This window comes from Pelophylax lessonae (genome assembly GCF_965119305.1).
Source record: "Pelophylax lessonae genome assembly, chromosome: 2".
Lineage (NCBI taxonomy): Eukaryota > Metazoa > Chordata > Amphibia > Anura > Ranidae > Pelophylax > Pelophylax lessonae.
The window spans coordinates 394204158-394703437 of NC_138769.1; the positions used below are offsets into that span (position 1 = coordinate 394204158).

A 499280-nucleotide genomic window follows, 5' to 3' on the forward strand; every position below is an offset into this window, starting at 1 on the left:
AACTCACTAATAGGAGAAGTGGCTCTGTTTCCCCTCACAGGTGTTTGGTCTGTGAGAGGAAACAGAGCCAATGGCTGCAACATATAGCCTGTGTTTCTTTTGTGATCACTGTGATTGGTCACAGTGATCACATTACACAGGGCCAAATTAATTTGTCAGAAGAACTCAGCAATCGCAGGGTATTCTGCTTCGTGCCCTAGAGCAGCAATTTTAATAAGCCCTCCCACTATGAGGAATGAGCTGTGCAGGCGTTTTTAGAAATTGCCCAAATGGCAATTCATTTACTATAGTAATACATACTGTATATTGTTTTTAAGGAGAAACAAGGCTTTTGCTTTGTGAAAATGTCTTGCACAAACTAACTTTTAATGCAATCTTTAGACAGAAAAAAAAGTAACAAAACAAAAACACACTATTTTCTTTTTGATCACGACTAACTTAAAAACAATAGTGTTACCATTGATACATATAAATAAAAATGTTATTCCAAAATGTTTCCTGTTTTAAAACAACACCAAAATTATGATTCCAGTAAAATACATTGCAGTTATTTACAAAAGAAACATTTTTTTTTTCAATTTTTCAATAATGTTTATGCGACACAAAAAAACTAACAAACAAAACAAAAAATGAAAAAGTTTATGAATTGGTAATGAAAAAGAAATAATGAGAAAAAGTATCTCTTTGATCTGCAGATGAATGGAACAGAGTAGATACAAACGTAGCAAGGTAACATTTAGTCTCTCCATTTTGTGTCTGAATGGTGCTAACAGCTTTTATTTATTTATTTATTTATTTATTTATTTATTTATTTTTACAGCTGGGGTATGTACACATCAACTGCTGACTGCATTTTAAAATGTAGGATATGCCAGAACTGACTGGAGCACTGTGAGTACTGAGGACACAGAGGTCCGTGTGATCAGTGAAAGGGAGTGGAAGCAGACGACATATGAACAGTAAGCAAGAGGAGAGGTCACAGAGAGCTATGTGATCAGCAAAAAGGAGCGTGGACACTGAGGGACGTGTGAGAAGGGAGCGGAAGATGAGGGTGCTAAAGGGGTGAGTGATAAGTTGAGAGGTAGGAGAAGACGCCAGGCACCAAGTGACTTCAATGGGGGGGGGGGGTGTGAGCAGGAGCTGAGGACACCAAGGCCTCGTGCCCTGGAATTAGGAGCAGGAGGAAAGGACGCCGGGGGCTATGTGATCATTGAGCAGGAGAGGACACCAGTGGCTGTGTGATCAGTGAGTAGGAGCAGGAGGTATGGACACCGGGGGGCTGTGTGATCATCAGGCAGGATCAGGAGAAGAGGGCATCATGTGATCAGGAGCAGAAGAGGATGCCGGGGGCCGTGTGATCAGTGATTGGGAGTAGAAGTTGAGGACATCAGGGGCTGTGTGACCAGCAGGCAGGAGCAGGGGAAAAGGACACTGTGTGATCAGTGTGTGGGAGCAGATGGAAAGGACTCCAAGGGCAGTGTGATCAGTGAGCAGAAGTAGTAGGAAAAAATGCTGGGTGGTGATAGGTGAGCAGGATCAAGAAGTAAGGGCACCAGGGGCCAGGGTCACTCTCTTCCAGGGTCAACAGCCTTTCTGTTCTGGCTTGTTCCCAAGTTTGGGGTGAGGAAGTCTTCTGAGATTGTCTCTCCCTGACCAGATAGGGTCCTGTCCTCAACTATACTTCCCCCTACAGGACCCCCTTATGGCACAAATTGTGGCATATATACCACAACTGCATCCAAAGATGGTCAGGATGATTTCAGGCATCTTCAGTCAAAGACAGTCTATTCCTATACTAGATTCTTCCTAGTGGAGAATTTGTATTTATGTTTCAAAACAGAATAGGACAAACACATGATAAGCTTAATATTCCACCCACCACAAACAATAGAGGGCAAGAACAAGGGGACCTTACCTAGAGATGGCAAGGCCAGGGGGAAAAAACTGAAAAATTGGGGGGAAATTTTTTTTTTCCTTTTTTTGCAAAGCCGTTTTTTTTTTTCCTGGAAAAGTAAAAAAGAAAAAGTGGAATATGTTCTTTTACAATGAAAAATAATATATCTATGACATGGTATTCAAACTATATAACATGCTCCAGTTTAGTTTTCTTTTGGGCTCCATCTTGTACCTCTTACAGTTGGGTGATTGTTGGGATACAGTAGATAATAGTTTCTGTCCTCTCAGGCTTTAATTGACAGGTAAGAGGGTAAATTTGTTTGACTAATTAGTTTATCTTTATAACCTTTAAATTATTCCTATTAATGTTCTCCACCATCACAGCATAATGTTTCCCTATAGTCTGCTTAGTAAATCGCTTTTTCTTTTTCTCCTTTCAGTAAAATGGTGAGACCAACATTTAGAGTTTGGAAACATTTTCAAAAGTGCAATTACTGTGCTGAGAGCAAAGTTGAAATGTACAAATGTGAGAAATATTATTTTCCAAATGCTACAAGGATGATAAAACACATCCTTGCATACTGGAGATGCCCTAAAGACATTAAAAATACTTTATGGAGTTAAATGATGAGGACCATAATGAAAATGCAGGTAGATCTTCCCTCCTAGTTTCTCATTTCAGAAAAAAACTCTTTTTGGTGCTTCTGTATCATCACAAAGTGTTTTTTCCCCAGCAACATCTGTTGTAAGCTAATTCAATTTGTAAAACTACTCCACACCAGACTTGTATAAAGTACTCGAAATTTCTACTTGAGTAAAAGTACAAGTGCTCGATCAAAAAGTGACTTGAGTAGAAGTGGAAGTGCTCGCAGAAAAAGTTACTTAAGTAGAAGTACTAAAGTATTCAACATTTTTTTTACTTAAGTATTGCAAGTAGTTTTTTCAAAAAAATTGCTACTTAAGTACTAAAAGTAAAAAGTACCAGTAGTTTTGAAAAAAAAATTCTACTCAAGTACTGAAAGTAGAAGTACAAGTACTGTGTTATGTAGTTATTAAAGAAAGAAGTCAAAAGTTTGAACATCATATTGTTTTTTATTATTTCAAATGATTTATTCAAATGATTAACCTAAAGGACAATCACAATTCCTTAGGCTGTAACTTTTTGTAAACAAAAAACAGATAAAGTCCCTCCCTTCCCCTTTTAAAGCATCCACCTTTTAAAGCCAGGGGTGATCTCCTTCCTGAGCTTCCTCACTCTCACAGCCAGGCAGATCACTTGAAGTTGAAGGGCCAGGGGTGGAAGGTGGTGTTTTTGGTTCGTCCATCTTTTCAGCTGATCAAAAGGCAGAACAGGAGCATGCGCAGTCTTCTTAATCGCGGTTTGATTTGATTTGCTCAATTGATGATGATGTGCCAGGCCAGCTTCATCAAACCTACAACGCTTAAAGTGAAAAATGCATCAAAAACTACTAACAAAGTGGTTGTGCTAAAAATGCTAATAAAGTGCCTGCAATTATATATATTCTTCTTGTATTCAAAATCATCGCCCACAGTATCAAAAATAAAGTGACATGTCTGTGCTAAATGCAGTGCAAATTATTCCCACAATGTAAATTTAATTCATATAAAATATATATGACAATACCACAATAAAATAAGTTGTGATTGTGAATAAGTTAGGTACAAGTTTAAGTGTGTAAATTTAACTTTATAAGGAAAAGTCCATAACTGAATTCCAGTGTGCAATCTAAGAAGTGCTTGTCACTTGCTGTCAGATGCTTCCACCTTTCTTCTGTGATCTGCTCAAGTAAAGTGGTGGACTGGATAGCCTCTCTCTCTGCCTCTCACCTTAGTAGCACTGGCACTGCACTGGTTCAAAAAGCTGTCTATATTATTGTCATTATAAGAACTTGTCAGAACATGCTTCCACCACCTGTCCTTCACACTAGTAGTGCTCATTTGCTTTGCTCAAGTCAAGTGCCACTGCCAGTGGCCACTGCAGTGCAGGCACAGCCGCACAGGAAGAGGCAGGCCGCAGGAAGCACAGGCCGCACCACAACACAACACTTATGGTCCATGGACCATGGATGGTCGGATAATCATCATAGCCGTCAGTCTCACTCTTCTTGGTTCAAAAAAGCCACCCATGACCCGTGTGTATATAATATATTAATATTTTATATTGATTATTTGATTCTCAAATGGCACATTTGCCATGGCAAGGATTAGGCCCTCTCCACGGTCCACCTCACTCACCTCATAGAGAAGAAGATGAGATAACGAAGAAAATGCCCCGAGTCCTGCTCCCGCGTCACAACTCCTCTCAGTAAGGGCCCTAAGGGATGGAGTCTGAGTGACACACAACACGTTTAGAGGCGGAGACCTCGAGCGGGAAGACGGCAGCACGGCTCCTCCAGTGCGGTCTTAACTTGATGATCATGACAGTGATTCCGCGGGCAGCGGCGCGAGCGAGGCTGTGGGATTGATTGAATTGAGTTGTCCTGCCTACTGCTACACGCTACCTACTACTACTACTAAATTGTGAGTCAGTATATTTTATTTCATTTTTATATATAAAAGCGGTATTGTTGAGCACTACTAGATCTCCTGGCTGTCACTTTGTCACATGTTGGGGAATCACAGCGGCTCGGCTCCAGAAGTGGCGGGTGTCCCCGTCATCCTGCCAGGGCCGCCAAGAAGTTCATCACCTAATCTTGTTATTAATATCTTATGAGGAGAGGACCTATGGGATTGAGAATAGAAATAATTAAATATATATGGCTTTTTGAACCAGTGCAGTCAGTGCCACAGTGCCACCCAGACGCTATCCACCAGTGCCACCACCATTAAGTGTGTTGATCGGTCACTCGAGCACTGAAGGAGGTGGAAGCATCTGACAAGTGAAGTGACACTTTAGATTTGCACACTGGAATTCATTTATGGACTTTTCGTTATAGATAGGTTTACACACTTCAACTTGTTGCACGCACCTGACCTAACTTATTTCATAACTTATTTTATTGTGATTTATTGTCATATTTTATATGAATTGAATTTACTGTTACATTGTGGGAATAATTATTTTCACTGCATTTAGGCTTTAGCACATTCATGTCACTTTATTTTTGATACTGTGTGGAGTGTGGGCAGGGCACTGGGGGCAACAATGATATTATATCGATTGCACAGGCACTTTATTTGCACAGCCAAGTTGTGTTTGTTAGTAGTTTCTTGATGCACTTTAAGCGCTGTAGCACAATTTATTTGTTTGTTTCATATTTTCTTTTTATTGGAAAGATTTGGTATAGCAGCTTTTATTATACACAGCCTTTATTTTCGTATGCGCTGATTTACAAATGACATTATACACATTTTTTTGAGCTTTATGTAACCTGCCATCTACTGTTCTGGCAGTGGTAATTTTTTTAAAAGTAACGAGTAACTATGCAGCACAAAAAAAAAATACTTGAGTAGAAGTATCAAAATCATCGAAAAAAATGTAGTGAAGTAAAAGTAGAAGTAGGAGAAAAAAATTCTACTCTAGGAAAGTACAGATACCGCATTTCAGTACTTAAGTACAGTACTTAAGTAGTTCTACTTCGTTACTATACATCTCTGCTCCACACTGCTTTTTTGTTTTATGTTTTCCGAAAATTTAATTTTTCTCCTGAAAAAAATGTTTTTTTCTCATGGCTTCAACATTTCTGGAAATTTTACATCTCTCGCCTTACCTAACCCCCCTTCTACATGCAGTACCCTTTCACAGCAAGCATTGACACATTAGGCCATTATGTGCATTTAAATAGGTGCTCATAAAAAGCTCATGCAAGACCATTATTACATTGCAATTGGCTGGAATTTATTGAAGATGACCCACAGGTGATTTTTGAGCACTTTTCCTATTTCCACATTCCTTAAAGACAACCATGGGTCAGGTGTGTGTAATGTATAGAGTGTAGGGGTCAGGACTGGGTATTTCTCAGAGGACAGGGGTAACCTATGTAACGTACACAGTGCAGGAGTCAGAGGTATATACAGCCCAGAGCACAGCACCCCCATGATTGGTTCCACGACCCTCTTATATACATACACACTGCATATAAAGACAAACACTTCGTGGAATGACTGGCTGTCCCTTTAGCCTCTTTGATTCCTTTGTTCCTGTTCCTGCTGGTGGGAAAACTTAGGGGCAGCAGCAGCATACCTGCTTCCAGCTATGCTGGGGGCAGCTCGCCCCTTCAGTCCCCTTCATATTTCCCTCCCATACAGTTACTTCCTCCCCCTCCCCTCCTAGTAGCTAGTGAATGCAGGCAGCAGACAGCGTTTGTGGCTCAGAGAAATGAAATATTGCACACTATGCCGCATTGTTTACCTCTCAAGAATGGCAATTCCAGACATGTAAACGATTTTGTCAATGACCCGCTGACCACAGATAAATTCCAGCATTGCCAGGTCATTTCTGCAACTTCAATAATATGTATACAACAGTTATGCCAGGGTAAGGCAAATAGACTGTAAATAGGCTTTTGTTTAAAGAATTGGAATTCTTAGACTTGTGGAAAAACTGTCATTACCCACCTTTCACAATTGTATCTTCCTGACACACTCAAATCTTACAAATGAACTGTGGCTTGAAGCACTGCAAAGAATCTCTTAGATGTCAATATCCCCCTCCCTGATAAATACTGTATGCAATTATTCCTGCTTCATAAAGTTTTTAAAACTCATTAAATATATACTGCTTCTCCAGAAGGAACTCAAACTATGCACCAGAGGCACATCAGGACAGGCAGATCCTATTCACTTGTTCTGCCAGTGCCCCTAACTACTTTTCTACTGCCAAGATGTGTTTGATGTCAGTAATCATGATATTCACCTCCACTGTTCTCTTGAGCTAAATATGGGTATCAGGGGAGTAACTAGCATAAGGCACACAGGGCACATGCCCTACATCTCCTGCAGGATGTGCCAACTGCCCTCACAAAGCAGCACAATGCCTATGATCTGCGCTGTCATTAGAAAAAGCAAAGTGACATAAATACTTTACATTATCATATTGGAATATTGTATTGTGTTATTATTCAATGATGTTTATGTATAAGCATTATTGGAAAAGAGTGGCGAAGAACTGTTTTTCATATATATAGATACTGGTGTCAGAGTGACATTGAGTGGTTGCAGTACTTTCTAGTTATACTGTATATAGGGCACTTACAGTCTTGGGTGTAGCTGCATGGGAATAAAAAGGGTCTGTTTACAAATAGCTACTTGCAATTAATCGTATTAACAGCATCCCCTCAGTAAAGTCCAGGGTATCTCTGGTAACACAGGTGAACAGCTGGAGACGTCCATGCCAACTTTAACTGGAACTGTAGTACCCATACTTGAGGAGATGTTCACAACAGTAACTGTTCTGACATTGTTCTAACAGGGGAGCTCTTTCATGCCTGGCTGCAGATCCTTTGCATAGCTACCTCTGCCTCATCACGTGTGGTATTTCGGAGATGCAGAGGGAGGGAAGCAGAGAAATGTAGCTTCATTGTCAAGTTAAAGGGGTCTGCACATGTATCTGAGCATATTAAGGAATATAAGCACTCTGCTACAGTATACTTAGCCAGAAAATTTACAGCACAACACTGGTCATCACCCCCAACCCCTTACAGCATGCACCTGGCTAGATAGGGGAATTCCGATATATAACCATAGAAAGCTTAACTTACACTCGTGGAGGAAGCTCTTTCAAATGTGAGAAGATCCGAAATGGGTGGCTTAATAACCCTATCCTTTCACCTCCACCTTTAGTTATTAACAGACTATAGGGGATAGATGCTTTACCCTACTCAGAGTTACAAACTTAATAATATGCATGTTCAGTGGAATAAAACAAATCACACACTGTTCTTTTACAATAAAGGAGGTTGGTATTATATGTACAATTTATTTATAGCTATTACATTGCAAACACTGTGCTAAACTATACTCTGTTATGCTAAATCTCATGGTTACGTTGGAAGTCCCTGCTTGACATGTTTTTGTGTTAGATATTGAATTACCTCAATTCATGTAATTCCTTTACTGTAGGCCACATTGATGTGTCCTGTGCTTGCTTCTTTTTCACTTTTTTGTAAAACAAACTATGAAAAACCTGAAGAACTGGTTACTTGGGTAAAGAATTACAAAGGTTTTTGGAACTTGATGTAGTGGGGACATTGTCTTGGAAACACTACATACTTGTTTAAGTGTGTTCATTGAGACTCATCAGCTCCTGTATTATCATTTGGTAGTAAACAGCTTAATAACAATACCAATCATAAGTACACTAATGGCTAGAAGCAACGCTAGTCCCCTCCGGACCAAGAGCTGTTTATTGGAAAGGATTTCACCCACAACGTTAGTTGTTTCCATTGGTAGATAATCTTTTATTTCCAATTGCTTTGTATCATCTTCTCCAGAGGCCATGTCATGCATGGGAATAGCATCAACGCTGGAATAAGATGATGGTGTGCCTCCTGTAATACAGCAGAAATATAAAGATATATCACAGTTACTATTATTTTGTTATATACAGTAGGTATACAGTATTTTCAGAGATATACATTATCTATGTAAGGCCTATCTATGTTCTTATTCAGTGGTTCTCAACCTTAGTGAGAGGGTCTGCTAAATATTTCCAAAACCTTTTCATGCCCCAGCAGTAAAAAAAACAAAACAAAAAAAACCTTGATATTCATACAATAAAAGTATGGGAATGAAAATTGGAATTTAAAATATATTAAAAAGAAGTAATTCGTTGAAAATATGGGTTACTGTAATTTTAAAAGTACACACAATAACATAACTTGACTATTTTTAAAGCAATTTTTTCTCAACCATTCTCATACATGCTCTGTATCTTTATCCCTTCTTTATTGCATCTCTGTCTCCTGCTCTCCTGCTCTCCTGCTCTCCTGCTCTCGGTTTTAGGAGTCCTCTAGCTGTCATTCATGGCCATGCTATGCAGCAGTAGCCTTACAATAAACCATGACATGCTAAAATTAAATAAAAGATCTGTTCTATTCTGGATTGACACCGCAGTCTATAAACACTGCTCTCCCTGTGTACGATGTCTGGCCATTATGTTTTCTCCATTGCCTGATCTGTGCTACTCCCTAGGTGCCCGGAGCTACTCATGCAAATGGTTGCAATTTAGAGCTCCATAATAAAACTGAATGCCTGAAACCCATGGTTCATAAGGGCCAAGGCCAACTGGTGCGTGACATACTGAGTGGGAGCTATACTCACACTACCAGGAGGATAACCATTTTCTCTATTCACCACCAGATACATGGCCGATCAAGTTTGCACTCACAATAATAAAGATTTTCAGAGGTGGACATGCTCCCTCTCTATACCTCTGATCACTGCGTGTGCTGCACACAGACCCCAAACTTAGAACTTCTCCCGACTAATATAGTAGGTACTGGCCTCACACATGCCTGTGCCTAAAGGGAAAACCCCTTACAGGTGGGTTATTGGAGCACAGCCTAAACTGGATGGGAGGACAAGAAAGAAGTGACGAGAGGCAATTTAGAGACAGTAGGACTGTTTGACTGTGACACAAGGACACACAGGAGGCACAATCACACTACTGCAGGGCCTACCACTTATCAGGGCACATTCAAATTAGAACTTAAATTAATTAAATAGCCGTGTTCCCACAGTTCACTGAGTGTGATGTGTAATCACAAATGTAACCAGACAGACACCCTGGAAATGCAGCCAGTCAGGAAGATCTCATACAGTAATGTGACATTTAAGAAGTTTGCTGCCTGGCTGCAACTTCAAAGTGCCTATTTTGGGTGAAACGCATTAAGGGTGTGGCTTCTAACAGGAGTTTCAATGTGTACTATCAGCTTGATTAATTTACATTTGAGCATAGGCAACTAGTGTGCGGTTTGTTTCCATGTTTTATAGTAGAGTGGAGTATGGCGGGCTCTTCAAGCTAGGAATCTGGCTGGAGGAGGAATATGCAGGTAGCTCTGCAGCAGTGATAGGGATCAGGATCACTGAATTGTATGGTTACAGGTTGTGTTTCATTAATTCCAGCTGTTTTTTCTCACAGCAATTGCTGAATTTTCCTTCAGTGCGCAGCCCGGCAGAAAGGATGTTGCGGTCAAATGGTTGAGAACCACTGCTCTACTCACTACAGCCTAGTACACATGGGCAGAATGGTAAGTGGCATGGGCCGGTTCAATTGAAACCGGCCGACATTCAGTCCGCTTGTACGGCAGCTGATCTGACCGAAGCCAGCTTCTTTGGAAGGGTAATGACTGAAAAAGGTCTGCCAATGACTGGGAGTGCTGACTGGAGTATTCTGGCAGAGGGACAGCAAGGGAAATCGCTCTACTAACATCAGATTGTTAATACAGCAGCTCGGACCTGAGCTGTCAGGTCAGTAGTGTACACGAGTTTTTAGGCTCCATTCACACCTATGAAGGTGCAATAGAGCACACCGGTTTCTGTGATTTTGCACACCGCACCTGAGGCAGTCCATTAATTTCAATGGGCTGCCCTAAACTTGACTGCCCCACAAAATAAGTGTATGACCCTTTTTTTTTCTTCTTTTAATGGAGCTGCACCAAAACGTACTTTGTTACCATGAATCTTGGAGCAAGCATAATTGCACAAAAGGTACGTTGGGGTGCACCACCTCATGCCTGTAGAAGGAATGCATGTTTTTTGTGCACTATGGGAATGCATGTGTTTTTGCGCTCATTCCCACAACACACAAACGTGAACTGGCCTAATGCGCACATACAGTTAATTTTCTTTAGAAATAATAAGTTATAGCATTTATTACACAATTTTCAGGGAATTCTTGTAAGACAGCTGGCTCAGAGACATGCGCATGGTATAGCTCATAGAACTGTGACCAGGTGCAAGAGCACAGCCACAGTCATGTTGGTGCCAGATGGCCTAATTAAAGAATGTCCTTATCCAGTGCCAGTGCTGACTGGTCTTCAGCTATTCCTTGTGCTTTGCTTGTGTCCTGAATTAGTCTTCTGTTACCAACCCGGCTTGCTTCTGATCTGATCCTGGATTTTGCTCTTACTTCTGATCACCGGTTCCTGATCTCGGCTCTGTTATGACTCTGATCCTGCTTATGCCTCTGTACCTCACTACTCACCTGCTGCTGACCGCAGCTATCCCTGTGACCACGCTTTTACTTCTGAATCAGCTCTATTCAACACTATTACTGAGTGCCTATCATCTGCTGCAACCATCGATATGCATGTCTGCAATAAACTAAATGGGAGCACTGTCAAGGCCCACCTCTTGAACCCACAGTACATCGGCACTTCCTCCTTAACCCTGACTAGTTTATCCTGCGGCTCAGCTGTTTCTGATCAGCCAGATCTTCCAGCTTTGTATTGCCAGCCTAAGGTTCTGCTATCAACATATACTGATACTCATGTTCCTCCTGTGTCTTGGCACTATTTGTTCCACTCTCAGTGGTGCCTAGGCTGGGGATACAAGGGAGGCTGACCTCATCATTTCAGTCTCCTATCAGGTATATGACAACAATGCCACAAAAGTGTTGCTAAAATATGCAAGCAGGATTAAATATTTTTACTGGATTAAGTCCGGAAAGAAGACTAAATGGTTGTATATGTCTGCATACTCTCACATCTGTATACAAATATAAGCCTTGACAAGACTTTCTTTAAAAACTGATGGGTGGTATTCATGTTGGAAGGGCTTTCTGCAGCTATAGGAATCTTTTCCCTGGCTAATTGGTAGAAAATCACTTCTAATATGCTGGTAAAGGATCCTGTGCTTTTTATTTGTAGGGGATAAGATTATTATTCTTTAGACTTTAGCTTTAAAAACAGAGACTTGCACCCTAGGTAACCAGGCCTAGCCAAGGCACTACAGTAAAGTAGATTAAAGGTACATATATATAGCGCTTTTCCAATGCATGGAACCGAACGGTATGGCTCGCTTTTTTGCTTTTCCACTGCTGGTACCGCATGGTACGGTGTAGGAACGGTTCGGTACGGGACGGCGGCGCTTTTCCACTGCATGGAACTGAACGGTACGGCTCTGAAAAACAGTACCTACTCGATTGTGGTTCCAAGCGTACCGTACTAAATTCCACAACCCCTCCCATGCAGCCTGATTGGTCCTCACTACAAGGCAGTTACTGTTGTTACGCTGAGCGCTCCGGGCCCCCTGCTGGCCTCGGAGCGCTCACAGCGTATGCCCCCAGCACTCCAGTGTGTCGGCGTGTGCGTCCCCGCTCTCTAGGGCAAGCGCGCGCCGGGACTCTTAGATTCAAAGGGCCAGTGCACCAGTGATTGGTGCCTGGCCTAAAGTGGTTATTAAGGGTTAAGGTTTGCGAGAGGTAGTGCTGACTTAATTAGGCTTTACCTGTGCACTACCCATAAATACCTTCTCCTCCCACAGCTTCCTGCCGGATCTTTGTGCCTTGTGCCTCTGAGAAAGCGTTCCCTGCTGTGTTTGTTTGCTTTGCCTGTTGCCGAACCCGTTGCTACCTACTACTCGCCTTTGAACCTTTGCCGCCTGCCCTGACCTCTGCTACGTCCGACTACGCTCTTGCCTACTCCCTGTGTACCACGCCATAACAGCTGCCAGAGAGGTCGAGTTGTTACTAGGGGACACGACCTGGTAGTTACTGCCGCAGCAAATCCATCCCGCCTTGCGGCGGGCTCTGGTGAAGACCAGTAACTGCTTAGAACCGGTCTTCTAGTACAACCCGCGCCATCGCCTCTCTGGTCCAGAGGATCCACTACCAGTCCTGCCGGTTCGTGACAGTAAGATCCGGCCATAGATCCCGCTGATGTTCCCCTGCCAAGCCTAGCGGACCTCACCACCATTGTGGCCCAGCAGGGTCAACAGCTGGCCCAGTTGACCGCTATGTTGCAGCAGCTCCTGCCTTCTCAGCAACAGCCAGCACCTCCGCCTGCAGTTGCCACCGGTTCCAGAATCCGTTTGTCCCTACCAGACAAATATGATGGAGATCCAAAGCAGTGCCGTGGGTTACTGTCACAGTGCTCTCTCCACCTCGAGCTACTGTCCGACCAGTTTCCTTCTGAGCGAGCCAAGGTAGCCTTTATTCTCAGTTTACTGTCCGGGAAGGCCCTGGCCTGGGCTACACTACTATGGGACCGTGCAGATCCTGCCACCGCTTCCGTCCAGAGCTTCTGCCTAGAGTTCCGGAATGTTTTTGAGGAGCCTGCCCGGGTTACCTCCGCAGAGACTGCCTTACTAAACTTGACCCAAGGAGGTTCTTCCGTGGGTGACTATGCCATTCAGTTCCGCACCCTGGCCTCTGAACTGAACTGGAACAATGAAGCCCTTTGCGCCACCTTCAAGAAGGGACTTAACAGCGAGATAAAGGACGTCCTGGCTGCACGTGAACTTCCTTCCACTCTTAGTGACCTCATCTTGCTGGCCACTAGGATAGACAAGCGTTTTGCCGAAAGACAAGAGGAACTCCTCCTTGAAAAGGAAAAAGCTCATCCTAGACGCTACCCTCGTCTGGCTCCCGTTTTTCTGCATCCACCTCAACCCGCTACTGGGCCTCCCGCCATGGAGGCCATGCAGGTGGATCGGTCACGCCTGACTCCGCAAGAACGAAGCTGCCGCAGAGACGAGAACCTGTGTCTGTACTGTACCAGTACCGAGCACTTCCTTAGAGATTGTCCTCTCCGTCCACCACGTTCGGGAAACGCTCGCACCTAGTAAACGTGGGAGAGGCGTTGCTAGGTGTGGATTCTTCCTCTCCACGTCTCATCATACCCGTGCAGTTAATCATCTCTTCCAAGTCCTCTTTCTCCGCAACCGCCTTCTTGGATTCCGGTTCAGCTGGCAACTTCATTCACGCCTCCTTGGTTGACAAGTACCGTATTCCAGTAATCCGTCTACCCAAGCCGTTTTTCATCTCTACTGTTAACGGTGAGAGACTCTCTGCCACCGTGCAGTTCCGTACCCAACCTCTGCAGATGGACATCGGAATATTTCATACTGAGACTTTAGAGTTCTTTGTCCTTCCCTTCTGTTCCTCCGAACTCCTCCTGGGTCTGCCGTGGCTTTAACGTCATAGTTCTGTCCTGAATTGGTCCACCGGTGAGATCCTGCGTTGGGGTTCCTCCTGTTCTGACCGCTGTCTCAAGCCTGCTCTGGTCAAACAGGACCCGCAAATTTCTCCGCCTCCTGGGCTGCCCAAGCCATACCATTCCTTTGCGGATGTCTTCTGCAAGAAACAAGCTGAGGTTCTTCCTCCTCACTGACCCTACGATTGCCCGATCGACCTGATACCCGGTTCTACTCCACCTTGGGGCAGAATTTATCCTCTCTCACCTCCTGAGGCTCTTGCCATGTCCGACTATATACGTGAGAACATACAGAGAGGATTCATAAGAAAATCTTCTTCTCCTGCTGGGGCCGGTTTTTTCTTCGTGACAAAAAAAGACGGCTCCCTCCACCCCTGCATTGACTACAGAGGTCTTAATAAAATTACCATCAAGAACCGTTACCCTCTGCCTTTAATCTCTGAGCTATTTGATCGTCTCTGAGGGGCAAAGATCTTCACTAAATTGGACCTTCGAGGGGCCTATAATCTGATCCGTATCCGTGAGGGAGACGAATGGAAGACCGCCTTTAACACAAGGGACGGCCATTTTGAGTATTTGGTGATGCCCTTCGGCCTCTGCAATGCACCTGCTGTCTTCCAGGAATTTGTCAATGATATTTTCAGGGACTTACTTTACACCTGCGTGGTCGTATACCTGGATGATATTCTCATCTTCTCCTCCAATTTGGACCAACACCGGGCCCATGTGCGACAAGTTCTTACTCGTCTTAGGAGGAATCGCCTGTACGCTAAACTTGAAAAATGTCTTTTGGAACGGACCTCCCTGCCTTTCCTGGGATACATTATCTCAGCCCAAGGACTTCAAATGGACCCAGCCAAGCTCTCGGCGGTTCTGGATTGGCCACGCCCCTCTGGTCTCCGAGCCATACAAAGATTTCTGGGCTTTGCGAACTACTACAGGCAATTCATCCCTCACTATTCCACTCTGGTAGCTCCTATCGTGGCTCTCACAAGAAAAGGAGCTAACCCCAAATCCTGGCCTTCCCAAGCCGAGGAAGCCTTCCAGTCCCTGAAATCCGCCTTTGCCTCTGCACCCGTTCTCTCTAGACCAGATTCCACCAAGCCTTTCTCTCTTGAAGTGGATGCCTCCTCGGTGGGAGCCGGAGCTGTCCTCACCCAGAAGTCCTCCAGGGGCAAGACTTCAACTTGTGGCTTCTTTTCGAAAACATTCTCTCCCGCAGAGAGAAATTACTCCATTGGGGACAGAGAACTGCTGGCTATTAAATTGACACTGGAAGAATGGAGACATTTACTCGAGGGCGCCACACATCCTGTGTACATCTTCACGGACCACAAAAACCTGGCTTATCTCCAGTCTGCTCAGAGATTAAATCCCCGCCAGGCCCGTTGGTCTCTGTTCTTCGCCCGCTTTAATTTTGAGATCCATTTCCGTCCGGCTTGTAAGAACATTAGGGCAGATGCTCTGTCTCGCTCCTCTGATGTGGTGGGCGACGAGTTAACACCTCAATATATTATCCCTCCAGAACGCCTTATTACAGTCGCTCCCGTGGACCTGCACCTTCTTCCTCCTGGCAAATCCTACGTACCTCCACGTCAGCGGTTGCGAATTCTCAAGTGGGGCCACGCCTCCCCTTTTGCCGGCCATCCAGGGGTGCTAAAATCTCTCCAACTAATCTCCCAAAGGTACTGGTGGCCTTCTCTGGAGAAAGATGTCTCGGACTTCGTCCAGGCCTGTATGATTTGCGCCCGGGATAAATCGCCTCGCCAGAAACCAACGGGCCTCCTCTTGCATCTACCTGTTCCTGAAGTTCCCTGGTCTCAAATCGCTATGGACTTTATTACAGATCTTCCCTCCTCCCATGGCAAGTCCGTTATTTGGGTCGTGGTGGATCGCTTCTCCAAGATGGCTCACTTTGTACCCCTGCCCGGTCTACCCTCTGCACCCATGTTGGCCAAACAATTTTTCCAACACATCTTCCGTCTCCATGGCCTTCCCAAACATATTGTTTCGGATCGTGGGGTACAATTCGTCTCCAAATTCTGGAGGGCTCTATGTGCTCAGCTCGGGATCAAATTGGACTTCTCTTCTTCGTACCATCCTCACTCTAACGGCCAAGTAGAACGGGTGAACCAAACTTTGGGTGACTATCTGCGTCACTTTGTGTCCTCACGCCATGACGACTGGGCTGATCTACTTCCCTGGGCGGAGTTCTCCTACAACTACAAACAATCCTCTGCTTCTAACAAGTCTCCTTTCTTTGTAGTTTTTGGCCGTCATCCTCTTCCATCTCTGCCACAGTCTCCCACTCCTTCTTCTGTACCTGCCGTTGACAGTCTTGTACAGGACTTTTCCTCCATCTGGCGAGAAACCCACGCTGCTCTCCTCAAGGTTTCCGCCCGTATGAAGGTTCAAGCTAACAAGAGACGCAGATCTCCTCCGGAATTTCGCCCGGGTGACAAGGTGTGGCTCTCCTCTAGGTACATCCGATTTAGGGTCCCAAGTTACAAGTTGGGCCCTCATTTCTTGGGACCCTATAAAATCAAGAGTTGTATCAATCAAGTTTCTTATCAGCTCCATCTTCCTCCCTCCCTCCCTCCGAATCCATAACTCCTTCCATGTCTCCCTTCTTAAACCTGCTGTCTTTAACCATTTTTCTCCCAAGCTTGTTTCTCCCACCCCTGTCGCTGGTACCTCCGATATATTCTCTGTCAAGGAGATCTTGGCGACCAAGATCTCCCGGGGGAAAATATTTTTTTGGGTCGACTGGGAGGGCTGCGGTCCTGAGGAGAGGTCATGGGAGCTGGAGGAGAACATCCTGGACCGCAGCCTCATCCTCAAGTTCCTCGGTACCAAAAAGAGAGGGAGACCAAAGGGGGGGGTACTGTTACGCTGAGCGCTCCGGGCCCCCTGCTGGCCTCGGAGCGCTCGCAGCGTATGCCCCCAGGCAGCACTCCAGCGTCTCGGCGTGTGCGTCCCCGCTCTCTAGGGCGCGCGCGCGCTGGGACTCTTAGATTCAAAGGGCCAGTGCACCAGTGATTGGTGCCTGGCCTAAAGTGGTTATTAAGGGTTAAGGTTTGTGAGAGGTAGGGCTGACTTAATTAGGCTTCACCTGTGCACTACCCATAAATACCTTCTTCTCCCACAGCTTCCTGCCGGATCTTTGTGCCTTGTGCCTCTGAGAAAGCGTTCCCTGCTGTGTTTGTTTGCTTTGCCTGTTGCCGAACCCGTTGCTACCTACTACTCGCCTTTGAACCTTTGCCGCCTGCCCTGACCTCTGCTACGTCCGACTACGCTCTTGCCTACTCCCTGTGTACCACGCCATATCAGCTGCCAGAGAGGTCGAGTTGTTACTAGGGGACACGACCTGGTAGTTACTGCCGCAGCAAATCCATCCCGCCTTGCGGCGGGCTCTGGTGAAGACCAGTAACTGCTTAGAACCAGTCCTCTAGTACAACCCGCACCATCGCCTCTCTGGTCCAGAGGATCCACTACCAGTCCTGCCGGTTCGTGACACCTGTCATTGTTTATGCAACACCACTGCAGTGAGAAGCGCTGTGTGTTGAGAGGCCATAGGATTGCTGTGTCTCCTTAAGATGATGTCACGGCAGTAGAGGCGGTGCAACTACAGAGTAATCCTGCCCACTACTTATCAGTACTATAAACAGTGGAAAAGCAAACCATACCGTACCGTACCGAACCGTTCCAACACCGTACCATGCGGTACCAGCAGTGGAAAAGCAAACCGGGCCAAGCAGGGCCGAGTAGAGCCGAGCCGGTACTTGCAGTGGAAAAGTGCCAATAGGCATGCAAATGATAATGCCTAATCAAGCCTTTTATTGTTCCCTTATTTACCCTTCCATACATGTTGAAATGAGGAGATTTCTTTTACCAAAAAAAAAAACAGCAACACATTTACATTTTTGTGTCAACTTACCACTTTCCACCAAGTCAAATTTAGATATTGAAACATCTTTTCCTGAAATACTGGGGTCAAGGGCTTTCCATGGCTTCACTCCAGCCCTTATTCTAGCCTGGCAAAGTGAAATGTATGATTAGGTGCAATTAGTACAAATATTATTCCACCACTTTATCTTTTAGTTTTTTAGCTACATAATGATACGACTTACTTGTGTGAATTAGCTCCCTTCTTGGCCAGAGGCCAAACTACTGAACCAGGCCCCACACCAGTAGGATCATGTCTTTTCACTTTCCAGTGGCATCTGTCCCAGCAGTGACAACGGAGTCTTTTTGAGGGAAATCGTGTTAAACACTGATGTGCCTCCACCAGCACTTTATACACGTTATATGGTACACTTTACTTTTTTTAGCCTGAAGGCATGAAGAGAAGTGGGGCCTAACGCTCTTCCTTCATTTTTTACTTCTCATGGTTAACATGAACGTTTACACTTCATTCATCGCTGCTTTTCACTATAGGAGCAGTCCCTTATTTTCTTCATTGGTAATTGAGACCAGATTTTGTTATTAAAGCAGAACCCCTTTACTTGAATAAAATGGTGTAAAATATTAGTTCCTTAACATCTAAATCTCTCCAACAATCAATCTGATCCTCTTGTATACTATGCTGGACTTGGCCATGCTACGGTGCTCATTGCTTTGGTTTGTGGTAGATTCTAACTGGCTCTAACTTTTCAGTCCTGCCTCAGGGTCCTGCTACTAGGTGACCCCACTCTAGGTGCAACTCTACATTTCTACGTGTATGGCTTTTCCAGCTCCCACGATCAACCAGCTCCCTGGTCCAACCCATATCAATATATATATATATATATATATATATATATATATATATATATATATATATATATATATATATATATTGTAACAGGAAGTCAGCTAAATCTGGGAATGTAGTCACAGGAAGGAGATACATTTCCACCTGATTTAGAAAGTCCATTAATTAATTTAGGGTGTTGGCTACAGAGCTAGCCAGCAGGAAGTTGAAAGGCCTTCACCTGTTCAGAATGAGGGAGTTAAGGCTCTATAATTTGTTCAGAGAAATTCCTATTGTTTGCTGCCTCCAGAAGCTGTGTCCTGAAGCCATGTGGGCTGGGAGCAGGAGGACAGTCAGCGTGTGCCTCCCGACAGGATGTGTGGGCCTGGGAGAAGACCCCCCGGAGTGATGTGTGCCCGGGACGGTAACCAAGGGTGAATACGTCTCAAAGGTGAGAAGACGAACTGTTGATGTGAAAGAAACAAAGGACTGTGTTGCCCTGTGAAGCTATTATAAAAGGACTATTGAGTGTCCGCTGTAGGACAAGGAAGTCTGCCCGACGGTAGGTTGGAGACAGACACTTAGGCAGGTTCCAGTTGTGAGAAGGTAGCCGCCCACAGAGGCAAGGATTTATTTTCTGTTTTATTTTATTTTGGATGTTTTGCTGCATACAGCCTGGTGAAGAAAACACCATTTAATAAACCACACTGTTTGTTTGTAAGCACTTGTCGGCTACCTCTCTGGGAAAACGCACCCCCCAAGGGGTCATCCACACCCGCCACCGAGCTAATCCCTTACATATGGTGGAGGTATGCAGTGGGCAGAAGCGAAGATCCCTGCAAGGAAGTGCAAATGTTTGATGAACTTTGTCTGGTGCATGAGATTGCACAATCTATGTGTGCAGGAGAGAAGATCCTGACAGAAAAAAAAAAAAAAAGTGTTTTAAAGAGACAGGGGTCTCAAAATTTTTTGATGAACTTTGTTGTGTCTGGTGCAAGTGACTGCACAAACTGTGTGCGCAGGAAAAGAGATCCTGCAAGAGAGAGAAAAACTACATGTGTTGAAGAGACAGTGGTCTGAAAATTGTTTGCTGGACTGTGAAAAATTTGTTTGTGGAGTTATTGAAGATGGGGCGGTCCAAACGCCTGAAAAATGCAAAGATAGATGAAATGAGAGACCGGATTCTATGGATGGAGGGGATGTTGCCGTCTGAACCAGCCCCATCCATGCCTAAAGAGAGTCTACTAAAGAGGAAGGTTGTTGTCCCTAGCAACACTGATGAAACTGCTATGGAGACGCAGTGTGCTCAGATGAAAAGTAAACTCAAAATGGAGGAGATGTTGAAACATCTGATTATATCAAATGCAGCTCAACAGCAAGCAAATGCAGCTCAACAGCAGGCAAATGCGGATTTTCAGCAGAGCTTTGCAGCTCAACAAAAGGCTCATCAAGAGAGCATGGCAGGCTGGAAACAGAGACGCCAGCAGCCAATGGAGGCCATCGGTTTGGAGGAAACCGAGTATGTGTGCAGGGCTGAGTTGGATGCCTTGCAATGGAAAATGGAAGAAAAGGAACAAGCCTTGGAATTGCTTAAAATGGAGCATAGAAACTTGCAGGAAACGAATGAACTACTCAAGTCTCATGTGTCACAGTGGGAAGAATCCACTGCTCTTCTTTTGGTCGAGTTGCAAAAACGCAGAGAGACTATAACGGAGAAAGATACCATCCTCATGGAAAAGGAAAGTGAAATTCAGACTTTGCAGAAGCAAAGTATGGCTGATATGTTGGAGTTGCGTAATCAGCTGGAAAAAAGTCTTCAGTCTTTGGGAGCTACAAAAATAGACCTGCAGGAGTCGCAGGAACAGAATGTCGCTCTGAAAACGACATTGTCTCTCAGCGACAACGAGAAAAGTGAAAGAGAGGCTAAATTACTGAGTACTGTGTATGAGCTCACTACTTTGAGCAATGTGGTAAATGAATGGCGTGCGGACTGTGAAAGTTGGAAAGGGGAAGCCCAACGTGTCCAGCAGCAGTTAAAGGAGAAAGAAGCCTGTGTGGCAGAATTACATTCTTATTCCCAGATGCTAGCCAATGAGGTGAAGGCTCTTATGCAGGGAAAAGGAGATTGTGAACATAAGAGGGAAAAAGTAGAGGCACAGCTTCTGGAATCGCAAGTCAAGGTGTCAGAAGGTGACCGATTGTGTGCTAAGCTGTCAGAGAAGGCAAACCGACTGCAGGTTGAGTTGGACAATGTTACAAATCAGCTTTCTCAAGCAGACAGCAAATCTAGAGAAATTGCGGAAGATTTTTCTATCTTGGAATCGCAGCTGCAAGACACGCAGGAACTCTTACAGGAAGAGAGGTGTCAAAGGCTGAGTTTTAGCACAAAGCTCAAACAAATGGAAGATGAGAAAAATGGCTTCCTGGAACAATTAAAAGAGGAGGCGGAAGCAAAGAAAAACCTATCAGAGCAAGTCGCAACATTGCAAGCTCAGATAGCGGATATGAAAAAACGCATGGAAGAAAGCGTTGGTTCATTACAGTGTGTTGAAGATGTGAAAAAGAAGTTTGATCAGATGCTTGGTGAAGAGAAGACTGTGTCTGCAAAATATGCAGAAGAACGCGCACGTGCAGAAACGGAGGTGCGTGATAACGAGAGCAAAGCCCTGTTCTTGGCTCGCTCTTTGGAGGAAGCTCTAGAGTGTAAGGCTGAACTAGAAAGTGTTAAACAGCTGCGTACAGAAATGGAAGAATTGGTCAGCTCCAAGGATGATGTTGTGAAAAGCGTTCAGGAGCTAGAAAAGTCTAAGCGAGCCTTAGAACAGCAAGTAGAAGAGATGAAGATTCCGTTGCAGGAACTGGAAGAGGAATTCCAGGCAACAGAGGATCTGTCCCAAAGAGGGGATAGTGTGCCTGATGCAGTTTTTAAAAGGATCAGTGTTTTGGGGTCTGTCCTGAGTGAGCCTCAGAAATGTGACGACATGTGGCTTGAATCACCCCTTTGGAATAAACCGTTCCTTCAAAAACTTCAAGCATTGGAAAATGTATCATTAGAGCTTCAGCAAACAAAGGAGCTGAGTAAGAAATGTGGTGATTTCTCAGTTCAGGCTGAAAACCTAGTGGAGAAAACTAAGGCTGTTGGTGAAAACGTGATGCAAATGAATAAGTGCCTTTCAGGGAGTGTTTCCAAAATGGAACTGGTGAAAGACGGGTGGCAGAAGTTTGATCGTGATCTTGAGATGCATTCCATGTGGAATTCAGATAGAGAAAAAGAACTAGGTGACCTTGAGCGGTCAAATAGTTCAGCAGAAAGTGCATTGAAGAAACCTGTAAAAGAATGTGTTGCAGTTCCATGCTTCTTCACTGATGCAGAGAGGAGGTCTATAATGGATACCACCCAGATCGCTGGGTTCAACTGTGTTGTTGCCTTTGACCCCTATGTTGGTGGAAGGAAAGTTGATGATGTTCTGGTTGGCTACTTCTGTGAAGAGTTTGGCAAGAAATATAAACTGAATATCAAATCAAATAGTAGGCCTTTACTGCGACTCGCTCAGGAGGGCGAAAAGTTTAAGAAGTTGATGAGTGCAAATGCTTCAGATCTGCCTATGAATATGAAATGTTTGAATGATATTGATATCTCTGGGAAAAGGAACAGGGGTCACTTTGAAGAAATGTGTGACAGCCTGTTGTCTCAATTGGAAAATCCTCTGCACAGCATCTTAGAGCAAGCAAAGCTCAAGAAGGAAGATCATTCCCTTTTACAACAAAAAGTCAATGATTGTGTACAGCTGTATGGAGAGGCAACTCAAGTCACAGAGGGATGTCAAGAGTCCCTACTTGGAACAAAGCTTAGTGAAGCAAAGGTTCTCAAAGTTTTGTGGAAAACATTTATGGATTGCAGAGAGAGGCGTCTTAAGAATGTTGAAGACATTAAGACTAGCCCAATTGAGTTGCCTATGGATCACGGTCCTCCGTGGTGGATTGGACAGACGGTTATGAGGGACAAGCTGTCTGACATTTATGAGAAAGCTGTCAATGAAGATGACAGAAACGAGAAGGAGCGAAATGATGCCAAAAATGCAGTTGAAGAATGTGTATATGAGATGAGAGACAAACTGTGTGGCATTTATGAGAAATCCGTCAATGAAGATGACAAAACAGTTTCATCCGGAAGCTTGAGGATAATAGGAGGCTTATCAGTGAGTCAGCAGTGCTTGACACATGCGTGCCTGGAAATCTGTGTCCCAACCCTAGGGTTGAAACAAGAGGGGGGGGTATGTAACAGGAAGTCAGCTAAATCTGGGAATGTAGTCACAGGAAGGAGATACATTTCCACCTGATTTAGAAAGTCCATTAATTAATTTAGGGTGTTGGCTACAGAGCTAGCCAGCAGGAAGTTGAAAGGCCTTCACCTGTTCAGAATGAGGGAGTTAAGGCTCTATAATTTGTTCAGAGAAATTCCTATTGTTTGCTGCCTCCAGAAGCTGTGTCCTGAAGCCATGTGGGCTGGGAGCAGGAGGACAGTCAGCGTGTGCCTCCCGACAGGATGTGTGGGCCTGGGAGAAGACCCCCCGGAGTGATGTGTGCCCGGGACGGTAACCAAGGGTGAATACGTCTCAAAGGTGAGAAGACGAACTGTTGATGTGAAAGAAACAAAGGACTGTGTTGCCCTGTGAAGCTATTATAAAAGGACTATTGAGTGTCCGCTGTAGGACAAGGAAGTCTGCCCGACGGTAGGTTGGAGACAGACACTTAGGCAGGTTCCAGTTGTGAGAAGGTAGCCGCCCACAGAGGCAAGGATTTATTTTCTTTTTTATTTTTATTTTGGATGTTTTGCTGCATACAGCCTGGTGAAGAAAACACCATTTAATAAACCACACTGTTTGTTTGCAAGCACTTGTCGGCTACCTCTCTGGGAAAACGCACCCCCCAAGGGGTCATCCACACCCGCCACCGAGCTAATCCCTTACAATATATATACACACACACACACATGATATATACACACACAGTGTATATATCTCTTTTCCCACTCCAGGAAGCACCATAGGCTAGAAAGGACAGGCACAGCAAATTACCCCTGCATTACTGGACATTAACCCTTAGATGCATCATTAGTGAACATCACAATTAACTTTTTAATCATCTCCTTATATTCTCTAACTCCTATATACAGTGCATCCCTGTATTACAAACCCAATGAAATGATGGGCAGAGAATGCTTTAGAACATTACAATATGCAAAAATTCTGAAACCGTACATAACCATGTGAAGATTTTAAATTCAGAAATTCACTTATTGGCATAAAGTGAAATAAAACTTATACCTGTATACTAACTCAGGAAGTAACTGCAATAAAACATGACATACTCAGATGTTGTACACATGGTGTGGTAGACCAATCCTGCCTATGTGTAGGATAAAAGGGATATGCATTGGGACATACCAGTTCTACATAGTCCATATAGATTTGTCGCCCCCATACTGAGTTCTTGGCAAGCCCTCTGAGTTCTTGGCAAGCCCTCCGGTATATAATTATTTGGTGGTATTTGGTGGTAACAGTGTCCCCTTCAAGGGTCAGGAAGGGCTGTGGGATGACCAGGTATTCCCATGCAGATTGTAGATGTCTTGGCGTTTCACAAGTGCCCAGAGAAGGGATTCCATCACATTAAAGAACTTGTACCCATACCATGACTTCACAACCTGATTGAAGTACAGCAGAAGCTCCTCTTGGGGATAATTAGGAGTCCGCGAAAATTGTCCATGCCAGCATATCTGTCAGGGTGCCAGGAAACCAGACCACACAGGGATGCAAGTAAATTAAATCAGTTTATTGGCGCAAACAACAATAAATGCACAGCAAGAGTGAGGAAGTGAGAGCAAGAAAAAGCAAGGGGTAAGTCCAGAAGCGGGTAGTCATCCAAGCCGGGGTCGAGTCCAGAAGTGGGTAGTCTGCCAATGCCGGGTCCTCTGCTGATGTGGGGTCGAGAGCCAGGAGAGTTGTCAGCCAAGCCAGGTCATACACGGAGGAACACGGAGAACAGAAGACTGCTAGCAGAGGTGAACCTTGGAGCACAAAAACAAGGGCAAGGACTGCAACCCATCAGGTGATAAATATAGTCAGGTGTGCAGCATCATCACTGTGCGACACCCAAACAGCAGGCAAGTGATGATGTAATTAGAGTTTTATAAGAGGCAGGAGTCTGCACATGTCCAAGATGGCTGCCAACAGAAGGGCAAGGTAAGATCTTACAAAAAATGACCGTGTAGGTCGGCCCATGCCCCAAAAAATATTAGTACAAAACCAAGAGTAAAGAGAAAGTAGGGGTTTATCAGGCCAATTGGGTGAAGGAAAACCAACATGCAATTATCTAAAAAATCTATATTTTATTGTACATATAAAAAATGTGTATAAATGAGGGACAAAAAGAGAGGTCCCCCATATATTCACCACAAGAATAAAAATCGCAGCACAGAAATATATTCCCTATAGTGGGAGAAATAATGCTTCAAACTGGTGTTGATGCAAGGAGTCTCTGATGACATTCGGTTTGAGGGTCCCAATGAGCCTATAGGGAATATATTTCTGTGCTGCGATTTTTATTCTTGTGGTGAATATATGGGGGACCTCTCTTTTTGTCCCTCATTTATACACATTTTTTATATGTACAATAAAATATAGATTTTTTAGATAATTGCATGTTGGTTTTCCTTCTCCCAATTGGCCTGATAAACCCTTACTTTCTCTTTACTCTTGGTTTTGTACTAAGGTAAGATCTTGACAGTGCTCTCCCCTTAACGGCCCCTCCTCCGCAGAGCAAAAAATGGTTTCTGAGGAAAGCAAGCATGGAAAGTGTGGAGAAGGGCAGGAGCATGAATATCAGCAGAGGGAACCCAGGAGCACTCCTCAGGACCATAACCCTTCCAGTGCACCCGGTATTGAACATGACCTCAGAACAGATGAGAACCCAAGATGCTGCTAACCTCATACTCCTCATGATTGCTCACAGGAATGGGACGAGGAAGTGAAGAAGTATAGCGATTGCAACCCAGTGGCTTCAAAAGTGGCACATGAAAGACATTGGAGATACGCATTCCAGGGGGAAGACCAAGGGCATAGGCCACTGGGTTCACCTTACAGAGGATGTGTAAAGGCCCAACAAAATGGGGTGCCAGTATTGGAGTGGGCACCCTGAGGTTGAGATTACAGGTCAACCACACCCCCTCCCTGACCTGGTACCAAGGAGCAGATAAACGTCTTCGGTCTGCCTGGAGCTTCTGACACTGTGCAGAGAACCGTAAAGAATCTGCACCCAAGAGGAACGTAAGGCACGAAGATGATCCTCCACAGCTGGAAAGTCCTGTGGTGAGAACGACTCGGGCAACACAGTGGATTGGAACCCATAATTGGCCATGAATGGAGACATTTCAGAAGACGAGTTGATGGCAGAGTTCCTGGCAAACTTCCCCCAGGGTAGTAGATCAACCCAATTGTCCTAATGGTCAGAGATATAGCAATAGAGAATAGCTTGGTTGGAACACTCAGTGGCACCATTGGACTGCAGATGGTAGGCCGAGGAGGATGAGAGTCGAATACCCAACTGGGAGTAAATGCATGCCAGAACCCAGAGACAAACTTGCTCCCACAGTCCAAGACAATCTCCTTAGGCAACCAGTGTAAATGGAAGATCTCCCTGGCAAACACTGAGGCAAGCTCCTGAGTATTAGGCAGCCAATCCTGAGTGGTAGGCAGCCGCTTAAATGGAACACAGTGGCATATTTTTGAGAACCGGTCGACAACCATGAGGATAACCATGTAACCTAGAGACACAGGAAGTTCCACAATAAAATCCAGGGCCAGGAGACACCAGGGATGCTCCCCATTGGGAATGGGATGCAGTAGGCCCAAGGGAAGGTGCCAAGGAAATTTGTTCTGGGCACAGACCGAACAAGCAGCCACATACGCAGCAACATCAGTTCAGAGAGATGGCCACCAGAACTGACAGGAAATAGCCCAGGACATCTGGTTCTTACCAGGATGACCGGCTATATTGGAATCGGGTGTCTGACGCTGAGACAGGAGGGCGCCTACTCCCGTCTCAGATGCATCCACCTCTAGGACAAAGGAAAAACCAGGATTGGAATGAGACAGAATGGGAGCCGAAGTAAAAGCAGACTTGACGGCCTTGCAAACTTGGATGGCAGCAGGCGTCCAATTGTGGGAATTGCTGCCCTTCTTAGTCAGATCTGAGATAGGTTTGGCCAAAGAGGAAAAAGTTCCTGATAAATTTCCGATAGTGGTTGGAAAACCCAAGGAAACGCTGAATGGAATGGAGACCACTGGGGCGAGGCCGTTGTAGAGCAGCCGAGACCTTCTGAGGGTCCATAGAGAATCCTTCAGTAGAAATTATGTAGCCCAGTGATTCAATGGAGTCTGAGTAAATCAAGATGTCATCCAAATAGACTACCAAGCATTGCTGCAACATATCACAAAAGACATCATTGATGAACTTCTGGAAGACAGCAGGCCCATTGCACAAGCCAAAGGGCATCACCAGAGATTCCTAATGACCAGTTCTGGTATTAAAAGCGTACTTCCACTCATTGCCCTCCTTGATCCTTATGAGGTTATACGTGGCCTTTAGGTCAAGCTTGGTAAAGATCGTTGCTCCCTTGAGACAATCAAACAATTCAGTAATCAACGGAATCGGGTATGCATTCTTTAACATGATGCGATTGAGGCCCCTATAATCAATGCATGGTCTCAACTCACCCCCTTTTCTTTACGAAGAAAAAACCGGCACCCGCTGGAGAAGTGGACTTGCAAAGGGGCAAGCGCATCCGCAACGTACTCCTCCATGGTCTTATTCTTTGCAACTGAGAGAGGATAAACCCTCCCACAAGGGGGAATCACACTAGGTTGCAAGTCTATGGCACAATTGTGCGGACGATGAGGAAGAAGAGTACCAGCACCTTGTCAAATACATCTTGATACTCACGATATTCAGTAGGTAACACTGAATCCAAGAAGGGAAAAATTACCTTAACAGGCCCATGGATACAAACACTGTAGAGACCAACAGAGGATCTCGACTGACTGCCAATTAAAGGTCGGATTGTGTTTCTGAAGCCAAAGGTTCCCCAAAACAACAGAGTAGTGTGGGGACGAAATAACCTGGAAACTGGTTGACTCCCTGTGAACAGCCCCTATCGACATGCCAACCGGAACAGTCTTGTGGGTAACCTGTGCCGGTTGCAGGGGTCTGCCATTAATCACCTCGATAACTACTAGAGAAACACGAGGTTTCAAGGTTATGGAATTCGCAGTAGCAAACGTACTGTCAATAAAATAACCGCCAGCACCAGAGTCTACCAACGCCTGAGTAACCACCAAACCCACTTCCCAGGAGAGGACAACTGTGATTAGCGGTATATCTTTACAGGAAACCGGGGACGAGGAAATTCCACCTAAGATCTGCCCCCGTGTAACGCTCCTGCGTTTTATGTATGATGTGGATTTTCAGCTGCAGAAATATTCCACTTCAGTAGTCATGTAGAGAAACGCTGAGACACCAATCCCAACTCTCAATGACTCATGTGTGGATGATCTCAATTCAGCAAGTAAATACACACACTCAATAAGATGTTTCCTAGAGTGACTTATGTATATAGTAACACAGTGATGATAGGCTGAAGAGACAGGTTGGGTAGAGATGGTAGATGACAGACACTTGAAAGGAAATGTTCTTGAAAGTAAGATAGTAGCAGATGGGATGCAGATAGGTTTAGCAATCATGTATGGTAGCAGATGACAGTGTAGCAGGTGGACATACAAGAGAGATCAACCCAGTGCAAGAACAGGTGGTAGTAGGCTCAAGAGCTAGCAATCTTAGATAATGCAGATGTAGTAATAGTCCTTAGTATGCAGAGCTAGATAGTGTAAGCTTTAGTATGAAAGTTATAGAGGTTTCCCCTGTGGGGTACTTATCACTAATAGCAATGTAGTAGAGGAGAGGTTCGGCAAGAGCGGATGATCCGGTAGCGGGATACAGGGATCAGCGCAGCGTGGTTCTGACAGCGAGGTATGCTTGCAAGCATGAGAGCTTCAAGACAGGTTAGCATCAAGGCACAAAGCAGTTTGAACAAACACATGTGAGTGAGAGCCGGCGATCTAAATAGCCATCCAGTCCGGCGCTCAGTGATGACAGCATCAGTCTTAAAGGTGTATGCGCACCTTACCAAAAGAGAATGGTGGGGCGCATACACTTATGAAAGAGTAATTAGGGTACCCAAAGGTACCAGAACATTACACCCCGACAGGACCTTAGGTGCGAGTGCTTCCCGGACGGGTCAGACATGATTTCAGGAAATGCCCACCAAGACCGCAATACAAGCAACGGCCCTCCTTTCTCCTAAAGGCTCGCTCAGCCTCAGAAAAGAGAGTGAACCCCAGCTTTATGGGTTCACAGCCAGACGCACCATCCACAGAAGACATGGGAGGAATGGGTGGGAAAGAAAATGTAGGAGCAAATCTGGTAGAAGGCCTCTGCTGGCGCTCCTTAAATGATGGTCCCTCCCTGAGCCTGGTATTGATTAAAATCAGGAAGGAAATGAGAGCCTCAAGCTCATCAGGGAGATCCTTGGCCACAATCTCGTCCTTCAATGCATCGGAGAGACCATTAGAGAAGATGGCCACCAAAGCCTCATTATTCCAGCCCACCTATGCTGCCAGGGTACGAAATTCAATGGCATACTCAGCAACGGTTCGCATACCCTGATGAATGGATCTAGGTGTCCCTGATCGTGGGCAGAATCACCGCAATTCTGCCTGCCAACCTGATTCGCCGCAAATTGAGGGACGCGCTTGTGATTCCCGTCACTTCTAATGGCACCCCGCATCGCGGCTATTCTGCCCACAATCTGGAATGCCTAGATGTGAACGGAGCCTTAATCTTGAGGTAGACCTAAATGTGGCAAATCATTACTTCTGTTCAGTCTTCTCAGAAGTAAATTTTGCAAACAATAACAAGTTGGGGAATGATATTGGTTCTAGTAATGATGGTTAAATTTGAGAGAGTACAACATTGAGGGTACAGTATTGGCCAGCACTACAGAGGAAAATGATTTGGGATTACTTATCCCAGATAATTGCCAAACGAGAAATCACTGTGACCTGGCAGTGGAGAATCCGATTATAATTCTAGGAGCAATCACTAGAGGGATCACCAGCAGGAGGAAGTAGGTCCTGATTTCCCTATATAGATGTTTCATGGGATCTCATTTAGAATACTGTGCCTAAAGGCCCGTACACACGATAAGAAAATCTGTAGGGAAAATTTGTCCGAGGACCGATCTGCCGATTTTCGGATTGTTAGTATGGTGCTTTCGACAGCCGACTCCGACTTTTCGGCTGAAAAAATCCTGATGTGCAGGCTATAAAATTTTTATCGTCCGTCAACACAACGTCCGATTTTCGTCTCATTAGTACAGTTTTCGATGGAAAAAAATCTTAAGAGCAAGACTAGGCATGCTCAGAGACGAAAGAACACATACAAAACAATCCAACACATGACATCATTTCTGAAGTAGAATTCTGTCGTACGGGACAATTCGTATGAAAATAACCTCTTCAATTTCCACATCAGACTAGCATGAAACAAAAAACGGACGACAGATCGTTCGATAATCTGATCGTGTGTACGGGGCTTAAGGGTTCACACTGCCGCACGGAGCAGCTCACAGCAGAGGTCTGGTGCGTCCCTGTTCACAGTTTCAGGTCCGATTTCAGTCCAAATTTTTGGCTGAATTTGGACCTGAAATGGACCAGAAGATGCACAGGACTCCTGTGCAATTTGCACTGGAGCCCCTCCGAAGATATGTGAATAGGCTCCATAGAGAGCCAGTCACAATCTCCTGACATGCAAATTGAATTCTGGGATAACCTGCATCCAATTTGCAGTGTGAACCTAGCCTAATTCTGGAGACCTCACTTACAAAAAGATATTGATAAGAGATGGTTAACGCAAATAGTGAAAGGTCTGAGGGAGAAAACATATCAGGAAAGGCTTGAGGAACATAATATGTACAGTCTGGGGAAAAGAAGGGAAAGGGGAGACATGATTGAAAACTTTAAATACAACAAGGAGGTGAATAAGGTTCAGGAGGGCAGTATTTTTAATATGAAGCCAAAATCAAGAACATACTGCATGACTTCAAATTATCAGGAGGGATGTTCAAAACAGATCTTAGAAAATATTATTTTAACGAAAGGGTAGTTGATGCTTGGAACAAACTTTCAGCAGAGGTAGTAACTCAGTCAACAGTAAGGGGATTTAAACATGCTTGGGACAAACAGATCTATGCTCAAATGAAAAAGTTAACAAAAAAAGGGGGGGACAGACTCAATGGACTATTGATCTTTTTTCTGCTGTCACTTTTCTACGTTTCTATATTTTATAATATGTGGAGAAGTATAGAAGCAAGATAAAGGAAACACAGAAAATTCATTAGAATTTTGGAATCCTTTGAAAAAGGGGAAGTTTGTACATGATCAGAAAATAGCAAAAGGGAGAGAGATCAAGTAAAACTGAGACCTCTAGTGGTGAAGAGAAAAGCAACAGATTATAGAGTATATTTTCTGAATCAAGGAATTCGGGAAGAAAAGGAGGTAGGAGAAGAAGGCAAGTGACTACACAAGTTGAACAATTTCTGAGAAAACAGGATGATGAATATCGTGGAAATCAAGAAGGCAACAACAGAGAGGATTTTTGAGGAGAATGAGACTATCAAACAGAAGAGATATCAGAGAGATCTGAAAAACAGAGAGAGATGGGAATACACAGGGACAAGACCAGGCAGAGGCATGCACCCTCAGAAGGGCAAGAGAGAATAATACCATCTGAAATTCAAAGGACAGCAACCCTGAGAGTAGAGGAAGGGAACCATGATAACAATAAAATGTTTAATATATTGTCAGTTGTCTTAGGTAAGCACCATATAAAAGTACTTGAAAAGGGCTCATCTTTTGTCCTCAAATCTGATTTTTGTCCTCTTTGATGGGGTTAAAGATCATAATGTGGAACTTTAGTCAGAAAATTAAGTCTTGATAAATCAGTCTGGCCCCTTTTGCAGGTATAGCTATGTAAAACATTAAAAATAAGTGCCCATACTGTGTAAAACCCAGTAATACACCGTCTCACCCTTCTCTGCATATGCTCAGTTGCTCTCAGTTTTCAGCACTGTGCCTAAAATCAAATACAGTGGAGGCCAATCTGCTGACTGCTTCTAAAATTTAAGCTGGCCATAGACGGTTTGAATTTGGCCAGTCCAGCAGGGACTGGACGAGATTTGAACCATGCATGTGCAGGCTGAATGTACCCAAGTTGATCGATGGATCGACTTGGGTACAGCCAGCATGTCGGATTTTTTGCATGCGATTATTGTTAGCGGCTCTAGCCATTAGCAATAATCGCTGTGTTCTCACAGCAGGGATGGCTGCAGGAAAGAAAATCAAATCGCATCATATATTGTTTCTGAGGGGGGAATAAAGCAGCAGGAATGACAAACTGTGTGGAGGAAACAGGTATAAGAGAGAGAGGAAAAAAGCAGGAGATTTACCAGGACAAACTCTACCAGGGAGATAAAAAAAAGAGTTAAAACATACAAGGATAGTTACAAAGATAGAGTCTTATCTTATCTCCGTGATGTTTTCTCCTTCTTTGTGAAGCTTCTGCAGCCTTCCTCTCTATCTCAGCATCAAGGCTGGAAATGTAAATATCTTAAAGTAGAATTTTACTCTCCCAATCAACATTAATTCTTTTTAATCCTTATGCTGCTAGCATAAATAGATAGGAAAGTATATCATATTTACTTATTTTAAACTTTTTTTTTTTTTTTTTTTTACATTTCTTCAGTTACTCACTCTTACTAACACTCTTTAATAAATAAGAAAATAAAATATTGCACTTATGTAGCCAGGTAGAGATATGGTGTTGCGGTGCAGTCCAAGCCTGGAGTAATTACTTCTTTAAGAACTGTGAACAATATGGGTTTCCCTGCCAAAGTAGTGAACTGGATTATGGGGGATGTAGTTGGACAAAGGGCAAAGACTATGCAAGATTGGACTGGCTGGACTACACTCCCAGGGAACTGAGGGATGCGCGGAGGATCAAGGGAGGAGAGATAAATTGGAAGGGGGGCCAGATGCGCACTCTCTTGCTTCAGGGACCTCGTGGAGAGCAGAGGTGCTGAGAGAGGAGCAGAACTGATTGAGTGGATGGAAAGGCCGGAGGGTGAGGCCTGTACTGAGAGAGAGAGTGTATCCAGGAGACAACGGGAGTCGCGGTGAGTTGACCAGCCCGGTGGAGAGGCAAGAGGACCGAGAGCAGTGCAGTGAGTGAGAGAGGCCTAAATATGACAAGCGTGGAAAGAGTCTGTGACGCAGTAGGGAAGAAGGGAGAACCCTGTGAAGGTTGTGACGGTCGCCATTGGACTCTGCTGAGATATTAAAGTGCCTGATGATTTGGGGAACCGCAAGTATACTTAAAGTCACACATATTACATACACCTAAAGTAGACCCTGGATTTTATCTATACCTTTCATTGTGGATTACAAATGTCACTTGCATAAGTGACCAGAGCTCCAACTGCCGGCAAAGAATCGCAAGGCCTTGCTAGGACAGTGACTCTAGTAATTCATTTTTAAAGGGGCGCCCCCCAGGTTTAGAGTGTGATATCTCAGTTGTTACTTTGACTGCTTTAGTTACAACAAGTGGATAAACAGAGATTGCTGAGTTATATAGTTCCAAGTCTTTTGAAGTCAGATTAACCACTTAAGCCCTTAAGGATTTGGCTGCTCAAAGACCAGGCCCTATTTTGCAATTCAGCACTGCGTGAATTTAATGGACAATTGCGCAGTTATGCGACGCTATACCCAAATACAATTAACGTCCTTTTTTTCCCCACAAACAGAGCTTTCTTTTGGTGGTATTTGATCACCTGTGTGATTTTTATTTTTTGCGCTATAAACAAAAAAAGAGCGACAATTTTGAAAAAATAACAATATTTTTCACATTTTTTTTTTATATGAAATTCTCAAAAAGAAATGTAAAAATTAAAATTTTTTAAAATTTTAGGCCAATTTGTTTTCTGCTACATATTTTTGGTAAAAAAAATCGCAATAAGCGTATTTTGATTGGTTTGCGCAAAAGTTATTGCGTTTACTAACTACGGGAAAGATTTGTCATTTTTATTGTTTTTTTTTTAACTAGTAATGGCGGCGATCTGCAATTTTTTTTTCCGGGACTGCGACATTGCGGCGGACAGATCGGACCCCTGACTGACATTTTTGACACTTTTGGGAGTACCAGTGACATTACTACAGTAATCAGTGCTATAAATATGAACTGTTACTGTAAAAGGGGTTAACTTTATTGGTGATCAATAAATGGTTTACATCAGCCGTCCGTCCTTCTCCATCTCCGGATTGCTAGTGGCCGGCGGACATCGGAGCCGCCGGTCATACGCGAGGTGATGTCTGCGAACGAACCAGTGTGGGAGCGTGCCTCCGGCGGCGCATGCTCGCCCCCTACAGGCTCCTGGGTGAGCGACGTAGGTCTATGTCGATTTGCCCAGGAGCGGCAGACTGCCGCAGTAAATAGTCGTGCAGTGGTCGGCAAGTGGTTAAGTAGAATTGCATTATAGTCACTCTCACTGATCATTTAATAACTTGCATATATTTAACTATATATATACACATAGATTGTTACAATATTGTTGTGGGAGTTTGTGTCCCAGGTCCCATATCCAAATCTGGGACTTGGGGGATCAAAATCCTCATAATATTCTTTATTGCAAATCCAGTTGTGTTGAATTTATACTTGTTACCTTCTGTTTGAATTCAGTAAACCAATATACTGATACCTAAGTGTCACGAGCATTACTGTGTCAAGATGTCTGAACCTGTAGTGCCTAGCGAGTCGGAGTTGCCTCAGGGTCCAGGGAGTGCAGAGGAGGTGCAATTACCAAGCAGCCCCCATGGGGGTCGTGCTACACTTACATAGTAGAAGTGTCAATCCTGACACTTGGGAACAATAACTTGTACATACAGTAGCTTTAAGCTGGGATTGACACTCATACTATGTAAGTGCAATACTTTATGCTGTTTTTAAAAAAAAAAAAAGTTTTGCACGATGGAGCTCCTCTTTGCTTTTTATTTTGCTTCTCCATTGGGGTTTAACTGAGAGCTGAAGAGTAACCTAGCATAAGTATGTGAATTCCTTTGGAAGCTGGAATATAATAATTAAATAATAAAGGCTGATTCAATCATTCCCTCTGGAGAGTTGCTAGATTGAAAAGGTAGTGGTGACACAAGGGTGTGAACACTGTGGATAAAGCTCTGATATGGTGAACAAATGAAGATACACAGTATGCACGTTGTTGGACCACAAGACACTTTATTTGATGCACATTATTTTATGTATGGTGGAGCACGAGACGCTTTATAATGATTTATGAAGATATTCACATGATTTTTGTAGAAATATGCATTGTGATATACTGTATAGATAGATGTAGTTTAATTTGTTTATGACATGTGATTTTTTTGTTTATTAGTTTATTAATAGATAGAGTGGACACACTTTTTGATTCATGACACAGAGTTAATAGTGTTGTCATAAATTTAAATGTATTTTTAACAAATCTTTACCTAGTCACTGGAAAACTAGCCCTGAAAAAAGAACATGCAAAACAACAGACAGTTGAAAATACAAATGAGTTAACAACTGAAGGAATCTCTACAACAGTGGTGGCTGGTGTATTGAGGGCGCAGGGGCCCCTAATCTGCGCCCTGCATGCAGATTAGGGGGCCGCCCCCCCCCCCCCCCCCCATCCATGCGTCCGGCCCCCTAATCTGCATGCAGGGCGCCGGACGCATGGAGCTCAATGGGTTTTATTTTTTTCTTTTTTTAAATCACCTGATTAGAGCCAGGGGCTCTAATAGGGTGATGCAAAGGGTGGACCCGGGGCGCAGAGCAGTGCGCCCAGAGCCCACCCATTGTATGACAATAGCAAATGAAAATTCGCTATTGTCACACCGATCCTCCTCCTGGCCAATCAGGAAGCCAGTCTAATACCGCCGCCGGCTGCTCCAGGTAAGTGCACTGGTCTTGGGGGGGGGGGGGTGTAGCTGGCCAGCTAGAACCTGTCCTAGGTTGCTAATATGACCTACATGCATATACAGCTAGATCTGCTAATAACCCTCAATACAGTGCATATGTTTATATGTGAGAGACATAAGCAGTTATTTACTGTGATTTCATGTTTGGATGTCACATAACAGTTGTATGTTGTGTTCACAGAAGCAAAAGGAAATTTGCCTGTAAGATTCATTTGTATGCATGTAAGGTAAGCTCAGACACAGCAGAGTTGAAACCAGAAAGCACAGAGTTAAACTTTATTACCCATAAGGAGTTTGTGGCCAATCACAGCCAATCTCACACTCAGCAACAGTCCTGGCCAATCACAGCCAGCCTTACACCCATTTTTTTTTCTCTGAAGCCTCATGCTTTCAGCCAACCTTCTCATTCCACTACAGAGCAAGAGAACTGAATAGACACACAGATCCACAGAGCAGTTTTATGGAAGCAAGTGGCCAAAAATAGGTAATTAACAGTTATACATGTTCCTATTGTTAGTAATGTGATTAGAGCTGTATACTGAACTAGTTATGTGTTCACTTGTAGTTCCACCAAACAAACAAACTATCAAACTTCAAAAGTTATATCGAATTCAAACTATCGAACAAACCCAAACAACTCTAACAACTCAAAACCAAACCCAAGCAAACAAACTCAAACAGCAATAGAGAGAGAAATATATCCACAATTTTGTTATACTTTATTCAGCACATGTTGTACATGGACTGTCTGCTGCAAAAGTGTCACTGTTATCTATGAAGAAAAGTTGAAGTTAATAAAGAAGATATCTTAAGCATTTGGTGTGCTCTTTAAACCTACTGCTTTCCATAGAACGGTATTAGAGGAATTTATAGAGTAACAGACAGTCTGGTTAGACTGAAGTCAGAGAGATCCAATTCTTCTAATGCCACAGCGCATAAGGCACTTTGTAGTGCTGCGCCTGCCACAGTGGAACTATTTAGCCCTTTGAGGGCAAAGTAATAGTGCTCCTCAACTTGCAGAGTAAAGAGCGCATTTGAGCAGCGGAGCTACATAGAGGCCATAACGTGTGGTTTTAATCAAACTGCAGCCGACTCTTAAAGTGGCAGAACGGCAAAGGCAAGATAGACACAGAAAGAGCGCCAACCCTCCTGCGATTCCTAGAGAGAGAAAGAGACGCATGGTGGGAGGCCAAAGTCCAGAGCTAGAGTGCCTGCACCACTACCCACGGAGAGACCACGTACTGCAGCCAGCTAGTTTCCCGCCACTAGGCCCAAAGCCTGCAGCACAAAGCATCGCAAGTCAACGCAGAGCATCGCAAGTCAGAGCAGAGCATCGCAAGTCAGCGCAGAGCATCGCAAGTCAGAGCAGAGCATCGCAAGTCAGTGAAGAGCATCGCAAGTCAGCGCAGAGCAACGCAAGTCAGCGCAGAGCATCGCAAGTCAGCGCAGAGCATGGCAAGTCTGCATAGAGCATCAGATCAAGAAAAGACAAGTCTCCTTTAAGACTGATATTTGTTCAAGCAACCTACAGATCGCAGTATCCTGCTCTTCAGAATAAGGTCAGAACTTTCCTTTATTACTTATCATTGCAATAGGCTTGACAAGAAAGAGACATTTTCGTGTTCAGGAATAAAAGGACTGTAAGTAAAAAACAAGGTGCAGTTGTAGTACACAGACTCTAAAGTATTTAAAGTGAATGTCATTTTTTACTGCCTGCACCTATTGCTATTGCATTTAAAGTGAAAGTCATTTTTATTGCCTGCACCTATTGCTATTGCATTTAAAGTGAACGTCATTTTTATTGCCTGTACCTATTGCTATTGCATTTAAAGTGTAAGTCTTCTTAATATTCTTATTGAGTGTTATAGCATTTAGAGTAAAAATGTCTAAGTCTAGTATTGCTATGCCACTGTTAGAGGATACAAGGATAGATAAGTTAGAAAATGAAGAGCAAGGGAACCTGTCTGAGGTAAAAGAGTCAGATGCAGCATTAGTCTTGCCCCAAACTGATATATCCCAACCAGATGAACTAAGACATTCAGAACGTATCAGAAAACCGACCGCAAAGATGCTGGAAAATTTGGAGCAAGAAGCAGCATTAGAAGGAAAAAAGTTCACCAGAATGTATGATAAGTGGAAATTATACATTAAAGATGTTCGTAGAAGGCTAAAGCAAGAAAGTATAAAAGTAAACTTGAGTGATATTGTAGAGACGATAGAAGAATCTGAATCAGAGCTCATGGCAGCATATGTCAATCTGCGGTAATCCACTACACCTTCCCAGGATATTGTAAGGAACATGGACACGTGTACTGCAGTCACTAAAAATTTAGTAAAGCTCATGAGAGAACTATCATCTGAAGCTAACTATGATGAAGTTAAGGCAAGAAAGAGAATGAACAAGCTCTTTATGAGAGACTATGCTAGGTCCTTAGGGGGGAACCACAATCTCAAGTGGGACTTCCTTCACTAGCAGAAGTGCCAGTTACATATCAGAGTCCTCAAGTACCTTAATAGCCAAAAGAAAGGAACTGGTCGAACAACTTGCTGTCAAGAAAGCAGAAATTGAGATGGAATCTGCCATTGAGGCGCAGCGCCTACGAAAAGCTGAAATGGAAGCTAAAATGGAAAGTCTGGAAAGGCTGAAAGAAGTCAAGATTATAGAAGCCAGACTGAGAGTACACGAAGAGGACATGAATAGTAATCATAAGTCCAAATCTGTACTAAGTGAAGATGCAGACTCCTACTTCCTTTCATACGCCCAGGAGAATGAAAGGAAATCACCAGTACGTAGTGAAGAAAAAAGTCAGTGCCCTTCTATCCCTGCTCAGAAAGACAAAGAGAGAGACTTACCTAATTCAGAACTAGGTGAGAAAATAAAACTAGATGATCCTATTCCTAGATGTCACTGCAATGATCAGGAAAATGTTGCAACTATTGTCCCAGCAAGACAACAGAGAACAGTCCCAGCAAGACTGCCCGTTCCAGAACCTGCTGTATTTTCAGGAGATCATACCCAGTGAAGGTTACACCGAATTGTCCATGGGTGATCCAGAAGTAAAAGTTGTACAAACATTGAGCACTGCTGCCAAGTGTCAAGATGACATACTTGAAAGACTAGCCAGGTGTTCAAAATGGAATACAGTCATAAACGTAGTAGCTCGAATTCAACGTTTAGCAAAGGGAATCAGAAAGAAGGAATCATTGAATGTAGAGGAAAGAATGAAAGCTGAAGAAACAGTCATAAGACTCATTCAACAGAGATTCTATAGTGAAGAGTTGAAGAGACTTAGTCAGGAACCTAAAAGGCTTCCCAACAACCACCCATTGTACAAGCTTAATCTTGTTCTACAGGATGGTATACTGAAGGCGGGAGGGAGACTGGAAAATGCATTGTTACCCAGCAGAGTGAAGCATCCAGCAATTCTACCCAAAAATTCTACCTTCACAGGATTGATCATTGATCACTACCACAGCAAATCCTTGCATCAAGGAAGAAGCTTTACCCAGAACTGTTTGAGAGAAGGTGGTTACTGGATAGTGAAAGGAAGCAAAGTTATTGCAAAGTATATCAGTAAATGCGTAACTTGTAGAAAGGCACGTAGACCTACCGAAGAACAAAGAATGGCAGATCTACTGACAGATCGTGTAAACCCATCCCCACCATTTCTTTATAGTGGAATGGATTGTTTCGGCCCATTCATTACCGAGGAAAACCGCAAGGAGTACAAGAGATATGGACTAATATTTACATGTCTAAGCTCCAGAGCAATTCATCTTGAAATGTTAGAAGATATGTCAACTGATGCATTCATCAATGCCTTGAGATGTTTCATAGCCATTAGAGGTACTGTCAGAGAGCTTAGATCTGACCAAGGATCCAATTTTGTCGGAGCAAGGAATGAATTAAAGAAAGCTCTAAAAGAGATCGACAAAGAAAAAGTAACTGAGTATTTGTCACGGAATCAATGTGACTTTCATATAAATGCTCCACATGCAAGCCACACAGGAGGAGTTTGGGAAAGACAAATCAGAACTGTAAGAAATGTGTTAAGTTCAATGTTGAAAAAGAACTCCGGAAGAATGGATGATGCTTCACTTAGGACTAGGGTTGAGCGAACACCTAGATGTCCGTGTTCGACGGGTTCGGCCGAACTTTAAAAAAAAGTCCGGGTCCGTGTCCCGGACTTTTACCGAACTTTTCCCGGACACCGAACCCCATTGAAGTCAATGGGGACCCGAACTTTAAGGCACTAAAATGGCTCTAAAACACCAAAGGAAAGGGCTAGAGTGCTGCAAATGGCAGCAAAACGTAATTAAGAGCATGGCAAGTGCTCTGCAAACAAATGTGGATAGGGAAATAACTTAAAACAACAAAAAAAAAACAGAAAAATATAACAATGTTCTTCTTCATCTCTGAAGGACGAGGCCCATATGGAGTAGGAGGGAGGTTGAGGTGGTGGTGGATGTGGCGGTGACATAGGCGTGCGCACAGGGTGTGCTGGGTGTGCCTGGGCACACCCTAATCACCTAGGGCACATAGCATTGCCAGTGAGGAGATGGGAAAGATCTCCCTGGGACCTGCTCTGCTCTATTTCTCCTTGCCTACAGGTACATGGCCCCGATACATTACTCTCCCTGCTGGCAAACACATGCATGTGTATTTCAACTTTGGGGTGCACACCTTAATGCAATAGGCTGCGCACACCTATGGGCGGTGTAGGTGGAAGCGGCGGTGGAGGAGGACCAGGGCCGGATTAACAGCATCATGGGCTTGGTGCTGAGGATTTTGAAGGGCCTTAAGGGCCGTGCCTTGCCATGCACCCAGAGGAGGAAGGGTGCAGCCATGCATGCCTAATTCAACATGGGATGCTGTCTCTGAAGCCCATAAACACATCCATGCATCGCCAACTGTCCCTCCTTGTCCGGCCTTCACGCTGTGTGGGGAGGTTCTGAGGGTGCTGCCTGGGGAAGCGAGCATAGAAGCCAGACTTCTGTGTTTACAAGTGACAGAAGAGCGGTAACAGTGAATATGGCCAACCCGGGGCCTATATAAAAGGTAGGGGCCTGGAGCTGCAGCTCCAATAGCCCCTACATTAATCTGGCCCTGAGGAGGAGGACGAGGTAGCCAACACTGCTTCTTTTCAAAAATTTTAAATGAGGGTACACCCCAAAAGAGTGAGAAAGAGCACCCCTGCCCTCCTTGTCGGTCTCCACAATGCTGAACGCCGCAGCAGTTGGCACCTGCGTTTCGTCATCATCGGAGACGTGCTGCGATGATCCTTGCATGTACTCATCTTGAGAAATAAGTGGTTGGGCATCGCTGCACTCAATCTCTTCCACTTCTGGGGCAGGGCTAGGTGGATGGCCCTGGGAAACCCTGCTGACAGAGTCCTCAAAAAGAATAAGAGACTGCTGTATGGCTTGGGGCTCAGACTGCTGGCCTGATTTGCAAGGGGGTGAGGTGAAAGACGGTTGGACATTGGCTGCAGGTGCCAACTCTGACCTTTCTGCAGTAGACTGGGTGGGAGACAATGTGAAGGAACTGGAGGCACTGTCAGCAGCAAACCAATCTACTATCGCCTCAACTTGTTCTGGCCTCATCACTTCTAGGGGCGTTTGATGCCCTACCAAATACTGATGCAGGTTCTGTCGCCTACTCACACTTGAGGAAGGTGTTTCACTTGTGCGTGTAGCTGGCACAGATCGACCATGTCCTCTCCTTGCAACAGGAGCTCTACCAGCAGCACCACGACCCAGGCCACGGCCCTTATTTGACGGTCTCCTCATATTTCTGTAATTTAAGATCTTGCCCTAGAAAGGTTTTTATTGAATAGCGGAATAGAAAATATGATCCAAAAAAAGTGTATGTATATCACACGTACACAACCACACTAGGCCCCAATTACTATTGTTTGTACCCCTAAAAGGCTAGATGAGGAGTAGGGGGAGTATGGAACAGGCAGCACCCTCAAACCTTCAGAAGTATGAGATGAACCCCAACAACTTGGAAAGGTGGATCTCTCTCACACGTACCGACACAGACTATCCCGCAATTCAATTGATCCCCAAAGGTTTTTATTGAATAGCGGAATAGGAAATATGATCAAAAAAAGTGTATGTATCTCGCACGTACACAACCACACTAGGCCCCAATTACTATTGTTTGTACCCCTAAAAGGCTAGATGAGGAGTAGGGGGGGTATGGAACAGGCAGCACCCTCAAACCTTCAGAAGTATGAGATGAACCCCAACAACTTGGAAAGGTGGATCTCTCTCACACGTACCGACACAGACTATCCCGCAATTCAATTGATCCTCAAAGGTTTTTATTGAATAGCGGAATAGGAAATATGATCAAAAAAAGTGTATGTATCTCGCACGTACACAACCACACTAGGCCCCAATTACTATTGTTTGTACCCCTAAAAGGCTAGATGAGGAGTAGGGGGAGTATGGAACAGGCAGCACCCTCAAACCTTCAGAAGTATGAGATGAACCCCAACAACTTGGAAAGGTGGATCTCTCTCACACGTACCGACACAGACTATCCCGCAATTCAATTGATCCTCAAAGGTTTTTATTGAATAGCGGAATAGGAAATATGATCAAAAAAAGTGTATGTATCTCGCACGTACACAACCACACTAGGCCCCAATTACTATTGTTTGTACCCCTAAAAGGCTAGATGAGGAGTAGGGGGGGTATGGAACAGGCAGCACCCTCAAACCTTCAGAAGTATGAGATGAACCCCAACAACTTGGAAAGGTGGATCTCTCTCACACGTACCGACACAGACTATCCCGCAATTCAATTGATCCTCAAAGGTTTTTATTGAATAGCGGAATAGGAAATATGATCAAAAAAAGTGTATGTATCTCGCACGTACACAACCACACTAGGCCCCAATTACTATTGTTTGTACCCCTAAAAGGCTAGATGAGGAGTAGGGGGGGTATGGAACAGGCAGCACCCTCAAACCTTCAGAAGTATGAGATGAACCCCAACAACTTGGAAAGGTGGATCTCTCTCACACGTACCGACACAGACTATCCCGCAATTCAATTGATCCTCAAAGGTTTTTATTGAATAGCGGAATAGGAAATATGATCAAAAAAAGTGTATGTATCTCGCACGTACACAACCACACTAGGCCCCAATTACTATTGTTTGTACCCCTAAAAGGCTAGATGAGGAGTAGGGGGGGTATGGAACAGGCAGCACCCTCAAACCTTCAGAAGTATGAGATGAACCCCAACAACTTGGAAAGGTGGATCTCTCTCACACGTACCAACACAGACTATCCCCCAATTTAACTGATCCCCAAAGGTTTTTGATTAAATAGCGGAATAGAAAATATGATCCAAAAAAAGTGTATGTATATCACACGTACACAACCACACTAGGCCCCAATTACTATTGTTTGTACCCCTAAAAGGCTAGATGAGGAGTAGGGGGAGTATGGAACAGGCAGCACCCTCAAACCTTCAGAAGTATGAGATGAACCCCAACAACTTGGAAAGGTGGATCTCTCTCACACGTACCGACACAGACTATCCCGCAATTCAATTGATCCTCAAAGGTTTTTATTGAATAGCGGAATAGGAAATATGATCAAAAAAAGTGTATGTATCTCGCACGTACACAACCACACTAGGCCCCAATTACTATTGTTTGTACCCCTAAAAGGCTAGATGAGGAGTAGGGGGAGTATGGAACAGGCAGCACCCTCAAACCTTCAGAAGTATGAGATGAACCCCAACAACTTGGAAAGGTGGATCTCTCTCACACGTACCAACACAGACTATCCCCCAATTTAACTGATCCCCAAAGGTTTTTGATTAAATAGCGGAATAGAAAATATGATCCCAAAAAAGTGTATGTATATCACACGTACACAACCACACTAGGCCCCAATTACTATTGTTTGTACCCCTAAAAGGCTAGGAGTAGGGGGAGTATGGAACAGGCAGCACCCTCAAACCTTCAGAAGTATGAGATGAACCCCAACAACTTGGAAAGGTGGATCTCTCTCACACGTACCAACACAGACTATCCCCCAATTTAACTGATCCCCAAAGGTTTTTGATTAAATAGCGGAATAGAAAATATGATCCCAAAAAAGTGTATGTATATCACACGTACACAACCACACTAGGCCCCAATTACTATTGTTTGTACCCCTAAAAGGCTAGGAGTAGGGGGAGTATGGAACAGGCAGCACCCTCAAACCTTCAGAAGTATGAGATGAACCCCAACAACTTGGAAAGGTGGATCTCTCTCACACGTACCAACACAGACTATCCCCCAATTTAACTGATCCCCAAAGGTTTTTGATTAAATAGCGGAATAGAAAATATGATCAAAAAAAGTGTATGTATCTCGCACGTACACAACCACACTAGGCCCCAATTACTATTGTTTGTACCCCTAAAAGGCTAGATGAGGAGTAGGGGGGGTATGGAACAGGCAGCACCCTCAAACCTTCAGAAGTATGAGATGAACCCCAACAACTTGGAAAGGTGGATCTCTCTCACACGTACCGACACAGACTATCCCGCAATTCAATTGATCCTCAAAGGTTTTTATTGAATAGCGGAATAGGAAATATGATCAAAAAAAGTGTATGTATCTCGCACGTACACAACCACACTAGGCCCCAATTACTATTGTTTGTACCCCTAAAAGGCTAGATGAGGAGTAGGGGGGGTATGGAACAGGCAGCACCCTCAAACCTTCAGAAGTATGAGATGAACCCCAACAACTTGGAAAGGTGGATCTCTCTCACACGTACCAACACAGACTATCCCCCAATTTAACTGATCCCCAAAGGTTTTTGATTAAATAGCGGAATAGAAAATATGATCCCAAAAAAGTGTATGTATATCACACGTACACAACCACACTAGGCCCCAATTACTATTGTTTGTACCCCTAAAAGGCTAGGAGTAGGGGGAGTATGGAACAGGCAGCACCCTCAAACCTTCAGAAGTATGAGATGAACCCCAACAACTTGGAAAGGTGGATCTCTCTCACACGTACCAACACAGACTATCCCCCAATTTAACTGATCCCCAAAGGTTTTTGATTAAATAGCGGAATAGAAAATATGATCAAAAAAAGTGTATGTATCTCGCACGTACACAACCACACTAGGCCCCAATTACTATTGTTTGTACCCCTAAAAGGCTAGATGAGGAGTAGGGGGGGTATGGAACAGGCAGCACCCTCAAACCTTCAGAAGTATGAGATGAACCCCAACAACTTGGAAAGGTGGATCTCTCTCACACGTACCGACACAGACTATCCCGCAATTCAATTGATCCTCAAAGGTTTTTATTGAATAGCGGAATAGGAAATATGATCAAAAAAAGTGTATGTATCTCGCACGTACACAACCACACTAGGCCCCAATTACTATTGTTTGTACCCCTAAAAGGCTAGATGAGGAGTAGGGGGGGTATGGAACAGGCAGCACCCTCAAACCTTCAGAAGTATGAGATGAACCCCAACAACTTGGAAAGGTGGATCTCTCTCACACGTACCAACACAGACTATCCCCCAATTTAACTGATCCCCAAAGGTTTTTGATTAAATAGCGGAATAGAAAATATGATCCAAAAAAAGTGTATGTATATCACACGTACACAACCACACTAGGCCCCAATTACTATTGTTTGTACCCCTAAAAGGCTAGATGAGGAGTAGGGGGAGTATGGAACAGGCAGCACCCTCAAACCTTCAGAAGTATGAGATGAACCCCAACAACTTGGAAAGGTGGATCTCTCTCACACGTACCGACACAGACTATCCCGCAATTCAATTGATCCTCAAAGGTTTTTATTGAATAGCGGAATAGGAAATATGATCAAAAAAAGTGTATGTATCTCGCACGTACACAACCACACTAGGCCCCAATTACTATTGTTTGTACCCCTAAAAGGCTAGATGAGGAGTAGGGGGAGTATGGAACAGGCAGCACCCTCAAACCTTCAGAAGTATGAGATGAACCCCAACAACTTGGAAAGGTGGATCTCTCTCACACGTACCAACACAGACTATCCCCCAATTTAACTGATCCCCAAAGGTTTTTGATTAAATAGCGGAATAGAAAATATGATCCCAAAAAAGTGTATGTATATCACACGTACACAACCACACTAGGCCCCAATTACTATTGTTTGTACCCCTAAAAGGCTAGGAGTAGGGGGAGTATGGAACAGGCAGCACCCTCAAACCTTCAGAAGTATGAGATGAACCCCAACAACTTGGAAAGGTGGATCTCTCTCACACGTACCAACACAGACTATCCCCCAATTTAACTGATCCCCAAAGGTTTTTGATTAAATAGCGGAATAGAAAATATGATCCCAAAAAAGTGTATGTATATCACACGTACACAACCACACTAGGCCCCAATTACTATTGTTTGTACCCCTAAAAGGCTAGGAGTAGGGGGAGTATGGAACAGGCAGCACCCTCAAACCTTCAGAAGTATGAGATGAACCCCAACAACTTGGAAAGGTGGATCTCTCTCACACGTACCAACACAGACTATCCCCCAATTTAACTGATCCCCAAAGGTTTTTGATTAAATAGCGGAATAGAAAATATGATCCCAAAAAAGTGTATGTATATCACACGTACACAACCACACTAGGCCCCAATTACTATTGTTTGTACCCCTAAAAGGCTAGGAGTAGGGGGAGTATGGAACAGGCAGCACCCTCAAACCTTCAGAAGTATGAGATGAACCCCAACAACTTGGAAAGGTGGATCTCTCTCACACGTACCAACACAGACTATCCCCCAATTTAACTGATCCCCAAAGGTTTTTGATTAAATAGCGGAATAGAAAATATGATCCCAAAAAAGTGTATGTATATCACACGTACACAACCACACTAGGCCCCAATTACTATTGTTTGTACCCCTAAAAGGCTAGGAGTAGGGGGAGTATGGAACAGGCAGCACCCTCAAACCTTCAGAAGTATGAGATGAACCCCAACAACTTGGAAAGGTGGATCTCTCTCACACGTACCAACACAGACTATCCCCCAATTTAACTGATCCCCAAAGGTTTTTGATTAAATAGCGGAATAGAAAATATGATCCCAAAAAAGTGTATGTATATCACACGTACACAACCACACTAGGCCCCAATTACTATTGTTTGTACCCCTAAAAGGCTAGGAGTAGGGGGAGTATGGAACAGGCAGCACCCTCAAACCTTCAGAAGTATGAGATGAACCCCAACAACTTGGAAAGGTGGATCTCTCTCACACGTACCAACACAGACTATCCCCCAATTTAACTGATCCCCAAAGGTTTTTGATTAAATAGCGGAATAGAAAATATGATCCCAAAAAAGTGTATGTATATCACACGTACACAACCACACTAGGCCCCAATTACTATTGTTTGTACCCCTAAAAGGCTAGGAGTAGGGGGAGTATGGAACAGGCAGCACCCTCAAACCTTCAGAAGTATGAGATGAACCCCAACAACTTGGAAAGGTGGATCTCTCTCACACGTACCAACACAGACTATCCCCCAATTTAACTGATCCCCAAAGGTTTTTGATTAAATAGCGGAATAGAAAATATGATCCCAAAAAAGTGTATGTATATCACACGTACACAACCACACTAGGCCCCAATTACTATTGTTTGTACCCCTAAAAGGCTAGGAGTAGGGGGAGTATGGAACAGGCAGCACCCTCAAACCTTCAGAAGTATGAGATGAACCCCAACAACTTGGAAAGGTGGATCTCTCTCACACGTACCAACACAGACTATCCCCCAATTTAACTGATCCCCAAAGGTTTTTGATTAAATAGCGGAATAGAAAATATGATCCCAAAAAAGTGTATGTATATCACACGTACACAACCACACTAGGCCCCAATTACTATTGTTTGTACCCCTAAAAGGCTAGGAGTAGGGGGAGTATGGAACAGGCAGCACCCTCAAACCTTCAGAAGTATGAGATGAACCCCAACAACTTGGAAAGGTGGATCTCTCTCACACGTACCAACACAGACTATCCCCCAATTTAACTGATCCCCAAAGGTTTTTGATTAAATAGCGGAATAGAAAATATGATCCCAAAAAAGTGTATGTATATCACACGTACACAACCACACTAGGCCCCAATTACTATTGTTTGTACCCCTAAAAGGCTAGGAGTAGGGGGAGTATGGAACAGGCAGCACCCTCAAACCTTCAGAAGTATGAGATGAACCCCAACAACTTGGAAAGGTGGATCTCTCTCACACGTACCAACACAGACTATCCCCCAATTTAACTGATCCCCAAAGGTTTTTGATTAAATAGCGGAATAGAAAATATGATCCCAAAAAAGTGTATGTATATCACACGTACACAACCACACTAGGCCCCAATTACTATTGTTTGTACCCCTAAAAGGCTAGGAGTAGGGGGAGTATGGAACAGGCAGCACCCTCAAACCTTCAGAAGTATGAGATGAACCCCAACAACTTGGAAAGGTGGATCTCTCTCACACGTACCAACACAGACTATCCCCCAATTTAACTGATCCCCAAAGGTTTTTGATTAAATAGCGGAATAGAAAATATGATCCCAAAAAAGTGTATGTATATCACACGTACACAACCACACTAGGCCCCAATTACTATTGTTTGTACCCCTAAAAGGCTAGATGAGGAGTAGGGGGAGTATGGAACAGGCAGCACCCTCAAACCTTCAGAAGTATGAGATTGTGTTCACTGTACCCCACAAAGATTGAGTTCACTGCACCCCACAATGATTGTGTTCACTGCACCCCACAAAGATTGTGTTCACTGCACCTCACAAAGATTGTGTTCACTGTACCCCCCAAAGATTGTGTTCACTGCACCCCACAAAGATTCTGTTCACTGTACCCCACAAAGATTCTGTTCACTGTACCCCACAAAGATTGTGTTCACTGCACCCCAAAAAGATTGTGTTCACTGCACCCCAAAAAGGATGTTGTTCACTGCACCCCAAAAAGGATGTTGTTCACTCCACCCCAAAAAGATTGTGTTCACTGCACCCCACAAAGATTGTGTTCACTGCACCCCAAAAAGATTGTGTTCACTGCACCCCAAAAATGATTTTGTTCACTGCACCCCAAAAAGGATTTTGTTCACTGCACCCCAAAAAGGATGTTGTTCACTCCACCCCAAAAAGATTGTGTTCACTGCACCCCAAAAAGATTGTGTTCACTGCACCCCACAAAGGATTTTGTTCACTGCACCCCAAAAAGATTGTGTTCACTGCACCCCAAAAAGGATGTTGTTCACTGCACCCCAAAAAGGATTTTGTTCACTGCACCCCAAAAAGATTGTGTTCACTGCACCCCACAAAGGATTTTGTTCACTGCACCCCACAAAGATTGTGTTCACTGCACACCAAAAAGGATTGTGTTCACTGCACCCCAAAAAGATTTTGTTCACTGCACCCCAAAAAGATTGTGTTCACTGCAGCCCAAAAAGATTGTGTTCACTGCAGCCCAAAAAGATTGTGTTCACTGCAGCCCAAAAAGATTGTGTTCACTGCAGCCCAAAAAGATTGTGTTCACTGCAGCCCAAAAAGATTGTGTTCACTGCAGCTCACACACAGAAAAATGGATGTGGATCACTGACACCTGCCTATCTCCAATCCCACACCACACAGCAATATCGATTGTAGTTTGTAGAACACAGTTTCCCTAAAATTCAGCAGACTCTGTCCCTAACAGGATTGAGAAGAGATCGTAGATCAGGATTGAGTGCAGACCCCACCCCCCACACAGCAATATCGATTGTAGTTTGTAGAAGACACTGACCCTATAATTCAGCAGACTCTATCCCTAAAATGCCTACAACTCGCCCTGCCTAAACACTCCGACCTGTCCCTCAATTCTATCCGGACACAAATGGTTTTTTCCTGCCTATCTTTCCCTAATCAGCAGCCAGCACGTTGATGTGTGCTCTGTCCCTGAATCTAAGCAGCATAATGACGCCGCTGCGGCTGCCTCGAACTTATAAAGACTTGGTCACATGCTTCAGACGGCCAATCACAGCTACTGAGACATTTGCAGGCATGGCTGGGATGGCTTAAGGCACACCAGTTAAACGATTGTTGATTGGCTGTTGAAAGCCCGCCATGAAAAGAGCGCCAAAGCATGCAAAACCCGGAAATAAAACGACCGAACACGGATTTTTACCCGAACATACAGTAAAGTGTCCGTGTCCGTGTTCGGGTACAAAAAATCCAATTATTCGGTACGAACACGAATAATACAGTCCGTGTTCGCTCAACACTACTTAGGACCCTATTCTATGAAGTAATGTCTATTGTTAACAGTCGTCCACTTACAGTGGACAACATCAATGATCCAACAAGTTTGGAACCTTTAACTCCCAACCATCTACTTCACCTTAAGTCTGATTACATACATCCACCACCTGGCAAGTTCACCAAAGAGGATTTATACGCCAAAAAGAGATGGCGAAGAGTTCAATATCTATCAGAACAGTTTTGGAATAGATGGAGGAAAGAGTACTTAGCCAATCTTACGCTAAGAAGTAAATGGCAAACACCCAGAAGAAATGTCCAAGTTGGTGACATAGTATTAGTGAAAGAAGAAGATTTACCTAGAAGTCAATGGAAATTGGCTAAAGTTCTAGAAGTTCAAAAGGATAAAGACAGACTAGTAAGAAGAGCGTTGTTACAAATAGGAGACTCAAAACTTGACAAAAAGGGAAAACGTCTCACTACTCCACTCAAGTTGGAACGTCCTATACAGCAGTTAGTTGTTCTACTTGAAAGTGATAAAAGACACTTGGAAGTTGAGAACCTGATAGAAAATTCCCCAAATTCATGTTCAAATCCTACTAGAGAGAACATAGAATTATAGGTAATTTTGGTGGGAGTGTAGCTGGCCAGCTAGAACCTGTCCTAGGTTGCTAATATGACCTACATGCATATACAGCTAGATCTGCTAATAACCCTCAATACAGTGCATATGTTTATATGTGAGAGACAAAAGCAGTTATTTACTGTGATTTCATGTTTGGATGTCACATAACAGTTGTATGTTGTGTTTACAGAAGCAAAAGGAAATTTGCCTGTAAGATTCATTTGTATGCATGTAAGGTAAGCTCAGACACAGCAGAGTTGAAACCAGAAAGCACAGAGTTAAACTTTATTACCCATAAGGAGTTTGTGGCCAATCACAGCCAATCTCACACTCAGCAACAGTCCTGGCCAATCACAGCCAGCCTTACACCCATTTTTTTTTTCTCTGAAGCCTCATGCTTTCAGCCAACCTTCTCATTCCACTACAGAGCAAGAGAACTGAATAGACACACAGATCCACAGAGCAGTTTTATGGAAGCAAGTGGCCAAAAATAGGTAATTAACAGTTATACATGTTCCTATTGTTAGTAATGTGATTAGAGCTGTATACTGAACTAGTTATGTGTTCACTTGTAGTTCCACCAAACAAATCAACTATCAAACTTCAAAAGTTATATCGAATTCAAACTATCGAACAAACCCAAACAACTCTAACAACTCAAAACCAAACCCAAGCAAACAAACTCAAACAGCAAACAGCAATAGAGAGAGAAATATATCCACAATTTTGTTATACTTTATTCAGCACATGTTGTACATGGACTGTCTGCTGCAAAAGTGTCACTGTTATCTATGAAGAAAAGTTGAAGTTAATAAATACGATATCTTAAGCATTTGGTGTGCTCTTTAAACCTACTGCTTTCCATAGAACGGTATTAGAGGAATTTATAGAGTAACAGACAGTCTGGTTAGACTGAAGTCAGAGAGATCCAATTCTTCTAATGCCACAGCGCATAAGGCACTTTGTAGTGCTGCGCCTGCCACAGGGGGTGTTAAAGTGTGTGTGGGGATTTGAGTACAGAGGAGTGCTGGGGGGGAGTTTGTAGAAAGGAGAACTGGGAAAGTGTATGTGTGGGGGGGGATTTATGCAGAGAGGAGGACTGGGAAAGTGGGGAGATTTATGCGAAGAGGAAGGCTGGGAAAATGGGGAGATTTGTGCGGAGAGGAAGGCTGGGAGAGTGGGGAGATTTGTGCGGAGAGGAAGGCTGGGAAAGTGAGGAGATTTGTGCGGAGAGTAAGGCTGGGAAAATGGGGAGATTTGTGCGGAGAGGAAGGCTGGGAGAGTGGGGAGATTTGTGCGGAGAGTAAGGCTGGGGAAGTGGGGAGATTTGTGCAGAGTGGAGAGCTGGGAGAGTGAGGGGAATTTAGGTGGAGAGGAGGGCTAGGAGAGTAGGGGGATTTGTGTGCAGATGAAGGCTGGGAGAGTGGGAGGTTTTGTGCAGAGCGGTGAGCTGGGAAAATGGGGGGGGGGGGGGTTGTGTGGAGCGGAGAACTGGGAAAGTGGGTGGGATTATTCCAGAGAGGGGAGAGTGGATTTTATCAGAGAGGACAGCTGGGGAGTGGAAATTTGTGCAGAGGAGAACTGGGGGGGGGGGAGCTTTGTGCAGAGGTAAGAGCTGCAAAGGGCAGAAGTCAGGTTGTGCGAAATGAGAGCTGTGGAGGGGGGGAAGCTAGGGGGGTGCAGAGGTGAAACATGGGGGTGGCAAAGGTGAGAGCTGTGGATTGGGGTTAGCTTTAGATGGGGTTGCAGAAAGGGGGCAGAGATAATATGGATGAGGGTGAGGATTTGATGGTTACTTTTGGGGGGATACTTGAGGGGGGAGACCAGGGAAATTTGCTGGGGGACAGTAAAGCATACAGAGTTAGTGACCAAGAGTATGTCATGTATGGCACAGCGTGCAGGGTCCAGTGGTGAGAATTTTGTAACACCTTGTATATTACATACTCAGAACCGCTATACTCTGTATGCTGTGCTGTATGTTACATATTAAAGGCCTCTGGATTGTACTCCTTAATGCTCTACTCTGAACAATGGCTTTTGATTACATACTCCTGAGTCCTGCACTCTGTATGCTGGACTGCATATTACATACTCTTTACCACTGCTATCTGTGTGCTGGGCTTTATGTTACATATTCCTGACCCATGTACTGCACTCTGTACACAGGGCTAGATGCGCCATGTTTCTGAGAACAAGGGATGCTTCGCATTCAATGTAAGTACTATCCTGTTTGCTGATTGTGTGATATTCACTGCACAATAAACACTTCTGAACCCTGTGTGTTATGAAGTCCTGTACTTTGTGTGTTACACCTTCCTGAACCATGTGCCTTGTGTGACACGCAGTTCTAAGCCTCCACTCATTATTTGGCGCCGCTATACTGCTCTCCTCTAGTGAAGGTGTGTCTGGGGGTGGAGTTTGGGCGCGGTTAAGGGTGGGTTTGGGCGTGGTTGAGGGTGGGTTTGGGCGTGGTTGGGGGGCAGGGATTTGGGTGGGGAGAGTGAGTTCCTGCACCTATTTTCTAAGAAAAAAAGCCCTGCTGCTGACTATGATCTTCCTCTTCACCTTCTTCTTCTACTTCTCTTCCTGTGACCCCCAGCCCGGCGGATTGTACGGACAGCGCTCTGTGTATGAGTCGGCTGGCTGTGTGTGCTGCTGTCTGCACACTGGGACTGCTGGGACTTGTAGTCCTCTACTGGCCGTGTGTGCTGCTATCTGCACACTGGGAAGGCTGGGAGTTGTAGTTCTGTACTGGCTGTGTGTGCTGCTATATCGGCACTGGGACTTGTAGTTCTGTATTGGTTTCATGCTGCTAACTGAATGCTGGGACTTGTAGTTCTCTATTGGTCGCATGCTGCTATCTGGACACTGGGACTGCTGATGTGTGCTTCTATCAGGAGAGGTTTAAAGGAGCAGCTTAGAGCGGCTGGGACTTGTAGTTCTGTACTGGCCTGCTATCTGGACACTGTTTATGAGCAGTGTATAGATGTATAGAGCACTCTTCTCCCTGATTACCATTGTATAGAGTACTGTTGACAATTAACACCATGCTAATGTGCCATGAGTTGTGGCTACAGTAATTAGGCACTGTTCCTTGATTACTGAAGGCCCCTTTCACACTTGTGTGACCTCAAAGTCACACAATTTTTTATATCGTGTTTTTTGCCGCAAAGCAATACCTATTACATTTTTCTTTTTGCGCCACCCAAAAATTTTGAGCACCAGCCGCCACTGCTTTTGCAGCTATAACAGCTTCAAATCTTCTGGGAAGGCTGTCCACAAGGTTTAAAAGCGTGTTTATAGCAATGTTTGACCATTCTTCCAGAGGCACATTTGTGAGGTTAGGCACTGATGTTAGACAAGAAGTCCTGGCTCACAGTTTTCGCTCCAATTCATCCCAAAGGTGTCCTGTCGAGTTGAGGTCAGGACTCTGTGCAGGCCAGTGAAGATCCTCCACCCAAACCCCATGTCTTTATGGACCTTGCTTTGTGCACTGGTCCACATCATTTGGTGGAGGCGGGATTAGGGTGTGGGTTTTTTTTTCAGGGGTTGGGCTTGGTCCCTTAGTTTGAGTGAAGGGAACTCTTAGGGCATCAGCATACCAAGAAATTTTAGATAATTGCATACTCCCAACTTTGTGGAAACAGTTTTGGGATGGCCCCTTTCTGTTCCAACATGACTGCGCCCCAGTGCACAAAGCAAGGTCCATAAAGACATGGATGAGCGAGTTTGGGGTGGAGAAACTTGACTGGCCTGCCCTCAAACTGATAGAACACCTTTGGGATTAAATAGTCCAACATCATTGCCTGAATTTACAAATGCGCTTCGGAGAGAAAGGTTAACACTCCCATAGACACACTCCTAAACTTTATGGGCAGCCCTCCCAGAAGAGTTGAAGCTGTTATAGCTGCAAAGGGTGGGCCAACTCAATATTGAACCCTACAGACTAAGACTGGGATGCCAATAAACTTCATGTGCATGTAAAGGCAGGCGCCCTTATACTTTTGGTAATATAGTGTAGCAGAATACATTTTGGGTTACATTTATAAAGATATTGCATATTTTTTTTCCTATTGGATATGTTTTATAGTAGAAAATAAAAAACAGCTTTTTTTATTTTTTTTCAAAAACCTTCCAAAAACAGAATTAATGTAAACACACTATATTATTATTTTGGAAATAATTAATTAACATAAAAATGGATCATGGATGGGAATGTACATACATCTCAAACCTTGTATGCTGAGGAAAAAGGGATTTAAACAAATTATTTAATTAAAACAGGTACTTATATAGCACTGACAATTTACACAGTGCACATCAGTCCCTGCCCTTAAGGAGCTTACAATCTAAGGTCCTTAACTCACATTCATACATACACATGCTGGGGCCAATTAATCTACCAGCAAGTCTTAGGAGTGTGGGAGGAAGCCAGGGTACCCAAACAGGCACACGGAGAACACACAAATTCTAGGCTGGTAGTGCCATGGATGATATTTGAACCAACAACCCAAGTGCTGCTAGGAGAAAGTGCTAACCACTTAACCACTGTGCTGCCCCAATTATGGTGACTATTTGTGACCGGTATGCAAATGCTTGAGTCATTCCCACAGCAAATGCTTTATAATTAGACCCCTTTGTGTTGGGTTGGAACTTACAAAGCTATCTTGCACTGGGCTCCAGCAGGTGAACAAGAAGATTGGGGAACAATTGAAAGATAAATATGGGCCCTTTACCCTCCCAACCCCATTACTTATCCCTCAAACTGCAAAAATTAAACCAGAGAATAAAACAATAAACTATGGCCTGTGTTAATAATACAAAAAATAAGTGGTATATTAGCAGCTTAGCAAGTAAAAAAACAGCTTTTAGATTCTTAAAGACAAACTACATTTTATGTGACAATTGCTCAAATTATTTTCAAAATGCTTTGAAAATTTGTTTAATCAAATCTTAATTTTGGCCATGCGGAGCAAACAGTATGTTTAACTAACTGCCACTCTCCTCATCTAAAAAATGTTGTGACTTGGGGTTTACATAAGACTACAGACTCCCATTCCATTCCCATGTAAAAGCATGAGGCGCTAATCAGCCAACCACCAAGCTGTTACATGAAAGGAATGAGAGGGATTCAGATTCTCGCCATACTAGGAAGTACCAGGTTTTCCTCTTCAGTACCAGCTGGTGAATGGAATGGTGGGGGAGTGCAGAAAATATAATATGTGTAGGTGTGGAGAGGAGGCAGTTGCTGTGCCCTGCATAGGCAAAGCACAAATTAATTTCAAGTATAATTACAGCATCCTTTAACTGAGTAAGTTCCTTACCTCTTCACAGGCCTTCTGCCAGTTGATAGAAAGGATATAGGAAATATAGATGCATGTTTGCAACAACACTGGACAAAACATTCCAATCCACAGACCTTGAATATAAAACATACATTTGAAAAATATACAGCTATTAGCACCAAATGCCATAATAATTGGCTTTTGCAACAAAAAAAATGTATTAGGCCCCTTTCACACATATAGTCCGTTCAGATCCGCCTGTCAATTTTCTGAACGGACGCCCCATGCATCTCTATGGGGCATCGGATGTCAGCGGAGACATGTCCGCTGACATCCGATCCGTCAAAACTGGACAGATGGAAACCCTATTTTCCATCCGTCTGGCAGATCGGATCGGATGAGAACGGACAGTCCATTCCCATCTGATTCCCCCATAGAGATGCATGGGGACCTGACAGCTGTGTCTCCGCACACAGCGCGGAGACACAGCTGTCATCTGCCTCCTAAGCGGGGGATCGGCGGATCGATCCCCCGCTGAGAAAAACTGAGTCCACCTGGCAGACTCCGTGTATGAAAGGGGCCTTAGCCAGCATGAAGAAAATATTTCTGATGCAGTTGTAGCAGGAAACGAACTATTGGATTATTTAGGAATCTTTCTCTCCAATTATTTTTAAGCAAAATAACAGGACACATGTCAAACAAAACCAAAGAAAAGTCCCAGCTCAACTCACCGATCACCCTGCAAACAACCGAATTGTCCTGTCTAACAGTTTGTGTCAAAGATGGGGGTTTATTTTGCATTTGCAAATACATGCATAAGCTGCAGAGCCACTTCACAGAAGCCCAAAATTATCTGCAGTCCTAACTCTATACATTTTTGAGAGCCTCCACAGTGGAAGCACATGCATAGTAATGGAAAGATAGAGGGCAGTTAAGCCTGGAGGGAGGCATGGTGGGAGGGAGGCATAGATTGCTAGGCATGGTGGGTGATGAAACAAGTAAAAACGATGGGCGCCAGTCACTTTTATGCTTAAACAAGAAGGGCTTTATTTATTCTTTTTTTTTTTATATCAGATGCGCCATTTTATTGTGCAAATTTCATGAGATAATCCTTATTAGCGATGCTAACACTTCAAATAACAGATCACTAATTCCCTGCTGGATTTCAAGTGGCAGAGCAGGTTATGAAAAAATATGACAAAGTGTGGTTTAGCAGAATAATAATTGTTCTGCCTGGCTGTGCTCTCTGAAGGGAAGTGATAATAAGGGCTTTTAGCCACCTAAAAGTGTGATTTTTATGCATGATGGAGCCTTTCCTCCTGTTTCCTGCTTCAAAGGTTTAATCCGGGCTACGGATGTCTTCTATTTGTAATAATATTCAGAGTTTCAAAAGGAGAACCATGTGTCAGATTCTTTCTAATCTTTCGTTGGCTTTTAAAAATGAACTCCAGTCAAGTATAACAAAAAACAAATAAATGCAACCTAGTATAAATAAATAGAGGTTTTGAGTCTGGGTCGTAGTTTGTTGCGAGACGAAACTATAACAACCAACTACCAATAATGCACTTCTTGACATTTGAATAAGGTGGCTATGAATTTATTTTTGTATTATTTATATTTTTTATTTTTATGACTTTTGTTACTAATTTGTCATACAGTTATATCGAATGAATACAAAGCTAAAATGGAAAATGTCAATGATAATATACCAAATTTTGAAAGCTGTTCATTCACTATTTATAAATGTTTATTTACACATTTTATTTTTGTATTGAAAAACATTTTCAATAAAAGTGTATAGACAAAAAAAAAAAAACACAGCAACAGCATCCCAGTCTGCTTTATTACAACTTGGATGCCCCCTGGTGGTTAAACTGAGGTACAGTTTTATCACTAGGTACAACATAGTACAAAAAGTAGCTGATGGAGTTGTCTTATGGCTGTAATGTGAATAGATGTAATGCTCAGTGGCAGTGCAGTGATAAGACAAAACATATAACTAGGCTTGTAATGGCCTTGTGGATGGAAAAATAGGATATTGCGCATGGTAAAATAAAAAGGGAACTTGAAGCTATATGAAAATAAATATGAATGAAATAAAGTAATGATGATAAGAAAGGAAAAACTGCTAGACTGAGCAGGTAAAATGTTATATGGAATAATAAGCCTAAAATACTTTTAGATAATGAATCAAAAAGATAAGCTTGTTAGATGATTGAACAATGTGTGGTATAAACTGGTCTTCATGCTATGTGATTACAAAAAAATTCACTATATACTGTACAAGGGAACAAAGCAGCCATGTTTATTCCCCTGCTTATTACACTTTTTCCTGCTCCTCGAGGCTGCAAATCAGCCATGCTTCTGAACTCCCAATGTAGCCTTTCTCTCCTTCCCCCTTCTTCTCAAGAGTGCACAATCAGCCTTTTTCTGACTGTAGACAGTTCATGTGGGGAGGCTATTGAGAGGCTCCATGAGACCCACCAGTAGCCCTAACATATACTGTAAATATCTTTTTGGGCTTTATTTATTCTCAACAGCAACAAAAATATGGGAGAGAGGGGTAGGGCACAGGACACTCTTAGTGAACAATCAAATTGGCACACACTGTATACAAAAATGACATGCAATCAGACAGCGGTACAGGAAACAGACCTTGAGGCTCAGACTGACCTGGGTGGCAACTCCTCTCCCCTGGGTTCAGTCCCTTTCAGTAATCTGTAAAACTCAGATTGATCTGGGAGGCAACTCCTCTCCCCTGGATCCAATCGCTTACAGCAATCTGTACTGGCTAGACAGCTGTCTTCTATATCAAAAAGGCAGGTAACTCACAAAAGGATGTAGGAGCTCTGTGGATGCTCACTTCCAGGCAGTACACAGGCTCTCCTCAGCAGAGTCTCAGGCACATGGCTAGGCCCCAGGCTTCAGGCCTACCCAGCAGCAGACACAGTGGCACACACCCACCCCAGACGGGGGTCTGGGGGGCAAGAGAACGATCATTTGACTTCCCCCAGATAAATAGCCTCTCCCAGCATGCTCCAGTTGCAGTTTTAATTGGCTAGGAGACACATACATATTCATAACCTATTTGACTGTATTTATCACGCTAATGTCAAAGGCAACAGTGCCACCTATTGACAGAAGGGAGAACTACAGCCAAACCCGGATTAGGAGGAAATCCAGTTTACCACAGTACTATAATCAGCCAGGCTAGTTACCGCCCAGCAAACTAAATTTACCAGCAACCCTGCTTATGACAAGGGTGCTACAAATGCATTAGAGGATGATTCTAGGAGAACCATTCTGGTACTGCCAGATGCAGAATATACCACCATGGCACAGATTATAGACTTGTTAGAAAATCTGTATAAGGCTGTGATCCCTGTGGCACAATTAAGGTGGCAATTCTTTGCGAGAAAGCAGCAAGAAGATAAGACTAGTCCTCAATTTGCTGCTGCTATTAAAGAACTGTAGAAATGGTTGAAAGACAAGGATCGACAGGGCTGTGCCTCCATAGAGACCCCTGACCAGGTTTTTAGCGATTCATTTATCTTGGGGATTCGACCCACTCCCTTCCAATTAAAGCTGCAAGACAAGGTAAAGACCACCAAAGAGTTCCCATGTATCATTATACTATCCAATGCAGTAGTGAGGGAGAAGGAGAATGCAGAGACTCAGCTTACAGTTACCTGAGGAGATGGATGGTTACTATTGAGGAAGGAAGCCCTTGCCTCTTCTGCTCTTTCTGCCTTCAAGACTGCTCTCCAAGGGCTGACAGAGTCCTTTGTTTCCATCCGGCAGAAAGTCTCAGCTGTAAAATGGAAGCTGGGACAGACCCCAGTGAGCAATAACCCCCTTCAGAGAATGCTGATGTGGACAGAAGATGTTAGCAGTATGGAACTTGAAGGCATATAGCGAGAAACTATGGTTTAGAGGACAAGAATTCTTACTGACAGCCATTAAACTAGGTGTACCCAAGGCAGAGAGATATATTAAACATCTATACCAAGTCTTCATCCAACTGGCACAATATGAACTGAAACTAAAGCACACCAAATGTCATCTTATGTGAGCTCACAATAAATATCACTGGTCAATCCTCATACACAGTTATTAGGATTCGCTCAATTCACACCATTTGCCACATCCCTTACACAATTACTCAGTGGGCATTTTATTCAACAAAAGGGTAAGCTTTACCCTTCCAAACAAGCTTAATGACATGATGTTAAAACAAGAGCTATGGCAACTGTTCTAAGCCCTTACGGGGTTTACACTGATGGCAGTTTTCAAGGACTTCAAGTAAGACTCCTAGCCTTGTCTGGGTTGTCACAGAAAAGTTTTCTGAGTATCTCATTGTAGATATGCAAACACTTCCACTAACAACAACCTACTAGCATATTTAGAGACCACTAAATTGGGAGCCTTGGAACAACGGTAGGTCTCAAGGTTAGCCTGGTTCACCTACACCATCCATTGTAAACCAGGCTATCTACACAGTAATGTGGATGGTTTATCTCACACCCCTGTGGAGCAAACATAAGGACACCTAGACCAGTGCCTAGAAGAACCTGAGATCACCCCCACTCAGGTAAAACCAACTATAAGAAAGAGGTTGCAGTGGCAATACAGCAAAGACAGGAGTCTCAGCTAGTAGCCAAAATACATTTACTTGATGAGTGGACTATGCTGCAGAAACCGGATCCTGACAAATGTGAAAGTTTCTCTCTAGGGACCAATGGCCCACCTATCAAGAGCGAGGAAAGCTATCACCCTGCAACATGTGTTCAAATCGACAAACATTGCATAAGGCATAGTCCACCACTGTCATCATCAGTGAACCAGTCCAAAACAATAATGTGCAGCCAACACTGGAAATAGTTCAAGTAGATAGGAAATGGCTGATGGGATCTCGGTGATGGGATGCAAAAATCAGATGAAGATAGCAGAAAATAGTGTTTGAACATTAAAAAACCAAAACTTTATGATGCAATGTACTTTAGCAAACTAAATGACACCCCATTTAGATCTACTTTGAGCCTAATTTGCTCCCACGTTATTTTGTAAATGTTCCTTTTACCCTGAAAACTGAAAGAAGACACCATTTTGGATGCCATTTTGGTGTAGTTAGTGCTACCTCTAGTTGTTTACCTACTTGTCCTTATTTTATGACTATAGCAGTAGGTCACAAGACAACCAATCTGTATCAACAAAGCATTGAGCTGATATTGCTGATCTAACAATTCAGTGTAGACAAAAACTTTGCATACATATGTATATTCTTGCCATATATGTAGCTTGTGATCTTACCTATAACCCCAAGTTTTGCTACAAACATCAGAGATACTCCAACTGGGATCCCTATTAAGTAATAACCAAAAATATTTGTAATAGCACCAATTTTTTGCCTTCCTGTTCCCCTTAATATTCCATTGCAAGCGGCCTACAAGAGAAATACGAATGTTAAATATTGTATACTTTTATCTTTTATACAGGCACCTATAAATTAACAATTGTTTTTTGCACAGATTATCAAGCAGAAGAGCAAAAGCTTTTTCCTCCCAGTCATTCCTGCAACAGTTTTTATGAATTATCCCTTGTTTTTGTATAACTGAGATAATAATGGGATACTTACATTTGTACCATCACACAGGTGAAATGCAGCTAATAGCAGCATGAGGCGTGAAACCAAAGTAACAATACTCCTGAATTTACATACAAAAAGAAATGGAATAAAATCACATACGTTTATAATATAAAGCATTCATCAAGACAGTATATTGTAAACACATTTTTCCTGTTTCATAAAGGTTAGGACAAATAAATCAAATAGCCATTTCACCTACTAATAGCTGTACACTTCTCGATAAATTATCCTTTTTACTGTACTTTGTAGATGGGTTTTTTATACCAAGTGGAGAGGCATATTTACTAGACTAAAGCTGTTCATGTTGAATAAACCAACATTCACTCCATAAGCAGCCCTGTAAGTAACGTCTGGTTAACCATAGGTACATTTTTTAATCAATTTTTGTCGAAGGAGGTAGGTGGAAAATTGTTGGCCAACAGTGCCTGCATCCAAATGCAGGCAATCTTTGGGTCAGTTATACAGTATATAGCCTGCAGTGGAAAATTCATCCATGCACAAGTTTAGTGTGGATGGAGGAATCTGATCTACAGGCTGTGGGTTGAACAAAAGACATTTATACTGTACACATGTGAGCAATTTTAAAGGAGAAGTATGGCCAAAGCTCTTTTGGCCATACTTCTCATGTGGGTCACAGGAGTACACTTAATTCTGCACTCCTACACCCAGATTCAACTAACAGCAAGCTAAAGCCCACCACAGAGCTGTGCCAGGCTCTGCAGGGATCCCGGTAATAATGTTGGGATCTGCTCGGGTGCCTGACCACGCTATTGACAATCCCCACTCTCTGTTCAGTGAAGTATAAACAAATAAAAAACAATCATGTTATACATACCTACTCTGTGCAGTGGCTTTGCACAGAGCAGCTCAGATCTTCCTCTTCTCGGATTCCTTGCTGGCTCTCCTGGCCCCTCCCTTCTGCCGAGAGCCCCCACAGCAAGCAGCTTGCTAGGGGGGCACCCGAGCTGAGCCACTGCTCTCGGTGTCCATTCAGACACGGAGCCCCAGCTTGTCTCCGCCCCTCTCTCCTTATTGACTCACTGGCTTTGATTGATAGCAGGCGGAGCCAAAAACACCTGCTGTGTGTCTCGCCCAGGACCAGTCCAAGACAGCCGAGTCTCTCGTGCAAGATCGCAGGATTGAGATGGGGCACGGGTAAGTATTAGGGGGGCTGAGGAGGGCTGCTGCACACAGAAGCTTTTTTGTCTTAATGCATAGAATGCATTAAGATAAAACAAACACTCTGCCTTTAGAAACCACACTAAAAGAATGAAGCTGTACAATAGAGGTCTGACACAAAGATTAAAACAAGGGCTCGTTGTGATGGCTCCAGCTAGTAGAAAATGTATTTTCCTACAGAATGTGGGTGTTCTGTTCTATTTGGATTTTGCAAAAGATGCAGGGGAATACGCAGCTAGAGTAAGTCCCAATTTATATATTAGGGAAGTTACTGCCCAGACACAGGCAGCTCCAAGAAGATGTCAGAACAGATGATGTAAACACTTTAAAAGAGAGACAAGCATGTTGGCAGGTGCAGTTAGTTTGTAATTAGATGATTCTGTTTCCAATATAGTGTGGTAAAGGTAGTTATGTAATTGGGTGTTAGCTCCCCTTTTAGAAAAGTTCCTCCTTAATGATGCAATGGGTGTAGTAAGTGCCCATAAAAGTGGCAGGATGAGAGGGGCCAAGTGAATTGGGACATGGAAGCCAAACACCCTAGAGCTATCCGGATGTAGTCAGCTATTGTTCTAGGGCCCTTAAAAGGGCTGAAGTCCCAGGTGAGGTGGTACAGAACTAAGGAAGAACAACTGTAGTCACCCTGACTCCTTTTTATGGTCTTCTGTGTGTTGTGAGTGGGGTCTTCCGATGTAAGTACTGGTGACACCTTGGTAGAGTGTGTCATCAAGGAACGTGCCCGGCTGTGCAGAGCTATGGAAGGTACATGGGGGAAGTGGTCCCAACTCTGTGGTGCTCCCAAAGTGAGGAGGTGCTAAGGGAAGATGGCTTACAAATTATGTGCTGGCACTCTGCGCCTTAATGACAACTACAAAATGTCTATTCCTATGTTTGGAGTTCTGTGCCAAATTTTTCTAGTATGTCAATGTGATGTTAGATGTCACAGAAATCCTGCAAAGTTTCAGTAAAGTGTGGAAAATGCAATTTGTGTGGACATTCCTATATTCCTAAATATAAAAGCCTGTAGACAGGAATGTCATGAGAGGACCTATGGCCAGGTTTTTGACACAGTATGGCGGAGAATACCATCTTCAGCAAGTTGGTAGCTGTCCTATCCAAGAAGAAACGGGACTTGCACAGTTTGGCACCAAAACTTAGCCAATCGCAACCAACTTTACAAGTGGGCACTTGGTTGGAGGGTTTTAATCTTAGGGTAAGGTTTGTTAGTGTGTTAGGGAGTGAGGGCTGAGGGCATTTTGTCTAAATTTAAACTTGTCCTTTAAGTAAATGTGTACTTATCCTGCCATTGTTCATTTTCATTTTTTGCCTTGTAAAAATGTGACAGTACCTTTTTAAACTGATATAGTAAGAGCTGCAAAGGCTTCTCAATGATGCAGGTATGCGGTGATGGAAGGTTCAAGCCTTGGAACATTTTGGGAGAGACTTACTAAAATTGGAGAGTGCAAAATCTGGTGCAGATCTTCCAGGTTTTATTGTCAAAGCTTAATTGAACAAGTTGAAGTTAGAAACTGAGACAGCAGAGGCGTCACAAGGGGGGTGCGGGGGGGAGGGGGCGCACCAGGGCGTCCACCGGAGGGAGGGTGACACCACTCTGCCTCTTATCTATGCGGGCCGGCATCGCATCGCAGCTGTGTCGCATAGTAGTGTCCGTCTCGTCTGCTGCCTAGGCTCTGCAATGCATTGTAAAACCCCCACAGCGCTGGGGTAACACACAGGTTAACTTCAGAGCTTTCTCAGATCCTCCCCCTGCCTTCTCCTTTCCAATGGATTTAGTATGGGAGGAGGTCAGGTGGTGTTTGCCTCTCTCTGATTGGGCGGGTGTCGGAGAGGGGGTGTTGGCAGCCTAGTAGAGGTGAAGATGAATATAGCAAGGATCTCTTGAGCTGAACTCTCCAGCACGTGTGAAGCTGGAGTTCTTGAAAGCAGAGGTACATTTCTACTGGGGAATTTGGGCTCTCTGCAGCTCCATCTCTGGGGAAATGACAATAGCTGGGCTTTTTCTGTGTTGTTTTTTGTGAGGGTGGGGGGCGAGCAGCAGCCATTCTCAGGGACACACACACTTGTGTGTGTGTACTGAGCAAACCACACTGACCTCCCTCCCCTCCCCCATACACAGAACATTGTACAGATTCATGGCTAGGTGAAAACCTTTGCTGTCAGCTGTGTCCTTAGCCTTTGACCATCTCTATCATGTCCACAATCTCTAAACCCATCACGTGTATCATGTCACTCTCAGACAGCAGTAAGTTTCATCCTTAGGGCTCTTTCACACGGGCGATCCGATCAGATCCGCCTGTCAGTTTTTTAGGCGTGTAATGGATGTAATCCTGACATTGATGGTTAAAGTGAAATGCCTATCTCAGTTTGTGATGCATACTCTATTTGTATATATATGTTACCACTGCATACTATTCCTTACTCAAAAATGCTTGTTAGATTACCCCTCCCTTCGGAGAAGCAAGATGGCGACTCCAGAGAGAGACTCCACTCAAAAGAGAAGGCTGTCATATCCTGGAAGAAAATCTTAGATGCATAGATACATAGATACTCCAATCGCTAGCTTATACGTATTATATATGACTATTTCCTGTAATGGATTTTCCTCAGTCTTTATAAGGACAAAAAGGGGAACAATTAAAATTAGAATTGACTTTTTGACTGAACTGTGTGTCAGCGTGGTTGATTCATCTTTGCGCGCAAACGACATTAGGAAGGAGCAGATATATATATATTCGAGGACTGTTCTGGTCCCAATCCAAATCAAGCGGATCTGATCGGATCCTCCATGCAGCTCTATGGGGCAGCGGATGTCAGTGGAGACACCTCCGCTGACACCCGCTGCCATCCGTATCCGATCCTGTCCGTGAAATCTGGACAGATGGAAACCCTGTTTTTCCATCCGTTCAGGGATCGGATCGGATCGGATGAGAGCGGACCGCCATCCGATCCCCCATAGAGAGCAGCGGGAGCTGTGACACCTCCCTCTCCGCACTGCAAGCGGAGACGGAGCTGTCATCCGCTGGCTCAGCGGGGATCGGCGGATCGATCCCCGCTGAGCAGCACGGATCCACCTACGGAGGCGGACCGTGTAAAAGAGCCCTTAGACAGTGTCAGTGTGAAGTATTCCTCCTCCTCTGTGTGCAAGCCAGAGCCACTCTCTAGACAGATTCAGGCCAGCAAGGACCCCCTGCGTTTTGAGTACAGTACAGATGTCCTTCTAGTGGGTCTCCCCTGTTTCATCTTTCATGCACTGGGGAGAGAAATATAAAAAATCGCATCCAGACCGTCTCTCTGCGTTATTCCCAGCTCCTCTTTTGTTATGTTTCTTTGTCTGGATGTGATTTTTTTTTTTAATATTCCTCTCCCCAGTGCATGAAAGATGAAACAGGGGAGACCCACTAGAAGGACATCTGTACTGTACTCAAATCGCAGGGGGTCCTTGCAGGCCCGAATCGGTCTGGGGAGTGGCCCTTGCACACAGAGGAGGAGGAATAGCAAATTCACACTGACACTAAGGCCCCTTTCACACTGTCCGTTTATCTCAGCTGGGAATCGATCCGCCGATCCCCTGCTGAGCAGGAAGATGTCAGCTGTTCTCCGCTGCGTGCGGAGACACAGCTGTCAGATCCCCATGCATCTCTATTGGGGAATAGGATGGGAACGGACCATCGGTCCGTTCTCATCCGATCCGCTGGACGGATGGAAAATAGGGTTTCCATCCGTCCATATTTGATGGATCGGATCAGATGTCAGCGGACATGTCTCCGCTGACATCCGATGCCCCATAGGGATGCATGGGGGGGACCGTTCAGATCCGCCAAAAAAAAGGACAGGCGGATCTGAATGGTCCGCATCTGTGAAAGAGACCTAAGGGTGAATAAACTGATTGCTGAGAGGGAGACAAGCACTGCATCTGATAAATAAAACATATTGAAGTTACGGACTCTTTAACAGCACAAATCAAAAAGACGCCCCTTATATCTGTCTGGGCACCTTAAGTTTATTTGCACTATTTTCCACATTGGCACTTTTTTTTAATAGTAAATGTAATTGCACTTTTTTTGAATAATACAAATATTATGTATGAATATTGCATATATGTTTTGAATAGAGTACTGTATATGAATTTGCACTAAGGAAATGCACCTTGGTCTTTATATGTAAGGACCCTTTCACACAGGCGGACCGCTCAGATCCGCCTGTCAGTCTTTTTGGCTGATCTGAGCGGTCACCCCATGCATCTCTATGTCCGCTGACATCCAATCCGATCCATTAAATCTGGACGGATGGAAACCCTATTTTCCATCCGTCCAGGGGATCGGATCGGATCGGATGAGAACAGACAGACGGTCCGTTCCCATCCGATTCCCCCATAGAGATGCATAGGGACCTAACAGCTGTGTTTTATTATTTTCATATGATATTGTAATTTAAAGGTCATTTTAATTCTCCTAGTTATTAATGTCGCTATTGCCATTACAAGTAACATGTAGGGATCTATAACATCTGGACTTCAATCACTATTACTTTTTGAGGTACCCTTTGCTAATATGCAAGATACTGAGTTTTCAGGGACGCAGAGAGGTGGAGTAACGGATATTTCCTGGTACATGGAAACACCACTGTCACTGTCTGGTGCTGCTGTCTGATCACTGGGGAGAACGCCCCTGTTGCTGACTGATGTCCCCACCTGAATGCTAGGGAGAATGCTGCTACCACTGTCTCTGCTGAGCAAACTACTAACCATGGAAGGAGATAAGTCGTCACCAAAGGAGTTTGTGAGAGACCTCTGGCCAAACGCTACTGCACCCCACTAAAGAAAAACAGTATTGTTTGTTTGAGACACAGTGCAGGCACCTATACACTCATTGACAGATTTGGGCCCGAATGTACTGGCCAGTAGAGAAAGGGTTTGACAAAGAAAAACTATTGTCTTAGCATTGCCCTTAAACAGGGCCTTCCTAAGTATAGGGTTTAGGGGTCAATCTCTGGTTGTTTGCCTATTACCAACTATATACTCTATGTTGCTATTAATTTACTTATTTAATGTAAAGAAAAAAGACAAGGCGCTAACACCCATAAATGCTAAAACATACTTGCTAAACCATACTTCTTAAGACGCAATTTGCTAAACTAGTCGAGCTGTCGTCACTTCCTGTTCCGGGGTGATGTCATGTCCAACCCAAATTTCCAGCTGTTGGAACGCAAGCTGGTCACTAAGTGGTGTGGTGGTGCTGGATGTAGAGCAAGCTGATTACATTGGTGCCGAGCTTGGGCACATTAACTAGTGAGTGCACTATTCTGCTTTTTATATACCTTGGATCAATAAATACTACACTACGAGTTTGTTTTTGTCAAGGTCTTACCTTACCTTAATGTTGGCAGCCATCTTGGACATGTGCAGACTGCTGTTTCTTATAAACTCTGTTTGCATCATCACTTGCCTGCTGCCTGGACGTCACTCAGTGATGATGTTGCACACCTGACTATTTATATCACCTGATGGCTTGCAGTCCTTGCCCTTGTGTTTGTGCTCCAAGGTGCATCACTGCTAGCAGTCTTCTGTTCTCTGTGTTCCTCCTTGCATGACCTTGCTTGGCTGACGACTTTCCTGGCTCTCGATCCCGCATTGGCTTACGTCCCCGCATCGGCAGACAACCCGGCATCAGCTGACTACCTGCGTCTGGACTCGACCCTGGCCTGGATGTCAACCCGCTTCTGGACTTTAGCCCGGCTGTTCCTGATTTCGCTCCTCTCTCTTGCTGTGCATTTATTGTTGTTGCTATAATAAACTGCTTTATTTTACTTGCATCTTTGTGTGGTCTGGTTTCCTGGCACCCAGAGAGTTTTATGGTTTGATGATGTGGTGTCTTTGGAGTAAAAATTGCACAACTAAGGGGAGTTTGAAAATCTACTGATATATGGTGTGATTGATCTGGAGGAGTTGACCCAATGCACTTCTAGACCTTTAATAATATAAAGGTCGCTGGATGGATGGTAAGTGTGCATTTCACACAGAGTCTGATTATTTGTGGTGGCATAGTTGCAAGATTTTTTTAAGAGCACACAGAATCTAAACGCGCAGTGGTGGATTTCAGCACAGGTTTATGGACTTTTTTTATTATTTTTACAAATATGGACAATAATTTCACCTTTTATGAAGTATGATTAAGCATTTATGGGTGTTAGCACCTTGCCTTTTTTCATTACATTATTTATGGAGTGATTTTTACTTGTTTTCACTTTAAAGGTGGCAGCTTCACTGATTTTATTAATTAATTAAGCAGGTACCTTTTTTATGCTATTTTGATTTACTTATTTGTTTGAGAGGTTATTGCTGTTTCTATATCTTTAGTTATTGTATTACTATTATTACATTTTTTATTGTATATTATATATAGGGTGCCATAAATCTTCCCTCTTCAGTGGTGCTGCTTACAGAATCATAGGCTCTAGGAACTGGCAAAGAGAAAACAGTGGCTCCTTTGGGAGTGCACGCCACACCAGCATGGCTCTGATGATGCATCCCAGTAAAAGCATTTTTGGCCTTTAATCTGCTTCCCACCATTATAGACATTTTAAAGTCATCCTCGGCACAAGCCTCCCATCCTCGTTCAATGTGCTAATTAGGCTAATGCTGCAAACCAAAGAAATTGTAACTGACCCCTAAAGTCATTGGCAAAAAATACTGGTCCTCTAAAATATTTTTATCTGGATAGTGGGTTTTTTTTTCATGGCAATACAGGAAGGATGTGTTGTTGAAAATCATTTTTTCTGTTTAAAAACCTATAACACCTCTTCTGCACAAAAATGAGACCACTGCTTATTATCGTGCACCGAACTGTATCAAGAGTATAAATCATTGATTCAATTGATTTGAAGACTTTTTTGTCTCAATATTACTCACCAATCATTTGTAAACACATAACCTATGACATTTCTCACTCCAAGTATAGTACTGCTGATCAACAAGCAAACAAATGCTGAAAAACAGAAAAAGAATGATTAGTCTAAAAAAGAATTTAATGTTTGAACTGCTTGGTATATGCCCACTAATACATCAAATAACAGTAACCAACTTAAAAGTGGTATAAAAAGCCCAAGAAAATTGCACAATTGAAAACAAATGACAATAAATGTTTTTCAAATGTTCTCTCTGTCTGACTAGTATTGTGTAGCTTAGGCCATTCATTTTAGCTTGGATTGAGTGGGTTAGAAACTTTTTTTATTTTTTTAAGCCTCGTACACACGCAACGAATTTCCGCCGACCGGTCGTCCGTCTTTTGTCCAGAGTGGTGTTTTGTTGGTTGGAATGTGCTCTAGACTGCACACGAATTTTCCCGCACGACAGAATTCTACTTCAGAAGTGATGTCATGTGTTGGATTGCTTTGTATGTGTTATTTCATCTCTGAGCATGCCTAGTCTTGCTCATAAGATTTTCCCCCATCAAAATCTGTACTAATGAGACGAAAATCGGACGCGTTTTGACGGTCGACAAAAATTATATAGCCTGCACACCAGAATTTTTTCAGCCGAAAAGTCGGAGTCGGTTGTCGGAAGCATCATACTAACAATCCTAAAATCAGCAGATCGGTCGTCGGACGAAAATTCCCGGCCGAATTTCTACTCGTGTGTATGGGGCTTCAGGTCTCACTAGGAGGTTTTCCCTTCAAAGTTTGCTATAAAGACAGAACAGAAAATCAGAAAATCTTTCCAACGTAAAGGGAAATCTTCCTCTAAGCCTTGTACACACTGGTCGAATATCGGTTTCTGTTGAACAGGCCAAATTCGGCCTGTGTGTAACCCTTGCCTGCTCTTTCCAATATGGAAATGATCCCCCTTATTGACTGTTAATATAAAAACATTCAAAACAGTGTGCAGGAGCCAACAATTATAGAAAGCCACTTGGGATATTAAGTGAGCTTTATTAATCATTTACAGTGTATATCTGGCCAAAGCTTTTTAATTTGCATTCAGTAGCAGGGAGAATGATTAGACCCTCTGCCATGTTTTTACTGTTAATCAAGTTTCTGGGAGATTCCCCTCACTTACTGTCACGGTGACAACAGTTTTGCCAGACAGGATGTAGGGAGAACTGTAAAAGGGACACAGACAGCAATAAAAAGCTGACAGCAGTTCTAGTCGTCACTTGTTTTACTATAAAATGGATTTGTATTTCTGTCTTTGCCTTTGTTTTGGATTTTAACTTACTTCTTGTCTGAAGAAACTATTGTCACCGGGACAGGAAATGAGGAAAAACCCAAAAAGAGTCCCAGATAGCAATAAAACCTGACAGGTATTCCAATTATTACCCACTCCTTCCCAAGCTAAAAATTGATTTGGCTAAAAAAATAATTTCTTGCTGGAGCAACTGCAGGTAGCAAATGAAATTGCTCAGTAGGCTCATTTTAGTTAGAGTATGGCATCCCTATTTCCAGTAGCAATAGTTTTGTGTGTGTCCTATTCACACTGCATTGCAGCCTAGAGCATTTTGTTTCTGTATTTAATTGCAGCGTACTGTGCAGAATCACATGGCACTGTACAGCAGCGCATTGCACAACATAAATGAAGTGTACTTTTGTACACGTCAAATAAAGTTTGTATAAAAACAAGAAAAAGTGGGCCGCGTGTGATTCGCCGAATTGTGCACCACATTGCCCCCTACTGCAGTCAGGAACAGACAGCTGCCAGAGAGGTAGACACTGTGTGAGTTCACCCTTAAACTACAGTATGTTCACATGAAAATACAAGAGCAAACAATTAATGAGAGTATACATGTGGAAACCAGAGAAAAGGATAACTGGGAGTCATAAACCATAAACCAGAAATTCTGCTTTTGTTTTATTGAAAAAAAATATTTTCTTGTCATCCACTTGGTATTTCATCACAGATAAATATAAGGCCTGCTACAGGATATGCTTATTTTTCTTGTTTTTACATTATTTAGCATTTATTTAGTGTACAAGATCCTACCTGCACAGTAGAGTGCAACTTTATAAGACGTTTTGGCTTGTTCAATGTCTCCAGCTCCTAAAGCATTTCCAACTCTAATATTGGCAGCCACGCCAAATCCCATAGGAAGCTGTAGAGGAACATATTATATGAATTAGAAATCTGGCCAATACATTCTTAGTGTAGCACCCTCCTAGTTAGGTTGTGGACGTGGCCTACTTGCCTAGCACGTGGGAGTACCTTTCACGTGGAGTGCGCTCACCAATGCCAGGGACCAGGTGTTGACTGCGGTCATGCGAAAAGGTAAACATTTGGTAGTTACCCGACTTAGAGATAAGCTTCACTGTGTGCAGCAATAAAGTGACGAGTGCCTATGAAAAACGACTTGTCCCATGTCATTACACACTGTAACTTGATGTATGTTTGCAATAGAAGGGTGGTGCTGAGCCTGCGCCCACTCTACTCATTCGGCGTACCTCTGCTACTTCACTCCAAATGTAGCACCCTCCTAGGTGGGTGCTAGTGAGAAAGTATAGTTTTCAGCCTTGTCTGCTTACCAGAGGGGTTGCAGGTAAATCTATATTGTTCTCTGCCTACCAGAGAGCAGGATTGGCTAATAGGGTCTGCTCAATGTGCTCAGTATGCAATTCATTGTATTTAGAGAAGTGTTTCACACTGGTCCAATACTGGACATGTCGGACAGTGGGAGGAAACCTGATGTATAGATGCATAGGCTTTGATACAGTCCTGGTGATTGGCAGGGGGCAGGCCTCCTCGGTGCATTCTGGGATACTGAATAAAAGCCAGGAGCACATGTGCTGCGGGGTATTTGGCTGGAGAGCAGGGTCCCAGAGGGAGGGGGCCACTGCCTCCTCCTCTGTAGCTGTGGCATGAGGTCATCCTAAGGCCAGAGGAATGGATGATAGGAGCTGAACCCGAAGGTCCAGGAGAGCTGACTGAGGGGGAGACACTGGAGACCCTGGGACCAAAGTATCGTGAGTACAGGGATTCATGTCAAGGGGCCTGACCTGAGGGGGGCCACACCACGTGTAGGATAGTCAGTGGACGGGTGTCAGCAGTGAAGAGAGAGGATTCTAGTGAGAGTGTCCTAAAGATAATTACAAGCTCGCAAAGTCATCTCAGGAAAGAGATTTAAATCCTGAATTCACCTATAGTGGCAGGGTGACTCAAATGCCTGGCTGTACCTGAAGATAGGAGTCCTCAACCAATTGTGCATAGTTAATTTGGAGTATCCCACTGTCCCTAATTTAAATAAACACAAAACAACCAAATACCCCTGGACTTATTATTGAAACAAGCCAAAGAAGGAGAACTAACGAACTGTATGCTGGTAACTCAGGGGGACCCAAAAACTGTGATTCTGGCAGTCCTTACGGGGGCAGTGCTACACCAGTAACAGAATAGAGCCAGAACATCAACCCCTTCACTACCAGAGGACCTGTCACCTTACCAGATACAATGCCTGATGACTGGTTGCTTATCTCAATAAATATTTATTTAAAAAAAAATTGCTTTACAGACCCAGTTTTTTTTGGAATATGCCAGAACCAACATGCACCCCCTTGCATGACTTAAGACCAGGCTCATAAAAGTTAATATAAATTTACTGTAAAAATGCAGCATGACAGTACAATTTGAACAACGCCCCTGATCCTATCCAAGATAATGTAGTTGCCCAGGCATCCTCCATGAGCTGAGAGTTCAAGGTATTGTCCATTGCTTGGATGTTCTCAGCAAATCCTGCTTCTTCAATATATAAAAGTGTGCATGGCCCCAATGTCAGTCATGAACTGACTGAGCTAGCTCCGCAATACTCCGGCTTTACATGCTAAATTCAGTGGATGTGGGCACAGGGACCAGTTCCTCTATCCCACTGAGCTGCTTTTCCCAACTATGCAGCTAAGGATAGGATAAGGATGACAGGACCAGGGAAAAATAGGGCAGACAAACCCGTACAGCAATAACCGACATTGCTCCCCTCTGACACAAGCAAAGGCCTTAAAGATGGGGATGGAAAGGAGAGACCCAGTATGCAGCAGCGCTGCTACCCGACTAACACAATCATCTGCAGCAAGAACAGCAAAATGCACTCTGGTTGTCATGGACCGATTCTCTTCTTAGTCTCCAGAGGAGCCCATAGATATAGCTATAGGTGAGTGACACTCCTTTTCCTAGGACTTTCCCAGAAAAGGGTTGAATTTTGACCCTTGCTTCTTCTAAAGACAGAAATATGGTCAAGATGGCTAAATTTGCCTTGAATCAATCCAGTCATCTACATGACCATTCTGCCTCACCAAGCATGACATATTCTGGGGACACTTTACTTACTTATAGTTTAAGAACTATCAAAAACTTGAGCTATCAATACCACAGATCGTAAACAAGATCTACGCAATATTGGTGATCGACTTGACAAGATTAAATCTAAGATGAATGGTACCATAGCAAGAGTCAATCAAAATTCAAAAACAATAAATGGCCTATAATCACAACACATGAAAATCAAAACTGAATGACAAAATGCCTAACCAGTAATCTAACAACCTAACTATATACACAAATAGATACAGTATCTCACAAAAGTGAGTACACCCTCACATTTTTGTAACTTTTCATGTGACAACACTGAAGAAATTACACTTTGTTACAATGTAAAATAGTGAGTGTACAGCTTGTATAACAGTGTACATTTGCTGTCCCCTAAAAATAACCCAACACACAGCCATTAATGTCTAAACCGCTGGCTACAAAAGTGAGTACACCCCTAAGTGAAAACGTCCAAATTGGGCCCATTATGCATTTTCCCTCCCTGGTGTCATGTGACTGGTTAGTGTTACAAGGTCTCAGGTGTGAACAGGGCCGCCGTCACAGGGGTACAGCCCATACACTTGTAAGGGGCCCGAGCATCTGGACAAGCCCAGGGAGGATTGGAAAAGGCAGGGGTGGGTGCAGAGGGGCTCCATGACTGCCCTGGCTTTCTGAGTGTGAGTCGGCAGCTGCTGCTTCTCTGTGTCATTGAGCTCACATCGGGCTCTTTGCTGCCACCTCTGGCTACTTCCTGCATTTGCACTCCTCGTGTGTGCTGCCTGTACTGTATCCCGGACTGCAGCTTCTCTCTGTGTCACAGACACATGTGGAAACAAGAGCTGGGGCTAGAAAGACCACCGTACAAGTAAGGGCTGTTGTACAACTGAAGGGGGAGAGGGGGGGTTGGGGACATGTGTGTCTGTGTGTCTCTGTATGTACGTGTGTGTGTGTGTGTGTATATGTGTGTGTATGTATGTACCTGTGTGTGTGTGTACCTGTCTGTGTATGTACGTGTACACATCTGTGTGTGTACGTGTGTCTGTGTGTGTGTACATGTCTATGTGTGTACATGGGGGTGGGTGGGTGGGTGTGTGTACATGTCTGCGTGTGGGTGTGTGTCTGTGAGTACGTGTGTTTGCATGTCTGTGTGTGTTCATGTCTGTGAGTGTACATATGGATGTGTGTGTGTGTACATGTCTGTGAGTGTACATGTCTGTGTACACGTGTCTGTGTGTGCGTACATGTCTTTGTGTGTGTGTACATGTCTGTATGTGTGTACATGTCTGTGAGTGTACATGTCTGTGTACTTGTGTCTGTTTGTGTGTGTGCGTACATGTCTGTGTGTGTGTACATGTCTGTGTGTGTACATATCTGTGAGTGTACATGTGTGTGTACACGTGACTGTGTGTGCGTGTGCGTACATGTCTGTGTTTGTCTGTACGTGTCTGTACATGTGTGTGTGAAATATATACACGTGTGAGGGGGGCTGAGTTCGTACACATGTGAGGGGGGCTGAGTTCGTACATATGTGAGGGGGGCTGAGTGCGTACACGTATGAGGGGGGCTGAGTTTGTACATGTGTGAGGGGGGCTGAGTGCGTACACGTGTGAGGGGGCTGAGTGAGTACACGTGTGAGAGAGGGCTGAGTGCGTACACGTGTGAGAGGGGCTGAGTTCATACATGTGTAAGGGGGGCTGAGTGCGTACACGTGTGATGGGGGCTGAGTGTGTACACGTGTGAGGGGCGCTAAGTGCGTACACGTGTGAGAGGGGGCTGAGTGCATACAGCTGCTGAATCGGGATCTTTTTGGACAAAATATAATTCCTTACTGTTAAATCTTGATAGCACTGATGATTTGGAATATAATTTAAATTTTCATATATTATGTTGTAAGAGTGTTAATATAAAAGTGTACACTGAAGGACTCACTGTTATGACTAGTGGGTGGATTTGGTGGGATGGCACATAGGCAGGCCCTGCTGAATGTTGGTGGTCAGGCCCGGGGGGAGGGGCCCAGGGCTAAAGCTGTGTAAGGGGCCCCACAATTTCTGATGGTTGCCCTGGGTGTGAATGGGGAGCAGGTGTGTTGAATTTGGTGTTATCGCTCTCACTCTCTCATAGTGGTCACTGGAAGTTCAACATGGCACCTCATGGCAAAGAACTCTCTGAGGATCTGAAAAAAAAGTTGTTGCTCTACATAAAGATGGCCTAGGCTATGAGAAGATTGCCAAGACCCTGAAACGGTTTAACAGGACAGGTTCCACTCATTACAGGCCTCGCCATGGTCGACCAAGTTAAGTGCACGTGCTCAGCGTCATATCCAGAGGTTGTCTTTGGGAAATAGATGTATGAGTGCTGCCAGCATTGCTGCAGAGGTTGAAAGGGTGGGGTCAGCCTGTCAGTGCTCAGAACATACGCCGAACAGTGCATCAAATTGATATGCATGGCTGTCATTCCAGAAGGAAGCCTCTTCTCAAGATAATGCACAAGAAAGCCCGCAAACAGTTTGCTGAAGACAAGCAGACTAAGAACATGGATTACTGGAACCATGTCCTGAGGTCTGATTAGACCAAGATAAACTTATTTTGTTCAGATGATTTTAAGCTTGTGTGGCAGCAACCAGGTGAGGAGTACAAAGACAAGTGTGTCTTGCCTACAGTCAAGCATGGTGGTGGGGTTGTCATGGTCTAGGGCTGCATGAGTGCTGCCAACACTGGGGAGCTACAGTTCATTGAGGGAATAATGAATGCAAACATGTACTGTGACGTACTGAAGCACAGCATGATCCCCTCCCACACAGGATACTGACCCCAAACACACCTCCAAGACAACCACTACCTTGCTAAAAACGCTGAGGGTAAAGGTGATGAACTGCCCAAGCATGTCTCCAGCCCTAAACCCTATTGAGCATCTGTGGGGCATCCTCAAATGTGAGATACTGTACATACAAGTCAGGGGGAAACTGGAGGAGCAGGGAGCAAGGCAGTGGAGTACTGGGTACTGGTTGTAGGACAGGGGCAGGAACAAGAGTAAGCTCAGCATACAGAGTACAGGACAGAAGCCACCAAAACACTGAGGCGCTGTGTACTAGTGGGAGCAGCCTTATATAGCCACCTAGCCGCTGAAACCAGGTGAAGCTTATCACTGAACCCTGCTGGCTTATGGGAGACACCTGCTGGTGGACACTGGGACTGCTGTTATTAGCCCTGAGAACCACAGCGCCACCAGCAGATAAACCAGGCTCTGACAGTGTGTGTATGGGAGCGCCCCCCAGGGGCTCATTTAATAGTGCAATTTTGGCTGATTTGTGAGCCTTCACATTCGTAGCTGTATGGATCAAGGTGAATACTCTAATCCAGTGGTCTCCAAACTGCAGCCAAGGGGCGAGATGTGGCCCTTTTCTTGATTTTATCTAGCCCTTGGGGCACTATTCCTCCTACTGACATCGACAATGGGGGCATAGTTCTTGCCACTGACACCAACGATGGGGCACTATTCCTCCAACTAATACCAATTATGGGGCACTATTCCTCCCACTGACTCCAACAATAAGACTTTATTCCTCCCACTGACACCAATAATGGGGAACTGTTCCTCCCATTTACAACAACAATGGGGCACTATTTCTGCCACTGGCACCAATGATGTGGCTTTATTTATCCCACCAAAGAGGTGGCATTGTTGGAACTGCAGCTATCAGCCCTGAGAACCACAGTGCCACCAGTAGTTGAACCAGATCCTGACAGTTCCCCCGCCTTAAGTAGCGGCCTCTGGATGCTCCACTGTGCTCCGCCACCAAGATCTAGAAGTTGACTGAGTACCCCACCGCCGGGTTCTGGAGGCTGACTGAGTACCCACGCTGCCGGGGTCCAAAAACCGGCTGACTTCCTGATGGTCAGATCCCTGAAAAGGCGCAACACTCTATACAGGTACTCTGACTCCAGGATGTTCCATCACAACTGGACACTCCACATCCAGATTACTAGAGACTGCTCCACATTTTACCTGCCACCCAGGTCTACCCAAGGCATAGGTTACCCAACCCGGGTCCCCAAATGCACCTGGGATTGCAAATAAAATACCTTGGTCAGAACATGGTTTAGTTGGAACTCTTCCCTTTCCCAGAGGACCTCTACTGCTGGGGCTGTAATAGTGGATGCAGCTGTCATGTTCAAAGTGTGTATATGAACCTCCCAGACTTGGCACAACAGGACCAGCTGGCTGCAGAAAGAGCTGAGGACAGGCAACAGTAGGGATCCTAAACCAAACAGACAAGCCATTAAAGCCACATGACAATGTAAATTCAGAAGCCTCAGACACATCAGAAGGTGGAAGTTTAACCCAGTCAACAGCGGCCCAGGAATTAGCAAAGCCCGGCTGGGCAGGGGCCCAGGAATCAGCATAGTCCGACTGGGCAGCAGGCAGCAGGTCTCAAGCAAGCTTGGCAGAAAACAGCGGTTTACCAGAGGCAAGCGTGGCAGCAGACAGCAGGTCGCCAGAGGCAGGCTGGGCAACAGACATCAGATCACCATCAGCAGGCCTGGTAGCAGACAGCAGGTCACCTATGGCAGACTTGAGAGAGGACAGCAGGTCCCCCGCAATAGGCTTTGCAGAGGACACCAGGTCACCCGTGGCAGGCTTGGTAGAAGACAGAAGCTCACCAAGGCAGGCTTGGCAGAGGACAGCAGGTTACCCGCAGCAGGCTTGGCAGAGGATAGCAGGTCACCAGAGGCAGGCTTGGCAGAGGAGTGAAAGACACCAAAGGCAGGCTTGGCAGAGGACAGCAGGTTACACATGACAGGCATGGCAGAGGAAAGCAGGTTACTCGCGGCAGACTTTGTAGAGGATGGGAGGTCACCAGAGGCAGGCTGAACCCCATCGGGAAGCATAGAGGCAGGCTAAACCCCATCCGCAAGCATAGAGGCAGGCTGAACCTCATCGGCAAGCATAGAGGCAGGCTGGACCCTATCGGCAGGTAGCATGGAGGAGGAGTGGACCCCATCAGCAGGCAGCATAGAGGAGGAATGGACCCCATCCACAGGCAGCAAAGAGGAGCAATGGACCCCATCAGCAGGCAGTATGGAGAAATAATGGACCCCATCAGCAGGCAGCATGGAGGAGGAATGGACCCCATCAGTAGGCAACATGGAGGAGGAATGGACCCCATCAGCAGGTAGAATGGCAGCAGGTTGGATACCTTCAGCAGGCAGCAGGCAGCATGGAAGCAGGAACTGACTGAATAATGGTTGAGGAAGCAGTGGATAGTATGAGAGGAGTAAAAACATCGTGGTTCTGAGATGTACCCAGAAATAATAGTTCAGAACAGAACCGAACCAATGACTGGATTTCGCCAAGTGCATATCTTCCCCCATCAACTAAAACATGTGCTGTAAGAATGCATTCCAACAGCTTTTCATGGGTATAATCTTGAGAAACCAGGCGGCAAAGATAGTTACCATCCAATGCCAATTCCACATGACAAATAACCTCCCCTCGAAGCATTTTGACAAAAAGGGAAGCAAATACTCCAAGCAAATGGCTCCACGTTCCTAGGTGTAGCTGATCTGGTCTTTAGTGGGCCTCAGTGTTATGTCGAAGTTAGCAGTAGGGATGACCAGATATATGTATGTAGCAAGGTTTCCTGGCCTATGGCCTGAGGTGGGTCTGCCATTGATACCGGTTACCTCTCCAGCCCATGTGAGCTGCAGCCCTGGGTGTGAGAACTGACACATTGACAACTCCGGCATCTTTGTTTGGTTGTTTTATTGTAGTTTAAGGGGATGGGAGAAGGGAATGAGGGGGATACTCCTTTGGCTTGACTATGTACAATTCTGGGACTTTTGTAGCAAAAATGCCCGTTAGCGCTGTCTTGACGCCAGCCAACGCTTACTAACTCTTTGAACACACTGTATCTCTGAAAGCTATGCTGGAACCCCGACTGAAGTCTAGCAGATCAAGGACTGTAGAACCTTGAACCTCTGACACTGCTTGCACTGCAAAGTCACTGACTACTCTCTCCAGCCTTGCCCTGGCTTGATGTAGCTTGCTGTGTATTCCTGTATGGCTGCAACTCTCAACTGATGCACTCACACTGTGCATTAACTCTTCAGGGCCGAAACTGCAGGCGCCCCCTTTACCGCTTCAGGGTGCTCAATCTTGGTACCCCCTCTATCACTTCAGGGTCCTGTGACTAGGTACCCCCTTTACCGCTAGCTGACACTTGGATCCTAGAACCTTTTCCGGAGTGGTCCCCACTGACTCTAGGCAGACCCCCAGGGGCAATCCTCAGTACTCACCACCTGTGTAGGCTTTCCTGGGACTGGAGCCCTCTCCGCTGGTTCTCAGCACACCGGATCCCCCTCACCTCAGCACTCTCTGGATTCTCAGGCAGCACCCGAGACATCCACCTCCTCTGACAGGAGGAGAGACAGCCGTCCTTTCCTTCCTGGGACTCTGCTTCCCGCCAAAGACAATGAGTCATGCTCTCCCTCAAAATTATACCCACTCCCAGAATCCTTGCAGCAGAATCTGCCTTCTGGGGTAGTTACAAGCCTGAATGTATCCCTGATTGGGTTTTTCTCCACTGCCCTATGAGAAGCCTCTCACAGAGCCAGTGGGGAGACTCCCCCTTCAGCAGACACACCTGGAAACCATGACACCCTGCCAAAAAGAAATCATGTCCCTGCTGTTAGGCAGACAAAGCCCACTATATTATTTTATATATATATATATTTATATATATTATATTTATATATATTATATTAGATATATATAAATATATATCTAATATAAATATATATATATATATATATATATATATATATATATATATTATATTTATATATATTATATTAGATATAATATATCTAATATAATATATATAAATATATATATATATAAATATATAAATATATATATATATATATATATATTATATTATATATACTATATCTAATATAATATATATAAATATATATCTAATATAATATATATAAATATTATATATATATATATATATATATATATATATATATATATATATATATATTAGATATATATTTACCTAGCACCTAACTGTAGGGTGCTATATGTAGCTACACAAGAAAACTGGGACCAAACAATGTATTCAGTATATCTTCAAACTGAGATTTATATATAGTGAACAATAACCACACACCAACAGCAATAAACATGAGAACGCATAAAAATCAAAACTAAATGACAAAATGCCTAACCAGCAACCTAACAAATGAATTATGTACACAACATACACAAATAGGTGCACACAAGGCAGGGGAAAACTGGAGGACAGGGAGCAAGACAATGGGGTACTGGGTACTGGGCATAGGCAGGAGCAAAAGCAAGAACGAATGGCAACAGAGTCTGGGAGCAGCACAGCAAACAGAGTACAGGGCAGGAACCACCAAAGCACTGAGGCACTGTGTGCTAGTGGGAGCAGCCTTATATAGCCATCTAGCAGCTGAAACCAGGTGGAGCTGATCACTGAAACCTGCTGGCAGACACTGGAAGGGGACACCCACTGGTGGACACTGGGAGACAGGGAGACACCCAGTGGTGGACATTGGAACTGCTGCTATTAGCCCTGAGAACCACAGCACCACCAGCAGATAAACCAGGTCCTGATAGTGTGTGTCTGGGAGCGCCCTCCAGGGGCTCATTCAATAGCGCAATTTTGGCTCATTTGTGGACCTTTACATTCGTAGCTGTATGGATCAAGGTGAATACTCTAATTCAGTGGTCTCCAAACTGCAGCCCAGGGGTCGGATGTGCCCATTTGCTTGATTTTATATGGCCCTTGAGTCACTATTCCTCCTACTGACATTGACAATGGGGGCATAGTTCTTGCCACTGACACCAACAATGGGGCACTATTCCTCCAACTGACACCAACAATAGGACACTATAGTTTTCTTCCATCAGAGTCCTATTGAGAATCCCAGAATGTATTCTGCCCATCCTCCCAAAAGTCATTTAAGACATGACATACAGTATACCAGGTTTTGATAGTATAAAAGTAACAACAGAGACAAAATTCACAAATTATTCCCAAATTCTGAAAGAAGGGTGAAAACCCTTCTGGACAAACAATCCTGTGCCCTACTACCATACCATGGAACCATACTATTAGTAAGAGCATCAAGCCACAGGTGTACATTTGGGCCTAGCTGTATTAGATCCAGCAATGGTTGAGGTTTTTGCACACACATAAAAGGAGCAGAAAACAAAGGCGATTTGGCCAATATAGTGTATCAATTATGAGTTTGATTGTTTCCAACAAAAGTCTCTGAAGAAACTTAAGAATTTTTGGAACTGGCTTATAAGCAGGTCCTAGGCTTGAGGAACTCATATCTAAATCTTCTACATCTCCAAATGGACCTGTCAAAGGATTTTTCAGATCTTATGAGTTCCAATTTGTATCTCCAAGTTTGAGACGCAAAAGAGCATGGTGGTGGTCGCCTCACTAATGACTTATGAAACGCACAGTCATTCATTCCAAAACGCCCTACCTTTGGTCAGCCATGAAAAGATATTTTCTGAAACATCTAAACAGCAGCTGCAGGTTTAACCCAGCCGAGCACTGTGGATCCATAAGAATGGCAGAGGAGGAACAGGAGGCTTAGGCAGGGCATTTGTTTATTAGTGAATGATCGTATTGGGTAGCCAAGGGGCTAGAGACAACCCGTTTTTGCTGCCATGGAGTTGGTTATACAGTATATACACACAAAATACATATATTTATCCAGCTCTGCCACACAGCACAGCTCTGTCTGGCAGGGTCGGAGACATGATTTTTCTCTGCTATAGCTAAATAAGACTCCGTGCCTTGTCTCTACTCCAACTTATAGTAGACTGGATAGTGGAAGGGGAAGCAGCAGGCTAATTAACTATCTCCTGAGCGTCATTTTGCTCTCTCCTTGTGTCAGCATGTTTCTTGTAAGCACATAGGCACTGCAGCACAACTGACCGACTGCTTAGGCTGATATTAAGTCAACTGCAGGTACTTACAGTGCTTGCATTAAAGAATATAAACAGTATGTTAAATTATGGATTCATGAATACAGAGCTGCATTAATTGGTGTTTTTTATATGTGTCTGGAGTATAGCTGTAGTAACAGTGTCATCTTATGTAAGTTTAAAAGTGTTGAATTGAATAAATAGTGAAAGACCATCATACCATTTGAGCCATCGTTACCAACTCTATCATAATGGTTTGTCCTCCCAACTCCACAATGCTAATAAGCCCTGAAAAATAAGATGAAGGTGTTAGTAAATAGTCAACTGTTCATAGATGTTTTCATTCAATTACATGACCAACAAAACTATGTGATTCAAACAATCAGAAGGTCCACCAGTAGCTCATAAAATATCAGTCAAAATGATTTTCCATGCAAAAATTGTTTGGTTTCAGTGTCAAAGAAGTGCCAGTGCATTCTCATATCTAACTATGTAACTCATGCTTTTATTCACCACTTAAACAGTCATTGTAGCTAAACAGCCAGTCGAGGGAGTGTATGTTTTTCTTTCTCAATACGTTTAATAAAAGTTTTACAAATTACAAAGCAACAGCTGGATAACAAAAGACTTGGCTTTGGCCAAGGGTACAGTACAGTTCAGAGACATTACTAGCCAAAAATCACATTGTACAGTAGCTACTACAGAACATATTGCAGATAAGTGGATATTTCACTATTAGTACTTTTTCATGGCATAGTATTATAGGATATGACTTTATTGTATGCACATTAGCACTTTTGAATTTGAAAGGGACAGCACCCCCACTTTCCTTTGAAATATGCCCTAAATAGGAAGCTGAATCAGTCAGGATGCACGTTAACCTCTTGGTCAATTCTCTGCAGGTGGGCAGGTTACCTGAACCTATAAAGAGGACACTGCATGAAGAGGCAGTAGAAGGAGCCGAAGAACAGCAGGACCCAGAAAATACAGCAGATAGAGCTCAGTGAAAGAATCCATAGAATGGAGAAACTAACCTGCTAAAAAGCCTCCAATTTCAAAGCTCCAATATTCAACACAAAACATCAGCATGCTGGGGAGAGCAAGGAAGAGAAATATATCCCACTCCTGAAGACAGTCTTTAGACCATCCTGAAAAGAGAACATTTTTTCAAACAGCTGAATAAGCATGTATATCTAAAAAGCCGTACCAGGTTATAATAAATAAATAGAATAGCAGAACTGTAGCATTATGTTCAAAGTATCTTAACACTTTCAATGCCAAATATGTAACCTTACGCAGAGGCGTAACTAGAACCCCGACCAGGGCCCACCCCACTGATTCCGGGGCCCTTTACTCCCATCATGGGACCCTTTATTATGGTCCCACAATGGGCCACCTTCCTGCTGTCTTGGGGTCCCCCCCACAGTAGCAGGAACACCAGAGCCCAAACATAAGTGTGACCTTTGTGATATTGGTAGTTCTGCCACTGGTGTCAGTGTTTTTTTTTTTTTTGTTTTTTGTTTTTTTTTAACATTGTATTGTTTTTTTTTTTTTTTTTTACAATTTTATTTAAAAAATGTTTTTACATTTTTTTCTGACCCCCAATGGAGGGCTTTTATGAAATATCAGGGGTCAAATTAGACCCCTGATGTTTTACTTTTGAGACAGAGAAAGGGACTGAGGACAGATTCATGAGTCCCTTTCTCTGCAGCCTCAGCTACAGAGCTTCCCATTCATTCATAAACTGAGGCATAGTAAACACAGTTTACCATGCCCCAGCTATGAATAAAAAAAAAAAAAAAAAAACAGTCAGTAATCGGTACCGATCACTGACTCTTTTCATTAAGACAAGGAAGGGGCCGGTAAATGACACATCCTGACATATTATCTTGACAGATCTGCTGCTGCGGGGGGGAGGGGAGGGAGGGATGTGAGGGGGGACCAGGGAAGCACACAGGGGCCCGGGGCAGCAGGACAGGAGTAGGGAGGCGGCAGGAGGGGCATGCGGAGGAACCGATGCCCTTCATTTCCCTTCTGCAGCCACTGACTTTCTATAGGACGGAGGGGAGGAGAAGCGGGCATTCAGTTATTACATAGAGGGATCAGTTCCTCTACATGCTGCAGCTCCTGACGCCCTCCTATCCAGGTGAACAGGGGGCCGCCCTGGCCCCCTGGAGCAATGGTGATCCCTGCGACCCCTGTACGTATGTCCCTGACCTGAAGGTAAACCTCTGCATTGCCATTGCAGCCAGTTATATATATATTTACTTTACTTTTGTTCCCCACCATTCTGTTTGGCTCACAGGAGTGAGGACAGGAAGACCTGTGCAAGCTCCAAGACAAAACTTGGCATTGCAACACTGTCATAGGGGGCATGAAATAATAAATCATATGCTACTCAAAATCAAGTAGTAACAGGCATTTTCCTTCACATTCGGGGGTTGAACAAAGCCCAGGGGAATGAAGAGAAGACATATATGTGGTGAAAGTAGATACACTATTACAGTAGACCTTTTGCTTTGCCCTGCAAGGACAAAACACAGGGTTGCTTAAAAAAAAAAAAAAATAAACTATAATGGTTTTATTAAACTTTATTTTATATTTTTAATGTTTTCAAATTTACAAACTATCTTGTATATTAATATTTTGATTACTTAATAAAAATATTGATTGTTAAAATACACTTTACGGGTAGTCAGTATTCTTTTGTTCTAAGCACCCAACTCTTCAGTCCGGGTACTTCTTTTGTCTTCATGCATGCGGTACTTTTTTCCAGCACAGGGCTCCCACCGCACGGCCAACAATTGAGCTTGATGAAATGTCTTGTGACATTTTAATAAAGTTAATTTAAAAATAAAGAGTAAACAATGCTAAATAACTGTGTAACTATGTAACATACCTCCCCATGTTTGCACATGAACCTTTTTACCAACGATGTATAAAAAAAGTAAAAGTGCCATTGACCACTGAGAAACTGTGTTTGCCCAAGCTGAACCTCTGGAAAAAATTAAATATAGAATTAACTTATAATCAATAAAAACTTTAAATCAGTGCAGCACTACTTATCTTACTGCCTATTAACTACTGCAATCCATAAAAACACAAGTCACAAGTGGCAGGGCCACCAAGTGATCTGAGGTCAAGCAGGGACCTTATTTCCGGCATCTGGAATGCTTGAGGTCAAGTGAGGACCCCATGGGGACCCTGCTGGGGTCAAGCGGTGACATACAGTGACGTAATTTCCGGCATCTGGAACACACGTCGAAACAGGAATCTGAACTCAGATTACATGCTTATGGTAAAGCTACAATTGTGAGTGTAATTGTTTTTAATATACAGTAAATTTTATAAAACCACATCAAACTAGGATACTGATATGCCATTTTGACTCTAAGAGTCAGGGAGTGGGGAGTGCAGGCGGGGAGCACGGCGGAGTGGACCTTGCACTTTAAGAGATCTATCTGCACTGGCACTTTAAATTGCACAATGGACTTTAATATTTGGGATTGTTGCATAGGCACTTTGAGCAGCACTGGTCACTTTTTTTGCATATTCATAAGTTATGAATTGTTTATGTTTGGATTTATTTTTTTAGCACGTTGTAATTTATATGATTGATGTGGTCTTTTTTACATCAGTCCATTGAAGTGTTTGTTACCACAACACTTCATTTTATTGGTATGTGCCAGGTGTACTATGTACTTGTATGAAAAAGTATCTCTTTCTCTTTGTATTGCTGGTGATCCTGCCAATCCCTCTACTTTCCATTAAAAACTGTACCACAGTAAGCAGGAGAGCACACTGTGGTCAGTTTTCTAGTTATGCAGGGAAGCTCAATGTGCTGCTGCTGCTACTGCTGCTGCTGCTTCTCCTCCTCCTTCTCCTCCTCCTCTTCCCAGCTCTTATGCAGCTGAGAATAGATGGAATGTGATCACTAATAAAAAAAGGGAACAAAGGTAATTATAATGTGTTTTTATATATATATATATATATATATATATATATATATATATATATTTCCAAAATGTTTTGCTTTTCATTTCTATTTTAAACTGAATAAGTTGTTTTACAATGTGATCTTTTACAATCACTTTAAGTTTATACTAACCCTATACCATAACAGTAGCTTCAAAACTTACAACAATCAAATTTACTTATTTCCTAATTATTTTCACACACATTTGGTAGGCAGCACTATTTAGCACATGACCATAGCACAGGTGTATAACCTTATTTAATCATCACTGTAATATGTACACCACTCCTTCTGTCTGGCAAGATATTGAGTCTCTGAAGGTACATTCTTTGCCTGTGACATATGCCTTAAGGGAATTTTTTCTTTTTAAGCTGTATTTCATCCTTTGACACCCATAGCACCTCCCACAGGAGAGGAAACCTGTACCTTTAAAGAATGAAAATTGTTTACCCTTAGGGGGATCTATTACATTCTTTACTAACCTGTTTCTCAAAGTTTATTCCCTCATGTAGATAAAGCAGGAAATTGTTATCAAATAAAAAATACTTACCGCAATTTTATTTTCCTGAATAACTCCATGGTAGCATACCGATGGGTATTCCCCACCCTCGCTGCGGCTCAAGAGATCTCTAACCTCGCACATTTTGAGGCTGATTTAGTCGAAGTGTTCCGTTAACTAGACTACTCAATGACTGGGAGGGAACCTATGCTACCATAGAGTTAATCAGGAAAGGAAAATTGTGTTAAGTTTTTAATAACAATTTTCTGTTTTCCTGGCTAACTGCATGCCAGCATACAGATGCAAAATTACTAGATTCAAATCAGGGTGGGATGCTTTAGCCAACAAATTTTATCACCAGAAATAACTGGATAAGGAAGCTAGTTTGCCTCCACAGTGAGCCATATAATGTGTTAGTGGAGGACCACGTCATCCCACATGTTCCTGGAAATAGGCAATATGTAATGGATGTTGTAACAATTACCAGCTAGAAACTGGTGACGACACAAGTCAAAGCATATATCATCAGAAAATCATGGCTCCTTGTTAAGTATGTTGACATTACTTTCATAAAAGAGACAAACTTTAGTCCTATATTTAGTGATGAATCTAGATGATTTTACCAAAAGAAGTGACAAAGAGATGGCCTAAATCTCTAATGCCAAAGCCTGTGAGTAAGCTCGAAGTAGTCTGACATCTGTGAATGGAACTGATCATCCTAAGAAAGAAAATACCTGAACTCGTATGTTCTCTAACAGCAGAAAAGGACTGTGTAGGGGTCAGATGACCCTGTTCTTTACTCACAAACGGGTCCTAAAAACTAAAAATTAGCTGAGATTGGATCTATCATCCCCTGACGCTGGAGCAATGAATTCCTTGTTGCTGTATGTTTTGGACATTTATTTTTGTATTGCTGGGCTAAGTGAAATCCACAATATCTATTTACACATTGCTGGAATCATAAATCATAATAAATAAATCTGCGCTAAATTCAAATAAACAAATATTCCATGAATAATACTAGATATAAATAAATGTTCAGAATAGTGCAAATTAATAAAGTGCTGTGCATAAGAAAGGAATCGTGAATAAGACCAATATTCACATAAATACCAAAAAGTTCATATAAAGTGCTAGATGTGACATCAAATCAATGGATAAATAATATAAATAGTGACATAAAAGTGCTGAATGTAGAAAAAATTCAACACTATATGCAATGTCCGCTCACCTCCAGGCAGGTTACAACAACGCATTGCATTACTTACTCTCGTGAGTGACTTTATCAAGGGATACCCTTGATAAACTCACGAGAGTAAGTGACGCAACACGTCGGGAGGAGCCCGGTGACGTCACTTTCGGTCTACGGCCCAGACCGGAAGTTTACATTCCCCTATACACCACAAGCTTGCAGAGGAGCATTTTTTTCTATTTTAACTGTATATGTACAGTATATGTCTATATTTTTATTATAATAAATGTCTTAACTTAGTACACCATGAGGCCCTTTCTTTATTAAATCCATATATGAGAGATAAGAGGACCCATGCCCTAAGATACCACCTAAGAGACCACTACCTACCAGCTGCCGGTTACCACTGCTTGGATTCCTATAGGAGTTGTTGTCCTTGTTGTAACCTACCTGGAGGTGAGCGGCCATTGAAAATATTGTGGAATTTGGTGCACATCGGGGACACTATTGGATTTGGAAGCACTTCACGTGTCCAGAACAGCACTATTGGCTATATGTTTGCACATTGGCACATGAACTTTTATATATGAATTTGCACATTAACTTTTTATAAATGAACTCTTAATTTCAACACCAGCACTTTCACGGATTTTGAATTTTTTGGTTGTAAATATTACAATCGATACATCAATTTTTTTCTACATTCAGCACTTTTATGCCACTATTTATATCATTTATCCATTTATTTTGTCACATCTAGCACTTTATATGAACTTTTTGGTATTTATGTGAATATTGGTCTTATTCACGATTCCTTTCTTATGCACAGCACTTTATTAATTTGCACTATTCTGCGCATTTATTTATATTTAGTATTATTCATGGAATATTTATTTATTTGAATTTAGCGCTGATTTATTTATTAGAGTTATTTATCCAAGTATGTGGTGACTATTAAAATTGGCAGCTTTATTCTTCCGCTTTATTATTGCCACTCTATTGTGATTTACTTCTTTCAATACTCCATTGGTAGTGCATTGGCCCCCTTTTTTCTTTCTATATTAGTGACATGTAGTGGTTGAAATAGATGGCTTGTTGTATAGATAGGGTTAACATTTCAATAAGAAAGGTTGAGATTGAGACCAAAATTAGACAGGAAGTGTGTACTTCACTCTTGATGAAATCATTACTGACGAACTGTGTTAAGTGAGCATTGCCATGCTGACATCATCATGCAAACCATAAGTCTTGCTATCACTGAGACTAGGTGGTAAGGGAGTTAGCTGAGCACATTTCATAGTGCTATTATAGCATTCTACAATGTGAGTGTGATTTTTTATGCCATTATTTAAATAAATTGGGACACTTTTGCACTATGGGAAGTCTTGTTTCTTTTGTTTCCTATTGCTAAACTGAAAGGGAATACGAATAGAGGTGTGAAGGAGAGACATATGTAGGGAAAAGCTGTGGATTGATATTAGTAGGTGCTCTGTGATTATTAGTACTGGTTGTCAACACCATTTGATGAGTTAATTTATTTCAGAAACATTATTACGGTGTCCACTAGTACTGGACCTCTGGTTTGCAGCACTTTCAAAACAACATATCTGTACTATATTTTTGCATTTTGCACTGTAGAAGTGGCTTGGTTAAATGCATGTGGACATAATAAACGTATTACTTACTTATTCCTGGAAATTTTGTGCTAAATATTGATGTAATATAGACGTGCACTTTATAATACATATCTGCATTGCTCAGAACACACATTGGGATTGATTTACTAAAACTGGAGAGTGCAAAATCTGTAGATATACAGTAAATGTGACATACTTACACTACTCCCATCTTGAAGACGAATATAAAAATAGCATTGACAACAGCATTGATAATGTTTACTGCTAAACAAATGAAGAACTGAGGCCACATAATACCCTAGAAAAGAAAATGTATGTTTATGTCATTTTATAAGATTACATTTTATAAAAATCAGGGGAGGCTTTTATAAAGTCATAAAGAGCTATGTGTAGATCAAATACTAGCTGCAGATTGTAAGACCAGAGATTGATCAGCCATTGCTTTATACACCACCTATCTTCTCTTAAAATAAAGCTGTTGCATTCCTATTTGATTTGGTAAGAAAGCTGCAATACACCTTCTGGTGCTTCCATGTGTCTGTTTCTTAGTTTATTAGTAAGGCAAAGCACACGTAATCCATAGCAATCTTTTAGTCCCAATTCCCAATTGCATTTGAGGGCAGTTGCATTTTTTGTGCCTTGCTTTTGCATGGTTAAAAAGACTACAGGACAAATAATTGGAAAACATTAAAAAAAAAAAAAAGGTTCGGAAGTTCTTGCAGTAAAGTTTAAGAACCCTAAGCATCAGAGAAAAAGATGAATCAAAAGTCAACACTCAAGCCCTGTTCTTTATTTTGGTGCTAAATAAACACATATATGAATTAAAAGTGTTAAATAGGGGGGGAATCTGCAAATTAAAAAAAATAGGTTAGCTATAGAATGTAGATTCAACTTTGAGGACTTTTACCTGATTTTGTAAATATCTGAATTGCAGTTGCTGAAGAAATACTCCCTGTAAGGAAAATAAGAAGCAAATAAAGTACAATTTAGCACATACAGTACATTGTGCACTTCCTGTCCCAGAAATAGAGACAAATGTAGGTCAGTTGAATCCTATAGACTTTATTTGAGCAGTGTGCATGATGTTTTGAATGTTTTGTAACTCTTTAATGCTATAAATCCCATTATATTCTGATCATTTGAGAGTGGGGTACAGAGGCTGGACACAAATGGATTGAGTATGAAATCTCTGGCCCCTAAACATGGTGATGTGATGATATTGAGTAGTGGTGGCTACTACAGTGACTCCCTGCTTCCACAGAGATCCGACATGTATGAAATATGCATACTTACATTGATCCATCTCGACCAGTGATGGCGAACCTTGGCACCCCAGATGTTTTGAAACTACATTTCCCATGATGCTCATGCACTCTGCAGTGTAGGTGAGGACCATGGGAAATGTATTTCCAAAACATCTGGGGTGCCAAGGTTTGCCATTACTGATCTAGACGAATGCAAGTATGAAAAAAAAAACATTTTGGAATTTAGCCTTAAGGATATAAATCCAACAGTTTCTTCTGTAGGAGGAATGTACCCTTATTTAATCTACATACTGATAATTAAAGATTATATATTTAGCAAAACGTGGGTCTTTTAACATATAAGTGGTGAAATGATTTCAAATGTTCCACAAATGAACTTTTTTTGTCCCAAAATTTCATGCATATCCTCACCTATTACTAGTTCTTTCTTAGTTTTACCCATATAAATCTTCATACATTGAAAAGTGATCATATAAACCAGAAATAGATTGATGCAGTTAATGAATGCCCTGATGGAAAACTACTATGCTTAATTGCTATTCCAAAAGGCTGTGTTTTATTACACAAACCTACGTACACTACAGTGACCACATTTGAAAATATCACAATTGGACTGCAGATTTTATTGGTCATATACAGTGCGTCCGGAAAATATTCCTTTACTTTACTTTTTCCACATTTTGTTATGTTACAGCCTTATTCCAAAATAGATTAAATTCATTCTTTTTCTCAAAATTATACAAACAATATGCCATAATGAGAACTTGAAAGTTTGTTTGAAATCTTTGCAAATTTATTAAAAATAAAAAACAAAACAAATTCCATGTACATAAGTATTCACAGCCATTGCTCAATACTTTGTGGAAGCACCTTTGGCACCAATTACAGTTTCAATTTGAGTACGATGCTACAAGCTTGGCACACCTGTTCTTGGGCAGTTTCTCCCATATTCTTTGCATGACCTCTCAAGCTCCATCAGGTTGGATGGGGAGCATTGTTCACAGCCATTTTCAGATCTCTCCAGAGATGTTCAAGTCTGGGCTCTAGCTGGGCCACTCAGGAACATTCACAGAGTTGTCCCGTAGCCACTTCTTTGTTATCTTGTGTAGCACTACTCCCTTGGAAGCTGCTGGTGATGGGTTCCCCTGGGTTACCCATAGCAACAATACAATAGTTCAGCGACTTCAAAGTGCCTGGCTCAGTCAAGAAACAGTCTAGGAGTTTTGTTTTTTGTGGTTTTATTGAGAACTTGGATAGGAGAAGGGAATGAGTGGGATACTCCAACTTGAATAAACTATGCACAATTTGCTGGGACGTCTAGATGTACCAGCCAGAGTCAGCAGTACCCACAACAGTACCAGCCAGCAGTACCCAAAGCAGTACCAGCCAGCAGTACCTACAGCACAGTACCAGCCCGCAGTACCAGCCTGAGCCAGCAGTACCCACAGCAATACCAGACAGCAGTACCCACAGCAGTACCAGCCTGAGTCAGCGGTACTAGCCAGTAGTACCAGCCTGAGCCAGCAGTACCAGCCAGCAGTACCCACAGCACAGTACCAGCCTGAGCCAGCACTACCCACAGCAGTACCAGCCAGCAGTACCTACAGCACAGTACCAGCCTGAGTCAGGAGTACCCACAGCAGTACCAGCCTGAGCCAGCAGTACCCACAGAAGTACCAGTGTCACAACCCACCTGGGGTCTTGCAGTGGAGAGGGAACCCAGTTGCAGTGGAACAGCACTCCCTTACAATCACGACCCTCAGGAGTCCCTGGAAGTGGGAACAGGGCCCCGTAGGGTCTGTGGTGGCACGGAGGCCTTTAATGAAGAGAAGGAGGTAAGGTCGACAACTCTGGAGTCAGGTCTGGCAGGCAATCAAGGAGTATCCACCTGAGGGAGAAAGGCTCAGGAACCAGGATCACAGGCAATGCAATTAGCAGACACACAGGAGCAAGGAAAATAACCAAGCACTGACTGGAAGGTGTGCTTGGTTTATATAGGGAGCCAGGATCACATGACCCGCCACCTCCCACCAGTAGGTGGGGCTGCCAGGGGCTATAAAGGGAGGTCAGAGACCCAGCGCCATCTTGGTTTGCTTCATAGAACCTGATCTTACCAGATCTTCAACTCTCCTCTCTCCCTCTGTGTAAAACACTGTAACCGCATGGTGGCCGCCATCTTGCCATGACAGTGTGCCGCTGCAGGCCTCAGAGGTGAGGGGAGGAGAAGGAGCCACCGCAGACCCAGAGGGGGTGTCTCTGCGATCCGGCAAGCACCGAGACTCTGTTGCGAGAACGCCGCAGGCGCCCAGACGCAGGTGAGTACGCGGCAGTGCCGTGACAACCAGCCAGAAGTACCCACAGCACAGTACATGCCAGCAGTACCAGCCTGAGCCAGCAGTACCCACAGCAGTACCAGCCAGCTGTACCCACCAGCAGTACAAGCCAGCTGTACCCACCAGCAGTACCCACCAGCAGTTCTTTTCAAAATTTACCACCACAAAGAGTCGACAGTGCTCCAGACTGACCGATGCAAACCTGGAAAACCAGTTGTGAGCAGCAACATTATCAATACCAGATAACATCACACACCTCACCAAAGAGAAGCAGTTGCAGCCATCACGTTAGGGGTGAGTTAATTAAATGTTTGACCAAATATAACAGGCACATTTTTAAGTTGATAATTTTGTACGGCCCCCGAATGATTTTATAAATACCCAAATGGCCCTTGGCAGAAAAAAGGTTCCTCACCCCTGGCCTAAGACCACCTTCCTCATACACTGTAGGAGGAGAGACAGCCATCCTCCTGGGACTCTGCTTTCCACCAAAGACCCACTGTCACATGTCCCCCTGGCCTTTATGAGCAATCCCAGGATGCATTGCAAGAATGCCCTCCCACTGGGACTTCCACAAAAGCCAATGTGTCACTGACTGGGTTTCCTCCATTGTCCAACAACCTCCCTCATTGTATACAGTGGGGACACTCCCTCAGACCCAGTGAATCACACCTGGAGACATGCAACAGGCAACCTAACAGATCAGGCTCCCCTGATAAGCAGAAGGAGCAAATAGATGTGTTTTCCTAGCACCTACCTAGGAGGGTGCTACATCCTGCTGTGTGCTTACGGTCGCTGTCCTGTTGGAAGATGAGCCTTCACGCCAATCTGAGGTCAAGAGTGCTCTGGAGCAGGTTTTCATCAAGGATGTCTCTGTCCATTTCTGCATTAATCTTTCCCTCAATCCTGAATTGTCTCCCAATTCTTGCCACTGAAAAACATCCCCACAGCATGATGCCACCACCACCATGCGTCACGGTAGGGATGGTATTGGCTAGGCAATGAGCAATGCCTGGTTTCCTCCAGGAATGATGCTTGCCATTCAGGCCAAAGAGTTCAATCTTTGTTTAATTAGACCAGAGATCTTGTGCCTTTTACTGAGGAGTGGCTTCCGTCTGGCCACTCAACCATACAGGCCTGATTGGTAGAGTTCTACAGAGATGGTTGCTCTTCTGAAAGTTTCTCCTATCTCCACAGAGAAACGCTGGAGCTCTGTCAGAGTGACCATCAGGTTCTTGGTCACCTCCCTGACTAAGGCCCTTCTCCTCTGATTGCTCAGTTCAGCCAGGCATCCCACTCTAGGAAGAGTCCTGATGGTTCCAAACACCTTCCATTTATGGATGATGGAAGCCACTGTGCTCATTGGTACCTTCAATGCTGCAGAAATAATTCTTTACCTTTTGCCTCGATACAATCTTGTCTCAGAGGTCTACAGAGAATTTCTTGGACTTCATGGTTTGGTTTTTGCTCTGATATGCACTTTTAACTGTGGGACCTTATATAGACAGGTGTGTGCCTTTCCAAATCATGTCCAATCAACTCAATTTACCACAGGTGGACTCCAATCAAGTTGTATAAACATCTCATGGATGATTAGTGGAAACAGAATGTACCTGAGCTCAATTTTGAGTGTAATGGCAATGGTTGCAAATACTTATGTACATGTGAATAATTTGTTTTTTATTAAATTTGCAAAGATTTGAAACAAAGTTCTTTCACACTGTCATTATGGGGTATTAGTGCACTATCTGAACCAATAAAATGACTTAATACAAATTATGACAATGGTGAATATTTGCGAGAAAAAAGAAGAAAATTAATAAAAACTTATATAAAAAAATTATATACACAAAAAAATTGTGAAAAATCTACACAGATACATAAACTGAGTTCCATGTGAAAATAATGCAAAGTGACAAAAACATGCACAAACCTGAAAATTCTAATGGTGAAAAAAATGTATTTAAATAAAAAAGCTTTCACTTGTGAAAATTCCATAAGCATCTGGATCCAGCAATCTACGGATGGAAGAGCTCGACCACAGAGCGCTGAATGGATCATACCCACCCCGGACTATCCAGAGATTTGCATTTTTAACCAGATTTTCAGATTCTGGAAATTCCATCTGGAATCTGAAAATCCGTTCAAAAATGCAAATAAACTGACAAGGTTCTAAACATCCAGTGGATGAGCTGAGATCTCTGGATAGTTCCGGGTGGGTATGATCCATCCAGCCTTCTGTGATTGAGTACCTCCCTCCGTGGATTGCATGATCCATAGGGAGTCCATTGTCTGTTGGGACAAGTGATATCCTAAGGGCTTACGCTTTACACCTTCCAGGCCTTGAGACTGTTTGTCTCTGGTAAGCAGCCATCCATTTTTCTTTGCTCATGTTGGGGGTTGCATGCAACACTTGGAGGAATCACCATTTTTCATTTTTATTCAAGAGATTGTTTGTTGGACACTATCATTTTTCGTTCAGCTACTATTTTATGTTTATGGAATTTTCACAAGTGAAAGCTTTTTTCTTTAAATAATTTTTTTTTTCACCATTGGAATTTTCACGTTTGTGTATGTTTGTGTCACTTTGCATTATTTTCACATTAAACCTTGTAACATTAACAAGTCACATGACACCGGGGAGGGAAAATGGCTAATTTGGCCCAATTTGGACATTTTCACTTAGGGGTGTACTCACTTTTGTTGCCAATGGTTTAGTCATTAATGGCTGTGTGTTGAGTTATTTTGAGGGGACAGCAAATACAAGCTGTACACTCACTACTTTACATTGTAGCAAAGTGTCATTTCTTCAGTGTTGTCACATGAAAAGATATAATAAATATGTACAAAAATGTGAGGGGTGTACTCACTTTTGTGAGATACTATATATATATATATATATATATATATATACACACACACACACAAAGTACACAACTACATCTAATAGAGTAAATCAATGAATCAGTGTAAACAAACTAATAAGTAAAGGTAAAAATTAGAGCAATTTATATATCTATATACAATTCATATAATAAAATAATGCAAACACACAGTTTATTATATGATCTTCAAATAATTCATGGCAACTTGTTGAATTTGAGGATATACAGAAGATGTACAAGTGTAATAGATACAGTAACTGAGTTAAGTGCAGGTTTGAAAACTTCTCATAATTTGGAATTTTTTTGAGATGATAGTGATTTTTGCTCTTTTTTATTTACCTTTGCTCCTTTAATGCCATAGTCAATTGGCGAATTCTGTTAGCAACCATTGATATGCAAAATCCATGTTAGGCAATTAGCCGGTGTGTGGGGTGTTTGCAATTAGCATAACATTGTTCTGTTTTTAAGCAAATGGTGTATTTTTTAAAATTTTCAGGTATCTGTGCCTAAACTGTCACTCAGCTCTGCCTTACACTGCCTGCCCTGCCCAATTAATTAAAGTGTTACTAAACCAAGTAATATAAAAAATGTTCATCACGCCCCCCCCCCCCCCCCCCGCATTGCCCACAGCTTATAAATAATCTTTTTACAATAAAGTACTGCAGCTATATACCTTGTTAGCTGATCTATATTCTGCAGTCACGTGATCTGCAGGATACTTAGTATTTAGGTAGGAGGAGATTTCACTGCCTATAAATCCTCTACAGCCTATGTCCTCATGCTTTTATGGGAGGCGGATCATCCATCAATCAAGATGTGACATCCCACCCACTGTGTTCTTTTTTAGTTACTGGGCCTGGAGGAGGAGGTAGGGACTGGGCTGTTATTTAGAATCTGTATACTCGCCCAAATAATGATGTCAATACCATGTGACCTGAATAGTTCAGATAAAACCAGGACGTTTTCTCTCCAGCAATAGAGACCAAACTGAGCATGTGCAGCTGAACTACACATACTGTGTCTTATGTGAACTTGCCCAGAGTGACCCTGCAGAAGGGGGAGGATCTGTGCATACAGGATCACACAGCCTTTTTACACAATGCAGAGGATTAATCACCTAATTTACACAGTGAGTATATCAAGCATGCTATTCTGCAACTATAGACAGATTTTACTGTTGGGGGTTTAGTAACGCTTTAAATAAGCTCTTGCCTGACAACTAGATACTGCACTTTAAAAGTCTCTTTGCAGCTGCACCCATGAATACCAAGCACTCCGTCATTGTTGCTCCTCTTGGCAGCCCACCCTATCACTGGTAACATAGAGGTTGAAAGAAAAGCAATAACAACAGTATCACTTGAAATAAATTCATCAGAAAATGTGAATATATAGAAATATGTCCCAGACACAGAAGACAGGATGTAGTATAAAATCAAAACTTACAGGTAGAGCAGGTAAAAAGATCATCACATATTTTTGCGTTAACCTAAAAAGAAATATATATATGTCTTATTACCTTATAAATATTTAACTCATACATCTTAAATGGGAACTAAATCCTCCTATTGTTTTCAGCCAAGGAAGCTGCCATCTTGGCCTTTGTTTGATCTTTAACTGCCATGATGCTGCACATGCAATTAGTTATGATACCAGCCATTTGATGGTTTTACAGTTTGGTTGAGAGCACAACCAATGTGACAATTATATTCCTGGGAAACAGGCTGGACATTTAAAGTGGTATTAACCACTTAAGCCCCGGAAGATTTTACCCCCTTCCTGACCAGGGCCTATTTTGCGATTCGGCACTGTGTGACTTTAACGGACAATTGGGCGGTCGTGCGACGCTGTACCTAAACTAATTTGACGTCCTTTTTTCCCCACAAACAGAGCTTTCTTTTTGTGGTATTTGATCACCTGTGTGATTTTTTGATCATGCGCTATAAACAAAAAAAGAGCAACAATTTTGCAAAAATAACAATATTTTTCAAAATTTTTTATATGAAATTCCCCCAAAAAATGTAAAAATCAAAATTTTTTAACATTTTTGGCCAATTTGTTTTCTGATACATATGTTTGGTAAAAAAAATCACAATAAGCGTATTTTGATTGGTTTGCACAAAAGTTATTGCGTTTACTAACTAAGGGAAAGATTTTTGTCATTTTTGTTGTTTTTTTTTAACGAGTAATGGCGGCGATCTGCGATTTTTTTTTGCGGGACTGCGACATTGTGGCGGACAGATCGGACCTTTGACTGACATTTTTGACACTTTTGGGGGTACTAGTGACATTACTACAGTAATCATTGCTATACATATGCACTGTTACTGTAAAAATGACACTGGCAGGGAAGGGGTTAACTTTATTGGGGAAGGAGGGGTTAAGTGTGTCCCTAGGGGCGTGTTTCTAACTGTGCAAGGATGTGGCTTTACATGTAACAGCAGAGATCTACGGTCCTGTATAGCTGTTACACAGGGAAGAATGACAGGTGGCTTTGTTTACATTAGCCGCCTGCCTTTCTCCCTTCACAGCGGACGATCGCGAGTGATTGGCAGACATCAGGTCACACGTGCGGACTTGTTAGGGAATGACTTTATACTGTAGCAAAGGGTCATTTCTTCAGTGTTTTCACATGAAAATATATAATAAAATATTTACAAAAATGTGAGGAGTGTACTTACTTTTGTGAGATACTGTAAATAAATATTGCCAAAAAGTCCAAAAAAATAGAATATGAATAGTAAAACGTCTTATAAATTGTGCAATACAGAAAGTCTCTAAAATAAAGACTGTACTTTTTGCACAATTTATAAAAAGTTTTATTATTCATATTCTATTCTATTGGACTTTTTTTTTTTTTGCATTATTTATTTATATATTCGTTCAAGGATTTATTTTGCATTGGCACTTTATCTATATGACATGTTTACATTTATAGTAATGTATTGTCGCTTTTCAGTTTTCACCCTGCCATAGTATTGAGGCAGTGCGATCACACATTTTAATATCGATATACTGTGGATGTGGGAACACATGTGGTGATTGCAGCAGCTGTATTTTGTATATATAATGTTATCACTAGGTGGCAGCGCACTACTACCTTTTTTTACAGTGGGAGCCAATGGCTTCTGCTGTTGTCTCAGCCAATGAGGAGAGGGAGTCCTGGGACACCTGAGGCTCCCGTGCACATCGCTGAATCAAGAGGGAGCTCATTAGGGGGCTGTGGGGGGAGCAGCACATTGAAGGTTTTTTACCTTCATGCATAAAATGCATGAAGGTAAAAAAAAACCTTCAGCCTTTACAACCACTTTGACTGCTTTTGAAACTATAAAATATATAAATAATATGTCCATAAGTTTTAAAAAGCAAAAATGCAGCCATTGCCACAATGCTCATCCAGTGCTATGCAGGAAATCTACTGCCAGCCTCTTCTGAATTTAATAACGGCCAGCATAATTTATTATCCTGAGCCAAGGTAGTAATGGACACACCTCTTTGTGAGCCAAGGTAGTCTTGAACACACCTCTTTACATCGACCTGGGCTCATAGTACAATATCCCATAGAGTTAGGTTGACATCATAATATATGGGGTTTGGCTTTACCTCATAGTCAGTTAATTAGTTGTTTCATACATATTGTTTTTTAAATGTAATAAGAAGGAGATATCACTAACCTGGCGATATCTGGGTTCTGCTTGCACAGTAGCAATACCTGCTCTGTATTAATAAGTATTGCCCAGCAGGGAAAACAACACAGCATTAGAATAAGAATTCCTCTCTGAAGGATTATTCCCACTCGCTTCAAATTCTTGCTGCCATAGGTCTGAAAGAATAAATATATAATATATACACATACAGATATAATTGTGTATTACTGTGGACGTTGAAGCAAAACTCTAGGCAAATAGCTAAATACACAATTGAAATACAAATCTTTAAACTGTTGTCAGGGTGATACCATCATTTCCTAGTTTAGTCTTGTGGATTCCTAGGTCACTTGCCACCTAAGACATGAGACAGAAAGCTGTAAAGCATACCAGTAATTATGGGCCAATTCACATCGTGGTGGTGCATTAAAGCACATATTACCACAAATCACTAAACACATATTAGCACGTTGTGGTGCTATTCACTTTCAATGGCACCACAATGTACTAAGCCAACGCACATTCGATGCACATGCGTTAGAGTACATCACAACTGCACTACCACATCTCAGTGAGCTGATTTTTGTCTGCTTTGGTGCATTGGCAGCCCAATTATTCAAATGCGCCGTGAGTTATAAGCTTAAAGCAAAACATGGTTCCATTGGAATACTTTTAAGTACTCCGATTAGGGAAAGGCATTACTTGAGACCAGTCATTGAATTAGGACAATTTACATTCTGGTTGCTCATCAATTATTTTTTCCTGAACGCTTATTTCCTATAACATGTCCCTTGAAAGATTTATTTATTTGTTTATTTTATTTTATTTTTTTACTTTCCCTCTCTTTTTGATTTATTGTTGTTGATATCTTCTTTAACTATTTTGTATTTTTCCTTTTTCGATTAAAGTTTTTTCTTTGACATATTTAATCCTACTGTTTATTGAATAGATATGTTCCATGTTTTCTGATATTATGAATGTGTTTTTTACATGTGTATCCGATTGTAAAAAAAAAAACGGAATTCTTTTATTGAATCAAAAATATATATATTAAAATAAGAATAGCTTAAAGCAGTACCTAGTTCTCTTATTACCCTCCTCTTACTTGTAATGTGAGGTCATCTTGAAAACACTGTTATGCCCATAGGAGTGTGCAGGGGGTGTGCCAGGTGTGCCTGGGCACACCCTAATCACTACCCCACAGGATGGAGAGTGGGAAAAGGGGCTAGTAAATATGTAATTTACTGGTGCCTTCCTTTTCCAAATGAACATTGTGAACACAACTAGGTTTACTATGCTTCAGTTTGTGAATGAACAGGAAGCCGCTCAGCACCGAGCACTTCCCATTCATTCACTGTCCAGTGCAGCTGAGGCTACAGATAAAGGCATGTGTGTTTGAGCTTTGGGGTGCACACCCTAATGCAATAGGCTGCGCACACCTATGGTTATGCCACTGTTGTTTGGGTGAGATAGCCTGGTCCCATCCCACCATCTTGGTCCTCTTCAGCTAACTGCGTATTTCTCTTAGGAAGTCAGCTCCCAATGTTGTGCCAGCCACTCTCAGCCTGGTCCTGCAGCCTCCTTGGAGATGTGACGTAAGTATTCCAGGAGGCTGTAGGACCAAAGGCAGGTCATTCTGTCTTAGGCCAGACTAGCGGTAGGAGGTCAGGAACAGAATAAAAAAAATGCAGATAAAAACTCCATTAGTGATTATTGAGGGGGAGGGTTTGAACTTAACAAGCTCCATTTTTGGAATTAGGTTTCTCTCTAATGCGGTATTAAACCCAAAAACAAAGATGTAATATATTGCAGCTTAGAAATCATTGGTTGTGGTGGCTGCATTCGTTTTCTTTCTTTATGCTTTTTTCCCCTCTGTTTTCACCTAGGGGTCTGGCCAGTAACACACCTCCTGTATTAATGGGCCTACATTCTGGATTGAGGAGCAACAGAGACACCTATGGACAGCTGCATTGTCAGTCTGAGGGAAGGGTAGTGTTATATGTACTAGCAGATTTAGATATACTAACAAACTTAAGCTAAACTTTTTTTATATAAACAGATAAAAGCTGATCATTGTATGCACCCAGTGTCAGTGGTAAATGGTCTGTCTCAACCCTTTAACTGCTACATCTGCAGGGCAGCTTGTTCTTTTGAAAAACAATAGACTAACTGGCCACATCACCAGATGAAAATTAAAGAAAGAAAGCATAAAAACAAAAATGATTGCAGCCATGAATCTAAAGGTTAATAAGATGCAACATATTGTATATGAATGTTAGCTTTTGGTTTTCATACCGCTTTAAAGGAAACTACATTAAGAGGTAAAACAAATTGCAGGTGTGTGTTTAGCTGTTTGCCTAAAGTTCTGCTTTAATTTAGTCATATTTATCACCAAACCATTTTGTACATTACATTTTTTATTTAAAGCGGAGTTCCACCCTAAAAACTATCTTTACACCATCCGCTAGCTTAGATGAACCTGAAAAAGAATTGGATAATTAAAAATTTTTTTTTTGTTTCACTTACCTTGTTTTTAATGAAAATATACTTACCTTCCTTCCTCTTCCTCCCTCTGCGGCCGCGGCCCACGACGTCACTTCCTCCTTGCATTGACTCCTAGGAGTCAATGCGCCTGCACCAGAGTCACTCGTCACTTCCAGTGCAGACATGTCATTCCCTGCTGAACAGCCAGAAGCTGTTCAGGGATGACGCTCATGCACCGGAAGTGACGAGCATGGCATTCTGGGACTCTGACATCACCAAAGAGAATGCTCCGGCTTCAGCTGCCCACACCTGAGATGGCAGCGCTGGACAAGACATTTTCAAGGTAAGTATTTCTTCTTACAGGTGAGTGAAACAGAGGACAGTTCAGAGGCTATCATTGCTTAAATGCACTAGCCCTGACTGTCCCTGGGGTATTTTTAGCTTAAAAAAAATTTTTAGCCCGGAACTCTGCTTTAAAATATATAGAACGAGGTAACACAAAACAAATATTAGTTATAATACAATGAAACCTGCAGTATATTTTCATTTCAACCAAAACAAATGAATAAATAGTAAGATTAGACAAGGAATTAAGAGAAGTCCTAAGGCTCTGTCTACTTCACCATATATTAAACATTAATCTTTCTCTTGTTTGTTAGTCTTTATAGCTGATAATGGGCTTTGAATATAAAGCAGATCATTCTATACATTCTAAAAATCATTTTTACTAACATAATCACATGACACAAAGAGTTTGAACACAATGTGCTAGAAATGTGCTAGAAATATGGCTTTGATAAAGAGACAACCATGAGAGCAAATAAATGAACAGACTTCTCTGGGTAACCATGGCATTCATCAACATCCTCCAGCCAAAGGGTCACAGAATGTAATTGCAAAAAAGGTAAAACATAAAAATAGGCATAGGGAAAAAAATACCTGGGACATCATTGTATCACATCCAGCACTCATTCCAGAACCAATTGTTATGCCAGTGATATTTATAACCTGTAAGGAAAAGAGATTGGTAAATCATATAGACTTTTACTGTACAACGTGGAGGAGCTGTAAAAGTGATAGAAATGTATTTCCCTTTTTAAGAGAAGTGTGGTCATGATCTCTGTATCAGAGTCTGAATAACCAATCAAACCACCCACTCACCACTTATTTTTTTCAAACCTGTAGAGTGAAAATATCTGTGTGCTCCCATAAACACTACAAATGCCCTGAAGTAGGTATATAAGGAAATAAAGATTTATTTTGAAAGACTATTTTTCAAAATATAAATGGTTGTAGAATGGATGTACAGTATCTGCATGCCCTACATTACAACACACTTTAGAGTGGATTTACTAAAACTGGAGTGTGCAAAATCTGGTACAGCTCTGCATAGAAACCAATCAGTTTCCAGGTTTGTTTGTTTTTTTTTTGTCAAAGCCTAATTGAACAAGTTGAAGGTAAAAGCTGATTGGCTACCATGCAGAACTTCACCAGATTTTGCACTCTCCAGTTTTAGTAAATCACCCCCATATCCTGATCCTTGTTAATACTATATAGATTTGAGCATTGTTGCATTTTGGCTTGGTTCACACCTATGCAGGTTGCAGTTGATGCATATTCCATGTGTATTTTGCATTTCGCATTTTCAATAACATTTTTGATCCATTAAAGTCCATGGAACCAAAAACACAATCTGCTGGTCCCTGGCCCTTTCCATAAAATGCACATATATTAAATGGGCTGTAGTGTGTTTCTGCAAACACACTAAAAATGAATAGGTGTGAACCAGGCCTGAAAAGATAAAATGTCCAGTCCTCTTTTTCCAGATGTGTAACTACGGGTCCTAACAGGCAGGGCTGCTAATTGAAATCACGGGGCCCCATACAGCCTACCTGGCAGGGCCCCCCTCGAATATATCAAAACAACATTTCCACTAAAAATATACTAAAATCATTCTTAGAGGACACAAAGATAACAAAGAAGCTGTGTGAATTAGCCATTTTTTTTTTATTGTTTTCTACATTTTTTTAAAAACTTTTTATAATAAAAAAAATGTTTAAATGTTTTAAAATTATTTTATTTTAAATTTTTTTAAATATTTTTTTTTACATTTTTTTTTTTACGGGACAGGGAAGCCAGCAGCTTCCGCGTGGGGGCCTGTGTCTCTCCCTGCAGCAGCTGAATGCCGGCAGGAGAGAAATTCATTTTCAGCTGCTGCAGAGAGGACATCCTGTAAGTGCCCCTCTGTCTGACCGCACTGATTCCCTCTGCTGTTCGGGCCCCCCTGTGTGCCCGGGCCCCCTACAGATGGACTGGTGCCCCCCCCCCCTCTATCAGCGGCCCTGCTGACAAATATACTGCCATGATATACTGTACATGTGAAGAGAAAGTGGAGGAACTAGAGTCTCTACTGACATATCAATAGTATTACATACATACAAAAGGAATTGTCTAATAAAAAGGACTTAGACTATGAAGAAGATACTTGTAACACTATTATTTCAGTAAAGACATTTTTAACAGAAAAAAGATGAATGAAAAGAGTAAATACTTACAGCTGACGCAAGTGTTACAGAATCCAATTCAATTTTTCCTAAATGGCCACAGAACACAGAACTCACTATCAATACAAGGTATACCATTGCTTGAGACAAGCACTGAAAGAAAATGAAAAACTTACATTAGGCTTTTAGACTTTTCCTATCAATTACACAACTTTTTTCTTTATCATATACATATTATACAATTTATAATGAATTACAAATAAAGGAACTAAACTTAACTAAAATCCCTGCATCTATAGATCTCCACGTTCTGACACTAACCTATCTAGCCCTGTAAAGAAGAAATCAGTATACTTACCTTTTTTTTTTAAACTGATCTGACCAGATCTCCGGTGCCCAAAGCTCTGCAGAGGACACAGCTGACAATGGCTGGGAAATAAATGGGACGTGACATCACCTATAGACTTACAATGGGGCTTCCTTTGTCGGCTGTGTCTTCTGTACCTGCCTCTACAGTGAAGCCGCAGCTGACAGCTCAGCATGGGATTGGGTCAGATCGGCTTCAAAAACGGTAAGTATACTGATTTATTCTTTACAGAGCTAGATAGGTTAGTGTTAGAACATGGAGTTCTATAGATGCAGAGATTTTTGTTTTAGGGTGGACTTATCCTTTAACTAAGAAAAATGTGGGAGATTAGCTAAATCTTTGGAAGAATAGAAGCATAGGTGGCCATATCTGTATGTTTCCTTTGTATTGGGCTTATTATAATAAAGAGTTTTTCTTAAGACAGTAATTCATAGCAACTGATCAAAAAACTGGATTTTTGCATTTACTGTAAAATCCATTTCTTGGAGTTTATTTCTGGACACAGGATTCAGTATTCAAAGACAACTTGGTTATACTGTAGCCTAAAAGAGGGTTAGGACACTAGCAAAAAAAGAGCTGTTTGCCAGTTAGGTATAACCTTTCCCACTCCCAACATGCTTTACTTTGTATAAAAGCAGTAGTAACAAGCATGCAAGGATGGGACCCATGCCCCTTAATAGATTTAAAGAAATTTGCTTTTTTTCCTGTTTTCTTTCTCATTCATTAAGGAACACATGATTCAGTGTTCTCAGATAACTGGGATGTCCAAAAGCAGTAACAAAACACTAACAAGCCCTTAAAACAAGAAGACAGGAAAGACTGAAGGCAGAATGCACCTCAAAGAGCTGCCTGAAGAACCTTATGTCTGAAGTTGGCATCAGAAGAGCCTTTAGAAAAAATGACCAGTTGGCAGTCTTGCAAATTTGAGTTTCCTAAAGCCTAAAGGACAGAAAAGTATGCACAGACTTAGTAGTGTGCCTTTACAGAAAAGGTAAAACCTTGACCCAAAGACTATAAGCTTGTACAATGGTCATTCTGAGCCACCGAGTATAGTAGATTGAAAAGCTGGTTCCCCTTTACAGGGAGCATGTGGAATAAAAAAAAGAGAATCTGACTTTTTAATGGTAGAAGTGGCTTACACAGCAAGACCTACATCCAAACAGTGAAGCGAAATGTCCTTCCTGTGAGCTGGACAGAGAGAGAAAAACAAAATCCTGATTGGGGTAAAAGGCCAAAATTACCTTATGGAGGAAGGAGGTTCTAGACCTAAGTACCCTTTGCAAAATCCAATGGCTTACAGTACAAGGCTGTTAGCTCAGACAAACACCCTGCAGAGGTGGTGGCAAGAATGAATAGGAGCCAGCAACTCTAATATCCATATTGTAAATTTTATTTAGGGCTACATAGGAATGACATAAAGGAACTAACGCATTTCGAGGACAACCTTAATCATAGCTATGATTAAGGCTTTCGATGAAACACGTTAGCTCTATTTATATCATTCCTATGTAGCCTTCAATAAACTATATGATATGGATATTACCGTAGAATTGCCGGCTCTCATTCATCGTTTTTCTGTTGCAGTGTGGGAGGACACTTTGAGCCTGAGCATCTGTCTGTGGACTCCACATCTGGATTTACATGGCTCCCCCCCCCCCCATGTTGTTGGGGACAAGGGCCTCTTCCTCACAAACCTGGGCAGTGGTCGTGGTGGTCTATGGATGGGGGACTTCTCGGAATCTGATTCAAGCACCCCCCATGTAAGTATGAGGTAGTAGAGTAAAAGTGGTAAAAGTGAATAAAAACACAAGGGTTTTTGACAAGTCCTTTATTAAATAACTAAATTTAAAAAAAAAATGTTCCCCAGTGTATATCCAATCTTAATCATTATGAATGCCAGCCGCCGACCCGAAAAAAAAAAGCTCCACTCCCGATGAAGGCTCCCACCAAATGTCAGCTTCTGCGCCTCCCTCCACTAAATAAAGCAGCATGTCCCAGTCGGTGACATTTGGTCACTAAGCGGCCCCACCCTTTTTTTTTGTTAGTGGCAGGGGGTACTGGTATGTATTAGGGGGGAACCCACACCAGTTTTCTTTCCGTTTTTCAGTTTTTTACATTTTATTGCTGCCAATTATTTTCTTCACATTTAGCTGTCAGCAGGGAACCCCACTGACAGCTGATGACTCATCGGTTGTTAAAAACGCGGTGGCCGCCAGCTCCTTAACAACCATGTTGTTTACTGGTTGTGAAGAATGCTGGCAGCCACCCACTCTTTAACAACCAGCTATTTACACTATTTTGTTAAGGTTAAATTACTGCAGGCTTTTGGGATTAAAATACTGCATGACTTCATATAATAGCACATGCGGTATTTTAGTAGCATTTTTTGTGAATTTTGTGAATTTAAAACCTTTTTTTGCAAAACGCTGTGCAGTATTTTCCTGCATACTCAGATGCAGCAAGATACTGCTTTGTGAATGGAGCCTGTTGTCAGGAAAGTGGTACTCTAACATTGCAAGGGCTTGAGTGAGGAGTGCACGTGACACTAAGACTAGTGACACAATGCTTAAAGTCTCAGTATGTACAACATTTCTGTGGAAACCAATAGATTTGGGTCATTATGACCAAAAAAGTAGACGTTTCCCATGCTTGTTAACGGAGACTAGTTCACACCAGAGGTTGTGCTGTGGCTCTTTACCTGGAAAGTCTGGAAATTTCTACAATGCCAAAGGTTACATTGCAGATTATCTTCACCCATGCAAGTCCTTATTCAACAAATCAGTCTCCAGAGACTGGGTCACACCAAAAGCTTTGCCACGGCTCTGGACCTGGAAAGAGCTCTGTAGCTAACTAATACAATGCACTAAGGTCTGGAGAGTGTCCACAGCTCACATTCCAGGCAGACCCCACAATCTTCAATCCAGTGGAGTCCAGGTATGACCTCCAAATCAAGTACTAGGTATAAACCAATCTGGATAGCTGTATAAAGAGCCCAGCTTGGCAGAATTTTTTGATGTGAGGTGGCAGTGCTGTGGAGGGGGGTTATGTTAAGAGGGGGCAGGTGATATGAAGGGTGCAGTGCTGTGTGTGTTTGGTGGGGGGGGGTTGATGTAAAGGGACAATACTGGGGGGTTGATGATTTGAAAGGGGGTTCACACTACTGTGAATTTCTGGAAGAAAACCTGATGGAGTCTGCAAAAGACCTGAGACTGGGACGGAGATTTGTCTTCCAACAAGACAATGATCCAAAACATAAAGCAAAATCTACAATGGAATGGTTCACAAATAAACATATCCAGGTGTTAGAATAGCCAAGTCAAAGTCCAGACCTGAATCCAATCGAGAATCTGTGGAAAGAACTGAAAACTGGTGTTCACAAACGCTCTCCATCCAACCTCACTGAGCTCGAGCTGTTTTGCAGGAGGAATGGGCAAAAAGTTCAGTCTCTCGATGTGCAAAACTGATAGAGACATACCCTAAGTGACTTACAGCTGTAATCGCAGCAAAAGGTGGCGCTACAAAGTATTAACTTAAGGGGGCTGAATAATTTTGCACGCCCAATTTTTCAGTTTTTTATTTGTTAAAAAAGTTTGAAATATCCAATAAATTTTGTTCCACTTCATGATTGTGTCCCACTTGTTGTTGATTCTTCAAAAAATGACAGTTTTATATCTTTATGTTTGAAGCCTGAAATGTGGCAAAAGGTTGAAAAGTTCAAGGGGGCCGAATACTTTCGCAATGCACTGTAAGGGTAACCTGAAACCCAGCGAAACATTCCAACTTGAATGTGGTGTAGACAACATTATCTTCTGGCTTTACATACAACTTTGTGATTTCCTGAAAAATCACACAGAAACATGCTTTTACCAGACCTCTCACACATTTCGAGAAGATATGCATAGTAGGTCAGCCCAACTCCAATTAAAGTTAAGGAAATTGTTTCCCAACATTTCTGACCTATGTTGGAGATGCAACTAAGACAAAGGAACCTTAAGACTAGTTTGGTAACACGCTAACAGATGGCAGCACAAGGCTGCACGCACAGTTACAGGGAGCACCGACTTTCATAAGTCAGTGTGCTAAAAGACATCATCCTGTGTACATCGGGAGCTGTGCAACTGGTGCTATCCCGACCACATGTATTGCAGCTTCTGCTATTTCATCATGGACAACAAGTTAGAACAAAGAGCAAATGAGATATTCTGCGTGAAACTTAGAAAATCCACCACAGACACGTTTGACATGATTCGGCAAGTTTACGGTGATGCTGCAATGAGTTGAAGATCCAGCTCAAAGGTCACCATTTTGACACCATTGCGGAGATCCAGCACGAATAGCAGAAGGTGCTTGACATGCCTCGAAAAGGAGACTTCCAGGACACATTGCAGAAGTGGCAGGAATGCTGGGAGCGCTGAACTGCAGTATAAAGGGACTATTTTAAGGGGGATAGTGTGTAAACATAGATAAATAAAGTACTTTATTGTAAACAGAGCTAGTCTCTAAACTTTTTGATACCACCCCGTGTGGTGGTACTGCCCTAAAATATCAAGCTACTGGGAGCAGATTAAATGGACATCCCACATTACAGCTACAGATCTGACTTTAGAACTGGCCTGCTGCCTACTTCATATTAACTCATTATTTTACAAAAAATACAAAAACTCTCTCATGAGACACTTGTTGAACTAAAACACTCATACCACGCCATTGGAAATCTACTCAAGTTCCGACTGTAAAAGAATGGTAACAAAAGTAAACTCCATCTATAGTATGGAAAAAACCTTGGCAATGGTCAAAGAGTCCACAACATGCTTCCACAAAATTTGGCGTGCTTGGAACATCTTTGTGCCATTGAATGAGTATAGACAGAATACTGATACTTGATTTACCATAGTGTACTACCGTCATACACTCCAATACTTTCATTGATAATCCTAAATGGTCAACTCAAAACCATATTGAATCTGAAACTCAACCTATCCTTAGCTCAGAATACAGTACAATTGTGTTCTTTATACATCCCTTTTTCCCCTTTTTTGCCTTAATGATTACCCATTTGTTTCTATTCCAGATATGCTGGAATGTATGTGCATATGTATGTACAGTATGCTTCTGTTTTAAACCATCTATATAAAAACTTGTTTTCTATTTATTGTACAACTCATATTTTGCAGGGATGTCCCACATTAGTCTCCTAGGTGTAATACTTTCTTTACCTGTTGCCGACCACCCGGCGGAGATTTACTGCGGCAAGGTGGCTCAGCTGCACGTACTGATGTAACTGTATGTCTGTCGCGTGAGGGGCTAGGGGCTCACGCATGCCAGCTGTCACCGCAATGTTCTGAATCAGTTCAGAACCAATCAGTTATCAGGTCCTGGCCAATGGTTTTTGGCCCGGACCTGGTGATCGGTTCTGACCAATTGCAGAACTTCCTGTGCCTGTGTAATGTAAACACAGGCACAGGAAAGATGCAATCTTCTCTCCTGGAGCCTTTTTCGGTTCCAGCGTGAGAAGAGAGAACATCTACCGTGAGTACACAAGCACTACACTGACACCAGTACACATAGGCACACATTTGACCCCCTGATCACCCCCAGTTAACCATTTCACTCCCTGTCACAGTGTACACAATATACAGTATAGAGATAATTTACTCATCGCTGTATTAGTGTCATTTGTTACTTCAGTTAGTATGAGAGGCAGTTAGTTGTAGTTAGAGGTAGTCCCAGATAGGTTTAGGGTACCCGCCATACATCCCCTTATAAAGATTTAACCCCCTGATCACCCCAGTGAACCCTTTCACTCCCTGTCACAGTGTACACTATACACAGTTTACAGACAATTTACTGATCACTGTATTAGTGTCACTTGAGACTTCAGTTAGTGTGAGAGACAGTTAGTGGTAGTTAGAGGGAGTCCCAGATAGGTTTAATGTACCCGCCATATATCCCCTAATAAAGATTTAACCCCCTGATCATCCCCAGTTAACCCCTTCATTGCCCTGTCACAGTGTCACTATTATAGTGTACAGATCTTTTTTCTGATCACTGTATTAGTGTTACAGGTGACATCAGTTAGCGTTAACGTTAGTTAGTGTCAATAAAGGATAGCATCAGATTGCCCGCCGCATATTTAGTAATACATTTTAACCCTTTGATTGCCAGTGACACACACGCCAAACACCTCCATTATTAGTATAGTGTCTGAACGGATCAATATCGTTAGCAGGATCAGCCTCGACACCTGCCAGCACCTTTCGTTTAGCCCCTCCCCCCCCCAAGAAGTGCAGAAGTAGCAGATTACTGTCACTTCCAATACACAGCACACTAAACCGCAGCGTAAGCAGAGTTAGGCCTGATCTCTGCTAGCACTAGCAGTTACAATTTTTGGTAGCGGTTCAAACAAGCTTTGACAACCAGGTGCTTTTATACCTGTCCCACTAGGTACCTTTAAAATTATTGACCAAAATGTCCAAACAGAGTTACACTAGTGAAGAGGCCTACACGATGCTGAGCATGACAGATGAGAGCGATGGGGAAACCTCACTGTCAGAATCAGGCTCAGAATTCAAACCTGTAGAGAGCAGCGGCACCCTGACAGATAGCTCTGACGACGGAGTATTGGTCCCTGCTAAAGTCAGGCGTACCCGACCCCATTCATCTGTTGCTGAGGTGAAACAATCCCAGGGTTCTCGTGTACAGCAGAGTGTCAGTACTAGTGCCCCTCAACCTTCTGGTGAACTGGAAAGCACCAGCAGCCTAGTAAATCCTGGTCATAAAATCAGCACTGCAGTAACACTTGGGGACGTGGCGAGTGCCATAAGTGCAGTTCAAGCTGGTACGGTGGCTAGCACAAGTAGTATCCCGCAGCCACCAATAATTTGAAGACATGCCCGTAGAGCCCATAGTGTCCTTCCTGATGTGCTTGCAAATCCTGATTGGGAGCCCACTACTTCTGCAGCACCCGTACTTCCCCCATCCCAGAATTCAGGTGGAAACGGCAGATTTTACTCCCCTTGGTTTTTTTAGCTGTTTTTCACAGAAGATCTGTACAGATCTATTGTGGACAAAAGCAATTTATATGCCGATCAATTCATTGCCGCAAATTTGACCCTTGCCAGAGAATTTACATGGAAGCGTATCACTGTTTCCGAATTTAAAACCTTTCTGGGCCTAACCCTCATCATGGGCATTACTAAAAAGAGTGAGTTGCGGTCATATTGGTCCTCTGACCCAATTCATCATATGCTGTGTTCTCTGCTGCCATGGCCAGGACTAGATACGAGCAAATCTTGCAGTTCATGCACTTCAGTGAACTCTGCTGTCCTTAGGTTGATCCTGGATATGACCATCTCCACAAAATTTGGCCCCTCGTAAATCACTTTAACCAGAAGTTTGCAGCCTTTTATATGGCCCAACAAGTTGCCTGCATTGATGAGTCCCTGATTAAATTTTCTTTCAAACAGTTTCTCCCCAGCAAGCGTGCCAGATATGGGGTCAAGATGTATAAATTCTGTGACAGGGCAACAGGCTATACATGTAGTTTCTGGATTTACGAGGGAAAAGATAGCAATGTAGAGCCCCCCAACTTCCCAGACTACATGGGGAGCAGTGGCAAGATTGTTTGGGACTTGGTGTCCCCCTTATTCGGAAAGGGGTACCATTTATACGTGGACAATTATTACACAAGCATGCCACTTTTTAGTCACCTTTTTGATTTTGGAATTGGCGCATGTGGCACCATGCAACTTAATCGCTGGGGCTTCCCCCAACGACTTGTAGATTACCGACTTAGATGGGGGGAGAGAGTCTGCTTGAAGTAATAAATTGCCTGCAGTGAAGTGGATGGACACATGGAATGTTTTCATTCTGTCCTCCTTGCACACAGATATGACAGTCCAAATTGCAATGGCCAAACAAAATATAGGTGCTATGCACCTGTCTCCTGCGCTCTGAAAAGTGGCCTTCTGACCAGCCTAGGCCACACACAGGTGGCTACCGGAGACAAACACTTGGCTTCTCCTGAATGCTTCAGCCTTGCAGCCCCTTCAAGACCAGGGTAGTCCGGGACCACTGCAAACAAAAAACAAACACAGGGGCATGCTGGCCTAGCGCATTATCCTCCATAAAAGGCTTTATTGAATAAAGGAATAAAAATACTCACAAACGAGTTCTTGGTAAATGCATATCACAATATTAAGTTGCCGTCAGCGTCAGAAACGGAAGGTGAACCATCCTCAATGGCTATAAAGGGCTTACACGTTTCGAGGCTAAGCCTCTTCCTCAGAGCCTCTGTGGTGGGACACACGGAATGTTTTCATTCTGTCCTCCATTCACACAGATATGACAGTCCAAATTGCAACTGCAGCTGTTGTTGTTGAGAAGCCCCTCTATGTCCATGAATACAACCTTTAGTGGATCCTTCCTAAAATTCCAGGATTGATCATCACAGCCCAGCAGGTGGGATGGCCCAAATTCACAATCCAGATACAGTGAGCCAGCTGCATGGGAGGAATTTTCCGTATGTCCTCCCTAGTACCTCTACCCAAAGAACACCCCAAAGAAGATGTCGTGTCTGTAGAAAACGCGGATATAGGCGTGACACCCACTATTTTTGTCCCTCCTGTCCTGGCCAACCTGGTCTCTGCATCGGGGACTGTTTTCGTCGCTACCACACACTAGCAGAGTATTAATATATGGTACAGCACGGCACAGTCTAAGGCACACTTTCACACAGGGTCTCAAAAGTTGTTAGATGGCTTTCGCATTTTGAGAGAGCCTAGCCTGGAACAGTATTTTTACAGTTACAAAACAAGTAAAAAAAATTAACAATAAAAAAAACAAAAATATTTTTATTGTTAGTTTTCTGTTCTTACTCTACTTTTCTACTCTTTCTACTTTTATTGTAATTTATAATATACTGTTATACTGTAATGTTTTATTGTTACTGTTTCTCATTGTTAACCATAGTTTTCTTCGCAGATACCACCAATACTGTTTTAATGAACTGTATACTATTATATTGTAATGTTTTATTGTGACTGTGTTTTATTGTTAACCATTGTTTGCTTTGCAGGTACACCCATTAGCTGCAGCACTGCTTTGTTTATTCTGACAGCAACAGCATTTGCTCTCAGCATATACGTAATTCAATGATTGCAGCGCTGTAGGAGGTGATTTCACCACCATAGTTTAAAAAAAAAAGTGCATACAGTGCCTTGCGAAAGTATTCGGCCCCCTTGAACTTTGCGACCTTTTGCCACATTTCAGGCTTCAAACATAAAGATATAAAACTGTAATTTTTGTGAAAAATCAACAACAAGTGGGACACAATCATGAAGTGGAACGAAATTTATTGGATATTTCAAACTTTTTTAACAAATAAAAAACTGAAAAATTGGGCGTGCAAAATTATTCAGCCCTCTTAAGGTAATACTTTGTAGCGCCATTTTTTGCTACGATTACAGCTGTAAGTCGCTTGGGGTATGTCTCTATCAGTTTTGCACATCGAGAGACTGAAATTTTTGCCCATTCCTCCTTGCAAAACAGCTCGAGCCCAGTGAGGTTGGATGGAGAGCACTTGTGAACAGCAGTTTTCAGTTCTTTCCACAGATTCTCGATTGGATTCAGGTCTGAACTTTGACTTGGCCATTCTAACACCTGGATATGTTTCCAGCTGAGTTTCTGCTTGCTATTTACTTTTTAAATGTAAGTGCGATACTTCTTTTGATTCATTAAAGTTTTTTTTACATACTGCACCATGAGTGCTTTTGATACGCATTTATATACATTACACATTTGATACACATCGATTGGTGCTTTTGATACACATTTGCATAGCGGAGGATCTACAGTGTATCAGGAGATCTGCTTACCACGGACCACAGGGATTATACCATCCATCTATTGGAGAAGACTATCGGTGGAGCTTGGTTTGGAGCACAGAGCCTGGATCTTGGATATACACATGCACTTTTATTGTGTGTTGGAGGTAAGCGGCCACTGCACACCATACAGCACCGAGATTGGATCGATATTTTTAGTGTATCTTCACTTCACGAATGTTTGATTTTTTGATGTTACTTTGAAGATTGATTTAAGCACAGAAGATTTTTGTTTTTATTCTGTTATTTTGGACATATTTATTCTGCATGGCATATGGACAGATTGCATCACCTATTTAGCACACAGCATTGGTTCACGTTATTGTGGGATACTGAGTTGATTTTCAGTCATTAATATTCCTGCACATTTTGATTTTCTCACAGCATTATCATTGTTTTGATTTATTTATTGTATTTTACACGGATTTTTATTTACACTTGATCACGATTTTGAATTAGCGCCGATTCTGTTTCACTATACACATTGCTATTTATGGTGGGGACACCGATTTAGATTGGCAGCTTTTTCGTTTTATGATTTAGGATAGTTTGTTTGCTCCTATCAAACTCCTCAGGTAGCGCATTGGTCCTCGTCTCTATTCAAATATATACAGAGAAACCAAAACAATACAAAAGAATAAAAAAAAACAGCAAAACAGAATCAACAGAATCAAATCAATTACTAAACACAGCCATTAACACTGGAGCTCCCGGTCATCCCCCCCCCCCCCCCCACCCCGACACGTTTCGCAAAGGAGAAAGAACATCAGCACAGTAGAAAAAGGAATAATCCTAGGTCAAGTTCAACAGACAGTCATATACAGTATAGAGAATGTCGCCATCACTCTAGTGGGGAGTAGCAGAGACAGAACTTTGTTCCACCAGGCTCGGAGGAGGTAAAGTAAGGGGACTGGAAATCCAGCCATGCCATATTTTTTCAAATAAATGTGGGCAACCTTTTAATTCAAAAGTAAGTTTGTAGAGGGGAAGACAGCCATTAATCAGTTGAAGCCAGGTGGCAACAGTGGGCCCGGCTGACCCCTCCCCAAACACGCCCAACAAGCAATTTTTTCAGGTGAAGGATGTTAGGGATACCAAAAACCGTGGATATAAAGGAGTCAACATCAGACCAAAATTTAGAAACTAAGGGACAGGACCAGAAACAGTGTAAAAAATCGGCCGGCATCCCACAGCCCCGAAAACAATCAGGGGTGGGACGCAAGCCCAACCTATGTAGTCGGCTAGGAGTAAAATGGCTCTGATGGAACACCTTGAGCTGAATCAAATGATCAGTGGAGGCCAGAACGGACTTAGGTTAAATAGCAGAGAACTCAGTCCAGTCATCTTCACTAAGCTCAATGCCCATAGCCATCCAGCGTGCCTGTGCCTTTGTAAATTTAGGGTTGGAATCTGTCATCAGAAAGGAGTAGTATTGGGAAATCCGTTTAGTAGTGCCAGGATCCCTAAGTAATTTCTCCAAGGCAGACATCCTCAAAGGAGTCCGAAGAGAGGTAAATTGAGCCTGCAGGGCATGTCTGACTTGGAGATAATAGAACCAAGAGGAAGAGGGGAGCCCAAATTCTCCCCGGAGCTGCCGGAAAGATTTAAACCCTTGGGCAGTATACAAGTGATTGAGGTATTTAACACCCCTGTCTATCCAAAACTGGGAGTATGGGAAGGACAGCAGCTCAGGAAGTTCAGGGTTGCACCAAAGTGGACTATTAGGGGAGGAAGTCCAGGCATCCGTGGAGAAGCGCCGGACCACCAATTTAAAGAGGGATAATGTTGTCTGGAGCATGAGGGTGCCCTGGCCCGGCAGGACCTGCCTGTGGTAGACAATATTATGAAGGGATTCAAGCGAGGCGACAATGGCCGCCTCAGTAGTAGTACAGGCGTTATGTGAGGAAGGATGCCACCAATCATGAACCACTACCAATTGAGACGCTAGGTAATAACAGTAGAAACTAGGGAAGGCTAGGCCGGCCAGTTGCGTGGGCAACTTTAAAGTTTCCAATGCTATTCTGGGGGACTTTTTATGCCACAGAAATGATAATAGAAGTGAGTCAATCCGCCGGAACAGGGACTTAGGGACTTTATATGGGGCGTTGGCCAAAACATATAAAAGTTTCGGAAGGAAAATCATTTTGATCATATTGACACGACCCACTAGATTCAATTGGAGATCCATCCATTGTGTGGTACGTTGTTGGAGAAGCTGAATAAGGGGACACAGGTTATTAGACACATAGGAGTGTAGCGGTAATTTGAAGTTGGGAACCCGGATAGATCGCCTGTTCAGCCTCAGGGTCCAGTGGAAAGATATTAGATTTGGACCAATTAATACGGAAGCCCGAGAATCTACTGAAGTTCTCCATCTCCCTTAAGAGGGCCTGCAAGGAGCTAGAGGGATCTGCCAGGTAGACAAGCGTATCGTCAGCATAGAGGGATATCCTTTCTTCTATAGTACCGACAATCAGGCCATGGATATCCGAGGCAGATCTGATACGTATAGCCAGAGTCTCGATAGCCAAAGCAAACAAAAGGGGGGAGAAAGGGCACCCCTGCCTCATGCCTCTGGAGATCGAGAACTTCCGAGAGACCGCGGCATTTACCCTGACCCTGGAAACAGGGTCAGTATACAGGAGCCGAATCCAGGCAATCATCCAAGGGCCAAACCCATACAGCTGTAATACTCGAAACAAGTAGGGCCATTCTACACTGTCGAATGCTTTACAGGTGTCTAGAGAAACAATCACTCGGGACGAGGAGTTGGGGTGGGGATATTGTAAGTTTTGGAACAATCTGCGGATATTCATGCGGGTAGAGCGGCCCGGGATAAAACCGCCCTGGTCGTCCTGAACCAAAGAAGGGATGATCTTATTTAAGCGGTTGGCAAGCACTTTAGCAAGTATTTTCACATCTACATTAATCAAGGTTATGGGCCTATAGGAGTCACATTCCAGGGGATCTTTACGAGGCTTAAGGAGGAGAATAATTAGGGCCTCCTGCAAAGATGGGGGGAGTACGCCCGCCTCTAGAGCTGCCTCAAAGGTGAGTAGCAGATGTGGGCTGAGGAGGTGTTTAAAGGAATGATACCACTCAGGGAGAAACCTGTCGGGGCCAGGGGTTTTGTGTTGTGGCATCTGTCTAATAGAAAATTCTATTTCTTCCACCCTAAAGGGGGGACCAAGTTCCTCACTATCCTGTCCAGGCAAGGAAGGGAGAGTAATATCAGTCAGATATTCAGATAGAGAGGCATCATCTTAGTGGGCAGTAGTCGTATATATTTCAGTGAAAAAGGAGACAAAGGCATCCATAATAGCCTGAGGAGCGTCCACTACCTCGGTCGGAGAAAGTCGGATTCTTGGGACAGAGGTGGGGGAGTACTACGGGCGCGCCAGGTATTCCATCAGACGCCCCACCTTGTTACCATGCTCAAACAATTTTTGGGAGGCATACAACATACGTTTCTGTGTAAGATGCAACAGGCGAAGTTTACAACTTCTACGGGGTAAGAGCCATTGAGTGTGCGTAGGTGGAGAAGGTTGATCAATATAGACTGCCTCATCCTGAAGCAAGGCACGGGCAGAGGGTTTGAACGCCTCCTAAACTGTAAGGGAGTCTGCAGTGGTCAGGTTAGTAGCCCAATACTCCGAGACACCTTTAGTACAAGCACCTAGGACCGTAGGGTCAGTTAAACAATGGGCATTGAGGCGCCACAGCTGGGGTCCAGAAGCTGGAAGCATAGACAGTTCCACCAGCAGTGGGGCATGATCCAAAATCCCTCGCAGAAGGATGGATGCCCCAGTGATGGGTGGAAGTGTATTGGGGGGAGCAAAAACCATATCAATACGATTCATAATTTTAAAGGAATCGGAATGACATATATATTGTCTATCATCAGGGTGTTTCCAGTGCCACACATCTACCAGATCATATACTTGAATCCAGTCCAAAATGGACTGGAAAATACGCCCTTCTCCCAGCAAGCGGTCCATGGCAGGGTCAACAACTGCATTATAATCACCCACATATAGGACAGGCCCCATCGGGAAATCAAGGACATAGGAGGTAACTGTATTAAGAACTTCAGCTGAGAATGTAGGAGGAATGTAGAAATTAATCAAATTAAGGACAGAAAGTCCAACTTGCAAAGACAAAAAGACAAATCTGCCCTCTGGGTCCGTCCGTATGCGAAGCACCTCTGCTTGGAGAGACCTGGCAATGAGGACAGAGATCCCCCTAGAGTAGGAAGTATGGAAGGCATGGTAAGAACGGCCTATCCAGGCCCTTTTCAAGGCTAAATGTTTAGGGGCTACCAGATGGGTTTCTTGAAGACATATAATATGGGGTCTATATTGTTTGAGGAAGGAAAATACCAGGGACCGCTTGTGAGGAGAGTTCAAACCCCTGACATTCCAAGAGATGACCTTCAAGTGGTTAGACATATTGACATTGACCTTTGTATGAATATAGGTGCCCGACAGCCGTGAGGCCGTGGACACTGCACAGGGGATGCAATAAAAGTACTGCAACGGGGGTGACACAGCAGGAGCACCAGCAAACAAAAGGGAGCAAAAAAAAACAGAACAGGGCAAAACAAAGGCAAAAACAATCCCAACCCCCCCCCCCCCCCACCCCGCTCTTCTACCCCAACCATAGAGAGCCTAGGATCACAAGAAACAAGAAAAAGTAACAATATTCAGTAGCCTAAGGGCTCTTTCACTCTATCCGCCGATCCCTGCTGAGCCGGCGGATGACAGCTCCGTCTCCGCTTGCAGTGCGGAGAGGGAGGTGTCACAGCCCCGCTGCTCTCTATGGGGGATCGGATGAGAGCGGACCGCCTGTCCGCTCTCATCCGATCCGATCCATGAATGGATGGAAAAATACGGTTTCCATCCGTCCAGATTTCACGGACAGGATCGGATACGGATGGCAGGGGGTGTCAGCGGAGGTGTCTCCTGCCCTGCTATTTTAGCACTTCACCAAATGAGATTGGCAGTCAGAAAGTAAAAGCTGTGTAAATTCCAGAGGGAGGGGGGGGGGGGGGTTTAGTGCTAACTTGGCATTTCATGGCCTCCAAAACTGTGATTGGTAGTGAGGAATGAAATCAACAATTTACACCCTTAGAGAGAAGGCAGTGATTGGTTTTCGGGGCCTTGTACGTGGCTTTTAGATTGTAAGCTCTAACGAGCAGGGCCCTCTGATTCCTTTTGTTCCAACTTGTATTGTAACTATAATGTCTGCCTTCATTTTGTTAAGCGCTGCGCAAACTGTTGGCGCTATATAAATCCTGTATAATAATAATAAAAAAAAATAATAAAAATAGACTGCCAAAAAAAAGTCTCATACATGGGGTATCCCCATACTCAGGAGAAGCAGCAGGATGTATTTTTTTTTTCTGTCATTTTGTCAGCTGTGACAAAAAAATATATATATTCAATGGGCTCAACATGCCTCTCAGGAAATTCCTTAGGGTGTCTACTTTCCAAAAAGGGGTAATTTGGGGGGGGGGGTTGTCCTGCCCTGCTATTTTAGCACTTCACAAAATGAGATTGGCAGTCAGAAAGTAAAAGCTGTGTAAATTCCAGAGGGAGGGGGGGGGGTTTAGTGCTAACTTGGCATTTCATGGCCTCCAAAACTGTGATTGGTAGTGAGGAATGAAATCAACAATTTACACCCTTAGAGAGAAGGCAGTGATTGGTTTTCGGGGTCTTGTACGTGGCTTTTAGATTGTAAGCTCTAAAAGGCAGGGCCCTCTGATTCCTTTTGTTCCAACTTGTATTGTAACTATAATGTCTGCCTTCATTTTGTTAAGTGCTGCGCAAACTGTTGGCGATATATAAATCCTGTATAATAATAATAAAAAAAAAATAATAAAAATAGACTGCCAAAAAAAAGTCTCATACATGGGGTATCCCCACACTCAGGAGAAGCAGCAGGATGTATTTTTTTTTCTGTCATTTTGTCAGCTGTGACAAAAAAATATATATATTCAATGGGCTCAACATGCCTCTCAGGAAATTCCTTAGGGTGTCTACTTTCCAAAAAGGGGTAATTTGGGGGGGGGGGGGTTCTCCTGCCCTGCTATTTTAGCACCTCACAAAATGAGATTGGCAGTCAGAAAGTAAAAGCTGTGTAAATTTCAGTACATACACCATAGTTTGTAGACGCTATAACTTTTGCGCAAACCAATAAATATGCGCTTATTGAGATTTTTTTATCAAAGACATGTAGCTAAATACATTTTGGCCTAAATGTATGACAACAATTGAGTTTATTGGATATTGTGCCGAATGAATATGCAATGCAGGGCGCTCAGCGGGCGAACAACCCGCCGAGCGCCCTGCAAATTCGGGTTTTTGCTGAACGGGCGAACAGGCGATGGTTCGGGCTGAACTTTTGCTCGGCTTGAACTGTTAGCCCAACTCTAGTAAGGATTAAGTAGAACAGAATTCAGGAGAATCAGTGTTAAGTAGGTATGTACCTCAGAGTTTGGGGGTCAAGTTTAAGTAATGTAGAGTTCAGTGGTCCGGATTAGCTAATGCAGAAAAGGTCTATACTGTTCAGTGTGTCAGTAGATATTGGTGTGTAACTTGATGTGTTCCTCCTCCCCCTCATAGGCCCTGGTGTTCGGTAGATGAGGCTGGTGGGCAGTGATTGGCACAGTGCACAGAGCTCCCAAGCAAGCACCTGGCGCTAAACCCCAATCTTCATATAACCTCACAAAATTAGTTAGAAGCTGCTGTGGTAATTGCTGAATGCTAAGCACAAAGCTTTGTTCCATCTACAATATTACTGGAGCCCCAAGCTGCCAAGTGGCATGTTTTACCTAAGGTTCCTGGTGATGTCCCTAGTGTAGCATAGAAAAAAAAACAGAGGACCGATGTTTCTTGTTTCATTGTTTTGCATTCGCTGCTGCAGGGGACACTGCTGGGGACATTAGCTTCCAGGGGACAGACCTTTCAAAACAGGGTGAATAGTATCCTCGAAGAACATGTTACCCCAACATGTCATATTCCTAATATGTGTCTGCCGTACCATGTGCTTGTATGAAAAAGTGTCCTGTTCTCTTTGTATTGCTTCCTTTGAGTGAAATACCTGGTGTTCCCTTAAGCCAGTGTAGAAGAACCCTTTAAATTTGTTCTTGATAAAGCAGGACAATTGGTGCTGGAATGCTAGGGTTATCCCATCAGTGTAGGAATTTATGGTGGTATCTGGACAAAGCATTTGGATTCTTAGCTGGCTCTTTTTTATGCCAAATAATTTTTACTGTTTCCTTGGGCTGTGCCTGAATGGATCTGAGATTAAAGTACCACACCAGGAAATATTTGTCCAAGTACTGTATATGTTATTATAAAAGGGGGCATCCTGATTCTGATAAGCCTACCACTCAGGCATTACCACAGCCGCTGGCCAGGTAGTGCGAACGAGGCCCTTGTCTTCATCAACATTGCGCCCCCATATTGAGAGCATTTGGCCTGGTGTGGTTCAGTAGGCTGCTTGCTCAGATTAAGGGTCTTGTACATATCCCCCACCGTACATATACTGTGGCAGGGCGGCCGTTCCGTGCCAAATCACATACCTTGCATGTACCCAGCGGCGCGTACCGGGGATGCCGAATAGATCTATGTAAACAAGGCAAATTGCCATTCTGTCAGAAGGAAAGGTATTGATCCTGTGTTCCTGCAAAGCAGGGACAAGGATCCTTGCCTTCCTCTGGTTAAGCACCTCCCCCACAGGGAGAAAACACAGGCTAGGCACACAGTTAATCCTTTGATTGCCCCTGATGTTAATCCCTTCCCAGCCAGTGTCACTAATATAGTGACAGTGCATATTTTGTCCAATTTGTCTGCCGCAATATTGCAGTCCGCTATAAGTCGACAAATGCCGCCATTACTAGTAAAAAAAAATAAAAAATATCACATAGATTGTAGATGCTATAACTTTTGCGCAAACCAATTAATGTATGCTTATTGGGATTGTATTACCAAAAAAAGATGTAGCAGAATACATATTGTTCTAAATTGATTAAGAAATTAGATTTTTTAAATTTTTTTATTAGGTATGTTTTATAGCAGAAAGTAAAAAATATTGTTTTTTTTTTTGTTAAAATTGGTGGTTTTAAGGGACATAAAATGTATTTGGGTTCAGTGTTGCACAACCCCGCAATTGTCAGTTAAAGTTTTGCAGTGCCGTATTGTAAAAAATGGCCTGGTCATGAAGGGGGGTAAATCTTCCGGAGGTCAAGTGGTTAAAATCTGTACCAGACTCAAAGTGTTTACTGGGGGACCTCATACATTACATTAAGATCCATACCGGACTCAAAAGGTCTCCCCCCATGTTCAGGGCATGTAGCCCTTCCCTGGCCCCCTGGCCACCCAGGCTGCATGTTTGGATTTTGGGCGGGACCCCATCCGTTTTTTTTACTGTTTTTTGCAAGGGTTTTTTTTTTTGTGGGATCCTCTTTAAAATCTAGTTGGCTCTGAGGAAGAGGCTAGTGCTGGAAAGACGTCAGCCTATTGGATCTTAATCATCTGTCACGAGTTGATGTATTATGGATTGAACGATGCTGAATTATGTGATCAGCTTTTATACAATAGCAATTTTGTGAGTATACAGTAATACTTAGCACTTTTTACTATAATAAAAATTTGGTCTTAGGATAATGCACTAGGTTGGTGAGCCTTTTGTTTCTTTTGTGAGGTTTCTTCAAAATCTACCCCATACCTAATGGGCCTGAAATGAATTTGCAGGGATCCCATTTTTTTTCATGCTATCCCTTTTGTTTCTTTATCTTCACTTATCATTTACGAATTCCCAGGTGACAGGTGAATGTGTGGGTCAGGATAAAGACTTCCTAACAACCAGGAAGAAGCTGTCAGATTTAGCAGTGGCAACAATACCTCTGCTAAATGTTTCACTTCGCGTTTCAGCTGGAGGATTCCTTGGCCGAACACACATTAATTCAGATATTTGCACAGGGTTCTCCATAGACTGTACCCAGTGCTGAGGTCACCCTCATATTATTTCCCCTGCTGGTTGAATGTTCTCAGCAGCAGTGGCGGAACTACTAGGGTCGCAGCAGTCGCATTTGTGACCGGGCCCTGGAGTTACACCACTGTGAGGGGGCCAGCCCGCGGCCCGCTCTGCCACTTTGAGGGGGCCGGCCCACCCTGCCACTGGGGGATAGGGGGCCCATCCCCTCTGCCCATGACGGCAGAGATAAGCCATGTAGGGAGGCGGAAACTGAAGGACAAAGTCAGCAGAGCAGCTGACAATCAATAGAGTTAAGGGGGAGGAGCTCTGCGAGGAGAACCCATGTCAGCAGAGCCATCACTGAAGGCACATGAAGAGATATACTGAGGAGAAATCCATCGACTGACAAAGTGAGTAAGTAATTGCCAGTGCGACTGATCCCATCCTCCACTACCGCTGCCTCTTACTGATCCTATTCCCCCCACCATGACCACAGGTCCCATCCCTACCCCCCCCCCCCCCCTTATCACCACTGCCACTTATCTCATCCCTATCCCCCTCTTCACAACTTCAGCAGAGGTGATGGGGGGATAGGCAAGAGATCAGTGGCAGAGGTGATGGAGGGGGGGGGATAGGGATGAGATCTGCGGTGGTGGTGGTGAGGGGGGTTGCACTGCCACTGATCTCACCCCTATCCCCCATCACCTCTGCCACTGATCCCACCCCCCTCACCACCACCACTGATCCCACACCCCTCACCACAACCTCTGCCATTGATCCTATCCACCTCACCACCACCGCTGCCACTGATACCACCCTACTCACCACCACCACTGCCACTGATCCCACCACCCTCCCCACCACCACTGCCACTGATCCCACCACCACTGACGCTGATGCCACTGATCTCACCACCTCACCACCACCGCTGCCACTGATCCTACCCCCTTTACCACCACTGCCATCATCAGTGGACTGATCCCATCCCTCCTACCAACATTAGGTGACTGATCCCACCCCCCTCAGTGGATCATTTCTCCCCCCACACCCCCCCCCCCCAGCCATCTCCACCACTACCACTGATCCCACCCCCCAAACACACTTAGTGGACTGATCCCATCCCCCTCCCCACCACTGCTGCCACTCATCATATCCCATCCCACCACCACTGATCCCATTCCCCCCAGCACTGCTGACACTCATTCCATCCCACCACCACCACAGCTGCCACTGATCCCATCCTGTCCCCCCACCACCACAGCTGCCACTTCATCCCATCTCATCCCACCACCGCTGCCATTGATTCCATCACCCCACCACCACTGCCACTCATCCCATCGCATCCCCCCACCACTGCTGCCACTCATCGCATCCCACCACCACCATCACTGCCACTGATCTTATTCCACCACCACCGCTGCTACTGATCCCATTATACCACCACCACTGCCACTCATCCCATCCTACCACTGATGCTGCCACTCATTCCATCCCATCCCACCACCGCTGCCACTCATCCTATCCCATCCCACCACAGCTGCCACAAACCCCATCCCCCCACCACCACTGCCACTCATTCCATCCACCCCACCACCACTGCTGCCACTGAACCCCCCCCCACCACCACCACTACTGTCACTCATCCGATCCCATCCCCCCACCACCACCACTACAGTCACTCATCCGATCCCATCCCCCCACCCTACCACCACCGCTGCCACTGATCCCATTCCATCTCTCCACCACTACCACCACCTCTGCCATTCATCCCAGCCTCATACTTCAGGGGGCCTATTCATCACCCCTATACACCTGGACAGAAGGGGTGGTGGGGGTGGGATATAGAGGAATCAATCCCCTCCATTTTCCTCCTGTAGCCACTGAAAGCCTACTTCTCCTCTCAATCCCGCCAGCATTCAGTAGCTACAGGAAGAAAATGGAGGGGATTGGTTCCTCTATATCCCGCTCCACCTATCCAGGTGTACAGGGGTAATGCATGGGCCCCCTGGAGCATGGGCCTGGGTTGTCCCGGGGGTCAGGGGGCTCTTCATGGTTTCTTGCGCTGGGGCCCTGAAGGCTCTAGTTATGCCTCTGTTTCTCATTCCTGTTCTATAGTGTTAGGTAATTTCCCTTATTGGTGAATGTTAACTCTCATAGTTGAATGTTCTTATGCCTATTTTTTCTTTTAGGATTGATTGTTAGGGGGTCAACAGCAGGAGGAAGGAGGTCCTGATAACCCCTATATAGATCTCTAGTGTGACCCCATTTTGAATAATGTGTCCAGTTCTGGAGACCTCATTTACAGAAAGATATTGATACGATAGAACAAGTCTGGAGACGGGTAACAAAAATGGTGAAAAGTTTGGGGGATAAAACATATCCAGAGTGACTTCAGGAACTTAATATCCACAGTATGGAGAAAAGAAGTGAAAGGGGAAACATGATTGAAACCTTTAAATATGTGAAGAGGGGTGAATAAGGTTCAGGAGGGCAGTTTTTTCAAAGCCAAAATCAAGAATATGGGGACATGACCTCAAACTAACAGGAGGAAAGTTTAAAACTAATCTTAGAAAGTATTATTTTACTGAAAGGGTAGTTGATGCTTGGAATAAACTACCAGTAGAGGTAGTGAGACACTCAACAGTAAAAGCTTCAAACATGCTTGGGACAAACATAGATCGAAAGTCAGACAATATAGTTAACAGGGAAAAAAAAATGGGCCGATTCAATGTTATACTTGGTCTTTTTCTGCCGTCACTTCAGGGGCGGATCTGGGGGGGGGGGGGCAACGGGGCAATTGCCCCCCCCCCCCCAGAGAAAATATTAGCGACTCTCCCTCCTGCTCTGGGGTGGCTGGTCAGTAAGCCAAGATTGCCGGTTTCCGACCCGCCATCCCCAAGCACCACTGTAAATAATGGTGCCGCCACAAGAGGAAGCAGAGCTGATGCTTCCTGTATAGCGCCGGCTCCTGTCACAGTTGGAGTGATACCAAATGCACTCCGCCTCTGCCTGTGACAGGAGCGATACAGGAAGCAGCGGTTCTGCTTCCTCCAGCGCGGCTCCTGTCACACTGATCCTCAGGAATGGTGGGTCGGGAACCCACCAACAGTACCCACCAGCACCAGCCAGCATTACCCACCAACAGGACCAGCCAGCAGTAACAGCCAGGAATACCCCCCAACAGTACCCGCCAGCAGTAACAACCGCAGTAACAGCCAGCAATACCCACCAACAGTACCCACCAGCAGTAACAGCCAGCAGTACCCACCAGTACCAGCAAGCAGTACCAGCCAGTAGTACCCACCAGTACCAGCCAGCAGTACCCACCAGCAGTACCAGCCAGCAGAACCCACTAACAGTAAAAGCCATCAGTACCTGCCAGCAGTACCAGCCATCAGTACCCACCAGCACCAGCCAGCAGTACCAGCCAGTGAAACCAACCAGCAGCACCAGCCAGCAGTACCCACCAGCAGTACCAGATAGCAGTACCCGCCAGCAGTACTGGCCAGCAGCACTGACCAGCAGTACCCATCAGCACCAGTTATCAGTACCCACCAGCAGTACCAGCCAGAAGAACCCACTAACAGTACCAGCCAGCAGAACCCACCAGCAGTATCAGCCAGCAGTATCAACCAGCAGAACCCACCAGCAGTACCAGCCAGCAGAACCCACCAGCAGTACCCACCAGCACTACCAGCCAGCAGAACCCACCAGCAGTACCAGCCAGCAGAACCCACCATCATTATCCCCCAGCAGTACCAGCCAGCAGTACCCACCAGCAGTACCAGCCCTGTAGGACAGCCAACAGCAGCCAACAACCATACCTGCCTTTGGGACAGCAGCAGCCAGCGATACCTGCAGTAATCCTGAGGAAGAGGTGAAGATTGAGGTCAGTTGAGGTGCAGGTAAAGGACATCCATGTGAAAACAACCTTAGGCCCCTTTTACACAATCGGTCTAATCGGGTCCGCCTGTCTGTTTTTCATGTGGACCCAATTGGACCCTCCATTCTGTAACGCTCCTTGCGTTTCTTATAAGGTGTGGATTTTCAGCTGCAGAAGTAGTTCCACGTCAGTAGTCATGTAGGAGATATGCTGAGATACCAATCCCAACCTCAATGACTCATCATGTATGGAAGGTCTTATTTCAGCCAGTAAATACACACAGTAATTAAGCTGGTTCCTAGTGTGACTTTATATACATGTGGTGAGACAATGATAAAGGTCTTAGGGATAGGTTTGAGTGGAAGTGGTAGGTGACAGACACTTGAGGTGAGACAGTGTAGATGGATGCAGGAAGGGTTAGCGATCATGTATGATAACAGATGACAGAGTAGCAGGTGCATACAGGAGAGATCAACCCAGTGCAGGAAATAGTAGCAGTAGCCTCAAGAGCTAGCAATCTAGTTATGCAGATGTAAAAGACAGTCCTTGCTATGCAGAGCTAAATAGTGTAAGCCTAGTACAAGTCTATAGAGATTTCCCCTGTGGGGTACTTAGCACTAATAGCGATAGCCGAAGGATCGCTCAGGAGATGCGGATGATCCAGTAGCAGGATGCAGGGATCAGTGCAGCGAGGTTCGTCAGCGAGGAGAGCTTGCAAGCATGGAAGCTTCAAGCAAGATTAGTATCCAGGTACTGGTGTTTGAACGAACACATGTGAGTGAGAACCGACGCCCTAAATAGCCATCTAGTCCGGCGCTGGGTGATGACAGCTTCAGCCTTAAAGGGAAACACACCTATATGTGTTTCTTCTGTCTAGGTAGATGGAAATCACCCGGAATAAATGTGATAGGAGGCACTGAGAGTGCCAGAACCTTACACATTCACCTCTATAGAGCGGCAGATGTAAATTGACTTGTGTCCGTTTACACCCGCCTATCTCCAATCCGATCCACTTAAAAAAACAGAAGGGGATCTGTCCCCTTCTGTCTGGGTGGATCGGAGGGCCCATAGAATAGATAGGGCTTTGTCCATGTCTGCTCTACATAGGCTGAGTGTACATGGACCTGTCATCTGCCCGCTCTGCTCATTGTGGCCTGCGACCGGTTACCAAGGAGCCAAAATGTTCCTCTCTCCTCAAAAGGTTGGGCACCCCTGCTGTAGGGGCATGAGTCCCGGATGGAGAGGATTGCTGTAGCAGCCTCCCCCCCTAGTTTTGCCGCGGTGTGCGGCAGAGGGAAGGAGTCCCAGATGGAGCTACAGTATAGCGCATCAGGAGACCCGTGGAGAAATCATAAAGATCTCCTGTAAAGTTGATAAGTGTTAAGACTGCTGCCACTGTCGTGGCTGGCCTTAACATTTAAATTATTGTGGTTGGCAGGTCTCACTATTCTTCCCTACCTCCCCTGCACTGAGAGGAAGGGGCATCATTTTAAACGTGTCACTGTTTTAAACAAGGCTAGGACTGTATGCATGGGCGTCCGCAGGTAGGGGCAGGGGGGGGCAAATGCCCCCCCCCCCCTGGAATCTCAACTTCCCCTTTCAAGTGGTTGTTAAGCCACTTTATACAATCCTGTCTGGTCTGTTTAATAATCCTATGTGCCTATGTGTCTGTGTTTTAAAAAAATAAGCAGTTCTTTACCATTTTTCAGAGGGTTGAGCACCGCTCACGTGACCCGTCGGCTCTCTCCTCTCCCCGTCTGACAGCTGCTTGCAGCGGGCGGGGCCAAGGATTCCTCACTGATATCAGTCGGGAGGGGAGGAGGGGGAGAGGAGGAGAGAAGCGGTGGGTCATGTGAGCAATGAGTTGCGCTCTGAAAACTTGTAAAGAATGGCTTATTTTTATAAAACACAGACACAGGGGCACACAGGATTATTAACCACTTAAGCCCTGGAAGATTTTACCCCCTTCCTGACCAGGGGGTATTTTAGGATTCAGCACTGCGTGACTTTAACGGACAATTGCGCGGTCGTGCGACGCTGTACCTAAACGAATTTGACGTCCTTTTTTTCCCACAAACAGAGCTTTCTTTTGGCGGTATTTGATCACCTGTGCGATTTTTTGATCATGCGCTATAAGCAAAAAAAGAGCGTCAATTTTGCAAAAATAACAATATTTTTCAAATTTTTTTATATGAAATTCCCCAAAAAAAATGTAAAAATCTAAATTTTTTAACATTTTCAGCCAATTTGTTTTATGCTACAAATGTTTGGTAAAAAAAAAGTCGCAAAAAGCGTATTTTGATTGGTTTGCGCAAAAGTCATCGCATTTACTAACAAAGGGAAAGATTTTTGTAATTTTTGTTGTTTTTTTTAACGCGTAATGGCGGCGATCTGCGATTTTTTTTGCGGTACTGTGACATTGCGGCGGACAAATCGGACCCTTGACTGACATTTTTGACACTTTTGGGGTTACCAGTGACATTACTGCAGTAATCAGTGCTATATATATATGCACTGTTACTGTAAAAATACACTGTTAGTGAAGGGGTTAACTTTATTTGAGAGGGAGGGGCTGTGTGTGTCCCTAGGGGCGTGATTCTAACTGTGATTGGCTGTGGCTTGAAGTGTAGGAACAATGATCAACGGTCCTACATAGTAGAACCGTATGATCAGTGTTTCTACACAGGGGAGAATGACAGGCGGCTTGTTTACACTAGCCACCTGCCTTTCTCCCGCTGTCACGGACGATCGTGAGTGAGCGGCGGACATCGGGTCCGCCGCTCACACGCGCGGGGGGGCAGGGCAGCCATCAGAAAGTTTGGGGCCCCTTACACAGCTTTAGGCCTGGGCCCCTCCGGGCCCTGACCACCAACATTCTGCAGTGCCCACCCTCTGGCCGTCCCACCGAATCCGCCCACTGGCCATCCCACCGAGTCTTTCAGTAGCTCAGTGGGTGCCACTTCTATTTTAGCACTCTCCCTACTTAATAAATGAAAATGAATCCAATCCATCAAAGAGACATCCCTATATATTCAGCAAAGAGACAGCCTCAAATATTTAGCAAAGAGATTTCCCAATCCAGCAAAGAGACAGCCTCATATTTCCAGCAAAGAGACAGCGCAATCCAGCAAAGAGACATTCCTTCAGCTGCATCGGCTTACTCTGCAGCCACCCTGCTTTAGCAATTGCTAGTTACTACAGCAGAAACAACTCGGTCTCCTTAGTTGGGGCCCCTCGGAACACCTGGGCCCCCTACATGTGTATGGGCTGTCCCCACCTGATGGCATTTGAAGCAAAAAGAAAATGACCGCACTCCGATGTAAATCAAAAATTGGAGTAAAATTTATTCCACATCAAAACAAATGGGCAAACTGGAACAACACACTGTGGATGCAGGACACAAAGGCAGACGCGTTTCACGACTTAGAGATGTCGCTTACTCATTGCCAACTCCATTCTGTGTGTGCAGCTACCACAAATAAACCCATACAAACAGCTGTAAACGTTCAAGTTCATTAACTGAATTGATTATCTGAATAGATGTCGGCTGCAAGTCTGTGGATTTAAAGTGCACAAACAGAATGGCCCCAAACCAAAACACATGCAAATTCAAATACATGATGATAATAATATGTGTATAAAAATACATCAATAACAAAGTATTCAAAATATTCATTTAAAACAAAAAATGTGCATTTGTGTTGAACAAACTCAATGTTATTTAAATACATAAATATAATCGTGCTAAAATAAATAAACTCATATACAATATATGTATATGTATATTTATTTAAATAAATTATGAAATAAAAATGTGAGTATGTGTCAACCGATCAATACTCGATCAAAAAGGTTTTCTAACCGATACGAATAAATCAATCCCCAATATGGTGATGTAAAAACACAATAAATGTGCCCAATATGAAAAGTGTATATGAAAAGTATATAGTGCTGGACAGACTTCATATATAAAAACACTATTTAAAGTGAAAAATTATTGAAAAAGTGTATATATATGTGTATATATGTATATGTATATGTATATGTCTGCCTTTGTGTCCTGCATCCACAGTGTGTTGTTCCAGTTTGCCCATTTGTTTTGATGTGGAATAAATTTTACTCCAATTTTTGATTTACATCGGAGTGCGGTCATTTTCTTTTTGCTTCAAGTGATTCTGGATTAACGGATCCGACCAGCACCTGACACCTAGCTCACCTGAGCGGTCTTTTTCTCCCTTGGATTTCAGCCCACCTGATGGCAGCCCTGCGGGGGGGGTCCGTGACCGCGCGGGAGCGGGAGCGCGCCTCAGGCGGCGCGCGCTTGCTCCCCAGAGCCTCACAGGCTAGTGACGTACCGGTACGTCACTTTGCCTGTGAGGGGCTGACTGCCTCAGACAGTATATGTACTTGCGGCGGTCAGCAAGTGGTTAAGCAGATTGTACACAGGATATAAAATTTAAATGAAACTATAGCAGCAGGAGGGGAGGGGGGGAGCAGGAGCAGACAGACAGGGAGAGAGGGGGGAGAGAGGACAGAGGAGGACAGGAGGGCTGCGGATGAAGGAGGCACGTAAACTGACTACGGTTTCAAGGCTCAGAAGGGAGGACATACCCAGGCAGGATAAGCCAGGTATTTCAGCACTGTGCTGTATAACATGCTTTAAGAGAACAGGGTCATTTTTTTTTTTTAGGTTAACAAATGCTTTAAAAATAAATAATGCTGTTTGCTCTTTAAAAATAAATACTCAAAATAAGTATAATGACTAAGCTCCTCCCCTTCATGACATAGTTGAAAAGGGACAGAGCATGGGTGACCTTAAAAGGATGCCCCCCCCCCCCCCCTGAAAAAAGTTCTGCGGACGGCCATGACTGTATGATATGTTAAAACAGTTCGGTAAGCAACAACCTATTTTCTGGCAGTGCCCCTTCCCGAGACTAGACTCTGGATCCAACCTGCGTCACCTTTCTGTGTTTCTACGGTAAGGATTGCTACAATCGGCAAGTGAAAGGCAATAAAGAAACTATTACACACATGTTACACACATTATGGGTATTATTCACTATGCATGCACTACTGTAATGTTTTGCAAACAATTTGCAAAGTGAATTTTTTAAATACACTTCTCACTGTCAGTATATTGAAAACTATTGCAGGAAAATGACTGGTCAAACGGCATATGGAGAATAATACATCAACTGTGCTGTGCTACAATAAGGAATCGTGCGCATTGGATGTTATAAAAATTCCAGTAGCTTTGTAGTGAGCTTTTTAGCATTTTTGTTTTTTGCATTGCCGTTTTTTTAGCATTTTTTTAAGTTAACTTTTTTTGGCGTTTTTAGCTAAAAATCATCTTTCTGCTATTTTAGTAACTCCCACTTTCCCACAATGCAGTGCTTGCCAGAATTGCATAAGATAAGATAGGTGCAGGGAAAAAAAGGTCCTACAACATTTTGGTGCAAATGTGGACCCTTTTTTCCCCGCATCAAAATTGCATTGCATGGGTGTGAATACCATTCAATGCGATTCTGTCAAGCTCACTGCATTTTGCAATCAGTTTCGGGGTGTCGTTCATGAAACATTAAGCCCCCGTTCACATCAGGCATATTTCACATGCGATTTGACATGTCAATTCGCATGCCAAATCAGAGCCTATTGCTGGCAACATCACTGTCCGAATTGGTGCAACCCTGACTTTGCGGCGCCGCACCCATTCACAAAACTAGTTTCTGCACTATTTTTGGCAACTTCAGGGCAATTTCAATAGACATCTGTGCATGAACCCCTACAGATGCCTTTCAAATCGGCCCTGAACTTGTACTGACATGCAAGTTTGAAAAAGTGCGCGTTCAGCTGAATGATTTCAAACCTGCCCTCAGTGTGTACTGGTGCCGTTGCTGGCAATAGGCTCCGATTTGACATGTGATTCGACATGACAAATTGCATGCCAAATCAGCACAATGTCAACAGGGGCTTCATGTTCCATGAACGATAACCCGAAACAAATTGCGAAATGCAGTGTGATTGCCAGAATCGCATCGCATGGGTGTTCACATCCATGCAATGCGATGAGGTGTGGCGAAAAAAAGGGTCCTATAACATTTTGGTGCAAATGTGATGCATTTTGAGCCATACAAAATATATGGCTCAAATTGCATCGCACAGACATCACATGTGTTGTTCAGCATGCGTGAACCCAGGCTATGTTCCATGAACGACACCTCGAAACAGAACTCAGGCTTAAAAAAAGCAATGGAATCAAAAACGCTGTTTGTTGACGTTTTTTTGTTGTTTACAGCTGAAAAATGCTATCAAATCCCACTAGTTTTTCGTCTTTGTTTTTTTTTTTTTTCTTACAGCCAGAAACTGCCCCTGACAAAAACTGCTGAAAACAGCCTATTTGTGCATGGACACATAGGATAAAATAAACAGCCGCTGTAAAAATGTCCAGTGTGCATGAGGCCTAATAAATGTAAACCCACACCATAACAAAAAAATATATAAAATAAAAAAAAAAAGTAAAATAAACAAAATAATGGTGATGCCAAAAGTCCACACTTGGTGCACTAGTTCATAGAATTAGACTTATATTGAACAAATCCAAAGAGTAAGGTTGTGAGTCTCATGCCAAATAAGACTCCACCACCATGCAGACACAGCAAAAGGCTTATCAGAAATATATAACTCGTCTCAAGTCATATAAAGCACAATATAGTTGCAACCACTGTTACACAAAGCTTCCATCCATTTAAGTGGCACCCGAGAGGAAACATCACTTAAAACAATCATCTCCGGGCATCTCGGAATACATGGGGACACTTTCGGTAACGTGATAACATTTATTAGGATCGGCTAGGAAATCATACCTTATTAGGATCGGCTAGGAAAACACACTTTATTGCAAGCACTTTCTGTTGTTAATTTGAGGTCAGCAGACACTTTTAGCTGCTCTCTTGCCTATAACTCTATAACAAACTTTTTTTATTTCTGCAAGGCTTTTGTTTCAGGGGGTATCCTTATGGGGGATTTGTTTATTTTGGTTTTAATTTTTGTTGATAGGCTCTTATTTTAGGGTTAAAATATATTTTTTAAGTTTGTGGTGTGTGAAGGGAAGCATTTACTTGATAATAACTATCTGTTTTAAAGAGGAAGTAAATGCAGGAAAAACAAACGAGAAAAAAAAAACCTGTAAAGACAAAGGCATAATGAGCTAGTATGCATCACATACTAGCTCATTATGAAATACTTACCTAAAAACGAAGCCCCCGCAGTGTCGCCCGCTCAGCAACATGGACAATCAGGACATGTTGGCCGCCCTGCTTCCTTATTCGTGTCCTCCAGCCATCTGATTGGCCGGAGGCGCGACACTCCCGCGCATGTGCGCGGGAGCTGCCGGTCACGGCATAGGGTTCTGAAGGAACGGCACGGGTGGCCGTTGCTTCAGAGCACATGCGCCGATGATGTCATTGGCTGCATGCATTGTAAATATCTCCTAAACGGTGCATGTTCAGGAGATATTTATAGCACCGATAGGTAAGCCTTAACCACTTGCCGACCGCCGCATGACTATTTACGGCGGTGGTCAGCCCCTCACAGGCAAAGCGACGTAGGGCTACATCGCTAGCCTGTGAGGCTCTAGGGAGCGAGCGCGCGCCGCAGGAGGCGCGCTCCCGTGCGGTCACGGACTCTCCCGCGCTTGTGCCCGTCGGACCCGATGTCCGCCGGGCACTCTCGATCGTCCGGTACACTGGGAGAAAGGCAGGCGGCTAATGTAAACAAAGCCGCTTGTCATTCTCCCCTGTGTAAGAATGTTGATCATACGGTTCTGCTATGTAGGACCGTTGATCACTTACACATCAAGCCACAGCCAATCACAGTTAGAAACACACCCCTAGGGACACACTTAACCCCTCCCTCTCAAAAAAGTTAACCCCTTCACTGCCAGTGTCATTCTTACAGTAACAGTGCATATGTATAGCACTGATTACTGCAGTAATGTCACTGGTAACCCCAAAAGTGTCAAAAATGTCAGTCAAGGGTCCGATCTGTCAGCCCCAATGTTGCAGTCCCAACAACAAAAATGACAAAAATCTTTCCCTTTGTTAGTAAATGCAATAACTTTTGCGCAAACCAATCAAAATACGCGTTTTGCGATTTTTTTTACCAAACATATGGTAAAAAAAACAATTGGCCTAAAATGTTAAAAATTTTTGATTTTTACATTTTTTTGGGGGGGGGAATTTCATATAAAAAACAATGTGAAAATATTGTTATTTTTGCAAAATTGTTGCTCTTTTTTTGTTTATAGTGCATGATCAAAAAAATCGCACAGGTGATCAAATATCACCAAAAGAAAGCTCTGTTTGTAGTGAAAAAAAAGGACGTTAAATTTGTTTAGGTACAACATCGCACGACCGCGCAATTGTCAGTTAAAGTCACGCAGTGCTGAATTGCAAAATAGGCCCTGGTCAGGAAGGGGGTAAAATCTTCTGGGGCTTAAGTGGTTAATATAGGCTTACCTATAGGTAAATGTAAAAAAAGTGGGTTTACAACCTCTTTAAGCTGCCTTTTGTGTGCAATATCTCGTTGCATTGTTGGAAAGGAAAAAACTAAGGCCATAGAAGGTTTGAATCCTGCTGAACTGGCCGAGATTCGAACTGTGTATGGGCAGGCTGAATGTACCTAGTTGATCGATCTATCAACTTGGGTAGAACCAGCCTACCGGATTCACTTGCAATTATTGCTAGCGGCTTTAAAGCGGCTAGCAATAATCACTGTCTTCTCCAAGCTTCCCTCGCCTGCCCCTACCCCCCCGTCGGGAGCTGACAATTGCTCGGCAGGAGGGATTCATCAGTACTGTCTGTGTTGTTGGGGGGATCGTCTTTGGCCTGCCTTAGTACAAGAACAGTGTGCATCTGAACCACCTCACATTATACCACTTACATTTGATAAATCCCTCTATACACAATAATAAAATAAAAACTAGGAATGCACCAGTTAGGAATAATATCCTTTATAAAAAAAAATTGTGGTCAGTTTTACACACCTATGAAATCTTAAGTCTTGTAGTAAAACGCCTGCCTGTAAGCTTTCTCTAGTAAATTTCAGCCAGTTCTCCCTCATCAAATGTCCTGACCAACTTTACGCTGCTCTTTTATCTGCAGTCTCTTGACTCTTAAATTTGTAAATTTATATCTGTCATTCAAAGCAGGTCTTCTACTATTTCATGAAAAAGCATGCATTGCAGCTAAAGCTACCTGAAATTTTTTTTTTTTTTAAATTGAAATGAAATTAGTTTGGGGTACCTAAGCAAAAAATAATTGTAAAAAAATATCAGTCCTATAGCCAAATATTCACTGCCTGTGCATGCCTTACTTTTTACTTTTGTTCACCTATTAGCCCTAAAAATGAGCAGAGTTTAATGACAAGATATGCCTACAATGTGGTAGCCTGCTACCAATTAGCAAAGTGCTAGAGATTAAAATTACCTTACAACTTTTTTTTTTTTTTTTAAGGGTAATGCTAATCATAGAAAATGAGCTGTGATTTACCTTTAACAATGTAATAATTAATACTGATGCCCTTTGTACTGTATTTACAGTACATAATATATTGCTGAACAGAGTGCATATACCTTGCAGTGATTATATTTAGAGGATCGCACTCCTGAAAATCTCAATATCAAAAGCAGTAAAAATACATTAACTGAAGTCATGTCTTACCACAGGGATAGCCAACCCAAGTTGCTGCTTTGCTTCATTACAGAATCCATAAGGTACCAGTTTACGAAACAGTTTCTTAATTCCATGAGGCTTCTCTGATAGAGGAGAGGTCTCCTTGGCTTCCTCCTTGTGTATTGTCATTGTTCTTTGAGACTCTCACTTGTAGTTGTAAAATTCTGTAGGACTCCTATATAAGAGAATGTAGTAAAAAGTCAATTGTGCACATCATCACTGGACATTTGATAAGGCTTAGCCCAGGGAGGTGAAGTGTTAGAGATTTCTTCTCTGCATGTTTCACAGACTACACTCAATGGGAGGAGAACATACTGTAACCTGATCATTATAGCATGCTTATCAATGATCTCTCTATGGAAAAATGGAGAAAGCAATTGATGGGGAACTACATTTTTATGTAGACATGTCTTTATCGTTATAAAAAGTCAATATTTTATTTGGATAAACCATAAAGTTATTTCCTGACAACTGAACACGTGAAAATAAAAAAGTATCACAGAGACAGTACTCAATTGTTTTGTATTTAGTTATTTGGTTAAAGATAATTCTTTACTTATTTCCCAAACTGCCGCAGGTATTTTACAAATATGTATACATAGAGAAAAGTATACATAGAGCCTATATAACTATTTGCCTTGTGTCTTGAGAAAACATAGAAAATTCAAATGACAAGGAAATGCAACTTTTTTTCACTGAAATCATGCATAGTATTGTAATGATTGAGCACAGAAAACTGGATCTCCTGTCAAAACTTTGCCTGTAAATGGTGACAATCAGCTTTGAACTTTTTTTTAACAGCAGCAGCAAGGGGGATTGGCAGATTACCCAATTTTCTTTTATCAGTTAAACCATTTTTTAAACAAGTAAAAATAATAAATTCTCACTTTTTCAACTTGTTTATTAACCACTTCCATACAGAGCAGTTACACCCCCTTCCTGCCCAGACCAATTTTCAGCTTTCAGCGCTCTCACACTTTGAATGATAATTACTCAGGCATGCAATGCTGTACCCAATCAAGTTTTTTATCATTTTTTTCACATAAATAGAGCTTTCTTTTGGTAGTATTTAATCACCACTGGGTTTTTTATTTTTTGCGATATAAGTGAAAAAAGAGCGAAAATTTTGGAAAAAAAACATTTTGTTTTAGTTTCTAATATAAAATTTTGCAAATAAGTCTTTTTTTTTCATAAATTTGGGCCAAAATTTATACTACTACATATCTTTGGTAAAAATAACCCAAATTAGTGGTTAGTATTTAGTTTGTGTGAAAGTTATAGAGTCTACAAGCTATGGTGCCAATCAATGAAAATTGATCACACCTAATCACACCTGATGTACCGATGCCCTATCTCAATTCTTGAGGTCCTGAAATATCAGGACAGTACAAATACCCCCCAAATGACCCCTTTTTGGAAAGTAAACATTCCAGGGTATTTAGTAAGAGGCATGGGGAGTTTTTTGAAGTTGTCATTTTTTCCCACAATTCTTGGGAAGATGAAGAAATATTTTTTTTTTTTACACAAAATTGTCATAATAGCAAGTTCTCACACACAGTATATGCATACTTGCAATTACACCCCAAAATACATTCTGCTACTCCTCCTGGGTATGGCACTATCACATGTGTGAGACTTTTATACAGCCTGACCACATACAGATGCCCAACATTCAAGGAGCACCATCAGGTGTTCTAGGAGCATAAATTACACATATCATTTCTTAACGACCTATCACACTTTTGAAGGCCCTGGAGCACCAGGACAATGGAATTACCCACAAAATTACCCCATTTAGGAAAGCAAATACCCCTACACATAATCTAGGAGGCATGGGCTGCAGATAGGTACTCAGGTACTCTGATGGGCTGCAGACAGGTACTCAGGTATTCTGATGGGCTGCAGATAGGTACTTTGAAGGGCTGGAGACAGGTACTCGGGTACTCTGATGACAGGTACTCGGGTACTCTGATGGGCTGGTGACAGGTACTCGGGTACTCTGATGAAAGGTACTCAGGTAATCTGATGATAGGTACTCAGGTACTCTGATGACAGGTACTCAAAGTACCCGAGTACCTGTCATCAAAGTACCCGAGTACCTGTCATCAAAGTACCCGAGTACCTGTCATCAGAGTACCTGATGGGCTGGTGGCAGGTACTCTGGTACTCTGATGGGCTGGTGACAGGTACTTTGATGGGCTGGTGACAGGTACTTTGATGGGCTAGTGACAGGTACTCTTTATTAGGGGGCAATCAGTGTGTTTTGGGATGCACTGTGATCGATAATTAGCTGTTACCGCAATCTCCTCCTCACACAGGATCAGCGTGTGAGGAGGAGAACACGGTAACAGCTAGTTACCGTCGTCTCTGTTGACATTCTGTGACGGGCTATGATTGGACACAGACGGTCACATGGTAAAGAGCCAATTTCATTGGCTCTTTACCCTGATCAGGGATGGACTGTGTCAGAGTGACACTCTCCATCCCCGATCGTGCACGAGGGAAGTGCATGTGGCCAGCTGTGATTGGACACAGCCAGTCACATGGTAAAGAGCCATTTTTTTAATGGCTCTTTACACCCATCGGGGATGGGCTATGTCCTGACGGACACGCCGCATCACCGATCGCCGGCTGTGCACCCACGGAGTGGGGGGGGTGGGAGAGCAGCGGATCCGGGGGGACGTCATATGACGCCCGCCCAGATCGATACTGTTCCTGCCGACGTCATTTTATAATGCGCCGGTATTAAACTGGTTAATATAATCTTTTAAACCATTTGTTACACCTACAATTCATATTCCTGATATGGGCCTGTGGTACCATGTTATTGTATGAGAAAATATCCTGTTCTTTTTGTATTCCTTCATCTATGTGAAATCCTTGGTGTTCCTGATAGTTATATTCACAAATGTTTTGTCTTTCATTCTATTTTAGACCCGGTTCACACTTCTGCGAGTGCCGGGTTCGCATGTAATGTCGGAGCGCACTGCTCCGACATTACATGCGATCAGCTGTGCGGTGCGAGTTTAGCCATACAGTTTGTATGGCTAAATTCGCATCGCACCCGGTGCAAACACGCACAGGAGGCATTTTTGCAGCCGCATCAGGATCGGATCGCACAGCGGTTCACACTTGTGCGATCCCATCCTGTGCGAACTGCACGATCGCACTGCGATATGCGATCAAACTGGGGGTGTCGTTAAGATTACATTGACACCCCCAGCGTATCGCATATGGCACTGTGAACTGCCAGGGGTGCGTGTGCGATGCGGGAAAAGGCTGCGAATTCGCAGCCTTCCCGCATCGCATATATGTGAACCGAGCCTTAAACTGAATGGGTTGTTTACAATCACTTTAATCATTGCCTAAACACGTGACGGCAATAGTAGTGGAACTTGCTTTACAAAATGTTAAAACATTGCCTAATGACATGACGATCATAGTAGTGGGACTTGTTTTATCTGTTTACTAAAAGTTACCTAAGGCAATTCATGTTTCACTCGAGGTATCTTATCTGTACCATGTATCAATATTAGTGTGAATAGACCATTTGTCCTGGCTTTGCAAGGGGGTTACTACAGAAGGCCCTAACTTGTGCATAAATAGGCTTATCCCATATAACATAAGGTAGGGAACTATCTAAGAGACAAATGAGAAGAAAAGGGAGAGGAATGAAGAAAAGAATGTGAGAACCAACAGGGGTGATGGTAAAGAATAGAAAAGAAGAGGTGGAAAAGAAAGGGGGTCACTCCTTCTGAGCGGCGATCGCGCCCACTCCTCCCGCGGTCTGGCTCCCGCTGTGTCTAATCACAGCGGGAGCGTGGCTCCGGCAGCGCGCGCGCCGCCGAGACCGCATGCACATAATCACGTAGAAATATGTAATTTTGGGCAGCCGAGCCACCCTGCTGCAGTAAATCTGCGTAGGGCAGTCGACAAGTGGTTAAGGTTTGACATATTGTATATCTATTTACTTAGCACAACCTCTTATTTTGAATTTTACCCAAAAAAATTGATAATATTTTGAATTAGTGTGCCCTAAAATTGATTTTAGTGTATACTTTGCGCTGAAATTTTTTGCCTGATAAACATTGGAACTTCTACCATTATATTCTCCAGGATGTCTACTTTCAGATAATATATAATGTTTGGGAGTAATTTCCAGGCCTAAAATTATTTTTTCTGTTTCAATATGTTTATTGGTTTTCAAGAAAAATGTAGAATTCGATAAAAATAATTTTTTAGACATGTGTGCAAAATTGTGAGAATCCGCAGCACCCCAGATTACTCTGCCTGTGCTTGAAATAAAGACAAGAGTCCCCTCTCTTCACCTGGAACCCCTCCCCGCAGAACTGATGGGGCCCAAGGAACTTTACTTACAGGGAGCTGCTGCCCATGGGGAGCACTCAACATGAGCCCTTCAGAAAATAAAAAGTCCCCCCCTTCCCCTTTGTTCCCTGTTGAACTACTGGGCCCAGGGCCTAGTACAGGAGAGCCTGCTCTCCCCCTTATTAGCACCCTATGGGGTGGGATAATGTAGAACACATTAGCGCGTCTATGGACAGTGGGGCACAGGATAAGGACTCCATGTAGATCCACTGGGGTTATGGATATATCGATACCTATATTTTGGCCAATGCATATTGGTATTGGCCGATATTGGCCGATATTTTTGTACATTTTTTTTGACAGGTACTTTTGTGGAGGGATCTGGGGGTCTAAAAGACCCCAAACCCCTCCTCTGCACTTAAAAGCATTCAAAACGCCAAGTTTGGCTGTTTTGAATGCTGTAATTCTTTTTAATCTGGCGCCAGACAGTACCCGGAAGTGATATCACTCGTGGCATCACTTCCGGGTATTTGCATGGAGACCCGATCAGAGCTGAATGCGCCTTTGATCGTGTCTTCATCGGCCGTGCAGGCTGGTTGCCCGGGTCTCCCGGTGGGACAGGAGACCCAGGCGAGCCGCAGAAGGCTCTGTGTCCCGTGATGTACGATAAAGAAATATGGACTTTTCCTACAGCTTGTGTGTGTATGAGAAACACTTGCGCCAATACTGTTAAAAGGTGGGATTGCTGCTGTGGCTGACCCCTTAGGGTGAAGATGCCAATATTTTCGTGCAAAGTCACACCCAGTATAGCACTTGCACTTTAATCTGTTCCACAGGTACAGATAAGTGCGCTGCAATTAACACAGGGATTAGGAGATAACAGATTGTCTCATTACAATATTGATTTTATTCACTAGAAGGACATGCGCTGTGAGTAATATTCCTCATATTACCAATACTTCTTACCATACCTTAGGGTCGTCCACAGCAGCAATCCTACAGCCACTATTTAACCACACACACTAATCACACCAATATATTTGGTATCATTCTTATTCCACTTTATATTTATTTTTTCAACACAGTACATTCACCATTTAGGGACATGCGCAGTGAGTAATAATACGTTTTCCTACACCTTGCCTGTAAAATCCATTTCTTGGAGTACATCAGGGGACACAGAGGTCCCTCCCCTCTTGTATGGGATGTTTATTGCTTGCTACAAAACTAAGGTACTTCCTGTGTAGGAGGGATTATATGGGGGGACTTCCTATCTGATTGGATGCCAGTGTCCATTCACCTATAGGTGGCGTATAACCCATATGGTAATGAATATGGCTCTGTGTCCCGTGAAGCTGTAGGAAAAATCCATATTTTACAGCATCATCAACTATACATAAGAAAATGAAAAAAGAAAAACAACTAGAAACAACAACTTTTAATTTAATTTCATATTTATATATCATTTCATAATAAAAATAACAATTACAAAGGTCCAAACCCGGTTGTAACACTTCAGACTGTTTGCTGTTCAAAATGGTGCAATTTGAAATGTATTTTCAAAGATAGGGCATATGTTGTATTTTCACAGAGTGAGGACAAATAGCTTTGTAAATTAAATTTAATATCTACAACAATGTTTCTAGACTATATAGTTGCCCCATAACTTGGAAAAAACAAGAAAATTTGGTATTGTTTGATTCCAGGCAAATTACCAACATTTATTTTAGAAAAAAACACCGTGCCTCATCTTTTACATTTTTTATGTTGTTAAAATCACCATCTTTTTTCATAATTTTCACATTTTTCTCAAGGTGATTTTTCTATCATTTATAAAAAAATACATATACAATTTAAAGTACAGTATTAATATAAGTACTATCTGTCCCCATAAAACAATGTCAAGTCTGGCTAAGAGACTGAAAAACTAAGCAGCAATTATAAGATAATCAGTCACTTGTCCAAAACCTAAAAAAGAAAGCCCTGGGACTGGGTGTAGGTAAAAGGTACCAGGACTCAAGTAGTTAAACAGCATTCCAGAAGGCATTCCAGAAAGCCAGTTTTACAGGACCACAAAACTTTGCATTAAAGAATAAGTGTAATTTCATAAAAAACAATTAGGATTGACCTTCTTCCAGACAATATAGTCAAAAGCATTTGGTGACCTCAGTCTTTTTTCTTCCCAAACACACTGGGCCCAGTACAGTCCTGTTTGTATTAAGATTGTTTTTGTATTTTTTGTAATGTTTTTGTATTGTTAAGTTTTTGTATTGTTTGTATAGGTTATTGGCTGCTCCAACTGATTTGTGGTGCTCCACCAAAAGTGCTTCAAGGCTTGCCGCAAGGGTTTAATTATAACCAAAGGTGCCCGTTCCTGAGCGTAGGGTTCCTTGAAGTTCATTAATTGAAAAAACGATTTTTAGGACCAAGTTGTGTGTTTTCCCACCAATGGACATCAATGCCTGAAAAATATGTGAAAATATTTGTATGCACATTTTTTGCATGTTTTCTTGCTCGGTCATTAACTATCTATTGTGTAAAAGTACTTTAAAAAAAAAAAATCATTTATATGTGCAGAGTGCAAGAATGCTAAAAAAATAACAAAACACACAAAACAGACCAGAAACGTTCAGCTCAGTGTGAATGGGGCCTAACACATAAATGCAGTGTGCCCAATATATGCTGTGCATGTGAACAATAAAACTGGGGAAGCTGCTCAATGACATATACTGTACTGTATATCTGAGTGAATATTTGGTCTCATGACATGTGATATGCACATACACATTCTGGATCAGTGACTCAATGGGGTTGATTTACTAAAGGCAAATAGACCGTGCACTTTGCAAAGTGCAGTTGCCCTCTGCAAGTGCTGTTGCTCCAGAGCTTAGTAAATGAGGTAAGGCTATACTTTGCAGAGAATACCCAATCACGTGCAAGGAAAATAAAAAAAGCACATCACTTTTGCTTGCACATAATTGGATGATGGAAGACAGCAGAGCTTCTGCTTATTTACTAAGCTCTGGAGCAATTGCCCTTTGCAAGGTGCACAGTTTTTTGCCTTTAGTAGATCAACCCCAATAAGTAGTGAGGTAGATAAAGATTCTTAAGTATCAAATAACCACTTCAGCCCCGGAAGGTTTTACCCCCTTAATGACGTGGCCATTTTTTGCGAATTGGCACTGCATTGTTTTAACTGACAATTGCGCGGCCATGTGGTGCTGTACCCAAAAACAATTTATGTCCTTTTCTTCCCACAAATAGAGCTTTCTTTTGGTGGTACTTGACCACCTCTATGTTTTTTTTGTTTTTGCGCTATAAACACAAAAAGAGCGTCAATTTTTAAAAAACACCAATATTTTCTGCTTTCTGCTATAAAACATTCCCAATAAAAAAAATTTAAAATCTATTTTTTTTTATCAGTTTAGGCCAATTTGTATTCTGCTACATATTTTTGGTATAAAAAAAAAAAAAATCCCAAAAAGCATATAATAATTGGTTTGCGCAAAAGTTATAGCGTTTAAAAACTACGGGAGAGATTTATGGACTTTTTATTTTTTTATTAGTAATGGCAGCGATCAGCGATTTTTATCAGGACTGCGACATTGCGGCAGAAAAATGTGACACTAAGTTGACACTTTTTGGGGACCAGTGACATTAATACAGTGATCAGTGCTAAATAATATGCACTGTTACTGTATAAATTACACTGGCAGGGAAGGGGTTAACACTGGGGGTGATCAAGGGGTTAAATGTGTTCCCTATTTGTGCTTTATAACTGTGTGGGGGATGGATTGAACAGAGGCAGAGAGAGATCTATGATTCAGCTTAGCTGAATCACGCGATCTTTCCCTGCCTCTCTGACAGAAGAGCCGTCTTGCCTTGTTTACATTTCAGACGGCTCTCCTATCAGTATTGCCGAAGATCGGCAGCGATCGAGCCCGATCCTCCCTCGGCCTGCCTTCCGCTGTGTCTAATCCGAACGGGAGCGCTTCTCCGGCAGCGCGCATATGGCTCCGCGCCGCCGAAACCGCGTGCACGTAAACAGATAGATCTACGCGATTATGCGCAACCGAGTCGCCCTGCTGCAGTAAAACTGCGTGGGGCGGTCGGCAAGTGGTTAAAGTGACACTAAACCATATCCTTATTTTTCATAAATAATCCATACACATCCACTACTTAGTAGCCCCGTAGTAATTTATTATTGTAAATTGTTTCTTGCTGTGTTTTTCTGCCTCCTTGTAATGTCTTCTGTGAGCTCCCAAACCAATCCTTTTCCCTGTCAGTTCTGTTTGCTTTGAATGAGCAGCGCACGATAGTTGCACTATGCACATTCAAGTCTATAGTCCCTAGTCCACCTTGGGAGCAAGCAAGGCAGGGTGACTACGTTCTTTCATACAGTAGATCCATAGAGAATGAATGTGGCCACCCTCTAATAGAAAGTCAGATCACAGCGGCAAAAAAATAGGAATTTGGAGATTAGAAGAAGGCAGATAGCAACAGAAATCACTTTTTTAAGTTTGAGTGCCGGTTCACACTTATGTGATCACAGACATCGCATGTAATTCGGAGCGCACTGTTACTAAAATCACATGTGATGTCTGTGCGGTGCGAGTTCAGCCATACAGTTTGTATGGCTGAATTCACACCGCAATCGCAATGAACATGCACAGGACCCTTTTTTTGGTCTGCAGCAGAATCGGATCGCGTGGTGGTTCACACTAGTGCGATCCGATTTCTGTGCGAACTGTCAAATCGCACTGCGATATGTGATCTGATCTGGGTTTGTCGTTAACCTTGAATTGACACCCCCAGCGTATCGCATTTGGTAGTGTGAACTGCCTGTGCTGCGAATGCGATGCGGGAACACGCAGTAGATTCGCAGTGTTCCCGCATCGCAATAGTGTGAACCGGCACTTAGTGGTTGTAAACCTTGGGTTGTTTGTTTTTTTAAATAAAAAACAAACAAACATGCCAATGCTTACCTGCTCTGTGCAATAGTTTTGCACAGAGCAGTCCTGATCTTCTTCTGGGGTCCCCCACCAGCACTCCAGGCCCCTCCTCTTCATTGGGTGCCCCCACGGAAAGCCGCTTTCCCAGGGGGAACTGGTGCAGGCCCACTCCTGGGTCCCGCTGCTGCACCCATTGACACAGACAGCGGGACTTGACCCTGCCACCAACCCTGTTTTACCGGATTTGATTGACAGCAGCGGCAGCCAATCGCTCACGCTGCTATCCATCTGTCCAATGAGAAGAGAGACAGCAGCGGGAGCCACTGAGCTTGTGCACATTGCAGAATTGGATCAGGCTCAGGTAAGAAAAAGGGGGGTCTGGGGGTAGTTGCAGCACAAAAGGTTTTTCACCTTAATGCATAGATTGCGTTAAGGTGAAAAACCTTGAGGCTTTACAACCACTATAAGAATACATGTTTGAATAGATTTCTTCCTTTTTAAACCAGCATTTAGCCCTCGTTCACTTTGAATGCGGCTTTGAAATCGCTCAACTTCATCTGAACTCGCACAATTTTAAAGCCACATTTCAGTCCGACTTGAAAGACATCTGTGCGGGTTCATGCACAGATATCTATTGAACTTGTCCCCGAAGTGGCCAAAAGTAGTGCAGAAACTACTTTTGAAAATTGGGACAGTGCTATTGTCAGCAATAGGCTGCGATTTGACATGCATTTTTACCTGTCAAATCGCATGTCAAATCACTCCAATGTGAACGGGGGCTTAGTGTCATTATGAGGAAACATTCAGCATCGGCAATTCCCATATTTTCATCTTAACAGATTCCCTTTAAACGTAATGATAATTTACATCTGCAGTAGTTAGAAGGTTCCCATTCCCACATGTGCAGTTCAGTGTACATTCTAAAGAGGTTTGTGAACAGGAAGGAAAGAAGTTTTTTTTTTTTTTTCAAAAGGAGACATAGGGCTCAATTTACAATGCTAACATTCCAGGATAGGAATACTAACAAAGTGACCATTTCAGTTGAGTCCATTGAGATTTAAAAATGACAGGGACGTGGCTAAAATAAAGGTCCTGATCATAGTGTTAAATGCCTGATTTGTAACATCTCCTCTGCAATAAAAAGCCTCCCTGCTTGCAACATTTTTTTTTTCTGATGTAAAGTTCTGTTTTAAGAAACCAGCATACAGTGGAATAGGATGCCAAACATGCTGAAAAAAAATGTGGGTTTACATGCAATTTTAACCACTTAAGCCCCGGAGGATTTGGCTGCTAAAAGACCAGGGGGTATTTTGCGATTCGGCACTGCGTGACTTTAACGGACAATTGCGCGGTCGTGCGACGCTGTACCTAAACGAATTTGACGTCCTTTTTTTCCCACAAACAGAGCTTTCTTTTGGTGGTATTTGATCACCTGTGCGATTTTTTTTTTGATCACGCGATATAAACAAAAAAAGAGCGTCAATTTTGCAAAAATAACAATATTTTTCACATTTTTTTTATATGAAATTCCCCCCCAAAAAAAAGTAAAAATCTAAATTTTTTAACATTTTCGGCCAATTTGTTTTATGCTACATATGTTTGGCAAAAAAAATCACAAAAAGCGTATTTTGATTGGTTTGCGCAAAAGTTATCTCGTTTACTAACAAAGGGAAAGATTTTTGTCGTTTTTGTTTTTTTTTTTTTAACGCGTAATGGCGGCGATCTGCGATTTTTTTTGCGGTACTGCGACATTGGGGCGGACAGATCGGACCCTTGACTGACATTTTTGACACTTTTGGGGTTACCAGTGACATTTCTACAGTAATCAGTGCTATATATATGCACTGTTATGTAAAATTACACCGGCAATGAAGGGGTTAACTTTATTTGAGAGGGAGGGGCTGTGTGTGTCCCTAGGGGCGTGATTCTAACTGTGATTGGCTGTGGCTTGAGCTTTAGGAACACTGATCAACGGTCCTACATAGTAGAACCGTATGATCAGTGTTTCTACACAGGGGAGAATGACAGGCAGCTTGTTTACACAAGCTGCCTGCCTTTCTCCCTCTCCCCCGACGATCGCAGAGTGAGCGGTGGACATCGGGTCCGCCGGTCACACGTGCGGGGGGGTCCGTGACCGCGCGGGAGCGTGCCGCCGCCGGCGCGCGCTCGCTCACCAGAGCCTCACAGGCTAGTGACGTATATATATGTCGGCAAGCGGTTAAAGAGGTTGTAAACTCATTAAAAAAACACAAAACCCTGTAAGACAAAGGCATAATGAGCTAGTATGCATCGCATACTGCCTCATCAGTGCCACCTTTCAGTGGCCATCAGTGCTGCCTTATCAGTGCAGCCTATCAGTGCCCAGCAGTGCTGCCTTATCAGTGCAGCCTATCAGTGCCCATCAGTGCTGTCTTATCAGTGCAGCCTATCAGCCTATCAGTGCCCATCAGTTCAGCCTCATCAGCGCACATCAATGTCAAAGAAAAATTACCTGTTTGCAAAATTTTTGAACAAGCTTTGAAAACTGCTTTTTTTTTTTTTTCAAAATTTTTCAAATTCTCTGTCTTTTTTTTGTTTGTTTAGCAAAAAAAAAATAAAAATCCAGTGGTGATTAAAAACGAGTAAAACAAATCTCTATTTGTGTGAAAAAAAAAAAAAAAAATGTTATATGGGTACAGTGTAGCATGACCGTTCAATTGTCATTCAAAGTGTGACAGCACTAAAAGCTGAAAATTGACCTGGGCAGGAAGGGGGTATATGTGCCCAGTAAGCAAGTGGTTAATACATTTTCTGCATTAAAGTGTTTGTTACTCCAACACTGCATATTCCTGTTATGTGCCTGCTGTACCATGTACTTGTATGAGAACGTATCCTGTTCTCTTTGTATGCTTCCTTTGTGTGAAATCCCTGTGTTCCTTCTAGTCCCCTTACTTTCCTATTAAAAACTGACCACACTGAGCAAGTGTGGTCACTGTGGTCAGTTCTCTAGCTGTGCTGATAACACCGTGTACTCTTCTACAATGATCAGACTTGTTCTGACACGTTTAACCCCCGCCCCCTCAACCCTCTTGCACAGGCATTCACTGGGATACTCAGTGTGCTGCTGCTTCTCCTCCCCCCAGCTCTTATGCAGCTGAGAACAAAGGGAATGTGATCACCTATAAAAAAGGTAAAAGGGTATTTACATTTTTTTTTTCATATCTATGCAAAAATGTTTTGCCTTTCATTTCTTATTTAAACTGATTGGGCTGTTTTACAAGGTGATCGTTTGCAATCACTTTGAGGTTAAAAAGAAACCTTCTGCAAGCAGCTCGCTCCAGCCCCCCTTATATTTACCTGAGCCCAATCTCGATCCACCAATGTACATGAGAGCAGAGACTCTCTCAGCTCTCTCTCTCTCCTCATTGGCTCAGACACAGCAGCGGGAGCCATTGGCTATCAATCACAGACAGTGAGGAGGGAGCAGGGGGTGGGGGCGAGCCACTCTCTGTGTGCCTTATAAACACACAGAGCTGGCTCAGGAGTAAGCACATATGGGTGCCCCCATAGCAAGCAGCTATAAGGAGGATTGGGGCTGCTCTGTGCAAAACAATTACACAGAGCAGGTAAGTATAGCATGTTTGTTATTTCTAAAAAAAAAAAAATTCTCATTTACAATCCCTTTAGTGAATGAGGGGGAGGGGTCCTGGCTTCTGTCATCCAATCATGTGCAAAAAGAAGTCTGTTTTTTATTTTCCTTGCTTGTGATTGGGTATGCTTTGAAAAAGGAAAATTTCACCACATTCACTAAGCTGTAGGGAAAACTCTCTTGCAAAGTGCAGCTTACCTGCCAAAAAGAACAGCCAATTTGCATTTAGTAAATCAAACCCATTGAATCAAGATGGAATACTTGACAGCTAGGTTAACAACATTTTGAGATGGAAGTTGGTTATAACGAATGATATTCTTCTTTTTTGATTATAAATGCATTGAATTACCCTAAAACACCAGTAGAGGGTAGTCAAGTTGCATTATTTTGATATGTACAGCTTGAAGGATCTTGTCACAGCAATTATTACCATCTTGTCCATTATAAACAATTCAGTATAAGTCTATAAAATGATTTAAATGTTAAAATAATTTTTTTGACAATAAGCTGGAATGTATGGAAGATGACTTAGGGGTGCTTTTCAAGCACTCATCATTTTTCCATATTCTTTATAGACAACAGTGTTGCAACTTGCCAGGCTAAGTCAAAGAGGGTGTGTATACAAGCTTATGATCATGTCAGAACCACTTTTCTCCCCATGCATGTTAAAGGGAATACAGATGCAGCTTTAATGCATTTGAATGCACTATTTTTTGCCATTAGAAGCCCAAAATGGGATTGCTGACACAGTGTCTTCAATTCCATGTGCAATGGTTCTTTATACCAGTAGGGTGCTCCTTTTTTGCCCCAACCATATCTACACTTCTAGAACAATCCCACCAGTAAAGTCTGTTGGCATATGATGGTGATGTTATTAAATCTAGATTTTTTTGTTTAAATTATCAACAGCAGGGCTTCTGTGAGTGAACATTTAATAGTAAAGCTTTCCCTATGAATGGGTAGAAAGGGTGGACAAATATGGCACTCCTGATGAGCACATATGACAAGTCCCTCAGCTCTATTAACCCCTGCCGCAGTGAAAGATTACAGCGGTGGGTATAGAGGGAGGATCGGGGGGGAAGATTTCATCTAAATTTGTCAGCACAAGGGATACATTGACTGTAAGTACTGTCCCTTGTGCTGATTTTTTTAAAACCTCTTTTGACTAAACTTAGGCTTTAATTGTAGGCTAATGGAGATGTAGTGCTGTGTTCAATGGCTGCTATTAGATACTAGAACAAGAAATATTTTTATTTAAATACCAGCCTTCCTAGCAGATGCATAGAGCGGGCCGGTTCCCTGTTGGCCTGGGCAGTTGTAGGATTGACTAAATTTCGATACAGGAACCTCTCATATTGGATACGGTTCTTGGGTCAATGTGATTTTTTACAAATATGATTGTGGCTTGAGGGGTTACTGTTGTTTATTGTTTGAAGGAAATTTTTTCTTATTTTTTTCCTTCCCATGGGTAAAGACTGTCTTTAGGGGTTTCCATACCCACTTTTTCTGCCCAGGCCCAACTGCCAATGATCGCAGACTTTTTTTTTTTTTTGCATCTGTCTGAGATATGCGTATATTTGCACAGAAGGATGTGTTATGCCATGTAGATACACCATTGATAGGTTGTACTTCAGTGTCTGGTTTTTAATCATTTATTTGTTTCAATAAATTTATATATATTTTTAGACTTGCTTTTTCTTAATATTTTGGGCACATTTAAATCCCCATTTCTTCTTGTCTGCTGGGATTTGTCCCTCTTTTCCTTTCTTCACCCTTCCCCTCCCCCGCCTTTTCCCCTCCCCCCTCTTTTTCTTAAGGGTTCCCTTCTTTCCTAATTCCCTGTCAGACTTGGCCCATTTTTGTATTTAATTTACAGGGGATTGTGCCAGTGTTGTATAGACAGATAATAATTCTCCACCCAATTTCCATCAAATATTTTTATTTATTTTATTTATTTATTACAGGTACTTATAACAGTGCTGTCAATTTATGCAGCCCTTTACATATTTATTATACATGTAAAGAAAGTAGGCTTTTTTTAAAGGGTACCTCATTTATTATCTTGATTCCCTACTAAATGAATTGAATATTGTACCTTCTCTTTTGGATAGGCCAATGTTCTTTGCGACCAAGACAACAAAGTCCAGAGGATGAAGGATGGGTTAGATGGGAAACGCGTCGACCTTTTGGAACATATAGCAAAGATTTACTTTTGTGGTCCTACTATATGGCCTATATCGTTATCGAGTATTTTTTCATGGTTTTATGAATGTCTTTAAATATTATTTTGTAATAAAACATTTGGCTGTTCCTCTCTGGTACCAGTAAAGTCCAACATAATTTGGTCTTTTTTGGGTAAAATTTAATATACATTCACATCAGTCACTACTCTCAAAGAGATTACAATCCAAGGTCCCTGACTCACATTTATACATGCACATACTAGGGCCAATTAGCCTACCAGCATGTCTTTGGAGTGTGGGAGGAAACCAGAGTACCCGGAGAAAACCCACACAGGCACAGGGAGAACACACAAAATCTGTGTAGGTATTGTAATGACTGGGATTCAAACCAAAGATCCTAGTGCTGTAAACCTTAAAAAAGAAAAAAAATATCTACTTGTGAAGGAAAGGGAGAAAAGACTGGTGAAAATAAATTATGTTAACCACTTTAAGACCGGAAGATTTTTCTGCTTAATGACCAGTTCCTATTTTGCGATTCAGCACTGCGTTACTTTAATGGACAATTGCGCAGTCCTGCGACGCTGTACCCAAATAAAATTGACATATTTTTTTTCCACAAATAGAGCTTTCTTTTGGTGGTATTTGATCTCCTGTGGGATTTTTATTTTTTGCGCTATAAACAAATAAAGAGCGACAATTTTGAAAAAAACAATATTTTTCACATTCTGCTATATAATATCCCCCCCAAAAAAATTAAAAAATCAAATTATTTTAACATTTTAGGCCAATTTGTTTTCTGCTACATATTTTTGGTAAAAAAAAAAAATCACAATAAGCGTATTTTGATTGGTTTGCGCAAAAGTTATTGCGTCTACAAACTAGGGGATAGATTTGTCATTTTTATTAGGTTTTTTTTTTTTTTTTTTTTACTAGTAATGGTGGCAATCTGCGATTTTTTGCGGGACTGTGACATTGCAGCGGACAGATCGGATCCCTAACTGACATATTTGACACTTTTGGGGGTACCTGTGACATTACTACAATAATCAGTGCTACAAATATGCACTGTTACTGTAATAATGCCATTGGCAGGGAAGGGGTTAACCCTGTTGGTGATCAAGGGGTTAAATGTAAGCCTAGGGGAGTGATTCTAACTGTGGGGGGGTTGGGCTTGTGAGATGACTATAGAGACATGATCTCTGTGATCATTGCAGGGAGAAGGACGGACGGATGTGTTTACATCAGCCGACCGTCCTTCTCTGCCAGCGGGGAGAGATCGCCGGTGTCAGGCGGCAATTGGAGCATGCCCCCTAGCCTCCTGATAGCGAGCGATGTAGAGCTACGTCGGTTCGCCCAGGAGCGGCTGCCCGCTGCAGTAAATCTGTGGTGGGCGGTCATAAAGTGGTTAAAGGGTGAAGGTCCACTTTAACCTTCTACTGACCTTGTAATGCATATGCATCAATGGAGCTCTGAGGTTTCTCTGCTGAGAGTGTGGTCACTGCGTGCTCCCAGCACAGTGACAGAGCTCTCACAGACAGCTCCTAGTCTTTGTTTATCATTGGGCGATAGCAAAACAGGCTGCTGATCATGTGATCACTATGAAAGCCAATCACGTGATCGGGAAGTCTGTCTGGCTTCTCAAAGTTAAGACCCACTTAAAGGGCTGCTAGGAGGCATCGGGAAGGAGTTAAACCGAATACATTTGTAAATGTGTTTTTGCTTGTGTGAAAAGGAATTGTGGCTTGTTTTCCAGGGCTACATGTGGGCAACACATGTTGCTCTAGGTGTAACTGAAAAATGCATCTTATTAAGGTTGCTGCATTTTTACTTTTTATTTCAGTTGAGTGGGGGAAAAAAATATGTACTGTCTGTCATTTAGCTTACATTTTTATTTTTGTGGCAATAAATAGTTATGTAAATTAAAACTGCAAGTAAAGGAAAAAGAGTTGAACAGCCAAGAAAGGATACACAATGCAAGCATTTGAGGGCAGTTATTTATTCTAATGGGACCTAAGTGCATCAGAAAGGAACGATTTTTAAATAACTTCCAGGCCTGGGCTGGCAATGTGGAAATTCCTGGGAATGTCTAATGTGTCAGGGCATAACCTGGGGCTAGTTTGAACTTCTTGTGGGATGTTCAGCCTTGCTGCGCCCACTTTCAGTGAAATACCTATTAGGGATAGACCCAGGGCCGATACCGATATTTTGGTCACGAAGTATCGGTATCGGCCGATATGGGCCGATATTTTGTACATTTAAAGTTTTGAAAAATAAAGACAGTTTTTGACACAAATCTGGTACTGAACATGTTAATTTTTGTTTAATGTTTAATGGCTGGCTTGCTGGCACCCTATGGTGGGTGGCTGGCTGCCTGGCACCCTGTGGTGGGTGGCTGGCTTGCTGGCACCCTGTGGTGGATGGCAGGCTGGCTGGCACCCTGGGGTAGGTGACTGGCTGTCTGGCTAACTGTGGTGGGTGGCTGGCTGTCTGGCACCTTGTGGTGGGTGGGTGGCTGTCTGGCACCCTGTGGTGGGTGTCTGGCTTGCTGGCACCCTGTAGTGAATGGCTGGCTGGCACCCTGTGGTGGGTGGGTGGCTGGCTGTTTGGCACCCTGTGGTGGGTGGCTGGCTGTCTGGCACCCTGTGTTGGGTGGCTGGTTGTCTGACATGCTGTGGTGGGTGGCTGGCTGTCTGGCACCCTGTGTTGGCTGACTGGCTAGCTGGCACCCTGTGGTGGGTGGGTGGCTGGTTGGCTGGCACCCTGTGGTGGGTGGGTGGCTGGCTGTCTGTCTGGCACCCTGTGGTGGGTGGCTGTCTGGCACCCTGTGGTGGGTGGCTGGCTTTCTGGCACCCTGTGGTCAGGGCCGGACTGGGAATAAAATTCAGCCCTGGAAAACATTTCATACCAGCCCCATAGCATTATTATACCGACCCAACAGCATAGCGCCATTATGTTCATAAAAGGGAAAACCACGCATTTTAAAGCACATTCAAAGAGTGTATTATATATATAGATAAGACAGATATGAAAGCATGTAGTGCTTATATATATATATATATATATATATATATATATATATATATATATGGATAGATAGATAGATAGCGCCACCTTTTGCTGCGATTACAGCTGTAAGTCGCTTGGGGTATGTCTCTATCAGTTTTGCACATCGAGAGACTGAAATTTTTTCCCATTCCTCCTTGCAAAACAGCTCAAGCTCAGTGAGGTTGGATGGAGAGCGTTTGTGAACAGCAGTTTTCAGTTCTTTACACAGATTCTCGATTGGATTCAGGTCTGGACCTTGACTTGGCCATTCTAACACCTGGATATGTTTATTTGTGAACCATTCCATTGTAGATTTTGCTTTATGTTTTGGATCATTGTCTTGTTGGAAGACAAATCTCCGTCCCAGTCTCAGGTCTTTTGCAGACTCCATCAGGTTTTCTTCCAGAATGGTCCTGTATTTGGCTCCATCCATCTTCCCATCAATTTTAACCATCTTCCCTGTCCCTGCTGGGTGATGAGCTGTGTTGCTTTTACGCCAAACATAACGTTTTGCATTGTTGCCAAAAAGTTCGATTTTGGTTTCATCTGACCAGAGCACCTTCTTCCACATGTTTGGTGTGTCTCCCAGGTGGCTTGTGGCAAACTTTAAACGACACTTTTTATGGATATCTTTAAGAAATGTCTTTCTTCTTGCCACTCTTCCATAAAGGCCAGATTTGTGCAGTATACGACTGATTGTTGTCCTATGGACAGAGTCTCCCACCTCAGCTGTAGATCTCTGCAGTTCATCCAGAGTGATCATGGGCCCCTTGGCTGCATCTCTGGTCAGTCTTCTCCTTGTATAAGCTGAAAGTTTAGAGGGACGGCCAGGTCTTCGTAGATTTGCAGTGGTCTGATACTCCTTCCATTTCAATATTATCGCTTGCACAGTGCTCCTTGGGGTTTAAAGCATGGGATATCTTTTTGTATCCAAATCCAGCTTTAAACTTCTCCACAACAGTATCTCGGACCTGCCTGGTGTGTTCCTTGTTTTTCATGATGCTCTCTGCGCTTTAAACGAACCTCTGAGACTATCACAGTGCAGGTGCACTTATACGGAGACTTGATTACACACAGGTGGATTCTATTTACCATCATTAGTCATTTAGGTCAACATTGGATCATTCAGAGATCCTCACTGAACTTCTGGAAAGAGTTTGCTGCACTGAAAGTAAAGGGGCTGAATAATTTTGCACGCCCAATTTTTCAGTTTTTTATTTGTTAACAAAGTTTGAAATATCCAATAAATTTCGTTCCACTTCATGATTGTGTCCCACTTGTTGTTGATTATTCAGAAATAATTACAGTTTTATATCTTTATGTTTGAAGCCTGAAATGTGGCAAAAGGTCGAAAAGTTCAAGGGGGCTGAATACTTTCGCACTGCACTGTATATATAGGTATATGTATATATATAAGCAAATTCCGGTTAAAAGTGGTAAAAATGCGGACATGATACAGGAGATGCAGAGGCTGCGGACATGGTACAGGAGATGTCAGGGGCTGTGCGGACATGGTACAGGAGATGTCAGAGGCTGCGGACATGATACAGGAGATGCAGAGGCTGTGGACATGGTACAGGAGATGTCAGAGGCTGCGGACATGGTGCAGGAGATGTCAGGGGGTGTGGGCATGGTACAGGAGATGTCAGAGGCTGCAGACATGATACAGGAGATGCAGGGGCTACGGACATGGTACAGGAGATGTCAGAGGCTGCAGACATGGTACAGGAGATGTCAGAGGCTGCAGACATGGTACAGGAGATGTCAGAGGCTGCAGACATGGTGCAGGAAATGCAGGGGCTGTGGGCATGGTGCAGGAGATGCAGGGGCTGCGGGCATGGTGCAGGAGATGTAGGGGCTGCGGGCATGGAGCAGGAGATGCAGTGGCTGCGGACATAGTACAGGAGATGCAGGGGCTGCGGACATGGTACAGGAGATGCAGGGGCTGCGGGCATGGTGCAGGAGATGCAGGGGCTGCGGGCATGGTGCAGGTGATGCAGGGGCTGCGGGCATGGTCCAGGAGATTCAGGGGCTGCGGGCATGGTGCAGTAGATGTCAGAGGCTGCGGGCATGGTTCGGGAGATGCCGGGGCTGGGGGCATGGTACAGGAGAGGCAGGGGCTGCGGACATGGTGCAGGAGATTCAGGGGCTGCGGGCATGGTGCAGGAGATGCAGGGGCTGTGGGCATGGTGCAGGAGATCTCAGAGACTGCAAGCATGGTACAGTAGATGCAGAGGATGTGGGCATGGTACTGGAGATGCAGGGGCTGCGGGCATGGTACAGGAGATGCAGGGGCTGCGGACATGGTACAGGAGATGCAGAGGCTGCGGACATGATGCAGGAGATGCAGGGGTTGCAGGTATGGTGCAGGAGATGCAGGGGCTGCGGACATGGTACAGGAGATGCAGGGGTTGCAGGCATGGTGCAGGAGATGCAGGGGCTGCAGACATAGTGCAGGGGCTGTGGTCATGGTACAGGAGATGCAGGGGCTGTGGGCATGCTGCAAGGGCTGCAGACATGGTACAGGAGATGCAGGGCTGTGGGCATAGTACAGGAGATGCAGGGTTGCCGGCATGGTGCAGGGGCTGTGGGCATGGTACAAGAGATGCAGGGCTGCAGGCATAGTGCAGGAGATGCAGTGGTGCAGTCATGGTACAGGAGAATCGCTTACCTTGTGGACCAAAGGAGCCTTACATTTAAAAATGGTGCCGCCCGGCGCCAACACGTCACCGCGCATGCGCCGCCTGCACGGGAATAGCCGAACATGTACAGGTTTTCCCGATCGGCGGCGGCGCATGCGCAGAGCGCATGTCGGGCCAGCCGCGGCCATTTTTTTTCCAGGTGTTTGCAGCACCAAGGCAGGGGGGACTTGCCGGTCTACCGGGAAATTTCCCGGTATCCCGGTAGGCCAGTCCGGCCCTACCTGTGGTGGTGGGGGGCTGGCTGTCTGGCACCCTGTGGCCTGGATAATAGAAATCACGTTTTCGTGACCTTCCCCTCAGATCTACAGTGACTGCACTTCCAAAGCAAAGTGGATTTGCCTTTGGTAAATCAACCCCATAGTAGCACAGGGGAGCATATATTTATTGATTACAGGTACTTATATAGCACCATCAATTTACATCTATATTGTACATTCATATCAGTCCTTACCCTCAAAAGCATACAATCTAAGGTCTCTAACTCACATTCATACATACACAGGACAATTTACCTAGCAGCTTGTCTTTGGTGGATGAAATCCACACAGGCAGAGAGAAAACGTGCAAACTCCACAGGTAGTGTCTTGGTTGGGATTTGAACTGATGACCCTAGTGCTGCTAGGCGGAAGTGCTAACCACTTGTGGAAAGCAAATACCTACCTATACCTTGGTTTTGTGCTCCGTCCTCCTGCTACAGAGTCTCACTCTTTCAGCTACATTCTCATACCATCATTTAAATGCAAACGAATCACCAAGAGCCTCCTTGAAAAAGTGATAGCAGATTGGCGAAGCTGGGAACTTGGCACAAGTGGTCAAAGTAGGACAAGAGGTGATTTAGCCTACAACCCTCAATGCAAAACTGAAATATAAACCTTTAAAATATGAAGCTTTGTAGATACAAACATGAATTATTGTAAAAATCATACACAGAAGGAGGAGGAGGCTTTGAAAATTAAAGCAAGAAGCTGATTGGTTGTCATGCACAGCTGCTCCAGATTCTGTCTGTTCCAGTCTTAGCAAATCTTCCTCATCATTGTGCCTGTGATCTAAGCAGTCAAATGACTGGCTGCCCATGTGTGTTTTCTGCAGAACCATTTTTAAATGGCACTCCAGAACACATGCCAACCTCTCTGCTGTTTTCTTACAAGCTGGTGCTAAAGAGGCACTTAAAGGTTAAAAAAAACTATACACTTGCATGACTATGTTGTAGATTTGTGCAAAAATACTGTGGTAATAAATTACACTTGCTTTCCCTTTGACCTCAATATGTAAATTAGCTCCCTCATTCATGGCATATAAGTCATAGTTCTGCCTAAGGAGATGAAGGAAGAGAGTAAGGCTTTGTGCACACAGCCATGCAGGGGCTGTACAAAATGTAAAGCCCATGTAATGACATTTCCAGGACCCACCGCCCCTGCCTGCAGCCATACATTGAGATGCATTAGAAGAGGCAGCTGTATGCAGTCACATGCCTAGGGTTTTATAAAGCACCCACATGCATGTAGGCAGGTAAAGCTTGTTTAGCACCCTCCTAGACAGGTGCTGGGGTAGGTAAATTTAGTTCTTGGTTCATTGTAATCAGCGAGCTGTGTGTGATTGCTTTGGTCTGTTCTGTGTTTCATGCCTGCAAGGTTGACTGCCTCCCCCTATCTGTCAGGAAAGGTTCTGGAAGATAGTGCAAGAAAACAACAAGAGAAGGGCGCACCGACCTTGTGCATTACCACTTAAAAGTTTATTAAAATCAAAGAAGGGTAGCGTACAATATACTCACAAACGTAGCATATGAACAAGCATATAGGAAATGGGCACCGCTCGCTTCCAGGACACTTCTCTACTGCTGGATAGCGTGATGGCGTCCTCAAAACCTGATGTGGCTTACGCGTTTCGAGGGAGGACCCTCTTCCTCAGAGCAAAAATCGCCACTCTGGAAGATAGTGGCCTGGGAGAGTCTAATCAGCAGCTGAATATGTATGCAGCCCTGGCCAATATCTGGGGAGAAGTGCACAGATGGTGGCAGGGAGTGTGTATAAATACTCTGAGACTTAGAGCAGAAGTGTAAATGCACCAATTTCACTTTCAGGCCCCATTCACACTTAAGATAGAGGGAGCGCAAAATGTTTGACTCGTTTTTCCTATGACAAACATAGGGCAGCCCATTGATTTCAATGGGCTGCACTACACGTGGCAAAGTAATTTATGGGATGTTTTTTACGGTAATTTGCTGCACTTTTTGCAAATTTTTTTCATGTGGGAAAATGTGTACTTGCTTCTGTGTTTGGTGTGCCATAAAAAATTAATGGCCCTTAAAGCGCAACTAAGTAATTTAGGTGTAGAAAGGTGGTAATACACCATACACTGATTGTACAAACTTTATGCGATCTCCTTTAGATTTAACGAAACTATATAATATGAGGACACACCATCTATCTAATCACTCTGCATCCAATCAGGCAGGTCCTTGCAATACATAGTTGGTGGTAGATCTTAAGAAGATTGTACAATCTAATTGTATAGTGTATGGTGAGCTTTACAGAACCCAGGACATACTTCTCCTGTTTTCAATATTACAGCTCTATTAAAATAGGCTGTTATCTGATCGTTCAGCTCCTGCACACCAAATTCGCCTTCGCCAAATGAACTATCTATGGCTATGTATTTAGTGAGAATGGTATTCACTGATTGCATAGGAAAAATGTGCACCTGATGATGGGTGGTAGTGATCTTCTGGAAGGAGGGAGGGCAAATGCAGGGTGTGTGCTAATGAGGTCAGCTGGTGCCTTCCATTTTCACATCCTAAGGTATGTCCAGGAAATAATGGAGACGTGTTTTTTTTTTTTTTTACACAGCCATTAGGAGGTAAGGTAAGGGGTGTGTAAGATAACCAGAAAGTTTTTTTTTTTTTTTTTTTCTGCTATCCTTTAACCACTTTACCACCGGAGGATTTTGCTGTCTTCCGTCCAGGCCACTTTTTGCGATTCGGCGCTGTGCGACTTTAACTGACAATTGCGCGGTCATGCGACGCCGTACCCAAACGAAATTGATGTCCTTTTTTTCCCACAAACAGAGCTTTCTTTTGGTGGTATTTGATCACCTGTGCGATTTTTACTTTTTGCGCTATAAACAAAAAAAGAGCGTTTATTTTGAAAAAATAACAATATTTTTCACATTTTTTTATATGAAATTCCCCCCAAAAAAATGTAAAAATCACATTTTTTTTAAATTTTTGGCCAATTTGTTTTCTGCTACCTATGTTTAGTAAAAAAAATCGCAATAAGCGTATTTTGATTGGTTTGCGCAAAAGTTATTGCGTTTACTAACTAAGGGAAAGATTTCTGTCATTTTTGGTGTTTTTTTTTTTAACGCGTAATGGCGGTGATCTGCGATTTTTTTTGCGGGACTGCGACATTGCGGCGGACAGATCGGACCCTTGACTGACATTTTTGACACTTTTGGGGGTACCAGTGACATTACTGCAGTAATCAGTGCTATATATATGCACTGTTACTGTAAAAATGACACTGGCAGGGAAGGGGTTAATTTTATTGGAGAGGGAGGGGTTAATGTATGCCTGGTGCTTACTGACGTGTGGGGGGGGAGGTGACTGTGTGACAGAAGGACAGATCGGATGTCCAGCTATGCTGAACACTCCGATCTGTCAGTCCCTGTCACTATGGAGATCCGCCCGCTGTGTTTACACACAGCGGGCGGATCTCCAGACTCGATCCCCGACGATCGGGGCAGAGCAGCGGCAATCGCTGCTGCTCCTCCGCTGGCCCGACTCCCGCTGTGAATGAACACAGTGGGAGCGAGCCTCCGGCGGCGCGCGAGCGCCGCCCACAAGGGGCAGAGTCCAGCGACGTAGGTCTACGTCGCTGGACGGGATCGCGGCACTTTGCCGCAGTAGCCTCCATGTGAGCGGAGGTAAAGTGGTTAAAAGAAAATTTAACATCCTCAAGTTGCTAGTACAGGGTTCAGCCTACTTTTTGCTGAAAGCAAAGACTTTTTAGTCACATTACTGCTGTTGCTTAATCTCTTACAATATCATCAGTTTTACCTAAAGGGAATTCACAACTACAGTGTTGCTGAACATCTTGGTTCAATATTTGCCCTGAACCTATCCAAGTTTTACAATAAAGCATCAGAAAAGCATACCCCTAGACTGCTGTTTGAGCTAAAAGAGTGACTGTGGGCCTAATTCACAAAGAATGAGAAGAAGAAATGGTCATTCTACATTTAATTACTCCCAAATAAACAATTGAGACCTCAATTAGGTGAACATGTGAACGGAAAAGTGATTACAAATAGTTGAATATGCATTAATGAATCCCAAATCGGCACAGCTGCAGTTCCATAACTGGCAATTGCCAAGAGTTTCCTACATGAAACTGCACTGAAGTATTTACAGTATCTTACAAAAGTGAGTACACCCCTCACATTTTTGTAAATATTTTATTATATCTTTTCATGTGACAACAATGTAAAGTAGTGAGTGTACAGCTTGTATAACAGTGTAAATTTGCTGTCCCCTCAAAATAACTCAACACACAGCCATTAATGTTTAATACGCTGGCAACTAAAGTGAGTACACCCCTAAGTGAAAATGTCCAAATTGAGCCCAATTCGCCATTTTCCCTCCCTGGTGCTCTACATAAAGATGGCCTAGGCTATGAAAAGATTGCCAAGACCCTGAAACTGAGCTGCAGCACAGTGGCCAAGACCATACAGCTCTTTAACAGGACAGGTTCCTCTCAGAACAAGCCTTGCCATAGTCGACCAAAGAAGTTGAGTGCACGTGCTCAGCGTCATCTTCAGAGGTTGTCTTTGGGAAATAGACGTATGAGTGCTGCCAGCATTGCTGCAGAGGTTGAAGGGGTGGGGGCCTGGGGGTCAGCCTGTCAGTGATCAGACCATATGCCACACACTGCATCAAATTGGTCTGCAAGGCTGTTGTCCCAGAAGGAATCCTCTTCTAAAGATGATGCACAAGAAAGCCCACAAACAGTTTGCTGAAGACAGGCAGACTAAGGACATGGATTACTGGAACCATGTCCTGTGGTCTGATGAGACCAAGATAAACGTATTTGATTCAGATGGTGTCAAGAATGTGTGGCGGCAACCAGGTGGGGAATACAAAGACAAGTGTGCCTTGCCTACAGTCAAGCATGGTGGTGAGAGTGTCATGGTCTGGGGCTGCATGAGTGCTGCTGGCACTGGGGAGCTACAGTTCCTTGAGGGAACCATGAATGCCAACATGTACTGTGACATACTGAAGCAGAGCATGATCCCCTCCGTTCGGGGACTGGGCAGCAGGGCAGTATTCCAACATAACAACCCCAAACATACCTCCAAGAAAACCACTGCCTTGCTAAAGAAGCTGAGGGTAAAGGTGATGAACTGGCAAAGCATGTGTAGCACTGCCCCCGTAAGGACTGCAGGATATTAACTCTGCAGGCTCCCCTGGTTACCAACACACGGTTATTGTTTTTTTTTTTTTGTTGTTATTTGGTATAGGAGAAGGGAATAGTGGGATACACAAGTTGAACTATTCACAACATTTGAGGACTTCTATCTTCAAATCCCTGCTGATAGATATGGAACAACCAGGCTGTTTATTCACCCTGCCACTGGATTGAATGAGGTTCAGTCTCTTGTTTTCTTTACTCTCTCTAACAAGGAGACTTGATGGACGATCACCTATCTTCAGGACACTCTCCCTAGCACCCTCTTCCTGCTGATACCCATCCACTAACTATCCTATGAGCAGGGGTGGCCCCCCTCAGGTCAGGCCCATTGACACAAGTTCCTGTACTCACGATACTGCAGAAACAGGACCTCCTGTGTCTTCCCTCTCAGTCAGCTTCCCTGGACCTTTGGGTTTAGCTCCCATCAACCACTCCTCCGGCACAACCTCCTCAGACCGCATGGCACCTCTACAGAGGAGGAGGCAGCCGCCCCTCCCTCTGTGACCTTGCTCTCAAACAAAAGCCCGCAGAGGGAGGAAGTGGAAGGAAGGTAAGTATATTTTCTTCAAAAACAAGGTAAGTAAATGAAAAAAAAAATCGGGATTATCCAATTTTTTTTTAGGTGATTTTCAGCAAGCGGATGAGCCAAAGTTGTTTTTGAGGCCGTAACTCCGCTTTAAGAAAAGCGACTTTTAAAAAAAAAAAACAGTTCTTGAAGCAGTTTCTGAGTCACGTCCTTAAAAAATGGGCACAGCTAATGCCTCAAACGCGCCTGAAAAGTGCTGCAAAAGCGCTTATCTTTTTTTGGGCAGTTTTCAAGCGCCTCAGTGTGAAAGGGCTCTTACTGGGAAAAGAACCCTGGGTCTATTCCGTGGCCCCTGTGGGGGTGGAGTCTACATTTGCAGTATCTCCTCCAACCTGATGGTTGCATTGTACTGTTTCTTCAGGCTGGCAGGAGCCCATTGAAGAATAATTATCTCCTGCTCTGGGCTCCAGGCAGCCTTCTTGGGGAGGACAGCAATTCTATTGGATATTGAAGTCCCCTGAGATTTGAGCAGTCAGCTTGACTGAGGGTTCCATAAATAGTGGAATTTTGCACCATTTGTTGTGACTACAGAGTGGGAGTTAGATAGGGACAAAGCCCTCGCTGGTTAGGGCGAGAGTAGGAGTAGCATTAGGGAGAGGTACCTGTTGAGGAGGGAAAGAGTAGGTTTCCCTTTACGGTGTGTTTCTGTCAGCTTCGTGGAACAGACTCCACTGGCAGCCAAATATCTGTAGGGACATTAGGGAATCGCATTGTGAACAAGCTATAGTCTGCTCCATGGGGAGCGTCCCTTAGACATTCTGTGGTATGTTGTGCAATTGCTGTAATATTACTATTGTAAAGTGCCTTGTAAGTAAACAGTGCCCTCTTCTGCCTGAGGAAGTGTATGACCTACAACTTATGTAGCGCTATTGGTGTAATGTCACTATTGGAAAATGGCTTGTGGGTAAACAGTGCCCTCTTCTGTCTGAAGAAGTGTATGACCTTTAACATATGTGGTGCCATTGCTGTAAATTGTCTTATTACTGTAAACAGTCAATTTCTACAATATAAGGTTTAAGTCATATATCCAAATTTGTTTACTCAATTCTCAGGTACACTGGTTAGGCCCCCGCCTACATGTGCATTGACGTATGCCCTGAACACCCACTATATAATGCATTCCAGCACCTTTTTTTTCTCTTTCGATGGTATGTTATTTAATTTTAATAGGTGTTGCAGATCCCATATGTAGCGCACCATCTGGCACCTAAAGCAGAGATTCACATTTGTAGGATACCAAGGGATGTCAGGTTTCATCTATTCTTGTATGATTTCATGCAAGAGAAGGAGGGGGAAGTCTTACGAGCTGCTAGAGACATATGGATCGAAAAAGACTGAGATATTATTTGTGTAAAACAGTAGTGTTATGTTAAACTGACTTTCAATTTAAAGCACATCCTACGGCTTATTCACACAGACATATGCGTATTTTCTGCATGAACGCAGGGTCTTAGCAGAAGATATACCCCTAAAGTACTTGCATACAGCATTTAGACACATACAGTTCAAATGACTTTCCACATGTATGTGTACAATATACACATTTAGATGCGTTTATCAGTGTACACGTGCACATTTTAGTTTGCAGATGTAACTGTGTGCATGGTCCCAACAATTCACATAGTGCTGTGTTTAGATGTGTACAAACCTATGTAATGTATATTTTAGACACCCGTGTGAGTAAGTCCTTAAAATAACACTTTTCCAGCCTTCCAGGGCACCAGGACAAATAGTGTGAATCTACCCAGCAGTGACATGGACAACAATAAACATCTGACAGTTTCTCTTTTATTTAAAACTAAAAATGAAACATTTAAGCTTTACATATACAGGCATACCCCGCTTTAAGTACACTCACTTTACATACACTCGCAAGTAAGGACACAGCTTGTTCAGCTTGGCATGACACTACTCCCGGTTTTTAACATTGGCGTCTATAGAAAATCTTGGTCAGCTTGACATGGCACTGCTCCCAAACCATAAGCGACAGGGATACCAAACCTAGGGAGCACCGAGAGGGGACCCAGGACTACAACATATCCTTTTTGTGGCTGGCCAGCTTGCCTAGGTAATCTACCATGTCATAGTCCTGGATCCCCTTAACATGCTCCCCAAGCTTGGTGTCCTTATCACATGTTTTGGGAGCAATGCCATGTCAAGCTGACCAAGATTTCCTATGGAGCTAGTGTATTTACATGCATTGAGAAATTAAAAAAAGGTATTGCTTCACTTTAAGTACATTTTCGTTTTACATACATGCTCTGGTCCCATTGTGTACTTAGAAGTGGGGTATGCCTGTACTCTAAACCTGAGGTCTCCGAACTTTCCAAACAAGGGGCCAGTTTACTGTCCTTCAGACTTTAGGGGAGCTGGACTATGGCCAGTGGGAGAAGAAAATGTCCTAATGTCAGTGGGAGTAAACAAAGTCACATCTTTAGTGGGAGGAATAAGGACTCATCATTGGTGTCTGTGGCAGGAATTGTGGCCTATTGTTGGTGTATGAGAGAAGAATTGTACCTCATCATTGGTGTCAGTGGGAGGAATAGTTCCCTATTGTTGGTGTATGAGGGAGGAATAGTGTCCCATCGTTGGTGTCAGTGGGAGGAATAGTTCCCCATTGTTGGTGTATGAGGGAGGAATAGTGCCTCCTTGTTGGTGTCAGTGGGAGGAATAGTGCCCCTTTGTTGGTGTATGAGAGAGGAATAGTGCCCCATTGTTGGTGTCAGTGAGAGGAATAGTCCCCCATTGTTGGTGTATGAGAGAGGAATAGTGCCCCATCGTTGGCGTCAGTGGGAGGAATATTGCCCCCTTGTTGGTGTCAGTTGGAAGAATTATGCCCCCATTGTTATTGACAGTAGGAGGAATAATGCCCCAAGGGCCAGATAGCATTAGCCACTTGCCGGCCAGATGCCGCCTATATGCGGCGGCAGGTCGGCAGGTTCCCGCGAATCGCTGTACCTGTACGGCGGTTCACGGAAGGGATACTGGGGGCGCGCGCCCATTCGCCAGCAGGGAAGCTAAAGTGTGGGGCTGGCGGCAGCGATTGCCACCGGGCACCCGCAATCGCTCATCGTGGAGAGAGAACGTCGATCTGCTGTTGTAAACACAGCAGACCATTGTTCTCTCAGTAATCATCACAGGGCTCCTGTGTTCCTCCTATTTAGGAACACAGGTCCCTGTGATGATTCCATAAGTCCACCCCCCATACAGTTAGAAAACACCCCCTAGGCATACATTTAACCCTTTCATCGCCCCCTCCCTGTCAGTGTCATTAGTACAGTAACAGTGCATATTTTTAGCACTGATTACTGTAGTTATGTCACCGGTCCCCCCAAAAGTGTCAAAAATGTCAGTTGGTGTCTGATCTGTCAGCCGCAATGTCACAGTCCCGCTAAAAATCGCTGATTGCCACCATTACCAGTAAAAATAAATAAATAAAAATTACATAAATCTTTCCTCTAGTTTGTAGAAGTGATAAGTTTTGCGCAAACCAATCAAAATATGCCTATTGGGATTTGTTTTACCAAAAATATGTAGCCAAATACAAATTGGCATAAAATGATGAAAAAATTACATTTTTACATTTTTTTTATTGAGAATGTTATATAACAGAAAGTTAAAAATATTGTTGTTTTTTTTCAGAATTTTCGCTCTTTTTTTGTTTATAGCACAATAAATAAAAATCTGATCAAATACCACCAAAAGAAAGCTCTATTTGTGGGGGGAAAAAAGGACATAAATTTTTTTTGTGTATAGTACAGCATGACCGCACAATTGTCAGGTAAAATAACGCAGTGCCGAATTGCAAAAAATAGCCTGGTAATTAAGGGGGAAAATCTTCGGGTCCAGAAGTGGTTAAGCAAAGGGCCACATCTGGCCCATAGTTTGGGGACCACTGCTTTAAACAATGCATTGTGAAGTTTTTCTTTTGTAGATTAGTCTGGTACCAACTGATAACCTCTTGTATGCCCATAATACATTTTATTACGCTGTCAAAAATGTGCAGACAGTGACACTATATATACGTATAGATGTTATAAACATCTGCATTTGGCTAACAGTTTATAATCTATGTTTATAATGTTTTATTCTTGCTCTTTTAATATCTAAACATCTGTTTCTAAGCAATGTACTGAAAATTCAGTTTATAAGTAATCCAGACACTTTAAAGGAAGCTCTGGAAAAGCTCTGCTACTCTTCCGTGCACTGGGGGTGGATGGAGAGGTATCTTGGCAGCTCATACAGATTTATTCAATCAGGCAGCGAGCAGAGTCAAAAGTGTAAAACCAACCAGATTTAAATCTTTCAGTGATAAGAAAGTTAACTCGTAATGCTGGGCTACAGCATTTTACTTTTTCTACAGCTTAAAGTAAACCTGCAACTCAGCAACCAACTGTAAAGCATTGATGTACTTACCAGAGCCACATAACTTCTGTTTGGATAAATGGATCCCCAGGACACCACTGAAAGCCATAGAATCCAGCATTAATTTCAAATGCAAACTTTCCTTAAAACTAGCCCTTAAAATGCATTTAAATTTTTAGCATAACCTGGATTCTGCATGACTTTCCCTGGAATGAAACACAATCCCATCATCCCACAGATCTGGGCTCTGGAATGGAACCCAGCGGTGGAGTGCTTGTTCAGGTCCCAGCTCCCTGCAGACTCTGTGCCGGGCAATGATCTCCTGCCCAACAAAGTCTGCATAATGCCAGCAGCAGGAAGAGAAGAGAAAGCAGTAGGGTGGAACAAATATTTCTGTGCAAGATAAAGGTTGTACTGATTAAGCCCACAAGTGGGCTCTATTGTTCCTCTTTACCCTCTACTGGGCACTGTTACTACTTCCCCTTCCTTCCTTTTTCTTCTCTGCCCCCTGCTGAGCACTAACCCCCCCCCCCCCCCTTTCCAAACTGGGCACTATTATTCTTTGATACCCCATTCTAGGCTCCTGCTCAACAGAAGGAGAGCAGCATGGTGTGACCTCAGTGCAAAATAAGGGTTGTACTTAATCTTCACCAATATTTCAGCCCAGCACCCACTGGACAATTCTGTTTTCCCTTACCCCCCCCCCCCCCCGCTGGACTATATTGCTCTCTGCTACCCCATGCTGTGCACTATTGTTATACCCCCCCCCCCTACTAGGTACCATTGATTCCCCCTCTTCCTCCCGCTGGACACTAACAATTGTTCCTTATCCCCTATCTGGACACCATTGTTCATCCCTACCTCCCTCTTGGCATTTTGCATGTTTCCCCCCCCTCGCTGGGCATTACTTTTCTCCCCCATCCCTTGATAGGCACTATTGTTCCTCCCTAACCCCAGATGGGCACTACTGACCTCAACCCTGCTGGAACAGTTGTTTTTCACCCCCGATCTGGGCACTGTTATTCTTGCCCTCCTTCCACTGGGTACAAGGTCTCTCTCACTCCCCACTGAACAATATTGTTCCCCCAAGTCCTGCGTAGAATCAATGCCCCCCCCCCCTCCCACTGAACTAATCAAACTAACCAAAATAATATTGTTCCAGCAAGTTCTGCAAAAAATGATTGACACCAAAGCCCCAACCCCCCCCCCCCCCCCCACTGGGATTCCGTCATTTTTTCTGCCCACTGCCCACTGTCTACCCAGACATTTTTTCCTATCAATAACCTCTAACAGTGGACATTTTGTTCCACCCACTGATATCAGAGCGTGTTTTCTTCCCAGGGACCACTGACAGCAGGGCATCCAACCCCTACTTTACACACACTGACCACAGGTCTTTCTTCCCTCATCTGACACTGTGGCATGGTTTCTTCCCACTGAGCAGCAAGGAAGGGGCTTTATGATACATAGTCATAGTACATATGTTACAATGTTGTACATTGAATTGTCCTGACTGCTACACTCATTGCCCTTTGTAATCCATTATATAGACCTGCCCCCCTTACTGTATTTTTTATGTTGTGTATCGCACATTTCCGAGTGTTTATTTTCTCAACAGCTGGTCATAGCTTTGTAGTTTGCAAATATTGAACTTCTTTTTTAACCACTCGCTGTCTTGGGAATTTTTTTAATTTTTCACACACATGCTAAAATCAGCATTTTGTTCTAGAAAATTACTGAGAGTCCCTAAACATTATGTATTTTCTGACAGCAGAGGTCCTGGAGAATAAAATGGTGGCTGTTGCAATTTTTTTTATGTCACGCTATATTTGCCAAAATGTATAGGCAAATATACACTAAAATATGAAATCCAATCTTTGGTAAAATATAAAAGGTGATGTTGCATCGAGTGAATAGATGGCAAACATGTCAAGTATTAAAGTGCATGCCTGCGAAATGGAAAAAAAACTATGGTACCTCAAATTTTCTATAGCTGACACTTTAAAAGCCTTTACAGGTTATCACTTTAGAGTTGTTTGTGAATTATGGCCCTAAAACTTTTGCTCTCACTATGAGGTTCACAGTGATACCTCACATGTGTGGTGCAATGCAATCTCTCTTTAAATATGCGTGCTGGAGCTACGTTATTATTATTTCTATTTATTTTATTTATGTAGCACTGTCCCTGTAGGGCTTGCTGTATGATGACTGGGCCTTTTCTGATTACCAGCACACAGTCACTTAGGGAACAGTTCACACATTCATCCTTACTCCCAATGGCTTGTCACACATACAGTCCAGAGGTATTGGTTTTTATTGTTTATTTTAGAACTTGGATGGGAGAAGGGAATAGTGGGATACTCCATCTGTAACTATTCACTATGGATAAGGACAACTCTCACTTGGCCTCACCAGGTTACTTATGGAAGCAACTGCACTGCTTAATCCATACTGCCACATATATGGAAAGGGTTAAGTCTCCTTGCTCCTTTCTCTCCAGCAATAGACTTGGGGATCTACATTATCTTCGGGACACTCACTAGCATCCCCCTTACTGACACCCATCCACTGACTCTTCTAGCTGCAGGGGTGGCCCCATCAGGTCAGGCCCATTGACACAGATCTGTATTCCCTGTATTGCAGAATAAGATCCTCCAGTGTCTCCCTTCCAGTCAGCTTCACAGGACCTCCGGGTTCAGTTCCTCTCTAGCACTCTAGGCCCTCAGGTCGGCTACCTGAGGCCGCATGGCACCTCTACAGAAGAGGAGGCAGCTGCCCCCTCCGTCTAGGACTAAGCTATCCAGCGGAAAGACCTCGAGCACATGTTCTCCTGGCTTTTATACAGTATCCCAGCATGCAACGAGGCATTTTCCTCTGCCAAATCACCAGGGCTGTATCAAACACCTGTGCACTCATTTGTCAGGTTTCCTCCCACTGTCCAATATGCCTCCCTATTGGACCAGTGTGAAACACTCTACAGACAGAATGAGTTGCACTCTGAGCACAATGAGCAGACCTCACTAACAGGTCCTGCTCTCTGGTAGGCAGAGAACAATATAGTAATTAATTAAATTAAATTAATTAATAACTGTAATTAGTTTATAAAAAAAAAAAAAACATCTAAGTACCTTATTCATAATCCATATATAGCTGTCACTTTACTCAACTCTTTCTCAGCTTGCCTGCAAGGAAACATAAGCAGGAGGAGCTTGTATTCCTCTGCTGCTGGTCACATGTTAAAAAAATAAAACAGCCTTTGTGATACAGAGTAAATATAAATAATTACTATCAATAAACTGTTTTAAATTGTCATACACATATATATTTGAAATTAAATATTTAATATTTTTTGGCATTAACATGGTGTGGTGCGGACCCACCCCAAAGCACCCCCCCCCCATGTTGAGGGCATATGGGCTGGTATGGTTTTCACATTCACTGGTCCCCCCTTTCCCGGCATGCTCAGATAAGGGTCTGGTATGGATTTTGGGGGGCACACCATTTTGGCATTTTTTTTTTTTTTATTGTCAGCATTCTATAGTTTTACATTCAGCTATAAGTGGAGAAACTCACTGACAGATGATAAGTCATCGGTTGTTAAGGCTTCCAGGCCCGCTCCTTAAAGTGGAGTTCCGGCCTCAAAATCGATTTTGGGCCATCCGCTTGCTGAGGGTCACCTGAAAAACAAATGGATGCTCCCGAATTTTTTTTTTTTTTGTTCACTTACCTTGCTTTTGAAGAAAATATACTCACCTTCCTTCCACTTCCTCCCTCTGTGGCCGTGGCCTGTACTGTCACTTCCGGCTTGCGATGACTCCTGGGAGCTGAACGTCATCACTCCCAGGAGTCAATGCGCCTGCACCGGCCCCGCTCATCACTTCCGGTGCAGGCGCGGCATTCCCTGCTAAACAGCTTCTGGGCATGCCCAGAAGCTGTGCAGGGATGCCGCGACTGCACCGAAAGTGATGAGCGGGGCCGGTGCAGGGCATTCTGGGACTCCGACGTCACCGAAGAGGAGGCAGAAGAGGATGCACTGGCTTCAGCTGCCCACACCTGAGATGGCAGCGCTGGAGAAGAAATTTTAAAGGTAAGTATTTCTTCTAAAAAGGAGGTGCGACCCGGGACAGTACAGAGGCTATCCATTGTGGAATGTACTAGCCCTGACTGTCCCGGGGGTATTTTTATCTAAAATTCACCCCCGAAGCCGGAATTAGGCTTTAACAACCAGCTATTCTTCATACAGAATTCTAATCAGTTGATCAGTTTTCAACCAATTCAAATTTCGATCATCCTGAAAATTTGGAATTCGTTAGATAATAAAAAACCTAATGAATTTTTCATTTTTGCACTCATCCAAAGTCGCTTCAAAATCACATCTATATGATGCAGGTGCAACTTTTGAGTGTTTACCTTGAGGTCTATGGACCTCAAGTCGCATGGAAGTCAGACCAAAGTAGTGCAGGAACTACTTTGAAGTCACACAAATATGAACGGTACTCATAGGGAAACATGGGGTGCAACTTGTCATGCAACTTTGGTCAAGTCGCACAAGTGTGAATGGAGTCTTATAGTCAGATTGTAAAAAATGTGACAATTTTTTTGTGCCTGCCTTATTTGACAGTTACCAGCTCCCACTTCCTTAATGCTCACCTAGGTAATCTAGGGCGAACACCCTCAGCAATCTCCTGGGATGCATCACAAGCTCCGGGAGGCTAATGAACCAGTCTCATAGTGATCTTGGGCGTGCGTAATGGGGAGGTCCAAGTTGGCTCCCACATTCAAAACGATGGAACCAGGGACATGAAGCTTGTCGAAGAATTGGCTCCAGGGAAGACATGACTGGACTCCATGAGCTGGTAAGTACCTGTCTGGTAAAATTCAGCAGCGACAGTATCTTTAGCTGCTGACTTTTTATTTTTTGGAAAAGAAGTGAAGTTGCTATTTAAAAGAGAAGTGTCACCAAAGCTTTTTTTGGCCATACTTCTCTACTGGGTCACAGGAGTACACTTACTTGTCCTCTACTGTGGCCCAGAAACAGCTAAAGTCTGGTGTTGGCTGATTTTACAGAGCCGCTCCAGTTTATGAATATCTGGACAATAATGTGGACAATAATATGGGGATCCACCCATTAGCGGCCATGTGCCTCCAGTGTGAGGACACTAAATTAAGAGTATTAGGACTGCAGATTTAACAGGGTGCCGTGAAGTGGCTCTGCAGCTTTCACATGCGTTTGCAAATGTGTGTCAACTAAACCCCTGTTCTTTGTACCAAGAGACAGGTTTTATTTGGTTGGTGACAGACTGGAGGGTGAGTACATCAGACTGGGGGCTGGCTGACTTTCATGCACCTCTTACAATCCTTCAACCTCATTTTGTTACCTCATATATGGTTTTGGTAAATCTAAAGGAAAAAAATCCAAAGAAGATTGTATAGTGTGTATCCAGCTTAACCACTTGCCGCCCAGCCGCCCCTGGCGGGTTCTCGTGAATCGCCGTACCTGTATTCTGTATTCTGGGGGCGCGCGCCCAATCGCCAGCGAGGAAGCCACACCACAGGGTCGGCAGCCGCAATTGCCGCTGGGCACCTGTGATCGCTCCCCGTGAAGAGAGAACAATGGTTGTTCTCTCAGGAATCAATGCAGAGCTCCCTTGTTCCTCATATTTAGGAACACAGGTCTCTGTGTTGATTTCACAATCCTATTCCCCTCACAGTTAGAAAACACCCCCTAGCAGTGGCGGCTGGTGCTCCATGGACCGGGGGGGGGCGGCAGACAGTCCACATCAACACCCCCCCGGACCACACCAGCTCGCTCGCACACCATACAATCCACCCCGTTGCCAGCTCACTCACCCTGTACTGAAGTGGAGAGCAGGCGGCGGCGGCTTCTCCCAGCGGTGGCAGCGGCTTCCCCTGCGTCTCCTCCCTCCTCCTTTGCTAATAGCATGGCCTCTCCTTTCGTCCAATATGGAAACGGGTCTCAGGACCCGCTTCCTGATTGGCTGGGAGGAGGATCCGTGTCATAATAGCAACTAATCATTAGCTATTGTCACACAACTGGGTGGGCTCGGGGTGCAGTGCTCTGCGCCCCGAGCCCACCCTTTTTTGAAGCCTATTAGAGCCTCTGGCTATAATCATGTGCTTAAAAAAAAAAAAAACCCCATTGGAATCCATGCGTCCGGCGCCCTGCATGAAGATTAGACGCATGGATAGGGGAGGCAGCGCCCCTGTGCCCCAATGCACCAGCCGCCACTGCCCCCTAGGTTCACACTTAACCCTTTGAACGCCCCTGGGTTAACCCCCTTCCCTGCCAGTGTCATTAGTACAGTAACAGTGCATATTTTTAGCACTGATTACTGTAGTAATGTCACTGGTTGCCCCAAAAGTGTCAAAAATGTCAGTTAGAGGTCCGATCTGTCTGTCCCAATGTTGCAGTCCTGCTAAAAATCGCTGATCACCGCCATTACTAGTACAAAAAAACAAAATCAAAAATGACATAAATATTTCCCCTAGTTTGTAGACGCGATAACTTTTGCGCAAACCAATCAATATACACTTATTGGGATTTATAATACCAAAAAATATGTAGCAGAATACAAATTGGCCTAAAATGATGAAAAAATTTGATTTTTAATTTTGTTTGGGGGGGGGGGGGGGATGTTATATAGCAGAATGTAAAAAATATTGTTTTTTTGTTTTTTTTTTCAGAATTGTCAATTTTTTTGTATATAGCGCAAAAAAATAAAAATGGCAGAGGTGATCAAATACCACCAAAACAGAGCTCTATTTGTGGGGGGAAAAGGACACCAATTTTATTTGGGTGCAGAGTCGCACGCCCGCGCAATTGTGCGTTAAAGTAACGCAGTGCTGAATCGCAAAAAATGGCCTGGTCATTAAGGGGGGAAATCTTGGGGTCCAGAAGTGGTTACATTTGTATTATTTTGGGGTGAGGAATGTGTCATTAGATGGAAAACCATAAAGCAATGAAGGAATGTTGGGATAGAGTTTCTGATAATCCAGGTTCAGAGGAATGTCTAGCAGTGGCCCACTTCCCACACCCAGTTCTCCCCCTATGGCACCCAGGTGGCACTCTCTCCCACACACACACACACATAGCCCCCCTTTAGGTCTCCTCCCCCTCTCTCCCTGTGCCCATGTGCAGCCGGCTCTCTCGGCCGCAGCCAATCGGCTGATTGCAGCCCGGACTCCGGCGCAGCTCGTGTGGCGCACGCGGCTCGTCCCCTCCCGGCCGCCGGGGAGCGCGTCTGTAAAGCCCGAGCCTGTCCAGGAGCCATAGCGGGGAGGGCCGAGCAGAATGTCGGGACCGCAAGGGGAGAAGCGGGGCGGTGGCGGTGAGTCCGGGCTGCTGCTGGAACTGCTGGGGGAGAAGCTGGTGACGGCGGAACGGGAGGAGGTGGATGTGCAGTCTCTATGCTCCCGGGTCACTCTTATAGGGCTGCTGTTTGGTTGTGGGGTGAGCGCCCCTTGTCAGCAGCTGCTACCCGGCCTTACTGACTTCTACTGCAAGACAAGGGAGCGCCTGGAGATCGTCTTCATCTCTTCCGACCCCGACCAGAAGAAATGGCAGCTCTTCCTCAAGGACATGCCCTGGCTGGCACTACCCTACCAGGAGAAACACAAGAAGGTGAGCGGCTTAGGGGTGGAGGACCGGGGGGAAGACTGCCATTGTTACCCAGCCTGGCTGTACTGTGTACAAGGGGAGTCATAGCAAGGGCTCTGCCCTCTGATTGGTACAGGTGCTGCCCTGACAGATTCACCATGGTGCCCAGTGACAGCCATCCAGCACCTTCTCCACAGATCATCCCTGGCATGGTTAGCAAAGATCTATGGGAACTCCTCATTCATGTCATCACTTTTATTAGGACTACACAATCCTATATCACTAGGATATAAAGGAGGGGGAGATCTTGTTTATCACTGTTAGGCAATGCTATTCTAGAACCATGATAGAATTGCAGTCTCATCTCTCTGCCATAGGATCAGTCTCATCTCGCTGCCATAGGATCATCTGATGCCAAGTAGGCTGTGTATTCCTTCCTTGGGGATTGAAAAACCCAGTACATCAGGATCCGTTATTGTTCACTGGGGTTCTAAGAGCTTGATCTTTGCCAACGTGTTTGTTTAATATTACTGGGGATAATAAAATTATACACTTTTGTAGGTTTTTTTTATATGCTGGGACCAGTGTTGGGAGTAGTCATCAAAGGGTCACTACTGTGTGGGAACCATTTTCTAGACACCCCCCTTTCCCTTCTTCATTTACATGCCATGTACAAACACTGTACATTCACTGTGTACAGATAGATGTAGATCACAAGTAGCCTTTAAGATGCCCTCTGAACTTTCCCACGGTCCATAGATAAATAGATGTAGGTTGAGAGCTGTTGGGATGCACCCAGAACTCTCTCACAGTCCATAGATAGATGTTGGGGAAGAGTAGCCTTTGGGATGCCCCATAAATAGATGTAGGTAAAGAGAATATTTTCTAGATGTTCTTGGAACGTTCACACAGTCCATAGATCAATGGATGTAGCTAAAGAGTAGTTGGGATGCACTCTGAATTCTATCACAGTCCATAGATCGATGGATGTAGCTAAAGAGTAGTTGGGATGCACTCTGAACTCTCTCGCAGTCCATAGATCGATGGATGTAGCTAAAGAGTAGTTGGAATGCAGTCTGTATTCTCTCACAGTCCATAGATCGAAGGATTTAGCTACAGAGTAGTTGGGATGCACTCTGAATTCTCTCACAGTCCATAGATCGATGGATGTAGCTAAAGAGTAGTTGGGATGCCCTCTGAATTCTCTCGCAGTCCATAGATCGATGGATGTAGCTAAAGAGTAGTTGGGATGCCCTCTGAATTCTCTCACAGTCCATAGATCAATAGATGTAGCTAAAGAGTAGTTGGGATGCACTCTGAATTCTCTCACAGTCCATAGATCGATGGATGTAGCTAAAGAGTAGTTGGGATGCCCTCTGAATTCTCTCGCAGTCCATAGATCGATGGATGTAGCTAAAGAGTAGTTGGGATGCCCTCTGAATTCTCTCGCAGTCCATAGATCGATGGATGTAGCTAAAGAGTAGTTGGGATGCAGTCTGAATTCTCTCACAGTCCATAGATCGATGGATGTAGCTAAAGAGTAGTTGGGATGCCCTCTGAATTCTCTCGCAGTCCATAGATCGATGGATGTAGCTAAAGAGTAGTTGGGATGCCCTCTGAATTCTCTCACAGTCCATAGATCAATAGATGTAGCTAAAGAGTAGTTGGGATGCACTCTGAATTCTCTCACAGTCCATAGATCGATGGATGTAGCTAAAGAGTAGTTGGGATGCCCTCTGAATTCTCTCGCAGTCCATAGATCGATGGATGTAGCTAAAGAGAAGTTGGGATGCCCTCTGAATTCTCTCGCAGTCCATAGATCGATGGATGTAGCTAAAGAGTAGTTGGGATGCAGTCTGAATTCTCTCGCAGTCCATAGATCGATGGATGTAGCTAAAGAGTAGTTGGAATGCAGTCTGTATTCTCTCACAGTCCATAGATCGATGGATGTAGCTAAAGAGTAGTTGGGATGCACTCTGAATTCTCTCGCAGTCCATAGATCAATAGATGTAGCTAAAGAGTAGTTGGGATGCACTCTGAATTCTCTCGCAGTCCATAGATCGATGGATGTAGCTAAAGAGTAGTTGGGATGCACTCTGAATTCTCTCACAGTCCATAGATCGATGGATGTAGCTAAAGAGTAGTTGGGATGCCCTCTGAATTCTCTCGCAGTCCATAGATCGATGGATGTAGCTAAAGAGTAGTTGGGATGCCCTCTGAATTCTCTCGCAGTCCATAGATCGAAGGATGTAGCTAAAGAGTAGTTGGGATGCAGTCTGAATTCTCTCGCAGTCCATAGATCGATGGATGTAGCTAAAGAGTAGTTGGGATGCAGTCTGAATTCTCTCGCAGTCCATAGATCGATGGATGTAGCTAAAGAGTAGTTGGGATGCACTCTGAATTCTCTCGCAGTCCATAGATCGATAGATGTAGCTAAAGAGTAGTTGGGATGCCCTCTGAATTCTCTCACAGTCCATAGATCGAAGGATGTAGCTAAAGAGTAGTTGGGATGCCCTCTAACTTCTCTCGCAGTCCATAGATCGATGGATGTAGCTAAAGAGTAGTTGGGATGCACTCTGAATTCTCTCGCAGTCCATAGATCGATAGATGTAGCTAAAGAGTAGTTGGGATGCCCTCTGAATTCTCTCGCAGTCCATAGATCGATAGATGTAGCTAAAGAGTAGTTGGGATGCCCTCTGAATTCTCTCACAGTCCATAGATCGAAGGATGTAGCTAAAGAGTAGTTGGGATGCCCTCTAACTTCTCTCGCAGCCCATAGATCAATAGGTGTAGGTGAAAAGCAGCCTTTGAGATGCTCTCCAAACTCCTCACCAATAGATATAGCTCTCTGAACATGTTTTCAAGGTCCATAGATATTGGGAAAGATATGCTCTTTAAACTCTATCACAGTCTTTAGATAAGTAGATGTAGGTGAAGAGATTCCTTTTGGGATGCTGTCTGAACCCTCTTGTGGTCCATAGACAGATATAGGTAAAAAGTGGCCTTTGGGATGCCTTCTGGACCTTCTCACAATCCATGGATAAATAGATGTAGGTAAATAGCAGTTGCAATGGTCTCTAAATTCCTCTGTCCAAGGGTAAATAGATGTAGGTGAAGAGCAGCCTTTTGAGCTCACATATAGTCCATAGATAGATAAATGTTGGGGAAGGGTAGCTCTTCAAATTCTATCATAGTTTATAAATAGATTTGGTTAAAGAGAGTCTTTTAAGATGCTCTCTGAACTCTCTTACAGTCCATAGAATAATAATGTAAGTCTTTGGGATGCTTTTCAAACTCTTTCTTACCATTCATAGATCGATATAGGTGAAATCCTTCGGGATGCTCTCTGAATTCTATAATGGTCCATAGACAAATATAGGTAAAAAGTAGCCTTTGGAATTCTCTCTGAACCTTTTCATGGTTCATAGATATTGGGAAAGGCCTTGGGAGGCTCTCCAAATTCTATCGCAGTTGTTGATGTAGATGAAGAGATTCCTTTAGGATGCTCTCTGAACATTCTCATGGTTCATAGACAAATAAATATAGGTAAAAAGCAGCCATTGGAATGCTCTCCTGAACTTTCTCATGGTTCATAGATATTGGGACAGAGTAGCCTTTAAGATGCTTATCATAGTCTATGGATAGATAGATGTAGGTGTAGAGAATCTTTCGGAATGCTCTCTGAACTCCCTCATGGTCTATAGCTAGATGTTTGGAAAGAGTAGCCTTTGAGATGTTCTCCAATCACTCTCACTGTCCATAGATAAATAGATGTAGATGAAAAGTATCTTTTGAGATGCTGTCTGATTTCTCTCATGGTCCCCAGATAGACAGATGTAGGAGAAGAGCCTTTGTTCCACAAACTCATCATGATCTATGTGTATTGTACAGAGAACACCATAAGAAAATGGAAAATCAATTATGCATATCCACACATTTGGCAGCAACAAAGGTGGTGCCCTCCGTACAACCTAATTTCTGTAGACCAATGGAACAGTTAGAGTATTGTGAGGAATGGCTCCTACTTCTCATCTGCCCTAGATGCAAGCTCTGCTGGAGAGCAGGAGGGGGTTCCAGTACTTGCCCATCCCTGTCTTGTGTAAATTAACCCCTAAAACTAGAGGGCTCTCAAGTAGCTGCACAGTGCCTGAGTGTGACTTTGCCTGTGTATACATGGATATACAGTTTTAGCCAACACAAAGTTATGCAGCATGCTTGGTATGGTCAATGAGGAATTTATAGTATTGTTTAATGTAAGAGCTTTGTGCCAAATGCAGTCCTTATGGTTAACTAATTAGAGTTCAATTGGTAGTCAATTTCCTGCATCATACATGATTTTTTTTTTTCCACATTCTGCATTGTCATTGCATATACTGAATACATTTAGAACATGTAAACCTTTACAATTAAATCTGAGCACATTATGAAAAGAATGCCTAAGCAAGATTAATATTTATTTTGTTTGAAGAGTGCATATTGAATTGATTAGTAGATATAAGCAATTGAAGTTGTATCCAAAGCTTGGCTTTTCCTCTGAAGATTAAGATTGGCTGTGCCTTCCCTGACACATCCTATTGGTCAATCAATATGCCTCACAATTTAAAGGACAAGTAAGGAGGCTTGAATGGGTTAGTTTTTATAGGAAAACTTGGGATTTACATAACACTGCATCTGTGGATCATTTTGACAGGTAACCTCTGCTCACACAATTTAACCCTGCTCAGTTTTAGTTGGCTGTGTGTGGGACTTGTTTATGGTAACTTCTGAGTTTCCGAGTTTCCCTTATCAACTTCTAATGCGGAGTAGACAGTGTATAAATGGTTATGGGTGGTTATTGTGGCAATGCAAACATTAACAGCCAATTTATACAATAGATACTTTGTATTTGCTGTTTTTATGTGAAGTAACAAATTCTCTACAGAATGTTATTCATACTTTGTATTTTTTTGTTTTTTATGTGAAGTAACAAATTCTCTACAGAATGTTATTCAATGCCATTATTATTTAAGTGCAGCAGGCAGCTCAATTGTACAATTGTGGAGATGCTTTACCCAATATTTTAATGACGGTTTTCACTTTTGACTGTTCATTTTAGACAGCGTGTTTTTTTTTTTTATTATTATTATTCCTCCAGTTTCTGTAGTGCCGACACCTTATGCAGTGTTTCAAAGATTTCATAGAACGCTAGAAACTGATCATAGCATTACAATGATCATAGTAACATACAGTCAATCAGGTTTCAGGGGACCAAGGTCACATCAGTGAAAGGTGATCTGGTATTGGTTGACTGGTGCTCTGTCAATTCTAAGTGATACTTTTTCAGTTGTATGAGATCATTTTAGATTGTTGTATGCAGTGATAAAATGGAAATTGTGGGGTTGTTAAACTTGGGTCTCAATGTGCTGGAAAATGTGATTTGTGGTAATGCTAACAGAGGGTGTTCGTGTTTGTAATGTCCACATTGCCTTCGAAACAAGAAACATACGCTTTTCTTGTTACTGTTCTTTGTAGAGGCCACGGTTAAACAAATTATTGGATTTGTTGAGTAACATTGAGGGGGTGTTTAAAAATGTTTTGGCCTTTGTATGAATATTAAGCGTCAAATCTTGTTAAAAGCGGTGTGTTGTAAATGAATAGGAAACAAAGCTTTAAAAAAAACAGAGCATTAGGAAATTGAACATATGCAAAAATGTGACGTTAAAGTGTTTGTAAACCCTGGGCGTTCAATCTGAACAAATCATATCCCTCTATAGCAGGGATCTCCAAACTATGGACCTTCAGTTGTTCAGGAACTAAAATTCCCATCATGCCTAGTTATGTCTGTGAATGTCAGAGTTTTACAATGCCTCATGGGACCTGTAGTTCCACAACAGCTGGAGGGCCATAGCTCGGAGATCCCTGCTCTATAGTGTGTACTTGTCTCAGTCTATAGCACTGTCATTTACCTCTGTTGCTTTGTTCCTCTGCTATAAGCATGAATCACTTCTGACAAGTTTTCCTGACACCACAACTGAAAAAAGGGGACGGGGGGGGGGGGAGGAGCTCCAGCTGATTGACAGCCTTAGCTTTGTTTCTGTGTGCTGTGTAAATGGGGGTATGTCCCTTCCCCCCAATCAGCTTTCAGATATCTGCAGAGTGTAATTTCAGCTCTCTGCCCCCTTTTTTCTGAACTCTCAGACAAGCTGTATAATTTCAGCACTTTGAATGGCTGTAGAGAAGAAAAGACTAGAGATGAAAAGGAACAATTTATGTGGAAGGATTTGTTCTCTGTGTATCACCTTAGGTCAGTTACTTCATTAGGCATATGTAAGGGTTTACAAACCATTTAGGTCTTGTAATCTGCCATATCCTGCTATTTTTCTAACGGCTGATAAAATATAATTACAGAATTTAGATGACTGCAGAGCAGAGTACAAATTTGGTTTATGCGGCAACTCAAGCCTCCTGATCATTTCCACAGTGGCGGGGTCTTTTTATGTATACAAATGAGGGGCAGCTTCAATCTTCTGCTTCCAGCAGCCTGTTACTTATAGACAAGGCATTTGCATGCTAGTTTAGAGACCCTCTATGATGTGTGATGAAGTATATGGGCACAAACCAGAAAGCCTGTAAACTTGCTTTGTGCACTGGTCCAAATCATTTGGCGGAGGAGGGATTATGTTGTGGGGTTGTTTTTCAGGGGTTGGGCTTGGCCCCTTAGTTTCAGTAAAGGGAACTTTTAAGGCATCAGCATATCCAGACATTTTGGACAATTTCATGCTCTCAACTTTGTGGGAACAATTTGGGGATGACCCCTTCCTGTTCCAACATGACTGCGCACCAGTGCGCAATGCAAGGTCCATCAAGACACGGATGAGTGAGTTTGGGGTGGAGGAACCTAACTGTCCTGCACAGAGTCCTGACCTCAACCCGATCTAACACCTTTAGGATGTATTATTGTGCAGACTGCGAGCCAGGCTCTCGTGTCCACATCAGTGCCTGACCTCACAAATGCACTTCTGGTAGAATGGTCAAACATTCCCATAGACACTCCTAAACCACGTGGACAGCCTTCTTAGAAGAGTTGAAGCTGTTATAGCTGCAAAGGGTGGGCCAACTCAATATTGAACCCTTCGGACTAAGACTGGGATGCCATTAAAAGGTTCATGTAAAGGCTGGTGTCCCAATACTTTTGACATTATAGTGTGTGTGTGTATATATATATATATATATATATATATATATATATATATATATATATATATATATATATAAATATATGACCCTCAGTAGTTTAAAGCTCTGACTTCCAGATATGGATTTTATTACATGGTTGCATTGGTATAGCCCTGGCCTAGGTAAGTATGCATGTGCAATACCTGTGGGACTGTCATAAGAGGAAAATCACTGTAGTAGTTGCTGCTATTACCTTGAATGCAGCTGTCTTCTGGGTACTATGCCAAGTAGCTGTCCTACTGCACAGCAGGGGGTTGGTTGCTTTGCTCAAGTGCCATTCACACAACACCTTGCAGAGGTGTTATTTGATTAAATGATGTGGAGATTGCCTTTCCACCTGGTCGAAACAGAGAACTCCCTTTGTTTATTAAGAAAAATGCAAGGTATTCTTTGAATTGCACTTGTGCTGAAGGAGTGACCCCCCCCCCCCCTGTAGGTACTGTGCAAGGGCAGCTGCTCGGCACTGAAACTATTGACTACTACAGTGAATTTTTGCTTCCACAGTGATTCATGTCCCACAGGTGTGACATATGCATATAAACGGTGGTCTGAGTTGGTCCAGTGTCACTATGCAATAATATCCATACCTGGAATTCAGCTTTAAAATAAATGAATTTCACTTCATCTGTTCTCTAGTTTATACACTATACTTCCCAACCTAATTGTGCAGCTATATACTTCAGGATGGAGAAAATGAACCAATGCGCTAACCCAGGAGTTCCCAAACTGTAGGTCTGGATCCACTGGTGGGTTTGCGAGCTGCGTTTGAGTGGGTCGCGCTGAGCCAGGAATCACTGAGAGAAATTGTGCTGTGCGAGCCCACACAAATTACAGAGAGCCAGAGCTGTCAAATTGCGATGGATTCAGGACCTATATATATATATATATATATATATATATATATATATATATATGCCAGCAACTGTTCACCACCAAATAAGTGCAATGGCCGCTCACCTGAATACAGAGTAAAAATCGCACAATCAGATACGGCCCAAAGTAATATTAGTCCTCCCCAGAGATGATGGTAAGATCCGTTCAAGCAATGGGTAGCTTCTAGCAAGGTAAAGGATCCTCCCTATCAACAACACTCCGCTCATGAAAAGACAATAGGGAACTCCATTGTGTAGTACATCAATATAAAGTATTTATTTAAAACAATAGAAACTCACAATTTGAAAACGCTGCATTCAGTAGATTATAGGCGACCGCAGGGTCCCCAGATGGTATTCAGATCTGGTATTTCCGGTCACGGGCGGAAACCGGAAGTGACGTCACCTGGTTCCTCCCGGCATGTTGCGTCACAACAAACGTGACTTTATCAAGATTTTTCCCTTGATAAAGTCACGTTTGCTGTGACACAACGCGTCAGGAGGAACGGGGTGACGTCACTTCCGGTTTTCGGCCGTGACCGGAAGTACCAGATCGAGATACCGTCTACCGTCTGCCATTCTGTGATCCATAGTAGATGTACAGCCAAATGAGCTTCGGCTGTACATCTCCTTTAATTTGGTTTTTGTTTTATCTGAGTTTGACCTGTCTGCCTTAAAGAATCCAGCAAAGTGGTATAATCCTGATACAAAGCACTGATGATGTTTTTTTAAGTTAAGGAATTCCAAAGTTCCACAGTGTCATATGCTGCATGCCAATCCTGGTATCCAAATCCTGCTGCACAAGAACAGTACATAAATGACACCCTCCAGCAATAGAATTCTAATGCTTGGTTCACACTGCTGCCATCAGATTTTGATCTGACTTTCAGTACGATTAGGAAGTGCAACTTGGATGTGGTGTGTACATTCTGTGGGGCAAAAATGTGCGCACCAAAGTAGCACAAGAACCCTTTCCAAAATCGCACCATGCTAAGTAGCACTAATGTGAACAGGTACCATTGAAAACAATGTGATTTCCTTTGCCATGTGATTCTGCACAACTCAGTTCACATCTGAAATCACACTAGTGTGACTGGTGCTTAACAGATCATACAAAGCTTATTTTATACTGCTAAGCAATATTCCTAAACCCAGGACCCTGCATTTACTATATCTGGTCTCCCATAGCACAAGGGACATTGAAATGCAATTCTTTTAGTAAATATAAACTGCTAAATACCTTTTCTCATCAGCAGTATGTAGCAGTCTTGTGACTTCTATCAGTGTCTAGTTAAAGCTTGTAGGAGTTTTTATTCTCCCCTGATTGTCCCGAAGCTGCAGGACCCCTGACTCTTTGTCTGGACAGTGCTGATTGGCCCTTTGCTGATCACATGTACCCTCCCAAGAAAAAAAGAAACACTCTAGTAATACACACCAAATTAAGCATGTGCAGAGTGCGTCCTAGGGCTCTGTACTATCAGCAGATGGATTAGGTATAGTAAAAGAGAGGGGGATCAGAGAAGACAGGATCAAACAGCCTTTTTACACCCTTAGTGAGTATAACGCACTGCATATACAGACTGATTTCACTGTTGTGGGTTTAGTAACACTTTAGGCAGCATTTATTAGTGGGTTTGATATAACTATTTTTGTTCTTATTTAGATTCAGTGTCTGGTTTCTTGATAAATAGGTGGGCATTCTTTTTTTTGTGTTGGTGTGCATTTTTGCCTGGCAGTAGGTCTGCTTTAGTTCTCACTCTTCTGAACAGCGTGTCATTTATTTGGGAATCTGTAAAACTATCATTGAAAGAGTGTCCATATGGCACACTTGTGCTTTGAAACAAGGTTTGCTTCTTGTTGTGTAATGGCCAACATATTTTGACATCAGCAGGTGTCTGCTGGAATGCCACCACTCAGTAAATATCAGCTTGTATTCTCAAGTGTACAGCAATTAATCAATGACAGTGACAAAGCAGGGTTTGTACATCAGGTGTTTAACAGAGGATGGAAATCATTCTGTACCTCGTAATATATTTCTCTTGTAGGTAAGTGAATTGTATAGGTTATAACTATGCTAATTCATGAGTAAATATAAAAAAAAAAACCATATATGCTGCCAGATCAGGTAGTACATCCATTGGATTGAATTTTGTGTTAGTTTAGGTTGATTTGCTATCCCGAGGTGTTGCCAGGTATAATCATTTTAAGGAGCAAGTCCAGACACAAATAAAATCATCTGAAAACTGATGTAGGTCAGAAAACTTTCGCTTCTTGCTGATGTATATCTAAAGCCAAAACTTATTTTTTTGGTAGAGCATGGGAGTGTGATATTAAAAGCTAACTTTTTTTTTTTTTTATAAATTAAAAAAGAGGGTATACTTACCTGCTGTACGCAAAGATATTACCAAAGCAGTCCCTTGCCTAGAGTCCACCACTAAGCTTGTCCCTGCTCCTGATGCCTGCTTAGCGAGCTGTGTGCGATGGTGACACCCTTGTGGAAGCACTTTCAAACCATGCTGTGTGCATCCATAGACACACACAGTGCTGGTAAGCCATACTCCTGCTCTCTGTTCATAGAAGTTTGAGAGCAGCAGGAGCTGTACTGTAGCCTTTGGGGCGCTGGACTCGTGACAGGAGGAAAATAAGTGTTTAGGGATGGGGAGACAGTGGGGGCAAGGGATTCATTAATGTAAAAAACTGACTTTTTTTGCCATTTATGTCTTGGGAACATTTCCCTTCATTCTCTGTCTGGCCGACTCAACTGGAAGTGACAGGATATCTTTCCAATGTTCTTTTTTTTTTGTTACAGGAAGTGTCCCCATTGGAAGTTTTCTCCTCCATTTCTTTCTGGTGGCAACTCAAGTTTGTGGATTTAACTGCATTTTCCCAAGTGATCAGGACCGATAGATTGAATATCTCAGGGACATAGACAGCAATAAAATCCGGACGGGTTCTGTCTCCTCACTGCTCTATCCAAATCTAGTTTAACATAATGAAAGTTTTATATAACTTTCGCATTGCCACAGAGAAAACCTATTGTAAGAATTGTGTTTAGTACAGAAGACTTAAAGAGTTTGTAACCCTAAACCATTGCCTTGCTGCTAGCCCCTCTCTTTTAATCTCCTATCCTGCATTATATAACTACTTGCTAGAAACCATGCCTGCTAAATACCTTTTTGAGAAGGGTCTTTAGGTCTGTCACGTGACTTCCGGCCGCTCTGATAACACAATCCAGGGCTACATCATGAGGAGCCGAGCGGCCAGCTCCTGACTAGGCAGAAAAAAAACTGAGTACCTATAGTAGAGAGGGGGGGGAGTATACCCATTGGGACTGCCCATAGGCCTAGCCAGACTTTTTTTTCGGCCTAGTGTCCTACTCCTGTAGGGAGCAGTATAACCCAATGGTTAAGAAGATCAGGAGCTGTGTTCATCAGTGAACGAAAGAGAAATGGCATTGCTTCAAGGATCATGTATTAAATAATTCTAGGCCATAGAATTCATTTTTTGTTTTGCCTTCTTAAACTTCCTTTGAAAACTGAATTACAAGTTCTGGCCTGCGAGTTAAATGCCTCACAAGGTCACATACGACCGGGTCTCGGCCCGAGTCGCAGCCATCCCCCCTGGCCGACAGCACCCCATTTAGATGCAGAGGAGGTTGTGTCGGAAGCGGCGCCCGCCTTGTTCCAGGTATGGTAAGTAACTGTCCCCCCTCTCCACTTAGAGTGTTTTGGGGTGGACGTGGGCCCCTCCATGGGACGGTCGGACCCCCTCCTTCCCTTTAGGTACCCCCCTCATCTGGTTGGTGGTCCCTTTCGGCCATCTTGCCCCTTCATCTACCCCTCTTCACTTATGCTGGGGGTGTGGGGTGTTTTGGTCAACCTCCTGGGGTGGGGGCAGGGTGCTGTGCTGGCAAAGGGGACGGGGGGTGCACTGCCCGCAGCCAGGCGATCAGCTGTAGGGGGGGAGGCTGTACCTGGTGGGGGGTCCTGCCAGGCCCCCCCTTTCTTCCTGTGTCATTTTCTAAAGCCTGGGGATCCCTCCTGGGGCCCTGGGAGCCTTGTGGTGCCGCCATTTTCTTGTAGCCTGTGTGCTTAATGCACGGGGGGCCATTTTTGTGTACTCCGGCAGCCATTTTGCGGTGGTTTGCCATTGAAAATAGCGGCAGCCATGACAGTGGAGCCCTCTGGGTGGCGATTTTGGCGGTGGGAGTCCCTCCTCATCCCCAGCTGCTGACTCCTGGATCATTTCATTTCCTGATCGCCGCACGTGGAGTGCAGATTATCCTGGTGGCTGCAGGTGCCTGCTTCTGCTGGGTGGTGAGTCTGGTGGGGTCCTCTCCCTCTCTGCTGAGGATCGATTGGTGCTCTGTTACTGGCGACTGGGTGGTGCTGCCGGAGCGGTGAGGGTGTCCCTTAGCAGCGTTGTGTTTTTTTTTTTTTTTTTTTTATACCATTTTTTTATGGGGCCCCCCTATTGATTCATTGAGTTTTTGGAGCACATTTCCCCACCTAATCCCCTCTCAGAGGCTTCGGGGTCCTCCTGGTCCCCACCATCCATTGATGAACTGATGGCGGTCCTGGAGTCCTTTAAATCCCGGGTGGAGGTGGTTTTCGAGCGACAGGTTAGCAAAAAGCGCCCCCCCCCCCCCGCCTTCCTCTGCTTCATCTGTCTCCTCCTTGATCTTTTCACTTCCTGATAGCCGCACGTGGCGTGCAGACTATCCTGGTGGCTTCAGGTGCCAGTTTCTGCTGTAGGGAGTCTGGTGGGGTTCTCTCCCTCTCTGCTGAGGATCGCTTAGTGCTTCTGCCTGGCAACCAGGTGGTTCTGCCAGCGCGGTGGGGGTTGTCCCTTTGCAGTGTTTTACTGACGGCGGTCCTGGAGTCCTTTGTGTCCCGGGTGGAGGTGGTTTTTGGGTGACGGGCTAGCAAAAAAGCACCCCCTGGCCTCATCTGTCTCATCAGATCCTGAATCTGATTTGGCCGCCGTGGACGTGGGTCACTCTGCTGGGTCTGCGACCACACTCCCTGAATTCTCAGGAAGTGAGGATGATTCCTCCACTACTGTAGCTGTGCACGAAAAGGCACTGGTGAACGCACTGATTGTATCTCCGCGTGCAACCTTAAAGATGGAGGACGGAGCTGAAGCTGCGACGGAGGTGTCAGTTCCATTTGGCACTCACAAGCCATCCAGAGCAGCAAAGTGTTTCCTTTTCCATCCGATTTTCGCTAAAGAGTGGGAATGACCAAAACGTCCCCTTGTGGTCTCTAAGCGTTTTGCTATGCAGTCCCCTATGAGGAGTCCCTTCTTAAAAAGTGGACTGTTCCACGGGTGGTGGACCCTCTGGTTTGCAGATTGAACAAGGCAACCATGATTCCGGTTGAAGAGTCTCCGGCCTTTAAGGCTGACAGGAAGGCGGAGACTGTGGCTCGCAATGTGTACACTGTGGCTGGTTCGGCACTGAGGCTGGTATCGCAAATTCTGGCCGAGTGGGCTAAGATTTTACGCCGTGACCTGGAGGGGGAGCAGCTCCCCCCTGCCTTTGCTGAGCAGGCAGAGCAGTTGATCCAGGGGCTGCAGTTTTATCTGTGAAGTCTCTTATGATGCGGCTCCCCTAGTTGCTAGGCTCTCTGTTTCAGCAGTGGTCCTTCTGCGTATTTTTTGGCTGAAATGTTGGTCTGCGGACCAGTCTCCTAAAAAGGCCTGGACTGATCTTCCTTTTCAAGGTTTTTTTTTTTTTTTTTTTTAAGCTACCCTGGATGACATCATTAAGGGTCTCACAGGGGGGGGGAGAGTACCTTTCTTCCGCATGCTAGTAAGGGCAAGGACCCTCATCCTACACCTACATCTTTCTCAGCTCACAAGAAGGTTTTTTCATCCCTTGGGGCCATTGACAAGAGATCAAAGCCTTTCAGGGCCTCCTCTGGTGGATCCAAGCGAACTTGGTCTGGCAAGTCGAGAGCGGGCTTCTTCAGACTCGTGGACAAGGTTCCTTCAGCATGAAGGTGCGCCCTCACCTGTATCAGGGATGGGGGGACGTCTTGGCTGGTTCCCGGACCCGTGAACTTCCCTGGTACAAGACAAGTGGGTCCACAAAGTCATACAGTCTGGCTTCAAGATCAAGTTTTTTTTTACCCTCCAGTAAGGTTCTTTCCTTTCAACTTGCAGCTGTCCCCGGACTGCTTACAGAGTCTTTTTGGGGCGGTGCAAGACCTATTTCTTCAACGGGTAATTGTCCCGGTCCCGACATCAGAACATTTTCAGGGGTTTTACTCAAATCTGCTTACAGTTCCCAGGAAGCAAGGCAATGTGCATCCAATTCTGGACCTCAAGGCGCTAAACTGCTTTCCACGGGTGCAGACGTTCAGAATGGAGTCCATTCGCACGTGGTGGCATCCCTGCATCAGGGGGATTTTCTTCCCCTCTATCAACATCAAGGATACTTACCTTTACATTCCAATATGTGGTAGTTCACCAACGCTTCCTTCACTTTGCCGTGGGAGAGGAGCATTATCAGTTTGTGGCATTACCCTTTGGTCTCGCCTCTGCTCCTCGGGTATTTACGAAAGCGTTGGCCCCGGTGCTAGCATTGTTACGTTAGCGGGGGATCGCGGTACTGGGCTACTTGGACGACCTCCTTCTGCGAGTGAAGTCTCCTACTGTTTTGGTTGAAAACCTGGAGATCACCATACGAACTTTGAGGGAGTTTGGCTGGATTCTGAATTTTCAGAAGTCTGCTCTGGTCCCGTCCACAAACCTGGACTATCTAGGTCTGACTCTGTGAGTGTTTCTTCCTCTGGACAAACTCCAGAAACTGCAGGCTGCAATTAGTCTCCTGCTTTGCAGCAGATGGTCATCCCTCCGGACTTGCATGCGGGTGCTGAGCCTGATGGTGTCTAATTTTGAGGCAGTTCCTTTTGCACAGTTCCATACGAGGTCCCTGTAAAGGGAGATTCTGGCAAAATGGGCCAATAATCATCAGTCTCTGGACAATCGGATCCGGCTGAGCCTGGGGATGAAAGAGTCCCTGATACGGTGGCTTCGTTCTTCCCTTGTATTGGACAGTGGTCTCCATGGGTACCAGTCCGGGTGGGTAGGCATCCTCGACAAAACACTGCTCAGGGGGTCTGGACACTGGAAGAGTCCAGACTACTGAAACGCTGAGCGATCAGACTGTGCCTGGAACATTGAAATGTTCAGTGCGCATTCAATTGTACAATGCCATGGCCGTGGTTTATGTCACCATGGGGGCACGAGAAGTGTCCTGGCGGCTCTGCAGGTAGCCTGCAAGCTAAGGTGGGCAGAACATTTAGTTCCAGTCCTCTGCCGTGCACATTTAGAGAGTGGAAAACTGGCAGGCGGATTATCTCAGTCGGCAGGCATTGAATCAAGGGGAGTGGTCCCTTCATCTGGAGGGGTTTCATCAGTTGTGTCTCCAGTGAGGCATGCCCAAGGTCTAGTTAGATGCAGCCACTGTTTAGATATTTTGACAGCTAGCAGGGCCGAATGTCAAAATACAATGGTTTCAGTGGGAGATTTGTTAATCGCATATATAGTGTGAATGTAGAACCTGCAGTCTGAAGGAAAAAAAAAAGTCCATGTATGACCAGCTTTAAGTATTAGCACAAAAAGAATTGATTTGTTTGGAAAAAAGTGTCTGTGGTGACGTGAAAAACAAAAGATTTTAGTCCTGAGCTAAGAGTGCAAACTGTGTTTTACCATGGCTACTGTAAGTTGCCATTGTTTACTTTCAGGAGGCCAGCTATACATGGAAGAAATTCCAAATATGTGACAGAAGATGTGAGCACAGATTTTTAGAGCAGAAACATTAATAAAGAAGTTAATCCTAGTGCATGGTTTATTTTTGTAAAGTGGTAAGACATTTTGAGATTTTGTCCTAACACAGAACCAGGTGCAGATAAAACAACCTAGGCCACCCATCCTGCAGTTTTAACCACTTTGATGCCTAATAGATCCTTGGTTGACTTAAAAGAAAGGGGAGCTGTAACTCAGATACCAGATCCAAGCTGTCTGTTGTAGGTTGGAAAAGGAAAGGAAGAATCTGGTTGTTATAGGTATAGTGCTGTATTGTACTATAATCCTAGCATCATATGACCATTACAAATCATTTAATCCTGTTCGGAATTAAATTTTCTTAATCAGATTTGTGCAATGCTGTTGGGGGTGGTACTAGGAATGTAATTTGATGTGTGTGTGTTTTTTTTTTTTTTTTTCCATTGTTCCACTAATTTTACCATAAACGTCTTTGAAAAATATCTTTTGGAACCTTCTACAAGAGATAGTTTGCCAATTGGGCAGGTGGTAGAGTAGACACTCTTCTGAGGTCCAGACAGCAAGCATGCTAGATGAGTAAGGGCTGAAAATCTTGGCAATAATACAGGATAGCACATAGCCAGCAAGCAGAGATTCTTCTAAATTGGTGCAGAAACAGACAGCAGTGACTATATGAATACTAGTCCCAGTGGAAATGAGATTGTGTACTTTTCAGATTACCTAAAGTAAATTTTCTGTAAATACCTCCAAAGCATATTTTTTAGATTGAAAATGTGAAGCAGGTAGATAATGATAAAATGATCAAACCACCCCCCGCCCCCTGTTTAAAAACATTAGGTTCTTACTGAATTCTTGGTCCTCCTACTTTATATCTTTTCTCGGAAGAATAACGGCGGTAAAGATGATTCTTCTGCCAAAAATATTATTTTATTTTAGAGCTCTTCCCATTAATGTCCCCTTGTGTCATATTTCCTCTATCCAAAGGGATCTGTCTGTATTTGTTTGGAATGGTTGGAGGCCTCGTTGTAATCAGCATGTGATTCATGCCCCCCCTCTACCGCTTATTACCTTTCTGCCAAGTTCAATCAGATCGCCCAATGGCATTCTAGTGAAGTTGATATCCCTTGGTTAATTTTTGAACAAGATTCCATTTACCCCTTTTTTTCTCCACTCTCTACTGTGGTGTAGATTCAGTAGTTCTAAACATTTTGTCCAATCCAATAAAATTGTGAATCACCTGTATCCGATTTGGTTGAAGTTCAAGGACAAATATAACCTGGTATCAGAGGTCCCCCCTCTATCCTCTTTTCTAGGTGTTTTGAATTCCCCATCATTTCACCTAGATTACCAGGGGTCTTACATCAATCAAAGCATTATCCTTTAACAACTCATTCTGCTCCTTTGAACAACTTTAGTCTTTACACGGGTTACCTAGTTCTGAATCTGAGAACTACATTAATGTTAAATGATTTTACATCACTTGGTTACCTTACTCTTCACCCTCCACATACTCCATTTGAGGTCCTCTGTTACTCCTCCCCCAGAGGTAGGGGTTTGATCTCAACCCTCTATCATCACCTTAACAGCTCTCCACTCCCAAAGAAGCATAAATATATGCTGAACTGGGAACGGGACCTAGAATGTACTCTTTCAGTTCTGGACTGGCAGGGTATGTTGAGCAAACTTCGTAGGTCCACCCGTTCGTCCTCAAGCAGAGAAACTCCCCTTAAACTCTTTATCAGATGGTATATGACCCCGTCAATAATCCATTCCGTTCCTCCTACTTGTTTCAGGGGGTGCCCAGATGAAGGCACTTTGCTCCATTTATTTTGGAGCTGCAGACACTTGTCGGAGATTTGGAATCAGGTTAAACTGAAAATTTCACAACTATCTGATGAAAGCATACATATTACACCTAAAATATGCCTCCTTTTCACAAATATTCCAAATATTATTTCTCCACTATCTAGATTGATGCATTCTCTGTTTAGTGCTATTCAATGGATGATTGCACTGAATTGGAGATCCTCTAACATCTTGTGGTCCCAGGTCCTGTCCAGAATGGACGCTCTTAAACTCTCAGAACGTGTTTTTCACTCTTTGAATGGTTTGATGCATATTTACCATGATATATGGGACAAATGTTCCCCCTCTGCACATTAAACTCCTATGTTGCTTTTGGATTTCTCCTCCATTGATATCATCATTAGTTGACCGATGTCCTATAATTCAGTCTCTTTGTTTATCTGTATTACATTGTATTTCAATTATGGTTTTTTTTTTCATATACTCAACGTGTCTTGCTGTATTTTTGACTCAATTCTATATTGTATGTTTTTTTATTTGACTTTCCAATAAAAGATTTTGTAAACAAAAAATGATCAAACCGGATATAAGAACAGCACAATTCTAGGCTAATATTTCAGCTCTTTCTTCACTTCAGGGTTCTGGAATTTCACACTTGACTTTTTGATAACAGGCCTTAGTGCTGGCCGCCTACAGTTTACGCTGTCTTGTTTTCTACTTTGTCACAAAGCCGTTGCTTTGTTCCTAACGTTTCAGCCTCTGTGGTCTCTTTGTCATGTTGTAACTGGATTTTATGGTTGCCTGACATCAACAGTTATATTAGGATAAGTCTGCTTCTTTCAGCTTAATCAAGGCACATTTATCTAGGCTCAATCCTACTGAAAGCATTTTTTTGACTTGGGATAAAATATGGCAAATAAAAATGCAGCTAAAAATATCAAATGCAGTGATGTGGGTATCAAGTTTGGGTGAAGACAGCACCACAGGAGGCTGCCCTTGCGGCAGATTACTATGTGTAGGGTATAGAGGGAATTGCTTCCAATGGGTTATGTCCCAATTGTAGGTGGTAGATGATAGACTCCATTGAGCTCTAGGGCTGCTATCTTTCTGATAACGACAATGATTGCGTTACTGCAAGAAACACTTGGATAATTGGAGAGGAGCGAATAATGTCCAAAAAAATAAAAGTCCCACTTGATGATTTTTATAGTTGTTTATCCACTTGACCTCCGGAAGATTTACCCCCCTTCAGGACCAGGCCATTTTTTGCAATACAACACTGCATTACTTTAACTGACAATTGCGCGGTCATTTAACGCGCTATACAAATTAAATGTATGTATTTTTTTCCCCACAAATCTAGCTTTCTTTTGGTGGCATTTAATCACCTCCTGTGTTTGTTTTTTTTTTTTGTGTTTTATTTTTTTTTTTTGCGCTATTAACAAAAAACCTACAATTTTTAAAAAAAAATAAAAACAATATTTTTTACTTTCTGCTATAAAACCTATCTAATAAAATAAAAAAAAAAAATCTAATTTCTTCATAAGTTTAGGCCAATATGTATTCTGCTACATATTTTTGGTAGCCCCCCCCCCCCCTTAAGCGTATATTGATTGGTTTGCACAAAATATATGGCGTCTACAAACTATGGTATATATACTGGAATTTGTTTTTTTTTATATGAGTAATGCCAGTGATCAGCCACTTATAGCGGGACTGTGATAGTATGGCGGACAAACTGACACCAACTGATACTTCGTGGGAACCAATGACACTAATACAGTGATCAGTGCTAAAAATATGCTCTGTCACCATACTATCGACACTGGCTGGGAAGGGGTTAAACGTCCAGGGTTATCAAAGGGTTAAATGTGTTCCTAACCAGTATTTGTTTACTATTTGTGCTGTTTTTACTAAGGGATGTGATGCCTGGCAAACAAAACCCACCATATGTTTGCTGACAGGACTGAGCTCTGCCTTGTGTACATAGACAGAGCTCAGTCCTGTGTCCCTTCTCGCCGATCAACGCTTGGACATCCATTGACTGGCACCCACTGATTGGCTTCATTTTTGGTCTTTTTTTGTTTTTTAGTAAGAAAAAAAACGTGGTGAATAAATACCACCAAAAGAAAGCCCTATCTGACTCAAAAAATGATAAAAAAAAAAAACGTAGTTTGGGTAAAGCGTTGCATGACCATGCAGTTGTCGTTTAAAGTGTGACAGCGCTGAAAGCTGAAAATTGGCCTGGGTAGGAAGGGGGTAAAAGTGCCCGGTATATAAGTGGTTAATGAGATTCCCTTTTATGTGCCCAGAATGCTGTTGTCAGGACATTGACAATGGAAATAATTTTGGGTTTGTTCATGTGACTGCCTGTAATGCAGTGCATCCTAATAATAATATAAGGTGAAATCTGAGCCAGAGAAAGTAGGTGAGCATAGAAAACAGAAGTTTTCCTTCATACCCGCTGTCCCAGTAGAAATGCAAAGGGAAGTGTGCTGCACATCTCCTTGAAGCCAGTTTTTGCTGACTCAGTAAGGATTGTTCTACTCTCCTTTATTTTATAAAACCTACATACAAAGTGGGGCCTGTGAACAGTCAGCGAAGTCTTGTGACACTGTAATAGAAGCTGTTTGGATGTGATTTTATTGCTCTGTGTCTGAACAGTAGAAAATGGCTACAATCACATTGAATTTACCATCCCATTTTCAGATATGCCTGGAAATTGGCTGCAGGTTGTTTATTTTCCCTGGTTAGCAAACTTCCACATGACAAAGTGAACTTTTGGAGCGGTCAGATGTTTTGAAATGCTTTTGAATGTAAACAAAAAAGTCCTTTTAGCACCTGTGTTTTTTTTTTTTTTTGTTTTTGTTTTTGTTTTTTTTTTTGGTGATGTGGGCAGGTTTATTTGTTTATGCAAGTGCTTGGCTTGGAGCAGTTGTCACAAACGAACATGAACAGCTTTTTTGGCTTTCAGCGAGCGATGGAACAGAGCAATTCAACATTCTTTTCCGCATCGCAAAATGTGTCTTTTTCTTTAGTTCCCCTATTTAAAAGGCAAATATTGCTACTTTAAATAATGACATGTTATGTTACACCACAAGTGGTTTGTATGTTCTTTCTCATGTAAGATGAAGAATAAATGGCTGCAATTTGTACTTGTGGTTGAAAATTGCACATAAATGTATTTTCATTGCAAATTCTTGGGAATCCAAGATAGAACCCATGGCTTCTTTCATTTTATACCGGATAACCCCTTGATATCTGGGACAGATGACTGTGCAGCACTGAGCAGCAAAGCATTACAAAGACAAGGAAGCCTCAGAAAACAGTGAAAGTGCCTTCTCTGGGTTTTCAGGGATTTATTAAAGGAATGCTAAAACAAAGTATTGTTTAACCACTTGCCTACCAGACCAGTTCTGATGCTTCTCACATACATGTAAAAGTTGCTTAGAACCCCCAAACATATATATAGTGTGTGTGTATATAATGATGCACACTGCTCAAGAAAAATTAAAGAAGCCCTTTGAAATTACATCAGATCTCAATGGGGATAAAAGTGTCATGCTTGATATCTATACTGATATGGACTGGGTAATGTGTTAGGAACAAAAGGATGCCACATTGTTTGTTGGAAATTAAAATGATCAACCTACAGAGGGCTGAACTCAGAAAAATCAAAGTGAAAAAAATGATGCATCAGGTTAGTCCATTTTGCTAAAATTTCATTGCAGCAACTCAAAATGGTACTTAGTAGTTTGTATGGCCCCCACGTGCTTGTATGTTTGCCTGACCACGTTGGGGCATGCTCCTAATGAGAAAATGGATGGTGCCCTGGGGTATTTCCTCTCAAATCTGGACCAGGGCATCACTGTGCTCCTGAGCAACAGACTGAGGTGCAACCTGGTGGTGTCAGATGGATCGAAACATAATGTCCCAGAAGTGTTCTATTGAATTTAGGTTAGGGGAGCATTGGGGCCATTCATTGGTATCAATTCCTTCATTCTCCAGAAACTGGCTGCATATTCTCGCCACATAAGGCCGGGCATTGTTGTGCACCAGGAGGAACCCAGGACCCATTGCACCAGCATAGGGTTTGACAGTGGGTCCAAGGATTTCACCCTGATTCTTAATGGCAGGGTGCCATTGTTTAGCCTGTAGAGATCTGTGCCTCCTTCCATGGATATGTCTCCCCAGACCATCACTGACCCACCACCAAACCAGTTTTTACAGGCAGCATAACGTTCTCCACGGCTTCTCCAGACTCTTTCACATCTGTCACATTTGCTCAGGGTTTACCTGCTCTCATGTGTGAAAAGCACAGGCCGTCAATTCTATTGTTCAATGGCAAATGCCAATCAAGCTCCATGGTGCTGGGCAGTGAGCACAGGGCCCACTAGAGGACATCGGGCCCTCAGGCCACCCTCGTGAAGTCTGTTTCTGATTGTTTGGTCTGGAAGTGCTCATCCTCCATGCACAAAAGGAACAGATACCAGTCCTGCTGATGGATTAAGGACCTTCTATGGTCCTGTCCAGCTCTCCTATTGTAACTGCCTGTCTCCATGCAATCTTCTCCATCCTCTTGAGACTGTGCTGGGAAACACAGCAAACCTTCTGGCAATGGCACTTATTGGTATTGATGTGCCATCTTGGAGAAGTTGGACTGCCTGTGCAAGCTCTATAGGGTCCAGGTATCCCCTCATGCTAGCAGTAGTGACACTGACCCTAGCCAAATGCAAAACAAGTGAAAAAAAAGTCAGAAAAAATGAGTGGGGAACAAAAATTTCAGTGGCCTCCACCTGTAAAAATCATTGTTGCCCTTCTAGTGCACCTGTTAGTTTCATTAACACCAAAGCAGATGAAACTGAATAACAACCCCCCCCCCCTGCTACTTAACTGACCAGATCAATATCCCAGGAGTTTAATTGACTTGATGCTTTACTCTGATTAAAAAGTGTTTCTTTATTTTTTGCAGTGTGTGTATAATATATATATATATATATATATATAATCTCTATCTCTATCTATCTATATATCTCTATCTATCTCACATCTTTGTAAATATTTTATTATATCTTTTCATGTGACAACACTGAAGAAATGACACTTTGCTACAATGTAAAGTAGTGAGTGTACAGCTTGTATAACAGTGTAAATTTGCTGTCCCCTCAAAATAACCCAACACACAGCCATTAATGTCTAAACCATTGGCAACAAGTGAGTACACCCCTAAGTGAAAATGTCCAAATTGGGCACAAAGTGTCAATAATTTGTGTGGTCACCATTATTTTCCAGCACTGCCTTAGCCCTCTTGGGCATCAAGTTCATCAGAGCTTCACGGGTTGCCACTGGAGTCCTCTTCCACTCCTCCATGACGACATCGCAGAGCTGGTGGATGTTGGAGACCTTGTTCTCTTCCACCTTCTGTTTAAGGATGCACAACAGAAGTTCAATAGGGTTTAGGTCTGGAAACATGCTTGGCCAGTCCATCACCTTTACTCTGTTTCTTTAGCAAGGCAGTGGTCGTCTTGGAGGTGAATTTGGGTAGGTTATCATGTTGGAATACTGCCCTGTGGCCCAGTCTCTGAAGGGAGGGGTCATGCTCTGCTTCAGTATGTCACAGTACATGTTGGCATTCATGGTTCCCTCAATGAACTGTAGCTCCCCAGTATCGGCAGCACTCATGCAACCCCAGACCATGACACTCCCACCACCATGCTTGACTGTAGGCAAGACAAAATTGTCTTTGTACTCCTCACGTGGTTGCTGCCACACAAGCTTGACACCATCTGAACCAAATAAGTTTATCTTGGTTTCATCAGACCACAGGACATGGTTCCAGTAATCCATGTCCTTAGTCTGCTTGTCTTCAGCAAACTGCAGCCTTTATTGTGCATTATCTTTAGAACAGGCTTCCTTCTGGGATGACATCCATGCAGACCAATTTGATGCAGTGTGCGGCGTATAGTCTGAGCACTGATAGGCAGACCCCCCACCCCTTAAACCTCTGCAGCAATGCTGGAAGCACTCAAGCACTCACTGAGCACGTGCACTCAACTTCTTTGGTCGACCATGGCGAGGCCTGTTCTGAGTGGAATCTGCCCTATTAACCGCTGTATGGTCTTGGCCACAGTGCTGCAGCTCAGTTTCAGGGTCTTGGCAATCTTCTTCTAGCCTAGGCCATCTTTATGTAGAGCAACAGTTTTTTTTTTTTTTTTTTTTTCAGACCCTTCGATTTCTTTGCCATGAGGTGCCATGTTGATCTTCCAGTGACCAGTATGAGAGAGTCAGAGCGATAACACCAAATTGAACACACCTGAGACCTTGCATCCCTAAAGAGTCACATGACACCGGGGAGGGGAAATGGCTAATTGGGCCCAATTTGGCCATTTTAAGGTAGGGGTGTGTTTTGGTATTTTGAGATGACAGCAAATTTACACTGTTATACAAGCTGTACACTCACTACTTTACATTGTAGCAAAGTGTCACTTCTGCAGTGTCGTCACATAAAAAAGATATAATAAAATATTTACAAAAATGAGGGGTGTACTCACTTTTGTGCGATACTGTATGTATGTATGTATGTATGTGTATGTATGTATGTATATATATATATATATATATATATATATATATATATATATATATATATATATATATATATTTAACCCTCCTCTTGTGTTAGGGTCAGAACTGACCCGTTTTCAGGTTTTGAATGTCTATAAGTATCACATAAATTTGTTTATTGCATCAAGATTGTTTTACTTTGTCAGGAACCTCTATTTAAACAATGTAATAGAAAAATAATCCTTTTCACTAAATTATAAAATACTGTGGTGAAAATTAAGACGTTTATGGTGTTAGGGTCAATTCTGACCCAGTTATAATATAGGATTTTAGGACACTAATAAGTGCCAAAACTGAAATCATAAACACTCTCTCTGCTTAGTAACAGTGACAGCCAATCCCCTCTCAACCCTGTGAGCTGTAGTTAGGGAGGGGCCTATCTCTTTTCCTGCTTGTCTGCTTCTCTAAATAAAGTGAAGAAACATAGGACAAATTCATTTCAGAGTTGCTGACTTTATTTTACCATTTTTTCAATTTGACAATGAGAGGTATGCTATCAAAAGAAAGGTCTAGGGGTCACACCAAAAATATTAAAACCAATCTTTTCAAGGATAAAGAAGCCTAACAAGGTAACCAAGAGGTAAGAAACAAATTTGATGATAAATAATTATTCGGAGGGTATTTTATGGCTTATTTAAAACACGGGTCAAAACTGACCCTAACATCATGGATAGTAACGGAATTCTAACATAAGAGGAGGGATATATATATATATATATATATATATATATATATATATATATATATATATATATATATATATATATATATATATATATATATATATATATATATATATATATAATTAGTGTGTGTGTGTGTATGTATGTATGTATGTATGTGTGTATATATATATATATATATATATATATATATATATATATATATATATATATATATATATATATATTATATAATAACCGGCACGGTTTAGGAGATATTTTTACTGCATGCAGCCGCTCACGTGACCTTCAGCGTTCTTTGCAGGGAACTTGCTGAAAAATGACTCCCGCGCACATTTACGGGAGTGACGTCATCGCGGCTCCGGCCAATCACAGCGCCGGAGCTGCCGAACCCGGAAGAGACGCTGAGGGATCATGTCAGCTCCCACAGCGGTGTCCGGGGGTCCGTGTCGGGGCTTCGTAAGGTAAGTATTTCCTAATGAGCTAGTTTGGGATGCATACTAGCTCATTATGCCTTTGTCTTGCAGGGTTTTTTTATTTTTTATATAACCGCTTTAAAATTCTCCGTACACAATTCTTTAAATGGCTTTACAGTTTACCAGTTTAGAGATACACAGGAGGTCTGGCACTAGAAAAATTTGTCTCACTTTGACGTTTGTGACGATATCCTACGTGTGGTGCGATCACTATTTAGCCCCGGTTCACACTTATGGGAGTGCGGGAAGGCTGCGAATCCGCAGCCTGTTCCCGCATCGCACACGCACCCCCCGCAGTTCACACTGCCATATGCGATACGCTGGGGGTGTCAATGTCATCTTAACGACACCCCCAGTTTGATCGCATATCGCAGTGCGATCGTGCAGTTCGCACAGGATCGGATTGCACAAGTGTGAACCGCTGTGCGATCCAATCCTGATGCGGCTTCCAAAAAGGGTCCTGTGCGTGTTTGCTGCGGCTGTGGTGCGAATTTAGCCATACAAAGTATATGGCTAAACTCGCACCGCACAGCCGATCGCATGTAATGAAGGAGCAGTGCGCTCCGACATTACATGCGAACCCGGCACCCGCACAAGTGTGAACCGGGGCTCACATATGTGTGCGGGACTTGTGTATGCGTTTGTGAGGAGGAGGCAGCACTTAATTTTTTATTATTATTATTATTATTATTGATTTAATTTTTTATTATTATTATTATTGATTTTATTTGAAACAGTTTTTTTACACTCTTTCATTTTTCTCACTGCTTTTAAAAGCATGGGCCATGACGGGTCCTCTTTTTATGGAGAGATCTGTGGTCTGTTAGACCCTAAATCTCTCCTTTGGCCTCCAGTGCAGCTGATCAGACTGAACGGCCAGGTAAACAAAGAGGCGGAGCCGGAAGTGATGAAATCCTCGTTTCTTTCGGGGTCTCTGAGAGGGAGTAACTATGTCAGTTCCTCTCTTTCAGTGTAGTGTCGGCAGCGCCCCTGGTCGCATCGCTCCCGGGATCGTTAAGCCACTCAAATCACTTCTGCCTAAACGAGAATCTTTGGCTGCAAATCTTGATACCATTATGCAGATGCAGGCATCATCCCAGTATAACCACTTACATCTAAGGATGTCCATGAGCGTCCTACGGTTGGGAAGTGGTTAAAGTGTATTCTTCGATGTGGTGGCTGCATTTGTTTTCTGTTTTTAAGCTTCTTTCCCTTTATTTTACCTGGTCATAAGACCAGTAACACACTTCTATCTATGGAGGAAGAACAGCAACATTGCCTGGAGAGGGTGATAAGTGAGCTAGTAGCGTTTGATGGATTTGAAGCGGTATTATATTGCAGCTTACCCATCTAATTAATTATTTAATCATCAATCTAATTATTCATTAGATTAGAATGTAAAACCATTACATTTAAGGCATGCCATGAATAACTGTCACAATTCCTAGTATAATTATGTTGGCTTTTAACCGAACAGTCAGGCCGTCAAATGGCTAGTGACATAGCTAATCACATGCAGCGCGATGGCCGCTGTAGATCAGGCAGAAGCTAAGATGTCGCTTCTTTGGCTGTAAAGGATAGGAGGGTTTAGTTACGCATTAAGGCTAAGTGACTCACAAGTTAAAGCCTAACTGCAACTTTAAGCAATTAGAAGACCTCACGTAGACCCCATTGCTTACACAGAACTCCTGGTTCCCCTCACTGAAACCGACAGGTGCCAACCCCAAGAACCCAGAGGGGCATCTCTAGGCAGGTCTATGCTACTTGCCAGCTGAGTTGCATAAACAGACCCAGCAGTAATGTTGCTGGAATGCAACCCTTTTGGTTTGTGGTATCCAACCTTAGTTCACCTTTACCAGAAAACTGCATATGCAGGTAAGGGGCACCTGCAGATAAAAGCAAACTGTGCAGCTGTGACTGAAGTTGGATACAATAAGTGGAAATATTCTCTGCGCACACCTGCTAGTAAAGACTTGACCTCTGTTGTGATGTTTGCTGCTTGAAGTGCACTACAGAAATTCAACCTTATTTGGCAGAGTTGGCTGCACTCTCCCGGCCTCGCTCCTTCACAGCTAGTAATGGACAGACTCTTACAAATTCAAGTTGGTATGGCTCTACGGTTAAGGGGCCTGAAATGCTCTACCCACCTTTTGTGTCAGCTATGTTACCCACCCTCTGCGTCAGCTAGATTAATGTTGTTCTGAGTAAATAGGTTGTTACTCTAAGAAAAGCAGAAAGAAATGGCATTGTGCATAGCTTTTTGAACTATGAGCCCGGAATGTTCTGTTTTGTTTTTGTTTACACTCTTTTTTATCTTCTACCTTCTTTGCACGGATTGATTGCTGTCTTCTGTATGCATAATATGTATATAAATTGGGTTTTATGTCTTTGTATTGTTCAGATGTCCTTCTTTTTACATCAATAAAAAAAGAAATTGGATTAAAAAAAAAGTTGTTTACTGCTTGCACTATGTGTTTCCCACATCAATATAAAAAAATGTTGTGCAACACCTTTGTGTCTCAAAGTTTTTATCCCCACTTGGCTATTGTGAGTGCTTCAACAATAATAAATTAAATGATAGGTACATTTATTATTGAACATTATTGGTACACTCAGCTATAGTCAAAGTTGCAGAGTTTGGTTTTTATCTACAGACACCCCTTACCCTCATAGGCAGTTTTTTTTTTTTTTTTTTTCTTGTAAAAGTAAATTATGCCTTTAAGCAGTTACAGAAACATTTTTTTCTCTTTCGTTCATTGATGGACACAGCTCCTGATCTTCAAAACCATTGGGATATACTGCCCCATACAGGAGTAGGACACCAGTCCGAAAAAGAATCTGGCTATGCCTATGGGCAGTCCCGGGGGTATACTCCCTCTCCCTGCTATAGGTACTCCAGTTTTTTTCTGCCTAGTGAGGAGTAAGGACCTAGTTCCTTGCTGGGATCTCTGGTACTGGTAAATTTTTTTAGATAGAACATTTTTCTCCTGTTTTTTTCCTGTACAATCAACTGCTGGACTGGGTGACCGGCTGGATAATCTAGATCCAGTGATCACCCCAGTCTGGCCAGCGAGTATGCGCAAACCTCAGCTTCATGCTAGGTCGGCCGCAACATAGCCCCACCAGATAGGGGCTGGCCTGCAAGTTAAATGCCTCGTGGGGTCGCATGCGACTGGGTCTCGGCCTGAGTCGCAGTGTTCCACCTGGCCGACAGCCCCCTATTTCGATGGCGAGGGGTACTGTTTGGAGCGGTGCCTGCCAGGTTCCTGGTATAGGAGTAGCTGTTCCCCCCCTCTCTCCCCCCTAGAGGGTTTTGGGGTGGGCATGGGATCCTCCTTGGGACGGTCGGACCCCCGGGTTCCCCTCCTTCCCATCAAGCACGCCTCTTTCATCTCTTCCCCCATCCTACCCCCCCCTCTACTTATGCTGGGGCTGTGTGGGTGGTCTGGTCCACCTCTTGGAGTGGGGCAGGGTGCTGTGCTGGTGATGGGGGCCAGGGGGGGTGTGCCACTGGGGACCGCGAGATCAGCTGTGCAGGGGGGTGTTGTATATGGTGGGGGCTCCTGCTAGGGTCCCCTGTTCTGCCTGGATCTGCCTTTGAGGACTAGGGATCCCTGGGAGCCTTGAAGTGCCGCTCAGGGCAGCCAATTTGCTGTAGTTTGTGTGTTTCTGTGCATGGCGGCCTTGTGCAGTCTGGCGGACATTTTGCGTAGGTTTTCCATTGAAAATAGCGGCCATGACAGTGGAGCCCTGTGGGTGGCGATTTTGGCGGTGGTAGCCCCTCCTCATCCCCTGGTGCTGACTCCTTGATCTTTTCACTCCCTGATCGCCGCATGTGGAGTGCAGACTATCCTGCTGGCTTCAGGTGCCTGTTTCTGCTTGGTGGTGAGTCTGGTGGGGTTCTCTCCCTCTCTGCTGAGGATCGCTTAGTGCTTCTGTCTGGCGACTGGGTGGTGCTTCCAGCGGGGTGGGGGTTGTCCCTTTTTTGCAGGGTTGTCCCTTTTTGCAGTGTTTTACTGACGGCGGTCCTGAAGTCCTTTGTGTCCTGGGTGGAGGTGGTTTTTGGGTGACGGGCTAGCAAAAAGCGCCCCCTGGCCTCATCTGTCTCATCAGATCCTAAATCTGATTCAGCGCCGTGGACGTGAGTCACCCTGCTGGGTCTGCAACCACGCTCCCGGAATCCTCAGATAGTGATAATGATTCCTCCCCTCCTGCAACTTGCGCAAGAAAAGGCGCTGGTGGAAGCACTGATTGTATCTGTGTGTAAGACATTGAAGATGGAGGATGCCGCTGCAGCTTCGACAGAGGTGCAGCTTCCCTTTTGGCACTCACAAGCCATCCAGAGCGGCAAAGGCGTTTCCTTTCCCCGCCTATTTTGACAGAATTGTCGCTAAAGAGTGGGGACAACCAAAGCATCCCCTTGGGGTCCCGAACCGATTTTACTAAGTGTTACCCCTATAAGGAGTCCCTTGTTAAGAAGTGGACTGTTCCACCGATGGTGGACCCTTCAGTTTCCAGATTGAACAAGGCAACTATGTTCCATTTGAAGAGTCCCCGGTCTTTAAGGATCCAGCTGACAGGAAGGTGGAGGCTGTGGCCCACAATATGTACACTCTGGCTGGTTCGACACTGAGGCTGGTATTCACCATTGCCCTGGTGTCGCAAACTTTGACCGAGTGGGCTAACCTTTTACACCGTGACCTAGAGGGAGAACAGCTCCTCCCTGCCTTTGCTGAGCTGGTGGACCAGCTGGTCCAGGGGCTGCAGTTTATCTGTGGTGCTTCTTTGGATGCGTCCCCTAGTGGCTTTGCTTTCTGTTTCGGCAGTGGTTCTTAGGCGTGTCTTTTGGCTTAAATGCTGGTATGCGGACCAGACTTCTAAAAAGGCCTTGACTGATCTCCCCTTTCAAAGGGATTGCCTGTTTGGGGCTACCCTGGATGACATTATTAAAGGTCTCACAGGGGGAAAGAGTACTAAGGCTACTAAGGGCAAGGAACCTTGTCGTAGACATGGGCTCTCCCCGGCTCATAAAAAGTTTTTTTTGTCCCTCAGGATCGACTGACAAGGGCTCGAAGCCTTTCTGTGGCCTCTTCTAGAGGATTCAAACGAACCTGGTCTGGCAAGCCGAGAAGGGACTTCTCCAGACCCTCAGACATGGCTCCTTCAGCTTTAAGGTCTTAAAGTCTTTGTTGGTTTCCGGCCCTGTGGACTTCCTTGGTACAAGATACTGGGCTACTTGGACGACCTCCTTCTGCAAGATGAGTCCCCTACAGCTCTAGTGGAAAGCCTGAAAATCACCATACGAACTCTGAGGGAGTTCGACTGGAATCTGAATTTTCAGAAGTCTGCTCTGGTTCTATCCACAAAGCTGGACTATCTGGGTCTGACTCTAGACTCTGCCTTAGCCAGAGTGCTTCTTCCTCTGGACAAACTCCAGAAATTGCAGGCTGCAATTCGTGTCCTGTCCAGCAGATGGTCGTCCCTCTGGACTTGCATGCGGGTGCTGGGCCTGATCCTGTCTACCTTCGAGGTGGTCCTGTTTGCATAGTTCCATTTGAGGTCCCTGCAAAGGGAGATTCTGACCAAATAGGACAGGTCTCTGAAGTCTCTGGACAATCGGATCCGGCTGAGCCAAGGAACGAAGGAGTCCCTGATATGGTGGCTTCTTTCTCCGGGGCTTCAGCTGGGCAAATTCTTCCTCCCCTTGTATTGGACATTGGTCACCACGAATGCCAGCCTGTCCAGCTGGAGAGGCATCCTCCACAAAAATTCTGCTCAGGGGATCTGGACATTGGAAGAGTCCAGACTACCGATCAATATCTTGGAACGCCGAGCGATCACACTGTGCCTTGACCATTGGACGGATCATCTTCAGGGATGCCCAGTGCGCATTCAATCAGACAATGCCACGGCTGTGGCTTTTGTCAATCACCAAAGGCGCACAAAAAGTATCCCGGCGGGTTGGGAGGTAGCCGGCATTCTAAACGGTTCATTCCAGCCCTCTCCGCCGTATACATTACCAGGGTGGAAAACTGGCAGGTGGATTACCTCAGTCAGCAGGTGTTAGACCAAGGAGAGTGGTCCTTTCATCCAGAGATGTTTCATCAGTTATGTCTCCAGTGGGGCATCCCGCTGAAAGGTTTGTGGCTCGGTCACGGGATCCTCTGGCAGACGACACAGATGTGCTGGTGGTCCCATGGGCTCAGTATCATCTGATTTATGCCTTCCCTATTAAGCTTCTGCCAAAACTTCTACGCAAGATCGCAGCAGAAGGGATTCTGGTCATCTTGGTGGCTCCGGACTGGCCTTGCCGGGCTTAGTACGCCGATCTAGTGCAGCTGGTTGCCGACGTTGCTTGGAAGCTTCCTCTCAGGGATGATCTACTGTCCCAAAGGGCCAATCTTCCATCCTCCTTAACATTCGCTGGCTTTGACGGCTTGGCTGTTTAACACCAGGTGCTGATGGATAGAGGTTTTAGCTCAGTTACAGCTATTAGCGGCCGCTACTACTTTACATTTGTAGCAAAGTGTCATTTCTTCAGTGTTGTCACATGAAAAGATACACTAAAATATTTACAAAAATGAGAGGTTTACTCACTTTTGTGCGATACTGTGTGTCTGGAATATATATATATATATATATATATATATATATATATATATATATATATATATATATATATATATATACTTAAAAAAAAAGGCATATTATATATATATATAATATGTGTGTGTGTGTGTGTATATATATATATATATATATATATATATATATATATATATATATATATATATATATATATATATATATATATATATAAAATCTTCTCTTAATTATCACTTTTCCATTTCAATCTGCAGACAGCTATATTTTTGTTGACCTGACAAAGAGAGACAACTTTCACTTGTAACCATGGCAACTTGGGAAATATTCTGTACAAAAGTGTTTGTAAACGTAAAACACAGGTATTTAGGAATTATTACTATTTTCATATTTTGTCATTAAAATTCTCTTCTTCTCTGCAGTTGCCTTTTTATGAGGGCTTTTATTCAGTCGCTTGACAACACTGGCCTCTCCTTCTCTGTTTGGACAGCTAGAGACTGCAGAGGATGCTTGGAAGCCACTGTCAATCACAGTGGTGAAGGATGGGCTATGAAACAGGAGGAACCACTGTCAATCAAACACTCATACCTGCTTGTTGGGCTCCCAGCTGCCAATGTTACCAGCCGCAATGCCCAGTAGGACAGGAAACGTGTTTGAATGATACTGAGTGGCTCTTTCTTTCATGCAAGTCTGGGCAGTTCAAACGTATTGTACCCACCAACCGACTGGGCCATTCAGATTCGAGTAAACCCCCTAGACACAAGGAACATACGTATAATGGGTGGCCATGCAGGACAGAGTTCCTGCTCGCCACCCAGCCCATGCATAGAGCAGAGTAGGTGGTAAGGACCTGGAGCATATACACTAGGGGTGGCAATGCTGCATAGGGTAGATAAGCCTGCAGATCATTACCAACAGACACGAGGAAGTCCCTGGCAGGGAAATGGGGGGGGGCTTTTACTGCTATGACCACCAGTGTGTGCGTGTGTGTGTGTGTGTAGGTGGGGGGCGGAGGGGTGAGGGGCTACTAGCTAATCAACCATCATTGTAGGTTGGGTGGGGTTAGCCTTCACTGCCACTGACCACTAATGTGTTAATGTTCTCACACGAAGCCCTGAGCCCCTGAACAGCAGTAAATCACAAAGCGGAACTAAACTCATTGATTTAATGATTTAAAAAAACAGTTACAGTTACATGCTGGAATTGCTAACTGTCACATTTGCTTGTGATCTCAACTAAACTGTCAAACCATCAAATTGCTGGTGTCATCACTGATCACATGTGCAGCACCATGGTAGTTGCAGGTCAAACCGAAGCAGCTTCCTTGTCTTTAAAGTATAGGAGGGTTTAATTACGCTTTAAGGCTGTCAGCAGATTGGCCTCTACAAACTCAGCAGTGACTAAAATTGCCTAAAATGGGAGAGCAGCTGAGCATGTGCAGAGTAGGGTGACACAGTGTGTTACTGGGTTTTAAACTGTGTATAGTTACATAATATAAATGTTCGCTATACCTTCAAAAGGAGCCAGCCTGAAGTGATCTAGCAGGACTTCATTTTCTGAGTAAAGTTCCACTTTAACAAAGATACCTTTTATTGTTGAAAAATGGTTGAAGAAAAGAGGAAGCCATATAGACATGCAGAGAACAGAACACCTTATGTTTTCTTTCATTATATGTGACGTTTTCAGCGGTGAACAGAAGCATGTTGTGTTTATTTCTTTCATGCACGGTGCTGCCACTCTAAAATGTGCATTTATATGTAATGAGTAGGAAAGGGTTTTATTTATTGCTGTGTGATGGGACAAAGCGTGCAAAGCATTCTTACATCTCATTGACTTAGCGTGGGTAATGCTGTTGACTTGAGATTGACCTGTTCTCTTACATTCATTCTCTGTCTGTCTAGAGGCAGCTGCCTGGCTTGTGTCTTTTGGCCCAGCCATTTGACTTCTTTTTCTATCGACAAAGAGAGCAACAGATGGCTTGGTTGCAATTACTTAGCACTGGCACAAAAAGCAAGTTCTGGTGACCCCAAAAGTAGATATTTTTATACTTTGAAAAACATGGAGTACTATATATATGAAAATAGAACTGGACCAAGTTCACATAGTGATAATGATCTGCTTGTGGATTTGTGCTCCATTCATTTTTATGTTGTGTAAATTATGGACTTTTCGTGGTTTGTTTCTTTTTCATGAAGACAGCAAGCAGATGCTATCTCTAAAATCACTGAAGAACTGACTTTTTTAGTTCTGTAAAAACAGATTGGTGTGCATTCAAAATAAATTGAAATTGCAGTTTTTAAATGGCTCCATACAGTCTTTTTCATTTATTTATTTTTTATTATATTTATATGAATCTTATTATATTTATATGATCTGTTTATTACAGGTACTTGTATAGCGTTGTCAATTTGCACAGCACATTACATACACGCACATGAACTTTAATGGCATCCCAGTCTTAAGGTTCAGTATTGAGTTGGCCCACCCTTTGCAGCTATAACAGCTTCAACTCTTCTAAGAAGGCTGTCCACAAGGTTTAGGAGTGTGTCTATGGGAATGTTTGACCATTCTTCCAGAAGAGCATTTGTGAGGTCAGGCACTGATGTGGATGAGAAGGCTTGGCTCGCAGTCTGCACTCTAATTATTTCAATCTAATCATTCCAACGGTGTTCTATGGGGTTGAGGTCAGGACTCTGTGCAGGCCAGTCAAGTTCCTCCACCCCAAACTCGCTCATCCATGTCTTTTTGGACCTTGCTTTGTGCACTGGTCCAAATCATTATGGTGTGGAGTTGTTTTTCAGGGGTTGGGTTTGGTCCCTTAGTTCCAGTGAAGGGCACTCTTTAAGGCAGGCATCACTAAATGGCGGACCGTGGTCCGTATCCGGACCCAGTTAATGTCTCATCCGGACCCCTGCGGTCCCACCCTTTAGAGTCATTATGCCCACAGCCATCACCACTGCCATTCTCACAGAGCCAACAGCTGGAGGCAGGACAGCTATAGACAGAGGGCAGGGGCTACTCAAGTTAACAAGCAGGTGATTGGTTGCAAATATGCAGGGAGGTCATCGCACAAACATGCGATTCGGGCCTCTGCTGGAAGAATATTTTACTGACTGGACCTTTGTAAATTTTAATTCAATACCCCTGCTTTAAGGCATCAGTATACCAAGACATTTGGACAATTTGATGCTCCCAACTTTATGGGAACAGTTTGTAGATGGCCCCTTCCTGTTCCAACATGACTGCGCACCAGTGCACAAGCAAGGTCCATAAAGACACAGATGAGCGAGTTTGCGGTGGAGGAACTTGACTGGCCTGCACTGACCTTAACCCCATAAAACACCTTTGGGATGAATTATCCAGGCCTTCTCATCCACATCTGCACCTGACTTCACAAATGCGCTTCTGGAAGAATGGTCAAACATTCCCATAGACACACTCCTAACCCTTGTGGAAAGCCTTCTCAGAAGAGTTGAAGCTGTTCTAGCTGCAAAGAGTGGGCCAACTGAATATTGAACTCTACGGACTAAGACTGGGATGCCATTCAAATTCAGGTGCCCCAATACATTTGGTAATATAGTGTATATACAGTATTGTACATTCACATCAGTCCCTGCCCTCAAGGAATTTACAATCCAAGTTCCCTAACTCCCATTCATACACATACTTTGGACAATTTAGGCAGGAGTCCATTAACCTACCTGCATGTCTTTGGATTGTGGGAGGAAACCTACGCAGGCACAGGGAGAACATGCAAACTCCAGGCAGGGAGTGCTGGGGTTGGGATTCTAACTGACAACCCTAGTGCTGCCAGGTGGAAGTGATAATCACTTAGCCACTGTGCTGCCTATATTCTTGTCTTAGATTTACATTAGGGCAGTCTATAAGTCTCCTTCTACTTGTGAAGTTGGCGATGAGTGCAGAAACTTCTTTGAATTTGCTAACTACTGTGTAATCCACCGTCCTACCTACACAATCCACTCAATTTATATTCAGTAAGGTAGGCACTCACACTACCTAATTCTTGGTAGTGCTAAAGGAGATTGTACAATAGGATTGTATTTTGTATGTCCAGTTAATTTGAAGCTTGAAGTGGCTGATACGCACAGGTGGGGTCATCCAACACACTGATCAGCCAATAGTAAAATGCAGGTGGAAAAACAGGGAGAAAAAAAGGCTGCAAAAACTGAAGCTAGTTGCTATTTAAAAAAGAGAGTGACCCAGGTTCCTGGGATCACCAAGGTCCTTCTGTGTGTTAGGAGATTGACTAATATGCATGTGAATTGTCATGATTTTTGAGGGTGCCCAGACTAACTTTAAAGTTAGAAATTACATATATGCTTCTGGTTTCAATTCTCAGTTGATTAATTATTTTTCTTTAAAATACTGTGTAAATATAGTCCCCATAAATACAGTAGAATCATCCCAGAGAGCTCTGTCTGCTTTCATTTTGTTTATGCCTTTCTCTGCAAGTGTGACTGTTGATGAGGGATGAGCCAGAGTGAAAGAACCCATCCTACCATCCTTTTAGACATACATGTTCGTTCCTCCTTGCTGGCCACTAGATGTTGTGGACTTTAGCTGTACTGTGCTGATCACTTTCTTTATTACTGTTCAAGAAGAAGTAATGTAATCAAGCAGCTGATGGGTGGTCTGCATAGCTAAAATTTACATGATCCAATTCCAACTTCCCTCCCCCCAGAACATTCAAATTTAAAGGCTGCCTGAGGATGTGTTCTTTCACTTTGGTTCAAAAGGAACAGCAGTACAGTGATTGGGGGTACTGCAAGAAACCATGAGAGATATCGTTTTGCAGTCAACTGAAAGCTGATACATCATCCCCTCCCCCCCCCAAAGAGTAAAAAACGGAAGCTATAGAGTTGGACTGAGGATAAGCGCACATTTAAGAAAAAGGAGGTAACAAGTAAGAAAAATGATTTCAACAATACTAGTGTGGTGTCTTGAGTCAATGATTAATGCTCTTTATTATTCACTTAAAGTGGAACTTCGCTCCTTCAATCAACATTGAATTTTTTTAATCCCTACGCTGTTAGCATTAGTAAATTGATAGAAAGGTATATTTTACTTACTTTTAAAATTTTTTTTTTACATTTCTTTAGTTCTTATGTCATACATCCCAGGAGTCTTCGGGAGGGGTGGAGGGGCATTCACAGCTAAGCACACCCTCCTGTGTGCATGCCTAAGCTAATGACAGATGGATTCCAGGAAGCAATTGCTACATGAATCATCTGTCCTTATTCTAGATGGCCATGGCCAGAAATGCTAGGGAGTGTTTTTTCTAAGTGATTTCTCAACAAAATAAAGCATGGAGACATGGATGAATGGGGGAGTTTGCTTTGAATATTACAAATCAATGAAATGGCTCTTTTGGTTTGCGGTGCTCAGATACAGTGTAGTTCCTTTTAATGTAATAAATGTGACTCTATTACTACTTTAGTGCAAATATTTAGAATTTTAAATAATTTAAAATGTTTGTTTCTGTATCTTTTTGTTCTCTTTGTTTATGGTGGCAGGCATTTTGATATTTGTATGTGATAGTTCATTAAAAACGGTTGATAAATAGTTTTCAATTGCAGTAATGGTTGTTGCTGAGACCATGTTGTCTTTGCTTGAATCTATAGAATAGTGTTTTTTTTTTAAAGGCAAGAAAGAAGAATTCTAGAAGTCAAAATAATAATGGGATTTTGGAAATGCTGACAAGTGCCTTAATACATTATTTGGTTTGCTACCAGAATCTGTACAGAACCTTTAATTGCAGCAAAAGAATACATCATTAAAATTTCAAAGAATTGGTTATTTACCATTCACTTGATTAGGGGCCGTTCACATCATTGCATTGTGGTGACGCAATGTAAAATGCACAATACTACAAAGCACAGTAATGAATGCAGCACAGTGAGTTGGGTTGCAGTGCATCTCCTTAAACACAGCTGGCCAGCACTGTATTACTTATATTGAAGAGGTGGTTGTCTTTCATGTGCTCCATACTTGTCAGAGTACCGAGCTGGAGGTGTCTTTAATGTGCTCATCCACCTGTGTGAATTTATTCTTTGGCATCCAAAAAGTAGAGATGCTGTGGCATATATGCACAGCCACCGCACTGTGCAAGATGTAAATGAAAATGATTGCTTTTAGTGGACATATCCACTAAAAATATAAATTAACTGAAGTTTAGAAAAATCCTAAACTATCAGAAAATAGGCAAGAGACATGGGACTGAATTTATAAATGGCATTGGTTTTGTTTTTTACTTCTTGCCCGAGGCTTTGTCACAACACTACCGTGATGCAATCCACAAATGTGCCAAATGCATGCAGTTTTATTTAGGACCTGTTGGCTGCTAAATAATCAGTTTCAATTAAAACAAAGTGTTTATTTTTTATCCCAGTATAGCAAAAATTAAATAAAAAAAAATGAAAACTGATGTTCAAGACATAGTTAAAAAGGATAAAAAAAGAAAAGAGACTAGAAGTGGTACAGTATGTGCCGTTTATGCCAGAAGTTGTGTCTATCTGAAGGGAATGCTAACTCCTGGAAAAATGTCAAAAGCGAACTTCAAAGCAGGATTCAACGCAAGCAAAGCACCAACTCTGAGTCATGGATAGATGTTATCGCTGCATCTAATAAATTTTACCACATATCTGTGCCAATGTTACAAATTAAAAACTTGGGGCAGATCGGGGTTTTACTGCATAGCCAAAAATGAAGGGAAGAGGGACTTCTTGGTATGAAAGCAATGTAACAGGATGCAGGGCCTATTTGCTCTGAGATTCCATATTCCCTATTACATGTCTGAAATGTGGGGGTGGTTTCACAGTGGAATTTCCAAAAATACAGGAGTTGGGTCAGAGAAGAAAATGTAACCTGGTGCATTTTAGCTCATGATCGATCAGATCACAATTTTGTGGAGGATAAACTGCTTATATTCATTTGAAAAAAAAAATCTATATATATATATCAGCTTCTGAAAGTGCCTTTAAAAAGTGAGTTTAACATCACTTTAACTACAGCATTGCTGCAAGGGGCTGACTGAGAATAAAATACTTTTGCAGAGAAATTAAGGTATTTTGGAGACTTGTGACATTTAACATACAGTAGCTCAGCCATCAGTGGCAGAACGTATGCATCAGAAGGGTATAGTGGAAGAAAAAGGCAAAAAGTCTACACGCCCCTGTTAGGCCCCGTTCACATAGGGGCGATCCGACTTCGGGTGGCGACCTCCGAGGTCGAGGTGCGAGCAGCGTGCCGTAACCTCGGAGCGGAACGGACTTCATAACATTGAAGTCTATGGCGGTCGCCTCCGGGTCGCCCCAAAGAAGCTCCGGACCCTTTTTCTAAGTCGGAGCGACTTGTGTCGCTCCTATTAGAACGGGTCCACAGCTTCCCTATGGAAGGCGACCTATGGCGACCTGTGAGGCGACCAGGTCGCCTCACAGGTCGCCTTAGTGTGAACGGGGGCTTAAAGTCATGTTTGTGAGTTATGTAATAAGATTTACATCTCATCCAGTTTCATCACCGTTATCACTAGCAACAAACAGGGGGGTCGTATATACATGAAAACCTTACCTAAATGTAAAGTGGCTAATTTACTGCTATTCAGTATATACAGTAGATATAAAAAGTTCACACACCCCTGTTAAAATGTCAGGTTTCTGTGGTGTAAAAAAATTAGACAAAATAATTTCAGAACTTTTTCCACCTTTTTAATGTGACCTATAAACTGTACAACTCCGTTAAAAAGCAAACTAAAAACCTTTTAGGTGGAGAGAAGTAAAAATAAAAAAATAAAATAATGTGGTTGCGTAAGTGGGCACACCCTCTTATAACTGGGGATGTAGCTGTGTTCAGAATTAAGCAATCACATTCAAAACTTATGTTAAGCCGTCAGTACGTACCTGCCATTATTTAACCACTTAGGCCCCGGAAGATTTTACCCCCTTCCTGACCAGGGCCTATTTTGCGATTCGGCACTGCGTGACTTTAACGGACAATTGCGCGGTCGTGCGACGCTGTACCCAAATGAAATTGACGTCCTTTTTTTCCCCACAAACAGAGCTTTCTTTTGGTGGTATTTGTGCGATTTTTTTTTTTTTTTTTTGATCATGCGCTATAAACAAAAAATGAGCGACAATTTTGCAAAAATAACTATTTTTCACATTTTTATATGAAATTCCCCTCCAAAAAAAATGTAAAAATCTAATTTTTTTAACATTTTAGGCCAATTTGTTTTCTGCTACATATGTTTGGTAAAAAAAAATCGCAAAAAGCGTATTTTGATTGGTTTGCGCAAAAGTTATTGCGTTTACTAACTAAGGGAAAGATTTTTGTCATTTTTATTGTTTTTTTTTAAACGAGTAATGGTGGCGATCTGCGTTTTTTTTTTTGTTTTTTTTTGCGGTACTGCGACATTGCGGCGGACAGATCGGACCCTTGACTGACATTTTTGACACTTTTGGGGGTACCAGTGACATTACTACAGTAATCAGTACTATACATATGCACTGTTACTGTAAAAATTACACTGGGATGGAAGGGGTTAACTTGGAGAGGGAGGGGTTAAGTGTGTCCCTAGGGGCGTGTTTCTTACTGTGATTGGATGTGGCTTTGTGTGTAACAGCACAGATCAACGGTCCTACATAGCAGGACCGAGTGATCAGTGCTTTTACACAGGGGAGAGTGACAGGCGGCTTTGTTTACATTAGCCGCCTGCCTTTCTCCCTCTCCACCCGACGATCGGCGCGCGCTCGCCCCCTATTCGCTTCCAGGCTAGTGACGTACCGGTACGTCACTTTGCCTGGGAGGGGCTGACCGCCGCCGTATATAGTCGGGCGGCGGTCGACAAGTGGTTAAAGTGCCTCTGATTAACCCCAAATAAAGTTCAGCTATTCTAGTAGGTCTGACATTTTTCTTAGTCGCATCCTATAGCAAAAGCCATGGTCCTCAGAAAGCTTCCAAAGCATCAGAGGGATCTTATTGTTAAAAGGTATCAGTCAGGAGAAGGGTACAAAAGAATTTCCAAGGCATTAGATATACCATGGAACACAGTGAAGACAGTTATCATCAAGAGGAGAAAATTTGGCACAACAGTGACATTACCAAGAACTGGACATCCTTCCAAAATTGATGAAAAGACGAAAAGAAAACTGGTCAGGGAGGCTGCAAAGAAGCCTACAGCAACATTAAAGGAGCTGCAGGAATATCTGGCAAGTACTGGATGTGTGGTACATGTGACAACAATCTCCCGTATTCTTCATAGGTCTGGGCTATGGGGTAGAGTGGCTAAATGGAAGCCTTTTCCTAAGAAGAAAAACATCCAAGCCTGGCTAAGTTTTGCAAAAACACATCTGAAGTCTCCTAAAAGCATGTGGGAAAATGTGTTCTGGTCTGATGAAACCAAGATTGAACCTTTTGGCCAGAATTCCAAAAGATATGTTTAGCGCAAAAACACTGCACATCCCCAAAAGAACACCATAGTGAAGCATGGTGTGTCGGCAGAATCCTGCTTTGGGGCTGTGTTTCTTCAGCTAGAACAGGGGCCTTAGTGTAATTTCTTTAGTGTTGTCACATTAAACTATATAATTATATATTTACGAAAATGAGAAGGGTGTACTCAGAGATTCTGTATAGCCTATGGACCATTACAGTTTTTACATTTTCTCTTACTGCCCATTTTGATCTGGTAATAACATTGTTATTTAAAGAATAGCTAAAGAGGAGCCAAATTTTGGGTTGTCCCTACAACCGTAATAGAGTGGAAGTGTTTCCCATTGGGACATGTATGACTACCAGGAATTCCCTCTCACTTCCTGTCTTGTATATGTAACAGGAAGTAAAGCCGGAGACCCACGATCGCTCCCCGCTGAGAGAGGACGGTCAGTTGTTGTGAACACAGGTGACCGTTCTCTCTGAAATGAACACAGAGTGCCTGTGATCTTTCTATATAGGATCACAGATCTCTATTGTCATTTCACAAGCCCATCCCCCATACAGTTAGTAAACACTCCCCTAGGCTCACACTTAACCCTTTGATCACCCCCCAGGGTTATCCCCTTCCCTGCCAATGTCATTATTACAGTAACAGTGCATATTTTTAGCACTGTTTACTGTAGTAATGTCACTGGTCCCCCCAAAAGTGTAAAAAATAACAGAGGTCTGATCTGTCCACTGCAATGTCGCAGTCCTGCTAAAAATCGCTGATCGCCACCATTACTAGTAAAAAAAATGAATAAATAAAAATGCCATAAATCTTTCCCCTAGTTTGTAGACGCAATAACTTTTGCGCAAACCAATCATAATATGCTTATTGTGATTTTTTTTTTTTGCCAAAAATATGTAGCAGAATACAAATTGGCCTAAGAGGATGAAAAATGTTAATTTTTTTTTCTTTTTCGGGAATGTTCTATAGCAGAATGTGAAAAATATATCTTTTATTTTTTTTTTTTTTTTTTACAATTATCGCTTTTTGTGTTTATAGCGCAAAAAAATAAAAGTCACACAGGTGATCAAATATCACCAAAAGAAAACTATTTCTGGTAAAAAAAAAAAAAAGACATCAATTCTATTTCCGTACAATGTTGCACGACCTTGCAATTGTCAGTTAAAGTAACGCAGTGCCGAATCGCAATAAAATGGCCTGGTCATTAAGGGGGCAAATCCTTCCAGTTCAGAAGTGGGAATGAAAGACAAATCGGTCTTCAGTCCGTCAGAGGAAGCTGTACTACTCGCTGCCTTTGTTGGGCTCTGACAGATAAAATTATCTATTGTAGAGCCCAGCAGAGGGAATGAGTAGTGTAAACTTTCCTCTGCCCTGGCTGCAGTGATTGGCTGAGCTTTCTGTAACTGCAGTCATTGTGGGTCCGCAATACCCAGAGGCCTGAATCGGGCACCGCTTAACTGACAAGACAATTACCTAATCTCTAGGACTGTGGACTGATCACAGAGTGCTGTGGACTGAGTGGAGCTGCTGGGCAGAAGTTTCCAGGAAAAACAGTGTCATGAGTACTGTAAACTGCCCAGGGGTCTGCCTAGGAGAGGGGACCACTCCAGAAGGTCAGAGGGATCCAGGAGCCAGCTAACCAGTAGAGGAGGCTTAAAGAAAGGGGGGGGCAGTGTCTAAGCCCTGAAGATAAGTGAGAGAAAGGGGGCACCGGTGCAGCAGTATACAAGTGGCTACCTCAGTAAGAGTGCTTAAGTGAGCTCAAGAGGACTTCTTTAGTCAGAAAGCAGTCACAAGTCAGTTCAGCGTTGACAGGCATCTGGCCAGCGTCAAGCCAGCGTTGATAGGCATTCAGCCAGTGTCAAGTCAGCGCCAAATAGTGTCTTTCAAGTGTCCCCGCCAAATTGTGCATAGTTCAGTTCAAGGAGTATCCCACTCATCCCTTCTCCTATCCAAGTTACAAAATAAATACAAAAACCCAAAGATACTGGACTGGTTATTGTCTCAGTACTCACACTTGGAGAACATGCTTAAATGTGCTGTTGTTGCTAGCGGTAACCCAGGGGGACCCTCATCCAGCAAAACAGCTGGGAATTGTGCTACATTTGTAATATGTCCAGTGCCCACTGGTTAAAAAGGAATATTCTAGGCAGGAACAGTAAAATGCTTTCTTGGAACCAAAGTTTTTCTCCTCTATTGGTGATTGAACAGTTCTGAAGAGTACAAAGCCTGTGCATAGATTTTTTAGCAGTTTCCTTCATTAGTATGACTTTAGTACCTGGGAAACAAGGAAACTACATAAATCAACGTCTTTAAGGAACTGACAGCAGACTTGAAATGAGGGTCACAGCAATTTGCAGTTCACTTTGAGGTCTTCATTTTTTTTTCCTTTAAGAATTTGCAAAGGTTTGACGTTTCCTCAAATGTTGCCTCTGGTTAAATGCTAATGTATCAGAAACTAGCAGTCTTCATGCTGGCAAGCTGCAACACCATTGAATAAATAATCTGGAGACAGCAAAGAACAATTATGATATTCTGGATACAAATGGCTCCTTTTTGGATGTGGAATAATAAAAGAGCAAAAACTCAAAGTTGCATTTTCTGACAACTAACAGATGATTTACTTTTATTCCTTAAGGCATTGATTAGGGTGTACTGGCACTCGGGCCAGATAAACTGAATCACCCCTGAGTTCTATTCTGCCCCCTCCCCCACTGGTTTGCACTCACTGATTTAGACACACTCCTCTGCTAACCAGATCATCATTCCCTGTTTTAATACACAGTTCTCAATGGGGAGAACTGTGCTCTGGCACAGTTTGCACTCACACTGCAGCAAACTATGCTGGATCGCAAGTAAACCACGCTCGGAGCACTCACACTACACAATAGAACCAGCCCGAGGGGCTGGACTGATTAACAGTGCTAGCGTGATTGCTGTAGTATAGTAAATTGTCAATTACACATTAAATGGAGTTCTTTATACCTGTAACATGTGAAACATGCAGCCCAATTAGAGAATAATGTTTATAAATGACTGAAGTATGCATTCCTGACTATTATGTGAGGTCTGTACATGCATGTATACAGACAGCTAATACATAGTGTTTTTCTATGGTTTTATAGGTTTTTTGCTATCTGTATAAATGCTATGTATTTCAGCACATGTCAAGGCTGGACAAATGGACTGAATGCTGCTTTTAAATCAGAATCACATAGGTATTTAAAGTAACACTTCGGCTAACATAAAAAAATGACATTCCTGTTTATGGCATAGCCTATCACTAGTATAAACACATCAGTCTTGCTATAAAATAGTTTGTTTTATAAGCTGGTGATCTAGCCAGTAAGGCTGGGTACACATGGGCCGAATTTCGGTCAGCGTGTACAACTGTCTTCCTGGTCTAACGATCGGAAGGGGCATGCTGGAAAACCAGCTTTCGACACACATTTTATCAGTGATGGCAGGCATTGGGGGTGACTGCTGATCAGTGTGTTAGGAAAGGGGGGCAGTCGCAGACCAAAAGACACAGCAGGGGAGGTAACCACACTAATGTGCAAGTGCAGAGTTCCATTGGCTTTTGTGTTTATTAAGGGTCCTTTCACACGGGCGGTCCGTATGTCCGTTTTTCATCCCATTTTTTTGCAGATGTAAAATTGACATAATGTATGTCAATGGGACTGCGGATGACCATCCGCTGACATCCGACTTGCATCCTTTCCGATCAGTTCCGTTTTTAGGAACAGAAGAGAACCCTATTTCTCTTTTGTTTAAAAAAACGGAACAGACGCAAAAATGGATGTCAGCGGTGTCATCCGCTGACATCCGCAATCCCATTGACATACATTATCTTTGTTTTATCATCCGCAAACGGATGGGATGATAAACGTGTCATCCGTGTCCGTAAAAAAAAAAAAAGTGCTGGAGCTGATCAAAAAACGATCCACTCCCTGTGAAAGGACCCTTAAAGTTAGCAGCTACAAAAAGTGAAGCTGCTGACTTTTAATAAACACACACTCACCTGTCCCATGGTCCAGTGATGCGGCCGGGGGCAGCCTCAGTTCTCTCCGTCTTCTCCCTGCGGCGCTGGCATCTCTAGTGTGGGCGAATGCGTGAGTCGTGCTGCGTGTCGTGACTGGCCAGGCAATCATCTGGGACCTGTGATGTGTCCCAGAAGATTCCAGGGAAGGAGGAGGAGAGGAGAACTTCCGCTCGAGCCTCCTAGGCAGCCTGAAGTGGGAGCGGGTACATGTCAAAACTAGTGTAGCAGAATTCCCAGCCATTGTGCTGGATGTGGGTCCGCCTAGGTTACCGCTAACAACAACAGCACATTTAAGCATGTTCTCAAAGTGTGAGCACTAAGACAATGACCAGTCCAGTATCTTTGGGTTTTATATTTATTGAGAACTTGGATAGAAGGGATGAGTGGGATACTCCGTTGGCTCAACTATGCACCATTTGCTAGGGACAAATGAAAAATGCTTGTTGGCGATGGCTTGATGCCGGTCAACGCTGGTTAACGCTAGCCTGCTGCCTGTTAATACTGAACTGACTTCCGTTCACCTCCTTGTGACTCAAAGTCCTTGTTGAAGCTCCCTTTGGCACTCCTTGCTGAGGTAGCTACTTTATCACTGCTGAACACTTATACACTTCAGGGCCCGCAGCGGCACCCTCTTTCACACACTTATCTTCAGGGCTTAGACACTGGCACTCCCTTTTCTAAGCCCTCCCTACTGGTTAGCTGGCTCCTGGATCCCTCTGACCTTCTTCTGGAGTGGTCCCCTCTCCTAGGCTCACCCCTGGGCAGTTTACAGTACTCACGACACTGCTTTCGTGGAAACCTCTGCCCAGCAGCTCCACTCGGTTCACAGCACACTGGATCCCTCTCTGCAGCTCAGCTCAACCTTCTGTCCTCTAGGCCAACTGCCCAGGACACATTCCTCACACTGACCGGAGGAGAGACAGCCGCCACCCCCCTCCTGGGACTCTGCTTCCCGCCAAAGACACTCTGTCATGTGCTCCCCTCAGACTTATACCCAATCCCAGGACGCATTGCGGCAGAATCTGCCCTCTGGGATAGATACAAGCCCTGGTGTGCTATTGGTCAGGTTTCTCCACTGTCCAATAAGAGCCCTCATTGAATATAGTGGGGAGACTCCCCAAACTCAACAGGCACACCTGGAAAACACATGCAAGCCTAGCTGAACAATCAGGCCCCCCTGATAAGCAGACAAGGCCTCCCCTATGGTTTTCCTAGCACCTACCTAGGAGGGTGCTACATCAGGTACCCCCCACCCCCCCCCCCCCCAAAAAAAAATGACATGCCAAATGTCATGTCAGGGGTCGGGACCACTTAAAGCAAAAGTTCAATTTTTGAATGAAACTCCGATTTAAGTTTGTTATACTTTGATAGATCAATATGTGCAGCAAAGGTGGCAGTAATTTTTTGAGACAAGCAACTTATCAGTGACATGAGTTCTTACAAAGGTCAGCATTTATTTATTCATCTATATAAAACCTTTATACCAAAAGGAAATTGCTACTGCAATAACTGCTTAAAAAGTGTTAGCCAAAGTTCAGCTTTAAATTGTTAGTCTCTTAAGGCTCGTACACACTAAGAAAATTGGGAAAACTTTCGACAGCCAACTTCGACCTTCCAAATGAAAATTTATGAAGGGACAAGCTCCAAAATTTTTCTTGTATGGGAGCAGAACGAACGATTTTTCATTTTTAATGTGTACTGGTTTCATATGATCTTTGTACGAGAAGAATTGCTGTTGTTGTTTTTTTTTTTTTTTTTTTTTTTTTATATCGAATTCATGTTCAAAGCTGATCCTATGTGCTTTTCAGATGTGTTCCCATAGAAGACAATGAGCCTGAAATTTGCATCTGATCTGCATCAAAAATGCACAAGACTTTTTTTTTTTTTAATTCACAGTGGATTCACACTGCCACTGCACCGCACATATGTGAACCAGCTTCATAGAAAGCTGGCTTGATTAACATGTCAGGTGAATCAGATGTGGTTCAAACACATCCAATTTGCCTTATGTACCCCGTGTGCATGTAGCCGATGAGTCCCAGTAGACCTAAATGTGACTGCCTGCACATGGATACACAGAACACCAATGCAACTCGCATGGGCCAACATACCCCTTCGCACAGATGTACGCTTAAGTATTTCTATGTGAATGAGGCCTTGGAGCAGAGCACCTTACGTAAGGCAGAAAGTTTGTGCCATCTTGCTCTTGCATGCCAGATGCACAACGAACATAAAATATTCACGTTCATTTTTTATGCTAGTATCTTGGAAATCACGGAGACAAAGCTAGACAAATCATTTAGAAAACAATTCTTTCAATCTACCAAAAAGTAGGATTCTGTACTGTGTATTTGTAGAACATGTTTTTTATCCATGTTCTACTGCAGTAGTTTAATTAAATGATTTGTTTTATTGGGGAGAATCAAAACTGCCCCCTTTTATAAGGCCCCTTTCAAATGGACGGTTGTTCTGCAGTTTGGTAAAAGCATGTTTTGTTATTTTGAAATTCCAACACTCCTGGCACAAGGATTTCTTACATTTGTACATTGCGATTATGTGCGATTACTTGCGTTTACATGCGGCTGCGTTAGTAAATTCTTGCCTTTTGTATAACAACTGTTTACTTTTTCTTTGTACTGCGATTAACTGCGTTTATATACAGATAGCTGTGGTACATTGCTCCTGGACGCTGTCAACTTTATTTTTCCTAAATGCACAAAACCGTATGTTATCAAAACGTTGCTAAACGCAGTGTGTAAATGGGGCCATAGGGATGCATTGTCTGCATTTAGCTGCGGTGAATAAGTTTCTCTTTCTGCAGCTGAAAGCTAAATTCTAACCGTTCGTGTGAAAGGGGCCTTAAAGTGCATTTACATCATGTCATTTATTTACTTTGTAGTCAGAATGGGTTCATGTTCTCTGTTAGCCCTTCAGTAGCAGCATCAGACTGGTTGGCCTACATTGATTAGTACTGTGCCACTAACATTTTATCACTTTTGCTGTGTATTGTTTTAAGTAGAATTGAAATAACATCTTTTGTTCATTATCCACTTGTTTCCCAAGCCTATTCTGACACTTCTCACATACATGTAAAAGTCAGCTTTTTTTTTTTTTTTTTGCTAGAAAATTACGTAGAATGCCCAAAACATATATTTTTTTAGGCAGAGGCCCTAAAGAATAAAATGGTAGATTTGCAATTTTTTATGTCACACTTTTTGGGCAGCAGTTTATCAAATGCATTTTTTTGAAAAAAAATACACTTTAATGAATTTTAATACACAAAAACACATTATAATACCCAATTGTTTGGTAAAGTATAAAAGATGATGATACGCTGAGTAAATGGATATCTAAAATGGCACACCTAAAATTGTGCACGCTCGCAGAATGGCAACAAACGACGGTACTTAAAAATCCCCATGGGCGACAATTTAAAAGCTTTTACCAGTTTAGAGTTACACAGGAGGTCTGGTGCTAGAATTATTGCTCTTGCTATAACCTTTTCGGCGATATCTTACGTGTGGTGTGATCAAAGTTTACATATGCATGTGGGACGTACATGTGCTTTTGCATTTGCAAGGGAAAATGGGGGCGCTTTACAACTTTTTTTTCCTTTTACAATTGCTATCACAAAAGGCAAACCGCATCCTATGTGATAACATGGGCCGTGACAGGTCTTTATGGAAAGATCTAAAAATACCCCAGATCTCTCCTCTGGCCTCCAAAGCAGCTGATCAAACCGAGATTGGTTTGACCAGATGCTTTAACAAGCCAGTAATGGGTTGTAAACAACAAACCAAAACCAGAAGGACGAAAACCTTGTTGGTTCTGGTTTCTGATGTCACACGGTGGGAGGAACAACATCTGTTCCTCCCACTGTGTCCAGGGAAGCCGATGCCACCGGTCGCATTCTTACCGGGCTCCCTGATGGAATGGGAGAGCCAATCATTACTGCAGAGTTAACTGAGATGTCACCGCTCCCATTCAAGAATGTATATGTACATACAGTGGATGGGAAGTGGTTAAAGGATTTCCATGCTCACAGCATACACTTTCATGTTATAATATCAGCAATGTAATATTACAAACAATAGTTATTTTTGACAATCCAATATAAGCTTACACTAATTTAATCAAAAGACTATTACTAAAGCTAGACGAAATTTGACACCAAAATTAACAGTGCTTCACATGCGTATTCCTAATAGTTTTTTGACCTGGCGCCTATATCCCTAATCCTGTGTGTATTGAATGAGCTACCTTGGCACAGCAATGCTGTCTTAACTTTGCTGGGTAAGCAGACGTTAGAGCGGAGATCATCTAAAAACATTTACACCGTCAAAGACTTTCTTTGATGCCAGTCACGGGCATTTCTCTGCTCTGGTGATGAGGTTTCGTATCCACTTGAAGACCAAGTCTTTTTTTGGCACTTTTTGTTTGAAAGTTTAAATCCGTTTTTTTGGATAGAAAATCACTTATATCCCCCAAATATTATATATCTTTTTTTAGCAGAGACCCTAGGCAGTGGCGTCGGCAGGGGGGGGCTGACAGGGGCTATAGCCCCGAGTGGGCCCCCAAAAAGCCCCGAGTCTCGTGTGGATTATTTATTATTATTAGCCCCGAGTGTCACTGGTCCTCCTCCTTCTCTTCCTTGAGCCTCTACTTCCTGGCCTGCCCCCGTCACACTGGTTGCTACTATAGCCTGCCGCTTGGCGTCTAGCAACCAGTGATGTCACTCGTCACGTGACAGCAGCAGGAGAGGCTCCCTGTGTTCAGAGCGGAGAAGGATTTCAAATTCCTCCTCCGCGCCTAGAATTAGCTCCGCCTCCACCCACCTCTCTCCTCTCTAGGCGGCAGCACAGACAGTGACAGGCTAGCCAGCCGGGTGTCCACTCCATAACGACTCCACCTGCCAGCACCTGCAAAAGGTAAGTTACTTACCAGTGTTACCACAGGACAGGAGTCTATTCAACCACAAGTGGAGGGGGGGGGGCGGACTCCTGGTGCCGCTCCTCCATGACAGGAGTGATCGTGATTTCACTCCTGCAGCTGGGACACTTGTTGGAGGGAGGATTAGGCTTTCTCCTCCCTCCAGCCTGTAGGGGGAGATAGAAAGCTGGCAGACTTTCCCTCCTCTCTCTCCGTGTCATTTCATTTATCACGTGACTGCAGAGAGGAAGGAGAAGTTGCCTTCATTCAAGAGAGATGTGAGTACAACTGGGGGGGGAGGGACATGGATGGGGACGATGTGATGAGGACAATGTGATGGGGACACTACAATGTGATGGGGACACTGTGATTGGGACAATGTGATGGGGACAATGTGATGGGGACACTGTGATGGGGACAATGGGACAATGTGATGGGGACACTGTGATGGGGACACTGTGATGAGGACACTGTGATTGGGACAATGTGATGGGGACAATGTGATGGGGACACTGTGATGGGGACAATGGGACACTGTGATGGGGACACTGTGATGGGGACACTGTGATGAGGACACTGTGATGGGGACAATGTGATGGGGACAATGTGATGACACTGTGATGGGGACAATGTGATGGGGACAATGTGATGACACTGTGATGGGGACACTGTGATGGAGACACTGTGATGGGGACAATGTGATGGGGACACTGTGATGGGGACACTGTGATGGGGACAATGTGATGGGGACACTGTGATGGAGACACTGTGATGGAGACACTGTGATGGGGACACTGTGATGGGGACAATGTGATGGGGACACTGTGATGAGGACATTGTGTTGGGGACACTGTGCTGGGAGAATGTGATGGGGCACTGTGTTGGGGACACTGTGATGTGGACACTGTGATGTGGACACTGTGATGGGGACACTGTGATGGGGACAATGTGATGGGGACACTGTGATGAGGACATTGTGTTGGGGACACTGTGCTGGGAGAATGTGATGGGGCACTGTGTTGGGGACACTGTGATGTGGACACTGTGATGTGGACACTGTGATGGGGACACTGTGAGGAGGACAATGTGATGGGGACACTGTGATGGGGACACTGTGATGGGGACACTGTGATGGGGACAATGTGATGGGGACACTGTGATGAGGACAATGTGACGGGGACACTGTGATGGGGACACTGTGAGGAGGACAATGTGATGGGGACAATGTGATGGGGACAATGTGATGGGGACACTGTGATGGGGACACTGTGATGGGGACACTGTGATGAGGACAATGTGACGGGGACACTGTGATGGGGACACTGTGATGAGGACACTGTGATGGGGACACTGTGATGGGGACAATGTGATGACACTGTGATGGGGACACTGTGATGGGGACACTGTGATGGGGACAATGTGATGGGGACAATGTGATGGGGACAATGTGATGGGGACACTGTGATGGGGACAATGTGATGACACTGTGATGGGGACAATGTGATGACACTGTGATGGGGACACTGTGATGGGGACACTGTGATGAGGACAATGTGATGGGGACAATGTGATGGAGACACTGTGATGGGGACAATGTGATGGAGACACTGTGATGGGGACACTGTGATGGGACACTGTGATGGGGACACTGTGATGGGGACACTGTGATGAGGACATTGTGTTGGGGACACTGTGCTGGGAGAATGTGATGGGGCACTGTGATGTGGGCACTGTGATGTGGACACTGTGATGTGGACACTGTGATGGGGACACTGTGATGGGGACACTGTGAGGAGGACAATGTGATGGGGACACTGTGATGGGGACAATGTGATCAGGACAATGTGATGGGGACACTGTGAGGAGGACAATGTGATGGGGACAATGTGAGGAGGACAATGTGATGGGGACAATGTGATGGGGACACTGTGATGGGGACAATGGGACAATGTGATGGGGACACTGTGATGAGGACACTGTGATGGGGACACTGTGATGGGGACACTGTGATGGGGACACTGTGATGAGGACATTGTGTTGGGGACACTGTGCTGGGAGAATGTGATGGGGCACTGTGATGTGGACACTGTGATGTGGACACTGTGATGTGGACACTGTGATGGGGACACTGTGAGGAGGACAATGTGATGGGGACACTGTGATGGGGACAATGTGATCAGGACAATGTGATGGGGACACTGTGAGGAGGACAATGTGATGGGGACAATGTGAGGAGGACAATGTGATGGGGACAATGTGATGGGGACACTGTGATGGGGACAAAGGGACACTGTGATGGGGACACTGTGATGGGGACAATGTGATGGGGACAATGTGATGAGGACAATGTGATGGGGACAATGTGATGGGGACACTGTGATGGGGACAATGTGATGACACTGTGATGGGGACAATGTGATGACACTGTGATGGGGACAATGTGATGGGGACAATGTGATGGGGACACTGTGATGGGGACACTGTGATGGGGACACTGTGATGGGGACACTGTGATGAGGACAATGTGATGGGGACACTGTGATGGGGACAATGTGATGGAGACACTGTGATGGGGACACTGTGATGGGACACTGTGATGGGGACACTGTGATGGGGACACTGTGATGGGGACAATGTGATGGGGACACTGTGATGGGGACACTGTGATGAGGACATTGTGTTGGGGACACTGTGCTGGGAGAATGTGATGGGGCACTGTGATGTGGGCACTGTGATGTGGACACTGTGATGTGGACACTGTGATGTGGACACTGTGATGGGGACACTGTGATGGGGACACTGTGAGGAGGACAATGTGATGGGGACACTGTGATGGGGACAATGTGATCAGGACAATGTGATGGGGACACTGTGAGGAGGACAATGTGATGGGGACAATGTGAGGAGGACAATGTGATGGGGACAATGTGATGGGGACACTGTGATGGGGACAATGGGACAATGTGATGGGGACACTGTGATGAGGACACTGTGATGGGGACACTGTGATGGGGACACTGTGATGGGGACACTGTGATGAGGACATTGTGTTGGGGACACTGTGCTGGGAGAATGTGATGGGGCACTGGGTTGGGGACACTGTGATGGGGACACTGTGAGGAGGACAATGTGATGGGGACACTGTGATGGGGACAATGTGATGGGGACAATGTGATGGGGACACTGTGAGGAGGACAATGTGATGGGGACACTGTGAGGAGGACAATGTGATGGGGACAATGTGATGGGGACAATGTGATGGGGACAATGTGATGGGGCACTGTGATGGGGACACTGTGATGGGAGAATGTGATGGGACACTGTGATTGGGACATCTGATGTAAAGAGGGACTCTGATTGGGATACCTGTACCATCCCTGTGCTGAGTTCCCAGGTCTGCACACCTGCTGTGCCAATTATGAGGGGTTCCCACCATCCCTGTGCTGAGTTCCTGGGCATTGGGCAGGGGTGGGGGGGGGGTATTGGGTGGAGCTTGGGCGGGACTTACTTTAAAATGTGGGAGGGGTTATCAAATTTACCTTCGGGCTGAAGCCCCTGGTCTTTTTTTCACCTAGCAACGCCCCTGACCCTAGGGAATAAAATGGCGATCATTGCAGTTTATTTGTCACATGATATAAGGAAGTAAATAAACACAATATATACCCCAACAGAGTAAATAGATACCGAACATGTTACGCTTTAAAATTGTGCACGCTCGTGGAATGACGACAAACTACTGTACTTTAAAAATCTCCATAGGTGATGCTTTAAAAATTTTTTTTTACAGGTTACCTGTTTTTTATTTTTAAACTTTTCTTTTTATTTTTTTATCACTTTTATTTCTATTACAAGGAATTAAAACATCCCTTGTAATAGAAATAAGAATGACAGGTACTCTTTATGGAGACCCCAAATCTCTCCTTTACCTTTTTTAAAAGCAGAAGAAAACAATAGCATTTTTCATCTTTCACTTTAAAAAGAAAAAAAACAAAAAATAGGTCGTCATTTTTCTAGGTAAATAGTTTTCTAAAGGTGTAATTGACATTACATTTTTACCACATGTCGGTAAGAACCCATGCAATCTATAAATACAAAGAAACCAAAACGAATAAGTTCAGAAATTAAGTTCTGTGTAATAAATTGAATGACACAGGGAAAAGATATTGAACATGTGAAGAAAGGGAGGTGCAAAAAGGCATGGAAAGCCAAGACAACAGCTGAAATCTATCAGTAATTGACAATCCTGCCCCCTGTCAGTGCAAATTAATATCAGCCGTCTCAACTGATGGCCTATAAAAAGGGGTCTTATTACCAAGGTGTCACACAAGAAACAGCTCATGATGATGACTCTCCAAGATTTCTGACAGAGGGCCAGGGACCACTTAAGGAGAGCTTCAGAAAGACTTGGAATAGGCAGGTACAATTATTTCAAAGAAAACCATAAGTAATGCACTCAACTGCCATGGCCTGTATGCACGTTCACCACACAAGACTCTATTGCTGAAGAAAAAGCATGTTGAAGCTCCTTTAAAGTTTGCTGCAAAACATTTAGACAAGCCTGTGAAATACTGGGAAAATATAGTCTGGTCAGAGAAGACCAAAATTGAACTCTTTGGAGGCCATAATACACACCATGTTTGGAGGTCAAACGGCACTGCGCCTCAAAAACACCATACCAACAGTGAAGTTTTGAGGTGGGCTTGGTGTGGGGCTGTTATTCAGCATACGGTATTGGCAAACCTTATGTCATTAAAGGAAGGATTAATGGAAAAATATACCAAGACATTCTTGCTAAAAAATATGCTGCCATCTACCAGGATGATGATGAAGATGAAACGAGGGTGGACATTTCAGCAAGACAATGACTCCAAATGCAAAGCCAAGAAAACTCTCAATTAGTTTCAAAGAAAATAAAGCTGCTAAAAGCCCAACCAGTCACCTGACTTGAATCCAATAGAAAATCTGTGGAAAGAACTACAGATCAGAGTTCATAGAAGAGGCCCACAGAACCTTCAAGATTTGAAGACTGTGTGGAAGAATGGGCCAAAATCACACCGGAGCAATGTATGTGACTAATTTCTCTATACAGGAGGAGTCTTAAAGCAGTCATTACCAACAAAGGATTTTATACCAAGTATTAAATAAATTTCAGTTAGGGCTCTTTCACACGGACGTTCCACGTATGTCCGTAAATCACCCCATCCATTTGAGGGTGATATACGGATATAATGAATGTCTATGGGATTGTGGATGACCATCCGCTGACATCCGATTTTCGTACTTTCAGTTCTGTTCAGTTTTTTGGAACAGAACAGAACCCTATTTTTGTTCTGTTTAAAAAACGGAACGGATGCAAAATCTGAGGTCAGCGGTGTCATCCACTGACATCCGCAATGCCCATAGACATACATTATGTCCGTATATCATCCGCAAACAGATGGGATGATATGCGGACATAAGGAGCGGATGACATAAGTGTCATCCGCTCCGTGAAAAAAAAGTGACGGAGCGGATCGCAATACGGTCCGCTCCGTGTGAAAGAGCCCTTAGTGTGTTCAATACTTTTTCCCTGTATCATTCCATTTTATTACACCTAACTTACTTTCTGAGCTTATTTGTTTTGATTTCTTTGTATGTATGGATTGCATGGGTTGTTACCAACATGTGGTGAAAATGTTATGTCAATAGCTTTACTAATTAATTTACCTAGAAAAATGGTGACGTTTTCAATGGTTTTTGTACCTGCTGTGTGTGTGTGTGTGTGTGTGTGTGTGTGTATATAAATGGTATAAAGAGTATTCACTATCTTGGACATTTTCAAGATTACGTGTAAAGATAATATGATAGGGATATATTTTAATTGTTCCATTTTCAGTATCAAAATTGGCGATTCAGTCTGTCTGTGTAGTGCTAAGGGAAAAATAAGGTAATGGGTTATGCAAATAAAAAAAAAAAAAGGATTTGGAGCAATATTTACTTAAATTCCTAATAGACTGTGCCCACAAGGGACTTTGTCTGACAGCAGTTTCCCTCTAGAGAGCAAGTGACAAATGGCTTGTGTGGTTTATCCTCTGGCGAATGGTTGCTCATGGAACAAATTCAAATAGAAAAATGTACAGTCTGCCATTTATTTTCCACTGCAAAACAAGATGAATAAAATTGCTTTTTGGAAAATATGCGGCTGTAGTCCTATCACTGAAAATGCTTTCTGTTGGCTTTATTGTGGCTTAGAATAAAATGTTGACACTGCCTCTGGCAGCAAAAGAGTTAAGCTTCCGGAAATCTTTCTTCTTTTTTTTATTTTATTATCTTAAATAAAAATATCTTGTTCTGACATGTAAAGCAACATTATGGTTTTAATTAGTGTGCTGCAGCTGTTTGCCTTTGGCCTTCTCAAAGGCAAACTTAAAGGCTGACATATTCGGTTTTTAAACTCATTGTGGATAAAAACAGCTTCATAATAAGGAAAATTTGGGCTGGGTAAAGTGGCAGAAAACAAAGCGACAACCCCAGGGCTTATAATAAAGACATCTCCAGTAAATGGAAAGAGAAAGCTTTTTGCCCAACATGTTTCCTGGTACTTAATTAAAATATTATGGCCTGTCTCGTGTTTAGCAGCTGACAAGAATGGGAGCTTGAAATATTTATCCTCTATTGCAGATAACATCTGTATCCTTGTAGCCCCTAACCCAGAATCTAGGAAAGAAAAGGACAAAGCCCTACCACAGTATAAAAATAAAATTCATAACCTAATCCAAATCTATATACTTGCATGAACCACATTGGTGATGTAAAAGCTAATACACAAGTATGCCTATAATACTTGGCACCTATTTTCTGATACTCTGGGCCACGATTTTCATCAAATTGAGTGTTCCTGAAGACACAAGAATTTTAATGTACCAGACTCTAGTATTGAAAAGGATGCCTCAGAAGACCAAGGCATTATAGTATGTATTTGTGCAGAGAAAACTATAAACCTCCTCTTCTGAGATTCCCCGCTAGCGCTGTCTGCTACTTCTCTTCTGTGTCTGCCCCCATAGCAAAAATTTTCTCCCAAGCAAGGCTGCGTGCATCCATGGATACACGCAGCGTGGCTCGGTCCCACTCTCTCCTCACAGAATTTGATTAACAGTAGCAGGAGCTGATAGCTCCCACTGCTGACTCTATGTCCTGTGAGGAGAGGAAAAGAGATCTGCGCCTCTGCAGATGGGTACAGCACTAGATCAAAATAGGACTCGAGTAAGTATATAGGGGGTGAGGGGGCGATACTACTATTGAGACATTTTTTACCTTAATGCAGGGTCATTTTCTGCCTTTAGAACAGCTTCAGGACATGAAGTGGTAAACTCCTGACAGAAGAGTGATTGCAAGAAGCAATGTAGTACAGGATCTGTACACCGAATGGAAATGTTGGTACCGAAAACCGATAATTCAGGATGCACTTAACCACCTAAGCCCCGGAAGATTTTACCCCCTTCCTGACCATGGCCTATTTTGCGATTCGGCACTGCGTGACTTTAACGGACAATTGCGCGGTCATGCAATGCTGTACCTAAACGAATTTGGCGTCCTTTTTTTCCTACAAACAGAGCTTTCTTTTGGTAGTATTTGATCACCTGTGCGATTTTTTGATCATGCGCTATAAACAAAAAAAGAGCGTCAATTTTGCAAAAATAACAATATTTTTCACATTTTTTTATATGAAATTCCCCAAAAAAATGTTAAAATCAAAATGTTTTAACATTTTAGGCCAATTTTTAACCATAGGTTTGGTAAAAAAAAATCGCAAAAAGCGTATTTTGATTGGTTTGCGCAAAAGTTATTGCGTTTACTAACAAAGGGAAAGATTTTTGTCATTTTTTTTTTTTTTTTTAGCGCATAATGGCGGCGATCTGCGTTTTTTTTTTTTTTTTTTCTGCGGGACTGCGACATTGGGGTGGACAGATCGGACCCTTGACTGACATTTTTGACACTTTTGGGGTTACCAGTGACATTACTACAGTAATCAGTGCTACATATGCACTGTTACTGTAAAAATACACTGGCAGTGAAGGAGTTAACTGTATTGGAGAGGGATGGGTTAAGTGTGTCCTAGGGGCGTGCTTCTAACTGTGATTGGCTGTGGCTTGATGTGTAAGAACAGTGATCAACGGTCCTACATAGTAGAACCGTTTGATCATCATTCTTACACAGGGAGAACTGACAGGCGGCTTTGTTTACACTAGCCGCCTGCCTTTCTCCCGCTGTCAAGGACGATCGCAAGTGTCCGCCGGGCACACGCGCGGGGGTGTCCGTGACCGCGCGGGAGCAGGAGCGCACCTCCGGCGGCGCGCGCTCGCTCCCAAAACCCTCACAGGCTAGCGACGTAGCCCTACGTTACTCTGCCTGTGAGGGGCTTACTGCCGACGTAAATAGTCGTGCGGCAGTCGGCAAGTGGTTAACTGAAACCAACAGTTAAGAAAAAAAATATGAATATATAATTGTATTAAAATTTTATTTACTATTATGAATTTAAATGCATATTAATTTGTCAGACATTATCGACCCCTTTAGCGCAGGAAAAGCTCAAGAAAAATGCATCCCTTTAAATTCTATGTATGTCTTCACACTGGTCTATTGTGCTTCTGATGTGGTGTTAAAAATCTTGCTTGCTGCAATTTCTGTCAGTTAAAAAAAAGCACCTCCCTTGTTAAAATGCATTGAAATGTAGCAACAACGCATTCATAACGTGTTAAAGTTTTTTATGCCGTTTTTTGAGTCACATGGCCTATGAAAAACATACCATAAGCACAGTAAAATCATGGCAAATACGCATGCGTTTTGGGCACCATTATCAGCAACTTTTTTTGCCATCAGCAAAATGCCATTTTTAGCCATTGTTTCAGTGCATCTCTAATATCTGTATATGTAGCTAAGATTTTTTTTTTTTTTTTTTTTGTGTGTGGGAAAATTAGTAGTTTGATTAAAATAAACCTTTCATGCAAGGCGAGTTTTTCTACCTAAACCTCTTGTGCCTCCTCAGTGTCCTTCAGATGCAAATCAGCAACAGAAATGAATTCCTCTGCATCTCATTTGGCTTCCAGCATCAGCAGTTTTAGAGACCCTACCTGCAGATCCTTTATTGAAAAAAGAAAAACAATTGTTTTAGCTTCCTATATTGATATATCTTGTATAGTGAATCCAGTGAAATCAAATCCAGCAATACTGCAAATTAAACAGGCCTCAGACTACATCTGGACATTACTATCTTGGATCGTATAGTCCTTTCACTGCTGCCAGGTCATTTGCAAAACTTGCATTGCCTAGAAAAGGAAAAAAGAAAAGGTTTTCAAGAATGGTTGGTGAATCGTGTGCATAGTTACCTAGTGTTAAAGTTGTTTAAAAGTAAATTAAAAGTCTGATAGCAGGAACTCATTTAGCCATAAATCCAGAAATTCTTTTTGGTCCAGTCAATGATGAACACAAAAATGCCAAATGCAAGAAGGGTTGAGGGCGCCTGGCAAGGTGTGCCATGGCACTTGGAAGACCGGTTTGGGTGGCTTTTCAGCTGCCTCAATATTTTATGTAATACACAGAAATGCCAGACAATAAAACTGAAAACAGGCTCATGCTGCTTTTCATTTTTTTTTTTTTTTTTTTTGAGCCATCTTCCAGTTAAAAGAAAACGTACCAGTAAGCCCCAGTAAGTTGGATTCCCTGAACTCTGTCACGAGAAAAAAGCATAATAAAAGCAAAAAGCTGAAATTGATTATTAATTACCATGTTTGAACATGCATATAAACCTGCACATATTTCAGGGCCCTGTTATCTGAATAAATAGAAAATATTTTGTGGAATTATTTGCAATATTATTACTTCTAAAGGAATAGTTATGCTATAAAAAGCCTAAAAGGGAAATCTTACATGTTTTTTGTTAATTTGCCTGCAAATTTTATAGGGCTTTTATTAAAGCTGTATATCAAATAAAATCATTATATTGCCTGAATAAAACAATGGAAAGGTATTTAAGACAACAAGTTGTTAAGAAAAGCTGACACGCTTGTATTGTGCAAACCAGTGGGTTCAGTTTCTTGGTCATCAAGGGGTTTAAGACCCAATTACACTTTTAAACTTGGCAATACAATACAATTTCATAACTATTTTTATAATGCATTACTTATGCATTTTATGTGTGTTGTGTGTGTTTTACAGGGTGTTGCATATATTCTGTAAGCATTAGCATGTAATAAAACACATGTATATTGAGTTTTACAGTATTTCCTATGGAATCTTTGGCTTCTGGAAAATAGGAGATGAAAAGGGTGCCACAGAGAACACCATGATCTTTATTTAGAAGAAAGAAAGCTCTGTCTTGGCACATTGGGATTTTTGAACAGGTTATTGTCAATAACCAGCATGTACATGTTTTCATTATCACCCCTTGTGTTGCCCTACACAGTCCCATCTTCACCCATAATCTATTTAGGCTGCCAGATCTGACTGTTTATGGTGACCATTGGAGTTAAAAATAAAACTGGTCTGAATTGGGAGCATTTAGTAAATTTGGTTGCACATAAATGATCTAGCCTTTAAAAGCCGTTTTTCTCCTCAGTGACTTTGTCAAAAAGTATGGGGGGCTGCCACTGCATGTCTCCTTTTGAAAATGCTAGATGGCTGTCTGTCTACAGTATGTTTTAGTCCCAGTCCAAGCATGAAACCAGCATGCTGTCAATGACTGTCAGTAAAGTGTCAGAACTACTTGTCTCTATAATTGTATTGGGTCAGCAACTCAGCATTAAAGTGGAGCTCCACCCTAAAATGATACTTACCTCCATCTTCTCGCTCCGGGTCACCTGAAAAACAAATGGATAATCGCAATTTTTTTTTTATTTTACTTACCTCGTTTAGAAGAAAATATACTTGCCTTACTTCCTCTTCCTCCCCTCGGCAGCCACGGCGATTCGTCACTTCCTGGCATGCAATGAATCAATGCGCCTGCACCGGCCCCGACGTCAGTTCCGGTGTAGGCGCCGTCATACCTTGCAAAACAGCTTCTGGGCATGCCCAGAAGCTGTGCAGGGATGACGCTGCGACACCGGAAGTGACGGCGGGGCCGGTGCAGTGCATCGTGGGACCGAAGAAGACGGAAGAGGACACAGAAGAGGATCGCGCTGGCTTCAAGCTGCCCACACCCGAGATGGCAGCGCTGGAGAATACATTTTCAAGGTACCGTATTTTCCGGCATATAAGACGACTGGTCGTATAAGACGACCCCCCCTATTACATGATCTACCGGTAATACTTATACTTAGGTTACCTTGGAGATATTATACTCGGCGTATAAGACGACCTCCCATTTTTGGGGGATTATTTTGAGGTTCAAAAGTAGTCTTATACGCCAGAAAATACAGTAAGTATTTCTTCTAAAAGGTAAATGCAACCCGGGACAGATCAGAGGCTAGCCATTGTGGAATGTACTAGCCCTGACTGTCCCGGGGGTATTTTTATTAAAAAAAACTTTCACTGGGTGGAACTCCGCTTTAAATTCAAAGCATCAGAATAACATCCAGGGAACTCACATTCTCAGAGGAGAGTTCAGTAATTGCAGTCTACATTATTTGCTCGTGACGGTGGCCCTTTCACTGAATATGCTCTATGTATTAAGCGGTTGCCCAGTAGGTTGTGAACAACACCAAAAATGTAATCTTTGCACTTACAGTAGACAACAGAGGTGAAATCTGATGAAACTGGCCAACCCTGTCAACTTAAGGAGAAGTCTCCCCCCCCCCCCAAAAAATACTTTAGATGTAAATACTGTATCCTCGTACATCGCCGTTGCGATCTGAGCGGAAAGTGGATGTGGGTACCGGTCAAAACCAGGTACCTGCTCCCCCCCCCCCAAACAAAAGTGCCAAATGTGGCAGTGGAGGGGGGGGGGGGTGCAAACAAATGGAGCTTCCCCCTTTTGGGTGGAGCTCCGCTTTAAATAAATACTTCTGCTGGTGAGACTAGTATATACTCTATAATATGAACAGTTGAACTACATACAAATATTATTATTATTAAGAATATTAATGACCTTAAATATGAAGAGTTGTGTGTATCCTACAAGAACTATAAAAAAAAAAAAAAGTTGTGGCCGGTTACCTTTGCTTGTACATTGTTTAATTAAAGCAAGAGAAAACAAGATCAGCATTTTCTTTCCATTGCTCTGAAATGCATACTTGGCCCCTTAGGCAGTTCAGAAGTTAAAACTGCATTCTTTTTGTTTCTTCTGGACATGGCTGGTCTGACCACTCCATGTGAAAACACTTACATAGATGTTCAAGCAAAGAGGAATTCCCACAGGAAAATAGATGGTGAAGACTAGGAGACATGACACCTATTCATGTTGAGTTTTTATTTATATATATATATATATATATATGTATATAGAAACATAGAATGTGTCGGCAGATAAGAACCATTTATATATATATATATATATATATTATAGTCATTGGTTTGTAGTTTTATTGTAGCAGACCAGCTGGTTGTGATGCTTTTATGAAATCATATTCCTGTAAATAACTTTTTTTTCCTTAGTTATACTCCAGGGTTATTATGTTTGATGTAATTTTCATGCTTAAATCATATGTAAGGGCTTACAGATGTTACCCTACTTTTCGTGGAATTTATATTCCCATTTCATGAGAACAAGACCAACATTTATGTCAGACCTTCCATTTTTTTAAAATATTTTTGTTTAGAAAAGATTGATATTATGGAAGTGCTTTGTCGTGTCTTGATTTGCATTAACTGTAATTCTTTTCACTGGGTTTCTACAGTTGCTGGTTGTAAGACTTGAAGCAATTAGTTTCAGTGGGGTCCTACTGGAGAGCCTGGCTGAGTGATAATTCAGCAAGGTAACATTATCTGAGCAGTGATAAAACACTGCCATCCTTCACTCTCCCTGGAGATGAATTTTGATGTCAGTAAAACATTGACATTCGCTTCCTGCTTTCGCAAAGCCTTTACTTTGCCTCTGGACACTAATAAATAACTCATTCCTTTTAAAGGTATTCATTTGATGACTTACAATTATTACTTAGAGAAGATTTTTTTCAATGTTGTTGCAACTTTCATTAATTTATAATTTGCACCTTTACATTGGGCTTTTTCCAGACCATTATTGATTATTCAACTTTCCATGTAAAAACAGGATGTATCCTTTATAAGATACTGCAAATTTACATATATCTGGTGGTCTAAATTTTTATTACAGTGCATTACCTTTATAAATTGAATTTTACTACCAGCATGCCATTTTGGTAGCCTACTGTAATAAGTAATTCCCTTTTAGGGGAAAACGCTATATACTAAAGGTAAGACGAATCAAGACTTATGCCTAGTACACACGGGCTGAATGTCGGACGGCATCGGCCGGTTCAATAGAAACTGGCCGACATTGGACCCATGTTTAATGCAGTTGGTCGGCCGGCTTCTGACGATGGGGCATGACTGAAAAAGGCCTAGAGATTGACTCCCGATCAGCGCTGTCAGCCAATAGCTGAGAGCACTGACCAGAGTGTTCTGGCTGGGGGCTGTCCCCCCTGTCAGAACACAATAGTACAGTAGGGGACATCGCTGTACTAATGTCAGATAGTTAGTACAGCGGCTCTGACCTAAGCTGTCAGTTTTTTTTGTTTTTTCTTCAGCTCTGCTGGGTTTAATGAAAAAAAAAAAATGAATAGTGTACTAGGCTTAAAGGAGAAGTCCAGCTTTTGAACTAATTTACATAGTTAGTTTGGACCAGTATACTGCACTGTATTCCACGTATGGGCTCAGACTTCGCGAAAAACAGACGAGAGTCATCTGTGTTCCGGTAAGTCTAAGCTCGTACCCAGAACACAGTGCAGCATACTGTATGTAGCCACAGCTGCATACAATTTTACTACACATACAGCGGGCTCACAGCTTAGGGAGAGACATGGTTCGTTTGGGCCAGCTTGATCCAAACAAACTATGTAAATTAGTTCAAAAGCTGGACTTCTCTTTCAAATTTTAAGGCCCCTTTCACCCGAGGCAGATCCTGTTGTGATCAGCAGGGGGATCTGTGAGCTGATCTCCAGTTGATTGGTGCATAGCGGGTGAATAACACATCCATGTCTGCTCACTATCTGCAGAGCAGACACGGGCAGAGCCGGAAGTAAACAGACTCCACTTTCCATATACCCTTAGATACAGGAGCTCTTATCTGCTCCGCCTGAACTGAAGAGGGCAGACTACTCTCTCATTTTTTTACCGGGGCTGATTGGTTCCATAGGTAGGCAGGGATGAATGGACCTTCTGATCAGGTTTGCCTGAAAACCATGTCCAACTTTTGGAATTCTATCAATGGATGCTGACAATTGTAGACACTATATAGATGATTCAGCTGTATGCATTGCAGTATTTAGCATCCTAATTTATGTGTAAAAATTCTAGCTTACACAGGGTTTACCTTATAAACAATAATCTGAAAAATGATTGCAACATTTATCAAATATTTTACAAAATTTAAATAGTGTTTTTTATTTTTAAAGCAACCTTTATTTCCCATCTCTTACTGCTGACTACAGATATTAAAACGTAACTAAAGTAAAAAAAATATGTAAAAATCACATATATGCTTCATATTCAATTCTCAGTTGTTTTGTCCTATTTCTCTAACATTCAGTTTATATTTAGTACCGATAAATTGCTTAGAACAATTCAAGAGATCCCCATCTGCATCTTTTTCTGTTATGCCTTCTAAAGCAAAAAAAAAAAACAGAAAAATGGGACTTTAAAGATATCATTTTTTTTAAATATTTCTCTAAATGGCATTTTTAGTACAGTGTTTATCCACATCTCTATATTATTCCTACATCTATCAATGTTTTGTGTTGTACACATGACAAAGTGTTTTAATACAGTAATCACAAAGTGCTAACTTATGATAGGGAGGCTGTATTTATTCTCAATGTGTTTTGTGAAAGGAACTCAGTTCTTCAGGAGAGAGGTGGGTATGTTCAGAGTTACCGTATGTCCAAATTCCACAGTAAACTAAACTGTAAGAGCAATTGCTGCTGTCGCTTGTATGCAACCTACTGGTACCCTTTGGCTGAGGGACCCAAGAAAAAAAACAGGGGAGGTCGCCTAATATGGATCTAATCTTAAAGGAATTCATAGGTGGTTCAATCCATCAGGAATGGTGTATTTTCCAAGTGTCTAGGTACAAGTCCTTCCCATCCTTTCTATTTCTTTCATTCTATGCTCTACAACAGGGGTCTCCAAACTTTCTAAACAAAGGGCCAGTTTACTCCTTCAGACTTTAGGGGGTCAGACTGTGGCCATTAGAAGATTTGCTGAACATCTGGTTCTCCCATTTTTGCTGCGAAAATCAGGTCTCAAAAACATACAACACCAGTCCTGCTCTGCAGACTGAGAATCATTATTATTATTAATAATATAATTATAATATAATTAATCATTACTTTTCCTGTACCTCACTCGCCATCACAATTTTTGCTCCACATTTGGAAAAGGAGGCCATTGGCTTGAAACTTTAATTCTCTTTTTCCCTCTGCACCCATATAAAATTCACATAACTGATATCACATTATAACGAACATGCACTTCTTTGGTGAATAATGATGAATAGCAAATGTTTGCAGTTGAATTGCCTTTTATAGATGTGCCCTGTTGAGTAGTGAAACCCTTCCTGAAATTCCAACCAGCACTTGGGAATATGAAGGGCATTAGAATTATGGGTGTTCATAGTGATCTAGTGCCTGGAAACCAGCAGAGCTAAACAAACACTGTGAAATGTAGGCGCATCATTAGATGTAATCTTGCTAAGCAGGTTTCTGAGACATCCAATGCAAAGTTTCTTTTAAGCCTTGAGCAGTCTCATCATTCAGAATTGGAATGAGACCTAAGACCAAAAGCTTAAGTCACATGTTGCATGCTGTGTACACTTTCAGCACCTTTTGTGTCAGGCTGATATTTTAGTTTTGGGTGGGCAGTGGTAACTTTTTTATTGAGATTTCCTGGCAGTAGATTATATCTTTCCCCTTCTACTGGGTGTAATTAAGATATCACTCACACCCCTGCTCCCAGTGGAGAATGTTGTTATGGGGGCTGACACCATCAATTAGCTTTTATTTGCTGTAGCAGCTAGGCAGGGACATCTCACTGCTGGAGTCCTTGAGATTTGTAAGAACCCTTTGATTCAGTTTGTCAGAAGCTGCTTGGGATTGAGATAAAAGTTTTCACTGAGTAGGCTTGTAAGTATCAGTGCATATTTCATGGTCTCTTTCTAGACTCAGTGTTTAATCTTTGTGTATTGCAGGAGATGTTTATGTATAAATAATTCACTAGACTGTATCTTTTACTTGGTTACGGTGTAGGCTTCATAAGGTCTCCTTGACATGATTTTTTTTTCCCCATGGAATCCTAAGCATCTACCTGAACAACATGAAAGAGATTAAAAATTACTGAAGTTCAGTGCCCCTTTTTTTTTCTTTTAAAGTAATTAAAGGATAAGTCCACCCCTGCATCTATAGATCTCCACATTCTGACACTAACCTATCTAGCCCTGTAAAAAAAGAGATCCATATACTTACCTTTATTTTAAGCCGATCCAACCCGATCCCACGCTGAGCTGTCAGCTGCCGCTGTATTGTGTAGGTGGGTGTAGAAGACATAGCTGACAACGGAAGCCCCATAGTAAGCCTATGGGTGACGTCACATCCCATTGATTTAACAGCAGTTGTCGGCGGTATCCTCTGCAGTGCTTCCACCGCTGGAGATCGGGTCAGGTTCAAAAAAGGTAAGTATACTGATTTCTTCTTAACAGGTTAATGTTAGAACGTGGAGATCTGTAGAGGCAGGGATTTTAGTTTTAGGGTGGATTTATCCTTTATGTAGCAAGGCATATAAAATATTATAAAACAAATATTACTGTAAAAATATTAAAGTCAAGAGAGTGTCAGTAAGGCAGTGGGCGGTGTGTGGCAGTGTCAGTAGGGCAGTGAATGGTGTTGGTCAGTAGGGCAGTGGATAGTGTCAGTAGTTCATTATTATTATTTATTATTACTATTATTATTATTTATTTTTTAATAGTTTTTTTTTCTTTTACAATATTTTTTAGCAGTCCTGTTGGGGAGCTTTCATAAAATATCGAGGGTCTGAACATATCCCTGGGGTGTTACTTTTGAGACAGAGAAATGAAATTGCAAACACAAGAGCACTTGGAGGATGCAGATCAGAGAGAAAAAGAGTAACCTGGATAGGAGGGGCAGCTTTTACTGAAACCGATTGTTTATTTTCCTCCTGCAGCTGCCAGTGCAGCTCCAGAGTGCCACTGGGAGGGAGAGGAGGAGAAGCAGGCTTTCAGCAGCTACAGGAGGAAAATACAGGGATCTGTTCCAGTAAAAAGCCCCCCACCCCCGCCCATTCTGTCCAGCTTGCGGGGTCGGCAAGGAAGGGACGCGATCTATCCATCACCTACCCGTAGGTCTCAATTGACGGGTTGCCTACCCCCCAATCTAAAGCTTTCATTATATTTAGTGTTCTATAACTCGGTTTACAGATATCTAGCCACTTTTCTTTGTTTTAAATATTCTCTGTCTCAGAGTAGTCTTTTCTTTACATTTGTTCCTGTAGTGTTTAGGTGCTTTACACTAAATAAATACAATTTCAGTTCAGTCAGAGTCTTGAAACACATGTGATGGACTTGAACAATGGTTAGACATATCCCTATATTTAATTTCAAAATGTTGCAAAACATGGACTGGGACTTTTTTTTAGGGACCAATTAAACACAAATATAGTTAAAAATACTATTTTATTAAAACATGAATAAAAAAATCTTATAAAACATATATTGGCTAATAAATCTGTAGAGCCACAATTGGCCAGGTTGTCTTTATGTGAGGTTAGGGGTTTTAAAGGCAGTATTTCTTTAATCTTGTTCACTTTATCTTTTGTCCTTACAACACTTTTTCTCTGTGCTCAGAGGAACTGTGGCAGTAATCCAGTGGACCTTTCAGGGAGTTCATAAGTCTGATTTGTACTTGAGCCTGTTAATCATATCTGTTTGGATTTACCTGACACATAATACGTTTGTGTATGAATAGATATTCTACCCGGTTTAAGGTAAACCTAACACTAAAGTTTAGTCATTTAAACTGCGCATTTAGTTATAAAAAAAACATTAGCAGCCAGGTACCTTAAGTCAAAACAGTCCACATAATCCAATATATGGGTAGCTTGGTAGCTTAGGTTTGGCAAATGCTGATTTACCCTGTAAAAGTGAGTTTGCCTTACCCTCCTCCCTACCTCCCAATTATCCTTGACAATTACTGATGTCACCCAAAACATTAAAAGACCAATCGAGAGACTTAGGAGGAGAAAAGGGTGGGACTAAGCCTAATGGGCCATACACATATATATATATATATATATATATATATATATATATCTCTATCTATCTATCTCCAGGTGGCACTTCCTGTCTCTGCCCCCTAGGCGATGAGGTTATTGGGGGATTCCTATCGACTCATTGGTTATTGGCGTCATCTATCCCAGGAGTCTTTGGGAAACCTACTAGTTAAATCTTGTATTTGGAGGCTGGAAAGGATGTGATCGGGAGGAGTTAGGCGCCATTTTTGAAGATACGGATCTGCCGGGAGGAAGCGCAGCCTCTGTGCTCAGGACACCACCATTTTAATGTAGCACTATTCATGGGACAATTACATGCGGGCACTGTTTATGTTATGCCAGATGGTTTCCCCGACTGCACTTGCCTTCCGGGTTGAAATGTGATTAACAGGTACTTACGCTGCCGCTATTGCTATGGCAACCTGTAGTGAACAAACTGTGCCGTGTTTCATTACTGCACAGGCACAAATTTGGGAGGTGCATGCTGGGTATCCAGTTGCACAGAATCCCGGAAATAGAAACAAGCGGACTTCAAATGCCCACATCCTAGATTCTAACAGAATTCTAATGTGAATATACAAGTAGTAACAATCACGGGGGAGCTTTTTTTAAAAGAAAAAAAAAAAAAAAACTGGGGACTGGAGCTCTGTTTAATTTTACGGAACCAGGTGAAGAAGTAGTTTGTTTTCAGAACAAAGGGTTACATGCCTTTGCAGTTAGATTAGGAAAGAGTTCCTATACTACTTGGTTGAGAGTAGGGCAAGATGTACAAGGAAGGCAGCCAAGAAGTTTTGCAGTACCAGACAACTTTAGAACATATGCATCATGGAACCTTCCTGTTGACCACATCGCCAACACAATCCCTAGAACATTTTAACTTACAGGTTCTTAGTGAACTAACAATGAAGGCTCTCATCCGAGCCTTGTGATTGGCTGAAAAGCGGTCTTATTTGATGAATGTGTTTCTTATGAATTATACTTGCTTTTTTTTATTTTTTTTATTAAGAATGAGATAAATGGTTGTTTTTGGAGGTTTCAGTAGAATAATTTGACAAAAATATGTTTTACCTACACCCCCCAGTCATAAAAGCTTTATACGTGTTGTACCTCAACTTTTAACAGTTTGTTTAAAAGCACTCTGATTTTAAGTCTGATTAAATTTATTTATTTTAATTTATTTGTTGAACACATGTTTTGGCTTGCATGCTATATTTTAACTAGAGCTTGGAGAGCTATTATACAAAAGATATTCGACCAAACCATACTAAGGGGAAAAAGTACATTTTGCTGAATGGTTTGTTAGGACCATTTTTGGATAGATGTTTTCAAATTGTGCTGTTTATGAGCTGCTTTGGTTATATGTGATTGGGGTTGGGTTTATTAAAAAAAAAAAAAATGCTTCTTGAAACTGGGGCATGCTTTTTATTTTTAATTTTTTTGTTTTGTTTGACATCTTAGTACATTAATCTTTCTTGTCACGTTTGCCTCAGAATTAAACTATAGTTCAACCTATAGGTCCATAAAACTAATACATGTCAAATCAAATGACTTACAAAGCAGTTTTTTTGTGAAAATAGAAGATGTAATGCAGCCAGCACATCTAAGAAGCAGATTTCTAGGGATCCCCACTGCAGGGGTAGATTGTTTTTCTACTTTCCTGGAGTTTGGTTTTAACACTTCCGTTTGCCTCAAGACCTGGACCGTTATGCTAGGTACACACGGGAACATTTTTCATTCAACCAAGCGTTCAAGGTTGAACAGAAAAAAAAACGTACAGATCGCTGTACTAACACATCCAGTGTTAGTGCAGCGATCTTCCCACTGAGCTATTGTGTTCTGATGAAATTGTCTGCAAGTGTTTATCGGATGCTAGTTTTCCTACATGTTCATTCGACAGAAGCCGGTGGAGGAGCAGTACACACGGGCCGAAAGTCAGCCAGTAACTACTGGACCGACCGGTTTCGGCTGATTTTTGGCCCATTTTTACATAGCTTTAAGTACACCAAGCCTGGCTGAAATCCCTTCTCAGAGCAGATAGTTGCCTGTTGGCGTTTGTGCCAGCCTGGATCCAAGACTTCCTGAACCTCTTAGTCCAATCTGTCATTACAGAGGGGGTACCTAATAGAATTTTTTTCTATGCCTTAGCTCACTTTTTACCTTCAAATTTGTCAGCTTCAGGCTAAAAGAAATTAGACTCAAAGTAGAATTCGAGCCCCATCCTAACCATTTGGGAGTGCCTGGGTTTCATTTTGTACCCAGGGATCTTAATTTGGTGCACTCTGTCTTTCAGAGATTGCCTGTTTGAATCAATTAGAGACATTACATTGGAGGACCTTACATGTAAGGTTGCTTTTTGGGTCACGGTTATGTTTGTCAGCCGTGATTCTGATTCTTTTCATCTCAATGAGCCTATTGTTCTTCTTTATCTTTGTCCTGCCCCTAAAACTTGATAGGGAAGTTGCCTTACATTGTATGGATGTAGTCAGGACTCTCTGGATACCTGGCAGTCACAGCCTCTGTTTGCAGGATTGAGTCCATTTTTGTTATGCCTGTGGGCTCTCGTGGAGGGCATCCTGCTTCCTGCTCTAGCTGGTGGATCAGGAAAATTATCTCCAAGGCATATGCCCTTAGGGAAAAATTGCCTACTTTCCATATCAGAGCCCATTCTACTAGAGCTGTTGGTGTTTCTTGGATATTTTTGTATCAAGCATCTGCAAACCAGATTTGCAAAGCCGCCACCTGGTCCTCAGCTCATTTTCTCCAAGTTCCACCAGGTGGATGTTCAGACCTCGGCTGATGCAAGTTTTAATTGCAAAGTGCTTTAAGCTGTTAAAGGAGTATTTTGTTCGGGTTTTCTAACCCTTGTTTTCTTACTGCCTGTTTTCAGTTCTGTTGCTATATTTTTGCCCACCCCTCAGTTTATTGGTTAGGTTTGTCCCATGGTTTATGAATAAAAGTCCTGTGTTTTGTACTGTATGATTTAAAAAAAAAAAATAGGAATGTTGACTTACCTGTATTTTTGAGTACAGTACATGCCCCTCCCTCTTGATGACTCCTAATTGCTTGCTAAAATACTGAAGTCTTGTAGAGTTGGTGGGGGGTATTGGGAGTACACTCTATGGGAGACCCTAAAAAGGTTTTTGCCAGTGTCCAGTGACCTCAAGGTAGCCAGCATATAATGGTCTATGAATGTGTCTTATACTGTACTCCATGATAAGACATTTACAGTCAGTTTTCTTTTCATTTTGAAAGAGTAAGGGAGATTTAGAACCTCTGTCAGTTTTCATTTTGCCGTATGTGTCCCATGTGACTGTCTCAAAGCCACTTCCTATCCTCTCACAGGATGTGGGAGGAAATCCCTCCAAAGTGAAGAAATCCCTGGTTGTCACCAGGGCTAGCAGAACTAGTGCCCCCATTGGAAGATGTTCCTTTTCCTCTTGTCCTAGTTACAACTCAACATGTGTGATCTTTTTCATTTCATTTAGTTGTACTTTACTATAGAAACAAAAAGAGACTGGGCTTATTCATGGAACATTGAATGTAATATTCACTGAACATTCAGTAGTGGCGGATAATTCCAATGACCAAGAAGATTAACCTGCAGTGAATGTCATGTGAACTTGTAGATGTTGTAGATGACCTTTTAGAGAGCATTTCTAATTCTTGTAAGAGTGGAATCAAACGTGGCCTCTGGCAGCTAGGGTGAATGGATTGGCTTCTAAATGCCGTATTCATTGTGCCGACCGCCCACAGTACATTTACATCATTACTTTGATGTTAAATTCCGTTGTTATGGCAGCAGCTAGCTGCCATAACGCGGGTGTTTTTTTGTACTGTGGGCGATTCTGCGTCTGGTAAAAGCGGTCCGATGATGGATTCACCACGGGATCACTTTTAGAGGTGGCGGGAGAGGTGCCCCCTTCCTGCTGCTTACCGGTCATGTCCGGGCTTACCGGTCATCTCCGGGCTTACCGGTCATTTCCGAGCTTACCGGACCTGTCGGTTAGCCTAGAGCCATTGCGATCTGTCAGGTGCCTGGGCAGGAAGCCGAGTTCAGGGCAAGTTAGCCCCCACTCGGGTCTATGCCCTTGGAGGTCCGGAGCATTCGGAGGTAAATTGGAGATCGGGGGTCTTTTTGACCCCAGATCTCTCAATAAAGAGGACCTGTCATGCTTTTTTATATTACAATGTTTACATTCCTTGTAATCGGAACAAAGTGATCAGAAAAAAATTTAAGGGACAGTGTAAAACTAAAAAGTAAAATAAATAAGAAAAAACAAAAAATGCGAAGCGCCCCCGTCCCCTCTGTGCTTCTGCACAGAAGCGAAAAACATACGCTGGTCCCATGTATGTAAACCATGTTCAAACCACGATCGTTACAGTGAGAGCAATAATTCTAGCACTGTAACTCTAAGCAGGTAACCTGTAAAAATGTTTAAAGCATTGCCTATGGAGATTTTTAGGTACCGTAAATTGTCCCCATTCCACGTGTGCTCTCAATTTTAAAGAATGACATGTTGGGTATCTATTTACTCTGTGTAACAGTATCTTTCACATTGTACAACATTTTTGGGCTAACTTGTTTTTTTTTAATTAAAAAGTATCTTTTTCAAAAAAAAATGCGTTTGAAAGACTGCTGCGCAAATATGGTGTGACATAATATATTGCAACAATCACCATTTTATTCTCTAGGGTCTCTGCTAAAAAAAAATGTATGTAAATAAATGTATGGGGGTTTTAAGGGAATTTTCTAGCAAAAATACAAATTTAAACTTGTAAACAAATCATTCCAGAAAGGGCCTAGTCTTAAAGCAGTTAACCATTAAGTTGTCTATCCATCTCATAAGCTGAAACTATTAAGAAAAATGCAATGGCCAAATTTGGAATGACAAGCGCAGACAAGCAAAAGAATTAGAGCCTGAGATTTTCCATGAGGAGAATTACATTTAATTTGTCATGTGTTAAGGATTTTCTTTTAATGGGATACTGTAAATCTTTTACAAATGAGTAACATCTTTTCACAAGAGTTGTCGTTGTCAAAGCTTGAATGGATAGCGAGAAGTTGAGAAGTGTTACTTTCTACATTTTTTTAAACATTTCGTCTATTAATTTTTAAATTGTAAAAAAAACACTCCTAATGATTAGAAATAGTGGTTTCATAGTTGTCATATAAAGTATAGAAGGGAGCCTAGTAATATGCTGATTAGCTGACCATCTTAACTTGACATCTAAAACATATTGTATAATACTCCCGATCTCTAGCTAAACTCTATGCAAAAAAAAAAAAAGACCGAATAATGCAGCTCTGTGTTCATGAAAAATCTTTATCATGCAAGAAGTGCAAGTACCAGAATTTTGATTTGATATCAGCCCCCTGTAACACCCTGTAAAGCATAGATCAAGCTGGTAAAGGGAGAAGCAGCATGAGGTGCCAGTCATTTGTGTTAAAGCGGAGCTCCACCCAAATGGGGGAAGTTCCGCTTTAAGCACAGCTCCCCCTTCCCCTGCCACATTTAGCATGTCATTTTTTCAATTTTTTTTTTAGGTGTGAGCGGATACCTAGTTTTGACAGGTACTCGCACCCACTTCTGCTTGGACCGCCTAGGTGATCCAAGTGGATGTTCTCCTCCTCTCCCCCTCCCTGCAGTCTTCTGGGACACATCACAGGTCCCAGAAGATTGCTGGCCTGCTCAGAAGGCACAGTGCGCACCTGGCTGTGAAACCCCAAGCTGTCACAGCCGGTTGCCCACAGTTGAAATGCCAGGGAGAGGAGAGGGAAAGAAGCAAGGCTTTGGGCGGCCACATCGCTGGATCCTAGGTGAGTGTGTATTTGGTAAAAGTCAGCAGCTACTTTTAATAAACTCAAAAAAGTCTAGAGCTCCTCTTTAACCACTTCTGGACCGAAAGGTTTTACCACTTAATGACCAGGCCATTTTTTGCGATACAGCACTACGTTACTTTAACTGACAATTGCAGAGTCGTGCGACGCTGTACCCAAATACAATTTTTCTCCCACAAATAGAGCTTTCTTTTGTTGGTATTTGATCACCGCTCCGCTTTTTATTTTTTGTGCTATAACTTAAAAAATATATATATTTTTTTCTTTCTGCTATAAAACCTACCCAATAAAAAAAAAAAATTAATCTCTTTTCTTCATTGACAGACACAGCTCCTCATCTATTTGACTATGTGGGTTATGCTGCACCTTACAGGAGTAAGACACTAGGCAGGAAAAAACTTGACTACACCTATGGGGCAGTCCCAGGGGGTATACTCCCACTGTCTGCTATAAGTACTCAGTTTTTTTCTGTCTAGTCAGGAGTAAGGACCTATTTCCTTGCTGGGATCTCTGGTCCTGGCAATTTTTTCTTTTTAAATGGAATCTTTTTCACATTGAAAATACCAGCGGCTATGTTTTTGGAGCCGGATGGGCGGTGATTCAGCGGTTGGAGACCCTCCTCGGCCTCTAGTGCTGATCCCTGGATATTCCTCTTCATGATCGCTGCATGGTGTGCAGTTAGTTTGGTACTTTGAGTACCTGACCAGTGGTGGCAATTCTGTTATGGGGTTCTCTCTCCCTCTCTCTGCTGTTGCAGTGGTAGTACTCTGTGCTGGGCTTTTGTGGTGCCGCTGGTGCAGTGGGTTGTCCCTTGCAGTGTTCTACCCTTTTTTGTGTGGGTTCGCCTCTCTATTAATGGAGTCCCTGGAGCATATATTTCACCACCTTATCCTCTGCCCTCCGGGTCCCAACAACTGACTGCACTAACGGCGGTCCTGGAGTCCTTGGTGTCCAAGGTAGATTTGATCCTGGGCAAACGGGCTAGCAAAAAGTGCCCCCCGTCTTCACCTGCTTCCTCTGTCTCATCCGATCCAGAATCCGATTCTGCCGCCGCGGATGCGAGTTACCCTTCGGGGTCTGCGTCCACGCACCCTTCGTGCTCAGATAGTGAGGATTATTCCTCTGCTCCTCTAGCCGCGCATGAAAAGGCGCTAGTGGATGTGCTGGTTTTGTCAGTGCGGGAAACCTTAAAGATGGAGGATACAACCAACGCAGCATCAGAGGCGCGGGTCACCTTTGCCACCCACAGGTCCTCCAAAGCGGCAAAGGTGTTCCCCTTTTCCACCTCCTTTGACAATATTGTCACAAAACAGTGGGGTGCCCGAAACGCACCTTTTGTAATCCCTAAACATTTTGCAATGCGGTACCCCTATGAGGATTCTCTCCTTAAAAAATGGACGGTTCCTCCTGTAGTGGACTCCCCGGTTTCCAGATTGAATAAAGACACCGTAATCCCGGTTGAAGAGTCCCTTGGTCTTCTCAGAAACGGCTGATAGAAGGTCCGAAGCCTTGACCCGCCATATGTTCACTGTGGCTGGTTCGGCACTTAGGCCAGTATTTATTATTGCCCTGGTGTCACAAACTATGACTATCACAAACCCCGTGAGGGCAAAACTTCTACACTGGGACCTGGAGGGGGAACAGTTTCTCCCTGCCTTTGCAGAGCTGGCAGATCAGTTGGTCCAAGGGCTACAGTTTGTCTGTGATGCCTCTTTGGATGCGGCTCCCTTGATTTCTAGATGGTCTGTCTCAGCAGTGGTCCTGCAGTGCATTATCTGGCTGAAATGCTGGTCTGCAGACCAAGCTTCTAAGAAGGCCTTATCCGATTTTCCATTTGTAGGGCATGACCTGTTTGGAGCTTCCTTGGATGACCTCATCAAAGGCCTCACGGGGAAAGAGTATTGTTCCTGAGGCTTCCAAGGGTAAGGAGTCCCGTCGCTGATGGGGACCTTTTTGTTTTCGGCTCATGAGGCATTTTCGTCCATCAGGGTCTCAAGATGAGGGATCTAAGCCCTTCAGAGCCTCCGCCGGGGGTTCTAAGAGGACCTGGTTCTTCAAGCCACAAGCGGGTTCTGCCAGACCTGCGGACAAGGCTTCCTCCGCATGAAGGGGCTCCCTCAACCGTATCTGGGGTGGGGGATGTCTTCATGGGTTTCCAGCCCTGTGGACCTCTTTGGTCCAAGGGATCGGCAAAATTTTTTTTAATGGGGGTACCCAGAAAGGGGGGCAAAGCTTGTCCTTTTCAGGTATTTAGGTCCCGAGTCTCCTTGTGTGGATTTAATTCCTGAAAAGGTTCAGGTGATGTCTGAACTACCTAAGGTCCCCAATATTTCTGTTCAGGGATTGATCTATTTCTGACCAGGGTGGTCCTTCCTCTGCAAAAACTTCAGAGACCACAGGCCGTGATTCAACAGCTGCTGTCACACAGATAGTTCTCTCTCCCATTTTGCATACAGGTTCTGAGTCTAGTGGTATCCACCTTCAAGACCGTTCTGTTTGCACAGTCTTACATGCAGCTCCTTTAGCAGGTTTGGCTCCACAGGAGGATACCGAAGTTGATGAGGTCAGGGGGGTCATTTGGCAGACACCGCAGGCTTCCAAGGGCCACGGTAAGGCCATTATCATACTCGGCTAAGGCTTCTTCCGCAGTTCCTGGAGTGAGGATCTTCCAGTCATCCTTGTGACTGTAAAACGTCCCTTGAGGGCTTCCTCTCAGAGAAGACCAGTTGTCAAGGTTTGATCTACCATCCTGCTTTTACAGTCGCTGTTTTTTTTGGCTTGGCTATTGAAAGCCAGGTACTCGGGGTTAGAGGTCTGTCAGGATCAGTGATCCCTACTATGGTGAAGGCCAGGAATTCCTCTTCCAGCAAGATATATCATCGTACGTGGCAAGCGTACATTTCTTGGTGTGAGTCGATTGGCGCTCATCCTCGATCCTTTTCTGTGACTCTGATCTTAACCTTTCTTCAACAGGGCGTTGATCAGAAGTTAGCCTTGAGTACCATCAAGGGCCAGGTGTCTGCCTTGGCAATCTTCTTTTAGCGACCCCTAGCTACACACTCTTTAGTTCATACCTTCATTCAGGGTGTTCGACTTGTGGCTCCACCAGTACGGTCTCTTTTGCCGCCATGGGATTTCAATTTAGTACTTTCGGTTGTCCAGAAAACTTATTTTCAGAATATTTGGGAGCTTTGCTTGCCTTCGTTATCCCAGAAGGTGATATTCTTGGTGGCTATTACTTTGGCCCTCAGGGTATCGGAGTTGGTGGCATTATCCTGCCGCAGTCCCCATTTAGTGGTCCATAGGGACAAAGTGGTTCTTCGTCCCTGTCCACCATTCCTGCCCAAAGTTGTCTCTGACTTCCATTTGAATGAGGACATTGTGTTGCCTTTCTTGTGTTCCAAACCGGCTCATCCCAAGGAATTTGCCTTGCATACCTTGGATGTAGTTCATGCGATTCGAGGTATCTGGAAGCTACTGAGTCTTTTCGGAGGTCAGACTTGCTTTTTGTGGTTACGGACGGACCAAAAAAAGGGCTGGCCGCTTCTTCGGCTACCATCTCCAGATGGATCAGACAGACTGATCAGGTTCCACCTTTCCCTGTCATGGCGCATTCTACTCGGGCGCTAAGTGCTTTTTGGGCCTTCCATCATCAGGCTTCAATATCGCAATTTTGGTAGGTAGCCACTTGGTCGTCCATGCATACCTTCACAAAATTCTATAAGGTAAATACTTTGGCATCTGCGGATGCTTCTTGTGGCTGCAAAATTTTGCAGGCTGCTGTTTAACCCCTTCCGTACCGCGTCATGTCAAATGACGTCGGCACAAATCCTTTCTCGATCCGGGCGGACGTCATATGACGGCGCCCGGACCTCCCCGCTACTGCGCGCCCCCGGGGGCGAGGCTCGTCCCTCGGACTGAGCCCAACCCCGATCAAGGTAAACAGCCAATGAAATTGGCTGTTTACCACGTGATCGGCTGTGTCAATCACAGCCGATCACATGAGCGGCTCCAGCGCGAGCCGCTCGTTCCTTCCTTAATGCGCGCCCCCGGGGGCGCGCAGCGCGGCGATCGGGGACGAGGCTCGTCCCTCGGACAGAGTCGATCCCCGATCTAGGTAAAGAGCCAATGAAATTGGCTCTTTACCACGTGACCGGCTGTGTCCAATCACAGCCGGTCACAAATGTCATCAGAGAACACGGTAACTAGCTGTCACCGTGTTCTCCTCCTCACACACTGATCCTGTGTGAGGAGGAGATTGTGGTAACAGCTAGTTACCAAGTACAGTGCACCCCAAACACACTGATTGCCCCCCCCCCAATAAAGAGCACCTGTCACTAGCCCATCAAAGTACCCGAGTACCTGTCACCAGCCCATCAGGTACTCTGATGACAGGTACTCGGGTACTCTGATGGGCTGATGACAGGTACTCGGGTACTCTGATGACAGGTACTCGGGTACTCTGATGACAGGTACTCGGGTACTCTGATGACAGGTACTCGGGTACTCTGATGACAGGTACTCGGGTACTCTGATGACAGGTACTCTGATGGGCTGGTGACAGGTACTCGGGTACTCTGATGACGGGTACTCGGGTACTCTGATGACAGGTACTCGGGTACGCTGATGACGGGTACTCGGATACTCTGATGACGGGTACTCGGGTACTCTGATGACAGGTACTCGGGAACTCTGATGACAGGTACTCGGGTACTCTGATGACGGGTACTCGGATACTCTGATGACGGGTACTCGGATACTCTGATGACGGGTACTCGGGTACTCTGATGACAGGTACTCGGGTACTCTGACGACAGGTACTCTGGTACTTTGAGTACCCGTCATCGGAGTACCCGAGTACCTGTCACCTACCCATCAGAGTACCCAAGTACCTGTCACCTACCCAACAGAGTACCCGAGTACCTTCCACCTGCTCATCAGAGTACCTGACACCTGAAATTACCCGAGTACTTGCCACCTGCTCATCATTACCCATCACTACTCATCAGTACTCATCAGTACCCATCAGTACCTATCACCTATTAGTATCAGTACTGATCATCCGTACCCATCATCAGTACAGTATCAGTATCACCTATCAGTATCAGTACTACTCATCAGTACCTATCACCTGCCTGTCACCTGCCCATAAGAGTACCCGAGTACCTGTCACCTGCCTATCGGAGTACTCGAGTACCTGCCACTTGCTCATCAGTACCAGAGTACCTGTCACCTGCCCAGCAAAGTACCCGAGTACCTGTCACCCTTCATACAGCCACCATGTCCAAGTCCAAAAAGGTTTATATACGTCGTCCGTTTAAACCTAAATACCGGTGTTATGGCAGCAGATAGCTGCCATAACCCTGGTATTTTTTTAAACGGTGGACGGTTGGCTTTCCGATAAGGGTGGTCCCAGCGGCGGATTCGCCGCGGGATCACCCTTCCGGGGTGGCGGAAGAGGTGCCCCCCCCCCCTCCCGCTGCATTCTGGTCCTTTTCCCTGTTTACCGGACCCGCCGGCAGCGGGGAAAACGATCCGGTCCCAGATCCTCACAGACAGGATGTCGAGTGAGGGCAAGCTTGCCCTCACTTGACTCTATGGTCTTGGAGGACCGGAGCTACGGCAAACGTCATTGCCTAGCAACCAGTTTAAAGGTCCCTTTTTTTTTTCATTTTATTTAATTTTTTTTTAATTTTTTTTTTTTTATTTTTTCTATCTTTTAGTGTACTTGTGAGATCTGAGGACTTTTTGACCCCAGATCTCACAAAAAAGAGGTCCTGTCGTACCTTTTTCTATTACAAGTAATGTTTACATTTCTTGTAATAGAAATAAAAATGATCAATTTTTTTTTTTTAAAAAAAACAGTGTAAAAATAAAAAATAATAAATAAAATAAATAGTTAAAAAAAAAAAAAAAATTAAAGCGCCCTGTCCCCGCGAGCTCGTGCGCAGAAGCGAACGCATACGGAAACCCCGCCCACATATGTAAACAGTGTTCAAACTACACATGTGAGGTATCGTCGCGATCGTTAGAGCAAGAGCAATAATTTGAGCCCTAGACCTCCTCTGTAACTCTAAGATAGCAACCTGTAGAAATTTTTAAAATGTCGCCTATGGGGATTTTTAAGTACCAAAGTTTGTCACCATTCTGTGAGCGTGCGCAATTTTGAAGCATGACATGTTGGGTATCTATTTACTCGGCGTAACATTATCTTTCACATTATGGAAAACAATTGGGCAAACTTTACTGTTTTCTTATTTTTTAATTAAAAAAAGTGATTTTTTTCCCAAAAAATTGCGTTTGGAAGACCGCTGCGCAAATACGGTGTGATAAAAAATATTGCAATTATCTCCATTTTATTCTCTAGGGTCTCTGCTAAAAAAAAAATATATAATGTTTTGGGGTTCTAAGTAGTTTTCTAGCAAAAACAACTGATTTTAGCTTGTAAACACCAAATGTCAAAAATAGGCCTAGGCAAGTGGCTAGGATGCATGATGATGCTCCTTGGATGTTTAGGCCCCTCTATATGGCTAGGCTGTGAAAAAGTCTCACACATGTGGTATTGCCATACTCAGGAGGAGTGGCAGAATGTATTTTGGGGTGTCATTTTTGCTATGTACATGCTATGTGTTAGGAATATTCTATAAATTTACAACTTTGTGTAAAAAAAAAAAAAGTTTTTATTTTTTTTCCCACATTTTCCAAAAACTTGTGGAAAAAAATGACATGTTCAAAGGACCCATAATGCCTCATAGAATATACGTTGGAGTGTTTGCTTTCCAAAATGGGGTCATTTTGTGGACTTTTCCATTGTATTGGTGCTCTAGGGCCTTGAAAAGTGTGATAGGTAGTAAGAAAGTTTTATGTGTATTTATGCTCCTAAAACGCCTTATGGTGCTACTTGGACGTGGAGTCTCTTTTTGTGGCCAGGCTGTGTAAAAGTCTCACACATGTGGTATCGCCATACTCAGAAGGAGTAGCAGAATGAATTTTGGGGTGTCATTTTTGCTGTGTACATGCTATGTGTTAGAAATAGCTTATAAATTGACAACGTTTTGGGAAAAAAAAAGAAAAAAAAATGTTTTCTTCATTTTCCCAAGAATTGTGGGAAAAAATTATAACTTCAAAAAACTCACCATGCCTCTTACTAAATACCTTGGACTGTCTACTTTACAAAAAAGGGTCATTTGGGGGGTATTTGTACTGTCCTGACATTTCAGGGCCTCAAGAAAGGAGATAGGCCATCAGTACATCTGGTGTGATCAATTTTCAGTAATTGTTACCATAGCTTCTAGACTCAATAACTTTCACACAGACTAAATAATATACACTAATTTGGGTTAATTTTACCAGAGATATGTAGCAGTATAAATTTTGGCCCAAATGTATGAAGAAAAATAAATTTTTTGCAAAATTTTATAATAGAAACTAAAAAAAAGTGTTTTTTTTGCAAAATTTTTGCTCTTTTTTTGCTTATATCACGGAAAAAAAAAACCCCAGTTGTGATCAAATACCACCAAAAGAAAGCTCTATTTGTGTGAAAAAAATGATAAAAATTTTGTTTGGTTACAGTGTAGCATGACTGAGCAATTGTCATTCAAAGTGTGAGAGTGCTGAAAGCTGAAAATTGGTCTGGGCAGGAAGGGGGTCTAACTGCTCTGTATGGAAGCGGTTAAAGAGGGGGTGTGTTCTCTTTAAGCCTTCATTTTTCAGGCTGGGCTCCTGTGTCCTGGTTAAGGGCACTTATGTTTAGCCTTGGGTTATTTTCCCCACCCCTCATTTTCCGTTTGCCACTGCTTTTGGACATCCCACTAGTTATGATTTATATGGATCACTGTGTCTGTCGATGAACGAAGGAGAAAATTAGATTTTTGTACCTACCGTTCATTGACGGACACAGCACCCACCCCTCTATGGAGTTCTGATACTTCTAATACTTCTTGCAACTAAACTGATTACCTAGAGCAGAGAGAGGGGTTATATACCAGCTGAGGATGGTCCATGGGCGTAGCCAGGTGTTTTTTGTTCTGCCTACTAGTCCTAATCCTGGAGGATGCAATATAACATTCTAGTTATGATTTTTGGATCGCTGTGTCCGTCGAACTCCAAGAAATGGATTTGACGGCAAGTACAAAAATCCCATTATTTTTTAAAAACTGTCATTTTTGATTTGCGGCCAAGGGCATCCTGCATTTTCGGTTTCGACACCAAAATTTCCGTTCTGTGCACCTCTATTTCATACCAGTTTTTTAAAGTCTCTTTCTGCTTCCAAACTAGCACATTGAGTTAGGAAAAGCTGTGTTGTGTACAAATACACTGGTATTTGACCAAAGACCTGTTCTGCTTGTATTTTGTAACACACTATAGATAGGCAGATGTTTCCTCAAGAATTACGATCATGAAGAAATGTGTCAGTCCTTATTCTTATTTAAACTGAATGAGAAATGGATCATATTTGTGACCCTAAAGGATCAACAAGTTCAGTAGAACTTAAACAGTACAGACGTTCAGGTTTTTTTTTATTTAAATTCAACCAGCAGGGTGAAGGAAAATAAACTGCCTGATCCCCGAATCAACACAAATGATGTATGATGTAGAGATCTCCCCAACTTTGTTATTGTATGCGGACGGTGGGGGTGGAGGTTGGGTGATTGTAGGGACCACCATCTCGTCAGAATACACAGATCAGCATTTGCAGCTGCTTGGCTGCAAACACTAATTGAATGCTGATTTTCCAGCAGGACCATGCAACAGAAACTGGTCGTTAGCTTGCTAGCTTTTCGTGAAGCATAATCCAGCAAATTTTGAACGATTGGTGATTTTCATGCTTTTGCAGCATTTTTGCACCAAAAACATGAAAAAGATTAAGGACTGCGTGTCTGGGGATTCTTGCAATTGGTTGATTCAAATAGCATTTTTGGGTACAATAATATTGGTGTTTAAGTGTATTGTATTATATATTCCAGTCCATAACTTTTTGACTTTGGGACAAGTCTACCAGGCGAGAAACATGGTACCATCCTGTCGGCATCCTCTAAAGCAGGATATGTCAGGATAAACAGTATGTTGGCAATCTTAGATGGAACCAAATACTGCCTAGAAAGGACATAATAATTTGTTTTAACTAAAGTCATATTATTAGTTTCTTTATGGATATAGCTCAATCCTCCTCCTTCCTCCTATATCTCCATGCCTAAATCTCTCCTATGCTGAATGATGGGGTATTTTAATAGAAGTCATGTGGAGGAGTTGATATAGTGGCAATATGCCGCCCCGAGTATCTGCATCCTGCATGCATCTGTTCTCAAGTTCTTGTGGCATCCTCAGTAGTTTTCATTATTAATCGTGCACAGAAAGCGTATTATGGTGCTTTTCCACCGTATGGAACCTAACAGTTCGGCTCGCTTTTGTGCTTTTCCACTACTGGTACCGCATGGTACGGTACGGCGGCGCTTTTCCACTACATGGAACCGAACGGTACGGCTCTCTAAAACAGTACCACCTTGATTGTGGTTCCAAGAGGAACCATACCGGTACCATATCCCACAATCCTTTGCATTCAGCTGACTGTTTGTCACTACTAGCCACTGATTGTTTAGAGAATCCTTGTTATCCCACCCACTACTTTAGTACTACTTTAGTGGAAAAGCAAACCGTACCGAACCGTTCCAACACCGTACCATGCGGTACCATGCAGTGGAAAACCAAACAGGGCCAAGTAGAGCCGAGCCGGTACTTGCAGTGGAAAAGTGCCATTAGTTGCATGTGGTACACTTCCCAGGGAGGCATTTGCCATGTTTGAAGAGAATAGTCTGGATGCCGTATACATTTATGGTTCAAAAAAATATCTAGTTCTGTATAGTCCTTTGTTTATCCATCGTTAAATCTGGTGTGGAGGTTGTCCTAGTAAAAATGCTGGATTTTCAAAAAGAGGAGCTACTGGTGTTTGGCGAGACTAAGGAAACTTTCTACACATGGTGTCCCAAAAACTGAGGGAGTGTGATAGGGTGGGATATGGCTCCACAGTTTTTGGGTGAGAGCCACATAAGGAGGTCTGATGGGTGTGGGAGCCCCACTTGTGATTCGAGCTTGGTCCATTCTGGTTTATACAGTCAACCATGGCGAGGCCTGTTCTGAGTGGAACCTGTCCTGGTAAACCGCTGTATGATCTTGGCCACCGTGCTGCAGCTCAGTTTCAGGGTCTTGGTAATCTTCTTATAGCCTACGCCATCTTTATGTAGAGCAACAATTCTTTTTTTCCTGATCCTCAGAGAGTTCTTTGCCATGAGGTGCTGAACTTCCAGTGTCCAGTATGAGAGAGTGAGAGCGATAACGCCAAATTTAACACACCTGCTCCCCATTCACACCTGAGACCTTGTAACACTAACGAGTCACATGCCACCGGGGGGGGGGGGGGAATGGCTAATTGTGCCAAATTTGGACATTTCTACTTAGGGGTGTACTCACTTTTGTTGCCAGCGGTTTAGAGGGGACGGCAAATTTACACTGTTATACAATCTGTACACTCACTACTTTACATTGTAGCGAAGTGTAATTTCTTCAGGCTCCATTCACACTGTTGCGACTTGTCGGCCTGACAAGTCGTGGTACGTCGCGGTCCATGCACTGCTACAGGACCCATTCTAATAGGAGCGACACAGGGTCCTGTACTACTTCGGGCGACCTCGGAGCAACTTGCATTGACTTCAACTATGTGAAGTCCATGCAAGTCGCGCCGAAGTCGCGGTGCACGGGACTTCACAAGTCGCCCCTGAAGTCGTGCAGGAGTCGTGCTGCTTCAGTGTGAATGCGGTCTCAGTGTTGTCACATGAAAAGATATAATAAAATATTTATAAAAATGTGAGGGGTGTACTCTTTTGTGAGATACTTTAAGTGGTGGAATAACTTTGGGATCATTGGATCAATTGTCACCCTATAAAAACGCAGGAGGTGGAGAACACCCAGACCATCCCAGAAGTTTCTCTTTATGGTTGAGGTCGATTTGTTGTGAGAGTTGGAGGGGATGAGGGTTTAATAGGTGGAAATCAAATACTGTAAAAATTGTTAATTTGTTATATTTTTCTGGATCTGTTTATAGCATCTTGTAAACACGGGCTAAGTGCTACAATGTAAAGCTTAGTCTGAGACCTCCCTTCTGGCTAAATGCCTCAGTTTAATAGAGTGTGACATACTCTTTTCATCTTTGGTTTAATAGACTACATCTTGGGTGGTAGTGTGCTCTACCAAGATCAGATTTAGATTTTAACAAGATAGGCCAAAGAGGAGCATACTGAAATCAATTTGTTCTTTGTAACAGTGTAGCTCGGCCTTCTTGTGCCTTAAACATGCGAAAACTGGAAAATGAAATCCTGGAATTTATAGACTGATATTTGAATTTTCTATTTTTACAATGTGTTTGATTCAGCAACACGTGGTCCATATTCTGAATCTGATTGCTTATACATAGGGCTGTGTGAAAAATGACATAGAGACTTTTTGCTGCAATTATTAATGCACGCACTCATTTTTGGAACTTGGAAATTGTTCAAGTCACCACTACTTTCCATAAACTGCTGGAGGAGTTGTATTAATATTTTCTTGCGTCTGGAAGGAACAATAAACTGGCAGCATCTATTTCCATTTCATCCCGGATTTGCCTTTTAGTGACTTTTCAAGATGTTATTTACCAAAAACTAGAAGGCTTTAAATGTATTTAGGGGAAGTAAAATTTAAAACTCAGCCTGCTGAAATAGATGTATGGCAGTATTACAGGTTTTTAGGCAATTGCAGATTCACTGCTTCAGAAAAGATTTATAAATCTCCTGTGCAAGGGCTTCCTAAGAGCTTCTCTTTTTCACTCCATTCTTCCATCGTAGACATATCCAGGCAGCCTTCCTGTTTCAGCAGACATATAATAATTTATTATGTAATGTACCTGCAGTCATCCTGTTTGTTTTTAAGGTAATTAAATTAATCTAGAAAATGTTTGCCGAATAGTAGTCTTAAGTAGGATATAAACAGACCGACTTTTGGTTTCGGTCTAATGACAGGCTTCTGTCAAATGGTCATTCTGGAAAATTGGCAGTCGATCAGCGTTTGCAGCCAATGGTGGAGGGAGGGGAGTCCCCCTTCTCAGAATACAAATATGTGTGTGACGATGTTGATGTGGGGATCTGTAAGGTTTTGTTTTTTTTCAGGGGTTTTTTCAACCCAAGGATGTATACCTTGGTGTAATTAATAGGCTAACTATGAAGCTTAATGTGCAAAAAAAAAAAAAAAGGGAAGTTGATGTTACACATAGGCTTTTCAGAAAGCAAATAATTTAGGGTTCTTGTTTTAGTTTTTTTTAAGGCCCCATGCACACAGGGTGTTTTTGCAGCTGCTTTTAGGAGCGTCAGACTTTTTTTTTTTTTTTTTTTGCAGCTTAAAAATGCCTTGACAGGTTATTCTATGGCCTCATGCACACATAGGCTTTTAGGAGCTCCAAGTGGCATAGGCATTTTTAAGCTGCATAAAAACCCAGGGCCTGTGCGTTCTGATGACCAGCGTCAGAGCTGTAAAAACATCTGACGCTGCTAAAGGCTGATTAACGTTGCTTATACAGCGTTAAGCCACGTTATATGTTTTTTTTTTATGTGAAAGTCAATGGTTCCCTATGGGAGCCTATTGATTTGAATGGAAGTTGCATCACAAGTCGGATCAGGATGATCCGACTTGTGGTGTGACTCACGCTCTGAGGATCTTGAGGGCTCCATAGCAAAATGGGGAAAAAACGGCGTGGGCCCCCCCCCCCCCCAAATCCATACCAGACCCTCTTATCCAAGGATTCAGCCCGACAGGTCAGGAAATGGGAAGGGACGAGTGAGCGGCCCCACCCCCCCTGGACCATACCAGGCCACACACCCTCAACATGGGGGGGTGGGTGCTTTACACTCCCCACGCCAAAGCACCTTGTCCCCATGTTGATGAGGACAAGGGCCTCTTCCGGACAACCCTGGGCGGTGGTTGTGGGGGTCTGCGGGCAGGGGGCTTATCGGAATCTGGAAGCCCCCTTTAACAAGGGGGGCCCCCAAGATCCCGGACCCCTCCCTATGTGAATGGGTATGGGGTACATTGTACCCCTACCCATTCACCCCATAAAAAGCAGTGTATGTAAATAATGACGGGAGACGTTTTGAGAAGTTTATTAAAAATCTTCCTCTGGTCTTCTCCCCTCTGGTCTTTTCTTCCTCCGCTCTTCTCCCATCTGGTCTTCTTCCTCCGATCCTCCTCCCACGATGTCTCCAGTGCTATATCGCCATTAGGGGCGTGGCCTCCGGGTGACATCACCTGGAGGCCACGCCCCCTTAGGACATCATCTGTGTGTATAGTGTAAGTTTTTAGCTCATGAGGATGTGGCTGGAGCTTTGGTGCAAAACAAAGTAGGAAAAATATATCTTTTTGGGCCATATCATTCCAACTAGGAGCACCTTAGATCAGACTTTCTTTATGCTCTCTTACAAAAAGCCAAACAAAATGATTGGTCTGCATATTGTCCACAGTGGTTTAGACTGTGAACAAAAACATCCTTCACTCAACCAACCAACCAGCCAAAGAAAAGTCTGTGGTGGCTAATGTACATTCTCTGTATCCTCACAGGCCCTGTAGCTGTGGGTAACACTATTAGCCTGCTACACACAGGGAGTTTTTTTTTTTTTTCATTCAACCCAGTGCGCTAAACAAAAATAAAAAACCTGGCTGATTGATGTACTAACAAGTGATGTTAGTACAGTGATCCCCCCCCCACTTAGCTATTGTATTCTGCCTGAACACACTGATCAGCGCTCACTGCCATTGGCTACAATAACTGATCGGATGCTGGTTTTTCTAGCATGTCCATTTGATAAAAGCCAGTCGTTAGACCGGCTTCTGTGGGACAGGCTGCTGTACACACTGGCTAAATGTTGGCCGGTTTCTGTTTTTCATTTTTAAAATGGTTTGATAAATGGAGACCTAATATGTGTTTGACATAATGGCACAGTTGACATTTAAACAGCCTTTTCAAAGCCTGGACTATTGAGAGAAACAAGTTATGTACAACTTTATTATCGAAGAATCGTAAATGGTATTTAACCGCTTCAATACCAGGCATATAGTTCCGGAAATATAGTTCCGCTTTAAGAGGCACACAGACACACATTAACTTCCAAACAAACGACCATTTTTTAAATATAAACTTTTTTATTTATATGCTTTTCTGCACTCTGAATATGGGCAGTTAATATTTTGTCTGAAAGGGGTAGGAGAAGAAAAGCAGTGGCACCTCAGTGTAGATTACATAAAAACAATGTAGTAACACACAGAGGAAATAGTTGATCAGCAAATGGTGATGGTTCATCTGCAACACTGTAGGGATGTTAGGGTATCTCCATAGCAACAAGCTCCTGCCCCCTGAGTCCCTCAGCTATAAAACTCCCAGTCTGACACATAAATCAGCTTTGCCTGAGGAAGGAGCACGCATGCTCCGAACGCGAGCACCCCGCTGCCACTATTGGATGTAAGCCTGGATTCTGGACGCTGCCAGAAACACAGGAAGTGTCGGACTCCACCGGCACAGCCAGGACCACGGCCGCCACAGTCTACTTCCCTAACATGCCTAGTGTTGCAGATGAACCATCACCATTTGATGATCAACCATTTCCTCTGTTTGAGTTACTACATTGTTTTTATGTAATAAATAACCTTTTAATCTACACTTAGGTGGTTCTGCTTTTCTTCTCCTACCCCTTTTTGTCTGTTGCAGAGTACCTCTAGCTCTATAACCCCCCTCTCTGCTCTAGGTAATCGGTTTTAATCTGTGTAGTTAGGAGTAAGGACCTAGGCTCCTGCCTGGCTGGGATCTCTGGTCCTAGCAATTTCCTCCTTCCTTACATCTTTTTTGTTTTTTTTTCTCTCGGGAGATCTACAATCAGCTGCCGGGCTGGGCGACAGGCTGGATAATCTAGATCAGACATGTCCAACCTGCGGCCCGGGGGCCACATGCGGCCCAGAACCCCAGGCAATGCGGCCCACTGCCCCCTGACAATTTTTTTTGCTGGGGAGGAATGAAGTTGGGTCGAGGGCATGGCCACAGCGGCTTCCAACTAACGGTAGGCAGAAGCTGCCTCGGGGGGCGAGCATGTGCAGTATTTCTGACTCCTGCCACCATGACCACTTCTTCAAATCACCGAAGTGGTCATGGTGGTTAGGGTGTTCCTTTAATATCTCTCAGAAGAAGTAAACCTCTGTATACTGATTCCATTTCATTTGATCATCCTCTAGTTGTGTTAAATTAGTGCGGAGGGTGCCGCGGCGCGGGAAGGGCGTGGCGGCATTTTATTACTTATATACCTGAACTATAGTATATATTTTAAATGCGGCCCGAAAAATTTCTCTACACTCAATGTGGCCCAGAGAAGCCAAAAGGTTGGACACCCATGATCTAGATCTAGTGGTCCCCCAGCCCTGCCAGCGAGCGTGTGCAGCCCGCAGCTATGCGCTAGGTCAGCCGTGACAGACAGAGGCTGGCCCGCGAGTTAACGTCTCGCAGGGTGGCATATGACAGGCTTGAGTCTGAGTCACAACAGTCCCTTGGCCGACTGCTCCCCTACTTCGGTGGTGAGGAGTTCTTTCTGGAGCGTTACCCGCACCATGGAAGGGTACAGTCCCCCCTCTCCCCTTTTGGTTGTTTTCTTTGGGACCTGCCTGCAGTTTCCCTCCTCCCATCCTTAAATCTGTTACAGAGCTGGGCTTCCCCCACTCCCATTCCCCCCTGTCTGGACCTAGAGTCTGATGGGGGTCCCAGAGCAGAGAATGCAGCAGAAACTCACGGGGTCTCCCCCCACTATCCACACTCTTTAAGGGTCCTGGGATAGTGTGTGTCCTGCCCTGGTAGTCTGGAGGGGTCCCAGTATAGGAGACCCCTAGGCGCATGCCCTGCTGTTTGCAGTGTGGGTATAGTGCAGGGGGGTCCCAGTGCAGAGACCAGTGAAGTGTGCACAGAAGAGTCTCCCCTGTGTCCTACCTTAAGGGGGTTCCCTTGCAGAGGGTGCAGGAAAGATCCTGGCAGCATGCTTCATTGTTGCTGATGGTGGCAATTTTCCCTTAGTCTGGCTTGTTTCCAGTTGGCGGCCATGTTTGTGTAGGCGGATGATGTCACAGGGGCCATTTTCCCTTAGTTTGGGAGTTGCTGGAGACAACTGAAGCCTCTTTGGGATGTCGAAGCTCCTCCTCTTCCTCCTTAGTTTCCTCTTCCTGTGCCTGGAACATATGAACAGGGATAGCATCCATGATGATGCTGGGTTCGAATTCTCAGTGCTGCTTCGGTCGGTAGGGTGAGTCATTGGGGGTTTCTGTTGTCTCTCTCTCTACTTATAGGTACCCTTAGCCTTGAGGGGATCCTTTAGTGGTGCCAAAAGATCATTTTTGTACTGCAAGGTCTTCCTTTCCTTATGGAGCATCAGGGTCACATCTCCCTCACTGACTCCCTCATGGAGGTGGCAGGTCCCTCGGAACGCCAGCTTCCCATGGTTGCACTGACGACGGTCCTGCAGGCCTTAGTGTCCCGGGGGGAAGTGGCGTGTGGGCAAAGGCTCAGGAGGAAGCGCCCCCCGCCTTCCCCTGCACAGGTGGTTTAATCTGATTCTGAGCCTGATGCCGCCGTGGACGCGGTCCGCCCAGTGGGACTTAATATCACACCCCCTGATCCATCCGATATTGAGGATGACTCCTCCATGGTCGCAGCAGCGAATGAAAAAACACTGGTAGACGCACTTATCACTGCAGTGCATGTGACTTAAAAATGGAGGATGCGGCTGATGTAGTCACGGACGTGGCTGTGTCCTTTTCATATGCACAAGTCTCATCGTACTCCAAAGGTGTTTCCTTGTGTGCCTTATTTTGACAGGGTTTTCCTGTAAGGAATGGGAACAACCAAAATTACCCTTTGCGGTCCCCAAACATTTTGCTGTATGTTACCCTTTTTAGGAGTCACTTTTTTAAAAGTTTCCACGCTGAATAAACCAACCATGATCCCAGTAGCAGAATCCCCGTCCTTTAAGGACCCAACTGATGAGAAAGCAGAGGCTGTGGCACTCAGCATGTTTACTATGGCTGGTTCGGCATTGTGGTCAGTCTTTGCCTCAGCCCTGGTGTCTCAGACCCTAACTGACTAGGCCAAGCTTTTGCGCCAGGGCCTGGAGAGTGAGCAGGTCCCCGCTGCTTATGTTGATTTAGCAGACCAGTTGGTCCATGTGCTGCAGTTTATTTGTGATGCAGCTTTGGATATGGCTCCTGTGCTGTCCAAACTTTCTGTTTTCAGCGGTGGTGATTAGCGCGTGCTGTGGTTCAAGAATTGATCTGCAGACTAAGCCTCTAAGAAAGTTCTCATTAATCTGCCCTTTCAAGGCGATCCCTTGTTTGGGGCTACCCTTGATGACATCATTAAGGGCATCACCGAGGGGGGAAGAGTACCTAACTGCCACAGTCAAGAAAAGGGAAGGAGCCTCGCCGCAGACTGGGGCCCTCCTTCTCAGCCCATAGAAAATTATTTTGTGCTTCTGGGACAGAGAATAAGGGAAATAGATTGCTTAAATCTTCCCCCGGGAGGTTGGTCTGGTAAGCCTAGAGCTAGCTTACCTGGACCAGCAGACAAGACTCATTCAGCATGAATGTCTGCCCTTATCCATTATTGGGGTGGGGGGGGGGGGGCATCTTCGCTGGTTTCCAGCCCTGTGGACTTCTTTGGTGAGCGTCAAGGAGATCTGCAAAATGTTTCTTTTGAGTGTACCCAGAAAGGGGGACAAAGCTTGTCCTTTTCAGGTTTTTTTAGGTCTTAAGTCTCCTTGTGCGGATTTAATTCCTACAAAGGTTCAGGTGATGTCTGAACCTACCTAAGGTCCCCCCTATCCCTGTCCAGGGATTTGATTTACCTAGGTGTGATTCTATTTCTGACCAGGGTGGTCCTTCCTCTGCACAAACTTCAGGGACCACAAGCCGTGATTCACCGGCTGCTGTCATACAGGTTCTGAGTCTGGTGGTATACACCTTCGACGGTTCTTTTTGCACAATCTTGCATGCAGCTCCTTTAACAGGTTTGGCTCCACAGGAGGATACCGAAGTTCATGATTAGGTTAGGGGTCCTCTGACAGATGCCACAGTTCCTGCGAGGAATCAAGAGTGGAGATCTTACGATCATCCTGGTAGCTGTAAATGTCCCTTGGGGGCTTCCTCTCAGAGAAGACCAGTTGTCACAAGAGCTGATCTACCATCCTGCTTTACAGTCGCTTTTTTTAATGGCTTGGCTATTGGCCTCTAACGGCCTGTTCCATTAAAGATCAGGTTCCACCTTTTCCTGTCATTCCTGCGTATTCTGCTTGGGCGCGGAGTGCTTCCTAGGCCTTCTGTCATCAGGTTTCAATATCGCAAGTTTGCACAAGGCGGCCACTTGGCCGTCGGTGCATACCTTCACAAAATTCTATAAGGTAGATACTTTGGAATCTGTGGATGCTTCTTTTGGCCGTTTTGCAGGCTGCTGTTTAAAGAGGGGCTGTTCCCTCTTGAGGGGTGTTTTTTTTCTTTAAACCTTTATTTTTCAGATGGGGCTCCTGTGTCCTGGTTAAGGGCTTTTATGTTTAGCCTTGGGTTATTTTCCCTACCCCTCATTTTCCTTTTGGCACTGCTTTTGGACACCCCACTAGTTCTGATTTATGGAGCGCTGTGTCCCATCGATGAACGAAAGAGAAAATGGAATTTTTGTACTTACCGTAAAATCCATTTCTCTGAGTTTGATGGACACCGCATCCACCCCTCTATGGAGTTCTGATACTGCTTGCTATTAAACTGATTACCTAGAGCAGAGACAAGGGTTATATACCACCTGAGGGGGACCCATGGGTGTAGCCAGGTATTTTTTCTTCTGTCTAGTCCTACTCCTGGAAGAGACAATATAACCACTAGTTATGATTTATAGAGCGCTGTGTCCATCGAATTTAGTGAAACGGATTTTATGGTAAGTACAAAAATCCAATTTTTTCATAAATTTAGGTCAAAATGTATTATTTTACATTTCCTTAGTGAAAAAAAGCCAAATCAGTGTATATTTTTTTAGCCTGTAGGAGTAAGTAAGTTAGTTATAGAGTCTACAAAGTGTGGTGTGGGGTTGATCATGGACACTGGTGACCACATGTAAAAAAAAAAAAAAAGGTTTTTTTTTAATACTTTTTTTTTTTTTTTTTTCTTTTTTCCTTTACATTTTTAACACACTGTGACCAAAGCAATACAGTGTTGACATAGTAACACTGTACTACTCTGGGAAAGTGATTTTTACACATTATAATTGCTTATATCACTGAATTTAATTGGTGTAAACAACCATATTTTTCCTGAATGAAACTGATTATTTTGTTATGATTAGCTGTGATTTCCCAAAGCTAATCACATGGTACAGATGGACTGTGATTGGCCTTGTCTGTACCATGTGATCACTGTGACCAATCACAGCTAGCAACACAATTGTATAAAATGAATGGCATGAAAGGAAGCCAGCCATTGTTTGTTTATAATTGCCATGTGATCTGCTGTGATTGGTCACAGCGATCACATGATACTGGCAGCGGGCCAGTATAGTGATCAGTCATTGGCTGTATCCGATGGACACAGCTGGTGACAGATCACGCCGCTACGTGTCACCTTCTAGGAGTACGTCATATGATGTCCACTCAGTAGGACAAAATTCCTGCCCAACCATCAATTTGCTATAGGCCAGACGAGAAGGTGTTCAAACCAAAGGCATTCATTGTTAGAATGAAAAATCAGTGTGTGTATATGCAGTAAAGCATGCTTGGTATACTTATTGTTGAACCTAGGGGTTAATCTTCAGCATTATGTAAAAAGGCTGTTTGATCCTGTCTTCTCTGATCATCCCCTTCTTCCCCTGTCCCCAATTCATCTCCTGATAAAACAGAGCCTTTTGAGTCACTTTGCAAATGCTCAGCTTGGTGTATATTGCTAGAGTGTTTCTTTTTTGTTTTTTCATGGAATTATGCATGTGATCGGCACAGGGTCAATCAGCACTGTCCAGACAGAGGGTCATGGGTCCTGTAGCCTTGTAGGACAGTCAGAGGAGAATAAAAAAATCCTCCTTCAAGCTCTAACCAAACACTGATATAAGTCATAAGACTGCTATATACTGCTGATGAGAAAAGGTATTTAGCAGTTCATATTTACTAATATAATTGAATTTCCATGTTCTGTGTACTGTGGGAGACCAGGTATAGTGAATTCAGGGTGCTGGGTTTAGGAGCACTTTAATGTTGGACCTGTAGATAAAATCCACACAGAGATGCATTCCTGTTTCTGAAGACTCGTGCTAAATGCCCATCAAAACCTTTAAATCCTAAAGACATCTTTGCTGTGTTTAAAAAAATGCATTATAGGGTGCATGATGTTTTCTGTTTATGAAGCTCCAATTTATTTTAACATTGTATTTAATGTCAAATGAACACTTTTGCAATAAGCAGTATATCATGTGTGTATCCTTCAAGTACAAATGTACCCTAAGGTGTGCTGTGTAGAAAACCTGAGCTCTCATATCTGATTGGCTTGAATGTGTAGAGAGTTGGGAACTGAAGACATAAATTATTCACACTGGAGCCAAGTAAAAAAAAAAACTGACAGGAACATATCCAAAAAAAAGTCTGAATCATTTCACATCATTTAAAATGGCATTTGTGCTAGATACATATTCTACAAAAAAAAGTGGAATGTATTTATTTAACATAATAAAAAAACATAAGCCACCATTAACTTTAGTAATGTTTTTAAATCCTGTTCTTGGCCTCCAGGAACTTTAACTGGCCACACATGTTACAATCTGATTGTAATATCTGCTTTAGATTTATCAGCTATGTGCTTTATGGGCCTATCTGATTGGGTATACTTTAAATGACTTGAGTAGGCAGACCTTTGCTCTACAAACATGTTGGCAAGTGTAAATGAGAATAATTGAATATTGTATTAGATTGTAATGTGTGTCTAGCTAGTTAGCTGCAGTTACTGTTTGGGTATTCTGAAAGCCTCTGGCATCAGCTGCCAATAGCCAACAGGGGAAATTCATCCAGTTGCACTATTTAGTGTGTCTGAAGGAATATGTTTGATTTCTTTTGTTCAGCACACAGGCTGAATAAAGGAAATGTATGCATGTATGGCTTGCTTTATTTTGTGGCCAATTAGACCTGATACCATGCGAACGATGAATACACAATCACAAGAAGAGCGTTGAGATCTCATTTTGTTTTTTTACTCTGTGATTGCTTGTTAGTAATGATGAATACTGTAAAAGCATACGTTTTAACTGTCATGAAAGGCTTTCAATCAAGATTCATTGTTTACTATTATTTCTGTGATTGGCCACAACTATCATCTGGTACAGGGTTGCTGTGATTGGTCCTGTACCATGTGATCACTGTGACCAATCACAGAGATCACGATAGTAAACAATGCTATCATGAATGGATTCCGTTCATGACCATTTACTGGCCTGGTACGGACAACTGTGATCTGCTGTCTGGTGGGCACAGTGGTCACAGACAAGGCTGCTGCATGAGCAGGAGGACATACCCGTATGTCCTTCAGGAAATGGAGAGCACCTGCCGGGCGGGAAGTGGTTAATGAATTCTAGTGCACACAAGCACAATAAAATACCCAATTTCTCTTGCGTCCTCTGACAGTCGCCGCCTCTCCATATTCGTCACAATGGGGTAATTGACCTTTGCTCCGTAGGAGTAGCTAGGCAACAGAATATGTCAATATTAAAGCTTTTAGCATATCCCACCCCCAGGGGGTGGTCCCCTCAGTCAATACCCTCCTGCTTCCTGTTCCATACCTCAGTTTCATTGTCTAGCTTTCAGGAGTTAGCTGGCTGTTTCTGTGCTGGGGCATTTTGTCTCAGCCTTTATCTTCTTTTTGATTTTATTTGAGTTTTTTTTTTCTCTCTCTTTACTTAGCTGTTACTTTTGTCAGCATTAGTTAGTTCTTCTGATGAAGAGGATCGTGCGGGCTGGGTCTCGGGCTGGCCCCCTGGTCGCAGGTTGTGGGCCAGTGGCTTCCCAGCCTGCCATCGAGCGTTCAGTCAGGTATTTTTTCCTGGCATTGGTGAACGACCCATCCCTGTTCGCTGCAGGGATGCTGTGGTGAGGTGGCTACCTCACTAGACGCCATGCGGTTTCGCACCGCAGTTCTACTGCGTCCTGGCTGGGACTCTCCCTGTCCCATGTGCAGTGGCTTGATCGCTGGTGCAGGTTCCCCACGCCATTCAGAAGGTAAGTGTACTCTGTGTGGGGACCTGTATGTTTAGTGGGTGTCAGTCTGGGACTGTGTAACCCTGCATGTCTGTTCACACTATTGGGCTCCCTGTCTGGATGCTGCTGTGGGCTGCAAGGAGGGGGGCTGTGATACACTGTTCTGTGTTACAACTGTGTGGTTCCCTGTGTGACATGCTGTATGTTGTAGGGCATGCTGTGGTACATGTTTTGTGCAACATGCGGCGGCCGCTGCTGCGGTCCGCCATTTTATTAATAGCTGCAGGCATATGAGGGCTTCTTCTGTATGCTGGGAGTGGCGTTTTTGGCGCCAAGCGCCGCCATTTTGGCGGCGATCGCTCCGGCCTCATGTAGCATTGCATTTACCTCCTCCCCCGGCGGCCATTTTTTTGTAGCCTTCCATAGGCTTTATAGGAGCGGCTTCTGTTGCATCACTTCCTTTTCCCTGGGCACACCGATCGATACAGCAGCAGCAGTGATCTCTCCAGGTTTTTATCCTCTTTAGTCCTGTGTTCCTTGCCTGAGTTTGTAGTTTTCCCTGTGGGGGTCGACTTGTGCTGGTGTGTGTGAGCGGTGGGCTGCGCTCGCCGCGCTTTTAAAGGGGCAGTTACCCTTTTTTCTCCTGCACACTTCTAGGGGGCATGGATTCTCAGGAAAGAAAATTTCCTCCCGTTTTACTGGGAGGCCAAGGGGCTGCTGCTGTTTCCCCTGAGGGGGGCGATTTGGCCACAGTTGTGGCTAACCTGGCTGCTCAGGTGCAGATGCTTGTGGCTGCTCAATCCACTAAACGGCCCACAGTTTCAATCTCCTCTGATTCAGAGGGCGATGGTGATGGGGCTGCTATGGCTGGGGTCCCCTTATCGGGGTCCCGTTCGTCCCTGGACTTTGCAGGGTCGGAGGGGGATGCAGAGGTTGAGGGGGTTGATGATTCTCCCCCTGGCTCGTCTGAAGAGCTTGCAATCATGGATGAATTGGTTGCTTCTATCAAACGTTGCATTTACAGGATGAACCGTGTCCGCCTGCCGTTCTGGCTTCTTATGGGACACAGCGGAGACGCAAAACATCGCAGGTTTTTCCTTGCACTGAGGATTTTCAGCACGCTGTTAGTGAACAATGGCGCAATCTAAAAAAGCCTTTTGCTGTGCCAAGTAGGTTCAAGCTGCGTTATCCCTTCACGCCCGCCACTGATGAACGCTGGTGTGTTCCACCTCCGGTGGATCACGCGGTGGCGGTTTTGAATAAATCCACTGCGATTCCGGCAGAGGATACCCCGGTGTTCCGGGAACCTACGGACAGGAGACTGGAGTCTCTTGCCCGCCATACTTACTTGGTTACCGGTTCCATGTTAAAAGCTATTTTTGCTTCCGTTATGGCAGCTCAGGCTGTCGCGGATTGGATGCAAGTACTCAGGCGCGTCCTGGTGGCTGATTCTGCCCCGCCGACAACATTGGCTATGGTGGATCAGATCCATCAGGGTGTCATGTATTTGTGTGATGCGGAATTAGATGTAATTCCTTTGGCTGCACATGTGCACAGCGTGGCGGTGTTGACACGCCGTTTGATTTGGCTGAAATGTTAGTCTGTGGACCAATCTCAAGACTTTGGCTAATTTGCCCTATACGGGATCTCGCCTTTTTGGCGACTCACTGGATACGCTGATTAAAGGGATTTCTGGGGGTAAGAGCACGCTCTTGCCCCAATCTCACAAGGCAAAGGGAGCTCAAGGTAAGAAGCATGCTTCGTTTAGGCCCTCTCAGGGGTCCTTTCGTGCCTTTCGGTCGCACTATAAGGGCAAGCCCTTCAAGGGTCAAGGCTCCCAAAAGAAACCGTGGGCAGGTAAGCAGAAGTCAGGCCAGTCCGGGTCCGCTGCCCATAGCAACGCGACCTGAAGGGACGCCCTCACCCAGTTCTGGGGTGGGGGGACGTTTGCTCGGTTTTCTTCAACCCTGGCTTGCCCGCGTTTGGGACAGGTGGGTTCAGGAGATCGTTCGGTCCGGGTACAAGATCGAGTTCCTATCTCGGCCGGCGAACAGGTTTTTTCCCTCAAACCTTCAACTGTCTCCGGAGAGTTTGCGGGATCTGCACCTGGCGGTGCAGGACCTGCGGGCTCAGGGAGTGGTGGTTCCGGTGCCTCATCGGGACAGATTTCGGGGGTTTTATTCAAATCTGTTCACTGTGCCCAGAAAAGAGGGCAAGGTACGTCCAATTCTGGACTTGAAAGCTCTGAACCGCTTTGTGCAGGTTCGCAAGTTCCGCATGGAATCCCTGCGCTCGGTGGTGGCTGCTCTAGTTCCGGGAGAATTCATGGCCTCCATCGACTTGAAGGATGCGTACCTACACATCCCCATTTCGAGGGTCACCAAAGGTACCTTCGATTCACCATTGCGGAGGATCATTATTAATTCGTGGCGTTACCCTTCGGTCTCGCTTGGGCTCCGTGGGTTTTCACCAAGGTGCTTGCACCGGTTCTGGCCTTACTGAGAGCCCAGGGTATCTCAATCCTGGGGTATCTGGACGACTTTTTGGTTCGGTCTGCGACCAGTCAGGGTCTGGTGAAGGACCTGTCCGTCACTATGCAGACTCTGCAGGAGTTTGGTTGGACGATAAACTTCCCAAAATCGACGCTGTGCCCGTCGGTTCGTCTTCCCTATCTGGGTATGATTCTGGATTCTGTTCAGGCGAAAGTCTTCCTACCGGAAGACAAGCTCAAAACACTTCAGGACGAAGTCAGGTCCCTTCCGGACGTTCCGTACTCATCCCTCCGGATGGGCATGAGGTGTTTAGGTTTGATGGTCTCGGCCTTCGAGGCGATTCCCTTCGCCCAGTTTCACACGAGGGGTCTCCAGGCGGAGATCCTGTCCAGGTGGGACGGGCGACCACAATCTCTGGATCTTCAGATCTCGTTGAGTCTTCGCACGAGAAGGAATCTTCTGTGGTGGCTGCAGTCCCCGGCGGTGTCGGGGGGCAAGTCTTTTCGTCCGCTTTCGTGGACGGTGATCACCACGGATGCCAGCCTGTCGGGCTGGGGTGGTGTTCTGGGCGTTCTGTCCGCCCAGGGTACTTGGTCGGAGGAGGAATCCTCCCTTCCGATCAACATTCTGGAATTGCGGAGCGATAAATCTCTGACGTTGGACGGACATGCTTCAGGGCTGTCCGGTTCGGGTGCAGACGGACAATGCCACAGCGGTGGCCTACATCAACCACCAAGGGGGCACCAGGAGTGCCCGAGCGGCTCGGGAAGTAGCCGACATTCTGTCTTGGGCCGAGACGCACGTCCCGGCGATAACGGCAGTTCTCATTCCGCGGGTGGAGAACTGGCAGGCGGATTATCTGAGCCACCAGACTCTGGACCAGGGAGAATGGTCGCTCCACCCGGAGGTCTTCCAGATGTTGAGCGCGAAGTGGGGTCTTCCGGATGTGGACCTGTTCGCGTCTCGTCTGGACAACAAGGTGGGAAGGTTCGTGGCAAGGACGCGCGATCCTCGGGCAGACGCGTCAGACGCGTTAGTGGCTCCGTGGCATCAGTATCGACTGATGTATGCATCCCCACCAATTCAGTTGCTATCCCGGTTCCTTCGCAGGTTGTCCTCGGAACCAAAAACTGAGATTCTGGTGGCGCCAGACTGGCCCCGCCGGTCTTGGTACGCTGACCTCGTGAATCTGGCGGTCGACGCTCCATGGCGTCTGCCTCTTTGGGAAGATCTTCTGTCTCAAGGACCGATATTCCATCCTGCTTTACAGTCGCTGGCTTTGACGGCCTGGCTGTTGAAACCGAGGTCCTGAAGGATAGGGGTCTCTCTCCGGAGGTCATTCATACTTTGATCAATGCTAGAAAGGCCTCTTCGGGGAAGATATACTACCGTACTTGGAAGGCCTATTTTGCCTGGTGTGAGTCTAGGGGGTATTCCCCTCGCTCATACTCGGTATCGAGAGTGTTGGCTTTCCTTCAAACGGGCGTGGACCAGCGTTTGGCGTTGGCCACGATTAAGGGTCAGATTTCTGCTCTGGCCGTTCTTTTTCAACGCCCTGTGGCGTCTAATTCTCTGGTTGGCACCTTTGTTCAAGGGGTGCGGCACCTGGTCCCTCCTCGGAGGGAGCCTTTGCCTCCGTTGGACTTGAACCTCGTTCTGTCCGTGTTACAACATGCTCCTTTTGAAAAGATCAGGGAGATCTCGTTGCCTCTGTTGTCCAAGAAGGTCGCCTTTTTGGTGGCGATCACTTCGGCTCGCAGAGTTTCGGAGCTGGCAGCTTTGTCCTGCAGGTCTCCGTATCTGGTACTCCACTTGGATAAGGTGGTCTTGCGACCTAATCCTCCTTTTCTTCCGAAAAGGATTTCGGAATTTCACTTCAATGAGGACATTGTCTTGCCTTCCCTTTGCGCGGAGCCTAAGCATCCGAAGGAGGTGGCCTTACATTCCTTGGATGTTGTTCGGGCGATCAGGGTTTACCTGAATTCGACAAAATCCTTTCGCAAGACGGATTCTCTTTTTGTCCTTCCTGAGGGACCTCGGAAGGGCATGGCGGCGTCGGCTTCTACCATCGCCAAATGGATCAGACAGACCATTGAGCAGGCATATGCTGTGAAGGGGAAAGTCCCTCCTATGCCTGTGAAGGCGCACTCTACCAGATCTCTGAGTACGTCTTGGGCCTGTCATCATCGGGCTTCTGTGGCCCAGGTGTGTAAGGCGGCGACTTGGTCGTCCGTTCACACCTTCTCAAAGTTCTACAAAGTGGATGTTCAGGCATCGGCAGATGCTTCCTTTGGCCGCAAGGTTCTTAGTGCGGCAGTACCTTAAGGTCCCTTGTTTTTGGGCCCTTGGTTGTTTGGGATGTTTTTATCCCTGGGTTATTTGTTCTTCCTGGGTTGTTACTCCTGTTGAGCAAAGTCTTTTTCATGCTGCCCAGCTGGTTTCCTTCCTTTGGTAAGGTTACTTTCCTTGATATGGGTCCGGCGTTGCCTTAGGCGCGACTGCGTTTCCCACCCCTCATGCTTACACTGCTTTGGGACGTCCCCATTGTGATGAATATGGAGAGGCGGCGACTGTCGGAGGACGTAAGAGAAAACTGAATTTTTGTAAAATCTTACCTGTAAAATTCCTTTCTCTGAGTCCTCCGACAGTCGCCGCCCCCGCCCCTCTTTTGGGGTTTGTTTATGTACTCTACTGCTATTCTACTGAAACTGAGGTATGGAACAGGAAGCAGGAGGGTTTTGACTGAGGGGACCACCCCCTGGAGGTGGGATATGCTAAAAGCTTTAATATTGACATATTCTGTTGCCTAGCTACTCCTACGGAGCAAAGGTCAATTACCCCATTGTGACGAATATGGAGAGGCGGCGACTGTCGGAGGACTCAGAGAAAGGAATTTTACAGGTAAGATTTTACAAAAATTCCGTTATTTGGTAAAATAGAAAAGATAATGTTACGCCTTGTTCCGCATTGTGTACACTCATGGAACAGTGACAAAATACATTACCTAAAATGATGTCACAAAGTGAAAGGAACAATGAATTTTCTCTCACTCTGTGCAGTGCATGGGATGTAAAAGCCTGGTAAAGATGGCAGAGGGGAACCCCCTTTAAAAATGATTGAGCTGCTGTATAGCTGCTCGGATCACTTTTGCCTAAAAGAGAGTCGCCTGCTGAAAATAATGGTATCAGGATCATGGTTGTAGCTGCAGCCATGATTCTGGTCTAACCACCTCAATACAAGGCCGTATATATACGTATTGCTCATCCTCCTGTTACAATCTCCCACCACCCACTGTGATGACATTTTTTTTTTTTTTGACTGCTATAAGGAGTGCACTGGATAAGAGTTATTTGTTTTATGTCCGAACTAAATCTAAGACCTTGTTTTCACATTTAGCTTTATATGTTTCTATTAGAAAATATGGAGGGAAATACAGAAGTATTTCATGCTGCAGGCTTCTGTTCCAACAGTCTGCTGTCAGATTGACAATACTTTTAGGTTGATTGAGCAGATTTGGTAGCAATAGATGTTGAGCATTTAAGCAGGACTTTTTCATTCCAGGAAAATTTGTGATTGAAAAAGACAGTCCTCATAGGTATTTCCAATCTTCATTGTTCTACCTAACTGTATTCAGCAAGATCGATATTATGCAGTAGGAAAGGAACTTTTAAATCTCTTTGCCACGACTATTATTCTTGATCCAGCCATTCAAGGTTGTCCATGATAGTCTTTGGGGGATAAACAAGGTACTTTACAAAATGAACCTGTCCAGACTTAAGCCAGCCATAGATGAATCGTATCTCGTCCGGGTCAGCAGAGACTGGCCAAGGTTGGATCCATCTATGGGCATGCTGATTGTACCCAAGTTGATCCATCGATCTGTTTGAGTACAACTATAGCTGATAGCAGTAATAATTGTGCTCTTCCAGCAGGGACAGCTCCCAAAGCCCCGCCCCCTCTGCCCCTCATCCCGTCGGGAGAACACAATAACACTGCGAGAGGCATTCTCCCATCAATACTGACTGTGTTGATGGGGAATTAAGCAATGTTCTTTGCTGGTTACAGAAAAGAAAATAGCATGATCTATGGCTTGCCTTGCTCCCGATTCATCCATTAAACTTTTTTTTTTTTACTTTAATAGTGTGATTTATCAGTCTGTGAAGTCTGTCAGTAAAGACTATTGCAACTGCTGAGACTCAGATTTAAGCATTATTTTTTTACCAGTGCAGGTTTGAATCTAGAACTATATATATTGTTTGATGAATAAGATTCAACATTTCCATAGCAATTGATGAGGCTTTGACTGTTATTTCCCCTTTTAAGAATAGAAGTTAAACTAATGTGTTAATAGGCTGACTTTTTTCCCCCAGATTTTTATTATACAGTTCTATTCAAAATTATTCAACCCCCACTGAAATTGATTGTTTTGGCCAGTTTGACATTGATTTTGATCATTCAGTCATCCTGCTTACAATTAAATCAAAGAGGCACGTGTAGGTCAGACAAATATAACATAACATTTATAATGAAATAACCACAAATGTCTTTTCTGTGCTCACATCATTATTGGTTTTATTCAATACCTAAGTGACATTCAATCTTAGTACTTAGTACAACATCCTTTTACAGTTATAACAGCTTTTAAACGTGAAGCATAGCTTGACACAAGTGTCTTGCAGCGATCTACGGGTATCTTCGCCCATTCTTCATGGGCAAAAGCCTCCAGTTCAGTCACATTCTTAGGCTTGTGCACTGCAACTGCTTTCTTTAAGTCCCACCAGAGGTTCTCAATCGGATTTAAGCCTGGTGACTGTGATGGCCACTCCAAAATGTTCCAGCCTTTAATCTGCAACCATGCTCTAGTGGACTTGGAGGTATGCTTGGGATCATTGTCCTGCTGAAAGGTCCAACGTCTCCCAAGCCTCAGGTTTGTGACGGACTGCATCACATTGTCACCCAATATCTTGTGGTACTGAAGAGAATTCATGGTACCTTACACACGCTGAAGCTTCCCTGTACCTGCAGAAGCAAAACAGCCCCAAAGCATGATTGACCCCCCGCCATGCTTCACAGTAGGCAAGGTGTTCTTTTCTTCATAGGTCTTCTTCCTCCTCCTCCAAACATAGCGTTGATCCATGGACCCAAACTGTTCTAATTTTGTTTCATCAGTCCACAGAACACTATCCCAAAACTTCTGTGGTTTGTCCACATGACTTTTGGCATACTGCAGTCGACTCTTCTTATTCTTTTGAAGACAGCAAGGGGGTGCGCCTGGGAGTTCTGGCATGGAGGCCTTCATTACGCAGTGTGCGCCATATTGTCTGAGCAGAACCTTCAGTACCCACATCTGACAAATCTTTTCTCAGTTCCTCAGCAGTCACACGGGGACTTTTCTCCACTCTACGCTTCAGTTAGCGCACAGCAGTCAAAGTCAGCATCTTCTTTCTGCCACGACCAGGTAGCGTTTCAACAGTGCCCTTTGCCTTGAATTTGCAAATGATGCTTCCTATGGTGTCTCTTGGTATGTTTAACATCTTTGCAATCTTCTTATAGCCATTGCCCTTCCTGTGAAGAGTAATCACCTCTTCTCTTGTCTTCCTGGACCATTCTCTTGACTTCACCATGTTTGTAACCACACCAGTAAATGTCTAGAAGGAGCTGAGTATCACAGTCATTTTAAAGCTGCCTAATTGATGCTTATTAGGCTTTATTGCTGCTCCCTGACATCCACAGGTGTTTTCAATACCTGATTGAAAACACTTCAATGGACCTCTATTCTTCAGAGTGGTAGTCTTTAAGGGGTTGAATAATTGTCAATGAAGAATTCACAAAAGAAACATTTACTACTGTATTACAAAACCAATTGATGTTATTTTAGTTGCATATGGCTCTTTAAGAAATCCTTGTAGGATTTCATTCTGAATACAATTACAAATATACACTAAATACCCTAAAACCCTTTACAGCATTGGGGGGGTGTGAATAATTTTGAATACAACTGTATACCACAGTTTTTAAAAGTAGTGTCAACCAATATCTTTTGCTAGCTTTGCATAATTTTGGTGAAATACAACTGTCCATTAGACTAGTCTCCCTAAATGTCTATGTGGACATGCATCAAGAAGCCTTTTTTTTTTTTTTATTATGATTTTTGCTACATTTTCAGCAATAATTTAATTGCAATCTATGCATACTTGGCACTGGGCAGAAAACTTGCCAGGCTGCTACTGAAAAACTTGTCTTGCACTGAGCTACTGGATCCACAAGCAGTGCATTAAACCCAGGAAACCCAGGACTGTGCATTCACTATATCTGTTCTCCCACAGTAAACAGAACATTGAAATGCAATGATTTTAGTAAATATAAACTGCTAAATACTTTTCTCATCAGCAGTATTTAGCAGTCATGTGACTTCTATCAGTTTCCGGCTGTGCACTGGTTAAAGCTTGTAAGAGGAGTTTTCATTCTCATCTGACTGTCCTATGAGACGGCATGACCCCTGACCCTCTGTCTGGACAGTGCTGATTGGTCCTGTGCTGATCACACACACCCTCCCAAGAAAAAAAGAAACTCTCTAGCAATACACACCCAACTGAGCATGTGCAGCTTGTCACTCAGCCTCTGTTCTATCAGGAGATGGATTGGGGACTATGAAAGAAGGGGAGAATCAGAGAAGACCGGAACAAACAGCCTTTTTACACAATGCAGAGGATTAACCCCTTAGGTTCTACAGTGAGTATAACCAGCATGCTTTACTGCATATACAGTCTGATTTTACTGTTGTGGGTTTAGTAACACTTTAAGGGAAATTGCAGAATGACCTATACAGCGACGTTTTCCTTCCGGTGTGGAAGGCTACAATTGCCTGACTACTGATACCATTGGTTAGTTCCAGGTCACTTTTATATATGTTCTGCTCCAGAGCTAGCAATGATTTTGAGAGTTAGGCATTGGCAGCCCTCTGCACTTGAGAGAAACCGTGGCTGTGCCTTAAAAATTTTGTAAACTTTTTTTTTTTTTTTATTATTAAAAGGCATGAATTGTTTCTAAATTATTTTGAAATGGCTTTAATTTTGCTCTAGTAGAATAATGAAGGCATTGTCAGAATGCAGAAGTATTTAAAAAGATCCAGACAAATGCAATGTTAGCGCAAAAATGACTAAAAGACTATTATTTTATACTGTGGGCTTTAATTGCTGCCTATAAATAAACCACATTGATGTCAAAGTTGGTGACTAAGTGAAGCTTTCCATGCTGAGAACAATGTGTGTTTTTTCCCTCAGAACATCTATACATCCTCCAGGCCAAAACTAAGCCAGGCCTACATTTTCTGGCGCTCTTCTAGCTGCAGCATTCCCATTTGCTGACACTGGTTTGGATGAGTATCACTCTTGCAGTAAGTGGGAAATTGCCTGGTAATCCAACTTCAATATACAGTTAAGAGCATTTTTTTGATTTCCACATTTTACTTCTGTTTGCAGTTATTTTAATAAATGCATTAAAGTACAGAATGTGCACCCAATGCATCAGCTTCTCCTCATCTTGGATCTTTTCCCCCTTTTCATTTTTTTTAATGCTAAATGCATTTATGCTGCAAATCCGTTTGTCAGGGCTGGTTAGGTTCTATGCATGTACGGTAATATGTTAGGATTTTGTGAAGCAGATAGGAATAGATTGGCAGATGCCCAAGTTCTGGTTTTATAACTTGTTAACTCTTTAAAGAAGTATTTCAGCCTGTGAGTTAAATGTAACAGAGTATTTTATTACTGATAGATATTGTAGGTAAGCATGTAGTAAAAATGTGTCATTTTATAAAGAAAGAAACTCTGTACTGTGCCAGCAGTTCCGTTTAGCTTTGTGTACATTTTATATAAAGGCAGGTATAGTGAAATCGGCTGTGCTTCCAAAGCAAATGTTGCTTACCAAAGCCTAAGGCCTCAGTTACATTAATAGCTAAGGGGTTGTGTACCCCCCCAACTCCCCCCACCCAACTGCTCTGCCTTATGCTGCAAAGTCAGCATCTTTGGTTACATACATGCCACTGCCGTGACGCTTTACATTGCGGCTTTGACAAAACTCTCCCTGCTGTTGCATTTAGGCTCGGTTTCCACTAGTGCGGCTATGAAGTCGTGCTACTTCTAGCGCAACTTCGTAGCTTAAGTTGTTTGCGGCTTTCAGTGAGACTTGTCCCTCATTATAGAGGGAAGTCGCACTGAAAACGGCTCAAAAGTAGTGCACGAACTACTTTTGAAATCGCCGCAACTCAAGACGCGGCAGTGGAAACGGGCCACATTGAAAACAATGGCTTTTGACTTGCTGTGCGACTTGACATGTGTCAAGTCGCACTAGTGGAAACCGAGCCTTAGTGGGCAGTACGACCCTTGCATGCATTTAGGAAGCGCTCTGTATTTGGCTGTGGCTGAGTGTGTGTATGTTGGCAAAGAGTATGGTGTTGAGGGGTAATTGATGACTAGGCAGTGGAAGATTCATGTGAAGCTAGCGTTGGACCATGAGGTCATACTTAATTAAAGACCATGCCTCATTTGTCTCATGTCATACTTCAGTTGGCATAGGTAACCAGCTATTTTGTCCTCGCTTTCTTGGTCCTCTCTGTGAGCAGACATTTTCATGGATTTTTGGATTGTGACACTGGACTTTTCCCAGCCTGTTTTCATCATTTATCGCTCACTGGTGCTTGAGGTTGACTGTGATGGTGATGACAGACCAGAGGGAATGGCCTCTGCATCTTCTCCACCACCCTCTTTATTGGAGACCTGCATTTCTTTGTCACTATCTGCAAGGTTTTTCTGATGTGCTAAACATTATAAAATAGCTATTTTAATTTATTATATGCTCTTGGGGAGATTTTCCTGTCCTAACAAGAAGTGAAAGGAAAACTCCCTAACAGCAACTTGGGCAGCAATAAAACACAGCAGATTCAAAAATGAAATGGGAAATCACTTACATCACCATTTCCATGACCGTCACCAAAGATGGTCACTCATCAAAGTACCGGTAAATGTGCATTATTACTAGCGTTGCACTGATATTCCTTTCAATGCGGATACTAAGCATTTGCACAAGTACTTGTACTTTTGTAAATACGCCAATACCTTTTTCGTGCGGTGCGATTTGAGCCCATACAAAAGGAAGTTGCTCAAATTGCACTGCAAAGAATCTCGTGATTTGAACAGGAATGCGTTGTGATTCCTGTCAGAATCGCACACGGTTTCCGCACCGCTTCTGTGTGAACCCAGCCTTGTCATGGTGACTTAAGTCAACGAAGTAGATTTTTTTTTTCTTCTCCCCAGTTATTGTGACTGCATGGATCAAAGGATGGTCATCTCTTTGGGAATACAAAGTCCATATCGCAGCTGATTATTAGTTAGCTGGTAGGCCTGGCATCCAACTCCACACTGCACTTCCCAGTTGGCTAGGTAATAGCACTGAAACCATGAAGGGAGACGTAGTGAATAAAGAGGCTTCATATATAACCTTTGCTTGTCTATTCTGTACCATCAATTAGGACAGTGGGATGGGTTACCGTCCACGTTTCATGGCGGATAACCTGCCCAGTTTGTATTGGAACCGAATCATAATCTTTATACAAGTGATATGCACTTCAAGCTCTGCACTTCAGCAATTGCACAAAGCGAGCAAACGCCACAAAGTACACCGAAAAGCACCAAACAGGCAGGCTGCAGATGACCCTGTCTCTCTATTCAGCTCTTTTTCCACTCTGTAACATGCGTTCTTCACCACTCCTGATGGCAGTTGTGTCCTCTCTTTACAAACTCTTACTTTCACCCTTCTTCACCCCACGGCTTATATATATCACCCTGCCTTCTGTCCTCTCCCTATTACCGCTCCTACCAACTCTTGCTAATTCTACATCCATATATGGAGAGAACCTCCAGAACTCTGGGGCACGTACCTTCAAAAAAAATCACACTCCTACATTACCTCCCTCACCCTCCTGCTTCTCCTAACCTCTGGTTACATATCCCCCAAACCCTGGGCCTCCATTTGGCTTTGCCTGATGCTCCCTACACACCTCTGGCAGCTGCCACAACCCACAGAACTTAGTCTCCAGGACCTCTTTATCACAAATTCCTTTAACCTACTCGCCATTACCAAAACCTGGCTTCATGATTCCAATAATACTTCTGCTTCCCTCTCCCATGGTGGCCTTCTTTGGTCTCACTCCCCCAGACCAAGTGGACCAAAGGGAGGCAGAGTGGGAATCCTTCTAGCCCCATGCAGCACCTATCAGGTGCTTCACCCACCTCCCTCTCTGACACTCTCCTCTTTTGAGGCATATTGTGTGTGTGTCTATTTTCTCCTGTTTCTCTAAGAATTGCTGTCATCTGCCTGCCCCCTGGACCGGTATCAACCTTCCTTGATGACTTCTCTGCCTGGCTACCCTACTTTCTCTCTTTTGAAATCCCCACAATCATTCTTGGTGACTTCAACATCCCTGTTAATGCTAATACTATTTCTACTGCTTCTAAACTTCTCAGTCTAACCTCATCTCTTGTCCTGAAGCAATGGATACAGGCTCCTACACACTCCAATGGCAACTCCCTTGACTTTGTCTTCTCCTATCTGTGCACTCTCTGCAACCTCTCTAACAACCCTATCCCACAAATGATTGCCACCTTATTAGTTTCACTCTCTCCCTGTCTTCCACCTCCTCTCCCTCCAACCGCCTACCAGTTACTTGTAGAGACCTTCGCCACCTCAACCCTTCTCTTCTCTACTCTGCTACTGATCATCTTTATGACAAAATCCCACCCCTGTCATGCTCCAACCTAATCATTTCCATAAATAACAGCTCACTCTTAATCTCCCTAGACAAGCTCGCTCCCCTCACTACACGCAAAATAAGGCCCGACCGCTACAACCCTGGCAAACAGATGACACTAGAAGTCTCAGAAAACGTAGGCATGCTCTAAAGCGCCTGTGGCTACGCCTGTAAGTCCCAGGAAGACTTCAACCAATATAACTCTACCCTTCTAAAATACTATTCCTGCCTCCTTACTGCCAAGCAGACCTATTTTTATCACTCTAATTAACACATTCTCATCTAGTCTCCTTAAACTTCTCTACCTTTCACTCTCTACTCTGTCCTCCACTGCCTCTACCCACTAACTCAATCACTGCTCAGGAGATCGCAATCACTTCAAAAATAAGATCGATACAATTCTTAAGATCTCCAATGTGCAGAAACCTCCCCCACTTAACACGTCATGTCCACAGGTACAATCATTATTTCCCTTGTTCAACCCTGCTAGTATTAACGAGGTTGCTGAACTTTTTTCTAACACCCATCTAACCACCTGACCCCTGGATCCTGCTCCCTTGCAAATGCTGCGCTCAATCTCTGACTCTTTTCTACACTCTAACTCACATCTTCAATCTCTCACTCTCTTCTGCCATCTTTCCCAACTCTCTAAAACATGCGCTAGTCACCCCTATCCCTAAAAAGCTCTCCCTGGACCCCACCAATCTTCACAACCTACGCCCTATCTCTTTACTCTCCTTCTCCAGACTCCTTAAATGACTGGTCTATAACCGACTAAACGGCCATCTGACTAAGAACAATCTTCTTCATCCCCTCAGTCCAGGTTTCGTCCTCAACACCCCTTGGAAACTGCTCTCCCTAAACTCACAAAGGACCTACTAACGACTAATACCACCAGACACTATTCTGTACTACTTCTCCTGGACCTCTCTGCTGCCTTTGACACAGTGAACCACCCCCTCCTCCTCAAAAAACTCCACTCCCTTTGGTCTCCATGACTCTACTTTTTGCTGGTTCTCACCCTACCTATCCCACCGCTCCTTAAGTTTCATTTACAGCTCTACTACCTCCTCTCCTCTTCCTTTCTCCGTCGCTGTCCCCCAAGTTTCTGTTTTTGGATTTCTCCTTTTCTCAATCTACACCTCCTCCCTGGGCTAGTTGATTGCCTCTCATGGCTTTCACTATCATTTCTATGCTGACGACACCCAAATATATCTCTCCACCCCTCAGTTCACACCATCAGTCTCCTCACGCTTCACCAACTTAATAACAGACATAGCCTGGATGTCACATCACTTCCTTAAATTCAACCTATCCAAAACCAAGCTCATAATATTTCCTCCCCCACGTTCCTCTTCCCCTAATTTCTCTGTCAAAATCAACGGCTCAACTATCAACCCGTCCCCCCATGCCAGGGTCCTAGGTGTAATCCTAGACTCTGAACTATCCTTTCGGCCCCACATCCAGTCGCTGTCCAAAGCTTGCCACCTTAACCACCGCAACATCTCCAAGATACACCCCTTACTAACCAACGACACCACAAAGCTTCTTTTTTTTTTTCTTCTTTTTTTTTTTTTTTTTCCAAAACATTTTATTGTGACAAAATGAAATGACATAAGAAGTGAACATCACTTTCAAGCAATACAAAGCAATACAAAGATCATTGAAAAGAGAAAAAAAAACAAAAAAAACAACAGGATGAACCGCAGTATCATGTACTGAAAATAGGGTGGGTGAACAAAACCACAAAGCTTCTAATCCACTCCCTGGTCATCTCTCGTCTGCACCTCACTTCTCATTGGCTTACCTTTAAATGGGCTACCCCCCCTTCAGTCCATCATGAACGCTGCTGCCAGGCTCATCCACCTTACAAACCGCTCGGCGTCTGCTTCCCCCCTTTGCCAATCCTCCCATTGGCTGCCACTTAACCAACCAATTAAATTCAAGATACCAACCATACCTTACAAAGCCATCCATAACTTGGCTCCCAGCTTTATCACTAACCTGGTCTCAAAATACCATCCAAATTGTTCTCTTCGTCCCTCCCAGGTCCTCCTTAAAAAATTCAAAAAAATGCGATAGTCACAAAGTCTTGTTCAGCCCTTACCCCAGGCAAGCTGTTATTTTAAACCAGAAAAGGTGGACCTGTTTGGGCAAAGAAAGAAATGGTATTGGTAGTATAGAGGCAGCAGGATCAGTGATGTTGGGATGGCATCAAGGTTCAGTGATGCTGGAGCAGGATAAAAATGCAGGCAACAGAAACCAGTGATATAGAGGGGAATGAGAGACCTTAAAGTGGGAATTTGGTGATGAAGAGTCCTCTTGCCGACCCACTCACAGTAGATGCACTGCCAGGCACCGCAACATACCCATAGAACACAGTGTACTTCCTGGTTTGTCTGCGTGCATGCATGCGCCCCTTGCTGACTCGTGCTGTGATTGGACACGGCACAAGTCTGTCAGCAGGGTACAGTCAATGATTATGGCTGTACATCTGCTGATCAGCTGTGGTCAATCACAGAATGGAGTTTTGTTGACAAATACACAGATTATCTGTCTGTTTCTTCTCCCTCAAATCAACACAACCCGATGTGTCTTTTGTATTGCTGGCGTCTGTATCCTTTGAAATCTTCACCTCCCTCCCTCCCATAAAGGGTGTATATATGTTCAGCAGCAGGGTGGAGAATGCCCTGACTGGCTTTGCACAGTGACAACTACCTGGTGGGATAGCTGAGGTGGGTTCAGACTAGGTCTGGATCCAAACATGCCTGAGCTCATCCCTGTTTATGTGTAGTTTCTGTCTGTTTGACAAATTGCATGCTGCATGTCAGTGGCTGTAACGGATTATAGTTAAAGGACTCTTCTGATCCCTCTTTATCTAAACTTGTAACATAAGCCAGTATCAGAGAACCATCAACACTGTGGAAATTAAAAAAAAAACCTATTGCTTATATGGCCTCTACCTCTCTAACATTTAAATGATGTTTGGAACAATTACACACGATAGAGGTGCTCTATATGGCCACTGCTCTTGTAGAAGGACCTGACTGTTAAGCTGAAATTTAGTGACCTTTTATTAAAAAAAAAGTACTAGGGATAGTACTTACCATCAATGAAGTGTGTGCTGGTGGCTTCTATGTTCAGTTGAAATCCAGAGTCATCTCACCCTGGATACTCCCACATCTGTCCCCTTCTAGTGCTGCACAGTTAATATGAATGGCTGCACCTGTGACAGGCACTAACCAAGTGCCGATTATGCCCACCCTTTGGGCACATGTTGTCTGTTTATAGAAGCCATACTATCCATTTGCAGAATGAAAAGCATTCTATGATTGGATGAGACAGAGCTCCTCGTCCTTTCATAGAGTGCTCTTATTGTGGGGACCAATAGTATGTCTTCTTTGAATGGTGGAGCATGGGAATGGAAAGGACAGGCGTGGTTGGTATTTTGACAAGTCACAGATGCAGCTTTGAAGTATCCAGGGGCAGAAGACTTCAGGTTTCAGCACAGTAGTCATCACTCATCAGCAAACAGGAGACGCTTCATTCACGGTAAGTGCCGACCCTGGTGCTGGTTTTTCAAAAAAAGGAAAAATGAATTGGATGCGCATGCGCCCATAAACATTGATGCAAAGAAGCATTGGCATTTACAAGAGCATGACCACGTATAGTCAATCAATTGTATGTCATGCTCCACTCAGCACATGTGGCTCCCCAGGGGGAAGGCACAGGGGAGTTATGCAAGGCATATAAAATGTCCATTAAAGTCCTTTTCAATACATACTAGCACAGTATGATGTTATCTTGCAGGAGCTCCTTTTTTTTTTGCATTTTACTACTGCTTAATTGTTTGGGGAGGTACTTGGTAGCAGGCAGACAGAAGCAGGATTTATTACCAGCAGTCCTCCTAGACTTTAGAAATAAGGAAGGATCCACTTTTTGATAAAGCATTTGGAGATTAAACATCTTTTCCATCAGCAACGGTTGAAAACCTTTTGACTGGAGTTCTACATTGGGTGTCCCAATAATATGTCTATAAGTTAATAAAATAAAGAACACAAAATACTATTTTCATACTTGCCTTGTGTGTGCTTTTTGCTGTAGCATCAGATGGTTATAGGTAAAAGCACTCCAAAGGTGATCAAGTAAGCTATAGGTAAGATTCCACTGGCTATTCCATTATGCCTTATAATTGGTAAAGTGAAATATTTTCCTGACATGTGAAGCACTTTGAAGGTTAATATGCCCGGCAAATTGGACCTTTTATGTCTCCGAGGGCAACGCAAAGCCCAGCTTGAGGATTGTCTAATGGATTCTACATCTGTGTTAGCTTTGGCTGATGATGCAGATTTGAAACAGCTGCTGAGTAGCAGTTTGTTTCAGTGTATGACACAATAGTCTGTGAAAGCATGCTATCATATGCATTCTTTCACGCTGAAAGCAGAAGCCCTGTACAGGAAAGTAATGTGATTTTTCCAAAATTTAGGACATTTCCTTATTACCCTGTAAGGAGCTGAATATTCTCTGATTTATACAATATGTCTGCTGAATAGCATATTTAAACAATTACCCAGGACCATTTGTATGAAATTCATACAGAATTAGAATCCCAATTGCAGTTTATACAGTTACATCAAGAAGAAAAAAGCCATCTTGATGACGTTTCCTAATAGCTTATGATTGAGTAATGTCATAATTAAAGTGTCTTTGAAATTGTAGGTTGTATTCAGGTTGGTAAGCTAAAGCAATCTCTGCAGTTTCTGCATTTTTAATAAGGTTATATTTTAAAAGCTACTACTTTAAATAATATATTCGAAAAGATAACCTGAAACTTGGACAATTTAAACTAAGCATATGACAAACCTAACCCCTTTCACCATTTACAGGCCAGTCTACGCCCCCCTCAAATGACTACATTTCCAAGCTTGGATTATATTTAAGCCAATCTTCAGGCAAATATTATCCCTCTGCCCACCTCCCTCTGACTGATTGCTGGTAAAAAAAAAAAAAAAAAAGAAATTGCCTTTTTTTTTTTTTTTGGGCAAAATTCTTTTTTTTTTTTTTTAGTTTAAATAAAAAAAATCCACACAACAGTACAAGAAGAATCCCCTTCAGCGGGGAAAAAAATGATAATTTTACATGCCTAAATCTATGGTCATGGAGTGCTTCAGTTTAGAGTCCCCTCTCTTCTGTTTACAGAAGGCAGAGTCTACATCACTGCCTGCAATTGTGAACACTTCCTTTTGACTCTCCAGTGGTGGGGATCTCTCAGGATACAGAAGGAGGTTGCAGAGGTAAGGTTAGTGTGCAGGGACCAGCTGGTGTGGGTACATCTGCAGAAGCCAGAAACTGCACTGGCAAGAGACCAGGACAGGATGGTGGATATAAAGCCTAATTTTTGATGAAAAGAAAGCAATATTGGCAAAATCCAATGTGTCCTTTGTGCTGCTGTCTCTTGGATACCTTGCAATTTTTGATCCTAAACCCAATTAAATTATGGTAGTAAAAGACTATATATTGGCAATTATATGGTTTACAGCATTGCACTTAATCACTTTATTGCACATTTATTGCACAATAGCACTTTGGTAAAAAAAATAAGATATAGTGTTTGTAATAAATACTGGTAACAAAAAAAGGTACCGACATCCCCAGCACTATGGTATAGTTTTTTTTGATGTATGGATTTTATTAGCAGCGCTGACATTTTTTTTGATTTCAGTAAAAGACGACTCTCTAACGTTTTATCATTTAGGTATATATGGTTTAGTGAGGGTAAACCTTCTTAGCCCAGAGAACCTGCTCTGTATTTACATTTGGAGGCTTTCAAATCACTGAAGAGAAGGGCAGCAGCAGGAGCTGAGCAACCTGGGAAAACTACATGAATGGCATCAGTGCATTTTGTTGTGAAGTTTGAACATTAAAATGCTTCATAAGTAACTGCAGTTAAGGAGGTTGCGAGCATCAGGTTTAAAGCTCATTTACTGCTTTTAGGATTTATAACCACTTCCATACCAGAGCCTGTATATGTACGACTGGCCTTGGGAGAAAGTAGTTATACAAGATCATGGCTACAGCTGCTCGATTCCTTTTATAGCAGAGCACTTGGAAGGGGTGCCCCCCTCCCACCACTGCCATTCCTGGGCTTCCCCGTTCTACCAGGGAGCATGGGACTGCTGTATGTGGTCGAGGTCAGCAGTGCACAGAGGAGATGGCGAAACATCCTTTCCTTTATTTCTTTTGTTATGAATGAAGCCAGAACTAACAAGGATTTTGTCATTTCTGGTTTTGGTGCGGAGTTTCTCTGGCTTGTACAGCCAGAGAAGAAGCTGATCAAACACTCAGGGCATAGAAGAAATAGACCCCTTGTCTCTCCATAAAATGTACCTGTCACTGTCCAAGCTATCACAAGGGTTGGTGTTTTACCCTCTTGATTGCAATGGAGTTAAATAAAAAAGAAAAAAAAAAATCGAAACAAATTAAAAAAAAAATTAAAAAACCCCCCCCGTTCCCCGTGTTCGAACACACAAATGTGCATGTAGGTCCGGCATGCATATGTAAACAGCTATTGCACCACATATGTAAGGTATCAACACTAACGTCAGAGTGAGAGCAATAATTCTACCGGCAGAGCTCAGGTTTAATGTTAAACTGGTGACTTATAAAGGCTTTTAAAGCGTTGCCTATGGACAATTTTAGGTACTGTAATTTGTCACTGTTTCCAAGCGTGTAAATTTTGATGTGTGGTATCTATTTACACAATGCAATATCAATTTTTGTTTTACCAAAAACCTGGGTATTTTATTGCATTTGTGTTCACTAAAATTGATTTAAAGTGTTACTAATGCCGCAGAATCAGTGTGTATATGTAGAAAAGCATGCTTGTTATTCTCGCTGTGGAACCTAAGGGGTTAATCCTCTGCATTGTGTAAAAAGGCTGATCGATCCGGTCTTCTCCAGTCATCATCTCCTTCCACTGACTCCAATAAAACACCTGATATTTACAGAGCCAGGAAAAAGGCTTGCAGATGCCCCGTTTGGTGTGTATTGCTAGAGAGTTTATCCTTTTTTTCTTGTGAAAGTGCATGTGATCAGCACATGACCAATCAGCACTGTCCAGACAGAGGGTCCTGCATCTTAATAGGACAATCGTGGAAGAATGAAAACTCCTCCTACAAGCCTTAACCAGACACTGATAAGTCACAAGATTGCTGTATACTGCTGATGAGAAGAGGTATTTAGCAGTTTATTTACTAAAATAATTGCATTGCCATGTTCTGTGTACTGTGGTAGATCAGATATAGTGAATGCAGAGTCCTAGGTTTAGTAACACTTTAAATCTTTAAGTGTATTTTTCCTGAAAATCTGTATATGATAAACAGCTGCGCAAATATCGTATGACAAAAAGAGTTACAACAGCTGCCATTTTATTCTTCAGGGCCTTTACTGTCAAAAAATATAAAATGTATGGTTCTAAGTAATTTTCTAGCACAAAATGCAAATTTTAACATGTATGTGAAAAATGTCTAAATTGCCCCGGTAGGCAAGTGGATAAAATACTTAAATGTCTGTAGCCTGGCCACATATTAATTTTAGGCTGCACTTAGGTATGTTGTTATGCTGATCTGCACTTTTTAGACACTGTCTCAATAGAGGAGAATATAAATTCTCCTTATTGCATGAATGTATTTTAAGACATAATAAGGCACAGAATGGCACGCTACCTCACACATGAAAGTCTTTGATATCTTCCTAAGCCCTTAGGGTCCTTTCACATGAGCAATCCGATCAGATCCGCCTGTCAGTTTTTTAGGCGGATCTGATCAGATCCTCCATGCATCCCTATGGGGCAGTGGATGTCAGCGGAGACATGTCCGCTGACACCCACTGCCATCCGCATCCGATCCTGTCCATGAAATCCGGATGGATGGAAACCCTATTTTCCATCCGTCCAGGGGATCGGATCGGATGAGAGCAGACAGGCGGTCTGCTGTCATCCGATTCCCCCATAGAGATGTATGGGGCTCTGACACCTCCCTCCACACACAGAGCGGAGAGGGAGCTGTCACCTGCCTGCTCAGCAGGGATCTGTGTATCGATCCCCCGCTGAGCAGCACGGATCCGCCTACGGAGGCGGACCTTGTGAAAGAAGCCTTAGTGAGTCAGTGGAGGATGCAGGAATCCTCAGCAGTTGCAACCTGTACGCTCACTAAAAAGATGGGATGCAAAGGCTTAACATAAGTAGAGACTTTTCATGATTCTGAACCCTAATAGTCATGCTATGAAATTTTTTTTTTCTTCCCTCCAGCTAGTTGGTTTACTTTAGTGTAAAGTAGGGTGATTTTATTCAAATTAGGAATCACCATACTTGAACACAGGTAAACACACAATGTGAATGGCACAAAAAAAAAACATTAAAAATGTTTGCTTAAAGGCATTTAAATACAGGTTTAACTGTGCCAGTGTGTTTGAGGCCTAAAAATTGATGGGGAAGTATGCTGACCTTGGCATGGACTCCACTAGCCCTCTGAAGTTATGCTGTGGTTTCTGGCACCAAGCCATCAGTATCATATTCCTTAAGTTGCTAAGTAGGGCTCCATGGATCGGACTTGTTTTTTCTACAGACGTTCGATAGCATTGAGAGCTGGAGAATTTGGAGGCAAAGTTTGACACCTCCAACTTGTTTCGTCCTCAAACCATTTTTGCATTGGGACTGGGTGCATTATCCTGCTGAAAGAGATTACTGTCATTAGGGAATTAAAAATCCATTAAGGGATGTACTTGGTCAGCATTAGTGTTTAGGTGGGTGGTACTTGTTAAAGTAACATCCACATGAATGGCAGGACCCAAAGTTTCTCAGTAGAACATTGCCCAAAGCATCACACTTCCTCCACCGGCTTGCCTTCTTCCCATAGTACATCCTGATGCCATCTCTTTCCCAGGTAAGTGACGCATCCAGCCATCCACATGATGTAGAAGAAAATGTTATTTATCAGACCAGGCGACCTTCTTCCATTGCTTTATGGTCCAGTTGTGATAGAGGGGACACAATATACCCAGAGAGGCAAAGGCAGCCTTTGCCAAGCTGCCCTGGTGACCCGATGCATGCTGGGCCTAGTAGGGAGGACTGCCTGTATGGCCACTATCAGTGGTTCTGATGACATACAGAGCATTTTTGTTTAATATAAAAGAGATCCATGAAGGCATCATTTTAAGTAATATTATAGTTGATGCAAAGTATTAAAGTATTAAAGTTTAAGTTCACCTTTTGGAGCATGTTACACCCTTGTTTAGGGTATAACATGCTGCAAGCCCCCACCTCTAAATTTTCCTCCTTTCCTGTAACAGCAGATGTTGGATCCTCCATCAAATCAGATGGCATTGGATTGAAATGGACATACAATCCATTTCCATCTGACTGCCCCATAGAGGAGAACGGGACTGTGTCCACGTTCGCTCTGCATAGCGAAGCAGACAAGACCTGTCATCCACCTGCTCTGCAGGGATTAGCAGAGAAATCCTTGCTGAGCAAGCGGATTCTGCTTAGCGGAGGTGCACGTGTGAAAGGGGCCTAAGGTGGCAAGTATACATGGGCCAAATGCCGGGCAACATCAGCCTGTTCATTAAAAAGTTCCCACCATTCAGCCCGTGCGTATGGTAGCCAGTCCGACAGAAGCCAGCCATTTGGCATGTGCGAAAAAAAACTGGCTCCTAACTGTTTGAGTTTTTAGCTAGCTCCTAGATTTCAAGCAAATTTGTCAAGCCCTGTCTGATATGTGTCTGTTGTACCATGTACTTGTGTTAAAAAGTATCCTTTTCTCACACTAGACAGAAGAGCACAATTTTCCCAGCCTGGTCAGTTTTCTGGCTGTGGTGGAAAAACAGTCTGCCTGTACTCCAGTGGCCAAATCTTATGCTGACATTCCCCCTGCACAGCTATTTACTGGCAAGATCAGTGTACTGCTGTTTCTCCACCCACACCTCTCCATGCCCCCTATGCAGCTGAGAACAAAGATTATGTGATTGATCATAATGTGCGTGTGTGTGTGTATGTGTATACAGTCATGTCCATAAATATTGGGACATTGACACAATTCTAATCTTATTGGCTCTGTACACCACCACAATGGATTAGAAATGAAACAAACAAGATGCGCTTTAACTGCAGACTTTCAGATTTAATTTGAGGGTATGTACATCCAAATCAGGTGAAAGGTGTAAGAATTACAACAGTTTGTATATGTGCCCCCCACTTTTTAAGGGACCAAAAGCAATTGGCTGCTCAGCTGTTCCATGGCCTGGTGTGTGTTATTCCCTCATTATCCCATTTAGAAGGAGCAGATAAAAGGTTCAGAGTTAATTTCAAGTGTGCTATTTGCATTTGGAATCTGTTGGTGTCAACTCTCAATATGAGATACAAAGAGCTGTCATTATCAGTGAAGCAAGCAATCATTAGGCTGAAAAAAAAACCCATCAGAGAGATAGCAAAAACATTAGGTGTGGCCAAATCAACTGTTTGGAAAATCCTTAAAAAGAAAGAATGCACCGATGAGCTTAGCAACATCAAAAGACCCGGAAGACCACAGAAAACAACTGTGGTGGATGACCGAAGAATTCTTTCCCTGGTGAAGAAAACACCCTTCACAAAAGTTGGCCAGATCAAGAACCCTCTCCAGGAGTCAAAGTCAACAATCAAGAGAAGACTTCACCAGAGTGAATACAGAGGGTTCACCACAAGATGAAAACCATTGGTGAGCCAGATTAGAGTTTGCCAAACAACATCTAAAAAAGCCTTCACAGTTATGGAACAACATCCTATGGACAGATGAGACCAAGATCTACTTGTACCAGAGTGATGCTAAGAGAAGAGTATGGAGAAGGAAAGGAACTGCTCATGATCCAAAGCATACCACCCCATCAGTGAAGCATGGTGGTGGTAGTGTCATGGCGTGGGCATGTATGGCTGCCAATGGAACTGGTTCTCTTGTATTTATTGATGATGTGACTGCTGACAAAAGCAGCAGGATGAATACTCAAGTGTTTCGGGCAAAATTATCTGCTCATATTCAGCCAAATGCTTCAGAACTCATTGGGCGGCGCTTCACAGTGCAGATGGACAATGACCCAAAGCATACTGCGAAAGCAACCAAAGAGTTTTTTAACGGAAAGAAGTGGAATGTTCTGCAATGGCCAAATTAATCACCTGACCTGAATCCAATTGAGCATGCATTTCACTTGCTGAAGACAAAACTGAAGGGAAAATGCCCCAAGAACAAGCAGGAACTGAAGACAGTTGCAGTAGAGGCCTGGCAGAACATCACCAGGGATGAAACCCAGCGTCTGGTGATGTCTATGCATTCCAGACTTCAGGCTGTAATTGACTGCAAAGGATTTGCAACCAAATATTAAAAAGTGAAAGTTTGATTTATGATTGTTAATCTGTCCCATTACTTTTGATCCCTTAAAAAGTGGGAGGCATATATACAAACTGTGGTAATTCCTACACCATTCACCTGATTTGGATGTAAATACCCTCAAATTAAAGTTGAAAGTCTGCAGCTAAAGCACATCTTGCGTGTTTCATTTTAAAACCATTGTGGTGCTGTATATAGCCAAAAATATTAGAATTGTGTCGATGTCCCAAATTTATGGACCTGACTGTATGTACCTGCATCTCCTGTACCTTGCCCGAAGCCCCTGTTTTGGGTCTCGTGGTGGTACAGTAGCTGCTGCATTTCCCACCCTAGGCTTATACTCAAGTCAATACTTTTTCCCACTTTTTTGTGGTATAATTAGGTGCCTCGGTTATATATGCGGGCCGCCTTATACTCGAGTATATACAGTATGTACTCTTACTGATGGGTGAAAAAAAAAAATGTATAGTTATTACTGGTTTTATCTGCCTATCATACAGAATCAAGGAAAATTCACTTTTTGCTCTTGACAGACTGCCTTAGCAGTCAGTGCAGGACATGGTAAGCCTTATATCAGTTACATAGTTAGTGAGGTTGAAAAAAGACACCAGTCCATACAGTTCTACCTATGATGTGTGTGTTTTTGATGTTAACTGTACATTGTATACCCCTGTATGTTGTGGTCTTTAAGGTGCCCGTCTAATAGTTTTTTGAAACTATTGATGCTCCCTGCTGACACCACTGCTTGTGGAAGAGAATTCCACATGCCCACTGCTCTGAGAGTAAAGAACCCCCTTTTTTAAGTTTTTTAAGGTTGAACCGTTTTTCCTCTAGTTTTAGTGAGTGGCCACATATCTTATTGTATTCCCTTTCTCTGAAAAGTTTGTTCCTTATGCTTTAGGTCACCAGTACAATATTTGTACATTGATATCCTATCCCCTCTCAAGCGTCTCTTCTCCAGAGAGAATAAGTTCAATGCTTGTAGTTTTTCCTCATAGCTGAAGTCCTCCATTCCCCCAATTATTTTTGTTGCCCTTCTCTGGACTCTCTCCAGTTTTAGCACATCCTTCCTGAGGACCGGTGCCCAGAACTGGATGGAATACTCCAGATGTGGCCAGACCAGAGTCTTGTAGAGTGGGAGAATAATCTCTTTATTTCTGGAGTGAATCCCCTTTTCTCTAGCGCTCATTGACAGACGTAGTCCTCGGTGATACACCACCTTCGGGTTATGTTGCCTCCACAGGAGCAGGACTAGACAGGAAATTAAAAAGCTCTGGCCACACCCCAGGGGCAGTCCCAGAGGGTATATCCTCTCTTTCCCTCTGCCTCAGCAAATCAGTTATTTTCTGTCTAGTTAGGAGTAAGGACCTAGATACCTTGCTGGGATCTTAGGTCCTGGCAAGAATTTTTTCTTAAAGGATTTTTTAGACAGCTTTTTTTCTCCAGTGTTCCTGTGAGATCTTCAAGCAAGAAAGCTGAACTGGGCGACGGGCTGGATGTTGAGATCCGGTGGTCACCCCAGTTCAGCCTACGAGCGCGTGCAGGCCATAGCTCCGCGCTGGGTCGGCCGCGACAAAGTCCCATTAAAGGACACGCGAGTTAAACGTCTCGCTGAAACGCCAAAGACCATGAGTCACGGCGTCCGTATCGGTCGACAGCCCTCCCGCCCCGGTGGAGAGGGGTACTGTCAGGAGTTGGTGCCCGCCTGGTTCCGGTATGGTGAGTAGTATGTTCCCCCTTTCCCCCTGACGGGTTTTGTGGTGAACGCGGGCCCCTCTCTGTATGGTAAGATAGAGTCCCTTTCTATCCTACAACATGACACAGATCCTCCTACTTTGAGTGTGATTTTATGTGCAAAAAGCCAGGAGGCTTGGTTTGGGAGCTAACAATCTAATTGTATACATGTTTTAAAGATGTAATCTGTGGCATTCTGGGAATCTTATGGGTTAAGAATAAGCTACCTACCAGTCAGAAGCCACGGACATGTAGACTGCCTTCCTAATCAGATCTCCAGCTATTAGCAGGCCTCCCGAACGGCCATGCGGTCCGCCAGGGCCGGTACCGCCAACCACGCCATATCCCCATGCAGAGAGAGTGTTGTGTGCCCTGCAGCACACCGCATTCAGTACGGGCCGCCGCCATTTTTTTTTTGCTGGATCGCACGAGCCGCCATTTTGACGTAGCCTCGTGTCTCCAGCATGGGGGCGGCCATGTTTGAGGTGATCCAAACACCTCGTGGAGCTTGGGGGAGGCGCCGGAAGGCGTATAGAGGGGCGGAGCCGCCTCCTTTTTTCCTGGGCAGCCAGCCAAAAGACTTCCTGTTTGTCAAGACAGCGCTGTAACCTGTTGCAGTTAAACTCTGAGCATCAAGTGGTGAGCCTGGGGGTCTATCTCTCTCTCTCTCTCGATCGATAGGGATCCCTAGCAGGTAACACTAAGGGGCTTTTGTGGCGCTGGGGGTCGAAAAAAAAAAAAGTTTTATTTTTGAATTGTATTATCCAGGAAGTAACTGGAATTATCATGGACCCTGCTACACTTATTCCCCCACCTGTTTCCCTCGAGGGGGCCACGGGACCCGCCGGTGCACAGAGTATAGAGTCATTTACAGCAATTTTGGAGTCTATGGTGGCTCGGGTGGAGGCGGCCTGTCAGGGACGGGGGTCAAGGAAGCGACCCCCGCCCACCCCTATACCATCTGACACCTCTGACTCAGATTCAGAGGTGGTCACGGCAATTGCAGGTTCCTCTGCAAGGGCTGTTATCCCAGGTAAAGCCCCCTCAGACAGTGAGGAGGATGCTTCTTCTCCTGCTATTATTCAGGAAGAAGCATTGGTGGACGCACTAGTTGTGGCAGTGCAGGAAACCTTAAAACTTGAGGCTTTACCGGCAGAGGCAACTGAAACAGAGATTCCTTTTGGTACTAATAAGCCCATCAAGACGATGAAGGCTTTTCCTGTACCTAAATGTTTCGGTAATCAGATTAAAGGAGAATGGGAGCATTCTAAACGTACCTTTACTATTTCCAAGCGTATTGCTAGACGCTATCCGTTTGAGGAATCCATCATTAAGAAATGGACGGTACCACCAGTCGTGGATCCGCCTATTTCCAGGCTGAATAAAGCCACGGTTATTCCAGTGGAGGACACTTCGTCCTTTAAGGATCCGGTGGATCGAAAGATGGAAGCAGAGTCCCGCACCATCTTCTCTCTGATAGGGTCAGCTTTTAGACCAGTAATTGTTATTGGTCTAGTTTCCCAGACACTTACGGAATGGGCGAAAATGGTACGCCAAGATCTTAGGGGAAAAGATATTCCCCAGGAGACATCTGATTTGATGGAACAGATTATACAAGGGCTACAGTTTATCTGTGACGCAGCCTTGGACACTACTCCCTTATTAGGGCATGCATCTAAGACAGCGGTGATCCTCAGACGTGTGCTGTGGTTAAAATGCTGGTCAGCTGACCTAGGTTCCAAAAAGACCTTGACAAATCTCCCCTTTCAGGGGAATCGTCTATTTGGGGCCAACCTAGATGAAATCATTAAGGATGCCACTGGGGGCAAGAGCACTTTTTTGCCACAGGCTGCTAAAGCTAAGGGACCTCGCAACAAGCGAGGACCTTTCTTTACCGCCCATAAAGGGCGCCCGGCTGGTACTAGCGGGAAAGGCAAGACTCCTCCAGCGATTCTTCCCTTCCAACATTTAAGTACTACAGGAAGCGGTAGTTACCGTTCCCTGAATAGATCTTTTTTTTTCCTTTACCTTTTCCCAAGATTAGTCCCGATACCTCACAGGAATCGGATCTGGTTGACCAGATAGGCCAAGTAGCCTCTAGTCGGGTGACTTCGGTCCCTGAGGTTCAACCAGAAAAGATCACCTTTCCTGATATCTATCAGGTATCTGATAAATGTGTGGGAACAGAAAACGACCAGACTTTCTCGGATGGTCGGGGCAAGATACCTCTAGGGACGCCTGGTTCAGATTCAATCAGCGCCAGTGGTCCTAGAAATTCTAGGCTGGCCTCCTCAAGCCGGCCTGGCCGACTTGGACATGTTAGTCGTACACGTTCCGTGGGAACTTCGTCTCAGGGAGTGTCTGTGGTCTCAAGGACCAATTACCATCATGCTTTACAGTCGCTGGGTTTAATGGCCTGGCCATTGAGACCCAAGTACTGAAGGACAGAGGTTTGTCAGCTTCAGTCATTCCTACCCTTATTAAAGCAAGGAAAGCGACTTCCAGCAAAGTCTATTATCACACATGGAAAACTTATATTGCGTGGTGCGAATCTTTAGGATTTCCTCCACGTACCTATTCGGTGTCTCGAATATTGGCCTTTTTGCAACAAGGGGTTGAGCAGAAGCTAGCCTTGAGCTCCATCAAGGGTCAAGTTTCAGCATTAGCAATCTTCTTTCAGAAGCCTTTAGCTACCAAATCCTTGGTGCGGAATTTCATCCAGGGGGTGCGGCACCTGGCTCCTCCAGTCCGCGCGCCCTTACCGCCTTGGGATCTTAATTTGGTTTTGTCGGTTCTACAGAAACCTCCCTTTGAAAACATCAGGGAGATTCCCTTGCTTACTTTATCCCAGAAGGTGGCCTTCTTGGTGGCTATTACTTCTGCTCGCAGGGTGTCAGAACTGGCTGCATTATCATGCCAGTCACCATACCTAGTGATTCATAGGGATAAGGTAGTACTTCATCCTAAGCCATCTTTTCTTCCCAAGGTGGTTTCAGATTTTCATCTGAATGAAGATATTGTACTACATTCCTTGTGTCCTTAGCCCAAGCATCATCGGGAACATGCGTTGCATTCCTTAGATGTGGTTCGGGCAATCAGGGTATACCTGAAAGCTACGGAATCATTCCGTAAGACGGATTCACTTTTTGTGATCACGGATGGCCCCAGAAAGGGTTTGCCTGCATCTGCCGCGACCATTGCCAAATGGATTAGACAAACGGTGGTACAGGCTTATTCTATTAAGGGTTAGAGTCCTCCGTTCCCTGTTAGGGCGCACTCCACTCGAGCGCTCAGTACTTCCTGGGCCTTTCGCCATCAGGCGTCAGTGGTCCAGGTATGTAAGGCGGCCACCTGGTCGTCGGTACATACCTTTACAAAGTTCTATAAAATTGATGTGACGGCATCGGCGGATGCCTCATTTGGCCGCAAGGTTTTGCAGGCCGCAATTTGAGGAGACCGGTGGTCTACCTCGAGGGTTTTTTCTGTTTGAAAAAAAAAAAAAAAAATTTTTTCTCTTTTTTTGTTGAGTCTCATCATTAAGGATGAGCATTGTAAACTTCTAGTTGGCACCGGTTGGGCCTTCTAGATTGGGATTTGATTTCCATTTTCCCACCCCTCAGTTGTGATACTGCTCTGGGACGTCCCGAAGGTGGTGTATCACCGAGGACTACGTCTGTCAATGAGCGCTAGAGAAAAATGGATTTTTGTAAAATCTTACCGTAAAATCCTTTTCTCTTAGCTCATTGACAGACGTAGTCCCCGCCCCTCTGTTTTTTGAGTTGGGTTAAAATCTCTAAAGACTGCTTTTTCACATAACTGATTTGCTGAGGCAGAGAGAGAGAGGATATACCCTCTGGGACTGCCCCTGGGGTGTGGCCAGAGCTTTTTAATTTCCTGTCTAGTCCTGCTCCTGTGGAGGCAACATAACCCGAAGGTGGTGTATCACCGAGGACTACGTCTGTCAATGAGCTAAGAGAAAAGGATTTTACGGTAAGATTTTACAAAAATCCATTTTTTTATACATGCCAGTATTCTGTTGGCTTTGCTTGCAGCGGATTGGCATTGCATGCCACTGCCAAGCTTGTTGTCCACTAGGACCACCAGGTCCTTTTCCATCTTAGATTCACCCAGAGGTTCCCCCCCTAGTGAGTACCTTGCGTTCGTATTTCTGATGCCCAAGTGCATTACCTTACATTTTTCAACATTAAACCTCATCTGCCATGTAGTTGCCCACCCCATTATTCTGTTCAGGTCTGCTTGTAAGGTTACCACGTCCTGCATAGAAGTTATTGCCCTGCTTAGCTTAGAATCATCTGCAAATACTGAGATTGTGCTGGATATCCCCTCCTCTAGATCATTTCTGAATAAATTAAACAGGATTGGTCCCAGGACAGAACCTTGGGGGACCCCACTTTCCACACCCGCCCAATCCGAGTACTCCCCATTTATCACCAACCTCTGGACTCTCCCCTGGAGCCAGTTCTCTATCCAGGTACTCACCCTATGGTCCATACCTACGTACCTTAGTTTGTAGAGTAAGCGTTTGTGGGGAACTGTGTCAAATGCCTTTGCAAAGTCCAGATACACCACATCCACAGGCCTTCCTTTATCTAGATGGCAACTCACTTAATCGTAGAAGGTTAATAGATTGGTCTGGCAAGAACTATTTTTCATGAAACCATGTTGATTACCACTAATAATACCGTTTTCATTACTAAAGTCTTGTATATAGTCCCTTAACATCCCATCCAAAATCTTGCAGACTACCGATGTTAGGCTGACCGGCCAATAGTTACCCGTGATATATCTCTGCGCTTTTTTAAATATTGGTACCACTTTGGCTTTTTTCCAATCAGCTGGCACCATTCCCGTCTGTAGACTATCCGTAAAGATCAAGAATAATGGTCTGGCTATCTCCTGGCTGAGTTCCTTAAGAACCCTTTGGTGCAAGCCATCCGGTCCCAATGATTTATTTATGTTTAGTGTCTCTAGTTTAGTTCTAAGTCTATCTTCTGTTAACCATGGGGGTAATTCCTGGGTTGTATTATTTAATTTAGCATTACAAGCTGGGTTAGTGTAGCTCCCCAATTATTTTGTGAAGACTGAAGAGAAGAAATTATTTAGCACTTTTGCCTTCTCTCTGTCCTCTGTGGCCAGATTCCCTTCATCGTCTTTTATGGGGCCAATGTGTTCTGGTCTCGCTTTCTTACTATTTATATACTTAAAGCGGAGTTCCGGGCACAAAAACGATTTTTTTTTTTGTGCCCCTCCGCTAGGTAGACCTGACCTGAAAAGGAATTGGATAGTTATTTTTATTTTTTTTGTTTACTCACCTTTTTATTGAAGATCGTAAATACTCACCTCTGACTGCTTCCTCCCTCGGAGCCGCAGCTCACCCCGTCACTTCCTGCGCTGCGATGATTCCTGGGAGCTAAACGTCATCGCTCCCAGGAATCAATGCGCCGCACCGGCCCCGCTCGTCACTTCCGGGCGACGCCGCATTCCCCTGCTAAACAGCTTCTGGGCGTGCCCAGAAGCTGTTTAGGAATTCGGCGCCGCGCCGGAAGTGACGAGAGGGGCCGGTGCGGCGCATTCTGGGAGAAGAAGACGCGGAAGAAGACGCAGAAGAGGACCGCGCCGGCTTCAGCTGCCCACAAGAGAGATGGAAACGCTGTGGAAGAAATTTTCTAAGTAAGTATTTCTTCTAAAAGGTAAGTGCGAACCGGGACAGATCAGAGGCTAGCCATTGTGGAATGTGCTAGCCCTGACTGTCCCGGGGGTATGTTCATCAAAAAATGACATCTGTGCCCGGAACTCTGCTTTAACAATTTTCTTGGGTTTTTTTTACTCTCTTCCGCTATGTGCCTCTCATGCTCTATTTTAGAACAGAGAAATGTATTAATCTGCAAAAGATTTTGCTAAAACCCTAGCAATGAATATAGCTCTCAATAAAATCGGGGTACGTTTGCTCAGCTCCTCTAAACTTCTTTTTCTTCTAGCAAGAGGAAGTTGCTTAAAAAATGCTGTTAGCGTCCATGCACACTGGCTTAAAAAGCGCTGCTTCTAGTGGAGTTTAGCTTTTGTCCTGTAGAAGCAGGTCATGCTATCCTGTGTGTCCATGCACATTAGGACATTTAAAGGCATTTTTTAAATTTTCACATTTAGGCCTGGTTCACACCTATTCCTTTTTTTTTTTTTGGTGCTTTTTGCAGAAACGCACTACAGTCCATTTAACATGGTTTCCTATAGGACACATCTATGCTGCGTTTTTGGAAGGGGTCAGGGGCTTTTTTAAAAGCAAAACTGTGCATTTTTGGTTCAATAAACTTCAAGTGAAAACACTGCAGAAAATTGCAGAAAAATTTTTAATGCATTTATGAATTTCTTTCTTCTGCCCAACGACAAATTGGCCAAAAAAAAGCATAAAAAATGCAAAACACATAAAGTGTCAAAAATACTTGTGCAAAAACACACTGCAAAAAGCACTGCAGAAACAAATCAAAAGCAAACTGCATAGGTGTGAACCAGGCCTTCGAGGCAGAAAAAAAAATTCTTCCAGTTTGTGATTTTTGAGAGCAGTTTTCTGGCAGAAAAAAAACACTAAACGCTCCTAAACACCTCTACAAAATTGCTCAATATGAGCTTTTTTTTTTTTTTTTTTTTTTTAAGCCATGTGTGTATGGAACATTAAAGTCCTGTTTTGCACATGCACTAAGGCTCGTTCTGTGTTAATGTATTCTATTGGCCAGAATATTTATTGAAATGCATTAATGCGCCTAAACGCATCTAGCGTTAATGTGTGCCTTTGTGCACATTTTTCTGCCCAAACGCTCCTCTTCTGAATGCACTGGTTACGTTTTTTTTTTTCTCCAGCCTATAAATGCTACTCTTCCACCTGTAGACACCTATGTGTACATGGACACACAGGCTAACATACAGGTGTGTTTACAGGCTTCAAAAAAATAAATGCGGCTTTGCATTTTTTTTCTGCCCAGTGTGCATGAGGCCTAAAAATCAATGGCCTATCTTTCAAAACTGAGTGTAGTGTTCCCTATCTTCTTTTCATTTTTGGATTTAAGGGATGAGATATGCTCACCAGAGTTCCTGGTTGTGAGAACTTTGAGAAAGAAACCTCTAGCTTTCCTGTTTATGGCATAAAAATCAAAAACCTAAAACTGAAGGGTGAGGGGTTTGGGAAAATATTGGTGTAGAAAACTTGAAATATGACCTTCTGTGAGGTCAAGAATCTGCTGGACCATTTAGCCAGCTGTCACCTACCCAAAACTGAAACCTCAGTCTGGTGTCTCAACTTTGACAAGTAACAGCTCTCCTGAATGATTTCCCTTAAGCCTATTGGGTGTGGATCCTCTTTTGTGCATTAAACACGGATAATAGATGTTCTTTCCAACTCCTACATTTCTATATTACTATTGTCCACTTGGGTCCAGACAGACTAGAAACAGCAGTTTGGCATGCTCTAAATAGCATGTAGCCTGTAATGACATTGGTGTTTGCGGCTGTAATTATTTTATTTTTCCAAGATTTCTGCTGAAAATACAATAACCTTTAGTAAACTTTGGCTTAATAAGCATGCCAAATAGTAATCAACACTTTATAGAGGTCACCCCTGACTAGCCAGCAGCTGCTTCCTTGCCACCTGGGATATACTTAGCTCATTACCCTTGGCACTGGCTTGTATGACATTAACATCTGCACTGGAAGAATGTTGGATATCTGTGCTACTATTTAAAATTATCTAGATTTGCATGCAGATAACATGCATTCATTTTATATTTCAGTTTGTGAACTTGGCCACATTAATGTAAACATATTACACACCTAGGTAATTCAAATGGCATATGATGAAAAGATAAACAAGTGAAAGCCATAGTGCACCCAAAAATACAGGCAGAAAATGTTGTATATCTTAATTTTTTTAGAAAAAGATTCAGTAAGTTTTCTCTGCTTTCAGCCTTCTATTAGTTAGTGGGGCTGCCTATACCATTGTAGTGCAAATAAGGAGGCTCAGGAGGAGAACGGGCCATTCTCAATTGATTTGATGTTGATATTGCAACTTCTGAAATGAACGTCTCAATCGGTGCTTTTGTGTTTATTCCATTAAATGCATTTTCTATGCAACATTGGCAGTTTTACACGATTATATGAATCCTAAGGAAAAATCTGATTTGTCTTTGTTGGCAATGCTGCCCCTTTAAAAGGGCATTTTCCAATGCTTGTAGATACATTCAGTTTTATGTTTTGCAAGAGCTTGTCCCTCATCATACAAGTAAATCATGAAACTATGGCTGCAACTAACGATTATTTTGATCGATTCATTGGCAGATTGTTTTGATTAATCGGATAAAAAAAAAAAGGTTGGTGTATAATTTAGTTAATATTCTTGAATATCTATATGCAGTGGTAAATATAAATATCCAGCTATAAAGTTGGATATTTATTCCACTCTCAGACAGATATATATATTATTAGAGGTTTAAATGTGGTACATATCAGACTCAGAGATCAATATTTTTAAAAGACCTAAAACACTGTTTTGCAAATTTTTAGACCTGATTGGTATATAATATTCATGATCGACTCCCTTATTAATAGGCTGGTAGCTTGATACAAGCTCCCTGCGCCTGCTATCACTTATGCTGGCCATACACAAACTACATTTTTTTTTTTAGAAAATTTTTAAAAACATTCATCCGATTTTTCTAACCATTAGTGGGGTCTATTCGGTGTTCGTTGTCAACCACAGTGACAGGAAAATTTGAAGGGGCAGAATAGAAAACTTCTCAAACAAATCTTCAAATAGTGTATGTGGCTTTTGCTCAGAAGTTATATTCATTTTAAAATTTCATGTGAAAAGTAAGAGGAATTTTTAAACAACATTTGTCCATTCAACGAATATACAAATAATTTTTCTGTACAAATATAGATGCAAATATTTTTGTCCAAAAATCCAATACATGTATGGGCAGCAGAAGACCTTTAGTAGCAGCAGCATGCTTTTTTTATCACCTGTCATTATGGAGTTAAAAAAAAAATAGCCCTTTCTAGTAAAAAAAAAACAGATATCGCTACTGTAATATAATTATAATTTCCAGTGTGAAACAGTGAAAGTATTATATCTTGTATCATGTGTATGTATATAAAAAAAATATGCCCAGAAGTGGGATATGCAGGATATTTGAACTGGGAGTCAGACCTGAAGCTATATGAAGGGGGAAAATAAAATTTTTATATTAAAGTAGTACTAAAAGCTGAGACTTTTTTTTTCCATGGATATAATAATTTTAAATATAATGGGCAATACTAGTAAACTTTTACTTTAAATGTAATTGTAATGCCTTATATCACCTCTATTGGCCTCCACCTTCTCTGGGTTCAGATGCTCATCTTCCCAGCACAGAGCCCTTAAAGTGATTGTAAACATTGGATTTTTTCTTTTTAACAACAATCTTGTCATACTTATCCTCTGTGTAATGATTTTTCACAGAGCAGCACTGATTCTCCTCTTCTGCCCCCCCCCCCCCCCAAGGCACTTCTGGCACCTCCTGCCTTCAAAGTGCCCCTATAGGAAGCAGCAAAGTATAGTACTGTATAGAGTGTCCCTATAGCAAGGTAAAAAAAAAAACTCGGTCTTTAGAATCACTTGGTTCCTTCTCTTGCCCAGGACTACATTTCCCATGAGGCATTGCTCCTCACACATTCACAAGTTCTCTGGCATCTACATACATGTATGAATGGTGTACTGAGCTGTATGTGTGTTGTACTGTATTTTCTGATATGTAAACAAATAATGCATTCTGTATGCAGGACAACTAATCGGCTGACAATTAATCGATTACGAAAATAGTTGACAACTATTTTCATAATCAATTAGTTGTCGATTAATCAATTAGTTGTTTCAGCCCTACATGAAACATTCACATTGCTTTCAAATATCAGAAGGTGTATGGGCACCTGAAAACTGCTCTAGATGTGTGTATGTGGAGGGGGGGAGGTAAAACCAATATAAGTTGGAACCAAGAGTCAGTGAAAAGCCTATTGAAAATGTCAGTTTCTAGTCCCAGTATCCACTTCCCATTTTCAAACCCCCAGGTCTAGCCGAGCCTTGTGCCTGACTCGGTCCGGTGAACCTCTTTCATGTAATGTTTCTTAGGTAGTGAAGATGATATCGGAAAAAAAGAAATCAAGTGTAAGTGGCTACTGCCTTGATGTTTCGGTGTACATTTTATTAGTGTTAGTGAAGCTAAGGGAATTTCTACCATATATGTAGAAATGTACCTTCCTCTGTTGCACAGCACCAACAAAGCATTGAACCACTTGTGTAAATTTTGTGTAGGGAGGGGGGGTTGTGGTGTTCTGTACCATCATGTATGAAGCTTACCGCAGTGACTTTGTACTCCTTTTCATTAACATTGATATCTAGGGAGCATTTATTGGTATTTATGAACTCCAAATTGTCATCATAGAAGGAAAACCATAAGTATTTCTTCTGTGCCTTGCAAACTGCACGCTTGTTAGCAGGAAGGTTGGGATTCATGTAGGTGGAAGACAGAGTCACTTGAACGGCGTTGGTTCTTTTCCAGATTTGTGCCTGATAGATGGCTGATTTAGTAAATTCCTAACCTGGGGTTAAGGTCAGATGGAGGGTGGTGTTCAGAATTGACCCATCTTGGGTTGAGGAACTAAGAATAGTGGAGGATATGCCCGGGGGAAAGTTCAGGTTGTGCCTTAGAGTCTGGGACCTGGTACTTTCAACAGGGTGCACACTACACATGCAATACCAAAATTGTGGACAGTGGCTCCACTGAGCTAATGTGCAAGCAACTCTTTGGTGACTGGCTAGAAAGAGTCAGTGGACCAGTCCTTCAGGGACACATGTAGATTCCAGTCTGCCACCCATGTATTTTACACACCAAGTAATTGTGCGTGACCACCAGAAGTCCAATGCCTCCCTTCTGTTTGGGCAGGGTCAAGTGAGAAATGCCAATATGGGGGTTGTATTGATCCAAATAAGGGAACTAAAATGTGTGCACAAAGATGTAAAGAAGGCAGGAGTTGTCTTTATTGGGATTGCCTTCAAAACCTATAAAATACTTATCTGCATATATAAAAGTATTCATCTTTAGCACAGCTGCCCTTTCGAACATGAGAGATATATTCAATTCCAATTCTTAAGGTCCGCTTGAAGAAGTAAATAGTTGTATGCATAAAAAAATCTGAGAGCCTGGCCAGCAACTGCATCCCTAAGTAGGATCAAAAGGAGTTCAAGGAAGTTGTGTGGAGTTCAGTTAAAAAAAAAAATGCAACAATGTCAGCAAAAGCAGCAATTTTTTCCCCTTTCTTTGAGTTGTGAGACCTTTGACATCAGAATTAGACTGAAGACAGTGGAGAAAGGGCTCCCACATCAAGACACCACTGACTTATACCATTACAGATATCAAAGGCATCCTGGTGGCCACTCACTTGCACTCCAGCTTAAGGAATGGAATAGAGCATAATCTGTCACACATTTTAGCATGGAGACCAATAGATTCAGGAACTGTCTGCATGTAGTCCCAGGCTACTATGTTGTATGTTGAGCTCCAAGTCCAAAGAGACAAAGAACCTTTCTCCACACCACACGGGTAACCAACAGTGGAGGTTTAGGACCTTTTAGGGGTGTTATCCTGGGCCTCTCTCCCAGGGGTAAACCGCACTTGGTCTAATTAGATCAAGGAGGGGAGATGGGGAAGGAGTCAATTCACAAATATTTTTTGCATAGAATTTAATGCTGATGTTAAGACATCAGGTCTGCCTGTAATTAGCCACTTGCAGTTAGTCCTCCCCCCCTCGTCGTTCTATGGTGAAGGAGGGCGGTGGCTGGGCTGTTGAAGGGAGAAATTAAAACATTAAGAAAGAAAGGGGTCATGATATCCCCAAAACTTTTGTAGGTCTTGCCCAGCTTGTTTTACTACCAGTTCAGATTTCTAGGTCCAATGTTGCGGACTCCAATACAGCTGGAGGGCTATGGGTTGAAATATAGTCACAAATCCTTTATAAGAGGGATTGGGAAGGTGTGCATTGTGTAGGGAGGAATTGAAGGTTATACAAACTGCCATAGTAACATTTAAATTGTTTTGTGATATCAGCTGTTTTGTTCTGAACCTTGCCAGCAGTGTCACAAGTAATATGGACAATCGGGTTCCTCTGTTTGGGGTCAGGCCAAGGTCATGCTAGCAGTCTTCCGCTTTTTTTGCTATACTCATATAAAAAAAGTTTTTGTCTCAGTAGGAAGTGCTTTCTGGTAGCTTTACCACATTTGCCCAGTAGTTGTAAATGAGTTGGCATCAGAAGGGTTAAAGTGGTCTGTGTATATGTTGGTTTGTGGGCTGCCTCCAGCTTGCTTATCTGGAAGACCAAGTCTTTGATGCTAGTTTGGCATTGCTTTTTTAGCTGTGCCATCATCTTTATAAATACTTTGCGGATAACACTTGATGGGCCTTCCAATGAGTCATTGGGGAAGTGTCTGAGGTGTCATTGTGTGCAAAATAAAACCAGCAGGTGGGTGTGAATGTATAGAGGAAAGGTTCACTGCTACTCCAAACAAGCCCAAGTGAATAAACGATAAAGAGCGGCCTCAGCCTACATGTCTCCACACACCCTGATGCATTTTGCCCTGCCCACTGGGGTTTAGTCATAGAGTGTGAATGCTGGGTGTGCACCTTGGGTCAGCCAGCAAAGGTGGTGGTGGTCCGATAGGAACATTGGCTCAATGGTAACCATTTTGAGATAAGGGATACATTTGATTGAGAGAGAAAAAATGAGTCAATCCCTGGGCTATCGGCAGTGTGGTGAAGAGTAAAAGGTGAAGCCCGTGAAAGTAGGATGTAGCATTTGCAAGATATGATGCAGAGTCAGGCTACTTAAATGTTTAGTTTGCCGTTGTGCCCTTTAAGGCACAGTTGATGAACCTGATGACATGTCAAGGAGAGGATTAGGACGCAAATTCGGATCACAGACCAAGATAGGAATTTCCAATTTAAATGCAACAAGATATCACAAACCCTATGAAGAAATGGGATCTGTTTTTTCATACAGGCAATAAATATTGGCGAAGGTGATTGGTTTGTTTGCTGACTACTCTTTAAGGAATTGGTAACAGCCGTGCAAACAGTTTTTATTGCTTACTTTTTAGGCGTTATTTATAACTATTGTTTAATATACTTCAAATCCTCTGTGTATAAAATATTTGCTTAAAGCCTCTTTTCTTTCCAGCTAAAACTGTGGAACAAGTTCAGAATTTCCAACATTCCCTCACTGATCTTTATTGAAGCATGCACAGGGAAGATTGTGTGCAGGAATGGCCTCTTGTTAATAAGAGATGACCCAGAAGGTCAGTAAACACATTTAATGACCCATAATAACTGCTGTACTTGGAAAATGCTAGTGTTGCTCTCAGATTTCCGACAACAATTTGAGCTATATATATATATATATATATAGTGCTCAGCATAAATGAGTACACCCCTTTTGAAAATTAAGATTTTAATCAATATCTCAATGAACACAAGCACGATTTTCAAAATTTTGACAAGACTGATTTTTTTAAACATGAAAGTAAGGTTAATATAACTGAGATTACAAAATCTTCTGTTTTACTCAAATTAGTTGATGCAAAAATGAATACACACCGCACAACAAAACTACAACATTTAGTATTTTGGATGACCTCCATGATTTGTAAGGACAGCACCAAGTCTTCTAGGCATGGAATGAACAAGTTGGTGGCATATTGCAACATATTTTTTTCCATTCTTCAAGAACAACCTCTTTTAGAGCCCGGATGCTGGATGGAGGGTGATTCTCAACTTGTCTCTACAGAATTCCCCATAGGTGTTCGATTGGGTTCAGATCAGGGGACATACTTGGCCACTGAATCACTTTCACCCCATTCTTCAGAAATTCAACAGTGGCCTTAGATGTGTGCTTAGATGTGTCATTTTGGAAAAGTGCACGATGACCAAGAGCATGGAGTAATGGTAGCATCTTCTTTATTAATATAGAGCAGTACATCTATGAATTCATGATGCCACCAATGAAATGCAGCTCCCAGACACCACCAGCACTAATGCAGCCCAACAGAAGCACACTGCCACCACCATGTTTCACTGTAGGAACCATGCATTTTTCTTTGTACTCCTCACCTTTGCGTGAGGAGTCCCAGTAGTCGTCTTCTTTTTCAGCATGGCCCTTCAAATTCAAGGCTCGCTTTTTTTGTGCATGGGCTTTTAGGAGAGGCTTCCTTCGTGGACAACACCCATGCATGCCATTCCCCTGCAGTGTACACTGTTTCCTGTGACACAATACGATCACCACAGTTTGTCTTTTTACTTCTTTAGCTAACTTCAGTGAACTTGCATGGCAATTTTCTTCAACGCTTCTCATCAGAAGATGCTCCTGTCGCTGCAGTTCCATCTTTGTTAACTTTTTGTATCACTTTTGCTACAGTGTTCTGACTTATAAGCAAAGCTTTTTACCAATCTTCTTGTAGACTTCACCTTTCTTGTGTAAAGAAATGTATTTTCTTTCTCAGGCCTTGTGACATTTCTTTTCCATGTGGTGCCATTGCTGACAGCATGAAAAGGGAAAGGATTTTCTTTAAGTAATGCCCTTTTATAATCGACTGTCTGCTTGACACCTGTTTAATGAATAATTAGACTCCCCTGTAGTTGAATTCTTGTTATTTAGGTTTTTATTGTCTAACATGTGGCTTTGCTTCTAAGACTTTCAGTGGGGTGTATATTCATTTTGGCAACATTGTCTTGAATGAGTTTGTTAAGAAAAATACTTTTTGTGTGTGCAAATTAACAAATCTTGGTTGCAATGAAGGGCCCACATTTGTGGGAGTATTTGAAGTATAGTGTCCCATAGAAAATGTTGATTCTGAAAGGAAAGTAAAGGTTTTCTGAAAAATCTTTTGGGGTATACTCATTTATGCTGAGCACTGTTCCCACCAATGAGGTGGAAACATGATGCTTTGGGGCTGTTTTTCTGCTAAAGGAACAGGCTGATTTTGCCACATTCAGGGGCAAATGGACAAGGCTATGTATTGTAAAATCTTGGATGAGAACCTTCTTCCCTCAGTTAGAACACTGAAGATGGGTCGTGGGTGGGTCTTCCAGCATGACAATGACCTGAAACATACCGCCAAGGCAACAAAGTAGTGGCTCAAGAAGATGCACATAAAGGTCATTGAGTGGCCTAGCCAGTCTCCAGAACTTAATCCTATAGAAAATTTATGGAGGAAGCTTAAACTTTGAGTTATCAAGTGACAGTCAAGATTTTTAAAGAAAAGTGGACCAAAATCCCTCCTGAGATGTGCGCAAACCTGGCAACCAACTACAAGAAACGACTTACCTCTGTGCTTGGGGATCAAATACTTAATTTACTCACTAAACTTCAACTCAAATTTTAACATTGATATCATGTGTTTTTTCCGGAGTTTGGTTGACGTTCTGTCCCTATCATTTTATACACTTCTATGATAAAACTGATAGACATTCACTTCTTTTCTTTGTAAGTGGGCAAAATTACAAAATCTGCAGGGGATCAAATAATAATTTTCCCCACTTTAGATACATTTTTAAATAATTTCTTATTCTCAATTTTCCCAGGTCTGGAATTCCCTTGGGGGCCAAAGCCTTTCAGTGAAGTTATTGCTGGACCTTTGCTCAGAAGCAATGGCCAGAGCCAGGACAGTTGTACGCTGGAAGGGTCTTATGTTGGTGTTTATTTCTCTGCACATTGGGTGAGTGTCTGAAGATATGGAACAAATACTTAAAAACATTTACATATTGACCTCTTCTTTCATGTTGTATGTTTTGCAGGTTTTGAGTACAATTGCTTAGTTTGCTTTTACACTGCTCTGGTGATAAAATGCACCAAAAACATGTGTTTTTGCAGTGTTTTTGAGGTGCATCTAGGGTGTATTCTGGGTGCCTATTACCCAGCATGCACATGTGTAACTTGGACATGTGACTCAAAAAGCACATCAAAAATGCAAGGCAGGTGTGTTTTGCCACATTGTTGGTGCATTTTCTATTAATTTCTGTGAGGACCTGTGTTTATAGCACGGCTTTGAAAATCGCACCAAAGATGCCGCAAACAGCACTTTTCAAAGAGCACCATACTCACAGCACAATGTTGTTAAGAGTCCCAAAGGATTTTAAGGTAAACATCTTTCCTGTGATTTTTTTTTAGGTAAAAACACATCAGTGTGAAAAGGCATTGATGCAGGATAATTCGTTGTTCATTTCTTTCATAAAACATGGTGTGACGAACTCCGGACACCCCGACTTGGTATCTCCGCCAAGAAGTTGCTTCCTAAGCTCTGGAACACAAGATCCGTGAATCTGGCTATAGTTACCCCAAGAACTAGGCTGTACCAGTTTTGAAGTCAACCAGAATAAAACTGTTTATTCAAAAACAGACACAAAGAGATATACACTGTGGGACAATCCCCCCTCCCCCTTAGCAGCCAATCCACATACACATAAACATCCCATAATAGGTTGATCTTAAGGCAGACAGAAACAATAGAACAATGGAATACAGGTACTTCACAATAACAAACCCCACCTCACTATCTAGCAAAGGTCTATGAGACACTCCTGCAATATTCTAGCAATCTGAAAAGTCAAATTGTCTATCTCTATATATCTCTTGAGGGACATTGTCCAGAAATATTATTGTCCCAAGTGAAAGAGGCTCTTCACTCTTTCAACACAAACCACACATATAGAACCCAGGATAACCAGGGTAATCCGAAATGCTGAGCCCGGTGTGGTTGTACAGCAAGTCTGATTAGTGCAGACCCGACTGGAGTTCTTGGTCACCCTGTGCCCCTAATAGACACAGGGTGACTTACACATAAGAGGGGCCGGGGAAGCTGGACAAGGAGTTTCCTGACCTCTCTAAAGTAATCTGGGTTCCACGAGCCCCCCCAGCCAAAGTGACTCTTGTCACACATGCCAAAGTAAAAAGCTGTTAAGTCTTAGTCCTGACATTATCTACTACTTCATTATCAATATTCACAAATGCCACAGTACCCACTGCCAAACAGTTATACTTAAAGAGAGTTGCCATATGCCAGTGCTGAAGGGACCCGATGGCAAGTACCTTATACTGTTTGTTTTGGGTGGCTAACATTTTTTGAGTTCGTATCAGGATAGAGTTTTATCCTGGGCCACCTTTTACTACACAATAGACAGGTATCAGCATGTCCATGCTAATATGATGATTGCCACTCTAATAAGTTTCCAGTGGTAATTCATGAAATATTGTTTTTAACACTTAAAAAAATATGCTTTTAGGATTGCAAAATAACTCAGATGTGATGCGTTGTGATGACTTTTCTTTTATACAGAAATGCATTGGTAATAAAATAATTGCCTTTATGAAATAGCAAAGAGAAGAAAATGAATGTGGGGTCTTTCCTGGCTGTTTTTTTTTTTTTTTTTTTACAAAATTTGGTTAATTTAATGCATTTGGCACAGAATACAGAGCAGTCTAACTTGAAGTTTGACTTTGTAATTAACAGTACAATATGAAAGTAAGCACCAATTACTTTTTTTCTTTTGCATGTTCTTTAAAGTAATGTTAGCAAGGGAGAAAACCTCAATTTGTAAAGTCATGCGAATACCATATATAAATACTCTTTGCTTACATACTGTATATGTAATGTTTTAGTATCATCCATAACTGGCAAATAGGCCATACAAGGCTATCTTTCTTAACTGACCTAAAGTGTTTCATAGGCTTCCCTTGCTGCTTCTTAAGTCTTTTATGTGTAATTATTGCTTTGAAGATTTTTAGTTTGTATATTGTGCATACTATAAGAACCTTCTAAGTGTACCCTTTCTATATTGCAGTGTCCTCCTTGTCGAAGTCTGACAAGAGTATTAGTGGAAACGTATCGGAAAATAAAAGAGTTGGGTCAAAAATTTGAAATAGTCCTCGTTAGTGCCGACAGGTAGGTGTGGCCCCTAAAGGTATAAGCTAAGAACTATACCTAAAGTGAACCTGTGCCTAGATTATTGACGCAATTTACAGATTATTAACACACTCTATTTATTCTAGCAATTGTAAAGTTAAGTTATTGTCAGAGATAACAACTAGGACACAAAAGTTTTATTTCTGCTGGTTGTTTAGATAAAAACAAAAAACAAAAAAAAAAAAAACAATGCCTGTGTTGTAAGCTTTGTGGCTGAATAAAAAAACTACTCCTGCAGTGGGGCTCCAACTGCACTACAAGGGTTAAATGCTCAATTTTGTCTAAGGTATCAGGGAAAAAAAAGGACTTTTACTTACCTATTCCCTCACTTCTCCAGCACCTGGCGTTCACCTCATCTCTTCGACACTCCAAGTTGTGAGCAAGCCCTCGGTGTTCTTATTTACAATGCAGAACAGTTGGTCACAAAACTGTGGCCGCCGGACGGAGTGCCAAAGAGAAGAGGCTTCAGGGGACCGGTCACATGGAAGGATGAATCTGCAGGAGCAAGGGATAAGGTATATAAAGGTGGCTTTTATAGAAACCCTAGGCAAAAACAAACCTTTAACCTTTGAAGATCTTAATTTAAAAGTCCTTTTAGTGCTTGTTTAAAATGTGTAACTTTTTTTTTTTTTTTTTCAAAATATTTTTTATTGCCAAGTTTTAAACTTTTACAAAACACATATAGAAAGAATACACATGAGTTTTCAAGTCAGAGAGCGCTTCCACTAGTAGTATGTCATGAATACACTGCGCAAATATGCATTATTTATCAATCATAACAGGTATAACATAAAATAGCTGCTTCAAATTGTCAGGAAAATGAATGTGGAAGACCTCAGCCAGTCTCTAGAACATGAAATAAGTACAAGAAAGAATAAAAAAAAGTGACAGCAAAACTAAACCACATTCCATCAGCATTAACATGTGATAAGTGTAACTATTCTACTAGACTATTATCACATAACAATGTCCTCACTGTGGCTTACATATAACAGTGAGAATGTAAATTATCCTTGGTATAACTACTTTAGTCTGCATTATACAGACACTTTAAGGTCCAAATTTAGCCAATTTCAGTTGATGGCATGAAAGGGATATGATCTATCTGGGATAGTGATCTGAATTGTCTTCAGAGGGGACATGGGCAACAACAACAATATTTATGGGAAAAATTGGAACCACTGTGAGATATTGCTGTCTGCACCCACCTACCCAAGTGATTACCTTCCACTCTTGTCCTGGTGTAACAGGAATAAAACATGATAGGATATATCCCCAGTAGTGTCAGAGACTGCAATTAAACTTGATAAAAATTCCAATCCTTTCCCACAATATCCATCCAATATGAATTAAATTGGAATTAATGTTGGTTTAATGTTGGAATAAAAAGGAAACCTATTTTGGGAGACGCGTGGGTCTCTACTGCTGACCTCTCTTGTCTTATTTGCCTGGCTGGCATGGATTTTAAATAAAAAGAAATCCAGGTGTGGTGGTCCACAACTTTCTAGTAGAAGCTGTATATAGTTCTGTCATTACTATAGTTTCATACGAATACCCATGACTTTAGTTTTATATGTCAAAATATAACTTATTTGCTTTTGCTGCCAGGAATACATATTAGTGTTTCGTAGCAATTTTCTGTTATTCTGACGTTTAATAATGGTTTCTTCACTGCCAGGGTTCAAGCATAACCAAGTATGCAGAAAATGTTTATTCCGCTATAAGGCCTTAAGGATCTGCGTTGTCAGGCCATTCGTTTGAATGAGCTGGCAACATATCAGACTGCACTATAAACTCAGGCATGAACCATTTTTCAGTGCAGCACACCAAAAGACATGGTGGTGTGTTACTAAAAAAAGGAAAAATGTGTCCTCAAGACAGAATTTTTATTTTTTTTACATAAATTAGATTGTGTTATGAGGGAACTGTCAGTGCATGCATACATTAAAGAAGTTAAAATAAAAACCAGACTGAGCTCAACCTTAATATGCAAAAGTATAATGTATCCCCAAATGGATATATATACACACACACAAACATTGCTCAAAAAAATTAAAGGAACACTTTAAAAACCTATCAGATCTCATGGGGAAAAATATCATGCTGTATATCTATACTGATATGGACTGGGTAATGTGGTTGAAACGAAAGTATACCACATAATTTGAATTGTCAACCTACAGAGGGCTGGATTTAAAGACACCCTTAAAATCAAAGTGAAAAAATTATGCAGCAGGCTAGTCCATTTTGCTGAAATTTCATTGCAGCAACTCAAAATGGTACTCAGTAGTTTGTATAGCCCCCATGTGCTTGTATGCATGCCTGACATTATTGGGGCATGCTCCTAATGAGATGAGAAATGTGTCCTGGGGTATCTGCTCCCAGATCTGGACCAGGGCATCACTGAGCTCCCGAACAGGCTGAGGTGCAACCTGGTGGCATCGGATGGACTGAAACATAATGTCCCAGAGGTGTTCTATTGGATTTAGGTCAGACGAGCGTGGAGACCATTCAATGGTATCAATTCCTTCATCCTCCAGGAACTGCCTGCATACTCTTGCCACATGGCCGGGCATTGTCGTGCACCAGGAGGAACCCAGTACCCACTGCACCAGGGTAGGGTCTGTCAATAGGTCCAATGATTTCATCCCAATATCTCATGGCAGTCAGGGTGCCGTTGTCTAACCTGTAGAGGTCTGTGCCTCCCTCCATAGATATGCCTCCACAGACTATCACTGACCCACCACCAAACCAGTCATGCTGAACAAGGTCACAGGCAGAATAACATACTCCACGGCTTCTACAGATCCTTTCATGTCTGTCACACGCTCAGGGTGAACCTGCTGTCATCTGTGAAAAGCATAGGGTGCCAGTGGTGGACCTGCAAATGCCAATCGAGCTCCATGGGGCCAGGCAGTGAGTACAAGGCCCACTAGAGGATGTCGGGCCCTCAGGCCACCCTCATGAAGTCTGTTTCTGATTGTTTAGTCAGAGACATTCTCACCAGCAGCCTGCTGGAGGTCATTTTGTAAGGCTCTGGCAGTGCTCATCTTGTTCCTCCTTGCACAAAGGAGCAGATACCGATCCTGCGAATGGGTTAAGGACTTTCTATGGCCCTGTCCAGCTCTCCTAGATTAACTGCCTGTCTCCTGGAATCTCCTCCATGCTCTTGAGACTGCTGGGAGACACCGCAAACCTTCTGGCAACGGCATGTAATGATGTGCCATTCTGTAGGAGTTGGACTGCCTGTGCAACCTCTATATGGTCCAGGTATCGCCTCATGCTACCAGTAGTGACACTGACCCTAGCCAAATGCAAAACTAGTTAAAAACATTCAGAAAAGATAAGTAGGGAAAAAATGCCAGTGGCCTCCACCTGTAAAACCATTCTTGTTTTGGAGGTTGTCTCATTGTTGCCCATCTAGTGCACCTGTTAATTTCATTAACACCAAAGCAGCTGAAACTGATTAACAACCCCCTCTGCTACCTAACTGACCAGCTTAATGCCATACTCTCGTTAAAAAGTGTTCCTTTCATTTTTTTGCGCAATGTATGTACCACACAGATGGAGGAGCTCTCCTGTGTTGATCTAGTTGCCACCAAAGGTAGGGTATAGGGTGCCATACCACAAGCTATGTAATTGTTCTATGTGATGACAGGGGCAACTCTCCCTGGGAGTTTTCCAGTTATGCTTGATAGATGTGCCATAACTCACTTTGGCTCCACGCTGCTCATATGGGGGTTGGTCTTATAACACAATTCATTAGAGGACAGCCTCAGAGACTCAATGTTATTTAGCCACATGCAGTGGCCCATCAAACCCATTTATATGTAGGTTGGTCTCGCTCTACAGGCTATCAAAGGATCCCTTAATAAACTTTAAATGACCATATGTCAGTCCCAGTATATATCTTACCAAAGGATCCTTCACATCAGATTACATAAAATATGGAGGAGATGTTTTTATTTTGTGATCTAGTTCATGTAGATTGTGCCCCCTACTGTAGTATACATAAACATGAACACTTGGAATTTTCCGGCAGGTGCCATGGTTGGGTTTTTAATAATTGGCCAATTGTGATTTGATTTTATTAGTTAGTGGGTTTTTGTATGTTCTAGGTTATACGTTTTTAATAGTTTTTTTTTGTTTCTATCATTACATGTGTCAGGCAACTTTGCTGGTCTTCTATATATACACATCCATTTAGGGTGTGTATATTATACATTATACTTTTGCATATTGAGATTGATCTTAGGCTGTTTTTTATTTTTTCTTCTTTGGTGTGTTACCATGCATTGTAGTGCCATTAATAATGAATGGCACTGTATCACACCAATTACACACATTACCACACCACAAGAGTGTGTGCCCTAACATAGCTGACACAGCCTGTATATTCTGCAGCTCTTCTGCATTAGCTGAGAACAATTTAAAGTTTCTGAAGCATTTTGACAGTGTGTTGCAAACATTCTCAAGTGCTAAAGCGAAGCATTCTGGTTTACAAATAACTTTTATGTTGACAAGCATGTGCAATCACTCTGAGTATACATTTAAGTGTTGACCAGAATTACAGCAAACCATATGTGTAATGAAAAGCATCAGATATGTCTCTTGAATTTTTTCACTTTAAAAATGTTTTATACTAATGCTTGCACATTAATAAAAACCCCAAAGGAGTTGCATTTCACAATGTTTGGCAGTGCAGAACTGGGAGGATGACATCATGAGTCTTGTATGCTCTGGCTCAGTTTCCGGCTTTTTGGTAGGACTGTGTTAATTCTTCACTGATTACATTTTAACATGAAGGTTTATTGATGGACTTTGGTGTAGTCTTTATTTTATGTGAGTCATTTTTTTTTTATGTAAAACCATACTGCTTTAATATTTGTTTGGGACTGCTAATGGAATTGTATCCACATATTCAGTTACAGGAGTTTTCCTCCTGAATTTGTGTAATGGTGAAAATCCTTTCTGTTGTACATTGCTGACTGACCATGTTTTCCAACTCAAACCTGAGTTGATTGCTTCTAACACAGCTGCTCAGCATTACCCAGGTATGAGCACTCTAGTGACCTTAAAAGAGAAGTATGGTTTTAGTTTTTTTTTTCTTGAAAATTAAACTACCTAGGTGGATGCAGCACCGGTCCAATGTTGCATCTGTCCCCCGGCGCCTCTACACTGAGAACCGAGCGATCGAACAACACCGATTGCTTGGTTCTGACAGCTCCCCGAGCAGAGAACTGCTGCCTGTCAGTCAGCAGCTCTCTGCTCCCTCCTTGCTCATTGGAGCGCTGAGCTGTGGAGGGGCGGGGAGTTGCCGGGCTCAGGCTCTCAGCGGGTTGCTGAGATGCTGAGCCACATGTCGGTCCAGGCACCTGGCGGATCCTGACTCCGTAGTTGTGATGATGCGGTGCCTGGACCGACATCTGTGACTTCAGCAGAGAGCGGGCTTCAAAAAACGATCTGCACTCCTGTGATCTATAGGAGATGTACAGTTGTGCTCATAAGTTTACATACCCTGGCAGAATTAGATTTCTTGGCCATTTTTCAAAGAATATGAATGATAACACAAAAGCTTTTCTTTCACTCATGGTTAGTGTTTGGCTAAAGCTATTTATTATCAATCAACTGTGTTTTCTCTTTTTAAATCATAATGACAACAGAAACTACCCAAATGACCCTGATCAAAAGTTTACATACCCTGGTGATTTGGGCCTGATAACATGCCCACAAGTTGACATAAAGGGGTTTGAATAGCTATTAGGCCCCTTTCACACATGCTGTCCGTTTTTCATCCATCTGTTGACAGATGTAAAACGGACATCAATTTATCTCTATGTAAAAACAGATGACAACAGATGAAAAATTGATGACAACGGATGAAAAACGGATAACAACTGATGAAAAACGGATGAAAAACTGATGACAACTGACAAACGGATGAATAACGGATGACAACTGACGAAAAAAGGATGGAAAACGTATACGAACTGAGATGAAAACGGACGTTGACTGGAGACAAAAAACATGACTGAACTGATAAACTGAACGGACCATATGTGTGAAAGGGGCCTTAAAGGTGAGCATCCTCACCTGTGATCTGTTTGCTTGTAATTAGTTTCATCCAGTGCTGCACTGACGTTTCTGCATTCTGAGGCATGGGGAAAGCAAAAGAATTGTCAAAGGATCTGCGGGAAAAGGTATTTGAACTGTATAAAACAGGAAAGGGATATGAAAAAATATCCAAGGAATTGGGAATGCCAATCAGCAGTGTTCAAAAATTTAAAATCAAGAAGTGAAAAATGAGGGGTTCTGTTGAAACCAAACCACGGTCAGGTAGACCAACTAAAATTTCAGCCACAACTGCCAGGAAAATAGTTCGGGATGCAAAGGAAAACACATAAATAACTTCAGGTGAATAGTGGAACTCTTTAAAAACATGTGGTGTAGCTGTTTCAAGATGCACAATAAGGAGGCAATTGAAGAAAGATGGGCTGCATGGTCGAGTCGCCAGAAGAAAGCCATTACTACACAAATGCCACAAAGTATCCCGCTTACAATATGCCAAACAGCACAGAGACAAGCCTCAAACCTTCTGGCACAAAGTCATTTAGGGTGATTAAACCAAAATTGAGCTTTTTGGCCACAACCATAAGTGCTACATTTGGAGAGGAGTCAACAAGGTCTATGATGAAAGGTACACCATTCCTACTGTGAAACACGGAGGTGGATCGCTGATATTTTGGGGATGTGTGAGCTACAAAGGCACCACCAATTTGGTCAGAATTGATGGCAAGATGAATGCAGTATGTTCTTAAAAAATACTGGAGGAAAATTTGCGTTCATCAGCCCTAAAGCTGCCCATGGGACGTACTTGGACATTCCAACATGGCAATGATCCTAAACACAAGGCCAAGTCGACCTGTCTTTGGCTAAATCAGGATAAAGTGAAGGTTCTAGAGTGGCCATCTCAGTATCATTGAGCCACTCTGGGGAGATCTCAAATGTGCAGTTCATGCAGGACAGCCCAAGAATTTACAGGAACTGGAGTTTTTTGCCAGGAAGAATGGGCAGCCTTACCATCTGAGAACAAAAAGAACCTCATCCACAAATACCACAAAATACTTCAAGCTGTCATTGATGTTAAAGGGGGGCAATACACATTATTAAGGACTGGGGTATATAAACTTTTGATAAGGGTCATTTGGGTAGTTTCTGTTGTCATTATGATTTAAAAAGAGTAAACACAGTTGATTGATAATAAATGGCTTCAGCCAAACACTAACCATGAGTTAAAGAAAAGTTTTTGTGTTATCATTCATATTCTCCTTTAAAGCTCCCTTTTTTTTAACATCAACATGTTTCATGCAGCAAGAGGATTTTTCATCACTCTTGTAGCTAAAACTAGAAAACTTTCCAAAACTGGAAAAATCTTTAATTTAAGCAGCTTTCATAATATGAGCTTTAAATGCCATTCCTTAGAGTAGGCAGGCTTCATTTGACCCTGTTGCTTTAAGTACATCTGTACTGGTAATACTTTTCTGGCAGTTTCTAGACCGTAAGGGTTGTAGGTGGACTTTCAGGACCTGTTTACTCATCTTGGCCAGCCTGCAGTTGCAAACCCTGCTGTCCTCACAATTCTTCAATTGCCTGACATATATAGGTATAACTGTTAACTACACTGCTCAATAAAAATTAAAGGAACTCTTTGAAAACACATCAGATCTCAATAAGGAAAAAAATCATGCTGGATATCTATGCTTATATGAATTGGGTAATGTGTTAGGAAGGAAAGGATGCCAAATTCATTTAATGGAAATTAAATTGATCAACCTACAGAGGGCTGAATTCAAAGACACCCCAAAAAACTCTTACATAAGGTGCCGCCACACTGGATTTAGAATGATGGCTGGACCTCAGGCCTATAATCAAACTCAACGGCTGTTTCGCGCCACATGCATCATCAGGAGCATTGAAATATAACCTGCTATGTCCAAATAATATATACAGCCCTCACCATGTATCAAATATGCACACAGAAATATAACATGTATATATATGGACATAGCCGGTTATATTCCAATGCTCCTGATGATGCGCGTAGCACAAAAAAAACGTTAAGCTTGATTATACACCTGAGGTCCAGCCGCCATCCAGTGTGGTGGTACCTTATGTAAGTGTTATTTGCCCTATGCTTCGTTTGCACTTTATAGACTATTTGCTTCAGTTGCACTATACTTGAGGTCCAGCCGCCAGTTCTCTATTCCGAGTTTGGCAATTTGCTGATGTCAGTCAAGGTTATTTATTTTAAGTTTAAATTCTTTTGTTGTTTTTATAATTTTTATGGCATATTAAATACTGCACTAGGAGTACTTTCTCTTGCGTTTTTGTGACTTTCCTGCCTGGTTGGTTGAGAGTTCCCTGATGGCCTCATCATAAAGATTGGGAGATCTACCACATCTTATCAATTAACATTGATAACCAGAGAGGAACATCACTAGTAGCTGGATGCGTTGTTGCTAACCGATAATATAGACACCAATGGGTTCCAATGAGTTTGCATTTCAGCTATATGGTGGAGGCAAGACACCACGGGTGACACCTGAGATTGATATTTATCTGCACTTGGATTTGATATGAAGGACACTTTTTTGTGATTAAGGACACATCCCTTTTTTTATCTCCTTTAGTGTATCATTTATAACAGAGAGATAATTTTATATAATATGCAGCACTGCAATAAGTTTTTATGTTCTCCCCAGACCATCACTGACCAACCACCAAACCGGTCATGCTGAACGATGTTACATAACGTTCTCCACAGCTTCTCCAGACCCTTTCACATCTATCCCATGTGCTCAGGGTGAACCTGCTCTTATGTGTGAAAAGCAGAGCGCGCCAATGGTGTTTAATAGCAAATGCAAATCGAGCTCCACTGTGCCGGGCATTAAACACAGGCCCATTGGAGGACGTTGAGCCCTCATGTCACCCTGATGAAGTCGGTTTCTGATTGTTTGGTCAGAGACATTCACATTGGTGGCCTGATGGAGGTAATTTTGTAGGGCTCTGACACTGTTCATCCTGTTCCTCCTTGCACAAAGGAGCAGATACCAGTCCTGCTAATGGGTTAAGGACCTTCTTTGGCTCTGTCCAGCTCTCCTAGAGTAACTGGCTGTCTCCTGGAATCTCCTCCATGCTCTTGAGACTGTGATGGGAGACACCGCAAACCTTCTGGCAATTGCATGTATTGATGTGCCATCCTGGAGGAGTAGAAATGCCTGTGCAACCTCTGTAGGGTCCAGATATCACCTCATGCTATTAGTAGTGACACTGACCGTAGCCAAATGCAAAACTAGTGAAAAACAGTCAGAAAATGTGTGAGAAAGTACATTTCAGCGGCCTACACGTGTAAAACCATTTTGTTTTGGAGGTCGTTTCATTGTTGCCCATCTAGTGCCCCTGGTAATTTTATTAATACCAAAGCAACTGAAACGGATTAACAAACCCCTCTGCTACCTAACTGACCAGATCAAAATCCCAGGAGTTTAATTGACTGGATGCTATACTCTGGAAAAAAAAGTGTTCCTTAAATTTTGTGCAGTGTAAATGAAATGTTTTGTGTGATTTAAAAACTGCTTGTATCAATTTATCAGTGGACCTATCAACAGAACAGTCAAAGGTGTAAATGAATGCCAGCGTAGTCTGTGTCTGCAGTATAACTGAAAGTTATATGCTCAATAACCCAGCAAGAAAATGAGAGACAGAGTAACGGAGAACACCTGCCAATTTATTTCATATATCTGGGGACAGTAAACTTAATCTTGGTGAGATGATATTAGCTGGCAACAGCTGAAAAGTCCTGGAAGGAAAACACTGTCAGGCGACTAATCACTTTTCCAGAAAACATTTTTTTTTTTTTTTTTGTGTTATAGCTAAACACATTGCAGTGAAAGGTATTATGGTTGTCAGCCATGGAAACACATTTTCTCTGTGTAAACATATCTAAATTTTAGAACTGAAGAACTTTTTACCAGTTAGGCTCCATGTACACGGGACGCTGGAAATGGCCGTTTAGGAGCAGTTGGGCGTTTTTTTTCAGAAGCCCCTGAACCCATCTACATTTTATCTTATCTGTCCATGTACACCAGGTCGTTTACAGTCATTTGCAGGCAGTTGCGTTCAGGGACTGTTTTTAGAACGCAATTATTTGCGTTCGAACGTGTGTTTCCCGGCGTTTCAAACGCGCGAACGCGTCCGAACGCGTCCGAACGCATCTGAACTCGATGACCCGTGTTTAGCGTTCGCGTTTTTCCATTTTAAAGGGGAATAATTTTATGACCTCTTGGAACGCTTCTAAACGCAAACGCCCACAAACGCTGCTAAACGCCCGCTAAACGCGGGTACAAACGCGACTGAACGGACGTTTCAAACGTCCTAAAAATATATCCCCCCCCCTTATACTTACCCGAGCCCTCACTCAATTCAGTGCTATGCTCATCTGTAGTGGCTCTCCCAGGTCTCTCAGGCTATAGCTGGCAATACTAATCGTTGTATTATCTACATTGTATTCTCCACAACATATTAGCGCTGTGGGAGGGATTCCACAATCCACACTGAGCGTGTAGATGGGGAAATCTGCACACTGAATGGCCTGCCTAAGTGTCTGCTTAGCTTTTTTAGACGTGACCCCCTCATCTACATTAGGGTCCTTTCACACGGCCGCTCTGTGTGTCCACAAATCATCCTATTTTTTTGCGGATGATTTGCGGACTTTAATGTAAGTGAATGGCACTGCGGATGTCAGCGGAATACCATCCGCTGACATCCGATTTTCCTCCTTTCAGTTCTGTTCCGTTTTTTGGAATGGAACAGAACCCTATTTTTTCATCCGTGTAAAAAACGGAAAGGAAGGAAAATTGGATGTCAGCGGTGTCATCCTGCTGACATCCGCAATGCCATATACTTACATTATGTCCGCATATCATCCGCAAATGGATGGGATGATATGCGGGCACACGGAGCCGATGACACAAATGTCATCCGCTCCGTGAAAAAAAAAAAAAAGTCCCGCAGCGGACTAAAGCAGCGGAGCGGCCGTCTGAAAGAAGCCTTACCCAGGTAAGAAACTCCTGCAGCTAAGTCAGATTTTTGGGAGAAATCTCTGCCATGATGACGGACTCAGGCAGGCATTGAAAGTTTACTTCTTCGCCTTCCTCTCTTTTTTATTTTCCTACATCTGCATTTGGAGTGTACCCTATTTTTCTGAATGAGTTGTTACATGGGGAGGGTCATTCTGCGGACATATTTCCTAAGCTTAAGGACATGTCTAGGCCTGGAGCAATCTTCTTCGGCTTTCTCTAAAGTTCTCAGCCTGGGTTCTCAAGTCTCCAAATGCATTGTTCCTCAATGCTTTGCACACAATGCCCTATTGAGGAGGAGTTACCTAAGAAGCAGGGGCTGTTCTGTAGCTTCAGCAATTTCTCTTCCTATCCCTTTGTAAGACATTCTGGTGCTATGGATGTCTTAGCCTTAGCAGGCCCTGGCCTGTAGCCTGTCAGAGTTGTTAGGTTCAGCTGCAAAAACTTAGGCTTCTGTTCCCAGGATTTGTTTATTTAGCCCTCCATCACATCTCCTTTGCCAGGTGAGTGTATATTATATGCCTAAAATCAAGTCCAGCTTTCCTATCTGTACACATTTCAGACTTGGTCCCAAACGTAGTATCAGGGGCCTACAAGCTAAAGTTTCAACTCTGCCACATTTAATATAGTCTAATTTTCCATGGTCTCTGCTAGGCCTGGTAGGCCTCAACTCTCTGGCACAACTTCCCTCTTCTGAGTCATGGCCATTGTTCCAGAGATTAATAGTTTCAGAGATTCTACTCAAATCTTTGCTCATTACTTTTTATAATGAAATCTATGGGGTAAGTCATTGCTATCCCCCATTGGTGAGCCTTCGTGGCCTCTGTGGACATCAAGGCCACTTACTTGCCTATTATCCTTCCAGCACATCTCAGCTACCTGTGTTTTGCTGTGGACACAAGCCACTACCAGTTTCTTGTCCTTCCCTGTGGTCTGTCCTTTGCGTCTTTGGTTTTCAACAAAGTGCTTGTCCCTGTTCTTGCTCTGGTTTCTTTACAGACAACACACCCTGTAGGTTATCTGGACAACCACCTTCTTTTTCTAAAATGCTGTTCTCAAGTCCTGTAAAAATGCTGCTCCTTTAGCATTCTATTACTTGGTTCTGTATAGAGTACAGAATTCCTGGTGTCAGTGGAGACAAGTTACATCATCTTACAGTGTGCATTAAAACTACTAAAATTGTGACATGACCAGATTTTTTTGTTTTTTTTACTCAGGTCAGAAGAATCATTTAAGCAGTATTTCAGTGAGATGCCCTGGTTGGCAGTACCGTACAGTGACGAAGCACGACGGTCACGGTTAAACCGATTATATGGAATACAAGGTGAGATATTCCATTATTTATGGTATGGAATAACATAACCTAGTTTATCAAATTAAAATATTTCACATATAGTCACACACGTATGTCAAACTAGAAATTAGAATGTGCATAATTGCAATAATACTTTATATTCATCAACAAAGAATACCTAGTAGCCAAGATAGTACATTTATATTATTACTGGTGCTGAATTTTTGCAGACTACAGAATCTCTACAGAAGAGATGATCTTTACTATTAAAATTGCTTTTGAAATCTATCTATCAATTATTACCATTACTGTTGTTGCTGCCTTACGAGTGAGTATTTTTATAGTTATTTATATAGCAATGATATAGTAAGTAGTGCATTACAGAGTACATGGACATCAAAGACATTGGTCCCTACGTTTCAAGCAGCTCACGGTCTATTGTCCCTACCACACTCCTCTTACAGTATTTTCTGTGCATGTGGCAACACGATCGCCTTTTGGAACTCCTACAAGAGCAGCAATATCAGAATCTGTGTATAGTGTATGTTTATTTAGAGCATGTATGCTTGACATTACTGATTTCATTGCCTGATTTAAAGCATCTGTTCTGTAGATTTGAATTCTGATCTAACAATGGCTGTGTAGTTTATTTACTTACTAGTTTCAGTAAATATTAACATATTGTGCTGTGCTTTATAAAGGACATTGACATCCGTGCCTTCCCCTGAAGGAGTTTATCATCTATCCTGTTTAACATATTCACTCATTGTTTACATACAATTGCCAGTATGTCAAAGCCCGTTAGCGTACCAGTATTTTTTTGGACTGTGGAAGAAAGCCTATGTGAACACAGAATATACAGTTGCCACAGTTGGTAACCAGTGGAACCAAGGATTCCAGGGCTACAAGGCAAGAATTGTGACCACGTAATGCAGGCATGTGCAAACCTATGTCTTGAGCTTGAAGAGTCCTTCATTTTGGGATAGCTGGGGGGCACTTTTTATATCATATGCCCCTGGTTTATTCCACTTCTGAAGTGGAATGACCGATCATTCAGTCAGGAAGACCGAGGGTAAAATTGGCCAAAGATGGATCGAAATTCGTCCAGTTCAGCAGGGACTGGACAAGTTTCGGCTCATCTATGATTGTTCCTATTTGTGAGAAGTCAATCTAATGATTTACTTCTCATGAACAGGCTTGTTCGATCCATGCTACAGTGCTGATCAGTGTATTCTGACAGTGGAGGAGACCCTTCTGTCAGAATAAAGGGGTTGGACAAAATTATGGAAATTTCTGACAGGACTTCGTATAACAAGCAGCGCACGCAGTGAATGATGAAAGTGAGGCTTCCCACCTGTTAGCTAGGTGTTTCATCACACACCGAATGCAAAAACACCTTACATCACTTCCACCTTCAACGCGACACATTGCCACTTTCACACCTGCAAATCAAGTAGTGTTTCCATATTTTTGTCCAACCCCCTGTACAAACAGTGCATGTTTTTAGCACTGATTACTGTAGTAATGTCACTGGTCCCCCCAAAAGTGTCAAAAATGTCAGTTAGGGGTCTGATCTGTCCGCCCCAATGTCACAGTCCCGCAAAAAATCGCAGATTGCCGCCATTACTAGTAAAAAAAAAAAAAAAATTACAAATCTTTCCCGTAGTTAGTAACTTTTGCACAAACCAATCAAAATACGCTTATTGCGATTTTTTTTTTTTTTTTTTTTTTTAACAAAAATATGTAGCAGAAAACAAATTGGCCTAAAATGTTAAAAATTTTTGATTTGTAAATTTTTTTGGGGGGAATGTTATATATCAGAATGTGAAAAATATTGTTTTTTCTTTTCAAAATTGTTGCTCTTTTTTTCAAAAATTAAAAATCGCACAGGTGATCAAATACCACCAAAAGAAAGCTCTATTTGTGGGGGGGGAACGTAAATTTCATTTGGGTACAGCGTTGCACGACTGCGCAATTGTCTGTTAAAGTTACGCAGTGCCCAATCGGAAAATATGGCCTGGTCAGGAAGGGGGTAAAATCTTCCGGTCTTAAAGTGGTTAAAAATAAGCTCATTGAGAATTTTTTTTTTATTGTCAAAGGCGTGTAGCTAAATACATTTTGGCCTAAATATATGACAAAAATGTAATATATTGGATATTTTTTAGCTGTCAAAGTAGAAAATGTAAATTTTTCACAAAATGTTTGTTCTTTTTTTATTATCAGAAAAAATAAAAAGCTCTGTTTGTGGGGAAAAAAGGACGTAAATTTAGTTTGGGTACAGCATTGCATGACCGCACAATTGTCAGTTAAAGTCGCGCAGTGCCAAGTTAAAAAAAAAAATGGCCTGGTCATTAAGCAGCCAAATCCTCCGGGGCTAAAGTGGTTAATTACCACCTTAATCAGCCACAGAACCTGTGTAATTAATGTGTGTCCTGGTTTAAAGGGATGAGGTGGCAACCCTAGGTCAGAGACTGCAGACATGGAACAGGAGCTGATCAGAGGCTGCAGACATACTACAGGAGATGGTCAGAGACTGCAGACATACTACAGGAGATGGTTAAAGACTGCAAACATACTGCAGGAGATGGTCAGAGAACTTTCAACAATGCACACCTATACAGTTGAATAACACAGCTCAGGGTTTCAGGGTAGCAGGCATTCTATAGGTGTAAGGACATACCTGGCCAACTGGGCTCATAATACACTTTCAGAAGTCGGAGGGCAGGGCTCCCACTCTGATCTCACTTTAGCTGCTCACTTCTGAGCATACAGGCTGCATGGGGCGGGGGTCAGAGCATCAGTGAAGCTCCCGATCCCGCCCCCTCTCTGCTGGCTGGCTTAGGAACACAGCCTCCCGTGTCCTCTGCAATACCGTCATCGTGGCCTAAACTAGCGGGCAGCCGCAGCTGGATTGGGCCCAGGGCAGTTGCCCCGTTTCCCCTATGTTAAAGAAGGCCCTGGGTCAGACAGATAAATCAAGCTGTATACTGTACAAGACGCTCTGTTTGCGAAATTCTAGATTAAATTACTGCTAAGTGCCTGTTCTGTTTGAAAACAATGGGAACTGTTTGATGGGCATTTTCATACTTATTTGGCACCTGCATTTAGTGTGATGCAATTTGTAAAACTATTTAGGCCCTGTTCACACCTGAGCGTTTTTCAGCTCGTAAAAAAACGCTCGACTCTGAAGTCTCAAAACGCCCAACAGGCAAAATCCCTTTATTTCCATGGCCCCTGTTCACATATGAGCATTTTGTCACCTGAAGCAAAACACCTGAAGCTCAATGTACATGAGCTTCTTTTTCGGCAGATTACAAGCGTTTTTTTTAGATGTCAATGCCTGACTCCAAACACTTGCAAAAAAAACGCCAAAAAAAAAAAACGCCTGAAAATGATACTCAGGTGTGAATGTAGCCTCAAGTATATCATGCATATCATACTCACAAAGTCCAGCATTTTGCTCACCACTAATCAGCATCTAATCTTTGATAAAGGCAACTACATCAGAAACACTGAAGAAATGTTTTTTCACAGCTGAAATCCTTACACTCCCATTCTCTTTCTTGAGTCACTGATTCCATGACATACCATACTAAGCCATCATTCAAGCGAAGTTACCCATTCTAGCAACAGCAGTCATCAGAAACAAACATCATGGAAGGAACTGTAGGTTAAATAGCTGAAAGCATTTGAACCTGATTGGAAATCCTTAAAGGACCACTACTGTAAATTATTTTACATAGTGTGGTTTATGTAAAATAGTTTTCATAGCTATTCATAGATAAATATGTGAAATTTTCAGATTATCCAAGCAGAACGAAGAGGGGGTATATTGTGAATGACTGATATTTTTCAACATTTAACCTTTTTGTCTTGTACTCCCATAAACAAAAATGACCGATTGACATTCTGTTGCCTTCACTCTGCACTAGAAAACTACATAAATAATAAAGTCCAACTCTTCACCGCAAGGGTTAATTACTTGCATCACATACTTTCTCCCTGCTCCCATAGGCTCAAGCACTCTCCCCGGTCCAAAGCTACAATCTGTGGGCAGAGCCTCTGTGCCATCATGTATTATACATGGACATTACTCCTGTATTGTACATTTAGGAAGTTTTCGTGTTTTTGAAGTTGATCGCAGCTTACAGAGCAGCTGCTGGGGACCGGTTGCAACGCTGGATGGAGCCGGCTGGAGTAAGGTAAGTATTTACACCCTAATTCTCTGCCCCTGGACATAACCATCATTTCTTTTTTTTTTCATGTATTTAGGCTTTATGGCTTCATTCACACCTGAGCAGAGCAATTTTCAGTCAAATTTTGTTCATACACAAGCATTTTAGAAGCATATACCAAGTGTTTTAAATGTGTATGCAAGCCTTAGCCCCTTTTGTTTTAGCAAATGGGAAGCATTAAGGGGAGGAGATCTGTTTTTACAGGCTAAAAAAGCCTTGAATATCATTGTTCCCATTGAAGTCTGTGGTGCCAAAAACACCCAAATTTGTCTCAAATGTAGCTCATGTAGCTTTTTTAGAGTCAGGATTCAAGCTACAGGCATTTGAGCGCTCATTTGTGAACAGCCAATAATGAAATGCATGGGATTTAGGATGTTGAGAGTTTTTAGAGCTTTGATCTACTGGTGTGACTGGGACCTTAAAGTAGTTGTAAAGCCTTAAGGTTTTTCACCTTTATGCATTCTATGTATGAAGGTGAAAAGCCTTATGTGCTGCAGCTCCCCCCAGACCCCCCATTTTCTTACCTGAGCCCAATCCGATCCTGCGATGTGCATGAGCGCAGCGGCTCCAGTCGCTGTCTCTCTCCTCTTGGACAGATTGACAGCAGCAGGAGCCATTCGCCATTGGGGGTGGGATCGAGTCCCGCTGTTTGTGTCCTTGGACGCAGCAGTTGGACTCAGGAGCTAGAATGCATGGGTGGATGAAGATGAGGGGCTTGGAACGCCAGCGGGGCACCCTAGAAGAAGAGGATCAGGGCTGCTCTGTGGAAAATAATTACACAGAGCAGGTCTGCATAGGCATGTTTGTTATTTGTATTTAAAAAAAAAAAAGGGAGTTTACAACCCCTTTAATATTCAAATTACTCTGTGTGGATACTTTTCATACGTGTGGCAGAGAGTTACTAAAACTGGAGAGTGCAAAATCTGGTGCAGCTCTTCATAGGAACCAATTAGCTTCCAGGTTTTATTGTCAAAGCTTAATTGAATAAGCTGAAGTTAGAGGTTGATTGGCTACCATGCACAGATGCACCAGATTTTGAGTGCTCCAGTTTCAGTATATCTCCCTCTGTGTGTGTTAATAGTAACTCATAGTGCATTTTTGTTTATTGTTGCTGATATAGCAGTCCTTTAAAGTAATAGTGTCAGGGTAAGAATCTTTATCATAAATACCAGTACTGTAACCAGGGTTGGATAAAAAATGTAACATTGGAATTCCATCATTGCGCAACATATTTATTCAATATATACTATATATAAAAACATCCAGTATAAAAATGCCAACTCACATTTAAAAGTGCCCTCTGACCGGCACTAAGTCTATCCAGCAATCCATATCTGTGACTGTCATGCCGCTTCGTGCAGTGAAGCCAGCGTGCCTTCCATTTCTTGGATTCGGTGTTACCCAGGGGCAGGAAATTATGTATGCATCGCACCACTGCACATATGCGCGTTTCACATGAATAATGAGCTGAGCTTCCTGATCACGCTATATTCATGCAAAATGATCAGTGTAAAATGGTTAAATGTAAGTTAGCAGTGTTGTATGGTTTTATATATAGATTGAGTAAATATGCTGCGCATTGATGGCATTCTCTTGTTACATGACTGAGTGAGAGGAGAGATCAAATAAGTGGACACAGGATCCCTTGTGGATTGGATGATCATGCTTATAATTGATGGTTATCTGGTGAGTAAGAATTTTGTAATGGTGGAGGATTACACATAAAATTTGTGGTGGACAGCATGCACAGCACGGAATTGGATAATATTATATGAAAGGGAGTGATTATGTACAAGGAATTACCACTTTGCATGGATGGACATTTTAATTTAATAGTTTGGATTCATGCTTAAATATATGGACACAGTACACAGTGGTGTTGAAATACACTTCTCAAAAAAAGGAACACTTTTTAAAACACATCAGATCTCAGTGGGGAAAATTATCATGCTGGATATCTGTACTAATATGAACTGGGTAATATGTTAGGAACTAAAGGATGTCACATCGTTTGATGGAAATGAAAACTATCAACCTACAGAGGGCTGAATTTAGAGACACCCCGAAAATCAAAGTGAAAAAAATGATGCAGCAGGCTAGTCCATTTTTCTGAAATTTCATTGCAGCAACTCAAAATGGTACTAAGTAGTTTGTATGGCCCCCATGTGCTTGTATGCATGCCTGACAATGTCGGGGAATGTTTCTAATGAGGCGACGAATGGTGTCCTGGGGTATTTCCTCCCAGATCTGGACCAGGGCATCACTGAGCTCCTGAAGAGACTGAGGTGCAACCTGGTGGTGTCGGGTGGACCGAAACATAATGTTCCAGAGATGTTCTATTGGATTTAGGTGAGTCGAGCGTGGGACCATTCTATAGTAATAATTCTTTCATCCTCCAGGAACTGGCGGCATACTCTCGCCATATAAGGCAGGGCATTGTCGTGCACCAGGAGGAACCCAGGACCCACTGCACCAGCGTAGGGTTTGACAGTGGGTCCAGGGATTTCATCCCAATACCTAATGGCAGTCAGGGTGCCATTGTCTAGCCTGTAGAGGTCTGTGCATCCCCCCCCATGGATGTGCCTCCCCAAACCATCATTGACCTGTCAGAATATTTATACTGCTCTGAATAGAACAGTGTCTATTTAGGTCAATAAGCAAAGATCTGTAAGGTGGAAGAATCTCAACTTATTTCCACACATCAATATGTAGCGAATTCTTTTTAATTGATTAATTTCTTTTTAAAAGCATATACCAATCTTAGTACAGTCTACAGTATGGAATATATAAAAATATTTATTCACAAGGCATGTATTCACAATAAATGATCAGACTTAAGGTAACACAAAAAGATAACTTTACATAAAATACAAACGATAAATGCAATGTGAAATGTATCTCAATGATGAAAGTAAAAATGAAACAAGATTACCTTTTCTCAGGTATAGCATAAACCATAGGTAAGTGTTCTACATAATCAGACCACAATTGTCTGCGAATCGCGCAGCCGACAATCACTCCACTGCAGATGGAGCGAGAATAAGCTATGCAAAACGGGAGACTAAAATCGCAAATAATGCGCTAAATCTGATATTAATAAAAATGTATAAAAACAAAAATTGGCTTTTTAGAGAAAAATCTACTATGGTTTATATGGCTGGGATTGTAATCTTATTACCCTTAAATATGCAATATAAAACATATAAGGAAGGAAATAAACAATATTGAATAATATCAAATAAACAGCAAGGTATATTTACCACACTTAAGATGGCTGCTAGCTTCAAATGGTCATTACCAGAGTCCTTAAGATGGATGCCTTCTTAAAATGGTGGCCAGTTAGGGAGGATTTTCGTTTGGCGTCCCTCAAAGTTTCAGATAAATGATGGAGCAAGATGGAGTATGTGTAGAGAAGTATAAATGGATGTGAGTAGCGTGTGTGTTGTAGGTGTAATGTGTGTTGTCAGTAATGTCATGTCTCACATCTGGGTTCTCCTTTTTATATTGTATTGAACAAAGGACTATTAAAATTACCATAAGTTAAACCCAGAGGGAGGAACATTATCCCCATTGGTTGGGACATTTTATACATTAACTGGTGAGGTCATAGTCACGCCTCTTTAATTAATCCAATACTTTGGATAATAAAATTAAAGGATGATTTCTTTATATTTAAGAGTAATCATAAAACACAACATATAAACTTGTCCATACTCTCAGTACATACATAAATGTCCATCTATATCTCCATCATGTACCCTGGCAGTTATTGGATCTGGTAAGCCATTTATAATATTATATATTTAATACAATAGATATATTTATATTGGAAAATACTGAGTTACCCCAAGACTGCATTTAGTAACATCTCCAAAGGGGGCAGCATTGTATTGCTTATTAGATTCAGTATTTAGAACATACAATAAGACCACTATTAAAGATAACCTTTGACCTAAGACTGATTCAAGCAATTAGATCACTTGGCTGTGTCTTATACTGTCAAGAAAAGCATCTGGCTTGTAGGATTTATATTACCTAGCCCAGTCCAAAGTAATTCTTATATAAACACTCCTACCACATGCCTTAAAATGCAGTAATTAGTTACAAGACATGTGTCCTTACACTCACACAACAGTAGAGTCACCTTAGAAGCAGCCGACAACACAGAAATTAATTTATTTAGGTTGGTTAGCCCCCATTTGCGCCCGTGACACATTTACCACATGTCTGAGGTAAAACATTTGTTTAGACAACTGATATTTCACCAAATTCCCCTTCAGGGCTCTTAAAAACTGTAAAAAAAAATTATAAAAAATAAAATAACATAAATAAACTACTACTAACACCATTGGCCGAACTACCAGAGTCACAATGGTCGCACTTGCAACCAGGCCCTAGCGTTATGCCATTGGGCTCAGGAGGAAAGGTTCCCGGCTGGGGGCGGGCCTTTATAAATTCTTGCATTGGTGTCCTGAAGGTTCTAGTTATGCTTCTGGCCCTTCGGGTTACATGCAAACTTTATACAGATATTGTAGGTTGACTTTCAGAAAGCTAACTTAGTGTGACTTGATGAGGACCAGTCCTTGACAAGCTGTTTTTACTTCACAAGTTTAGCTTGCACACTTCTTTCTTCTGCTTTCTCTGTTACAAGGGTGCTGTGTAAGGAGAAGGAACTTTTTTCTTTTTTCTTTTTTTTAAACTTTGTTGGATTGTGCAGTACAACTCTGTATTTAAGATGCTCCACTAACTCATAATCCAGTCAGTGCTGGCTCAGCAGTGTTAAGGAATGTAACTAGTATTTTCTGACATGGAATGAGGGGAATGCACAAACAAGGGCTTGGAAAGCTTAAATTTTTTCATGAATTGCTACAATATTTAAATAAGCCAACATTTCTATCTACAAACCACACTCTTCATACCCAAATAACATATTTTGTCCTTACTATTATACAGTAAGAATTGCACCAAACAGGACAGGTGAGTGAAAAGCTGAATGAAAGAAAGTGTCTAGTTTCAGAAGTCATTTTTAGAATATAAATTACCATTTTTAGTTTTCTTTTTGCAATCCTGTTTTTGTTGTTCAGACCCTGTGCAGAAGCACAGTTGAAGTTTTTCTGTGAAATAGTTTACTTCCTCTTAAAAAACCTAATCTGGAATCTATGTTGTCATGATCAATGAGCTCTACAGATTAGATGCCATTTGGATGTCAGGAAGAAATGCAGATCTTAACATTTATTTTCTTTTTCTGTGTGCTGTAAATTGCACATCCACACTTATCTTTGCACTGTCACTAGAGAAGAGTGGATAATTAGACAGTTCCAGGCCAGAATTTCAGGCATTTCTGAAGTTATGATATCCTCTCATGCTCTTCAGTTGTGCAAGCCTGACAAAATGAAAAACTATGCATATGATATCCTCCTACATAAATCTTTTCTACATGTGTCTTCCTCCTAGATTGGTCCTCCTGACCTAGTATAATCACCTCTTTCCTGCTACAGATCCTACAGTTCTGAATACAGTGATGTCAGGCAGATGAGGTCTGGCTTTGGGTGTGGGTGGTTACAAGGATAGATCAAAGGTGTGTAGGAGGGATGTCCTAAAATGAACACTATAGATTTGACTCTCAGCCAAGAGCCAAGTCAGCTATTTCTTTGGAAACAAATAGACTTTTTAGAAAGCAACTTTATCTAGCTATAAATGGATAATTTGTGCAGATGGGAACATTCTTAGAACTGACTGTAAGGCTGCATTTCCACCTGAGCAGAGCGTCGTTCAGGCGTTTTTCTTTGAGCGCTTTTGGCCATTTTTTTGGAGGGGTATTACAAGCATTTTACAGCTGCAGGTGTTTTTGTTTAGCCAATAGAAAGCACTAGGCGGAGGAGATAAGGGGTGGAGAGCTGCGTTGAGCAGAAAACAAGCATCAGGGTGCTTGTAAAAACCTCATGACGCACATCTTAAGGCATTCCCATTGAAGTCTATGGGGCCCAATCTGCCAAAAAGAAGCTCATGTACTTTTATGACCCATAAGCGTTTTGCTTCAGGTGACAGAACGCTTATATATGAACAGGAAACATTGAAATTAATAGGGTTTGGCCTGTTTAGTGTTTTAGGGCTACAAGCTTCAAGCAGAAAATTACTCAGGTGTAAACGGGGCCTTATAGACATGGCTACACATATGACACAATGCAGTATCATTTGTCATTCAGCTCTCTGTTACCATATAGTTCACCTGATAAGAGCAATGGTGGCTCTTACAATCAAAAGCAGCAGCCATATACAATGTCATGCACCAAACATTTTCACTTTCTGCTTGGATTGAACACATCTATGTTGTGTTCCTGTGAGCTTAAATTTTATTTAATTCGATTTTATTAGTGAGCATTAATGATTTCAAAACCTTGCTTCTGTGTGTGGCTTTGGAAAAGATAGATATGAGCAGCCATAGCTGCCTATTGTATTTCCATACTTTGCTTCCTGCTTAGTAATGCAGACCATATTTTCTTTCTCCTCACGCTCATTTACAAGTCTGATGTTACTGAAGACCATAGATCTCCGTGTAAAGCAAACCCAGCCAATCTAAGCAGTGTTGAGCAACCATCTTAAGCTCTCAAAAAAAAAAAATGCGGCCAAAAGATTTCTGCACAAGAAATTGCTGTAATACTCACCTCTTCTATGGCACGTCTTAGTCCTCCCATCCACGTTTTAGTGCTGCAGTCTTTGAAAGACTCTTTAACATTGTACACAACTGGAGGGGTTGGATGCCTGAGTCCTCCACCATAGGCTGAAGTTTCTTCTGCCAATCCCTACGTAACTACAGGATTGATGATGTAACTACAGCTGTGATGTACAATTAGAGTTTGAAGGATGGAACCACAGTGTGTGACAGTAGATAGGGGAAATTCAATGTTCCTGGAAGTGTCAAATCCTAGACAGACTGGTAAAGATTGCAACACTGTAACAGAGGTAAAGTAGGAGACACAGGAGATGCCAGTATGCTATTCTTTTTCTTACAAGTTGCTTCCTTTAGGCCTCATGCACACTGAGCATTTTACCAGCTGTCGCTCATTGACAGACGTAGTCCTCCTTGATTAATATCAACTCGGGTTATACTGCCCTCTACAGGAGTAGGACTAGACAGGAAAGAAAATGTTCTGGCCACACCCTAGGGGCAGTCCCAGAGGGTATATCCTCTCACTTCCTGCTACAGCAAATCAGTTTTTTTCTGTCTAGTTAGGAGTAAGGACCTAGATTCCTTGCTAGGATCTTCAGTCCTGGCAGGATTTTTTTTTAGAAATACTTTTTTAGACAGCTTTTTTTTCTCCAGTGTTCCTGTGAGATCTTCAAGCAAGCACGCTGAAACTGGGCGACGGGCTGGATGTTGAGATCCAGTGGTCATCCCAGTTCAGCCTACGAGCGCGTGCAGGCCATAGCTCCGCGCTGGGTCGGCCGCGACATAGTCCCACTGGACGCGGACTGACCCTGCGAGTTAAACGTCTCGCCTGGACGCCAATGACCAGCAGAGTCACGGCGTCCACATTGTTCGACAGCCCCCCCACTCCGGTGGAGAGGGGTTCTGTCAGGAGTTGGCGCCCGCCTGGTTCCGGTATGGTGAGTAGAATGTTCCCCCTCTCCCCCTGTCGGGTTTGTTGGTGGACGCGGGCCCCTCTCTGGGATGGTCGGACACTCAGTTTCTGGGTCTCCCCTCTATCCTATAACAGGTCACAGATCCCCCAATTTGAGTGTGATTTTGTGAATAGAAACCAGGAGGCTTGTTTTGGGAGCTGACTATCTAAAGTCACTATATGACTGTAAGGATGACTGAAGTCAGTGGCAGACTACTAAAAGGCATTACTATTGAGGTATAGAGGTATCCTACCTGTCATAGTGTGTACACAGGCCGATGCCTATGCCTGAGTTACTGCAGCCACAGATCGCCATCCCTCCAGAAAGCCGGTCACTTCCACAGGCCGCACAGCCTCCCGCAGGCCGAGGACACCTCCCGCAGGCCGAGGCACTCCCGCAGGCCGCACAGGCCGAATGCACACCTCCCGCAGGCCGCTGCTAGCTTGCAAGCCGCCGCTATCCTACACAGGCCGCCGCCATTTTCCTGCAGATCGCACAAGGCCGCCATATTGGCGAAGCCTCATGTCTCCAGCATGGGGGCGGCCATGTTTGAGGTGACCAAACACCTCGTGGAGTAATTGGGAGGCGCCGGAAGGCGTGTAAAAGCAAGCCAAAGACTTCCTGTCTGTAACAGACAGTGCTGGAAGCAAGTTGATAAGAAACTTCTGTGCATCAGGTGAGCCTTGGGGTCTCTCTCTCTCTCTCTTTCTGAGGGGTCCAAGCAGGTAGACTGAGGGGCGCTATTGCGCTGGGGGACTAAGTAGAAAAAAAAAAATGTTTTTTCTTGCAATTAATTTTTTTGTGTTTGCTGGCAAGTGTCTTGTTACATGAACCCTGCCACACATGTATCCCCACCTGATCCCCTCGGGGTGGCCGCAGGACCCTCCAGTACCCCACTTGTGATGATGCATTATCAGCAGTTTTGGAGTCTTTGGTATCCCAGGTGGAGGTAGCCTGTCAGGGACGGGGGTCAAGAAGAGCGACCCTCCGCCTACCCCTATGTCATCTGATACTTCAGATATGGATTCTGAGCTGATCATTGGAGTCCCTTTTCTGGGGTTGTTGTCTCAGGTACGGTCTCCTCAGACATTGAGGAGGACGCTTCTGCCTCTGCCATAGCACAAGAAGCGTTGGTGGAAGCACTAGTTGTGTCTGTCTGGGAAACCTTAAATCTTGAGGTTACACCGGCAGAGACTCATATATTCCTTTTTTGGTACTAGCAAGCCTACCAAAATGGTGAAGGGTTTCCCTTGCCCAAATGGGGTCGTCCGTAAACGAGCCCCTGCTATTTCCAAACGCATTGCTAGGCGCTATCATTTTGAGGAATCCCTCATTACAAAGATGGACGGTACCACCAATAGTGGACTCACCGATTTCCAGACTAAATAAAGCCACTGTTATCCCGTTGGATTGACAGAAGGGACCCCACCCATTTCTAGGGTGGGGGGACGTCTTCACCGGTTTCAGGATCCAGGGCTTTCCCGAATCCCGGATAAAGGGGTTCGCAAGGTCATATGGTCGGGATACAAGATTGAGTTTCGATCACTTCCACCGGTGCGATTCTTCCCTTCCAATATTTGACATCCCCGGGTCGCTTAAAAAGCTTTGCGGGGGACAGCTTGATGCAACAAGCAGTGGTAGTTCCCATTCCTTGGAGGAGTTCTAGTCGAACCTGTTCACAATGCCCAGGAAAAAGGGCTAGGTACGTCCAATTCTGGTCTTGGAAAAGATGGAGCCCATCCATACAGTGGTGGCCTCCCTGCATCAGGGGGATTTCCTGGCGTCCATAGACATTTAGGATGCCTATCTTCATATCCCCATCTTTGCAGGACATCAGCGTTTTTCGTTGCTTTTCCCAAAGATCATCCCTGGTTCCCCCCAGGAGACTGAACTATTTGGGCCTAATTTTGGATACATCCTTGTCAAGAGTGTTTCTCCATGCGGAGAAACTCCAGAAGATTCAGTCAATGATTCGGATGTTGCTGTCCGTCAACTGGCTGGGATTGATGGTCGCCTCCTTAGAGGCAGTACCGTCTGCCCAGTCTCATACCCGAATTCTCTAAGAGGAGATTCTTCTCAAATGGAATCGGAATCTCGATTCTCTGGACAATCGGATCCGGTTGAGCGAGCGGACCAGGGAGGCTCTGGTCTGGTGGCTTCGGTCTCCGATGCTCAGCCAGGGGAAGTCATTTCTTCTGATTCCAGGTTACCGATAAATGTGTTGGAACTGAGAGCGATCAGATTTTGTCTGATTTACTGGACCGAGCAGCTCCAGGGCAGCCCGGTTCGGATCCAATCGGACTATGCCACAGTCATGACTTATGTCGATCACCAAGGGGCACCAAGAGTGCCCTGGCGGCCATAGAAGTGACCAACATTCTTATTGGGGGAACAGTTGTTCCAGTTCTCTCCGCAATATTTATCACGGGGGTGGACAGGCAGATTATTTCAGCCGTCAGATTCTGGATCAAGAGGAATAGTCTCTTCATCCAGAGGTATTTCACCAGCTGTCCCTTCATTGGGGCACCCCGAATATGGATCTGTTGGCAGGTTGGCTCAACAGGGCTCGCGCCCGCGATCCTCTAGCGGAAGCAGCAGACGTGCTGAGCGCCCCGTAGGGGAAGTATCAGCTACTGTACGTCTTCCCCCCTCTCAAGTTACTGCTGAGATTCCGCAGGATAGAGGTGGAGGGAACTCCAGTTATCCTGGTAATTCCGGGCTAGCCTCGTCAAGCCGTGTACGCCGACTTGGGCAAGACTAGTCGCGGACGCTCCTTGGAGACTTCTTCTCAGGGAGGATCTGCGGTCTCAAGGACCGATCTTCCATCGTGCTTTACAGTCGCTGGCTTTAACGGCCTGGCCATTGAGACCCAGGTACTGAAGGACAGAGGATTGTCAGCTTCAGTTATTCCTACTCTAATTAAAGCAAGGAAAGCGACTTCCAGCAAAGTCTATTATCGCACATGGAAGGCTTATATTGCGTGGTGTGAATCGTAGGAATTTTCCCCCACGTACCTATTCGGTGACCCGAATCTTGGTTTTTTTCTGCAAAAGGGGGTTGAGCAGAAACTATCCTTGAGCACTATCAAGGGTCAGGTTTCAGCGTTAGCAATCTTCTTCCAGAAACCTCTGGCTACTCATTCCTTGGTACGGAATTTCATCCAGGGGGTGCAGCACTTGGCTCCGCCAGTGCGCGCGCCCTTACCGCCCTGGGATCTTAATTTGGTGTTGTCGGTTCTTCAGAAACCTCCCTTTGAAAATATCAGGGAGATTCCCTTGCTTACATTATCCCAGAAGGTGGCCTTCTTGGTGGCTATCACTTCTGCACGGCTGCATTATTGTGTCATTCCCCAGATCTGGGGATTCATAGGGATAAGGTAGTTCTTCATCCGAAGCCATCTTTACTTCCTAAGGTGGTTTCAGACTTGTGCTACCTTCCTTGTGTCCTAAGCCCAGTCATCCTCGGGAATGTGCGTTGCATTCCTTGGATGTGGTGTGGGCAATCAGGGTATACCTGAAGACTACGGAATCGTTCCGTAAGACGGATTCACTTTTTGTGATCACAGATGGCCCCAGAAAGGGGTTGCCTGCATCTGCCGCGACTATCTCCAAATGGATTAGACAGACGGTGGTACAGGCTTATTCTATTAAGGGTCGGAATCCTCCGTTCCCTGTTAAGGCGCACTCCACTCGAGCGCTCAGTACTTCCTGGGCCTACCGCCATCAGGTGTCAGTGGTCCAGGTTTGCAAGGCGGCTACCTGGTCGTCAGTGCATACCTTTACAAAATTTTATAAAATTGATGTGATGGCATCGGCGGATGCCTCATTTGGCCGCAAGGTTTTGCAGGCCGCAATTTGAGGAGACCGGTGGTCTACCTCGAGGGTTTTTTTCCGTTGGAATTTCAGTTGAGTCTCATCTTTTGATTGATGAGCCTATAAAACTTCTAGTTGGCACCGGTTGGGCCTTCTAGATTGGATTTTGATTTCCATTTTCCCACCCCTCATTTGTGGCACTGCTTTGGGACGTCCCGAGTTGATATTAATCAAGGAGGACTACGTCTGTCAATGAGCGACAGAGAAAAATTGATTTTTGTAAAATCTTACCGTAAAATCCTTTTCTCTTAAGCTCATTGACAGACGTAGTACCCGCCCCTCTGTTTTTGAGTTGGGTTGGGTTAAATTCTCTAAACACTGCTTTGTGACATAACTGATTTGCTGTAGCAGGAAGTGAGAGGATATACCCTCTGGGACTGCCCCTAGGGTGTGGCCAGAACGTTTTCTTTCCTGTCTAGTCTTACTCCTGTAGAGGGCAGTATAACCCGAGTTGATATTAATCAAGGAGGACTACGTCTGTCAATGAGCTTAAGAGAAAAGGATTTTACGGTAAGATTTTACAAAAATCCATTTTTTCCTGGTAGGAGAAGTGCTGACTAAAAAGTAGTAAATCCCGCATATTTTACATTTATGCATGTTCACGCATTCTATTGGGAAAAATATGAATGCATTCTGAATTTCTTTTGTCCAAACACTCCTCCCCTGTAAACGCTTCTCTTCCAATACACCTGTGAACGGCTATGTGTTCATGGGCACATAGGCAAACGTAGAAGTATATTTATAAGCTGAAAAAAATTTAATTTTTTAAGCCCAGTGTACATAATGCCTTAGGCTGCTTTGCTTTTTTGTATTATTTATTTATTTATTTTTGTATGCTTAAAAAGGGTCCCTTAAAGGAAATGTACAGCCAAAGCTCATTTGGCTGTACATCTCCTATGGATCACAGGAGTGCAATTCGTTCTGCACTTCTGTGCCCCTTTTTTCAGCAGAAAAGTCCACTCTTTGCTGATGTCACAGACAACTGTGGAGGGGTGGGGTTCGGCTGGCTCAGGCTCTCAGTGGCGCGCTAAAAGGCTGAGTCGAGTGTCAGTCCAGGCACTGCACCAACACGACAATGAAAGGTGGGATCTGCCAGGTGCCCTAATTTACACCAGAGTTAGCCTTCTAGCGAGCCACTGAGAGCCTGAGCCGGCCGCACCTCGTACCAATGCTGCATCCACCTAAATTAGCATAATTCTCGAAAAAACAAAAACAAAGCCATACATCTTTTAGGTAAGAATTGGGCAAGGTAGCAGATGTATAGTTACATTCTAATATTGTGTGTGTGTGTGTGTGTGTGTGTGTGCCTGACCTTTTAAACCGGATGACTACATTGAAAGATTTTGGTTGTCATGTGGTTAAAGAACATGTTTTCTGTTTGTACGGTTTATTTTCTGGGGATTAGGAGCGGTCCCTAAAGCGCAGATTAGATGTAGTAGCATTGCAAGAAATGTGTGGAGGAAGTCCCAGAGATCATGCTGTAAGCATATAGCCCTACATACTTGAGCACAGGCTGATCTGCTCTGAATCAAGCCTGTGTTAACAAATTTTGATTTGTATATGTGGGTTTCGCCATGTGTTTATATTCAGAGCAAGCTTTCTGTGTCATTATCAAACAATCGGCTAAACCTTTTTTTCTTTGCACACAGAAACTGCTTTTCAGAAAAGTAACAAAACAAGCACTTTTCTCTTTCATTTATTTTAGAAACTGTCCTAATAGTTTGTTAGTAATATTTTATTTAAAATAATCAGACTTTATCATTTTTACAAAATACGGTAATTTGCCCCACTATTTCTGATTCAGTCAGGCAACTAAAAAAAAAAAGTCAGTCTTTAAACAGCTAATGATATCAAGCAAACAAAGCAACTGTGCCATCAAAAAGTGCAGTAAGCCCTTGTTCACATTGAAGCGACTTGTCATGCAATTTGGTAGGTCAAATTGCATGACAAGTCGCACTGTATTGTCGGCAATGGCCATGTTCAAATCGGTACAGCGCCGACTTTGTGGTGCCTCATCGATTTGAACAAGTCATTCCTACACCTACTCTCGGTTGCGACTTGCATAGACATCAAGAAGCCGCACAGATGTTCCCAAAGTCGCACTGACATGCAGCTTTGAAATTGTGCGAATTCAGATTACATTGCACGATTTCAAAGCTGCATTCAGTGTGAATGACGTGTAAATGTACATTTATCTGAGTTCTGTGTAATGAAGCCAACATTCTGAGAATTCCTTACATCACGGTGGCTAAATTTGCTTTCTGGCGCCTGTGCTGTGCAACTTTTTGTCTGCTTGCTGCTAAAATATTACTCCACTCAAATTGAACAAGCTTCCAAGATAGGGTTCCCTCTGATTGATGGCAGTGAGCAACATTTTAAGCTTGCCATAATACTGATGGATATTTCTTCCTTTAGCCTGGCCAAAATTCTCGTAATATTAGGCTTGTTTTAATATTGCCACTGATATTTTGGACACATCTGTTTCAGAATGTGCAATGTAAAATTATCTGGTGTTCAGAAAAAAGAAGTTGGCTGCATTTCTGTGCTGCAACATTGATCAGGTTGGCATGGTATGTATCTCAGGGATGACCTTATTACCTCAGGATCACTTGTGAGAGAAGCCTGGGTTGTACACCAATATCATCTATACTTTTTGATGCTTTGGGGTTGATTTACTAAAACTGGAGAGTGCAAAATCTGGTGCAGCTCTGCATAGAAACCAGTCGGTTTCCTGTTTTTTTGTAAAAAAGCTTAAAGTGGTTGTTAAGCCACTTAGTGTTGGTGCTACAATCCCTTCTGTTATAATAAATGATTTGCCCCAGTGTATGTGTTTTTGTAAAAAATACCCCACAAAATACCTTATTTTATAGTGGCACTCAGGTGACCGGCCGCCTTTGTCGATCTGACAGCAAAGTGGGCTGGGCTGAGAAACCCCCACTGACATCAGCCAGAAGGAGGAGAGGAGAGAGGTGGCCGGTCACCTGAGTGCCACTATAAAATAAGGTATTTAGCAGTGTACTTTTTCCAAAGCACATACACTGGGGGAAATCATTTATTATAACCAATGGAAATGTACCAACACTAAGTTAGGATACCAGCAGGGCTGGGGAGCGATCAGAGCTGACAGGCAGAGAGGGAGGAGAGAATGGGGGAGAGGATATCGGAGGAAAACTACGAATGACAGAGGCACGTACACTTACCACGATATCAGGGCTCACTGTACCAATAATAAAATTTATGTCCTTTTTTCCCTACAAATAGGGCTTTCTTTTGGTGGTTTTTGATCACCTCTTGCGATTTTTTATTTTTTGCGATATTAACAAAAAAAAAAACACAATTCTGAAAAATAAAAAAAAATAATAATTTTTCACATTCTGCTATATAACGTTCCCAAAAAAAAAAAAAAATCGAAATTTTTCATCCTTTTAGGCCAATTTGTATTCTGCTACATATTTTTGGTAAAAAAAAAAATCACAACAAGCCTATTTTGATTGGTTTGCGCAAAAGCTATCACATCTGAAAACTTTTTTTTTTGAAAGATTTGTCATTTTTATTTATTTATTTATTTTTACTAGTAATGGCAGCAATCTGTGATATTTTTAGCAGGACTGCGACATTGCTGCGGACAGATTGGACCCCTAACTGACATTTTTTACACTTTAGAGGGGACCAGTGACCATTCTACAGTAATCGGTGCTAAAAAATATGCACTGTTACTGTAAGAAATGACATTGACAGGGAAGGGGTTAACACAGTAGTGATCAAAGGGTTAAGTGTAAACCTAGGGGAGTGTTTTCTAACTGTATGGGGGATGGGCTTGTGAAATGACGACAGAGACCTGTAATCCTATATAGAAGGATCACAGGCGCTCTGTGATCATTTCAGAGAAAAAATGGTCAGCTGTGTTTACAATACTCTTTTAGTGGGGAGTGATCGCTGGTGGATCAGCATACCCGCTGCCTAGTGGGGGCGGGAGCGCGCCATCAGTTGGCCCCCTAGCACAACTCGCATGACTGACATAGCCCTAAAACTGTGGCGGGCTGTCGGCAAGTGGTTAACCTGTTTTAACCACTTCAGCCCCGGAAGATTTTACCCCCTTCCTGACCAGGCCCTATTTCTCTATCGCTCATTGACAGACGTAGTCCTCGGTGATACAGCACCTTCGGGTTTATGTTGCCTCCACAGGAGTAGGACTATACAGGAAATAAAATGCTCTGGCCACACCTTAGGGGCAGTCCCAGAGGGTATATCCTCTCTCTCTCTGCCTCAGCAAATCAGTTTTTTTCTGTCTAGTCAGGAGTAAGGACCTAGATACCTTGCTGGGATCTTCGGTCCTGGCAGGATTTTTTTCTTAGAAAAGATTTTTTAGACAGCTTTTTTTCTCCAGTGTTCCTGTGAGATCTTCAAGCAAGAAAGCTGAACTGGGCGACGGGCGGGATGTTGAGATCCAGTGGTCACCCCAGTTCAGCCTACGAGCGCGTGCAGGCCATAGCTCCGCGCTGGGTCGGCCACGACATTGTCCCACTGGAGGGACTGACCCTGCGAGTTAAACTTCTCGCTGAAACGCCAAGGACCATGAGTCACGGCGTCCGTATTGGTCGACAGCCCTCCAACTTCGGTGGAGAGGGGTACTGTCAGGAATGGCGCCCGCCTGGTTCCGGTATGGTGAGTAGTATGTTCCCCTTTTCCCCCTGACGGGTCTTGTGGTGAACGCGGGCCCCTCTCTGTAATGGTAAGGATGGGTTCCCCTCTATCCTATAACATGTCACAGATCCCCCTAATTGAGTGTGATTTTTGTGTACAAAAAGCCTGCAGGCTTGGTTTGGGAGCTGACAATCTAATTACAAAGTATGCTTAAATGATTGCAATATGTGGCAGCACTGGAAGCTTACTGTGTTACAAGAAGTATCCTACCTGTCAGAAGTCCCAGGACAGGGATGCGGCTTGCCAGGTCATTCCTCCAGCTGAAGCAGGTCTCCCGACGGCCATGCGGTTCCGCCAGGGTTCGGTACCGCCGGTCAAGCTGATCTCCATGAGAGAAAGGTTTTGCGATGCCTAGTTACTGCAGGACGCCGCTATGCTGTGCAAACCGCCGTAGATCGCACGAGGCCGCCATTTTGGCGTAGCCTCGTGTCTGCAGCATGGGGGCGGCCATGTTTGAGGTGACTCCAACACCTCGTGGAGCTAGGGGAGGCGCCGGAAGGCGTGCAGAGGGGCGGAGCCGCCTCCTTTCTTCCTGGGCAGCCAGCCAAAAGACTTCCTGTTTGTGGACACAGCGCTGTAACCTGTTGCAAGTGAACTCTGAGCATCAAGTGGTGAGCCTGGGGGTCTATCTCTCTCTCTCTCTCTCGCTCGATAGGGATCCCTAGCAGGTAACACTGAGGGGCTTTTGTGGCGCTGGGGGTCTGGAAAAAAAAAAGTTTTTTATTTAAGTTGGATTGAAGTTTCCGGGTAGTTACTGGAATAATCATGGACCCTGCCACACAAGTACCCCCACCTGTTTCCCTCGAGGGGGCCTCGGGACCCGCCGGTGCACAGAGCATGGATGCATTTACAGCAGTTTTGGAGTCTATGGTGGCTCGGGTGGAGGCGGCCTGTCAGGGAAGGGGGTCAAGAAAGCGACCCCCGCCTACCCCTATAATATCTGACACCTCTGACTCAGATTCAGAGATGGTCACTGCAGCTGCAGGTCCCTCTGCAAGGGCTGTTATCTCAGGTAAAGCTCCCTCAGACAGTGAGGAGGACGTGCATTCTTCCGCCATAATTCAGGAAGAAGCATTGGTGGACGCACTAGTTGTGGCGGTGCAGGAAACCTTAAGACTTGAGGTTTTACCGGCAGAGGCAACTGAAACAGAGATTCCCTTTGGTACTAACAAGCCCATCAAAACGGTGAAGGTTTTTCCTGTACCCAAGTGTTTTGGTAATAAAATTAAAGGAGAATGGGAGCATTCTAAACGTACCTTTACTATTTCCAAGCGTATTGCTAGACGCTATCCGTTTGAGGAATCCCTCATTAAAAAATGGACGGTACCACCAGTGGTGGATCCACCTATTTCCAGGCTGAATAAAGCCACGGTTATCCCAGTGGAGGACACTTCGTCCTTTAAGGATCCGGTGGATCGGAAGATGGAAGCAGAGTCCCGCACTATCTTCTCTCTGATAGGGTCAGCATTTAGACCAGTAATTGTTATTGGTCTAGTTTCCCAGACACTTACGGAATGGGCGAGATTGGTACGCCAAGACCTTAGGGGAAAAGATATTCCCCAGGAAACATCTGATTTGATGAAACGGATTATACAAGGGCTACAGTTTATCTGTGACGCAGCCTTGGACACTACTCCCCTATTAGGGCATGCATCTATGTCAGCGGTAATCCTCAGACGTGTGCTGTGGTTAAAATGCTGGTCAGCTGACCTAGGTTCCAAAAAGACCTTGACGAATCTCCCTTTTCAGGGGAATTGCCTATTTGGGGCCACCCTAGATGAAATCATTAAAGATGCCACTGGGGGCAAGAGCACTTTCTTGCCACAGGCTGCTAAAGCTAAGGGACCTCGCAACAAGCGAGGACCTTTCTTTACCGCCCATAAAGGGTTCGCACGCCCGGCTGGAACAAGCGGGAAAGGCAAGACTCCTCCAGGAGGGTTCAAGAAAGGCTGGTCGGACAAACAGAGGACCGACTCAGCCAAACCCGAAGCAAAGGATTACACAGCCTGAAGGTACGCCCCCACCCGGTTTGAGGGTGGGGGGGCGTTTTCACCGGTATTCAGGACATTAGATCGAGCATCGACTACTACTACCGGTGCGATTCTTCCCTTCCAACATTTAAGTGCTACAGGGAGCGGTAGTCACCGTTCCCTGAACAGATCTTTTACTTTACCTTTTTCTAAGATTAGTCTCTATTCCCCACAGGAATCGGATCTGGTTGACCAGACAGACCAAGAAGCCTCTACCCGGGTGACTTCGGTCCCTGAGATTCAACCAGGAGAGATCACCGTTCCTGATAGGAATCAGGTGTCGGATAAATGTGTGGGAACAGAGAACGACCAGACTTTCTCGGATGGTCGGGGCCAGATAGCTCTGGGGACGCCTGGTTCAAATCCCGTCAGTGCCAGTGGTCCTAGAAATTCTAGGCTGGCCTCGCCAAGCCGGCCTGGCCGACTTGGACTTGCTAGTCGCGGACGTTCCGTGGGAACTGCGTCTCAGGGAGTGTCTGCGGTCTCGAGGACCAATCTACCATTGTGCTTTACAGTCGCTGGTTTTAATGGCCTGGCCATTGAGACCCAAGTACTGAAGGACAGAGGGTTGTCAGCTTCAGTCATTCCTACCCTTATTAAAGCAAGGAAAGCGACTTCCAGCAGAGTCTATTATCACACATGGAAGACTTATATCGCGTGGTGCGAATCTTTAGGATTTCCTCCACGTACCTATTCGGTGACTCGAAAATTGGCCTTTCTGCAGAAAGGGGTTGAGCAGAAGCTAGCCATGAGCACCATCAAGGGTCAAGTTTCAGCATTAGCAATCTTCTTTCAGAAACCTTTAGCTACCAAGTCCTTGGTGCGGAATTTCATCCAGGGGGTGCGGCACTTGGCTCCACCAGTCCGCGCGCCCTTACCGCCCTGGGATCTTAATTTGGTTTTGTCGGTTCAACAGAAACCTCCTTTTGAAAACATCAGGGAGATTCCCTTGCTTACATTATCCCAGAAGGTGGCCTTCTTGGTGGCTATCACTTCTGCACGCAGGGTGTCAGAACTGGCTGCTTTATCATGCCAGTCCCCATACTTAGTGATTCATAGGGATAAGGTAGTGCTTCATCCTAAGCCATCCTTTCTTCCAAAGGTGGTTTCAGATTTTCATCTGAATGAAGATATTGTACTACCTTCCTTGTGTCCTCAGCCCAATCATCATCGGGAACATGCGTTGCATTCCTTGGATGTGGTTCGGGCAATCAGGGGGTATACCTGAAAGCTACGGAATCATTCCGTAAGACGGATTCACTTTTTGTGATCACGGATGGCCCCAGAAAGGGGTTGCCTGCATCTGCCGCGACTATTGCCAAATGGATTAGACAGACGGTGGTACAGGCTTATTCTATTAAGGGTCAGAGTCCTCCGTTCCCTGTTAGGGCACACTCCACTCGAGCGCTCAGTACTTCCTGGGCCTTTCGCCATCAGGCGTCAGTGGTCCAGGTATGTAAGGCGGCCACCTGGTCGTCGGTACATACCTTTACAAAATTTTATAAAATTGATGTGATGGCATCGGCGGATGCCTCATTTGGCCGCAAGGTTTTGCAGGCCGCTATTTGAGGAGACCGGTGGTCTACCTCGAGGGTTTTTTTCTGTTTGAAAATTTTTTTGTTGAGTCTCATCATTAAGGATGAGCATTGTAAACTTCTAATTGGCACCGGTTGGGCCTTCTAGATTGGATTTGATTTCCATTTTCCCACCCCTCATTTGTGATACTGCTCTGGGACTTCCCGAAGGTGCTGTATCACCGAGGACTACGTCTGTCAATGAGCGATAGAGAAAAATGGATTTTTGTAAAATCTTACCGTAAAATCCTTTTCTCTTAGCTCATTGACAGACGTAGTACCCGCCCCTCTGTTTTTGAGTTGGGTTGGGTTAAATTCTCTAAAGACTGCTTTTGTGACATAACTGATTTGCTGAGGCAGAGAGAGAGAGGATATACCCTCTGGGACTGCCCCTAAGGTGTGGCCAGAGCATTTTATTTCCTGTCTAGTCCTACTCCTGTGGAGGCAACATAAACCCGAAGGTGCTGTATCACCGAGGACTACGTCTGTCAATGAGCTAAGAGAAAAGGATTTTACGGTAAGATTTTACAAAAATCCATTTTTTGCGATTCGGCACTGCGTTACTTTAATGGACAATTTCGCGGTCGTGCGATGCTGTACCCAAACAAAATTTACATCTTTTTTTCCCATTAATTTGATCACCTGTGCGATTTTTTTTTTTTTTTTTTTTTTTATTTCTGCTCTATAAACAAAAAAAGAGCGACAATTTAAAAAAAAAAAAAAAAAAAAAATATATATATATATATATATATATATATATATACTTTTCACATTCTGCTATATAACATTCCCAAAGAAAAAAATGTAAAAATCAAATTTTTTTAACATTTTAGGCCAATCTGTTTTCTGCTACATATTTTTTGTGGGATTGAGTGTAATAGATCGGACCACTAACTGACATTTTTGACACTTTTGGGGGGACCAGTGACATTACTACAGTAATCAGTGCTAAAAATATGCACTGTTACTGTAATAATGACACTGGCAGGGAAGGGGGTAACCCTATGTGTGATCAATGGGTTAAATGTATGCCTCATGCTTAATGACGGGGGGGAGGGGAGGGTTCTGTGACAGAGATCGCAGGTTCAGCTATGCTGAATCCTGTGATCTCTCCCTGTCTGTCACTGAGAAGATCCGCCTGCTTTGTTTACATAAGCAGGCGGGTCTTCTCACAGTTTCGTGATGATCGGGAAAGGGAGGCGTCAATCGCCGCCTCTCCTCCTCCGGTCCGACTCCCGCTGTGTCTGAACACAGCGGGTGCCAAAATCACTAGGAGTCCAGCGACGTACGTCTACGTCGCTGGACCCAGGGGAGCCACACTGCCGTAGTAGGATTACTGTGAGCAGTCGGCAAGTGGCTAACCACTTGCTGATCGGGCCATAGCTGAATGACGGCTACAGCGAGGCCAGCTAGTTCTGATAGTGTACAATGATGTCCTCCCAGACTCATGCACCAGGGAATGTCCGTGATCGTTAGGTCCGCCGGACCCGGCGCATCAGGGTAAAGGACCAATGACGGCGGCCCTTTACCACGTGGTCGCTCCATCCAATGATGGAGAGATCACTTGTCAACAAACCGGCTCGTGTCCTGTTCAGCTCTCTCCTCTCCTCGCACGCTGTACCATCTGATCTGTACAGCGTGAGAGGAGGGAGACTACAACAGTGCTCACCCATGCCTCATCCATGCCCATCTGTGCCCCATTAATTGGCTATCCATGCCCACCTGTGCCTTGTTCATGCCCACCCGTGCCTTGTTCATGCCCACCTGTGCCTTGTTCATGCCCACCTGTGCCTTGTTCATGCCCACCTGTGCCTTGTTCATGCCCATCTGTGCCTTGTTCATGCCCATCTGTGCCTCATTCATTCCACACCTGTGCCACATCCGTGCTCATCTCATGCCATATCAGTGCTCCTCCCGTGCGACATCAGTGCTCATCTGTATCTCATCCATGCCACATCAGTGCCACTACAGTGCTCTAAAGTGCGTCACAAATAGGTGGTCACGAAATTAGATTGTATTTTATGTCACTAGAGCACCTGACGGTGCTCCCTGCATGTTGGGCGTCTGTATGTGACCAGGCTCTGTAAGACTCATATGTGGTATCGCCATACTCCGGAGGAGTAGCAGAATGTAATTTGTAATATGTACATGCTATGTGTTAGAAATATCTTCTAAATAGACAACTTTGTGTAAAAAAAAAAAGAAGAAAATGCGTTTTCATTTTCTTTCCACATTTTCCAAAAACTTGTGGAAAAAATGACATGTTCAAAAGACTCATAATGCCTCCTAAATTATGAGTTGGGGGTGTTTTCTTTCCAAAATTTGGTTGTTTTGTGGGTGTTTCCATTGTCCTGGGGCTCCAGGTCCTTCAAAAATGTGATAGGTTGTCAGGAAATTATGTGTGTAATTTATGCTCTTTGAACGCCTGGAGGTGCTACTTGGATGTTTGGCCTCTGTATGTCTCCAGAGTGTGTAAAAGTCTCACACATGTGGTATCACCATACTTGGGAGGAGTAGCAGAATGTGATTTAGGGTGTAATTTGTAGTATACACATGCTGTGTCTTCGAAATATCTTCTAAATTGACTTTGTGTAAAAAAAAAAAAAAAAAATGTATTTTCTTTCCACATTTTCCAAAAACATTTGGAAAAAAATGACATGTTCAAAAGACTCATAATGCCTCATAGAATATAAGTTGGGGTGTTTGCTTTCCAAAATTGAGTGATTTCATGGGGGTTTCCATTGTCCTGGTGCTCCAAGGCCTTCAAAAGTGTGATAGGTTGTCAGGAAATGATATGTGTAATTTATGCTCCTAGAACGTCTGGAGGTGCCACTTGCATGTTGAGCCTCTGTATGTGGCCAGGCTGTGTAAATGTCTCACATGTGGTATCGCCATACTCGGGAGGAATAGCAGAATGCGCTTTGGGGTGTAGTTGCAAGTATGTCTAGACAGTGTGTGAAAAATAACGTAATATGACAATTGTGTGAGAAAAGAAAAAAAAATTGTAAACTTAAAAAAACTCACCATGCCTCTTACTAAATTATTAAATACCTTGGAATGTCTACTTTCCAAAAAAGAGTCATTTGTGAAGGGTTTACTGTCCTGGCTTGTTAGTGTCTCAAGAAACATCAGGTCATTCAATGATTGGCATAGCTTGTAGACTCTGTAACAGTGATGGTGAACCTTGGCACCCCAGATGTTTTGGAAATACATTTTCCATGATGCTCATGCACTCTGCAGTGTAGTTGAGCATCATGGGAAATGTATATTAAAACATCTGGGTGCCAAGATTCACCATCACTGCTCTATAACCTTCACAAAGACCGACTAATATATACTTTTTGTGGTTATTTTTACCAAAGATATGTAGCAGTATAACTTTTGTCCAAAATGTATGATAAAAATTACTAATCTGCAAAATTTTATAACCGAAACAAAGAAAAATGCATCTTTTTACAAAATTCATATGGGTACAGTGTTGAATGGCTGCGTAATTTTCATTCAAAATGAGAGCGCACTGAAAGCTTAAAAATGGCATGGTTAGGAAGGGGTTAGAAGTGCCCAGTGGGCAAGTGGTTAAGATAATAGGATCCATTTTTTTTTTATTTATTGGTTAGGGTAACTAACGCTTTACCCACTTTAAGACCGGATGGATTTGCCCCCTTAATGACCAGGCCACTTTTTTTTTGCAATGGTGTACCCAAACAAAATTTACGTCCTTTTTTCCAACAAATAGAGCTTTCTTTTGGTGGTATTTGATCACCTGTGCGATTTTTATTTTTTGCGCTATAAACAAAAAAAGAGCGATACTTCTGAAGAAAAAAAAATATATATTTACATTCTGCTATATGACATTACCGAAAAAAAAAAAATTAAAAACCAAAATTTTTTAACATTTTAGGCCAATTTGTTTTCTACTACATATTTTTGGTAAAAAAAATCACAATAAGCGTATTTTGATTGGTTTGCATAAAAGTTATTGCCTCTACTAACTACGGGAAAGATTTATGTCTTTTTTTTTTAATTGTTTTTTTTTTTTTTACTAGTAATGGCGGCGATCTGCAATTTTTTTTTTTTGCGGGACTGCAACATTGCGGCAGACAGATCGGACCCCTAACCTACATTTTCAACACTTTTGGGGGGACCAGTGACATTACTACAGTAATCAGTGCTAAAAAATATGCACTGTTACTGTAATAATGACACTGGCAGGGAAGGAGTTAACATAGAGGGTGATCAAGGGGATAAATGTGAGCCTAGGGGAGTGATTCTAACTGTGGGGGGGGCGTGGCTTCTGAGATGACCACAGAGACCTGTGTTCCTATATAGAAGGATCACATGGGCTCTATGATCATTCCAGGGAGTTTGTGTTTGTGGAGTGTTTACAACAGCTGACCGTCCTTCTCTCTCAGCGGGTAGCAATCTTGGGTGTCAGACGGCAATCAGAGCCACCTGCCCGCTGTATCGGCTTCCCCGTTGACAAGCGGGGGCGGGAGCACACTCGCCCCCTAGCCTCCTACATGCAACCAATGTATAGTTACAGTATAACTGCGGCGGGCGGTTGTAAATGGGTTAATTGAACACATGGAAGTTAGAAGCGGATTGGCTACCATGCACAGCTACACCAGATCTTGCATTCTCCAGTTTCAGTAAACCAACTGTGTGTCTTTAAAAGTCGCTCCTGTTAGAAGGGTTCTATTGCATTTAATGGGGCGCGACTTATGTTCTCCAAGTTGGAGCGCATGTCGCACCAGTTTGAACTGGGTCATAGCTGTATGTTTGAATTGAATGCAGACAGCAGCACCTGTAGGCACTGATGCTGGAAACCCCTTGTATTGCTTTGGAGGGAAAGCGCTGAACACTGAATAGGTGGAACTGGTGCTGAGATTTTAGTACCTTCTATATGCGGTTCCAAATGCTGTGCCTGGGTGTATAAAATGTTTCACAAAGCAAGTTGGAATAGTTGTGTGAATACAACAAAACTTGCAAAAAGCAAATTTTCAAAAAAAAAAATGACTTTCATTGAATAGTAGATATTGGGAGCATCCTTAATTAGTGCAGCACCAGTGTGATGTTCAATCTCTGTGAAGTGCTTCTGAGAATCTCCTTCCTTGGTTGTTCCAATATTTGAGAAACAGAAATAGTGAGAGCTGAAGACCTAACTAAAATATCGTCTCACTTCACAAACAAGTGTGACTTCATACACAATTTCAGACACACAACATGACCCACTCCAGTACAAAACATTCTGTCTTGGATCATTTGTCAGGCTCTTTGATTACAATCCCCTTAATGTAACCAATTAACTCTTGTAAAGAATTTCTTTAAAGCGGTATTAAACTCAAAATCAAAAATGTCATATATCGCAGCTTACAAATCCTTAGATGTGGCGGTTGTATTAGTTTTCTTTTCTTAGTATTTTCCCCTCTGCTTTTACCTATAGTAGAGTGCCCTCACTCTGGATAAACATTCTGGATGAGCAAGTACAGGGCGCACAGCAGACAGCAGCATTGTCAGTTTGGGGGTGGGGGGTTGGGGATGCTAAATGTACTAGCAGATTTAAATACACTAACAAATTAAAGCCAAACTATAGCTAACACTTTACAATCAGTTACAGCAAACCATTTTTTTTTCTTTTTGGAATAAAAATTTTACATAAATAAAACGGATTATAGGAAGAGCCCCTGTTAATGGTAAATGGTTTGTCTCATCCCTGTAAACTGATACATCTGTAAGAGAGCTTGTTCTGTTGAATTTTTACTATGCTGTGGCACCTGGCCTTTGCAGCTTAAACGGGAGAGGTTGGAAGGACAGTAAAAACAGACATCAACCACGTGTATTTACCAATCCCAACCGCAAATGTGAACAAAGCCTTTCTTTAATTCTTACCAGGGGAAAATGAAAGAAAGAGCCTAAAAAGGAAACTACTGCAGCCACCACATCTAAGAATGGTAAGCTTGCAGTACAATGTTTCCTTTTGGGTTTAATACCCCTTTAACTATGATAAATTTATTTTAATCAGTGTGAATGTTTTTTTATAATGTTTCGAGAAAACAATTGTTTCGGCAGTACCATGATCCTAGTCATCTGTAATAATGTTTTTCTGTGCATTTTTTTCTTCTTCTTTTTTCCCATCTAGGTATTCCCAATCTTATTATATTGGATCCCAAAGGAGAAGTCATTACACGACAGGGAAGAGTTGAGGTTCTTCACGATGTTGACTGTAAAGAATTTCCATGGTACCCCAAACCCGTTGTGGAACTAACAGAGTTAAACGCAGTGCAGCTAAACGAGGGGCCATGCCTTGTCCTCTTTGTAGGTATGGAAAAAGAAAGGTGGCATAACATTAATGTGTCCTAAGTTAGTTAGAATGTCACTGCATAGGATGAATACTTGTTAACAAAATTGATGGTAAAAAAAATATATATATAATCTTTAATAAGATTTATTTGATTCTGAAAAAATAAATATATATATATATATACACATGCACACACACATACAGTAGATGTAAAAAGTCGACACTTAAAATGTCAGGTTTCTGTGATGTAAAAAAATGAGACAAAGAGAAATCATTTCAGAACTTTTTCCACCTTTAATGTGACTTATAAACTGTACAACTCTATTAAAAACTGAACTTTAAGGGGGGGGGAAATAAAAAAAATATACTGGTTGCATAAGAGTGCACACCCTCTTATAACTGGGGATGTAGCTGTGTTCAGAATTAACCACTTTACCACTAGAGCAATTTGCTGTCTTACGTCTGGGCCACTTTTTGCGATTCGGCGCTGTGCGACTTTAACTGACAATTGCGCGGTCGTGCGACGCCGTACCCAAACGAAATTGACGTCCTTTTTTTCCCACAAACATAGCTTTCTTTTGGTGGTATTTGATCACCTGTGCGATTTTTAATTTTTGCGCTATAAACAAAAAAAGAGCGTTTATTTTGAGAAAATAACAATATTTTTCACATTTTTTTATATGAAATTCCCCCCAAAAAAGATGTAAAAAACAATTTTTTTTTAAATTTTTGGCCAATTTGTTTTCTGCTACCTATGTTTGGTAAAAAAAAATCACAATAAGCGTATTTTGATTGGTTTGCGCAAAAGTTATTGCGTTTACTAACAAAGGGAAAGATTTTTGTCATTTTTGGTGTTTTTTTTTTAACGCGTAATGGCGGCGATCTGCGATTTTTTTTTTTGCGGGACTGCGACATTGCGGCAGACAGATCGGACCCTTGACTGACATTTTTGACACTTTTGGGGGTACCAGTGACATTACTACAGTAATCAGTGCTATAAATATGCACTGTTACTGTAAAAATGACACTGGCAGGGAAGGGGTTAACTTTATTGGAGAGGGAGGGGTTAATGTATGCCTGGTGCTTACTGACGTGTGGGGGGGGGAGGTGACTTTGTGAACAGTCCGATCTGTCACTCCCTGTCACTGACAGCGGGCGGATCTCCACACTAGATCCCCGACGATCGCCGCTGCTCCTCCCCTGGCCCGACTCCCGCTGTGAATGAAAACAGGGGGACCGCGCCTCCGGCGGCGCGCGAGCGCCGCCTACAGGGGAGGAGTCTGACGACGTAGGTCTACGTCGTCAGACGGGAACGAGCCACTTTGCCGCAGTACTATTACAGTACTTAGCGGTAAAGTGGTTAAGCAATCACATTCAAACTAATTTTAAATAGGAGTTGGTACTCGGTACACACTTGCCATCATTTAAAGATGAGGAAACTCTTTAAATGATGGCAGATGTGTAAAAAAGGGGGCTTGTGGAGATGCCCACATCCCTAATAGCTATACAAAAGAAGAAAAGGACCCTCTAGGTGGGATTTTAACAGCCAAAAAGGAAAATTTAAGTGTATTATTAAAAAGTAATGTTTATTCAATTTCAGTTTTATGTCAAGTTAAAACCAGTGTAGAAAAGGAAACCATAAACTTGGTTAATGGCAGGTCCAATACACAATCAAGCCGAAGGGCTGGAGGGATATCCGGGCCATACCCTACCAAAAGCATGGGACTTTATAGGCTTTGATTGATAAGTTGTGATGAGAAATCTTAAACAAAGGACTTGTTTATAAAAGAGACGTTATTAAACAAAGGACGTTGTATATAAAAAAAAATGGATTTTTATTCAAAATACAGATACAATTTTAAAAACATTGAAGAACAGACATAAACATTTACAAACAAGGTAAATAAATCATGAATAACAGTATGGATCACATAGGTCCTACATGTTTCGCCGAGGTATACATCCTCATATAGTGGCTTCTTCAGGGACCAAAAAGGTGTAACCCCTTTACTGATTCTAAATAACAAGATATAGCATATATTGATTACCGAACATAGAAGTACAATGGAGTCGTGTGTGTGTGTGTATATATATATATATATATATATATACAAAAAAGGTGTAATGTATATCAGCACAACTAAATAAATAAAGTATGTAAGTATCAAAAAATATTGTGGCTGCAATATCAAAGTGGTGAATCACTACACATAAAATCAATAAATATATAAAGTGATATCGCGCTACATCACTTTATATATTTACAAAGTATCGCAATATCACTTTACATATATATATATATATATATATATATATATATATATATATATATATATATATATATATACGTACATGTCAAGCATAGTGATAGTGACCCCCTTAAGAGTGGTACAACATGTTCCTAATGACATAATGCTTACCATTTCATTTTAAGTGTGAGATGACATCTGTTGAGAATGACAGCAGTCCACAGTGCAAAGCACAGTACGGCAACAATGCGGCAATGGTCACTTTGATTAGGGGGAGGAGCATGCTTTTAAAATGAGCGTGGTTTTACAACCGGCATATCATTAACCTAATGCAATACTTTAATTAAACATATAAGAGAGCTGTAGTCATGCTAGGGCAGCATAGTGTCAGACTAGAGCAGTATAAATGGCAGGTTATGGCAATTTAGTATAAGAGTAGGCCAGCACAGTGTCAGGGTGTTACCCCAGTGCTGGTAATCGAAGACTTCCTGGGCCTCCTTTTACCTTCTTTAGATGTGGGATCAGCCTGAGTGAAGGAGTCTGTGGAAGGAGTGGAGGAGGCAGTCCACTCCTATAACTATAGGCAAAACCCCTGTCAGATTTTTTTTTTGCCATCTTTGTCCCATTGTAGAGATTTCTCTTCACTTCCTGTCCCATAGCCAAACAGGAAGTGAGAGAAAATCCCTGCAAATTAGGGAAATTCTTTGGGGACCCCTAGGTCACCATAACTAGTGTGCTCATTGGAAGATTCCCCCTCTATTACTTTTCTGGGAGATTTTTTTTTACTTTCAATGATAATGATAAACGGGGGCACAGACAGCAATAAAAACTGACCGGTATTCTGACCCCTTTCCACTCTATCCAAAACTAGAACAAATAAAAAAAAAAAAAAAAAACCTTTTGCCTTTAGTTATAATTTAACTTAATTAGACAACAATGAAGTGAGACACAGACAGCCTCCCCCACCCCCTGGGCCCCATGCTCACCCAATCATAGACCTGTAATGGCTTGTGAACAAACCAAAACCAGAAGTTACCAAATCTACTTTTTTCTGACATCACAGAGAGGGTGGAATGATGGAAGTTCCTTTCACTCTGTTTAGTGCTCCCAATGCGACTAGTCACATCAGTCCCGGTGGGACAGGAGGGACCCCCTTCTGCTGCCTGTAAACATGATTGAGTGACTTGGATCACTTTTACCTAAAGCAGAGTTCCACCCAAAAGTCAAACTTCCCCTTTAAGGACTCCTGACCCCCTGACAAATATCCTCCCTTTACAGTCCTTTTTCACATGTGCCTAAAACATTTGTACTGTACTGTATAGTCAATATAAATAACACAACTGATAATTGATATGTAAATGACACAAAGCAGCTGGGGAAGGTTTGGCATCTGACCTTGTGTTCATACAGAACAAGTTGTGAGGTGTTAAGTAGTCTTAGAAAGTATTTAACCTGCTTGCACTCTTTCATAACATTTGCATTGTTTTCTAAATTCATAAATAGCTCCACGTCATTATAACCATTCCTAGGCAGCAGTGCCCACGGTTTGCCTTAGCTAAGATGTCACAGAAAGATAGGTGGAAATTAAATATTATATCTTAATCATACAGTGGGATACAGGACTTGTTTGCATCCGCCTTCAGGTGATTGGACTTTTTTGGACAAAAAATAAATAATTCTAGAGCCCCCCACAGAGTAAATCGTATAACCCCGCCCACTCTGTGAGACCCATTTTTCCTAGTCCCCTCAAAGATGTGTCAGAATTAATAATAAATTAATAATATCTTGCTGTGCCTCCATTATGTCAGAATGTTTATACTGCTCTGAATATAACAGTATCTATTTATGGTTAATAATAAGCAAAGATCTGTGTGAAAGGAGAATCTCAACTTATTCCATAAATCTATATGTAGCGAATTCTTTTTATTGATTAATTTCTTTTTAAAAGCATATACCAATCTTTAGTGAAAACAGTCTACAGTATGGAATATATAAAAGAATATTTATTCACGAGACGTGTTATCACGATAAATGATCAAACTTGAGATGACACAAAAAGATATAACTTCAAAAAAATACAAACTTTAAACAATAACTGCAATGTGATGTGTAGCTCAATAATGAAAGTGAAACTGAAACAAAGTTAAAGTGAAACGGAAGCAAGATTACCATTTCCCCAGATGTAGTAGAAACCATATTTAAGTATACTATACAATCAGACCACAATTGTCTGCGCAATCACACGGCCGAAAGTCATTCCACTGCAGATGGAGTGAGAATAAGCCATGCAAAACGGAAGACTAAATTCGCAATAATGCGCTTAATCTGATATTAATAAAAATGTTATAAAAACAAAAATCATCTCTTTAGAGAAAAATCTACATATGGTTTATACGGCTGGGATTGTACTCTCGTTACCCTTTAAATATGAAATGTAAAACATTTAAGGAAGTACATAAACAATATTGAATAATAATCAAATAATTAGCAAGGCATATTTACCATATTTAAAATGGCCGCTAGCTTAGAATAGTAGTTACCAGGTTCCTTAAGATGGCTGCTTTTCCAAGATGGTGGCCAATTAGGGAGGAGCTTCGTTTGGCGTCCCTCAAAGGTTCAGATACATGGCGTATTGAAATGAAGTCTGTGTAGATGAGTGTGTGCATGGTTGTAGTAGTGTGTATGTTGTATGTGTGATGTATATTGGGCAAAATGTGATGTCATGTGTCTCTCTCATCTGGGCTTTTATATGGTATAGAACAAAGGACTATTAAAATTACCATAAGTTAAACCCAGAGGGAGTAACCTGATCATCATTGGTTGGAACATGTTATTCATTAACTGGTGATGTCATAGGGTGACACCTCTTGGTCAACCAGTATATTAAAATTAAATAAAGATTTCTCCATTCCATTTAAGACTATTATAAAACAACATAAAATGTAACCATGCTTTCATCTACTAAATGTCCATTTAATATCCATCATGTATCTAAATAAGGAATTAATCTTGATAACACCATTCTAATATTTAATATATCTTATTTAAAATATATTGGATTTTACTTTTTAAACCTAAGACTTCAATTACCGTAGTAGTCAGCAAAAATGGCAGTATTGCATTGCTCTTAGGTTCAGTATGACAGCATTATTTGCCTACAAATAAACTTCGAACTTTATATTGACCCAGAGCTTACAATCCAGACCTTCTAAATTAAACACCTGGCAAGGCCAGAAAAGTTTTATGATGCTTTCTACATCTTACAATTTACAAATGTTTACTGAAGTCTGTCTTGACATATAGAGATGAGTCATCAAAATCAGTAAAGTTAGAAGTTAGCAAAATATGAAACAATTATAATATATAACAATTTTCTACATATCTATGTATGCTAGTTACATATATTTTTCAGTGTTAATATTATGTAACATATAAGATTATAACATATCTGTAAATTTTAGTTTTACATGGGTTTAAACACCGAAAAATACTGACTTGTTTTATGATCCCACACAAACAAGATTACCTTGGAATAGAGTCTTAGACCTTATCTTAAAGAAAGTCAACAGACTATTTATTACCTTAGGTCAACACAGCATGTCTGGGTTAAACCTGTTTAAGAATTTTCTGAACAGGCATTTCTCTGTTAAAGGAGATTTAACCTTTTAGTAACCTGACAAAAATGGATGTCATAGCTTCATATACAGAACAAAATATAACATTTCATTTTCTTCTTATTAAATTTAACATCCCCAAATAACCCTGACAGATGTATGTATGTCCCCTCAAAGATGTAAGTATGGGTTTTCTTTTTTCTAGCTTACACCTATGTTATATGAGCCGCTAATATATAAAAATCTTTCCAGCCCTCTCAGAAGTGCATCTTTTCTGTTAAAATCTAGCTAAATATCTGTAGGAGGAGCTACAGCCTTTCCTGAAGTGTTATGCCGACACTCTGGTCTGAATACGCCCCCTTAACTCCCCTCTGTTTGATTGATGTTGGGTCTATAGACTGTCTGCTCTCCTGAGATTTCACAGAGCCCAGCTGCTCTCCCCCTCCCTCCTGTTGTAAACTTCAGTAGACATGTAGCACCCCACAAGGTAGGTGCTAGGTAAAAGTATAGTGGGCCTTGTCTGCTTATCAGCAGGGCCATGAGTTTCAGCTGGTCTGTCATGGTTCCCAGGTGTGGCTGTTGAGACTGGGGATTCTCCCCACTGTGCTCAATGAGGGCCAGTGTTGACCATGAAGAGTAAAGAGGGTGCCAGTGAGTGGGCCCTGAAGTATTCAGTGTACAGTGGAAGTGTACAGCATGCAGTGTACAGTGTTGAGAGTTGCAGCAGTGTTAAAAAGGCTGCCTCAGTCAGGAAGGACTGGAGGGAGCAGTGTCAGACTTTTGAGCTAACCAGAGCGTCAAAAGTTAGTCTCCAGTACAGCCAAGGACTTTGGGCTAACCAGAGTGTCAGAAGTCAAGTATTAATACAGTGCAGCAAGTCAGTGATTTCAAGTGCCAGCAAGCTTTGGTCAGCATCCATCCGGCGTCAATTCAGCGCTTAAAGGCATTTTTCTCAAGTTGTCCCAATTTTTACCTAGTTGAGCCGGAGGAGTATCCCACTCATTCCCTTCTCCCATCCCCATTTAAAATAAACAAAACAAACCAAAGATGCCGGACTGTTCTTTGACTCCGATCTCACACTTGGGCAATCAGCTTAAGTCCCCGTTCACATTAGGTCGCTCCAACTTAGGGGGCGACCTGTGAAGTTGCGTGCAGCGCGACTTGCACGGACTTCACATAATGGAAGTCAATGCAAGTCACCTCCAGGTCGCCCCGAAGTAGTACAGGACCCTTTTTCTAAGTCGGAGCGACTTGTGTCGCTCCTATTAGAACGGCTCCTGTACTACACAGTGGGAGCGACGGTGCACGACTTGTCAGGCTGACCAAGTCACCTGACAAGTCGTACCAGTGTAAATGGACACTAAATGTGCTGTTGGTGTTTCCGGTGACCATGGCAGACCCACATCAGGCCCAATGCCTGGAAATATTGCTACACACAGAAGCCAGCAGCAATAACAAGAGCTCTTCTTCCCCACATAGCACACACCTGTTATTGAATTCTCTTACAGATAGCCTGGAATATGCACTGTGTATATACAGAGATACAGCCTAGGTCTCTCCACTGTTTGCACAGACAGGCTCGATCTGCCCACGGTTTATACAGAGATCCTGCATGTGTGCATTTTTTTTTACAGAGAGTCTATCTGTAGACTGTATAGCTGCCTGCTATGCAGTGTTAATTTCGTCGACTAAAACCGACTAAAATGTTTTCGTCGACTAAATTATCACAATTTTAGTAGACTAAAACTAAAACAATTCAGATGACTAAAATACGGCTAAAACTAAAATGGCATTTTAGTCTTAAGACTAAAATACGACTAAAACTAAAATGGCATTTTAGTCAAAAGACTATAACTAAAACTAAATCGAAATTTGCTGCCAAAATTAACACTGGTGCATGCTGAAAGCTTAATACCACCATAAATAATAACATATTAGATTTTTCACTCCAGGACCAGCAGTAGAGTATATAATGAGTTTGGAAATTGTAGAGAAATGCTTAAATAATGCATTACAAATTACAATTGAACTATACCCATTCGATTATAGATGACTAAAATGAGTTTTAGTCGACTAAAATGTAGGACGTTTTAGTCGACTAAAATGTACTGGAGTTTTAGTCGACTAAATACGATTAAAACTAAAACACTTGCAGAAGACTAAAATGGGACTAAAACTAAAATGCCATTTTAGTCCTAAGACTAAGACTAAAACTAAATTGAAATTTTCTGCCAAATTAACACTGCTGCTATGCTTGCTGCAGCTCCCAGATCAGAATGTCTGAGCAGAACACCAAAAAGCTCCACAGTCTACATCGAGACTCCCTATAAAAACAGTGTGCATATTCAGGAGGAGGGACAGAGGGCGGGGGGGGGGGATTGCCGAGGTTGTATCCACCACCCCCTCTAAACTTTCAAACACAAAATGGACCATTACTGGGAGCTACATGAAAGATCAATGTCCATGCTGGAAAAACAAAAGGAGGTAGGAAAGAAAGAACAGCTAATTTGTGATGATGATAATATATGCCAATTATTTAACATATCCAGTCGTTTTTTTTTTTCTTTTATAAAAATCAGGCTGCTTACTGCCTTGACTATCCAGAGGTTTCCGGACTGGTTACCCTTGGTGTGTACCTTGGGGACTGTACCCAGACCCCAATGTGTGGAGCTGGCCTGCAATGTTTGCTTTTGGCACTGGATCTCGTTTTAAGGAACTCACCTTGGCATTTAGTGCATTTGTGTGTATTTAGTTGCATGGTGCTATTCATGTCTTTGGACATGGTCACATTACGATTACTATGGTTACAGAGAGTGCTGGAGGGGCAGAGCAGACAGCGATGGCTGACAGTCACCAGCTCTCTGTTCAGGGGGCTCTGAGAATCAAGCAATCAGCTGTGTTTGATCGCTCGGTTCTCAGCCTTAGAGCCGGCAGGATCGATGCTGCATCCACCTAAGTAAGTATGATTTAAAAAAAAAATCCCATGCTTCTCTTTTTAAGCCAAAATTCCAGATGGAATCAATAAGATTTGTCATTGTTTCTCTCAGATTAGGGGAATTTCTGGCATCAGTAGACAAGATGTCAGTTTACACATCCATGACTTTCCCTCACATCAACACTTTCTGCATTTTTCTGTGAAGGACCAACACTTTCAATGTGTAGCACTATCATTCTGCTCTCCTTTGCACCCAGAGTGTTCACAAGTGCTTGCCTTGCTTCTGGCTCTTCTGCAGACTCACATCACAGGTTACCTGGATGACCACCTACTGAAGGACATCTCAGCCAAAATTCCCTCAAGAGATGAGGTGTCTTCCCTAAGATCCCACATGAGACCAACCAAGTCAAGATGGTACTTCTTAGTTCCATTCTGGGCTTGATGGTAGCCTCCTTCAAGGCAGTTCCTTTTGTCCAGTTTCACTCCAGACCTCTTCAATCCAATATACTCACATCGTGGATAAAGCAAATCTAATCCTTAGATCACCTAATGCTTGTGGCCAAACAGACAAAGTTCCCCTAACATAGTAGATTTCCACATTAAGCCGCTGTGTTTCCAATTGGAGCTTCTGTCTTGATACCAGTTATTGGATCATTGGTACCAGTTTTGGATCATTGGTTGCTTGCATAGTCGATTTCCAACTCTGCCCTGGAGTTGGGAAAATCATTACTTCGCATGTCCAGAAAGGTGGTGTCAGTGGATGCCATCCTTAAAGGCTGAGGTGTAGTTTACAACACTGACTGTCCAGGGGAACTGGAAGTCAAAACTTCTGTGATTTTTTTTTAGCTCAGTGTAAGATGTGTTGCCTATGCTGGGGATTTTCATCAGCAAAGCAGAAAACAAAAAGTTCTAAGTCATCTGACTTTTTGTTCAGCACTACTGCTCTTTTCACTGGTCTCCCCTAGCTCTCCTGGCTCACTTAGCCTTTAGTTTTAGCCTCTTGTTGCAGGGGCCCACTCCCTGGCCTCTCAGTAGGGAATCGCCAGGTACCCCGAGCTCTCTCACTCCTCTAAGACTTACAGGCTCCTTTAGTCCCCTGGACCCATTTAGTCGCCTTAGCTCTCCCAGTCCTCTAGACTCACTTAGCTGTGCCAACTCTCCCAGTCCTTGTGGGTAAGTAATCTCTCCTCCAGCCTGGATTTCTGTCTCCTGAGCACCTCTCCTAATAGTCTATGTCTATCACCGGATGGAGACCACACCTGTCTCCTGATGCAAGCCCTGCCCTATTGCCAGGTTCTTGCTTTTATTGAGTGTGAATACTTGCACTCTCACATAGCCTGCAGATCTCCAAAAGACCTGGATATAGGATTTAGGGCTTCTTTACACCCAAGATTCTTTGAAGCCTTCAGATCCTGGACAGTTTACAAAACTCGGAGTAAACCAAATACCCAGTTTTCTCAGTTCAGTACAGACAATCTGGAGCCCCTCACTCTGCATTTATGAAAACTCTTTGCAGATCTTGCCTACTTCTACCCAGAGACAGGGCTTAGCACAGTCTATAACAATAATTATAATCAAATAAATTTTGACTTGACTGTAAATTGCTTATCTTGGGAGTACAGTACAGGAGTGTCTCCATTGTTCCTTATTGCTTGCAAAAAAAAAAAAAGGTCTTATGGAGTGGGTGGGGTTCTATGGCGCAGTCCTAGCAAGTTTTCTTTTGCCAGTGTCCAGTCACCTGAAGGCAGCTACATATATCTCTTTATGAATACAAATAATGTACTTTACTCCATGATAAGGAATTAACTGGTAAGTGAAAATTCTGATTTTTTACAAGTACATGCAAGGTCAATCCAATTTTTATTTTCACGGTGGGCCATTTTTCTTGCTAATCTAAATGGAGAAAATCCTTAGATATGTTGAAGATTAGCGGTGTTCAGCTTTTCCTAAGATGTTACACTGATGTGGTTTAAAAGAATTTCCAGTATCTTAAAGCAGAACTACACTGCACCTGAGCCCCACAAACCAAAAATACTATTTAAAATGTTTTTAATATTCAATGCAGACTTGCCCATCCATCCATGTCTCCATGCTTTATTCCTCAGAGAAACCACTTTGAAAACACCCCCCTTGCATTTTTGGCTGAGGCCAACTTGAGTAAGGGCAGATGATTCATGTAGCATTTACTTCCAATAATCCATCTGCCCTTAGCTCAGGCATGCATTCAGGAGAGTGTGTTTAGCAAAAAAAAAAACAAAAAACATATCCCCTCCTGAAGATTCCTGGAATGTATGACATCCTTTGCCTGTGCCTGGAAACCATGAAGTAACTGAAGAAATGTACAGAAAATGTAAAACTAGTAAATATAATCTACTTTCCTATTTATTTAGTAATGCTTGCAGCATAAGGATTTAAAAATAGCCAATGTTGATTAAGAGAGAAGTATTTCTGCTTTAGCAGGGATAAGTAAATCTATGACTTGATTTTTAAAGGTAGATCTCACAAAGTTCTAACCTTTTATTTTGTGCATAGGATTCTCAAATGGCTTACCTCAACCAAAAATAGGCGTGACTGTAAATTGTTGCCCAAGCTGCATATTCTTTACACATCTATGCATATATAATTTTAAGTTTTACCGAAAACACGAGATTGGATACCAATACATTTGTCAGTGTTTCAGCAGTGTGATAAAGCTGCCTGTGCAGATACCGTGATTTGCTGATGGACTATAAGGACGGGTCTAGGAAATACTGACAATCATAATAATGTTAAGGACTGTAATGTTATTGTAAAGAAAACAGCATGTTTTGGCACAAGACCTCCTAATTTTCCTTTACTTGTTGGGATTAGGAGTAGGGATTGAACAGAGACAGACATGGCCCTACATTCCAGTTGATATCCCATTTCATGCACATTTATGTGAACTGACAAGCAGTGCATCATCCGTGCATGGAGCTTTCAGATTGGAAGTGAAATACACAGCACGGTAGGTCTCAGTGACAGAGCATGTCAATGACACGTAGACAGCTGTATTGTAAAATTGCTTTTGGTATGCTGCAGGCATCCCCAAACTCTGAAACTGTCCCTGAACAAAGCTTACTGACAAAGATTCTGTATGACATTAATCTGATTTTGGAGGTTAAACCATAGTAAACATCTCACACTGACTGTGTCCCAGCAGAGCACTTTGAAAAAGCGGCTTCCTCCGCTGTTGTTTGTCATCCGTAATGACACTAGTTTCTAGAGTAACAGGGCAAGGGGGTGTTATAATGTGCTTCCTTTGTTATGGGCAGGTTATTAATTCATGGGAAGCAGCGGGTGTTTAGCCTGGGAAGGGAAATGTTTCCCTTGTTTCCTGTTTCCCTGCTGATTGTGAGATCCAGCACTAGAAAGTACTCCCGTATGTTATACTAAAGTTTCCATTTTCATATCAGTTCAGTTTCCTCATTACAGCCATAACCTTTAAAGGTTATACATGAATTGTTATAATATACAGCAGGTAAAATAAGTATTGAACATGTCACCATTTTTCTAGGTAAATATATTTCTAAAGATAATAATGACATGAAATTTTCACCACGTTGGTACCAAACCCATGCAATCCATACATACACTGAAATATAAAGGCAAAACTTTTGTTTTTGCCCCCATTTTTCATGAGCTGAACTCAAAGACCTAAGACTTTTTCTATGTACACAAAAGGCCTATTTCTCTCAAATATTGTTCACAAATCTAAAGTGTTAGGCTGGCCTTGCATTATACAATTTTCTTACAACTTTCTGTACAATTTTCTTGAAATTTACTTTCGACTATGTAGTAAAAAGGCCTGCCTAATTGGATACAAGTGAAAGTGTTGTTGTTTAGCTTTGACCTCATATTATGTGGTTTGTGGTAAATCTAATAGAAAATTGTACAAGAAAATTGAACATGTATGGCCAGCCTTAGTGAGCACTTCTCCTTTACCGAGATAATCCATCCACCTCACAAGTGTGGCATATCATGATGCTGATTAGACAACATGATTATTGCGCAGGTGTACTTAGGCTGGCCACAATAAAAGGCCACTCTAAAATGTGCAGTTTTATCACATAGCACAATGCCACAGATATTGCATGTTTTGAGGTAGCATGCAATTAGCATGCTGACTGCAGGAATGTCCACCAGAGCTGTTGCCCGTGAATTAACTGTTCATTTCTCTACCATAAGCATCTCCAAAGGTGTTTCAGGGAATTTGGCAGTACATTCAACTGGCCTCACAACCGCTGACCACATGTAACCTCACCAGCCCAGGACCTCCACATCCAGCATCTTCACCTCCAAGATCGTCTGAAACTAGCCACACAGACAGCTGCTGCAACAATTGGTTTGCATAACCAAAGAATTTCTGCACAAACTGTCAGAAACCATCTCAGGGAAGTGCATCTGCATGCTCGTCGTCCTCATCAGGGTCTCCACCTGACTGCAGTTCGTCGTCGTAACCGACTTGAGTGGGCAAATGCTCACATTCGATGGGTTCTGGCAATTTGGAGAGGTGTTCTCTTCACGGAGGAATCCCGGTTTTCACTGTACAGGGCAGATGGCAGAGAGCATGTATGGCGCTGTGTGGGTGAGCGGTTTGCGGATGTCAACATTGAGGATCGAGTGGCCCATGGTGGCGGTGGGGTTATGGTATTGGATGGCGTATGTTATGGACAATGAACACAGGTGCATTATGGTATTGACAAGCGTATGTTATGGACAATGAACACAGGTGCATTTTATTGATGGCATTTTGAATGCACAGAGATACGGTGATGAGATCCTGAGGCCCATTGTTGTGCCATTCATCCACGACCATCGCCTCATGTTGCAGCATGATAATGCATGGCCCCATGTTGCAAGGATCTGTACACAATTCCTGGAAGCTGAAAGCATCCCAGTTCTTGCATGGCCTGCATACTCAGTGGACATTGAGCATGTTTGGGATGCTCTGGATCGGCGTATACGACAGCGTGTTCCAGGTCCTGCCAATATCCAGCAACTGTCACAGCCATTGAAGAGGAGTGGACCAACATTCCACAGGCCACAATCAACAACCTGATCAACTCTATGCAAAGGAGATGTGTTGCACTGCGTGAGACAAATGGTGATCACACCAGATACTGACTGGTTTTCGGACCCCCCTGGACCCCACCCCGCCACGCTACCTCAAAACATGCGATATCTGTGGCATTGTGCTGCGTGATAAAACTGCACATTTTATAGTGGCCTTTTATTGTGGCCAGCCTAAGGCACACCTGCGCAATAATCATGCTGTCTAATCAGCATCTTGATATGCCACACTTGTGAGGTGGATGGATTATCTCAGTAAGGCTCGGTTCACATTTATGCGATGCAGGAAGGCTGCGAATTCGCAGCCTGTTCCCGCATCGCACACGCACCCCTGGCAGTTCACACTGCCATATGCGATACGCTGGGGGTGTCAATGTAATCTTAACGACACCCCCAGTTTGATTGCATATCGCAGTGCGATCGTGCAGTTCACACAGGAGCGGATCGCACAAGTGTGAACCGCTGTGCGATCCGATCCTGATGCGGCTGCAAAAATGCCTCCTGTGCGTGTTTGCTCCGGGTGCGATGCAAATTTAGCCATAAAAACTGTATGGCTAAACTCGCACCGCACAGCTGATCGCATGTAATGTCGGAGCAGTGCGCTCCGACATTACATGCGAACCCGGCACTCGCAGAAGTGTGAACCGGGGCTAAAGGAGAAGTGCTCACTAACACAGATTTAGACAGATTTGTGAACAATATTTTAGAGAAATAGGCCATTTGTGTACATAGAAAAAGTCTTTGAATTCAGCTCACGAAAAATGGGGGCAAAAAAAAAGTGTTGCGTTTTATAATTTTGTCCAGTGTACAAAGAAACCAAAACAAATAGGTTCAGAAATTTAGTTATGTGTAATAAAATGGAATGACACAGGGAAAAATTATTGAACACATCAAGAAAGGGAGGTGCAAACAGGCATGGAAAGTCAAGCCACCAGCTGAAATCTATGCATCATTAAGCAATCCTGCCCCTTGTGCAATTATTATTAGCTGATTCAGTCTCAACTGATGGCCTATAAAAAGGTGTCTCATTGCCAAGGAACAAGAAACATCTCATGATGGGTAAAAGCAAAGGGCTCTCTCAAGACCTTTGCAACCCTAATATTGCAAAACATACTGATGCATTGGTTACAGAAGTATTTCTAAACTACTATATACCATAATATACATTTTAAAAAATATTTAGTTCATAGGTCATTTAAAGGGTTAATTCACACCTGTAAATGTGCATTAATACGTATGCTGTAATGTGAAAAAATAATGTAGCTGGGAATGGGCTGTTATACTGCTTGATTATTGCTAGGTTTCTTGCATTTTCTGATTCTGAGTTCTGCACTGAATGTCTGAAAAATATGTAATTCCCATTTTATTATCCAGTATAAATTCAGTCCACAAATATTTGTAGTAACTATATTTGAAATTACATTTACATACATGGCCAAATCATTTTTGTATGTCTGCCTAGAGTTGTGCTTAATAAAAGGCTACTTGCACAGATCTTTTGACTGCTTTGTCATTCTTTTAGACTCCGAGGATGAAGGGGAGTCAGAAGCAGCTAAAGAACTTGTTCGACCCATAGCTGAGAAAATTATAGCACAATATAAAGCCAAAGATGAGGAAGCACCACTACTGTTTTTTGTAGCCGGAGAGGTGAGTGGGGAGAAAAATAAATGCATTTAGAACAGTGATGTCAAAGTACATTGTGTTTGTTAAATGTTCTGTTAACATGATATTAAAAAATATAGATTTTATTGAGCTACAGATATACAGTGGCTTCAGAAAAAGAAAATGCACCTTTTGGAGTAGCCCAGTCAGAACTCAGACCTGAAAGTGATTGTGAAAGCTTTGTTTTTGTTTTTTTGTTGAAATAAACATGTCATACCTGCTCTGTGCAATGGTTTTGCACAGAGTAGTCTCGATCCTCTTCTTCTTGGGTCCCCTGCTGGTGCTCCTGGCTCCACCTCCCCCTACCGAGTGCCCCAATAGCAAGTTGCTTACTGTGGGGGCACTCATGCATGCTCACTCCTGAGCTCCATAAGACACAGAGATCGGGGCTCAGTCACGACCCCTGCTCCCTTTTCACTGGCTCTGATTAACAGCAGCTGGAGCCACTGGCTCCTGCCACTGTATCTGTGCCAATCAGGACAGAGAGACCCCCTAGATAAATGATGGCCAACCTTGGCACCCCAGATGTTTTGGAAATACACTTCCCATGATGCTTACACGCTGTGCAGTGTAGGTGAGCATCGTAGTTCCAAAACATCTGGGGTGCCAACGTTCGCAATCACTGCCCTAGAGCCTTGAATTTTTTTCACAACGTTGAATCGAGATTAGGCTTAGGTATGTATTTTGGGTGGTTGCAGGGGAAGCTACACGCAGAAGCTTTTTTTTACCTTACTGCATACAATGCAGTAAGGTGTAAAAAAAAAAAAAAAAAAAAAGCACCTGCCTTTACAAACACTTTACCCCATGGAGATGCTGGGAAATGACCTCAATAGAGCCATTCACACCAGACATCCTACAAATGTGTCTGAGCTGAAACAGTTTTGTAAAGACAAATGGTCAAAAATTAGTCTTGAACATTGTGCAGGTCTGGTCCTTGGGCTTGTTTCAAGTCATTGCTGCCAAAAGAGGGTTCGACCAGCTATTAACTCCAAGGGTTCACTTACTTTTTTCCTCCAGCACTGTAATGTTGAAATGGGTGTGTTTAATAAAGTCACTTTGTTTGTCTATTGTGACGTAAAAAAGGATCAGATCACATTATATGGCATATTACAGCAAAAAACAGTTAAGGCCAAATGGGTTCACATACTTCTTCTTGCCAATGTATATGACACAGGGTCTGGATATATACTCCCAGTTACATAGTTACATAGTTAGTGAGGTTGAAAAAATACATCAGTCCATCCAGTTTAACCTATGTCCATCCAGTTCAACCTATGGATCACTGGATCCCAGTGATCCAGTGAGTTGCTCTTGAGTCTTGCTGGCTTTTTGTGTGTAGAAAAGTTAACAGATCCTTTTTGACTTAGAACATAAATTGTCAAAAAGACCCTAACTCATACATTTAGTATTCAAATTTGTATTTTCGTATTATATTGAGTTCACTATTAAATGGTAAGCTGCAATATATTACAATTTTGGTTTTGAGTTTAATATCGCTTTAATGTAAACATACAAGTGCACCAAAATGCTTTACAACCGCTGTTATAGAGAATAGATAAGGGTACCCATAGACATGAATTAATCAATTTATACAGTCAAAATTGACACGTTCAGGTGACAAACTCAAATCTGTGGATATCTCAAACCCATCTGGACATCAATTTTTAGGCAGAGCAGTTGATTTGGCTAGTGTGAAAATCTCTCAATTGCTTTTCTTCCCTAGCGGATAGCTGGGTGTTGCGTTATCTGCTGCCTTGCCTTCTACTCCTCCTTCACCATTGACCCAAACTTCTTATTTAGGCATTGTAGAGCTAATAACTTGTGTGCTTTAGAGCCTTCAGACCAGGGGTGGACTGACAACTCATGGGGCCCCCGGGCAATCAGAGATCATGGGGCCCCCAGTGTCTACACTTAAGCCACACAAAGCCCCACCTACAAATTGCAGCTCAGCCACATAGAGTGGGCATTTAAATATTTACCACAGCATAGCCTGCATGGAAGTTCCTGGCTTCTTTCTGTAGTGTGTAGCCTCTCATGGGGCCCCCTACTGACCCTGGGCCCTCGGGCAGTGCCCTAATCCCCGAATGGTCAGTCCGCCCCTGCTTCAGACTGTATATTCTGAAGGCCTTTTAATATCTCTTAACTATCTTTACGGTGGCCTTTTATTTCTGAATGCAGTCAGATATACATGAGCAGTTCAACAGGCACCAAGTAGTGTTGAGCGAACACGGACTGTATTATTCGTGTTCGTACCGAATAATTGGATTTTTTGTACCCGAACACGGACACGGACACTTTACTGTATGTTCGGGTAAAAATCCGTGTTCGGTCGTTTTATTTCCGGGTTTTGCATGCTTTGGCGCTCTTTTCATGGCGGGCTTTCAACAGCCAATCAACAATCGTTTAACTGGTGTGCCTTAAGCCATCCCAGCCATGCCTGCAAATGTCTCAGTAGCTGTGATTGGCCGTCTGAAGCATGTGACCAAGTCTTTATAAGTTCGAGGCAGCCGCAGCGGCGTCATTATGCTGCTTAGATTCAGGGACAGAGCACACATCAACGTGCTGGCTGCTGATTAGGGAAAGATAGGCAGGAAAAAACCATTTGTGTCCGGATAGAATTGAGGGACAGGTCGGAGTGTTTAGGCAGGGCGAGTTGTAGGCATTTTAGGGATAGAGTCTGCTGAATTATATAGGGTCAGTGTCTTCTACAAACTACAATCGATATTGCTGTGTGGGGGGTGGGGTCTGCACTCAATCCTGATCTACGATCTCTTCTCAATCCTGTTAGGGACAGAGTCTGCTGAATTTTAGGGAAACTGTGTTCTACAAACTACAATCGATATTGCTGTGTGGTGTGGGATTGGAGATAGGCAGGTGTCAGTGATCCACATCCATTTTTCTGTGTGTGAGCTGCAGTGAACACAATCTTTTTGGGCTGCAGTGAACACAATCTTTTTGGGCTGCAGTGAACACAATCTTTTTGGGCTGCAGTGAACACAATCTTTTTGGGCTGCAGTGAACACAATCTTTTTGGGCTGCAGTGAACACAATCTTTTTGGGGTGCAGTGAACAAAATCTTTTTGGGGTGCAGTGAACACAATCCTTTTTGGTGTGCAGTGAACACAATCTTTGTGGGGTGCAGTGAACAAAATCCTTTGTGGGGTGCAGTGAACACAATCTTTTTGGGGTGCAGTGAACAAAATCCTTTTTGGGGTGCAGTGAACAACATCCTTTTTGGGGTGCAGTGAACACAATCTTTTTGGGGTGCAGTGAACAAAATCCTTTGTGGGGTGCAGTGAACACAATCTTTTTGGGGTGCAGTGAACACAATCTTTTTGGGGTGGAGTGAACAACATCCTTTTTGGGGTGCAGTGAACAAAATCCTTTTTGGGGTGCAGTGAACAAAATCATTTTTGGGGTGCAGTGAACACAATCTTTTTGGGGTGCAGTGAACACAATCTTTGTGGGGTGCAGTGAACACAATCTTTTTGGGGTGGAGTGAACAACATCCTTTTTGGGGTGCAGTGAACAACATCCTTTTTGGGGTGCAGTGAACACAATCTTTTTTGGGTGCAGTGAACACAATCTTTGTGGGGTACAGTGAACAGAATCTTTGTGGGGTGCAGTGAACACAATCTTTGGGGGGTACAGTGAACACAATCTTTGTGAGGTGCAGTGAACACAATCTTTGTGGGGTGCAGTGAACACAATCATTGTGGGGTGCAGTGAACTCAATCTTTGTGGGGTACAGTGAACACAATCTCATACTGAAGGTTTGAGGGTGCTGCCTGTTCCATACTCCCCCTACTCCTCATCTAGCCTTTTAGGGGTACAAACAATAGTAATTGGGGCCTAGTGTGGTTGTGTACGTGTGATATACATACACTTTTTTGGGATCATATTTTCTATTCCGCTATTTAATCAAAAACCTTTGGGGATCAGTTAAATTGGGGGATAGTCTGTGTTGGTACGTGTGAGAGAGATCCACCTTTCCAAGTTGTTGAGGTTCATCTCATACTTCTGAAGGTTTGAGGGTGCTGCCTGTTCCATACTCCCCCTACTCCTAGCCTTTTAGGGGTACAAACAATAGTAATTGGGGCCTAGTGTGGTTGTGTACGTGTGATATACATACACTTTTTTGGGATCATATTTTCTATTCCGCTATTTAATCAAAAACCTTTGGGGATCAGTTAAATTGGGGGATAGTCTGTGTTGGTACGTGTGAGAGAGATCCACCTTTCCAAGTTGTTGGGGTTCATCTCATACTTCTGAAGGTTTGAGGGTGCTGCCTGTTCCATACTCCCCCTACTCCTAGCCTTTTAGGGGTACAAACAATAGTAATTGGGGCCTAGTGTGGTTGTGTACGTGTGATATACATACACTTTTTTGGGATCATATTTTCTATTCCGCTATTTAATCAAAAACCTTTGGGGATCAGTTAAATTGGGGGATAGTCTGTGTTGGTACGTGTGAGAGAGATCCACCTTTCCAAGTTGTTGGGGTTCATCTCATACTTCTGAAGGTTTGAGGGTGCTGCCTGTTCCATACTCCCCCTACTCCTAGCCTTTTAGGGGTACAAACAATAGTAATTGGGGCCTAGTGTGGTTGTGTACGTGTGATATACATACACTTTTTTGGGATCATATTTTCTATTCCGCTATTTAATCAAAAACCTTTGGGGATCAGTTAAATTGGGGGATAGTCTGTGTTGGTACGTGTGAGAGAGATCCACCTTTCCAAGTTGTTGGGGTTCATCTCATACTTCTGAAGGTTTGAGGGTGCTGCCTGTTCCATACTCCCCCTACTCCTAGCCTTTTAGGGGTACAAACAATAGTAATTGGGGCCTAGTGTGGTTGTGTACGTGTGATATACATACACTTTTTTGGGATCATATTTTCTATTCCGCTATTTAATCAAAAACCTTTGGGGATCAGTTAAATTGGGGGATAGTCTGTGTTGGTACGTGTGAGAGAGATCCACCTTTCCAAGTTGTTGGGGTTCATCTCATACTTCTGAAGGTTTGAGGGTGCTGCCTGTTCCATACCCCCCCTACTCCTAGCCTTTTAGGGGTACAAACAATAGTAATTGGGGCCTAGTGTGGTTGTGTACGTGTGATATACATACACTTTTTTGGGATCATATTTTCTATTCCGCTATTTAATCAAAAACCTTTGGGGATCAGTTAAATTGGGGGATAGTCTGTGTTGGTACGTGTGAGAGAGATCCACCTTTCCAAGTTGTTGGGGTTCATCTCATACTTCTGAAGGTTTGAGGGTGCTGCCTGTTCCATACTCCCCCTACTCCTAGCCTTTTAGGGGTACAAACAATAGTAATTGGGGCCTAGTGTGGTTGTGTACGTGTGATATACATACACTTTTTTGGGATCATATTTTCTATTCCGCTATTTAATCAAAAACCTTTGGGGATCAGTTAAATTGGGGGATAGTCTGTGTTGGTACGTGTGAGAGAGATCCACCTTTCCAAGTTGTTGGGGTTCATCTCATACTTCTGAAGGTTTGAGGGTGCTGCCTGTTCCATACTCCCCCTACTCCTAGCCTTTTAGGGGTACAAACAATAGTAATTGGGGCCTAGTGTGGTTGTGTACGTGTGATATACATACACTTTTTTGGGATCATATTTTCTATTCCGCTATTTAATCAAAAACCTTTGGGGATCAGTTAAATTGGGGGATAGTCTGTGTTGGTACGTGTGAGAGAGATCCACCTTTCCAAGTTGTTGGGGTTCATCTCATACTTCTGAAGGTTTGAGGGTGCTGCCTGTTCCATACTCCCCCTACTCCTAGCCTTTTAGGGGTACAAACAATAGTAATTGGGGCCTAGTGTGGTTGTGTACGTGTGATATACATACACTTTTTTGGGATCATATTTTCTATTCCGCTATTTAATCAAAAACCTTTGGGGATCAGTTAAATTGGGGGATAGTCTGTGTTGGTACGTGTGAGAGAGATCCACCTTTCCAAGTTGTTGGGGTTCATCTCATACTTCTGAAGGTTTGAGGGTGCTGCCTGTTCCATACTCCCCCTACTCCTAGCCTTTTAGGGGTACAAACAATAGTAATTGGGGCCTAGTGTGGTTGTGTACGTGTGATATACATACACTTTTTTGGGATCATATTTTCTATTCCGCTATTTAATCAAAAACCTTTGGGGATCAGTTAAATTGGGGGATAGTCTGTGTTGGTACGTGTGAGAGAGATCCACCTTTCCAAGTTGTTGGGGTTCATCTCATACTTCTGAAGGTTTGAGGGTGCTGCCTGTTCCATACCCCCCCTACTCCTAGCCTTTTAGGGGTACAAACAATAGTAATTGGGGCCTAGTGTGGTTGTGTACGTGTGATATACATACACTTTTTTGGGATCATATTTTCTATTCCGCTATTTAATCAAAAACCTTTGGGGATCAGTTAAATTGGGGGATAGTCTGTGTTGGTACGTGTGAGAGAGATCCACCTTTCCAAGTTGTTGGGGTTCATCTCATACTTCTGAAGGTTTGAGGGTGCTGCCTGTTCCATACTCCCCCTACTCCTAGCCTTTTAGGGGTACAAACAATAGTAATTGGGGCCTAGTGTGGTTGTGTACGTGTGATATACATACACTTTTTTGGGATCATATTTTCTATTCCGCTATTTAATCAAAAACCTTTGGGGATCAGTTAAATTGGGGGATAGTCTGTGTTGGTACGTGTGAGAGAGATCCACCTTTCCAAGTTGTTGGGGTTCATCTCATACTTCTGAAGGTTTGAGGGTGCTGCCTGTTCCATACTCCCCCTACTCCTAGCCTTTTAGGGGTACAAACAATAGTAATTGGGGCCTAGTGTGGTTGTGTACGTGTGATATACATACACTTTTTTGGGATCATATTTTCTATTCCGCTATTTAATCAAAAACCTTTGGGGATCAGTTAAATTGGGGGATAGTCTGTGTTGGTACGTGTGAGAGAGATCCACCTTTCCAAGTTGTTGGGGTTCATCTCATACTTCTGAAGGTTTGAGGGTGCTGCCTGTTCCATACCCCCCCTACTCCTAGCCTTTTAGGGGTACAAACAATAGTAATTGGGGCCTAGTGTGGTTGTGTACGTGTGATATACATACACTTTTTTGGGATCATATTTTCTATTCCGCTATTTAATCAAAAACCTTTGGGGATCAGTTAAATTGGGGGATAGTCTGTGTTGGTACGTGTGAGAGAGATCCACCTTTCCAAGTTGTTGGGGTTCATCTCATACTTCTGAAGGTTTGAGGGTGCTGCCTGTTCCATACTCCCCCTACTCCTAGCCTTTTAGGGGTACAAACAATAGTAATTGGGGCCTAGTGTGGTTGTGTACGTGTGATATACATACACTTTTTTGGGATCATATTTTCTATTCCGCTATTTAATCAAAAACCTTTGGGGATCAGTTAAATTGGGGGATAGTCTGTGTTGGTACGTGTGAGAGAGATCCACCTTTCCAAGTTGTTGGGGTTCATCTCATACTTCTGAAGGTTTGAGGGTGCTGCCTGTTCCATACCCCCCCTACTCCTAGCCTTTTAGGGGTACAAACAATAGTAATTGGGGCCTAGTGTGGTTGTGTACGTGTGATATACATACACTTTTTTGGGATCATATTTTCTATTCCGCTATTTAATCAAAAACCTTTGGGGATCAGTTAAATTGGGGGATAGTCTGTGTTGGTACGTGTGAGAGAGATCCACCTTTCCAAGTTGTTGGGGTTCATCTCATACTTCTGAAGGTTTGAGGGTGCTGCCTGTTCCATACTCCCCCTACTCCTAGCCTTTTAGGGGTACAAACAATAGTAATTGGGGCCTAGTGTGGTTGTGTACGTGTGATATACATACACTTTTTTGGGATCATATTTTCTATTCCGCTATTTAATCAAAAACCTTTGGGGATCAGTTAAATTGGGGGATAGTCTGTGTTGGTACGTGTGAGAGAGATCCACCTTTCCAAGTTGTTGGGGTTCATCTCATACTTCTGAAGGTTTGAGGGTGCTGCCTGTTCCATACTCCCCCCTACTCCTAGCCTTTTAGGGGTACAAACAATAGTAATTGGGGCCTAGTGTGGTTGTGTACGTGCGAGATACATACACTTTTTTTGATCATATTTCCTATTCCGCTATTCAATAAAAACCTTTGAGGATCAATTGAATTGCGGGATAGTCTGTGTCGGTACGTGTGAGAGAGATCCACCTTTCCAAGTTGTTGGGGTTCATCTCATACTTCTGAAGGTTTGAGGGTGCTGCCTGTTCCATACCCCCCCTACTCCTCATCTAGCCTTTTAGGGGTACAAACAATAGTAATTGGGGCCTAGTGTGGTTGTGTACGTGCGAGATACATACACTTTTTTTGATCATATTTCCTATTCCGCTATTCAATAAAAACCTTTGAGGATCAATTGAATTGCGGGATAGTCTGTGTCGGTACGTGTGAGAGAGATCCACCTTTCCAAGTTGTTGGGGTTCATCTCATACTTCTGAAGGTTTGAGGGTGCTGCCTGTTCCATACCCCCCCTACTCCTCATCTAGCCTTTTAGGGGTACAAACAATAGTAATTGGGGCCTAGTGTGGTTGTGTACGTGCGAGATACATACACTTTTTTTGATCATATTTCCTATTCCGCTATTCAATAAAAACCTTTGAGGATCAATTGAATTGCGGGATAGTCTGTGTCGGTACGTGTGAGAGAGATCCACCTTTCCAAGTTGTTGGGGTTCATCTCATACTTCTGAAGGTTTGAGGGTGCTGCCTGTTCCATACCCCCCCTACTCCTCATCTAGCCTTTTAGGGGTACAAACAATAGTAATTGGGGCCTAGTGTGGTTGTGTACGTGCGAGATACATACACTTTTTTTGATCATATTTCCTATTCCGCTATTCAATAAAAACCTTTGAGGATCAATTGAATTGCGGGATAGTCTGTGTCGGTACGTGTGAGAGAGATCCACCTTTCCAAGTTGTTGGGGTTCATCTCATACTTCTGAAGGTTTGAGGGTGCTGCCTGTTCCATACCCCCCCTACTCCTCATCTAGCCTTTTAGGGGTACAAACAATAGTAATTGGGGCCTAGTGTGGTTGTGTACGTGCGAGATACATACACTTTTTTTGATCATATTTCCTATTCCGCTATTCAATAAAAACCTTTGAGGATCAATTGAATTGCGGGATAGTCTGTGTCGGTACGTGTGAGAGAGATCCACCTTTCCAAGTTGTTGGGGTTCATCTCATACTTCTGAAGGTTTGAGGGTGCTGCCTGTTCCATACCCCCCCTACTCCTCATCTAGCCTTTTAGGGGTACAAACAATAGTAATTGGGGCCTAGTGTGGTTGTGTACGTGCGAGATACATACACTTTTTTTGATCATATTTCCTATTCCGCTATTCAATAAAAACCTTTGAGGATCAATTGAATTGCGGGATAGTCTGTGTCGGTACGTGTGAGAGAGATCCACCTTTCCAAGTTGTTGGGGTTCATCTCATACTTCTGAAGGTTTGAGGGTGCTGCCTGTTCCATACTCCCCCTACTCCTCATCTAGCCTTTTAGGGGTACAAACAATAGTAATTGGGGCCTAGTGTGGTTGTGTACGTGTGATATACATACACTTTTTTTGGATCATATTTTCTATTCCGCTATTTAATTTAACTGGGCCTCCATGCGAGACCTGTGTGCCTTGTTGCGCTGTTTTGAGTACTCCACCAACATGGCCAGTGGCAATGACGCCGTTCTCAGCTTAACTATCCCACTTCTATGCCTCCTTGAAAAAACAATTCGGGCGATGATGGAAGAGGATGTGGCACAGGATGAGGAGGAGGAGGAGGATGAAGAGGTAACATTTCCAAGGCTTTCAGGGCAGTCATTCGCAAGGGGCTCCGAGGGTGGGTTCCTGCACACGCAAACGCCAGGGACGCAATTGTCCAGCAGGGGCACAGTTCTGGAGGATGAGGAGGATGAGGAGGAGCTGGAGGAGGAGATGGAACCATGTTCACAGCAGGGTGGCACCCAGGCCAGCTCATGGCCATCACTGGTGCGTGGCTGGGGGGATACAGAGGACACGGACCATACACCTCCCACAGAGGACAGCCTTTCGTTGCCTCTGGGCAGCCTGGCACACATGAGCGATTACATGCTGCAGTGTCTCCACAACGACCGCCGAGTTGCCCACATTCTAACTTGTGCTGATTACTGGGTGGCCACGCTGCTGGATCCCCGTTACAAGGACAACGTACCGTCCTTAATTCACTCACTGGAGCGCGATCGCAAGATGCGCGAGTACAAGCGCACGCTGGTAGACGCCATGCTGCTGGCATTCCCATCTGACAGCGGGGCCACAGTGGAAGCACAAGGCAGAGGAGGAGGAGGTCGCCAACGCAACCAGGGCACCGCCAGCACCTCAGAAGGCAGGGTTAGCATGGCCGAAATGTGGAAAAGCTTTGTCAGCACGCCACAACAAACAGCAGCACCAGCAGCTCAGATGGAACGTCTTAGCAGGAGGCAGCATTTTACCAACATGGTGGAGCAGTATGTGTGCACACGCCTACATGTAGTGAATGACGGGTCTGCCCCCTTCAACTTCTGGGTCTCCAAATTGGGCACATGGCCTGAGCTTGCCCTTTACGCCTTGGAGGTGCTGGCGTGCCCTGCAGCCAGTGTATTATCTGAACGGGTATTTAGCACGGCTGGGGGCGTTATAACAGACAAGCGCAGCCGCCTGTCCAGAGACAATGTGGACAAGCTCACGTTCATTAAAATGAACCAGGCATGGATCCCACGGGACTTTTCCGTACCTTGTGCAGAATAGCAATGGATACCGACCTTACCCACCCATTGTTCCATTTTTGCTCTTTCTCACTCTTTTGGGGTGTACCCTCATTTAAAATTTTTGAAAAGAAGCAGTGTTGGCTACCTCGTCCTCCTCCTCAGGGCCAGATTAATGTAGGGGCTATTGGAGCTGCAGCTCCAGGCCCCTACCTTTTATATAGGCCCCGGGTTGGCCATATTCACTGTTACCGCTCTTCTGTCACTTGTAAACACAGAAGTCTGGCTTCTATGCTCGCTTCCCCAGGCAGCACCCTCAGAACCTCCCCACACAGCGTGAAGGCCGGACAAGGAGGGACAGTTGGCGATGCATGGATGTGTTTATGGGCTTCAGAGACAGCATCCCATGTTGAATTAGGCATGCATGGCTGCACCCTTCCTCCTCTGGGTGCATGGCAAGGCACGGCCCTTAAGGCCCTTCAAAATCCTCAGCACCAAGCCCATGATGCTGTTAATCCGGCCCTGGTCCTCCTCCACCGCCGCTTCCACCTACACCGCCCATAGGTGTGCGCAGCCTATTGCATTAAGGTGTGCACCCCAAAGTTGAAATACACATGCATGTGTTTGCCAGCAGGGAGAGTAATGTATCGGGGCCATGTACCTGTAGGCAAGGAGAAATAGAGCAGAGCAGGTCCCAGGGAGATCTTTCCCATCTCCTCACTGGCAATGCTATGTGCCCTAGGTGATTAGGGTGTGCCCAGGCACACCCAGCACACCCTGTGCGCACGCCTATGTCACCGCTAGGCTTGTGACGGTATCAGATTTTCATGCTGCGATTAATTGATTAAGGTTTTGCCACGGTATACGGTATTATCACGGTATTCTATTATTAAATTTAAATTATTAAATTTCCACCTCACTTCAATTTCATTGCTGAATTTAGGGGCTTTGGTTCACTTATGCACATTATTATATAGTCAGTCAGTACAGACTCTGTGAACCAGGCCTAAAATAGGTCATCAAGCAGTGTCTGGCCTAACTGGTGATAACTGGTTCTGGCGCTCGGCTCCGATCCGATGGCCTGGTCATTAAGAGGGCAAATCCTTGTGGTCAAGAAGTGGTTAAACCTGAAGGAGGTGTTGTTTATAAATTACTTTACTATTGCTTTAGGCCTGGTTCACATGTATGCGGGTTGGTGGTTCACATTTGCACAGGCATAGCAGCCCATTGATTTGAATGGGCTGCTATGCCCTCATTTTCCGCAGAAAAAAGGTGCATGCAGCATTTTTTTAAAATTCAGTGGCCTTGAAATCCATCCTGCTTTTGCACCATGCGACTAACCTGCAGTTCCTGCTCTGGCAAGCTTTCTGCATTTTTTGTATACGTGGGCACGGCATTTAAAAATAAACAGTTTGCGTGTGCAGCAACGGCAGGTAAGTCGCATGGTGCAAAAGAAGGATGGATTTCATGGCCACTGCATTTTTTTAAATTCTGCATGCACCTTTTTTCAGCTGAAAACGCAGGCATAGCAGCTCAAGCCCATTCACATCAATGGGCTGCTATGCCTGTGCAAATGTGGGCCCCCAACCCGCATACATGTGAACCAGGCCTAAAGCAATAGTAAAGTCATTAATTGGTTAAACCTGCAGGAGGACCGGTGTTTTTATCTATTAATGACTTTACTATTGCTTTAGGCCTGGTTCACATGTATGCGGGTTGGGGGCCCACATTTGCACAGGCATAGCAGCCCATTGATGTGAATGGGCTTGAGCTGCTATGCCTGCGTTTTCAGCTGAAAAAAGGTGCATGCAGAATTTAAAAAAATGCAGTGGCCATGAAATCCATCCTTCTTTTGCACCATGCGACTTACCTGCCGTTGCTGCACACGCAAACTGTTTATTTTTAAATGCCGTGCCCACGTATACAAAAAATGCAGAAAGCTTGCCAGAGCAGGAACTGCAGGTTAGTCGCATGGTGCAAAAGCAGGATGGATTTCAAGGCCACTGAATTTAAAAAAAATGCTGCATGCACCTTTTTTCTGCGGAAAATGAGGGCATAGCAGCCCGTTCAAATCAATGGGCTGCTATGCCTGTGCAAATGTGGGCCGCCAACCCGCATACATGTGAACCGCCAACCCGCATACATGTGAACCACCAACCCGCATACATGTGAACCAGGCCTAAAGCAATAGTAAAGTCATTAATAGATAAAAACACCGGTCCTCCTGCAGGTTTAACCACTTCTGGATCGCAAGGATTTGCCCCTTTAAAGACCAGGCCATCGGATCAGAGCGCCAGGACCAGTCATCACCAGGTAGGCCAGACACTGCTTGATGGCTATATAATAATGTAATGTGGGCTGCTAGGCGTGTGTGTGTGTATATATATATTTATTAGAGCTGCACGATTCTGGCCAAAATGAGAATCACGATTTTTTAGCTTGGAATAAAGATCACGATTCTCTCACGATTCTCTGTGTAACAAAAAAAAAAAAAAAAAATTGGGATAACTTTACTGTTACGTTTTTTTTTTTTTTTTTATTCATTAAAGTCTAATCATTGCGTTTGAAAGACTGCTGCGCAAATACAGTGTGACATAAAATATTACAACAATCGCCATTTTATTCTGTAGGGTCTCTACTAAAAAAATATATAAAATGTTTGGGGGTTCTAAGTACTTTTCTAGCAAAAAAAAAACTGATTTTAACTTGCAAACAGCAAGTGTCAGAAAAAGATCCAGTCTTTAAGAGGTTAAACTTCCTTTCTCCCTGGCAGAGGGAAGGAAAAGATACAAATGTAATCATTTTTGTTTATAGTTAGGAGACTTAATGCTGAAAGGTGTTAGCTGAGTGAGTGAATGAGTCATCCAGCTCACTGAAATGTATCAATTCACAAGTCAGGCAGACTTGACAGAGAAACTCGGTATTTTAAAAATGCCACAATAACAATACCGTGGCTATGCAATACCGCGATATATCGAATTACCGAAAACCGGCATATGTCTAGTCACCGCCACATCCACCACCACCTCAACCTCCCTCCTACTCCATATGGGCCTCGTCCTTCAGAGATGAAGAAGAACATTGTTTTATTTTTCTGTTTTTTTTTGTTGTTTTAAGTTATTTCCCTATCCACATTTGTTTGCAGAGCACTTGCCATGCTCTTAATTACGTTTTGCTGCCATTTGCAGCACTCTAGCCCTTTCCTTTGGTGTTTTAGAGCCATTTTAGTGCCTTAAAGTTCGGGTCCCCATTGACTTCAATGGGGTTCGGTGTCCGGGAAAAGTTCGGTAAAAGTCCGGGACACGGACCCGGACTTTTTTTTAAAGTTCGGCCGAACCCGTCGAACACGGACATCTAGGTGTTCGCTCAACCCTAGCACCAAGCACTCCCTGGTACTGAACTGCTATTACACTAGTCCAATATAGTGGGCCCTTTTTTGTCTAGAACCTGCCCTGTCTTCTACAGTATAAACATATTTTGAGGTTTGTTTAGCCACCTTAAACGTTCTGTATATTTTTTTTATGGTCCATGTCATCATTTATTATTTGTACATTTGAGCGCCCTTTGTGATTAGCCATGTGTTAGTCATAGATAGTTTTCCATGTGTATGCTTGCCTATTATGTTTTGATTCTTAGTGTCCACAGGTGTTTGAACATTTTTAAGGTTCCTAAATGTATATATTTTTGTTGGTGTATGTTTCTGAATATACAAAATAAGGAGAATGCAACGACACCTATGCGCTTTTTGGTGGGTTTTGCATTTTTCAGAAGCACACTGCAGTCCATTTAACATGGTTTCTTATGGTACATGTTCTCATCTATGCATTTTTCAGCCAGTGCATTTTTGGAAAGGGTTGGGGCCTTTTTGCATTTTGTGTGTAATAGACTTCAGTGGAGTCACATCAGGAATGCAAGTGTTGGATTTGAGATGCATTTTGTTTTTTTTAAACTGTTTTTCCCCTTTAACCACTTTAAGACCGGAAGGATTTGCCCCCCTTATTGACCAGGCCCTATTTTGCGATTCGGCACTGCATTATTTTAAAGGACAATTGCGTGGTTGTGCGACGCTGTACCCAAATAAAATTGATGTCCTTTTTTCCCCCACAAATAGAGCTTTTTTTTGGTGGTATTTGATCACCTGTGCGATTTTTATTTTTTGTGCTATAAACAAAAAAAGAGCGACAATTTTGAAAAAAAAAATATATATATTTTTCACATTCTGCTATGACATTCTCAAAAAAAATTTAAAAATCTAAATTTTTTAACATCTTAGGCCAATTTGTTTTCTGCTACATATTTTTGGTAAAAAAAAATCACAAAAAGCGTAATTTGATTGGTTTGCGCAAAAGATTTTTGTCATTTTTATTTTTTTTTTTTTTACTAGTAATGGCGGCAATCTGCCATTTTTAACGGGACTGTGACATTGCGGCGGACAGATCGGACCCTTAACTGACATTTTTGACACTTTTGGGGGTACCAGTGTCATTACTACAGTAAAATATGCACTGTTACTCTAATAATGACACTGGCAGGGAAGGGGTTAACCCTATGGGTGATCAGTGGGTTAAATGTAAGCCAAGGGGGGTGATTCTAACTGTGGGGGGGCGTGGCTTGTGAAATGACCATAGAGACATGTGATCCTATATAGGAGGATCACATGAGCTTTGTGATCATTTCAGGGAGAGCAACGGTTGGCTGGGTTTACAACAGCCAACCGTCCTTCTCTCTCAGCAGGGAGCGATCAAGGGTGTCAGGCGGCAATCGGAGCTGCCTGACCTTTGCATCGGCTTCCCCGCTGCTGAGTGGGGACGGGAGCTTCCTGCGCGTGACCAACGTAGGTCTACGTCGGTTTTCATAGGAGAGCCACCCTGCCGCAGTAAATAGGCGGCGGGTGGTCAGGAAGTGGTTAAAAACACTATATTTAGCTGGTTGCTAAGAAGCGGGCCAGGAAGCCGGTTGCCGCATTCTTAACTACCGGTGAGTCAACAGCTGAATATAAAAAAAAGCATTGCCAGCAACAAAATTTTGTGAAATAAACGGCGTGTGGTTCAGGTTAGGAAAGGGAGGGAATGAGCAAGCGCCCCCACTTGCACAACACCAGGCTGTACGCCCTCAACATAGGGGGGCGCTTTGGGGCAGGGAGGGCCCCCACCCCAAAGCACCTTGTCCCCATGGGGGCAAGGGCCTCTTCCCCATAACCCTGGGCTGTAGTTGTGGGGGTCCGCGGGCGAGGGGCTTATTGGAATCTGGAACCCTCCTTTAAAAAGGGGGTCCCGAGATCTCCCCCCCCCCCCCCCCAGTGAATGAGTAGGGGTACACCCCCCACGCTTGTGAACGCTATTGCTGTTCACAAGCGCAAACCATCCAACTTGAAGGAGCTGGAGCATCTTTGCAAGGAGGAATGGGCAAAAATCCCAGTGGTAAGATGTGGCAAGCTCATAGAGACTTATCCAAAGCAACTTGGAGCTGTGATTGCCGCAAAAGGTGGCTCTATAAAGTATTGACTTTAGGGGGGTGAATAGTTGTGCAAGTTGACTTTTTCTGTTTTGTCCTATTTGTTGTTTGCTTCACAAAAAAAAAAAAAAAAAACATCTTCAAAGGTGTGGGCATGTTCTGGTAATTAAATGATGCAAATCCTCAAACAATCCATGTTAATTCCAGGTTGTGAGGCAACAAAACATGAAAAATGCCAAGGGGGGTGAATACTTTGGCAAGGCACTGTATTTTCACTGTTTGTTAGGCCATTTGTCTAGTGCAACTTTACTTTGAAATAACTATTTGTACAACAGTAAAAACATCTGGGCCACTGTTGATCTGTAAGACCTCACTGTGTTTGATAGTTAAAGTTACTAACAAAGCAAGTACCAATAGCCATTAAAACAAAAATGCTTGAGTGATGAATACATTTTATGAAGTTTCATGTCTCCTGTGTACAGATCCTGTGATGTACTTTCCAAAATATAAATCATTTGTGCTCTGGGAAGAGATGAATTTGGTTTAAGCAGTTTTTTGTATTCTGGGTGTGGAGAGGAAAGTAAGAGCTGCATAGTACAGAGCAATCTGCAGGAAACCAAACCTGGATATAGTATCACCTCTTATTGGGAGAGCTGACAGAAAGTACTCAGAAATTAACAACATAAAAAAAAGTGATAGAAATTAAATCATTTTCATTCCCATATGTAGTTGCAGAGTATGCTCAGCTCTTGTATAACTACTGTATGCTACCAATCTTAAACCAGTAAGTCTGGAAATGCGTAGCCCTATAAAACCGAGCACTGCAACAGGTTTGAGTACTTGATTTACACAGGCTTCTTTAATACTTAAATTTAAATGCAGCTACCTTCAGGTGAGTGAACATGGCAAAAAAACTGCTGAAACATCCTCCATATAACTCTTCCCGTTCCCGGATATTGTTTTTAGATGACGGACCTCTTCTCTCTACTGAGAGAAACTCTTTTATGGAAGTCTTTTCTTGCGTCCCTAGATATTTCTTTAGATGCCATGCACTCTTGCTTAGCAATGGAGCAGCCTGAGTCAGCTTATCCCAGGCTGTCCTGTATGGGATCCTTAACATTCCCAAAACCCAAGAGATTAAAGTAGACTATTGCTATTCTAGTAGACATTGTGTGCTCTTGCTTAGCATCAGAGCAGCCCAATGCTGCTCCCCAGGGTGTCTAGTATAGACACTGGCCTCACCCTGAAAAAATATTCTCACCCTAATTATTTCACCCAACAGTTTCCTATTAAAGATTGCTTTCTAGGCATATGGATACTCCCTGTGATGGATCCTGCCATTTCCTGCCTTAGTAGGACCTTCATGGCCCCCTGTCAGGACTAATCTTGTGTTTCAAGACCTGGTAGATGTCCTGGAAGACAGTTTTGAGTAAAGCAAAGTTAAACTTCTGAAAACAATATTTCTCTTACGTCCTCCGACAGTCGCCTCCTCCTCTAAGTCATCACTATTGGGTATTGTCATCTGCTCCGCAGGAGTAGCTAGGCATATAGACTTAGTTAAAAACAAAAGGCATTTGCATGTATACACCCCTGGGGGCTGTCCCACCTGGTCAATACCCCCCTGCAGTGTCCACTCCCAACTCAGTTTTAATTTGCCTAGCATCAGGAGTAGTTAGGCTTTCCCTGTGCTGGGGCTTCGGTCTCAGCCTATCTTCTTTTTTTATTTGATTTTCTGGAAAATTTCAGTTTTTTCTTTCTTTTCCTAGCTGTTTATTTTGTCAGCTTTAGTTTTTAGTCGACTCTTCGGACAAAGATGGACATGCGGTGCTGGGATTCGGACTGGCCGCCCTGGTTCTCCAGGGCACAGAGGGTCAGATGGACACCCAGCCCGCCATCGAGCGTTCAGCTATGGTTCGCCCTGGCATTATGAACGACCCATCCCTGCTCGCTACAGGGATGCAGCTGTGAGGTGGCTACCTCACTGGACGCATCTACGACTTAGCAGTGCAATGTCCCTGGCAAACGGCATTCCCTGTCAGAAGAGGACAGCGGCTTTCCGTTCTGTGAGGCTCCCCACGCCATCGGGTACAGGTAAGTGCTTCTGTGTGGGGCGGCAGTCCTGGTTGCTGTGTGTTCCCAATGTCTGTGCCTTGTGTGAACCCCTGCTGCGATCCCTGCGGGGATCGCTTGTACAGGCGCTGCGGCGCTGTGTGTGTGCCTAAGGGGTCACCTTCCCTGGGTCACTTAGGTGTTTGGGGGTGCAGACTGTGTATGGACCGCGGCGGGGTGTCACCACGCGGTCCGCCTTTTTTTTTCACACTGGGCAAGCGTGTGAGCTTCTCTATGGGCTAATCTACATGCTAAATTGGCGCCAATCGCCGCAATTTTTGCGGTGACCGATCGCTCGGTTCGGCCGCATGTCGGCGGCCATTTTGGTGGAGTCTCCCATAAGTTCCTATGGGGCAGCCATTTTCCCTGGGTCATGCAGCAGATGGTTCAGCCTACTTTTACAGCACTTCCTCTTCCTCTGAAGCAGACAGCGGTGGCAACACTCTGCGGGGGCACCTTCCCAAGGTGGTCACTGACTTTCACCTTAATGAGGAAATTGTTCTGCCTTCGCTCTGTACGAAGCCTAGGCATCCGAAGGAGATTGCTTTGCATTCTTTGGATGTTGTCTGGGCGATCAGGGTTTACCTGTCGTCTACTGAATCCTTTCGTAAAACGGATTCCCTGTTTGTTCTTCCTGAGGGATCTCGGAAGGGCATGGCTGCGTCCGCAGCAACTATTGCCAAATGGATCAGACAGACCATTGAACAGGCTTATGCTTTGAAGGAATGGGTTCCACCCTTCGCGGTTAAGGCGCACTCTACTAGATCTGTGAGTACGTCCTGGGCTTGTTGGCATAGGGCCTCGGTGGCCCAGGTGTGCAAGGCTGCGACTTGGTCGTCGGTGCACACTTTCTCAAAATTCTACAAAGTAGATGTTCTGGCATCAGCTGATGCTTCCTTTGGCCGCAAAGTTCTTAGTGCGGCAGTGCCATGAAGGACCCTTGTTTTTTTATGGGTCCCTGGCTGTTGGTGTTTGCTTTCCTGGGCGGTTGCTCCTGTTGAGCATTGTTTTTTTCTGTTTGCCCAGTGGGTTCTCTTACGGTGTATGTAAGGTTCCTTCCTCTGATATGGGTACGGCGTTGCCTCTTCTACGGTTGCGTATCCCACCCCTCATGTCTATACTGCTTTGGGACATCCCAATAGTGATGACTTAGAGGAGGCGGCGACTGTCGGAGGACGTAAGAGAAAACTGAATTTTTGTAAAATCTTACCTGTAAAATTCCTTTCTCTGAGTCCTCCGACAGTCGCCGCCCCCGCCCCTCTATGGGGTTCTTGTTACTTACTGCTATGCTGCCAAACTGAGTTGGGAGTGGACACTGCAGGGGGGTATTGACCAGGTGGGACAGCCCCCAGGGGTGTATACATGCAAATGCCTTTTGTTTTTAACTAAGTCTATATGCCTAGCTACTCCTGCAGAGCAGATGACAATACCCAATAGTGATGACTTAGAGGAGGCGGCGACTGTTGGAGGACTCAGAGAAAGGAATTTTACAGGTAAGATTTTACAAAAATTCAGTTTTCCTGTAGTCTTCCAGGACAGTGGATTCCCATTGTTTTATGATCATTTGTTGTACACTGTATGTTTTGTTGGAGATTATGTCCTGTGTTTGTTTAGTACTGGCCAGTTCTGTAGAAGGACTTCATTTTAACGTTTCTGGTGGTGCATATCCTGTTCCTTGAGGAGAAGTTGCCTATCTCTCAGGTGCTGCCCTGGAAGACTTTTGGAAATAGTGTTGGAAAGATCAATGTTTGGTTTTGCTGACAGTAAGTAACACTTGCTGTACTCATAACAATAGAATTGTTTAATATATGGAAAGGTTTCATGATTTCATCCAGAAACTGCTTGTAGGAAATAGTTTCAAACCTTGAATGAGCATTTTCATAAAGAAAAAATTCATGATCCATCCTGCTGCAAATTGATCCATTTTGTTTTTTTGAGCGTCTTGTATGTTAATTTTTTGAACTATTTATAATGCACAGTTCAGCTCCGAGTCCTGGAGGAAATAACAATAGCATGCCAAAATGGCAAGAAGGAACAATATGCAGATCACTGAATCTTGCTAGAATAAAGACATGTACATAGTTTTCCATAAAAGGCTATAAGCTGCTTTTTCATAGTTTAAAATTAAAAATGGCACAAGATTCACGCTTGTTCCTTATATCAACATTTGTGATATTTTACTCTCTCAGGCACTTCAGAATACAGATTTATTTGGTTATTTGCTGTTTAAATGAATTTCTGTATAAACAGTTGTAAGGCACAGGCGAACGTCTGCATTCCTGAAACCAGATGTGCACCTTCCTGATCTTTATCTGTACAGCATCCTATATCATTTGACAGATCGCTTCTCAGCCCGCAGAGGTAACTGTAAGAATTCCTGTATTAAAAGCCAAAGGAATCTTTAGTACTTACTAGCAGAGATTGAAACCACTTAACATATCTGTGCTCCCTTTTGACGTTATCTTGTGCCACTCTTGTACTCCAGTGTGTGCAGGATAGGTACTATCTTTCTCTTATGTTCCCTGAATGGTTATACACTGAAACTGCAGCTATATAAAACAATTGATTTCTGTGGCAGTAACTGTAAAAAAGGTGAATAACTATGGTTCCTCAAACAGCCCCAGAGACACTTTAAAATAGATAATTGGCAGGGGTCCAAAGGGGTATAGGACGCTAGGCATAACTCTCCCATTCATTTTTTTTTTTTTCCTTTTCTTGCTTTAAGAAAAAAAAGAAAAGCTAGCGAAAACACGCTTACTGGAAGATCTTACAGAACCATGACACTTGAGGAACGGAAGAAGCAATTGTACAGTGGACACATTAGCAGACTGATACAGTCTGTGTATCCTAGTTCCTGGATATATGTTAGCTATGAATAATATACTGATTACTAGCAATATATGCATGTTTTAAAGAGAAATCAGATTAGGCCAAAAATGTTATAATATGCATAAAATTATGAAATTTGGCTTCTGCATGTGTATTTAGAGATATTCTACAGGCAATATCCATTTCTTGGAATACGTAGCACAAAAAAAACAAACAAAATAGTATTGATCATAAACATGTCAGTATCAATTGGAGCAGTTTGTTCCTTTTGTTATTTAAGACAGCCTTTTTAACTAGGTTGCCTTGCGGTTTCTTGAGGGGTGCCTTGGCAAAATGCCTAAATATTGCCCAAAAATGGTAAACAAGCTGAGGCGTGGATAAAGCTGCCTTTTAATTACACAAAGACACAGGTTTTCATTGTGTACCATTACAACCTTCTAGCCGCTGGCGTCCTAATGACCAATGGCATCACCAGTCAATAAGGAGTATGTCAGGCGTCTGCATTGCATCCTTGTTTGACCCTCCCCTGCCCCTCTCCATCACCATTGAGGGCACCTTAGCTAAGTGATGGAGGAAAAACTTAGAAAGAAGAAAAACACTGGAGTACTAGCCAATGCCAGTTTGCCAAAGTGTATTAGCTTTGGAAGAATAAATCACCTTTGACGTTGGGTGTCCTTCTTGTGTGGATGTTGCTGCATTATGCAAAACCACTAGAATAGTTTTTACATTTTAGAATGGGGTGCCTCAAGACTGCCTATCATTTTTAAAGGGTGCCTCGGGACTGTCCATAGTTTTAAAGGATGCCTTGACTGAAAAAAGGTTGAGAAACACTAGTCTTATGCCTCGTACACACGCATCGATTATTGGCCGGGAATTTTCGGCCAACGTCCGATCGGCCGATTTTCGGCTTGTTAGTATGATGCTTCCAACAACCGACTCAGACTTTTCAGCCGAAAAAAATCTGGTGTGCAGGCTATAAAATTTTTGTTGGCCGTCAACATAACGGCCGATTTTCCGTCAGTCAGTACAGATTTCGGCAGACAAAAATCTTATGAGCAAGACTGGGCATACTCAGAGAAGAAAATACACGCGGAAAGTAAACCAGCACATGACATCACTTCTGAAGTAGATTTTTGTTGGCCGAGAAAATTTGTGTGCAGTCTAGGCACATTCCAACCAACACAACCGCACTCGATCAATGATGATCATTGCGTGTGTACGAGGCATTAGATAACCATCACCTAACTAATATAATCTTTAGTTATTTCTCATGCTCTCAGATCATTAAAACATGGCCTAATGGCACTATCGGCTTGATGTAAGCACACATCATTGCCTGTGAATCTTTTAAAATCCTAGTTTCTATGTACAGTTTGTAATACATATATAGGGCAGCTATACTTTCTCATTAACCACTTTAAGACCAGAAGGATTTGCCCCCTTCCTGACCAGGCCCTATTTTGGGATTCGGTACTGCGTTACTTTAACGGACAATTGCGCGGTTGTGCAATGCTGTACCCAAATAAAATTGGTGTCCTTTTTTCCACACAAATAGAGCTTTCTTTTGGTGGTTTGTGATCACCTGTGTGGTTTATATTTCTCTTACGTCCTCTGACAGTCACCACCCCTTTTCAAATCCATTACGATTGGGTAATGACTGCACTTCTAGGAGTAAGCTAGGCAGTTATTAAACAGTTAATAACACAGGTTTTCGTAACCAAACACACCTCTAGGGGGCTGTCCCTCAGGCATGATCCCTCAGCTACTTCCTGTATCTTATCAGTTCTTGCTGCCTAGCTGTTAGGAGTAGGCTAGCTTCCCTGATCGGGACCTAGTCTCGATGTCTTTTTCTTATTTTGTTTTCCTTTCTCTCACACTCACTTTCACTAGTTAGTCAGGTCCTGCCCCTGGAGGACTACGAGTGATGCAGAGCTCGGCCTCGCACTGGGTATCCTAGATCCAGACGGAGTCCCACTCTGCCAACGTTAGTTTGCAGGTCATTATGGTTTCGCCCAGGCCTCGCAATATGACAGTGCCCCTCCACATGGGGACGAGCCTGCGAGGCTTCGCACTTCGCCGAGGTTGTCTCGACTCCGGTACGCCCGGTTGTTGTTAGCTGTCCTCTTTTGGCTGCCGGCACCCCCACAGGGAGGTGGGAGGTCTCCCGTGCGACAGTGTGATCCCACGACCGATTTATTGAGCTATAAACAAAAAAAGAGCGACAATTTAAAAAAAAACAATATTTTTCACATTCTGCTATGACATTCTCAAAAAAAAAAAATGTAAAAATCAAAATGTTTTTAACATTTTAGACCAATTTTTCTGCTACATATTTTTGTTAAAAAAATCACAATCAGCGTATTTTGATTGGTTTGCGCAAAAGTTATTGCGTCTACTAACTACAGGAAAGATTTATGTAATTTTTATTTATTTTTTTTTTTACTAGTTATGGCGGCGATCTGCGATTTTTGGCGGGACTGCAACATTGCAGTGGACAGATCGGACCCCTAACTGACTTATGACACTTTTGGGGGTACCAGTGACATTACTACAGTAATCAGTGCTAAAAATATGCCCTGTTACTGTAATAATGCCATTGGCAGGGAAGGGGTTAATGCTATTGGTGATCAAGGGGTTAAATGTGAGCCTAGGGGAGTGATTCTAACTGTGTTGGGGCGTGGCTTCTGAAATGACCATAGAGACATATGATCCTAGATAGAAGGATCACATGGGCTCTATGATCATTCCAGGGAGAAGAACGGTCAGCTGTGTTTACAACAGCTGCCTGTCCTTCTCCCACAGCGGGGAGCAATTGTGGGTGTTAGATGGCAGTCGGCATTCTCGCTACCGAGTGGGGGCGGGAGCGTGGCGGTGTTCGCTCACCTCCTAGCTTTTTGCATGCGACCGACGTAGGTCTACGTCGGATTGCGCAGGAGAGCCACCCTGCCGCAGTAAAAAGGCGGCGCGTGGTCGGGAAGTGGTTAAATATACAGTCTTCATTTCCTGATTTGCATTACTATACAATGGTTGTGCTTTATTGATATTTCTGCAAGTCCATGGGGTTAATTTATGAAGGTTTTCACACAAAGTTCACACATTTCTCTAGTTGGATTTAATTAAAAAATATATCAGTCACTTGATATACTTTGTGCATGATATCTTCTCTCAATAGTTGCTAAGAAACTATGCTGAATAATTTTAGTACCTAAAGCTGACCATAGATTGACTAGGTTTTTTTCGTTGAACGCAAAAAGTCAAACTCAAACAAAGGTGTTTCTCTATCGCTCATTGACAGACGTAGTCTTCTTGATTCTCAAGAGCTGGGTTATGTTGTCTCCGCAGGAGTAGGACTAGGCAGAAAGACAAAACGTTCTGGCTCCACCTTAGGGGCAGTCCCTGAGGGTATATCCTCCCTCTCTCTGCTACAGGGAATCAGTTTTTTTCTGTCTAGTCAGGAGTAAGGACCTAAGTTCCTTGCTGGGATCTTTTGGTCCTGGCAAGACTTTTTTCTTTAGAAAAATACATTTTTTAGGTAGTTTTTCTCCAGTGTTTTTCCTGTGAGATCTTCAAGCAAAAATGCCGGACTGGGCGACACTTGTGGTCACCCCAGCCGGCCTACGAGCGCGCGCAGACCATTGCATTGCGCTTGGTCGGCCGCGACACATTCAAGTAAGTATGCGGGGCCGGGCGACAGGCTGGATGTTGAGATCCAGTGGTCACCCCGGTTTCTGCCTACGAGCGCGTGCAGACCAGAGCTCCGCGCTGGGTCGGCCGCGACGGAGTCCCAGTGGAGGGACTGACCTTGCGAGTTAAAAGTCTCGCTTGGACGCCAGGAACCAGAGAGTCGAGGCGTCCGGAGTGGTCCACAACCCCCCACCCCGGTGGAGAGGGTATTGTGAAGAGAGGGTGCCTGTCGGTTTGGTATGGTGAGTAAACGTTCCCTTTTTTCTTTCCTCGTTATAAGGCAGTATGAATTATGGGCCCCTCCATATATGGTCAGTATATATCTGATACTAATAAGTCCCCCTTGTAATACAGCATGTGTTTGTGGGAAGTGGACTTGGTTTGAGAGCCAACACTCTACCCAGCAGACTGTAACATTACAGCAGACATAGGAGGTATAATCCTACCTTATTTGTAGTGTATCTCCTGTAGATTAATAAATCGCCACTCAGCAGAGATGCAGGTGGATGTGCTGGGAAAAACGATTTCGGCGGTCCGCCGCCATTTTGCCGTAGACCAGGTGCATGCATGTCCTCAGGTCACGCCGGCCGCCATGTTTTTGGAGTCTAATGTCTCCTGTATGGGGGCGGCCATGTTTCATGAGCCCAGCTACCTCGTGGAGAGCTGGGAACGCCGGAAGGCGTACACAGGGGGCGGAGCCACGTCCTTCTAAAAAGCAACAGCTCCTTCCAGTCTGTAAAAGACAGACGCTGACTGCAGTTGGTTGGAAACTTCACTGCATCGGTTGGTGAGCCTTGGGGGTCCCTCTCTCTCTCTGTGGGATCGAGAAGCAGGTACTCTGAGGGGCGCTATTGCGCTAGGGGGAGACACATAAAAAAAAAAAAAATTAAAAAAAAAAAAAAAAGAGGTATTTTTTTTTTATTTAAAAAAAAAAAAAAAAAAAAGTTTTTTTTGTGTTTTCTGGCAAAGGTGTCCTGAATTAACATGGACCCTGCCACTCATGTATCTCCTCCGGATCCCCTCGAGGGGTCTGCAGGATCCTCCAGCACCCCACTGACGATTGAACCATTGTCAGCTATTATGGAAACTTTTGTGTCCCGGGTGGAAGTGGCTTGTCAGGGACAAAGCGCAAGTAAGCGACCCCCGCCTAACCCTTTATTATCTGAAACCTCGGATTCAGACTCTGAGCCTATTTCTGCAGTTGCAGGTACTTCATCTGGTATTGGTGTCTCGTGTACTGTCTCTTCAGACAGTGAGGAGGATGTTTCGGCATCAGCCATAGCCAAAGAGGAAGCGTTGGTAAACGCACTCATTGTATCTGTTCAAGAAACCTTAAGATTACAGGGTATTCCGTCAGAAATAGCTGAAACTGAAATCCCTTTTGGGACTAAAAAACGCATCAAAGTGGCGAAGGTTTTTCCATTGCCCAAATGTTTTGGCAATCCAATCAAAGAAGAATGGAGTCTGCCAAAACGCACTTCTACTATTTCTAAACGCATTAACAGGCGTTATCCGTTTGAGGAAACCCTCATTAAGAAATGGACAGAACCACCTGTGGTGGATTCACCAATTGCTAGATTGAATAAAGCCACGGTTATTCCTCTAGAAGACGCTCCGTCTTTTTAAGATCCAGTGGATCGCAAGATAGAAGCTATGTCTCGCACCATGTTTACCTTTATTGGATCAGCTTTCAGACCAATAATTGCTATTGGTCTGGTTTCGCAAGTGGTTACGCCGGGACTTAGAAGAGGTCCCTCAGGCGGTATCAGATTTGTTGGAACAAATGATACAGGGGTTACAGTTTGTGTGTGATGCGGCGTTAGACGCCACTTCATTATTATCGCGAGCATCTGTCCCAGCGGTGGTTCTCAGGCGTACACTGTGGCTAAAAGGTTGGTTAGCCGACCAAGGTTCCAAAAGAGCATTGGCTAATATCCCCTTTTTAGGAGAGCGTCTATTTGGAGCCAACCTAGATGAGATCATTAAGGATCTCACGGGTGGAAAGAGCACCTTTTTTACCGAAAAATGTTAAAGGTAAAGGAACTCGTCAAAAACGAGGGCCTTCTTTTTCTGCTCACAAGAGGTTTTTTCGTCCCGCGGGTGAAAAAATTAAATCCTCCTAAGCTCCTTCAGGAGGCTTCAGGGGACGTTGGTCGGGCAAGCAAAAGCCCGCCCCCTCCAGACCTGAAGATAAATCGTCCAAAGCCTGAAGGTGCGCCCCCACCCATAACTGGGGTGGGGGGACGTCTTCGCCGGTTCCCGGATCCATGGCTTTCCAGAATCCCGGACAAATGGGTTTGCGAAGTCATAAGGTCAGGGTACAAGATCGAGTTTCGATCTCTCCCACCGGCGCGATTCTTCCCTTCCAATATCCGACTATCCCCGGATCGTTTAGAAGATCTGCGGAGAGCAGTCACAGATTTACTACAACAAGGAGTGGTAGTCCACGTTCCTTGGACAGAACGGTTTCAAGGGTTTTATTCAAACCTATTTACAATACCCAGGAAAGAGGGCAAAGTGCGTCCAATTCTGGACTTAAGGGCACTCAATTCTTTTGTCAACATAAGAAGATTCAGAATGGAGTCCATTCGCACAGTAGCAGCCTTCCTGCATCCAGGGGATGTCCTAGCGTCCATAGATATCAAGGACGCATATCTTCACATTCCCATTTTCGCAGGACATCAGCGGTTTCTACGCTTTTCCGTAGAAGAGAACCACTATCAGTTTGTGGCGTTACCTTTCGGTCTCGCCACGGCTCCGCGGGTCTTCACGAAGGTGTTGGCCCCAATGTTGGCACTTCTGCGCCAAAGAGGCATATCGATCCTTGGTTACCTAGACGATCTTCTGCTTCATGCAGAGTCTCCTCAGACCTTGCTACAAAACATAGAAATTACTATGATTTCTTTACAGGAATTCGGGTGGCTGGTGAACCAGCAAAAGTCATTTCTGGTTCCCACCCAGAGGCTCGAATATCTGGGTCTAATTCTAGACACAGTCAGGACAAGAGTTTTTCTTCCGGTAGGGAAACTCCGAAAGATTCAATCAGCAGTCCAGTTGTTACTATCCAACAGCTGGTCTTCCCTTCGGACTTGCATGAGGGTTCTGGGGTTGATGGTGGCTTCCTTCGAAGCAGTCCCATTTGCCCAGTCCCATACCCGAATTCTTCAGCAAGAGATTCTTCTCAGATGGAATCGGAATCCGGAATCCCTGGACAATCAGATCCGATTGAGCAAACAGACCAGAGAGTCTCTGGTCTGGTGGCTTCGGTCTCCGATGCTCAGCCAGGGAAAGTCATTTCTGCCAATATATTGGACGATAGTGACCACGGATGCCAGACTATCCGGATGGGGAGGAATTCTCGGTCAGTTATCTGTCCAGGGACTTTGGTCCCCGGAAGAATCCAGGTTACCGATAAATGTATTGGAACTGAGAGCGATCAGACTTTGTCTGATTCACTGGACAGAGCAGCTCCAGGGCAGCCCGGTTCGGATCCAGTCGGACAATGCCACGGCCGTGGCTTATGTCAATCACCAGGGGGGCACCAAGAGTGTCCGAGCGGCCAAGGAAGTGGCTTGCATTCTTCGCTGGGCGGAACGATTTGTTCCAGCAATCTCTGCGGTGTTCATTCCGGGGGTGGAAAATTGGCGGGCAGATTATCTCAGCCGTCAGACTCCGGATCAGGGGGAATGGTCCCTCCATCCAGAAGTTTTCCACCAGTTGTGCCTACGTTGGGGCACCCCGGATGTGGATCTGTTGGCATCACGATTCAACAGAAAAGTTCAGAGATTCGTGGCTCGCTCCCGCGATCCTATAGCAGAAACCGCAGACGCACTGATCGCCCCGTGGGGGCAATACCAGCTAATGTATGCCTTCCCTCCTCTCGCGTTACTGCCAAGACTTCTTCGCAGGATAGAGGAGGAAGGAATTCCAGTAATTCTGGTATCTCCGGACTGGCCTCGTCGAGCTTGGTACGCCGACGTGGTCAGACTGGAGACGGACGTCCCGTGGAGACTTCCTCTCAGGGAGGACCTACTGTCTCAGGGACCGATCTTCCATCCTGCTTTACGATCGCTGGCTTTAACGGCCTGGCTATTGAGACCCAGGTGCTGAAGGACAAGGGATTGTCAGCTTCAGTTATTCCTACTCTAGTTGAAGCAAGGAAAGCGACTTCCAGAAAGATTTATCATCGCACATGGAAGTCCTACATTGCATGGTGTGAACCTTTGGGGTTCCGTCCTCGGTCTTATTCGATTAGTCGAATATTAGCTTTTCTGCAACAAGGGGTTGAGCAGAAACTGGCCTTGAGTACTATCAAGGGTCAGGTCTCAGCATTAGCTATCTTCTTTCAGAAGCCTTTGGCTACTCATTCCTTGGTGCGGAATTTCATCCAGGGGGTGCGACATCTGGCTCCGCCAGTGCACGCGCCGTTACCCCCCTGGGATCTTAATTTAGTGTTGTCGGTTCTTCAGAAACCTCCCTTTGAAGATATTAGGGAGATTCCTCTACCTACGTTGTCCCAGAAGGTGGCCTTCTTGGTGGCTATTACTTCTGCACGCAGGGTGTCAGAACTGGCCGCATTATCTTGTCGTTCACCATATCTGGTGGTTCATAGAGATAAGGTGGTTCTTCGTCCGAATCCATCCTTCCTACCAAAAGTGGTTTCAGAATTTCATCTGAATGAAGAAATTGTGTTACCTTCCCTGTGTCCTAAGCCCAATCATCCTCGGGAGTTTGCTTTACACTCCTTGGATGTGGTCCGGGCGATCAGGGTATACTTGAAAACGACAGACTCGTTTCGCAAGACGGATTCACTTTTTGTGATCCCGGATGGACCCAAAAAGGGGTTGCCTGCATCTGCCGCGACCATTTCCAGATGGATCAGACAGACGGTAGTACAGGCTTATTCTATTAAGGGTCGGGAGCCCCCGTTCCCTGTTAAGGCGCACTCCACTCGGGCGCTTAGTGCGTCATGGGCCTTTCGCCATCAGGCGTCAGTGGTCCAGGTGTGCAAGGCGGCTACCTGGTCGTCGGTGCATACCTTTACAAAACATTATAAAGTTGATGTAATGGCATCGTCTGATGCCTCGTTTGGCCGCAAGGTTTTGCAGGCCGCAATTTGAGGAGACCAGTGGTCTACCTCGAGGGTTTTTTCCGTTGGAAATTTTTCTTTTAGTCTCATTCTTTGTTTATAATGAGCCTTTAAAACTTCTAGTTTGGCACCGGTTGGGCCTTCTAGATTGGATTTGATTTTCTCAATCCCACCCCTCATTTGTGGCATTGCTTCTGGATGTCCCAGCTCTTGAGAATCAAGAAGACTACGTCTGTCAATGAGCGATAGAGAAAAATGGATTTTTGTAAGATCTTACCGTAAAATCCTTTTCTCTTAAGCTCATTGACAGACGTAGTACCCGCCCCTCTATCATTGAGTTGGGTTGGGTTAAATTCTCTGTTACTGCTTTAGAACAGAACTGATTCCCTGTAGCAGAGAGAGGGAGGATATACCCTCAGGGACTGCCCCTAAGGTGGAGCCAGAACGTTTTGTCTTTCTGCCTAGTCCTACTCCTGCGGAGACAACATAACCCAGCTCTTGAGAATCAAGAAGACTACGTCTGTCAATGAGCTTAAGAGAAAAGGATTTTACGGTAAGATCTTACAAAAATCCATTTTTTTTCCCTTTTCTAGAGTGAAACATGTAACATGTTCCCACTCCTGCAGCTCTCCCTTTCGCATGATTAATGCCTCCCTATGACAGCGTGTCGATATTGTGGTTGACTTAGTATGGGCAGAGAGGCTGCTCACTTAGCAAAGTCGAAGCAATGTTCGCTTTGGGCTCTCGCACAGGCGAAAAACCTCTAAAATAGGGAGCGGTTGGAGGTGTACACAGTGCAGCATTAGCTTTGCTTCACATTGCAGCATCAAATAACGCTGCCTGCAGAGCTTAATGCTGTGCAACCACTTCCATTCACTTCAATTTAAACGCACCGTAAACGTGCCTCAGCTTGCAAACCATCAAAATTAACCACTTAAGCCCCGGAAGATTTTACCCCCTTCCTGACCAGGGCCTATTTTGCGATTCGTCACTGCGTGACTTTAACGGACAATTGCCCGGTCGTGCGACGCTGTACCTAAACGAATTTGACGTCCTTTTTTTCCCACAAACAGAGCTTTCTTTTGGTGGTATTTGATCACCTGTGAAATTTTTTGATCATGCGCTATAAACAAAAAAACAGCGTCAATTTTGCAAAAATAACAATATTTTTCACATTTTTTTTATATGAAATTCCCAAACAAAAATGTAAAAATCAAAATTTTTTATTTTAGGCCAATTTGTTTTATGCTACATATGTTTGGTAAAAAAAATCGCAAAAAGCGTATTTTAATTGGTTTGCGCAAAAGTTATTGCGTTTACTAACTAAGGGAAAGATTTTTGTCTTTTTTTTTTTTTTTGCGGGACTGCGACATTGCGGCGGACAGATCGGACCCTTGACTGACATTTTTGACACTTTTGGGGTTACCAGTGACATTACTACAGTAATCAGTAATCAGTGCTATACATATGCACTGTTACTGTAAAAATGACACTGGCAGTGAAGGGGTTAACTTTTTTTGAGAGGGAGGGGTTAAGTGTGTCCCTAGGGCGTGCTTCTAACTGTGATTGGATGTGGCTTGACGTGTAAGAACAGAGATCAATGGTCCTACATAGCAGAACCGTATGATCTCCATTCTTACACAGGGGAGAATGACAGACGCCTGTGTTTACATTAGCCGCCTGCCTTTCTCCCGCTGTAACTGACAATCGCGAGTGCCTGGCGGACAACGGGTCCGCCGGGCACACGCGCGGGGGGGTCCGTGTGCGAGCAGCCGTCGGCGCGCGCTCGCTCCCTAGAGCCTCACAGGCTAGCGACATAGACCTACGCCGCTTTGCCTGTGAGGAGCTGACTGCCGACGTAAATCGTCGTTAGGCAGTCGGCAAGTGGTTAACCTTTTCCCACTTTAGCCTTGTAAAAAAAAAAAAATAATCTTACAGGATATTTGAGGAGCATCGCCTGACATGAATGCAATTGCAACACGTCCGAAACACTCATTACTGCTAATATAAATCATTTTAGTAAATATAAACTGCTAAATACCTTTTCTCTTTAGCAGTATATAGCAGTCTTGTGACTTCTATCAGTGTCTGGTTAAAGCTTGTAGGAGGGTTTTTCATACTGCACTTGCTGTCCTATCAGAATGCAGGACCCTTGATCCTCTGTCTGGACAGTGCTGATTGGCCCTGTGCTGATCACATGCACTCTCCCAAGAAAAAAAAAAGCAATACCCACCAAACTGAGCATGTGCAGCCTGACTCCAGTAACTGTCTTATCTAGACATGTTTTGGGAACAATGCAAAAAGAGGAAGATTTGTGCATACAGGATCAAACAGCCTTTTTTGGTTCCACAGTGTGTATAACAAGCATATACAGACTAATTTTACTGTTGTGGGTTTGGTAACACTTTAAATCAATTGTGGTCTTTTCAGTTTCATGTATTCTGCCATCTGCGTCTCTTTTCAGATCCGCCATCTCAGATTTATACATATTTTTTTATTAGGTTTGAGATATTGTTCAAATTCATGTTTAGAAGGTAAAGCATTAATATACGTTTCCGTTTCCCATCTCCCCTGGAAACTAAGGGAAGCTTGTGAAGCACGTTTGGATCTATTAGGCTAGATTTACATTTGTGCATTGCGGAAACACCCGCAAAATGATGTGCTTACACAATGTACAAACACAGTTCTTTTGCAGACGGGCTGTGGTGCCATTAATTCCTAATGGCATCCCCACAGAACTAGCAAAGTGCACACCAAAATGCATGGTAACAAAGCACCATGTGTTTTGGTGTTGCAGGATTCTTCAGAAGGGTTGGGCACTTCTTCAGTGCCTTTTTCATGCATAGGGCAGCAAAATGAAATCAGTGGACTGTCCTAAATGCCACATGCAAAAGTGTGCATGGGTTTTTATTTGTGGATGGAGCTTTATAGAGGTTTTCTGAACAAGCAGAAGATGGAGAGCGAAGTTTTGAGCTCATCTGCTTATGTGCAGTCATGTGAAGGAGAAGCAGCTCAGGTCACCATCTGTCTGTACAAGTCTGCCTGGCCATGGGTGTGGATAACTGGCCAATCTCTCTGAGGAGAGCTGTTATTACTGAGGCTTCTGTCTTTGGGCTGTTGTTTGCCTATCTCTATTGTGGAGGTGGACTGGATGGACTTGTCTTTTCTCTTTCGTTCATTGACAGACACAGCTCTTCACATTCTTAGTGAAGAGTGCAGAAGCATTCTGTCACACAGTGCGTCAAACCACATCCCACCAATTGGGTTTTCGCTGGCACATGATTGGCTTTTATCTGTTCAAAAAAATGGATATTGACAGAAGCGGATGAAAACAGATGTAAACGGATGATCATCTGTTTTTCTATAGGAATGCATTGATGTTCGTTTTTCATCCGTCAATGGATGGATGAAAAACGTACAAACGGTCCATATGTGTGAAAGGGGCCTTACTTTGAAGAATAAACATGCTGTATTTCATTAGAGCTCATTCACACTACAGACCATATTATAACATGTAACATCATCCATGTTATAACTTAAATGTGCAGTTCAATGCAAGTTCATTGAACTCCATTGAATATCTACAGTGAGCTAAAATGCACCTGTGTTCTAGTTCGCCGTAATCAACAGATGCATATTGCTTTATGTGTTGCCCTACTCTGAAAAAATCACACGGGACCTTTTTTTTTTGTGTGTTGACAAGCCCATTCATTTTGAAATGGGCTCTTAACACAACACACCTCAACACACTACGTTCTGTTGTTAATGGAATTAATAAATCCATCCCACTGGGTGTCAAGCCTTTTCAGTTTGCCCAGTTTCATGAAATAAGGAATACGAGTGGCTGTAAATCAGTTGCTATCTTAAAGTTGAAATAGAAGACGTCTGCAGAAAAGAGGTGTGTTCAGGACTGGATAGACTATAAACCTGCTGTGCGCAAAAGAATTTGCTTTCCTTTTCCATGCATGCAATCGATCATGCTATTCAGTCAGGAAAGGAATGATTTTTGTATTAGTTTTCACATCTGTTTCTTTTCAGCAGTACAATCCAACTGTAGAGCAATTATTGTGAGAAAAAAAAAAATAGGAGGAGCACATTATTTCATTTTAGGATTGCACAGCAAATCTGCTCTGCTAGGCAATGTGACTAACGAGGCCTAGCTTCCTCATCAGTGTCCTCACTTCATCTCTGTCAGGCTAAAGCTTGTGATTGTCACCAGTGATTACTACTTTCTACAGTTTCTTGGCTAAATATGTGAAATATTTTCATATTTCACTGAAAAGTCACTTAGATCCAAAACATGAAGTCTAGAGTTATATTGCTGTTAAAGGTAAGGTTGCCTTTACTTTTTGCTTGTTTGTCAAGCTACCATATATTGATTGGCACAAGCAGAGTGCTAATAGTAGTAACCTCTGGGGCTCTTAAAATGTTTTTTTTTTTTTTTTTAACTGCATGAATAAAAAACTGCTGTATCCAGCTACCCCCCCCCCCCCCCAAACCCCTCCTTATACTTACCTGAGTCCCATTGCGATCAAGCCCTGTGCATGAGAGCAGTGGCTTTCTCTGCTCTGTCCATCCTCACAGGGCAGAGCCAATGGCTCCCGCTGATGTCAATTAAACTCTGTGATGAGGGAGCGGGGGGTGGGGGCCATGCCCCGCTGTATCTATGGACGCAGACAGCGGGGCTCGGGAGCGAGCCCACATAAGTGCTCCATAGAAAGTGGCTTCCTATGGGGGCACTGGATAAGGAGAGGAGGAGCCAGAAGCACCGGCAGGGGACCCGAAAAGAGGAGGATTGGGGCAGCTCTGTGCAAAACCATTACACAGAACAGGTAAGTATAGACTATATAGAGGTATAGTATAGAGTATTTTTCTGAAAAAAAGTTACTTTTTAGAAACATTTAAATCCTGCTGACAGCAAAGGATGCAGCACAGGCTTAGAGGAGTTTGCTTACCATTTTTGCATTTGGGAGAAGCACCAGCACTTTATAGCAAAGATATTTTCTTTTCCATGCTCATACAATATTCTATATATAGTATTTTGGATGCCCCATTATATTTAGCATACACCCTCAAACACTTATTACTTTCTGACCAATGACCCTGCAATACTGATTAAAGAGAAGTGCGGGTTTTGGAAAAAAAAAAAACATACCTACTCACCTAGGTGTAGAGGCCTAGGTGTGATACTGCATCTGTCCCCTGCTGCCTCTACACTGAGAATTGAGCAATTAAAGACCACTAATTGCTCAGTTCTCAGTCTTCAATGAGCTGAGGGCTTGTGACTGTCAGTCTGCTCTCTGCTCTGCCCCTCCAATGCTCACTGGAGAGCAGGGCTGTGGAAGGGGTGGGAATGGCTGGCTCAGGCTCTCATTGGTGCGCTGAAAAGCTGAGGCAGCTGCCATTCATGCATCTGGGTGGATCTCGACATAAAAGTTGATCTTTTCAGCGTCTAGACTAGTTGAGTGACACTTTGGGTATGATAGGAAAAAATGAAGATGGTAAAGCTAAAGTTGGGATTTTTTTTTTTTCGAACTGCATCAGGGGCACTACATACCAGCAATGAAGTGCTTGTGGCTGCTGTCTACAGTAGCAATCCTCAGTCCTCTGGCCCTAGTTAGCTCCTCAACAGTGATCTTCAACAGTTTGCTTTATGGGACTCTATAGTACAAGGGCACACACATCACTGAGACAGGCAATCCAATAAGATAAAAACCTCAAGCCTTTAGAGCTACTTTCAGCTTAAACTGTGCTACACAGTTAAGCGGGGTGGTTATCTAATCTGAAATTATGCAGGAGAATGACCGTAGTAAGCAACTGTAGCAAAATAGTTATGGTATTGGTAATGTGCATGTTATTGCAGTCCACCACTGATTCGTTACAGTGTTGCTTTTTTTTTTTTTTCTTCTTTGGTTCTAAATATAATTTTGCTGTCCCATCTCACATTAACTGTGCAGAGGCTGTTGTATTTTACGAAGAGTTTTCCATCTGCTATGTGGGGATTGCTGGAGAGCTGTGGCATACGCGGTATGAGAGGATTCAGTGGATTCAGAGCTTACAGCAGCCTCTATGCACAGTTGATTCTGGGTTATTGTTATCTGTAAAGATCTTTCAAGTGTTGCATACTTGTCATAACATAACTGAATGTATAGTATAACATATGGGATATACAGAACACAATTTGCCTCCTTGCCAGCATCGGAATAGTCCCTTGGAACTGACATAAATGAAATGGGGCAGCAGAATTATTTTTGAAAATATGCAACTATTAAACATTTTTTTTTATTATTTTATTTTGGGGCCAGGGTTTTCTTCCAATATCTTGATGGGGTGTTTTGATTTTCTCCCCTGACTTTCCACCTTGCTCCACCAAACTGCATATTGCATGTGTTTGGGCACGTTAAAGCGGTAGTAAAGTTTAAAAATGTATTTAAAAAAAACCGGGTCCCCTGAGAGCCTTAAACCATAACATACTTTTATGCACTGCATACTAGTACATCATGACCGACTTGCCTACAAACGCTGCACTCTCACCATTCTCCCCTATTCCCAGCAGCTTCTATCTTCGCCCGACCTTTCTTCCTAGTTTGCGTTGTTCAGCCGCTTGATTGGCTGTGACTGGTGCGATGTAACTCCCGTGCATGAGCATGGGAGTCCCATCACAGCGGCACACAAAGTGGGCCGTAAATGTGGTCTGAGCTGCGCATGTTCGGCTCAGATGACATTACTTGCTAACAGGCAGGGGGGAGATTTGACGGAAGAGACTTCTAGGGCCTCTTCTGTTATAAAAACCTTGCCTGTCAGCGATTTTTTTTATAATAACTGACTTTACTACCACTACCAACACTCCATAAGCATTTGAGCATTTATGGATTGCATTGGCCAGAATGTTAATTTATTCTGCTCAGTTAAATGAATAAACTCTCAAGCATGTAATGCATCTAGCATTGAATAAACTCTCAAGCATGTAATGCATCTAGCATTAAGGCATGTTTAGGCACGTTTACATGCTTCAACTGTTTTTTCTGCGCAAAAGCTCTTCTCCCCGAACATGCTGGTGATGTTTTTTTTTTTTTTTTTTTTTTTTATAGCCTGTAAACGCTCCTCTTCTAATTTCCCCGTAAATGCTTATGTCTGTATGGACACATAGGCTAACATATGGCGCTTTTCCACTGCATGGAACCGAACGGTTCGGCTCGCTTTTGTGCTTTTCCACTGCTGGTACTGCATGGTATAGTGTAGGAACGGTTCGGTACGGTGGCGCTTTTCCACTGCATGGAACCGAACGGTACAGCTCTCAAAAACAGTACCACCTCGATTGTGGTTCCAAGAGATACCATACCCGGTACCATATCCCACAATCCTTTGCATGCAGTCACTACTAGCCAATGATTGGTCAGAGAATCCCACCCACCCCATTGTTATCCCACCCACTTAACTTTATTACTACTTTAGTGGAAAAGCAAATCGTACCGAACCGTTCCAACAAAGTACCATGCGGTACCAGCAGTGGAAAAGCAAACCGGGCCGAGTAGAGCCGAGCCGGTACTTGCAGTGGAAAAGTGCCAATAGAGCCTTTTACAGGTTGAAAAAAAAAGTCAAACACCTGGAAAAGAGCCCTGTGGGCATGAGCCCTTACCTGGCATTGTTTGCATGCAGATATCACCAGCGAAGACATCCTAGAACTGCTTCAGAGGGCCCGCTGAGCTCATGTTTAGGAGTAGAGCATTACAAGGCAAGTTTTACAGATGTTCATTTGGCACATTTACCTAACAGAACTGTGCCCTCCTTAAGTACAGAAAATATGCAGAGCACTATTAAGCAGAAGAGAATGCACTGGGCTGGAGTCACAGTCCTGCAAAGTGTGTCTGGGGATATCTCTTCTTGTATTCTGCCTAAAATGAGAAACTGCTGCATTCGAAATTTTAGATGTACTTACTGTAGCAGCTTATCGGTTAGAAATAATGAGTTTTTATTTGAAATAATAATTTTGTCCTTCAAACTTTGCTTTCATCAACTAATTCTCCATTTTCAGTAATTATAGCCCTACAGACCTTTGGCATTCTAGCTGTCATTCTGTTGAGGTAATCTGAAGAAATTTCACCCCACGTTTCCTGAAGCACCCCCCACAAGTTGGATTGGCTTGATGGGCACTTCTTATGTACCATACGGTCAAGCTGCTCCCACAACAGCTCAATAGGGTTGGGATTTGGTGACTGCGCTGGCCACTCCATTACAGACAGAATACCAGCTGACTGCTTTTTCCCAAATAGTTCTTGAGTAGTTTAGAGGTGTGCTTTGGGTCATTGTCCTGTTGTAGGAGGAAATTGGCTCCAATCAAGCGCTGTCCACAGGGTATGGCATGGCGTTGCAAAATGGAGTGATAGCCTTCCTTATTCAAAATCCCTTTTACCTTGTACAAATCTCCCACTTTACTAGCACCAAAGCAGCCCCAGACTATCACATTACCTCCACCATGCTTGACAGATGGCATCAGGCACTCCTCCAGCGTCTGTTTGCTTGTTCTGCGTCTCACATATGTTGTTCTGTGTGATCCAAACACCTCAAACTTAGATTTATCTGTTCATAACACTTTTTTCCAATCCTCCTCTGTCTGTCTGTGTTCTTTTGCCCATCCTAATCTTTTCCTTTTATTGTCCAGTCTCAGATATGGCTTTTTCTTTGCAACTCTGCCTAGAAGGCCAGCATATCGGAGCCTCCTCTTCTTCTGTGGATGTTGAAACTGGCGTTTTGTGGGTACCATTTATTGAAGCTGCCAGTTGAGGACCTGTGGGGTGCCTGTTTCTCAAACTAGAGACTCTAATGTACTTTTCCTCTTGCTGAGTTGTGCATCGCGTTCTCCCACTTCTCTTACTATTCTGGTTAGAGCCTGTTTGTGCTGTTTCCTGAAGGGAGTAGTACACACCGTTGTAGGAAATCTTCATGTCTTGGCAATTTCTTGCATGGAATCGCCTTCATTTCTCAGAACAAGAATAGACTGTCGAGTTTCAGAAGAAAGTTCTCTTTCTGGCCATTTTAAAAGTATAATTGAACTTACAAATGCTGATGCTCCAGATACTCAACTAGCTCAAAGGAAGGCCAATTTTATAGGTTCTCTAATCAGCACAACAGTTTTCATCTGTGCTAACATAATCGCACAAGGGTTTTGTAATTATCAATTAGCCTTTTAACATGATTAGCTAACACAATGTACCATTAGAACATAGGAGTGATGGTTGCTGGAAATGGGCATCTGTACACCCATTTAGATATTCCATAAAAAATCAGCTGTTTCCAGCTAGAATAGTCATTTACTACATTAGCAATATTTAGACTGATTAATTTAATGTTATCTTCTTTGAAAAAAACAGTGCATTTCTTTCAAAAATAAGGACATTTCTAAGTGACCCCAAACATTTTAACGATAGTGTACATCTTGTGGCAAAAAGGATTTACTGTGGGGCGATGTAGGAGAGGAGATGAGTAGTGCAGCAAGGACTGCTTTTTTTTTTTTTTCATATGCAGGAGAGGACTGGGGCAGGGGGGCAATTGCCCCCCGTTCTCTCTGATGCCCCCTAAAACGGCTGCACCGCTTCTGCCACAGACATGCCTTAAGGGTTCCTGTTACAGAGGAGTAAAATGTCCCCACTGGAGACTCTCCTTCCCCTTGCAGCCCTAACCGAGCTGTCCCAGCTCCCATCAACTGCCCACTGCTGGCCCGGTCGGGAACCCAGATTCGGCCAGTGAGTAGAGAGTACCTGGAGCAAGCTTCAGCCTGGAATGGGGTCAGGAGGAGGCCGGTATGAGGGAGAGTGGGAGGGGGGGGCAGAGTCGCTGCACCATGGGCCTCTGGTTTGTACTTGCCCCCTGGGCAGAAAGTTGCCAGTCAGCCCCTGTTCATATGCCTGGTGGACTCTTAATGGGGGGAAAAAAATATCCGGATTGTCCGACTTTATTTTGAGAATTCTCTGCTGTGATGGTGTTTGTCCCTCTAACAGAGAAAGTTTTGCTTTACTTACATTACAAAAATGTGGCCTGGCACCAAATAGTAATCCAGTGTTAAAACACACACAGTGCTCACACCAAGATTTTATTTAGATAGATGTATAGTAGGAAAGCATGCAGCTTTGCAGAATACATCACTTGTTTTCTTTCATTTTTACCATAGAATCCCTTTTCTAACGTTCTAACTAACACTTTAAGACCCTGCCCGGCATCTCTTTCTGCAGTGCAGACAGAATAAAACATACAATTTGTACAAAGCAATTCTGTATTTAAATATGGCATTTGAATTGGCTCAAGGCCAATTACATCCCCCGTAGAGGTGTTGTCTGTATATCTACGTACTTTATCCTGGAATTTCCTGTTCTCTGTCTCTCACCATGTTCTCAGCTTTCAGAGTACTGTCCTGGCACTGCCCCTTGTTTGGCTGTAGAGTGGGGTGGCTGGTACCCTCTAGTGAACAGAAACAGAACTGCATGTCTAATTGCTGGGGATGCTTGATTTGGTACATTGGCAAATACTATGATCAAAATCAAACCAAATGTTCACAAAAAAAATGTAAAGCTTATTTGGGAAGGGCTTACTGTCTTAAGTGTGTGTTTTTAGGTTTTTTTTTTCCATAGACTGTCTTCATTTTGTACAGTGCTGCAGACACTTTTGTATCAATAAATGAATAATAATTTATGCTACATGCTCACTAGACTGTTAAAGTAAGAATTTATTTCTATTGGAAAGGCTGGCTAAAAATGAAAAGTTCTTTGAATTACTAAGGGAAAAAACAAACAAAAAAATAATATAGCGTATACAATTCCACACAAGTCACATTATAATTGAATGCTATTAAAAATACCTTTCCATTTTAATGTGCAGCTGCTGTAATTTTCTGAAAGTTCTTCTGTACACAGAATGTGTACTGAACACACCCCAGAAACATAATTTCCTGCTTGTGTGATTGGCTCACTGATTTTCCCAGAAGTCTGCCTAAGATGCAAGTCCGATTTCAGGCATCCCCTGGAACAAAAATGTAATTTTTGATTAGATACTCCCAATAGGAAATGTCTAAAGGGATGCAGGCCCAGCAGATTTCCTTATTCGTGCTCTGCAGCTGCACAGCTGATTGATGATTATGAAACCAATCCCATTATTACCACTTAGCACAGTCATTACTTTTATTTCCTCCTTGCAAACATGTAGAAAGGTAGTCCTGTGCCTGACAGTATAAATAGTCTATGTCCATTCCCATGCATACCACATACAGTATAAATGGGAAAGCTCCATATTTAGCATGTGATACAGTATCTCACAAAAGTGAGTAAACCCCTCACATTTTTGTAAATATTTTATTATATCTTTTCATGTGACAACACTAAAGAAATTACACCTTGCCACATTGTAATGTAGTGAGTGTACAGCTTGTATAACAGTGTAAATTTGCTGTCCCTTCAAAATAGCTCAACACACAGCCATTAATGTATAAACGGCTGGCAGCAAAAGTGAGTACACCCCTATGTGAAAATGTCCAAATTGGGCCCAAAGCGTCAATATTTTGTGTGGCCACCATTATTTTTCAGCACTGTCCTAACCCTTTTAAGCATGGTGTTATCTAGAGCTTCACAGGTTGCCACGGAGCTGGCGGATGTTAGAGAACTTGCCTTCCCCACCTTCTATTTGAGGATGCCCCACAGATGCTCAATAGGGTTTAGGTGTGGAGACATGCTTGGCCAGTCCATCACCTTTACCCTCAGCTTCTTTAGAAAGGCAGTGGTCATCTTGGAGTTGTGTTTGGGGTCCTTATGTTGGAATACTGCCCTGCGGCGCAGTCCCTGAAGGGAGGGGATCAGGTTCTGCTTCAGTATGTTGCAGTACATGTTTGCATTCATAGTTCCCTCAATGAACTGTAGCTCCCTAGTGCCGTCAGCACTCATGCAGCGCCAGACCATGACCCTCCCACCACCATGCTTGACTGTAGGCAAAACACTTGTCTTTGTACTCCTCACCTGGTTGCCGCCACACACACATGACACAATCTGAACCAAATAAGTTTATCTTGGTTTCATCAGACCACAGGACATGGTTCCAGTAATCCATGTCCTTAGTCTGCTTGTCTTCAGCAAACTGTTTGCGGGCCTTCTTCTGCATCATCTTTAGAAGAGGCTTCCTTCTGGGACAACAACCATGCAGACCAATTTGATACAGTGTGTGGCATATGATCTGAGCACTGACAAGCTAACTCCCCCACCCCTTCAACTTCTGCAGCAATGGTGGCAGCACCCATACGTCTATTTCCCAAAGATAACCTCTGGATATGACGCTAAGCACGGGCACTCAACTCCTTTGGTTGACCACGGCGAGGCCTGTTCTGAGTGGAACCTGGCCTGTTAAACTGCTGTATGGTCTTGGCCACCATGCTGCACCTCAGTTTCTGGGTCTTGGCAATCTTCTTATAGCCTAGGCCATCTTTATGTAAAACAACAATTCATTTCTTCAGATCCTTAGAGAGTTCTGTGCCATGAGGTGCCATGTTGAACTTCCAGTGACCAGTATGAGAGAGTGAGAGCGATAACACCAAATTTAACATACCTGCTACCCATTCACACCTGAAACATTGAAACACTAACGAGTCACATGACAGCGGGGAGGGAAAATGGCTAGTTGGGCCCAATTTGGACATTTTCACTTAGGGGTGTACTCACTTTTGTTGCCAGCGGTTTAGACATTAATGGCTGTGTGTTATTTTGAGGGGACAGCAAATTTACACTGTTATACAAGCTGTACACTCACTACTTTACATTGTAGCAAAGTGTAATTTCTTGAGTGTTGTAACATGAAAAGATATAATAAAATATTTACAGAAATGTGAGGGGTGTACTTACCTTTGTGAGATACTGTACATGAAGCCATGTTTAGCGATCAGTCTGTGCCTGATTTTACAACGATACCCTATTAACAATGACCGCCTTATTTAATAACTGCCAAACCAGGCTTAACAGGCTGCGGTCACTGTGTTTAATTGTCAGCATTTCATCAGCATTTGCCATATACACCTATTGCATTTTGTGAATTTTACAATATAATAGCAAAATCTATTAGCCTTACCATTATAGAAAACCACAGATTCGTTTAGTGTGTTATGTTTGGCTTCAGGAGGCTAAATATTGAAAAATATACTTAGAACTTCTACAAGTTATAAATGAATTCCTCCTTGTGAAGAGTCTAAAAATGTACGGACCACTGACAGTTGAGGGGAATTTTCATCAAGCCATTTACCTGTTTCTGAAGCCTTCAAAGCCCAACTCTGAGCAAATCAATTTTTCCCCATCCCCACCTTCCCATTCACCTCTAAACCATTCTGCCAGCTGTTAAGTTTTCCTTTTCTAATGAGGTCAGCTATACTCCCTCTTCTCGCCCAATCCATGTAACTCGCTGTCACTGCTGCAGTCACCATTAGTGTTGTATAAACTACATGTAGCATGAGCTACATGCAGTTTACAGCGATGTGTTCTGGCAACGGTATGAGAACTTCCCACCCTGTTCCCAGAACAAAATTGAGTCCTGTTTAGTGCCGCTCAGTTATTTAGAGGAAGCCTTGTATTTTATGTGCGGTGTGGGTGTGTGTGGTGGCAGCCGTTTAAATTTTGGCAGTTAGAAAAAATTGTCACAAATTCAAAATTAGATTTCAAATCGGGCAGAGAAGAGCTGTTAAAAACAAACTGCTCCAAATTGCTCACTTCACTGGCAGTTGCCATCTTCAAACGGTTGTAGCTTTAAAAACTGTAAATCCTACAGTGAAGAGCTTTATATTGGGAGAATCACAAGACCCAGACCTACATTTTTGTGCATAGTATGTCTCTGAAATATTAAAAATGAAGGCACAGTCTCAGTTTAGAAATTGCCCTTCAGATTTGAGGTGGCTAGAGTGGAGTTTCAATGAATGTCAATAGGCGGCATGAGTTGCAAACAAATGGTCATATTGTAAAAACTATCAGGACTATGGCTTAGCCGTGGACATTTTTAGTGGCAGCATGGATAGCTGAACGTTTTGACATAAGATTTGTGTAGCTGGGCTAGAAAGAGTGGTGGCAGTTTAGAAATCATGTCCTGATTTTTCAGCTCCCGCTCTAGTTTTGAACATTTCGCCATTCATTCCTATGGGACCAATTTTGCCACAAAAATGACGATATTTTGTGAACCATTCTCGAAACGTTCCACAAAGTAATAGCACACCAATCGGGAACAATCCGCACGTTTCGGTATATTACTGTCTATGTAGTGTAAAAACTGTGGGAGGATTAGGGTGGTAAATTTGGCTATAATAATAAGAATATATATGTAAGATAACCGTAAGTGGTCTTGCAATGCAAGAACACTTAATTACAAGGCTACCACTGATTGGCTGAGGGTAGAGATCATTGCGACATCTGCCCACCTCTTCACCTCAGCCAATCAGAGAAGCCTTGTATTCATTGATCAAATACCTTTCTTCCTGTGAGCAGAGTTCACCTGAAACAACTTTGTTCTGGAAACGGGAACGGAAGTCCCGTACTGCTGCCAGAGCACATCAGTGTGTACCGTATGTAGCTAATGCTGCATACAGTTTAGACTTCTCTGAGAGCAGCCATAGCTATTAGTAAAGGAAATACCTTGTTTGTTCCAAGTTGGCTCAAACAAACTATTTTCAGCAGGAACTGGCCAAAATTAGAACTGTTAATGGGCAGGGTGAATGTACCAAATTGATCGATCGATCTACTTGGGCACAGCCAGCCTGCAGGATTCTCTTAACCTCCCTGGCGGTATGATTCTTTCCTATTTTAGGTGCTGAAAGCGGTACCATTATTTTGCATGTAATTCTTAAGAATGAGCAGCCCAAACCAACTATTTACATATGATTTTTTTTTTTACTGTGCGTTCTTCTCTATAACATCTCGGGTATGATAAAGTTTGAAACACAAAATCATAAATTGTAATATAATAACTATAAATAAGTTAAAGTATGCGTGTGTGTGTGTGTGTGTGTGTATATATATATATATATATATATATATATATATATATATATATATATATATATACAGTGCTTTGCGAAAGTATTCAGCCCCCTTGATCTTTTCAACCTTTTGCCACATTTCAGGCTTCAAACATAAAGATATAAAACTAATTTTTTGTGAAGAATCAACAAGTGGGACACAATCATGAAGTGGAACGAAATTTATTGGATATTTCAAACTTTTTTAAAAAATAAAAAACTGAAAAATTGGGCGTGCAAAATTATTCAGCCCCCTTAAGTTAATACTTTGTAGCGCCACCTTTTGCTGCGATTACAGCTGTAAGTCGCTTGGGGTATGTCTCTATCAGTTTTGGACATCGAGAGACTGAAATTTTTGCCCATTCCTCCTTGCAAAACAGCTCGAGCTCAGTGAGGTTGGATGGAGAGCGTTTGTGAACAGCAGTTTTCAGTTCTTTCCACAGATTCTCGATTGGATTCAGGTCTGGACTTTGACTTGGCCATTCTAACACCTGGATATGTTTATTTGTGAACCATTCCATTGTAGATTTTGCTTTATGTTTTGGATCATTGACTTGTTGGAAGACAAATCTCTGTCCCAGTCTCAGGTCTTTTGCGGACTCCATCAGGTTTTCTTCCAGAATGGTCCTGTATTTGGCTCCATCCATCTTCCCATCAATTTTAACCATCTTCCCTGTCCCTGTTGAAGAAAAGCAGGCCCAAACCATGATGCTGCCACCACCATGTTTGACAGTGGGGATGGTGTGTTCAGGGTGATGAGCTGTGTTGCTTTTACGCCAAACATAATGTTTTGCATTGTTGCCAAAAAGTTTGATTTTGGTTTAATCTGACCAGAGCACCTTCTTCCACATGTTTGCTGTGTCTCCCAGGTGGCTTGTGGCAAACTTTAAACAACACTTTTTATGGATATCTTTAAGAAATGGCTTTCTTCTTGCCACTCTTCCATAAAGGCCAGATTTGTGCAGTATACGACTGATTGTTGTCCTATGGACAGAGTCTCCCACCTCAGCTGTAGATCTCTGGGCCTCTTGGCTGCATCTCTGATCAGTCTTCTCCTTGTATGAGCTGAAAGTTTAAAGGGACGGCCAGGTCTTCATAGATTTGCAGTGGTCTGATCAGGGCCGGTTTTAGACAAAGTGTGGCCCTGGGCAAACCTAAAAGTGGGGCCCCAAATTTTTTTATATTCTACCAAAAATATAGGCGCCATATATGGTGATATGCTGCGCGGCACCCAATTGCACCAACCGGCAAGGGAAAGGGAAGAGAGGGGCCGTGTCCTTCTACAGGTGCGCTAGGAATCAGTAAGATCGGTGCTATGGGCTCCAGACAGTGACGGGGCCCCTTTGTAAAATGGAGCCCGCCAGGGGCGGACTGAGAACTCTCAGGGCCCCCGGGCAAAATAAATTAGGGCCCCCTTCCAGGCCCCACCCATGTCCCGCCTCCAGTTACACCCTTGCCCCGCCTCCAGACACACCCACATCCCGCCGCCAGACACCCTACACAATCTTTAGACACAAGGAACAAAAGTGCAATAATTTATAAACAAGTGCAATATAAATAATTCACAAACCAAGACCAGTGCATTACAAAAATCATACATAGACAAAACCAGAGCATTACAATAGTAAATTGCCAGGTCTAGGTGGGTAGGGTTGCTACCTCACCCCTTTAATCCAGGACACATACGAATTACCAGTGGCGGCTGGTGCTCAAAATTTTTTTTGGGGGGGGGGCGCAAACAGAAAAACGTAATAGGCATTGCTTTGCGGCAAAAAACGCTGTAAAAAATTGCGTGACTTAACAAGCAATCATTAGGTTGGTTCAAGATTGACCAGCGTGTCCCCATTCACTGCACAGTGACCAGCATGTCCCCCATCAATACACAGTGTCCACAATGCACAGTGACCAGCATGTCCCCCATCAATGCACAGTGTCCAGCATGTCCCCATTCAATGCACAGTGTCCAGCATGTCCCCATTCAATGCACAGTGTCCAGCATGTCCCCATTCAATGCACAGTGACCAGCATGTCCCCATTCAATGCACAGTGTCCACAATGCACAGTGACCAGCATGTCCCCCATCAATGCACAGTGACCAGCATGTCCCCATTCAATGCACAGTGTCCAGCATGTCCCCATTCAATGCACAGTGTCCAGCATGTCCCCATTCAATGCACAGTGTCCAGCATGTCCCCATTCAATGCACAGTGTCCAGCATGTCCCCCATCAATGCACAGTGTCCAGCATGTCCCCCATCACTGCACAGTGTCCAGCATGTCCCCCATCAATGCACAGTGACCAGCATGTCCCCCATCAATGCACAGTGTCCAGAATGTCCCCATTCAATGCACAGTGACCTGACCAGCATGTCCCCCATTCAATGCACAGTGACCTGACCAGCATGTCCCCCATCAGTGCACAGTGACCTGACCAGCATGTCCCCCATCAATGCACAGTGACCTGACCAGCATGTCCCCCATCAATGCAGTGTCCAGCATGTCCCCATCAATGCGTGACCCCCCCCCCCCCCCCGGAGGACTTCACTTACCTCTGGTGCCACTGCCGTCACCGTGCCTGGCGTGCTGCTCGGGACTCGGTCGGACGTCTTCTCCCTCCGAGTCCTCGTCTCGACCTGCATGCGCGCCGCCCGTCACCGTCCCGACTCCCTGGCGACCGTGCTGCTCGGGAGTCGACTTCTTCCTTCTCCATGGCGCTGCGACTCGGTCGGCGCCGCCCGCTGCCTCTTCTCTGACGGCGGACGGGAAGGTGTGGAGAATTTGGTGGGGGGATCACATATTAGGGTGGGGGTGTCAGTGGTGAATTGTGTGGTTTTGGGGGGGGGGGCTACACCGCTACTATATCATACCCCCCCCCCCCGCACACAATTCACCACTGATCTCCTCACCAAATTCACCACTACTGTGTCATTCCCTCCGAATGACACAGCAGTGGTGAATTTGGTGAGATTACATATTGGTGGGGGTGTCAGTGGTAAATTGTGTGGTGGGGGGGGGGGAATGACACAGCGGTGGTGAATTTTGTGGGGAAATCACATATTGGTAGGGGGTTTGTGCCACAGACCCCGTACCAATATGTGATTTCCCCACAAAATTCACCACCGCTGTGTCATTCCCACCCCTACACCACCACTGACACCCCCACCAATATGTGATCATGTCCCCCAAATTCCCCACTGCTGTGTCATACCCCCCACACCACCACCAATATGTGATGTCCCCCAAGTTCACCACTGCTATGTCGTCGTCCCCCCACCACACAATTCACCACTGACACCCCCACCAATATGTGATCTCCCCCAAGTTCACCACTATGGTGAATTTAGGGGAGATCACATGTTAGTGGGGGTGTCAGTGGATGTGGTAGTTAGCTGGGCTTGCCTTGAACAAAACCTGTACTACTGTACTGTATTCCTGTTATCTACTCACTGACCTCACCACTTATGAGGACACCATAGATCCGAAGGCGGAGTGGGCCACAGGACCTTTCACAACGTCGCGTTCACGTGACTCCGCTGAGGTGTGGGCGGGGTTAGGTGCCCTCAGCGTGACGAAGGAGAGTGACTCGGCCAATGTGTGGGCGGAGCTATGTGTCAATATTCACTGGGGAGGGCTAGGAGTAACTTGGCTAAAGTGTGGGCGGGGCTAGAGCTCTTCAATGTGCACGGACCAACGAGAATGCGGGTCTAAGAGGGACTCTTTGTGGTGTAGGCGGGGCTAGGCGTCCTTAATGAGCACAGAGGGCGGGGCTAAGAATGACTCGGCTGATGTGTAGGCGGGGTTACAGGTCGTCTCCCCTCCTCACACTTCAATATAGAACTGGCCGCCGGACCCCGCCTCCTAGTTCTATAGCGGCGGCCGCAGGGCCCCTCCCCTCCTCCCACTTCCATAGCACTGGTCGCTGAGCGGCGGTTCCCGATATCCCGATGTTGTCTCTGAGACAACATCGGGTGAATTAGTGCTGTACTGGGCGGCGGGTTCCCTTCCCGTCCGAAGTGCCCGACCGCTCAGTCCGCCCCTGGAGCCCGCTGCTGACAGTGACACGGGGCCCCTGGACATTCGGGGCCCTGGGCAGTTGCCCAGTTTGCCCCCCCTAACACCGGCCCTGGGTCTGATACTCCTTCCATTTCAATATTATTGCTTGCACAGTGCTCCTTGGGATGCTTAAAGCTTGGGAAATCTTTTTGTATCCAAATCCAGCTTTAAACTTCTCCACAACAGTATCTCTGACCTGCCTGGTGTGTTCCTTGTTCTTCATGTTGCTCTCTGCGCTTTAAACGGACCTCTGAGACTATCACAGAGCCGGTGCATTTATACGGAGACTTGATTACACACAGGTGGATTCTATTTATCATCATTAGTCATTTAGGTCAACATTGGATCATTCAGAGATCCTCACTGAACTTCTGGAGAGAGTTTGCTGCACTGAAAGTAAAGGGGCTGAATAATTTTGCACGCCAATTTTTCAGTTTTTTATTTAACAAAGTTTAAAATATCCAATAAATTTCGTTCCACTTCATGATTGTGTCCCACTTGTTGATTCTTCACAAAAAATTACAGTTTTATAGCTTTATGTTTGAAGCCTGAAATGTGGCAAAAGGTTGCAAAGTTCAAGGGGGCCGAATACTTTCGCAAGGCACTGTGTGTGTGTGTGTGTGTGTATGTGTGTATATATATATATATATATATATATATATATATATATATATATAATGTGTGTGTGTATATATATATATATATATATATATATATATATATATATATATATATATATATATATATATACATACATACAGAAAGGACACTGGGGGAAACTAATGTGAATTTATTTTATTTTGTAATGTATCAGTGTGTTTGGTGTGTTTTACTGTTTGAATTTTCCGCCGGTTCCACTCCCCTGCGAGCGTCACGTCGCAGTAGACGGAAGCCGGGGCACAGAGCGTCGGGAGGAAGATCCGGCTGCCGCATACTGCCGGGATACATCGCTGGATCCTGGGGACAAGGTGAGTACCCTCTCTTACAGGATCCAGCGATCTCCCTAGCAGTACCCCGAGTGTGGCTGGGGTTACCGCTTTTGGCACTGAAATTTAATCCCCAGCCACACTCGGGAATACTGCTAGGGAGGTTAAGATTATCCCTAGCGGCTACTTTAGCAGCTAGCTATAATCACGGTCTTATCTTCCCCCCAGCTCCTATGCAGCTGAGAACAGAGAGAATGTGATCACTTATTAAAAAAAAAAAAGGGACATTTTTTTTTTTTTTAATATCTGTACACAAATGTTTTGCCTTTTCTTTTTTTTTTTTAAACTGAATGTGTTGTTTTACAAGGTGATCATTTTAAGTTTCAGGATAGATTCCCTTATTGCATATTTGTTCACAACTATTATCAATTTTTTGAAGGGTCTATAGTTTTTAATGATTAGCTGCATATATGTCCTAAAGAAGCCATATGTATTCTCATAAAATACAGTATTAAAGTAAATTACATGCATATTGCATCTTTTCTATTTCATTTTATACAAATTATAATATATATTGGTGTTCCTTCTTGTTCCTCCTAGATGGAGGTCTGACAAGTCTCCCCGCAACCCCCCCCCCCCCCCCCCCAAATGATCCTCAAAGTGAACTTTTTGATTTTCTTTGTTGTTTCAGGATGACATGACGGACTCCCTTCGGGATTTCACAAACCTCCCAGAAGCCGCCCCTCTGCTTACCATACTGGACATGTCTGCGAGAGCAAAGTATGTCATGGATGTGGAGGAGATCACTCCAGAGATTGTGGAGAGTTTTGTCAACGATTTCCTAGCAGAGAAACTGAAACCAGAGCCAATCTAACAAAATGCAGTATTAACACCCCGCAGAAAGAATTATTATTTAAAAAGAAAATACACAATGCTTGTCTCCTCTTGCCACATGGATTTTAAAATATTTTCTCGTCTGAGAACGCCTTTTCAGGGTGCCTTTTTTGTGTCGTCGTTTTAAAGTCGAATCCTCCAGGACTATAAAATATTGCCAAATGCCTCATCAGAGAGCAGCACCAAGTACTTAGTCACTTTCTACCCTGGCTCCGGATTTGAATGTCACTTTGTCTGAAGCAGTATACTCCTAATTTTTGGTATTAGAGTCTTTGATTCCTTAACAGTGAAAAGTGTTAACAATTTGTACCTTTATAATATTTTTTTTTTTTACTTGTTACATCTCAACCATATTTAGGTCATACAACATTTTTTTCTTTCCTATTCACATGCAGTTTCAATATGCAACCTGTCATCGTTTTGCCTGCTTGAGTACTTTTTATATATAAAAAGCTACATGTCCAGCAAGTAGAACATATCAGTATTCAGTGCTCCCGTTTGTCACTTTCTTAGCTGTGTTATGCACGTGACCTGTTTTGGCTTTTTTAATTATATGCAGAGAATACTGTAGTAACAGTAACTTCCGGAATGCTGACAAAACTACAGTTAGGGTTCTTATTTCTGAATGGTTTAAAAAGGTAATACTGTACAACATTTTTCCTAGTATTATGCTGAGTGGGTCTAATCTTAAGAAACTATGTTTTACTGGCTGTTCGTATCACAAAAACGTATATTTAAAGCACAAACCTGATTATTTTCAGTAGCAAATTTAATTTACATACAACTTTTGCGGCTTTATACAATCAATGTTAGACCCATGATCTGCAAAGGACAAGTAATGTCTACTTGGAAGATTCATTAATTCAACTCATCATTTTCATACAGGTTTTGTCTTGTAGTATTCATGCTGCCCTCACACGTTTCCTGTGAATGAAGTTCCTGGTGTTTTTGGTAAAAATAAAATTGGCATTGTGAATGGTGTTTTTAATCTCACTTTAAACAAGCAATGATGTGTATTAACCATTTTACCACTCGAGCATTTTGCTGTCTTACGTCTGGGCCACTTTTTGCGATTCGGCGCTGTGCGACTTTAACTGACAATTGCGCGGTCATGCAACGCCGTACCCAAACGAAATTTACGTCCTTTTTTTCCCACAAACAGAGCTTTCTCTGTCGCTCATTGACAGACGTAGTCCTCGTTAAATAAATAACAACTCGGGTTATACTGCCCTCTACAGGAGTAGGACTAGACAGGAAAGAAAACGTTCTGGCCACACCCTAGGGGCAGTCCCAGAGGGTATATCCTCTCACTTCCTGCTACAGCAAATCAGTTTTTTTCTGTCTAGTTAGGAGTAAGGACCTAGATGCCTTGCTAGGATCTTCGGTCCTGGCAGGATTTTTTTCTTAGAAAGATTTTTTAGACAGCTTTTTTCTCCAGTGTTCCTGTGAGATCTTCAAGCAAGAAAGCTGGAACTGGGCGACGGGCTGGATGTTGATATCCAGTGGTCACCCCAGTTCAGCCTACGAGCGCGTGCAGGCCATAGCTCCGCGCTGGGTCGGCCGCGACATAGTCCCAATGGACGGGGACTGACCCTGCGAGTTAAACGTCTCGCTTAAACGCCAATGACCGTGAGTCACGGCGTCCGTATTGTAACAGCCCTCCCACCCCGGTGGAGAGGGGTACTGTCAGGAGTTGGCGCCCGCTTGGTTCCGGTATGGTGAGTAGTATGTTCCCCCTTTTCCCCCTGACGGGTTTGTGGTGAACGCGGGCCCCTCTCTGAAATGGTAAGGATGGGTCTCCCCTCTATCCTATAACATGTCAAAGATCCCCCTATTTGAGTGTGATTTTTGTGAACAAGAAACCAGGAGGCTTGGTTTGGGAGCTGACAATCTAATGTCATTTCAAAACTGTAAAGATGACTGAAGTCAGTGGCAGTACTAGAATATTACTGTGGTAGCATAAGGTATCCTACCTGTCAGAGGTGTTCACAGGGCGATGTCTATGCATGTATAACTGCAGTCCAGATCGCATTCCTCCAGCAAGGGCAGGCTGCCTTCCGACGGGGGTCCGGTACCGCCGGCCAGGCTGATCACCATGCAGGGTGAATTTTGGGGGGCCGATGCACTCCCGCAGGCCGCTAGGCCGAATACAGGATCCCGCAGGCCGCTGCTAAGCCGCCGCTATCCTAACAGGCCGCCACCATTGTCTTGCAGAGCACACGAGGCCGCCATATTGGCGTAGCCTCGTGTCTCCAGCATGGGGGCGGCCATGTTTGAGGTGACCAAACACCTCGTGGAGCCAGGGGGAGGCGCCGGAAGGCGTGTTAAGGGGCGGAGCCGCCTCCTTTACCCAGGAAAAAGGGCCAAAGACTTCAATGCCCAGGAAAAGAGGGCAAGGTGCGTCCAATTCTGGACTTGGGGAAAGATGGAGTCCATCCAAACAGTGGTGGCCTCCCTGCATCAGGGGGAGTTCCTGGCGTCCATAGACATTTAGGATGCCTATCCTTATATCCCCATCATCGCAGGACATCAGCGTTTTCTTCGCTTTCCCAAAGATCATCCCTGGTTCCCACCAGGAGACTGAACTATCTGGGCCTAATGTTGGATACATCCTGGGCAAGAAAGTTTCTCCTTGCGGAGAAACTCCAGAAGGTTCAGTCAACGATTCGGATGTTGCTGTCCGTCTATTGGCTGGGACTGATGGTGGCCTTCTTAGAGGCAGTACCGTATACCCAGTCTCATACCCGAATTCTCCTGAAGGAGATTTTTTTCTAATGGAATCAGAATTCCGATTTCCTGGACAATCGGATCCGGTTGAGCGAGCGTCTCCGATGCTCAACCAGGGGAAGTAATTCCTTCCGATAGCATCCAGGTTACCAATAGGGTATCGGAACTGAGAGCGATCAGATTTTGTCTGATTTACTGGACCGAGCAGCTCTAGAGCAGCCCGATTCGGATCCAATCGCCACGGTCGTGACTTATGTCAAGAAAGGGGTACTTAGAGTGTCCTGGTGGCCATCGAAACGACTAGCATCTTTCATTGGACGGAACTGTTTGTTCCGGATCTCCCCGCAGTGTTCACTCCGGGCGTGGGAAATCGGCAGGCAGATTTTTTCAGCCATCAGATTCTGGATCAAGGGGTATGGCCTCTTCATCCAGAGGTTTTTCACTAGCTGTCCCTTCATTGGGGCACCCCGGATGTGGATCTGTTGGCACCTTGGCTCAACAGGAAGGTGCGGAGGTTTGTAGCTCGCACCCGCGATCCTCTAGCGGACGCAGCAGAAACACTGATCGCCCCGTGGGAGCAGTATCAGCTACGGCATGCCTTCCATCCTCTCAAGTTACTGCGGGAACTATTTCGCAGGATAGAGGTGGAGGGAATTCCAGTTATTCTGGAAATTCCGGACTGACCTCGTCGAGCCTGGTACGCCGACTTGGTGAGGCTAGTCGCGGACGCTTCTTGGAGACTTCCTCTCAGGGAGGATTTGCGGTCTCAGGGACTGATCTTCCATCTTGCTTTACAATCGCTGGCTTAATGGCCTGGCCATTGAGACCCAGGTACTGAAGGACAATGGAGTGTCAGCTTCAGTTATTCCTACCTCTAGTTAAAGCTAGGAAAGCGACTTCCAGCACATGGAAGTCTTATATGGCGTGGTGTGAATCTTTTGGATTTCCCCCACATACCTATTCGGTGACCCGAATCTTGGTCTGTCTGCAACAAGGGGTTGAGCAGAAACTGTCCTTGAGCACTATCAAGGGTCAGGTTTCAGCGTTAGCAATCTTCTTTCAGAAACCTTTGGCTAATCATTCCTTGGTGCGGAATTTCATCCAGGGGGTGCGACATCTGGCTCCGCCAGTGCGCGCACCCTTACCGCCTGGGATCTTAATTTAGTGTGGTCGGTTCTTCAGAAACTTCTCTTTGAAGATATTAGGGAGATTCCCTTGCTTACATTATCCCAGAAGGTGGCCTTCTTGGTGGCCATTACTTCTGCACGCAGGGTGTCAGAACTGGCCGCATTATCTTGACGTTCCCCATATCTGGTGGTTCATAGGGATAAGGTGGTTCTTCTTCCAGATCCATCCTTCCTTCCTATGTGGTTTTCAGAGTTTTCATCTGAATAAAAATATTGTGTTACCTTCCCCGTGTCCTAAGACTAGCCATCCTTCGGAGTTTGCATTACACTCCTTGGATGGGGTTCAGAAGGATACACTTGACTACTACGAACTTGTTTTCGTAAGACGGACTCACTTTTTGTGATCACGGATAGCCCTTGAAGGGGGTTGCCTGTGTCTGCCGCGACCATATCTAGATGGACCAGTCAGACGGTGGTACAGGCTTATTCTATTAAGGGTCGGAATCCTCCGTTCCCTGTTAAGGCGCACTCTACTCGGGCGCCTAGTGTCTCCTGGGTCTTCCGCCATCAGGCGTCAGCGATCCAGGTTTTCAAGGCGATGACTTGATCGTCGGTTAATACCTTTACAACATTTTATAAAGTTGATGTGATGGCATTGTCAGATGCCTCTTTTGGCCACAAGGTTCTGCAGGCCGCAATCTGAGGAGACTGTTGGTCTACCTCAAGGGTTTGTTGGGTGTTTCACTTAGGTTTCATCTTTTTACTCGGAGTCCTTGATACTTCTGGTTGGCTCCGGTTGGGCCTTCTGGATTTTGATTTCTGTTAAACCACCCCTCATTTGTGGTACTGCTTTGGGACGTCCCGAGTTGTTATTAATCAACGAGGACTACGTCTGTCAATGAGCGACAGAGAAAAATGGATTTTTGTAAAATCTTACCGTAAAATCCTTTTCTCTTAAGCTCCTTGACAGACGTAGTACCCGCCCCTCTGTTTTTGAGTTGGGTTGGGTTAAATTCTTTAAACACTGCTTTGTGACATAACTGATTTGCTGTAGCAGGAAGTGAGAGGATATACCCTCTGGGACTGCCCCTAGGGTGTGGCCAGAACGTTTTCTTTCCTGTCTAGTCCTACTCCTGTAGAGGGCAGTATAACCCGAGTTGTTATTAATCAACGAGGACTACGTCTGTCAATGAGCTTAAGAGAAAAGGATTTTACGGTAAGATTTTACAAAAATCCATTTTTCTTTTGGTGGTATTTGATCACCTGTGTGATTTTTACTTTTTGCGCTATAAACAAAAAAAGAGCGTTTATTTTGAAAAAATAACAATATTTTTAAAAAATTTTTATATGAAATTCCCCCCAAAAAAGATGTAAAAACCAATTTTTTTAAAATTTTTGGCCAATTTGTTTTCCGCTACCCATGTTTGGTAAAAAAAATCGCAATAAGCGTATTTTGATTGGTTTGCGCAAAAGTTATTGCGTTTACTAACTATGGGAAAGATTTCTGTCATTTTTGGTGTTTTTTATTTTAACGCGTAATGGCAGCGATCTGCGTTTTTTTTTTTTTTTTTTGCGGGACTGCGACATTGCGGCGGACAGATTGGACCCTTGACTGACATTTTTGACACTTTTGGGGGTACCAGTGACATTACTGCAGTAATCAGTGCTATATATATGCACTGTTACTGTAAAAATTACACTGGCAGGGAAGGGGTTAATTTTATTGGAGAGGGAGGGGTTAATGTATGCCTGGTGCATACTAACGTGTGGGGGGGAGGTGACTGAGTGAGCCAGGGACAGATCGGATGTTCAGCTATGCTGAACACTCCGATCTGTCACTCCCTGTCACTTAGGAGATCCAAACTGGATTCCCCGACGATCGGGGCAGAGCAGCGGCGATCGCCGCTGCTCCTCCCCTGGCCCGACTCCCGCTGTGAATGAAAACAGCGGGAGCGCGCCTCCGGCGGCGCGCGGGAGCCGCCTAAAGGGGGAGGAGTCTGGCGACGTAAGTCTACGTCGTCAGACGATAACGAGCCACTTTGCTGCAGTAGTACTACGGTACTCAGCGGTAAAGTTGTTAATGATCAAATGATGAACATTGTCAAATAGTGATCAGATATGGCATGGTCCGTTTATTGTGCTACACGTGTTTCTGCCATAACGATAGGTCTGTCCCATAGAGGAAACGGAAAGTGATGGTATGCCCAGCAGCTACAAGTCGGGTGCTTGCACTCAACTTCTTTTATTGACTAAAAATAAAAAGGTTAGCTAGAATATGGCTACCTGAGACAACACCTCCTAGTATTTTAAAACAAATATGCCATAAAGAGAAAATGGTGGCTGACACTGCTTTATTTTAAAATGACAGTCCACTGGCTTCCATACTTTGAATTCTGATTTCCCTCCAATTTCATTTTCTGTATAGTTATAGTTAGTCTGGTTGAAAAAAGACACAAGTCCATCCAGTTCAGCCAAGGGAAGGGGAACAAAATTATACAATCCCTATATACACAATCCTATACCTACAGTTGATCCAGAGTAAGGCAAAAAAACCCTAGCAAAGCATGATCCAATTTGCTCCAGCAGGGGAAAAAAATCCTTCCTCATACCCCAAGAGGCAATCGGATATTCCCTGGATCAACTTTACCTATAAATGTTAGTATCCAGTTATAAATATGTACATTTAGGAAAGAATCTAGGCATTTTTATAAACCAATCAATTTAGCTGGACAGAACCAGCTCTTGAGACAGTTTTTTCCACATTTTCACAGCTGTGAAGAAGCCTTTTTGTATTTGGAGAACAAATCTCTTTTCCTCAGGACCTAAAGAGTGTCCCCTAAAGTAAATAACTCTACATGGAGTTCACTATATGGACCACTTATGTATATATACATGTTGATTACACCCCCTCCCCAGCCACTCCCCCCTTCCCCCTTAACCACCTCTTCTGAAGAGAGTTTCAAACAGGGTTCCTCCAGAGGTTGCAGGGGGTTCCTTGAGCAATGGGAAATTTCTGCCTTTCAGATAAGTTCCCCCTGGCACCACTGATCTTTTTAGCTATCTGGAAGAAGGTAATTCTTCCCAATGACCACAAGTGTAAGGAGCATTCATTCCACTGACCATCACACTAATGTATCATGAGTTGTAAATATAGTCATTTTTAGCAGGGGTTCCCTGAGACCTGAAAATTATTTCAAGGGTTCCTCTGTGTTGAAACGGTTGAGAAAGGCTGCTCTAATTGTTTCTCATAGCTGAGCTCCTCCATGCCTCTTTTGCACTTTCTCCAGTTACCCAATATGCTTTTTGAGAACTGGTGCCCAAAACTGAACTGCGTATTGCATATGAGGTGTTTAATAATGATTTATTTATTACATATATGTATATTTAATCATGTCAGTAACTCAAAGCATTAAAACCATAGTCAGTGAGCTTTTTCAAAAGGTTATTGTCTGTGTCAACAGATTTATTCAACTGAGAGACTAAGGCTGCATGATAAAGAATTTTAATGACAATAACATTTCCTGCTAGAATAGTCTAACATATCAATTGCAAGGCAACTGAAAGCATTTTAGTAATTTTTTTTTATAGCTATGCATGAATCTCCATGAATAGGGTTGCATTAACCTTACCACTACAGTGAGGGAAAAACGTATTTGATCACCTGCTGATTTTGTATGTTTGCCCACTGGCAAAGAAATGATCAGTCTATAATTGTAATGGTAGGTTTATTTTAACAGTGACAGACAGAATAGCCACAAAAATATCCAGAAAAAACAATTTAAAAAAAATATATAAATTGATTTGCATTTTAATGAGTGAAATACGTATTTGATCCCCTATCAATCAGCAATTTCTCTAGCGCTCATTGACAGACGTAGTCCTCGGTGATACAGCACCTTCGGGTTATGTTGCCTCCACAGGAGCAGGACTAGACAGGAAATTAAAAAGCTCTGGCCACACCCTAGGGGCAGTCCCAGAGGGTATATCCTCTCTCTCTCTGCCTCAGCAAATCAGTTATTTTCTGTCTAGTTAGGAGTAAGGACCTAGATACCTTGCTGGGATCTTAGGTCCTGGCAAGAATTTTTTCTTAAAGGATTTTTTAGACAGCTTTTTTTCTCCAGTGTTCCTGTGAGATCTTCAAGCAAGAAAGCTGAACTGGGCGACGGGCTGGATGTTGAGATCCGGTGGTCACCCCAGTTCAGCCTACGAGCGCGTGCAGGCCATAGCTCCGCGCTGGGTCGGCCGCGACAAAGTCCCATTAAAGGACTGTCCACGCGAGTTAAACGTCTCGCTGAAACGCCAAAGACCATGAGTCACGGCATCCGTATCGGTCGACAGCCCTCCCGCCCCGGTGGAGAGGGGTACTGTCAGGAGTTGGTGCCCGCCTGGTTCCGGTATGGTGAGTAGTATGTTCCCCCTTTTCCCCTGACGGGTCTTGTGGTGAACGCGGGCCCCTCTCTGTATGGTAAGATAGAGTCCCTCTCTATCCTGTAACATGACACAGATCCTCCTACTTTGAGTGTGATTTTATGTGCAAAAAGCCAGGAGGCTTGGTTTGGGAGCTAACAATCTAATTGTATACATGTTAAAAAGATGTAATCTGTGGCATTCTGGGAATCTTACGGTGTTAAGAATAAGCTACCTACCAGTCAGAAGCCACGGACATGTAGACTGCCTTCCTAATCAGATCTCCAGCTATTAGCAGGCCTCCCGAATGGCCATGCGGTCCGCCAGGGCCGGTACCGCCAACCACGCCATATCCCCATGCAGAGAGAGTGTTGTGCGCCCTGCAGCACACCGCTATTCAGTACAGGCCGCCGCCATTTTTTTTGCTGGATTGCACGAGCCGCCATTTTGGCGTAGCCTCGTGTCTCCAGCATGGGGGCGGCCATGTTTGAGGTGATCCAAACACCTCGTGGAGCTTGGGGGAGGCGCCGGAAGGCGTGCAGAGGGGCGAAGCCGCCTCCTTTCTTCCTGGGCAGCCAGCCAAAAGACTTCCTGTTTGTCAAGACAGCGCTGTAACCTGTTGCAGTTAAACTCTGAGCATCAAGTGGTGAGCCTGGGGGTCTATCTCTCTCTCTCGATCGATAGGGATCCCTAGCAGGTAACACTAAGGGGCTTTTGTGGCGCTGGGGGTCTGAAAAAAAAAAAAAAAAAGTTTTTTATTTTTGAATTATATTATCCAGGAAGTGACTGGAATTATCATGGACCCTGCCACACATATTCCCCCACCTGTTTCCCTCGAGGGGGCCACGGGACCCGCCGGTGCACAGAGTATAGAGTCATTTACAGCAATTTTGGAGTCTATGGTGGCTCGGGTGGAGGCGGCCTGTCAGGGACGGGGGTCAAGGAAGCGACCCCCGCCTACCCCTATACTATCTGACACCTCTGACTCTGATTCAGAGATGGTCACTGCAGTTGCAGGTTCCTCTGCAAGGGCTGTTATCCCAGGTAAAGCCCCCTCAGACAGTGAGGAGGACGCTTCTTCTCCTGCTATAATTCAGGAAGAAGCATTGGTGGACGCACTAGTTGTGGCAGTGCAGGAAACCTTAAAACTTGAGGCTTTACCGGCAGAGGCAACTGAAACAGAGATTCCTTTTGGTACTAATAAGCCCATCAAAACGGTGAAGGTTTTTCCTGTACCTAAATGTTTCGATAATCAGATTAAAGGAGAATGGGAGCATTCTAAACGTACCTTTACTATTTCCAAGCGTATTGCTAGACGCTATCCGTTTGAGGAATCCATCATTAAGAAATGGACGGTACCACCAGTGGTGGATCCACCTATTTCCAGGCTGAATAAAGCCACGGTTATTCCAGTGGAGGACACTTCGTCCTTTAAGGATCCGGTGGATCGAAAGATGGAAGCAGAGTCCCGCACCATCTTCTCTCTGATAGGGTCAGCATTTAGACCAGTAATTGTTATTGGTCTAGTTTCCCAGACACTTACGGAATGGGCGAAAATGGTACGCCAAGATCTTAGGGGAAAAGATATTCCCCAGGAGACATCTGATTTGATGGAACAGATTATACAAGTGCTACAGTTTATCTATGACGCAGCCTTGGACACTACTCCCTTATTAGTGCATGCATCTAAGTCAGCGGTGATCCTCAGACGTGTGCTGTGGTTAAAATGCTGGTCAGCTGACCTAGGTTCCAAAAAGACCTTGACAAATCTCCCCTTTCAGGGGAATCGTCTATTTGGGGCCAACCTAGATGAAATCATTAAGGATGCAACTGGGGGCAAGAGCACTTTTTTGCCACAGGCTGCTAAAGCTAAGGGACCTCGCAACAAGCGAGGACCTTTCTTTACCGCCCATAAAGGGCGCCCAGCTGGTACTAGCGGGAAAGGCAAGACTCCTCCAGGAGGGTTCAAGAAGGGCTGGTCGGACAAGCAAAGGACCAACCCAGCCAAACCCGAAGCAAAGGAGTACACAGCCTGAAGGTGCGCCCCCACCCGGTTTCAGGGTGGGGGGACGTTTTCACCGGTATTCAGGACATTAGATCGAGCATCAACCACTACTACCGGTGCGATTCTTCCCTTCCAACATTTAAGTACTACAGGAAGCGGTAGTTACCGTTCCCTGAATAGATCTTTTCCTTTACCTTTTCCTAAGATTAGTCCCGATACCTCACAGGAATCGGATCTGGTTGACCAGATAGGCCAAGTAGCCTCTAGTCGGGTGACTTCGGTCCCTGAGGTTCAACCAGAAAAGATCACCTTTCCTGATAACTATCAGGTATCTGATAAATGTGTGGGAACAGAAAACGACCAGACTTTCTCGGATGGTCGGGGCCAGATACCTCTAGGGACGCCTGGTTCAGATTCTATCAGCGCCAGTGGTCCTAGAAATTCTAGGCTGGCCTCCTCAAGCCGGCCTGGCCGACTTGGACATGTTAGTCGTAGACGTTCCGTGGGAACTTCGTCTCAGGGAGTGTCTGTGGTCTCAAGGACCAATTTACCATCATGCTTTACAGTCGCTGGGTTTAATGGCCTGGCCATTGAGACCCAAGTACTGAAGGACAGAGGTTTGTCTACTTCAGTCATTCCTACCCTTATTAAAGCAAGGAAAGCGACTTCCAGCAAAGTCTATTATCACACATGGAAGACTTATATTGCGTGGTGCGAATCTTTAGGATTTCCTCCACGTACCTATTCGGTGACTCGAATATTGGCCTTTTTGCAACAAGGGGTTGAGCAGAAGCTAGCCTTGAGCACCATCAAGGGTCAAGTTTCAGAAGCCTTTAGCTACCAAATCCTTGGTGCGGAATTTCATCCAGGGGGTGCGGCACCTGGCTCCTCCAGTCCGCGCGCCCTGGGATCTTAATTTGGTTTTGTCGGTTCTACAGAAACCTCCCTTTGAAAACATCAGGGAGATTCCCTTGCTTACTTTATCCCAGAAGGTGGCCTTCTTGGTGGCTATTACTTCTGCTCGCAGGGTGTCAGAACTGGCTGCATTATCATGCCAGTCCCCTTACCTAGTGATTCATAGGGATAAGGTAGTACTTCATCCTAAGCCATCTTTTCTTCCTAAGGTGGTTTCAGATTTTCATCTGAATGAAGATATTGTACTACCTTCCTTGTGTCCTCAGCCCAAGCATCATCGGGAACATGCGTTGCATTCCTTAGATGTGGTTCGGGCAATCAGGGTATACCTGAAAGCTACGGAATCATTCCGTAAGACGGATTCACTTTTTGTGATCACGGATGGCCCCAGAAAGGGTTTGCCTGCATCTGCCGCGACCATTGCCAAATGGATTAGACAAACGGTGGTACAGGCTTATTCTATTAAGGGTCAGAGTCCTCCGTTCCCTGTTAGGGCGCACTCCACTCGAGCGCTCAGTACTTCCTGGGCCTTTCGCCATCAGGCGTCAGTGGTCCAGGTATGTAAGGCGGCCACCTGGTCGTCGGTACATACCTTTACAAAATTCTATAAAATTGATGTGACGGCATCGGCGGATGCCTCATTTGGCCGCAAGGTTTTGCAGGCCGCAATTTGAGGAGACCGGTGGTCTACCTCGAGGGTTTTTTTCTGTTTGAAAAAAAAAAAAAAAAAATTTTTTTTTCTCTTTTTTGTTGAGTCTCATCATTAAGGATGAGCATTGTAAACTTCTAGTTGGCACCGGTTGGGCCTTCTAGATTGGGATTTGATTTCATTTTCCCACCCCTCAGTTGTGATACTGCTCTGGGACGTCCCGAAGGTGGTGTATCACCGAGGACTACGTCTGTCAATGAGCGCTAGAGAAAAATGGATTTTTGTAAAATCTTACCGTAAAATCCTTTTCTCTTAGCTCATTGACAGACGTAGTCCCCGCCCCTCTGTTTTTTGAGTTGGGTTAAAATCTCTAAAGACTGCTTTTTCACATAACTGATTTGCTGAGGCAGAGAGAGAGAGGATATACCCTCTGGGACTGCCCCTAGGGTGTGGCCAGAGCTTTTTAATTTCCTGTCTAGTCCTGCTCCTGTGGAGGCAACATAACCCGAAGGTGGTGTATCACCGAGGACTACGTCTGTCAATGAGCTAAGAGAAAAGGATTTTACGGTAAGATTTTACAAAAATCCATTTATTTCTGGCTCCCAGGTGTCTTCTATACAGGTAATGAGCTGAGATTAGGAGCACTCTCTTAACCACTTTACCGCTGAGTACCGTAGTACTACTGCGGCAAAGTGGCTCGTTATCGTCTGATGACGTAGTACGACGTCGTCGGACACTCCCCTTGTGGGCGGCGCTCGCGCGCCGCCGGAGGCTCGCTCCCGCTGTTTTCAGTCACAGCGGGAGTCGGGCCAGGGGAGGAGCAGCGGCGATCGCCTCTGCTCTTCCCCGATCGTCGGGGATCTAGTGTGGAGATCCGCCTGCTTGTGTAAACACAAGCGGGCGGATCTCCCAAGTGACAGGCAGGGTCAGATTGCAGGGTTCAGCATAGCTGAACCCTGGATCTGTCCTTGTGTCACACAGTCACCTCCCCCCACACACGTCAGTAAGCACCAGGCATACATTAACCCCTCCTTCTCCAATAAAATTAACCCCTTCCCTGCCAGTGTCATTTTTACAGTAACAGTGCATATTTATAGCACTGATTACTGCAGTAATGTCACTGGTACCCCCAAAAGTGTCAAAAATGTCAGTCAAGGGTCCGATCTGTCGGCCGCAATGTCGCAGTCCTGCAAAAAAAATCGCAGATCGCCGCCATTACGCGTTAAAAAAAAAAACCACCGAAAATGACAGAAATCTTTCCCTTTGTTAGTAAACGCAATAACTTTTGCGCAAACCAATCAAATAAGCTTATTGTGAATTTTTTTACCAAACATAGGTAGCAGAAAACAAATTGGCCAAAAATTTAAAAAAATTTTGATTTTTACATTTTTTTGGGGGGAATTTCATATAAAAAAATGTGAAAAATATTGTTATTTTTTCAAAATTTACGCTCTTTTTTTGTTTATAGCGCAAAAAGTAAAAATCGCACAGGTGATCAAATACCACCAAAAGAAAGCTCTGTTTGTGGGGAAAAAAGGACGTAAATTTCGTTTGGGTATGGTGTCGCACGACCGCGCAATTGTCAGTTAAAGTCGCACAGCGCCGAATCGCAAAAAGTGGCCCAGATGTAAGACAGCAAAATGCTCTAGTGGTAAAGTGGTTAAACTGAGGGCTCCTAATCTCCTCTTGTTACCTGTCTAAAAGACCCCTCCACAGATGCAAACAATCAATCAGATTCCAATCTCTCCACCATGGCCAAGACCAAAGAGCTGTCCCAGGATGTCAGGGACAAGATTGTAAACCTACACAAGGCTGGAATGGGCTACAAGACCATCGCTAAGCAGCTTGGTGAGAGAGTGACAACAGTTAGTGCGACTATTCGCAAATGGAAGAAACCCAAAATAACTGTCAATCTCCCTCTGTCTGGGGCTCTGATCTCAACTCGTGGAGTTTTAATGTTAATGAGAATGGTAAGGAATCAGCCCAGAACTACATGGGAAAATCTTGTCAATGATCTCAAGGCAGCTGGGACCGTAGTCACCAAGAAAACATTTGGTAACACACTACGTTGTAAAGGACTGAAATCCTTCAGTGCCGCAAGGTCCCCCTGCTCAAGAAAGCACATGTACAGGCCAATCTGAAGTTTGCTAATGAACATCTGAATGATTCAGAGGAGAACTGGGTGAAAGTGTTGTGGTCAGATGGGACCCAAATCGAGCTCTTTGGCATCAACTCAACTTACCGTGTTTGGAGGAGGAGGAGGAATGCTGCCTATAACCCCAAGAACACCATCCCCACCGTCAAACATGGAGGTGGAAACATTATGCTTTGGGGGTGTTTTTCTGCTAAGGGAACAGGAAAAACTTCACTGCATCAAAGGGATGATGGACAGGGCCATGCACCATCAGATCTTGGATAAGAACCTCCTTCCCTCAGCCAGGGCATTGAAAATGGGTCATGGATGGGTATCCCAGCATGGCAATGACCCAAAATACATGGCCAAGGCAACAAAGAAGTGGCTCAAAAAGAAGAACATTAAGGTCCTGGAGTGGCCTAGCCAGTCTCCAGACCTTATTTCCATAGAAAATATGTGGAGGGAGTTGAACCACTTTACCACCGGAGGATTTTCCTGCTTAACGTCCAGGCCACTTTTTGCAACTTGGCACTGCGTGACTTTAACTGACAATTGCGCGGTCATGCAACCCTGTACCCAAACAAAATTTGTCATTTTTTTCCCACAAATAGAGCTTTCTTTTGATGGTATTTGATCACCTTTGCACTTTTCATTTTTTGCGATATTAATAAAAAAAGGGAAAATTTTGCGAAAAAATTGACATTTTCTACTTTTACAATTTTTGTCATATATTTAGGCCAAAATGTATTTAGTTACATGTCTTTGACAAAAAAATTCTCAATGAGCGTATTTTTAACCGCTTTAAGACTGGAAGATTTTACCCCATTCCTGACCAGGCTATATTTTGCGATTTGGCACTGCGTTATTTTAACTGACAATTGCATGGTCGTGCGACGCTGTACCCAAATTAAATTTATGTAGTTTTTTTCCCCCACAAATAGAGCTTTCTTTTGGTGGTATTTGATCACCTGTGCGATTTTTTTTTTAATTTTTGAAAAAAGAGCGACAATTTTGAAAAAAAAACTAACATTCCCAAAAAAATTTATAAATCAAAATTTTTTAACATTTTAGGCCAATTTGTTTGCTGCTACATATTTTTGGTAAAAAAAAAATCCCAATAAGCGTATTTTGATTGGTTTGCGCAAAAGTTATTGCATTTACTAACTACGGGAAAGATTTGTCATTTTTATTGTTTATTTTTGTTTACTAGTAATGGCAGCGATCTGCGTTTTTTTGTTTTTTTTTTGTGGGACTTTGACATTGCGGCGGACAGATCGGACCCTTGACTGACATTTTTGACACTTTTGGGGGTACCAGTGACATTACTACAGTAATCAGTGCTATAAATATGCACTGTTACTGTAATAATGACACTGGCAGGGAAGGGGTTAACACTGTTGGTGATCAAGGGGTTAAATGTATGCCTCATGCTTACTGACGTGTGTGGGGGGGGAGGGGATTGTGTGACGCACAGATCGCAGGTTCAGCTATGCTGAATCCTTTAATCTGTCACTGTCTGTCACAGAGGAGATCTGCCCGCTTTGTTTACACATGCTTACTGACGTGTGTGGGGGGGAGGGGATTGTGTGACACACAGATCGAAGGTTCAGCTATGCTGAATCCTTTAATCTGTCACTGTCTGTCACAGAGGAGATCTGCCCGCTTTGTTTACACAAGCGGGCGGATTTCCTCACTCGATCCCCGACGATCGGGTAAGAGCGGCGGTGATCACCGCCTCTCCTCCCCTGGCCCAACTCCCGCTGTGTCTGAATGCAGCGGGAGCGAGCCTTCCGGCGGCGCGCGCGCCACCGAGAGGGGGGAGAGTCTGGTGACATAGGTCTACGTCGCCAGACATTAACGAGCCACTTTACCGCAGTAGAAGCACAGTGGGCAAGTGGTTAAGGTTCAAGTTACCAAATGTCAGCCTCAAAACCTTAATGACTTGGAGAGGATCTGCAAAGAGGATTTGGACAAAATCCCTCCTGAGATGTGTGCAAACCTGGTGACCAACTACAAGAAACGTCTTACCTCTGTGATTGCCAACAAGAGCTTTGCCATCAAGTACTAAGTCATGTTTTGTGAAGGGGTCAAATATTTACTTCACTCATTAAAATGCAAATCAATTTATAACTTTTTTGAAATGCGTTTTTATGGATTTTTTTGTTCTGTCTCTCACTGTTAAAAAAAAAACTACCATTAAAATTATAGACTGATCAACTCTTTGTCAGTGGGCATACATAAAAAATCAGCAGAGGATCAAATACTTTTTTCAATCAATGTATGTGCTCTGCTTAAGAGAAAAACACAAAAGGGGCTACACAACAGTAAAAGATGCTTACTGAATAAATAAGCCAGATTCGTAAAATGATGCTGCATTTGCACAACTTTTATTGTACGAGACGCAGGTTTTCAAATCATAACAGGATATAAATCACTCCTTTAGGTGATTAGACACTAAAAAAGACACTCAAAGCTTTACCATCACCTCACATAACTCATCCTACCATGCAAGCCTCAGTTTTTTCTGCTAGTGTCCTTAGGTGATGGATGCATCTCTCTGTATGTGAGACTATTGGTAGTGAGGGAACAGTGAAATCTCCTATCAAGAAAAGTTGCAGGCTGCACTAGACCACTGTGGCAAAGGGTGTCAGCTTGCTGGATCAGTACACCCTAGCTTTGTGCCTGGGCCCCTGCAAAGAAAGGGGCAGGGTGTGGTAAATTGAGTCCTGTCTTATTAAAAGCAGTTTTGTGCAGCTGGTGTTTCGTCACAAACTAAATACCCAAACAAGCAGATTGGAGTTGTGAGCCCTTTAAGACCATCTTGTCTCAGTGCGCCAGGGATACTCCCCATTAGAGCCTTTCCCACCTGGCTGGGCAGGCCTTCAGGAAGCTGCGCAAACAGAACGTGGGTACCCTAATGGTAATCCTAGAGCCCCATGTGCAGAAGTCATTTTGGTGCTTCTGTTCTATTAGGGCTCATATTAAGGGTGCCATTTTGTCCTCTAAGACGCGGGTGTGGATGCAATATTCTCCAAGAGGGTGCCTGTTTGGGTACTATTTTCTGTCAGAGTACTTTGCAGGCAGGAGACAGGCGCCTTCCCAACCTGGGTTCCACTGCCCAGTGGACAAGTACAGTGCAGGCCTCTTTTTTTCCCTATACAGACCAATGGCATAACCAGTGTATGTGGTGAGCCAGACACTTTGGAGTCTGATCTAGGTGGATAACCAGGACTCCTGGCGGCATTGTGGTCAGGTCCACAAGTTGGCATCAGCCGGTTATTTTCCCAACAGCTGTATGCTACTGTATGGACAGGATGAGCGATATGCTTTGTCAGTTCTGTTGTGCAAATGCGAAGGATCCTCTTGCTGCTGGATGCCATTTTAAGGTGAACACCTGTGTGAGGGAGGGGAAGTCATTGGAATGCCTACATCAAGACAAGATGGAGATAAAGGTATTCTTTTGCTCAGTAAAAAGATGTGGGTCTCTATAGGCAAACTGGGTCCCTTGGGACAGAAATGTTGTCTATCTGAATCAGACAGTACAGGACACAGGCGACTTTATATCTTGGATTACAGTTCCATACCTTCAGGTGATTGGCCACTGACAAGCTTTTGAGGACATATCCCAAGGGGCACTTCCCCTGTAACCGTACCCTACTTTGAGATCCCTCAGTTTTTTGCTAGTGTCTGTAGGCGATGGACTACTTCTATTTCCCAGGGAAACCAGCTTCACTACTTTTTTGTTACAGATTTCTTCCATCAACCTCAATTTATTCAGAAGCAGAGTATACTGCAGAGACTGCCTGTAATGTCGCTTGAGTTAATGGATCTGACATGGGGCACTCATCTTGGCACTTGGTGCAATGCATTGAATTAGCTGCAGGGTGCTATACAGGTGCCCATGGAACCCAGTCCCTGAAGACCCCTTCAGGAGTATACTCAGTGAGATTGGGGAAGCCTGGACTTTTTTTTTTACAGTCCAGTGTCCTGAACTGGTAAGACAGGGTCACCCTGTATACTGTAAACTAGGGCTATGTTGGAATGTATTCACTTTACATTTTACAATTTCCAATCTTGGTGCTAAAACTCAGCCAGAGTCCAGTCCTAGGAGGATGACAAGGTGTTACGTCATACCATTGGTCGCACATTTTAACAACACTTCCGCTTAGAGCCCTTCTAAAGTTCTCAGGTGCTTCCTCCTGCCTGCCCTTTTGCCATGACAATGCATTGCAGGATAATCTACATCTGGGTTACCATATAATATACTCCTACTGGACATGCTTACCCTATTTCCCCACACTTGTGAGTACCCCTCAGAGGAATTCCCTCAATTGTAGCTACAGTGGAGAACAGGTAACCAACACCAAACAGCAGGCAAACATTCACTCTTGCTAAGGCCCACACAACACTCAGCCACAGGTTGACAATGCATCTCTTGAACCAGAGCAGGAACTTGTCTCAACACTGGTCTCAGTATCCATTTATAGCTCAATTTTAGGCATGCAACAAGCCCCTTTTGGACAAAAGTATATATTTCTCTGTCGCTCATTGACAGACGTAGTCCCCGTTGATTAATAACAACTCGGGTTATACTGCCCTCTACAGGAGTAGGACTAGACAGGAAAGAAAACATTCTGGCCACACCTTAGGGGCAGTCCCAGAGGGAATATCCTCTCTCTCTCTGCTACAGCAAATCATTTCTTTTCTGTCTAGTTAGGAGTAAGGACCTAGATGCCTTGCTAGGATCTTCGGTCCTGGCAGGAATTTTTCTTAGATTTTTTTTAGACAGCTTTTTTCTCCAGTGTTCCTGTGAGATCTTCAAGCTGGGGGCGGCCATGTTTGAGGTGACCAAACACCTCGAGGAGCTATGGGGAGGCGCCGGAAGGCGTGTAAAGGGGCGGAGCCGCCTCCTTTTACCCGGCGTAGCCTCGTGTCTCCAGCATGGGGGCGGCCATGTTTGAGGTGACCAAACACCTCGAGGAGCTAGGGGGAGGCGCCGGAAGGCGTACAAAGGGGCGGAGCCGCCTCCTTTTACCCGGGAAAGCCAGCCAAAGACTTCCTGTCTGTAATAGACAGTGCTGGAACAGGTTGTATTGAAACTTCTGAGCATCAAGTGGTGAGCCTTGGGGTCTCTCTCTCTCTCTCGCTCTGTAGGGGTCCTTAAGCAGGTAACTGAGGGGCGATGTGGCGCTGGGGGTCTAAAGAAAAAAAAAGTTTTATTTATTATTTTTTTCCGGCAAGTGTCTGGAATAATCATGGACCCTGCCACACAGGTACCCCCACCTGTTCCCCTCGAGGTAGCGGCAAGACCCTCCAGTTCACAGAGTATGGATGCATTCACAGCAGTTTTGGAGTCTTTGGTGTCTCGGGTGGAGGTGGCCTGTCAGGGACGGGGGTCAAGAAAGCGACCCACGCCTACCCCTATTTCATCTGATACTTCAGATTCAGATTCTGAGATGGTCATTGCAGCTGCAGGTCCCTCTGCAGGGGCTGTTGTCTCAGGTGAAGTTCCCTCAGACAGTGAGGAGGACGTTCCTGCCTCTACCATAGCACAAGAAGAAGCATTGGTGGACGCACTAGTTGTGGCGGTCCGGGAAACCTTAAGACTTGAGGTTTTACCGGCAGAGGCAACTGAGATGGAAATTCCCTTTGGTACTAGTAAACCTACCAAGACGGCGAAGGTTTTTCCCTTACCCAAATGTTTTGGTAATAAAATTAAAGAGGAATGGGATCATTCAAAACGTACCTTTACTGTTTCCAAGCGCATTGCTAGACGCTATCCGTTTGAGGAATCCCTCATTAAGAAATGGACGGTACCACCAGTGGTGGATCCACCTATTTCCAGACTGAATAAAGCCACTGTTATCCCGTTGGAGGACGCTCCGTCCTTTAAGGATCCGGTGGATCGGAAGATGGAAGCGGAGTCCCGCACTATTTTTTCCCTGATAGGGTCAGCCTTTAGACCAGTGATTGTCATTGGTTTAGTTTCACAGACGTTAACGGAATGGGCAAGATTGGTACGCCATGACCTAAAGGGGAAAGGTATCCCCCAGGCAGCATCTGATTTGATGGAACAAATTATACAAGGACTGCAGTTCGTCTGTGACGCAGCCCTGGATGCCACCCCCTTGTTAGGGCATGCATCTATGTCAGCGGTAATCCTCAGACGTGTGCTGTGGTTAAAATGCTGGTCAGCGGATCTAGGTTCCAAAAAAGCCTTGGCGAATCTCCCCTTTCAGGGGAATCGCCTATTTGGGGCCACCCTAGATGAGATCATTAAGGATGTCACTGGGGGCAAGAGCACTTTTTTGCCGCAGGCTGCTAAAGCTAAAGGACCTCGTAACAAGCGTGGACCTTTCTTTGCCGCTCATAAAGGGTTCGTTCGCTCCGCTGGGGCGAGCGAGAAAGGCAAAGCCCCTCTAGGAGGGTTCAAGAGGCACTGGTCGGGCAAACAAAAGGCCGACTCAGCCAAACCTGAAGTTAAGGCTAATACAGCCTGAAGGTGCGCCCCCAACCGGCTTGAGGGTGGGGGGACGTCTTCACCGGCATTCAGAGCTAGAGCCTTCCTGAATCTCGGACTAAGGGGGTTCAGGAGATCATACGATCAGGACACAAGATCGAGTATCGATCACTGCTACCGGTGCGATTCTTCCCTTCCAACATTTAGGTGCTACAGGGAGCGGTAGTTCCCGTTCCCTGAACAGATCATTTTCTTTACCTTTTCCAAAGATTAGTCTCAGTTCCCTACAGGAATCGGATTCCGGTTGAGCAAACAGACCAAGGAGCCTCTAGTCTGGTGACTTCGGTCTCTAATGCTCAACCAGGAGAAATCATCACTCCTGATAAGAATCAAGTTTCTGATAAATGTGTGGGAACAGAGAGCGATCAGACTTTGTCGGATTGCCTGGACCAAGCAGCTCTAGGGCAGCCGGGTTCGGATCCAGTCAGACAATATCAGGGTGATGACTTAGGTCGATCACCAAGGATTTCACCATCTGTGTCTTCATCAGAGCATCCCGGAGGTGGATCTGTTGGCATATCGGCTCAACAGGAAGGCGCGGAGGTTGGTAACGCGCGCCCGCGATCCTCTAGCGGACGCAGCAGACGCGCTGAATGGCCTATAAAGGCAGTATCAGCTACTATACGTCTTCCCCCCCTCTCAAGTTGCTGCTGAGATTTCTCCGCAGGATAGAGATGGAGGGAACTCCAGTTATCCTGGAAATTCTAGGCTAGCCTCGTCAGGCCGACTTGGACATGCTAGTCGCGAACGCTCCTTGGAGACCTCCTCTCAGGGAGGATCTGCGGTCTCAAGGACCGATCTTCCATTGTGCTTTACAGTCGCTGGTTTTAATGGCCTGGCCATTGAGACCCAGGTACTGAAGGGCAGAGGGTTGTCAGCTTCAGTTATTCCTACTCTAATTAAAGCAAGGAAAGCGACTTCCAGCAAGGTCTATTATCGCACATGGAAGACTTATATTGCGTGGTGTGAATCTTTGGGATTTCCCCCACGTGCCTATTCGGTGACCCGAATCTTGGCTTTTCTGCAAAAGGGGGTTGAGCAGAAACTATCCTTGAGCACCATCAAGGGTCAGGTTTCAGCATTAGCAATCTTCTTTCAGAAGCCTTTGGCTACTCATTCCTTGGTGCGGAATTTCATCCAGGGGGTGCGGCACTTGGCTCCGCCAGTCCGCGCGCCCTTACCGCCCTGGGATCTTAATTTGGTTTTGTCGGTTCTGCAGAAACCTCCCTTTGAAAATATCAGGGAGATTCCCTTGCTTACATTATCCCAGAAGGTGGCCTTCTTGGTGGCTATCACTTCTGCACGCAGGGTGTCAGAACTGGCTGCATTATCATGCCATTCCCCATATCTAATGGTTCATAGGGATAAGGTAGTTCTTCATCCGAAGCCATCCTTTCTTCCTAAGGTGGTTTCAGACTTTCATCTGAATGAAGATATTGTGCTACCTTCCTTGTGTCCTCAGCCCAATCATCCTCAGGAATATGCGTTGCATTCCTTGGATGTGGTTCGGGCAATCAGGGTATACCTGAAGGCTACGGAAACGTTCCATAAGACGGATTCACTTTTTGTGATCACGGATGGCCCCAGAAAGGGGTTGCCTGCATCTGCCGCGACTATCTCCAAATGGATTAGACAGACGGTGGTACAGGCTTATTCTATTAAGGGTCGGAATCCTCCGTTCCCTGTTAAGGCGCACTCCACTCGAGCGCTCAGTACTTCCTGGGCCTACCGCCATCAGGCGTCAGTGGTCCAGATGTGCAAGGCGGCCACCTGGTCGTCGGTACATACCTTTACGAAATTTTATAAAGTTGATGTGATGGCATCGGCGGATGCCTCATTTGGCCGCAAGGTTTTGCAGGCCGCAATTTGAGGAGACCGGCGGTCTACCTTGAGGGTTTTTTTTTTCCGTTGGAATTTCAGTTGAGTCTCATCGTGTGATTAATGAGCCTTTAAAACTTCTAGTTGGCACCGGTTGGGCCTTCTAGATTGGATTTTGATTTCCATTTTCCCACCCCTCATTTGTGGTACTGCTTTGGGACGTCCCGAGTTGTTATTAATCAACGAGGACTACGTCTATGGGTGACAGAGAAAAATGGATTTTTGTAAAATCTTACCGTAAAATCCTTTTCTCTTAAGCTCATTGACAGACGTAGTACCCGCCCCTCTGTTTTTGAGTTGGGTTGGGTTAAATTCTCTAAACACTGCTTTGTGACATAACTGATTTGCTGTAGCAGAGAGAGAGAGGATATACCCTCTGGGACTGCCCCTAAGGTGTGGCCAGAATGTTTTCTTTCCTGTCTAGTCCTCCTGTAGAGGGCAGTATAACCCGAGTTGTTATTAATCAACGAGGACTACGTCTGTCAATGAGCTTAAGAGAAAAGGATTTTATGGTAAGATTTTACAAAAATCCATTTTTTCTGCAGCATTGTCACAATTTCTTGGATAGAATGCCTCACCTCTTCTCCTACTTTTGTTGCTCACCCAGAGTCAAACCCTGATATACTGATCCCAGATGACACTGAAACAGTGGAATAAAAAAAAAAGAACATTCAAGCAATGTTGAAGGAAGCTGCAGAAGATTTCTCATCCAATCACTGTCACATTAAAGAGGGGGCTTCCCACAATATGCTTGTTAATGTTAAAATGTTACTTGCTTCTGTACACAAAAGCCTTCACATTGTACAGGTGGGCTCCCCTTTGTCTTACCACACCCCCAGTGCTGTATCCTGGCCTAGGCCAACAAGGCCCAGGCCTAGGGCGGCACTTTGCAGGGGGCAGCAAAAAATATTTTTTTATACAAATAAGTGAAATAATCCTATAATTACAATTAGTGGCAGCAAACACAAGTCCAACTATCTTAAAAGAGTAATCTTACTAAACCTATGACATAAGGCTGTACTAATGGGCATTGATAAGGCTGCACTGGTGACCACTGATGAGGCCCAACCTGATATGCTGCACTGACGGGCAGTAAAGAGGCGGCACTGATAAGGTTGCACTGATGAGGCTGAACATATGGGAACTGATGAAGCTATGCTGATGGGCACTGATAGACTGTGGTTATGGTCTGTGGTTTACAGATGACAGGGTGGGTCATAAACAGGAAGGGGTGTGGCCTTTACAGGAAGGGGTGGGTCATATTTAAATTAGGGGGTGTTCAAGTTTAGTCAGGCCTAGGGCAGCACAAAACCTAAATACACCACTGCACACCCCTTTTGGCACAAGACACCTACTAAGCCTTCCTAAACATTCCCTGTTAATGAACAGACAGAATGTGCATGAGGGCACTGAATCTCGAGGAAAATTATATTTTACCCCAAGACTTAGGGAGGCTTGGGGTTGCCTGATCTATTTCGTTACTATCAGGCGGCTCGTCTAACAAAACTATTAGTGGTATATTCTTGCTATGCCAAACCTGACTGGGTATATATGGAGAGAGTGGCAATTGCAGGATTTACGTTGGACTACCTTTAGTGGAGCTCTCCTAAGCAATGGCCCCCATCTTGGCACCTACGCTCTCCAATTCAGTAGCAATATGGGATAGGCTTCACGCTAACTGTGACTTTGTGTCTCCTTTCCATTGATTAGTGCATTTGTTTAACAATCCAGATTTCACTCCAGGGCAGGACATTAAAGTGTTACTAAACCCACAATAGTAAAATCAGTCTGTATATGCAGTAAAGCATGCTTGTTATTCTCACTGTGGAACCCAAGGGGTTAATCCTTTGCATTGTGTATATGTGCACAAGGCTGCTATATACTGCTGATCAGAAAAGGTATTTATCTGTTTATATTTACTAAAATAATTGTATTTCCATGTTCTGTGTACTGTGGGAGACCAGATATAGTGAATGCAGGTTCTGGGTTTAGTAACACTCTAAGGCCTTTAGGTGGTGGTACAGAATCAGGCCCTTTATTACACATAAGGGACCTTTCACGCTGCACCACTATACGGAGGTCCTCGAAATTCCTCAGTCAGAGTGTTTTTGTTTTTTTTTAACCACTTAAGCCCCGGAGGATTTGGCTGCTCAAAGACCAGGGCCCTTTTTTCAACTTGGCACTGCGTGAATTTCACTGACAATTGCGCGGTCATGCAATGCTGTAACCAAACGAAATTTATGTCCTTTTTTTCCCACAAACAGAGCTTTCTTTTGGTGGTATTTGATCACCTCTGCGCTTTTTATTTTTTGCGATATTAATAAAAAAATCGAAAATTTTGAGAAAAAAATGACATTTTCAACTTTGTCTTTTAAAAAATATCCAATATACTCAATTTATGTCATATATTTTGGCCAAAATGTATTTAGCTACATGTCTTTGAAAAAAAGAATCTCAATGAGCGTATTTTTATTGGTTTGCGCAAAAGTTATATCGTCTACAATGTATGGTGTAAATACTGGAATTTACGCAGCTTTAATTTCTGACTGCCTATCTCATTTCACGAAGTGCTAAAATGGCAGGGCAGTACAAACCTCCCCCCCAAATTACCACTTTTTGGAAAGTAGACATCCTAAGGAATGTCCTGAGAGGCATGTTGTGCTCATTGAATATTTCATTTTTTTGTCACAGGTGTTTGAAAAATGACCCTTGGCATGTGTGAGCAATATATCATTAAGTGACAACTTTGTGTAAAAAAAAAAAAATAATAATAATTTTCCCGAAACTTGTGGCAAAATATAAACTATTCCATGGACTCACCATGCCTCTCAGCTAATAGTTTGGAGTGTCTACTTTGCAAAATGGGGTCATTTGGGGGGGTTTTGTGCTATCTTGAAATTTCAGGGCCTCTGAAACTGTGACGGGTAGTGCGGAGGTAAAATACACAATTTACGCCTTTAGAAAGCCTGAAGGTGGGGATTGGTTTCGGGGTCCCGTACACAGCTAGGCTCCCAAAAAGTCTCACACATGTGGTATCCCTCTACTCAGGAGAAGCAGCAGAATGTATTTTGGGGTGTCATTATTTCACATATACCCATGGCATGCGTGAGCAATATATCATTTAGTGACAACTTTGTGTAAAAAACAAAAAAAAAATTGTCACCTTCCCGAAACTTAGGGCAAAATATAAAATACACCATGGACCTCAATATGCCTCTCAGCAAATAGCTTTTGGTGTCTACTTTTCAAAAAGTGGTCATTTGGGGGGTGTTTGAACTGTCCCGGCATTTTATGCTTAATCTTAGCCACACATCACCCACTCTTCTAACTACTTGAAAACCAAGCCTTTTCTGTGACTTTTTGTTTACATGAAAAAATATATTTTTTTAATAGAAAATTACTTTAAACCCCCAAACATTATATATTTCTTTAAAGCAGAGGCCCTACAGAACAAAATGGTGGATGTTGCAAAGTCACGTGGGCGGACGTGACGTAACGCGTAGGGCAGAGCACCGGAAGTGACGTATTGAATGCGGAAGTAAGGTCAGTTTGTATCGAGGCTTAAGGCTAAGAAAACTTCGGCTGTTTATCGTGGGAACTCCGGAGGGCACTCACCCCGATCCATTCAAAAGAGGCTGACCACCATCCCCTGATTGTATACAGAGGAAGGAGAGGAGATGATTGATACATCCATGTAGTAAAGAGCCTCATTATCATAAAACTTGAGGTGAGCAGCTAGCACGTCCTTAGGGGAAATAAGCGAGAATAAGCACCCCATAGTTCCACACGGTGAAAGGTGAAGGTTCAATACCCGGAAAAGGAAGGACACTGCTTGTGTTTTTTGTATTTGGGACACTTTAAGCACTTTATAAAGATTGAAAGCACTGGATGTTGATATTGTGTAACAAGATCACTCACCTGTGAGTAGATTGAGCACTGAACACTTTGTCACCTATATGAATACATTTAATTATTTTATAATAATAGAGATATTATTTATTTAATTTTTCTCATCATTTTGAATAGCACTGTTGCACTTTATATGTATAGATTTATTAAGATCCACTGTATATTTGGAAATTTTAATATTTGATTGGAGAGATACACTTATAATTTGTAGAAGATATTATAATTTAATTGAGCACCACCACAGTAATTTAATTATTTATTTGGATTGGTTTTATTAATATTTATATATATTTATATCACCTCCCTGAAGTGCGGTACTCCCCCCTCCACCATCTATGGTTAGATAATTGAACCACCGGCTGCACTCTCGGGTTAACCGGTGGGACAGGAGAGCGGAGAACAACCACAGAAGGCGGCGGGAGGGGGGGGGGGAGTCCATGTAAAAGCAGTCTAGCGGCCAATTATCCGCTAGGATTGCTTTTACATGTAAGCTGACCGCTGGCTGTAAAAAACGATACCAAGGTGATGCCTAAATCTGCAGGCATGATCCTGGTATAACCACTGTGGGCTGAACGAAAAAAAAGAGAACCTAACAGAAATCACCACAAGAATATTGTGTAGTACACACGTTAACAGCCCAACAACCAAACCCACTGATTTAATGGTGGCTATACATGACCATATTCCACGTATACCTAAAGGTATTTTAACTGCAGAGATGAAATCCGCCTACCACAGCTGCTGCCATCAGAGATATCCATATATGCTGAGCGCAAATGCTGTTTGTGTCAGAATATATAAAATCAGTGTGGCAGCTGATGCAAGAAAAAAACAGGTTAAGAAAAGAATGAAAAACAAACAAATTACAGTAGGAAGAGTAGAAGAACATAAAAATAACTGACACGACAACTGTTTATGGCTTTTTTTTTTTTTAACACTGTTTTTTTCTGTGAACTGCAATTTTTAAGCTTGGGTCTCTCAAAATGTCGATAGCCATCAAACATCTTTCGAGACCCTGTGTTTGTGTGCCCTACACTATGTCGTGCCGTACCCTACACTAATACTCTGCATCGGGGAAAGTTTTGAGCACACACTAGTAGAGACCAGGTTGGTCAGGACATCTGGGACAATAATAGCGGGTGTCACGCCTAAATCCGTGCCTGCTACAGACACGACATCTTCTTTGGGGGCGTCTTTGGGTAGGGGTACTCGGAAGGACATGTGGAAAATGCCTCTCATGCAGCCGGCTCACTGCATCTGGAAGGGGAAGTTGGACAGGAACACCTCCTGGGTACAGGTAGGCATTGATGATCGCTTCCTGGAATTCTAGGAAGGATCCGGTTCGTCCTGACGCCCTGTACAGGACAAAGGCGTTCAGCATAGCCAATTGGAATAAATAGACACTTTTTTGTACCAGCGTCTGGCTTTACGGGCAACTAAATATGGCGCCAAAAGCTGGTCGTTAAGGTCCACCCCTCCCATATTAAGGTTGTAGTCGTGGACACAGAGGGGTTTCTCCATAACGCCAGTTGCCGTAGTAATTTGGACCGTCGTGTCTGGGTGAAGGGAGGACAGAACGAAAACATTCCGTGTATCTCTCCACTTCACTGCAAGCAATTTGTCTGTTTTCAAGCAGGCTCTCTCTCCCCAACTAAGACGGGAATTTACAAGCCGTTGGGGGAAGCCCCGGCAATTAGGTCGCACTGTGCTACATGCGCCAATTTGTAATTCGAGCAGGTGACTAAATAGTGGCACGCTTGTGTAAAAATTGTCCACGTACAAATGGTACCCCTTTCCGGATAAGGATGACACCAAGTCCCAAACTATCTTGCCGCTGCTCCCTATGTAGTCTGGGCAGTTGGGGGGCTCCACAGAGCTATCTTTTCCCCTTTTAGACCCGGAAACTACCTGTATAGCCTGTGGCCCTGTCACAGAGCTTGTACAGCTTGACCCCGTTTCTGGCACGCTTGCTGGGGAGGTACTGTTTCATAGCAAGGCGGCCAGCAAACTTAATCAGGGACTCGTCAATGCAGACAACTTGTTTGGGGGTAAACAAGGCTGCAAACCGCTGATTGAAGTGGTCTATGAGGGGCCGAAGTTTGTGGAGCCGATCATATTCAGGGTCTCCCCGAGGACGACAGATTTCATTGTCCTTGAAATGCATAAATCGCAGAATTTGCTCGTATCTCGCCCTGGACATGGATGCTCGTATCTCACCCTGGACATGGAGGCAGAGTACATGCGCATATGGTGAATTGGGCTAGTGGACCAATATAGCCGCAATTCACTCTTTTTGGTTATGCCCATGTTCAGGGAAAGGCCCAGAATGATTTTAAAACCGGGAACCATTAAAGGTTTCCAGCCGGATGGTCTGGCAAGTGGCGAATTTGGGTTGGCGGCGATGAATTGGTGTGCGTATAAATTTGTTTGATCCACAATAGATCTGAAAAGATCTTCCGTGAAGAACAGCTCATAAAAATCCAGGGGCGTAAAATTGGCTGTTTCCACGTGGATTCCAGGTTGGACAGTGAATGGGGGAAGTACTGGCACTGTAGTATCAGTGGGTTGCCAATTGGGATATGCCAGCACAGCAGGGAGGGCACTATGGGCTCTACGGGCCTGTCTTCGAATACGCGGTGGCTGCGGGCCACTAATCGTGCTAGCCACCGCACCAGCTTCAACTGCACTTATGGGACTTGCCACGTCACCAAGTGTTACTGCAGTTCTGGTTGTACTAGGTCCAGGGTGTACTAGGCTGCTGGCACTTGCCAGGCCACCAGAAGGATGAGCGGCACTAGTACCGACACTCTGCTCCATACGAGCACGCTGCGATCTCTGCACCTCAGCAACTCCAGAATGGGGTCGGGTACGCCTGAGTCTAACAGGGACCCATCCGTCGTCTGAGCTATCTGTCAGGGAGCCGCTGCTCACTTCAGGTTCGTATACTGACCCTGATTCTTCCAGTGAGGCTTCCCCATCGCTCTCATCTGACACCATCCCCTGATTGTATACAGAGGAAGGAGAGGAGATGATTGATACATCCATGTAGTAAAGAGCCTCATTATCATAAAACTTGAGGTGAGCAGCTAGCACGTCCTTAGGGGAAATAAGCGAGAATAAGCACCCCATAGTTCCACACGGTGAAAGGTGAAGGTTCAATACCCGGAAAAGGAAGGACACTGCTTGTGTTTTTTGTATTTGGGACACTTTAAGCACTTTATAAAGATTGAAAGCACTGGATGTTGATATTGTGTAACAAGATCACTCACCTGTGAGTAGATTGAGCACTGAACACTTTGTCACCTATATGAATACATTTAATTATTTTATAATAATAGAGATATTATTTATTTAATTTTTCTCATCATTTTGAATAGCACTGTTGCACTTTATATGTATAGATTTATTAAGATCCACTGTATATTTGGAAATTTTAATATTTGATTGGAGAGATACACTTATAATTTGTAGAAGATATTATAATTTAATTGAGCACCACCACAGTAATTTAATTATTTATTTGGATTGGTTTTATTAATATTTATATATATTTATATCACCTCCCTGAAGTGCGGTACTCCCCCCTCCACCATCTATGGTTAGATAATTGAACCACCGGCTGCACTCTCGGGTTAACCGGTGGGACAGGAGAGCGGAGAACAACCACAGAAGGCGGCGGGAGGGGGGGGGGGAGTCCATGTAAAAGCAGTCTAGCGGCCAATTATCCGCTAGGATTGCTTTTACATGTAAGCTGACCGCTGGCTGTAAAAAACGATACCAAGGTGATGCCTAAATCTGCAGGCATGATCCTGGTATAACCACTGTGGGCTGAACGAAAAAAAAGAGAACCTAACAGAAATCACCACAAGAATATTGTGTAGTACACACGTTAACAGCCCAACAACCAAACCCACTGATTTAATGGTGGCTATACATGACCATATTCCACGTATACCTAAAGGTATTTTAACTGCAGAGATGAAATCCGCCTACCACAGCTGCTGCCATCAGAGATATCCATATATGCTGAGCGCAAATGCTGTTTGTGTCAGAATATATAAAATCAGTGTGGCAGCTGATGCAAGAAAAAAACAGGTTAAGAAAAGAATGAAAAACAAACAAATTACAGTAGGAAGAGTAGAAGAACATAAAAATAACTGACACGACAACTGTTTATGGCTTTTTTTTTTTTTTTTTTAACACTGTTTTTTTCTGTGAACTGCAATTTTTAAGCTTGGGTCTCTCAAAATGTCGATAGCCATCAAACATCTTTCGAGACCCTGTGTTTGTGTGCCCTACACTATGTCGTGCCGTACCCTACACTAATACTCTGCATCGGGGAAAGTTTTGAGCACACACTAGTAGAGACCAGGTTGGTCAGGACATCTGGGACAATAATAGCGGGTGTCACGCCTAAATCCGTGCCTGCTACAGACACGACATCTTCTTTGGGGGCGTCTTTGGGTAGGGGTACTCGGAAGGACATGTGGAAAATGCCTCTCATGCAGCCGGCTCACTGCATCTGGAAGGGGAAGTTGGACAGGAACACCTCCTGGGTACAGGTAGGCATTGATGATCGCTTCCTGGAATTCTAGGAAGGATCCGGTTCGTCCTGACGCCCTGTACAGGACAAAGGCGTTCAGCATAGCCAATTGGAATAAATAGACACTTTTTTGTACCAGCGTCTGGCTTTACGGGCAACTAAATATGGCGCCAAAAGCTGGTCGTTAAGGTCCACCCCTCCCATATTAAGGTTGTAGTCGTGGACACAGAGGGGTTTCTCCATAACGCCAGTTGCCGTAGTAATTTGGACCGTCGTGTCTGGGTGAAGGGAGGACAGAACGAAAACATTCCGTGTATCTCTCCACTTCACTGCAAGCAATTTGTCTGTTTTCAAGCAGGCTCTCTCTCCCCAACTAAGACGGGAATTTACAAGCCGTTGGGGGAAGCCCCGGCAATTAGGTCGCACTGTGCTACATGCGCCAATTTGTAATTCGAGCAGGTGACTAAATAGTGGCACGCTTGTGTAAAAATTGTCCACGTACAAATGGTACCCCTTTCCGGATAAGGATGACACCAAGTCCCAAACTATCTTGCCGCTGCTCCCTATGTAGTCTGGGCAGTTGGGGGGCTCCACAGAGCTATCTTTTCCCCTTTTAGACCCGGAAACTACCTGTATAGCCTGTGGCCCTGTCACAGAGCTTGTACAGCTTGACCCCGTTTCTGGCACGCTTGCTGGGGAGGTACTGTTTCATAGCAAGGCGGCCAGCAAACTTAATCAGGGACTCGTCAATGCAGACAACTTGTTTGGGGGTAAACAAGGCTGCAAACCGCTGATTGAAGTGGTCTATGAGGGGCCGAAGTTTGTGGAGCCGATCATATTCAGGGTCTCCCCGAGGACGACAGATTTCATTGTCCTTGAAATGCATAAATCGCAGAATTTGCTCGTATCTCGCCCTGGACATGGATGCTCGTATCTCACCCTGGACATGGAGGCAGAGTACATGCGCATATGGTGAATTGGGCTAGTGGACCAATATAGCCGCAATTCACTCTTTTTGGTTATGCCCATGTTCAGGGAAAGGCCCAGAATGATTTTAAAACCGGGAACCATTAAAGGTTTCCAGCCGGATGGTCTGGCAAGTGGCGAATTTGGGTTGGCGGCGATGAATTGGTGTGCGTATAAATTTGTTTGATCCACAATAGATCTGAAAAGATCTTCCGTGAAGAACAGCTCATAAAAATCCAGGGGCGTAAAATTGGCTGTTTCCACGTGGATTCCAGGTTGGACAGTGAATGGGGGAAGTACTGGCACTGTAGTATCAGTGGGTTGCCAATTGGGATATGCCAGCACAGCAGGGAGGGCACTATGGGCTCTACGGGCCTGTCTTCGAATACGCGGTGGCTGCGGGCCACTAATCGTGCTAGCCACCGCACCAGCTTCAACTGCACTTATGGGACTTGCCACGTCACCAAGTGTTACTGCAGTTCTGGTTGTACTAGGTCCAGGGTGTACTAGGCTGCTGGCACTTGCCAGGCCACCAGAAGGATGAGCGGCACTAGTACCGACACTCTGCTCCATACGAGCACGCTGCGATCTCTGCACCTCAGCAACTCCAGAATGGGGTCGGGTACGCCTGAGTCTAACAGGGACCCATCCGTCGTCTGAGCTATCTGTCAGGGAGCCGCTGCTCACTTCAGGTTCGTATACTGACCCTGATTCTTCCAGTGAGGCTTCCCCATCGCTCTCATCTGACATGGTCAGTATACTGTAAGCCTTTGCACTACTGTACCAACGTTTGGTCATTTTAGTAACTAAATTTACCGGTACAGTAGTGTGAGTCACAGGTAATAAAAGCACTTGGTTGTCAAGGACTATTTCAACTGCTACCAAAAAAACTGCTAATGCTAGCAGGGATCAGGCACACAGCGGTTTTGTGTTGTGTATTTTGTAAGAGACAGTAATCTATTGATTACTACACTTGCCTGGGTGGAGGGGTTAAACACAGGTGCTGGCAGGAATCAGTGCTGATCGTGCAAACACCGCGTTTTGGGAACCCTAAACTATCGGGACGCTAGTATAGTTCTGATCAGATCAGATATTGATCTGTTCAAACACTATACTAGTAATGGAAGTGTGTGTGTATGTGGTAATCAAGGGGTTATTTCTAACTATGCGCCAAGGATCTGCGCTAAACCTACTTGGGACAGAAAATAATTTGCGAGCGCTAACTCAAGTCACAATCACACTAATACAAAAATACAGTAAACCATTATATTACGTGTGTATAGTGTGCAATGTGACAAGGGGGAAGGGGTTAACTGGGGGGGCATCAGGGGGTTAAATCTTTATTGGGGGGGTGGCGGGTATCCTAAGTATAAAAGGAACGACCGCAAGCGCTAAACCTGGTCACAAGTCACACTTATACGGGTATATAGGAAAATGCTATATACTGTATACAGTGTGTGTTGTGACAGGGGGATCAGGGGGTTAAATCTTTATTGGGGGGGTGGCGGGGACCCTAACTCAAGTCACAATCACACTAATGCAAAATACAGTAAAACACTATATTACGTGTGTATTAGTGTGCAATGTGACAGGGGGGGGGGGAAGGGGTTAACTGGGGGTGATCAGGGGGGGGGGTCAGGGGGTGGCAGATATTCTAAGTATAAAAGGGTACGGGTATATAGGAAAATGCTATATACAGTATACAGTGTGTGTTGTGACAGGGGGTGTAGGGATTAACTGGGGGGGGGGGGGCGATCGGGGGTTAAATGTGCCTATCTAAGTGTGTGTGTGGGTGTGCTTGGTGCAGTACTCACAGTTAGATGTGCTCTCTCCTCTCGATGAATCCAAAAAGGATCATGGGAGGGGAGAGCAGGTCTTTTCTGTGCATGTGTTTGCATTACACAGGCACAGATCAGAATCTGATTGGGCAGGACCGATCAACAGGTCCAGGCCAAAAAATCATTGGCCTGGACCTGATGACTGATCGGTTCTGAACCCAATCAGGTCATCGGCTGGAGCACGCGACGTAGCGATACGTTGCTTTGCCTGCACGGGGCTGACCGCCGCAGTATATGTACTTGCGGCGGTCGAGAAAGTGGTAAAATTTCGCACTTCTTACAATTACTCTGGCCAGTTAGGTCAGATCATTACAAAGTAACTCCATATGAAAAATGGTGCACGCAGGATGCATATCAGTGCAGGGACATGTCCTTTATCTATGGGCTATTACTGGGCTTACCCCCTAGTCTCCCTTCTATGGTGGATTTGGAGTTATGGCACAATTGTTTCTTGCGGTCAAACACAGGTATCTTGAATGTCTCCTTGATAGAGGCAAATTTGAAGGCTCTTACCCGTTGGTACCTAGTCCCAACTCGGTTGGCCAAAATGTACCACGCTGTATCTCCTTTATGTTTTCGAGACTCAAATACCAGGGACAAAATGTGCCATATCTGGTGGGAATGCCCAAGGATTTGTGGCTTTTAGCAGCTTTGCCTTGATTCATAGGGTAATGGGACATATACAGTGGGTACGGAAAGTATTCAGACCCCCTTACATTTTTCACTCTTTGTTATATTGCAGCCATTTGCTAAAATCATTTAAGCTCATTCTTCTTCCTCATGAATGTACACATAGCACCCCATACTGACAGAAAAACACAGAATTGTTGACATTGTAGCAGATTTATTAACCACTTAAGCCCCGGAGGATTTGGCTGCTAAACGACCAGAGGGCATTTTGCGATTCGGCACTGCGTGACTTTAACGGACAATTGCGCGGTCGTGCGACGCTGTACCGAAACGAATTTGGCGTCCTTTTTTTCCCACAAACAGAGCTTTCTTTTGGTGGTATTTGATCACCTGTGCGATTTTTTGATCACGCGCTATAAACAAAAAAAGAGCGTAAATTTTGCAAAAATAGCAATATTTTTCCCTTTTTTTTATATGAAATTCCCCCAAAAAAAAATGTAAAAATCAAAATTTTTTAATATTTTCGGCCAATTTGTTTTATGCTACCTATGTTTGGTAAAAAAAATCGCAAAAAGCGTATTTTGATTGGTTTGCGCAAAAGTTATTGCGTTTACTAACAAAGGGAAAGATTTTTGTCATTTTTGTTGTTTTTTTTTTTAACGCGTAATGGCGGCGATCTGCGATTTTTTTTGCGGTACTGCGACATTGCGGCGGACAGATCGGACCCTTGACTGACATTTTTGACACTTTTGGGGTTACCAGTGACATTTCTACAGTAATCAGTGCTATACATATGCACTGTTACTGTAAAAATGCACTGGTAGTGAAGGGGTTAACTTTATTTGAGAGGGAGGGGCTGTGTGTGTCCCTAGGGGCGTGATTCTAACTGTGATTGGCTGTGGCTTCAACTGTATGCAGAGTGATCAATGGATCTACATAGTAGATCCATGTGATCAGCTCTCATACAGAGAGGAGAATGACAGGCAGCTTGTTTACACAAGCTGCCTGACTATCTCCCTCTCCCCCGCCGATCGCAGAGTGGCCGGCGGCGATCGGGTCCGCCGGTCACGCGCGCGGGGGGGTCCGTGACCACGCGGGAGCGCGCCTCCGGCGGCGCGCGCTCGCTCCCTAAACCCTCACAGGCGAGCGACGTAGACCTACGTCACTTTGCCTGTGAGGGGCTGACCGCCCACGTAGATAGTCGTGCGGCGGTCGGCAAGTGGTTAAAAAAGAAAAACTGAAATATCACATGGTCTTAAGTATTCAGACCCTTTGCTGTGACACTCATATATTTAACTCAGGTGCTTTCCATTTCTTCTGATCATCCTTGAGATGGTTCTACACCTTCATTTGAGTCCAGCTGTGTTTGATTATACTGATTGGACTTGATTAGGAAAGCCACACACCTGTCTATATAAGACCTTCCAGATCACAATGCATGTCAGAGCAAATGAGAATCATGAGGTCAAAGGAACTGCCTGAAGAGCTCAGAGACAGAATTCTGGCAAGGCACAGATCTGGCCAAGGTTACAAAAAGATTTCTGCTGCACTTAAGGTTCCTAAGAGCACAGTGGCCTCCATAATCCTCAAATGGAAGACGTTTGGGAAGACCAGAACCCTTCCTAGAGCTGGCCGTCCGGCCAAACTGAGCTATCGGGGGAGAAGAGCCTTGGTGAGAGAGGTAAAGAAGAACCCAAAGATCACTGTGGCTGAGCTCCAGAGATGCAGTCAGGAGATGGGAGAAAGTTGTAGAAAGTCAACCATCACTGCAGCCCTCCACCAGTCGGGGCTTTATGGCAGAGTGGCCCGACGGAAGCCTCTCCTCAGTGTAAGACACATGAAAGCCCGCATGGAGTTTGCTAAAAAACACCTGAAGGACTCCAAGATGGTGAGAAATAAGATTCTCTGGTCTGATGAGACCAAAATAGAACTTTTTGGCCTTAATTCTAAGCGGTATGTGTGGAGAAAACCAGGCACTGCTCATCACCTGTCCAATACAGTCCCAACAGTGAAGCATGGTGGTGGCAGCATCATGCTGTAGGGGTGTTTTTCAGCTGCAGGGACAGGACGACTGGTTGCAATCGAGGGAAAGATGAATGCAGCCAAGTACAGGGATATCCTGGACAAAAACCTTCTCCAGAGTGCTATGGACCTCAGACTGGGCCGAAGGTTTACCTTCCAACAAGACAATGACCCTAAGCACACAGCTAAAATAACGAAGGAGTGGCTTCACAACAACTCCGTGACTGTTCTTGAATGGCCCAGCCAGAGCCCTGACTTAAACCCAATTGAGCATCTCTGGAGAGACCTAAAAATGGCTGTCCACCAACGTTTACCATCCAACCTGACAGAACTGGAGAGGATCTGCAAGGAGGAATGGCAGAGGATCCCCAAATCCAGGTGTGAAAGACTTGTTGCATCTTTCCCAAAAAGACTCCTGGCTGTATTAGATCAAAAGGGGGCTTCTACTAAATACTGAGCAAAGGGTCTGAATACTTAGGACCATGTGATATTTCAGTTTTTCTTTTTTAATAAATCTGCAACAATGTCAACAATTCTGTGTTTTTCTGTCAGTATGGGGTGCTATGTGTACATTCATGAGGAAGAAGAATGAACTTAAATGATTTTAGCAAATGGCTGCAATATAACAAAGAGTGAAAAATTTAAGGGGGTCTGAATACTTTCCGTACCCACTGTAGCTCTTCTTATTACCCCTGTGCCTGTTTTACCTAAATGTTTACAATGTTTGATTTTCTTTTCTGTACTAGGGGCTAAGATGAGTCTTGCCAAATCCTGGAAACAACCTGCTGTATCCTGGCGCAGGCTAGGAAAAAAGTCACCTGGACCATGTTACATGAAAATATTGTTAGCGTTCTGAAGGACACAGTCCAAAGATTTGAACAGATCTGGGAGCCGTGGGCTAACTATATGCATGTCTCTCTAGTACATAGCTTATTATTCTTTTTTTTTTTTGGCTTTGGGGAATTGTGTATTTCCTCTAACTCTGATTTCCCACCGTTATGGTATCTTGGGGGGGGGGGGGGCATTCTTGGGGGACACTGGAGGTATAAAGGAAGAGGTGAGACTCTCCATGGATGCATAGACATATAGGACGTTTTGATTTTTAGAGGCTTCAGGCTGGTAAGGTAAATTTATTAGCTATTGATTTTTCTCTCTTTTTTTTTATATACACGGCTCAAAAAAATTAAAGGAAAACTTTTTATTCAGAGTATAGCATCGGCAATTAAACTCCTGGGATATTGATCTGGTCAGTTAAGTAGCAGAGGCGGTTGTTAATCGGTTTCAGTTGTTTTGGTGTTAATGAAATTACAAACAGGTGCACTAGATAGACAACCTCCAAAACAGGAATTGTTTTACAGGCGGAGGCAACTGACATTTTTTTTTTACCCTACTCTTCTCTGACTGTTTTTCGCTAGTTTTGCATTTGGCTAAGGTCAGTATTACTACTGGTAGCATGAGGCGATACCTGGACCCTACAGAGGTTGCACAGACAGTCCAACTCCTCCAGGATGGCACATCGATATGTGCCATTGCCAGAAGGTTTGTTGTGTCTCCCAGCACAGTCTCAAGAGCATGCAGGAGATTCCATGAGGCAGGCAGTTACTCTAAGAGAGCTGGACAGGGTCAAAGAAGGTCCTTAACCCATCAGCAGGACTGGTATCTGCTCCTTTGTGCAAGGAGGAACAGGATGAGCACTGCCAGAGCCCTACAAAATGACTTCAGCAGGCCCCTGGTGTGAATGTCTCTGACCAAAAAATCAAAAGCAGACTTCATGAGGGTGGCCTGAGAGCCCGACGTCCTCTAGTGAGCCCTATGCTCACTGCCCAGCACTGATTGGCATTTGTCATTGAACACCAGAATTGGAAGGTCCGCCACTGGCGCTCTGTGCTTTTTACAGATGATAGCAGGTTCACTCTGAGCACACGTGACAGACGTGAAAGGGTCTGAAGAAGCTGTGGAGAACGTTATGCTGCCTGTAACATTGTTCAGCATGACCGGTTTGGTGGTGGGTCAGCGATGGCCTGGGGGGGTATTTCCATGAAGGGACGCACAGACTGCTACAAGCTAGACAATGGCACGCTGACTGCCATTAGGTATTGGGATGAAATCCTTGGACCCATTGTCAGACCCTAGACTGGTGCAGTGGGTCCTGGGTTCCCCCTGGTGCATGACAATACCTGGCTTTATGTGGCGTGAGAATGCAGTTCCTGGAGAATGAAGGAATTGATACCACGCTCGCCTGACCTAAATCCAACAGAACACCTCTGGGACATATAGCATGTTGGGAAGTCCTAAATTCTTAAGAATACCTGTAATATAATCAGAAGAAGATCCTTTTTACCTTATGTTTGTTGGATTTTAATGATGTGTATACAATAAAAGCACGTTTTAGCTATCAATAATGTATGATTATTAGTTACGGAGGTGCATATTTAAAGTCCAAAACTAAAAATAAAAACACTTTCATGGGATCCTAAAACCATATAAATGCCCAGTCAATACTGGGAATGGTACTTCCTGATAATATTATTACCGTTCGGTCAATTTGGACTGGGAGCTTCAGCAACCATATTCAGAAACCAAAACAAAAAAATCGAAGTCCCGCCTAAGCAGATCTCCAGCAAGAAAGCTTCAAATGAAGCTTAACACCGGAAATTATTATGCAAAACACTCTTTATTGAAAAATAGGCTGGCATAGCTGTTCCAGCCACTAAAAATACAGCGGGCAAAAAAGACCCCCTGAGACACCCCGTGTTATAAAAACCCAATCACACATAACACCGCACATAAAACGGGCCCCACGTGTCCATACTTGCATACCGTATAAACCTAATTCTAATTCTTTTTGTCAATGGAGTTCATGGAAAATGTGCACAATATTATGTTATTATCACAGTTCAATTAGACCAGATGGCACTGGAATCATGGCAAAAAAAAGAAAAGGTTTAAAGCCATTTGGTAGCTCAAACAAGTCCCCTCGTTAATCTCTCATTTGGTATCTGACAGCAGTACTCTTTACATTTGATGCCGTCAATCAAATCCTTTGTTGTTGCGCAAGATGCCATTCATCTGGTACAATGTCCTGTGCACTGAATGAGAATGCAAACATGGTGGCATGACTATGTAAAAGCAAGATGTATCTTGTTTTTGTTGTCATGGCCATCCAGTAAAGCAAGCTGCAGTATTATGGGTAGAACCCTCCTCGGTAGGTGCTAGGAAGAAGCATATGGGTGGCCCTGTCTGCACATCAGGGGGGCCTGATCATTTTGTTAGGCTGTCATGTGCTTCCCAGGGTGTCTGTTGAGTCTGGGGAGTCTCCCCACTGTGTCCAATGGGTATTCGTATTGGACAGTGGAGGAAACCTGATCAATAGCACACCAGGGCTTGTATCTATCTCAGAGGGCAGAATCTGCCGCAAAGCATCCTGGGAGAGGGTATAAGTCTGAGGGGAGCACATGACGCAAGGTCTTTGTCGGGAAGCAGAGTCCCAGGAGGAGGGTGACAGCTGTCTCTCCTCCTGTCAGCGCAAGTGAGAGTGTCCTGGGCGGTCGGCCTAGAGGACGAAGGTTGAGCTGGGCTGCAGGGAGGGATCCAGAGTGCTGTGGACCGAGTGGAGCTGCTGGACAGAAGTTTCGGGAAAACACTATCGTGAGTACTTGGGACTGCCCAGGGGTCTGCCTAGGAGAGGGGACCACTCCAGAAGGTCAAGGGGATCCAGGAGCCAGCTAACCTGAAGAAAAGGTTTAGAGAAAGGGGGTGCGCCAGTGTTGAAGCCCTGAAGATAAGTGAGAGAAAGAGGGTGCCGGTGTGGGCCCTGAAGTGTTGATCAGTGCAGCAGCAGCATACGTAGCTACCTTAGCAAGGAGTGCTTAGGGAGCTAAAGAAATGGCTTCTTTAAGTAAGAAAGCAGTCCAAGGTCAGTTTGGAGTCAACAGGCAGCAAGCCAGCGTTAACCAGTTTTAACCGGCATTGCACGGCATTTAGCCAGCGTCAAGTCAGCACCAAAAAGCATTTTCAGTTGTCCCTAGCAAATTGTGCATAGTTGAGCCAAAGGAATATCCCACTCATTCCCTTCTCCCATCCAAGTCAAATAAACCTAAAAAACTGAAAAGATACTGGACTGATCATTGTCTCAGCACTCACACTTGGAGAAATAATGTACAAGGGTACTTTTGTTGCACTCGGTGGCCCCATATCCAGCAAAACGGCTGGGAATCCTGCTACATATGTAAAAGTAATTTCTTTTAGAGTGGACACAGAAATGAAAGGGCTTGCAGGAAATGCATCAGTTTAAGTCAAGCAAATTGAGGATTTTCATGATTTGGGCTAATAAACACTTTAGCCAGAGAGCACCAGGCAACTAGCACACTAGGCCAGTCATAGCTAACACCTTTTTGTTTTGTTTTTTTCAAACTCACATTTCCTTTTTGTAGTGCATGGTTGAAGCAGATTAGTTGTTTTTCACAAGACTTGCAGCAGGCTCATTTTAATGTGGATAAATTGAGAAGTTAGTGTTTCTGAGATTTCCCTCAGGTGATACAGCATGATCACAGGACAGGAGGTGAGGGTACATTTTCCCAATAACCTGACAGAGGTATTATACCCCTATCCAAAACTGATGTTTGGGTCAGCATTCCACCACAAAGAAGAAAAAAAATGCTATTTATGCCCAACACTCGGTTTTAGGAACTTTGTTCCAAAGGGAGGTAAATAACCCTCCTACCCACAGCCCAGGACAACTACTGCCAACTTCTATTCACATCAGGTAACAACATTCCTTTCTACTCCCATAAGGGCAACTGGCAAAGTTCCCTGAACTATTACCATACTTTAATAACTGTGAATATAATTACTCTTACAAAACATGCAGACCTTTTTACATTCCATTACTGATTTTACTGTTTCTGCCTCGTGGTATATCATTCCCCAGTCCGGCTTTGTGAGTACACTGGACTTTTTCTACCTAGCATGCTAACTTCTACAGCCCTGACCAAAAGTTTTGAGAATTATACAAAAAAATATTTTTATAAAGTCTGCTGCTTCAGTGTTTTTAGATCTTTTTGTCAGATGTTACTATGGTATACTGAAGTATAATTACAAGCATTTCATAAGTGTCAAAGGCTTTTGACAATTACATTAAGTTTATGCAAAGAGCCATTATTTGCAGTCAATCCATAAATAAAAATGGGGATTTGGTCCCACCATATGGCCATATAGTGCTCAAGCCCACCACTACGTCAAAGTACCCCATTATCAGTGGGTCCTACACTAGCCATTAGGGATGCACCGAATGTTCGGCGGCCGAACATTATTCGGCCGAAAATAGAAAAAATAGCACTTTCGGTGTTCGGCCGAATAAGTCAAAAGGCCGAATAATTTTGTGCCGAATAATAGGGCTGAACGATAGTCGATATGATATCGACTATCGTTCTGTGGCCGTAGGCGATATTCATATCGCAGAGGTCACGATATTTACAGGGGGAAGGGACTCGGAGGAGGACAGGAGGACTCACAGACTTCCGTGAAGCCGGGACACTTCAGCGGTGAGCATACATTACATTACTCACTCGTGCACTGCAGCCCGCCCCACACATTCAGTAAGTCTTACTCTCCTCCCTAGTTTTTTCAATGGCACATTCAGGAAGCCAATCACACTGTGATTAGCTGCACAGCGAACCAATCACGCGTGCCTGCACACCTGATTGGTTCCGCTGTACCGCTACTCACAGCGTGATTGGCTTCCTGAATGTGCCATTGAAAAAACTAGGGAGGAGAGTAAGAAGACTCACTGAATGTGTGGGGCGGGCTGCAGTGCACGAGTGAGTAATGTATGTATGCGGCTGTGCTCCTTTCCAGGCTACTACTAGTCCACCTCCAGCCTCCTACTACCACCACTATGAGAGACTGTATAATCTGATCGAGTCCACACTGACACTGACTGACTGTCACTGAGTAATTGATGTTACCACATTAACCCTGACCTGCCCAGTGCCCTGTATCTGCAATTAAAATTTACAAGGCTGCCTGCATGCTTCCTGATTTCCATTCCCATTCCCAGCATCCTTCCCAATCCCTACAGTGTCACTAACATTAACCCTATGGTACAAGGCTGCAGTGTGCACTGAATCCCATTCCCTACAGTAACATTTAGGGAGAGAGAGAGACATGAGAGGACAAGAGAGAGAGAGTGAGAGGACAAGAGAGAGAGAGAGAGAGAGACACACGAGAGGACAAGAGAGAGGACAAAAAATTGGCAAAATAAATGGAAAAAATGTGAAACACCGCGTTCGGTATTCGGCCTTCGGCCAAACATTTTATTATTATTCGGCTTCGGCCAAGAATTTCATTTCGGTGCATCCCTACTAGCCATGAAAAAGAGATGAATCCAGCCTTTCTAACCCTTGGAGATAATACTCCTTGCTGGGAAAGATGTGCAAATGCACTACAGGGGACTCCTCCTATATCCACTTGATAGTGGACACTGATAGAGTACAGGTGTGTGTGGGGGGTGGGGTGGGTTGCTCAACCTCGGTAGTCTGGTCAGACCGAATGCATAATAAACAAGCAAAAAATTTGGGGGAGCATACCCATGTATCTATTCTTTTTTAATATACATGTCTTTTGGTTCATAGCTGCACCAGATTTGGAAATACATGGGTATGCTCCCCCAAATTTTTTGCTTGTTTATTATGTATTCGGTCTGACCAGACTACCGAGGTTGAGCAACCCACCCCACCCCCCACACACACCTGTACTCTATCAGTGTCCACTATCAAGTGGATATAGGAGGAGTCCCCTGTAGTGCATTTGCACATCTTTCCCAGCAAGGAGTATTATCTCCAAGGGTTATAAAGGCTGGATTCATCTCTTTTTCATGGATAGTGTAGGACCCACTGATAATGGGGTACTTTAACATAGTGGTGGGCTTGAGCACTATATGGCCATATGGTGGGACCAAATCCCCATTTTTATTTATGGATGGTCTTCAAATTTGGTAGTAATTTCTTTTGCATGTGTGCGCTATTCTTTTTTAATATACATGTCTTTTGGTTCATAGCTGCACCAGCTTTAGAAATACATGGGTATGCTCCCCCAAATTTTTTGCATTATTTGCAGTGTTGACCCTTCTTTTTCAAAACCTCTGCAATTCTCCCTGGCATGCTGTCAAAATCAACTTCTGGGCCACATCCTGACTAATGGCAGGCCATTATTGCATAATCAATGCTTGGAGTTTGTCAGAATTTGTGTTGGGGGGAGGTTTGTTCTTCTGCGTCCTGAGGATTGACCACAAGTTTTCTGGTCATGGACCCACAATTTTGATGTTTTGTTCCCCAAGCCACTTAGTTATCACTTTTGCCTTATGGCAAGGTGCTCCATCATGCTGGAAAAGGCATTGTTCTTTACCAAACTGTTCTTGGATGGTTGGGAGAAGTTGCTCTCGGAGGATGTTTTTGTATCATTCTTTATTCATGGCCGTGTTCTTGTAAAATTGTGAGTGAGCCCACTCCCTTGGCTGAGAAGCAAGCCCCACACATGAATGGTCTCAGGATGCTTTACTGTTGGCATGACACAGGACTGATGGTTGTGCTCACCTTTTCTTCTCCGGATAGGGTTTTTTTCCGGATACCCCAATCGGATAGGGGTTTACTGCAGTCCAATCCCTGTACCTTTTGCATAATATCAGTCTGTCCCTGATGCTTTTCCTGGAGAGAAGTGGCTTCTTTTCTGCCCTTCTTGACACCAGGCCATCCTCCAAAAGTCTTCGCCTCACTGTGCGTGCAAATGCATTTACACCTGTCTGCTGCCATTCCTGAGCATGCTCTGCACTGATGATGCCCCAATCCCGCAGCTGAATCAACTGTAGGAGATGGTCCTGGCGCTTGCTGGACTTTCTTGGATGCCCTGAAGCCTTTTTCACAAATGTAGTGAAAATGTTTTTTATGGGATTAAGTTCATTTCCATGCCAGAGGGACTTTGCAATTAATCTGATCCCTCTTCATAACATTCTGGAGTATAATTGCCATCATAAGGGCAGCAGACTTTGTGAAAATTAATATTTGTGTCACTCAAAACTTTTAGCCACGGCTGTACAATATATGCATTGATTTTTTTTTTTTTTTTTTACATAAATTCAGAGAACAGGTGAAAACCATATGTACAATTAATGATATTAGGCCACTCAAACAAGCCAATACACAGATTTACTAAATAGGTGACTTCTGAAGGCAGTTGGTTCCACAAGATTTTAGTTAGGGGTATCAGAGTAAAGGGGGCTAAATACAAATGCACGCCACACTTTTCAGATATTTATTTGTAGAAACTTTGGAAAATCTTTTATCATTTTCCTTCCACTTCACAATTATGTGCCACTTTGTGTTGGTTGGTTTCTCCTAAAGTACGGCCAAAACACTGCACTCCTGTGACTCAGATTCAGCCAACAGCAGACTTTAGCCCGCTGTCAGCTGACGTCACAGAGCTATTCCAGGCTCTGCATGGATCCCGACAATGTCAGGATCCACCCAGATGCCTAAACAGCAGCCAGCTTAGCTTCTCAGCACGCTTCTGAGTGCCTAAGCCTGCTACTCCTGCGCTCTCCATAGCCTGTTTCTCTAGTGAGTGCTGGATGGGCAGAGCAGAAAGCCAGTGACTAACAGTCATCGCTCTGTGCTCAGAGTGGACCTGAGAACTGAGCGATCAGTGGTCTATGATCGCTCAGTTTTCAGAGTAGAGGTGGATGGGGACAGCCTCAGCTGGCATAGGTGCTTCAGCCATCTAGGTGAGTATGTATGTATACCTGATAATAATGGATTTGATGCAGTTATTTTACCTCTGCTGTGGTAATAGATTACAATACATACCTGCCGGTTGCACCATTAAATACAGACTATAGTGTAATTCTATTACAGAGTTACAACGTTGGGGTCTGCTGATGAATCACAAGGACTTCATACCTAAATTGCCTTTCACGAGTTCAGTGTTATACTAGTTTTAGGTCTGAACCAAATACAGAATGCACTCTGATTTGCAGGGACCTACAATACCTAAGAGTATGCTTTTTAATATGAGTAGTGGACAGATGAAGGAAATTTCCAATTGGAGGATAGTAGTGAAGCCTTACCTATTCTTGTACCAAACGTGCACTATAAGGAATGTAATGTTATGAACAAATTTAATTCATGAGCAGACACCAGTACAAAGAACTGAAATACATAAACACAAATAAGCTATCCATTTAGAGACAATGGTTTATATTGTTCCACACTTTTAAAACACCAGATTTTGTCCCCCTGCATCTCCAATAGCCAGGATTTTATTTTTTTCTATGGAAGATGCCTATAATTGCACAGCAGTCATATTTAGCTTTTAATGTATATTATACAGTTGTATCCCATAGCTCCTGGCATCCATGCTAGCAAAGTAGGTGGTGTTTGAGACTGCAGCAATGCAGAATACTTTTTTTTTTTATATAAAAAAAAATATATATATAAGTGATGAACGTACAAGTCCACTTTTAGGTTTTGCTTTATGGTGTAGCAAGAGCTGAATTATTGTTTAGGTATATGTAATGAAAAACCAAAGCTAGGAACTTTTCAGCTGCAGTTGTCTTCTTCCTTCAAACAAAAGAATACTAGCTGCCATAGCAGAGTTTAAACTTTCTATGCCAGGTACAACTGGAATGCACAGCCTCCTTCCTCCTGAATTCTCAGCCAGTAGCAGTGACTCTATACTAAGCCCATGAGTCTCCCCTCCAATCACAAGTGCACTTGGGCCCCTAGCCCACTGTTCGTGATAATGTTGTATAGGAACTCTGGGAATATCTTCCAGTTCTTCATCCTCCTCATCACTAGAGGAGTAATGATCCTCTCCTTCAATGTAATGGATTCTTCTAGGATCATTGGAGATCCAACCGTAGTCAATGGCTTTCTCAGATGTAAACTCAGCCTCACGAGGAATATTCTTCCAGCAGTTATCACCAACAAATACTTTGGTATTCTCAGAGAGGTAGTTACTAACTGTGTCCCACTCTAAGTTGGTTATAATTGGCAAGCGAAAGTGAGCTCCCATGCCTGCTCGGATTACTTTAGGTTCCCACGCATCAACACAACCTACAAAATAGAATATGAGCTCATATGAGATACACGGTCATTACATACCAAGAAAAACATCTCACTCTCGCCCTCTCTCTTTATATCTATATCTTTTTTATACATACATACTCGTTTCTGTATATCCTTCTCTCCTGCAAGAAGAGAAAGATATGAACAGGAAGATACATTGTAATTTTCTCTTCATTCAGAAGAGGAAGTAAAACACAGGGGCAGGCTCACAGTGACTGATCAAGGTTTAGGAGTGTGTCTATGGGAATGTTTGACCACGCTTCCACAAGCGCATTTGTGAGGTCAGGCACTGATATTGGACGAGAAGGCCTGGCCTGCCCTGCCGTGTCCGCTCTAATTCATCCCAAAGGTGTTCTATTGGGTTGAGGTCAGAACTATGTGCAGGCCGGTTAAGTTCCTCCACCCCAAACTCGCTCATCCATGTCTTTATGGACCTTGCTTTGCCCACTGGTCCAAATCATTTGGTGGAGGGGGAGATTATGGTGTAGGGTTGTTTTTCAGGGGTTGGGCTTGGTCCTTTAGTTCTAGTGAAGGGAACTCTTCAGGCATCAGCATACCAAGACAATTTGGACAATTTTATGCTCCCAACTTTGCCGGAACAGCTTGGGGATGGCACCTTCCTGTTCCAAAATGACTGCGCACCAGTGCACAAAGCAAGGTCCATAAAGACCACAAAAGCAGAACAAGGTGTACACTGCTCTATATTATTACAACCATACACAGTGGGGAAGATAATTATTTGATCCCCTGCAGATTTTGTAAGCTTGCCCACTTACAAAGAAATGACGGGTCTATGATTTTTATCATAGGTGCATTTTAAATGATAGAGACAGAATATCAACCAAAAAACACAAGATACAAATGTTATAAACTGAGTTCCAGTTCAGTGAGTAAAATAAGTATTTGATTTCCAAGCAAAACATGACTTAGTACTTGGTGGAGAAACCCTTGTTGGCAAGCACAGAGGGAAGATGTTTCTTGTAGTTGGTTACCAGGTTTGCACACATCTCTGGAGGGATTTTGGTCTACTCTTCTTTGCAGATCTTTTTTTTTTTTTTAAATATTTAGGGTTTCTTGCCTATCGCTTAGCAACTCAGAGTTTCAGTGCCCTCCATAAATTTTCTATAGGATTAAGGTCTGGAAACTGGCTAGGCCACTCTATGACCTTAATGTGCTTCTTCTTGTGCCACTCCTTTGTTGCCTTAGCGGTATGTTTTGGGTCATTGTCATGCTGGAAGACCCATCCATGACCCATCTTCAGTGTTCTGGCTGAGGGAAGAAGGTTCTAATCCAAGATTTTACAATATATGGCCCAGTCCAATCGGCTCCTCAATGCAGCAAAGGCAGCTTGTACCTTTAGCAGAGAAACAGCCTCAAAGCATAAATGTTTTCACCTCTGTGCTTGACTGTAGGGATGGTTTTTTAAGGTCATAGTAAGCATAGTTCTTCCTCCAAACACGGCGAGTCAAGTTAATGCCAAGGAGCTCAATTTTGGGCTTATCTAACCACAGCACTTTCTCCCAATCCTTCTCTGAATAATTTAGATCTTCATTGGCAAACTTCAGAGAGGTCTGTACATGTGCTTTCTTGAGGAAGGGGACCTTGCGGGATTTCAATCCATGGCGGCGTATTGTGTTACCAATGGTTTGTTTGTTCGCTGTGCTCCCAACTGCCTTGAGATCAATCACAAGCTCTTCCCATGTAGTTCTGGGCTGATCTCATGACCATCCCTAATCCATAAGGCAAAAACTTACATGGGGCTCCAGACTGAGGGCGATTGATGGTTATTTTGTATTTCTTACATTGCCGAAAAAAATCACTCCAACAGTTTTCTCTTTTTCACCAAGCTTCTTGCTGATGGTCTTGTAGCCCATTCCAGCCTTGTGCAGGTCTACAATCTTGTCCCTGACATCCTTTGACAGCTCTTTTGTCTTGCCCATGATGGTAAGGTTTGAATAGAGGAAAGATTCTGTGGACAGGTGTCTTTTATACACGTAAGGGTGTTGTTAGGAGCACCTTCTTAACTAATCTGTGTACCACATGAGCACATACTGTAGCCAGTCTGTGGGAGCCAGAATTATTGTTGGTTGGTAGGGGATAAAATAATTATTTAACTCGCTGAAATGCAACCCAATTTATAACATTTGTATCATGTGTTTTTTTTCTGGATTTTTGGTTGATATTCAGTCTCATTTAAAATACACCTATAACAATTATAGACTCTTCATTTTTTTGTAAATAGGCAAACTTACAAAATCTGCAGGGGATCAAATATTTATTTTCCTCACTATAGCTTTTATTGCTGCGAGTACTCAAAATTTTTAAAAAGCTTACATGCGCTACAGTTTAAGTGGTGCAATTTTACAGCCATTTACCTCATTGTTGAAATCCTGCTTGCTGCAAGCTAGAATACTTTTGGTGTAGAATTTTATAATAACTACAGCAAAGATCACAAGTTAAAAATGTACGTAATCATATTCAGCGACCATTTTCTCAAAAATGTACTTGGATTTCCATTGATTAAGCCCTTACACAAAACGTCTCCATTTTTTTCCCACTTTTAGCCTATGTAGACTATACTATAAATGAAATGTGTACAGATCAGCACATTGACAACACGGACATAAACTGCAAAGCAGCTAACAAAATCGATGTACTACACTGGAAGTCACGTGAATTCATAAGCTTGGGGTCATAGCTTCCGTTTTACCTTTTGTAAGCAAAACTTTGTTACAGCCAGCTCCTGCTGCAGATCTCAGTATAGTACCCAGGTTTCCAGGATCACGGATATTGTCACATATGAGAGAAAGTGGTAACGTATTCTTCAGCTGTGTTTCAGGAAATGTCATCTTTACGTGATCAGGTTTCCTAAAAATTCCTAGGGATAACAAAATTTCATATATTACCTGAAATCCTACAAAATTATTGTGATTAGGGGCTTTAACAGATTTCTACAATAATAAAATGGAAGCTGTGACCTCATTAAGGACCAACTCCTACGATTTTATGAAGTGAGGAAGAGTTGAAAACATTGTTTCTTTATCGTTCATCGCAGGAGACAGGAATTCATTGACTACTCCGTTATACTGCCACCTACAGGTGGTTTTGGACACTGTCAAACAGAAAAACGGTTTCAGCCTGGTATAACCCGTTATACTCCCAGCATGCTTTCTTTTTGCGCAATTTTCTACTAGTGTCTGAAGAGGATGACACATTTTCTTTGCTGTGAGAAAAGTTCAATCTTTTTTTCCTTCAGCCAAGAGTCCTCTACAAGCTGCTAGCTAGTCTCTACATGTAGCTATCTGGATCGGCTTTACCTAAACCCCATTTGACTGGAAAATTAAAAGGCTGGTCTGAATTGTGACCTTCAGGCACTAGGCTCTGTATTGTGGTGCTTTCCAGACCCGAGAGTACTGTATTGGTGCTTTCCAGGTCCACGGCCGTGGCCTGTCACTTAAGACCTATTTTGTGAGCAGGTCAAGCACTGGCAGCTACCTTTTTACGAAGACCATTAAGAGTCATTTGAAATCCCAACTTTCCATCAGTTTGTGGTGAGTCACATGTATGCTCTTTTGTCCACCATTCACTGTCAAGACAGCATTTTCCTGGAGATACTCCTGACTAAGTGTAGATTTATCCTCAGCTCATACCTGCTGCCCACCTACAATGACCTGATCACCTCGGGCCATCTGAACCTAGTCTGCACCAGCATCTGGTTTGTATTTATGACCTAGCCTTGCGCCCTGAGCTACACTGCCCCTGGCTGGCCTCTAGGTTAAGCAACTGGCCAGGTTTGTCTCCAGGTCAGTATTTGTATCCGCTTTTATTTTTTCTGAAGGAGCCTGGAGCTTCGCTTTAAGGTTTGGGTTCCACCCTTTCCTGTCAAAGCATACTCTTACTAGATCTGTGAGCACTTGTTGAGCTTTTCAGCATTAGGCTAGCAGCATTAGACTTGCAAGGCAACCGCAAGGTCTTCTGTTTACCATGTTTTACCAGGCCTCAGCTTTAAAAGCTTTGAATGGAAGGTTCTTCAGGCAGCTCTCTGAGTTGAAGGCAGTCCCAAGCTGTTGTTTTTGTGAGCCTGTTAGTGTTTTGTTGCTGTTGCCCAAACTCTCAGTTGAACTGTTTTTGGATATTGCAATAGTCTATAAATTCTTGTGCCACTTTTGAGAGAAAAAAAAAGCATCTTTGTACTTACCATAAAATCCATTTATTGTAGTTCATGGAGGACTGGGGTCCCATCCCTTTACATTTATGAACATGCTCTTGGTACTGCATTTCAACAGAACTAAGATATGCTGGAAGCAGGAGGGGGTATAGCAGGCTAGCATGTTTTTTTTTTTTTTTTTTTTACAGTGTCCAAATCCCCCTGTAGCAAGTAGTATAACCCAACAGTGTACGAATTCTTGTTTCTCTCAAACTACAAGAAATTGATTTGATGGGAAGTACAAAAATCTAATTTTGAATATTAACCACTTTAACACTGCTCACTGTGCTGCTACTGCGGCACAGTGGCTCGTTATCGTCTTTCGATGTAGACCTACGTCACCAGACATTCCCCTCTCTCGGCAGCGCGCGCGTGCCGCCGGAGGCTCGTTCCCGCTGTATTCAGTCACAGAGGGAGTCGGGCCAGGGGAGGAGCAGCGGTGATCACAGCTGCTCTTCCCCGATCGTCGGGGATCGAGTGTGGAGATCCGCCCGCTTGTGTAAACAAAGCGGGTGGATCTCCTAAGTGACAGGAAGGGTCAGATTGCAGGATTCAGCATAGCTGAACCTGCGATCTGTGCCTGTGTCACACAGTCCCCTCCCCCCACACACGTCAGTAAGCACCAGGCATACATTAACCCCTTGATCACCAATAAAAGTTAACCCCTTCCCTGCCAGTGTCATTTTTTACAGTAACAGTGCATATTTATAGCACTGATTACTGTAGTAACGTCACTGGTACCCCCAAAAGTGTCAAAAATGTCAGTCAAGGGTCCGATCTGTCCGCCGCAAAAAAAAAAAAAAAAAAAAAAAAAAAAAAAAAAAAAAAAAAAATCGCAGATCGCCGCCATTACTAGTTAAAAAAAAAAAAACAACAGTAAAAATGACAAATTTCCCATAGTTAGTAGCTGCGATAACTTTTGCGCAAACCAATCAAAATACACTTATTGCGATTTTTTTTTACCAAACATATGTAGCAGAAAACAAATTGACCTAAAATGTTAAAAAATTTAGATTTTTACATTTTTTGGGGGGGAGGGTGGGTTTCATATAAAAAAAATGTGAAAAATATTGTTATTTTTTCAAAATTGTCGCTCTTTTTTTGTTAATAGCGCAAAAAGTAAAAATCGCACAGGTGATCAAATACCACCAAAAGAAAGCTCTATTTGTGGGGAAAAATTTTTAATTTAATTTGGGTACAGCGTCGCATGACCACGCAATTGTCCGTTAAAGTAACGCAGTGCCGAGTCACAAAATATGGCCTGGTCAGGAATGGGGTAAAATCTTCCGGTCTTAAAGCGGTTAAAAATACGCTCATTGAGAATTTTTTTTGTCAAAGACATGTAGCTAAATACATTTTGGCCTAAATATATGACAAAAATTGAATATATTGGATATTTTTTAACTGTCAAAGTAGAAAAATATTGTTATTTTTTTATTAATATTGCAAAAAATAAAAATTGCAGAGATGATCAAATACCACCAAAAGAAAGCTCTGTTTGTGGGGAAAAAAGGACGTAAATTTCGTTAGGGTACGGCATTGCCGCGCAATTGTCAGTTAAATTCGCACAGTGCCGAATCGCAAATAGTGGCCCACACGTAAGACAGCAAAATCCTCCGGTGGTAAAGTGGTTAATTCTGTTTTCTGTTTTGGACTCCTTACTTGTCCATGTTATTGCCCATACAAGAAATGAGGGGTGCAATCATCACCAAGATTGGAAAGCAGAGATAGAAAAAAAAAAAAGAAGTTCTAACTCATAACCACTCTTGAAAATGTGAGGGAAATCTACCTATTAAAAAGACACAGATGGCAATAAAAACTTGACAGTGGTTCCAGACCTTCTCTGCTCTTTTCAAAACATTTTTGCTGTAGTTGGGCTTACCACTTATTTATCTGCATGGTCACGATTTTGTATGTCCACCTTGAAATGACTGCCCTGGTACTGCCCCCCTTCAACACAACTATTTCCTTCTAAATGAGGACCAGACCATGTGAGCTGTGTTGGTTTTGGCCCTAGGCTCCAGACCACTTGAATAAGACCTGGTCATATCATACCAATTTCAAAAAAACTGCTTTGTGTTGAGACCACAGCTAGCACCAAATGTTGACTGCTGTGCTGCATCAGTGGAAATGGCGCCATATGTATAGATATACTCAGAAGATGATCTTTGGCGCATAGTTATTCCACAAGCCCCAGTGATGCTCTAGGCTGCTCAGACAGGATGTCAAAGTAGACATGACTTTAGTTTCTGCCCCAGTACATCCAACCTATGTCTAAAAATGTACCACAGATATAACATGATGGGACAATTAACTGTCTGTCCTCCATCTTCACTTACCTATGACTCCTTGGGGGGTAACAACATCAGACCACATATCGATGGCCTCAAATTTCACTTTGACAAGGTTTGCTTTCTGGAGTTGATCGGAAGGCAATGCTTTTAACTGATCAACTCTACTAAAGAACAGTGTATGTAGAATGGCTCCAGACTCCATAGCATCCAGCAGCAGTCTCTGGCCTTCCAGTAACACCTGTCCATGACGATCGCGAAAAGATCTGGATTTTGCTATTGAAACAACTTTGCTATATATGAAGAATGAAAAAAGCCCAAATTAGATAAATAGAAAACATTTGGTGTAGCAGTATAGCAGAAGAACACAACAGTGACAGGAAAAAAAATTAGGGAAAGGAGTTAAATGATAAAGGGTCATTTAGGAGGGAGGAGAGAGAGGGAGGGAGAGGGAGCTTTGGAAGTATGTTATGCTCACTCTTCATGGTTCCAGCAGCACATAACATTGATTTCAATGGCACCTGTTCCCATCTTAGCAACTTTGGAAAGGTACCTGCACTACTTTACTTTGATACAACTTTTGATGTGACTTTGATCATGAGAGTGTAAAGTTGGATCAAAGCTGCACTCAAAGTCGCACAACTTTGTAGTCGCACTAGTGGAAACGTAGCCACTAGACTAGAGTGCAACTTTGATCAAGCTTTACTACTCTGTGGATCAAAGTCGCATCAAAGTATTGCAGGTAACTTTTCAAGGTCGCATAGATGGGAACGAGTGTCTTGAAATCAATGGGCTGTGGCGTGCCATGCGACTTTGTGTGTCCACTTACATTCAACATAGTGACAGGCAAGCGTTAGCAGTATGTCCCTTACATGTAAGCCGAAGCTGCGGCGTCCCGCATATACTCAGAAAGTCTCGGGCCGGCGTTGGGGGCGTGGCTACGTTACGTCTGGACTCCGGCTTACATGTCACTATGTTGCAGTGCATTTTTAAATAAATAAGGTTTTTATCATTACGGTATCACGCTATGTGCCTCTTCTCCTTTCTGGATTATCCATATATGGGCCTTACCCATCTCAATGTGAGGATTGGCTTTATTTTGATGACATCTGCCCCAGCTCTCCCTGGATCTGTCACCTATGACAACTCCGAGGAGTGTCCAGTGGAATCCTTTTGATTTTCCCCATTGCTAAGCGTGTTGTGGTCTATTAAATTAGATGACCATAGGAGTCTGGTAAGCAGCCTACTAGAATATCTATCTTGATCACGGGTGCCACTCAGTGGACGCTTATTTGGACATTCTGCTATCGCTGGGACTTTTGGTTCCTCTTAAGTGTGATTCACTACTTCTTTTGGGCACTTTTTATTTACCCTTCTCATCCACTTAAGTATTTTATACTATTTTTGGGACTATTTTTTGAAGGACATTTGTTTGTTTTATTATAATTATATTTATTGGGATTGGAAGTCCTTCTCATCATTGGTTTATACCATCCTCCATTTTACAGGGTGTTCACATCACTCGTATAATTATTTTTAGTAAAAATGTATTAAATGTAAGCTTGCTAATTTTTACATGTGGTGGCTGCATTTTTTTTTTTTTTTAAAGGCTTTTTTTTCTAGAGATGCACCGAAATTTCGAGCGGTGAAATATATCGACCGAAAATTGTGTTCTTGGCATTTTGCACATAAGAGAAAAAAGATGCCGAAAATGGCACTGAAAACGCACAAGATTTTGCAGCGATTATACGGCAAATTCACCACCATTTTACTGCGATTATGGTTTTTCATAGGGGATGTGCCTCAAAAACCACATCAAAAAGCTAACACGGGTGCGTTAATGATGCATTCTTGCGGCATTTTCAATGCATTTCAACGGGGAGATGCGTTTTTGGTGCTTTTCTTTTTAACTGACCAAAAATGCAGCAAGCAGGATTTTTAACACCACAACAGAAGCGCAACAGACCAGACTGAAGACACAGAAAATACACCGAATTGAAAGGGATACATTTTTCTTGAGCTTTCCTTGCGATAAAGGTGCCAATAATGGCCGAAAATAAATTCGTATTCATTTAAATTCATGATATTAATGATAAAGTCCAATATAATACAATTCTATATAAAAATATAAATATTTTTTAAAAACTAATTTTCGGTTCCAAAATTTCCATTCTGTGCACCTCTACTTTTTTCCTTTATTTTCACCTGATGTTCCAGCCAGTAAGTTCTGTTATTTTTTTAAACTTACTTTAATGTGGAACAAAACCCATCAATTTAATGATTTTAGAAAACAGTTACATTCCCGGAATGCTAACTGTCACATTTGCTTATGCCCTCAACCAAGCTGTCAAACCATCAAATGGCTGGTGTCATAACTGATCACATGTGCAGCACCATGGCAGTTGAAGATTAAACAGAGGCCAAGATGGCAGCTTCCTCGGCTGAAAAAGATAAGATAATTTAAATCCGCTTTTTAGCCAAGGTAGCTGCCATCTTGGCTTCTGTTTAATCTGTAACTGTTATGGTGCACATGTGATCAGTTATGACACCAGCCATTTGATGGTTTGACAGTTTGCATCCTGAGCAGATGCCGGGAATGAAACTGTTTTCTGAAACTGTTAAAATTGATGTGTTTAGTTCCGCTTTAACATAACAAGATGTGCAGCAAAAGTGGCAGTTAGAGGGCTGAGACAAATTACTGATGGGTGCTCACAACAATCAGCTTTTCCTCATGTACAAAAAAACTTTAATCCCAAAAGGGAAAAACTGTTGCTGTAACTGCTTATAAAGTATTCTCTGAGGTTTAGCTTCAATTTGTTAGTCAAGTAGTCCATCTAAATCTGCTAGTCAAACACTACCCCTTTCACCAGACTGACAGTGCTGCTGTTCAAAGGGATCACTGTTGAACCTCTATCTAGAGTAAAGACATCTTAAGGCTAGGTTCACACATATGCAATGCGGGAACCAGCACGATTCCTGTGCGGGTTCCCGCATCGTATGTCTCTCGCAGGCAGTTCACACTGCCCCAAGGGAACTGCTGTGGGTGTCAAAACAAAGTTAATGACACCCCCAGATCAGAGTGCTAACTGTGAAATAGTGAAGGTATCAGATCGCACAGGTGTGAACGCCCATGTGATCCGATTCCAGTGTGGACCAACAAACAAAAGGGTTCTGCACCATTTTGCTCTGAATGTGATGCAAAATCATTCGCATCACACAGACATCGCATGTGATCTGCACAGCAATGCGGTTTAAATCACATGCAATGTCTGACAATGTATCTTACTGCAGCAAGGTGCAAACAAAGGGGGAAAAAAAAAAAAAAAAACGAATGCAGTCACCACATTTAGGAATTTGTAAGCTGCAATATTACATTTTTTGGGGGCTTAGTTAATACCACTTTAAACTTTTTATGGTAAATTTCATAGGCAGCTTAAAACATGCTTGACTCTTTTTATGTGATTTCATCAGATAGGTGTGTTTTTATAAAAAACAATTTGAAGAGCTATTTGTCCTACGAAACTGCATGCACATTTGTTCTGCGGGAATACTAGCAAAATTGAATTTTAACCGGTTGCCGACCGCCGCACGACTATATACTGCGGCGGTCAGCCCCGGCCAGGCAGAGTGACGTATCGGTACGTCACTCGCCTGTCACTGACTTGCGAGCCTATAGCGGGCGGGCGCGCGCCCGCCGCGGCTCGTTCACAGGCAAGTCAGTGCGTGTGACCGGCGGACTCGATGTCCGCCAGTCACACTGCGATCGCTCCTGTGAAGGGAGAAAGACAGAGCAGCTTGTGTAAACAAGCTGCCTGTCAGTTCTCCCTGTGTAAAAGTAAAGATCTGACCGTTCTACTATGTAGAACGGTTGATCTTTGCTTTTACACCAATAGCAATGTCCCTACACAGTAGAAAGCATGCCCCTAGGACACACTTAACCCCTCCCTGTCCAATAAAGTTAACCCCTTCCCTGCCAGTGTCATTTTTGCAGTAACAGTGCATATGTATAGCACTGATTACTGCAGTAATGTCACTGGTAACCCCAAAAGTGTCAAAAATGTCAGTCAAGGGTCCGATCTGTCCGCCGCAATGTCGCAGTACCGAAAAAAAAAATCGCAGATCGCCGCCATTACGCGTTAAAAAAAAAAAAACACCAAAAATGACAAAAATCTTTCTCTTTGTTAGTAAACGCGATAACTTTTGCGCAAACCAATCAAAATACGCTTTTTGCGATTTTTTTTACCAAACATAGGTAGCATAAAACAAATTGGCCGAAAAATGTTAAAAAATTTTGATTTTTACTTTTTTTTTTGGGGAATTTCATATTAAAAAAATGTGAAAAATATTGTTATTTTTACAAAATTTACGCTCTTTTTTTGTTTATAGCGCGTGATCAAAAAATCGCACAGGTGATCAAATACCACCAAAAGAAAGCTCTGTTTGTGGGAAAAAAAGGACGTCAAATTCGTTTAGGTACAGCGTCGCACGACCGCGCAATTGTCCGTTAAAGTCACGCAGTAAAAAAATCGCAAAAAAAACCCTGGTCCTTTAGCAGCCAAATCCTCCGGGGCTTAAGTGGTTAATCAGCCGACTGGAAAGTGTTTCCTATCAGACGCAGTTACTGTTAAGGCAGTAGCAGTTGCCTGACTTCAGAGGTGCTGCCGAATACACTGAGGATTCCCCCCACCCATGCTGTTAGCATGGATTGAGAGAATCAAGAGACTTCCCTCTTTGTCGCTTGTGGGCGGAATGGCCAAAAACTTGAGCCATCTATGCCCAGCCTCTCTCATGTATTCCATTGTCAAAGCATGAAACACATTACAACTTACACACAAAGGAGTCAATGGAGCAGAAACTTCACAAATAACTCTGTGCACACTACAATCAGCCTTGACTAGGGGTGATCAGATAATGACTGGTATGGGCAGCTAGAGCCTGTGGAAGATCTGCTGATTAGTGGTCCCCAGAGCCGGCTACAGATGGATCGAATATCAACCAATTCAGAAGAGACTGGCCAACACTCTATCTATAGGGATGTGGTTTTACTACTGAAGTTGGTCCATTGATCGACTTCAGTACAACCAGCCTGTCAGTGTTTTTTTTACCAATTACTGCTGGCGGCTATGATAATTGTATTCTGCCAGTGGGGAAGACTCAGTGCCGGCAGTATACAATAGCACTGTAGGAGGGATTCCCCATCAACACTAGCGGCATTGATGGAGGAATCAAGCAATTCCCTTTTTTGCAAAATGGTGGTGGGAGGAAAGAAAACTGCATCAGATATGAGCTGCTTTAGAGAGACAAGTGGTCTTTGAATTACCAAAGCCGGTTATCTCCAGGGCGGGCTCTCTCATATTTCAGCTCCACTGGAAAGGCTTGCTCAGGTGCATCCTGATCATCTTTGTTGTCCTTATGGCTCCTGTCCTCGGTGATCAGCTGATGTGTCAGGGCCACCCTCTCTGGTGGATGCCTCTGGTCCTTCTGAGTTAGGGTTCCTCTGTCCTGTAGATGCCTTTGGTCCTTCCGCTGTCCCTGGGCCCAACTCTCCTGAGGATGCCTCTGCTCCTTCCGCTGTGCCAGGGCCCAACTCTCCTGAGGATGCCTCTGCTCCTTCCGCTGTGCCTGGGCCCCCCTCTCCTGAGGATGCCTCTGCTCCTTCCGCTGTGCCTGGGCCCCCCTCTCCTGAGGATGCCTTTGCTCCTTCCGCTGTGACTGGGCCCAACTCTCCTGAGGATGCCTCTGCTCCTTCTGCTGTGCCAGGACACCCCTCTCCTGAGGATGCCTCTGCTCCTTCCGCTGTGCCTGGGCCCAACTCTCCTGAGGATGCCTCTGCTCCTTCTGCTGTGCCAGGACACCCCTCTCCTGAGGATGCCTCTGCTCCTTCCGCTGTGCCAGGGCCCCCCTCTCCTGAGGATGCCTCTGCTCCTTCTCAGTAAGGATTCCCCTGTCCTGTGGCTGCTCCTTCTTCTGTTTCAGGGCCCCGCTGTCCTGTATCTGCTGCTTCTGCGGCCTGGGCTCTCTGCCCGGAGGAATAACTCTTACCGGACTCCTCCTGAGGGCCCGCACATCCCGCCTCACCTGTATATTCCCAGACACCTGAACTAGGTTCAGCCGGCTACAGCGCAGCATGCTCCTCATGAGCGCCGCCATCCTCGTCCCCTGCTGACCTGTCGCACTGAGTGACGTCAAACGAAGCACAGAGGGGCGACATGTTGTGGTTGGCAGAGCGGGCTTTACGCATAATGGTTTCAGTACAGCTAGCTCTGAGCGTATAGTCTGGCGTCCACCTCCGTCTCCATGGTGACACGTCGTGTCGTCAGCAAAAGGCGCAGGCTGTCAGAGTGTGTCTGTGGTGGCAGGAAGGATGGGAGGTAGGAGAGCTCTGCACTATGTCCTGAAGATCGGAGACAGGGGCCAGACGGCCCGCTTCTTCAGAGAAGTCCTGGGGATGAAGGTGAGAGGATGAGAGACCTGTGTGCAGGCTGTGTCCTGTATACCTCCTCTAGGGTGCTGTACATGTCCTGACAGAGCTTGTTCTACTTATGAGGGAGAGAACTATGAGAGACCTGTGTGCAGGCTGTGCCCTGTATACCTCCTCTAGGGTGCTGTACATGTCCTGACAGAGCTTGTTCTACTTATGAGGGGAGAACTATGAGAGACCTGTGTGCAGGCTGTGCCCTGTATACCTCCTCTAGGGTGCTGTACATGTCCTGACAGAGCTTGTTCTACTTATGAGGGGAGAACTATGAGAGACCTGTGTGCAGGCTGTGCCCTGTATACCTCCTCTAGGGTGCTGTACATGTCCTGACAGAGCTTGTTTCTCCTTATGAGGGGAGAACTATGAGAGACCTGTGTGCAGGCTGTGCCCTGTATACCTCCTCTAGGGTGCTGTACATGTCCTGACAGAGCTTGTTCTCCTTATGAGGGAGAGAACTATGAGAGACCTGTGTGCAGGCTGTGCCCTGTATACCTCCTCTAGGGTGCTGTACATGTCCTGACAGAGCTTGTTTCTCCTTATGAGGGGAGAACTATGAGAGACCTGTGTGCAGGCTGTGCCCTGTATACCTCCTCTAGGGTGCTGTACATGTCCTGACAGAGCTTGTTTTTCTCTTTATGAGGGAGAGAACATGAGAGACCTGTGTGCAGGCTGTGCCCTGTATACCTCCTCTAGGGTTCTGTACATGTCCTGACAGAGCTTGTTTCTCCTTATGAGGGGGAGAACTATGAGAGACCCTGTGTGCAGGCTGTGCCCCTGTATACCTCCTCTAGGGTGCTGTACATGTCCTGACAGAGCTTGTTTCTCCTTATGAGGGGGAGAACTATGAGAGACCTGTGTGCAGGCTGTGCCCTGTATACCTCCTCTAGGGTGCTGTACATGTCCTGACAGAGCTTGTTCTCCTTATGAGGGGGAGAACTATGAGAGACCTGTGTGCAGGCTGTGCCCTGTATACCTCCTCTAGGGTGCTGTACATGTCCTGACAGAGCTTGTTCTCCTTATGAGGGGGAGAACTATGAGAGACCTGTGTGCAGGCTGTGCCCTGTATACCTCCTCTAGGGTGCTGTACATGTCCTGACAGAGCTTGTTTCTCCTTATGAGGGGGAGAACTATGAGAGACCTGTGTGCAGGCTGTGCCCTGTATACCTCCTCTAGGGTGCTGTACATGTCCTGACAGAGCTTGTTTCTCCTTATGAGGGGGAGAACTATGAGAGACCTGTGTGCAGGCTGTGCCCTGTATACCTCCTCTAGGGTGCTGTACATGTCCTGACAGAGCTTGTTCTCCTTATGAGGGGGAGAACTATGAGAGACCCTGTGTGCAGGCTGTGCCCTGTATACCTCCTCTAGGGTGCTGTACATGTCCTGACAGAGCTTGTTTCTCCTTATGAGGGGAGAACTATGAGAGCAGGCTGTGCCCTGTATACCTCCTCTAGGGTGCTGTACATGTCCTGACAGAGCTTGTTCTCCTTATGAGGGGGAGAACTATGAGAGACCTGTGTGCAGGCTGTGCCCTGTATACCTCCTCTAGGGTGCTGTACATGTCCTGACAGAGCTTGTTCTCCTTATGAGGGGGAGAACTATGAGAGACCTGTGTGCAGGCTGTGCCCTGTATACCTCCTCTAGGGTGCTGTACATGTCCTGACAGAGCTTGTTCTCCTTATGAGGGGGAGAACTATGAGAGACCTGTGTGCAGGCTGTGCCCTGTATACCTCCTCTAGGGTGCTGTACATGTCCTGACAGAGCTTGTTTCTCCTTATGAGGGGAGAACTATGAGAGACCTGTGTGCAGGCTGTGCCCTGTATACCTCCTCTAGGGTGCTGTACATGTCCTGACAGAGCTTGTTCTCCTTATGAGGGGGAGAACTATGAGAGACCTGTGTGCAGGCTGTGCCCTGTATACCTCCTCTAGGGTGCTGTACATGTCCTGACAGAGCTTGTTCTCCTTATGAGGGGGAGAACTATGAGAGACCTGTGTGCAGGCTGTGCCCTGTATACCTCCTCTAGGGTGCTGTACATGTCCTGACAGAGCTTGTTCTCCTTATGAGGGAGAGAACTATGAGAGACCTGTGTGCAGGCTGTGCCCTGTATACCTCCTCTAGGGTGCTGTACATGTCCTGACAGAGCTTGTTTCTCCTTATGAGGGGAGAACTATGAGAGACCTGTGTGCAGGCTGTGCCCTGTATACCTCCTCTAGGGTGCTGTACATGTCCTGACAGAGCTTGTTCTCCTTATGAGGGGGAGAACTATGAGAGACCTGTGTGCAGGCTGTGCCCTGTATACCTCCTCTAGGGTGCTGTACATGTCCTGACAGAGCTTGTTTCTCCTTATGAGGGGAGAACTATGAGAGACCTGTGTGCAGGCTGTGCCCTGTATACCTCCTCTAGGGTGCTGTACATGTCCTGACAGAGCTTGTTCTCCTTTATGAGGGGAGAACTATGAGAGACCTGTGTGCAGGCTGTGCCCTGTATACCTCCTCTAGGGTGCTGTACATGTCCTGACAGAGCTTGTTCTCCTTATGAGGGGGAGAACTATGAGAGACCTGTGTGCAGGCTGTGCCCTGTATACCTCCTCTAGGGTGCTGTACATGTCCTGACAGAGCTTGTTCTCCTTATGAGGGGGAGAACTATGAGAGACCTGTGTGCAGGCTGTGCCCTGTATACCTCCTCTAGGGTGCTGTACATGTCCTGACAGAGCTTGTTCTCCTTATGAGGGGGAGAACTATGAGAGACCTGTGTGCAGGCTGTGCCCTGTATACCTCCTCTAGGGTGCTGTACATGTCCTGACAGAGCTTGTTTCTCCTTATGAGGGGAGAACTATGAGAGACCTGTGTGCAGGCTGTGCCCTGTATACCTCCTCTAGGGTGCTGTACATGTCCTGACAGAGCTTGTTCTCCTTATGAGGGGGAGAACTATGAGAGACCTGTGTGCAGGCTGTGCCCTGTATACCTCCTCTAGGGTGCTGTACATGTCCTGACAGAGCTTGTTTCTCCTTATGAGGGGAGAACTATGAGAGACCTGTGTGCAGGCTGTGCCCTGTATACCTCCTCTAGGGTGCTGTACATGTCCTGACAGAGCTTGTTCTCCTTATGAGGGGGAGAACTATGAGAGACCTGTGTGCAGGCTGTGCCCTGTATACCTCCTCTAGGGTGCTGTACATGTCCTGACAGAGCTTGTTTCTCCTTATGAGGGGGAGAACTATGAGAGACCTGTGTGCAGGCTGTGCCCTGTATACCTCCTCTAGGGTGCTGTACATGTCCTGACAGAGCTTGTTCTCCTTATGAGGGGGAGAACTATGAGAGACCTGTGTGCAGGCTGTGCCCTGTATACCTCCTCTAGGGTGCTGTACATGTCCTGACAGAGCTTGTTCTCCTTATGAGGGGGAGAACTATGAGAGACCTGTGTGCAGGCTGTGCCCTGTATACCTCCTCTAGGGTGCTGTACATGTCCTGACAGAGCTTGTTCTCCTTATGAGGGGGAGAACTATGAGAGACCTGTGTGCAGGCTGTGCCCTGTATACCTCCTCTAGGGTGCTGTACATGTCCTGACAGAGCTTGTTCTCCTTATGAGGGGGAGAACTATGAGAGACCTGTGTGCAGGCTGTGCCCTGTATACCTCCTCTAGGGTGCTGTACATGTCCTGACAGAGCTTGTTCTCCTTATGAGGGGGAGAACTATGAGAGACCTGTGTGCAGGCTGTGCCCTGTATACCTCCTCTAGGGTGCTGTACATGTCCTGACAGAGCTTGTTCTCCTTATGAGGGGGAGAACTATGAGAGACCTGTGTGCAGGCTGTGCCCTGTATACCTCCTCTAGGGTGCTGTACATGTCCTGACAGAGCTTGTTCTCCTTATGAGGGGAGAACTATGAGAGACCTGTGTGCAGGCTGTGCCCTGTATACCTCCTCTAGGGTGCTGTACATGTCCTGACAGAGCTTGTTCTCCTTATGAGGGGGAGAACTATGAGAGACCTGTGTGCAGGCTGTGCCCTGTATACCTCCTCTAGGGTGCTGTACATGTCCTGACAGAGCTTGTTCTCCTTATGAGGGGGAGAACTATGAGAGACCTGTGTGCAGGCTGTGCCCTGTATACCTCCTCTAGGGTGCTGTACATGTCCTGACAGAGCTTGTTCTCCTTATGAGGGGGAGAACTATGAGAGACCTGTGTGCAGGCTGTGCCCTGTATACCTCCTCTAGGGTGCTGTACATGTCCTGACAGAGCTTGTTCTCCTTATGAGGGGAGAACTATGAGAGACCTGTGTGCAGGCTGTGCCCTGTATACCTCCTCTAGGGTGCTGTACATGTCCTGACAGAGCTTGTTCTCCTTATGAGGGGGAGAACTATGAGAGACCTGTGTGCAGGCTGTGCCCTGTATACCTCCTCTAGGGTGCTGTACATGTCCTGACAGAGCTTGTTCTCCTTATGAGGGGGAGAACTATGAGAGACCTGTGTGCAGGCTGTGCCCTGTATACCTCCTCTAGGGTGCTGTACATGTCCTGACAGAGCTTGTTCTCCTTATGAGGGGGAGAACTATGAGAGACCTGTGTGCAGGCTGTGCCCTGTATACCTCCTCTAGGGTGCTGTACATGTCCTGACAGAGCTTGTTCTCCTTATGAGGGGGAGAACTATGAGAGACCTGTGTGCAGGCTGTGCCCTGTATACCTCCTCTAGGGTGCTGTACATGTCCTGACAGAGCTTGTTTCTCCTTATGAGGGGAGAACTATGAGAGACCTGTGTGCAGGCTGTGCCCTGTATACCTCCTCTAGGGTGCTGTACATGTCCTGACAGAGCTTGTTCTCCTTATGAGGGGGAGAACTATGAGAGACCTGTGTGCAGGCTGTGCCCTGTATACCTCCTCTAGGGTGCTGTACATGTCCTGACAGAGCTTGTTTCTCCTTATGAGGGGAGAACTATGAGAGACCGGTGTGCAGGCTGTGCCCTGTATACCTCCTCTAGGGTGCTGTACATGTCCTGACAGAGCTTGTTCTCCTTATGAGGGGGAGAACTATGAGAGACCTGTGTGCAGGCTGTGCCCTGTATACCTCCTCTAGGGTGCTGTACATGTCCTGACAGAGCTTGTTCTCCTTATGAGGGGGAGAACTATGAGAGACCTGTGTGCAGGCTGTGCCCTGTATACCTCCTCTAGGGTGCTGTACATGTCCTGACAGAGCTTGTTCTCCTTATGAGGGGGAGAACTATGAGAGACCTGTGTGCAGGCTGTGCCCTGTATACCTCCTCTAGGGTGCTGTACATGTCCTGACAGAGCTTGTTCTCCTTATGAGGGGGAGAACTATGAGAGACCTGTGTGCAGGCTGTGCCCTGTATACCTCCTCTAGGGTGCTGTACATGTCCTGACAGAGCTTGTTTCTCCTTATGAGGGGAGAACTATGAGAGACCTGTGTGCAGGCTGTGCCCTGTATACCTCCTCTAGGGTGCTGTACATGTCCTGACAGAGCTTGTTCTCCTTATGAGGGGAGAGAACTATGAGAGACCTGTGTGCAGGCTGTGCCCTGTATACCTCCTCTAGGGTGCTGTACATGTCCTGACAGAGCTTGTTCTCCTTATGAGGGGGAGAACTATGAGAGACCTGTGTGCAGGCTGTGCCCTGTATACCTCCTCTAGGGTGCTGTACATGTCCTGACAGAGCTTGTTCTCCTTATGAGGGGAGAACTATGAGAGACCTGTGTGCAGGCTGTGCCCTGTATACCTCCTCTAGGGTGCTGTACATGTCCTGACAGAGCTTGTTCTCCTTATGAGGGGGAGAACTATGAGAGACCTGTGTGCAGGCTGTGCCCTGTATACCTCCTCTAGGGTGCTGTACATGTCCTGACAGAGCTTGTTTCTCCTTATGAGGGGAGAACTATGAGAGACCTGTGTGCAGGCTGTGCCCTGTATACCTCCTCTAGGGTGCTGTACATGTCCTGACAGAGCTTGTTCTCCTTATGAGGGGAGAACTATGAGAGACCTGTGTGCAGGCTGTGCCCTGTATACCTCCTCTAGGGTGCTGTACATGTCCTGACAGAGCTTGTTTCTCCTTATGAGGGGAGAACTATGAGAGACCTGTGTGCAGGCTGTGCCCTGTATACCTCCTCTAGGGTGCTGTACATGTCCTGACAGAGCTTGTTCTCCTTATGAGGGGGAGAACTATGAGAGACCTGTGTGCAGGCTGTGCCCTGTATACCTCCTCTAGGGTGCTGTACATGTCCTGACAGAGCTTGTTTCTCCTTATGAGGGGAGAACTATGAGAGACCGGTGTGCAGGCTGTGCCCTGTATACCTCCTCTAGGGTGCTGTACATGTCCTGACAGAGCTTGTTCTCCTTATGAGGGAGAGAACTATGAGAGACCTGTGTGCAGGCTGTGCCCTGTATACCTCCTCTAGGGTGCTGTACATGTCCTGACAGAGCTTGTTTCTCCTTATGAGGGGAGAACTATGAGAGACCTGTGTGCAGGCTGTGCCCTGTATACCTCCTCTAGGGTGCTGTACATGTCCTGACAGAGCTTGTTTCTCCTTATGAGGGGAGAACTATGAGAGACCTGTGTGCAGGCTGTGCCCTGTATACCTCCTCTAGGGTGCTGTACATGTCCTGACAGAGCTTGTTCTCCTTTATGAGGGGAGAACTATGAGAGACCTGTGTGCAGGCTGTGCCCTGTATACCTCCTCTAGGGTGCTGTACATGTCCTGACAGAGCTTGTTCTCCTTATGAGGGGGAGAACTATGAGAGACCTGTGTGCAGGCTGTGCCCTGTATACCTCCTCTAGGGTGCTGTACATGTCCTGACAGAGCTTGTTCTCCTTATGAGGGGGAGAACTATGAGAGACCTGTGTGCAGGCTGTGCCCTGTATACCTCCTCTAGGGTGCTGTACATGTCCTGACAGAGCTTGTTCTCCTTATGAGGGGGAGAACTATGAGAGACCTGTGTGCAGGCTGTGCCCTGTATACCTCCTCTAGGGTGCTGTACATGTCCTGACAGAGCTTGTTCTCCTTATGAGGGGGAGAACTATGAGAGACCTGTGTGCAGGCTGTGCCCTGTATACCTCCTCTAGGGTGCTGTACATGTCCTGACAGAGCTTGTTTCTCCTTATGAGGGGAGAACTATGAGAGACCTGTGTGCAGGCTGTGCCCTGTATACCTCCTCTAGGGTGCTGTACATGTCCTGACAGAGCTTGTTCTCCTTATGAGGGGAGAACTATGAGAGACCTGTGTGCAGGCTGTGCCCTGTATACCTCCTCTAGGGTGCTGTACATGTCCTGACAGAGCTTGTTCTCCTTATGAGGGGGAGAACTATGAGAGACCTGTGTGCAGGCTGTGCCCTGTATACCTCCTCTAGGGTGCTGTACATGTCCTGACAGAGCTTGTTTCTCCTTATGAGGGGAGAACTATGAGAGACCTGTGTGCAGGCTGTGCCCTGTATACCTCCTCTAGGGTGCTGTACATGTCCTGACAGAGCTTGTTCTTTTTCTTCTTCATGAGGGGGAGAACTATGAGAGACCTGTGTGCAGGCTGTGCCCTGTATACCTCCTCTAGGGTGCTGTACATGTCCTGACAGAGCTTGTTCTCCTTATGAGGGGGAGAACTATGAGAGACCTGTGTGCAGGCTGTGCCCTGTATACCTCCTCTAGGGTGCTGTACATGTCCTGACAGAGCTTGTTCTCCTTATGAGGGGGAGAACTATGAGAGACCTGTGTGCAGGCTGTGCCCTGTATACCTCCTCTAGGGTGCTGTACATGTCCTGACAGAGCTTGTTTCTCCTTATGAGGGGGAGAACTATGAGAGACCTGTGTGCAGGCTGTGCCCTGTATACCTCCTCTAGGGTGCTGTACATGTCCTGACAGAGCTTGTTCTCCTTATGAGGGGAGAACTATGAGAGACCTGTGTGCAGGCTGTGCCCTGTATACCTCCTCTAGGGTGCTGTACATGTCCTGACAGAGCTTGTTCTCCTTATGAGGGGGAGAACTATGAGAGACCTGTGTGCAGGCTGTGCCCTGTATACCTCCTCTAGGGTGCTGTACATGTCCTGACAGAGCTTGTTCTCCTTATGAGGGGGAGAACTATGAGAGACCTGTGTGCAGGCTGTGCCCTGTATACCTCCTCTAGGGTGCTGTACATGTCCTGACAGAGCTTGTTCTCCTTATGAGGGGGAGAACTATGAGAGACCTGTGTGCAGGCTGTGCCCTGTATACCTCCTCTAGGGTGCTGTACATGTCCTGACAGAGCTTGTTCTCCTTATGAGGGGAGAACTATGAGAGACCTGTGTGCAGGCTGTGCCCTGTATACCTCCTCTAGGGTGCTGTACATGTCCTGACAGAGCTTGTTCTCCTTATGAGGGGGAGAACTATGAGAGACCTGTGTGCAGGCTGTGGCCCTGTATACCTCCTCTAGGGTGCTGTACATGTCCTGACAGAGCTTGTTCTCCTTATGAGGGGAGAACTATGAGAGACCTGTGTGCAGGCTGTGCCCTGTATACCTCCTCTAGGGTGCTGTACATGTCCTGACAGAGCTTGTTCTCCTTATGAGGGGGAGAACTATGAGAGACCTGTGTGCAGGCTGTGCCCTGTATACCTCCTCTAGGGTGCTGTACATGTCCTGACAGAGCTTGTTTCTCCTTATGAGGGGAGAACTATGAGAGACCTGTGTGCAGGCTGTGCCCTGTATACCTCCTCTAGGGTGCTGTACATGTCCTGACAGAGCTTGTTCTCCTTATGAGGGGGAGAACTATGAGAGACCTGTGTGCAGGCTGTGCCCTGTATACCTCCTCTAGGGTGCTGTACATGTCCTGACAGAGCTTGTTCTCCTTATGAGGGGGAGAACTATGAGAGACCTGTGTGCAGGCTGTGCCCTGTATACCTCCTCTAGGGTGCTGTACATGTCCTGACAGAGCTTGTTCTCCTTATGAGGGGGAGAACTATGAGAGACCTGTGTGCAGGCTGTGCCCTGTATACCTCCTCTAGGGTGCTGTACATGTCCTGACAGAGCTTGTTCTCCTTATGAGGGGGAGAACTATGAGAGACCTGTGTGCAGGCTGTGCCCTGTATACCTCCTCTAGGGTGCTGTACATGTCCTGACAGAGCTTGTTCTCCTTATGAGGGGGAGAACTATGAGAGACCTGTGTGCAGGCTGTGCCCTGTATACCTCCTCTAGGGTGCTGTACATGTCCTGACAGAGCTTGTTTCTCCTTATGAGGGGAGAACTATGAGAGACCTGTGTGCAGGCTGTGCCCTGTATACCTCCTCTAGGGTGCTGTACATGTCCTGACAGAGCTTGTTCTCCTTATGAGGGGGAGAACTATGAGAGACCTGTGTGCAGGCTGTGCCCTGTATACCTCCTCTAGGGTGCTGTACATGTCCTGACAGAGCTTGTTCTCCTTGGGGGAGAACTATGAGGGACCTGTGTGCAGGCTGTGCCCTGTATACCTCCTCTAGGGTGCTGTACATGTCCTGACAGAGCTTGTTCTCCTTATGAGGGGGAGAACTATGAGAGACCTGTGTGCAGGCTGTGCCCTGTATACCTCCTCTAGGGTGCTGTACATGTCCTGACAGAGCTTGTTCTCCTTATGAGGGGGAGAACTATGAGAGACCTGTGTGCAGGCTGTGCCCTGTATACCTCCTCTAGGGTGCTGTACATGTCCTGACAGAGCTTGTTCTCCTTATGAGGGGGAGAACTATGAGAGACCTGTGTGCAGGCTGTGCCCTGTATACCTCCTCTAGGGTGCTGTACATGTCCTGACAGAGCTTGTTTCTCCTTATGAGGGGAGAACTATGAGAGACCTGTGTGCAGGCTGTGCCCTGTATACCTCCTCTAGGGTGCTGTACATGTCCTGACAGAGCTTGTTCTCCTTATGAGGGGGAGAACTATGAGAGACCTGTGTGCAGGCTGTGCCCTGTATACCTCCTCTAGGGTGCTGTACATGTCCTGACAGAGCTTGTTTCTCCTTATGAGGGGAGAACTATGAGAGACCTGTGTGCAGGCTGTGCCCTGTATACCTCCTCTAGGGTGCTGTACATGTCCTGACAGAGCTTGTTCTCCTTATGAGGGGATGAGACCTGTGTGCAGGCTGTGCCCTGTATACCTCCTCTAGGGTGCTGTACATGTCCTGACAGAGCTTGTTCTCCTTATGAGGGGGAGAACTATGAGAGACCTGTGTGCAGGCTGTGCCCTGTATACCTCCTCTAGGGTGCTGTACATGTCCTGACAGAGCTTGTTCTCCTTATGAGGGGGAGAACTATGAGAGACCTGTGTGCAGGCTGTGCCCTGTATACCTCCTCTAGGGTGCTGTACATGTCCTGACAGAGCTTGTTCTCCTTATGAGGGGAGAAATGAGAGACCTGTGTGCAGGCTGTGCCCTGTATACCTCCTCTAGGGTGCTGTACATGTCCTGACAGAGCTTGTTCTCCTTATGAGGGGGAGAACTATGAGAGACCTGTGTGCAGGCTGTGCCCTGTATACCTCCTCTAGGGTGCTGTACATGTCCTGACAGAGCTTGTTCTCCTTATGAGGGGAGAACTATGAGAGACCTGTGTGCAGGCTGTGCCCTGTATACCTCCTCTAGGGTGCTGTACATGTCCTGACAGAGCTTGTTCTCCTTATGAGGGGGAGAACTATGAGAGACCTGTGTGCAGGCTGTGCCCTGTATACCTCCTCTAGGGTGCTGTACATGTCCTGACAGAGCTTGTTTCTCCTTATGAGGGGAGAACTATGAGAGACCTGTGTGCAGGCTGTGCCCTGTATACCTCCTCTAGGGTGCTGTACATGTCCTGACAGAGCTTGTTCTCCTTATGAGGGGGAGAACTATGAGAGACCTGTGTGCAGGCTGTGCCCTGTATACCTCCTCTAGGGTGCTGTACATGTCCTGACAGAGCTTGTTCTCCTTATGAGGGGAGAACTATGAGAGACCTGTGTGCAGGCTGTGCCCTGTATACCTCCTCTAGGGTGCTGTACATGTCCTGACAGAGCTTGTTCTCCTTATGAGGGAGAGAACTATGAGAGACCTGTGTGCAGGCTGTGCCCTGTATACCTCCTCTAGGGTGCTGTACATGTCCTGACAGAGCTTGTTCTCCTTATGAGGGGGAGAACTATGAGAGACCTGTGTGCAGGCTGTGCCCTGTATACCTCCTCTAGGGTGCTGTACATGTCCTGACAGAGCTTGTTCTCCTTATGAGGGGGAGAACTATGAGAGACCTGTGTGCAGGCTGTGCCCTGTATACCTCCTCTAGGGTGCTGTACATGTCCTGACAGAGCTTGTTCTCCTTATGAGGGGGAGAACTATGAGAGACCTGTGTGCAGGCTGTGCCCTGTATACCTCCTCTAGGGTGCTGTACATGTCCTGACAGAGCTTGTTCTCCTTATGAGGGAGAGAACTATGAGAGACCTGTGTGCAGGCTGTGCCCTGTATACCTCCTCTAGGGTGCTGTACATGTCCTGACAGAGCTTGTTCTCCTTATGAGGGGGAGAACTATGAGAGACCTGTGTGCAGGCTGTGCCCTGTATACCTCCTCTAGGGTGCTGTACATGTCCTGACAGAGCTTGTTCTCCTTATGAGGGGGAGAACTATGAGAGACCTGTGTGCAGGCTGTGCCCTGTATACCTCCTCTAGGGTGCTGTACATGTCCTGACAGAGCTTGTTCTCCTTATGAGGGGGAGAACTATGAGAGACCTGTGTGCAGGCTGTGCCCTGTATACCTCCTCTAGGGTGCTGTACATGTCCTGACAGAGCTTGTTCTCCTTATGAGGGGGAGAACTATGAGAGACCTGTGTGCAGGCTGTGCCCTGTATACCTCCTCTAGGGTGCTGTACATGTCCTGACAGAGCTTGTTCTCCTTATGAGGGGAGAACTATGAGAG

General features: G+C 43.7%; 4 protein-coding genes across 4 annotated transcripts in view; 2 read left to right on the forward strand and 2 right to left on the reverse strand.

Moving 5' to 3' along the window:
- Positions 1-7971: 7971 nt before the first annotated feature.
- On the reverse strand, positions 7972-138609 carry LOC309546395 (multidrug and toxin extrusion protein 2-like; the record flags this gene model as incomplete). The annotated part of the gene is made up of 17 exons (XM_082246054.1): positions 7972-8405; positions 17950-18046; positions 56156-56250; positions 61427-61559; positions 61752-61821; positions 69868-69943; positions 71935-72043; positions 83438-83505; positions 84252-84365; positions 86117-86214; positions 90722-90819; positions 91429-91473; positions 98448-98490; positions 100676-100824; positions 104072-104140; positions 105688-105789; positions 138469-138609. The coding sequence occupies 17 exons, from the start codon at positions 138607-138609 to the stop codon at positions 8170-8172; spliced, it is 1743 nt and encodes a 580-aa protein (XP_082102180.1). The 3' UTR covers positions 7972-8169.
- Positions 138610-176869: 38260 nt separating this feature from the next.
- Positions 176870-428733, forward strand: NXN (nucleoredoxin). The gene is made up of 8 exons (XM_082244826.1): positions 176870-177371; positions 314146-314263; positions 316545-316678; positions 318801-318901; positions 331278-331384; positions 361532-361711; positions 377105-377229; positions 427866-428733. The coding sequence occupies exons 1-8, from the start codon at positions 177042-177044 to the stop codon at positions 428046-428048; spliced, it is 1278 nt and encodes a 425-aa protein (XP_082100952.1). The 5' UTR covers positions 176870-177041; the 3' UTR covers positions 428049-428733.
- A 45098-nt stretch (positions 428734-473831) lies between these two features.
- On the reverse strand, positions 473832-487134 carry MRM3 (mitochondrial rRNA methyltransferase 3). Its single transcript, XM_082244825.1, has 5 exons — positions 486810-487134; positions 486275-486449; positions 481003-481247; positions 477167-477334; positions 473832-474444 (listed from the first exon to the last, which is right to left on the reverse strand). Exons 1-5 carry the CDS (start codon positions 487102-487104, stop codon positions 473918-473920), a joined length of 1410 nt encoding a protein of 469 aa, XP_082100951.1. The 5' UTR covers positions 487105-487134; the 3' UTR covers positions 473832-473917.
- A 42-nt stretch (positions 487135-487176) lies between these two features.
- Positions 487177-499280, forward strand: part of GLOD4 (glyoxalase domain containing 4) — an 82693-nt gene continuing 70589 nt past the window's right edge. Inside the window, exon 1 of the mRNA XM_082244827.1 lies at positions 487177-487408. Within this exon, the coding sequence (XP_082100953.1) occupies positions 487319-487408 (90 nt within the window). The 5' untranslated portion in view covers positions 487177-487318. The remainder of the gene's footprint in view (positions 487409-499280) is intronic.

Coding starts and splice junctions, on each gene's coding strand:
- NXN (XM_082244826.1), top strand. CDS start 177,042: ATGTCGGGACCGCAAGGGGAGAAGCGGGGCGGTGGCGGTGAGTCCGGG. Junction 318,902..331,277: donor GTCCTCGTTAGTGCCGACAG/GTAGGTGTGGCC, acceptor TTTTTTACTCAG/GTCAGAAGAATCATTTAAGC. Junction 361,712..377,104: donor ATGCCTTGTCCTCTTTGTAG/GTATGGAAAAAG, acceptor TCATTCTTTTAG/ACTCCGAGGATGAAGGGGAG.
- MRM3 (XM_082244825.1), bottom strand. CDS start 487,104: ATGGCGGCGCTCATGAGGAGCATGCTGCGCTGTAGCCGGCTGAACCTA. Junction 486,450..486,809: donor GAGGCATCCTCAGGAGAGGG/GTGTCCTGGCAC, acceptor TACAGGACAGAG/GAACCCTAACTCAGAAGGAC. Junction 481,248..486,274: donor CCTGGAGATAACCGGCTTTG/GTAATTCAAAGA, acceptor CTTCATATATAG/CAAAGTTGTTTCAATAGCAA.